Source organism: Suncus etruscus, chromosome 3 (genome assembly GCF_024139225.1).
Source record: "Suncus etruscus isolate mSunEtr1 chromosome 3, mSunEtr1.pri.cur, whole genome shotgun sequence".
Classification (NCBI taxonomy): Eukaryota; Metazoa; Chordata; class Mammalia; order Eulipotyphla; family Soricidae; genus Suncus; species Suncus etruscus.
In genome coordinates, this window is record NC_064850.1 from 94,649,679 (window position 1) to 95,226,394 (window position 576,716).

Below are 576,716 nucleotides of genomic sequence, written 5' to 3' on the forward strand. Positions count from 1 at the left end.
TCAGGGAGGTTCTTGCCTTGATCGCCAGCACTTCCAGGGTCCCCATAGCACTCTCAGAAAAGATCCCTGAGTAAGAAGTAAGCCACATGTGGACCAAACATAAACAAACAGGAAACCCAGCCTAGTGTTATGGAAAAATACAATGTATTCATTTCAAATTTACTAATTTCTTTATCTTCAATTTTTGGCATTTTACTACAAGAATCGAAACATGTCTACTCATAGTGAATTTCTTTCCTTATATCTATGTGAGTCTAATCATTCCTACTGAATGGACTTCGGTCAGATGTGTTATGGTCCTGGAGGACAGAGTTAAGGATCTGAGCACAATATCAAACCTCTGTTGTGCACAACATAACATAGCAGGCATCTGTCACAAAACCTCCATGTCAATGGAATCCCTTGTAGTTGTACAACAAGAAAACTAGAATTGGATTCTATCTAGATAAACCAGGATTCTGTCTAAAGTTCCCTACAGCAGAATCATTAGATAGCAGGGACATCACCTTGACTTCTATTCATCCTCAGTCCTGGAAATTATCCCCCTGAATGGAAAATATGTACAAGAAAAATACAGTTAAAAATTCCATAATTTGTTGGGCCACAGTGATAGCAGAAGAGGTAGGGCATTTGCCTTGCATTCGGCTGGCCTGGATTTGATCCAGACGTAATCCCTGAGCACCACCAGGTGTGGCCCAAAAACAAAAACAAAAATCTTTCCTTAGATTGATAAATGGAAGGTCACCCTTTATCTAATTTGTCTATTTCTATTTCTTTGCTTAGAGGAGTACATCTCTTTTAAGTTCATTAAAAAGTCATTTAATGAAAATGTAAGACGGGCCTCAGAAAATAAATTATTAATAAGAACTTTTTTCTCCTAAAAGGAAATTAAATGAGTTGTGCTGTTATTAGATTTTAAATGACTTTAATTTCTTAACAGCATTTTGAAAGAAACAACCAGTGTTATAATGAGTAATTTCTGATAATAGCAATGATAAAGATTTTATTTGAAATATCATTATTCAGTGAGAAGATTACTAAACAATTTACCAGAGTGTGGACTGAGGACTGTTAAATCAATCTATATACAAATAATACCAGGGGTTGCCATGGCAAAAGATGGATGTCCTTTAGGATAGTGTTTTTACTTATTGGGAATGTATCCCAGAAAAGATTATCAAATAAAAAGAAAACAACTTTGTTCTCATAGTTCATGGACTTTTTGAAAAATTGCAAAAAAATATCTGAAAAGTAAACACTCTAAAGTCCTGCTATTCCTGAGGAGTGGCTACATAGTGATACCCTCTGGAAAGTTGTGTTGTGTTAATTAATTAACGATGGGGCTGGATGGCGGTGGATTTCTCTCTGCCACCCCAGTCCACGTGGCTCTGCAACCTTCATGCAGCCGGCGAGTCCCAGGCCCAGGTGAAATCACTCACTCACAGTCAGGCGTCAGGAAGCAACTTTATTCAAGCCCTAGCCACCACGTGTGTGTGGCCTATTCATAACCTTTCAAGCACAGCAATATTTTGCTAGCCCTGCATCTTATTTCCTGTTAGCCATCTTCCCTTTGGGCTCCATGCTGGTCAAAGACCAGAACACAAAAACCCAGAAGCCAAAGCGCACAGCAGCGCAGAAAGGGCAAAGAGCCAAAAGGGCAAAAAGCCAAAAAGGCCCCAATTCCCTTGGTCCAAGCCTTATTTAACATTTTCCAGACCCCTCCCAGGAATGGGAGGGTCTAGCAGGTAAGGTTACACCTACTATCCGGTTCCCAAGACCCCTCCCAGAAATGGGTGGGTCTCAGGGTTTTAAATAGGTACACCCACATTTCCTCCTTTTCTTAATATTTTTATGCACCAACGTAATAGAGTGAAAATTAATATACCAGCCCTTTTCAAAAACATATTTTTGCAAAATATACTTTACACCTGTAACCTAAAATTCTATTAATGCTTTTTTACCAAGCACTATTTTGGAACTTTCATGTTCCTATACTTTTAAACTATATTGGGGGAACTTTATTGTTCCTATACCTTTCCTATACACAAGTACTTCAGCATACATGCATAACATACATTTTAAAAACAGGCTAAGTACATTAAAATACACAGTAAAACATTTTGCAATTGAAAATATTAACTTTGAAAGACAACAAAACACATTTAAATTATAAAGAAAATGACTAAGACAAAGATGCAGGTGGTTAGAAATTAGATGTTAAACTGTATTACCTCCCTTTTTTTATTTTTTAACCGCTAACTAACTAAAACTTATTTTATCACCAACTATGAGTAAACTATAAAATTACCTGCTAAGTTTTTACACCTAAAATCATAGTTTAAATGATTAATTTGTTTTACGCTGATCTCACCACGTTGATTTTACCATGTGGCTTTTGTAAACTTTTAAAGTTCAGATGCTGGTTTGTTCCACGCTGATATCACCACGTGGCTTCTGTAAACTTTTAAAGTTCAGATGTTGGTTTGTTCCACGCTGATCTTACCACGTGGCTTCCTTTCATAGTTTCAGGCCCGTAGACGGTTTTGTAGACCATGAGGTTGCAGGTTTCGCTGCCCGCTGCCGGTTTGCTGGAGGGTGGATTCCAGGTTTTTCGCTTTTCCGGGCCAAGCTGAGCCCAGCCCAGCCCAGCCCAGCCGAGCCGAGCCGAGCCGAGCCGAGCCGCTTGGAGCTTTTTGCTGCTTTTTCCCTCCGGGAAACTGAGTCCCTCCACCAGAAATGTGAATTTAGTGGACCTGATGTTCAGGCTAGATTTGGGAGTCTTGAAGTCCCCCCTGTGGTTCTACTTGTAGTCAAATTGGAGAAACTACTCTAGATGGTGTTGAATCCTTTTATCCAGTCTAGTACAAGTGAAATTCATTATCTTTGTGTGTCAACATAATGGAGAAATTTATTTAGAAAAAATTATATTTATATGTCTGAAGACCATATTTTGTTTAATTCCAGAGAATGCCTACTACTTACATGTATTTAAAATAGCAGGGGCCAGAGAGATAGATAGCACAGCGGTAGGGCATTTGCCTTGTATGTGGTCGATCTGAGAGGGACTCACATAGATTCCCAGCCTGCCAGGGACAATTTCTGAGTGCAGAGCCAGGAGCAGCCCTTGAGCACCACCAAGTGTGGCCCCAAAACCAATAAATAAATAAAATAAATAAATAAAGTTTAAAAAAACAAAATACCAATTTTTAGAAATCAGAGAAATACTATAACAGCTAGGTTTCTTACTTGCATGTAGCCAACCCAAGTTTAATCCCTGACACCCTATATTGTACTCCAGTCACCTCAGAAATGATCTCTGAGTGCAGAATTACGAATAATCCCTGAACATAGATGGGTGTGGCGTCCCAAAATTAACCTAAAATATTTTATTTAAAATTGAATTCAAGGCCAGTGCGGTGGTGCAAGGGGTAAGGTGTCTGTCTGCCTTGCCCGCTCTAGCCTAGGATGGACCACAGTTCGATCCCCCAGCGTCCCATATGGTCCCCCAAGCCAGGAATGATTTCTGAGTGCATAGATAGGAGTAACCCCTGAGTGTCACTGGGTGTTCCCCCCCCCAAAATTGAATTCAATATGCAATTAAAGCCCGAGAATAATAAATTGAATATTTATTAAATTGAATAAATAAATTGAATAAATTTAATAAATTAAATAAATAAATTGAATAAATTGAAATAAATTTGAAGAACTACTTATGAACTGAGTACCTACCTAGGAACTGAGAACTGGTTGACAGGAGAATTAACCATGTGATCAGATGATTGGGACTTTCTTTGCTTTTTTTTTAAGGGGTACTTGTTCATTTATTTGGGAGGAGCACACCATTAGAAAGTTCTTATTCTTCTTTTAAAATAAATTTTAATTGAATCATCCTGAGATACAATTACAAAGTTGTTCATGATTGAATTTTGGTCATAGAGTGCCTAACACTCATCTCTTCACCAGGGCACATTTCCCATCACCAATGTCCCCAGTTTGCTTCCCACTCTCCTCCCTGTCAGCCTCTGTGAGAGACCTTTTTCTTCTCTTTCTTGGCCTTTCTTTTTTCCCTTTTAAATACTGATTTGCAATACGGTTATTGAAGGAGTATCATATACATCACTTTCCCTCTTTTCAGCACCCAGTACATGTCAAATGGTCATTTCCAACTACTATTGTCATAGTGGCCCCCTAACTGCACTGCCCCACCCATTGTGGTAAACATCCTTGGGTATTATTTCCATACTATCCCAAAAATGAGTAAAAATGAGTCATGTCCATCACTCAAACTCATTTTGCTCAACATAATACTCTTTATATCCAACCTTGTATAGGCAGATTTCATAATATCATTTCTCTAATAGTTGCATAGTATTCCATTGTGTAGATGTACCATGGTTTCTTTATCTGTCTATCTATTCTTGGATAAATGGATTGTTTACAGATTGTGACTAGTCTGGGTATTGATGCAATGAACATAGGAGAGCAAATGCCTTTCTGCATTGTGATTTTTGGCCCCTAGGGTATAGTCTTAGGGTGATATTGCTGAATCATATGAAAGCTCAACTTCTAGGTTTTTGAGAAATGTCCATATTGTTTTTCCAAAAGGCTGGACCAGTCTACATTCTCACCAGCAAAAAATGAGTGTCCCTTTCTCTCTGAATTCTTTTGTGGTTTTTTTTGTTTTTTGTTTGTTTGTTTGTTTGTTTTTTTGGGGGGGTCACACTCTGTGACTCTCAGGGGTTACTCCTGGCTATGTGTTCAGAAATCACTCCTGGCTTAGGGGACCATATGGGACACTGTGAGATCAAACCACAGTCTGTCCTAGGCTAGCGCCGGCAAGGCAAATACCTTACCACTCTGCACCACTGTTCCAGCTCCTCTTCCTGCGTTTTTGCCATCACTAGTCACTCTTGTTTTTGATGTGTGCCAATCTCTGTGGTGTGAGGTGGCATTGTATTGTTGATTTTGTTTGCATATTTCTTGTGATTAATGATGTGAAACCGTTTTTCATGTGCCTTTTCACCATTTGTATATTTTCTTACTTTTTTTCTTTTTGGGGGGGAGCAGGGGTTGGGCTACATCTGGTAGTGCTCAGAGTTTACTCCTGGCTCTGTGCTCAGAAATTACTACTGGCGGACTCATGAGACCTTTTGGGATGTTGGAGATTGAACCCGAGTCAGCTGCATGCAAGGCAAACGCCCTAACCATGGTGCTATCACTCTGGGCCCTTGATTTCTTCTTTGAGGAAATTTCTGTTCATCTCTTCCCCACATTTATTTTTTGTTTTATTGGGGTTTTTTGTTTGTTTGTTTGTTTGGGGACCACACCTAGTGACACTCAGGTTACTCCTGGCTATGCGGTCAGAAATAGCTCCTGGCTTGGGGAACCATATGGATGAGAGAACCAAGGTCTGTCCTGTATCAGCCACATGCAAGGCAAACGCCCTACTGCTGTGCTATCACTCCGCCCTTCTTCTCCACATTTTTTTTTTTTTTGGTTTTTGGGCCACACCCGGTGACGCTCAGGGGTTACTCCTGGCTATGCGCTCAGAAGTCGCTCCTGGCTTGGGGGACCATATGGGAAACCGGGGGATTGAACCACTGTCCATCCAAGGCTAGCGCAGGCAAGGCAGGCACCTTACCTCTAGCGCCACCGCTCGGCCCCTTCTCCACATTTTTTGATAAGGTTAGATATTTACTCTTGTTAAGTTCTGTTAGTGCCTTATATGTCTTAGATATTAACTCCTTATTAGATGGCTATTGGGTGGATAGTTTCTCCCATTCTGAGGGAGGTTTTGTATCCTGTTCCTCATTTCCTTTGACATTCATAAGCTTCTTAATTTAATGTAGGCCCATTTGTTTATCTTTGTTTCAACTTATTTGGCCACTGGTGTTTCATCCTTAAACATACCTTTTACTTTAATGTTATGGAGAGACTTGCTATATTTTCTATATATACCTCTCGGTTTTACCTCTGATATTTCAAATTTACTTTAGTGCATGGTGTCAGGCAGACATCTGAGTTCAATTTCCTGCACATAGATGACAAGATTTTCTAGCACCACTGTTGAAGAGGCTTTGCTTGATCTACTACACATGTTTTGATCCTTTATCAAAAATTACCTTATTATATGGGACCAGAGAGATAGCATGGAGGTAGGGTGTTTGCCTTGCATGCAGGATGGTGGTTCTAATCCTCACATCCCATATGGTCCCCTGAGCCTGACAGGAGCGATTTCTGAGCATAGAGCCAGGAGTAACCCCTGAGTGCTTCTGGGTGTGACCCAAAAACCAATTACCTTATTATATACCTGGGGCTCTGCCTGAGGATATTCAATTCTATTACACTGATCTGAGTCTGTTTTTATATCAATGTCATTTCTATCTTATTACTACTGCTTTGTAGTACAATTTGAAATTAAAAAGGATGATGCCTTCCCATCTTCTTTTTACTAAGGATTGCTTTAGCTAATCATGGAGGTCATATGAAGTTTAGAAGTATTTGATCCATTTCTTTAAAAATTGTCAGAGGTGAGGCCAAGGCAGTTGTGCAAGCACGTACTAATCTAAGATGGACAGCAATACTTCTTTTTCTTTTTTTTTTTTTTTTTTTTTTTTGGTTTTTGAGTCACACCAGGGGTTACTCCTAACTCTATGCTCAGGAATTGCTCCTGGCAGGCTCAGGGGACCATATGGGATGCCAGGATTCGAACCACTGACCTTCTGCATGCAAGGCAAAAACACTTTACCTCCATACTATCTCTCCAGCTCCCCCAATACTTCTTTTTTTTTTTTAATATGATTTTTATTTTGATCATCGTGGCTTACATATTGTTGACAATATTATTTTAGGTACATATTTACATAAAAGCAAGGGGGATTCCCATCACCAGATTGTCTTTACCTATACCTCCATTTTTGTCCTCCCTCCCATTTCCTCTTCCCTCACCCTCAGGGCGGCTAGAATATGTGGTCCCCTCTGTATCTGACCCACTACCTAGTAGTCTTGCACCTGTTTGGTCTTGATGTCTCCCTTATTTCCCCCTCTAACTGGAGGTAGGACTAGTTAGTTCAAGATAAATGGTTTTGTTTGAAAAAGAGAAAAGAAATAAGCTGGGGTAAGAGACTAATATGCCGAAAATGTGCGGAATCCTTCTAGGGGCTCTCATCAACGCTTTGAGAGATCAAGGAGATAAAGAAGGTGAAACACTCCCCCCGTACCAAAAGCAGTGTCAAATATCCAGTGAGGATTCCGGCTATATCGATTAGCACCACAAAAAAAAAAAAAACAAGCAAACGAAAAAAAAAAAAAACAAAGAAAAACAGACAAACAAAAACAAAAACAAAAAAGAAACAAACAAAAACAAATCAAAACGAAAACCGCTATGGTCTTGAAATAAGAAACATGGCATAGCACATAAAGAAAGGAAAGAAAAGAAGAGAAAAAAAAAAAGTATAACTGGGGACAACAATTTCAATAATCACACCCAAACAGAGAAATCTACCAAAGATAGGTAGGTAAATAAAAATAATAATAATAATAAAAAATGAAGATAAAAAAATAATATATATATAAAAAAATAACCGAGGTTTTGTACTTTTTTTATTTTTGTTTTTTCCCTCCTGCCCTGGCACAGTAAATATTGGGGTCATTCAAAGAGGAATTCACTTGGCCTAAGAAATATGGGGTTTCTCCATCCTTGGAGTATATTGTCATGGGATCAACTATAGACTCTGCTCAGGCTCATTTATTTTCCCGGTGGTGCTTTTGTGGTGTGTGGAAGACTTCTGCCCTGTCCTGTGTGATACACTCAGACCTCTGTGTCTAGAGGTCTCTGTATCTGCACGGATCCTGAGGTGGGACTTATGATGAAGTCAGTCTTTGTGGTTCTTGAGGTTCCGTTCCTTCAGTGTCATTTTAATCCATCTTCTGTGGTTGGAGATCTTGGTCTTTGTGTTGAACCTGGGATGGCGCCTAGGATAGCGTCTTTCTTTGTGCTTCCCGAAGCCCCATTCCGTTACAATTGTCTCTGCCAGACCTTTGGAACTGGGGATCATAAGTATTGTGCAGGTCATAGTTCAAACCCTGAACTAGGGCTTTTTTATTGGTCCCAAGATATATACAGTCTGGTCATGGTTCTAGCAGCCAGTCCTCTATAACTCGCTATCTTGGCTTTTGGACCTACCAAAGGGTGACAAGTCTTCTGGTTTTGTCTTGTCATTGGCTGGTAAGGTAGGCTAATCTGTTCTAAGGTCAGGTTGTTCACATTTTCCTTGTTGTCAGGATATCATGTTAGAGCTGGTCCTTGTTGGTGGCCCCACAGTATTAAGGCTGTCCCGGCTGGGATTTGTTTCTTGTAGCTGTTGTGAGGAACTGTGCCGTTTCTATGTCTGGGGTCCAGGGTTCAAGGCTGGATGAATGGTATCTAATCACCTGAAGTCTAAGTTGATTCCACATGACATATTTTCAGGGTAGGAGATATCCCTGTATTGTAAACAACTATGAGTTCTTATCTCTAGTAGACAAGAGCTCTTTTTTTTTATGTAAGATTTCCCCTTTATTTAGTGTGCCTTTGCAGGGAGAAACGGTGCTACCTTATATTGTCGGTGTATTTGGGGGTGGACAGAGGGGATAACAGAAACAGGTCACATACCCAAAAATGATTAAAAAAAAAAGGAATAAAAATGTATCAGCTCACAAATGTATATGTAGGACAGACATTTAAAAAAATAACTTAATTAATTTTAAAAAAAAATAAAAAAAAAGAAAAGAAAAGAAATAAAATGAGTTAGCGAAGTTTTTAAAGGACCAAAGTGGTGCAAAAGACTATCTTACATTTGGGGGAAAGCAGGTAAAGTGGTGCTATATTACAGGTCTTATGCCTATGTTGGAAGTACAGTTTTTCCCATTGTCTTTTGGGTTTTTCTTGTGGTGCATGGGTTCCCAGGCATCTTTATATCACACCCCTGACCTTCTTCAGATTGGTAAAAATTTGTGGCAGGGAGGTCTTGGAAGAGTTCTTGCTTTGGGGATACTTTTGGACCTAGGTCCAGTTTCAAGAAACAGTCCACATTAGGGGGAGTTGGTATGGAGGGCCTCGCATCATGAGTCCGCAGGGGAGTTGGCTGTCTTTTCTTGCAGGAGACGAGGTGTGGGTTTGACTGGGTGTCCCCTCGCCTGGGTGCTGGGTACTGGTTCGTTGGGTAGGAGGTCGATCTTGATGCCTAATAGATTAAGGACTGAGGGTGAAGAGTTTCAATATGGTGGGAGATCTGGATGGGATTGGGGGGTGAAGGGATAGTTGGATTTCTGGAGGGGAGAAAGGGGAAGGTATATGGAGGGGTATGAAGGGAGAGAAAAGAGAAAATAGCTTAGAAAGAAAGGGAGAAGAGAAAGGGAAAAAAGCAAAGAGAAGAATAGAAAAGAGAAAAGTGAAAAGGGGGAAAAGAGAAAAAATAAAAAAAAAAGTAGAGCCTGTAGTTTAAGTCTGTACGTCTCAGTTACTGCTTCGGTGGTCTGACTGGTCACGTGCTTCAGTTCCTAAAAGAAGGTGTAACCTAGAGATAAAGTGTATGTCAAAGAGTTTTCTCAGGGCCATCTCGTATTGCAAGCAAGGTATGGTATCTCGCGTGGTATCCCGAGTTGCCGTCTTAGTTTGTCCGCCCTTTGTATCCAAGGGCGCCTGTGAACAGAAAAGCTGAGAGGTTATTTAAAATATAGTAAGATAAAGGCATTAAAACATAGTGTTATGGTATGTTTCCATTGCAGTCAGTGATTTCCCATGGTCTTCTATACTTCTGTTCCTGTATACGATCTCTAAGGGATTATTGTGGGCCTTTGTTGTAGAAGTCTGATTACATACCTGTTCTCTCTATGTTGCTGTTTCTTTTGTTGTTGTTTTCTTTGTGGTATAATGTGTAGTTAAGAGTTCATGTTGTTCCTTTTTCATGTATTTTGGACACTGCTCCCAAGTATATGTTGACTATAACAGTGTTTGGAGATTCTACCCTGTTAAACCCTTTTATTTGGTTGTTAGGTATTAGTTGTGTATAAAATATATGTTCTAGGTGCTTCAGAATAGTGCTACCATTCTGTGTTTATCTTTTGTCTTCTGACTTACTTCATTTAACATAACATGATCTAGGTCCATCCACGTTGCTGCAAAGTCTGTGATTGTATCATTTCTGACTGCCATGTAGTATTCCATTGTGTATATGTACCACATCTTAATGATCCATTCATCTGTTGTTGGACATCGAGGTTGGTTCCAAGATTTGGCTATTATACTGAGTGCTGCGATAAATAGTGGGGTGCATACATATTTTGGAATGAATGTCCTTTCAACTTGGGGGGTATATGCCTAGGAGCGCAATTGCTGGGTCAAATGGCAGCTCAATTCTGAGTTCTTTGAGCACTCTCCAGACTGTTCTCCATAGGGGTTGGACTAGGGGGCATTCCCACCAGCAGTGGATGAGAGTTCCTTTCATACCGCATCCCCGCCAACAAAGGTTGTTTCCATTATTTTTTTTTTTTTTTTTTTTTTTTTTTTTTTTTTTTTGGTTTTTGGTTTTTGGGCCACACCCAGTAATGCTCAGGGGTTACTCCTGGCTATGCGCTCAGAAGTTGCTCCTGGCTTGGGGGACCATATGGGACACCGGGGGATCGAACCGCGGTCCGTCCAAGGCTAGCGCAGGCAAGGCAGGCACCTTACCTTTAGCGCCACCGCCCGGCCCCTGTTTCCATTATTTTTGATGTGAGCCATCCTCACTGGTGTAAGGTGGTATCTCATTGTTGTCTTGATTTGGATCTCCCTGATAATGAGTGAAGGTGAGCATGTTTTCATGTGTTTGTTGGCCATCCTTCTGTCTTCCTCAGAGAAGTGTCTATTCATTTCATCTCCCCATTTTTTTATGGCTTTATTTGGTTTTGGGGGGCTCAGCTTTCTGAGTGCTTTGTATGTTCTAGATATCAGCCATTTATCTGATATATCGAGTGAAAAGATTTTTTCCCATTCTGTTAACTGTCTTTTTGCGTTAAGTAGGGTTTCTTTTGCCATGCAAAAGCTTTTTAGTTTGATATAGTCCCATCTGTTTATATTTGATGCTAACGTTATTGCCATTGGTGCTCCATTCTCAAAGACCTTTTTGATATATAGGTCTTCGAGTGTTCTGCCTATTTTATTCTCGATAAACTTTATAGATTCGGGTCTGATTTCAAGGTCTTTGATCCATTTTGAGTTAACTTTTGTATAAGGGGTGAGGTATGGGTCAATCTTCACTTTCGTACATGTGATTTTCCAGTTGTACCAACACCATTTGTTGAATAGACTTCCTTTGTTCCACTTCAGATCCTTGCCTCTTTTGTCAAATATTATTTGGCTGTATATTTTGGGGTTTATGTCTGGGAATTCTATTCTGACCCACTGGTCTGAGGTCCTGTTTCTGTTCCAGTACCATGCTGTTTTGATTACTATAGCTTTATAGTATAGTTTCAAGTTAGGTAAGGAGATGCCTCCCAGCTTTTTGTTTTTCAGTATGTGTTTGGCTATCCTGGGTCTTTTGTGGTTCCAGATAAATTTTGTGACTGATTGTTCTATTTCTTTAAAGAATGGTGTCTGGATTTGGATAGGGATTGCATTAAATCTATATAGTAGTTTGGGTAGGATAGTCATTTTGATTATGTTAATTCTACCTATCCATGAGCATGGGATGTTCTTCCATTTCTTTAGATCGTCTTCAATTTCTTTCTGAAGCGTTTTGAAGTTTTCCTGGTATAGATCTTTCACTTCCCTTGTAAGGTTGATTCCTAGGTACCTGATATTTTTTGATACTATTTTAAATGGTATTGTATTTTTAATCTCTCTCTCCTCGACTTCGTTGTTTGTATATAGAAACGCTACTGTCTTTTGTGTATTGACTTTGTATCCAGCCACTTTGCTGTATTGGTTAATTGTTTCTAGGAGTTTTACTGTGGACTCTTTGGGGTTTTCGATGTATATCATCATATCATCTGCAAATAGAGATAGTTTGTGTTCCTCATTCCCAATTTGGATTCCTTTGATTCCCTTCTCTTGTCGAATTGCTATTGCTAGGACTTCTAATGTTATATTGAATAAGAGTGGAGAGAGTGGACAGTCTTGCCTAGTTCCTGACCTTAGTGGGAATGCTTCTAGTTTCTCGCCATTAAGTATAATGTTGGCTGTAGGCTTTTCATAAATAGCTGTAACTATCTTGAGGAAGGTTCATTCTAACCCTATTTTGCTGAGTGTCTTTAACATGAAAGGGTGTTGGATTTTGTCAAACGCCTTCTCTGCATCGATTGATATGATCATGTGGTTTTTGCTTTTCTTGTTGTTGATGTGATGTATAATGTTAATTGATTTGCGTATGTTGAACCAACCTTGCATTCCTGGTATGAATCCCACTTGGTCATGATGTATGATCTTTTTGATGAAGAGCTGGATTCGGTTTGCTAAGATTTTGTTGAGTATCTTTGCATCTATGTTCATTAGTGAGATTGGTCTGTAGTTTTCTTTCTTAGTGATGTCTTTGCCATCTTTGGGGATGAGTGTGATATTTGCCTCATAGAAGGAGTTAGGAAGGATTCCTGATTTTTCTATGGTTTGGAAGAGCCTATGAAAAAGTGGTAGTAAATCTTCTCGGAATGTTTGGTAGAATTCACCTGTAAATCCGTCTGGGCCTGGGCTTTTGTTCTTAGGGAGTTTTTTAATTACATCTTCAATTTCCTCTGAGGTGATTGGTCTGTTTAGGCTTTCTAGTTCTTCCTTTGTCCAGTCTTGGAAGAGGGTTTTTCTCCAGGAATCTGTCGATTTCTCCTGGGTTCTCTATCCTAGCTGAGTAGAGTTGCTCATAATATGATCTCATGATATGTTGTATTTCTTGGGGTTCTGTTGTAATCTCTCCCCTTTCATTTGTGATCCTACTGATTTGGGTTTTTTCCCTCTTTTTTTTGGTGAGTTTTGCCAGTGGTTTGTCTATCTTGTTTATTTTTTCGAAAAACCAACTCCTGGTCTCATTGATTTTTTGTATTGTTTTCTTAGTTTCTATGCTGTTTATTTCTGCTCTGGTTTTTATTATTTCTTGCCTTCTGGTTGTGGTTGGGTTTCTCTGTTGCTGTTGTTCCAATTCTTTTGAGGTGATCTTTTAAACTGTTGGTTTTTGTTATTTTCCTGTTTCTTGACATAGGCCTGTATTGCTATGAGTTTCCCCCTAATTACTGCTTTTGCTGTGTCCCACAAATTTTGACATGTTGTCTCTTCATTATCATTTGTCTCAAGGAATCTTTTTATTTCTTCCTTGAGTTGCTCTTTGATCCAGCTGTTGTTGAGCAGCATGTTGTTTAATCTCCCAGGTATTAGTTTTTCTCCATTGCTTCTTCTTGACCCCAATTTTGAGCTCTGTTGCATAGTGATCTGAAAGGGTACTTCTAATGATCCTTACCTTCCTGGTCTTATATAGGTTGGCTTTGTTTCCTAAGACATGGTCTATTCTGGAGAAGGTTCCATGTGGACTTGAGAGAATGTTGTATTCTGTTTTCTGAGGGTGGAGGGCTCTATATAAGTCTATTAGTCCTAAATCTTCTAATTTTTCATTCAGAGCTCTTATTTCTTTGCTATTTTTCTGTTTGGTGGATCTGTCCAGTGATGATAGTGGAGTATTGAGGTCCCCCTACTATTATCACATTTCCCCTCATGTGTTTCTCCAGGTTTACGAGCAGTTGACCTCACATATTTTGCTGAGTCTACATTAGGTGCATAGATATTTGGACCAGGGTTAGTGTTTCTTGATCTAGTGTTCCCCTGATCAGTAAGTAGTGACCCTCTTTATCTCTGATCACTTTCTTGAGATTGAAAGTGATTTGGTCTGATATAAGAATGGCTGTCCCTGCTCTTTTTTGTTTTCCATTGGCTTGAATAATTACTTTCCATCCTTTTATTCTAAGCCTGTGCTTATCCTGCATCTGTAGATGTGTTTCTTGCAGACAGCAGAAGTCCGGTTTATTTTTCCTAATCCAGTTCTCTACTATGCGTCTTTTAATTGGGGAGTTTAGGCCATTAACATTTAGGGAGATTATTGAGAGAGAGGACTGTTGTGCAGTTGTGTTGTGTAGGGTGGTTTTTTGTTACAATCGAGGGTTTGGATTGTGTAATTCATCTCTGAGTAGGTCGTTTAGAATCGGTTTTGTTTGCACAAATAGCTCTAGTTCGGTCTTGTTTGAGAATGTTTTTAGTCTGTCCTCCCATATGAATGATAGTTTTGCTGGGTATTGGACTCTAGGTTGGAAAGTTTTCTTCTTCATTCAGTCGTTTAAATATGTTATTTCCACTGTCTTCTTGCTTGAATTATTCGACTGGGAGATCTGGTTTGATTCTTATGTCCCCCTACCTTTGTATTTGAGGTTTTTTTTCTCTCTTATTGCTTTAAGAAGTTCCTCTTTCTCTTTGTTTTTTGCCATTTGGATTTACGATATGTCTTGGTGTTGGTTTATTGGGGTCTATTTTATTAGGGACCCTCTTGATCTCCTGTATTTGCCCTGAAGTTTCATTCCAGAGGGTGGGGAAGTTCTCTGCTATTATCTCTCTGACTACTTGTTCTTCCCCTTCCCTATTTCCTCCCCTTCTGGTATACCCACGATTCTTAGATTGTTTCTTTGTCCTTGTTCATTAGGTACTGGACTTTTCCTTCCAGTGCTTTGCCTTTTATTTCTTGTTGGTTTCTTGGTCATTTTTTGTTTGCAGTTTTCCTTCGAGTTCTTCAATGTGTTTCTCCAACTCTGTGTTTCTGCTAGTAAGGCTTGTTACTTTGTCTGTTAATTCCTTCACTTCTTTTTGTATGGTCTCTCTCATGCTCTTTAACATTCTTCTTTAATTTGGCTTATTCGTTCATCCATAGCTATCTTATATTCTGTAGCTAAGGTTTCTCTCATTTTCTTTTATTAATTCTTGCATTTCCTTCCTCATTGCTGCTTTTAGTTCGCCTTCCCAGGGATCTGTGCGTTTTGGCGGACTTGGAAACTTGTTAGGGTTTGTCTCCGTATCTTCAGAACTTAGGGTTCTCTTTGATTTACCCATATTTTTTTTGTATTTATTGGTGTGCTTTGGAGTGCTGTTCCTTCCGATTTCAGCCTGTTTTGATCCCCTGTTGTGTGGGAATTGGTCTCCTCCCTGAGGGTGGATCTAGAGGTACTGTTGGGAGAGCTTGCTGAGGTTTGGCTCCTCCTTGCTCTTTCTGTGGCCTGATTCCTTGCTTTGCCCTATGTTGTCAGCTAGTGCTGAGAGGCAGCAAAAGCCCAGCGGGGGGCGGGGCGGAACCGGCGTGAGTGGGCGGGGCGCTGCTGGGGCAGGCGAACCGTTCGCGCGGGGCCGCGGTGGGTGGGCGGAGCCTCCCTAGCCTCTAGAGGGCCAGAGAAACACTGCGGGGGCGGGGGCGGAACCGTTTCGCGCGGGCCGCGTGGGTGGGGCGGAGCCTCCCTACCTTTTGGAAGCCAGGGGAAATGCTGCGGGAGCGGGCGGAGCCTCCCTAGCCTCTGGATGCCAGAGAAACGCTGCGGGGGCGGGGCGGGACCGTTCGCGCGGGACCCGCGTGGGGTGGGCGGAGCCTCCCTACCTTTTGGAAGCCAGGGGAAACGCTGCGGGGGCGGGGCAGATCCGTTTCGCGCGGGGCCGCGTGGTGGGGGCGGAGCCTCCCTAGCCTCTTGGAGGCCAGAGAAACGCTGCCGGGGCGGGGCGACCGTTCGCGCGCGTGGGCGGACCTCCCTAGCTCTGGAGGCCAGAGAAACGCTGCGGGGGTGGGGGGCGGAACCGTTCGCCGCGGGCCGCGTGGGTGGGCGGAGCCTCCCTACCTTTTGGAAGCCAGGGGAAACGCTGCGGGGGGCGGGGCAGACCGTATCGCTGGCGAGCCGCGTGGGTGGGCCCCAATACTTCTTTTATATTGGTTTTGTGTCTGTGAAGTTCAGGTGTTCTTTGTCTGTGATGCTGTGTATCCTTCCTTTGAACCTGAATAGGAGTTTGATTGGGCTAAGCATTCTTGGTAAAGTATGTATTTTTCTGATTTTTTTTTTTTACTATGTTCCACCACTACTTTGGGCATGAAGGGCTTCTTGTGATAAATATGCTATAAGTATTAAGGATGCTCCTTTGTATGTAATTTCCCTTTTTTTACCTTTCTGCTTTTTGTATTCTCTCTCTGTGGTTTCCATTATTAAAACTTGGATATATGCCTTATGGGGGGAGGTTATTTGGGCCTCTTATGGCTGAGACTCTTCAGGCATCCAGGATGTGGGTACATATATTTTTTAGCTGAGATCTTCCCAGAAATTATGTCTTTGCTTCATCAAAGGGATTTTCTTCCTTTCTCTTTGGGACTCCAATGATATTCTGTTGTTTTGTTTTGTTTTGTTTTTTGGAGGGGTTTGGGTCACACCTGGTGATGCTCAGGGGTTACTCCTGTATTCCTGGCTATGCGCTCAGAAATTGCTCCTGGCTTGAGGGAACCATATGGGACGCCAGGAGATCAAACCAAGGTCTGTCCTAGGCCAGTGCACACAAGGCAGATGCCTTACGCCCTGTGCCACCACTGCCACCAGCCCCTCCAATGATTCCTTATGTAGTTTCTTTTAAATTCATCTCAAAGTTTTTGGTTGTTTTTTGCGGGGGAGGGGTTGGGCCACGCCCTGTGATGCTCTGGGGTTACTCCTGGCTAGGCGCTCAGAAATCGCTTCTGGCTTGGGGGACCATATGGGATGCCAGGGAATCGATACCCATGGTCCGTCCTAGGCTAGCGCAGGCAAGGCAGATGCCTTACCACTTGTGCCACTACTCCAGCCTCAAAGTTCTATTGTTATCACTTTGCTTATTTTAAGTATATTTTCACCTACTACTTGTTTTATTTGGAGGCATTTTTTTTCATCTTCTGCTGTTGTCTAGAGGTTTTCTGTACTTCGTTTTCATTAAGCTCATTAATTATACTAATTCAGAGTACCAACAGAGCTGTTACTTTAATGTGAGGGTTTTCCAATGAATTCTTCATTTTATTTAACAAATTTTCAGTTTATATTTTTCTTCTTCTTCATTTTTTTTTTCTTTCTTTCTTTTTTTTTTTTTTTTTTTTTTGGTTTGTATTTTTCTTATTGATAGCAGCTCTCATTTTCTCCTGTGTTTTGCTGGTAGTCATTTCCGTTATTTTTTTTTTAATCTCATTGAATATCTTAAGCATTTTCACGCTGAACTCTATTTCAAAGAGGTTCTATAGAGCATTATATAGATTATCTAGGGTCTGTAGGACTGCAATCTTCACCCTCAGGTGTGAGGGGATTTTGTGCATGTTACCATAGTTCCTTTTGTAGTTTTAATGTGCTTTATTTTCCTAAGTCACTGTTAGCCTTACCCACTCTCAAGGCAATTTATGTTGGTGAAATATTATCTGAAGAGTGAAAGTGGCCCCAGCTCAGGATGGCAGTCCTTAGTTCTTTGTTCTATGCTGATCCCACAGAACCTCACCCACTGCCGCCACAACAGATGCTGCCTCTGCCCATATTTGGGACTTTCATCCCACCCCTTAGACTTCTGGAAAAAGGAGATGGGCTGAGACTGAGTTTGATTGTTAGTAAATTCACCCATCATGCCTAAGTAATGGAACCTCTACTGAACTCAAAAAAATGTGCCTGGCAAGCTTCTAGGTTGGTGAACATGTGAAGATTTGGGGATAATGGAGCACTTAAAGTGAGCATGGAAGCTTTATAGCCCTTTTGTTTCAGATCATGTCCTGTGCAGCTCTTCCATCTGTTTGTTTCTAAGTAATAACTTCTGTTTTGGTTGCACTGTATTTTTTTTGGAGATGCTAGGGTTCAAACCTGGGGCTCTCACATGAAAAGTATTTGCTCTAACTTTTTAGATGTCTCTTCAGTTTATGAGTTATAGCCTTTGTAAAACTAGGTGATCCATTGAATAAACAGGCTTCTTGAGTTTTGTCACTCATTTTAGCAGATTAATGTATTCTGAGGAATGGTTCTAAGATCTTCTGATTATAAACATTGTTGATATGTATTATAATCACCTGGGTTTGTGACTGACATCTAAAGTCTTAAGAAGAGAGAGCCTGTGGGAACTTGTACTTTATGACAGTTTAGTCAGAAGCACAGGGGATGGCCAGGACTAGGACTGGCACCTGATGTAGAACAGGTTTTTTTGGACATTATGCCCTTAATCGATAGAATTTGCTACTATCTCTGGGAATATAATGTCAGAAATGAGCTCATCAAGTTAGAATAGCTCCATACACATGTGGAAACAGGTGTCAGGACACAAAATTTAGCTATTTTATTTTTAAAATGATTAAGAAATGAACATTTAAAGATTTTAAAGTCATTAGGATTTGGAAATACAAAGTTAAATTTTATGAAGTTTGAGGTGGGCAGAGCAATAATACAGCAGGTAGTAAGCTAGTTTTGCATGTGACCAACAGAGTTCAATCTCTGGCCTATACGTTCCCCCAGTTTCTTTCAGCAGTAATCTCTGAGCTCAGGGCCAGGAGGAAACCCTGAGCATCACCAGGTATGACCCACAAAGCAAAAAAAAGTGTTTTGTGGGGTGATTGCCATAATAATTGGACACAGTGGCAAGTAGGTGAATAATATGTTTTATACAAAGATTGAAGAACATAAATGAAAGGGTGGTGCAAAGATAGGCTGTCAGATGGTCACTGACATGAGCAGAAAGGGAATGTAAGCATTAAAACAATGAAACATTTGTCTGAGTTAGCTGTAAAAAAAGGGGGGGGGCATAAATTGCAGTCCCCAAGTGCACACTACCTTCCCAGCCTTCCCAGTGGGTAGTAACCTACTAACCAGGGAGGTGTCCTTAATCCAGCAGGGATCCTGGAAACCTGCTTCCAGAACTGTTATCCCTTCAATTTTGAATTTTCTACCTTACTAACAATTATAGATTTTCAACAACATATCTAAATAAGGAGTTAAAAGTGGGACTAATAACAAGATTTGGAGAGGTGGCTGAAGCTCATTAATGGTGTCCTCAAATGCCTCACTATAAAGTTCAGTTCTATTCATTAAGAGGTAGGGAACGTTCATTGCAGAATTATTTAAGTAGGCCAGTAATATGATCACAGCTCAATTTAGAAGATGATGCTGACAGCAGCTAATTTTAGATGATGTAGGAAGAAGCTGGAAGCAAGGCTGACATGATCTTTGTAAATAAATGATACATTATTAACATGGCAAGGTCACATCTAACTAATTGCCACAATTATTAAGGTAAGTGAAATATTGCCAAAGATCTAGACCAGATCCAACCTTACAGACACAATAATCAGTGTTCTAATTATTAATGTTTTAGTAGTAATAATCATTGTGTTCTCTCCATGATATGAAATATTATTCTGATATGTGTGCAAGGGCACAGCAAGCACTATTCATCTTCCAACTTCAGTCTCAGCTTTCTCTGTAAATATAAGACTTACTCTAGACTATCTGTTAGGTAAATTTCCCTGCACAGGGTGCTAGAGTGATAGCACAGTGGTTGGGAATTTGCCTTGCATGCTGCCGACTCAACACAATCTTTAGAATCCTATATGATCCCCTGAGCCTGCTGGGAGTGATTTCTGAGCACAAAGCTAGGATTAACCCCCGAGCAATGCCAGGTGTGTTCAAAAAAATGGACAAAAATGTTGCACCACACATAATTTCCACTGTGCCACTCTCTACATATCCACAATTACATTACACATGAGCAAACACACACAGAGAGCATATACATACACCAGAAAGCTGGCATATTAGAAAGATTTTTGTTCCTGTCCAAGAGAGGTTAGAAGAACTCAATTGTTTCATCTTTGCCAGCCTCATATTCCTGAGAGGAAATATTATTTTCAGTCTAGTTTTTAGATTTCTTATCTTTAATTTGAAAATCAAGGCCAGGGATTAGAGCAATAGTACATCAGTCAGGCAACTTGCCTTGCATATGGCCAACCTGGGTTCAGTACCCAACATTTCATATGGTCCTCCATACACTGCCAGGAGTGATCTCTGAGTGCAGAGCTAGGCGTTAGCTTGAGCACTGCTGAGTATAGTCCCCAAAAAAATGAAAATCAAGGCAAAACTGCCATTCTTCTCACCCCAGAAAAGATTCTTTCACTTCCTCCTTGACTCTAGAATTAGACTATTTGCTTTTCCCGCTTAGCTTCCAACCAAAAAATGTTGACCCACCCTTTCATGCAACTATTTTGGGGTTTGGGGGGATTTGGTAGTATTAGGTATCAAACCCAGGGTCTCACATATAAAAGGAAATAGTCTTGCCACTGAACTATATCCCCAGCCCCTGAGGTAGTGATTTTATTTTAATCACTTATGAATACCAAAAGGTAGCAGGATTTACAACATTTAATAAATGTTGTTGAATATAAGAATTTCCTCCTCTATCACGATCGGCCAAGACTACTCATTTTTTCCCATCACTCCTTCTATTATTTGATGTGTGGCTTCCCAGGGTTTTAGTCAAATAAGCATACCTGACTCCTTTGTAGTTAAGTATGACTGCATGATTAAGTGTAAGGAGAAATATGTGCCCCATATCTAAGCTGCACCCTGTCCTGCAAGGGAGCTGCTACATTTTCTTTCTTTCTCTATCCTACTTCTTAGAACAGACATGTGATGAATGAGATCCCTCTTCAATCAGGAGAGGACAAAATTTTTTGAAGTTCTATAACTGTGATGTGTACCCCATTGCAATATCTGAACTTGACACCAGTTGAAAGTCAGTGGGTTCATTTGAACTAGACTCTAAGATGGCTACGCAGCAGCCTCAATATCTCTGTGTATCTGGGGTCAGTACACACAGAAGGCTCCATAGTTCTGGAAGAAGCTTAAGACTGGGCTGTGCTGCTAGCAGGATGTCAATGGAAGTTACAAATAGAGAAGAAATCTCACTGACTACCACTTCTCTTTATCCCACTGAAACTCCCCTTCGTGGTTTATCAGCGAACATTAGGGCATCAGAGGTTAGTGGACTTTGGAGTACCTTATCTGCACAGTTCCTGCCATAACATCAAAGAGAAAAACATTGAGAATGAGGTTAGAACCAAGAGTTCTCTATTTCTTGATTATGGATATATTGTCCAATATTTATATTGTCATGTATTTTGTCATGTATATTGTCCCTTTTAGAAGGGACCTAAAAGTTTGGTTTCTCTGCTGCTTGGGGGCCAATCTACTTAGAGACATGATGATGAGTCATAAAAGAGCTTTATTAACAACAAGTGGGTAGGTTAAAGATGGTATTTTGCATTCTCAGAACAGCCATCTTTCTGTACTCTCACAAGAATCAATTTTTATAGGAAAACAGCAGAGCAGCACATTTTTGGAAGGGTGAATGATAGACTGGTAGACACAAAAATAACAATAAATGTCCCCATAGGTGGTTGGTTCCTGAGATACACTTCATCTTATCTAAAATCCTAAACCAAAGGTTTCAGAATAATGATTCAACCTATGTTTAGGTTTATTTTAACCTATAGGGGAAAGGCTGAGATAAAAGCAACTGTCCCCATCCCAAAGTTTTCTGGGCTTGTCTCTTTGTTTAAATCAATTATTGAGTTCTTTGGGTTGGTTTCAGAACCAGCCCAAATTAGTAATGGTAATATAAACTAATTTCAGGTTTTGAAGTTAAAATGCAAATTTTAAAACACTGAATATATTCAGAGAAAATATTACATCCATTACTAGATTAAAATATCAGACATATGCTATTTCTTGTTCAACCCTTTGTTTTATAAATGTGAAAACTGTTCTTTAACAACTCTCTAATTTCATGACCTTTATGATGCTGAGATTTTTAAAACATGTAACATCCCATAATAAATCCACATTAATTTTTCCAACTGAGCTCATTTTATAACCAAAAATAAAACTAAATATTTGCATGACCTGGAAACAATAAAAGGCAGAGTCCCAGAGCCCTAAAGTCAGTTTTTTTTGCTTTGATTTATCAAATCACTCTCAAAAGAGACTTATTTCAAACCCTCCATTTCATGGAAAGAGAATGACTTGAACTGTATCATTTTATATGTTATAGCTTCAGTATTATTTGGATTTGGTATGAATTCAAAAGTGTCTTTTTTTTTTTTCAGAAGTGTCTTAACCTAGATCTACTTAGTCCTTAGTACTTTAATTCTATAGAATTGTAATGTGTCTAAATGCAGGAATTCAAGAATTTACAGTTATTTCTTGGAGTCTGAGAGAAAAGTTCATCAATTTTGCTCAGGACAAGTCTTCTATAAATGACTATTTTTGGAAATTGGAATTAAGTTACCCTGATAGATATAAAATTTAAAATCTTTATTAATTGTTATTAATAACTTGGAAAAATAAGCATAAGGAAGAAAACCTTTTAAATCTTGTCTTTTTTTTTTAAAGATAGCAATGATGATAAAATTGATTTACTTGTTTTTCTCCTAAGTGAAAATTGTCTACCAATAAGCTGAACATACTACTTTGGAAGACACTAATTCTTAAAACCTAAAAATATATATAGAGAGAAATTAAAGCATAAGTCTTTTACAAAGAATTGACACATATGTTCATGTGCCGGGTTTATAATTGACAAAATAGTAACAATTGAAACATACATCAATAATGAATAAACCAATTATGTATGTCCATACAATAAAATATTACTTATAAAACAAGTACCTTTTAGATCTCATATATTTAGTATACAATCACAACTCTGTGAGGTAGGAACAATCAGCCTTATTTTACAGATGTTGGGACTGAGTTTTAGAGAAATTGAGTGATACATACAAAGTTACAAACCCAACCTGTGGCAAAGCCATGTAAATCTTGTCTTTTAAATGATTTTAAATCCTACTCTGAAGGATTGACTGTAAAAGGACAATGTATATCCAGGCTATCCTTCAAAATAGTCACCATAGAGGAAAATACACTGATTTTAGTGTCATGTGCAAGTGTTTGGGTGATCATTACAAATATTTTTGAGCCACCTTAAGTATATTGTTTAACATTTTAGTCACTTCCCTCTTGATACTTGAGTTTTGATTACATAGAGAGCATTTACATGACTAAGTGTGCTAGCAGACTTAGTTCCAAGTGACTGTAGCCATTTTCCATCTTAAAAGCTATCTTAGAAGATGGACAAATATAGCCAACAAGGCAGAACTCAAAATAGGCATCTTTACTAACAATTAAGTGAACAATTTCAACACTAAAGTTACACAGTATTTTGTACCTTCCGTATAATCTTAAGTGTTGGTTTACAATGGACCTACACTAAAAGGAAAAAAAAAGCCTAATAGAATGTTCTGAATATGGTATTTTGTCAAGGCATTAGTCACAGTGGTTTATAGACCACACACTTTGTGTCTTTAAAGTTGGAAAAATTCCTTTTGCAATATTTCTCAGTATTTTGTTTTCATGACTTAATTACAATTTTTATTTAACTAGATGTTCTATTTTCTAATGATCTAATGGTTCTACAAACCACTCCAAAAGATACATAATGAATTTAAATTCCTGTCTTTATTCCATAACACTGTAATCAATTGATTACATGATATCAATGACTGAAGCAAAATAATGTCTCAATAAGTCAAGTGACCTCAAAAAATCTAATGAGCCATCGAATGGAAAATATTCCCTCAAATTAAATATTAGATAGTATTAGCATATGTCATATCCATTTATATTAGTATACTAGTCTTCTAGGATTGAGATAACATCATTATGATCTTGGGAATCTGTAAAATCTCCTTATAGACCTTATCTACAAACACAGTCACATTGGAGTTGGAGATCCAATAGATGAATGAGGTATGACACAAGCGTACAATCCCTAATACTTTCTTTATAAACACTAACAATTATTTTTCTGGAGTTTAGACATAGGTTGAGAATAGGAGGCTAGGGATATAGCTCAACAAAAGAATATTCGAATGGCATGTGTGAATTCTATTCCAGCACAGCAAAAAAAAAAAAAAAGTAAATAGTAAATAGTAAATAATAATGAGGCCAAACTTTCAAGCAAATGACTTTACTAAAAGTGGATTCCAAATTAGTAGATGAAGGTCAGAAGAGAAAATAGGTTTAAAAATCAAAGGCAGCTCACAAATACTGACCAGGAGGAATTATAGAATAATCAAGTTCAAATGAATTTGAACCAGTTTGAAAACTGACCAAGAGATGGTTAAAAGTTTGAGAAACTTAAAAGAGTGAGGCTGGCACATTCACCACCACTAGTCACCACTGTTTCCAACAGGCCTGACAAGTCCTTGCTATAACTGTCTCTATACTCATCTTCTGGCAGTTGTTGCCTAATAGCCAAATTGAGGCTAAATACCCTTCACCTGAATGACTCTGTTACTCAATTTCAGAAATCTGTTTTAGAAATAATATACAAATCTGTGGCCAGAGAGATAGCATGCAGAAGGACGGTGGTTCAAATCCCAGCATTCCATATGGTCCCCTGAGCCTACCAGGAGCAATTTCTGAGCATAGATCCAGGAGTAACCCCTGAGTGCTGCTTGGTGTGACCCCCCCCCACCCCCAAAAAAAAAGAAAAGAAAAGAAATAATATACAAATCTACTGAGTAACTCCTTTAGGATCTATCAGAATTAAAGACCTAACTTTATTACATTCTTTCTCATTTTCCAAAAAATACATTTTTCTCATTTTTTTTTTGAAGAGAAATGGGGTGGGGAAAGGGTTAGCTATTCCTCATCAAAATGCCCTTCCTGGGGTTAAAGGATCTACCACTGGGTAACTCTTGGAAGTTAATATTTCACCATGAAGATTCACATTTTCACAGTGATTTCTTCATGCCCTGCCAACCAACTATAGCTTAGGGGAGGAATAGGTCTCAGCCACTTAGATACCATCACAAGATGATGCTCTGGATGTAATGAAAGGGATAAGCTTTCAGTTACTTCACTAGTGATGTGTGTCAATGGCAGTCTGAAATAGCATTTAACTTCCTTTCATTATAGGAGACCTATAGTGGCTCTAACTAGAGCATGCTCTGGAATTTCAACCCGTGCTCCCCTTTGACTAATATCCAATTTATGTTTTCTCCAGATTTTTACCTTTTCTCTAAGCTTTCTGTCTTGTATGCATTCCATTTCTGCTTATACTAACCAGAAGTGCCCTTCATTAGTAACTTAGAAGTATGAGTAACATACCTTTCTGGCTCTTGTAATAGGAAGGAAATTATAAGCTAGAAGAATAAGAATCTGGCCTAACAGCTATCACAGAGTAAGAGAGCTTAACTCAATTTATGTGGAACTAATTAAAATACAAATACAAATAATCTTGAACTATTTTTCTTTGTCCCTGAGATTCTGTAAAGGCCTCACATACTCAGAAATGTTTTGTTTTGTTTTGTTAGGGGTTGAAAAAAAATTTTAACAATGGAGTTACTCCTTGACTCTGAAACTCCTAAGCTAAGAAAGGCATACCTTTTATTTACTTAGCAAATCCTGAAGCCAATTCTCTGTAGCTTAGTATAAAGACCAAGAAACTTTAAAACCATTACAAATCCCTTCTAGACTGAAAAATTAGGCCAAGTTTGAGAAGTAATTTATTTACAACCTGATGTGTTCCATCAAGTGCAAGCCCAGGGGTCTATTTCATATTGAGTGTGACAGACACAAATGGGCTTCAGTGGTTTCCAGAAAACAAAAACATTTGGGGAACAATTTTAGAGGAACATTCAGAACTTTCTGGCACCATAGGGCCTAATTTGCTGCTATATCAATTTTTGGCAGTCCTAATTTTAGAGTTTTATAAACCTGCTGGTAAAGCTATCCAACCTTCTCTTACTGAAGTGATAAGAGATAATGTTATTCTAAGAGTTGGATAATCAGAAGGGAGGTGTGGTGGGTAGAGAAAGAGTGTAGGCTCTTTTTCTCAGAGATAAGCACACACAAAACAGCATGACATATCTACATTTTTACTAAGAACTAATTAAAACTACTTAAGCCTTACGTCATTAGAGCATCTGAGCTAAACCTATGTAAGGGTATGAGGCTAGAATAATTGCCAATGTCTTACTTGAGCCTCTTTTTGTTTAGCAAAAATATATATATATTTTCTTGCCTAATTTGAGAATAATTCTGATGTAGAGCTTAGATCCAAAGGTGAATATTTAAAAACTGCATTTAAGGCAGTGATTTGACAGCAGTGAAGAAGTTGAACCTCATTTCTGGGATTGAAACAGAAAGGTGAAGTCAGAGTTTTGAGCCTGGAGTAACACCTGAGCATCACTGGGAGTGACAAACTACCCCCTCAAAAAAGGCAATGCCTCACAATCAAGGTTGATTTGGTGCTGAGAACTTACCCCCACTAGGGACTGGAGTACATTTCTGAGTAATATTGCTATTACAGAGGGAGGAGAATATTCAAGGGACACAAGTGAGAGAAGGGGCACTGGGTCAGAAATAGGAATTTCTTAAGAAGTGATATTTAACTGATGGACAAGCCCTAGCATTTGAAACATTGTGACAAAGGAGAAGAGGTCTCAGCTTGGAAAGTGAAAGCAGAAATTGTGGTACATTAGTCAGAACATCCAAATCCTTGCAAAAAAATCCTCACTACCAGTCAAGGAGAAAAAATATTACTCATTTATACGGAAAAGAGGCAAGGAAAAAAGTCAATCTATTATTTTTGGGCACAGTGCAAGGACTTCACTCCCAGACCTATCCAGTCTAAATGCTTTGAAGGACATTCCTTGACATGGGGCACTCAGCCTTATGAAGATGGTCTATCTTCCAACAAGGTGACTTCATAAAGAGAAAGAGTGACTGAAGAGAAAGGAGAGAGACTGTGTATTTAAAAGAAAAAAAGTACAGTACTTCCAACAGCATCTCCCCTTTCAGCTATGCATAGCAGCCTCCACACACTCAAACATCACACACAAACAATGGACCCAGACTCCACAGTTCTTAAAACTACACACTATCACACCCTTCCAGGTAAATATAATCACCTGTTTGTGAACAAGTCCACTCTTCTGAAGGAGGACAAGCAGATTCACTTGAGCCTGGGCCTCTCCATACCACATTCCTACTGTATCAAAGAGCTCAGCTTCTGAATCCTGAAGATCTTCACACTGCAACACCCTTATATACAGCAAGAACAACAGCAAACTTGATGGGAAAGACACATAAAAACCCACCAAGGGTAATGAGCAAAAGCAAAAACACACAGAACTCAACCTGCACCAGCCAGCTCAGTAAATCCTCAGATAATTACTTTATCTTTGTGAGTACCATATTTTCTGGTATATAAGACGACTGGGCATATAAGACAACCCCCTAATTTTGCAGTTAAAACATAGGTTCAGGCCTATATTCACTGTATCAGACAGAACGTTCCTGTGCTGCAACTGTATCTTCCACAGTGAGCCAATCACAACAAGCAAAGGTTCAAAGGTTATACTGTAATAAACTTCCTCTCTGACTCTGGCCAATATGAGCAAGGCTTTTTACAGTGTGGATTCGGGTACAGAACATTGTATAATTTCTATGCATACAATCCAGCTCTGGGGCCAGAGAGATAGCCATGGAGGTAAGGCATTTACCTTTCATGCAGAAGGTTATCAGTTCGAATCCGGCTTCCCATATGGTCCCCCGTGCCTGCCAGGAGCAATTTCTGAGCATGGAGCCAGGAGTTTCCCCTGAGCACTGCTGGGTGTGACCCAAAAACACACACACACACACACACACACACACACACCCACACACACACACACACACACACACACATGCCTGCTCTGATTGGCTGAGTTAGAGAGGCGGTCAGAGCAGCCTTGCAGTGATTGGTGCAGGATTGAGTTGGAAAATTTGTTTGGATGGTAATATCCAGATGATTTTAGTTTAGGTGGCATATCAAAACGTTTTTTGGGATATAAGACCCCTGATTTTCGGTTGACATTTTCATTTTAAAAGTTGTCTTATACACCGGAGAACATGGTATGCTTAACGAGAACAAAGAAACAATGGCACAGGTAGTCACAAAGCCAATAGTGCAGAAGAAAAATTGGTGCTGAAATGAGAAAACTACAAGCAGAAAGTAGAAGCATGACAAATGATATAAAAAGTTCAATAGATGGGATGGAGCGATATCACAGCAGTAGGGCGTTTGTTTGCCTTGCACATAGCCAACACAGGATGGACTAATGTCCAATACCTGGCAATTCATATGGTTCTCCGAGCCTGCTAGGAGTGATTCCTGAGCATAGAGCCAGGAGTAACCCTTGAGCACGACTGGGCGGTGGCCCCCAAAAAAAACAAATAATTTTTTATAGAGGAGCAAAAAGTACATTACAGGAAGTAGAGCATTTGCCTTGCATGTGTTCAACCCAGATTTGATCTCTGTTACCTAATATGACCCCCTAAGTCAGCCAGGAGTGATCCCTAAGCCAGAAAAAAAAAAGTCCTTTGTATTGCCTGGTGTGACTCAAAAGAAAAATAATGTAATAAAAGCTTGAACTCCAAGATGTGATGGAGAAAATCACTAGAAAACAGAAGTGGAAAAATAGTTGAATATAAATGAACATCAACCAGAAAACTATGGATGAGTTCAAGGAGAACAATAAAAGAATAAGTAGAGTCTCTGAAGAATAGAAAAGCAAATTTTATGAAAACAATATTTTTAAAAAATTAGGGGCCAGAGAGATAGCATGGAGGTAAGGCGTTTGCCTTTCATGCAGGAGGTCATCAGTTCGAATCCCGGCGTCCCATATGGTCCCCCGTGCCTGCCAGGAGCAATTTCTGAGCATGGAGCCAGGAATAACCCCTGAGCAGTGCCGGTGTGGTGACCCAAAAACAAAAACAAAAAAAAATTATAGGAATTTTTTAGACTTCAGAATTACAGGCTTTGAGACCCAAGAAGCTAGAGGGTTCCTAGAGAAAATAGACTCAGGTAGAAAAAAAGTCCAAGATATATTTTACTAAAAATTACAAGCTCCAAAAAAAAGAGAGACGTTGAAAGCAGCAAGAGTTATAAAGAAACTTGCATACAAAGGAGATTCCATAAGACTCACAGAAAATCAAATGAGACTTGCACAAGCCAGAAGATAATGGAAGAGAACATACTATAAGACAATGAATATGAACACCTCACCAAAAATCTTCTATCTGTTTAGATTATCATTCAGATTTGAGGCAACGATACAAAGCTTTAGGGACATGCAACATCTTAAGAATTCATAAACTTGAAACCAGATTTACAAGAAGCATTAAAGAATATTCTTTAAAGGACAGGACAAATTTCCCAGCACGTGGCAATGAGTATGGCACTCACTAAAGGTGCTATGTTTACTTCTAGCTTGCTAAGAGATTTTATACTTTTTCAAAAATTGATTACTATATCAATTATTTTGACTACACTGTCCTTATCAATCTTTTTATATCTATAGAGATTTTGTTTGCAATCTCTCGTCTGTATTGGCTGACACTTAAGCAGTGTTTTATAAGATTATTCAATACAAAACACAATATTCCCTATTTTAAGAATAAAGCACTTTGTACTTTTATAGGCCTAAAACAGATTTTCCCCTTTAAATTTTTCTTTGTTCTCTTCACTCTTACTAAATTTTACAGTAGTTGGCCTCTACAACTTCATGGCAAGGAAAATATAATTATTATAATGAGATCCAAATACAAAACAAAAGTTAATTTAGTATATCTTATATACCACAGTTATTTATATAAGTTAAAGTGGACATTATATTCACTTGCATTAAATTATTTTTATTTCTTTATTTAGACAGTTTAAAATCATAAAGCAATCAGTTACAAGCAATTGACTTTTATTTATTTTCTAATAATTATACTTGTCATTCATTTTAGTTTTCTTGGCATAAGCAACATGAAATAAATTTATATGTGCATGCTGAAGGAGAAGGCTGGATGGTGGAAGGTAAGCTTGAGACATCATTGGTGGAGGGAAGGTCACACTGGTTGTAGGATTGGGGTTGGAAAATTGCACACTTGAAACAATTGTTTATGAATAACTTTATAAGGCATGGTGTTACAATAAACATAAAATTCAGAAAAAATTAATCCCCCCAAAATATTTACAAGTAAGTACTATTACTAAACACAGTTATTCCTGGTAATATGTGTATGAATTTTGGGGGCTTTGGGTTTTTAATTATTATTATCTATAGCATAAAAATATATTATGTTGGTAGCAAACAACAGAAATAAACTTTAAGTTTATCATAAAAATAAATTTGTAAAAGTAATATTATAAATAGTTCATATAATCACTAGGACATATGAATAGCCACACCAAGACTCCCAACATTCCCATTGCAAAATTGGCTTCCAACTCCAAGGAGTCAACTACCCTGAGCAATAGCTACCACAGACTGCAACACTACAGAATTGGGATCTCACTGATTCCCCTCACTGCTCTGGCAGTGCAGCCAATTAGCTCTCTATCAGTGCACACAGTTTTGCTGCAGCTGTTCTTACCACTATACCATTTCTGTACATATCCTACTTTTAGTGGAACAGCGGCAAAACTTTTGTTTATTTGTTTGTTTTTGGGTCACACCCGGCAGCGCTCATGGGTTACTCTTGGCTCTATGCTCAGAAAATCGCCCCTGCAGGCACGTGGGACCATGTGGGATGCCGGGATTCAAAACCACCGTCCTTCTGCATGAAAGGTAAACGCCTTTACCTCCATGCTATCTCTTCAGCCCCATGGACAAAACTTAGATTGTGTGATATGACTTCATTACCAGGGAGGCTGAAAAAGCAGACCCTATGATTTTTCAGCTTTCTGTTGTGGTGGGCTGGACTCTTCTTCAAGAAGCATAAGAAAAATCTTTACCCCTTCATACACTAAGCACCCAAACAATGGGGAAAAAAGACTCGTTAACAGTTGCAATACTTCTAATACATATATAATAAATTTTGTTATAGATTAAATGTTTATACCTTCTCCAATTCAAAGCTTGAGGCCATAAAAGTGATGATCATGGAGTCCTTGGGGATATAAGGGGTACGTATGATTAAGTCTGAGTTTAGCACTATGAAAATGGGTTTAGTACCCTTATGAGAAAAATGATCAACCCAACCTCACCAGAAATGATCTGTGAGTGCAGAGTCAGGTAAGAGTCTTGGGCATTGTCAGGTATGGCCCAAAAACAAACACAAAAAAAAGTTCATGTTCGGTCCAGAGAGATAGTATAGCAGGTAGGGTATGTGCTTTGCATGCAGTCAACCTGAGTTCAATCCCTGGTACCCTATATGTTCCCTCAAGTCTGCTAAAAGTGATCTCTGAGCACAAAGCCAGGAGTAAGCTCCCTGAGCATCACCAAGTATGGCCCAAAAGCAGATAGATAGATAGATAGATAGATAGATAGATAGATAGATAGATAGATAGATAGATAGATAGATAGATAGACAGACAGACAGATGACAGACAGAGAAGTGGATAGACATTGTCACAGAGCGAAGACATGGACAGTATTTCTCTGCATTGGGAAAGGCCCTCTCAGCAGACACCCAATGCTGATCTTAAGAATTGTGATCTCCTGAATTATGAGAAATAGATGTCAGATTCTAGCCCCTATGCAAGGTCTTTTATTCTAGTTAACAAGCATAATTGGGGCCTGGAGAGATAGCGCAGCAGTGTTTGCCTTGCAAGCAGCCGATCCAGAACCAAAGGTGGTTGGTTTGAATCCCGGTGTCCCATATGGTCCCCTGTGCCAGACAGGAGCTATTTCTGAGCAGACAGCCAGGAGTAACCCCTGAGCACCGCCGGGTGTGGGCCCAAAAACAAAAAAAAAAAAAAAAAAAAAAACAAGCATAAATGAAGACAAGTCGGGGGCCGGTGAGGTGGCACTAGAGGTAAGGTGTCTGCCTTGCAAGCTCTAGTCAAGGAAGGACCCGCGGTTCAATCCCCCGGTGTCTCATATGTCCCCCAAGCCAGGGGCAATTTCTGAGCACTTAGCCAGGAGTAAACCCCTGAGCATCAAATGGGTGTGGCCAAAAAAAAATAAAGACAAGTCTGAATGAATTAGGAGATATTAGATAACAGGACTGTGCCTTTCACCTTTAACTCACTTTTTGCCTTGTCTTCTGGTATTGGAGTTTACTCCTGTACCCAACACTCTACAAAAATTTCTCAGTGTCTATGTTCTTTATCTCATCTGCCAACTCCCCATTTTCTAAACTATTGTTCCCTCTGACCTCTGATTTGTCTTTGGTGTGCTTTCCTGGCACTTCATTTTGGGAAAAAAAATGACATTTTTCTCTCTCCACTTCTGACCTCTCATGCTGTCTGATGATCCTGCCAGTACAAATATTCCTGTTACTACTGGATGATGACTATGCAACCATTAGTGATAAGATATTCTACCATATTTTAAAATCACAGTTCTATAAACTCACATTATAAACTCACTTTATAATAGAACCATATAGGTAATTTAATCACCATGGATGGGCTATGATATATGTGATTCATGCCAAACTTATATCCCAATGGAGTGTGTTAAACTAGCTGCACTATATCATTTAAGAGCGTATTTGCTGACTTGCAATAATAGAGTTCCCCAACCAACCATTCCCCTAGAGCATATCTGAATTTTCAATAACTAAGCTAAAATATTACTTTAAAATGCTTATCTCTTGAGTGCTCCTTTTACAATAATTTCCATAAATCTGACAAGAAGTATGAGGAAAGAGGAAAGAGCTGTGTCAGCAAGTCTACAATAAAGGCCTAGTTTTCCTGGGACAACTCCCTATTTGTTGTACCTATGGGCATAGCTTTGCTACACTATGTTTTTTTAACTGTAATGTACTCTAAAAATCCCAATGACATACCTCCCAACACTGGTTAAATGAGATATGAAAAACATTTAAAAAGTGTATTTGCAAAATAAAATGTTATTTCATTGGGCACTAAACTGGAAAACATATTAGGAGCCTAATAAAAATAGAAATAATAAAGCCTAATAGGAATAAAAATAGAAAATACCCTAATATGGAGCCAGAGAGACATCATGGAGGTAAGGTGTTTGCCTTGCATGCAGAAGGACGGTGGTTTGAATCCTGGCATCCCATATGGGTTCCCTGCCAGGAGTGATTTCTGAGCATAGAGCCAAGAGTAACCTGAGCGCTGCCGGGGGTGACCCAAAAACAAAAAAGAAAAAAAAAAAAGGAAAGAAAAAGAAAATACCCTAATAGGGAGTCGGAGAGATAGCATGGAGGTAGGACGTTTGCCTTGCATGCAGAAAGATGGTGGTTCAAATCCTGGCATCCCATATGATCCCCTGAGCCTGTCAGGAGCAATTTTTGAGCACAGAGCCAGTAGTAACTTCTGAGTGCTGCTGGGTGTGACCCAAAACCCCCCAAAAATAAATACCTAATAGAAAATAGAGCAAAGATTTATTAGCATGTTCTACATGCAATGCTGACATGACAAAGCAGGTTTTTAATCCGAGGAAATCCTAAAAATTGAGTGATGACTTAGATTTTTGAAAAGCAAAATATAAAAATGAAAGCAACCCATGACAGTGAGATATTTGGTTTTTAATTTCATGATGCATAAAACATCTCTAGGATCCTTTTATATAGAAGTTGTCTTTCATCTTGTCCAGGGTTCAAATTAATTATGCACTATGAGTTCAAATTTACATATTTGTCTCTATACAGGCTGGACTTTGCATGTTTCTTGTCTCTGGTGATGTGCCACAAAATATCTTGAGATTTAATAAAGCATCTTAGTGGAGAGATATAAAGGAAACAGGCATTTGCCTTTCACCTAGCTACCCAGGATCAAACTTCAGCATCCCATATTAACACCTAACTACTGTCAGGCAGTAATCTCTAAGTACAGGAATTAGGAATAAGCCCTGAGCACTGCAGAGCATGACCCCAAACAAACAAACAAAAAAATCTTGTGGTCGGAGCAATAGTGCAGTTGGTAGGGCATTTGCCTTGCACATGGCTGACCCAGGACGGACCTCGGTTCGATCCCTGCATTCCATATGGTCCCCCCATGCCAGGAGCAATTGCTGAGCGTATAGCCAGGAGGTAACCCCTGAGCATAAACCCGTGTGACCCAAAAACAAAAACACAAAAAACAAACAAACGGGCCGGGCTGGTGGCACTAAAGGTAAGGTGCCTGCCTTGCCTGCGCTAGCCTTCGGACGGACCCGCGGTTCGATCCCCGCGTCCCATATGGTCCCCCAAGCCAGGAGTGACTTCTGAGCGTATATGCCAGGAGTAACCCCTGAGCGTTACCAGGGTGTGGCCCAAAAACCAAAAAAGAAGAAAACTTGTCTCTTCTTTGGGGCCCGGTGAGATAGCACAGCGGCATTTGCCTTGCAAGCAGCCGATCCAGGACCAAAGGTGGTTGGTTCGAATCCCGGTGTCCCATATGGTCCCCGTGCCTGCCAGGAGCTATTTCTGAGCAGATAGCCAGGAGTAACCCCTGAGCATCGCCGGGTGTGGCCCAAAAACCAAAAAAACAAACAAACAAACAAACAAACAAAACAAAAACTTTGTGTGATCCAAAATATTCATTAGAGCTTTGCAGTCTGCAAAACCACTTTCTTATGCCCATCCTTTGATCTGGATCAGTAGTCAATCTCAGCAAGTGAGCAGAAGGGAAAACTCACAGAGACGCCAAGTCTCACACTTTCATAGGGTGTCAGAGGTTTCTCCTCAAGTCTGCTTCATTTCAAGTTAATCATGTTCTCTTCTCTGGGGGGCTTAGAAAAGGAATATTCTTCCCTTATTTTTAAAGAGGTATAGAATGCTTTACACATTCATAATCTCTTTTTTGTTTGTTTGTTTTGGAGCTGCACTCAGCAGTGCTCAGGTGTTACTCCTTTCTGTGTGCTCAGAGATCTCTCTAGTAAGCTCAAGTACCAGAGATGGAGCCCAGATCAGCTGCATGCGAGGAAAGTGCCCTATCCACTGCATTATCTCTCTATCCCCATTACCTCCTCTTTTTGGTGGGCAGAGAGCAAAACTACCTCTTCCGTATCTTTGATGGTACTGATGTCTCATCATTGAAAAGCAGACTTAGTGCCCCACAGAAGACCAAAGTCTCTCTATTCATGATAAATGATAAATTCTGAGTATGTGGCATACACATGCAACAGAGATTCAGACCTTAAATCATTGCATGATCCACCCCAATCCAGAGCTAGTTTAGTTCTGCTAGAGTTCCTATTGCTGTCCTTAAAGTGAGAAATTCACATTTTGCTTGGCTTAGCAAAACTGCACTAACCCAACTCTATTAATACTATTAATCAACTGTACTGGGCAAGCAAAAGGCTTTGAATTTTAAGCCCTAGAAAAGCAAACAAATATCACTTTGGGAAAATATGTCAAAAGTCATTTTCCTGCAAGCAATTTAAAATTTGATCTGCTTATACAAACTTGGCCTGATATTAGCAATCCAATTTTATGCAGATTTAACCAACAGCATCCGGCAGGAAAAGGCCTCACAAATCTTATAAAATATTAGCAACACTTTTTCGACACAGGGTCATTAGTACAAGGTCAAATACTCTTTTAACATCTTCATTGTCTTGACTAGATCCACCACTGGCTTGATGGCTAGATTGCTCTCACATCTCAGGGGACCCTTAAGTAAATTACCTTGCCAACTATTTCAAATCACATCATTCTCTCTGAATTCTATTTGGCCCAAAAGTTGGCATAGATCCAGTTTTCCTTTCATTGCTACTTGGAAATTTTCCCATTTTCCAGTGCAGCTCAAGCAAAAATGGACAACTCAAGAAAGTGTATGTTTGTTTCCTCCAATCTCAGTCTGTCACTGGGGTCATAACTCTCTTCCCAACCTTTGCTCTATCACAATAGTGCTTCCAGCAAAGGGAGAAATATCTAGTATTTATTCTAAAGCACACATACATATTAGTTACCTATCTATCCAGGGTATGGCAGATTCAAGTTCAACAGGTAAGGGTAAATATGAGAGGTAACCTGGCATGAAGAAATTCTTAATTCTATACCTAGGCCTTTGGCTGATGTCCACCTTCAGAACCAGAGCTGAGAACAGTCTGAGCAAAGCAATCATAATCTTTCCACATACAAAGTGTTCTTACCTCTACCCACCCTCCCTTGCCAAGAAGAGAAAAAGCCAGAAGCATATTAGATTTCTTTTTTGTAACCAGTTTTTCTTGAGGCCTACTCTAATTTCTTCATTGCAAAAGGACAAGGCTGTTTTCATGCAAGAGCAGAGAGGCTCAAATCACAGATTTGAAACCAAGTCAGAAGACTAGGATTGCAGCCCTTCCTTTTCAACGAGGCAAGAGGACCACAAGCACCTTTCGAGTCCACAGCTCCTCATCTTTCTACCGGTACTTTTTAACCTAAAGCAAGAGTGAAAGTATTCCAGAAGCTCTTCCACTTAACTGGAGAAGCTCAACATAAACGCAGCACTAAGATAAAATTGTTACACTGGTTCCCCTACAATAATTCTTACAGCCCCTGAAGTCAGCGGTCCTGCTGCTTGTTGTGAGCACTAGAGGATGGTAGGTGGGAAAGTGAGCACTACTACTACGCACTCTGCTGTGAAAAAAAGAGACCAGGTTTTCTGTTTCAGAACTACTGCCACTATTTTCCTGTGTCATTTGTCAAGTCAAGCCATCTTCCTTCTCTGGACTTTAGTTGAGAGATTAGAGATGAAGAGCACTAAGATTCCTTTTAACCAACTAACTTTCTTCCAAATCTTGTTCATAATATGAACAGCTGCCTCTTTCCTTGTGATGTCCATGCCTAGATGGGGTTGTAGAAATGGCAAGAAATTAGAGAAAGAAAGCAACTCCCCCTCCAGGAATACCTGTAAAGTATATAAAATTATTGTTTACAGCAAAGATAAAGCTACACATATAATAAAATTTTTTGGGACTACTAGGAATAACAGGTCCATTTTTTTTTTAGCTTGTTATGGTTTGGGTCTCTTGATTCTTTTTTTTTTTTTCTTTTTGGTTTTTAGGCACACCCGGCGGTGTTCAGGGGTACTCCTGGCTCTATGCTCAGAAATAGCTCCTGGCATGCATGGGGGACCATATGGGACACCAGGATTCGAACCAACCACCTTTGGTCCTGGATTGGCTGTTCGCAAGGCAAACACCGCTGTGCTATCTCTCCGGGCCCGGGTCTCTTGATTCTATTGTTGTTAACTTTGGCTAAAATATTTAGATCTGACCTTTTTATTTTTCACTCAATGCTCCTGAGACAGACTTGGCCCCACCCCGGGGTCCTATCTACTTCTTTTTTTTCCTTTTCTAAATTTGTAGGAAGACAGAAATATGAGGCAGAACAAAATGATTCAAGTTCTAAGGTTCTATGAAAAAGGAGGGATCCCCTATCTAGAAAATATAAATAAAATTAAAAGAAGGAGGGACAGATCTGGCAAGTTTGGTTTGGGGGATTTGTTTGTTTGTTTTGTTGGTTTTGTTTTTATCTTGTGTTTTTGGGGGGGGGTTTTGGCATAGGCACATTAAACATTGGGGAAATTAGCTAGGAAATTTTCTTGACCTAACAGGGGTCAGCAACCTTTAAGACATAAAGAGCCACTTGGACTCATTTTAGAAGGGAAAAAAAACCTGGGAGCCACAAAACCATTGGGACATTTAAAACAAATATAGTACTGCATACATTGTTTCTTATCTTGATGCTATATATAGGATAGTGAAGTTAGCTGCCAATCTGAAGAAAAAAGAACTTTTTCACTTAACATAAAATATATTTGTGCAAATTAATAGCCAATTAAAATATTTAAGTGATATCACTCCCCGCACCTCTATTGGCCCTGCTGTTGGGACAGCAGCAAAGCTTCAAAAGAGCTGCGTGAGGCTCTGGAGCCTTCGGATGCTGACCCCTGGAAGAGATACAGGATGTCTCCACCCATAAAACATACAATCATAAGACAGACTACAGGCTTCAGGCATGTTGGTTGTCCAACCCCAAGGTCTCTCTTTATGGTCTGAGGAAGAGTTCTGCTGAGTTTTGGTTGTCAAAGTCAGTCCTCTGTAATTAGAGATCTTGGTTTTTACACAGATCCTAGTATGAAGTCCAGGAGAGAGTCTTTTGTTATGGTCTCAGGAAAATACAGAAATACAGAAATTCTAGCTCAGAAATTTACCATATTGAAAGATTAGTAGATTCATAGATCACATAACTATTTACTTTTGGACCAGAGAGATAGTGCAGGGGTTAAGCTGCTTGCCTTACATATATATGGTTGATACCAGTTCTGTCCCCCAAACTCTGCAAGAGATTATGCATTAGCATAGAGTCAGGAGTCCCCCAAAAATTCTTTTAAAAGCCCAAAACTATTTCTAGGTATTTTCATATTTATAATTCTGGGGCTGGAAAAATAGTACAGCAGGAAGGGAGCCTGCATAAAACCAACTGGAGTTCAATCCTCAACATCCCATATGCTGCCCTTCTCCTCACCCATGACACTGAACACTTCCAGAAGTGATTGTTGTGTGTGTAGCCATAATTAACACCTGAAAACCTCTGGATATGGCCCCCAAATATATATATATATATGGTGGCTAAAAATAATAGCTAAATTACCGTATTTTCCGGTGTTAAGACGACTGGACATATAAGACAAACCCCTACTTTTCCTGTTAAAATATAGGATTTGGACTATATTCGCTGTATAAGACTACCTCTCTTTTAATGCACACCAAATAGAAATTAAAAAACATAAGATAAAAAGAGTAGAATCCTCAAAGGTTAACAGTATATTTTTTAAAGCTAGACTTTGGAGTGCCAACAATCATTTTACGTTTGTGATTTGTAGTGAGTAACTGATTTTTGTTTGTTTGTGGTTTTGGTTTTTGGATCACACCCAGCAGCACTCGGGAGTTACTCCTGGCTCTACACTCAGAAATCGCTGCTGGCAGGCTCAGGGGACCATATGGGATGCTGGGATTTGAACCACCATCCTTCAGCATTCACGGCAAACTCCCTGCCTCCATGCTATCTCTCTAGCCCCGAGTAACTGATGTTTTTTTTTCATTGTTGTTTTTTTCTTTTGTCTTGCAAACAGTTTATTTTCTTTTTTTTTTTTTATTGTGACCAAAGTGCATTACAAATCTTTCACTGCATCATTTATGGTACATAGTGACAATGAATTAGGGGCATTCCCACCACCAGTGCTGTCCTCCCTCCACCCCTATTCCCAGCATGCATCCCACATCTCTCTCCTCTACCCCCCGGTATGCCAGTGCAACTGGTCTCCACTTTACAGTTTTTTGTAGATTGAGCCATACCATTCCACCGTCATTGGAGATAAAAAGGATAAGAAAAAAGAGGAGAAAAAAATTTGGTGACAACTACAAAAAAAGAAAGGAGAAAAGAAAAAAAAGAAAAATGGAAGAAAAAAAGAAAAAAATAAATCTCTAAATAATAACCACAAAGTGTGAAAAAGAAAGAGAAAAGTGGAAGAACAAAGAGAAGGAAAATAAAGTCAAAAACTAACAAATCAAAACAAAACAAGAAAAAGTATGGGTGCTGGAGTGGTAGGGTTTGGTGTTCCCCCCACTGTTTTTGTTTTGTTTTGTTTTTTGTTTTTTGTTTTGTTTTGTTTGCATAGGCACAGTAAGCATTGGGGAAGAAAGGGAATTCCCGTGACCTAAGAGATTCAGGGTTTCTCCATCCTTGAAGCATACCATCATGGGATTAACTCCTGGCTCCATATATACTCATTACCCCATCCCAAAGGCTTTTTTTGTGATGCCAGGAAAGCTTCCTCTCGGTTGTGTGTGAGAAAATCAAGCCACTGTAGCTAGTGATCTTGGTATTTGTGCAGGTTATAGGTCAGGGTCTAGGATAGAGTCTCTAGGTTCTAGAGGTTTCTATCCATCGTTGTTGTCGTGTTCAGTCTTCTGTAACACTTGCTCCCTGTTTTTGTTCAGTTCCTAAGCCGAAGCCTAGGATATTATGGATCCAAAGGTTCTGCTCAGTCTCTGTTGTCCAAGTTGGGCCTCTGCAATAAGACATCTTGTTGTTGTTGTTTTTTATGTGTCCCGAGCAGTTCCGTTCCTTGCATTATCGGAGGCCTAAGGGAGAGAAGGGAGAGAAGTTTATTACAGAATTAGATTTTGTCATACCTTCATCACAAACTTCATCAAGCCTGCAGTGAAGAGAAAGATTGATGACGAGCACAGACAATTTCAGGAAAGTGGGAGATGCAGTATTTCTTTGTTGAGCACAGGGGCATCCCCCACATATCTTATTTGCTCAGAGAAAGTTGCAGTGCACAAGGAATACAACTTGAAACGCCATTATTCAACAAAAGATGCTGAGGAATGTGCAAAATATCAAGCAAATGAGAGAGCCAAGCGAGTTGCCAGTCTTAAAGCATGTCTAATGAGGCAACAAGATTTCTTCAAGAAAGCAACCAAAGAGAATATTGCATCAGTCAAAGCTAGTTACATGATTAGTGAGATGATTGCTGAGGCAGGAAACCATTCACAGAAGGAGAGTTTGTTAAAAAAAAAAAATGCATGTTACAGACTGCAAGTATTATCTGTCCGGAAAAGAAAGGTCAGTTTAGCAAAATCAGTCTTTCTGCAAACATTGTGGCAGAACGCATTTCTGACATGTCAAGTGACATTTAGCATCAACTGTGTGAGAAAGCCAAATGTTTTGATGTATACTCAATTGTTCTTGACGAGGGCACAGATATAATAGACACTGTGCAGCTCACAATTTATGTCCGTGGTATTGATTGCAATTTTGAATTGACAGAGGAGCTGCTCACAATAATTCCAATGCATGGCCAGACCACCGCTAATGAGATATTTCGGCATGTGTGTGATGCCATTGAGAATGCAGGTTTGCCATGGAAGAGGTTTGTTGGAATAATAACTGATGGAGTGCCATCGATGACAGGGAGGAAAACTGGACTGGTGGCACTTGTTCAAAAAAAACTTGAAGAGGAGAGTGTAGAGAAGGCCATTGCTCTTCACTGCATTATCCATCAGCAGGCCCTTTGCAGTAAATGCCTGCCGTGTGACAATGTGATGTCTGTTGTTGTGAAATGCATCAACCAAATCAGATTCAGGGGCTTAAGCACAGGACGTTCTGTGCTTTTTTAGAGGAAATGGAGTCAGAATGTGCTCTATGTCCTGAAAAGATATTTTGAGTTGAGAAAAGAAGTGAAAGCCTTCATGGAGAAGGATGGGAATGCTATTTCTGAGTTGAGTGATTACAAATGGCTCATGGACTTAGCATTTCTTGTTGACAGCACACATAAGCTGAATGTACTAAACAAGATGTTACAAGGCCGGGGGCAGCTTATCAGTGCTGTCTATGAAAACGTGAGAGCATTCTCCACAAAACTTGTGTTATGGAAATCCCAGCTCTTTCAGACAAACCTTTGCCATTTCACAGCATGCAAGGAACTTGTGGATGCAGGCATACCACTCAGTGGTGAGAAATATGTTGATGCTATTTTTAAGCTAGAGAAGGAATTTAATCACAGATTTGCAGACTTCAAAAAGCACAGCGCCACTTTCCAAATTTTTGTGGATCCCTATTCCTTTGATGTGCAAGATGCCCCTCCTTGCTTCAAATGGAGCTCATTGACCTGCAATGCTGATCTCAAAGCCAAGTTCAGGGAGATTAGTGGAAAAGCAGACATGCATGGGCAATTTTTGAGAGAATTGCCCCCCAGCTTCCCTGAGCTTTCCCGAATGTAAGCACACCATGTGCCTTTTTGGGAGCTCATATTTGTGTGAAAAGTTATTCTTCACATTGAACTTCAATAAGTCAAAGTACAGACTTAATGATGATCATCTTCAAGCCATCCTGAGGGTCTCAACTGCTTCCTCTCTAAAGCCAAATGTGGTTCAGATTTGTGCGAAGAAGTTCTGTCAAGTCTCTGGCAGCAAGGAATAGGCAAAAGATGCCATGTTCAGAAGAACTGTTCATGATCTTCACTCAATGTTCTATTCAAGTTCAGAAGAAATAATTAAAACTGTTAATAATGATGTTTGAGGACTATTTTTTGTGAAATCTCTTATGTGGCCCTGCCTCCCCCCGACTTTGCCTCCTGTGGCCCCCAGGTAAATTGAGTTTGAGACCCCTGGTCTAGAGCTTGCCTTGCAAGGAGTGACTCCCTAGTGTAGAGCCAAGATTAAACCCTGAGCACCTCTGGGTGTGACCAGAAAACAAAACAAAACAAAACAAAAATCATCATTTCAATGAACACTAAGAGAGTAATTAGATATTTGTATGGAAAAATGTACTTTGGCCTTCAAGTTATCTGCATATAAAAATGAATTCATGTTCAATCAGAATAGACCTAAAGATAAAAAGTAGAACTCTCAAACTTCTAAAACAAAATATAGGAAAATGGCTTATTAATCATGATGTGGTCTTGGTCTTCATCTTCCTCCTTAATCTTGGTCTCTGCTTCAAAATAAAAAATTTTCCCTGAACACAGAGCCCTTAATTCTCAACCCATGTGAGGCCTCCAAACAACAATAAATAATCAAATTACTGTGTTGCATACCTTAAATAAATACAATGTTATATATCTATTACATGGCAATTAAACATCCAAATTTACATGATGAGCACATTACTGTTAGTTAAAATGTGTTCTATATGGGGGCGGGTACCCTGAGACTGGTGGATGGAAGCTGAGTAGATAGGTGAAAAACTTAGTATGAGAACATTACATCATAAAATCCTATCATTAACAATATTGTAACTTATTATTTTTGAAAGAGAAAATGTTTTGAATGTATTCCATATTCATAAAAATTTAGAGGAGTTGGAAAGAAAAATTCAGCATAATTGAGCAGTTATCTGACAGCTGAAAAAAAATTCAATTCACTCAATTCTCACCTTTATACACACCTCCTGTGCAGATACTAGGTTTTGAGTGAGTGAGTAAAGGCACGGCTGTCAACATATAAAAATCTTTACTTTTGGTGCTGGAGAGATATCATGGAGGTAGGGTGATTGCCTTGCATGCAGAAGGATGGTGGTTCGAATTCCGGCATCCCATATGGTCCCGAGCCTGCCAGAATTTTTTATTTTTAATTTTAATTTTTTATTTTTAATTATGAGAACAAAGATGCAAAGAAAGAGGACAAGGTAAAGTTACAGTGGAAGGACAATCAGCCATAACATAATTCTCAGAAGAAGTCCCCTTGCTGATATCTTAACTTTGAACTTTCAGCCAAAGAACATTAAGATAAATAAAACAGAGTCCATGTACAATTACTTTGTCCCTCAAGTCCCCAGATTGTAACACATTATAATATTTCTTAACAGCACACAAGGCAATCTAAAGCCATAAAACTTATGTAACTCCTTAAACATTAGAGGCATAGTATTTTTTACATTTCCATGTACATGCATATTAGCTTAGGTTAACCTCAAATTTTAAGTGGTTCTTTTTTTTTTTAAGGATTAGAGTCAAAGGAGCACAGTAAAAAACGGTGTTAGAGTGGCAATTGTTGTTTGCATAGGCCCACCAAAATATGAGGGGCATGGAAAGGAATAACCTTGGCCTAAATACAACGAGACCCTACCCTGAAGTTTCCTGGCATAAGAACAACTCTAGGCTCCAGGCAAGCTAGATCGTCTAATCCAAGACATTGTCCATAGTGCCAACACACTTTTCACACAGTCTCTGTTATTAGTATCATGTTTCTGTATTAAAGATCCTGGAATCTGCATATCCTACATTGAAGTCAGGATGTGGAGTGTCCTCTTGTTTCACCTCACCATTAAAGGGCAAAGCCCTGTCCTGTAAGCAGGTCGTTGTTGTTGTTAAGTCTTCTCAGTGTTAAGGGAAGTCTCTTTTGAGCAGGTCGATGTCTGAGCAGTGGTAGGATCTTCCGTGGTAGAGGACTGCTTCCAGGTGATGTTATAGATAAACCTGGAAGTTTTGTGATGGCTTCCCTGGTTCAGGGGTGAATGGAAAATACCCTTTCTTCTGAGGCCTGTGCCAGGTCATTATGTCAATGTTCAGGGTGTAAGGTCCCTTTGCACTACAAGATTTGTGTATTCCAATCTCTATTAGATAGAATCTTATTTGTATGTATAATATTTTCCAATTTTAATGTGCCTATGCAAAAAAGGAGCAATGCCAAGTGGCGTTATTGGTGCATATGGGGGCCATTAGAACAATTCCAACAATCCCCATGACATGGTTCAATCATAAGGATTAAACTGGGGGACTCTTTCACCAAAATTCCTTGTTGAACAGCTCATAAAGAGAAGATAAAAAGTGGTTAGAATCGTCACTGTATAAGAGAATATTTAGTAAGACTTATAGTTGTCCGAGAAAAAACACAAAATATTCCAAAGAAATGAGTGTCCATTTTATGTCTTTTGAAACAGTTTGGGGTTATTATACACAATGCATGGCTTTAGTTTGTGATTAGGATTGTGCAATACTGAAGTTAAAAAGAGTAATGTGGGTTAGTGATGTTTGGGGGAGTAAAATGAGCTTTGTAGGGGTGTGGGAAAGGGCAGAATACAAAATGGACATTCTGGATACGCAAAACTTAACATAAAGATAAGAAATACTCTTAATACATGCAGTGCGCGTGGGGGCTACTGTGGTTTTTCCATATGCAGAGTGGTCAGAAATTGCCAGTGACAAACAGCGCAACCGAGCAAATCTCAGCACACCCCAAGTTAGGACCAACCATTTCTGGCCGCCTGGGCTGCCACCCCAGAAGGCCTGGAGGCCGGGGGCAAAAGAGGGGAAGGCTGGGGGCCTATCAAGGCTCCCAGCGCACCCAAGTTAGGGAGAAGGCCTTCCACATGGGGTCTCCCCCAACCCCATGCCGGCTAGAACTAGCCTCCAGCTTAAGAGAGGATCGAGAGAGAGCCGGAAGCCAGAAGCAATTTCTAAGTGTAGAGCCAGGAGTAATACCTGAGCACTACCGGTTGTGACCCAAAACTCAAAAAAATATTTTTTACTTTTGCAAACAATAAAGGAAAGCCTGCTTATTCTCAAAACCTAGAAGTTATATAATATACTGACCACATTACTAAAAAAAAGTGAAAATTATTTTGGTGATTCATTGTAATAGTCATTCAACTACTGAAAATTCCCACTACATATTTATTCAAGCTTATTTAATACATTAGTCAACTAAGTTCATGGCAAAAAGTCATGATTACATTATGTATGCTCAGTTGCATATGTACGTTATATGTATATAACATATATGTGTGTTAATATATGTGTGTATTGTGCACATATGCATTTAAAGTAGACTATAAAATCATTTTTGCTATATAGTATTGAGGGAAAATAAGTAATTTTTAAAACATTTGAATTATTTTCTTTATTATGTTTTTTTCACATTTCCTATAATGATCATACATTTCTTCCAGAAAATGACCATATATTCTTTTATAATATGAAAAAAATATTAGCCCAATGTTCAATACAGGTGTGTTCATCCCAGTAGTTTCTTGGTGGAAGGCAGCAGACTCTGCTCCTAAGAATTTGTAGCTTTTGCGCTTTGACAGCTGTGTAACACCTGGGGCAGCTGCATACCGCCTGAAAGAATTTCTCTAAGGCAATTGATGTCGAAAGTTATATGAAAGAAGGAGGCAGCCAGGAAAATCTTTTTAATTGGCATCCTAAAATAATCCCTGCAGGGATTACTGGCTAAGCCAAGCTTTTTCACTGAACATTAGGTCAAAGTCATTAAGTCAGAACCAGGTATGAACTGCAATGGAATGTTTATCCAGCCTGCTAATCATCTCCCTCTGCTATTGCTTGAGAATGTCTGTAGGTACATTCCTCCAACCTGATCTATAAAACAGGAATTATAATTGCAGGTCTCCATTTGGCTGTCACTGATCTAACCTATATTTCTACTTCAAATGACCAACAATAAGCATATACACAGTTATCCAATTTACCAGTTTTATTTCTTACTTGAATCCCTTCACCTGCCACATCATAGATCACCAGACTGTGCGAAGGGAAAATTACTATGTGTAAACATACTTTAAATGAAACTTCGATGTTTTAGAAAGTCACAATCTGTGATTAACTTAATTATTTTACAGAACACTTAATTGAGAGGACAACTCTGGGGATTATAGTTTACTGCAAGTGAATTATTTCTCTGTATCCCAATAGACTGAGGCATTCACCTGTCTGGTTCTGCTTCAATCCTTTTGATACTTTTGCAAACCCTTTTCTTTCAGAGAAAGTTATATGTTCTAAAAATATTTTTAAACACACTATGTTAATTGTAAATTCAAATGAAAATACACATACACGGGCCGGGCGGTGGCGCTCGAGGTAAGGTGCCTGCCTTACCTGCGCTAGCCTAGGAGACGGACCGCGGTTCGATCCCCCGGCGTCCCATATGGTCCCCCAAGCCAGGAGCGACTTCTGAGCGCATAGCCAGGAGTAACCCCTGAGCGTCACCGGGTGTGGCCCAAAAACCAAAAAAAAAAAAAAAAAAAAAAAGAAAATACACATACACATATGATTACTAATATATATTAACTTGATTGAGTCCTAGGAGGTCTAGCTAATAAGTCAAGTATAATTCTAGGTTCTAAATGTGTTTGTGAGGGGGTATCTGGATGAGTTTATTATTTGAGTGCCTGGACTGAGTAAAGAAGATGGACTTCCCTGATTCAGGTAGATCTCTTTTAATTGAGTAAACAAAGCAAAAAAATTTGAAAAAAAAGAAATTCTTTTAACAGCTTAGGGAATTTATAACCTTGAAACCAATTTTATAAAAAAATGTTAAAGTAGTTTCTTGAAAAGACAAGACCAAAAACGTATCGATGAGTGGGACCTGTAACATAAGTCTGTGGTACGTTGTTGACTATTTCAGTGATCTGAATGATCATATACTCTAGGTCTTAATAAAAGACATAAACAAAAGGAAGTGGGTAAATTGGAGTATTTTATCAAGATATTGTCATACTGAGCAATGTAAATGGTATCTAATATGATTGAGTACGAGGTGTAAAATTAGGGTGCCCACCCTTTGTTTCCAAGAACCACTGTGAGCAAAGAAGCTGAAGGGTTATTTTATACTTGATAAAATTAAGACATTAAAACATATTGTTAGTAATCACTGCAGCGGGAGTTCTGGCTTCCAATCATATTCTGCACCTGGTCCTGTGGGTAAATAAATTAAGACATTATTATAGGCCTTTGTAGGTAAAGGTTTATTGCATACCTGTTCACTCTCAATCACTGTTTTTTTTCATTGCTGGTTTCTTTATGGTATAATGGATAGCCAGGGCTTTGTGTTGCCACTCTTCCACTTGATTTGAACACTTCTCCTCGCTATATGCTGACACCTACAGTGCTTGGAGTTTTTACCCTTTGTTCTTCCTCATAAATTGAGGGGGGGGGGGGAAATAGATGGTACCAGGAACAAACAGTCATATGATCATTGAGTAGAAATAAAAAAAAAATAATCAGACTTAAACACCAAACCCAAAGTCAATGACAACAGAATCCATATCCAATCTACAACAAGCTATACACAGAAGGGAACAGTTACACTAGCAGTCCAGGTGGCAAAGGAAGGAGTATATAGTCAAAGCACAGACTCAACAACACTGAAAATATGAGATCTAAACTACAATCACAGAAATATGCCTGTCAAGGTAGTGGGGTGAAAGTGTAGCTTGGGAGGGAGTGTGGGAACACTAATGAGGGATTCTGATACTGGTTATGGGGATTGATGTAGAAATATTGTATGACTAAAACCCAGCTATTAATAACTGAGAGATATTAATAACTTTTAAATCAATGTTCTTTAATAATATTAAATTTATAATAGAAATAAAACTTTCACCTAAATTTTAATAAATGCTCTCATATTTGGAATATAAAGAACCATAGAAAGGGAACAAGAAATGGCCAGTCAACTAGGCTGGAGAGTTTGACCAAAGAACTGAGTTTACATGTGAAGGAGTGTGGTTGGGAGGAGCCTTTAGGACACTGGTGTAAGGAAGTGGGCTTTCAGGTGATGCATGTCCTGTAATGATGTATGATGAGATAAAAGACATTATTAACAGTGTTATAAAATTACCTGTATCCCATTAAAAATCATTTATAAAGATGTCTTCATTCAGCTACCTCCCTAGACTCAATCTGTTCTTGAAAGAGATGTAAACCAAGATGTGAAAAATTATGGGTACTGGTCACATAGCTGAAAGCTAACAATTTTAGAAGGAACAGGTGGGCAATGTTCCCACCCTGCCAAAGCCACACCTGCTGCACCCATAACCCACTTAGCCAAAGGCCCTGCTTCACTACAGCTCTACAACTCTCTGCAGAAACACCAATCTGACCCAAACTCCAGGTATTTGGACTGACATCTGCATGACTCTTTTTTTGCAGTAGTGCAGGAACCTTTTCCCTGCCTTCTCATACTTCCAGAAGGCTTGGCAGCTAAAATCATGCCCACAAAAGCCACAGTATTAAAAATAGTTCTTGGAATTCCTGAACCACACTGTCATCCCCATTAGAACACACTGATTTAGACAGCAATGTATATTTGAAGCCACATAGTGTTCAGAAACAAAAGAAGTAACAGAATGGTCAACCAGCAACAAGATCTTACTAAACCTTCTGACAATAACTTAATGACCTCATTGAGAAATACAATAATTTTCATAACTATTCTTGTTGCTGTATGCTTTTTTAATCATTTCACTCCCATATACTTGTGTTATGATCAATTATGTGTTATGATCAACTCTATGATACATGGTCTTTAAATAGTGAATTTATATTTAAAAAATAATAATTAAAATAACAAAATATGGGGCCGGCACGGTGGCGCTAGAGGTAAGGTGCCTGCCTTGCCAGTGCTAGCCTAGGACGGACCATGGTTCGATCCCCCAGTGTCCCATATGGTTCCCCAAGCCAGGAGCAACTTCTGAGCACATAGCCAGGAGTAACCCCTGAGCATCACCGGGTGTGCCCCTCCAAAAAACAATAATAATAATAATAATAATAATAATAATAAAATTCTTAAAAAAAACACTTTAAGCGCTTCTGTCTCACTATCTCTAAAATGAATTTTAGAGACCTTTTCCTCAGGACTTTTTTTCTGCTTTTAGATAAGAAACATTTATTTTTTTATTCTTTTTTAGGTTATACCCAACGCTCAAGGGTTACACCTGGCTCTGCTGCACTCAGGTTACTACTAGAGGTGCTTAGGAGACCAAATGCCAGAGATTAAACCTAGATTGGCCACTTGTAAGTCCCCAAAACATTTCATTTTCTTAGGTCTTCATCCTTCTAGTTTGGGGATTGGAACTATGCCACTGACTATCCTAAAATTCATGTATACCAGTGCTCATTACATTAAAATTCAGATTTGGAACCACAACTGCAGGTCTCCTAGGTCACTAATAGTGAATCTTCAAATGTGTCAGGCTTCGCTATTATCCAAGCAAGTTCTTCATGGTAAGTAAATACACCTGGCAATGACCATCTTTAATATTGTTCTGACTGGGTATTTTCTTTGTGAAGAGTTCTTTTCATGAAATGATACACTTTAATGAGCCAAAGTTGTTTAACATCAATAAAATTCAATTTATCGACTCTTTTCCTATGAGTGAAACCTTTAGTGTCTTGTTGAATGAATCAGAGAGATAGTATAGGTGTTGGGATTCAATTCCCAATGCCACATGAACGCCTGAATACCACATGATATCAGTCCCAAGTTCAGAAGTAGGAGTAATCCCAGATCATCACCAAGAGGTTTAAATGCCAAAAAAAAGTTTATAAAAAGACTTACCCACAGGGCCGGAAAGGTGGCGCTAGAGGTAAGGTGTCTACTTTGCAAGCGCTAGCATAGGACGGACTGCGGTTTGATCCCCGGGCATCCCATATGGTCCTCCCAAGCCAGGGGCGATTTCTGAGCTCATAGCCAGGAGTAACCCCTGAGCATCAAACAGGTGTGGCCCAAAACAAATACCAAAAACAAAAACAAAAAAAAACAAAAAAACTTACCCACAAGATCACTTATCAGATTACATATATAACCCAATATATTTTTGGGAGGGTCACGCCCAGCACCACTCAGGGGTTACTCCTGGCTCTGTATTCATAAATTGTTCCTGCCATGCTTGGGGAACCATATGGGATTTGAATCACCATCTGTCCTGAATCAGCTGCATGAAGACAAATGCCCTACCACCATGCTGTCTCTCCAGCCCCCACAATATATATTTTCAATATACAATATCAATTAAGGTGGATAATATATAATATTAATAAACCATTTGAGCCACCATGATGACAAAATACTTGGCATTTGAATCTGTCAATTATAAGTAGCAGTTTTATAATTGACTAACTTGACAACTGTTGATTCTCAAACTGCTGGCAAGCTACATGAATACACTAGAAAAAATTCATAAAACTTGTCTAAAATTATTGCACCCATTTGCAGTTAATTTTCTCAAGCAAATAAATTATATAAATAAGAAGCCTGTGAATGTTTTCAACATGATTCTATTAATATTCTCTCTTGGTTTCTCCTCATTTCCTTGAAATCTACACATTGGGGTTGTAAGGGCTCCACTTGCTATAATCCAACCACAGAAGAACTGATCTGAAGCAGGGTCACTGCAAGAATTAATAAACTAAGACAGTTATGAGATAAAAGGCATAGGGGGTCAGGGGCTTTCAGCTTCATGGGTTGAGAGCATGCCAAATTCACCTTCCTCTGCAATCATTATTAACCAGGCTCAATCCAAATGGAAAGAGAGGCAGACGTTGTTAATAAACAAAAGAACCTATCGTGCTAATCAAGCCTAATTGTGTCTTTATATCTCAAAAGGGGTGGGTGAAGGGAAGAGGAAGCTAAGGCAGAGTCTTTGTTTTGGGTAAAGAGGGGTGTGATCTCTGTGTGTAGCAAGAGGCCGATCTCATATTCTGCTCTTAGATCAACCATGTTTTCTACCTCCAGTCACTCCCTGGATGATTATATTCAGTTTCACTTTTCAATGCAATCTTTTAACTATTTAAAATGTGGTCTTCCCCAGAATAGAGGATTCTCAGTCAACTCTGAATTGAGCTGCCATATGATTCAGCAATCCCACTTTTGAGTATCCCCAGGACAGGAAAACATTCATTCAAAAGAACATATGCACACCATTACTCATTGCAGCACTCAATGCAATAGCTAAGATTTATAATCAACCTAGATATCCAATGACAGATAATTATATCATGAAGATGACTATATATATATATACATATATATACACACACAAGGAATAATACACAACTGTAAAGAATGATGGAATCATGCAATTTACCATGACATTGATGGAACTGGAAGATACCATGTTAAATGAAGCAAGTCATAAGAAGGATAAACATAGGATGATCTCACTTATATATGGCATTTAGGATAATTGGATGAAGAGATGCAATGGCATAAAAGGGGATATACCTAGAGATCCCCTAGCCTCACGTTGTAGGGAAATTAAAGTGCAGAGGAGGGAAAGGATAACAGAGGAGAAATAGCAGGGGTTAGGTGTCAAAGGAACACTCGGTGATGTTAAAGAATGATAGACCTAAATATCAAACCACAGAGTCAACAACATTGAAATCATGAGATTCAAACCTTGCCAACAGAACTTAGGAACAGTGGTAGAGGGAAGTTGATCCCACTAGTGTGTGGGATTAGAACTGGAACCAATGTATGTCTAATACTCTATTATGAATAGCTTTGTAAATCTTGGATGCTTTAAAGAAATAAAATTTTAATCAATACATTAAAATAAAACATGTTTTCCCAATCCAGACATTCCCTTAAACTTTAAGGAGACATAATCATTCCCATTTATGTCTCACAAATATCTGAAAATTGTAATATCCAAAACTGAGTTCCTGGCTTTTGCATATCTCTCTTCATGCTCAGTCATTGGCAACTTTGAAACTCCAGTTGTCTCTTTTCTTTCATATTTAATCAGTGTATAAACTATCACCTGTACCTACAAAATATACTCACTCTTACCACTGCTGCCATGGCACTGGTTAATGCTGTCACAGTGTCTAGCCTGGACTAATGCAATAGCCTCCTAACTGGCATATTTTCCCTTGCCACCAAGAGACCATCAAGAAAATTCCATCAAAATGTAAACAAAATGATTTCTCTGCTCTAAAATCTTTTATAGTGGTCAGGGGGAAAACAAAAGTCTTCCTTAGAGTTCCAAATCTGTATCCGTCTTTTATCATGAAGAAGCAAATGCCAAATGGAAGTGAAAGTACAAGGAGAGTCCAAAGTTATTTCAGCAGGATGACAAATGCCAAAACTTCAGGCCCTCATTTTCTCACAGAAACACTAAATAAACTACTAGAAGGTAGTTCAATAACTTCATAGGCATATCATAAATTAAATATCAACAGCAGTCAAGAAAATGTAAAAGCAAGAAAAAGACATTTTCAAAATGATAGAAAATGTCATGTTTCTTCCAATTTCTTCCCTGGTGAGCAGTTCTAGGAAAACAGTAACTTGGTCCCTAATACTTGTTCACAAAACAAATCCATAACTTTTTAACGTGTTAACTTCATCAAACTTGGCTGCTTGATTAATTGAATTGAATTCAGTATTGCCTAACTCAGAGCTTAGTAGTCAAAAATAGTTTGGTTCTCAAACTGAGACAAGCCACAGGAAGCATCAGGCATGGCTGAGGATAAATGTAAGGAACATGCAAATCCAGTTTTCTTTGGCAAATATCACTAATTGAGGAATATAGAATTGTTAATACCCTCAAGAAAGCACAGGGGTAAAACGTTTAGGGATATTTAGACATTTAAAAGAAGCCAAATGGAGCCAGAGATGCAGTACACATACTAATGTGCAAGACTTGCTTGTGACCAACCCCAATTCAATCCCCAAACACAGTTGGGAGTAGCTCCTGAACACCACTGAGTGTGGCTGCAAAACACAAAAATAAATCAAATAAGGAGGTAAGAAAGAGTATAGTATAGAAAGTAATTGCCTTGCACCTCAAACGGTACTGTTAGAGAATGACACAGAATAAAGATTGCAGCCAAGGTGGGTGGATGGGAAAACAATTCCTTCACGTGAACCAAGAGTCTAGGTAGTCCTGGAAACTCTTATACAAACTAGGTTACAACCAAAGCTAATACAGTTGGAGTTAAGAAAAGAAAGTGTGGGGCCGGAGAGATAGCATGGAGGTAGGGTGTTTGCCTTGCATGCAAAAGGTCGGTGGTTTGAATCCCGGCATCCCATGTGGTCCCCCGAGCTCTGCCAGGAGTGATTTCAGAGCGTAGAGCCAGGAGTAACCCCTGCCAGGTGTGACACAAACCCCCCACCCAAATAAAAAGAAAAAGAAAAGAAAGTGTTCTGTTCTAATCCATCTAGCTGTAGCTGCTATGATCAGGTGACTCGGTGCCTCTGTAAATCCTTGTTAGCTGTTTCTCACTGCCTAGTTTTCCCTCAGTTTCCCTCACACCACTTCAGAAGTATGTCCTGAGAATAGTCAGGAGTAGCCCCAAAACCTAAATAATAAAATAAGTGATTGGGTTTAGTCATTTCCTTACAAAGTAAGAAAAGATGTCTGACAAGAATATTAAAAAAAAAAACATAAAATCATTCAGACTGGGCAGAAAAGTGAGGTTCTACAGCAAAATGGAGCCCCCGTGCAAATTGGAGAGAGAAAATTATTTATTTCAGGAGAAACTATTTCCCCTCCCACAAAAAAATTACATGACATAAAAAGAATAAAAGAAAATATTACCCATTGGGGGTGCAGGGACTATCTCTAAAGATACATAACCATCATGTTTACCTGACAAAGACCTTAAATATCATCAGTGTGAAGTTAGAGCAATAGTATAGCAGGGTAGGACATTTGCCTTAGATGCTACAAACCCATGTTTGATCCCACTATCTCTTATAGTCCCCTGAGCATGAACACTGCAAGGAGTAGTTCCTGAGAGCTGAGCCAGGAATAACCCCTGAGCATTGTAGGATGTAACCTAAAGCAAAAAAACAAAAACAAAAACAAAAACAAAAACAAAAACAAAATTAGTCTGTTGAAATGTAAAAACAAATAAATTTGAAGGCGATATTGAAAAGCAATATATCACATATACGAAGTCCTCTAAAAGATTATGCAAATTTCTCAGCCAAAATCTTGCTTTTCAATCCTATATTCTCCCCAACTCTAATCTTACTTGTAAGTCTTTGCTCCTTTGCTTTCAAAACCTGTGATTTGTTCACTTTCAACATGGACTTCTCTTTCTCTCCCTTCATATATTTCTAAATATGTTTCAATAAAAAACCATCTTGCTTCATATACATACAGACACACAAATGTACGGGAGCCAGGGACTTAAGTGCATGTCTTGCATGTCCTAATTCAATCCCAGGAATTCTATATAGTACACAGAACCACCAGGAGTAAGCACTGAGTACTGACTATGGTGCTTACAAAACGAAACAAAAATAATGAAAAGGAATTGGAGATAGTACAGCACTCAGGGTGCTTACATGCAGCTGATCTGGGTTCAATCCCCAGAACCCAAACAGTCCCTGTAATGACTCCTAAGTGTAAAGCCAGTATGGTCAATAAAAAGCAATAATAGGGCCAGAGAGATAGCACAGCAGAGCAGTAGGGTATTTGCCTTGCACACAGTCAGTCCAGGACAGTCCTGGATTCGATTTTTGGCATCCTATATGGTTCCCTGAGCCTGCCAGGAGCAATTTCTGAGCACAGAGCCTGGAGTAACCCATGAGTGCCACTGTCTGTGGCCCCCCCAAAAAAAAAAACAAAAACAAAAAAAAAAAAAGAAAGAAAGCAAATCACTCTGAGGGTCATAATTTATTTTTAATTTGATTTTGATACTACACCTGTTTGTGCTCAAGGAACCTTGTGTAGTGCCAGAAATAATTTACACCAGAGTTGATAGGATGTAATACAAATGCTTTAATGTTTGTGCTATCTCTCTGGCCCTAAAGATCATAACTTCTTAAACCCCAATGTGGGGTTGTAAAACTGAACATGGGAGAATTACAAAATATTGTTTTAAAATAATTTATGGTTCTCTCAAGCTTGTTCTTATCAACACATTTCAGAGTTGGCTGATTGGCTCTTTTTTTCATTTGCTTTTGTTGTTTGTTTTGACACCTCACTCTGTAGTGCTCAGGGCTTACTCCTGACTGAATTCAGGAAATACTCATAGTTGTGCTCAGGGGACCACATAGGATGCTGAGATCAAACTTAGGTCAGCCGTGTGTCAATCAAGAAACTATTGCTCTAGCCCCTTTGGGAGTTTTGGGGAAGTTTGTTAACTTGCTCTATCTTTTTATGTGTTTATTTGTTTGTTTGTTTGTTTTGGGGGCCACACCCAGTGATTCTCAGGGATTATTACTGACTTTCCGCTCAGAATTTCTGGTCATGTTTAGGGAATATGGGATTCCAGGAATGGAATCTGGGCTAGTCACATGCAAAACAAGAGCCCTACATATAATATTATGTCTCTGGCCTGGCCTTGCTTTCTCTTTCAGGACAGTGTTATCTCTTGAACACACATTTCTTTCTTCTTCTCTCCCCTATGTCTTGTTTAGTTTTGTTGTTTTTGATTTTGGTTCACGCCTGGTGATTCTCAGGGGTGACTTCTAGCTCTATGCTCAGGAATTACTGGAAGTGTACAGAGGACTATAAGGATATCAAGGATCAAACCTGGGTCAGCCACATGCAAGGTAGACACCCTAATCACTATCCTGTCTGTCCAGCCCTACCCTCATGTCTAAGTAAATTTTATTCAATAAAATACTTACCTTGGGGGCCGGGCAGTGGCGCTCGAGGTAAGGTACCTGCCTTGCCTGCGCTAGCCTAGGACGGACCGTGGTTCGATCCCCCGGCGTCCCATATGGTCCCCCAAGCCAGGAGCAACTTCTGAGCGCATAGCCAGGAGTAACCCCTGAGCATCACCAGGTGTGGCCCAAAAACCAAAAAAAAAAAAGACTTACCTTGTTTCAATAAAGTAAATAAATTAATTTATGGCTTATTATCTGTGAAAGATTTATACTATTTATTTAATATACTAGGGTTAAGTAAAAAGTTCTCAGGCAAAAGTTTAAGAAGTCCTGCCAAAAATTTACAGGCATTGTTTTGTCCCACTCCCAAAGAGATATACAGCAACAACTAGGGTCCTAGGATCAAGGTTCCATAGCAATAACCTGATTCCTTTAAAAGAAAAACAGAGATGAGGGTTCCAAACAACTCCATTAATTAAGATTAGCATTGGTAAATACTATGGGAATCCTTGATATCACAGACTATTGAAGTCTACAAAGATGAGATTTCCTGAATTTCTCTGGCTCACCTTTCCTCTAATCAAAATATACCTTAGAAAGAATCTTCTTGGTGCTAAATTACTCTGGCTTGAAGATGAGTGTTGATGAAAATTGTTCTTGCATTTTTCTGTATGGCATTCCCTGAGTTCCACAGGATTTCTTTTTAGCATTTTTGTTTTTGTTTTTGTTTTTTGTTTTTTGGCCACACCCGGTGACAGTCAGGGGTTACTCCTGGCTATGTGCTCGCTCCTGGCTGGGGGGATATGGGATGCAAGGGTATCGAATTGCAGTCCATCCTAGGCTAGCATGGACAAGGCAGACGCCTTATGGCCTGCGCCACCACACCAGCCCCTTAGCATTATTTTTATTGGTTTATAGTTGTCTATGAATAATGTCATTTTGTGGATGATATATGCTGGGCCTTCCTACTGCCTTAACTTGCTGATGTCTTCATCTCTTCAGAATTTTATTTTAGAAAAATTTTAATATAATTAATTTTATAATTAATTATTTATTTTGTAAAGCTCTATTTCTCCTTAATTTTTGAAGAATAGATTTGCTGAGTATGAAATATGTAACTTGTCTTTACTTTCAGCATTTTCACTGTTGTGCCACTGCCTCCTCACTTCCAGATTTTTAGTTTGTTTTTGGTTGTACTCATTACTTTTATTTTAGAAAGATGCTCCCGAGAAGTGCTCAGGGAACCCTGAGGAGTTGGGACAACTGGACTAGTGGTTAAGTGATATGATATGATATATAATAGCATATGATATGATGTGATATGATGTGACATGCCATGAGAGACATGATATAGGACGTGATGTAATTGGGTCCTGCAGTGCCAGGGACCACAAAGGCCATACTAGCAGTGCTCAGAGGCATCCAATGCTGCACCAAGTGATGCTTGGAAAGCGAGACTAGGATGTGATGCATGCAAAGCATGTGCCCAAATCTCTGTACTATTTTCCAAATACTAAAAATATGGGTGGCTGTGTTTTTATTTTTTATTTTTTGGTTGTTTGTTGGCTATTTTTATGTTATACACAATGGTGCTCAGAGCTTACTCCTAGTTCCAGGATCACTCCTGAAAAGGATCAGAGAACCATATGGGTCCAGAGATTGAATGCAGGTCAATGGTATGCAAGGCAAGCACCCTACCTACTGTACTCTCAATACAACCCTAAGGGGGGAGTTTTTTTTTGTGTGTGTTTTTGTTTGTTTTTTGGTATTTGGTTTTTGGGCCACACCTAGTGACACTCAGGGGTTACTCTTGGTTATGCACTCAGAAATCGCTCCTGGCTTTCGGGACCATATGGGACGCCAGGGGCTCAAATCACGGTCTGTCCTAGGCTAGTGAGCACAAGACAGACAGAAGCCTTACCACTTGCGCCACTGCTCCAGCCCCACTAAGAGGGAAGTTTTTAAAGGTTAATGCTTTGCTATTCAGAAAGTAATTCTTTTTTGTTTGTTTGTTTTTGTTTTTGTTTTTGGGCCACACCCAGCGGTGCTCAGGGGTTACTCCTGGCTGTCTGCTCAGAAATAGCTCCTGGCAGGCACAGGAGACCATGTGGGACACGGGGATTCGAACCAATCACCTTTGGTCCTGGATCGGCTGCTTGCAAGGCAAACGCTACTGTGCTATCTCTCCGGGCCCTCAGAAAGTAATTCTCAGTTGATTATAATTGTATGAATCTTTTATAAGAAAACAGTATTTCTCTTTCTTGTGTCATAAAATATTTTTAAATGTTTTTTATTGTGACCAACGTGAATTACAAGTCTTTCACAGCTATATTTAAGGTACATAGTTATAGTGAATTAGTGCCATTCCCACCACCAGTATTGTCCTTCCTCCACACCTGTTCCTAGCATACAAACATCATAACATGTACACATAAGTTATAAATGAAGAGCTTGATAATTTTTGCTACAACAAATTTAAGTTTATATTCATCAAAGGCAGAATAATAGTGTGCTCAGAAATGTAAATCAAATGCCCTCTGCACTCCTATATTTATAGCAGCACTATTTACAATAGCCAGAAACAATCCAGATGCCCAACAACAGATGAATGTCTAAAGAAACTGTGGTAATATCACAATGGAATACTATGTGGCTGTAAGGAAAAATGAAGTAATAAAATTTTCTTATACATAGATGGACATGGAAACTATTCTGCTAAGTGAAATGAATTAGAGGGAGAGAAATAAGCACAAAATAGTCTCGCTCATATGTGGGATTTGAGAAAATTAAAAAAAACTGTATAATAATAACACCCAGAGACAATAGAGATGAAGGCTGGAAGGACCAGACGAAGCTTTGTGATTGGAACAGACTCGCAGTGGTCCTCAAACTATGGCCCGCGGGCCACATATTGTATTTGTATCTGTTTTGTTTCTTCGTTGCAAAATAAGATATATGCTGTGTGCATAAGAATTTGTTTTTACTATAGTCAGACCCTCCAATGGTCTGAGGGACAGTGAACTGGCCCCCTGTTTAAAAAGTTTGAGGACCCCTGGACCAGAGAGATAGCATAAAGATAGTTCGTTTGCCTTGCATGCAGAAGGATGGTGGTTCGAATCCCAGGATCCCATATGGTCCCCCGAGCCTGCCAGGAGCGATTTCTGAGCATAGAGTAAGAAGTAACTAACCCCTAAGCGCTGCCGGGTATGATCCAAAAACCAAAAAAGAAGAAGAAGCAGCTTTGTGATAAGAAACTTATCACAGGGCCTAGGACGAACTGCTGTTTGATCCTCCATATGGTCCCCCCAAGCCAGAAGCGTTTTCTGAGTGCATAACCAGGAGTAACTTCTGAATGTCAACGAGTGTGGCCCCAAAACAAAAACAAAAGAAAAAAAAGAAGAAGCTTATCACAAAGAGTGGTACGTGCAGTTAGAGAAATAACTTTGATAATGATAAAGAGAGAAATACAAAGCCTACCTTCAAGACAGGCAGCGAATGGAAGTAGATGAGAAATGGAGGACAATGGTGGTAGGACAGTTGCACTGGTGAAGGGGTTGTGCATTTTATGGCTGAAACAGAATTACGAACATGTTTGTAACCATGGTGCTTAAATAGAGAAATTATGTATTAGAAAATTTAAAAGATGTAAATTACAGTGAAATTATATGTATGTAATAAACACTACTAAATTCCTATTCAGATTCTGTATAAAACTGTAAATCTATGTAAAATTCTAGTAAAACCATAAAGGGAATAGACAGTATTAACAGGAATTCCATCAGAAAAATATATATTCAGTTGAAACATATGCAAAGGTCCCAGACTTAATTAATTATAAAATTAATAGCCTAATAAGTTACTTGTACACATCCTCCAGCAATCATTGATGAGAATATAAAATACTGTAGTTCATACGTATTGTTGATGGGAATTAAAGTGGTCAAACAGTCTAGAATTATTCTAATAATTCCAGTAACCATAAGCACATGCATATTGCAATATGACAAATCACAAACATTTTAATTTTGTTATAAATGTAAAGAGATGCATATATGTGAATCAAAGAGAGGTGAGAAAATAAATTCTGACTGACCAATACTGATTAAAATTATCCAATTTTAAGTAAATAGTTTAGAAGAACTAAAAAGCCAATTCTGACTGACCAATACTGATTAAAATTATCCAATTTTAAGGAAATAGTTTAGAAGAAATAAAAAGCCAACTTAAAAAGAAAAAATGAGGGGCAGGGCGGTGGCGCTAAAGGTAAGGTGCCTGCCTTGCCTGCGCTAGCCTTGGACGGACCACGGGTCAATCCCCCGGTGTCCCATATGGTCCCCCAAGCCAGGAGCAACTTCTGAACACATAGCCAGGAGTAACCCCTGAGCGTTACCGGGTGTGGCCCAAAAACAACAACAAAAAAAAATGAAAGTATGACTATCATCTGACTTTCCAACAGAAGAATATGGAGTAAGATATTAGGGTTATTGAAATCAACCATTGTGCCCCAAGTGCACTGATAACGAAGCACATACTTTCCTCCATGCACAGAGAACAGGGAAGAAGAAAGAAAATACCACCAAACAGGGTTGATTTATAGAACCTGGCACCACACATGGGACTTCAAAGTAGAAATACTTAAAAATATTTAATGAGCTTACAAAAATAATGGAACACAGAGACCAGAATGATAGTATGGTACCTGCCTTGCATGTAGTCAACCTGGATTCAACTCACAGCACCCCATAAAACCTCACCTATGGCATAGCCTGGAGTGATTCCTGAGTTCAGAGTCAGACTAACCCCTGAAGACCACCAAATGTGGCGAGAGAGAGAGAGAGAGAGAGAGAGAGAGAGAGAGAGAGAGAGAAAGAGAGAGAAACAATGGAACAGAAAGCCTGTAAAACTCAAGAGGATATAAAAGCAGAAATGAGGAAACTACAAACAAATATGACAGAAATGAAGAAAATTGGTAGGCAAAATGAAAAATCAATGAAAGGCCTCACCAATAAAGTAACAGCTACTGATGACAGAATTGGTGAGCTCAAAAATCTTTAGGCAAGAGTGTAAGGTAAAAAAAAAAAAGGCCTTAAAATACATGAACAAATTACAAGAAAACTTTGGGATGAATTCCAGAAAAATAACATAAGACTCACTGGGTTTCAAAGTTTAAGGAATGATACACAGTTTCATAGATAAACAACAGCCCAGAAACTTTATAGACTCAAAACCAACTTAAAAGAATCGAAGAGGGTACCTTTAGACAAGACAAACACACCAAACTATTTTTTTTTTGGTATTAGGTTTTTGGTTTTTGGTTCACACCTGGTGATGCTCAGGAGTTACTCCTGGCTATGCACTCAGAAATCGCTCCTGGCTTGGGGGACTATATGGGACGCAAGAGGATGGAACTACAGTTTGTCCTAGGTTAGCACAGCAAGGCAGACGCCCAAACTTCTACAAAAAGATAGCTTCAACTTCCATGATAAGAATCTCACACTGTCACTGAATTAAATGCAAAAATTAACAGATACAGAGTGGCAAAATGAATTAGAAATTTGAATCAAAAGTTTTTTCTACAAGAAATACATTTGAATAGTCTGAGAAAATATAGGTTCAAAGTCAAAGGTTGGAAGACAATTTCTCAAGCAAACACTCTCACAAAAAAGGCTTAGGTGGTTATACAGATACTATATAATATATACTTTAGGCTCAAAAAAGCTATAAGAGGGGCCGACAGATAGCATGGAGGTAGGGTAGGACGTTTGCCTTGCATGCAGAAGACGGTTGTTTGAATCCTGACATCCCATGTGGTCCCCTGAGCCTGCCAGGAGCAATTTCTGAGCATAGAGCCAGGAGTAATCCCTGAGTGCTGCCGGGTGTACCCAAAATCCAGAAGAAAACAAACAAAAAAAATCTATAAGAGGGGCTGGAGTGGTGACACAAGCAGTAGGGTATTTGCCTACACACACTAACCTAGGATGGAACTTGGTTCAATCCCCTGGCATCTCATATGGTTCCCCAAGCCAGGAGCAATTTCTGAGCACATAGTCAGGAGTAACCACTGAGCATCACCAGATGTGTCCCCCAAAAAACAAACAAACAAAAAAACTATGCAAGAAATATAGGGACACTTCTTATTAATCAAGGCATATGTACAAAGGAAAAAAAATAAAGCAACCAAATCAGAAAAGGTTACAGTGCCCATTCTAGTATCAAACAACATACAGTTCAAATTCAAAAAGATTATAAGACAAAGAGAGTCATTTGTTAATGACAAAAATGTAAATAAGGATGAACTCACATTTCTGAATATATAAGCATTTAATGGGAGACCAGAAAAATACTTAAAACAGTACTATGAGATTTGAAGGAAGCCATTGATGGTAACACAATAGTAGCTGGCAACTTCAACACCACTATGTCACCTCTTAATAGATAAGCAAAACAAAAACTTATCAAACTTACTAACTTTGAAGGAAAAAAATGGAATATAAAAGTTTTATATATAGATATATACAGATAGATGATAGATAGATGATAGATATAGATAGATAGATGATAGATGATAGATAGATAGATAGATAGATGATAGATAGATAGATAGATAGATAGATAGATAGATAGATAGATAGATAGATAGATAGATAGATAGATAGATAGATGATAGATAGATAGATGATAGATAGATGATAGATAATAGATAAACAGATATGGCTTTCATCCCCAAACATCTGAATACATTCTTCTCCAATGCACATGGGACATTCTCTAAGATAAGTCATGTGCTAGGCTTCAAAATACTCCTCAATATGATCAAGAGGATAGAAATTCTACTATCTTCTCATTCTATAATTCATTGAAAATAGAAGTTACTCACAAACAGAAACTGAGAAATAACTCAGTGGGCAGAAATTAAGCAGCTCACTAATAGACTATGAGTGGGTCAAAGAGGAAAAAGCTTCCTGGAAACAAACAATGAGGACACAAACTATAGAACTTCTGGGATATAGTGTTAAGAGAAAAGTTTATAACTCTGCAATGATTCGTCAGTAAGGATAAGAGCAAGGATGAAAATAAATTCATCAGTAGTGTGAAAATAAATAACCTGAATGCACAGCTTTAGAAATTGTAGAAGTTGGGCCCGGAGAGATAGCACAGCGGCGTTTGCCTTGCAAGCAACCGATCTAGGACCAAAGGTGGTTGGTTCGAATCCCGGTGTCCCACATGGTCCCCCATGCATGCCAGGAGCTATTTCTGAGCAGACAGCCAGGAGTAACCCCTGAGCACCACCGGGTGTGACCCAAAAACCAAAAAGAAAAAAAAAAAAGAAAAAAGAAAAGAAAGAAAGAAATTGTAGAAGTTGGGGCCGGTGAGGTGGCACTAGAGGTAAGGTGTCTGCCTTGCAAGCGCTAGCCAAGGAAGGACCGCAGTTTGATCCCCCGGCGTCCCATATGGTCTCCCCAAGCCAGGAGCAATTTCTGAGAGCTTAGCCAGGAGTAACCCCTGAGCATCAAAAGGGTGTGACCCAAAACAAAACAAAACAAAAAAAAATTGTAGAAGTTAGCAACAAAAAGAGCCCAAAGAAGATAGAAAGAAAGAAAGAATAAAATTTGAGCAATAAATTAATACACAGAATTCCCAGAAACAATTTAAAAAAACAAAGAGCTGATCTTTGAAAAAATAAACAACACTGATAAACCACTGGCCAGAGTCACAGTGAAAGAGAACATAGGCTAGTAAACCAAATTGGAAATGAAAGGGGAGACATCACAGAAAATCCAAGAATCATCAGAGATTATTTTGAGACTATTTATGTGTTGTGTAAACATTTTTATGGGATTATTATGTTACTGATCCTACCCTGATCGTGATTGTGCCCTACCGTAGGGTGTGACCTGGTATTCTGCTCCCACCCTAGGATGGTATCTGATCCCACCATTGGGTGGTACCTGATTCTGGGGCATAAAAGCAAGGGTCTGTGGAAGGTGAGGGGCTTTTTTTCTTGGGGCCTATTCTTAGGCCTTTTATCTTCGGCCTCTTCACGGAATAAAGAGCTGTTTTCTTCGGAAGTCTGACTGCCTGTTAGCTTTCTTCCCGCCACCGGCTGAACAGGGTAACAGACGCTTGGTCCGAGCTGGAGGAGAAAGGCCTCATCCTCCATCCCTCCATCAGGCAACCTCATCAGGGGCTGATTTGCAATATTTATGTAATGAAACAAGAGAAACTCAGAGGAAAGGAGAAATTCTTGGATTCCTATAACTTCTCAAGGCTAAATCAAAATGATTTGGAACCCCTAAACAAACATATCTCTACTGTAGGATTGCACCTTGTTTTACCCAAAACAAATATCATCCCTGGTTTCTTTGTATCTGTTTGTTTATAACTTGGTTTTACCCAAAAACAGAGATTGTTTTACATGTAAACTTGGACAGGATTGGCTCAGGATAGCCTGGGCTGTCTGTGCTTACTCTGTCCTTACTCCTTCACCTGGGGGTGGTCTCTGTATCAATAAAAACGAGAGTTCTGGCAGGCAGCTCACTCTTGACACAAAGTAGAAGATTGCCAAACTCCATGAGTTTCACCCTCAGCCTGGTTTGGATTATTTTGTGCAGCGACTCTGCTTCACCCTGCTCACCAGAGGGTGGAAATACGGCATGTGGGGTGATTTTATAACTACCACTATCAAAGAAATTGAAATTGTAGTCTTTTTTTTCCCCTCCCACCAAAATTGTAGTCTTCCCAAAAACAAATGCCCAATGCATTGACTAGATAATTCTATTCAAACCTTTAAAGAGGCTTACCAATCCTCATCAGGTCCTTTCAGGAAATTGAAGAAACAAAAATACTTTTGCTAAGAAGAAATTATTGCCCTTGTGCCAAAAGCAGACACATGAATACATTACAGGCCATTATCCCTGATAACACCAATGCAAAAATCCTCACCAAACATTCCTGTTGCTGTGCTGTTTTTTTTTTTCTTTTCTATTTTAATAATTTTGCTCCCACTTAACCTGGAAACAAATTGTATTATGACCAACTCTATCAACGATGTGATTCATGGTCTTTAAATAAACTAGTTTGTAAGTTTTAAAAATTGAGTAGGGGAATAACAAGCACCCAAAGGTAATAGAAATAAAGAGCAAGAGAGCTGTTCCTTAGTATGAAGTTTATCAGTGGGAATGGGGAGGGAAGTGATCACTTTGAATCAGGATTAAGTGTTGAAAGGAGGTAAAGTTATATGCATGATGCCCTATCAATAACAGTGTTACAAGCCACAGTGTTTAAAAGTGAAAAAAGCAACTGCCACAGAGGCAGAAGGGGATTAGCAGGGAAGCTAGGTACATTGATAGAGCAAAGTGTACACTAGTGAAGGAACTGGTGTTCGAACATGCTATGCCTAAAGAACAATCGTGAATGACTTTGTAATTTATGGTGACTCCATAAAATTTTTAAATTTATATAGGACCTGAGCAAAAGTATGGTGGATAGGATACTTGCCTTGCATGTAACCAACCTGGGCTCAATCCAGAGCATTCCATATGATCCCCCAGTCCTCCAGGAGTGATTCCTGAGGGCAGAGCAAGGAGTAAGCCCTGAGCACCGCACAGTGTGGCTCCCTCAAAAATATAAACAAAGAAATAATAAATAAGTAAATAAACAAAAATTCAGGTAAGAGTAATTCATAATGTAAAGTGTAATCTGAACAAAGACCCACTTTCTTCAATTAATGCAATACACAAGTAATTATGACTTTATGATGATTGAGGAAAATCCTTTAAAAAATAATATTTTTAAACTGATTAAATTAAGCTTTATATCTAGGGATATAAATGGTGTGAAAGAACCATAAAGAAGAGCAATAAATCTTTTGTGTGTGTGTGTGTGTGTGTGTGTGGTTTTTGGGTCACACCCAGCAGTGCTCAAGGGATACTCCTGGCTCCTTGCTCAGAAATTGCTCCTGGCAGGCACGGGGGACTATATGGGACACCGGAATTTGAACTGATGACCTTCTGCATGAAAGGCAAATGTCTTACCTCCATGCTATCTCTCCGGCCCCAATAAATCATTTTTATATTGTTTAAAAGCTGGTAAGTTCTGACTTTTTACTATAAGAAGAGAGAAGGTGATTGGTCAAATTTTACATCTTGACATGGTGGTTGTTAACAAGTGTTTGCTTTATATTAATTTTTATTGCATACATGCATTTTATGTGATTTAATCATCTGTGATTAAAATCTGATGATTTCATAATTATTTTATGTGATTTGATCACAACAGATGTTTTGAATTAATGATTTCTAAAAAGAAGTCAGGGCAAGGATTCATTTTGCAAAGATGGATTGAAGGAAGGCATAGAGGTTGTGAGATCATGGTAGTGGTAGCTTTCTCATTTTGGATCCAAGTTGATTTGAGGTGTTTGTTTTTTTTAATGGCCAAAATCTGGAACTAGAGAATAATACAGCAGGTAGGGCTTTTGCCTTACACACAGAAGATCTGGGCATAATTCCAGGTTTCCAGATGGTCCCCAAGCCCTGCTAGGAGTTATTCGTGAGTGCATAACCAGGAGTAATCCTTGAGCATCACCAGGTTGCCCACAAAAATAAATAAATAAATAATTCATTAAATAGACTGAAATCAGCATCCAAGTTTTTTTCACTGTTCTGTAGGTATGTTTCACTAAAAAAACATTTTTTTGTAAGGAAGAGAGCACAAGAGAGCCTCCCCTAATCACAGCTTAATTTACTCTTTATTTTTTACTTTAGGAAATGTTGTCTTTTGGTATCATCTGTGTCATGGGAGAAATACATAATTTCATACTCGATTTAGAAACAGTCCAGATGCTGTTACATTATTTAGCTGGCGCTGTGTGGAAGTGTTGCTTAAAGAGACTTTCTGTGCCAGAAATTGCTTTGCAATATATCATGTTAAACAGCAATGATTTGTGTTTTAAATTTTGCCTAATGCTTTTTGTAGTATTTAAATTCTTATTACAAACTATAAGAGCTATCTACAGGGAATCTTGGCCTTTCCTGTTTCTCATTTCCTTCATTTTTGGAGATAACATCACGGTGTATAAAGAGAGAACCCTGTTATTTCTGAACCCACAGATTCATCAAGGCTGGGAAATGTCAAATCAGCACCTGAATAAATAAAACACAAGCCCATTAGAGCAAGCGTATGTGACCTGTCAGCATCATTAGGCTCGGCTGTGCATAGGAAGCCAGCTGGTATAAGGCCTTCAATAATGATGGCATCTCTCAAGAGAGCCTAACAAATCCTGGCTTTGCTTTCTGAATAAGCATTCTGATGTTTTCTTTCCAGACCAGGCTCTCACTTCATTTTCACATTGCTGTAATTCAAACCTTGGCCTCCTATGAGTCTTCCCACCCTGCTGAGAATGGATGCACCCAACGAGATTCCACAGTAGAACTTAATTCTACAGACCTAACACACATAATAACAGTCACAAAATCTACTAGCTCTTCTATCTGTGATCCGATATTCTTTAACAGTAACCTCTGCAAAGAATCCTTTGTTTGGGAGGATTGTATTTAGCAATACAATCTCAGATGGTGAATATTAACAAAAGTGCAAAAGTAAAAAATGAACATAGACCTAAATGCATACCTCCAGATTCATAACCCAGCCTTTACACTGAGACCTTTTTTAGTCTCAGTTTACTCATTTGAAAATGGACACCATGATATGATATGTAACATTGGTTATAATATATTTTTTAAGTTTTTGGTTTGGGGGGATTAAACCAATTAGTGTTCAGGTATGTATTCCTAGCTCTGCATTCAAAGATCTATCCTGGTGAATCTTGGGGATGCTTATGAGCTGCCAGGGGGCAAACCCTGGTCAGTCAAATGCAAGGCAAGCATCTTACTTTCTGTACTCATATCTTTGGCCCTATTTTGTATATTTCTTGCACAAGACCTGAAATTGGCAATTTCTTCAAGAAAATCTGATTTTTCCAACCACTAAAAGTAAGAATTTAATAGTAGTAATAGAAATAATTTTAAAAAGTAGTGCCTACTGGGGCCAGAGTGATAAGTGATAGTATAGCCATTCAGGCACTTGCTTTACATACAGCTGACCTAAAATCAAACCCCAGCATCCCAAATGGTCCCCAAATGTAGCAGGAGAGACTCCTGAGTGCAGAGCCAAAAATAACTCCTGAACACCAAGTGTGGCCCAAAAACAGACCAAAAAAAATTCCTACCTTATAGGTAAATTTGTTTATGCTTACTCTCCCTATGCAATTATATGCATCTTATGTTTTTCTTTGGGGGGAACCTCCCAAGCATTGTTCAAAAGGTCTGGAGGTCCAGCTAGTGATTTTTAGCCAACCAGACAAGCAATTCAATGCAGAACCTGAGGATGCAGTGTTGCTTGGGTTCTGAGGAGACTTGATCATGATAGACTGACTAGAGCCTTCAGAGCTGTAGAAGTGATAAGGGGGATAGACTACATGCTAGGCATACAACCTACCTGTTCTATTCTCATCCATTCTTATATTTTATGCCCATTCTTTTTTATTTTGTTATTTTTTTATTTTATTTATTTTATTGACAAGTGACATACTAGTTTTAGCATAGCACATAATGAGTTGTTATTTGAATATATTGTGAATGATTATTACAAACCTGATTAACATCACCATACCAAATGTGTAATGGACTTTTGAGATTTTAAATATAACTTTTTTGTTTTGTTTTGTTTTGTTTTGGGTCATACCCGGCAGTGCTCAGGAGTCACTCCTGGCTCTATGCTCAGAAATCACTCCTGGCAGGCTTGGGGGACCACATGGGATGCCGGGATTTGAACCACTGTCCTTCTGCATGAAAGGCAAATGCCCTACCTCCATGCTATCTCTCCGGCCCTCAAATATAACTTTTAATTATAAAGTATAGTATTATTACTGTTAGTCCCCATTCTATATGTAGATCTCCAATGAGACTTATAATTTGAAATTGGTGCTTTTGGGGCATTTTCATTCATTAGACCTACCCCACTTCCATCCATCCCTGCTCTGGTAACAGGCAGTCATTTCTCTATGTACAGGAGTTTGAATTGTTGCTGTTTCATTGGTTTCTCCCCTTTCAATATTTCTTATAATTACAACACATAATAAATTCCATGTTTTAAGTCATGTTTCAGCATAATTATAATTCAAAAATTAATGTGATCATAAGAGAAAGAAATAAACTTCAGTATAGTCTAAAAAGATTTGAAAGGCATATGGAGGATATGTTCAATATTAAGTTATTGAAAGCCAAACTGTCTTATGTAATGAAGTATAATTAAACCAGCTGTTTATATATGTCAAATTAACTGTTGTAAAAAATATAACCATTATATCACTAATAAATGTGAATATCATTTTTTATTTAGTTTGACTTTCTATCTCAGTCCTTATCTCTATAAGTACTTCATTCCTTCATACCATTGATTATCAATATATACATAATACTAGTATACAAATTTGGTGATATTTCTTTATAATTAAAATATTAGAAGTAATGTCTACTATCATCTTGTTCCCAAAGAAAGTATTTATTATTTTCCAAGTTTATTCTTCCTCTTTTCTAGCCTGTATGTCATGTCAAAGATAATCTCCTTCTACAATTACTGGGAACAGCTTTAGCTGGGCTTTGAGCCAAGCTTATCCTCTGGATTTAGATACGTTGAAATATGTTTGGTAAATCCTTTCCCTATATTTCATATTTTTCTTTTCAATACATACACTACCATACATAAATTCTGAGTAGAGTTATAGAAAATCATGATTTTAATATTTGTCCATTAAATTCCTTGAAAGGAAAACTTTTTTTTTAACTTTGTAGAATTTTTATTAAGACAAAAAGATTTTCAAAATTATTCATAATAAAGTAGTTTAAAGCATAGAATAAGTGTTCTTTTTTATTAAATATAATTTTTATTTTAATCATAGTGGCTTACATATCATTGACAATAATATTTTAAGTACATATTAACATAAATCAGGGGAATTCCCATCATCGAATTGTCCTCCCTCCACCTCCGTTCCCGTCCTTCTAAAGGAAAACTTTTTTATTTTGTAAAATTCTTTAATGCTTGGACTTGGTTTAAAAGTGATTGTCAGACATTAATAATAGTTAAGATCTCTTTTTCTCTCTTTCTTTCTCTCTTTCTCTCTCTCTCTCTCTCTCTCCCTCTCATGCACACACAGAGAGAAAAGCTAAATCAACAATAGGAATGAGTAGTAATTTTGAAGTTCTTAGCAAGTAGTGTAAATAAAAAGGCAAAAGGAAGATTAAAAATATATTGGGGGCAAAGTGATAACACAGTTGGTATAGCATCTGCCTTGCATGCGACTGGCTGTGTTCGATCCCTGATATCCCATCTGGTCCCATGAGCACCACCAGGAAAGATCCCTAAATACAGAGTCAGGAGTAGCCCCTGAGCATCACTAAGTGTAGCCCACAAGGTATGGCCCATATATTTTTATATAAAAATTTATTTATTTTTATAAACCAAAAATAAATAAATAAAAATGTACTGGAGTGCCAGAGAGATAGAACAATAGAGAGCTTGTTCACAGCTGACCAAGGCTCAATCCCCAACCTCCCATAGGGTCTCCAAAGCCCCATGAGAATGACCTCTATGCACATAACCAGGAGTAAGTCCTGAGCACCTCTTAGTGTGACTGCAGCACCAAAACAAAAACCAAAAACGGAGATAGCAAGAAGGAAACCAAAGCTGGAAGTGACATCAAAGGGTTAGGGTAGCGTTTGAGACTCAAGCTTGGCTTTCAGGACAAGGTCTCTGTCCTCATTCAAGCAAATATTCCACCCAAATGGAGAACCAATAATGTAGCCACACCAGGAAGAGTATTCTGGAAAGAAACCACCAGAGAAAAAGACCCGAAAAAGATTCTGGATAAACAAAAAGTCATGTGAAAATGACAGAGTAAGAAATGAGCGTTAAGCCAGAGTCACATACTATGAACAATGAGAAGCTGATAAAGTGTCTCTTCTGGAGTCATCAGATAACCTTGCTTAGAAGCCATTAGACCTATCTGTACCCTCAGAGGTATCAGATCAGCTTCCTGATGAGATAGAAATCAATTAATTGGGGCCGGTGAGGTGGCGCTAGAGGTAAGGTGTCTGCCTTGCAAGCGCTAGCCAAGGAAGGACCGCGGTTCGATCCCCCAGTGTCCCATATGGTCCCCCCAAGCCAGGGGCAATTTCTGAGCGCTTAGCCAGGAGTAACCCCTGAGCATCAAACGGGTGTGGCCCGAAAAACCAAAAAAAAAAAAAAAAGTAAGCAATTTATCCTGATCTACTGTGTCAAAATCCACAGTCACCCGATTACTGTAAGTGACTATAAATGCTTGACACTTAGCTGGTCCAAACAGAGTCTGTTCTATGAGTAAAATACACACTGTTTTGGAGTATTAGGTTAGAGATCTCCATATAATCTTGTATCAAATATATTTGAAATAATCATTGGTCTATTGGATAATATCAATTATTACTTTTTGTTTCACTTCATCTTTTATTTTACTAATTTGTTTATTGGGAGAGGTATGTTGGGTAAAACCCACTACTCAGGGCTATTCGTGGCTCTGTGCCAGTTGACTCCTATCGAAGCTCAGATGCTGGGAATCAAACCAGAATCAACTATACAAAAAGCCACCTTATCTCCTGTCTCTCTAGCCCTTTCTGTGTTCTAAAATGTGCCTAAGAAAATTTTAATTATATATGTGATTTGTATATAATATTTCTTTGTGCAAAGGGGAGGTTGAATCATACCTGGTGATACTCAGGACTTCATTCTCACTCTTTGCTCAGGGATCACTCCTAGTGGGTCCCAGGGGACCATATAGGCTGCCAGGGATCAAGGCCCAGTTGGCTACATGCAAGGCAAGCACCTCCCTGCAGTACTATCTCTCCAATCTCCTGCATGATATTTCTATGGCCAGAGATGCTAGACACTCCCCCAGATTTATATGTTGAAAACTCAGCCCCAGTGTAACTGTACTTAGAGATGGGGCCTTATGAAGGTAACTAAGTTTAAATGAAATAATAAAAATGGTTAATTGATCTAATAAGACTAGGAAGAAAAGGAAAGAATAATGAGAGAACAGTATTACAGGGTAGAGCATTTGTCTTGCATATGGTCAACCTAGGTTTAGTCCTCTGCATCCCATTTGGTTCCCTGAACTTACTAGGAGTAATTACTAGAAGTAATTCCTGAATGCAGAGTCAAGAGTACCTGAGTATTTCCTGGTGTGGACCAAAAACAAAACAAAACAAAATTATTGGGGAATTGGGAGATAGTGAAGAATAAATACACTTGTCTTGCACATAACCAACCCAGATCCCCAGAACCAAATATGGGTCCCTGAGCACTACCAGGAGAGATTCCTGAGGACAGAGCTGAGTTTGAGTAGACACTAAAAAAGGAATTACAAAAAAAAGGGGGGGGGGCGGAGAGATAGCACAGCGGCGTTTGCCTTTCAAGCAGCCGATCCAGGACCAAAGGTGGCTGGTTCGAATCCCGGTGTCCCATATGGTCCCCCATGCCTGCCAGGAGCTATTTCTGAGCAGACAGCCAGGAGTAAACCCTGAGCACCACCAGACCCAAAAACCAAAAACCAAAAAAAAAAAAAAAAAAAAAAGGAATTAAAGACTGGGATATTTCATAAGAAAAACTGTGTGAGCACCACATCCAGGAAGAAAAGTGCTTCCCTGCAAGCATTTTTGTGTGTTGTACTGCCACTCCTGAAACAGGAATGTGTGCTTCAATTCAAGAATGCACATGAGCAAGCACTTGAACTAAAGCAGAACAAATCTTGGTGGGCACCATGGGTGAGTGTACTGACTCTGCAAAATGATGTGCAGCCCCTAGTCATTGCAATTATAGTACCAAAATTAATTTACTAAAAGGCAATGTGTTAGTTGGCCAGTGGCTAAAGTTTCTGTCTTGCAAGTGTAATACCCACATATGTCTAGCATCACCCTGGCAGTTTTATGGTTTTCAGCTGGCTCCTCTATTGTCAGAAAAGTCCTACTCTACAAGCAATTTCTGACCCCACAACCAAGTGTGTACAGGGACCACATCTGGTGAACAGAAAACTAAAAATGTATATATTAGAAAGAGGGGCCAGAACAACAGTGCATTGGGTAGGGCACTTGCTTTACTAACAGCTGATATGTTCCTCAGCACCACATATGGTCCTCAATACTCTTCAGAAGTGATACCTGCACACAAAGCCAAGAAGAAGCCCTGAGCACAGCCAAGTGTGGGAACCAAAATAATAATAATAATAATAATTATTATTATTATTATAATTAAAAGCAAGCAGTGTATCCACTTCAACCACTTTAATACCAAGATGGGCAAAATTGTTTGCACTTCTACTTTTGATAGTTGGCATAAGGGTGATTTAGTAATTTCACTCACCTTTCTGTAGTTGGAAGTTTCCACTGGTATTGGTTATTGTACTCTACCTCCATTTACATCATTAAAAGATGAGAAGAAAACTTAACCAAAAAGATCAACTTGATATCCTCCTCCACCATCATAATGAGGTTTTGTGTTGATTCACTATGAAGGTATGAGTATTCTCTGCATTGGAAGAGAGTAGAGCATGCATTAACATTTTATGCCTCAGAAGATCAATAGTGGAAGAGTGCTAATAGTTCTCCAACCATGTCTAAATCCATGGTATCCAACTTAAGCTATAATTGAATATATGTCAGCAGATAAAGCTAAATTTCTGTCTTGTTTGCAGCAAAATGTGATCATGAAATGTGACCAAACTTATATGTGACACTTCAAGAACATTTTCTCAAAAGAATTAGGCAGGCTCGGCTGAAGACTGCCCCCTTCCCTTGGGGCCAGAGCAGTGGTGCCTTGTGCCCTCTATCCTAGGATGGATCGTGGTTGGATCCCCTGGTGTCTTACATGGTCCCCTAAGCCAGGGGCGATTTCTGAGTGCATAGCCAGGAGTAACCCCTGAGCGTCACCAGATGTGGCTGAAAAAATAATAGACTTCCCCCTTCCCAATAATGTTTAGAAGACAATGAGAACTGAAGTCACTGTCAGACCTAGACATTATAGCTCTATACAAGAGTTTCTCTTTTTATAATGAAAGATAATCTTTTATGAGCTAAGTTTTTAGATGCAGTGAAGTTAAATCATTAGAAAATATAAAGAAAAAGAAAATATGAAAACAATAAAAATACAAGTTCTAAATATTTATTAGTATGAGTAAATATAATAATAGGAAAACTACAGCTGGGTATGTTAAATTTAACAAAAGTTGTGACTTCTTTAGTTTTAAAAAGGCAGAAAATTATTGACAGAAATTAAATACTTAATGAAGTAAGTTAATGAATCAATATATTTTGTTGTATTGGAAAATTTAATATCATTTTTTAACTATCTGGCCACAGTAGGGTGACCAATCTTCCAGAAGCAGAAATTTTTTTTTTTTTTTTTTTTTTTTTTTTTGGTTTTTGGGCCACACCCGGCAGTGCTCAGGGGTTACTCCTGGCTGTCTGCTCAGAAATAGCTCCTGGCAGGCACGGGGGACCATATGGGACACCGGGATTCGAACCAACCACCTTTTGGTCCTGGATCGGCTGCTTGCAAGGCAAACGCCACTGTGCTATCTCTCCGGGCCCAGCAGAAATTAATATTGTGTTCCTATCATGACACCATTCTTTTCTTTTTTTTACAATTTTCACAAATTTTCTTTTAATGAAATTTTCTATAATTCCATTACCATTTAGTTGTACCAAGCAATATTAAGTAAATTATTCATACCTTCCAAGGGGCAGACTTTGGGGAGGTTGGGAAATTGATGACCAAGCTGGAGGGAATGTTACTTTGGTGGTGGATTTGGTGTTGGAATATTGAATTCCAGATATAACTGTATTATGAGCAACTCTGTAAACCACAAGTGTCTAAAATGAAGAAATCTAACTTAAATGTGTCTGGCATTGAAGCCTAAGTTGTTTTAAGGTCTCAGTATATATGTGGGGGGGCAAAATTTTATGACAAAAATGGCATGTCTAAGAGCTAGAGAGATAGCACAGTGGTAGGGGTGTTGCCTTGCATGCACAGACCCAGGACAGATTCGGGCTCAATCTCTAGCATCCCATATGGTCCCCCGAGCCTGCCAGGAGTGATTTCTGAGTGCAGAGACAGGAGTACCCCTGAGCCCTGCTGGGTGTAACCCCAACTCCCCCCACAAGACATTTTTACAGTTAAATGATTCAGCTTTGGTAATAGCTCACATGTAATGGCCAGTTCAATGATCTTTGACCCCAAATGTCGTTTACATCTGAAACGTGACAACTATTTTTTTCACTTCTTTTTTTTTTTTTAATAAAATCTTTAAGCGCCATGATTCCAAGCATGATTGTAGTTGGGTTTCAGTCATAAACAGAACACCCCCCAGTGCACAATTTCCACCACCATTGCCCCCACTCCCTCCTTCCCAACCCCTGCCTATATTCGAGACAGGCATTCAATTTCTCTCACTCATCAAGATCGTCATGATAGTTGTTAGTGTAGTTATTTCCCTAACTGCACTCACCATTCTTTGTGGTGAGCTTCATATTGTGAGCTGGTCCTTCTGGCCCTCATCGCTATTGTCTCTAGGCATTATGACAATAATGTCCTTTATTTTTAAAAAAAAAAAGTCCATAGATGAGTGAGACTATTCTGAGTCTATCTCTCTCTCTCTCTCTCTGTCTTATTTCACTCAGCATAATAGATTTCATAGCATAATACATCCATGTATATGAGAATTTCATGACTTTATCTCTCCTGATGGTTGCATAATATTCCATTGTATATATGTACCACAGTTTCTTTAGCCGTTAATCTGTTGAAGGACATCTTGGTTGTTTCCAGAGTCTGGCTATTGTAAATAGTGCTGCAATGAATATAGGTGTGAGGAAGGGAGAAATTCTTGCACTAGCAGGTACAATAATAATTTCAATGAACTAGTGGTTAATACTGCCACCAGTTTTAGGCTTTTTCTTGCCTGTAACTTAATAGGCAAGGGGAGTGTAGTGATTTATCCTCATTACCAAAGGAAAATCAGACTGGTACTCCAGATAAGTAAAAGCTGAATGTCTGAAATTTAGGAACACTCTTGGAACATTTTTCAGTGTTGTCATACCTATAAATAAAGCCAATTAAAAATAAAAAACAAACCAGTGATCACCTGAAAATATACCTTCTTAAGAGAACAAATAGTGGGGCCGGAGAGATAGCATGGAGGTAAGGCATTTGCCTTTCATGCAGAAGGTCATTGGTTCAAATCCCGGCATCCCATATGGTCCCCAGTGCCTGCCAGGAGCGATTTCTGAGCATGGAGCCAGGAGTAACCCCTGAGCACTGCCAGGTGTGACCCAAAAACCAAAAAAAATAAAAGAGAGAGAGAACAAATAGTGTCCCTTTAATGCTACATATTTTATATACACCCCTGCCTATAATAAGTTTAATTTATAAGTTAGGCTCAGTTGGATATTAACAACAAAAACTGTTAATAAAATAGAAAGAATGAGCAATCTATACTAAAATTTATGTGAAGGTACCCTATCTCTTTCTCTCAAAATATCTTATTCTACATAATAATATTTTTATATCAGGGCTGATCACAGGTCATTGAAACTGCAGAAAACAAAACAATAAGATATTACTGTATTTTACTAATATTTTCTTTGAGTCATCAAAGAATAAATAACAGATATAACTATTTATTTCTCATTTATTATGATACTAAATACCCCTTTTTGGGAGGTTGGGCCACACCTGGCAATACTCAGGGCTAATCCTGCTTCTGAGCTCAGAGATTTCTCCTGGCAGGACTCAGAGGACATATGAAATCCTGGGCATCAAAGCTGGGTTAGCAGTGTGAAAGACTCTGGATAATTAATTACCTCTTAACAATACTAATACCTCTATGATATGGTACTACTTACCTCTTAATGTTTCCTACAAGCAAAGACAGTATCTTGCATAACCACAGAGCAGCTATCAAAGTCAGGAAATTAAAACTAAAAATTACTGCCTTCTAACTTTTCTAGCCCTTTCAAATTTCATTATTTTTCCCCAGTAATATCCTGTTCAGGATCAGGATCCAATTCAAGACCACACATTGCATTTGGTAGTTTTATCTCTTGGGTCTCTTTAAATTTAAAAATCTTTCATAGTCTTATTCGTTTTTTTCTGGTCTTAGTAACTGAAAAAACAGAGACAGGTTGCTTTGTAGAATGTACTTCTGTGGGGCCAGAGAGATAGCATGGAGGTAAAGTGTTTGCCTTGCATGCAGAAGGTCGTGGTTCAAATCAGGCATCTCATATGGTCCCAGCCTGCCAGGAGCTATTTCAGAACTTAGAGCCAGGAGTAACCCCTGACCCCCCCCCCCCAAAAAAAAAAGAATGTACCTCTGTTTTTATTTGCCTAATATTTTCTCATGATTACAATCAGTTATGTAATTGTTCAAGAATCAGGAATATTTCTTTTTTTGGGGGGGGGCACGATCAGTGACGCTCAGGGGTTGCTTCTGACTATGCGCTCAGAAATCACTGTGGGCTTGGGGGATCATATGGGACGCCGGGGGATCAAATCTCGATCCATCCTAGGTTAGTGCCGGCAAGGCAGACACCTCCGAAAAAAGGGTATTTAGTATCATAATAAATGAGAAATAAATTTTCCAACCATTTTCAGGGTTGCAGCCACCTGAAGTGCAAGACCATGCCCACTATCTCTCTAATCCTTACAATTTCTCTTTTTTCCCTTTTTGTTTTTTGTTTTTTGTTTTTTGTTTTTTTGGTTATTTTGGTTGGGGACCACAACAAAAATGGTGTTCAAGGATCATTCCTGGCAGAGCTTGGAGATCCATATGGGATGCCAGAGATCAATACACATTCAATGCATTTTGATTTCGATCAAAACACATGCAATGTTGTTTTGTTTCTCCAGCCCCACACACACTTGTACATAGGAACACACTACACACTGACTCAATTAATTTAGAGGGAAAATATTACAAATTTCTCCTTCTAAAATATTCATGTATTTTAATATACAGCTTATTTTCTTTAGAAATTATTCAGCGGGCCCGGAGAGATAGCACAGCGGCATTTGCCTTGCAAGCAGCCGATCCAGGACCAAAGGTGGTTGGTTCGAATCCCGGTATCCCATATGGTCCCCCGTGCCTGCCAGGTGCTATTTCTGACCAGACATCCAGGAGTAACCCTGAGCACCACCAGGTGTGACCCAAAAACCAAAATAGAAAAAAAAAGAAAATATTCAGCATTATCTTCTCATTATATTTTCATGAGTCCTAAGTGTTTGAGGAGGTGCTAATTAATTAATACTGGCATGATAAATAAATATGTCATCAGGATTCTGCCTAAACTCTAAGAGTAGAGACATGCTGGGCACAAGTAGACAGGGACTGAATCAAGCTTCTGGAGTCTGATAGCAAATACTCTATGAAAGACAAATGTGTGACCTTGTACCTACCTATGGAGAAAAATTATATGAAGTATCTAAGAGCTAAAACAAGACAGTAAAATTGGAAATAGTTCATTATCTATTGGGCTACTGAGATAAACTGATTCTTTTTCTGTCATCATTTTATTTATTTATCTACTTTTTATATCTCTCTCTTTTTTTTTACATTGTCACCGTGATTTGCAAACGTTGTTAGTAACAGCTTCAGGCATTCAACGTTCCAGCTCCAAACCCACCACCCTCCACCAATGATTGACCCCAGATTCCTTCTCTCTCACCACCCTGCCTCCTTAGCAAACTCTTTGGTTTTAATTTGCTTAATATATTTTGAGTTACATTGACTCTAAAGTACATAGTTACCTTTCTTCAGGTTATATATGCAAATAAAAATGCATACACCAGGAAATTTTTTAAATCAATGTACTTTGAATTATTCATTGTTTTTATTTTTTCAAAAATGTCTTTTAATGTTCAATAAGAAGCCATAAAATTAAAGATTTAAAGTACCAGGGAGATAGTTCAAAGAACTAGAGCAGGGGTCTATACAGTGGATAGGGCATCGGATTTGCATGTAGCTGACTAGGGTTGGTTCCTAAGCATCCCATAGGATCTTCTGTGCCCACCTGGAGTGATCCCTGAGCTCAGAGCCAGAAATAATCCCTGGCCCAAGTAAGAGACCCAGATTTGATCCTGGAACTGCTGGGAGTGTCCCTCAGATATGGGGTAGAGCAGATAGACTTCACTGGGTTCTAGTTCTGCAGAGCTTTTCTATCACTCAAGATCATACTCCCAGGCCCTTTCTAAAGGCACCTTCCCTCTACCTCAGGCTCTGCGCTCTCGTCCACCGATTTCTTATGCTAAGAAATATAAACAGGGGCACTCGAGCAATAGCACAGCAGGAAGGGCATTTGCCTTGCATGTGGCTTACCTGGGGTCGATCCCTAGCATCCCTTATGGTCCCCCAAGTCTTTCAGGAGTGATTTCTGAGCAAAGAGCCAGGAGTAATCCCCGAATGCCTCCAGGATTATTTACCTTACAAGTGAGTACAGTTCCCTACTTCCTTCAAGTACAAGCCTCAAGTAAATGAGAGAACTGGATCACATATCAAAAGCTTCAAGAACAGGCCTGGAGTTCAATCTCTCCTTTCCCTCTGCTGATCCCTGATCTTGAAACGAAAAGTTACAGAGCCACAGCTCCCCTGATCCACCAAGAAACATGAGTGAGAAAAGAATCTAGGCTGAACAAACTGAATCTGTGGAATTGCTTGTTCACAGTTCTACCTAACAAAAGCAGATTGAATAAAGTGCTTTAAACATCATAAGGGCTTGTGTAAAGTAAATTAGCTTAATTGTGGAACATTGAGAACAGTGTCTAGCATATAATTATCAGTATATAAATGTCACTGTTTATCAGAATAAAATTATAATCAGGCATACGCACTGGTGAATATATAGAGAAATGAGAAAATGAATATATCTTAATAAAATGATAAGTTTTTGCACTTATTTATGTATACTCTTTCACAAAACTTTTTTGCTTCAAAGGTTAATTCATGGTCCCTTGAGTCCTGCAAGGAGTAGCACTGAGTACTGCCTGAGCATTTTCTTCTCATAAAAAAGAAAAAAGAATCACATGAAGGCAAGAGAGGTTGATTGTAGATCAGGTAGTGCGATTGCCTTGCAAGCTGCTGACCGAGGTTCAATCCCTGGCATCATATATGGTCCCTTGAGCAGCACTAGGAGTGATCTCTGAGTACAGAGTCAGGTGCAAGCCCTGAGCACCCACAGGTGTAGGCCAGAAAAAAAATCACATGAATAATAACCCAAGAGAAACTAGGTAGCCTAAAAAGCAGAAGAACCATATACATCCATGAAATAAGAACAGGATGCAGCAGAAAAAAGTAGGGAGGGAAAATAACTTGGACCCTGAAAGTGTATTTTAGAAAAGTTGTACCACAGTTTAAACAAAAATGCTGGGACCAAAGCAATAGTACAGTGAATAGAGAGTTTGCCTTGCACATGCTTTAACTCAGGTTTGAACCCAGGCAATCCATATGGTTCCCCAAGTCTATCAGCAGTAATTCCTGAGTGAAGATCTAGGAGTAACCCTTGAGTATGAGGTGTGGCCTCAAAACTGAACAGAATTTAAAATGCTAAGGGGCTGGATGGATAGCACAGTGGGTAAGGTATTTGCCTTGCATGCAGCTGACCCAGGTTCAATCCCTGGAATCTTATATGGTCCCCAGAGCCTATCAGGAGTGATGGGGGGTGGTTTGAATCCCAACATCCCACATGGTCCCCCGAGCCTGCCAGGAGTGATTTCTAAGCGTTGAGCCAGGAGTAACCCCTGAGCGTTGCTGGGTGCAGCCCCAAAACAAACAAACAGACAAACAACCAAAATAGCCTCCAGGATAGTTCAAAGGCACCACCAGGTGAAAATCATGTAAGGAAGGAAGCAATCACAGCACAAGACCAAGGAGGTCAGAAGCCAGAGCGATAGCATAGTGAGTAGGGCGTTTGCCTTGCATGCAACTAAGACAGGTTTGATCCCTGGCATCCTACATGGTCTCTCTCGCATGCCCTGCCAAGAGTGATTTCTGAGTGCAGAGCCAGGAGTAACTGCTGAGCCCTGGGTGTGGCCCCCAAAATAAACAAACAAAAAGACTATGGGGATCAATCAGCAGGACAGGGGCCACAGGAAAAAAACAAGGTAGAAAAGGGCCACATTTGGAAGGACAAGAAACACTGCCCTGCATCAGCCACTTAATCTTTTTTTTTTTGGGGGGGGAATATTTGGGCCATACCCGATGACTCTCAGGGTTACTCCTACTCCTGGCTATGCGCTCAGAAATCGCTCCTGGCTTGGGGGACCATATGGGACACCAGGGGACCGAACCACGGTCCGTCCTAGGTCAGCCATGTGCAAGGCAAAACGCTGTGCCAGTGCTCTGGCCCCAGCCACTTTACTTTAGATATCTAAGGGCTCCAGCTTCTCAGTCTAGTCTTTGCTGCATTCAACTCTGAACACCGCACTGGCAGAAGGACTTAGTGTGGAAACATTGTGTGGGAATATTGTGTAACTAAAATTCAATCATGAATAACTTTGTATATCATAATGCCTCAATAAAAAGTAAACAAATAATAAAATAAAATTGTGAGCGCATTTTATGTTTCAGGATATGCTAGGCAAAAGTAATGTTTGAAGTGAATTTTTTTTAAGTAGCACCTATAAAAATACAATGTGAGTGATAATCATGGTTATGACTCAACCATGGGATTTGGTTCCACTCTGAGTGGCAGAAACTGCAACCAGGATAGAGGGGAGAGATAGTACACAGGGCAGGGCACATTCTTTGCATGACCTGACTTTGAGTCCCAGCATTGCATGGTCCCCCAAAAATCACCACCTCTAAAGCAACATTTGATATAAAAAAATTTACTCTCTGGAATCCTGATAAGATATAAAACAGAAATTCACTTTCTTCAGACTTATAAAGAAAAAGGAAACAGCTAAAATTAATAACAGGCTGAAACAAATTTTCTAGAAACACTATTATAGAAGCTAATTAAAATTAATATAGCCAATGTTTATCTAACACTTTTAAAAATTGACAGTTACTCTCAAAAAATCCTCACCTAAAATTTATGGTTTGTATTATTTGCCTTGTTTGACAAATGAAAATGTTTAATTAGTGCAAATAATTTGCCCATATTAAAAGACCGTGAATAAATGTCCTCAGACTCTTTCAGAATCTCACCATTTCTTCCCACTTGTCCATGGAACTAGACAAAGCCCAGATCCCCATGTTGGAATTAGGGAGGACTCAAAAATCTGACTCAGAAATCTCTGGGAGAGAAAAAGAAAGTGCAGAGATTAAGGCTCTGGTATTGTGTAGATTTAACCTCAGTTCCATCCCCAGCACCAACATGGTCCCCTGAGTACCACCATTTGTAACCTTTAAACACTGTCAGATGTGGCCCCGAAACAACAACAAAAATATCTGAATGAGAGGCCTGAGAGATAGTATAGTGGTAGGGTGTTTGTCTTGCAAGCAGCTGACCCAGATGGACGGTGATTCAAATCCTGGCATTCCATGTGGTTCTTCAAGCCTGCCAGGAGCGAATTTTGAGCACAGAGCCAGGAGTAACCCCAGAGCACGACCAGGTGTGACCCAAAAACCAAAAATAAAAAAATCTGGGTGAGGGGCTAGAACAATGGTACATTGGATTAGGGAATGTTCTTTGCATAAGGTCAACCTGGATTTGATCCCCAGCATCCCACAGGTCCCCTGAGCACGTACAGGAGTGATTCCTGAGTGGAGAGCCAGGAGTAACACCTGAGCATTGCTGGGTATGCCCCCCAAACACACATATTTGTGATGATATATTGGGACTTTGATGGTTGGGTAGTTGAAGACAAGACAGAGAACAATTTTTTTTTTTGACTATGAGAACAAAGATGCAAAGAAAGAGGACAAGGTAAAGTTACAGTGGAAGGACAATCACCCATAACATAATTCTCAGAAGATGAACAATTCTTTCTTAGCATTCAGATCATACTCACCAGAGATAGTAGAGAGGGTAGGGCTTTGCCTTGGACTAGGTCAAATTACATTAGTTCCCCCACATTCCATATTGTCCCCAAGTACCACCAGGGATAATTCCTGAGTACAGAACAAAAATAACACCTGAGCACTGCCAGGTTGGCACAGAACACAGCACTCTCCCAAAGGCATTCAGGCTCTCAAACATGGAAAACCAAAATTCTCCTACATGTGGGACTGAAGTGATATTTTAGCTTGCAGAGTGCTTGCTTTATATATAGTCAACCCTACTTCAATTCCAAAACCCATAGGGTACACTGAGCTCCTCCTCTGAGCACAGAGCCTATAGTAAACCCTAATTACTGCCCAGTGTTGGCCCCAAAACTACAGTAATAATAATTATTATGATAATATAATAAGAATATATTATCATTATTATAATTATTATATGATATATAATTTATTGTAAATATTATTAATTTATTGTTATTAATGATATTAATATTAATAATGATATTATCATCCCATGTGCTCTGCTTCTTAAGACAAAACCTGCTACTAACCAACTTTGTGGCTATTTTATTATGCTTCCTGGATTTCTAGTCACTGTGAAAGTTTTTGTGCTTTTGCTTTTCTTTTTTATTTGTTTTGCTTTCTTAACTAATAAGCATTATATCCATGTTCTAGATGAAGACTTGGCAAATGATTGAATAAGAAAAATATGCTTGGTCCTGGAGAGATCGTGGTTAGGGCACTTACTTTGCATGCAGCTAGCATGGGAAATCTTTTGCCTGGTGTTCCATCACTAGTATCCCATATGATCCCCAGAATCTGGTAGGCATGATCCCTGAGTGCAGAGCCAGGAATAAGCCCTGAACACCACCATGTGGGCCCCCCCCATATATATAAAAACACGCACACACACACACACAAACACACAATGTGATAATAGGGCAGACCTGAGCCATAGTACCAAAAAATGGTATTAAGCGATCATAAGAAAATATTTTGGGGGGTTGTTTTTTGTTTTTTGTTTTGGTGAACACTCAGTGGTGTTCAGAGTTTCTCCTGACTCTACATTCAGAGATCATTCTTTTTTTTTTTTTTTTGAAAAGTATATATTTTTCTTTTTTTTTTCTTTTTTTTTGGGGGGGGGCACACCTGGCAGTGTTCAGGGGTTACTCCTGGTTTTGTGCTCAGAAATTGCTCCTGGCAGGTTCGGGGCACTATATGGGATGCCGGGAATTGATCCCAGGTAAGTCCCGGGTCAGTCGAGTACAAGGCAAACACCCTACTGCTGAGCCATTGCTCTGGCCACCACAGATCATTCTTGACAGTGCTTTGGGGACAACGTGTATGCTAATGATCAAACCTGGGTCAGCAGAGCAGAAGATAAGAACCCCACCTGCTGTACATTTGCTCCTGCCCCAATAAGGAAATATTCTACCCTAGCACAATGGAAACAAAGAGCATAAGAACTGATATTCAGTAGCAAACAAGTCCCTGGACGTGGTTTAAGGATAGAACAGGGATTGAAACGCTTATAATGGAGAAGCATGAAGGAAGTGGTGCTGGAAGGTGGTAAAATGTCATGGATGAAACCCTATCAGATCAGTACTGCGTGCATGTGTGTGTATGTGTGTGTGTGTGTGTTCCTAGTATCTATATGTGAGAACTAATAAAGCTTATATTTTATTAAATTATATATGTAAAGATTAATGAGTCATTTTAGTCTTCTTGCAGAAATAATTGACGATGGAATCCTCCACATAGTTTCTATTAGAAAAAATCTGATCCATGTTCCTGTTTCTAAGCAATGAACTCTGAATGTAGTTTCAGTTTAAGGACAGTCTGCTACTATTAGACACACAACGTGTTATAAATGCATGTAAAGGCCTGAAACTTTATAAATATGTGTTTTCTAAAATGTAAAACACCACACAAAATAACTATAGACCCTACAAACATGTGTTTTCTAAAATGTAAAACACCACACAAAATAACTATAGACCCTATTAATTCTAATGTTTTCTTATCATCCATTCCTCTGAATGAATCTTTTGATTTATTGAAATAGTAAGTAAACTAAGACTGAGTGAAAAATATGTAGTAATACGTGTGAAGTGACATATGTTCTGAAGAATCTTCAAAAAGGGAGAGTCCATTGAAAAGCAAGAAAGCAGGGGTCAGAGCTTTAATACAGCAGGTAGGGCACTGGCCTTGTACATGGCTGACCCACGTCCAATCTCAGCACCCTATATGAGTCCTTGAGACATTCCTGGATCAATCCAGGAATGATCCCTGAGCACAGAGTCATGAGTAAGTTCTGATCATCACTGGGTGTAGCCTCAGAACAAAACAAGGAGTCAGAGCAAAAGTACAGTGGCTGGGGCACTTTCCTTGCATGTATTGAACCTTGGCATCCCATATGATCCTCCAAGAACTGCCAAGTTTAATTCCTGAATGCAGAGCTAAGAGTATCACTTAGTGTGCCCCCAAAAATTAATAAAATAAAAAATTAGTAATAAAATATTTAAAAACAGGGGTTAGAACAATAACACAGCAGGTGCCCTGCATGCAGCCAACCCAGATTTAATCCCTGGCATCCCATATGATTCCTCTGAGTCTGTAGGAGTAATTTCTGAGCACAGAGCCAAGAGTAATCCCTGAGCACCAACAGATATGGATAATACAACAAACAAAAAAAAATCTTTGAAAGAAAAAGTTTTTTTAACTTAAAAAGCAAGAATGCATAAAAGACAGAATATAGGCCATGAGGCTGCTCTAACAGCCCAAATTTTCCCTAACCCTTGTGAACCTTTTCTAGCTCTCTCTGAGACTCCAAACTTCTCTGACTCCTACTGTCCACATTTTAGGGAAGAAAAAATTGGCCAGTCCCTTGAGTCTCGAGCCCCACCCCTCTGAAAATGAAGCAAACAGAAGGTATTTTCTTTTCTCTTTTTTTGGGGGGGGGCATGAAAGTGGAAGATTTAATGTTAGGTGAAATAAGTTAGAATAGTTACTAGTTCACAACAGTGATGGTTCTTCCCAGGTACCCCTCCATCCAAGTCAAGAGGGTGCTACAATTAGATCTGACTTTTAATTTACATTATTTTTTATTTAATTTATACATATGTTGGTTTGGGGGCCACACCTGGTGATGCTCAGGGGTTACTTCTGACTTTGCACTTAGAAATTATTCCTGGAAGTGCTAGGGAGACCATATTGAATATTGGAATTGAATCCAGGTTGGCTGCATGCAAGGCAAATGCACTATACTATCTCTCCAGCCCCTGACTTTTTTTTTTAAATAAAATTTTTATTTAAGCACCATGATTACAAGCATAGTTGTATTTGGGTTTTAGTTATAAACACTGCACTGGTGAAAGGGGGTGTTCTGTTTATGACTGAAACAGGGTATTTTCAATGAGGTCAAGGTATTTGCTGCTCCATACCATTCCTGTGCCCCCAAAGCAATGGTGCTGCTCCTCAAGTGAATTCTGGATGCTGGAAGGTACAGGAGAGGACTGATGGAAAGTCCTAAGCACATAGTAAAATCTGGGTACCTGGAAAGAGTGAAAGCAAAGCAAAACACATGTCCCTACTATGAGAGGGCAAGTTTTTAATAGCCTGAACATTTGCATCAGACCCACTATTCAAAGCTGCAATTTATACTTGTAACAGCAGGTGGCACTAGTACCTTAACTATCTACTGCTATGGTGCCGGGATTTTTTTTTTTTAACATTCCTTTTCAGCTCGCTTTCTCAGAACAGCAACTTTAAATCCTTTGATTAAAGATTATATGTATATTTCTTCATTTTTTGTTTCTTTGTGGTTTTATATTATTTCAGTAGCACAGCATATCATTCAGAGTAAATTATGTTTACTAATAAAATGTGAGCTGCCACAAATTTTATGAAATTTAAGTTCTGTTTTGGGAGGCACACCCAGTGATGGGATACTCAGGGGTTATTTCTGGCTCAACACTCAGGGATCACTTCTGGGAAACTGAGGGAACTATATGGGATGCTGGGGATTGAACTGGGTTCAGCTGCATGCAAGACAAGCGCTTTACCTGTTGTACTATCCTCCAGTGTCTATGAAAAAATGAATATTTTGTACCTGCATTTTTTCTTTAAAACTAAGTTCTGGGCCTGTGCAATAACTCAGAGGTCAGGTCATTTGTCTTGCACCTGTCTGTCCCAGGTCCCATCTCCAGCAGTCCGTATGGTCCTTTTAGTACTACTGCCAGGTGTGATTCCTGAAAGAAGACCCAGAAGTTACCCTTAAGCACCACCACGTGTGACTGCAAAACAAAATAAAACAAAACTCTAAGAAGATCATGTCTTTTCTAAGATTTCACAGAATATGAATTTAATTAGTAGGATTGTTGGCAAAAATAAAAAAAGTACAGTGAGAAGAAAACTGCTAATGGTGTGACACTCTAAATATTTTTATAAAAATTATTTGTAGTAGGGGGCCGGAGAGATAGCATGGAAGCATGGCATTTGCCTTGCATGCAGAAAGACAGTGGTTCAAATCCTATCATCCCATATGGACCCCCGAGCCTGCCAGGAGCAATTTCTGAGCATAGAGCCAGGAGTGACCCCTGAGAGCTGCCAGGTGTGACCCAAAAAAACAAAACAAAAAAATTCTTTTTTTTTTTTTTTTTTTTTTTGGTTTTTGGGCCACACCCAGTGACGCTCAGGGGTTACTCCTGGCTATGCACTCAGAAGTTACTCCTGGCTTGGGGGACCATATGGGACGCCGGGGGAATCGAACCGCGGTCCGTCTGAGGCTAGCGCAGGCAAGGCAGGCACCTTACCTTTAGCGCCACCGCCCGGCCCCAACAAAAAAATTCTTGTAGTAAATTTGTTTTTCAATTAAATTTGTGTTGCTCTCACAAAATCTTTCTATTTTTTTTTAATTTAGGGGGTTGAGCTATACTCTAAAGGTGCTCAGGGTTTAATCTTGGCTCTACTCAGGATTCATTCCTAGAAAATTTGAGAGACCATATGGATATCAATCTCAGTGAACCACATGTCAAATAAATACTTTACCAACTGTATTATCTCTCTGGCCCATATATTTATGTTTTAATATTCTGTGTTGTTGCCATTTCATCCCCAATTGAAGTCATATGTTTGATCATATTTGTTTACAGTTGGCTCTTTGTATAATTGGGTCAGAAGTTCTTCCTTCATTCCTCCCTCCCTCCTTCCTTCATTCTTTTTTCCCTCCTTCCTTCCTTTTTTCTTTCCTTCCTGTTCTTAATTCTTTTTGCCTTCCTGTTCTCAGTTCTTCTTGCTCTGTGCTCAGGGATCACTCCTGGTAGTGCTAAAGGACTATATGTGGTGCTGATGACTGAAACCAGGTCACTGTGTGAGAAACTCTCTATCCCCTGTATAATCTCTCTTGTCCCCGGAGCCTCTTTAAACGTTAACACAACTCCCATGGGTATGATGTTCACTCAGAACCAATTTTAGGTAAACAGCAAAATGTGTTTGTGCAACCGCACACCCAGAGTCTCACTTGTCACCATAAATCTGTGGTCAGTTTACTGCTGGTGGAGAATCCCAAAATGAGTGGGGCTGTCAGTTCACACTTGGGTTGGGAAGTGAACTCTGAGGGTGCTTGAAACTACCTTTTTAAAAAGCAGCAGTAGAACCTGTCTTGCAGGAGAGATTCAGAAGGCTACCACGGAAGCTCCCTCCCGGCAAGAGACCAAAACAACAGCTTTTTAAAGTTGTCTCGAACAAGTGAAATAATGTTACACTAGAGGCCATAGAGATAGTACAGTAGTGGCTAAGCATTTGCTTGGCATCCTGCTGATTTGGTTTGAATTCTCCAGCGCCATACCTCGTTCCCCGGGCACCACCAGTGGTCTGTTTTGTGCACAGAGCTCTTGAGCACCTCAGTTTTTGTCCCCAAACAAAATAAAATGGAAGTTACAGTTAAATTATCTTCTTTGTTAAAAGATGGGTAGGTTTGGGATCAAAGATCAAAGCGATAGCATTGATAGTAGGGTATTTGCCTTGCATGTGGCTAACCCAGGTTCGATCCTAGCATTCCATATGGTCCCCCAACCCTGACAGGAGTAACCCCTGAGTGCCGCTTCAGTGTATGGCCCAGAAATAAGCAATAAAAAGATGGGTAGGTTTAAGGGGGAAACAAGTTACAGAAACTGAAATATTGTATAATAGAATTAAGTCATATGTGAGAGCCTTAATATAGTTTTCTCCTTTAACAGCCCTTACATGTATAATGAAATAAGAGGAGCAGGTTAAATATATTAGATCAAATCCTGATTTATTAAAAAATATTTGCTGTTGATTCTATAGCCAATAATAACATTACCAAGTAATGGATATTTGGTCTTCTCCATTTCATGTCCACTTGTTCTTGCATTGGATGGAGCCAATTCTATCAGTCTAATATGGTATCAAAGGAGTGTATTTCTTACCTCTTGAAAATAGAATTAGCAGAACGGTAGCCATGGAAGTCGGAATTCGCTAAGGAGTGTGTAACAACTCACCTGCCGAATCAACTAGCCCTGAAAATGGATGGCGCTGGAGCGTCGGGCCCATATCCAGCCAGTTGCTGGCAATCGATGACTCGTGAGAGGGGGACGAGAGCGACCCATCGGGGTGGAGGCTCACACACACACACACACACACACACATACACACACACACACACACACACACACACACAATAGAATTATACTGTAGTTCACATCTGGCTATGATACTGGCTGCTTGCTTATAGTAAATAAACTTTGAGTCAAAGCAATAGTATAGTGGTAGGGTGTTTGCCTTGCACTCAGCTGAGCCAGGTTTAGTCCTGGGCAACCTATATGGTATCTTGAGCTCAGCCCAGGAATGATTCCTGTGCTCCACTTCAAGTGACCCAAAAACCAAAAAAGAAAAAAACAATATATAATCTTCACCATGTTAATGATTCATAATCTTTTTAGTTTACTAAAAAAATTACTATATAACAAATGAATGTTAATTTCATCAAACGCCTTTTGCATCTCCAAATGATCATTTTGGTCTTCACTAATACTCTGATAAGATAAATGATGTTAACAAATTTCCCATTCTTGAACTAACCATATACATTTAGGATTGCATTACTTATGCTGAATCTTCTACTATTTTATTGTACATCTCTATAGCTATTTTAGATTGTAATGGTGCAAAATTAATTTGTATTTATTTTTCCTTCCATGTTTTAAGGATTTTTTTCTGCCAACATTACATTAATTCTTGCAAGGGGAATGGAGGTGCATGCCCAATGTGCTCAGTAGTTATTCCTGGCTTTGGCTCAGGTATTATATATACATGTTAGTACTAGAAACTGAGCCATCAGTTGCCACTTACAAAGCAAGCACCTTATCTCTTGTACTATCTCTCTGACCCCAGGGGTTATATTATTTCTTAAAATAAGGTAGGAAGCACTCCATCTCCTCCTCAGAACAATTAATATTATATTCAACTGATCTAATATTTGAATATACAGAGGTGTGACTTTCTACTAGGGCCCTGATACATTTTATACTTTGACCACTTTTTAATTGTCGACTATGTGTTTAGTCAACTCAGATTTTCTTTTTCTTGAAAAATTTTGTTCCTTTCCATTTCCAATTACTTTGTTGTGATTTTTAGTTTCTTTAGTAAGAACTATACCAAAGTCTAACATAAATTTGTTTCTCTATGATCTTATAAAGTTCTATATTCATTCTTATTACTAATCATTTATTCATATTTTGTTTTTTTTGGGGGGGGGTCACACCTGGCTACACTCAGGGGTTACTCCTGGCTCTCTGCTCAGAAGTTGCTCCTGGCAGGCTCAAGGGACCATATGGGATGGCAGGATTCAAACCACCGACCTTCTCCATGCAAGGCAAACGCTTTACCTCCATGCTATCTCTCCAGACCCATTCATTCATATTTCTAAATATTATTCCCCACTACAGAGCATCTGAATCTTTTACTGGAATTCTTGTGCTTAAAATGATCTACAAAATAATGAATAAAATAAATGGATTTTGAATTTTTCTATTGTTAACATTTCTTCTAAACAGGACTCTCCTGTCTTCAAATAATACACAAAAAATTCTAATATGAATAACTAGACAACAGAATTATAATAGAGAGGCCTTTTGGCAAATCACAGGATAATCAAAACATAGCTCCAGGGCCTGCACTTGCTTGGCACTTGAAATACCAACCAAGCCTGATGTTAACAAGGACAGACTTTAAGAGTCAGACCATTTCTAAATGCAGTTTGCCTCCAGAAAGAACATAGCCAGTTTCTTCCTCCTTTCCTAAGAGACTTTATGCATGTGTTATGAGTGTTCTGAGGAACAATCCCTGAGGCATACTTTTATGGGAGGGAAGGGCTTGTCTAAATAAGAACATTATACCACAATGGCATGACTAAGAGACTATGTGAGTAAGGAACCCCAGGGCACTGATCCAGCTGATGGCTGCAAAATATCAAAAGCTACCTTGTTATCTTGAAACAAGGGAGTTCAGCAATACAACCTGAATATGACACAAAACTATATAGGATAAAGTCAAATCTGCAGCAGAAAACTGTATGTTAAAACTGTGCCTGTTGGGGCCAGAACAATCTACAGCAGTAGAGTGCTTGCCTTGCACATGGCCAGCCCAAGCAACTGAATCCAACCCTGGGCACTGCATATGGTCCCCTGAATCAGACAGGAGTGATTGCAGAGCCAAGAATAAGTCCCAAGCACTGCAGGAAATGGCCCTAAAACAAAGTGCCTGTTACAGAGTCAGGTTGGGAATGGGAAGGAACCTGTAAAAATGGTTGGAACAAAGTTGGCAATAGGGGGTGGGATTGGTGTTAGAACATTGTATGCTTGATTTTTCTTGTTGTTGGTGATGGACTTTTGTCGTTATTGTTGTTTGTTTGTTGTTGTTGTTGTTTGGGGAGGCCACGTCCAGCAACACTTAGGGATTACTTCTGGCTCTGCCTCAGAAATCACTCCTGGCAGGCTCAGGGAACCATGCCAGGGATGGTATTGAGCCTGGGTACCTGGGTCGGCCACTTAAAAGGCAGGCACACTATCTGCTGTGTTATCACTCTGGTCCCAGCAGTAGAAAAGTTAAAGTACTTGCCCTTGCATGCATCTGTAATTTGATAATTGTTTGAACCCTGAACCACATATAATACCCTGAGAACTATCATGTGTGGTCTTTGAGCAAAGATCTCAAGGATGACCTCAGTACCACTGGGTATGACTGACTAGCTTTCAAAAAAATGAAGAATGTTGCCTACAATTGACAGAAAGGATTGTTTACTGTTATGCTAATAACTGTTTGCTGTTAAGCTAGTAATTCATAGGCTTTGCAATAAAGAGAATCTAAAAACTTCAGAATATCCATCCACATTAAAAAATCTTATCATCTTGAGAATGGGAATCCCCAAGTGATCCTTGTCAATAGAGCCAGGAGCAAGCTCTCAACACTGCAGATATGGACCCAATGAACAAACACATTCACACACACACACACACACACACACACACACACACACACACACAAATTCACCAAAATCATAGCCATTCAAGTTATCAATCCTTAAAAAAATTTTTTTTTTTTTTTGGTTTTTGGGCCACACCCGGTGGTGCTCAGGGGTTACTCCTGGCTGTCTGCTCAGAAATAGCACCTGGCAGGCACGGGGGACCATATGGGACACCGGGATTCGAACCAACCACCTTTGGTCCTGGATTGGCTGCTTGCAAGGCAAACGCCGCTGTGCTATCTCTCCAGGCCCCAATCCTTAAAACTTTTGAGCCACATTTATTTTATTAATAATAATTCTATGCTGGGGCCACAGAGATAGCATGGAGGTAAGGCCTTGCATGCCTTGAATCCCAGCATCCCATATGGTCCCCTAAGTCTGCCAAGAGTGATTTCTGAGCATAGAGCCAGGAGTGACCCAAAAACCCAACCCCCCCCAAAAAAAAAAGAAAAAAGAAAAGAAAATGATGCTAAATATAAGTCCAAAGGATGGATATTTGAAAACATTCTGATAATGAGGACCAGTTAAAAAAAGACAAGGAGTTGGAGTGATACACAGTGGTAGGATGTTTTCCTTACAAGCAGCCGATCCAGAACAGATCTGGGTTCAATCACCGGCATCCTATATGGTCTCCTAAGTCTGCCAGGAATGATTTCTGAGTGAAGAGCCCAGAGTATTCCCTGAGAGCTGCTGGAGGTGGCCACAAAAAAAAAAAAAAAAAAAAAAAAAAAGACAATTGTTTAATCACAATGAAGTGGTGGACATGAAAGCACTGGAGAGTATTACCCACCTATACCACAAAGGGAGGGAAGTTAGGATTTCAGAGCAATAATTACACTCCCATGTACAGTTCTTTGCATAGAAACAACTTACATGTCCTACCTTGGCTGAACAATAAAGAAGATATAATGGATGCACATATGCACTAAAATATTTTTTGAAGCTACAGGCATATTTATTTTTTTCTTTTTGGGGGGAGGGCATTTGGGTCACACCCAGCAGCGCTCTGGGGATACTCCTGGCTCTATGCTCAGAAATTGCTCCTGGCAGACTCCTGGGGGACCATAGGGGATGCCGGAATTCGAACCACCGTTCTTCTGGATGCAAGGTAAATGCCTAACCTCCATGCTATCTCTCCAGCCCCTAATTTTAATATAAACTCTTTATTTAAGCATCATGATTACAAATATGATTGTAGTTAGATTTCAGTCATAAACAAAGCACCCCCCCTTCACCAGTCTAACATTAATACTCCCCAAATCCCCCTCCTTCCTTCCCATCCCCTGCCTGTATTTGAGACAGGCATTCTACTACAGTTATTTTTTTTTTAAGTTTAGTAAGTTGGGATTCTTTTCCTTTCTTAAAGGATAAGTATTAAAAAAAAATACAGTGGCAACAGTGTGAGAGTGGCAATCGCCGTTATTTGCATCGCTCCAGCAAAATATGAGGAAAACGGAAAAAAAAATCCTTGGCCTAATTACAAGAAGGCCTCACCCCTAAAGTTTTCTGGCATAAGACCAATTCTGGGCTCCAGGCATACCAATCTGCCCAACTCCTGAGTCATTCTCTGTGGTCCCAGTGAAACTCCTTCGAACTTTAGCTGTTGTTGGTGTCAGGTTCCTGTATTTAAAGATTCTGAATTCTGTGCATTTCCTTCATCAAAGTCAGACTGATGTGGAGCATCCTTTAGTTTCACCTCACCGTTAGATGCGGAGAGACCTGCCCTGCAAGCAAGTTGTTGCTAAGTCGTCTGGTGTTGAGAGCATGCTTTGGAGTAAGTCAGTGCCAAAACAATGGTAGGGTCTTCCCTGGTAGAGGTTTGCATCTTGGAAATGTTATAGACAATTGTGGTTGTTTCCATAGATGGTATCCATGTTTCAGGGGTGTATAGGAAATGTCCATTCTTCTGAGGCCTAAAGCCAAATTATTATGCCAATGTTCAAGGTATAAGGCCTAACTGCATTACAAAATTTGTGTTCCCATCTCAATTAGATAAGAACTTGTTTGCATATGCAAAATTTTCCCATTATAATGTGCCTGTTCAAAAGAGGAACAATGCCACAAGGTATTGTTGGTGCATCTGGGGGCCGAGGGAACAAGTCCAACATTCTCCATAACTTGGTTCTAACATGAATTACAAACAGAGAGACACTTCTACCAGCATTGCTTATTGAACAGATCCCAAAGGGGAAAAAACAAACAAACAAAAACCAGTGGGCAAAATTGTCACTATATAAGAGGATATTCAAAAAAGAGTTATAGATGTTAAGGGAATATATCTAAGATATACAAAGAGATACACATGCCTCTTTTATGTTTTAGAAATATTTGGGGGGGGTGATTCAGGGTCACCACTTTGGTCTGTGATTTGGCCATCTGGAGTCTGCAAACGACTCCCAGCAGTCCCATATCAGGAAATGTCTTTGAGTGGGAGCTTCTCAGAAACTTATTATGATAGCAAGAACAGGTACCTAGTGAAGGGACATAGAAGATAGGAGTCCGTGGATAATAGATTAATAGGAACAGAGTACTGGTTTCTTCTCAGGCTGAGAGTCTATATTTTCATTTTGGGAGCTGGCTGGCAGCTAGCTTGAGTGAGGATAATAATCTGCTTCATAAGGAGCGAAGAGCTGAGGGTAAAAATGGTTACATGTGGGGTAACAGACAGTGGGGGTAAGAGTAAAGGACTAGAAATGAGCCTATGAGGTGATGAGCCAGTGGGGGAAGGAAAGAATACAGCATAGACATTCTGTGTATTGTAAACAAAGATGAAACCCTATGATATCCTATTTAACTATCTGTACTGTATAATGCAAAGTAAATTAAACTATATGATACCCTATTAATTTATATAAACTTTACATGCAGGGGCGATAGCCCCAGCACAGTTTGAGAATGGGGATTAGTGGGAATGGAAGTTCACCAGTCCCCTCCCCCAATCCACCTCTCTGGTGCAGAGTGGGGAATGCAGTGACCTGGGGTCCCCTTTAAACTCCTCCCCGGCACCCACCTTGTTGGTACCCTGGGCAGGCGGCCAGGGATAACCCTGGGATCCGAGAGGAAGGGGAGAGAAGGCTGCGGGGGCAGTCAGAGGCCACATCTTCCCTTAAGCTTGGTCAAAAAGCCTACTGCAATAGAATATTATTCTATCGCAAGAAAGTAGAAAATCTAACCCTTTTCTTTTTATTATTATTATTATTTGTTTTGTTTGTTTTTGTCATACCTGATGGTACTCAGAGATTACTACTGATTGAACTCAAGAATCATTCCTGGGGTCCGGAGAAATAGCATGAATGTAGGGAATTTGCCTTGCATGCAGAAGGACAGTAGTTCAAATCATGGCATTCCATATGGTCTCCTGAGCCTGCCAGGAGCAATTTCTGAGCATAGAGCCAGGAGTAACCCCTGAGCGCTGCCAGGTGTGACCCAAAAACCAAGAAAGAAAGGAAAGAAAGAGAGAGAGAAATAAAGAAAGAAAAAAAGAAAGAAAGAAAGAAAAAGAAAGAAAGAAAGAAAGAAAGAAAGAAAGAAAGAAAGAAAGAAAGAAAGAAAGAAAGAAAGAAAGAAAGAAAGAAAGAAAGAAAGAAAGAAAGAGAGAGAGAGAGAGAGAGAGAGAGAGAGAGAGAGAGAGAGAAAGAATCATTCCTGGTAGAGGGGCTTAGTGACTATGAGATGTTAGAGATCAAACCCAGATTGGTCACATGCAAAGCAATTGTCTGACCTGCTGTCCTATTGCTCAAGCTCCATAACTAAACATTTCAAAAAATAATACAAACCTTAGAACCATAAAATATATTCCTCTTAGAAGTGGAGGCATGTATCTTTGAGCAACATTCTCATCTCTGCCAGTCCTTGGTCATTGCCATCCTATTCTATTTCTGTGAATAGGACATTTTTTACATTCCACAAATAAGTGACAACTTCAAAAGGATTTGCCCTAGTCTGTCTGACTATCTTCACAGCAGAGTGCCCTCAAGATCCACACTGGTTTTTAGCAAAAGGTTAGATTTTCTTCTTTTCTAGGTGATAATATTTCAATGAATATGGTGCACATTCTGATAAGTTTCTTTGGGAATTGGCTTTCCTGTAACCAACAGGATGGAAAAGGTTTATGAGTTTACCTTGTCACTGAATGTAGGATTAAAACAGAGGCTTTCCAATAGGGTGTTTTCTTTTTTCTTTCTTTCTTTTTTTTATTGGATGGCTACCTTAACAATGCATCAAGGAACCACTTGGGAAAATACCTTTGAAGTGTGCTATATTCAGTTCACCATTTGGGGCCACACTCAATAATACAGCCCTATTAATAACAAATTTACAAAGTCAAAAAATAATCTTTCTACTAACAAGTCTTGTCCTTCCTGGAAATTAGCCAACATCTTCCTGTTCAGATCGTCTTGAATTCCATACTTCCAAGATGCCTTGGTAAATACATCCCATTAGTCACTCATACTAAGCCGCATTCACTAGTCCATAAGCATTCAAATGTGGTTGCATTCTAGATTAGTCTGTGACAGTCCTAAGAATTCAGTTCCTGTAAAGTTCTTTTTTTTTGTTTTGTTTTGTTTTTGTTTTTTTGGGGGGTCACATCCGGCAGCGCTCAGGGGCTACTACTCCTGGCTCTATGTTCAGAAATCGCTCCTGGCAGGCTTAGGGGACCATATGGGATGCTGGGATTCAAATCATCGTCCTTCAACATGCAAGGCAAATGCCCTACTTCCATGCTATCTCTCTGGCCCCCAGTTTCTGTAAAGTTCTTTATTTTTTAATCAATTATTATGGATTATGGAACTTTTCCATGACCTGAAAGTCAGAAGTTAAGATTGGATTAGTGTGTGTGATGCTTCATGTGTTTTTAAAAGTGTACTTTTTAGATAAAATGGTAATGTAGAATTTGACTCTTTATTATGATACCTATATACACAGTTTTAAAGTATTGTCTGTGAGCTGAAGAGATAGCACAGCAGTAGGGTTTTTGCTTTGCACGCAGTCGAACCAGGACAGATGGTGATTTGAATCCCGGCACTCCATATGGTCCCCTGAGCCAGCCAGGAGTGATTTCTAAGCACAGAGCCAGAAGTAACCCCTGAGCGCTGCCGGGCATGACCCAAAAACAAAAACAAAAACAAAAAAAAACAAAAAACAAACAAAGAAAACATTGTCTGTGCCTATTGTATTTGTTTCAGACAATAGAGATCAGGTTTTCTTATAGATTCTATAATTGAGAGTAGATTTCAGGTCTGAAATCTATGAAGCTGAGCCTCATACAGGTATTGTATGCAGAAGGCCATGAAATCTTTCCCCAGCACTGCATGCTCCACTGGCACGACCTGGAGCAACTTCTGAACACAAAGAAAAAGAAAAACAGAATTTAGAGAACTTAGAATAATTAACATTTCCCTAGAATAAATGCTGTTCTTAAAAGTGCCTATCCCCTAATTTCTACAGCAACATTAATTTGGTTTTGGGTCACAGCTGGTTCTCCTCAGGGCTTACTTCTGGCTCTGTGCTCAGGGATCACTTTAAGCAGGGCTCAAAGGATCATATAGGATGTCAGGGATTGAATCTAAATTGGTCTTGTACAAGGCAAACTCCCTACCTGTTGTGCTATCACTTGGACTTTATGGTAACTCATTTTGTGGAGTCTTCTTCCCATGATTTCTCATTTATTTTGCCCCAAACTAAAGAAACAGACAGACTTCCAGTGGGGAATTCTCCCACAGAACCCTGTAGATCTTGCACTTTCTATATCTTTCGAACATCTTCCAGTCTTCCCACCCACTTCATAGGATAGCCTCATACAAACATTTAGAAGAACCCAAGGCAATTTCTGCCTATCACCTGCTTTTGTTTAGCTGGTAAGTTAAAAATGTTTCCTAAAAAAAGAGAAAAAAACACACAAAAAAAATTGGGGAAATATAATAATGTTATGATCAAGGAGCTCATAATAAATCTTTAATCTTCTTGCAAATAAAGGGCAAATGTAGGTCTTTTTCTACATAGGTAAGGGATTACAGTAATTTTCTTGTTTTGGTAATGCTGTTTTATAGAAGGTTAAATAAAATTTTATATTTCTTTTTATGGTCATTTTTCATGTAAATACTAAGCTTATATATTATAACAGTGCAGCATATATAGCTTAATTATCTTTACTGAAAATTACATTATTATTTTTCAATATCTCTTCTGGATTTTTATAATCTGATTTTAAGTGGCTTTATAAAAATAATTTTCAATATGTGTATGAATTTCTCAAGATATACACACTTTTTTTTGTTTTGTTTTTTGGGTCATACCCGTCAGCACTCAGGGGTTACTCCTGGCTCTCCACTCAGAAATCGCTTCTGGCAGGCTCTGGGACCATATGGGATGCGGGGATTTAAACCACTAACCTTGTGCATGCAAGGCCCCAAGATATACACACTTTTTAAGACAGTGAATACTTTTAATTCCTTCTCAAGAAAATTTTATCTCTTCTATCAAAGTAATTACTTCTAACTACTCACATCACCAGATTCTCCCAAAGTGAACTTGAAGCACATTTTGCTACAGTTCCCTCGTCTTGAAAGTTTGTATTAATTGACTTGAGAGTTTAAAGTAAATCACTCTACTTTTACAAAAGATCTACTTTAGAACCTGTTTTCACTAAAGGAAACTAATCCATGGAGGAATTCAGCTTTTCAACAAAAGGTAAAATGCAAATAGCATTCAGTTTTGCTTTCCACAACCCTCAGTCCTTCCCAAGGTAGGATCCCAGCTTGGTCGACATCCAGAGACATCAACAAGCTCCCTCCCTAAACTACTTTCTACATACCAAGAGTTTATCACATTATTTCTGCCTTTTCTATAAGCGAGTTTTCTTTTTAAATTTTATGGTTACTTGGAACAATTTGATAGTTAATTCTTCGAAGCATTTGTAAATGTACAAAAAACTTTTCATAAAAATGAATGGTATTTGCTTCTTCTCTTGACACCACTTCAGCATATGAAAGGTTTCATAGGAATGTTCGACTTCCATTCAGCAGGGGAAACCTGTATTTGCAGAAACGAGGAATCTAGAAACAAAAAAACTTTTTGTTGTGTTCATGAAAATGGTGAAAGGGTTCACCAGCATCAGTCTAACATTGATGGGGAAGAAGATATAAATAACTTCCTGGTTCTATTCATAAGGGAAACTGGACTACAAAGCCTTCTGACAGAGCCCAGGAGAGAACCAAAGATGCTCCCACCCTAGTCTTATGGTGCTTATGAGTAAATGATGGGGGAAAGAGTTAAATAATGGTGTAAGTTTAGAAGGTAGAGACATAAAGTGATTCTAGGACTATAAAAATCATTTCCCTTGACCAGTTTAGCTCATAGAACCAAATTACAATGCACCACTTTGCTCTTTACATAAAACCACCCTGCCCTAAAGCATTTGCCCTTAGAAAATTGCAAAGCAGTACTTAGAGTCAATTAATTTTTTCTTTTTTTTTCTTTTCCTTTTTCTGGTAGTTCCAGCAGTCACCCATTCATATGTAGGATCAAAGAATGAGCCTCTTCTCTGCAAGAAAAAAAAATTCTTCTTAACAAAACCTCGTTACTTTTCTCAGAGAAGCAATCAAGTCAGCCAGATTTAGCAGAATAAAACTGGTAATCAATGGAGCCTTTGCCAATTGTATTCACATTTATCTATTCCATTAAGTATTTTACAGGACAGTCACAGCATTCATGTAAAACTAGACTCCAAAATTATTTATTTTCTGGGGTCATAGTGGGTAAGGTGTTTACCTTGCAAGTGGCCTACCAGGTTCAATCCCTGGCACCCCTGATGGTCTCCTCAACAGTGATCCTTGGACACAGAACCAGGAGTAATCCCTGAGCACCACTGGGTGTGGCTAGATAAACAAAAACCCAAAGTGTAATTTATTTATTTGTGTGGGTTTAGAAGTCTGAATATCTGCTTGTGAAATACTCTTAATGTTTCTTATGGAAAAATATAAGAGAAACAAGAAAAGGCTGTTGTTGGGAACTACCCACCTTTCCATCCAGTGGACTCTTTGAGCCTAATTTTTTTATGGAAGGGTTTGAATAGCTGTTTTTTTTTTTATTTAAGTGTATTTTCAAATTAGAATTTAACCATAGCCAAGAAAAAATTGTAGTCTTTAGATGGAAAAGAATAAACATGATGAATGCTAAAATTAAAATTTCCATTTCCTTTCAATACCCATAATGCAATTATTGTCAGACTTTAAATACACTGTGGTCAAATTCAAACCTTAAGTTTTGGAATAGGTCTACAATGCAAATATAGGTGAAGAAGCCAAAATAATTTTGGTAAAAACCCAGCCCAATAGATGAACACTAACACTCTGATGTGTATTGAACTTAATAACATACTAGTAATGTCTGTTTTGCATCTTGTGGACACTGTTTGAATCCCTGTCACCCACATGGTCCCTGAACACCAACCAGTGGTCATTCTTGAGTACAGAACCAGGAATTGCTCCTGAGCACTGCTGGGTATGTCGCTAAAATTACATTAATTTTTTTTATTTTGTTGTTGTTTTGGGGCTATATCCAGTTGCGTTCAGGGGTTTCTCCTGGGTCTGTACTCAAAAATCACTCCTGTTAGGCTTGGGGAATTATATAGGATGCTGGGCATTGAACCTGTGTTGACCACGGGAAGGGAAATGCCCTACCTGCTGTATTATAGCCCCAATTTAAAATAATTTTTGTTTGTTGGGCTGCACCTAGCAGTGCTCAGGCTTTACTTGGGAAATGAGGGACTATATGTAGTGCCAGGTTCTGTCAACAAATGTCAACATGGACACTTTTTGAGTTGGATCTAACCCAATCCTTTCAAGTTAAAATTATTTAGTTAAAAAATTGTTTAGTTAGTTAGTTTTGGGCCCACACTAGGCAGTGCTCAAGGCTTACTCCTGGCTTTGCTCCTAGATATTACTCCTGATGGTATTCAGGGGATCATATGTAAAACCGGGAGTTGAAACTGAGTTGGCGTTGTTCAAGGTAAGCACCTTACCTGCTGTACTATTGCACCTAATTTTAAATTAAATTAATCAAACAGGCCAGTGGTTGAAAAAAAATTTCTTAAATACCTTCAAAAGTACTTTTATGAAGGCCCTATACTATAATGCAAAAGATTTGAATTATCATGTGCCATATGTAGTTAGGGGTCAAGACTGGTGTGAAGAACCACATTCCAAAGGAATATGGAAGAAAACAGCAGTAAAGAACAACTTAAGTGCAACAGGTAAAAGCAAAGTAGACAATACAGATGACCAAGAAAATGAAAATCTAGGGACCAGAACAAGAAGTTAATTAAGATGCTCATCTTTATCTCTCTCTTTTTTATTTTTTTTTTTTGATCACATCTGGCAGTGCTCAGGACTTACTCCTAATTCTGCATTGGGGAATCGGAACTCCTGGCCCACCTGTGGAAACATACAGGGTGCCAGGGATCAAACTTGGGTCAGCCACATGCAAGGCAAGCACCTAAAGTTGTACTATCACTAGAACCCCAAGACCCTCATCATGTATGCCCTGGCTTGGATTCCAGTCTGGTACCATTTAATTCCCTTGGCACTGCCAGGAGTAACCTCTTAACACAGATCAGCCTTTGAATACAGCTGAGTTTGCACCCTGCACCCTAACCCCACAGCTGTGCCACCCACTTGTCTATTTAACACGAAGTGAGATGCTCAAATTTCAAAACTTAGGCTTGTATCTTATCTTGTATCTTACACTCAGGGGCAAGATCCTTGGGTTCTGAGATCAGAATGATGCTCTCTAAATCTTTAAACAAAAAGTACAAGCATTTTGTTTTGTTGTAAACGTTTCAAAAAGTTGTTGATACAAGTACTTGGGAAAATCAGAAACTTCAAAACAAATTCTGCTCTGCCCATATGGCCATCCTCCTGGTTCTTCTTCAATGTATAGCACATCATAAACCCAACTTCTGGGCTAGAGTGATGTTGGAAAGGGCTAGAACATAAACTTTGCATTTGGGGATCCTGGGTTGTTAGCTTCTTAGCCCTATATAGAGTCCCCAGGCATCTCCAGGAGTGACCCCAGCACTGATGAGTGTGATTTTCATACAAAACCCAAAAACCAACTCCCCCGTTTTTCCCCTCACACTCAGCAGTGTGGCCACAACCATTTTCTTGCTTAGGCTATTCCTGGTTCTGTGTTCAGGGATCATGCCTTGGGGAACCATATGGGATGCCGAGGATTAGCAACCAAGTGGCCCTATCTGCTGTCCTATCGCTTCAGCCCCAAAACTTCCTTTTATTTTTATCTCTCTCATTCCTGCCTCTTCCCGTGCCCCTCATTGTCTCTTCATACATTGGCAGGTGCATTCGATTGGATGATTCAAAGGTGCTAATGTTTCTTCTAGTGATATATTATTGGTAGAATAAAGTTCTGCTTCGATTGGCCACACTGGACCTCCTGGGCCAAATTTCTTCCCCAAATTTCTTTACTCCTTACCCAACACTCCTTACCCAGATTCCTTGTAATCTTCCAACCTGCCAAACAGGCTTTTAGACCTTTATAGTGACTGATCCCAAAGGCCAGAACATTTTCCCTGGAGTCCTCACTTCCTGCAGGTGTAGCTTTCTTTGCCCCCCAACCCCACCTCAGAAATGCCTTCCCTGACTGCTAAATATAAAACATATCCCCTCCATCTAGTTCTTCTCACTTTGGAATGTTCTTGTAGCTCCACCCTCATACTTATTTTATATTAATTGTGTGTTCTCTTACTTTCCTATTCTCTACTGCAAGCTCAATGTAGGGGAGGAACTTATACTTTATTCATTGTGTTGCCCCTAAATATTTGTGCAAAGAAGAAATGACTTAATTTGGGCAATAGGTTCATAATTTCACTGGCAGAGAAAAATAAATTATTTCTAGAAATGGTAGAATACTTTCTGGAAGTTAAGACTAAAGCAACTTTTTTGGTTTGGTTTGATTTTTTTTTTTTTTTTGGCTTTGTTTTGGGACCATACCTGGAGATAATCGGAGCATGCTCTGTGGCTCTGTGCTCTTAGTGGTTCAGGAACCATATGCGGTGATGGGGATTGAATTTGGGTCCACAATGTGCAAATTAATTTTTCTTTCTTTTTTTTTTTTAATAGGCTTTAGATCCAACAGTGCTTAGAAGGGCTTGGCAGAGGCCTGAGGGTTTGAGCTTGGCTGTACTTGTGAATACCAGGCTGGCTGTGCTTTATTGGGTGGGGCAAGCCATGGAAGGGATGATGTCTTTGCACAAACTAAGTATGTGCTTTACCATTTGAGCTATCTCCCTGGGCCAGTAACCTTTTCTTTTGGATTTTTTATTTGTTTTCTGGCTACACCAACAGTACTTAGGGCTTACTCCTGATTTTGCTCAGAGTCAGATGTCAAGGACCATATGTGATGCTGGGGATTGAACCTGGGTTAGCTACCTTCATGGCAAACACCCTACCTACTGTCCTTATTACTCTGGCTCTCTTTTTAATTTTTAGCTTTTGTTTTGTTTATAACTGATGGTGCTCAGGGGCTATCCCTGACTCTGTGGTCAGGGGATTATAGATGGTGCCTTAAGTCCCTAGGCTATCTCAGCCCTCTTTTATTTTGTTTGCTTTTTGGGCCACACTCAGCAGCTCTCAGGGTTTACTTCTGGCTCTGATCAGAAATCACTCCTGGCAGGCTCGGGGGAACATATGGGATGTTGGGGATTACACCTGGGTTGGCCTCTTGCAAGGCAAATGCCCTACCCACTGTGCCCTCCCCCCAGCCCTCTTTTTAAATTTTGCTTTGCAGTACCAGGAATTGAACTCAGGGTCTCATACATGCAGGTTTTCTCAGAGCCACATCCCAGGCCCCTATAATAGAAAATTTAACCACACCACACATTGTAAAAATATGCGTATTTGTTGATGGTAAAGCAAAACCCAGAGTCACTGATAGTTTTTGTTCTTTCGGTTTCAGACCCAACTTTGCAAACTTACCAGAATTAAAATGCATTGATTCTTCAATTAGGTTTCTCTTTAATCATGTTCTTGCTTTCTTTTCCTGTTGTTTCACTTTTGTTTCCTTTTTTTTTTTTCTTTTTAAAAAAGGAAGGTAGGGGTAGGACACACATGATGGTGCTCAAGTCTTACTCCAGGCACTTCGCTCAGAGATTACTCCTGGTTTTGCTGTGGGACCAACCATATTCGCCATATTTGGTGCCAGGGATCTAATCTCCATCAACCGCAGGCAGGCCTTAAGGATTATCCTTTCTCTTTGGCCCGTTTCCTTTCCTTTCCTTTCCTGTACCAAACAGACAAATCCAACCAACCAACCAACCAACCAACCAACCAACCAACCAACCAACCAACCAACCACCAACCAATGAACAAAGCACAACACAAACAAAAAGTCCCAAACAGAAACAAATCAAACAAATGAACTGCAAAGACCAATGAATTTCTTTCAAGAGTCACTGTCTCAGACAAACCGGTCAGAGCTTTGAGACATTATTTATATTTATGGGGGGGCGGGGCAAGGGAGCCCTAAGTCCCCCTCCTCCATTCCATTCCATTCTTCCTTCCTGGGTTTCTCCAGGACCGGTTTGAGGAAGGCTGGACAGGGCGGGTCCCAGGTATATTCGATCTTGCCCACACACCCCTGCCAAGGACAGGACTAAGAGTGCTGCCGTCCTGGGCGTGGGGCTGGGGGCTGTTAAGAATCGAATTCTTAGGGAGGACACGCCTCGCATTCCCCGACCGTGAGCGTGTAGACTTGCTTCACTAGTGGAAGACTCCCGGTATTTGGGGACTCCAAGTGAGGGCTCTGTAAGGATCGCTCCGCAGATAGGGCGCCATGAACCCATTTATTACTTCTCATGAGCTAGTTTCCCTGGAGCCAGTTCCTCTCTGACCAGAGCTTCGATGGCTAGGAACGGTGCCGCAGGAGTTGCCACCGGAGAGTTCGGCTGCCAGGCGTCCAGCTTCCTGCTCCCGCGGTGCCAGTTAAAGATCTAGTGGGAGAAGGCCGGAGTGACGGCTCATTCATTCAGCAAATATTTACCGAGCGCCCAATGAGCTCCAGCACCAGGGTTGCCCGGGGGGCGTGCAGCAACTGGGAAGTTCATTCCAGGCGCCCCCACTCCCCAGGGGTTCCAATGCTCCACGGGAGCGGACCCTGCAAGCTCCCCAGGCCCCGGGCCACAGGGTCTGGGTGTGTTCAGGGCTAGCAACACGCTTTGGGGGGACGGGGGACTTGCCCCAGGGGGTCCAGTCTCAAGGGTAATCAGGTGGAGGAGGAGGAGGCAGACGGTGGGAATGGAGGGGAATTGAGGGGTGGGGTGGGGAAGCAAAGCACGCACATCACACACACACAATAAAGTGAACAAGTACAACCACCACCAAGCGCACCCCAGCCAGCTGCTGCGAGAACGCCCGGGAGCCGGAGCCAGCCCCGCTGGGGAGAGCGCGAGTCCCGGGAGCTGCGGGGCGCGCGCGGTTCGGCGCTGGCGGCGGACTGGGCGGGCGGAGGGCGCGGCCGGCGGGAGGGGCCGGGGCGGCGCCGGGAGGGGCGCGCGGGGCGGCCGCCGGGCCCAGCAGGTGACCGCGGGCCGGAGCCAGAGCCCGAGCGGAGCCGGAGCCCGAGCGGATCCCGGGCGGGCGCCGCGGGGAGTCGTTGCGGGCGGGCAGCTGGGGCGAAGTTGGCCGGAACATGGCGGAGTAGCCCGGGCGCACAGGACCGCGGCGCGGGGCGCGGTGGCCGCCATGGCCCGCTGGATCCCGACCAAGAGGCAGAAGTACGGGGTTGGTGAGTGCGCCCCACGCCGCCCCGACCCCGCCGCCGCCAAGTTCGCGGGAGCCGCGCGCCAAGTTGGGGGCGGTCTGCGCGCGCTGCCGGGGACCCTACTAGGCTCCGCGGTGCTCGCGGGCGCCCCCGCTTCCGACCCTTTTGGGAAGGCGCTCCAGGATTTAGGGATCCTAGCTGGAAGTGCATTTGGGTTGCATGACCGGGGGGTGGTGGCGCAACGCTCGAACCTCAAATTCCAGCCCTTTCCAGAGCAGACACCTCAAAAGCCAGAGCGCTCTCCTGTTTTGGGGGGAGCACAGCCCTCTACCGCCAGCCCCCAAGTCCATCCCGCCCGTTCAGGAGTTTGTGCAGGGTGGTGGACGGCGGTGTTCTTCAGAAGCATCCCGAGGCGTTCTGACTTCTCACTAAGGACTCCTCGAGCTCCCAACTGAGAAATGTAGAATCCACGCCCCCTCCCCAACCCCAATTCCTCCTAGAGACGCGGACCCCTTAAGTAAGCGCTGGATGAGCAGCTCCCGGGGCGGCGTGCAGGCGAAGGCAGAGACAGGAAGTGTGGGCGCGGCGCGGGGGTGGTGGCCCTGGAGGCCGGCGGTGTGGACACGGCTCCTAACGGAGGGAGTTTGCAGAGAATTGAAATCTGCCCTCGGAATCCGGAGTTCGGTCCTGGGGCTGTAAACACTCTGGGACAGATTCCCCACCCGGGACCCATGACAGTGCCGTTGCAGAGGTCTCCCAACGATGTGCAAAGGGGTCCCGGGGATGTTGGTCTGGCTCCGGCGGTGAGCTTTTCCCACCGGAGCAAAGGACGGAAGGTGTCCCAGTAATTCGGCTTTGTGGGCGATTCCGAGTGTTTTTGTTTTAAACCAAGCATACTTGTGTGTGTTGAGAAATTGATCACTTCCTCTGGGGTTCATTCATTTGGCCTCTTTGTAATGTAATCTTTTCCTTGGGTCCTTTCCACGCCCCCATTTTTCCCTTACTGTACTGGCTGTCAGGGAGTGCTCCTGTTTTGAGCTTTTTCTGTGCTTTCTGATGATGAGTAAGTCAATTTGATAGTCTCTGGACAACTCTAGGTTCTTTTCAACGCTAGCCTCGAGTCACTGAACAAAACCACAAACCCCTATATTTAGGTTACTGTTCTCTTTACGCTTGTAAAAGTGTGTTTAAGAGAATTTGGAATAGAGGGAAGATGAGAGATGTATTGTATACTTCATGCACCGAGTTTTTGGTTTTCAAAACTTCTGGAATACACGGATATTTTTAGACTCTTGAGTCTGTCATAATGTTAATGCTCAGAACTAGGAGTTTGGAAGTTGTTTCTGCTGCCCCCAAGAAACCAGGTCTTGAGGCTCACACAGGAAGGCTCTTCCCTGCCAGGTGCCACTTACTTAGCCTGAGTTATGTAAATGAAAAACTAGTGATTACAATATTGGGGATGTAAGACCTTACCCTACATGCTGTTCCTGAGCCCTTGGAGGGGTCATCCCACAGCACAGAGCCAAGGGTTAGCCCTTGAATACTACTGAATGTGGTCCCCCTCAACTCCCATGGTGGAAAGTAGAAGGAAGTAATGAAAACATTTTTAAGTATCATTGACAACTAACTTTTAAATATGCCTTATTTAGTGATACTTAATATTTACTTGCTACATGTAGGTAAGTTACCAATTCAAGATTTGTTGAACTATATAAAAGCAGTTTGTAAATCTTTTTTGACTGTCATCATTAAGGCAGTAATGTCCCACAAGTGTGGTTTTTATGACTACAGTCTTAGGAACAAGCATAATAGGTTCTCTTCTATTTTCACCCAGTCCTGAAGTTGTGTTATTGCTGTTTACCATCGCACTAGAAAAACATCTGGAGTGTATTTCTAGGACAAGGGTGGGAGTAACACCCTTACCACTTACCTCACACAACACAGAATTTGATTAATCTGGATTTGACAAAAGAACCACTGTGGGGACACATTAACTGAAGAGAGAAATCCCTAGTGTTTATTTCTAAAACACTTTGAGGCTCTCCTCATTTCCCTGCTTAGAATAAGCCTTCCTTAGCCTCAGGGTAAAGTCTAAACTGTGTCCAACTTTCAAGGTTCCTATCTTAGGCTTGAACTGTTCAAATATCTTCCGGCCTTATCTCTCAGGCTTCTTTCATTCACCCTCCTATGCAGACACTGCCCTTCTTTGCTCTTGTGCAATGTGTCCTGGGGAGTCCCTCCTTTGGGACTTTGTCCCTTTGTGCTGGTCCCCAGTGCAGAGTGCTTCCCCATCTCTGCATCCCAGGATCCAACCCTTTTCTCTTGGCTCAGGCCCCTTTCCACTATCTGTAGTTTTGCCCCCACCCCTTCCCAAACATTGGTAGCTTTTAATTCCTGTACTGTGCTACCACGGTATTTTGTTACTTTCTTAGGCTAGGTGAGTCAGAAAACTAGTGGTTTGTATTACTGTCTCATAAAAGGCAAACAAGCACAAGTCCAAGATACAAAGTGAATCTTTTTTGCCATAGAGTAAACACGCAATTGAGATTTTCAGTGCATGTAGTTACATTTATACTAGATTGTAGTCTCTTAAGTATGTAGCACCATAACACTGCTGGACAGTATCAGAAACCAAGGAGATAGCACAAAAGACTGGAGTGCATCCCTGGCACTTTATACATTTTAGGATTATCGCTCTTCCCTAAACTCATAGAGTACATTGGTACATCAGCAACACTTTTCCAAACATAAAGCACCCCGCTTGGTTACCTGAGCATAGTCAAGACTGATGCCTACCCCCTTTCCAAGTATTGCTTGTCAGTAAATTAATTAAAAAATGTGCATGTCTTAAGTATATGTGTATATATGTACATACATATATATGTATATATATATTCATTAGTTATTGGGTTACATTCAGCTGTGCTCAGGGGTTACTCCTGGTGCTGTGCTCAGAAATCACTCTTGGCAGTCTCAGGGACCCATATGCTGGGGACTAAACCGGGGTCAGCCACATGCAAGGCAAACACCCTGTCTGCTGTACTATCGCTCCAGCCTCTAAAATAAATATATATATTTTTGGCCACACCTGGTGGCATTCAGAGGTTACTCCTGGCTCTATGCTCAGAAATCACTCCTGGCAGTTTTGGGGGACCATATGGGATGCCGAGGGTTGAATCCAGGTTTGCTGCGTGCAAAGCAAACACTGTACTCACTGTGCTCATCACTTCAGTCCCTAAGATGAGCATACTTTTTATGATAACTTAGTACAGCTTTTTCCCCCATTAGGTTTAAACCCCTCAGCTGTTGGCAATGTTTTGTTCTATTCAGCTATTCAGTTAATGACTGAGTGCAGTTGTAGCTTGTAAGTATCCTTCATCTTTGCAAGTTAAAAACTTCTGGAAACACTGAAGAGATGGTTTTTGTGAATAAAATCATCTGGCTGGATTTGGGTAGCACTGTTAGCACTTCTGAGCATCTGGGAATAGTTTTGTTTTGAGGTACAGAGGAACCATTTGAGAGCCTTTTGGGGCATTTGAGATTCGTTGTTACCCTATGTGAGGAGAGCACTTGGCCTCAGTTTGAATTGTGCCCAGCAGCTAAGCTGTCTGCTGCTGGCTGCCACAATGGGTTGGACCTGACATAGCCAAGATTTTTCTCTAGGGACTGAAATGCAGCCTGGGCTCTCTCAGTTCTTAAACAGCACTGTTCACCCAATCCCTAGCATTAAGTGGGCCTCAGTGACCTGAGTGTGTTATCTATGTTACTAAGAGAAAGCACCAATAAAAATGCTTCTTTAAACTTCTGGTCCTTTACTGCAGAGGCGTGACATGCTTATTTTATTATGCAGGGCAACTATTTTCCCCTGGAGCCACAGAAAACTTTCTTCTTTTGGTTGTTTTCTTGTCCTTTATTCCCCCCCCCCCCCTTTCTCTCCGTCTCTGTCTGCCACTTTCATGTTTGAGGTTTTTGGATTAGCATTTTTATGTAGATTTTTAATACTTTATTGACAAATACCTCTATAAAATTACTTGTCAGTTGGGGCCGGAGCCGTAGTACAGTAAAGTGTTTGCTTTACAGTCAGCCAGCCCAGGTTCGATTCCTGACTTCCCATCTGGCCCCCCTGAGCATTGCCAGGAGTGATGTTAGATCATAGAGCCAGGAGTAACAACACCTGAGGATCTCCAGGTGTGGTAGCAAACCAAACAAAATAGAACAGAGTTACTCCTAGATTATTAAGAACACATCTACTCCATACTAATTATATAAGAAACAGACACAGATTATGTTGAGGAAGATGAAGTCTTTGCATAAATGATTTGTTATTATTTTTTTGGGATTTTTGGTCTGTATGTTTATAATGATTTATTTTTACTTTTAAGCCTTCATCAATTTGGCGGTTGCTAGGCCTAGTTTGTTTAAAAGTATACTTTGTAGACTCTCAAATGCAGGTGAAAATTCAAATAATTCATTTGAATGTAAAATAATAGATTATGCTATATAGCATAGAATGTGCCTCCTTGCCAAACAAATAACCCTAAAGATTGGAACTTGGTGCTTAGGAAACAAAATAATTGCTTACCAGAGTTGTTCTTACTCTTTTGGTTGTATGTCTTGGCCATGACTAAGTCAGTGAACTGTTTTTCAGAGTAAATGGGGGGAAGGGTGTGTTCAAGGGCTATTCCTAACCCTGTACTCTGAGGCATGACCCTTGGCAGTGTTCTGGAAACCATATACAGTGTCAGGGATATGAACAAGGGCAGATGGCTACTGCCTTGCTATTTGTTATATCTTTGCAACCCAAGATGATTTTGTTGTTGTTTGTTTTGGGGCCATACCTGGCCTTTCTCAGGATTGCTCCTGGCTCTGAGTTCAGTGATCATTCATGGGGACTGGAGAAATAGTACAATGGGTATGGTGCTAGCTTTGCATGCAATTGATCATGGTACCAGGCATCCTATAAGGTCCCCATGCACCAGTAGTAATACCTGAGTGCAGAGTCAGGAATGCTCAGTAACTACTGAGCATTGCTAGATGTGGTCCTAAAACAAAAGGATAAAAAGAAGGGATCACTTGGAGACCATCTGGAATGGGGAGGGGAGAGAGTAGGATTGTTCACATGTAGGGCAAGTGCCTTTCTTGCTGTATTTTCTCTGACCCAAGAATATTTAATTGCTTAAAATACAAAGGATCACAAATGAAAGCTGTATTGAAATAGTTGTCAAAACATTTTTTAAAACTGTTGATATAGTTTGTATCTTTCTTTATTAATACATTTTTTGTTTTGTTTTTGGGTCACCTGCCAGCGCTCAGGGTTACTCCTGGCTCTATGGTCAGAAATTGCCCCCAGCAGGCTTGGGAGACCATATGGGGTGCCTGAATTCGAACTACCATCCTTTTTACATGCAAGGCAAACACCCTACCTTCATGCTATCTCTCTGGCCCTCTTTATTTAAACATTTTATAACAAGATCTAGTTAGAAGTGTGCTAACTACCATTCTTTTAAATTAGCAGTATGCATACATAGGTTTTTTTCAGCATTTCTGCATTTACCATAATATGATATGAAAATACCTGATTTCTTCTGAAGTATCAAAAGCACTACTAATATTCCTTTAGTTTATTGACTACTTCTTCCTTCTTCCTTCCTTCCTTCCTTCCTTCCTTCCTTCCTTCCTTCCTTCCTTCCTTCCTTCCTTCCTTCCTTCCTTCATTTATTTATTTATTTATTTTTGGAGTTTGGGCCACACCTGGCGGTGCTCAGGGGTTACTCCTGGCTCTCTGCTCAGAAATATTTATTTATTTATTTATTTATTTATTTATTTATTTATTTATTTATTTATTTATTTATTTTTGGAGTTTGGGCCACACCTGGCGGTGCTCAGGGGTTACTCCTGGCTCTCTGCTCAGAAATAGTTCCTGGCAGGCACAGGGGACCATATGGGACGCCGGGATTCGAACCAACCACCTTAGGTCCTGGATTGGCTGCTTGCAGGGATAAAACTACTGTGTTATCTCTCAGGCCCCCAAACAAATTTTGTTTTTGTTTTTGGGCCACACCTGGCAATGCTCAGGGGTTACTCCTGGCTATCTGCTCAGAAATAGCTCCTGGCAGGCACGGGGGGGGGGGGGGGGGCGCGGGGAGGACGGGACGGGACCATATAGGTTGCCGGGTTTCAAACCAACCACCTTAGGTCCCGGATTGGCTGCTTACAGGCAAACACCACTGTGCTATCTCTCTGGCCCCATGCATTTCTTTTTTTTTTTTTTTCCATGCATTTCTTAATTGAAGTAAATATTAGTGTCACTTAGAAAATATAGATGTGGGGCCGGAGAGATAGCATGGAGGTAAGGTATTTGTAAGCCAGGAGTTACCCCTGAGCGCTGCCGGGTGTGACCCAAAAACCAAAAATGTGTGTGTGTGTGTGTGTGTGTGTGTGTGTGTGTGTGTGTGTGTGTGTAATTATTTCTCTTTGAATCTATAGATCCTATGAATTTGGACACAGATTAAAAATCCTTGACTGAAGACCACACAGTTAAATAGAGAATTCAGCAAGTACCCTATCCACTGTACTATTTCTCCAACCTTCTACAACTAATCTTCTTTAAAAAAATATTTAAAAAAAAATATTCTAATTTGTTGTTCTCAGCAACTTTTCTGAGAAAATCTGAGAAAGTTGGGTGCCACTTCTTTTCTTGGTATTTCATTAAATCATTGAAGCGGTGCTATGATTCTTCCACATTGTGGACTTTTCCAGATAACAGCAGTGAGATGCACAGAGATAAATTCTCATCTGCTACAGTGACTTCAGTACTAAGCTGAGATGCTTCTCCATGAGTTTCCTGAATTTCAGTCATTTTTAGGCGACTTGGGTGATACCCTCTGGGGGCTGTGGAAACTATCCAGGAATGGTAGTAGCTTCCGAAGCAAAAATAGAGCAGCAGTGTAAAATACTTTATTTTCTCTAGTAAAGAGATAGAGACTGCTGCCCAGTTGGAACTTTTCTCGTCTTACCAGTTACGTGCAATAAATGCTGACCTGGAGATCCTAGGGGCAGTTCCAGAGCAGATTCCTGTGAGCCAGGAGTCATGTTGTTGCCTGAACTTAATTGGACTTAATTTGTGTTTTTCTGATTAAAATATGTCATTATTTCACTAACGTTGAATTCACTGTCAGTGGTTCTTTAATGAAACCTGAACTAAGTTTGTCTAGCACATAACATTTTTTTTCAGCGGAGAGGGAAGATTGAACTACTCTTGGGGTAGCAGGGTTTAGTAAGTGCTGAGTCATTGGATCAGAGTCATTATGAGCATGAGTTGGAAGGAAAGATGTAGTCTAACTTGCATTTAAATCGTTTACTTCCTATTATTTCCCTTCATCCCCTTCCCCCCCAAAAGACAGTTTTTACAGTAAGAACATATATACCCTTCGGGGAGTAATTAAAAAGGGGAAGATGGTTCAGGGAAGTAGCTCACTAAGTGGAATGCATGTTCTGATCCTGGGTACCACGTGAACATGTTTCTCTGAGCACTGTCTGTGACCCCACTGTGCACTTAGCCAGGAGTTGACCTGAGCAGTGCTGGGTGTGGCTAAAACAAACAAACAAAAAGGGGCCGGAGCAATGACACAGTGGTAGGGCATTTGCCTTGCACGTGGCTGACTCAGGATGGACCACGGTTTCATCCCAGGTGTCCCATATGGTCCCCCTAGCCAGGATTGATTTCTAAGTGCATAGCCAGGAGTAACCCCTGAGCGTCACAGGGTGTGGCCCAAAATAAAAATAAAGATGAAAAATACTAGATATTAGGAGTAATGTAGGAAGAAGAATAAAGATAATGAGCCAGGGATTTTCAAGCAGAGGTAGTAGCAAATTTTGGTTTTAATTTTAAGAGACACACTAGTAGGGCGGAGAGGTAAGGAATAAAATTTTATTTCAATAAATTTTTCCACAAAGCAGAATATTTCCAACTTCTTGTTTAATCCCAGTGATATTTAGTGAAATAACATCATAATTATAGTCTGCATATAAAGTATTTCAGTACTGTCTAAAGAAATAAAATGGAATATGGATCAACTCTCCCCTTTCCCCGCAGTGGCACCCTTTTGGCTTTCTGCTCAGGGATCCCTCCTGATAGCACCAGGGATTGAACCCAGATCAAGTGAATTTGCCCACTGCACTCTCTTCAACTTTCCTATATAACTCATTTCAGCTCTTTGAAATAAGTTGTAATATATTTGTAATAAAACATGTAAGAAGATTATAATAGAATTTGTCCTATGTGTGTGGCTTAAAATTAAATATGGATACATAGCTTGATCTTTATGAAATATTTTTAAAGAGAGCAAAATAATTTTCTCGCTAGTCACATAAGGTGAAAAATTACTGGGTACATCTACTCTTTGTGGACATTAAAGAATAAAATAAATCTCTGGGTGTCTTTTGACCTGGTTTGTAAGTAGCCTTCAGTCTTTTAGGAATTACAGATTTAAAAATATTTTTGGTTCCCCCCCCTTTTTTTAAGCCATACATGGTATTGCTCTGGGCCTATCCTTAACTGAGAGATCACTCCTGGCAGTGCTTGGGAAACTTTATGTTGAACCAGGATTGGCCTTAACCCTAACCACTAGGATTTTATTAATCAATTAATTTATTTATTTATTCATGCATTTATTTATTTATTGGCCATACCCAGTGATGCTCAGGGATCACTCCTAACTCTGCACTCAGGAATTACTCTTTGCAGTGTTCAGAGGTCCATAGGGATGCTCAGGACTGAAACCAGATTAGCTATGTGCAAGGCAAATGTCCATCCTGCTAACCTGCTGTACTATATCACTTGGGCCCCCTATGTTTTTTGTTTTTTTTTTTTGGAATTTGAGTCACAACCTGGTGGTACTCAGGGGTTACTCCTGCCTCTGCACTCCTGGCACTGCTTGGGGAACCATGTGGAATGTAGGGGAGTGAAACCAGATCAGCATCATGCAAGGCAAGTGCTTACCCTCTGTACTATTGCTTTGGCCCCCTAGGGTTTTATTTTTAAGCTTACAAAAGCACAGTTAAGATAAGTATAATAAATTTTGTTTTATTTTATTTTTGGGTCACATCCACTGGCGCTCAGAGGTGACTGACTTCTGGCTCTGCACTCAGAAATCGCTCCTAACTGGCTTGGGGGACCATATGGGATGCTGGGATTTGAGCCACTGTCCTACCTGGGATGGCTGCATGCAAGGCAAATGCCCTACCACTGTGCTATCTCTCCGCCCCCGAGAATATTTTGAGAAAGACTTATGTTAGCAAGAGAAGCCAAAAAGATGGTCATCATGTTAAAGGGAGCCCAAATCTTCTGGAAACTTGGGCCTGAAATGTGGGCTCCTCACTCAAAGGGTTGTCTGCATTGCTGCTGGCATCAGACCCCAGCAAAAGACAAAAGTAGCCTTTGTCTTTCCCAGAGCTCTGTGCCATTGCGAAGCCACTGGTGTTCAGATGGCTTTGTAGGCATGGATTTCCCTTTCCAGATTGTGCCATTTTCTCTTAGACTTCCACACTAGGTTAAACTCAGAGTTTGTTCATGTGAGATGAAGCCGTTGGACCTTGCCACGCATGAGCTGAGAAAACCATGCTTGATCATTCATTGTCTTTTAGAATTTGAGGAAAGGAAATTGTAAAAGAGTAATTCACATTTGAGAATAGCTCTTGCTGAGTAGGAATGTCTGTTGACTGGTTGCCCTTTATCTGGGCTTTCTCTGAGCCTGCAGCTTATTCCCCACCCACCCTTTTCTGCTAAGACCAGTTAGCAAACAAATAAAAAAACTGTTAGAAAATTCTCACTTAAAAATTCTAAAACTCTAATGCCCTTTGTGCATTGAATCAGACTTTTTTATTTGTTTATTTTTGTTTTGTTTTTTTTTTCAGGAATACAATTGGAAATGCTCAATGTTTACTCCTGGCTCTGCACTCAAATTACTTTTGGCAGTGCTTTGGGGACCATATGGGATACTGGGGATCAAATCTGGGTTAACTTTGAGCAAGGCAATTGCCCTACCCATTGTACTACCGCTCTGGCCCCCATCTTACATTATTTTAAGAGGTAGATTCTATATACATTACCTCTTGACTAAGACCTTCATTTGTGGGGAGGGGAGAGGAGGAGAAAAATGCCCCAAAGGTACTGTATGACTTAGCCAGTATCACACAGCTAGGAGCAGTTTTGTGTTGTAGCTTGCCTGACTTGGATCTACTTGATTCCAGGAGAGCAAGTTTCTTTATCACATCTACTTCAGAGTCTGAAGAGTAAGTTTCCCCACTTAGTCTCAAGAAGAAAATGTCTGTGTCTTTGTTTTTTGTTTTGTGTTCCAGGTGGAAGTTTTTTTTTTTGTGGGGGGGGGCACACCTGGGGTTACTAAGTGGTTACACCTGGCTATGCGCTCAGAAACTGCTCCTGGCTTGGGGGACCATATGGGACACTGGGGGATTGAACCTCAGTTCGTCCTAGATCAGATGCATGCCTTACCGCTCTGTCACCGCTCTGGCCAGGTGGAAGTTTTAATATGAAGAAGATTCAACTATTAAATTATCTCACTTCTATAATTGAAGTATAATAGATGTGACCTTACAATAGATTCAGTTGTACTACACAATGTTATATAAACAGATTAATCTTGCTATCTGAAAGTAAAGCATTCCCATGAAACCTTCCTAGTCCTAATGATAGTCCTAATGATAAAAATGAAGAAGCAATTGCCTTTTTAAAATTTAATACATTTTTTAAAATTTATTTTGAGCCACACCTGGCAGAATTCAAGGCTTTCCTGCATTCAGGGAGACTGTTGACTATTGTGGTGCCTGGGATACAAGGTAGGTACCCTTCCCGCTGTATCATCATTTTGGGCCCTATGGACATTTTAAAAAAAAAAACAAAACTTTATTTTTATTTATTGATTGATTCATTGATTGGTTGTTGGGCCACAATGAGTGATTCTCAGGGGTTACTCCTGGCTCTGCACTCAGAAATTGCCCCTGGCAGGCTGGGGGATCATATGGGATGCCAGAATTGAACAAGGTCCCTCCCATGTCAGCTGCATGTAAGGCAAACACCCTCCTGCTACGCTGTCTCTCCGGCCTCCCTATGGAAATATTTTAATTATTTCCATACCCCCAAAATGAACATGAAATCTTATTAAATAAAATCTCTTATTTATTTGTTTATATTTTGGGGTCATACCAGCTGTTTTGAGGGGTCACTCCTAACAGACTCAGAGGAATATGCCAGAGATGAAACCCAGGTCACATATGTGCATTGCAATCTGTGCTGTCTCTCAGGTCCCTTTAAACTTTTAAATATAAATTTTTTAAACTTTTAAAATTAATAAAAAAAATTATTTTGGTTTTAGGGCCACACCCAGGAATGCCTACTTGTGGCTCTGCACTCAGGGATCATTCCTAGTGGGCTCATGGGCCATATGGGATGCGGGGGATTGAATCCAGATTAGCTGTGTGCAAGGCAAATGCCATATCTGCTATACTATTCGCTCATGCCTCTCTGAACTCATTTAAAAAATGTTTTTGCTGTGGCCAGAGTGATAGTGCAGTGGAGGGCATTTGCCTTGTATATGGCTGACCCAAGATGGACCTGGGTTCTATCCCTGGCTTCCCATATGGTCCTCCAAGCCTTCTAGGAGCGATTTCTGAGTGCATAGCCAGGAATAACCCCTGAGCGTCACAGGGTATGGCCCAAAACCCCACCAAAAAGTTATATTCCAGGGGCCAGAGAGATTGCACAGTGGGGAGGGCATTTGCTTTGCACATGGATGACCCGGGTTTGATCTCTGGCATCCTATATGGTCCCTTGAGCCTGCCAGGAGTAATGTCAGAGCTAGAAGTAACCTCTGAGTATCATTAGGTGTAGCCCCAAAATAAAACAAAAAAATTATATTCCACATCTAAGTGAGATGGCTACAGTATTTTTTTGTCCAACATAGTGTAATGTTAAAGGTTCATTACAGGGGCTGGGAAGGTGGCGCTAGAGGTAAGGTGTCTGCCTTGTAAGCGCTAGCCAAGGAAGGACCGCGGTTCGATCCCCCGGCATCCCATATGGTACCCCCAAGCCAGGGGCGATTTCTGAGCGCATAGCCAGGAGTAACCCCTGAGTGTCAAATGGGTGTGACCCAAAAAAAACCCCCAAAACAAAGGTTCATTACAAATAGCTGGATTTTAATCTTTTGATAACTGAATAATATGTAATAGTATATACAAGCATCACTTTTTCTTTAGCCCTTCATCTGTTGATTGATATTTTGGTGAGTTCTGTATTGTCCATTGTCAATAATGGTGTAGTGGTGTGATTTATCTTTTTGAAGTAGTGTTTTTTTTTTCCTTCAGATAAATACCTAAATGTGGAATTGCTGGGTCATAATAGAATTCTAGCTTTAATTTTTGAGGGCAGGTTTTTACTGCTTTGCATAAAAAGTGAAACAGTTTGCATTACCACCACCAAAGTTTAAATATTCCTTTGCTTTGCATCCTCACCAGTGCTTGTTATTTCTGGTCTTTTAGGGGAATAACCCTTCTAGCAGTATGAGTTAATATCTCATGTGGTTTTGATTTGCATTCTTTGATCATGCTATTGAGTACCTGTCATGTGCTCATTGGCCCTCTGTCTTCTGTGGATAAATTTTGGTCCCCCTGTCTTATTTTTTCATGTTTGCTTTTTATGAGTTCTTTATAGGTTTTGAATATTAACTCCTTATCTGGTATTTGCAAATATTTTCTGTCATTTGGTTGTTTGCCTTCCCATTTTGTTGTTTTCCTTTACTGCTCAGCTTCCCCTTTTCACATGTTTGGGAAGGAAGTGTGTTTTTTGGAGGTTCTGACCAGCAAAGTGGAAGTCATGGTGTGGTTCACCCCAGTCACATGGTTTCAGGCCTGTGACAGGAGCCACTGATCTTTGATGCTTAACATTTTGGTATTGACATGATTTCAGTTACAGAATGAGTGATGTGACATTCTTAGGACCTTATCATATACTTGAGAATGAATGTGGTACATTTACAAAATGTACTTATTTGGGGGAGACATGCTCAGGGGTCACTCTAGTTTCTCTTCTCAGGAGTCACCCCTGGGGGGCTCAGAGGAATATTTGGGATGCCAGGGATAGTCTTGCAAGGCAAGTGACCTACCACTACATTGTACTATCTCCAGTTCTTGTTTACAAATGTTGAAGACTGTTTGCTTGGTTGTTTGTTTTGTTTTTTTGGGTCACACCTGGCAGTGCTCAGGGGTTACTCCTGGCTCAATGTACAGAAATCACTCCTGGCAGGCTCCGGGGACCATGTGGGATGCTGGGATTCTAACCACCAACCTTCTGCATGAAAGGCAAAGGCCTTACCTCCATGCTATCCCTCCGGCCCCCAAAATGTTGAAGACTGAAGGTTACTTACAGCCTGGGGTGGTTTTTGTTATTTTTTTTTGGGGGGGGGATACACCCTTTGTTTCTCAGGACTTATTCCTGGTTCTGCATTCAGGGATTACTCCTGGTTTGCTTGAGTGACCATCTGAGATGCTGGGAATTGAACCGTTTAGCCTCTTGCAGTGCAAATGCCCTAACCATGTAAAATCAATCAGGCCTCTGTTGTTGTTACTTCTGTTTCTGAGCCACATTTTGTAGAGATCAGTGCTTACTCCTGGTTTTGTGCTCGGGGATCACACCTGCTAGGACTTGGGGAACTATATGGGTGCTGGGATACTATCTGGGCTAGCTATTGTGCAATGCAAGCCTTGTGAAAACTTTACCTGATGTTCTTTCTCTTTGGTCCCTAGAATGGTACTTTTTTAGACCTGTGTTTTGAAAACAAACAAACAACTGCAAACAAAAACAAAAACCATGATGCCTTATTCTGAAGACTTGATCTAGAACAAGTTTGAAGAAGGCTCCTGACTTACGATGATTCAGTTTCTTCAGCTTTGTTCTCCTGGTGGGAGAGTGTGGCTGGCCCTGGGGAGATGTGGCAGCCTGTCTTAGTGCAGAAGCCCTTCCGAAGCATGCAGTGTCCGTCTAGCTAGGCTCTGGGGTCCTTGAAGTTTGATCAAATAGAAGGTTTGTTCCCTTGTTATTTCCTATGCTAAGCTTGTTTCTCCAATCATGACATAATGGAAATTGGATGATCACTCAGGACCATGGGTCCATTCCCCAGTATCACGCCATCCCATGAACACTGCTAGGAACAACCTTAACACTAGGTGTGGCTCCCAAACTAATAAATGTTACCATAATTACTTTATTATTTTATCTTGTTTTGTTTGGGGCCATACATTGTCCTCTTCAGGGATTACTTCTGGCTCTGTGCTCAGGGAGAGAACCTGGGTTGAATGCATGCAAGTCAAATATCCCACACACTGATACTGTCACTTGGGCCCATTTATCTTTTTTTTGTTTTGTTTTGTTTTTGTGTTTGTTTTTTTGTTTTTTGGGTCACAGCCGGCAGTGCTCAGGGGTTACTCCTGGCTCTACACTCAGAAATCGCTCCTGGTGGGCTCAGGGGACCATATGGGATGTCTGGATTTGAACCTTTGTCCTTCTGCATGCGAGGCAAACACGCTACCTCCATGTATCTCTCTGGCCCCAATCTTATTTTTACTTAATTTTTTTAATGATTGAAATTCTATGGTGTATAATTCTGTTCATGATGGTTTCCCATGCTGATTCATTTTAGAAAGAATAAATCTTGTTGGTTTCAGAGGCACAGTTTCTGTTAATTTACCTAGTTATATGTACTTTTCCTCAATCAACAGATATTAGAACCATAGTTAAATATTTATTGTTTGGGGGGACTGGAGAGCTAGTACATGGGTAAATGTTTGTTTTGTATGCTGTTAACTCAAGTTCATTCCTTGGCACCACATATTGGCCCCTAAACCTGCCAGGAGCGATCTCTGAGGATAGAGGATAGAATAAGACCAAAGCACTACTGTTTATAGCTCAAAATTTAAAAAAAAATTACTTACACAACATTTTCCAGGTGCACTCATTCAGTGCACCAAGCCCTGAGCTGCTTCTCTGGGCATTTTGCTTGCACTGTTTTATCCCCACTCTCCTGCTGCCAGTTCCCTCTCTTTCATTATTGTTTTTGTGATGATTGGGAGTTGTGAAGTTGATTGTACATGTAGCTGTGATGCTAGTATAGAAGTGGCTGGAGGTCACATGCTATGGTGCTGGGAATCCCAAATAGAGCTAGAGCCACTGAGGTCGTTCAGGCAGGTGGTATGGAAGAACTAGGCAGTTTCATTGGCCTTATGCTGGAATGGGAGGTGCCTTACCACTGAGCTGTTTCTAGGTCCCCATTTACTGTTTTTAAAAGGGATCCTGAAGAGCTGGGCTGGGATGTAATATTTGGAAAGGGGGATGCTTACATCACCCTTGGCCCTGGATAATAGGAGAAGTATATGGAAGAAAAGTGCAGAGAAGGAAAGAAAATCGAGGGGGGAGGGAAACAGATGAGAAACATTGGGGAGTGGGGTTCTAGTGGTTCTGAGTATAAAGGAGCGCAGTATCTAAATATCCAAATTTCAGTCCACAACACTGAAAACAAGAGATTCAAATTTCAAAAACCAAACCTCAAAGGTGCATGTCCAGGTGGCAGACTGGGGATGGGAAGGGCTGGGTAAGGAAACCTGGGATCCCTGATGGAAGAAAAAAGACATTAGTGGTGGGGTTGTTTTTGGAACATACTAGGTCTAAAATCCAAAATACGAATAATTTTATAAATTATGGGGCTTTATAATATTTAAAAATTAAAATAAAATAGAAACAAACTTAAAAGGGATTCTCAAACTAAAAGACAATTGAAATGTTGGTAAAATTAGATTTCTCATGAGCTGGATATTGGGATTGATTGTGGTTTGACAAATTGCATTAACTTAATGCAACTTTTTTCAGATATTGGCTCAAGTGTACAATACACATGCCCTCAAGCTTAGCAGTTCCATTTTTTTATTTTGGCTTTGGGGCCATACCTGGTAGTATTCAGGCATTTCTCCTGGCTCTGCACTCAAAAATTGCTCCTGGAAGGCTTTGGGGACTATATGGGATACCAGGAATCAAACCCAGGTCCATTGTGTGCAAGTCAAATGCCCTACCTCTTTGCTATCTCTCTGGCCACTATTTTTTGGGGGGCCACATCTGGCAGTGCTCAGGGGTTACTCCTGGCTCTATGGTCAGAAATTACTCTAGCAAACTCTGGGACCATATGGGATGCCAGGGATTGAACCTGGGTTGACTGTGTACAAGGCAAATACTCTACCAGCTATGCTATTGCTCTGGCCCCCTGCAATTAATTACATTTTTATGAACTTGTATTACTAACATGTGTGGAATGACAGAGGCAAAATCACTCAACATTACAATAAAAACATAAAAAAAGTTTAATTGTCAAATAGTTGAGAATGGGTTTAGAGATTTTTTGGGAGGGGATGATGGAGAGCACATGTATATAGTGGAATCCATTGCAACCATCAAGAAGAATCAATTTTAGTGATTTGTAGAATGTCTAACAAAGATGACATCAGTAATCAAAGGATAATCTGCAAAAAGTGGGGCAGGATCTGTGGTTTTCCATATTGAAAAATATATTTGATCCTCTTTAATGTCAGATGAAAGTTCAGTATTTTTTGTTTGTTTTGTTTTTGGCTCACACCTGGTGGTCATGGATTATTCCTGGCTCTGAACTCAGGAATTACTCTTGTAATGTTCGGGGGACCATATGGGATGTCAGGGATTGAAACTGGATTGGCTGCATGCAATGCAAGCTCCCTACCAAGAATTATTTTTTTGTTTTGGGCCACTTGCAATGGGGCTCAGGGGTTACTCTTGGCTCTTTACTCAAAAATCGCTCCTGGCAGGTGCGGGGGATCATCAGGGATGCTGAGTATCGAACCCAGGTCCATCCTTGGTCATCCACATGCAAGGCAAATGCCTTACCACTGTGCTATCACTTTGGCCCCCCTACCAAGATTTCAAAAGGACTAAAAAAGGAAAAGCAAACCCAACACAATTAACTTTAAAAATATACGTTATGCTAAGGTCTATTAAAATTAAGAACCAAAAGATACCATTGAGAGAGAATATTTCCTGTAAACAGACATACTACTATATTGCAAATATATAAAGAATTATAAAACATTAAGAGAAAACAACAAGTTAGTAGAAAATGGGCAAAGAATTTGGATACATCAGGAAGAACAGTCTACAAATGTGCTGGCCAGTTGTCACCAGGGTGATGGAAACCCAGTTGTGGACAATTAACACCAATAGGCAGGTTAAGAGAAAACAACAAGTTAGTAGAAAATGGGCAAAGAATTTGGATACATCAGGAAGAACAGTCTTCAAATGTGCTGGCCAGTTGTCACCAGGATGATGGAAACCCAGTTGTGGACAATTAACACCAATAGACAGGTTAAACTGACAAAAGTAAAATAACAAGGCAAATGCTAACTGCTGCCTCTGTGTGTGGTGATGCTGGCTCCCAAGCAGACGGCAGTGTCCATTGATGCACTGTGCGCTGTTGGTGAGCAGACCGAAGGGTGACCTTCGTCCAGCAGCTTCCATTCTTAGGAAATGAAACTACAGATCCTCAAAAATACTTGTACAAAACGTTCATAAGTGCACTTTGAAAATCACCCTAAATTGGAAACCACACATTGCCCATCAACAGTGGAAGGACTATATCTGTGTTGGTGACCTCATGTAATGAAATGCTGCCTGGCAGTGAGAATGATTTATATGCACACACAGAAATGAGACTAGCCTTCACAAACTTACATCAAAGTGAACTAAGGCAGACTTCACATGTTTTTTCCTTCCCTTTGTTGTTGAGATGACTGTAGTCAGACACTTGGTGTGTAGTGCTCTACAGGGGTCTCTAGCTTTTTAGAAGTGGGACTTTTAAACAATTGACTGTGTTGTGCCAGAGGTCACATACTTCTTGTTGTGCTAGGATTGTGACAGGCGCAATTGCTGGCATGTGGGCCAGTGCCAGGGATTGAACTCTGTGCCTTGGACTTGCCAGGCAGGTGCGCTTGAGCTGTCTTTGCCCTAAAGCAAATCTGTTTTTAGCAGCCGGGTCCCTAATTAATTACCTTAAATGTCTGCAGACAAAGAGATGAGGATGGCAAGTAGGACAATGTTCCATTTGGTCAGAGACAGATTTGTTATTCAGTTTTCAGTTTGTGAAAATTAAGTGAAGTGTACACCTACAGTACGTGTACTTTTGTGCATTTTAAACATAGAAAATTGTGGAAAGAGTCAGCTGTACATATATTAATACAGATTGTTTTCACAATATAATTGAGTAAAAGGACAAAGTGCCAATGTGTCTGCACTATTGATTTCTATCAGATTGATAATTGTGCCATTTCCATTATGTGTCAGGCTCTATTCTAAGCATTTAATACAATAGACAAAGCAAAATGTGTGTGGACTTGTAAATGTTAGACTTTCTGAAAGGGTATGTAAGAAGCGACCCATTGTTTCTTTGAGGGGAATGTGGGAATAGGGTGCCAGAATTAGAAAAAAGAATGTTTATTTAATGTTTCACCTATTAAAGTTGGTGCAGTGCAAATGGATACCAGCTTACAGAAATACGTTGAATCTGACAATGCTGTTATCAGTGTAATTTGTGACCTAAAGAAAGCAAGTATTGTCATTGCTGTATTAGAGATACAGCAACTGAAACAGGCTACTTGGTGGTTTGCCCCAAATCATGCAGGATATCTGGGCTAGATTTGACAAGTAGGTTTTCCAGGCTCATTCAAATGAAGCTTAGCCTTGCATAATCTAGCAAAACCCACTTTATGTCTTCCTGGATTTATGATGAGCCATCTGTAATTTAACATTTTTCTTTTAACTATTCAGCTAATTACTCTATATAATTGAAAAAACAAACCCACAATTTCACTTGTTAAGGACAAAATAGTATTTCATGTTGATACTTTTCTCATCTCTTCCTAATCTTAAAAATTTAAACTTAAAGGGTCATGTCTCACTAATTTTAATTTGCTGATTTGGAGGGGGGGGTGGTTGAAATGGCTATTTTATGATGGCTAGGCCATTAGTTGCAAACCATTTCTTTGTTCAAAGGCAATAAAGTATGTTATTGTTTTATTTTGATAAGTTATTAGAAAGTTACTCTGCATGCATAATATTTGATTTAAATTTTGTAACATAATATATCTCAGAGGGCTGAAGAAATTGTACAGCAGGTAGGCCTTGTATGTTTCTGGTCCAGGTTTGATCTCTGGTACCAATACAGTCTCCCAAGCTCCTGTCAGTAGAGCTGGAACCCAGAGATAAAGTAACAGCTCACAATTAGGAATAGACCAAAAAACAACTCCTTCCAAAAAATGCCACTCCAAATATATATAAAAATGTATATCATAAATGAAAAGTGCATTTTATTAAAAAAACAACATTTACACATGATTATTTCTGTAGCCTAACAGCACAGTTAATCTTTTTTTTTTTTTTGGTTTTTGGGCCACACCTTGTGACGCTCAGGGGTTACTCCTGGCTATGTGCTCAGAAGTTGCTCCTGGCTTCTTGGGGGACCATATGGGACGCCGGGGGATCGAACCGAGGTCCGTCCTAGGCTAGCGCAGGCAAGGCAGGCACCTTACCTCCAGCGCCACCGCCCGGCCCCTGCAGTTAATCTGATCTGCATTTTTCTTTCTTTTTGGACCAGGTGCTCAGGGATTACTCCTGGCCCTGTTCTCTGGGCTCTGGGGAACCACATAGAATGCTGGGGATCAAACCTGAGTGGACCACATGCAAGGCAAGCACCCTACCTGCTGCAGTAGTGATCCAGCCCCCAATCTGCCTTTTTAAAAAAGGATAGGTTTTTACTAAAGAAAAATGTTTTAATGAGGGCACCATGATTTAGAAAGTTATTCATAGTTGTTTTAGGCATATAACATTTCAGTACCAATTCCACTACCAGTGTCAACTTCCTTCCACCAGTGTTCCCAGGTTCCTTTCTACTTCCTCACATGCGCAACCTGCCTCCTTGACAGGCACTTTTTTAAATCTGGTTGTAGTTCATTGTTTGTTTGTTTTTTTAATGAAAAATAAGATATGTTTTAAGTTACTGAATACTGCAAGAGGATATTGATTGATTCTAAGCCTCGTGGTAAACTGATACCAAAATCCTGGTAAGTATTCCTGCAGCCTATAGTCAGTGCTCTGGCTCATCCGTGCTTGAAATGGCACAGCCATTGTATGTAGAGCAAAGTTTTTCAGTACAGCTTCTTGTGGCGGGACTTTTGAAGTCCAAGTTTATTAACTTTTATTACTCTTTGTCTCTGTGAAGTCATACAGGGCTCCAAGCCAAGTGAAAAGTTAGGAATAAGATTACCATACTTCCTGGTCAAGAGGGCAGCATATAATCTTTATCTGCATGTTCTCTGGGTGGGAGCCTTCTCCATAACCCCAGCCTGACAATCAGATGCCCTTCTTTGATGACTTAGTAGTAAATAGAGATGAAGTGTGTGTGTGGGGGAGGGAATAGGAGAGAGAGAGTGGGAGAGGGAGAGGGAGGGGCAGGGAAAGGGAATAGGAGAGGGAGGGCAGAAAGGAGGAGGGAAAAGGAGTGGGAGAGGAGAGAGAGAAGGAGGGTGAGGGTGAGAGGGAGAAAGTGGGGGAGATGGACAAAGAGGGAGAGGGAAAAGGAGGGGAGAAGGAGAAAGAGGGAGAAGGAGGGGGGAGATGGAGAGGGAGGAGAAGGAAGGGAAGTGGAGAGGGAGAGGGACGGGAAAGGGAGAGGGAGAGGAGGGAAGAGGGAGAAGGAGAGGGAGAGGGAGGGGAGAAGGAGGGTGTGTGTGTGTGTGTGTGTGTGTGTGTGTGTGTGTGTGTGTGTGTGTGTGTGTGTTTGCTCTGAGCTGGTTCTCAAAGGATTCTGTCGTGAGACTGGGTCAGAGTCCTAATGGTATAAATGGTCTCAGAGTCCTAATGGTATTCAATTATGACCGACCAACTTTATAACTATCTCATGGTGATCAGGTAAAGTAAGTAAGTAAGTAAGTGTGTGTGTGTGTGTGTGTGTGTGTGTGTGTGTGTGTGTGTGTGTTTGCTCTGAGCTGGTTCTCAAAGGATTCTGTCGTGAGACTGGGTCAGAGTCCTAATGGTACAAATGGTCTCAGAGTTCTAATGGTATTCAATTATGACCGACCAACTTTATAACTATCTCATGGTGATCAGGTAAAGTAAGTAAGTAAGTGTGTGTGTGTGTGTGTGTGTGTGTGTGTGTGTGTGTGTGTGTGTGTTCTGAGCTGGTTCTCAAAGGATTCTGTCGTGAGACTGGGTCAGAGTCCTAATGGTACAAATGGTCTGTGCTGTGAGCATCTTCCAGGAAAGTATCTGAACTCTCAGAAGTCTCAGGCTTTTTGTTTTGTTCCCATGCTTTTGAGGAAGTGCTCACTCATGGACTCAAAACTGCCTGGGATCCCCAGAGGTATGAGTAAATAGTAAATCACACATAACAAGTTAATTAACATGGGTCCTTTGAGTCAGGCCAACTGGAATTTGAATCCTCCCTTGCTGAGACTGACTTGATTCACTATTTTGAGGAAGCACATTTTTTACTGAGAATTTGGTCCAGTGGTTCATGGAGACTTATGTAATGCTTATTAGGATAAGAAATATGTAGGAAAAAATGGTGAAATAGTAGGCCAGTATCCATGAAAGCTATTTAAATATCTTTTTATTGAGCTGACAAAACACCCCCAAGTCTCCCTCCAGCCTCCAGAACCCATGAAACATCAAGTTTTACCCCAAGCACCAGGTCAGCCATTTCTGGTTCTACCACAGATTCTCATCAAATCTGAAACCAGAATCCACCAAAGACCAAATCCTTTATAAGTCTGTCTTACAGAAGACTAATGCCTTCTTGGGTTGAAAATTCCTGAATCATGTTTTCAAAGACCCTCAGATGCTTTGGAAATACCCAGTTTATTTCTGGCCCCATGATGGTTGCTACTCAAGCTGTTTTCATATCGCCTGGTAGCTTCAGGGAGGTCTGTTTATGTGCTCACATTCTGACATGATTTGATTCTGTAAAATTCTTTTCATGTTTGAACTCTGATCTAAGCCAAGAGCCTTGGAAATTTTGAATCTGTCTTTTAAATTTTCTTCCCTGTGTTGTGTGTTGGCTGGCTCAGTTCAGAATTTGGTTAGATTTACTCTACAAAATGGTAAAACAAACTCTGTTAAACAAACCTTATACCCATCTTTTTTCCCTATGGTAATCTTTTGTCTAAGTTTGTGACCTGAGGATAAATTGTAGGCCAAGAAAAGGAGAGCCCTTTATTATGAATGTAATCAGACTAAAGTATCAGATCAAAGCATATTACAAGGAACATATGGATATGGCTTTTTGGTATGATTTTTTTTCTTTTTTTGCTCTTGGTGGGATGCCTGATGTGCTCAGGGGCTATTCTTGGTTGGTGCTCAGGGATTACTCTTGGCAGAGCTGTGAATCCCGTGATGCTGGGTTGAAATTTGTTCCTCCTGCACACAAAGCACACACTGGGCTTCTGGAGCTCTCCAGCCTTGGTGTGATTTCTTTTGAGTCTCAGGCAACTATATTTTGTGTTGAGGAGCTTAATTAATAGTTTACAGAGTATCTTACCTCTGTGGTCCTACTTTAAAACTGCTCATATCAAGAAATGACAGATGGAGGAAACATAAATACTATCTAAAAAGAAACATATGTTCTGCCATAATAAGCCATTATCTTACATGTATCAGCAGCCTAGGGTGACAGGATTTTTGTAGAGGGCTTATTTTCTTACTGAACTACTCACTATAGTTTGGACTGTAGTTCCCAGGTTTGTTTGTTTGTTGTTTTGGTTTTTGGGCCACACCCAGCGGTGCTCAGAGGTTATTCCTGGCTCTGCACTCAGAAATAGCTCCTGGCAGGCTCAGGGGACCATATGGGATGCTGGGCATTGAACCCAATAATGTCTTAGGTCTGCCATATGCAAGGCAAATGCCTTACTGCTGTGCTATCATTTCGGTTTCTTCCCATTTTTTCTTTTTTAATTTTAACCACCTAGCCACAAAGAGACTTCATATAGGACTAAGTGCTTAAAAAGCAAACAGAAAAAAAGCCAAACACAACACACACACACACCCCAAACCTAACAAACTGGTTTTTAACTATTTGGGATTTCTCGGAATTAAACTACTTCATAAAAGTCACTTATTTTGACTGGATTTCTTTTTTTTTGGGGGGGGGGGGACACACCCGGCATTGCTCAGGGGTTACTCCTGGCTGTCTGCTCAGAAATAGCTCCTGGCAGGCACGGGGGACCATATGGGACACTGGGATTCGAACCAACCACCTTGGGTCCTGGATCAGCTGCTTACAAGGCAAACGCCGCTGTGCTATCTCTCTGGGCCCTTGACTGGATTTTTTTTTTTTTTGGTCACACCTGACAGTGTTTAGGGATTAATTCTTGAGGCACTTGATGGACAATATGTGATTCCAGGGATTGAACCCTGGTCCGTTATGTGCAAGGCAGGTACTCTTCTTACTATATTGTTGCTCTGGCCCCTAAAGTCACTTAATATTTTATGTTCCTGAATGCTTAAAAGCTCATTGAAAAATGTATATAGCACAAAAGTATTGATAATCAGGTTTAGGGAACTGGGCTTGTACTTGGTGTTACAGATACAATAAATTTATTTAATTTAGCTTATTTTTTATATCTGTAGAAAAACTATTTTTTGTTTGTTTTTGGACCACACCTGGTGGTGCTCAGGGGTTACTCCTGGCTATGCACTTAGAAATCACTCCTGGCTTGGGGGACTATGGGACACCAGGGATCGAACTGAGGTCCATCCTGGGTCAGCCACGTGCAAGGCAAACGCCCTACTACTGTGCTATCACTCTGGCCCCTGAAACCTATTTTTTAAAATGGGACCATTAGTGGTGGAAAAGTTGCACTGGTGAAGGGGCGTGCATTTTATGGCTGAAACCCAATTACGAACATGTTAGTAACCATGGCGTTTAAATACAAAGTTAATTTAAAAAAAAGAAAAAAATCTTTAAAAATATCTGCTTTCTTTCTACTTCAAATTCCTAAGAGTGTGAAGAATTTTTAGGGTTTATTTTGTTTTATTTTATTTTATTTTATTTGGTTTTTGGGTCACACTCAGCAGCAGTCAGGGGTTACTCCTGGCTCTATGCTCAGAAATCGCTTCTAGCAGGCTCGGGGGACCATATGGGATGCCAGGATTCAAGCCACTGTCCTTCTGCATGCAAGGCAAACGCCTTACCTCCATGCTATCTCTCCGGCCCCTATTTTATTAAGAATTAAATTTTATTTGCTTATTTAGTTGAGGCCTGTTGGTCACAACCATTGGTGCCCAAGGTCTACTTTGGTTTTTTGCTCAGGAATGAGCTGTACTGGAACTTGGGTGACCATACGTGGTTCTGGGGATCAAATCAAGGTTTGGTATTAAATCAGGGTTCCTTAAGGAATTAGGGACTATGTAAGGTCCAGCCTTACCTGCTCTGACCCAGTTTTGTTTTCTAAAAACTACAAATTAAGTACCAAGAAATTTACATCCATCAACTAAAAACTTCCACAATCAGAAGTTGACTTATTGTTGAATTTTCTATTTGAAGACTTCCTCATGAAAGCTTAGCCTAGAAAATTCTTTGAGGCAAAGAAACCTATATCTTCATGGCCTTTCTCCTTCACATGCCAATTGTAATCTAATCCTTTCCGTCTAACTTCTGGGTGGCTTTCTTCTACCCTGTAGCCTGGTTAAGTGATCCACAAATGAGAACTAATTTTCTCCACTACAAGCTGAACTTGTGATCTTGTTCATTTGATCTCCACCTCACTCCAAGTCATCTTTTCCAGAGTGTTAAAGAGAGATTTATTTTAGCAGAGGTACGTGAGTGTGCGACCAGAAATTCTGTGTGATTTGAAATATAGAACTTTTTTTTGCCAGATTAAAACTTTCAATCTTCATAGGTAGATTTTTCCTTTCCTTTCCTTACTTGGGCTTGGATACAGTAAAACAAAAATATCAAGTCCTCCCTCTCATGATATGATAATTGTCTTCCAGATATCATCCTATTTCAGCTTTGGTGATCAGGGCTCTGCTAACACACCATCATTCAGCAGCATGCACAGAGATACGCTGCAGCACAAGGAAGGACTTTGTTCACTAAGTCATAAAAAGCAACTCCTTTACCACTTAAATTGTATTTTGAGATTGCAGCAACTCAGCCACTTAAAGACTCCAGGCTCTAATTCCAGTTCTCTTGCTTTTTCTTAGCATATTTACTTCTTTCCCAAACTAGTAACATCAAACACTACTTATTACAGATAAAAAGTGAAGGAATAATAAGAGATGGACTTGTAATCAATACATATAAAATACTGTTTGAAGAATGGTGTCATAAACTTGCTTTGAAATAAATTGTGTGTGTGTGTGTGCGCGTGCGCACGCATGCTTGTGTGCGTGTGCACACGTACTTCATTGGGCACTGCTTAGAGATCACTCCAGACAGGATTTGGGAGATTTTTGTGGTGTGATAAGAATCAAACCCTGGTCGGCTTGCATGCAAGGCAAGTACTATTTTTTAGTACTTTTAGTACTTTAGTACTATCTTTTAGGCCCCTAATTGAATTTGTAAAAAATGTACTTTCTGCAAAGCATGGTAACGTGAGGTAGAAAGAAACAACTGCATCTGCCTGATGAACAAATAGGTCAGCAATTGGATGAATCTGGAGAACTCGTAGACACAGATAGTCCCACTCATGGGAAGTCTATTAAAGCTGGGGTTTGCTGGTCTGTGACTCAATGCAGAAATTTCTCACCAGCCTGAAAAGTTAACTGCTCCTTAACAATCAGCAGTTTTCAACCACAGATTACAGTAGTTCCCAACTAAAGTTCCTAAGGGTAAAGAGGTTTTGAAAATCAGTGCATCAAAGGACTCCCAGGTATGAAGCCATAACTGTATCAGAATCAACATGAAAGGGCTGAAAAAGAATGTATTTTGGGCCACAGGAATTTAACAAAATGACCTTATTGTAACAGGGTATTTGGGAAACTTGAGAGAAGAAGTTGAAGCTTGTGGAGAAGGGAATTAAAGTTGGTGAAGTCTGGGACACTGGCTCAGCCCAAGCACTTGCGACCTTCTGGCGAATGAGTTAGTGAGGACCTTGTCAGTTATGACCTGGGTGCAGGGGTTGGGAAAGGGGACTTGAAGGAAATGGTGCAGGCCATCAAATGTCAGCTTGGTAGTAAGCATTGTTTGCCTTGTTGTTTTTTCCTTTGACCAGTAATACTGCAGTAGTGTCCTGGGGTGGGGTAGCAGGATAGCAGATTTGTAGCATTTGTCAGTATCTGTGATGCAAACACTCATTTGTAGCCAGTTTCAAACTGCCAGGGATAGCAAGTAGCTCACAGAACTGAAAAAATGTGCATTCTTACATGCCAGTTCAAGCTTGTTGCAGCACACTACTGAGGATCTGGGCTATTGCCTAAGTGACAGATAGTTCCTGCATTTGGATGCAACCTTTCAGAAGACCCAGGGAAGACAGAGGTAACTGTGTTTGACCTCGCAGCTGACCCCTGTGCTTATGACAGACTGCTGTGTGGGTGTGCTCACCACTCTAGGGAGGCCATTTCATTGCCTGGATGAGGTACAAAGTAAATTGAGTCAAGCTGGTTCTCTGGAAACTAGAATGAAGGAATCATAAGGCTTTTGTTTGTGTATATGGGGGATGGTTTGGGCCACAGTCACTGGTGTTCAGGGATTACTTGTGACTCTGTGCTCAAGGGGCATCCCCGGAAGTGTTTGGGAGACCCAATGTGGTGATTAAACTGGCATCAACCACATGCAAGGCAAGCAACTTGTCCCTGTACTAATACTGGAATATACATATTGTTTGTTTGTTTTTGGGCCACATCTGGTGGCATTCGGGGCTTACTTCTGGCTCTGTGCTCAGAAATCATTGCTGGCAGGTTCGGGGGAACATATGGGAACACGGGTCCCTCAGTTTGGCTGCATACAAGGCAAACTTCCTATTACTGTGCTATTGCTCCCGCCCTGGAAGATATTTTTTTGTCACAAACCAATCAGAGGATGCTTTTGGAGAGAATTGTCAGTGGCAAAGTCTTGGATGAAAAACAGGGAAGGGGCCGGAGAGATAGCATGAAGGTAGGGCGTTTGCCTTTCATGCAGAGGACGGTGGTTCGAATCCAGGCATCCCATATGGTCCCCTGTGCCTGCCAGTGGCAATTTCTGAGCGTAGAGCCAGGAATAACCCCTGAGCTTTGCCTGGTGTGACCCCCAAAGAAACAAACAAAAAAAAGAAAAAGAAAAACTTAAGGAAACGGAGTAAACTGATAGCAGATAATAGTAAGTTTAATAGCAGAACAGGAACAGTTGTGGAAAGGGCCCAAGCCTAAGAGAGTGAGCTATTCCTCAAGCCTTTGAGATGGGGTGTATGTAGGGTGCATCCCAAGCTTGAGAGATGATTTTCTTCTCAACAGCTTTCCAGTCTACATCCTAAACACCTTAGTTCCTAAGGTAACTCAAGTGGCTCTTTGTTTCCAGCAATGTTGCAACAGAACCAAAAATGGATATAACCTTTCAGAGTAACTTTCCAGAGCTTTTTGTGACTATGGGAAATCTCTTAGAGTAAAGGACAGATCATGTGCTTCTGGTTAAGATTAAAATCTGCCTCTGTCCGTTATTTCTTTGCGTGCTTTTTGTCCCTGCACCCTCCCTAATAGCTAGTGTGTTTTGTTGTTTTCCCATATTTTTGCATTCCAGAAGGACTGGTTTGGAATCCACAGAAAATAGCCAATAGAAAGGACATGTGGTGTGGTGCTATTTTGTTGGCACTTGCCACCCTAGAGCATGATGAGAAAATCAGGGCCATAGCACCAGGGAAGGAAAAGGAGTTCTTTATTCGCTAAGGCATCTGGTGAGTGAGAGTCTGCAAAAATGTCCTGCACTGCCTTCCTCTGAAATGCCATTTGAAAGAGGCTTAGAGCAAGTTTGAGCCTTCACCCTTGTCTCATGGTAAGACTACCATGAGCAAATTGTGAATCATGAAATTGTTGGGAACTGGGAAAGTATGTTTTGCTCTTTGGGCCCCAGGCTTGGTCACGCACACAGTGAAGTAAAGTGAGTGTCTGATGGCAGCTGCATTACCAGGGGACACTTATTCCTTTCAAGTCCACTTTGGGGTGGGTAATTAGCTAAGTAGATCACTGGAGAATTTATCACTAATCATCTCTGTCATGAACCTGGTAGAAGGTGCTTTTCATTAGGTTCTATTTGTTCAACCATTAGGAAGACTTTCTGGCCAAGAGAACTTTCACTTTTTGTTGGAGAAAGGTTTAAGACTAAGGAGACCTGGGAATTTTTCCCAGTTTGAACTGTGTGTGTCTCTATAAAAAAAATTGCACATGCACTTTTAGGGTACTTATAATTGCCCTAACACTGAAAGAATTGCTTTTAAAAACTGAAACAATGTCAGTATTAGATGATGCCTGAGCTTTTTTTCTCTTGGAATGATTTTATTTTTCTGAGATTTGGATCCTGGAAGGGATATGGAAAATCAACAAGTCTCTCTTTTCTGCCCCAATGAGAGTTAAGCTTTAAGCACTTTAAACAGAAGATATAAACACAAGGATCCTTGTTTATTTCGCTTCAAGAATCCAAAGTATACATTTTATTTATTTACTTTATTGGGGGGGGGGCAAGCCCGACAGTGCTCAAGACTTACTTCAGGCTCTGTACTTAAGGCTATTCCTAGTGGAGCTTGAGAAACCATATGTAGTGCTGGGAATTGAACCTAGGTCAACTGCATGCAAGGTAAGTTCCCTGCCTGCCATACTATGGCTCTTGTCCCTTGAAGTAGGCATTTTAGGGGGCAGAGAAATTTTACAGTGGGTAAGGTGCTGGCTTTGCATGTCATGGCTTGAGCCTGAGTCATTTAGGTGTGAACCCTAAGCTCAGAGCAAGAAGGAGCATTGCCAGGTGGGACCCAAACTCCTTCTTCCCAAAACAGAGTTTAACCAGGAAGAAACAGTACATGTAGGCTGATTAAGGCCAGCTGGTGACAAGGCTAAAAGTGTTGGTAAAGGACTCAGAGAAGTATAGGGGTGTATTTCAGTCATGGTATTTAGAAATCTTTTTCCCCCAGTAGTGACATTTCGGAAAATATCACGACAAGGGGCTGAAGAGGTAGTATAGCAGGAAGGGCACTTGTCATACATGCTGACCAGGTTTGATCCTGGCTTCCCATATGGTTTCTGAGTGACCCCTGAGCACAGACCCAGGAGAAGACCCTGAGCAATGTCAAGTGTAGCTCAAAAACAAAAAAGTTATCTGAACCACAGGGCCCATTTTGTTGTTGCTTTTTTGTTTTTGGGCTAAACCCAATGGGGTTAAGGGGTTTCTTGTATCTCTGTGCTCAGAAATTACTCCTGGCAGGCTTGGGGGACCATATGGGTTGATGGGGGTCGAGCCCAGGTCAACCACGTGCACAACCTAAGCATTTTTAAATGTATTTATCTCATACAGATTTTCCAAAGGAGATCTGAATTCAGGGGAATAATTTCCAGGTCCTCAGGAATCTGTTGTGAGTGGAAAGAGTGGAACAATGCATGAAATGTTTTCTGAAAAGTTTCATGTTTACAGGGGAATATGATCTGGTGCATAAGTGAAGCACAGAACACGCCGAAGAAGGTTTCTTCAGGAGGGCATATGTTTTTGATGAGCTACTGGCCCATTTCTTCATCAATCCAAATGTCAGAGTCTATCACAGGGATGGAAGGAGAGTGACTAGGGCCTGGAGCTTTCCAAACAGAGTCTGGCACATAGTAATTGCTTATTAAATGGGACTAATCACCTCAGTTAGCACTTAAAAGAATCCATGAATTACAAACAGCCAGTTTACATAGTTTATCATCTAGTAAAAAAAAAAAAAAGCTTCCTATGTAAAGAGTTTTTCAAATGGAAAAAGCCAGCTATTAAAAAAAATAAACAGCAATAAGGAAAAGTAGAGTATTAGCTTGATAGTTCAGTTAATGAGGGTGATCAAAATAGTCAAGTCTAAACCCATCAGTATAATCTTATATGGGAAACATTTTGTTGCAGACATTGATTATTGTTTAATATCTTTTTTATTTGACCCTTTTTATTATACTTATTTCTTTTCCTTCCTTCCTTCCTTCCTTCCTTCCTTCCTTCCTTCCTTCCTTCCTTCCTTCTTCCCTCCCTCCTTTTTCCCTCCCTCCCTCCCTCCTTCCCTCCCTCCCTCCCTCCCTCCCTCCCTCCCTCCCTCCCTTCCTTCCTTCCTTCCTTCCTTCCTTCCTTCCTTCCTTCCTTCCTTCCTTCCTTCCTTCCTTCCTTCTGCTTATTCAGGGCTTATTCCTGACTGTATTCATTCATGGTGGGGTATGGGGCAACCATCTGTGGTGCCAGGGTTTGAACCCACATCAGCCTCATAGAAAGCAAGCCTGACCCACTTTAGTATCTCACCAGTCCCATATTAATTTCTTTCTTGATGTTTCATACCAGTCTCAGCAATGGGCCAAGCATTGTGTTAAATGCTACAGGCCAGCATCTTATGCCCAATGCCTATAGGAATTTATAAGGAGTAGGGGAAGTAAGTGCTTGAAGTAGGTACCACCTAGAAAGGGGATTGGATATATATTTGCTTGCAACATCTGAGTCCCATTTTAGTTGGAGAGTGTTTTGAGAGGAAAATTTCAGATATATCATGTGACTGTAACCAATTCATTCAGGGTATTTAGAAAGTGTCTGAATCATTTTGCTTATGTTGATGGTTGCTAGCGAGAGGATTGAAATCCCCCAGCAAGGCCAGTGTGGTTTCCAGCACTGTCAAGATGGGGTTGATTTGTCCCGTGTCCACTAAAGGCATCCCATGTAAATGCTCAGGGAATAGATGAAGACTTTAAGGCTTAGCTATGTTTAATTGACCTCGAAATTTTACTGCCAGATCTCTGAATAAGGTTCATTTGCTGTGTAGAGAATAGTCCCCTGGTGGTTTAAAGGCTAATTTTTTTGATTCCAAGAAAAAGACATGCTTGATTCTCAAGTATGAGCTTTGTAGATGGTTCACAGTGCTTGTGGGTGGGCAAGTTTGTTTGAAAAGGTCCCCTGATGAGGCCTGGCTTATGGTGTGGCTGGTGTGTGGCTTGGAATGAAGGATGGAAAGCTAAACCTTAGTCTCAGCGGGAGTCTAATCAAGAGAGCAGTTTCCTGTGGATCCCTCCAGACCCAGAAGCAGGGGAGGTCCTTCTATATCTGGCCTGAAGTGGGGCGGTATGGAAAGCCCTGTTGGGTGAGTTGCCTTACAACTTCGCTGGTGTAGTTCCTCTGCTCCTCCAAGTTATCTGCTCTAAGCTCTCTTCTCCAGGATAGGGACAGTTGTTTCTTTTTTTTTTTTTTTCTTTTCCCAAGAAGTCGGGAGCCCCTTGGAAAATGCATGAATGTAGCAAAACAAAGCTGAAAATTTCTAGGTTTCTTCCTCTTTTGACTGGGAAAACTAGCATTTCCTTTTAGTGATGTTTCCTGCATGCTGTTTCTGAAGTCTTTGAAGAAGATGTGAGAAACTGAAACCTGTGAGGCAGATCTCATTTTGATTCTTGTTTGGGCTTTTCTCTTGCTACATCAGGGTTTAATTAAAATTTGTCTTTCTTGGATCCTTTAGGGAAACATAAACTATCTTGGTGAATACCTCCCAAGCCCTTGGAGAACTGATAATGCAAATGAAATGCATGTCCAAAAAGACAGTTTCTTACCCTGACATCAGAAACACACTTCTTAAAATTTTGAATGCACCTTTAACAAGGGCCCTGGCAGAGACTTTTTTTTTTAAATAATATCTTTATTTAAGCAACATGATTACAAACATGATTATAGTTGGGTTTCAGTCATAAAAAGAACACTTCCTTCACCAGTGCAACATTCCCACCACCAATGCCCTCCATTTCCCTCCTCCCCCACCCCCTGCCAGTGTTCAAAACAGGCGTTCTATTTCTCTCACTCATTGACAATGTTATGATAGTTGTTAGTGTAGTTATTTCTCTAACTACATTCACCACTCTTTATGGTGAGCTTCATATCGTAAGCCAGTTCTTCTGGCCCTCATCTCTTTTGTCTCTGGGCATTATTGCAATAATGTCTTTTATTTTTCTTAAAACTCATAGATGAGTGAGACTATTCTGTGTCTATCTCTCTCCCTCTGACTTGTTTCACTCAGCATAATAGTTTCCATTTCCATCATGTATAGGAAAATTTTATGACTTTATTTCTTCTGACAGTTGCATAATATTCCACTGTGTATATGTACCACAGTTTCTTTAGCCATTCATCAGTTGTCAGGCATCTGGGTTGTTTCCAGATTCTGACTATTAAATAACACTGCAATGAATATAGGTGTGAGGAAGGCATTTTTTTTTATTGTGTTTTTGTGTTCCTAGGGTATATCCCTAGGAGTAGTATATCTAGATCATATGGGAGCTACATTTCCAGTTTTTTGAGGAATCTCCATATTGCTGGACTAAACGGCATTCCCACAAGCAGCAAATGAGAGTTCCCTTCTCTCACATCCCTGCCAGCACCAATTGTACTTGTTTTTTGTGGTGTGTGCCTGGCAGAAACATCTTAAGGGCAGGGGAGAAATAAGGGTGTGTTGAGAGAAACTTTGCTTGGATGAGCAAATCTGTCCCCAGATTCTTCCCCCAACCCCTCAGTTTATAGATAAGGCATTATTTTTGTGGGTTTTTCTTTGTTTATTTTGTTTTGTTTTGAGGCCACATCTGGCCATGTGTAAGCCAGGCTTATTCCTGGCTCTGTGCTCAAGGATAATTCCTGATGGGGCTCCAGGACAAACGGGATGCCAGAGATTGAACCCAGGATGGCTATGTACAAGGCAAAGGTCCTCCCCACTGAGGTCCAGCTCTAAGAAAGGCTGGTTTAAAACTTGGGTCTTTTGTTCTTGCTTGCAGAGAGTTTGGATATCAGTGACCTATAGAACTGGTCACCACTTCTCCTGCATATGCATTAGTGGTGTGGGGTTAACTAATGCAGGCATGTGTGCAGGGCAGACCAGTTAGAGTGCCTCTGATGGAGGGCAGATACCCTTCTGACACCTTACTGTAGGTATGTCTGATCCTGCAGGTCCCTATTTCCATCTTTTGTTTATCTTTTCAGCTTCTATGTTTATTCCACTTGCTCTCAAACCTGATTTTGTGGATTTTGCTTTAGTAATGTTTGCAGAAAGCCCTCACGATGATCTTGTCACTTGTCATCTCCCATCTTCCTCCCCATGGACTCAAGAACAAACTTGAGCTCAAATGTTTCTTGGTTCTTTACTACTTGTCTCATATGCTGGGATGGAATCAGCTGTTGGTGAACAGATACTGGTTGGTTCATTTTCTACAAACTCTCTACCCTGTAAATATGAGGCAGGCAGAGATGAACATGGGCTCTTTTTGACACACAGGAATGGCCAGGTTGGCCATATTGCTTCTGATACAGTGAAGACCAGAATGGGAACCTTTGTGCCAGAATCATATTTCAGCTTTGCTTTTTTTTTTTTTTTTTGCCATGACTTGTGATGCTCAGGGGTTACTCCTGGTTATGTGCTCAGAAATCACTCCTGGCTTGGGAGACCATATGGGACACCGGGGATCAAACCAAGGTCTGTCCTGGGTCAGCTGCATGCAAGGCAAACACCCTACTGCTGTGTTATTGCGTTGGCCCCTCCAGCTTTGTTTTTGTCCCTTGCAGGCCACCTTCACATACCCTCTTACCAATGCAGTCTAGGGATGAAAATGAAAGACTCCGTGTGCTTTTGGCAGGCCCCCTCCCCCATGCATGACCTGTGAAGTCTTGGAAGCAAGTGGCTCATTTGAAATGAGGAATGGGAAACTGCAAGTCACTGAGCTGGGGAATTCCTGGCTCTGATTCTGAGAGGGAGTCATCCTTCTACCCTGGGATATGGCTGTCCAGACCAGAGAATGTTCTAACAATGGTTCAGTGGGATGCTTTGTGTTTGTGTGAAAAGTGTCAGGGAATTGGGTGACCAGTTTGATTTCAGCTTTAAAACACGGATAAGCTAGAGTGACATGGCAGTCAATGTATTCTGTGGGAACAGAGCACCTTTGAGCCGAGCAGATTCTGTGTAGGGTAGAGTGCAGAGGGGTTCCTAGGGAACTTGCTTTTTTGAATGTCCTAGATTCACAGGAGAGGTGTAAGAAATTCTAGTTCTGTGTCTTGGCCTGCATATTTCAGTGCAGGATCAGGTCTTTGTGGCTGAATATGATGGGTGGTCATGGTGGTGATGAGGGGGGAGACAGTGGCCTTGCAGGAGGAAACAAAGGAGAGTTCTTCTTAGGCAGGGCAAGACAGCTATTTGCTGCCCACTCAGTCTCTTCTTGTCCTTTCTATTTCTAGCAACAGCACTTCTGGCATACCCGTTTTTATTTAAAAAAAAAAAAAAAAAGGAAAGAAAACAACCATCTACTAAAGTATTGCACTATTTTGAAGGAACTGACAATAAAGTCAGTGCCAACGATTAACCTTGGTGTCACTCCCTTGGTTTTGGTAGGGTCAAAGTTGATTATAATTTTATATCAAGTAATTTAAAGTAGTTACTTAAAGCCTCAGGGCTTTTCTTTAATCTTTCTCAAACCCTGAAAACACACATATATTTATATATGTATATTTAATGTATAGGTAGATAAATGATGTATATATGTACACCAATTTGAAAAATGTCAAATTAGATAATCATTTAAAAGTGTTTTGATAAGCATTTCTGTTGCTTGTCTCTGGATACTTTTATGATGGTTGGTCTAAGAAACACAGCACTCAAGCCTAGCTGCTAAAGTTACTATCAGTTTATAAGATTATAAACTGGATTATTCACTGGGGTAGTCCTGATTCATGGAACTCTCTTTTGAGAATTTTAGGTTCAGAAAAAATCAGCACAAATGTGCCAAATAGAAGTAATACTAGTGCCTTTAGTTCCAGGGACCCAGAAATCAAACTGGGTGCTTTGGTGGCATGTCCTGGTGGCAGAGAGTGATTTGAAATTGGCCTGGAAGAAGAAATATTCATATCGGTCTATGTCCAGATATTAATCAGAGAGCCATGAGATGACCAGAATATGATGTATGGCAGTACTTACACTCATCATATGATCCAGTGAATTCTTTTCAGTTCTCCTGTGTTTCAGTAGGCAGACAGATTTGAATATTAGCAGTTGCTGCTAATATTGGTAATCTTAGTCTTACTCGCCTCTGTAGCTACTGAAATTATACCTGTGATACTTGCTCTACCTTCTTCTATGACTAAGTTTATTTTATTCTTTTCTATGCAACATTTTTCATGTGGGAGAATTTACCTTTATGGTTGTGTATCTTGACTGCTTGTTCTAATATAAGAATGAGGACCCAGGAATGCAACTTAGAGATAAAATGCATTATTTGCATGTATGAGACCCTGGTTTCCATTAAACCTGGCACCATTAAAATAAGAGAGGGGAGTGGGTGGGAAAGATTAGAATTGGCTCTTTCTCTCTAATTTTATATATTATATATACACACATATGCACATACATTTTATTTTAGACCATCAGATGCCTTTATGTCTAGAATATTTTGCTGGTTTGTTTTGGGGCCTCACCTTACTGAACTCAGAATTTAGCTCTGTGCTCAGGGATTACTGAGTTCAGGGATCATTCCTAGTGGTGCTCTGGGATCATATCGGATGCAGTCCATTAAACCCCAGTTAGCCACATGCAAGGCAAGTGCCCTTCCCACTGTGCTTGCTATGCTCTGCCTCTATGTCGAGAATTTTTTTGTTTTTGTTTTTGGGCCATACCCAGCAGTGATGCTCAGGGGTTACTCCTGGCTCTGTGCTCAGAAATCGCTCCTGGCAGGCTCGGGACCATATGTGATGCCAGGGATCAAACCCGGGTCCATCCATGGTCATCTGTGTGCAAGGCAAACTCACTACTGGTGTGCTATCACTCTGGCTCCTAGAATTTTCTTTCTTTTTTTCTTTCTAATTTTTTAAAGCCAGGTCAGCAGTGGGGCCTAGACAGAGCTTTTGCTCACAGGCCCACCTGCCATTTTCTACTCACAATTCATCCCCTTCAAGAGAACTGATCACATTGAGTAATTTTGTTCTTTTCTTTAATTAAAATATTTATTTAAGCACCATGATTACAAACATATTTGTAGATGGGTTTCAGTCATTCAAGAAGTATACCCCCCCTTCACTAGTTCAATCTTCCCACCACCAATGCCCCCTAGCTCCCTCTTCTCCCACTTCCTGCCTATCTTCCACAAGCATTCTAGTTCTCTTGCTCATCACCATTATGATGATAGTTGATGGTGTAGTTATTTCTCTAACTGAGCTCACCAATCTTTGTGGTGAGCTACATTTTATGGGCTGGTCCTTTCAAACCTCTCATCTCTATTGTCTCTGGGTACTATTACCATACTATCTTTTATTTTCCTTAAATCCCACAAATGAGTGAGACTATTCTGTGTCATGGATGGACATGGAAACTATTATGCTGAATGAAATATATCTAGAATTTTTCTGAGAAGTTCATTCTTCCAGCAGAATTTCTATTTCAAACCTTGTCAGAACAAGCCCAGATACTAGGGCTCTTGGATATTGTCAAAGGATAAAGTATCTCGGAACTCACTAACAGTTAAATGGGGAATTTTCTTTGTGTTATTTCACCCCAACACAGCTCTCTTGCTAAGGTCCTGGAGTTTGGAACATCCCTCACCAGTTTTTATAGAGGATGCACTTCCTGTCTCCTGTGGGGGTGGAGCGGGATTGTTATTTACAAGTGTGGAGGCCCTGACATGCCATTCATTTATCTTGCTTCTCAAATTTCCTCTTAACTGCTTCTTTGTCTCTTTGCAATTGGGGCCAATCTCTGTAGCTTTATCTCTACAAGTTATTTTTCAAATTCTTTAGCATTATTAAACATACACCCTGTTCACTGTTTTCCAGTTATCACTAAATTATGTATAAAGCCGTGTCTGTATCTTGGGGCTGGAGCAATAATGTAGCTCTTAGGGAGTTTGCACTGCCTGCTGCTGACCTGCTCACTTTCTCTTTTGATCTCCAGCACCCTAGATGGTCCAACCCTTTTGGTTTAGGATTGATTCTTGAGTGCAGAGCCAATAGTACAGCCAATTGTGGTCCAAAAACAAACAAACAAAAACCAGAAACAAAAAAGCTCTTGTCTGTTTCTGTTTCCAGAAGAATATTTACATTAGATTAATGACTTACATTAAATATTGACATCAGTTAATGTGCATTTTTAGGGACTTTAAGCACTTTAGTTTCTCATCATTGAATCCTCTCAACAGTTCTCTGTAGAAGGCACAGTTGTGTGCCAGTTGGCGGAATAGAGGCTGGAGACCTAGAAAAGGTAAATGACTTGGCCAGAGTGACAGACTAAGGAACCAGTGCTGGAGCTGGGCTTCTCCCGGAGCTGGGCTTCCCCTGGAGCTTGCCTATCAAAAGGTTTTTCCTCTCCTGTGTCTCCTTGATGCCAGGCCCTTCAGGGCATTTTGGGGGTAAAGAAATGTGTTCCATATCGTCTTTCCCTTCTGCCCTCCTCTTGAAGTTAGCTGGGAGTAGTGGTTTTTGCAGTTCCTGGGAACTTGATGTTTCTCTCAACTGAAAATTGGGGTCAGTGTAGTCACCTGCAGCTTGTTTGTTTTGTCTGAGCTGCAGTGTATTAAGCCTCTGCTAAGGGCTAGTGCTTTATTTTGGTTTCTAATAATGGATGAAGATTTTACTTTCTTCCACTAATTCTATTATTATTTTAGGGGAGCTCTCAAAGGTGGACCATACCCTGGAGGGCCTCTGCTTTTCACTTACAACTAGTTCTCAAACCTCATCTTTAAAATAAATGGAAATATCGTTCATGCGGTCCTCTCTTGTTCAGGAGACAATGGCCTGGGTCTGCCGCTGACTCAGTCGGGCCTTTATTTCTCAGTTATAAATAAAAGAGTGGTATTGCTGTTCCTTTAGAAGTTTCACAGCAGTTCCAAGAGAATAAGTAAGCTGATCTGTAACGCCCTCTCCTCCCCCCAGCAATTCCCATCAGATAGGACGAAGCCCAGGAATCATAATTCTTGCCACATTACCTCATTGAGTCTGACCTCTTTAGAAATGGTTCCTTTTTGTCTAATCTCTCTTTGTTCCACCTGTCCCCACCTTTCAGCAGAAGTTTCCATGAAACCGTAGGATGGTCTTTCTGACTTTTAGTAAGATTACTATTACCCTTCAGCCAAAGAAAACTTTTCTAAAGGCAGTGGGCCATTAGTATTTCCTTTACTGCAGCCAGCTTCCCCTGCAGGAAGGATGGCATTTTGGAGGACTTGTGCCAAAAGGTGTTTCCATACCTTAAACCTCTGCCAAGTGCCTGGTCAGCAAACTTCCTCCAGCTGCTCAAGAGTCCTTCTCACCCACCTGGGGTGCTGCTGGGGGAGGGAGGAGAGCTTGCTGTGGTCACTCGTTCAGAGGGACTTTGCTTTGAAAACCCTGGGTCTGAGTAGCTAATTTTTCGAGCATTCTACACACACAGATGGGTTGAGTCCTCTATGTGGACTCTGTACTTGACAATGTATATGTGTTAGTATGTTTGTTTTATGATTGAAAAAATGAGTAAGTGAAGTTTTAATATACCTCAAACAGAACCATAAAAAAAGTAGGGGGGAGTGGTTGCTTTTATTATCCAGAGAAGGATGCCTTGGTCTTCTCAGGCTGTTATAACAAAGATACTTTTTCCCCTTCCTGTTGTTGTTTTGTTTTTTGGGGGCCACAATTGCTTTGCTCTCAGCTATCATTCCTGACAGCGATCTGGGAACCATATGTGATGTTGAGGGTTGAAACCAGTCAGCCACAATCAAGTCAAACACTCCCTCTGCTGTTCTATCTGGTGGCCCCCAAAATACTTATTTTTATTGAATCTTGCAGGGTCAGGCTCCTGGAGGGAGCTCCTTCAGGTTTGCCTTCTTACTGGCTCCTGCTGTGGGTATTTGCTGTGGTGTTGTCACTGCCTTCTAAGGACACTCACCTTCGCATGGCTTCACTTCAACCCTACCTCCAGTTCTATCACATTGAGTAAAAGTATATTTGTGAGGTACACAAACATTCATTCCATGACAACTAAGATTAAAGAATTGTTTTAGGGACCAGAGCAATAGCATTTTGGTTAGGGTGTTTGCCTTGCATGCAGCTGAACCTGGTTCAATACCCTGCATCCCATATGTTCCCTCAAACCCACCAGAAGTGCTTTCTGAGCACAGAGTCAGGAAGTAACCCCTGAAAACTATGGATGTGGCCAAAGAAAAAAAATGTTTTTTAAAGCATTTCTACAGGGGCCAGAGCGGTGACTCAGGCTGTAAGGCATCTGCCTTGCACGTGCGGTTTGATCCCTCGGCGTCCCATATGGTCCCCCAAGCCAGGAGCGATTTCTGAGTGCATACCCAAGAGTAACCCCTGAGCGTCACCAGGTGTGGCTGAAAAACCAACCAACCAACCAACCAACCAAACAAACAAACAAAAAAAGCATTTCTACAGAACCAGAAAGATAGTACAGAGATACGATGTAAGGGGACGGCCTGAAAGCAACAATAACAACATGGGTTTGATCATGGTACCCCTTATCATCTCCCAAGCACAAATAGGAGTAATCCCTGAGCACTGCCAGGTGTGGCTCAAAACCAAAAATAAAGAAAACTGCACAAAAAAGCAAACAGCAAAACATTTTTACATTTCAAGTTGGATTTAGGACTTTTTTTTTGTAGATTATTATTTGATTTATCGAAATTCTTTTAGGAACTAAATTTCTCTTAGAACCTGTACCCCAAGAAGGAACCATAGACACCTTGTCACCACTACAACTCACCCTGTAAGTTTCTTGTGCTTCCTGTGGGTTCTCCTGGCTCTTCTACTACTCCCCACCACACACACACACCTGAGAGAAGAAGTCACCGCTTTCTTAATTGTGGCAAGCAGAACAAAATGAAGACTGCATCCAATGACTGTTTGTTGAATTGACACAAGAATGAGTGAGTAGAGCCAGAGCAATAGCACAGCGGGTAGTTCATTTGCCTTGCACGCAGCTAACTTATGCTCCATCCCATGTATCCCATATGGTCCTCCAAGCACCGCCAGGAATAACCCCTGAGTGCCTCTGGGTGTGCCCCTCCCAAACAAACAAACAAAAAGAATGAGTACCCTACCTTGATGCTCAGGAGTAGCTTCAATCAAACAAATAATAATAATAATAATAACAATAAAGAAGAAGAAAATGGAGAATTTAGGTTGAAGAAAAATGGGAAGAGACTTTCAGGGATTAACTGGAATTTTCTCTGCAGTGGAAAAACACAGGACTCTTTCGCCCCTTAAGCCCTTGAGATACAAAAACAAGAGCCAAGAAATAGTACAATGAATGGGCTTAACAACAAACCTATATAAACCCTATGTAAAAATAGTCAAATGTAATAGATATTTTTCCAGAGAAAAAATATAAGTGACTACAAAGCACATGAAAAGGTGCTTGATGGAGCTAGAGTGATAGTATAGCATAGGGAGGGGTCACTTGGCTTAGGACTAAACTGGGTTTGATCCCTGGCACCCCTTATGATCCCCGAAACTCACCTGGAGTTATCTCTGAATGAGTATAAAATGGGAGTAATCCTTGAGTACTGCTGGATGTGGTCCAACTCCCCTAAAACAGCCCAAAACAGCCCCCCCCACACACACATATGTACTAGGGGAGGAGGGAGGAAGGAATTTGAACTGTATTCCCTCTGTGGAAAGCAGTATGGTATACTTCCTTAAAGACTGTTGCCATTTTCTCCTAAGTCCATTTCTGGGTACACACCCAAACCAAAGTCTCAAAGAGATATTTGTACACTTGTGTTCATAGTAGTGTTTTTCCCGATAGTTAAGGGGTGGAAGCAAAGGCTGCCTCCATTCATGAATGAACGGCTCATTGGAGTGTGGATCTAGACAATGCATTCAGATTTGCTAAATGGAAACTCAGACATGTAGTACAGCATAGATGAACCTAAGGATATTGTGGTAATTGGAATAGGCCGGCCACAAAAGGAAAACTACCGCATGATCCCCTTATATGAGTAATCAGATTCATAGAAACAGGAAGTAGAATACTAGTTAGTAGAGCTGGGGGGAGGGGAAAAGGGCTAGTTTAGGGATTCAGAGTCACAGTTTGCAAGGTGAAAGACTTGTATTGATTGGTTGCTCAATAGTGTGAAAATAGTTATGGTATGTGTTATGTGTTGTATCAGAGTTAAAACCTTTTTTGTTTGTTTTGTATTGAAGTTACATCCGGGTAGAAACTTCTTTTTTTTTTTCTTTTTACTCCAAGGGGTAGAAACTTTTAAGGAAGGTGGATTTTGTGGTCAACAAGTATCTCTATGCCCTGAGGAGCCATGTGTGGTGGAGGCTCCTGTTTGCTTCCTTTTTACACAGGGAAATTGGAAGCCTCACGTTCCATACATTACTCAGCAGCCTGCTTTTTGTGGTTCTTTTTTGGATCCATTTAGCAACATACTTAGGGCAACTTTCCAGGTCAGTGACTGTACTTCTGACTCATATGCCTTTGAGCAGTGGCTCATTATCCATAGCATATGTGTTCTGTGATTTATTTTATGTCCCCTTTTTCTGAATTCTTAGGTTATTTCTACATTAGTAGTCACTACAAACAGTTCGTCAGTAAACCCTTTTATTTATATTGCTTTACATACTGAGATTCTTACTTCTGCCACATTCCAAAAATCCTGGATTTTTGGAATTAATAATTTTTTGAAATGTCTGCCTCAGCTCACATCCTCTCCTCTCAGAGGAGCTTGCCTGCCCTCTGCACTCTACAGGGATCTCCCTCTTTTCAAGTATTCTTATTAGAGCCACTTTGCTTTTGTGGAAGATCTATGAAACTGCCTGTTTTCAGTAACAGAAAGAAATTCAGTGGATTTTCACAACAAAAGTTGAGAAGTAAAAATAGTATTCAGTCTTTGTTTTACAAGAGCCACTCTTTTTAGGAGGTGGGGCATATCTGGCAGTGCTCAGTTACTCCTGGCTCTGCAGTTACGGATCACTTCTAGTAAGCTTAGGGGACCAAATAGGATGCCGGGATCCAACCCAGGTCTGCCACCTGCAAATCTAGTACTGTACTGCTTAAACTATCTCTCCAATCCAACATTCATTCTATTTTTACTTTTGTTTTTATTTTATGAGTCTTCCCAAGCAGTGCTCAGGAATCCTGGTGAAGCTTGGGTGACATCTGGCAGTGCAGGGGTTTGGATTTTGGGCCTAGCCCTAAGTAAATGTGCTACAGCTCCTTGTAGTCTTTCTAGAGACAAACACTAAGGAGCATGAGTGACTCTCAGGCTACTGTTAAGAGTGGAAATCTTAGGACAGTTTCACTCAGATTGGGTGTGTTTTTTACACAAAAAATCCTACTTTTACTACAGCTCAATGTCATTAGGTCTGGTATGATTCGGCAGGCAATTTTTGGCTTTGGAAATGCCTAAAATCAGTTCCAAGTAAATTGTGACTTCTTTGCACCATTTCCAGATATGAAAGGTTTTATAGGAATGCATATTTTCTTACTGTTGAATGTTAATAGTACTTAGTATATTTTGAAGTCTTTTTATCAATGATATCTTTCACCAATTATTTCTCCATACTTGTGGCTTCTCTTCTCTTTCTCTTTATCACTCTTTTGCAGAGTAGCAGTTTTAAATTTTAATGACATAGTCTATCAGTTATTTCTTTCATTGATTGCACTTTAATGTTGTATCTTTCTAAAGGGATGGTCAAATTTGAAGTCGTTGAAGTTTCCTTCTGTGTTAACTTTATAGGAGTTTCATAATTTTTTTTTGGAGTTTCATAGTCTTAAATTATGCACTTAGATCTAAGCTTTATTTTGAATTAAGTTTTGAAAAGAATATGAGAAAATGTGAAACTACCAGAAGAAACTCAAGCTGGGAAATAGACATATATTTGTGACAGGATTATGTGAAATAGCATTATGCTGCCAATAGTAGCTAGATCTTATGGTGTTTTAGAAATATTTTATCTCTACACCATTCATATAACATTCTTTTATAAATAGTATATAATTTTTGTTATTTCTTTTTCATTCTCTTCTTACCTATACATGCTCTGATGTTATCTGGAGCAGGGGGTGGCTGGGGGCCAGGAGTGAATTGTGTGTGGCCACTGATATATCTTCTTTGTAAAATTGCCTTGATCTACATGATTACTTCTTTTCTGTTCTTGTGTTTTACAAATTTTATTGAAGATTTACAATACTGGTTTTGTTTTATTTTGTTACAAGGACTTACTCCTGACGGTGCTCATGGAGGGCATTGGGGAACCACATGCAGTAGTGGGATTGAACCCAAGTCAGTCGTGTGTAAGGCATGAGCCGTACTTGCTATACTGTCTTTGTTTTCTTTCTTTTTTTTAATATGGAACGCTTCACGAATTTGTGTGTCATCCTTACGCAGGAGCCATGTTGATCTCGGTATCGTTCCAATTTTAGTATATGTGCTGCCGAAGTGAACACCTGTCTTTGTTTTCTAATACTGTTAATTATACTTTTCTTACGTACACCTATCAATGAGGCATTCATAAACAGAACTCTTCCCTCCACTAGTATCCTATGGGCCCCTCCCACCACCTTTTAAAATCTTCAGTTCCAATGACTTTGGCTATTTTTTGTTGTTTTGGATTTTAGGCCACACCCACAAGTGTTTTGGGTTTACTTTCGCTCTGCACTCGAGTCACTCCTGGCAGGGCACTGGAGTCAAGACGTTGTGTTGGGGATCAAACCAGGCCAGGTCATGGGGCCGGAGAGATAGCATGGAAGTAAGGCATTTGCCTTGCATGCAGAAGGATGGTGGTTCAAATCCCAGCATTCCATATGGTCCCTCGAGCCTGCCAGGAGCGATTTCTGAACGTAGAGCCAGGAGTAACCCGAGTGCTGCCAGGTGTGACCCAAAAACTGAAAACAACAACAACAACAACAACAAAAAACAGGCCAGGTCAGCTGTGTGGAAGGCAGCACTCAACTTACTGCACTATCATTCTGGGTGTTCCTATCCCTACAAAGGAACTATTTTTTAAAAAATCTTTCTCTTTTTGTAGGTATATAAATTTTAAAACAATAATGTGAATAATTCTCTGCTAATACATTTTAAGATTAATGAAATGGATGAATGAATTAATTAAGTAATGAAATAGATGTATCTTAAAAACACACAATTTAGTAAGATGAGGAGAAGAGAATTAAGAAATTTCAAGGAAAAATCTTAGGCTTATAAAATTATAATCTTAAGCTTATAAAAGTATAAAACAGTATTTTTTTAAAGGATAAATCTTTTTCTTTTTGTACCTCATGGAACAGAAGCACTTTCCATTTATTTATACTTTGTATTGTATAAATACAATATAATCTTTTGGTCACTTCTTACTGACTAATGTATAATATCAAATAAAACAACAACAATCAGAAGAGTCTGTAAGCCAGTAAGGGAGCACAGCAGGAAGTGTGTACCCTTTGCCCACGATGAGCTATGTTTTGGGATTATTCATTATATTACTGTATACTGGATTAGAATATTCACTGTGTAGACCTTGCTCAAGATATGTTGATAATTATCTCTCAGGTCCCAGCTAACATAGCTATATTTTACAAACGAGCAGAGCTCTCCTCAGGGATCTGTCCTCAAGGTCTTTTATTATGCACAATGAGACCTGAAACCAAAATGTAGTCCACCAGCTCTGCTATCGGTAAGGTTGTGAGGGGTCATCAGGTGACACTTGAACATCTATTCACTATAGTTTCTGCCTCTTGTGTTGTTAGTGTGGGATTGCACACTTACGGGTATTGGACAGTTTGGTTCTCTTTGCTCCACTCCCCAGGTTAAATTCTGTGTCAGAAGTGTCTTTCTAGGGGACTGAGCAGAATAGCACAATGGTAGAGTGTTTGCTTTGGACGTGGCCAACTTTCGACAGACCCGGGTTCAATCCCTGGCATTCCCCTGAGCCTACCAGGAATGACTTCTGTGCCCAGAGCCAGGAGTAACTCCTGAGCACTGTTGGGTGTAGCCTGAAAGTAAACAAACAAACAACAAACAAAAGAAAACACTTTGTGATTGCCAAATCTAGCTCTACAATTTCTTATCAAGGACATCTCTCTGTCTGCAATCCTTCTCGTGCTGTCCTTTTAACCCTCACCTTAGGTTTAGCTAAGGTCAGTTTTTATATAGACCTACTTATGTTTTGCTGAAGATTTGCTGTGTTTGATGAAGATGAGATAAACGCAAGTTTATCATTTTGGTGGCTTGTCCTCCTCCTCCTCCTCCTCCTCCTCCTCCTCCTCCTCCTCCTCCTCCTCCACCTCCTCCTCCTCCTCCTCCTCCTCCTGCCTCTTTTTCCATCTCATTTAGATATTTTTGGTGTGAGGGGGCAGTATTTGGGCCACATTCAGCAGTACTCAGGGTTTATTCCTTGTTCTGTGCTCAAGGGCCACTCCTTGAGTGGTGCTTGAGGGATCATATACAGTGCCAGGGACCTAACTAGAGTTGACTACATATAAGATAATATTTTAACCCTTGTATTATATTATCTCCCAGCAATTCTTGACCAACTAGGACATCAGTGCTAGCATCCAAGGATGCAATGCAAGTGCCTATGTGGTACAAGGAATTGAACCAGGTTAATATTTGGTAATTTTGTTTGATATTAAATATAGGTAAATTATGAATGCTCTTTATTCATTGAAGATCATCCTAATTTGCTCACAGATTTTATTATGACTTTAGAATAGATTTTATCGAGTATGTTTTGTACATTTACTAAGGAACCTACTAAGAGGATCATCTTTATATGGTGGATTGTGTTGATTTTGAATTGTCCTATCTTTCTGTTAATGATTTTTAATTTCTGCTCATTGTTGTCAGAGAACATGCTTGGTGTGATTTGAATCTGTTTCAGTTAACTAGGAGCAGTTCTTGTGTTTGACTTTATCATTTCTGGTTTTTTTTTTTTTCTTAACTAATTTGTTTTTCTCCTAACTTTGGGTAATACATTCCTTTTTCTTTGCATGCCTCAGCATCCTGAACTATGTATTAAATTTTATGTTTTGAGTCTAAGTCCTGTTCTAGGACACATTTACTTGAGAGCTTAGTTTTCCCCCCAGGTTTGCATTTAATTTTTGTTAGGCAGCACAGCTGCTATGCATCATTACAAGGTTTCCTAGCATAGGTGTGAGTGTGCAAATGTCTCTTTTATGCTGATCTATTTCCTGTCCATGGGAATTTTCTGTGTGTGCACGTGCTGCTTACCTGAAGACTCCGAGGGTAACTAAGATTCATACCCCTTTCTTCATTGATCCCGTGTCCACGTATTCTAGCCACCTGGGCCTCCCTGAATTTCCACTTGTCTTTCCTCTTGGATACTTCCTGTAAGTCCCCTCCCCCCACTGTATTTTCCCTTCTATTCCCCCAGGCAGTAAGCAGAAGTTGTTTTCAATTTCCCTTATCTGTTTCTCTTCTCTCAGGCATCACTGCCCTGCATCTATTGCTGTTCAGAAAACTGAATTCTTCATTTTTGCTCAGTTTTTATGCATTTTAGGCAAATTTGTTCATCTAAAAGTTCTTGATATGCTTTGTAGTCCATTCTAACCACTAGTAAATGTGATAGATGTGTTTTATTAGAAAAAAAATCCCAAACTCATATTGCTGTTTCAAAATCTTATTTGCGGGGGAGTCCACGCCCCGCAACGCTCAGGGGCTACTCCTGACTCTATGCTCAGAAATTGAGCGCCTGGCAGGCTTGGGGGACCATATAGGATGCCGGAATTCGAATCACCATCCTTCTTCATGCAAGGCAAATGTCCTACTTCCATGCTATCTCTCCAGCCCTGCTGTTTCAAATTCTTATTTATTCCAGGGTTATTTAATTTTTAAGTTTGTCTTTTTCTTTATGTTGAAAAATCTTGGTTCCAAAGACATTAATCATGTCTTTATTATAATTGATCACAATTATTAAGATTAGTAATCACACATATTGAAATATAATATATATAATTTATATAACATAATTTTATTATGTTTATTATATAAACTATGATTTTATAAATAATTTATATAATTTTATATAAATCATATGATATATAATTATACATATACATATTTAATTATCATTAATTATTGATGTCTTACTGATGTCATTACTGATCTTTTTTCCCCCTCTTTATATTATTTTGCTGTTGTTGTTTTTTTATGTTTTGTATTTTTTGGGCTACACCTGGTGGTGCTCAGGAGTTATTCTTGGCTTGGGGGACTATGTGAGATACTGGGGATCAAACTCACGTTTGTCCTAGATCAGCCTTGTGCAAGGCAAACACCCTACCACTGTGCTACCACTCTGGCCCCGATCTTCTTTATATTCTAATGCCAACCTTAAGAGGTTAGTTCACAAAAAGTCATTTTATTGCTGGGGAAAATGAAGATGGCAAGTATTAACTTGACACACACATATGCTCATGCTTTCGCTTTCATTTCTTTCATTTCCTCATTTTTGAGACAAGGAAATATGATTTCGCCATTTACTCAGCTTTTTTCTAAAACTGTTTGCCTTTCTCCATGTTCTTTCTCTTTGGTTGTCCATTCTCTATCTCACAACTTGCATATGAGACTCACATGTGTGATGGTGTCTTAGAAGCTTCATGCAGCTCGATTCTAGCCCTTCCTGAGTGGTACATTGGGTAAAAATCCCTCTGCCCTTTTAGGCAGTAGGTTGAAAGCCCCTGAGAAGTAAGCCCATGTTCACTGTGCTACTATAGAATTTGCAGTTTCAGGTGGAAATTGTTTACTCTGTATGTGTTGGGGGCGGGCTCACTGCAGTGTGAAGGGTTATAATCGGCACTAGAATTTGAACCATTGTCAACTCTTAGGAAATCCTTAGGCTGTAGCTGCATGCTAGACAAGCACCTTAACCTTTGTACTATGTTTCCAGAAATTTTTGTTTTGTTTTGTTTTGTTTTTTCTTTTTGTTTGCTTGTTTTTTGTTTTGGGGCCATACCTGGTGATGCTCAGGGGTTACTCCTGGCTCTATGCTCAGAAATCACTCCTGGCAGGCTCAGGAGACCATATGGGATGCTGGAATTCGAACCGCTGACCTTCTGCATGCAAGGCAAACACCTTACCTCCATGTTATCTCTCCGACCCGTCTTTGTATCTCTTAATTCCCTTGCCCATTTTCTCTTCTCTTGTTTTTCAGGAGAATTAATTGATTTTGCAGTCAAGTCAGACTTTATTCCTTTCTTTTATGACTGGATTTTGTCTAAACTAAAGCCATGAATGTTTGGAGAAAATCATTAATGGTAATGTTGACTGTAATTTGAATTGCTGGTTCTAGTACTACCATATTACTTGATTTTCTCTTCAAAACCTTGGCTTCCTAGTTGCAATTTCTACACACAACTTAATACAGTAAGCTAGACCAAATTTAACTCTGGCCATTTTTGTCTGTTTAGTTTTCATTTATTAAGTATTTATACCAAGAAAGGCTTGATGACAGTACCTTATTTTATTGGGGGAAGGCATCCTGGACTTGTTAGTGTTAGTCTAGTAGCTTCATTATTCAAATCATTTCTTAGTTTCCCTTGGAGTTTTTATTTGTTTTTCATTAATGGAGAAGAATAAATCAATAAGCAATCTTAGAACATGAGCCTTCCTTTTCCTAGATAGCACAATGATAGGGCATTTACCTTGCATGCAGACAACCCGGATGGACCAAGTTCAAGTCTCCAGCATCCCATATGGTCCCCCGAGCCTGCCAGGAGTGATTTCTGAGCACAGAGCCAGTAGTAATCGCTGAGAGCTGTTGGGTGTGGCCCAAAATCCCCTCCCCACCAAAAAGAACATGAACCTTGTTGTGGCCTCCCAGGCAGTGCTTAGGTGTCAGAGACTGGTGCTGTGATGCTGCTTGGAACCAGCTGTGCTGGAAGTCACAGAGACCATCTTGGTGGTCTGGGGAAGAGGCTTTATGTGAAGCTAGGGATTGAACTTGAGTCTTTGCATTTGCAAGGCATGCACCCCCAAACCCTCAGTTACCTCTCCATCCTCAGCCTTGGAATATACACCTTTAATATTAATCCAGAATGAAACAAACAGAGTGACTGCTTGAGGCATCATTAGTACTCTGAGTAACATACTGGTTACTTCTTTGGATCACTACACAAATGCTTTGAAGGAGCAGCAAGAAATTGGTTAAGAAAGCTACGGTATTCCTTGACTCTCCTGCCATCCACCCTTTAGGGAAGCTCCATAGCTGCCTGTCTGCTGGAAGTGGTCTTGGCTGTCCCAAAAGACCCCTGTGCTTCCTGGGCATCAGTCTCTATTTTGATAGACTGGCTTCTCTCTCACCACTGCAACCCTACCAGGTTTCCAGTGTTCTGGAGTGACTTCCAGCATCTTGTTGGTGAAAGCTGTCTGTGTGTCTTTGGGGATGTGGTTGTGAGCATGCTTGAAGTGGGAAACTGGACAGAGCAAGAAAGGGGAAGGGAGTCGGGATGGTGACTGCCATTTTACCTGGTTTCTATCAATGTGACTCACAGTCCCAGGGTCCAAGCATACGTTCTTCTTTTTGGTTTCCCAGACCCCTGTGAAGAAGATACTGTGGTCTCTATTTTTAGATGGGGAAGCTACAGGCAAATGCTTGTTTTAGAGAATAAAGTTTTTGTTCTGTAATTTCCAGTGGTCTTGTTTTATCTATCTCCTATGAAGACTACATACATTTGATTTAGATGTTTTATAATAAGTACTTTGTACCAGTGAAAAAAATCAGTAACAAGCAGTTTAATTTATATTTGTAAAATATTTCTTCAATTAAGTATAAGTATATACACACACACACATTCTATCCGTCCACAAATATATAGAATTCTTATAATGGAATTTTCCAGAGAATGACTAATTCTTCTTCATTGATTCACTTCACTATTGTCATCAAAGGCCTAGAAAACAAAATTAAGGACCTTGCAAAAGGTGCTAGAGAGAGAGAGGACAAAGGACTGGAGCAAGATCTTGCATGTGCAAGGTCTGAGTTTCATTCCTGGTACGAACTGCTTTTTGAGTAACTTCGGTAGCACAGGTGATCCCCAGCACTACTGAGCTTGAGCACTGAACATAAGGTCCTCTTGCCAATTAAGTATCCCTGGGAGAGTTACCCTAAACTGCCCTGAGCATTGCTTAGAAGCCTCTCTTTCTCTTCTGTACAAAAAGTCCTGCAAAAGGGGTCAGAAAGGTAGTCTAGGTGCTTGCTTTGCATGCAGCTGATCCCACTTTGATCCCCAGCAGTGCATATGGTCCTCTAAACAAAGAATTAATAGTAGCCTCTGAGTACCACCCAGTGTCCCCACTCCCTGAAAAAAATCCTGCAAGGTGCTGCTCTTGTAAAGTACTATTGCTAAGAAGTTTAGGCTTCTATCCTTATGTCATTGCCGCTAGATAGTTCTGAGTCAACATGATGGTCATCATGGTCAAAAGAACTCATTTGTAACCTAATTTTAATTTTCAGCATGCAGTTTTATATGTTTACATCTTGGGTCATGCCTACCATCAAATCTAATCCTCTATTCGTACAATAGAGTGGAATTGACCAGTCAGAGGAAAAAAGTTCACTTGGTCTTCTGGGATATCATCAAACTGAATTCAGGGTTCAATTCAGAGATGTGATATTTTTAATTATTGTAATATTGTCGGCTGAACTCAGATGAAGGTCATAGAAAAAAGTGAAATTGGGAGCCAGGGAAATTGCTTAGAGGAGTAGATATTATATGAACAAGACCCCATGTTGGCTCTCCAATAGCACATGTACCCTGTCCTCCAAAACATCTCGGAGACCTTGTGGCCCCAGCATCACCAGTCTCAGGCAGGGAGTCATCAGGGCTAAGTATCCTAGAGAATGACCCCTGATCCCTCAGTCACAGCTGTTGGGCCCTTTCCACAAAAGAAGTTTGGTCATTATTTGCAAAAGTCATAGAGAACTTGTTTTCTTTGTAAGACTTTTTGTTGTTGTTGTTGTTGTTGTTTTGGCCACACCCATTTGATGCTCAGGGGTTACTCCTGAGAAATTGCACCTGGGTTGGGGGGACCATATGGGACGCCGGGGGATTGAACCGCGGTCCTTCTTTGGCTAGCGCTTGCAAGGCAGACACATTACCTCTAGCGCCACCTCTCCGCCCCCTCTTTGTAAGACTTTTAAAGCTTCCTATGGACCACTAAAAGAAAGATCTTGCTTTTGTGTTTGTTTGTTTGTTTTGGGGCCACACCCTGCAGCATCCCTGCAGTGCTGTTATTCCTTGTTCTGTTCTCAGGAATTAATTCTGGCTGCCTCAAGGACCCTTTCATATGGGATGCTAGTGACCAAACTATGTGGTCAGCTCCATGCAAGGCTAGCACCCTATTACTATACTATTACTTTGGCCCCTTGGGAAGCTGTACTTTAAGAGTATATGAAATAATATAATCCACTCTAAAGATTATTAGTAATTCACAAACTTTTTTTTCTTTTACAAACTTTTCATCATCAAACATGGCCCACCATTTACTGCCTATAAATTTGTTGTTTGTTTCTTGTGTGTGATACAATGATCACAACTTCTTTTCTTTTCCCTTTTGCCTCTTTCATGTGAGACTGCCTCAAAAGAAAACGCCAAATCAAAACCATTTGGTAAATGCAAACTATATTTGTAGGCACTGTCTTATTTTTCTGGTTCTGCCAAATTGTACTTTTCCTGATGTAAACAATAAGCTGCCTAGGGAAGAATTGCAGCAATTCATCTTTCCCAACCTTGCACATAGCAGCCAGCAAGACTGTATACAGCAACTCCCTGGTCTTGTTTAATTTTGTCAGACAAAACAAGAGATTGCTGTAGTGCCTGCTCGTCAAAATGGCCCATCATGCTTCTCTTGTCTCGACCATCATCACCTCATGAATCAGAGGATTGGGGAGTTAAGGGACCTAAGACAACTAGTTCAATGCTGAATCTTTATCTCTGGGAGACGGAGACACAGACTCGGTCTCTTCCACACTCTTTCAGTGTTCATGAGAGAGCTGAGCCTTCAATTCTGTTTTATTTTCCCTTTGGCTTTCTTTGTTTCCTCTTTATCTTTATAAATTATCCAGGATCAATATTTGTTTGCATGTTGTCCATAAAGTACAGACTAGCAGACAGTATGATCATATCAACTGTTATTGATTCATATGACAGAACTTTCTTTTTTGTAAGACTCTGATCGGATGAGACAATTATAAGAAAGACTAAACAATAGATTAAGAATCTCTCAGGGTTTTCTCTCTTGTTCAGGTCAGTCTAAGCATATGTAGCTTTTCTATCTTAGATCAGCATGGTCAGCCCAGGTGAGGCCTTGATAATTGCTTTGATAATTTGCTGCAAGGGCAAATTTATTGAAAACAAGGTCCTTTAGCCTTTCTGAGTCTGTTTCCTTACTAAATAATATGGTACAGAGTACCAATTTATCATGCTCATGATATGTATGTATGGAATAAAATAGGATGGAAAGTATATGCAGGAGGGCTTAGCACTCTAGAGTATATAGTTTGCACGAATAAATAACAAATAGAAGTGACTGAAAACTTCGTTGCTTTTTATGTACAGTAAAAACTGATCCTTATTAGGTGCAGGAGGGTGATATTTTTTTTTTTTTTTTTTTTTTTTGGTTTTTGGGCCACACCCGGTAACGCTCAGGGGTTACTCCTGGATATGTGCTCAGAAGTTGCTCCTGGCTTGGGGGACCATATGGGACACCGGGGGATCGAACCGCGGTCCGTCCAAGGCTAGCGCAGGCAAGGCAGGCACCTTACCTTTAGCGCCACCGCCCGGCCCCAGGGTGATATTTTTGTGTGCCTTTTTTTGTTTGTTTGTTTTTTTGGTCACACTCGGCAGCATTCAGGGGTTACTCTTGCCTCTACATTCAGAAATTGCTCCTGGCAGGCTCGGGAGCCATATGAGATGCCAGGATTTAAACCACTGTCCTTCTGCATGCAAGGCAAATGCCCTACCTTCATGCTATCTCTCCAGCCCTGTGCTTTTTTTTTTTTTTTGAATCTTGGGAAAGCATCCTTTTTTTTTTTTTTTTTTTTTTTTTTTTTCTGAGAAATAGAGAAATGCCGTGGAGTTTAGGGAAGAAGTGGACCATGGTAGAATTGATTGGTGGAGGTAAAATTTTGGGTCTGTAGTGATAGTACAGTGGATAAGGTGTTTGCCTCGCACACAGCCAACCCAGGTTTGATCTCCAGTATCCCATATAGTCCCCCGAGACTGCCAGGAATGATTTCTGAGCACAGGGTCAGAGGGAATTTCTGGTTATCCTTTGGTATGATCCAAACCCCTTCGCCCCTAAAAAAACCCCACAATTGATTGGTAGATTTTATAAGTCATTGTTGTGCTTTGAGCACTTCATTGAGTCTAATCCAGGATGTGAAAGACATCTTACACTAATCTTACACTAATCTAAGATGGGAAAGGCACAATGCACAATAGTAATATGTGACCAGGTTACATTTGTGAGGAGTTTGTCATCCTGATTAGTGGCAGATGATAATGCAAGATGCCATGTGATTATGGTATCCTTCCTGTTGAAAGGAAAAATGGTTGTGAGACCTCAAAGTAGAGATCATGTGGGGTGGCAGGGTAGTACTCATTTGTAAAACTGAATAGTTTACATGTTCTTGAATTGTCATAAAAGAAAAGATAAGGGCCCGGAGAGATAGCACAGCGGTGTTTGCCTTGCAAGCAGCCGATCCAGGACCAAAGGTGGTTGGTTCGAATCCCGGTGTCCCATATGGTCCCCTGTGCCTGCCAGGAGCTATTTCTGAGCAGACAGCCAGGAGTAACCCCTGAGCACTGCCGGGTGTGACCCAAAAAGCCAAAAAAAAAAAAAAAAAAAAAGAAAAGAAAAGAAAAGATAAGCTATTGTTTCAGGCAAAGCTTAGAGAAGAATATAAGAGTCTTCACTGGAGAAGAGAGTGGGATTTAGTAGATAATGGAAGGCAGGGAGAAAGGCTAAAATGAGGTTGCTTTTGGTGTATTCTTATTGTCAGGATTTAGGATTTATTAAGGAAACTTGTTAGTCTACGTGTGTGTGTGTGTGTGTGTGTGTGTGTGTGTGTGTGTGTGTGTGTGTGTGTACTGCAATTCTTGGTAGGTATTTGTACCTGGGGCTAACAGTGCTCAGTACTTTAAAAAAAAAAAACGAGGAAGAGACAGGTTGGTCATTAAGCAACACATTGTGACACAGAGACTTTAGTACTTCCTGTTTCCATCTGAGAACTCTGAACCAAGGGAAGGACCAAGGAATGCAAAGAGAGTCAAGGATGTGAGGTCTACCTTTTCTGCAGAACACCAGCCATGTATTTAGTGGGCAAACCATGTGGGTCAGCTACCAGATGAAGTGGGTGTAACAGGTGATTAGCTGCCTTGGTAATGTGGCTCAAGGACATATCTAGTATTTGCGTATTATTAATACTGAATTCTGTGCCTTTTCTCCAAACTCACTTCACTGGTCAATTTAGTCTAATTCCAAAGTAATTTATCCAGACTGTGTGTCAGGACTGCAGAAAAATCTTTGGGTGATTTCTTAATAAAGAAGAGATCTTTTTAAATAAAGGTTGTCACTAACAGATTGCAGTGATGGAGAAAAGCCTACACAACCAGGCTGTAGACCTACAGTTCATTGCAGGCTCAGGGGAGAGCCTAGTTTGTGATGCAGGGACATCTTGATTCCCTTTTAAAAATTAATTAGCTGGGTTTGAGGGGAGGCACACCTAGCTATGTTCAGTGCTAAAGGATTACTTCTTGTGGGCTCAGTGGACCATGTGAAGTGCTAGAGATTAAAGTCTGGTCAGCTGTATACAAGGCAAGTGTTGTATATGCTATATTCTCTCTGGCCTCAGCTCAGTAGATTCCCTTTTTAATGATGCTATGGGATCCAGCAGATGTATTAAGGGACTCTTTTTGTGTGCTCATAGGAGTTGTAGAAATGGGAATACTGTGGGTCCCTTGATCATCTGACTATAATGGTAATAGCTATAATTAAATACTCTCAAAGATTAGTTCTTTTTCTTGGAAAGATGCAGATCACTCATAATGAGAGTGGGGGCAAGAACTAAATATATTTTAAAAACATAACAAAACAATGAAAACCAGTTTTATTGAATTCTAGTTTACAAACCCATAAATCTATCCATTTTAATGGTACAGTTCAATGATTTTTGCTTTTTTATCTTTTGGGCTACACCTGGCAGTGCTCATTGTTTACTCCTGGCTCTGCACCAGGAATTATTCCTGGCATGCTTGGGGAACCATATAGGAAGCTGGAGATCGAACCTGGGTTGAACAAATGCAAGACAAGCACCCTACCTACTGTACTGTCTATCTGGCCCCATGACTTTCTGGTGTACGATTTTCCTGCAGTTTTTAGTAAATGCATGGAATTGGGGAATCATCACCACAGTCCAGTTTTAGGATGTGTCCATTTCCCCAAAGTGCTCGAGGATGCTTAATCACAATTTTCCATTCACAGCATCAGCAAACCTGTTCTGAGTATTGCCAATAAATGAAAGGCTAAAATAGGTTTTCTTCAGATGGCTTTCATTTAGAATAATGGAATAATTCCATGTTATAGATGTGTCTTTTTGCCAAGTCATATGACATGGATATCTCATATTTTATTTTTCTGTCTGCATTATTTGACTGTTGTAAGCAATGTTGCTTTTTTGTTTTCCTCTGGTGCTATTGTAGTAAAAATGATCAACAGAAATCTATTCTGTCAGAGCTTTGGAGACCAGGGGTCTGCAATCAAGTGGTGTGCTCTCCCTGGAGACGACTGGGGAGAAATCCATTCCTTGCCTCTTTCAGCTTCTGCTGATTTGAAGTTACATACCTCAGTCTTGGCTTCATCTTCACACTGCCTTCTCTTCACTGGTTCCCAGAACTCACTGTCACTCTTAACAGGGTACATATGAAAGCATGTAGGACTTTTCCCTGGAAATCCAGGAGCAGTTTCTCCTCTCAAGATCATCAGTTTAGTCAAATATTTATATAGCCACATAAGGCCCTGATAGGTCTCAGGGTTTCATTTGTGTGGCTCTCCCCTGGGATGGCATTTTTTTTTTTTTTTTTGCTTATCACAGCTATCCACATCAAGTCATGTGCAGACATTCTCATTCACAGGTTGTATTGTAAAATTATGTTTAACTTTTTTAAGAAGCTACCAGACTGTTTCTGGAAGGACTGTATCATTCTGTGTTCCTACCAGCAGGGGTTTTATTGTTTCACCTTATTGCCAACTGTCTGTCTCTTTTTATCTCATAACAAACATTCTAGTAGGTATGAAGTTGGTACCTTATTATAGTTTTAACTTGCATGTCCCTGAGGGTTAATGATATTGAACTATTTTTAAATGTGCATTAGCTGTCATGGATGCATGGCAAAATATTTTTGCAAAGCTGTTACCCTCCTTAAAACTAAACTTTTTTTTTCAGGAGGTGGGGGTAGTCTACTGTTTTTTTATAATCTGGCCTCGTCATCGCCAGTGTAAGGACCATGGTGATTGAGAGCAATTTCCTTGATCAGGAAATTACTGAGGCAGCCCATTTTTCCAGAGTGCCTAGAACTTGGGCAAAGGAGGCACCTATGCTGTGTTTGTCTGTTGTTAGACAGTAGGAGGGGACAAAGCTGTCTTTTGGCTACAGTTACTGTGTCAGGGACTAAGATGTCTGCCAATAACATAAAGTTTATCAGCAGGGGAGTATTATAAACCAGCTATTGTCTCAGCAGCAATCGACTGACCAAGATGGCAATTATTCTTAATTTAATAGATTTTTAGGGGTTGGAGAGAGCACAGCACTACCTCTGGTCCCCCAGACCAGAGGTATTACTATTGTTTTTTACTATTCCGCCAGGAATAGTAAGCCCTGAGCACTGCTGAATGCCTCCCCTACAAACAAAACAAAAAAGATTGAAATATCTGGTCTATAGCACACAACTGTGTGTTTTGTGACTCTTTTTACCAATTTTGTTTAGTTTGATTTGTTTCTGGGCTACAGCTGGTGGTGCTCGGGTGTTACTCTCTGCTCTGTGCTCAGGAATCACTCTTGGGAATGCTTAGGGTTGCTAGGAATTGAATCCAGATTTGCTCTGTGTAAGGCAGTTCTCCTCCGATGTGTGCTCGGAGGTCATTCCAGTCCATGACCATTCTTTAACTCAATGTCAAGCAGACAAACAGCTAGTATTTGTTAGGTGGAGGAATGACTATAAGACACCACATATGGGGTCTGGGAGGATGTTTAGTGCTGAGCTGTGGGTGTTTTATTTGAAACCATTCAATAGAGAGATATTGGTGAGAAAAATAGGTCACTAACCCCTGGATGTGCTGCCCAGTGACTTGCATTTCAACTGCCTCTGATGCCTTTGCCTTTCCTCCTTCTCTTTTCCAGCCATCTACAACTTCAATGCCTCTCAGGACATGGAGCTCTCCTTGCAGCTTGGAGACACAGTTCACATCCTGGAGATGTATGAGGGTAAGTTTGAATATGGCCTCTGCCAGACACGGGAAGCAGTGGCAGTTACTTATTAATAAGGCACTTAGAGCAAACATCAACATGCTTTACTTCCTGAAGTGGTGCTAGTATAAATTCAGGAAGTACTTAGGTTATACAAGTTAGTACAGACTAAAGATGATTGCAAAATTGCTAGATGAACAGTGAGTGCAAACATGCCCCGACACCAGAATGAAGTGACTATGCAGCTCTTGGCTGCAGTGCCTGGGCACTGGGTGCAGGATCACAGATCAGCTGTGGGGAGGACTCATGGATCCCTGAGCTGCGGGAGCTCCAAGAAAGCCCTGCTGATTTAGCAGGTCTTTCTGCTCAACCCAAAATATTTTCAGAAATGGGGAGAATGAGGCAGTGATGTTGGTGTTGCTGAGCGTCTTTCAGAGAATTAGGTCAAGCCTGCTGCAGTCCGGAAAGTCGATTCGTGTTATTTCCTCTGGTGACATCAGGCTGGGGTGATGCCAGTTGACCTGTTAGTGGGGTGGGGACAGCATCAAGGAGTCCCCAACTAGTCTAAAAAACAAAAGCCTGTCTTCACCCCCCTGCTTCCACCAGGCTTTTAGCTCCAGCCCTCCAAGTCTTAAAAGATTTCCCTCTCCTCATCCCCCAGTCCCATTCAGCTCCATTAGCTACATCCTGAAGTGAGCAGCTCAGCTGAGCTTCAGGATCCTGAATGAACAGGGCCCATGTTTTCTCTCTGAAGGTTAGTGCAAGGTCAAGTTTGTGAAGGTGGGACATGTGACTCTTCCATCCCTGATACTACAAAAAGTAAAATTAAAAAAAAAATTAAGTCAAAAGAAGGGAGGGGACACACACACACACACACACACACACACACACACACACACACACAAACACACACACAAAATAGAAAATCAAGAAGGGAGGAGGGTCAGAGTCATAGCATAGTGGTTGGGTGCTTGCCTTATAAAAGGAAGACCTGGGACAGACCCAGGTTCGATTCCTGGCATCCCATTTGATTCCCCTGAGCCTGCCAGAAGTGGTATCTGAGCGCTGCTGAGTGTGGACCAAAAAGGAAAGAACAAGGGAGGAGCCAGAGCGATGGTACAATGGGTGGAGCACTTGCCTTGCATACAGCTGACCTGGGTACAACTCCCAGCATCCCATATGGTCCTGTGAATTCTGTCGGGAGTGATCATTGAGCACTGCTGGATGTGCCCCTCCCAACTATTTATTTTTGGAGTGAATTCCCTGGATTTGTAGAGTTCCACTGTCCTCCCTCAATGACAGTGCTCATGACACTGGAATGGCAAAGGTAGACTTTGGGAATCCAGGACAAAACAGGAAATTGCAAGATGCAGGAGGGGAGTCGCAAGAAAGGAAGTGGGAATGGTCACTTCCTATTGAAACTGAGTTAACTGCTCCCAGCACAGAGGGCTGGTTTCTGGCTGGTCTTTCTCTGCTCTTCTCCCTTCCCCTCTCTCAGATAGGGCCCAAGGAAGGTAGGGGAGACACAGCACCACCTCATCTCCCTTCTGCATTCATCCTCACTTTCTCCATCCCTCTTGCCATGGAGTCCTGGCATCCCTCTATCATCCTCAGTCATCCCAACACAAGGGGCAGTACTTCTCTTACAGGAGCCTTGGGTATGCCAGGGCCTTAGAACCCCCATGCATGTCTGTGCTATGCCTACTTAACAGGGACAAGGTGCCTCGCTCTATTTTGCACACATTTCTTCATTTTTATCCAGCTGGTGAAGAGGCAGTGGATTGGATTTTGTTCTATTCTTTTTAGTGATTCTGTTTAGGATTGCTTCATGTGATCAAAGAAACTTTTCTAATCATAAGCTATAGAAATGATACCTGAAACTAGAGTCTAAGGGGTTTGGTTATTGTAAATTTTCTTTGAACTTCATATGGGAGAGTTAACAAGAAATGCACAAAAACAATTGTGTATTTCAGGATCATTGGGTGCAGAATTCTATAGTAATAATTAGATTCTAATTTATCCTTTTCCATGTTTACGGTTTTGTCTCACTACCCCCACACCTGCCTTTTTGTATTTTTAGACAATAAGACACGCAGTGTCAGGATAGGGGTGGTGGCAGTTGGGCCACACCTGGTGGTGCTAATTGGTTACTCCTGGCTCTGTTCAGGGAAATATGTGTTGCCAGGACTGAACTGGGTGGAATCGCTAAGTACGGAGCAGGCATCGTAGCCCCTGTACCATCTCCCCAGCACCTGATAGATAATATTGACATGAATAAAGGTCAGATCTTTTACCTGATGGCACTCTGTGTCTTGTTAAGGTGATAGAAGGTTTCTTTATTCTTTTCAGACTTGCTTTTCAATCCCCAGTCTTAGAATTATTGTAGTAGATACTTTCAGCTTGAAATTCATGTTTCTTGAGCCTTCTTTCCTCCTTCCTTCTCTTCCTCCTTCCCTCCCTCCCTTTATTCCTCCCTCCCTCCCTTTATTCCTTCCTTCCTTCTTTCCTTCCTCCCTTTCTCCCTCCCTTTCTCCCTCCCTTCCTCTCTCCCTCCCTCCCTTTTCCTCCCTTCCTTCCTCTTCTCTTCTTCCTTCCTCCCTCTTTCCCTCCCTCCCTCACTCCTTCCATTCCAGGAAGGAGTGCTCAGGTATTACTCCTGTCTCTGCACACAGAGTATACTCCTGCCAGTGCTTGGAGTAGCCATATGGGGTGTTGGAGATTGAACCTAAGTCAGTTGCTTGCAAAGAAAGTGCCCTGCCCACTGTGTTCTTGTTGCAATACTTCTTTTAAAAAAAAATTGTGATTTTTGCCTGTAATAATGCTTTCTGCCTTACCTAGCATGTCAGGAAATGACAGCCAATTCAGTGGCAGTCCTAGCTGTGTTTGAGGCCTACATGCCCACAGCAAGCAATATTGGAAGTCTGCCATGGCTGCTGGAAGTTGAAGCAGTAATGAGTTCATATGATTTAAGCACCCCTGTGTGCTGTGCCATCTCCCCATCTTTGAGTTTGGTTTGGTTTTTGTAGGAGCAATGGTGAGCTGTTACAGAGTCACTCAGCAACTCTGGCGGGAAGCAGGTGGTGGCAGGGCTGGGGATAGGGGTTCTGAGAAGCCTGAGGCAGGCAGGAGAGGTGGGACAAAGGAGTCAAGGTAGCAAGATAATGTCACCCCAGGCCCAGAGACAGCTGAGGCCATTTCCATTTGGACTCCACCAGCCTCCACTTGCTGTGATCTTTAGGGAGTGAATGGCACAGAAAAGACTTAAAGAGTTAAAGTACAATTCAAGGTATTTTAACTCCTTACCCTAAAAACAAAAACAAAAGACATAGGAAATTAGCTTCTCAGCTGCAGAAGAACCTTTCCTTAAGCCATCAGTTGTCCCACAAGGAAAACAGCATCAAATGCAGATCATACATTTGGGCCTTTTTGCAAACTGTAATCTACTGATTCATGTGTAGAGAGTGTGTGTGTGTGTGTGTGTGTGTGTGTGTGTGTGTGTGTGTGTGTGTGTGTATGTGTGTGTACTACCGGCTTTCCTAATTGTTCTATGAAGTACAAGGGAAGAGTGGAGTTGATCTGAAATAAAGCAGATGATGTCTTTGAAGTAGATATTTAGAGCCTTTCTTCATTTTGTTGTGGATTTAGCAGCATCCTGGGAATGGTTAAATAGAACACTTGTTCTCAGAGGTTTCACATTAGTGACTTTAAGTCTTTGTTATTTGGTGTGCTTTAACAAGGGGTCTCCCAGTTGACCAGTGAATATATTTCCATATCTATATATCTAGCTAAGTTGGTCACTGAAGATTGTCGAATACATCTTTTAAATAGTCAATCATTTACTTAATTTGTAGTACTAGGACCTCACACAGTCAAGGCCGGAGGTATATACCTTTGTGTCATTTCCCTGTTAACAGCCACACCAATGCTTGTTTCAGATCTCTTCCAGAGCTTGAGCCTCTGTGCTCCTGAGCTTTGGTGCATTGATTCACACAGTGGTGTGCTTGCCTGAAGACTTAGCTGTTGCTAATCAGACGAAATTTGATGTCTGGGATTTGATGCTCTCTGCTCTGTGAATCCTGACAGCAAGCAGCTGGCTTTCCTGTTAGTTGCTTTCAGAGAATACTCAGTATCCTACCCCTGGAAGGCTTTTTGTCTCCATGAAGGACCTGGGTGCTTGTTTCTGTGAATATGAACATTTGTCAGTCTTAGTACTTGAGCTTACTGAGTTAATTCAACCCCTATCAGTTATACAGAGATGATTATATTAGATTAATTTTCAAATACTGTTTATTTTATGGAATTAATTTTTTAAGTCGTGCCTGCTTTGCTAGGGTGATAGGTTCTTATAGCTGCTAAGGACTGAGGAGTCTTGGCTGCATTCTCAAATTCCTTTATTATTTCACGCAGCTCAAGATGAAGTGAGGGCAGGACTGCTCTGCAAACATTAAACACAATGGAAATGCTGATTAATAACTTGTGTTCTGCCCCTCTTCCCTGATCTCTGCTTTTCATTGGGATGTGTGTGTGTGTGAAGCTAAAAACACTCTACAGTTCTGCCAGACAGAGTGGAAGGGAAATGTTGGCATGGTTTTATGAACACATGGGTTGTGTCTTTCAACTTCCTGTTAGATATGACTCCTGAGACCAATATCTGAGCACTTCCCCCTTCCCAGCCTTAAGGGCATAGACATGCCAGACTTCTGGTACGTTCTGGTGTGGATGAGTTCACCTTTCTGGAACCCAGACATAAAACATGTTTTCTGCCCACAACCCACAATTGAGTATCTTGTAGGACTCTTCCTGTCCTGTTTCCTGCTCTGTGGTTGAATGAATCATTTCAAAAGTGGTAGCTCCTTGAAGGCAAAACTGCTGTACATCATTCATCCCCCTTACTAGAAAGGCCTAAGAGAACTTCTGAATGCAGCAGTGGCCCAGCGGAAGTCTGTTAAATGAGTGAGAATAGAATAGAGCCAGAATGATGAGGGATTATGGAAGCAAACTTGGGAAGCTTAGTGGAGGGAATTTGATACTGATGGTGGGATTGTTAGAACTTTATGTGTCTAAATATAAACTACCAATAACTTTGTAAATTGTGACTCTTTAATAAATAGAATAGTAGAGCAAAGCAGGCATGCTGGGGCAGTCAAGCTCATGAGGAGAGACAGAGGAGTGGAGATTACTCCCAGCAGGATCTGGGTATTACAGGAGGGCAAAGTTTCCTTCCTGGAGGAAAAGAGTATTTTCCAGCCCCCTGTAAGCTGCAAACCATGGAAGAAAGGTTACTGAGGAGGTCTTTAAAGGTTCCATAATGATTTATTTTATACACCATTCATTTTATTGATTCAATATGCCATTCAATGGATACTTCACTGTCTGAATTTTGGACATTGTTATTATCATCTAAAAACACTGTTTCTTCTTAAGTGGTCTCTATAAGATTCAGGCAACTAATAACCAAATAGATTTCTAGATATGTCTGTTGTCAATAATTGATACAAGCAGTATCATACATCGTGTGGTCCTTTGTGAGTTGCTTTGTCTAAGCATGTTTTCCAGGATCACCTACATTGTAGCATGTGGAAATAATTCATGTCACTTTTATCAGGTAAAACACTATTTACCAGGTAAAACACTATTACCAGGTAATAGTGTTTCCATGTTCTATACTTATCAGTTGGTTATTTATACTTTTGAGTAATATGAATAATTCTGCTATGAACATTGTATACAAGATTTTGTGCAGACAAATGTTTTTATTACTGAGGGTGTATTCCTAGGAATGGAATTGCTGAGGCATGTGGTCATTGTTTAATCTTTTGAGAAACTGTCTGACTGATTTAGCTCCAAAACAGGAGACAAGAGTCTCAACAAAGAGTTTTGATCACTCATTTTTTCCTTGACTTTGCCTTAGAACTTCATTGTAAGATTGAAGGGGAATAAACTGATTTAAAAAACTATATTCTATGTTATAACTATTGGGCTATACCCAATGGTGCCCTTGCTTCTGACTCAAGATTCAGGGATCACTCCTAGTGTGGCTCAGGGAATCATATGTGGCACCATGAATCTAATCTAGGTCCACCTCATGCAAGGCAGCTGCCCTACTTGCCATCCTATCTGCTTTAGATGAGATTGTTTTGTCTCTGTCTAAGAAAACCAACACAGGACAAGACATCTAAATTCGCTGTGTATATATGTCCTTTGATATAAAGTGGGTTCATTCTTCAAATTTAAGGTGATTAAATGAAAGTGCATTTCAAAATGTTTCAGCAGGGGCTAGATTTGTAGTATAGCTGGTAGGGTTTTTCCATGATTAATCTCTGGGCACTGATGGATATGCTCCTTTCCCCAAAAAAGTTTCAACAACCCTATTACTATGAAATCATCGGTTCCTATATTAACCAGATTCTAGTCACAAGCTCAAAGGCTGTTGCTCCACCAATGGACAATGCCTTCCCTCCATGCTATCTCTTAGGCCCCAATTGATTTATTTTTTTATCCTAGAAATTGCTCTTAAGCTTGAGGGAGTCTGGTCTTAAAAATAGTTTCTGGAAGTTTGTTTAACACAGCTAACTCCATTGGAAATAATGAAATGAGAACATGTATCAAAAATACCCCAACTTCATTGAGGAAGGCAAACTTTTATTTTAGTGTACCTAAAGGATAACTTGAATGATTGGCAGAAGAGAACACGAATATTGAAAAGTTGAAAGAAAAGGAAAGCACCTAATACAAGACATTCTAAATAAAACAAACAGGTTTCTTCTGGATAGTATGAGGCCAGTTTGAAAATAAATTTTTTTTTACTTTAATTAAGGAAAATGCAGGGACCAGAGAGATAGCATGGAGGTAAGGCATTTGTCTTGCATGCAGAAGGTCGGTGGTTTGAATCCCGGCATCACATATGGCCTGCCAGGAGCAATATCTGAGCATAGAGCCAGGAGTAACCCCTGAGCGCTGCTGGGTGTGACCCAAAAAACCAAAAAAAAAAAAAAAAAAAAAAAAGAAAGAAAATATAATAATAATAATTAAGGAAAATTCATTGCATAGTTGACAAGGTTGACTATAATACACTTCTTTCCAGATAAATGAAAGCAAAGTTATTGAAAAACAAAATAGAAAGAAAAAAGAGAAATGAAGTGAAGAAAAAAGAAAAAAAGAAAAAGTACAATTGCAAGAACATTTGTGAAAATTATTGTATCTCCAATGAAGTCATTAATACAGTGGCATAATGGATAGCATTAGCTATCCATTTAGCTATCTTTTGTTAGCTATCCATTCTTTTAAATTGGTGTGTTCCTATAGGGATGACAGTATCAAACAAATGGAGTTGTCTAGAGCTTCAAATCGCTATTACTGATACTGTGACTTTTAGGGGCATGCATTCAGCTGCTAGGTCTCCTGGAAAAAGGAAGAAACTGGGGGATGGTGCTCATATTTGCTCCAAAAAGCCCTGGTGGTATCAACCTCAAAATTGCATTCCTGAAATTTGGTCAGATTGGTGCACTGGAAGAGAATCATAGAGGGTCAGTGATGAGGCAGGGCCATCTGGATCACATTAATTGTAGGTGATAGAGGCAGCAGGAGTGGCTTCATTAGTGTGGAGGCTTGGCCCACACTTTTTTCCCCGAGATGGTCAGTTTTCTGCTCTCTAGGCCAGTGTACCCATGATCTTTCATGGCTTAGTTTACATCTTGTTTGAGAAAAGAGTGAGTCTATGGAGTTAGCCTGGTTTGAACATCTAAAAATGAAATTTCATCAAGAAATCCACTTCCTTATAGAAGAAGGAATAAGAATGGGTTCGGAAGCAGGAGAGAGCCAGCAGGGAGGGTATATTTCCGCATGCAGCTGACCCAGGTTTTATCTCTGGCACTTCTTAGTTGTCTCCCAGCACCCAGAAGTGACCCCTGAGTATAGTCACGCATACTTTCTGAGCACTGTGAGGTATGCCCCCAGTCTCTAGTAATGATGATGACTTGATCCATATTTATTTTGAACCTCATCTTTATTGAGTAGGTTTTTTTGAGTAGTGGTAGATGTAAAGGTCAGAACAATGATTTGTAGGTAAAGGTACGTGGCACTATGTTTTGGCTTCATGGCTGACAAAACTGAATTTTTCTAAGTTTTATTTGTTTGTTTAACTTAAAGGGCACTGGGACTATATCCAGTGGTGCTCAGGGCCAATTTCCAGATCTGTTCTAAAAGGTTACTTCCATTGGTAAATATATGGTGCTTGGGATTAAAGTGGGGTTCAGCACATGTAACGCAGATGCCTTAACCTCTTTATTCTAGTCACTGATAAAACTTTCTAAAAGAATCATGAAAATATGAAAACGTATTTGAAGATTTTTTTCTTGTAGAGGTAAATTGATCTTCTTTTGGAAATGCGGTAATAGGAACCCTGTAATCAACTGTATGATACAGCGTCTTCATAACCAACTGTTTCTGAACAGTTGATTTAAGAAAATGAGGGCTAGAGCCATAGTGGAGCATTACCTTGCATGTGGTCGACTGTGTTCAATCCCTGATGCCCCATATGGTGTCTTGAGCCTGCCACAAATAGTTTGTTAACTTCTTCCCCCATAATTCCAAATGAGAGTTGTATTCTGGAAGTTATAACAATCTTTTATTGTTGCTCTTTTTTATTCATTTTATTTTTTGGTTGGTTGGCCATGCTCAGTGGTTATAAATGAAAGACAAAGAAAGTCATAATCAAGTTTTAAAACTTAATTTAATAGCACAAATAAAAGTAAACTTAGACTGCCCTGAGATTAAGGTATTCTGGGTATTTCTAACTTTTGTTATTCCATTAGTCAAAATCATTTAAAGTTTGTGGAAACTCTAAGTCTATAATTTCATTGTATTGTTATAAAAACAATTGCCTTTACTTACAAACACAAATGGCATTGAGCCCAACAGCTTGGATTTGTTGACAAGGACTACATGCAAACATTCTGGCATGAACCTTGAAAGCTGATTTGGTTCTATTTTATTGCATATGCAGGTGACTTCTCACATTTGTTTGACCTTTATCTTAATTACAGTTTATCACTGACCAGTGCCTGGACAAATATTCCTCTAAGCCAGGGGTCTCAAACTCAATTTACCTGGGGGGCCTTAGGAGGCAAAGTAGGGGTGATCCTTGAGTGCAAAGTCAGTAGTAATCCTTGAACATTGTGTGTGTGTGTGTGTGTGTGTGTGTGTGACCCAAACAACTAAAACAAAACAAAACAAAAAAGATTCCTCTAGGGCAGGGCCACAAACTGTTGTACGGAGGGCCACAAACAGCCTGCAGGCCGTTTGAGACTCCTGCTAGCTGTGTTTTTCAAGATGCATGCAGTAGGAGTGTGTTTGCCACAAAAACTTATTTAAGGGGCCGGGCAGTGGCACTAGAGATAAGGTGTCTACCTTGCCAGCGCTAGCCTAGGACGGACCGAGGTTTGATCCCCCTGCGTCCCATATGGTCCCCCAAGCCAGGAGCGACTTCTGAACGCATAGCCAGGAGTAACCCCTGAGCGTCACTGGGTGTGGCCAAAAAATAAACAAAAAACAAAAAAAACAAAAAAACTTATTTAAAAAACATGGCCAGTGAAAAGTCTCCTCTTAGATTTATTATCGAGAAGAGAATATTGCCTTATTTGTTTCTCTTCTGAGATGCATTGGATGTTCTCCTAAAATTTCTTCTGGGAGGAGGGTTATATACTTTTCTAAGTGGTGCCTTTACTGTCATGAACTTGGCATTTGGGCAGCTGTTATATATCTAAAGAACATTTTTCTGACTTCAAGCAAAGACGGAAGAGTGTTCTTATAAGTTTTTATGACTTACTGTTTTTGTCTTCAAGGGCTCTTGGTTGGGATTAAGGTAAAGATGGGGTTCAGCTCCTTTCATTCAGCTACTGCTCTCTGAAGATTATCTTTACACCTATGTAAGATGGGCCATTCATATTTCTGATGTTTCTTTTTTGTTTGTTTTTGAGTCTAGTGTTTCTTTTATCAAAAGTTCCTTATGTGTCTTCTCCATTGTGATCCAACAAGCTATTGTGGGTAAACCAATAGATTTTTAAACCAACTGGTTTTGGTAAGACCCAGCTAAGAATTGGTATAAGGAGAAAATCCTAGAGAAAGGCAGCACACAGTGAGCTGTTACTCTCGTTGGCTTGTATCTTGAGCGAGGTTAAAGTAAGCCTCTGCTTTGTTATTAATAAAATGAGTGACTTAGGGATACCTAAAAGCATATAAGAAGACTTATTTTAGAGATTTTAGTGCCCCATTTTATTCACCCATGGATACAAATGATTCAGTAAAAATAGAAAATATTATAAGAGAAATTTTGTAGAATAGAGACTAAAATAGGGAATAGACAGTCTATCCCTTAATATTTAACTAAGGTCAGAAGCATGTTTTGGTTTTGTTTGGATTTTTGGGCCACCCTCAGTGGTGCTCAGGTCTTACTCTTGACTCTGTGCTCTAAGGTCATACCTGTTAATACTTGGGAAACAATATGGTGCTGGGGATCAAACTGGCATCTGCACATGCAAGGCTACCTTAACCCCTGTACTATCTTGCTGGCCCCTCAGATTAATGTTTTAGTGTGCCTTTAATAACCTATTTTGTTTCTGACAAGAGTCTTCAGAGGTGTTACAATCAAAATAAAAGTGTCATATCTCAAAGATCTCATGGTATGGGATAAAGGTCTCCCTGGAGTTCAGAGGACAGAGGTGGGAATTAGAGGTGTTGAAGTCCAGCTGTCAACTTTTCTGTTGGCTAAGTTCAGTCCCTGCTTAGGCACTGGGTTATCAATGCCAGAATCTCAATAGCTTGAATATTTGACTCAATTATTACCACCTACATGTGCCTCTATCAGGGTGAGCTTTTCTCAACTTGCCCTTACCCTTTCACACAAACTTGCCAGGCCTTTTCTATTCTGCTATGCAAGCATTCTCCCCATTTAAACCATTTCACCCATTTCGCCCAGAACCTCTTTTTCACAGCTGACTTTTCTAAGTCAGTCTAGCATTACAGAATTGTCTGTTCTTCCTGAGCTTTGCCCAGAAATACTGACCCTTCTCCCTAGACAACTCTCTGGGAGGAGTCGCTCAGGTAGGGACTTGCATTACTACAATTAAAAAGCCAATGGATTCTGTGTTGCTGGAGCTCTCTCTACATTTGAATCAGTCCCCTCTTCATTTGTGCTGTTTTTCACTTGTGCTTTTTGTGACAAGGACATGTATATTGAGCCCATGGCTCTTGGCAGACATTCTCCAAAGGGTCCATGCAGCTGTTATTTGTGCTTTTGCCAGTACTGAATGCTATCACTTGCACTAGGCATCACTTCCATCTTGTCACTGACAATCTAGTTTTATCTCTGACAGACTCCTTGTGCCCTTTTGCCTGGGGACTCAAATGCAGCCCAGCAATTGATGTTCCAACATTGTAGTCTCATTCCCATGAGGAGTGTGAGGCAGAGCCTCAGTGACCCCAGCTGAAGGGCTATGAGGAGCAACACCGAAGTTCCTAATTCAGTAACATTCCCAAGGCATGAACTCTCTCCCTGCTCCTCTCAGCATCCCTTTGAGAAGTGTAGCTGAAAAGAAAAGAGCAGCCTGCACAGAAATGCTGGGAATCCTCTAAGTTAGACATGCATGCTATTTCTCCCCTTCAGTTACTGTCCTGGCCCTGTCAGGTTTTAGATAGAAAATCCTTTGGAATAGGGTTGGTGCTTCTGTAGTTAACTATTGAACAATGCTGGGGTTTGAATCACTAATTTCTTAGTTAAAACTCCATTCTACCAGAAATTCAGAATTAATTTTTAGGGCTGGAGAGATGGTACAATGGGTAAGGTAGGTGCTTTCTCTGTACGTGCTCAACCTGGATTTGATCCCTGGCTCTCTGAGGACCCTCGGGAGTGACCCTTGAGTGTAGAACCAGGACTAACCTTGAGCACTGCTGAGTAAGACCCCAGAACAAAACCAAAAATAACTATCTCCCCCACCCTGCCAGGCTACTTATATCCTACTCTTGAGCAGGATCCTTATTAATAAACATACATGTGTATTTTGTGTGCATGTACATGTGTGTATTTATAAACATGTCAAGACAAGACATTTTTGTTTTGGGTTCACACATGGTATAACTCAGGGGCTACTCTTAGCATAGAACTCAATTTTGCTCCTGGTAGTGCTCAGGGATCAGTGTGGTGCTGGGTATCAAACCCAGGCCTTGCATACAAAGCACATCACTATATCTTGAACCTTTCTCTGCCCCCCCAACTTTAAAATATCATAGATTTAAAAAAATTGTTTACATATTTATGGAGAGAGATGCCACATAGAATTGAATGTGCATGGAAAGTCACATCAGCCTTCTTGCAGCCTGAAAAGTCCAGATGATTTTACAGGTGAATTCTATCAAACACTCAGAGAAGACTTACTACCATTGATCCACAGGCTCTTCCAATCCATTGAAAAGACCCTCCCAACTCCTTTTATGAGGCTAATATCACACTCATTCCCAAAGATGGCAAAGACACCACCAAGACAGAAAACTACAGACCAATCTCACTAATGAACATAGATGCAAAAATTCTCAACAAAATTTTAGCAAACTGAATCCAGCACTACATCAGAAAGATTATACACCATGACCAGTGGGTTTCATCCCAGGGATGCAAGGCTGGTTCAACATACGTAAATCAATCAACATCATACACCACATCAACAACAAGAAAAACAAAAACCACATGATCATATCAATTGATGCAGAGAAGGCGTTTGACAAAATTTAGCTCCCATTCATGTTGAAAACACTTAGCAAAATAGGGTTAGAAGGAACCTTCCTCAAGATAGTTACAACTATCTATGAAAAGCCCACAGCCAACATTATCCTCAATGGCGAAAAATTGAAAGCATCTCCCCTAAGGAACTAGGAAAGGCTGTCCACTCTCACCATTCTTATTCAATATAATCCTAGCAATAGCAATCCGACAAGAGAAGGGAATCAAAGGAATCCAAATTGGGAAAGAGAAACTCAAACTATCCCTTTTTGCAGATGATATGATGATATACATTGAAAACCCTAAAGAGTCCACGGTAAAACTCCTAGAAACAATTAACCAATACAGCAAAGTGTCTGGCTACAAAGTGAATACACACAAGACAGTAGCATTTCTCTGTACAAATAATGAAGTAGAGGAGAGAGAGATTAAGAATTCAACTCCATTTAAAATAGTAACAAAAAACATTAAGTACCTAGGAATCAACCTTACAAGGGAAGTGAAGTGAAAGACTTATACCAGGGAAACTTCAAAACACTTCAGAAAGAAATTGAAGAGGACCTAAGGAAATGGAAGAACATCCCATACTCATAGGTAGGTAGAATCAACATAGTCAAAATGACTATCCTACCCAAACTCCTATATATATTTAATGCAATCCCCATCCAAATTCAGACATCATTCTTTAAAGACTTAGAACAATCAATCATAAAATTCATCTGGAACAACAAAAGACCCAGGATAGCCAAACACATACTAAAATACAAGAACCTGGGTGGCATCTTGCTACCTAACTTGAAGCTATACTATAGAGCCATAGTGATCAAACAGCATGGTACTGGTACAAGGACAGAGCCTCAGACCAGTGGGTTAGAACAGAATTTCCAGACATAAGCCCCCAGATATACAGTGCACTAATATTTGACAAAAGAGCCAAGAACTTGAAATGGGACAAAGATAGTCTCTTCAACAAATGGTGTTGGTACTACTGGAGAACCACCTGTAAGAAATTAAAAATTGACCCATACCTCACCCCATATACAAAAGTCAACTCAAAATGGATTAAAGACCTTGAAATCAGACCCTATTCTATAAAGTTTATTGAAAAAAAATAGGCAGAACACTCGAAGACCTATATATCAAAAAAGTCTTTGATGATAGATTGCCAATGGCAAGAACTTTAACATCAAACATAAATAAATGAGACTACACCAAACTAAAAATCTTCTGCATGGCAAAAGAAACCATACTTAACACAAGAAGACAGTTAACTGAATGTGAAAAAAAAATCTTTGCACTCAACATGTCAGATAAAGGGCTGATATCCAGAATATACAAAGCACTTAGAAAGATGAGCTCCACAAAACCAAATAAAACCATAGAAAAATGGGTAGATGAAATGAATAGACACTTCTCCGAAGAAGATCGAAAGATGGCCAACAAACACATGAAAACATGTTCACCTTCACTCATCATTAGGGAAATTCAAATCAAGACAACAATGAGGTACCACCTTACACCAGTGAGGATGGCTCACATCAAAAATAATGGGAACAATCTATGTTGGCGAGGATGCGGTATGAAAGGCACTCTCATCCACTGCTGGTGGGAATGCCCCCTAGTCCAACCCCTATGGAGAACAGTCTGGAGAGTGCTCAAGGAACTCAGAATCGAGCTGCCATTTGACCCAGCAATTGCTCTCCTAGGTATCTACCCCCAAGTCGGAAGGACATTCATCCCAAAATATGTGTGCACCCCACTATTTATCACAGCACTCAGCATAATAGCCAAGTCTTGGAACCAACCTCAATGCCCAACAACAGATGAGTGGATCATTAAGATATGGTATCTATACACAATGGAACACTACATGGCAGTAAGAAATGATTCAATCACAGACTTTGCAGCAACGTGGATGGACCTAGAACATATTATGTTAAACGAAGTAACCCAGAAGATAAAATATAAATACAGAATGGTAGCACTATTCTGAAGCACCTAGAAACTACACCATATATACAAATAATATTCAAAGATCAAATAACAGGATTAAACAGGGTAGAAACTCCAAACACTGTAACATTACACATATTCTGGGGAGTAGTGCCCAAAACACATGAAAGAGGAACAACATATACTCTCGATTACACATTATACCATAAAGAAATCAGCAACAGCGGAAACAGCAGCGTAGAGAGAACAGGTATGTAATCATCCTGTTACTACAAAGGCCCATAATAATCTCTTAGGGATCTTATACAAGATTACAGGTAAAGAATACCATGGGAATCACTGAATCCAACAGAAGTACTTCAAAATAATATGCTTTCTTGGATACAAAGGGTGGACAACCTAAGGTGGCACCTCAGAGCTAAGCTACACGAGATACCATACCCAGGTTGCGGTATAAAATTGCCTCGATAAAACACTTTAACATACCCTTTTTCTCTAGGTTATAACTTCTTTTAGGACCTGAAGCATGTGACCAGCCAGACCGCCGAAGCAGCAACTGTGACCTACAGACTTATATACTACAGGGCCTACTCATCGAACTTACTCAAGCAAAATAGCATGCCACACTCTTCTCTCCTCTCTTCTCACCACTTCTTCTTCTTTTTTCTTTCTCTTTTTCTAGTTAATCTTATTTTCTCTTTTCTTCTTTTCTGCCCCTTCCATATACTTTCCCCTTTCCCCCTTCTAGGAATCCGGCTATTCGTTCACCCCTCAATCCCATCCAGATTTTCCATCTTATTAAAACTCTTCACCCTCAGTTCTTAATCTATTAGGCATCAAGACTGACCTATCCCAACGAACCAGTACCCAGCACCCAAGCAAAGGGACACCCACTCAAACCCACACCTCGTCCCCGGCCAGAAAAGACAACCAACACCCCTGCTGACTCATGCTGTGTGGTCCTCCCTACCAACCCTTCCTAATGTTGACTATTGCTGGATACTGGACTTAGCCCTAAAAGGACTCCCAATGCAAGAACTCTACCCAAGACTCCCCTGCTGCAAATCTTTTACCAATCTCAAGAAGGGCAGGGTATGCGATGAAAAGGCGCCTGGGAACCCACACCCCACAAGAAAATCTCAAAAGACAATGGGGAAGCCCATACTTCCATCATAAGTATAGGACCGGGATAACACTACCTCTTTATTTTTTCTTTCAGTTCTCTATTTTTTATTTCAGTTTTCTAAACCATTTTTCTTTATCCATATGTGAGCAAATATATTTTTATTTCTATTCTTATCTTTTTTGGGTGTTTGACTTGTTTCTCTGCTCTTCTTTTTCCTCCCCCAAATACACCAGCAATATAATGAAGCACCATTTCTTCCTGAAAAGGCACACTAAAAAAGGGGAAATCTCACACATATAAACAAGCTCTTATCTACTAGGGATAAGAACTCATACTTACTTACAATACAGGGGAATCTCCCACCTTGAAAATATGTCATGTGGACCCATCTTAGACTCCAGGAGATTAGACACCGACCGTCCAGCCTTGAACCCGGAATCCCAGACATAGAAATGACACAGTTCTGCACAACAGCTACAGGAATCAAATCCCATCTGGGGCATCCTGAATACTGCTCAAACACCAACATGTGCCAGCTCTATGTGATATCCTGACAACGAGGAAATTAGGAACAAATGGACATAAGAACAGGGTATCCTACCTCACCAACTAACGACAAGACAAAATCAGAAGACTTGTCACACTTTGAGCTGTGCAAAAGCCAAGAACTTGATTTACAGATGACTGGGCAGTATGTAATCTGGTATCAGCAAGAAAGCCCTAGTCTAGAGTTTGTGCTATGACCTGCACAACAACCATGATCTCTAATTCCAGAGACCTGACTGAGATAATTGCAACAGAATGGGTCCTCTGGAAACATAACAAAAGGCGATATCCCAGGCTCCACCCGAGATTCAACTCAAGGGCCAAGATTACCAACCACAGAAGACAGATTAAAATGACATTGAGGAAACAGAACTTCTAAAATCACGAAGAAAGACTTCATCGTAAGTTCTACTTTTTGACCTGTGCAGAGACTGAGATCTCTAGATATAGAGGTCTAATTTTATCATCCAGATCGAAGCAGAAGTCTTCCATACAACACAAAAACACCAAGGGGAGAGTAAATGAACTTGAAAGGAGTCTATAGACAATCCCATGACAATATATTCCAAGGGTGGAGAAACCCTGTATCTCTTAGGCCAAGGGGATTCCCTTTTCGAATGACCCCAATTTTTACTGTGCCTATGCAGGAGGGGAATAAAGGAGGGGGCGGAGAGATAGCATGGAGGTAAGGCATTTGCCTTTCATGCAGAAGGTAATCGGTTCGAATTCCGGTGTCCCATTTGGACCCATGTGCCTGCCAGGAGCAATTTCTGAGCATTGAGCCAGGAGCAATTTCTGAACACTGCCGGGTGTTCAGAACCGCACACAAACCCCCCCCCCCAAAAAAAAAACAACCAATAAGCACAAAATAATCTTTTTTTTTCTTATCTAGTTTTTTTTTTTGGATTTCTTTGTTTTGGTGTAGATATTTAAGTAGTTATCCACTTTTTTTTATTTATATATTTACTTTTTCTTTCTTCTTTTCTTCCTTTTTGTGCTCTGTCATATTTCTTATCTCAGGGCCATTGCAATTATGTGATGCATATCTTTATTGTGCAGTGCTCACTGGATATCTTATTTGATACTTCATTTTGAACTGTTGTGGTTCTTTTTTACCCTTCATCTCTCAAACTGAGGATGAGAGCCTCTAGAAGGACTCTGCCCACTGTTGGCATAGTTGATTTTTACCCCATTTTATTACTTTTCCTCAAACAAAACCACATAACTCAAACTATCTAGTCCCGCCTCCCAATTAGAGGGAGAAGTAATGGAGATACCATGACCAAACAGTTATAAGATCACTAAGTAATAAATTAGACACAGAGGGGGCCACTCAATCTAGAAGCCCCTGGGGTGAGGGTGGAGGATAGGGGAGGCAGGATGGGAACGGAGGTGGAGGGAGGACAATTCGGTGATGGGAATTCCCCTGATTCAGTGTTAACATGTACCTGGAATATTACTGTGAACGATATGTAAGCCACTATGATTCAAATAAAAATTATATTAAAAAAATAAAGTTAATGTCTTGGTTCCTCACTCACAGACTTGTGCCCTCTTTTACTTCTTTTGCAAACAAGTTCTGATAGTACCTGTATATGAAAAACCTACAGCAAATTCATTTCTTCTCAGATCACTTTATACTGTGTCATATAATTCAGATGTCTTGTTCTACTTTTATTTTTGTATACTTCGTTTATGAGCCATACTCAGTGCTTTTCAGGGCTTACTCCTGGCTCTGTACTCAGGGATCACTCTTGGTGGGGACTAAATGGAATGTGGGGGATTGAATCCCAGTACTATCACTCTTGGTCCTTACTTGGTGCGTGTGTGTGTATGGTGTAAATTTATAGGAAAACATGCCAAGTATTAGTGAGCATTTTTTCCCTTTTGCTCTTGATTCACTGTGACTTTGGAAACAAAATGACTGAGTGAGTGAATGATAGAGCAAGAGGGACCGGAGAAGTGGCGGTAGCCAAGGAAGGACCACGGTTCGATTCCCCGGTGTCCCATATGGTTCCCCCCAAACCAGGGGCGATTTCTGAACGCTTATCCAGGAGTAACCCCTGAGCATCAAATGGGTGTGGCCCCCCCAAAAAATGAAAGAGCAAGTGATTGGGTGTGAGTGGATGAGTGTGTGTGTGTGTGTGTGTGTGTGTGTGTGTGTGTATGTGTGTGTGTGTCCCCTTCAAGGCAAGGTGATAGATGAGTTAGTAAATGAAAATGTGAGAGCCAGTGAGCGTGTTTATGTGCATGTGGTAAAAGTAGGGTGAGGGGATGAAGGTGCATTGTCTGTTGTTATTGTTGTTGTTGTTTTATCTGCATCCCCAGCTCAGATAGTAAGGCCCTGGTTAATTTGATCAGGCCTTTCCAATTCATGCTTTTGTTTCTCCTTTTTTTGAAATGAAGGAGTTAGCTTTCCATAAACTCTGAGTTCTTTGGGAGTTCAGACAGCATCTGTTGTCTATTTAAAAGACATGGAGTTAAGATAATGAACCTGGAAGACTGATGTAATTCCCAAGGAGGTACAGAGAATAAAATTGTCTTCCTGTACTTAATTTCTTCCATTTCTGCCTTGGAACTTACTTGTTAAAACCACAGCATGTGCACCTTTTTGGACAGAAAACATCCTGGATGCCAAAAGCTCTGAAAGGCAGTAGGTGTAACTGCTACCAGACAAGCATTCAGTAGCCGAGCCACCTCTTGGTCCTGTGATGGGTATGTCACAGTGGTTTCTGTGCACCAACTTCAAGAGAGAAAGCAGGCACCTCTCTGAGGGATAGTCCCTAGGGAGTGGAGGGCCAAATACAACATTGAAAATCAACAGGTTTACTCTACCCACAGAGGATAGGACCTTTGACCTTGGCCTCATTAAGTGCTTTACCCTGAGTTCTAGCTGTTCAGTGGCTCAGAAAGGAGAAACAACAAAATTGATAGCACCTAATGCTTCTCTGGGATATGTTCCCACCTGCGCCCTCCCTATAAACAGAAGTTCCCTTACCGAGTGGCTCTTGCTTAATTCCTGGGAGGTCAGAAATAATTTGTAGGGGCTGGATTGGTGGCCTAGGACGGACAGCGGTTTGATCCCCCAGCATCCCATATGGTCTGCCAAGCCAGTGCCGATTTCTGAGCGCATAGCCAGGAGTAACCCCTGAGCGTCACAGGGTGTGCCCCCCCCCAAAAAAAAGAAGAAATGATTTGTGATTGTACAGTGTGAATATAATTTCACTGGTAAATGTTTACAATGGTAAGTTTATGTTAGGTATATTTTACCAAAATACAAAATTGTGTACTGATAGAGGGAGAGGAAATTCATTTTGCACTGAATGCAAAAAGGGGACAGGTTTTTACAAAATATTCTGTAATTTACACAGATGCCATTGGTTAAAAAAAAATCTTCAAAAGGCTCAGACTTAATTGTTTTAGGAGTCTTTAATATATCCATAACCTTTCCATTTTATGCCCATCTCCAAGCATTACTATTAGAGCTCCTTTTTTATTTAATGAGTTGTTTATGAGTCTCTTTCCTTCCTCCTTGAAGACAGTGTCTGGCACACAGGTATTTAACAAGTGGTGTTTTTTTTTGTTTTGTTTTGTTTTTTTGTCTAATAAGTCAATGATCGTGTTAGCACTGGGTTTCCTCAGCTTCTCTCAACCTTCTCAGAGAGACTCTTCAGCCAGACTCTAACAAAGCTTCTTCCACTTAACACTAACCTCCTCCCTGGCATTCCTCAGAATACTGAGCGCTTTGCTTTACATGTGTTTTTATATGTATGTATTTCATATAGAATACTCCGATATTATGTGTCTTATACTCCTGACATTTGTCTCTTGAATGAATGAGTGAGTTTCTAATTTGTGCACCTCCCTGGGTTGTCCCCAGGGTGAAGACTCAAGTCTGAGAGCATTTAGGGGCCATGAAAGTGTGGGTCAGCTGAGATCCATTTTCTTTTCCTTTATTTGTTTTTTTTTTTTTTTTTGGGTGGTGGTGGGGGGGCTGAACCCAATGGTGCTCAGGGCTTATTCATGGCTGTCTACTTAGGGGTTACTCCTGGCAAGGCTTAGGAAACATTATAAGGTGTAAGGATTGAACCAAGGTGTTCTGTGTGCATGTATCCTGTTAGGTTGGTCTCCAATCTGTGACTGAATCTTTGAAAAGACTTTTGGAACTTTGGAAAATTATTTCTTTCAGTAATAGTTGCTGAATATAAAGTAGTTAAGATGACTTTCTAAATAATTATTAAAGTAATTATTAAATAATAATTGAGCAATGTCATTAGTTTTACATTATTGTGTTACCTTGAGATACTTTGTAATAGTCACTGATATTAAAATCTTTTGCATGGTTTTAAAAAGTAGTAGCGAAGGGTGGAAGAGATAGTACAGCAGGTAGGAGTTTGCCTTGCACTCAACAAACCTGAATTTGATCCTCAGCATCCCATATGGTTTCCCCAAACCAGGAGTAATTCCTGAGGGCAGAGCTAGAAGTAACCCCTAAGCACTGGGTGTCTCCCCAACCCCTACCCCATATGCAATAAAGTGTATTCATGTTAGATATATATAATTTAGTGAGTTTCTGTAAATGAATAAACAAATGTACCTAATTATCTTTATCAAGCTACAGAATCTTTCCCTCATCCTGAAGAATTTGTGTCTGCCTAGTCCACATAATTTTTAATTACACCTGAGTTAGATTACCTTGGATGGATGGGACTGATCTTCCACTTTTCTGTAAATGAAAGAATGCATGTCTCTATTTGGAATCTTCTTGGCATTATTCTTATCCTAGGTTCATCCACAATGTTCCACTTTAACAGTTTATTCCTTTTATCAAATAGCATTTCATTTTATAAATATATTATAGTTTGGTTGTCAGTATTCCTATTACTTACATTTTGATGGGTTCCAGTTTTGTTTATTGAAGATGAAGTTTATAGGGGCTGAAGAGATAGCACAGTGGTAGAGCGGTTTGCCTTGCATGTTGTTGACCCAGGACGAACCTGGGTTGGATCCCCAGCATCCCATATGATCCCCTGAGCCTGCTAGGAGCGATTTCTGAGCACAGAACCAGAAGTAACCCCTGATTGCCGCCAAGTATAGCCCCCCCCCCCCAAAAAAAAAAACCAATAAAAAACAAGCAAAAGATGAAGCTTACAGGACTGAAGTGATAGTACTGGCATGGGAGGCCATAAGGGGTACAGCGCAAGAGCCCCAGGATACCCCGATGTGCCAAGTCTGAGCCTGTGTGGAAAGTGACCATGGGTGAGCACCCATGAATGACTAGAGGACTGTCCACTGAAATCAAGGGGTCTGGGGGCACATAGGAGATCAAGACGGCACCAGGGCATCAAAGTAGTGTGTGCTCAACACTACTGAGCTTCTTTTACTTGCTCTAAGTGGTGATGAAGAACTCAGGTCTTCAGTGTGGAGCAGTTAGTAAATGCCAGGAGGACCAGAGGCAGGTTTCAGAAGAGGCCAGTGAGTTGAAATAGTGCAGGCGGCCAGGCATCTGCCCTGCATGTGGGCGGCTCACGTTCAGACCTCCAGTACCACACAGAGTACTCTGAGGGAGGAATGACAGGGCTCACTCCTGAGGAAAGTTAGGAACAACCCCTGAGCAGTGCTAGATGTGATCTAAATCATCCCCCAAAATAAAAAAAATGACGTCAGATATGGTTGAGTCCTCGGTTCTAGCTGGTAACAATGTGCCATTCTAGATCCCGCAGGAAGAAGAGCTGCCATTTAGGCAGCACAGTGAGCACATAGTGTCACTGCCTGCTTGACTGGCTTTGGGAGGATCAAAGGAAGCCTTCTGTGTGGGGGAGAGCTCACTGGTCCACTCAGATGCAGACTGGCCAGGGAGTTCTCTCTGCTGGTAAACACTCTTAGGAGCTACCTCTCTGTACTGAGCTGTTAGCTAGGGGCGGGTGGAGCTCGACTCGGGATTTGCTCTCCTGCTGTTACTAAGGAGCATGTGAGCAATATGAATTAAACTAGCACTGAGAGAACAGCTGTGAGGGGTTACCAAAATGTCACCTACCAGCAACCCTGACTCCTTTTTTCTGCTCCATAGTTTCTGGCTTCCTGTTCCATAGCCACAGGTGAAGTCTGTGAGGTTGGGCTGCTAGATTGCAGACAGATGCCCAGCATGCTGTAGAAATTTCACTGTAATTGTGACTTGCTGCTCTGAGATCTGGTTTCTTTTGGGGGGCATCTCTGTCCTCAGTCCTCTGGGAACTTTGCTTTCTGTCAGGATCTTGGGTCGTTTCCTGTGAAGCATGCCAGATGGTCAGCCACATTGTTACTCTCCAGTCTTCCCGGCTGTACCTCTGGAAGATTTAATCTTTTGTTCTGTTTTTGTTTTGGCAATATCCAATGGTACTCGGTGCTTGGGGTCATTCTCTTCCTGAACACTGGGTAGTCTCAATCAAATCTGGCCTCGGGCACACAAACCATGAACTTTTTTCCCATTGAGCTATTTCTTCTGCCCTGGAAGCATTGTGTGTGTGTGTGTGTGTGTGTGTGTGTGTGTGTGTGTGTGTGTGTGTGTCTGTGTGTGTGTGTGTGTGTGTCTGTGTGTGTGTGTGTGTCTGTGTCTGTGTGTGTATCTGTGTGTGTGTGTCTGTCTGTGTCTGTGTCTGTACGTGTGTGTGTGTGTGTGTCTGTATGTGTGTCTGTGTCTGTGTGTTGGCAGCAGCCCAGGAGGCATTTGGGATTCTGGGAATAGAATGTTACCTGGCTTCTCTCTGGGGAGAATTCAACTGTGCAACCACCCAAAGAAGATGCCGAAGAAATCTCTCCATGATACTCACTGCAATGAGACTGATATAAGAGAACCTCAACAAAGGTGAAGTGTGAACTAATGTTTGGGGAAAAAAATCCAAACCATAAAGCTGACAAATCTAGTAGCTAAATTTAACAATAAATTCAAAAGGCCCAATAAAAGAATAGAAGCAGAAAAATAAGCCAGTGATCCAGAAGAGAAACCATCCAAAAAGAATAGAAAGAAGAAATATTTGAAACAGTGAAGAAAGGAAAGAACTTGTAGAGGAAGACATCATCTAAAGGAATAAAATGGGCATCATACGGGTTTCCAGAACCAGGTGAGGGAAAAGGCAGAATTCTTATTGAAGTAATAGCCAAGTACTTCCCCAAACTTAGAAAGGAGTTAAGAAACCTAGATTCAGAAAGTTCAGCATTCCAAATAATAGAAACCAAATTAGAGGCACACTTGAAGAACCATTATTAAGAGGCTAAAAATCAGAGTTGTATAGGCACCAAAAAAGAAAAAAAAAAAAGGCAAAGTATCACATGAAATGGAAAGCCCATTATAGATGACCAGCCTGTCTCCAGGTGAACTGTGACATGACGTAGTCAAAATGCTGAATGGAAAATTCATCCTCTGAGACATTTGATCAAACCAGAGTTTGCCTAGATTGACTTTCTGCAGAATGGGTCATGCTGTCCTAATTCTTATTTTGCTGAATAATTTTGCATTGTGTCCCAGTTATATTTATATATTTTCTTCTGAGTGTCTGTTTCTATTTTATTCCTCTGAAAGATGTTCTTTTCTTGTGTATTTTCAGATTTTAATTCATTTCATTCACACTGGAAGTCTGTCTTTGGGTAAAGCGCATATTTCTTCTTAGTTCTTTTTTCTCTCTTGTACATGGTACAAGTACATGGTAGTCATATAGAGGTCAGTAAAACACTGAAGTATAAGTTATCTACAGAATTGATAATAAGCTTTCTATTAACTTTATTTCCTAGCTTTTTGATAACAAACATTTTGCTTATCTTTTTATTTCTTTTTCCCTCTCTTTTTATTTCTTAATTTTAATTTAATTTATTTTTGGAACGACACCTGGCAATCCTTAGGGGGTACTCTTGGCTCCAAACTCAGGAATTATTCCTGGCAATGCTCAGGGGATCATGTGGGATGCTAAGGATTGAACCCAGGTCAGCTGTGTGCAAGGCAAGCACAACCCACTGTATGATTGCTTCAGGCTCCCCTTTATATTTTTAATTATCTCAAAATCTGGCCTGTCTTTCTTTTTGCTCCACTGACTTCAAATATTTTGAAATTTTTATTTTTGTCTATAGTTTGTTCAGTATATAGTTGTTCTATAAGATTGCTAATGTACCATGAACATATAATTGAATTAATATGCAATTAAAATTCAAATCCGTATAGTAATAATAATAGTATTAGAATATGACACCTCTCTACTCTGTATTTCACAACTTGGTCTCCTCTTTGATTCTCATCACTCAATAGCCACACTGATCTTCCAGAAGCATTCCCAACTAGTTCCCTTTTAACTTTTTTCTGGTTTTTATTCCTGATTCTTATTTCTGATCTTCAGTCTTCACTTACATAGTTGTTTGTTTCCATTAAATTATGTACTCTTATGTGCCCAGGTTAGTGTCTCTGTAACAATATAATGAAAATGAAGAAAGAAATAAAACTTGAATAAACATTCATGAAAAGTATGCATTTTTAATTGTCTTGAGTGATTAGTGGCAAGTCACACGTATGTTTAATTTCTAAGAAATTACCCATAATATAAGAAGAACTCTGTATTCTTTCCAACACTCATTGTCAGCCATTTTAATTTCAGCTATTCTAGTAAATGTATCAAAATACCTTGAATTTCCTTTTTTTTTTTTTTTTGGTTTTTGGTTTTTGGGTCACACCTGGCAGTGCTCAGGGGTTACTCCTGGCTGTCTGCTCAGAAATAGCTCCTGGCAGGCACAGGGGACCATATGGGACACCGGGATTCGAACCAACCACCTTTGATCCAGGATCAGCTGCTTGCAAGACAAACGCCCCTGTGCTATCTATCCAGGCCCTGAATTTCCTTTTCAATAGCTTTTACAATTGAGTAGAATTCCCCTAATTGACATTCTACAGGCCTTTTCTTTTCTTTCTTTTTTTTTTTATGTCCACCCCCTTTTCCCTCCCTCTTTCTCTCTTCTTTTCTCCATTTCCCTCCATTTCTTTTCCTAACCCACCAGAGTTCAGGGCTTATTCTAGGGTCTGAACGCTGGAAACTGGATCTAACTTACTCTTGGGTCTGAACTCCTGGTGGGTCTCAGGACCACATGGGGTGCTGGGGATTAGCCATATTTAAAGCAAACACCCTACCCTGTTGAATTGTCTCTCCAGCCCCAGTTTCACAGGTTCTAGAAATGCTATTGCTTAGATGTAGTTCTATAAGCTTTTGCCCCTTTGTCAGTCCTCCTCTTCTCCCAGCCCTTGTCAACATAATTTCTGTTTACTGTCACATTAACTTCACCTTGTCTAGATCAGGCTTACTAGGATTTATCAGCTGTGTTTTATTTTATTTTCAGCAGTGTCAGAAGAAATTTTTGTAGTTTTGGAAGTTAGAAATGTTCATAGTTAAGGAAGTCACAGATGTTCATAGTGTGGGAAGTCAGATCGCTTCTAATGATGAAGAGCAGTTGTTGCATCCTAAACTCCTTGGTTCTGATTCAGCTTTCAATTCCATGAAGGTCATTGGGAAGGGGAGTCTCTAGGAGAGTCAGTGTAGATAATCATGCCTCCCTCAACCACCTTTTGGTTTCTTTGTTTGGGCCATACCTAGGAGTGCTTTGGGGCTACTCCCAGCTCTGTGTGTGTGGGAAGGAGGTTTTGTGAATTGTACCACGTCTAGGTAAATAGTCTAAAAATTACAACTTCTATGTTCTTCCTGTGCATATAACTGCTTTACACATAATGTACTTCTTTTAGACATTTTTTTATTGGGGACCACAATTGGTGGTGGCCAGGGCTTATTCCTGGCTCTGTTCTTAGCGATTATTCCTGGTGGGGATTGGGGATCGTTTGGTGCTGGTGATTGAACATGGTGGGCTGCATACTCATTGTACTGGCAATATTAACAAGTTTTCCCTATACAAGATGATCACATTGGTGTCAAGTGGGTATGAAGTAGGAGGGAAATTAATATAGGGACTTACCTACAGGAGATATTCAAAAACTTAATATAAAATATTTGTTTATGAGATTAAATTATGTATTTTCTTTTTCTTAGTTATTTTTTAAAATATTCTTTTAATTTTTATTTATTTTTAGTTAAGCACCATGGTTACAAAGTTTTTCATACTACAGTTATTTTTTCACAGATAAAGCTGTCCAAGATTGATTACAATCATACAGTGTACAACAACCTTCACCAGTGCACATTTCTTACCACCAATATCAACAGTTTCCCTCTCATCCTCCCAGAGGCCTTCTTTCCTTCCAGGAGATCTAGAACCAAGTATGGAAGATGTTGGGGCATGGGGAGGAGTAATGTGGAACTAGAAAACAAAGAGGTATAGCGGAATCTTCCTGAATTTTTTCAAACTACAAATTTTCTATTTCAACTTTGAAAAAATAATTCCAAATATCCTCCCTCTTCCTTGGTTGGTATATCACCAGGAGACAAGGAAGGGATGGACAAGCAAGCATCAGAGAAAATACTCGAATGTATATTTTGAAAAATACACTTTCGAGAAGTCTGAGAGATAGCACAGCAGTACGGTGTTTGCCTTGCATGTGGCCAACCAGGGATGGACTGGGATACAATTCCCTGTATTCTATATGGTCCCTCGAGCCTCTCAGGAGCAATTTCTGAGCGCAGAGCCAGGAGTAACCCCTGAGTACCACTGGATGTGGCTCAAACCCCTCCCACAAAAAGAAAATATTTTCTTTACAATAAATAGGGTCTGAAAGCATAATGAGGATGCCTATATATTGGGATTTTAAGGAAGAAGTTAAAGCTTTTACTTTTAAAGCCTTATCAATCTTTATTGTGAGGGATGCTTATAGTGTTTACAAGGGGGAAACAGGATTGAAACTGGAAAAATTAGTGGTGAGAAATAAACACTAGTGAAGGGGTGAGTGTTGAACATTGTATGGCTGAAACTCAACTACTATCAACTTTTTAACTCTTTCACAGGAACTTAAAAATAGAAAAGAACTATCTGAAATGTTGTTTTATTTTTCAATACAAATATTTGTGTGTATGTATATGTGTGTATGAACATCTATATTTGTCATGCTTTAATGTGGTAAGATGTTAAGATTGCCTTCTCATTATTTTTTTCATTTTTCCAAAGGATTAGAGGCAGGGTATGATTCTAGCATAGTACCTGCTAATCGACGTGGGTTTTTTTCCCAGTTTTCTAGCAGAATATAAACTATATATTGCTAATATCTTGATAGTATCTCAGATAATACAAAAGATTCTATTTTCTCTTATTCCCTGGCAGGTTGGTTCAGAGGATACACCCTCCAAAATAAATCTAAAAAGGTATGACATATTATTCAGTTTATTTTTGATATTTCTGCTAGTTTTTGTGGTGTTGTCTGATCTCATCTGTGCAGTACATCTGTATCTTATCTTTAAGCCTCTTTGGCCTTTCCTTTTTAAAGGCTGTTCTTTAGATTTGAAGGGAAATCATATGACTTCAGTGTTCAGATGACATGGCACAAGCTCTATGTTCTGCCAACCAGTTCAAGAGATGGACTCCGCAGCTTCTTCTCATAGGCCCTCAAACCCAGCAAAGTAGCAGCCTACCAGTAGTGCTGTAGTGCTATAGTGAGCTGGCTTTTTGTTTTTATTTTTGTTTTTGGGCTATACCTGGCAGTGCTCAGAGGTTACTCCTGCTCTCCACTAGGAATCACTCATGGTAGTGCTTGGGGGGGACGATATGGAATGCCGGAGACTGAAGACAGGCCCTTGCTTAGAAAATGCTCTACCAGCTATACTATCTCTCCAGCCCCTCGTGAGCTGTTTTATGGGTGAAGACATATTTCATCTTTTATCCTTTGGTTTCTGTTTGGATATTCATTCTCTTAAAATGCTACTTAAGTTTTATTTTTACCTGTAGAACAATTTCTTAGTAAGGGCTTCATTTAGCTCATCAATATAAGCCAAAGTTGTAGATTCAAAATTAATCTCATAACTTCTTGTAGTACAATGTGATCAATAACTGCATTATAACTAATATTTTGCACTAATATTAGTGCATTATAACTAATATAATAACTAATATTTTCAGTCAAACATCCTGTTTTTTGGGGGGATCACACCTAGCAGTGCTCAGGGGTTATTCCTGGTTCTACACTCAGGGGTCGTTCCTGAGGGGCTCTTGGGACCAAAATGCCCTGCCCATTGTGATATTGCATTATAAACCAATATTTTGTTTGTTTGTTTTGAGACCATTGTAATTACAGTTGTATTTCAGGTGTTTAGGGATAGTGAATTAGGGCCCTTCCCACCACCAATGTTGACCTCTTTCTACCATAGTTCTCCATATGCATCCTATACCTCCACCTCTAACTCCCAGTGTAACAGGTCCATTTTGTGTTTAGCTTGTTATGGTTTGTATAACCCAATTTTTTTAATGTTTGTAGTTTGCAGAGTTTTTCTAATACAGTTTTTTCAGATAGTCAATGTCTGACACCTGTCCCACTACCAGTGTGACTTAGCTGGCACAAAATAATTGATTTTATATTTCTTTTTTTTTTATTTTTCTTTTTTGTTTTTGGGTCACACCTGGCAGTGCTCAGGGGTTACTCCTGGCTCTATGCTCAGAAATAGCCCCTGACAGGCACAGGGGACCATATCGGATGCCGGGATTCGAACCACCATCCTTCTGCATGAAAGGCAAACACCTTACCTCCATGCTATCTCTCCGACCCTGATTTTATATTTCTTGTTACAACATATATCTCACAATGGTATTACTAAAGTCAGTGAGAATTTACTGAGCTCTTAGGTATTAGATGAGTATAACCAAAATTTTCAAATTCAAAAAAAAATTCAGTAGTAGAAAAGAATGGAATACTGTAGCAAATATTGCTTCATAGAATATATATAAATCTTTATTAAAGCACCATGATTACAAGCATGTTTGTAGTTGGGTTTTAGTCAGAAACAGAATACCCCCCCCTTCACCAGTATTTGCGACAGGCATTCAACTTCTCTCATTCTTTAACATTGTCATGCTAGTTGTTAGAATTTTATTTTAGATATATATTTTTCTTTTTTTTCTATGTGTTTAAATTTTTATTTTATGAATAATGAGTAGTAAGTTGCTGTGAAAATCTTATCTCAGCATGGGAAGAGCTTGAAAACTATTGACCCTAGCAGATTCTTTATACCAGTGTCAAAGCCAGTAGTCATCAAGCTAACTAAGATCTATTAATTATGTTAATACCCCCTTCAGCTTATTTTAGGTTAGATCAGCACTTTTGTTGGGCAATATAGCAGTCAGCACTTTCCTTTGGAAGAACAGCAAACTAGTGAATTAGGCAAGGGATGATAAAAGCTTTTTAGAATTTATCAAAAGTGAATATCTTTCAGGAGTGCTCTGGGTTCTGGAAAAAACACCTTTCTGCTTAATATACAGATTATTAAGAATAGGAATGTCTGGGCCAGAGAGTGGACTGATGCAGACCTATATGCAATTTCAGCAGCATATGGACCCCTGAGAATCAAGCTAGGGGTACCATCCGAACACCACAGGGTGTAAACTAAATAATAAAAAAAATCAGGACTGTCCCCATCAAACTTTCAATATTGTTGACTCTTCAGTACTTGTACATGTATGTGTGTGTACAACACAACATATACTTTGTTGGAGATTTAAAGGAGTGTTTGTTTTTTGGTTTTCTTTTTGGACTACACATGGCTGTGTTCAGGGCTTATTCCTGACAGGTGAGGAGAACCATATGGGGTGCTGGGGATTGAATCAGGGTCAGCTGCATGCAAGGTAAATATCCTATACTCCTGTACAATAGCTCTGACCTAAGAGTGTTTTTTCTTTGGATACAAATAAATACTTAAAATTGTGTCCTTTCATTCCTCCCCAAACATGATGCTGAGTTTTTTTTACCCATAGTTTTATTTTAGTGTAGATGATCTCATTTCTAGTTTTATTATTTTTATTTAGTCTGTCGTAGGGCGTGAGAGACAGTACAGCAGGGAGAATGCTTATATCAATTGAACTACATCGCTAGTTCTAGAATTTTACTGATTTTAAAATTCTGCATTTCTTTTTTTCTTTTTTCTTTTTTTTTTGTTTTTGTTTTTGTTTTTGTGTTTGTGTTTTTGGGTCAGACCCCCAGAAGCGCTCAGGGGTTACTTCTGGCTCTATGCTCAGAAATCATCCCTAGCAGACTCGGGGGACCATATGGGATGCCGGGATTCAAACCACCGACCTTCTGCATGCAAAACAAATGCCTTACTTCCATGCTATCTCTCCGGCCCCTGTATTTCTTTTTTTTTCTTTTTTTTTCTTTTTTTATTTAAACACCTTGATTACATATATGATTTTGTTTGAGTTTCAGTCATGTAAAGAACACCACCCATCACCAGTGCAACATTCCCATCACCAATGTCCCAAGTCTCCCTCCTCCCTTTTTTAAAACATTTATTTATTTTTGTTTTGGGGCCACTCCCGGAGACACACCTCCCTGCTTTCTTTCTTTTTCAACTACAAGTCTTCCACAGTTATATTTAAGGTACTTAAATTTGGGCCATCACCACCACCAGTGTTGTTGTCCTCTCTCCAATCCTGTTTCCAGCATGCATTCCATACCTCCCCCTTCACCCCCTGGACTGCCCGTGTAACAGGTCCCCTTTGTATTTGGCTTTTGGAGTTGGGTATCTTGATTCTGTTGTCATTGACTTTGGGTTTGGTATTTAGGTCTGATCAGTTTTTATTTCCACTCAATGTTCATGCTGCTGTTTGCTCCTGGTACCATCCACTTTTTTCCCCCCTCAATTTATGAGGCAGAACAAGATGATTCAAGTTCTGTATGAAAAAAAAAAAAAAAGCTGAAAGAAGCCTATGTAGAAGCTATAATATAACTTTAAGAGAAGAAAGAAAAAGAAAAAAATTAAGCTAAAGCAATGACAAATAAACACAACAAAAACCAACAACAAGAAAAAAAATAGTATAAAAAAGGACTGTACATTTACTTTTGATTTTTTTATGTTGTGCTTTTTATGCCTTTTGTTATTGCCCTTTATGTGGAGACTGGACTGAACGTGTGCTTGATTGTGACATTTGCACATTGAACTTTAATGCTTGCAGGGGCCCATATGTTTTAGTTGAGATGCTTGACCACACTGGGTTTTACTCCAGAGATACTATGCCAGGATTCCCAAAGCCATCTGAACCATGCACGCTGCACGTGAGTGATAGCTGGTGTTGAGTTTTCCTCCTTGCTTTTGCAAGGCCTGGGATTTTTGCCACTGAACCATCCCAGGCCCCTAATTATTGACTTCAAGATTTTGAGTTGAATTATCTTTCTTTTGATGAGACCCAGAAAAAATAGAAGGAATCATAATCAGTTGTCAGGAATTATGCTCAACTTTGGAAACCCTTTCATTAAGATAGCCAGCCTATTTGAAATGATCATGAATGTTATTTTCTTATGTTTGGCAGGCTTTTGTGGAAGACTACTTGAAAGAAAGGCCTATTATTTTAATGGAAATTTTTGGTTTCATTTAAAAGTAGACCTAGGCATTTGGAGGGCTAATAAAATGAGCAAGTGGCTTACGAATTGCTGAAGCCAAGAGCTTCAGAGAAACTGATTATTGATCTTGGCCAAATTGTGGAAGTATGCTTAGCAGCAATATCTTGAAAATAATTTTTTTACTAAATTGAGTGGGCTGCACTGAGAAAGAAAAAGCAAATTTGACGTAGTAGTAGTAGTAGTAGTAGTAGTAGTAGTAGTAGTAGTAGTAGTAGTAGTAGTAGCAGTAAAAGTAAAAGAAGTAGTAGAAGTAATATTTGGTTTTGAGGCCACAACACAGTGATATTCAGGGGTTACTCCTGGTTTTGTGCTCAGGAATTACTCCTGGAATGGTTCAGGGGACCATATAGGATGCTGGGGATCAAATCTAAGCTGGCAGTGTGCAAGACACATGCCCTGCCCTTTGTTACTGCTCTTGCCCAAATTTGACACATTTTATTATTACTATTATTGGTTTTGGGGCCATACCCCACAGCGATTAGGGGTTACTCCTAGCTTTGCACTGAAAAATTGCTCCTGGCAGGCTGGAGGACTCTATGGAATACTGGGAATTGAAGCCAGGTTGGCCACATACAAGGCAAATACCTACCCACGGTGCTATTGCCCCAGCCCCATGACATATTTTAAATGAAAAATATATAACCCAGTTTTATACTTGTTTCCTCTGTATAAAATAGGAAACATTGTACAAGCATCACTCTTAATGGCTACCATTAAATGTGTGGTATCATAGAGTCATTTGATTCCAACAGATTACACAGTGGTAATGCAGCAAAATTACTTTTATTTTAATATGAAAATCAACATTTTGGTCCACCAGTATCAATTCTTTGCTTCATTATCTTGGCTTCATTACAAAACAAGTCACTATTGGTGATCCTGAATAATTGTCTCAGATTTTTCCTGGTTGGTAAGAAGCCAGTCAAGTCGTTAGGGTTGTGAATGTATGCAAATTTTAATCAGCCCGATACCTGCTTGATGTGGAAAATCATCTGCAAGATAATTTTGGGACTAGCTTTGTGGCATCTTATTTTAACCTCCAAATACATATTTCTTTTCTCTCTCTCTCTCTCTCTCTCTCTCTCTCTCTCTCTCTCTCTCTCTCTCTCTCTCTCTCTCTCTCTCTCTCTCTCCTCTCTCTCCTCTCTCTCCTCTCTCTCCTCTCTCTCCTCTCTCTCCTCTCTCTCCTCTCTCTCCTCTCTCTCTCCTCTCTCTCTCTCGTCACACCTGGTGGCACTCAGGGATTAGTTACTCCTGTCTCTGCATTCTGAAGTCACTCCTGGCAGGATTCTGGGGACATATGGGATGCAAGGAATCGAACTACCATCCTGTGCTGGTATTGCTGGTGTACTCTCACTCTAGCTCCCAAATATATTTCTTTATAACAGTGCCAGATTGTACATGGATAAGGCATTTATCCTTATACTTGCATGCAGCCAATCTGGGTTGATCCTAGTACTTCTCAGGAGTGGTCTTTGAGCACAGATCAAGGATTAAAGCCTGAGCATCGCTCAGTATGGTCCAAAAACAGACCAAAACCAAAAAAAATGCCTTTTTATTTATTTTTTTTGGGGGGGCCACACCCAGTGACGCTCAGGGGTTACTCCTGGCTATGTGCTCAGAAGTCGCTCCTGGCTTGGGGGACCATATGGGACACTGGGGGATCAAACCTCGGTCTGTCCAAGGCTAGCGCAGGCAAGGCAGGCACCTTACCTCTAGCGCCACCGCCTTTTTATTTTTGACTCAAGCAGTGATAGAACTTTTGTCTTCAACAATGCTGGAAACAATTTAGTCTATTTTCTTGCCATTTCTTTGTTTGTTTAGTCTATTGTTTTTAAGCCACACCTGTGCTTAGTGTTTACTCTGGTTTTGACCTTAGGGATCACTCCTAGCAAGGGGACCAGTCTGATTCAACCATGTTTTCTACCAGCAATGCTGTATCTCCAAGTCCTGTTTCTTGTTTTATTGTCAAGGAATTAAAAGGAAGAAAGAGGGGCTTGGTGAGACACATATAGTAGACACAGTAGCACAAGACCAGCCTTTGTCTCAAAGGATTAAGAATCACTGGCTTCTACCTTTCTTCCTCCCTCCCTCCTTCCCTCCCTCCTACCATCCCTCCCTCCCTCCTTCCATCCCTCCCTCCTTCCATCCCTCCCTCCCTCCCTCCCTCCCTCCCTCTCTTCTTCCTTCTCTCCCTCCTTACATTACCCTTCACTTCTTTCTTCTTTCTCTCCTTCCATCCCACCTTCCTTTGTTCCCTCTCTCCCCTCTCTTTCACACCTTCCCCTCTGCTTCCACATTCAGGAATCACTTCTAGGGGAGCTCAGGGGACCATATATGTTGCCAGAGCTGTTACTGTACTATCTCTGACCTCCCTACACACGTCTTTGACCCAGTACCCTCCAGACAGTGGGATATTTATCATCCACATATTGTCAAAAATGTTTAACACGAAGGGGCCACATGATCACATTAACCTTTGCAGGTACAGGTGCAAGCCAGTGGAGCTCAGTAAATAGGTTATCTGTGACTTCTGGTCTTGTGTGCAAAGTTTATATAAAACAAAAATGTATTACCAAAAAAAATGTATTACCTATTCTAAAGCCAGTGATTTGTTTTTATTGGGGCCACATCCATTGGTGCTCAGGGGTAACTCCTAATTCTACACTCAAAAATTCCTCCTGGCAGGCTTGGAAATGGGATACTGGTGATCAAACCAGGTCTGCCACATGCAAAACTAATACCCTACCCGCTGTGCTATTGCTCTAGTGCACTTCTTTGCTTATTAATGAGTGTATTACACAGTTAGAATCTCACATTTGGAAATTCAGGAAACTATATCCAAGATTTCTTCCTGTTGGCTAAATCTGATCTATTCTCTTTCTACTAAGTGGTTTCTTCTTTTTCTTTTAGCTTTTCTGGACCATAATTTCCCATTTACAATGCCACAATAACTGATGTAGAGTTGCCTCTTAGGGATATAGAGTGGAGAACAGTTTGAAACTGGGAAGTGCTAAAAATAACCAGATAACTAGTAGTAATTGATTTGGGGCACATTTGGTTTAAGTGGAAGGGCTGAGAGGAATTGCTTAGCAAATCACTATAATTTTATGGGGCACTAAGTACACAGCCCTCCATCTACTAATTATGTGAAACCCATTTAGGGAAGTGTCTTGTGGCAAATATCTGGAGAGGATTTAGGAGCTCACTACTAAACTCCTAATAATAATTGCAGCTCTTAAGAGAGCCAGACATGCTTCCTGTTTACTTGCAGAACATTTCACCTATCCCACTGCGATCCCTTATCTGTATATTTTTCTCAATTTCAGCCATGCTTTCATGAGGGTAGTATGGCAATATAATTGTTGTCCTGCAAGCTAGATGGCAAAATTTTTATTTTCTAAGTTTACTTTTTCATCCACAATCATCCCCCCATCAGAAAAAAAAATTGTTGTTTAGTTTATAAAGAGATTTTATGACCATGTAACCTAAACTTTTCTTTGTAGGGCATTTTCCCTGAATCCTATATCCACTTGAAAGAGGCGACTGTGGAAGACACAGGGTGAGTTCTAATTTAGGAAGACTCTTAAAAGATGTTGAGTATTATTGAAGAAGACCTTCTGTCTTTTAGCATTTTTTTTACATCATTAAATCATTTCACATGATAAAGGAAGAAAAATTCTTTGGGGCTGTAATTTCTTCTTTTGTCTTCTCTTTCTATCCTGGCACCCTTCCCAGAAATGGTAATAGTAATAATGGTAGAGAATGGTAATGGTAATGGTAGAGAAATAGATTGAATGGTAGAGAAATGCATTGAATGCATTGCAAGTGTTAACCTTCCTGGTCTTACATCACTTGCTCACGTGTGTGTGTGTGTGTGTGTGTGTGTGTGTGTGTGTGTGTGTGTGTGTGTAGCACTTGACATTGTTTTGTTAGTGTGTGTGTGTGGAGTGTGTAGAGCACTTGATATTGTTTTACTAATTAGAACCCAAGACACTTTACTTTGGGAATTTTAGGATAGAGATAGCAAGTTGACCCTGTAGTCTTAATATTGGACAGATTCAAGTATCTACAAGGCATGTTAGGTTTTTCACATCACAAATGGAGGAGGATGGAACTGCCTTACTTTGCTCACAAGCTCAATGTAAAGTTATGAAATGTCTGATTATGATATGCAGATAATTTTATAAACTTTATATTATTATCTGCCTTGCCATTTGTTCTGGGAAGTACAGTTTCTCTGACAGCTAAGATGGGTGACACTAGCCTGCAGCAGGAGGGGCAAGTGCTGAGTTGAGGAGCCTGAAGCCTGGTAAGCAGTAATAGTGAATAGTGAAGTAGGAAGGGGATCCCAGAATGTTCTTGTGATTAGTGCGGACCACAGAGTCCCAAAGTTCTCAAACTAGAGACAGACTCAGAGCAGCCCAGAACATTCTCAGTTAACAGTCCTCCAGCCAGAGAGATGGCTAGATTCACATAATGCTTTGGGAGAAAATTAGAAGTAAAAACCAGATGTCCTGTTCCACTTTTGTTTCCAAAAGTGTCTTCAGAGCCCCTGACCACAGCCAGGTTGATAGAAATCCAGGGCGAAGAGCAAAAACTCCACCAAGTATACTGCTGGGTAAACTGTAGGTTGCACTTCAACTAGTAAGTTCAAGATAAAAAATTAGAATTTCTTTTTTCTTTTTTTTTGGTTTTTGAGTCACACCCAGCAGTGCTCAGGAGTTACTCCTGGCTCTATGCTCAGAAATCGCTCTTGGCAGGCTCAGAGGACCATATGGGATGCCAGGATTTGAACCACCATCCTTCTGCATGCAAAGCAAACGCCTTACCTCCATGCTATCTCTCCGGCCCCCCAAAATTAGAATTTCTAATAAGGTTCCACTCTTTTATTGTGCATATTTTAGAGTTCTTACTTTAAGATATTTGAAATTCAAATGTAACCAGCCGCCATATAAACTTACTTGATAAATCTATGGATTCTATCATTAATCCCCACTTCATTGCTGGTTCACAATCTCCTTTTATCCTTTCATTAATGAGAATCATATCAGAGAGAATTTATGTGAATGAGTGTTGGACCTACCTCATATGAATCTCCCTGTGAGTTAGTGAGGACTTTTATGGTATTTTTTTGTTTGTTTGTTTTGTTTCCGGGCCATGCCTGGTGGTGCTCAGGGGTTATTTCTGGTTTTGCCCTTAGAAATTACTATTAGCAAGCTTGGGGGACCATATGGGATTTCAGGGATTGAAACCAGGTCTGCTATGTGCAAGGCAAATACCCTACCCACTGTGCTATCACTCTGGCCCCCATATGTCATATTCTGGAAGTGGCGGATTAGAAGGAAACAGCCATTCTACAAAGGGTTCCACTTCAGTTCTCACCAGCACATTTTGAGTGAGAATCTCAACTCTTGTGTCATTTGCACAATATTGATAGAAATAGCAGAATAGAAGATTTTGGCTTCTATTCCAGGACTCTTTAAAGTGAACCAGTCTATTATAAAGATTGTTAGATTGCACGACAGCCTGCTCTGTGGCAGGAGCTGGGTTCATTTTATTCATGATGATAAGGTAAGCTTAAATAGAATGAAATCTTCTACATTAAACCTCACTACAAGTTTTGCTTTGTTTCAAACCCAGCTAACCCCTATCACATCCCTGAACTTTGGGGGAATATTCCCTCCAGGAAAAGCAGTGCTGACACACCAGGAGTAAAGCAAGCATGTCTCTGGTTCTCTTTAGGCAGCATGAGACCGTGATTCCTGGTGAGCTGCCCCTGGTCCAGGAGCTCACATCTACGCTTCGAGAATGGGCTGTCATCTGGCGCAACCTCTATGTGGTAAGTGGGAACTAGCTCCTTTATTTCCCTAGGCCTTCAGCCTGCCCGACTGAAAGGCATTGGGCCACTTTTTAACACTGTGTGTTAAATGATGCTCAGTGACACTTTGACCACATAAAGGTAAAACATCTTTTCCTCAGGGTAGAGGATAATGATGTGTATTGGGAGAGAAGTGGATGTTATCATGATATCAGTCTTTTCTCAACTGGGAAACCTTCTGATTATAAATAGCCATGATAACTATAAGCACTCGGGCACTACCTAATGCCTATGAATCTTCCATATTTTGGAATAATTTGTTGTTTGATGATTACTCACCTCTCCATGTCCCCCAGTGAATGGAAATGTAAAGGTTTTTCCATGCTCAGCCACTTAGGAGTGCCAATAGGGTGGCAATTTTTGTCTGTTTGTTTGGGGGTCATAACTGACTGTCCTCACTGAGTTGCTCAAGAATTACTCCTGGCGTTTTTTCCTGGGGATCATATAAGATTCTTGGGATCAAATGTCTATAAGGCAGGCACCTACCTCATGTATTGTCTCTTCTGCCCCAAGGTCTTTACCATGGCAGTACCACATAGTTTTGGAAACCTATTTGGTGTTAAGCCCTGATCTAAATACTCCTTTTCTGGGCTGACTTAGAGTGGTACTCTAAGTATCACTAAGGTACTCTAAGTACTCTAAGATCATGGTTTGACTTCAGAATGCTAAGATAAGCTAGTTCAATGGGCTATTATACAGAATCTACTTTCTTTTCTCCAAATAAACCATATTACTAGTTGTGTGTGGGTTTGTGATTGAATAAGGTACAGTAGGGTTTAATATTAGCCTGAAAACAGAGTTGCTGGAGAGAGATTACAGGGTCTGAGGTACATTCCTTATGTCAGTTTAACCCAGTTGAACCCTGCCACTGCATATAGTCTTTTTTTTTTTTTTTTTTTTTTTTTTGGTTTTTGGGCCACACCCGGTGACGCTCAGGGGTTACTCCTGGCTATGCGCTCAGAAGTCGCTCCTGGCTTGGGGGACCATATGGGACGCCGGGGGATCGAACCGCGGTCCGTCTCCTAGGCTAGCGCAGGTAAGGCAGGCACCTTACCTCGAGCGCCACCGCCCGGCCCCATGCATATAGTCTTTTAAGCACAGGCAGGAGTTACCGCTGAGCACAGATCCAGGAGTATCCCCTAAGCATCATTCCCCCCCGCCCACCTCCATTCAAAGTAGAGAAGCCCAAACTGTGAGAGGGTCACTGTTCTGCAAAAAACAAAAGTGAGAAAATTCAGTTTTAGCAAGCTAGTATTTTCTAGATTTTAGGAAGCTCTTTTCTGGACACTGAAATGTAAAAACTACTTTCAGTGGCCCTTATTTCTTGGATGCTCCAGGGATAAGCATGTTTAGTCTCTATAAACATCTTCCTGAGAGACCAGGACTTCCTGTGATGATATAGTCTCTTATTTGATATGTGAGTGAGTTCAGTGGGTAATGAGTCCATTACTCTCAGTGGTCTGGGAGCCAATCTTTTCCTTTAGGTGACTTGCTTATTGTGGCTTTTGCTCAATCAAATGTTGAGCCTTCAATTTTGACAAGCTAATTTTCTAAAATAATGGATGAACTACTAATTTTAGATCCTAAACCCTAAGTACTAATAAACATAAGTACTGTGAACAGGAATCTGAAGTGCTTTCTGGCATAGTTTCCAAGTTTAATGTAAGAGACTTAATTCTATCCAGGGCTATTGTTCCTGTGATGGATCATAGCAGTTGATAATCACCAGCCTCTTTGCTGATAATGCACGTGATTTCTCTGTCTGACCATTTTTCAAGGGCTGGTTTACATTTTTTTCTTCTTCATAATGTGTCTTCTGAACATGCCAGTCTATAATGTTTCCTTCTCCACTATAGGAATTCTTGTTGCCAGACCCATCATTTTGCCCTTGAGACATGCAGCTTTCTAATGCAAGTGATCTTTTGATCTTTTTATGTTTGAGGAGGGAACTAGCCTGTAGGGTCTTAATCACAAGTTCTTGTGGGTAGAAGTACTCTCTGGCTTCATTGATCCTTCTCTGAACTTTTATTGGAAATGTTCTCAGGTTCTGGTTACTTGCTTGATAAGTGTTAGATATAACCAGTTTGATGGATGAGAAATTGCATATAAATGTCAATTATGAAGAAAAGTTCTTTCTGTAAATTGATGAGTGGTGAAATAAATATATTGGACAGTAAGAACTAAACATTGATTTTTGTAAATCAAGCCAAGATTGTATGAATAAGGAAGAACTTTCTTGCCAAATCATTACTCTGTGCTCTTAGTTCAGTATTAGAAACATGCCTCTGCCTATCCACAAGTAATGGTGAAAAGCCCACTCCCAAATAGAAGTGAGGAATATGTAGACAGGGAGGAAGAAATGTATTTGGACTTAAAGTCCAGTAGTAATTAAGTGATTATTAACTTTCTGTTGAGGATTTCCTCTGTGGAAGCCATTTAATAGCTTCTAAATGGGGAAAAAACAACAACAACAAATTAGTCTCACTTAGGGGGCTATACTTTTTCTTGTCAATATTTGAAAATATCTTTTATAGCTGCTCTTGATTATCTAAAAGATTTATGGTGGGAATCTTATATCAGGTAATCAGCCAATAGAACTGATGCTGCTTTTGTCATATGCATATTACTCTTTATGAAATTTAGGTTAAATGTGTATTTTTTTAAGTTTATTCTGACTTCATATTTTTCCCTTTTTTCTTTCCTAAATCCCTGACAATTCTGACTTCTTCTTTATCAAAAACTTGTATAAAATTAGGAAGGATAACATAAAAGCATTGTTTTCCACTGAGTAAAAAAGTACAATGATAGGGCCAGAACAGTGGGTAGGGGGGTGTTTGCTGACCCAAATTCATTCCCCAGAATTCCATATGTTTCCTTCCCAAAGCCTACCATGAGTGATTTCTGAGCACAGAGCAAGTCTAACCCCTAATCTCTGGTAGGTATGGCCCAAAATCAAACCAAAAATAATACCCAACTATAATCATGCTGCTTAAATAAAGATTTTATATATTAAAGAAAAATTAAACAAGAATACAATGAACTCACATTTATAAGTTTTTTGGTTTTCTTTTTGGTTTTTGGTTTTTGGGCCACACCCAGTAATACTCAGGTGTTACTCCTGGCTATGTGCTCAGAAATCGCTTCTGGCTTGGGGGACCATATGGAACACTGGGGGATCAAACCGTAGTCCGTCCTAGGCTAGTGTGGGCAAGGCAGACGCCTTACCTCTAATGCTACCGTGCCGGCCCCACATTTATAGTTTTATTTCCCTGCAGTACACACACAATGAATTATTATATATTTTAAAATTGTGTGTGAATTCTTAAAATCCATGTAACTGTAGATAAACATACCTATTTTTCTTCCATACTCATATATATGTGCATATATATGTATATATATATATATATATAGTTTTTTCCTTTTTTTTGTTTAATATGTAATTTTTGTTTTTTGGACAATATCCAGTAGAGTTCAGCAGTGTTCAGAGGGACCATATGGGATTTAGGAAATTGAACCAGGTCAGCTTTGTGCAAGATAAGTGCCCTGTCTGCTGTACTATTGCTCCAGCCCAATACTCATACTTTTAATTTGTGTTTTTACTTTCTGATTTTATGGGTAAATTCTTTGGATTGGTATGAAGATAAATATATGCACGTACTTTTACAAATATTTTTATTACTGTATCTCTCACTTGAATTTCTTCACACAGATCGACAAGCTAAATACAATCATGGATCTGTTGAGATAGTTCAAAAATAACCAAAAACATGAGCACATGTTTTGGATGCAGAGGTCTAGGCTTGATTTCTGACACACTGTTGTCTCCTGGTCATTTCTAAAAAAAATGCCCCTGGTCACAAAGCTGGCAATACCCATCAAAGATTGCCAGGCCTGGCCCAACCTTTCACTTTCCCCTCCACCACACACACAAGTAAAAAGACTACCGTGGTGTCATAGAGCCTCTACATTTTCCTAGAACACATATCCTAAACTCATTATTTTTAGTTCACATTCACAAGGAATTTATATAATCCATCCAGAGTCTTGTGTCAGGGGAAAATGCAATTCATTAAACAGGTATAGTCCAGCCTTGTGCCATAGATAATCACTCTGGAAAAGACTGTTGTTCGTAAACTATGGCTATTTTCTGGAGTCAGACTCTAACCATGATGTAGTGAACATACATCTATTTTAAAGGGAACAAATGTGCATGTGGCCAAGAGAGAGGAATACATTCATTTAAAGTTTCTCTATTACATTATTATAATATAATATCCTGGTGGTCTGTGTGTGGGTGAAACAGGCTGTAGATGTACGTGGGTGGAAATCAGGAGGCTTTGTTTTCCTCCTAGCCCTGCCCTAATTTTCTCTGTGTGGTTTTGAGCAAGTAGATTGAAGACTACACACATCTTCTCTTAGGCTGATGTGTGAAAGTGGTGTCAAACCTGCTCTGTTTACTTCCTAGTGTTGTGATCATATATAAAGATTTGGTGGCCCTGTATAAAATCTCCCCATGCACCATATTTTGAAGCAGAGTTGCTGCACAAAATAATCCAAACCAGGCTGAGGGTGAAACAGGTGTAGACTGGTAATCTTCTACCTCATTATCAAGAGTAAGCTGCCTCATAGCTGAGTACAGAGACCACCCTCAGGTGGGGGCAGATAAGGACAAGCTATCCTAAGCCACTCCTTTCCAGGTTTACATGTAAAGCAATCTCTGTTTTGGGGTTAGACCAAGTTGTAAATAAACAGATACAAAGGAACTAGGGATGATATTTGTTTTGGGTAAAACAAGGTGTAATCTAACAGCCCTGGAATCCTTGTATGGGCAGACCATCAGGACTCTGCAGAAGTGAACATGTAACTCTTGATGCCAGCTGGACTGGAAACAGTAGCCACTTTTGCTGGCCTCCCTGTTGACTGTCTGGGCTTGGCATCCCTCTTCCCGCCTCTGAGTCTCCCTTCTGTACCTCCTAATCCAAGGCCACTTTGTCTTGTATTATCATTGAAAGCAGAGTAGCCTTGAACACTTGCTAACCAGGCTGTTTCTCACCCTAGAATATTGAATCTTCTTTGTTTAGGTTCAAGTTCAGGAAGCATCGGTCATTCTAGAAAGAAACAAGGAAGCATACCAACACAGAGAAAAGGGTGAGACAGTTCTTGGAGCCGAAGTGCTAATATAGCAGGGAAGGTTGTTTCCCTTGAGTGTAGCTGACTTGAATTTCATTCCCGATAACCCATATAGTCCCCTGAGCCTTCTAGGAGTGATTCTTGAGCACAGAGCCAGGAGTAAGCCTTGAGCACTGCTGGATTTGTCTCCTCCCCCAACAACACAACAAAGATAGTTCTTGGTGAACTTTGCTTACATGGCTCTCCTCGATTGGAGCCTGTTTGCTGGTCATGTTTTCAGGAGGTGATCAGGAAAAGAGAAAATTTGGTGAATGAGAAGGTGATCATGTGCTGAAGGAGCAAGACTGGACAGCAACCAACACTGATTTGTTGACTTGTCTTTCTTGGTAGATACTTTTGTTCAGCAGCCTAGAACAAATTTATCAGCAGCCTAGCACAAATCTATCTTGTATCACACTTTCTTAATGAAAATTCAGCTCTTAAAAATGGACAGGTTTGGGTCAGGAGATAGCAGGAAGCCTGAATTCTTATCTCTTATGCAAAAGGCCCTGGGTTTTGATGCTGGTCACTAATGACCACTAGGCTTCTAGCCCTGGTGGCCCATAGGATCAGACTGGAAGAATCACACCACCAGGGCTTGGATCACTAGGAGTGAACCCACAGCTTCTGGGAACTTGCTGGGAAGGTCCACTCCCCCTGCTCCCCGAATGGACAAGATAGTTTATTTGCAGGCACAATGAGGCAATGATTTTTGAAAGAGGGGTTGTCTGAAAGTTGTGAGGTATCTAGGTATCTCATTGCCAGAAACATGCTCTTGAACATCTCCCTAAGGGTTGGCACAGTGCTCTTCTCTGCCTTTCAGCTGGGGAAATGCTCGGTGCCTTTTAGTCAGCCAGGCTGTTTGATACATGGAAGTGTGGGAGACAGTCTGAGCCTTTCTCCTGATGGAAAAGAGATTCCGACATATCCTGGTGAGACAGGGTGGTTAATACATGTGGTTAGATCGAGTAAACGTGTGAAAATGAGGTCTGATCTCTCATTTGCCAGTAAAATTAAACCAGGTGCTGCTCTGCAGTTCTGTAAATACCCGCAAAAGAATAAAATGCCTATAGAGTTGAGGGGGGCGGGGAAAGCAAGCTGGGCGGGATGAATTGCCCTTTCTTCTCATTCTTGCATATCCAGGCAGATTAAAGCCACTCCAGCCTAATCTTTTTGAACTGGTGGTTATTACTGGCGGCTGGAGTCAATGCTCTGAAGTGTAATTAAGTGGGTCTCATGGTTTGAAATCCGTGTCTGATTGCTTATTGCCCAGGACAGAAAATTCCCTTTGGAAACTTCATCTCAGTGTGAGAAATTCTCTGCCTGCTGCAAGCCCTGGGCTGCAGTGGCTCCCAGGAGAAGCAGGGGAACCTCCTCAGCTCTGGCTGGGACAGGCAGGGACTAACTGCTTTGGGCAGTTTTGAGGTTTATTTATTTATTTTTTTCACTTTGTTTCCTGGCTTTCAGGATGTTTTCACAATTTTATTTTTTATTGAACTTTAAGTCAAGCCTTGCAGACCACAAAGATAGTACGGGGTTGAGGCATTTGATTTGATACATTTAAACCTGATCCACTTCCTGATATCACATATGGCTCCCCATCAGTGCCAGGAGTGACCCTTGAGCATATCACCAGGAGTAGCCCCCAACCTTACCAGCTACAAAATAAACAACAACTAGCCAAGCCTTCTTCACTTATCAGGCAGTGCCCTTCCTGATATAGAGATTGTGACAGGATAGAAAAATTGGTAGGAGCGTTTCCCATAGAGTTGGCAGAATCAATGCAATAGACACTAAAGCAGAACAAACACCATTCTGGACCCAGGAATTACAGTTAATCTGCAAGGTGAATTGTGAGCGTTGTAAAGACAGAATATGCTGAGTGTGTGAGTACATTAGGAATGAGGAGAGCAGCCTCAAACCCAGTTAGTCAGGAAGTTGCTTAGGGAGTAATTGAGTTTGCTCTCTCTCTCACAGACTGGTGGAAGCTCATCCTGGAGAATGGATCTCAGTTCTGGTCCCATTATTATCCTGAAGGGCATTGCCCTGAAGGTATCATTTCCCCAGTAGCAATCTAGTGATCCTATTAGAGGTAGAGACCAAATCCATACTGTTTATTGTTTTTTCCCCAAAATTTTATTTTCATTTTATTAAGTTTTTTAAATTTAGAAAGCTTTTTTTTTTTTTTTTTGGTTTTTGGGCCACACCCAGTAACGCTCAGGGGTTACTCCTGGCTATGTGCTCAGAAGTTGCTCCTGGCTTGGGGGACCATATGGGACACCGGGGGATCGAACCGCGGTCCGTCCAAGGTTAGCGCAGGCAAGGCAGGCACCTTACCTTTAGCGCCACCGCCCGGCCCATTTAGAAAGCTTTTGATGATTAAGTTTTAGCCATAAATGTTCTAGCACCAATCCCACCCTCAGGGTTCACTTCCCATTATCAGCCCCCTACCACTCTCCAGCAGCCCTTCTTGACAAGATCACTTTAAAGTCTGGTTGTTGAAGTTTGAATCTCAACAATCTTGACTCTGTCGGACATTGTTATAGCTGGAAAACAAATCCACACAGAAAATAAGTCAAGGAGCAGAAGGAAAGTGATTCTTGATGAATTAGCATGTGTACAGGACAGTTGTGTGGATGGTTGGAAGGTGGAGCAGAGGACTTGGATTTTTGTCTGATCTGTGACTTGGTCCCAGTGTCCTAATGTCACCCATAAGGCCTAAACTTAAAGAAAATAGCCAGTGGTTATTTATTTCTTTCATTACTAAAGGCCACTTTTTTTTATGTGACTGGTTTCTTTGGAGGATGGGGTGCGGTGGGGATTGGGACACACTGGGGCAGTGCTCAAGAGTTTACTCCTAGTCCTGTGCTCAGGAATTATTTCTGGTGGTGTTTGGGGGACCATTGGTCATGTATAAGTATTGAGTGGAATGCTATTTCTTATCAAGGGGAAAAAAGCACTTCCAGGGCTGCTCTTCTAAGTCAGGTCACCCTTTCCCCTTCGTTTGCCCTGTCAGGTTGTCAGTATGTTCACTAATTTCCACTCCTGGCTAGCCATAATTTTATTGAGTGTTTGGTCACCCTGCAGGGTTACATTACAAGACACCGGGGAGGTGACAGCTGATGCTTCATTCCATATATGTTGTTGGACTCTGTCTCCCCCACCCAACCTCTGAGCTGGAAGCTCCTGCTTCCAACCCCATATACTATGTACCTTAACCCCTTCCTTCTGGTCTGCCACTGCCTCCCCCTCTTGGAGGTTGTCTGAGCTAGCACCTACAAGTGCCATTGTATGGTCCTCACCTTCCATAGTCAACACAAATCTCCCTCTCCCTGTGTGCGTCATTGCATCATGGATAAAATGTTAAAATATATTCCTCTTGTAAGGCGTTTGCCTGGCATGCAGAAGGATGGTGGTTCAAATCCTGGCATCCCATATGGTCCCCTGAGCCTGCTAGGAGCCATTTCTGAGCATAGAGCCAGGAGTAACTCCTGAGTACTGCCGGGTGTGACCCAAAACAAACAAACTATATATATATATATATATATATATATATATATATATATATTGCTCTCTACCCCCCAAAAGTGCACTAACCATCATGGCCCCTTTTGTGACTTTGTATTTATCCTCAGGATTTAATTTTTTTTTAAAAGAGAGCAAGATTCAGAATTAAGATGTAAAGTAAGGTTTTAGAGTTATTGCTTTCTTTTTTTGAGGATAAAGAGCAACCTTATCAGTGCTCAGGACTGACTCCTGGCTGATTACTAAGGGTGCATTCCTGACAATGCTCAGGGGCTAGTGTTGGAGACAGAAACCGGGTCAGCTGCATATAAGGCATGCTTCCTACCTACTATACTAGCTCCCCGACCCTCATAATCTTTTAATACAGATTCTAAGCAAATGTAGGATTTTTATTACTATTGGTTAGCAAATGATAGTGTAGCTGATCCTCATACAGAAACAGGAGGGTGTTTTCAACTTGAGCCATCAAAATTTGAGTTCAAGTCACTCCTGTATCTCAGGAATGTACTGAATTTTGTGGAATCAGAGATATTACTAAATAAGATATCTGCTCTCTTAAATTATGTAACAGTGTCTGATAGTGAAGGGGAAAATAGCTGGGCTTGGGATGAGGCACTTGGCGGGAGGTACCACTTGAACAACAAACTTGATCTCTGGCAATTGAGAAAGTTGTGCAGTGGGAGGCCAAAGACCAGGAAGGTGGGAATTTTCAGAGATCCTGGTCCTGGGATGGTTCTGGAGTGCTTGCTTTCCTCCTTAGCTGTCTTCATTTCCTTCCTCAGGAAGCCCTAGTCTCAGGGGCTAGCTATTGCTAAATATCTTACTAAGAGCGATCTTTGGAATGCAGCAACAAAATTAATTTTCTTGAAGTAAATGGAGAAATTGCTTTCTTTGGTGTGTTCCAGCATGTCTCTTCAGAATTAATTTGGCACAGTGAATAAGAGAATGGCTGTTTCACTCTTCTTTTGGGGGAAGAGGATAAGTGAATAAGATGGATATATACAGGCAATAATTAAATTGCCTTCAAATAGTGTCTAATATAATTAAGACTAGAAACTTGTAAACATGTGACCTAAACAAAGCACTCTCTCTTGCTCTCTCTCTCTCCACTCTCTCCACTCTCTCTCTACTCGCTCTCTTGCTCTCTCTCTGTCTCATCTCCCCCACCATAGTGGCTTCCTAAGACTTAGAGCTCTTTCTTTACCATATTACAAGCTTATCTCTTTCTTAATATTCAAAGCACAAGAAAAAACAACAACAACAACAACAAACCTTAACTAAGCTTTAGACAGGAATGTGCCCAGAAAAAGATTCACTTTCTGCCTTTCAGCTTTTAAAGGCAAAATCACATTGACTGAATATCTCATTCCTTATTCTAGTTTAAATTATAGTGAGTTAGAACATTTTATAAAAAATGAAATGTTGGGGGACCGGAGAAATAGCATGGAGGTAGGGCGTTTGCCTTGCATGCATAAGGATGGTGGTTCAAATCCCAGCATCCCATATGGTCCCCCGAGCCTTCCAGGAGTGATTTCTGAGAGTAGAGCCAGGAGTAACCCCTGAGTGCTGCCAGGTGTGACCCCCCCAAAAAAAAATATTGGGGCCGGAGCAGTGGCGCAGGACGTATGACTGCCTTGCCGGCACTAGCCTAGGATGGACCTTGGTTCAATCCCCGGCATCCAATATGGTTCTCCTAAGCCTGGAGTGATTTCTGAATGCATAGCCAGGAGTAACCCCTAAGCATCACTGGGTGTACCCCCCAAAAAAAAGAAATGTTAAAAAAAGGGGGGCATTTTTCTTAATAAATATAGAATTTGATAAAAATACCTTGTTTGGGGTTTTTTTGGTCTTTTGGGAGCAGACCTGGTGGTACTCAGGGCTCTGCATTTAGAAATTACTCCTAGTGGGCTTGGGGGACCATATGGGGTACTAGGGATCGAACCTGAGTTGGTCACATGCAAGCCAAACACCCTACCCAATGTACTATTGCTCTGGCCCCCAAAATGTCTTATTTTTATGCCTTTTTAAGTTGGCTTATGATCAAGAGGCAGTTCAGAAAAAACCAAAAGCTATGAACATGGCTCATTTTCAGATGTAAAGTAGATTTCAGTCTGTTTTCCAGACCAATAGTGTTAATAGAGTATATTGTAGTTTATAGTATTAACAGGGCCAGATCGGTGGCACAGCTATAGGGTGTTTACCTTGCACGCAGCTGACCTAGGATGGACTGTGATTCAATCTTCCAGTCTCCCATTTGGTCCCTCAAGCCAGGAGCTATTTCTGAGCACAGAGCCAGGAGTAACCCCTGAGCATCACCGGGTTTGACCCTAAAACAAACAAACAAACAAACAAAATATTATTAGTTAAGCATATTTAATAACAAATAAATTCCCTATTGTATCTGCAAGGAACTTTGAACTTCCATTAGGGCTTCTCTCTCTCTCTCTCTCTCTCTCTCTCTCTCTCTCTCTCTCTCTCTCTCTCTTTTGGTGGGGGGGAGGCACTTCTATGTAGTGCTCAGGGGACCGGAGAGCTACTTCCTGGAATGCACAGTCAAGATGCAGTTGATATTTAATGGTACTTAGGCACTAGTGCCAGGAGCCAAAAGCACCTCACTGATTTTACTGGTGGTTTCTCTAGGGTTCTATGTGGTCATGTCTGAAGAGGGGGCTGTGATGCTGTAGGAATGTATTTTGTATTATTGTATTTGAATTTATTGTATTTGTATTATTGGACTTTTTATTTGTTGTGTTTTGGGGTCATTCTGGTAATACTGGTTACTTCCGGCTGTGCACTCAGGAATAACTAATGGCAATGCTTGGAGGATCATATGGGATGCCAGGGATAAAACCCAGGTAAGCCACATGCAAGGCTGATATGCTGTACTCTCTCTCTGGCCCAGGAATTTAACATCTTGGGATGGATTAAAACAAGTCAAGATGGTCCTGAGTTCTGGATTACTTGATCAGAATCAATTCTAGAAGATATTAGAGGGATAGCACACTCAGAGTAGTGTTTTTAGGAAGACTTTTATTTTCTGGTCCATATCTTGCAGTGCTCATGAGCAACCCCTAGCTTTGCTCAGAGGACATTATATAGTACTTGGGATACAAACCAGACTTGCTTCACTTTCTGTATAGTCTCTCTAGTCCCAGAAAGAGACTTTTTATTGAGATTAAGAAACTCAGAATTGACATCTTATGGAGGGGGACTGTGCCAATTTAGGATGAGAATGGACTGAGTTTGGAGAATGTGGACAAAGTGATTCTACGTAGAATAAATAACATGTTGAGAAGATCTGATGTGTGGACCTTATAAATATGGTTATAGTTTTGCATGTAAAGAGTACAGATTTTGGGGGCTGGAACCATATCACAGCGGGAGGGTGTTGGCCTTGCATGCAGTCAATCTAGGACGGACCTGGTTCGATCCCCAGCATCCCTTCTAGTCCCCCTAGCCAGGAGCAGTTTCTGAGTGCATAACCAGGAGAAACCCCTGAGCATCACCGGGTGTGGCCAAAAAAAAAAAAAGAGAGAGTATAGATTTTTGTGGTCAAATTGTGTTGTGTATGCTATACACATCTATATAAAATGATCTATAATTATGATTAGTCAAGATCAGAAGAGATCACAGTGTGATCCGTATCTGAACACCAGTGGAAATCACTGGAAGGTTTTCAATGTATGAAAAGTGTAATTGGAATTTTAGGGTACATGGTTGACTTAGCATATTTATTTTAACACCAGCTAGTCATTCTTCAGAGAATCCAGTCAAAAGGTGCTCTCCTCATGCATTACACTTTTTCCTCTCTCACTTTATCATCTTAGAACAACAAGGTGATACTGTTCCGCCAGCTACAGCAGATGACATACAGCCTGATCGAGTGGCGGTCCCAGATCCTATCTGGAACACTCCCCAAGGATGAGCTGGCGGAGCTCAAGAAGAAGGTCACAGCCAAAATTGATCACGGAAACAGGTAAATCAGGGATGTGTTTCCCCTGGGAACTTGAAAAGGGCTGCTCCATGTTCATGCTAAGTAATTAGCTTGTCATGGGGCTTTGATTGTGGTGGTTGCCAAAGAATGATGTTTATTATACTATCTTGGAAAATACTTAATTTGTTGGAAAAGAAGAATGGCAATGCCTTCCATGGCCAGACCTTAGTGGTGGGTCTCAGATCCCAAGCAGAAAATTAAGGTAAAGGGAGGGTAGATATTGGATGAAAATAACTCAACTACCAAGCCAGAAGGCCCCAAACAGCTTACAACATGTTTGGAGACAGCCATTCTTTCTGTTCTTTCAGACCATTTTCTCTCCATTCTTCTAATTCGAACTATTATTTACAGTATGTGAAAACAAATTTCTCAGAAGAGTAAAATATGTTTTCAGTCTAAGAACTCAACTTCTGATGAACTTGGACATTTTTATAGGTTGCAAAAGTGAGGAATTCAGTCATTGTGTCAGTATTTGTTTTTTTGGGTTCGTGCCACCACACCAGATCTTTCAAAAAGACCAGAGGGCTGCTTTAGAACTTTTTATGTTGCTCATTTGCTCTTAAGTTTCATTTCTAAATTTTTTCAACTTGTACATGTTCAATTTCCCCCACTCCCTTTTATCTGTCTTCAGTATCAGGGCTTTTGAATATATTCAGACAAGGTCAAAGGCAGCTCATCATCCTACTACCTTAAATAGACTTTCAACTGCGTTCAGAAGTAGCCAGAATAAACAACCTTGATAGGTCAGATTCATCCTTGTTTATGAGTTGTCCTATCTTATACTTCACATGTATTAGTTGATTTTTAACACTCAAAGTATCTGTTATTCTCATTTTTATATATAGTTAAACATACTAGGTGAGTGTAAATGATATGCATTTTAGTCATATAAGTAATATATGGGAAATTACAAATATGAGCCCAAATCTTCAGCTTCGTGTCATATGCTTCTTTCTTAAGGTTTAAAATAAACAATTAAAAAAAAAAACAAAGCAAAACAATTTCCTGCCACATATTCATCCACAGAACTGTAATCACAGGGTTGCATTGTCAATCATTTAGTGCTGGGGCTTCTTAAACAGTTAGTCAAGGTAGGAGGCAATTCCCCTGCCCAGATGCTCCCTCTATATTTTTAGGTCTTTTCACAGTATGGCATTGGCTCAGAGAACCTTGATCTCTCTGGCACAGTGTTTAGCATCCCACAAACAGAACAGGCCTGCTTTTCTCTTCCAGCTTTTTGGAAGCCACTCAAGAAATAATGAGGCTCTGTCAATGCTTCAATGATCCTGCCTCTGAGTAGCCAGCAGGCTATTACTGGGTGGGCTGTGGGTCTGACTACCAGGGCAAGGGACCTGCCAGATTAAGTCAGTTGATAGAGATACTATTCAAAATAAGGAGGGAAGGAAAGAAGACATTCTTTTTTCTTCCAAAAAAAAAAAAATTGGCACATTTGATCTTATCACTGAGCTTTCTTGCAGTTTGGTCTTCCATCCCCAGATTGCTGGTGTCTGGAATGTTCACAGGGCACTTAGATGGAAATATCCTGTTTTCACCACAGTCCCCAACTTCTTGGAACCAAGCAAAACTTTTCTACATCTTTGCAAATGTTGGCATACAAAATTTGGTAGGGATCGTGCCATGTGTAGCTCATGTGACTTTGGAAAACACTCATAACTCTTCCTTACTAAGCCAGGTTTTTAATTTGCTAGTTGATTCAACCAAAGGTAACACTTATTAAGATCAGACTGAATGTTGGATATTATATTGTGCTTTATAAGTATTGTTTCATGAAATTTTCACTTCAGTTGTAAACCATAGAGAGCAGTAGTTAAAACTTAGGAAACAAGCTTTGAGAAGATAATATGAATTACTCAGTAACCTTGCTAGCAAGTTTTAAAGCCAAGATTCCAATCCTGGTCTGCCTGACACTGGAACTCATGGCATAATGAAAACTGACTTCATTGTTTTTCCTCATTGGTTTGAATTTAGTACTTTTCACCCAACCTGTGCCTTTCAGAGAATTAGGACAGAGCCCAAATATATGTGCTTTCTATCTTTCATAATACCTATGTCAAACAGAGAAAACTTTAAAAGGCAATGTTTAGGGCCAGCGCAATATAATATGTGAGTTGGGTGTTTGACTTGCTTGCAGTTGACCCAGGTTCCATTCTCAGAACCCCATAATGCCCCCTCAGAACTGCCAGGAGTGATCTCTTAGTTCAGAGCTAGAACTCAACCCGTAGCACCACCAAGGTGGCTCAGAAACAAAGACACAGTGATGGTTAAAGAAATTTGGTTAGAATCAGTACTCGATTTGTCTTTGCTACTGAGTTCTGCGACTGCATTACTTTTTTATGTCATTATACAAGTTTGGTTAGTATTATTGTAAGCATCTTAGCCTTATTGTTTTAATGAAAAGGGGCAGAAATTGAATGGAGAAAAGTCATTGACCTGTTCTTAACCCACCTTGTCCTCCACTTCCCTTGTTCTACCTATGAATTTCAGCGTCTCCTATGAACTATTGAGTTAAGTTTATTCTGTGAGGAGAACTAACTGACCATGCTTTCTTTTCTTTCTAGAATGCTTGGGTTGGATCTGGTAGTGCGAGATGACAATGGGAACATCTTGGACCCTGACGAAACTAGCACTATTGCCCTCTTCAGAGCACATGAAATGGCTTCTAAACGGATTGAAGAAAAGATTCAAGAAGAAAGGGTACTTTTCCTCAGATGCACAGATTTTAACCACCAAGATTTTGTTTTTTGCTTTGATTTTAAATGGCAAGAAGGGAATCATTGAGCACAGGGGTAAAAATGGGGGGGGGTTGTTTGTTTTTGTTTGAGATCACACCTAGTAGTGCTCAGGTGTTGCTCCTGGCTTTGTGCTCAGAAATCACTCCTAGCAGGCTCGGGGGACCATATGGGATGGCAGGAATTGAACAGAAGTCTGCCCTGGGTTGGCTGCATGCATGGCAAATACCCTACCACTGTGCTATCACTATGGCCCTGAAGCCATGGTTTGATACTAACATTGCATGATCTCCTAAGCATTTGCTAATGATCCTTGGTCACAGAGCTGGCCCAGTATGGTATGAGTAGCACCTAGTATGGCCCAGCCTAACTGCCCCACAAAAAGGGAAAATGTTTATTTCCTTATCTGTAAAACAGAACATAACAAAAAGAATGAGGGGACTGAAGCGATAGAGCATAGGGTAGTGTGTTTGCCTTGCACACAGCTGACTGGTGTTCAATCCTCAGCATCCTGTATGGTCCTGTGAGCCTGCCAGGAGTAGTTTTCTGAGCGCAGAGCCAGGGTAACTCCTGAGCACTGCTAGGTAAGGCCCCAAAACGGAAGGAAAAAAATGAAAAGTATGAGAGAGCTATAGTATCCTAATGTAGAAAGTTCACAAAGAGATATAAATTGTAAAAGACCAAGATGCATAACGTGTGAAAAAAACTATAACTTGTGTTTCACAAAGGAAAACTTGCATCTGTTCTTACATCTGTGTAGACCAGCTCTATAATAGAAAAGATTGCTAATTCACAGTTGCATCTGGGAAGACCAGGTGTGAGGAAGGAGTCTTTACTATAATCTCTTCCAAAGCTGGTGCATATATAACAATTCTCAAAATTAATAACATTACAAATAAGGTGCCTCAAGGATTTTGAAGGTAATGATTGGATATTTAAGTAAAATAAATCTAAAGGAAATATCGCCCAGATGATAAATACCTAGGTGCAACCATATCGATACACTGGTTCATATTCTTCTCCCTCCTTCTGTTTTACTGAGTAACTTAAAATATTTATTTTCTTTAACTTTTTTAAAATTTAGTTTTATGGTTACTGTAGTTATTTATTTTAATTTAGCACTGTTATTAGTTGGTTGTGTTTCTGAATCCAATGACTAATTGAAAGAGAAGCATTGCTGAAAGATGCAATTCCAGTGGAATCTCTTATTTGCAAAGTGTTATTTCCCCAAAGGGCAACAATGAACCAAGATTTTCATGCTTTTTAAGTTTTAGTTATGGTCATTTTGAGAGGTGACCACTTTCATAATTTCTCTAATTTACTGGAAACCGTGAGATATTAGTTTTATTTATTATTTTATTTTGTAAGGAGGGCCTTGAGCCAAACCTAGTGATGCTTAAAAGGCTGTTGTTTGTGGTTCTGTGCTCACGAGTGACCCCAGGCAGTACTTAGAGGATCAAATGCAGTGCTAGAGATCAAACATGGATCAGCTATTTCTTTTTGTTTGTTTGTTTGTTTGTTTGTTTGTTTGTTTTGGGGGCCACACCCAGCATTGCTCAGGGGTTACTCCTGGGTGTCTGCTCAGAAATAGCTTCTGGCAGGCACAGGGGACCATATGGGACACTGGGATTTGAACCAACCACCTTTGGTCTTGGATTGGCTGCTTGCAAGGCAAACGCCACTGTGCTATCTCTCCGGGCCCCATGGATCAGCTATTTCAATCTCCTGCAAGACAAGTGTACTTCTGCACCATCTTGTCAGTCTCTGAGCCATCATTTTTAGACAGTATCTGTTGAAGTACTTACTTAGGTTGAAGGTTTTGAATAGTATTCTCTCTTTATTTTTCTTCCTTTTTTGGAGGGCTGAGGCCACATCCAGCTGCACTCAGTTTGCTTCTGGCTCTGTGCTCAGAAATTACTCCTGGAAGAATTGGGGGATCATCAGGGATGCTGGGGATCGAACCCAGGTTGGTCACATCAAGGCAAATGCCCTACCTGCTGTGCTATTGCATCGGTCCCTGAACAATATTGTCTTGAGCAGTCTAAATGACTGATTATATCATTCATATCACCCTTTCTCATTAAATACATCTCTTGGGTGATTATTTTATTTCTCTCCCATATATGGCCTAGTTACATGCCAGTATTTTCTTTCTCTGAACCAATATACTTTTTTCTTTTTTTTCCTCTGTGTTCAGTCAATTCTGCAGAATGTAGACCTTCGGAGCCAGTCCATCTTCAGTGCTGTCCACACCTATGGTCTCTACGTGAACTTTAAGAACTTTGTCTGCAACATTGGAGAAGATGCAGAGTTGTTTATGGCCCTCTATGACCCCGACCAGTCTACTTTCATCAGGTCATCTACTTCTATTTATTTTTAATTTGGTATGGGGGAAGTTGGCCATACCCAATATTGCTCAGGACTTATTCCTGACTGTGAACTCAGAGATCACTCCTGGCAGGGCTCAGGAAACCATTTGAGATGCTGGGGATCAAACCTCAGTCAGCTGCATGCAAGGCAAGAACCTTACTTACTATAGTATCAGTCCAACCCAGGTAACCTACGTTAACCTTGCAAAAATTTCCAATTTTCATCTTCCTCCTACCTTAGGAACTCATAGCTAGGCTGAGAAGAAAGATGAGAGAGAATTTATAGTCAACAGAAAATAAAATATTTAGGACTAATAAGATTTTAATAGTACCTGCAGATATAGTCCTTTGATAGTACATGTTCTCCATGGGTCTTGACAGTCATAAAATTAATTGAACTTGGTGGTTGAATTCAAAGAAGCAATAGAACAGAAGGATGAGGGAGTTATGAATGGTCAGAGCACACAGAAATGTAGAGCAGTGAAAGATGCATTGTCCAAATGCTTAGAATGTACAAAACTGAGTGGATCCTAATGTAAATGATGGATTGGAGTTATATGATGTCTGATACAGACACTTTATTGTAAGAAAGGTGCCATTCCTGCATAGGATGTTGATAGTGAGGGAAAACTTCATTTGTATGTTGGGGAGGAAGTATGCAAAGAAGTAGAGATGCAGAGAAACTCTACATTCTCTTCAACTTTGCTGTCAATAACTATTCTGAAAAGAATTAAGTGGATAAAAATGCATATATAGAAATTTTACAGAGAGAGAGGAATGGTGAATTCTGTTCCTCCTATAATGGACTGTTAGGCAGCTAAATAAGTCACTTTTTAAATTGTTTTGTTTTGGGGCCATACCCAGCTGTGCTCCGTGCCTACCCCTGCTTCTGCAATCAGGGATCACTCCTGGTTGGGCTCTGGGAACCATATTAGATGCCGGGAATTGAACCCAGATCAGCTGCATGCAAGACAAACATTCTACCTTCAGTCCTCCCTATTATTGCTCTGGCCTGCTCAATCATTTATTTATTATTTTGGGGGGGGGGCACACCCGGCGGTGCTCAGGGGTTACTCCTGGCTGTCTGCTCAGAAATAGCTCCTGGCAGGCACGGGGGACCAAATGGGACACCGGGATTCGAACCAACCACCTTTGGTCCTGGATCGGCTGCTTGCAAGGTAAACGCCGCTGTGCTATCTCTCCGGGCCCAATCATTTATTTTTGAGAAGATGGTTGAAAGTATTTCCTGACAAAGGCTTGTTTATAAATTGTTTATATATAATTTAAATAATATATAGATCTAGAATGTTTATTTTTTAAATTGTAACCCTGATTCATTTAAGCTGGAACTTTTGTGCCAAGAATTTGATAGGACTAGAAAAATAGTACACATAGTTAAAACAGAGGTTTTAACAGAGGTTTCAGCAATGGCTCAATCCACAGCACCATATGGTCCTCTGACATTACTGGGAACAACCCTGGATGCCTCTGAGCCTCTCGAGATGGGACACTTTCAGCCTCTCCCTCCAGCACCAGTCAGGTGGCCTGGATCATCCTTAGCACCACAGCCTACCAGCACGGCATCCTTCTGTCCTCAAATTTAACTAGCCAAGAATCACCTAAAAGATCACTTAGGCCCCCAGCACCACTTGAGATACTGTCCCACCCCAAAATAAAAGAATTGGATACAGACAATCAGGACAGAATCTGCTCAAACTGCTATTTTGACCTGGGCATGTACGTGGGCATTGTCCATCTGGGGACTATATTGAGTGCATACATGGGACCAGGCTGTGGCAGACATACCTCCCCAGTGTACCTGGGAATTGCCATCTGGGGTCCATATTAAGTGCATGCATGGGGCCAGGCTGTGGCAGACACAACTAGCTATGTGTATGCTACATATATTCCTGTCTGATGAAGTTAAATGCATTTTATAGGCTTTTCCTTGAGTCTATTACATGTGTATTGAGAGCAACAACATCCTTAAATATCTACTTACCAGGAATATCTTTATCATTCCTTTCCTAGTGAGAACTATTTAATTCGATGGGGCAGTAATGGAATGCCGAAGGAGATCGAGAAGCTCAATTACCTTCAAGCAGTCTTTACTGTAAGTGCCACCTTAAGGCCCATCCTTTTCTTTGTTCATAATATCAGCATATGGACATGGCAGAGACATGAACTTTTTAAAAAAGATGGAAACAAAAAAATCATCCTGTAAGTTAGAATAACCCATCCATCATTTATTTCATAAATTTTGATGGGCCCTTAATCAGTAGCAGGTAATAATTTAGGGACTTAAGGGCTGGAATATTAGCACAGCAGGTAGGGCACTTACCAGTTATGGCATCAAAACCAATAAGAAGAATAACAATAAATTATTATAATTGTATATTATATTTATAATGTATACAAATAGTATATTTAAATGTATATAATATATCATGATATATAAAGAATATATAACCATAATATATAATAATTATTATTTTATTTAGGCACTTAAGATATAGTATAATGGGCACTTTAGAAATAAGAAAAACCAAACCAAAACCTCTAATCTTAAGATGCTGTATGCTAATGGGAAAGGCAGGAATAGTAATCTTATTGATGTGAGTTGTATGGAATGTTAAAAGTCCTGTGAGCTTGGGGAGGATTGGGAGTGTCTGGACTGGAGGAGGCTGCTCTTTGAAGGAGGTGTACTAGTACAGGCCCTGTGAGCTGTTACCAGGTTACACAGGCCCAACTCTTGAGTGAGTGAGCTTTGTAGATAAGAGGGCGAAGCATTCCGGACGAGGTTACTGCCAGGTCACCATTGGGAACAGGCTCGACATTTCTGCTCATTATATTCCTATCTCCTATTTGAGATGAGAGACATGGAGAGCAGGGTTGAATAGAGTCCAGCTAAGTGTACAAGGACTCCCTGTCTCTTGGGCTAGGGACTTTCTTGGGATTCTCTCACTTTCTGTCAAAATACCAGTTGGAGAGCATACTTTTTTATTTATTTATTTATTTATTTATTTATTTATTTATTTATTTATTTTAACCCTCCCCAGAGAGCATACTTTTTTATATGGCTTATGCTCTATCTCTGTATTCTGCAGATGAGGTAAGAGTCCCATGAATGAGCTCACGTATCTCATTTTCTCCCATACCAAAAAGAATTTGCTTACATCTTTCAAAATTACAAAGTTGATTTTTTTTTTTTTGGTTTTGGTTTTGGTTTTTGGGCCACACCCGGATGTTCTCAGGGGTTACTCCGGCTTAGGAGACCATATTGGGATGCTGGGAATTGAATCCAGGTTCATCCTGGGCTGGCTACCTGCAAGGTAAATGCCCACCACTGTGCTACCTCTGTGACCCACAAAGTTAGTTCTTGATTCAACAAAAAGACTTTAGGTAGCTGTTCCATGAAAACACTTTGTTTTAGTCTTTGGGCTCTCTCCAGAGATGCTCAGGTGCTGTTCCTGAGTTGGTACTTGGGAGCTCTTCCATAATTGGAACCAGGTGCACCTCAGCCTGAGCTATCTTGTCTGGCCCCAACAAGTAACCTTTATTTTTAAAGTAAAATTATTTTATTAAAGAAATTTCTTGGGAGAACTGTGAACTTAGAGAGAGATAATTCTTACAGACCTAGAATGGAAATTCAGTCTTGAGATACCATTAGCATATATCCCTATCTTGGAGAGTTGAATTATCTAAATTACAGAGATGAATTAGGAATTTTAATTGAGAAAGTTATTTTTGATTCAGTAAGGAGGCCTTGGACAGCTGTTACATGAAAATAATTAGATATAATTAAATTATGCCTGGTGTTAAAGCCAATATGATATTTGAGCTCATTCATGAGTTTTCTCACTTAATTCTGAGAGTGCAAACTATATTACAGAGCATAGGCCTCCTTCCCAAATCCCAGAGTTATATATCATCTATACATATCTCCAGTCATCAGCATATATCCAGGAAGTCTCAACAGAGACTGCTCATAAAACCTGCATAATTACAGTAAGCAATACATGTAAATTCCAGGCTGCCGTTGCCTCATAGGATTATTTGGAAGATGAAATGAAATATTGCCAGCGTGTGTGAATGCTCATTCAGTGTCTCTGTCATGCAAGTTTTAATTTCATTTGGCAGCAAATTGTATCCTGGACTTACCTATGTCATGGCAGGATATAAAGCAGCAGTGACAGGCAGTGCCCCAATCTGTACACAGTCTGCTAAAATGGATAGACTAAGACTTAAGGGTGAATATGACCTAATTTTTAAATCTGGATTTTTGGGTAATACAAAAATTCTTTGTTCCTTTGTATTATGATGGTATAGCAGGTAGGGTACTTGCCTTGAGTATATCTAACCTGGGTTTGATCCCTGTATCCAATATGGGCCAAGCCTTCAGAGAAGTGTTCCCTGAGCACAGAACAGGACTAAGTTCTGAATGTTTCTGGTGTTCCCTCACCCTGAAAAAAGATTTCTTTGGGGGATACAAAGCCACTTTTCTCTGTTACCAATTGAGTTCTTTGTTTTGGAGCCACAGCTAGTGATAGTCCAGGGTTACTCCTAGTAGGGAAAACCTACTAGGTTACTACTACTACTACTACTACTATACTACTAGGGAATTTCTCCTAGTAGTGGTAGGCATATGAGATGCTGGGATGAAACTCATGTCAGCTTTGTGCAAAACAAATGCCCTACCCATTGTGCTATCATTCTGGCCCCAACCATGCTAGTTTGGATATGGGTGTGGAGAAGAGGAATGGTGCTGACATTTTGGCATAAGGAAATACTGTTCGAATAGTGTTATTTGCAGGGTACAAAAGAACAGGATTTCAGATGACGATGTTACTGCATCAGCCCCTTTGTGTGCTCCTCTCTGCCTCCTCTCTAGGATCTCAGCAGCACTGACCTCATCCGGCCCCGAATCAGCCTTGTGTGCCAGATTATCCGGGTGGGCCACATGGAGCTAAAGGATGGGAAAAAGCACACCTGTGGACTCCGAAGACCTTTTGGGGTGGCAGGTGAGAAGGACTTAGATACATATAGTTAACTATTTGATCACTATGGAAGGCAGTGTGGCTGGTTCTTAAAAATTGAATGTAGAAGAATGATCTTGCAATCCTATAGCTATTGAGTATTCAAAAGAATTAAAAGCCGAGTCTTCAGATACTCCCCAAAGCCTAATTACAATAACCAAAGGTGGAGGCACCTATCTGTCTACTTGGGGTTGAATGGCTACATAAACTAAGCAATATCAATACAATGTATATTATTCAGCCTTAAATAATAAGCAGATTTTGATAAATGAGTGAGCCAAGCATAAAAAAGTAAATAGTGGGGCCGGGAAGGTGGCGCTAGAGGTAAGGTGTCTACCTTGCAAGCGCTAGCATAGGACGGACCACGGTTTGATCCCCTGGCGTCCCATATGGTCCCCCCAAGCCAGGGGCGATTTCTGAGTGCATAGCCAGGAGTAACCCCTGAGCGTCAAACGGGTGTGGCCCAAAAACCAAGAAAAAAAAAGTAAATAGTATATAATTCCACTTACAAAAATAGTTTTGAATAAAGTCATAAAGACAAAAAATAGAATGATAGCTTCCAGAATGTCAATATATGTATGTATGTATGTATGTATGTATGTATGTATGTATGTATGTATGTATAAGAATTACCATTCAACTAGTACTGTATTGGTGTAGAAGATGGTCAAGAGCTAGGTAGCACAGCAATGTGAATGTCTTTTAAAATATCCTTTATGTTACTGAACTGTACAGTACATTTTTTAATTAGAGCATTATGATTTAAAAAATTATTTGTAGTTGTATTCTAGCACCAATTCCACTACCAGTGTCAACCTCCCTCTACCAGTATTTCCAGGATCCTTCCTATATCTACACCTCCAGCCTGCTTTTTGACAGGCAATATTTAGGTCCTTCCTTAACACCACCAATGTACTTGAATCCCCTTGACATCTGCCCCCCATTATTCTGCACCTATATTTCTCCTTCCTTTCCTTCTCACTGTACTCTGGGGCCAACAATGTTCTAGGCATCTTCCATAATGCAACTTTGATTGCATTCCCTCATGCAGTTATTCTAAATACCACATATAAGTGATATCATCCTGTTCCATCCTTCTTCTTCTTCTGGCTGTATTTAACATGGTATCCTCCAGTTCCATCACATTTGCAGCAAACTACATGGTTGCATCATTCATTATAGCTATTTAACATTCTGTTTTGTCCATATTACACATCTTCATGATCACTTATCTGTTGATGGGTAGGTTACCTATACATCTTAGCTATTGTACTGAGTGCTGCAATGAATAGTGGTGTCCATACTTTTGAATGTTGTTTTTTGTCCTGGAAGTAGATACCCAAAAGTATTTTTTGGCTCTTATGGCAGCTCAATTCTTAATTTACTGAAAACCCTCCATACTGTTTTCTGTAGGGGTTGAATCAGACAGCATTTCCACCAGCAGTGATTAGAGTTCCTTTCCCATCATAGCCCTGCTGCCAGTGTTTTTGATTTGTACCATTCTCATTTGGTTGTCTTGATTTGGATTTTCCTAATGATAAGTGGTGATGAGCATTTTTTCATGTGCTTGTTGGTCATCTGTTGGTCTTCCTCAGAGAAGTGTCTGTTCATTTCCTCTCTCCATTTTTTGTTTGTTTGTTTGTTTATTTGTTTCTTTGGGTCACACCTGGCTGCGCTCAGGGATTACTCCTGGCTCAGAAATCGCTCCTAGCAGGCTCGGGGGACCATATGGGATGCCAGGATTTGAACCACCATCCTTCTGCATACAAGACAAATAAACGCCCTACCTCTATGCTATTTCTCCAGCCCTTTCCTCTCTCCATTTTTTGATGGGACTTTTAAATTAGGGATGGTTAATCTTTGTATATACTTTATATGTCCTGGATATCAACTCTTTATCTGATGTGTTGAGTGCAAATACTTTTTCCCATTCAGCTGTCTTTTACCTTTAGCCTGTGTTTCTTTTACCATACAGAAACTTTGATGAAGTCTTATTAGTTTAGTTTTGATTCTGTAATCTTTGCCATTATTTCGTATTGTGGTACATTTAAAATGATTAATATGAAAAATGTTATTTTTTATTACCTTTATGGAAAAAATAAGTTATTTAGTGAGGAAGCGGAAGAGAGGCAAGGAAGGAGGCCGAGCTGAGAATTGCACTATCAGAATCAAATGTAGCAGATGCCTGGAAGGCCACTCAGCTTTTCTGGGTTCCCTGTCAGTCTCTCATCCTTATCTCTTCAGTACCTAGCACACACATATTAGGACGTCGAAAAGCCTCAGTTGTGGTTATAGCTGAATAGTAAATTTTTTTTATTTTCTTTTTTTTCTTTTTTTTTTGTCCCCCAATTCACAATACATACCCGGCAAGGGGCCTGTGTTGAGGTGTATATGGGGTGCCTTTACTGTACCTCCTCTTTCTATACAGCCAGTGTAAAGAACACAGCCTGTGGTAAGAATTGGGAGGCCTTATTTTATCTTTTATTTTTTTTTTTTCTTCAGGGCAAACTAAAGTTTTTTTTTTTTTTTTAAGTAAGAATTCATTTAAAGGACAAAATTGATTAACATAATAAGGTAAACTAATATAACATAATATAGTGACATAACATAACATATAATATAATTAATATAATAATAATACATGTAAGTCAAAGAAAGTTTCTGATTAAAAACACAATTTTTTTTTTTTCCATAATGGCTTACATATCTTTCACTGTAGTATTTTGGGTACATATTCACATTAAATCAGGGGAATACCCATCACCTAATATGTCCTCTTCTCAATCAAAAATCAAATATACTGAAAATAGGCAGAGTCCTGTCTAGAGGCTTCCAAACTCAGTTTGAGAGAGGATGTGAAAAAAGTAATTAAAATTAAAATTAAATTAATTAATTAATTAATTAATTAATAATTAAAATAAAAATTAAAATTAAAAGTAATTTAAAAAAAGGACATTTATTTTATTTTTTAACATAATTTTTATTTTAATTGTAGTGGCTTACATATCGTTCACAGTAATATTCCAGGTACATATTTACATTGAATCAGGGGAATTCCCACCACCGAATTGTCCTCCGACAACTGCTCCCATCCTGCCTCTTATATCCTCCACTCTTCCCCCCAGGGGCTGCTAAAATGCGTGGTCCCCTCTGTGTCTAGTTAATTACTTAGTGGGCTTATAACTGTTTGGTCTTGGTGCCTCCATTATTGCCCCCTCTAGTTGGGAGGCGGAGCTAGAAAGATCAAGTTATGTGGATTTGTTTGAGGAAGAGAAAGGTAATATAATGACTATACACTGACTATGAGCAGAGTCATTCTAGAGGCTCTCGTCCTTGGTTTGAGAGACGATGGGGAAAAGAAGAAGGTGAAACACCACAGCAGTTCAAAAAGAGGAATCAAATAAGATATCCAGTGAGCACTGCAGCCATAAAAATATGCACCACATAGTTGCCATGGTCTTGAGATAGGAAATATGACAAGGCGCAAAGAGGAAGAAGAGAAAAGAAGAAAGAAAAAGTAAATATATAATTAAAATTTTTATGGAATAAAATTCTCCCCGGAAAGTAAGAAATTTACTCCTTGAAGCGCACATTATGTTTTTAACTACTTTCAAAGTGGATCTTTGGCATAGTCTTGTCCATATTTTTTTTTTTTTTTTTTGGTTTTTGGTTTTTGGGTCACACCCAGCAGCGCTCAGGCTCTACTCCTGGCTCTACACTCAGAAATCACTCCTGACAGGCTCAGGGGACCATATGGGATGCTGGGATTCAAACCACTGATCTTCTGCAAGAAAGGCAAACGCCTTACCTCCATGCTATCTCTCTGGCCCTGTTTCCACAGTTTTTTACAAAGCTCTTTGGTAGGTTAAAGGATGTTAATATTTAACTCTGTAGTTCTGTTAAATGGTGAAATATATTCTGTTTTGACATTGACATTTTGACAGCTATTAATAAAATGTCATAATGTGTTCCTGGAACAAGGATTCTGAAACTCCATGTTCGCAGGGTTAACCTTGTGCTTCTGTGCATAATAAAGTACCTTTGCCTGGAGACTGTGGATCACACATCTCCAATTAACTTCACACTTTTTATTTGCTGCTCACAGTGACCCAGGGGGACATTTTTTCCAAATAGAGAAGTGAAGTGAAAGCAAAAGAACCAGTTAGTCATGTGTGCAATTTATTCACTCTTCAAAAAATAGTTGATATATTCATTCAAAATGAGACAAAGAAAAATAGTTGATATATTCATTCAAAATGAGACAAAGAACTTTCAGCACCAAGTTAGTTTGAGGTATGTGTTTATGTCCTGAGCATCAGGAAGAGTAGGAATGCAGAGGGAGCACTAATTGAGAAGGATTAGTTAATGACATTCAACAAGGGAAATGTCTGGTAGGGATAGTCAAGTATACATTTTACAGTATTTTTCTAAATTCTTTCTCATTGCATCTGTTACAGTCAGAGTGAGTCTTTCTAAATCTTCCTATTACTCTCCTCTGCCCCCCCCCCCCACGCACCCATAGGAGTTTTGAAGAATTCAGTTGTATTTTCTCACTTTCTCCCTCACCAATTCTGTTGTTTCTGACTAGTTCAGGGTTCCCTCTGAGGGTTTCTGGCCAATTCCCTGTGTCTCCTCTGACCATGATTTAGGGTCTATGGTTCTTACTACGTTTCTGATTTTCCTGTGGCTTAGGTGATAGGAGTTAGGATCCTGTTATTAGCACTATGTGGCTGGGCCAGTCAAGCCACTTGCCAGTGTTGTGGTTCCTCTGCAGGAGTCCCGTATGTGTTCTTAAGAGGAATGAGGCAGGGAAATATCTGGCCCTGGAAAACCCAAGAGATGATTCTGATGTTCTGCTGGGCCAGGGGTCCTGAAGTGAGAAGATGGAGTTGAACTGAGGGGAAGGCTCAGCCACTCACCTGGAGAAAGAGCATTCCCTTATGTGACATTTTGCAAAATTCAACATAATTTTTTTCAAAGTTCTATTAAGGTCTGATAGCAAGTTTATGTGATGCTCTCCTTTCTACAGTTTAATTTCACTAAAATTCTGTCTTCCACTGACTTTGAGAAGGCACCCCTTTCCTCCCCTAATTTGTCATAAGTGCATTGTCTAATATCTCATTGTTTCTTTTAATCTCTAAACATGTTACCTAGGGGAGTAGATTATTAACCTGTGTCTATGGCTAGATTGAAATTTATTAACCAGAAAATTTCTTCTTGTCATGGCCCTTCCCTAATTTTAACAATATGGAATAATAATAATTCTACACTAATAAATATATTATTGCTAATGTATCCAGTGATTATTAGTCATTCTTGGATTCACACCTCAGCCTTTCCCCATACAATGTATTACCTGGCCAGTTGCTTTGTCATGCTCTCTTTTTTCATCTCTTGATGTATAGCTAAAATAATATATAAATGTATTTTTACAAATAACACATATAATAGACTTACACATTGCTTTATTGTTCTTCATGTGCATAAAGAAGCAGATTTCTACATTTGTCTCCTTTTTTCTGCTGGTGCTCTGGCTTTCCTTTATATCTATTGAAAAAAAAAACCAGGTAATGCTATGTCATACAAAGCTATGATGGAACACTTTAAATCTTGAGTTTCTCTTCCAGATCTTTAACTCTGTTGTTTTTTTTTTTCTCTGACTGCAAGGTTTCTGAAAAATAAAGTCTGGTTTTAAATTTAACAAAAGGTTAACAAATTGGTCTTAGAGAACTTTGGAAGTAGTCTGGGACTGCTGAGAAATTCAAAGCCTCTGAGCGAGCACTTGATTGAGTGAATAGCGTCTCTGCTTAGCTGGGTTCACTGGTCCTCACCATTGGCAAAGAACTGAAGGGAGGGAGCCTATTTAGTATCTTGTTTGCCCTAATGTTCTGTTCATTGATACTAAAATGTTCCATAAGAATTTACTGAGGCCTAACGCAATTGGTTTCATTAATTAAGTTTATCTTTTTTTTTTTCCTAGTGATGGATATCACTGATATCATTCATGGGAAGGTGGATGATGAAGAAAAGCAGCATTTTATTCCCTTTCAGCAGTAAGTACTTTGGCATTTATCCCAGGTGACTTGAGACCTGGATTAGCCATTGCATGGTGTATTAACACAGACCCAGGTGCTAGAAACTATGTCTCTGTTAAGGAAGGGAAACCTCTTAGCTGATGATCATCAGATAGGAGTTGACAGAAGATTATTCAATAGTCTCTTCACTGGACTCTAAGAGGGTAAACTGAACTTTCTCACTTTGATAAAAAGTGATTAAAGGTATCTGAGAGCAAATCTACATCTCTATAGGAAAGTGGATGTCAGAAACGCCCTGTGTGTTTACTCTGGAGCAAGTGTCCTATACACCAGGGGTCACTCGGATAGCCCTAAGTGTCTCAAACTGAAGTGTGCATGCCAGTTCTGGGCATCTGTTAGAAAACCAAACATACTTCCATCAATCTGGAATCTACGCCCAGTAGCTGCTGGTTTGGGAGCCACACTTTGAGTACCAAAGGGTAAGGAGGCTTGAGAGTGAAGGGCTAAGCAGCCCAGATTCCTGAAAGTTGGCATGTAGCCTCCTTGGGCTCTGTGAAAGGGTTCCCCACAGAGCTCCACTGCCCCACACTGTCCTTTACAACCTGCAGCCAGACTGGATCCCTAGGGACTTATTGGTGAACAAATTTCATTTCTGTCTCTTTGAAGAAGAAGTCAGTGTGTCATCCTCACTGCTGACACAGGTTTTGCACAGGGAAGGAGGCAGCCCAGGAAAAGACCTATAAGAGAAGGGGATTTTCTAAGCTGACTTGTGTCAGCCACAACAGATCATGACAAATTGAGAATTCCAGAAACCAGTCCAGAGACTGTGTGTGTGTGTGTGTGTGTGTGTGTGTGTGTGTGTGTATGTGTGTGTGTGTATCTCAAAGTATAATTAAATTATTTAAAATAATATTCCAAAATACTACTAATAAATCAATGTAGAAAGATAACTAGGCAAAGATATTTGTGTAAGATGATCATCTACCATTTAATAAACAAGTCCTAGTCTGTTCTTATATCTTTTATCACTGTTATTTTGATTGAAGATAAGAGCTAAAAGTTAAAATACTATAGGAAAGGGGCCAGAACGATAGCACAGCGGTAGGAAGTTTGCCTTGCACAAATAGGGACGAATCCTGGTTTGGTTCCCAGTATCCCATATGGTCCCCCAAGCTTGCCAGGAGCCATTTCTGAGCACAGAACCAGGAGTAACCAACCCTTGAGCGCCACTGGGTATGGCCCAATACACTCCCAAAAAAACTTATAGGAAAGTAGAAATTTTATGTAATAGTTATGTAGGAGGCTTTTCTGAGTCAACATCAACAAATCAACTAAAAAAAAAATGGGGCCTGAGTGATAGCACACACTGACCAGAGAAGGATCCGTGTTTGACCCCTAGCATTTTATATGGTCTCCTGAGCCTGCCAGGAGCGATTTCTGAGCGATTTCTGAGCGCAGAGCCGGGAGTAACTTCTGAGCACCACTAGGTGTGGCCAAAAAAAAAAAAAAAATACCAAAATTGTCATTTCTTTCAAAATAAATAAATAATTGATAGGCTTAATTATACAACTACTATGTATACATGTATACATATATCTGTAATATGTATATGCATACATTACAAGTATGTGTTAACTCCATGCTTATTGTGCATGTAAATTGAATAAAATATGTTTATGAAAAAAGGATGAGTATTTACATTAAACTATTAATAGGAAACTTGACACTATGGCTCAAGGAGTGGAGCATCTGCCTTGAATTTGAGTTTGAGACCTTGAATTTGGACCCTGGCACTACCTGGTCTCCAAGCACCAGGTGGCTTGGGCCCTTGTCCCCCAAGTAACAGAAACAATAATAATGAAAACAATAGAACTTATTTGCATAGAAAAGAAATACACATGAAGAAATTACTTATAAATATATTGTGAATTAACGAGATACCATTTAAACTATGAATTTAACTTAGTTTTTGTCTTAACCTAGTTTTTAAAATGTCTAAGATATTCAGGAGAGATAAATCTTAGTTAATAAAATCAGATATTACAGTCTCAATTGTTATAGTGCACTGAAAGATTTCAGTTCTAGATATTTAAAAGCATACACTTTTATTCAGCTGTGATTATTTCTGTTAACGTGAGTAGGTTGTTATTGTCACTCTTAGTTTTCCTATTTTTCTACAAGATATTATACTTAAACTGTAAAAAAATTTTAAACATTTATTTATTTATTTTTAGGTGTTTGGGTCACACCTGGCAGGGCTCAGAGGTCACTCCTAGCTCTGTGCTCAGAAATCGCTCCTGTCAGTCTTGGGGAACCATGTGGGATACTGGGAACCAAACTTGGGTCCCTCCTGGTTGGCCACATGCAAGGCAAACACCCTACTACTGTGCTATTACTTCAGCCCCTAAAATGTGAAATTTTTAATATTTTGGTTTTTAATAAAACATCTTGTTATCAGTTTTTAAATATGGGCATTCATTATCTATAGCTTATGCTAATAAAATTTTATTCATTAATTTAGAGGCTATTTAACTCATTCTTCCATTTACATATTGGGCCTCCAATAATATGCTAATCTAAATAATGCTTAATATTGAAACTAATTTATGGAACTGGGGTGATATCATAGTGGGTAGGGCATTTGCATTGCCTGTGGCTGACTTAGGTTTGATCCCTGGCACCCCATATGGTCCCCTAAGCCTGCCAATAATATTTTCTGAGCACAGAGCCAGAAGTAACTCCTGAATGCTGCTGGGTGTGGCCCCCCAAAAATGTTGATACGAATTTTGAGAAATTTTCAAATTTGCATTTTGCTCTCAGTATAATTATATGCACTCATATGTTTTACATATGTATATATTTAAGTAAGAATATTGATGAGGGTGTTAGATTTAATGTTACTATATTGAAAAATTAAAGAAGCCAATGTTAATCCAATATAATCAGTGAAATATTAAATTCATAAAATTTATTCACATCAATAGATATAAATATACTTAGGTATGTGTTTCTAAGTGGTCATGTATGACATTCTTTTATATATTCTTTAATATTACATATTGCAATTAGATATGTATATCATATACTTAATCAGATGTGTATGTGAAAGAAGCATTCATGATTATGAAAGTTATATAAAATATATCTACATATATAAAAATAGAGATAATGCTCATAGTCATAAATGTTCTGTTCCATAAATGATTTAATGGTAAATATAGATAAAAGAACACATACAGATATGGAAGATATCTCAAGTATGTATTTATATGTTTGTTTTACCTTTGATATCCTTTGAGAACAAACTCCTTTTTTAACATCTGCTCCAGCTCTCACTCATTGGCCACATTCAAAGTCCTGTGTAGTGGGCAAAATCACAGAGGAAAGACTGGAGTCTATGGCACTGCATCAAGCTGTGCTATTCAGTGATCTTTGCTCACATTCAGTCATATATGATCCTTAAAGTGAAGCCAGTTGCCTGGTACAGTCCTGGTACAATGTTGATTGCCATCAGATGGGAATCTAAGGGTGTCCTCCAAACACTGCTGCGTACTTACTGCTCTTATACAGAGTGTCAGAAGGAGGCCATCATTAGCCTATGGTCCAAGCACATCCTCTGAATCAGGAGTAAACTGAGGCCAGGAGGGAACTGTCAGAGTTCAGTATCAAGTGAAAGAGGAATTGTATAAAGGTGTCCTGCCCCTTGCCTCGGTCCTTTGATCATGTATCTGAAACCTGAGCTACCTACTAGAGATGACATCAAGAGTTGCTTTTGGGGGCCAGAGCAATAGCACAGCGATAGGGCATTTGCCTTGCACATGAGGGACTTGGCTTCAATTCCCAGCATCCCATATGGTCTCCGAGAGCCTGCCAGGAGCTATTTCTGAATGCAAAGCTGTGTTTTCTAAATTCTTTGGAACAGTTTCTTTTTTTATCACATGAGCATTTCAGGAGTAAGCATTTCACCCCTGAGCATCATTGGGTGTGCCCCCTTCACAAAAAAAGAACAACTAAAATTGTTTCTGGTTTCTGGTTAAACTTTTGACCACTAGTATTGTTTCTTCTTTTGAGCCCAAGTCAGATGAAATCTTTAAGATAAAGATCCAGCTAGAGGACATGGCAAGTTGATGGGCACTTGCCTTTCACACTGGTGACTTGGGTTCAATCTCCAGCACCACATATGCTCCCTAAACTAGTAGCAAACTGCCATTGTGTCCAAAAAGGGGGAGAAGGAAGAGGGGGGAGAGGAGGGAGAGAGAGGAGAAAGAAACAGGAGAGAGAGAGGGAGGGGAAAAGAAAAGAGAGAGGGGAGAGGGAGAGTAAGATGTGTAATGCTTATATTTCAGTTTTCCCCTTAGGGCCCACCACTATCTGAGGCCTTGCTAAGGACACTTTCTCTTTTTTCCTTATCTCTCCTGTTTTGTCTTTCACAGAATTGCAATGGAAACCTATATTCGGCAGAGACAGCTAATCATGTCACCACTGATAACATCCCATGTGATTGGGGAAAATGAGCCACTCACATCTGTCTTGAATAAAGTCATAGCGGCAAAGGAAGTGAATCACAAAGGACAAGGTATGTGGCTGAGGAGACAAGGGTGAAAATGGCAGTCAGTAATAGATGTGGGACTCCTGCCCTTTCAGGATCTTTCTGTATGATGCTGACCGTTTCGGCTTCTTCCCATCTCAGCTTCCTGCTGGAGGCATTGAGGAGTGGCAGCTTCGAGCATGCACCTAGCACTGAATACCATCACAGCTGTATTTTCTAAATTCTTTTTTTTTTTTTTACCACCCTCCTCCTGTATTTTCTAAATTCTTTAGAACAGTTTCTTATCTATTGCATGAGCATTTCCTTATTTTTGTCTGTCCTACAAACCCAATGCTGATACATAGAGAAAAACAGATTCAGGGATCATTATATTCTACTCTTTGAATATGTTTATCTAAAATTAAGAGGAAGAAAACCAAAGTAATACAGATTAGTATTATTGATACAAAATAATAGTTTAATTATCTAAACTTTTCACAAATTCTGTGTAATGGACAAAATTATAGGAGGGAAAACTGGAGTCTGTGCATCAGGCTATGTGGTTACTGATAGCACTTATGAGCCAGGGATTTTTGGATCTTTTTCACACTCATATGTATGAGATCCTTACATGTGATCCTTAAACTGAAGTGCGAACAATATTAATCTTTGGGGGGGGGTTTGGGTCACACCCAGTGGCACTCAGAAGTCACTCCTAGCAGGTATGTGGGACCATATGGGAATTCGAACCGGTGTCCATCCTGTGTTAGCCATTCACAAGGCAAAGGCCTAACTGATATCCTGTCGCTCCGGCCCTCATCAGTATTAATCTTAAACATTTTATTCTATTGGCAAATTTCTGCTTATTGAAATTGCATTTTGAGATACTGAGTTTTTTTTCCTTCATCACCAAAGGAAGGGAGGGAATAAGGAAATCTTATTTTCAACACATTTAGTTTTCCATGCATGCAGTTATTACGAGTGGGGAAAAGAGTGAGAACTCATTAAAAAAAAACAGAAAACAAAGAACTAAATATGTTTCTGTTCTTTATTAAAGAATGATTTCAGTTAAAGAAGAAAACCTTTATACTAAATAGGTTAATGTATCATTTATTTTTTGTTAAAATTTAACAGAATTTTCCTTTCATAAATTCGATATTTTTTGTTTCTTTTTTGGCCACACCCGGTAATGCTCAGGGGTTACTCCTAGCTATGTGCTCAGAAATCGCTCCTGGCTTGGGGGACCATATGAGATGCTGGGGGGATAGAACCACAGTCTGTCCTAGGTTAGCACATGCAAGGCAGACAGACCCCTTACTGCTTGTGAAACTGTTCCAGCCCCTAAATTGGATAATTTTAAAGCGTTTTTATCTTCACATAAGTTTTTGTGGCTGCATAGTATTTTATTGTTTGGATATAAGAAAATGAAATCTTTTAGGTAATAAATACTTAAGTACTTTTTAATTTTTATTATTATTAAACATAAACATTTCTGCTTTGATTCATGTTTGTTTTTGTGTGTGTGAAGATTTTTCCATATTTAGTACTACCACCAAAATAAAATTTTCAAAAGAATGATATCTGGGTCAAATAATAGGAGCAGTATTAATCTTAGAAATCTATTGCCAAATTATATTCCATATATTTTTACCAGTGGTCACCTATAATGGCCCCAAACTTCATATTTTCACCCAGGGAAAGCAAATCTGGAGCAAGGATCACAGCAGGAAAAAAATCAAAACAAAGCTGACAGTGAAATGTGTGTGACAGAGTAACAGTCTGTCTCCTCAAGGCTAGAGAGGGAGCTGCTTGCCAGACTTTTCATTGAGTACAGAGACCACCCTTGGGCAGAGGAGTAAGGACAGAAGTCCTATTCTAAGCCAGTCCTGCCTAGGTTTGCTTGATAGTTGCTAAGTTAAGAAAATCTCTGTTTTGGATAAAACCAAGTTGTAAACAAAAAGATATCAAGAAACCAGAGATGATCTTTGTTTTGAGTAGAATCAAGTTGTAAGTTGTAAACAACACACACTGATTGCATCTATGCCTGCATCTGCTTTGCAAACTAGTATTTTAAAATATTTTGGACCTAGCCTTTATGTGTTTATGATATTTTTTATTGGTTTATTTTGGTTTGGGGGCCATACCTGGCAGTGCTCAGGGGTTACTCTTAGCTTTGTGCTCAGGTATCACTTCTGGGGGTAGGGAGGTTGTAATGGGGATTGAATAGGGGTCTACGACAAGCAAGGCATGATGATCCTTGATCCCCATACTGTATTTCTAACCCTCCAGTTTTTGAGTTCTTTATATAATAAGGTAATAATGTACATATTTTTATCATTTTGTTTTGTCAAATATATATGTGTATGTATATATGTTTGTAACTTCTGTGCTTTCTTGTGAATTGTTGATTTATGCCTCTTTAATTTGTGAAGAACTTTTATTTCTAGTGGGTATAACTTGATAAGTTCAAGAGGCTGGGGCAGTAGTACAGTAGGTAAAGTGTTAGCCTTGCACACAGCCAACGTGAGTTTGGTCCCCAACATCTTATATGGTCCCCTGAGCCTATCAGAACCAGAAATAACCCCTTAGCACCACCAGATGTGACCCCAAAACCTGAATAAATAAATAAATAAATAAGTTGATAATTCCTATGAGAATATTACCATTCTGCCATATTGTAATTTTAATTGAAGTGTCATTAAAGTCATAAGAGGAGTAGGGAGAATTTAATCTTTTTAATGAAACCTGTGGATCAATGCAGGCATATCAGTTTTTCAGTGTGCTATGTGTATCTAGAATGTTGGTACTCAGAGGACTCATGGTTCCATTTTTTATTTCTTTTTTTTTCTTTTTTCCCCTTCCCCCCATCTTTTATTTCTTTTAAGGGCTTTGGGTGTCCTTGAAGCTCTTGCCAGGTGACCTCACACAGGTTCAGAAGAACTTTTCACATTTGGTGGATAGATCAACAGCGATAGCTCGAAAAATGGGCTTCCCTGAAATAATACTTCCAGGTAAGTACTTTCCTGTAGTCACCTGTTCTGCTTCCTCTAGGGAATCTTTCTGTGCCACAGCTACTCCTAACAGGACAGTTGAGACAACGTGGACCCACAGTCTTGTCATTTGCCTGGTGTCTAGTGGGCTATGGTACTGCATGGCAGGGAGTCATCTGCAGTGGCACCAAGGCAGCAGGAGATGTTGGCATTGTCACTATAGCTCCCAGGAGCACAAACATAAGCAAGCTCTTTTAAATGAGAACAAAGCTTTTGTTCATTCTCTGTCCTGTACACACCCTTCAGAAATGCTTCCCAGGAGGGCCAGAGTGGTATTCCAGTGGGTAGAACATTTGCCTTGCATGTGTCCAACCTGCATTAGATCTCTGACATCTCGTATGGCCCCTCAAGACTGCCAGGAGTAAACCCTGAGCACCACCAGGTATGGTCAAAAAATATAAATAAAATAAGAAATGTTTTTCTAGGTCATCCACTTCCTAGATCTAATGATATTATAAATTCTTCAGAGGTGCAGAGAAACAAAGGGCTTCATCTGCATGTACCTTTGGTCATGATGACATAACTAGTTTATAGGCTCCAGGCCAGGAGCCTATAAACTTCCTCAGCTAGGAGCTTTTGTGCTCAGCTCCATACAATTGACACTGTCATTTGCTTTAGTTTCAGCTGTGCTCTTGTTCCCATACCGGTGGTGACAAGAATGAAAACATTTTGCACATTTAGGCAATACTGGTGATCAGTCAGATAAGAGAAATACAGATCCAGACCAAAACCCTTTACTATGTAATGCTTTACCATCAGTCATTAAATAAGCTTCAGGCATATCTTCTTCTCTCACCCACTTTTCTCTTCTAGCTACAGCGTTCTTATTCTCTGCTTTCATCTTTGCACCAAATTATAAAAACTTTTCTTCTTTCCAACATACCTCTCCACCTCCAGCTGCTCTTCCAAAGAATCGCCAAAGCAACCGGGTCATTAAATCCAATGGATATTTTTAGCCTAGTAATTACTTCTGACCCTTGACAAATTGAATCATTGATCACCAACTAACTTGAAAAGTTTTCCTATTATCAGTGATCTAACACTAATCACTTTTACTTTTTTGTTTGCTTTTGTATTTTTTGTTTTGGGGCCACATCCAGGAATGCTCAGGACTTAATCTTGGCTGTGTTATGGAATCACTGGTTGTACTCAAGGACCTTGTGATTCTGGGAGTCAAACTGACTCAAACACCAGCCTGTTGAACCATCTCTCTGACCCTTACTTTTTCTTTAAATTTTGGAACTCTTAACTGTTTGATCCTAAGATTCTATATTGCTTTACTAGGACTGCTATAGCAAAATACCATGGACTTAAACAACAGACATTGATTTTCTCACAGGTCTGTAGACTGGAAGTTCAAGATCAAAGCATTGGCAGGACTGGTGTCTTCTGAGGCTTCTCTGCTTAGCTAGTAGGTGGCCCTTCTCTGTGCATTTTATCATGGTGTCTCGTGAAACCACCAGTAATATTGCCAAGTGGGACCCATTGTGTAGCCTCATTTACCTTCATTACTATATAAAAAACCTCTTCCTAACATAGTCACATTAAGAAAAGTCAACAGAGTCCCCTTCCCTTCCCTCCCTCCCCTCTCCTCCCTCCCTTTCATTTTTCTTTTGTTTCGTTTTGGTTTTGTTCCATGACTGGCAATGCTCAGGGTTTAGTCCTGACTCTGCATACAGGAATTACTCCTTGCCATGATTGGGAAATATGGTAATCATTAGGTTACTCCTGACTCTGCATTCAGAAATTACTCCTGGCACTGCTCAAGGTACCATATGGTTTGCCAGGGATTGAACCTAGGTAAGCTGCCTACAAGGCAAGCTCCCTACCTACTGTTCTATCTCTGCAGCCTCAACAAAGAAATAAAGGGAGTCAGTTTAATCCACAACAAATTTTCTTTCCTTTTCATATTTTTTAACTTTAGTGATCTCATCCACTCACTGGGCTTTTTTGCATTTCTGCCTTTAAATCCATAAATCCCTAGCCCCCAAACCCATATGAACTTCCTCCTCATACATTCAGCAACATTCTCTATCATTGGTTGTGTCATTGGGTTCTCTTTCCATCAGTATTCAGTCTTTAAAATTGGCTTATTCAGATACTGGAGTGCGTACTGCTGGGTGTGTCCCATAAAAACAACAAAACAAAACCCACCAAGATTTAATTTTTTTAATTGATTCTTTTTGTGTGTGGGGGGGTGCACATCAGGCGGTGCTCAGGGGTTACTCCTGGCTTTGTGCTCAGAAATTGCTCCTGACAGGCTGGGGGACCATATGGGATGCCAGGAATTGAACCCAGGTCTGTCCTGGGTCGGCTGCATGCAAGGCAAACACCACACTGCTGTGCTATCTCTCTGGCCCCCCTAATTGATTATTTCTTACTCAGATTCCTCCCTTGGAATTTCTCCCTTGTTGTCTTATACATCTAAGCTTAGCTTATGCAAGACAAGTGCCTTCCCTTGTCTGTACTGTCTTTCTACCTCCAAACATATTTGACATTTACAATAGGGCCTACATATTTAGAAGTTTAATTTAATAAATTCCTCCCCTTCCCCCAAACACATCCTTCTCCAGTCATTTGGGTCACATGCAACCCAAATTAGAAAAAAAAATTTTTTATTAACTTTGGGATTGAGGGATTCACTGCAGACTGCTCAGTGGTGCTGGACCACTTCAGCAGGATTGAGTAGACTGTAGGATACTCCTGCATATTGTGTTAGTATGGTCACTGAGGCCATCTGCTAATACTTTGGAGCTCATGTGGTGTTTAATATTGAACTTGAGGCCTGTGCATATATAGCCATGTGTTCCAGCACTTTGATGTATCTCCCAAGCCCTAGTTTGTTGTTAAGCAGCTCTGTTTTGGCATAGCATTTTTTAAAAATTCATTTTGGAGTTATATAAATAGTACAATATGTAAGGCACTTGCCTTGTATGTGTTTGACCCAGACTTGGTACCCTGCAACTCTTGTGATCCCCCAAGCCCCACCAGTAGTGACCTCTGAACACATACCAGAAATAAGCTCTGAGCACTGTCTTTTGTAGTAAAAAAATTAATTTTGCATTAGGTACCATGATTTATAATATAGCAAATAGTAGGGTTTTGTGCATAAAATGTTTTAGCACCAGAGCTGGAGAGAATGCAGTGGATGCTGCATGCAGCTCTCCTGGGTTCAATCCCCCAGAATGGCATGGTCCCCAGTGCACTGCTTGGAGTAAAGAACCAGTAGTAAGCTCTCAGCACAGATGGGTGTGGCCCAAAAACTGAGGGGAAAAAAAAAACGTCAGCCCTACACCTTCACCAGTGTGTCTACTTCCCTTCATCATTGTGCAGTATGTCTCACTTATTGTCTCTCCTGTTCCCCTATAATGATAAGCTTCATACTGAATACTTGTTCTCATTTTGTTGCCTTTGGGATTTATTTCTTGACTATGCTTCTTTATATCCCATATGTGGAGAAAATCATTTTGTGTCTCTTTTCTTTAAATGACCTCCCTTAGTATGATAGTCTTTTAGAGTCATCCACATAGCAGCAATTTCCTTTTTTTTTTTTTTTTTTTTTTGGTTTTTGGTTTTTGGGCCACAGCCGGCGGTGCTCAGGGGTTACTCCTGGCTGTCTGCTCAGAAATAGCTCCTGGCAGGCACGGGGGACCATATGGGACACCGGGATTCGAACCAACCACCTTTGGTCCTGGATCAGCTGCTTGCAAGGCAAACACCGCTGTGCTATCTCTCCAGGCCCCAATTTCCTTATTTTTGTCTTATCTTACAGATAAGTAGTATCCCATTTTGCACAATACTATAGCTTTTTTATTCTGTTTTTGGACATTTGCATTGTTTCCAGTTTTGGCCATTGAGAATAGTGTTGCAGTGGACACTAATGGAGCAACAATATTCTTTCTGAATAGAGTTACAGGGCCAGGCTCTAATCTTATTTTTTTTTTTTTTTTTTGGTTTTTGTTTGGGGGCCAGACCTGTGTTGTTCAGGGCTTACTATTACCTCTGCATTCTGTAATTACTCTTGGTAATGCTTGGAGGACAATGTGGGATGTCAGAATTGAACCCGGATAGGCCACATGCCAGATGAGTAACCTACTTGCCTCTGGCCCTCCTAAATTTTTTAATTGTATTTTTTGTTTGTTTTGTTTTTGGGCCACACCTGGTTATACTCAGGGGTTACTCTTGACTATGTGCTCAGAAATCGCTCCTGGCTAGGGGGACTATATGGGTCACCAGAGGATGGAACTGCAGTCCATTCCTAGGTTAGCCAAGTGTAAGGCAAACACCCTACTGCTGCACCGCTGCTCTGGCCCTTAAACCATATATTTTTATTTTCTGATTCACAAGTAATATAGTAAACAAATAAATTTGATATTGGAAAAAAATTAAGTAGATTAAATGAATGCAAAGAATTTTATAGACTTTCAAAAACAGTATCTATCTTAGGTTACTCTATGATTAAAAGTTGATTCATATAAAATTCACTGGATAGTAGTCTAGCATCAAACATTCAGTTAATAACAGCCTTCACTATTTTCAGACGTGAAAACATATCACACTTTATAAAGCACTATTGGGAAAAGAATCTGCTACTATAATTATTAAAATATGGGTCCCACGAGATAGTACAGTGGGTAAGATGGCTTCCCTTGCATGTAACTGACACGGGTTCCATCCTTGGCACCACCAGGGATCCCAAGCCCTGTCATGAATGACCCCCTAAGCACAATCTGGTGTGATCCAAAAAGAAAACAAAGAAAATTTATTAAAATATCACATGCTTATTATTAAAAATAGAGATTAATAGAAAAATAGATAACTATTGAAAAGTCAATTTTTATAATGTACGTCAAGAACACCTTATGAATTGGAAAGGTGAGGTAAACTTCAGAGAATTACTCATATAAATGTAAATACACACATATATAGTAAATATAGAGAGTATGGATAATTTATTTGAAAACACTTGCTATTTTATGTATCTCCCTTTTTCTTTTTGTGCCATATTCTATGGTACTCAGGGATTATTCCCAAGTGGTACTAGAGACTAAATTTGGGCCTCATGCATGCAAAGTATGTGCTTCAGCCCTTTAAGCTCTCTTTTTTAGCTTCTTGCTTATTCTTTCATATATTTATTCTATCCTAAAATTAAAAAAATTACAAACCAGCATTGCTCACAGTTTGGGTTGTCTGTTTTGCAGGAGATGTTCGTAATGATATTTATGTTACCCTAATCCATGGGGAGTTTGACAAAGGGAAAAAGAAGACTCCAAAGAATGTGGAGGTGACCATGTCTGTGCATGATGAGGAGGGCAAGCTCCAGGAAGTACGTGGTGTCAGCCACAATCCCTGCTGTCTTCACTTCTTTCTCTTAATGACAAAGGACTCCTGCCCCCGGTCATTACTTACACAAACATTCTGGTGCATTTGCTTTCTCTTAAGGGAAAAAACATGAAGTCTGTTATGGTTTTTTGTGAAGTGTATTTACCAGTTTTTTAAATAAGCCCACTTAGTGTCTTGTTTCTTTTTTTGTTTCATTTTGGGGCTATACCCAGCAGTGCTTGGGCCTTACTCCTGGCTCTGGGAACTATCTGGAATGCCAGGGATTGAACTCAGGTTGGCTATGTGCAAGGCAAGCACTCTACTTCCTGTGCTATTGCTCTGGACTCTAGTTTCTTACTTTTGTTGCTAAAGAAGAAACTTAGGCCCTTGATGACTGACTGCATGTGTAAGCAGAGGTACCTTATTATTTTCAATTTGTTTTGCTTCTCAGACCTGGTAAATTCCTTTGTTTCAAAAGAAGGTAGCTGCATGCCTGGATACATTGCATAGCACATTTCTTTTAGCTAAGGAATAACAGAGGATACCTGTCCATTTTAGCTGTGAAATCAGTAGAGACCTGTGTCAGCAAAGTTGTCACAGCTGCTCTTTGGGTTTGCTATCTGAAAACTCAACTCAGAAAGGATATTTATTTGCTCAGGGAATCTCAGGAGTAAATGGAGGGGCTAGGATTGGATCCACATATTCTGTTTCTAGTCCAGAGTTACTCTGATTGTCCCAACAATCATCATAGACAAGTCAGTCCTTTTGTGTCACCAGCTTTGATCCCTGAATTTGGTGCTAGGGATCTAGGGATCAAAATCAGTGCCTCAGACATACAGGCCTTTGATCTATCTCTGAGATACTTTTCCAAGAAGTCAGTATTGATTCTGACATTGGAAAGGTGGAAGGTGGGCACAGTAGGGACTGGTCTCAGCTGAACATGGTTCATCTTCTTTGAGCCTTCCATACATGCTGTGGAATCTAAAAATCCAATACTTGGGGCCGGAGCTGTAGCTCAGGGGTGGCATTTGCCTTGCATGTGGCCAATCCGGAACGGTCCCCTGAATCAGGAGTGATTTCTGAGCACATAGCCAGGAGTAATCCCTGGCTATGAGCATCACCGGGTGTGACCCAAAATACAAAATAAATAAATAAATAAAAATCAAATAAAAATTTTAAAAAATTGATTTATTTAATTCATTGAGGGCCTTAGGTGATTGAGGATCTGTATACAGAATCCCACCACTTCCCCGAGAATATTGCAGTCTTTGGCTTACCTAGCATTATATCTACACCTGAACCAGGGCTCACAGCCACCCTCATGAGGTCACTTTTTCCAGAGCAAAAAGAAAGAGTCTTGGGGGTAGAAGAGAAGATCAAAGTTATCCAATGAGTGTCAACATTGTATTGGATTCCTTGGTGACTCTTACCTGTGTATATGCAGACCCTCAAGTTAGGTATGCAACTTGATGAACTCAAGAGTTCCTCTGTACATACCATGCTCTTGCCCAACAATGTAATCAGCAGTTTAAAGAATACATTGGCTGTGGACTGTAGGAGACCCACCTATATTTAAAATATCTTTGAGATATTGTCCCTTTCTAATTTTTTCTTTTTCATCCAAAGAAAGCAATTCATCCTGGTGCTGGATATGAAGGCATCTCTGAGTACAAGTCAGTAGTCTATTATCAAGTCAAGCAGCCCTGTTGGTACGAGACTGTTAAGGTGAGAGCATTTCATTTACAACCCTGTCAGATACTTAATCTACTCAAATGTTTCTTTTTTTTTTATCCATTTCTGATATTTTAGATAGGGTTGCCTATATGTGTAATAGAAATATAATTATATATAAGAACATTTTATCTTTATTAATTTCAGAAATCTTTTTTTTCGGATGGAGCTTTGGCCAAACTCAGCCATGCTCATGACTTGCTCTTGTTCTGTGCTTCTGGAAGTGCTCAAAGGAACATAGGTGGTGCCAGGGACTGAACTTGCTTTCAGCTGCAGGCAAGACAATACCATATCAACTGTACCCTTTTTTTGGCCCAAAATTCAGTTCTTTTTTGGCTGTGGCTACTCCATGCTTGAGGTATTACTTCTGCTGGTTGGAGGGGTGATGACTCTGCAGTGCTAGGGATTGAATCTGGGTCTCCTGTTTATAATGCTTGTATCCCAGCCCATTGAACTCTCTCTCTTTTTTCTCTCTCTCTCTTTCTCTTCTTCTTCTCTCTCCTCTCTCCCTTTCTATTCCTTCTCTCTATCTCTTTCTTCAACCCATAAATCAGAATTACTATTATTATTATTAATAACTATTGTTATTTTTCTCTTCATCTGGGTGAGTTTGAGGGGCCATAATTGATACCAGGGATAAAACTTGGGTTGGGTGCATGCAATGCAAGAGCCCTACCCACTGTACTCTTTTTCGAGCCCTCAGGCACAGAATTCTTAAAATCGCATTTTTATTCTTAAATGTGTAGAAATTGAAATAGAGAATTTGGAATTGTAATGACATCCTAGGCTGCCAAAATTTTCTGAAAACAAATGGAAATTTTCACACTCTGCAAGTAGTTGCCTAACATTTTTTTTTCCTTCTGGCCTCTAATCAAGTTTCCTGAGTGTCTTTTTAGTTGAACTATGTGTGTGTATTGCACATTTCAAAGAGATTTGGATTAGTCATGTCATATGCACCTCACACTCACCTTTGCGGCTCACTCATCAGTGTCACCCCACTTTCTTTTTCTTCCTGTCACTAAGACTCAAAGATTCAGTGATATTCCCAAATCCTAGAATTGCTCAGCTCCTGAAGCTAGATGGGGAGTCTGTTTTTCTGAATCTTAGGCCCCATCAGCTCTGTCTGTTTGTCCAGGTCTTGTGAGTACTATAGAAAAGTTTAAAAAAATATATACTGATTACCATTATCATGGTAGCTATTGGTGTAGTTATTTCTCTAACTGTATGAGATGGAGGCATTGGTGGTGGGAAGGTTGCATTGGTGAAGTGGGGGGCTACTGTTTTATGACTGAAACCCAACTATAAATATGTTTGTAATCATGGTGCTTATATAACTATATTAATAAAAATAATTAAAAATATATACTGATGTGTGTGGGGAGGTGGGCATCAATGGAGTGAGGAGGACACTGGTAGAGACTAGTTTTAAAATATTCTGTCCTTGAAACTCAGTCATGAATAACTAATTTCCTGGAGACTAAATTTATAAAAAGAACATTTTTACTAATATCTCAATTCAGAAATAATCATTTCTGCCACATATTTATATAATGCATATCTTTGAATTTATGCTGTATATGCAAATATTTAATGTTTTAAAACTTTCTTTTGAGGCATTATAAAGTTCTTCAGAAGTGTGTTTAGATACTTGCCTATGACAGTAAGTCTTCAGTGACATTGCAGATGGGTTCTTTGAAATTGTTACCATAAGCAAAATGGTAGATAATAAAAACAGGTTATCAACAGTTTGGTTCAGTGTTGGTCAGGATTTTTAAAATCACTGTGTTTATTTGTTTTATAATTTTATTTAGTCACTGTGAATTACAGTTATTCATGATTGTGTTTCAAGACTAAAATGTTCTAATACTAATTCATTCACCAGTCCACTTAAATCCAACGATATCTTTTCTGTCCTACCCATGAGCCTGCTTCTGTGACAGGCACATTTTGTGTGTGTGTGTGTGTGTGTGCACATTTTGTGTGTGTGCACATTGTGTGTGTGTGTGTGTGTGTGTGTGTGTGTGTGTGTGTGTGTGTGTGTGTGTAGGGGGAAATACACCCTGTTCCCCACCATACCTGCTCCTTTCATGGCAGGCTTCCTCCTGAAGATTTGTTTTCATGTACTTTATATATATTTCCTTTGGGAATTTATTATTCCCCTATTATGTTTCCATATTTTCCACTTATGAGAGAGATCATTCTAGCTATCTTCTTCCACTGGCTACACTCAGCATGATATTCTCCAGATTCCACATAGCAGCAAATTACGTGATTCTATCTTTTCTTATAATATTTTATTGTGAATATGTACTTTGTCTTCTTTATCCATTCATCTGTTCTTAGATGGAAACCACTTGGGTGGTTTCCAGATTTTGGCTATTGTGAATAGTGCTGCTATGAACATAGGAGTGCAGATGCCATTTCTTCTTATGTTATTATTTTCAGCCCTTGGGTATATTCCAAGAAATATAGTTGCTGGGTCAACTGGAAACTCACCTCCTAGTATTACTGTTTTCCTAAAAGGATGGACCAGTTGACATTCTTACCATTAAGGAATGAGGGTGGAGTCAATGATGTTGATGTTGGAGAACATGCTATGCTTCATCTAATTATTCACCACAAAGTTTCTGCTCTTTGTTATTCAACACTTCCATTTACTGTGCCTTCTGTATTATGTATAAGCATAATGTGTAAAGTTAAGATATTATATAAAATCTTTCTTACCCCACTATTTTATCTTTTCTTTCTATTACCTTCTGTTATAGACTCTAATTATTGCTATATCGGTGTATACCTGTGGATCCCAAAGTTCTGATTCTTCCCTCTGAAATAGTTCCTGTTTCATGCTTGAGAAAATACTAGAGGATTTGATTAGAAACAAAGATCTCATGACAATCTTTGCAAATAGCTAACTCTCTCTTGAGTGAAATTATGTCAGACATCACACTACTAGAACTAGTTCTGTGATAAGATATCTAAAAATGAGTATTTCTATAAAATGAGTGGATTATAAGTACCTTTATATGTAATGTGCATTATTAATTATGGTTTTGCAGGTGTCCATTGCTATAGAAGAAGTCACTCGTTGCCATATAAGATTTACCTTCCGACATAGGTCATCTCAGGAATGTGAGTATTAGGGGGTCTGTGACATGCATTTGGAGACCAATGTACTTGGAAATTAGGTGCTTAATATTTTTATTTGCTAGATGCATAGGTACTCGGATATTAGAGAAATGGATTTTTTCTGGGTTTGCAAGAATTGTGTTTGTCTTCCTGTATCAGAATTGTCCCAGAACATTTATTTTGCATACTGCAGTTCTATAAGGGCTAGTAGAATCTCTGACATAAGAAGTGTCAACAGTCAATCAAATAGGGTACAGAAATGTGTCTATCCATTCCTCTTTTAGATACATTTTTATGTTTGATGCTTATTACTGAATTTTGCAGCGAGAATCCTTTTTAATGATTTGTTGCCTCTCAAAATTAGTAGCTTTTTTATTAATGATTAGACTGAGTCTTAGAATACACTTCACAAGGTGCTGCTCTAAAATGTGAAAAGAGGGGCCTGAGAGATAGCATGGAGGTAAGGCATTTGCCTTTCATGCAGAAGGACCCGGCATCCCTTCTGGTCCCCTGTGCCTGCCAGGGGTGATTTCTGAGCATAGAGCCAGGAGTAACCCCTGAACGCTGCCGAGTGTGACCCAAAATATGTGAAAAGAGGAAAAAAAATATTTTTCTTTTTGGTTTTGGGTCACACCCAGCAGTGTTCATGGGTTACTCCTGGCTCTGAGCTCAGAAATCACTCCTGTTAGGAAATATGGGATGCTGGGGAAACTCAGGTTGACCTTGTGCAAGGCAAATGCCCTACCCACTGTGCTATTGTTCTGGCCCCAAGAAATTTAAATGGGTCCAAAATTGATCTCAAAACTTAAACTTATTTTTTGCTTCTTGGTTGTTTTTGTTTATTTGCTTTATTTTGGGGTCACACCTAGTGTTGCTCAGGAGTAATTCCTAGCTAAGGGGTTTCTTCAGTGCTCAGAGGATCATATAGGGGACTGGGGTTCCAATCAAGGTTGTCTATGTATATGGCAAATACCATTACCCCTGTACTATCTCTCTGGCCCCTACTGAATTTGAATTCTCTTTTTATATGCATAAAAATGTAGTTCTTGTGCTCACTTCGGCAGCACATATACAAAAATTGGAACGATATGGAGAAGATTAGCATGGCCCCTGCGCAAGGATGACATGCAAATTTGTGAAGCTTCCATATTAAAAAAAATGTAGTTCTTCTGGAGGCTGGAGTGATAGTATAGCAATAGGGTATTTTGCCTTGCATGTGGCTAACCTGGATTCAATCTTCAGCATCCCATGTGATCCCTGAGTCTGCCAGGAGCAATTTCTTTTGTTTATTATTTTTGTTTTGTTTCAGGCCACACCTGGTGGCACTCAGGGGTTACTCCTGGCTCTGTGCTCAGAAATTGCTCCTGGCAGGCTCAAGGGATCATATGAGAAGCCAGGGATCAAACCCAGGTCAGTTCCAGGTCAGGTGTGTGCAAGAAAAGCTCCCTACTGCTGTGCTATCACTCCCCAGAGCAATTTCTGAGCACAGAGACAAGAGTAAACCCTGAGAGCTGCTGGGTTCCTGGGTGTTGCCCCCCCCCCCCCCAAATAAAAAAGTAGTTCTGGGTCTGAGGCTTTAAAAATGGTTCAGATCCTGGCAACTGAGCATGATTTGGTGTGGCCTTGACACAGTCCTTTTTGCCAAATTGAATGTATTGAATATTATATAGCCCAAGTGCAGGCTAGTTCCAGGGCTCATAGCCCAGGGCTCACAGCCTTAAGTCAGGCACTGTCACAGATTTAAAGTCTTTCTGTAGTCTAGTTAAGAAAATAACCATGAAAAGAAGCAAATAAGTTCAAAACTATAAAATGCTGTAGAGCCAAGTAAACAACATAGCATCGTACCTAATATGTGAGGGTTATGCACATTATTCCCTATATCCTTGCTGCAACTCGAAGGTAAAGTCACCCTAATAAAGAGAACCAAGGAGAAAGGTATTTGAAAACCACCAAGTCAACTTGAAAGGGATGAATCATGATATCAGAGGTTAGATTATATAAAATTGTCATTGTTGGAGGCCAATATAATCAAATACCAGCAATTTCATACCATTTTACAGAACATTAAGACAGTATTAATCAAACTTTAGTTTGTTTCAGGAAATGAATGAAACCCTACTTAGACGTTGTCTTGTGTTTATCACAATAACCTGATAAAATGTACTTCTGTATCCAAATTTATATAGAAGTAGGAAAGTTAAACATCTTGTCTAGATTAACACCTCGGCAGTTTATGGTCACCAGCTCATGAAGAATTTCTAAGCCATGTTACGGAGAAAACATTAAAGATATTTTTGTGGGTCTTGGTGATGATGATGGCCATCAGTAAGGGAATAGATCAAAAATTATAATTGAATAATATAATGTACTACTCAGAATGTATCATGAAAACAGTTAATGAATTAGGCCAGCCACAGGTAGTCTAAGCAGAAGACACAGCTCAGATCAACATCTAAAAATCAGGAAGGAGGTTTTGTGCTTCCACAGAAGGTTGGACAATCCTCAAACCCACTGGACATGCTGGTTTATAGCTTCTGGCCCCGGTGCCCGTATCTTGAAAGGAAAGGAAGAATAGAAACACTAGATGATGGCATTTATAAATCTTGTAGTATTAGAAATACTGGCCTTAATCTGACCTACAAGTATAGAAATGTAGTATCTCACAAATGGCTTTTAGAGCAGAATCGTAGAGCTAACTTAAAAAAAAAAAACAAAACTGGCTACAATCTGGAAAGTGGTGGGTAGAAGTGACAGAAATACTCTTGAAGAAGGTCACATAGAAATGCAGGAAGAGGGCCCGGAGAGATAGCACAGCGGCGTTTGCCTTGCAAGCAGCCGATCCAGGACCAAAGGTGGTTGGTTCGAATCCCGGTGTCCCATATGGTCCCCTGTGCCTGCCAGGAGCTATTTCTGAGCAGACAGCCAGGAGTAACCCCAGAGCAACGCTGGTGTGGCCCCCCCAAAAAAAAAACAAAAACAAAACAAAACAGAAATGCTGGAAGAAGGGATAAAGTCCTGAACTCACCAGGAACAAATGGAAAGGTACTTATTCCAGAAGTTCCAGAGTTAATGTGTGTGGGGTGGGGGTAGGGGGTAGTGTTAGCACTCACATACTGGTAGAAATTCTATTCTCATGAGTCTACAAATGTATGAAGAGGAGATTTGTGGGGGTCTGAGAAGACTCCAGTTTGGGAACTAGTTCCTTGGAGGATCCTGTAACATCCAGAATAACTGACTTTTCAGTGATTGCTGCTCTGTGTTGATGATAGCATGATTAAACATCAAAGCCCAGAGTGAAGTGGGAATCATCTGTGAACCTTTACCTCCTATCTCTTTCTGTACAACTCCAACAATTTTTTTCTGTCTTTTCAGCCAGAGATAAATCCGAGCGAGCCTTTGGGGTGGCCTTTGTGAAACTGATGAACCCAGATGGCACCACTCTGCAGGATGGGAGGCATGACCTGGTGGTTTATAAGGTGATGCTAAGAAAACAAAACTCAGGACATTGTTGAGGAAATGCTTACTTCCCCTGAAGTTGGTGACTAAGACTCCCCTTAGCTTTATTTATCTAAACATCAGGATCTTATCCATGGCCATATGTGTTTATCCTTTCAAGTTTAGGAACAAAGGCAGCTATGGTCACATTAGTTGTCAGACTTCTTTACCCTTTCTGGAAAAGGTGAAAGTACTAATATTTAGACATCTGAAGAATATCTCTTTCTCTTCTGCAAGTGGTATTCTTTCAGTCTCTACCCAAGGAGTTGCCCCTCTTGCCTTTTGCTTTATAAGATACTCTGTTGGGTTTGGTTAGAGTGTGATAGAATGTGGCTTCACATCACTCTGATTTGGCATGGCTTCTACTATGGGGCCCTTTGTTTCTCTAATACTGTTGTCTCTATTTTACTTTTCAAGTGCTCTGAAACTTTCAGTTTCACTAAGATTTTAGAGTTTATCTTGCCAGGCATGGGGTTTGGGGAGACCCCATGCTGGAGGCTTTCTCCCTAGCCTGGGGAGTGCTAGGAGGCTTGGCAGGCCCCACAGCGATCCCCCTTTTTCTCCTCTGGACTCCAGCCCTCCCTGGGTGCCGGCTCAGATGGCCAGAAGTGGGTTCATGTGGACTCTTAGGGGTCCTCAGGCTTTCCCCCTCCTTCCATACTCCAGGGGGGAGGTGCATAGGGAGGAGGGCAGGCAGATATCTGGCTCCCGGTTTCCTCTTTGTTTCTGGAGGCCAGCTCTTGTCAGGTATTGGGTTGGGGGAATCCCCATGCCGGAGGCCGTCTCCCTAGCCTGGGGAGTGCTGGGAGGCTTGGCAGGTCCCCAGCTGTTCCCCTCTTTCTCTCCTGACTCTAGGCCTTCCCTGGGTGCCAGCTCAGATGGCCAGAAGTGGGTTCAGGTGGACTTTTAGGGGTCCTCAGGCTTCGCTCCTCCCTTTGTACTCCAGGGGGTAGGTGCATACAGAGGAGGGTGGGCAGATATCAGGCTTCTGGTTTCCCCTTTGATTCTGGAGGCCAGCTCTTGCCAGGTATGGGGTTTGGGGAAGCCCCATGTCGGAGACCTTCTCCCTAGCCTAAGGAGTGCTGAGAGACTTGACAGGCCCCCAGCCATCCCTGTCTTTTTCCCCTGACTCCAGGCCTTCCCTGGGTGCCAGCTCAGATGGCCAGAAATGGGTTCAGGTGGACTCTTAGGGGTCATCAGGCTTCCCCCCTCCCTCCGTACTCCAGAGAGGAGGTGCATGGAGAGGAGGGCCGGCAGATATCTGGCTTCCGGTTTCCCCCTTGATTCTGGAGGCCAGCTCTTGCCAGGTACGGGGTTTGGGGAGACCTCCATGCCGGAGGCCTTCTTCCTAGCCTGGGGAGTGCTGGGAGGCTTGGCAGGCCCTCAGTCGTCCCCCTCTTTTTCCCCTGACTCCAGGCTTTCCCTGGGTGCCAGCTCAGATGGCCAGAAGTTAGTTCAGGTGGACTCTTAGAGGTCCTCAGGCTTCCCTCCTCCCTCCGTACTCCAGGGGGGAGGTGCATGGGGAGGAGGGCGGCAGATATCAGGCTTCCAGTTTCCCCTTTGATTGTGGAGGCCAGTTCATGCCAGGTATGGGGTTTGGGGAGTCCCCATGCCAGAGGCCTTCTCTCTAGCCAGGGGGTGGGCTGGGATGCTTGCCAGGCCCCCAGTCATCCCCCCTCTTTATCCCCTGGACTCCAGGTCTTCCCTGGGCGCCAGTCCAGGTGGACTCTATAGGGGTCATCAGGCTTTCCCCCTACTTCTCCCTACACTAATTGGAATGTGCTTTGGGAGGAGGGCGGGCCGTTTTAGCACTGGTTTATGTTGGGACAGTCACTGGAAAGTTTTTTCTCCTTGATCTCTTATTGATAGTATTGTAAGCATATAGTTTATATATGCATAATATCCATCTTGTATTGTGACCTTGATACTGCCCTACAAAGCTCATTTCTAATCTTCTACTGCCTCAGTCCCAATCCTTATATTCCCCATCTTCCCATGTAGGTTCAGCTCATGACATGAAGCTCACTACATAGAGTGATGAGTGCAGTTAGAGAAATAACTACACTGAAAACAATGTGAATGAATGAGGGAAATAGAAAGCCTGTCTCGAGTACAGGTGTGGTGGAGTGGGGAGGAGGGAGATCTGGGAAATTAGTGGTAGAAATTTTGCACTGGTGAAGGGGGGGTGTTCTTTACATGACTGTAATCATACAACTACAATCATATTTGTAATCACGGTGTTTAAATAAAAATAATTTAAAAAAAGATTTTAGAGTTTAAAATGAATCTTAGGAGGCTTTGTTTTTCTAAATAATCCAGGAATTTTTTGAAGTGTGTTTACATGATACATTTTTTCTTCTTTTTAATTAAATTTATTTAAAGAAAATAGTTGACATAACTGATCATAGTGCATTTGTTTCAAGATGATATAAAGCAAAGTTATTTAAAAAAATAGAAAAGAAAAAGAAAAGCTAAAAAATGGAAAAAAGGGGGCCGGCGAGGTGGCGCTAGAGGTAAGGTGTCTGCCTTGCAAGCGCTAGCCAAGGAAAGGACCATGGTTCGATCCCCCGGCGTCCCATATGGTCCCCCCAAGCCAGGGGCAATTTCTGAGCACGTAGCCAGGAGTAACCCCTGAGCATCTAACAGGTGTGGCCCGAAAAACCAAAAAAAAAAAAATGGAAAAAAGGGGCTGGAGTGGTGACACAAGCAGTAGGGCATTTGCCTTGCATGCACTGACCTAGGATGGATCACAGTTCGATCTCCTGGCGTCCCATATGGTCCCCCGAGCCAGGAGCGATTTCTGAGCACATAGCCAGGAGTAACCCCTAGGCATCACTGGGTGTAGGCTCAAAAACAAACAAACAAACAAAAAAAGATAGAGAAAGAAAAGAAGAAAAAGTTCAGTAGCAAGTATAGTGAAAATCGTTGTGATACTTTTTTTTCTTACCTGCTCTATAGTTTGTTGTAGTTTTGAAAGATATGACAATCTGACTCTTTCCAGAGACTCGAATAACCCATTAATCCAATTAATTGTAATTGTGACCATTGATAGGTTTACTAGCATGAAATTCTACTGTCTTACTTTGTGTGTAGGAGATTGCCATCATTCCTAATATGCTTCATTTTCAGGGTGACAACAAGAAAATGGAAGATGCTAAGTTCTACCTGACTCTTCCTGGGACCAAATTAGAGATGGAAGAAAAAGAGCTCCAAGCATCCAGAACTATTGCCAACTTTATTCCAAGCAAGGAGAGCACAAAAGATAGCTTTCAGATTGCCACCCTCATTTGCTCTACAAAGCTCACGCAGAATGGTAAGTATATTGATAGGAATAACACTAGATAGACTTTTCTATATAACTGTCTCAAGTTCTTTAGTTTGACTTGGCATCTGGACCCTACATAGTCAAGGCTACTGAGATATTGAAATGGGATGCTGCTTTTCAAATACTGCTCTAATGGGGGCCAGAGCATATAGTACTTACCTTGCATGTGACAAATTGGGTCAATATCTGGAATCCCATATGGTCCCCTGAGTTCCATCAGGAGTGATTCCTGAGTCCAGAGCCAGGAGTAACTCCTGAGTATTGCCAGGTTTAGCCTCCAAACAAAAATGAACAAAAATGTTGTTCTGAGTGCTATTGATGAGATAACCAGAACTCATTCTAAGATTTTTATGTCTATCTTTCAAGCAGTATGGAAGTCTTTGGGAGGAGAGAATATATATAGATATATATGTAGAACAAATATATATACTATATCATGTGCACATGTACCACTATTGGCTCAGCTCTGTAGTCAATAATTACTTTTGTTGGGGTTTGGACAACCATATGCAATTGCAAGGGATCAAACTGGGGTCTACTACATGCAAGTCAAGTGCCTTAAATTCTGTACTCTCAAACCCCATGGATTTTTTTAACATTCTAATATTTACAAATGTGTTTATTATCATAGACTATAAAATCCAAAAACCTTACTTTTTCGTTCAAAGAAGCAAAGAACTCTAATAATATCTCATATGTAATTTATGTCTGTAATAGTAAATAGTATGTGTACCTATAATACACATGAGTAATACATTGTTTTATGTGGTATTCACATGGTGGTACAACCATTTTCTAAGTATTCTAAATCTCTGCTGCCCCACCATGGCAGCCTCTGACCACATAAGAGTGCAAAAAATTTGCATCAAGTTAAGAGTTTAGTCTCTTAGTTGGACTAGTCTCATCTCAAGTGCAGTGTAGGCTGGGCCAGAGGGCTAGTACAGGAAGGAAGGAAGGCTCTTGCCTTGCATGAAGCTGACCAAGTTTGATCTCTGGCATTATAAATGTCCACCAAGCACTGAAAGCGGTCACCTCTAAGCACAGAGTCAAGGATGGCCCTCAGCATCATTGGGTGTGGCCCCCAAACCCAAAACTAGAAAAACACAATAAAGTGAACAGTTGTTTGGTGTGACCAATGGCTATCCTGGTGGATAGCTCAGAGACAGCATTTCCATGATGACAGAGATCCCCTCAGATAGACACCTGTCCCCTCTACTCTCTGCTTCCCTGTCATGTCATCCCTACTTTTTAATATCTTAAAAGCATTCATCTTGATCCATGATGAATACCCAATTGGAAGGATATTCAACTTAACATATCCCCATAAAGTTGAAATAATACTTACCTCATAGATGATTTTAAGAAGCAAAACCATGTAAACAGGAATCCTCTGTTCCATGGCCCATTGCTTGGGGGGACAGGAGAGAGGACAGAGACTGGAAAGTGGAAGAGAACACAGAGACACTATAAGCATCAGACAAATTAGGGCCTTACGCAGAACAAATAACAATTGTGCGCTGTTCATGTATTTGCTGTCTTCCAGTTTGATAGACATTATAAAGAACCAATTTAATTTATTCTGATAAACAGGAGGCTTCATAACATTAATGAACCATCAAATGTATGAGGGCATTTACTGATAAAGAGTGTAACTGTTCACTTTTCACATAGCAACCATGACCAAAGACATTTCTCCTAAGCCTTAGGAATTCACACAATTCACACACTCACAAGGTTAAAAGCCACTGGCCTTTGGTACAAACTGTTCTTGTAAACATTACTTTATCAATTTTTTAAAAAACCAGAACAGAACAAATTTTATGAGATCATTTGTTGAGGGTCTATATAAAGGGTGAAACTAGATTTGTTTCAGAAAAGGAGAGTCAGTTAGGTTCCTGCAGACACATGCCTTGTGATTTATAATCAGAATATTATTTTATTATCCAAAACCCTAGCACAGAAAGCTTCTAGTATAGCCAAAATTACCTTCATTTTATTAATAGAAAAACTTAAGTCAGGTCCTCATATATTTTGCTGAACCATGTGGTGAATTTGGGTGCAGAGATAGACATTTGTAACTCTAATGCCCTTTCTCTTTCTTCATTTTACTTTTTAAAATTATATCGTCCTTAATCTTTTTCAAGATTAATTACTACCTAAAATCTAGCAAATTTTGGTAGGAGTAAGCAATTCTTAAACCTTTGTAAATTAGGATATCTTGAGGTGATATTTAGAAAATTTCTAGTATAGTCAAAAATAGAATCTACTATCCTGATGCTTGGATATCAAAAAAATAAGAGATTTTATTTTGAGCAGAATGGTTTATGATAGAAAAAGCTGGAATTCCAAATACTTGACAATAATATGATAGATGAAATTAGCTTTATATAACAGCCTCTGTGAGTTTCCCAAACATATTAGTCTAGGCCTTTTTCTGTAAGTATATCCCACTACTATTCTTTTTCTGTTTTTTGTTTTTTGGTTTTTTTTTTGTTTTTTTTTGGGCCACACCCGGCGGTGCTCAGGGGTGACTCCTGGCTGTCTGCTCAGAAATAGCTCCTGGCAGGCACGGGGGACCATATGGGACACCGGGATTTGAACCAACCACCTTTGGTCCTGGATAGGCTGCTTTGCAAGGCATATGCCGCTGTGCTATCTCTCCGGGCCCCCCACTACTATTCTAATGCTAGTCTTTCAACACAAGCCACAATATACTTCTGATATATATTCTAATATAAGCTTGTGAATATCTCTAGGGAGTAATCTTGAGTTGATGAATGGATTCTTCAAGGGCACTTAAAGCTACTAGTTGGTTGTTCTTCTTTGATGAAATCTTTTAAATATATCACTCAGTTATCAATGAGTAGAGTGAAATAAAGAATAAAGCATCGACTAGCCTATGATAAATAGCAGACAGAAAATGGAAAAAGACATTGTTTAGGCATGCTTAAGTCTAACATGGTACCTGTTAAGTATTTAATGGATGAATAAATTAAAATTTGTTGGGCTGAAGTGATAGTACAGCAGGTAGGGTGTTTGTTTGCCATACCTCCATGCTATCTCTCCGGCCCCTGTTAAAAATACTTAGGTATCATTGGAATATTGTATTAAAACATTGTTATAAATATACTGAACAGAATACTACTCAGTTATTAAAAACTGAAATTTTTCTTTTTTTATGTAATGGATGGACTTTGAAGAAACATGCTAAATGAAATAAAAATAATTAGGTTTTAAATAAATACATAATATTTCTGGGTATTTCACATAAATAAAAGACTGTATAAATAGAGAGATTTTAACTTTAATTTTAGTAAGGTGCTAAGGACTTCAGAACACTTTGAACTTTGGGAAGTAGCCCATTTACTTGTCGGCCGCTAAGGAATAAATAAAACTGTGACCAATGGGGCTAGTAGGAAAGCCATAGGTAGGATGTTGTTTCTTTGTCTGAGTAGTATTAGGTCTTGATTTTTAGTGGCAAGTCTTTAGGTAATAGGCCTAGTGGACTTCTTAGGGGCTAAAGTATAAGTCAATAAAACACCTTTGAAATAAATAGATTCTTCTAATGAACAGTAGACATCTTCAGCTACTCATATACATTTACATAAGTTCATTGATTAAGAAATATGTGTAGGGCCCAGAGAGATAGCACAGCGGTGTTTGCCTTGCAAGCAGCCAGTCCAGGACCAAAGGTGGTTGGTTCGAATCCTGGTGTCCCATATGGTCCCCCGTGCCTGCCAGGAGCTATTTCTGAGCAGACAGCCAGGAGTAACCCCTGAGCATCACCGGGTGTGGCCCAAAAACCAAAAAAAAAAAAAAAAAGTATGTGTTCCCACGAAAGCACTGAGGGGAGAGTAAATGATCATGCAAGGAGCCTTTAGTTAATCCTATGACAGTATATTTCAGGGGTGGAGAAACTCTGTATCTCCTAGGCCAAGGGAATTCCCTCTATAATATCCCTGATAGTTACTGTGCCTATTCAGGGAGAAAAAGAAATAAAAAGGCACAAAATAATCATTTTTCCACATATAAATTTATTGATTGATTGATTTTTATAGACATCTTTATTTTGGTGTAGATATTGAAGTTGATGTCTCCAATTTTATTTTATTTTATCTTCCTTTTTGTACTCCGGCATGGTTTGATTTCAGAACCAAGACTATTGTGTGGTGCTTGTCTTTATTGCTGTAGTGCTCACTGGATATTTAATTGATATCTCTCTGTATTGATGTGGTGTTTCAATAACCTTTTTCATGTCCTCGCTCAAACTGAGGTTGAAAGCCTCTAAGGATTCCGCCATTTTCAGCTTATTTGATTTATTTTATTTTGTTTTTTATTTTTTCTTATTTTTTACTCCATGCTATTGCTTTTCTTTAAACAAAACCACATAACTTGAATTATCGAGCTCCACCTCTCAAATAGAGGGGGAAACAAGGGAGGGTACCAGGACCAAACAGATATATGATCACTAATAGTAAGCTAGACAAAGAATGGACCACCTACTCTAGCAGCCCGGGGGGTGATGGTGGGGGATACGGTTGCAGGAAGGAACGGGGATGCGGGGAGGACAAATTTGGTGATGGGTATTCCCCTGATTCAGTGTTAATATGTACCTAAAATACTACTGTGAAAGATATGTAACCCATTATGATCAAAATAAAAATTAAAAAAAAAGAAGTATGTGTTCATGCGGGGTCCTGCAAGCCCCCCGGAGGGGCCCGGCCAGCAGGAATCAGTCGAGAGGCTCACGGACGACCGCACCTTTATTTAGCAGGGCTAGAAGAACAACCACACCTGTAAAAAAATCTAAGAGAGGTTAATAATAATGACCTTTGGCGATCAGACCGTTCAAAGGTGTCTTTATTAGGGTTCTGCATCTCTTATATAGAGGAGGAGAAGGGGGCAGGTAAAAGATGGTGTCAATCATACATTTTGGCGCGAAAGCCATGAGACAAAGGCAGTAAATCATCTTCCAGAAGGGAGGGAGAAGCAGTGACAATTTTACAATCATTCCTAAGTCAGCAGTTTTCAAGGAATTGCCCTATGACCCTAAAGTAGGGTTTGTAGACCACTTTCCGGAACTCTCAGCAGGTTTATGGTGGGGCAAGCTTTGTTGCATTTAGCTTTTAACTCAGGAATGTAGTTTAAGGGGAGACTTGGCTCCATGGTATCAGGCAGTGTCTTCCTCCCCTAGGCTGAGAAGTTACTTATTACTTGAAGGTTGCCTTTTTCCTGTTGGTATATGGGCTTATAGCAAACAGCACTTAGCACTGAAAAAATGGCAGGGAGTTTTGCAAAAGTAACCACTGAGTCAGTCACGGTAGCCAACATGTTCATTGCTACTCAGCCTTTGGCTAAGATGAAGTCAAGAAGTATGTGTTGGAGTTGGGCTCAAGTAGGTAGAGTACCTGCCTTGCAATGTGACTGACCCAGGTTTTTTCCTTGGCACCACATATGTGCCCCAAGCCTTGCTGGGAGTGAAACCTGAGCACAGAGCCAAGTGTAAGTCCTGAGCACCATTTGGTTTGGTTCTCCAAACCCTCAAAACAAAGCAAAGAAGTAAATATTTAAAGGATAGAGAGATAGTAGAGTGGGTAAAGAGCTCACCTTTTATGAACTGGCCAATAGTAGTTCAACCCCAGTACCACAGTTCATCTGTCTTGCATTGTCAGGAATAAGCCCTGAGCTCTGTGGGTTTGACCAAAACTACCATCAAAAAAAAATAAAATAAAATAAAAAAATAACAATGCTGTCTGTATTGGAAACGAGGAGAAAGGTCAATGGGACTAAGCACATTGAATTCAATTTATGTAAGGCAGGATACTAGAACAACCGTGACGGTTTTGCAAAATCTAATAAATGTATAATTAAATTCCTTTTATCTCATGCATTAGTAGTGTGTAACCTAAGACAAGCAATTTAATTTCACAAAGCCTCCGTTTCACTGTCTGAATGTTGGAAAAGTAGGGACTGGAGGGCTAGGAGTTACTGGAAAGGAGCTTGACTTGTACCTAGTAGATCTGGCTTCTATCCTTGGAACATCATACGATTCTCTAAGCACTGCCAGGAGTAAGCCCTAAGAACCTCTGGGTGTGCCTACACCCAAGTCTGCAGTAGGGGTTCAGTGTTTGGTGAATTAAATTTTAAAAATAAATTCTTTTTCCATTTGAGTCTATCATGACACATTTGGTGATGAGTTAAGCATCATAGCAACTTAAAGGTATAGAGGTTACTTCAGTGATTTAAATCTTTATGAAAGTGATGTCATTATGTGAGGAATGTGAGTTCCTTTAAGTTACTGTTTTTTATCATTTCTTAGAACATTAATTTTAATTTTTTAGAACGGTGGAAGATGACTACATTTCTCTGATTTATATAGAAGACAATAAATTAAAAAAGAACATTTAAGCTATTAAGCATCATTAAGAACAGCAGTTTTTTCTAGAGAGTATTGAACTGTATTTGTAATTGTGTAGATTGTTTTTTCTAAAGTTCTAATCTTTATGGTTCTTCCTAGTTGACCTGTTAGGTTTATTAAATTGGCGCTCAAACTCCCAGAATATTAAACACAATTTAAAGAAGTTAATGGAGGTGGATGGAGGAGAGATTGTTAAGGTATGTTCATATTTTCTTTTTTTTTTTATTTTTTTATTTAAACACCTTGATTACATACATGATTGTTTTTGGGTTTCAGTCATGTAAAGAACACCACCCATCACCAGTGCAACATTCCCATCACCAATGTCCAAGTCTCCCTCCTACCCACCCAACCCCCGCCTGTACTCTAAACAGGCTCTCCATTTCCCTCATACATTCTCATTATAAGGAAAGTTCAAAATGTAGTTATTTCTCTAACTTAACTCATCACTCTTTGTGGTGAGCTTCCTATGGTGAGCTGGAACATCCAGCTCTTTTCACTTTTGTGTCTGGAAATTATTATTGCAAGAATGTCTTTCATTTCTCTTAAAACCCATAGATGAGTGAGACCATTCTGCGTTTTTCTCTCTCTCTCTGACTTATTTCACTCAGCATAATAGATTCCGTATACATCCATGTATAGGAAAATTTCATGACTTCATCTCTCCTGACAGCTGCATAATATTCCATTGTGTATATGTACCACAGTTTCTTTAGCCATTCATCTGTTGAAGGGCATCTTGGTTGTTTCCAGAGTCTTGCTATGGTAAATAGTGCTGCAATGAATATAGGTGTAAGGAAGGGGTTTTTGTACTGTATTTTTGTGTTCCTAGGGTATATTCCTAGGAGTGGTATAGCTGGATCATATGGGAGCTCGATTTCCAGTTTTTGAAGGAATCTCCATATCGCTTTCCATAAAGGTTGAACTAGACGGCATTCCCACCAGCAGTGGATAAGAGTTCCTTTCTCTCCACATCCCCGCCAACACTGTTTGTTCTCATTCTTTGTGATGTGTGCCATTCTCTGTGGTGTGAGGTGGTATCTCATCGTTGTTTTGATTTGCATCTCCCTGATGATTAGTGATGTGGAGCACTTTTTCATGTGTCTTTTGGCCATTTGTATTTCTTCTTTGTCAAAGTGTCTGTTCATTTCTTCTCCCCATTTTTTGATGGGATTAGATGTTTTTTTCTTGTAAAGTTCTGTCAGTGCCTTGTATATTTTGGAGATTAGCCCCTTATCTGATGGGTATTGGGTGAATAGTTTCTCCCACTCAGTGGGTGGCTCTTGTATCCTGGGCACTATTTCCTTTGAGGTGCAGAAACTTCTCAGCTTAATATATTCCCATCTGTTAATCTCTGCTTTCACTTGCTTGGAGAGTGCAGTTTCCTCCTTGAAGATGCCTGTAATGTCCTGGAGTGTCTTGCCTATGTGCTGTTCTATATATCTTATGGTTTTGGGGCTGATATCGAGGTCTTTAATCCATTTGGATTTTACCTTCGTGTATGATGATAGCTGGGGGTCTACATTCAATTTTTTGCAAGCGGCTATCCAATTGTGCCAACACCACTTGTTGAAGAGGCTTTCCCTGCTCCATTTAGGGTTTCCTGCTCCTTTATCGAAAATTAGGTGGTTGTATCTCTGGGGAACATTTTCTGAGTATTCAAGTCTATTCCACTGGTCTGAGGGCCTGTCCTTATTCCAATACCATGCTGTTTTGATAACTATTGCTTTGTAGTACAGTTTAAAGTTGGGGAAAGTAATTCCTCCCATATTCTTTTTCCCAATGATTGCTTTAGCTATTCGAGGGTGTTTATTGTTCCAAATGAATTTCAAAAGTGCCTGATCCACTTCTTTGAAGAATGTCATGGGTATCTTTAGAGGGATAGCATTAAATCTGTATAATGCCTTGGGGAGTATTGCCATTTTGATGATGTTAATCCTGCCAATCCACGAGCAGGGTATGCGTTTCCATTTCCGCGTGTCCTCTTATTTCTTGGAGCAGAGTTTTATAGTTTTCTTTGTATAGGTCCTTCACATTTTTAGTCAAGTTGATTCCAAGATATTTGAGTTTGTGTGGCACTATTGTGAATGGGATTGTTTTCTTAATGTCCATTTCTTCCTTATTGCTATTGGTGTATAGAAAGGCCATTGATTTTTGTGTGTTAATTTTGTAGCCTGCCACCTTGCTATATGAGTCTATTGTTTCTAGAAGCTTTTTGGTGGAGTCTTTAGGGTTTTCTAAGTAGAGTATCATGTCATCTGCAAACAGTGAGAGCTTGACTTCTTCCTTTCCTATCTGAATTCCCTTGATATCTTTTTCTTGCCTAATCGCTATAGCAAGTACTTCCAGTGCTATGTTGAATAGGAGTGGTGAGAGAGGACAGCCTTGTCTTGTACCAGAATGTAGAGGGAAGGCTTTTAGTTTTTCTCCGTTGAGGATGATATTTGCCATTGGCTTGTGGTAGATGGCTTCAACTAGATTGAGAAAGGTTCCTTCCATTCCCATCTTGCTGAGAGTTTTGATCAAGAATGGGTGTTGGACCTTATCAAATGCTTTCTCTGCATCTATTGATATGATCATGTGGTTTTTATTTTTCTTGTTATTGATGTTGTGTATGATGTTGATGGATTTACGGATGTTAAACCAGCCTTGCATTCCTGGGATGAAACCTACTTGATCGTAGTGGATGATCTTCTTAATGAGGCATTGAATCCTATTTGCCAGGATTTTGTTGAAGATCTTTGCATCGGCATTCATCAGCGATATTGGTCTGTAATTTTCTTTTTTTGTAGCATCTCTGTCTGGTTTAGGTATCAAGGTGATGTTGGCTTCATAAAAGCTATTTGGAAGTGTTTCCGTTTGTTCAATTTCATGAAAGAGTCTTGCCAGGATTGGTAGTAGTTCCTCTTGGAAAGTTTGAAAGAATTCATTAGTGAATCCATCTGGGCCTGGGCTTTTGTTTTTCGGCAGACCTTTGATTACCGTTTTGATTTCATCAATGGTGATGGGGGTGTTTAGATATGCTACATCCTCTTCCTTCAACCGTGGAAGATTATAAGAGTCCAAGAATTTATCCATTTCTTCCAGGTTCTCATTTTTAGTGGCGTAGAGTTTCTCAAAGTAGTTTCTGATTACCCTTTGAATCTCTGTCATATCAGTAGTGATCTCTCCTTTTTCATTCCTAATACGAGTTATCAAGTTTCTCTCTCTCTCTTTCTTTGTTAGGTTTGCCAGTGGTCTATCAATCTTGTTTATTTTTTCAAAGAACCAACTTCTGCTTTCGTTGATCTTTCGGATTGTTTTTTGGGTTTCCACTTCATTGATTTCTGCTCTCAGCTTTGTTATTTCCTTCTGTCTTCCTATTTTTGGGGTTTTGTTGAGCACTTTCTAGTTCTATTAGCTGTGTCATTAAGCTACTCAGGTAAGCTCCTTCTTCCTTCCTGATGTGTGCTTGCAAAGCTATAAATTTTCCTCTCAGTACTGCTTTTGCTGTGTCCCATAAGTTCTGATAGTTTGTGTCTTTATTGTCATTTGTTTCCAGGAACCTTTTGATTTCCTCCTTGATTTCATCTCGGACCCACTGGTTATTGAGTATGAGGCTGTTTAACTTCCAGGTGTTAAAGTGTTTCTTCTGAGTCCCTTTGGAATTCACAAATAATTTCAGAGCCTTGTGGTCAGCAAAGGTAGTCTGCAAAATTTCTATCCTCTTGATATTATGGAGATATGTTTTATGTGCCAGCATGTAGTCTATCCTGGAGAATGTCCCATGTACATTGGAGAAGAATGTGTATCCAGGTTTCTGGGGGTGGAGTGTCCTATATATATCCACTAGGCCTCTTTCTTCCATTTCTCTCCTCAGGTCTAGTATATTCTTGTTGGGTTTCAGTCTGGTTGACCTATCCAGTGTTGACAAAGCCGTGTTAAGGTCCCCCACAATTATTGTGTTGTTATTGATGTTATTTTTCAGATTTGTCAACAGTTGTATTAAATATTTTGCTGGCCCCTCATTTGGTGCATATATGTTTAGGAGAGTGAATTCTTCCTGCTCTATATACCCCTTGATTAATATAAAATGTCCATCTTTGTCCCTTACAACCTTCCTGAGTATAAAGTTTGCATTATCTGATATTAGTATGGCCACTCCAGCTTTTTTATGGGTGTTGTTTGCTTGGATGATTTTTCTCCAGCCTTTTATTTTGAGTCTATGTTTGTTCTGACTATTCAGGTGTGTTTCTTGTAGGCAGCAGAAGGTTGGATTGAGTTTTTTGATCCATTTAGCCACTCTGTGTCTCTTGACTGGTGCATTTAGTCCATTGACGTTGAGAGAAAGAATTGTCCTGGGATTTAATGCCATCTTTATATTGAAATTTGGTGTCTTTTGGTTAGTCTTGTCTTAAATTAGGTCTTTCAGTTTTTCTCTTAAGACTGGTTTTGTGTCTGTAAAGTTTCTGAGCTGCTTTTTGTCAGTGAAACCATGTATTCTTCCGTCAAACCGGAAAGTGAGTTTTGCTGGGTATAGTATTCTGGGTGAAGCATTCATTTCATTCAGTCTTGTCACAATATCCCACCACTGCTTTCTGGCATTGAGTGTTTCTGGTGACAGGTCTGCTGTAAATCTCAAGGATGCTTGCTTGAATGTAATTTCCCCTTTTGATCTTGCTGTTTTCAGAATTCTGTCTCTATCTGTGGGATTTGTCATTGTGACTAGGATGTGTCTTGGGGTGGTTTTTCTGGGGTCTCTTTTGGTTGGTACTCTTCGAGCATGCAGGATTTGATCACCTATATTCTTTAGCTCTGGAAGTTTCTCTTTAATGATGTTCTTGACCATTGATTCTTCCTGGGAATTTTCTTCCTGGGTCTCTGGGACGCCAATGATTCTTAAGTTGTTTCTGTTGATCTTATCATAGACTTCTATTTTCATCTGTTCCCATTCTTTGACTAATTTTTCCGTTGTCTGCTCATTTGCTTTAAGTTTTTTGTCCAATCTCTCCTGCTGTATGGAATTGTTATGTATCTCATCTTCCACAGCACCAAGTCTATTCTCAGCTTCTGATACCCTGTCCCAGAGCTTATCCATTTTGTCATTCACTTCGTTTACTGACTTTTTCAGTCCTGTTAGTTGACATGTTATTTCAGTTTGGAGTTTTGTCATTTCTGCCTTCATATTTTCTTGGTTCTTATTAGTGTTCTGTTCAACTCGATCCATGGTTTCTTGGAGTCTGTTGAGCACCTTCCATATTGCTAGTCTAAAGTCCTTATCTGAGAGGTTGATTAGTTGTTCAGTCATTATCTGGTCCTCAGAATTGTCATCTTCATTCTCTATGTCTGATGCTGGCCTGCGTTGTTTCCCCATTGTCACACTTGTATTGTGGGTTTTTCTACGTGTTGTGGTGGTATTCACTGTCTATATGATGTAGGCAGCACACTCCTCTGGCTCCTCCCTTTCTGGATGGGCTGACTTGCCTCTAAGGGAGGGGAGACCTCCGTGGATGAAGCCTCACACTGGGTCAAATCTTAGGCCCGAGCATGCAACAGAGAAGACAGTCCAGAGAGAAATGCTTGCTTCTCTGATATAGCACAGTTCTTATTGTGATTTTTTCTTATTGTTGCAATGGTGTTCTTTTCTTAGAAGGAGCGCATGGCCACGTAGCGAAGCGGAGCGGCCGTGCTCTGATGGAGCCTCTTTTGCCCCACTCCCAAGAGTTTCACACAAGAGGACAGTAGACAGATATTTACAGTTCACACTCACAGTTGGGCCCCTCTGCGCAGGCTTAGATTCGTGTCTTTTCCCCGCCTGATGTCCCAAGCAGGGAATCCAGCTTCTGCAGCAGTCTGCCGGCCGGTTTTTATGTTCTGAAGTCCCGCCCTGGAAATGGCCTCCGGGAGAGGGAGAGCAGATTTCTGGAGCTCTTTTGCCCCACTCCCAAGAGTTTCACACAAGAGGACAGTAGACAGATATTTACAGTTCACACTCACAGTTGGGCCCCTCTGCGCAGGCTTAGATTCGTGTCTTTTCCCCGCCTGATGTCCCAAGCAGGGAATCCAGCTCATGTTCATATTTTCTAATTAGAAATATATCCACAATGTCAGTCATTTGAATTTTAAATTAAACTAGTTATTGCACATACAGACTTTATAACTTTACTGAGAAGCAAGTGTGCCAATTTTTTTTTAAATGCTACTTTTAAACAAGTTCTAGTGGGGCTGAAGTGGTGGCACAAAGCAGTAAGGCATCTGCCTTGCTTGCACTAGCCTAGGACAGACCACGGTTCGATTCCCCAGCATCCCATATAGTTCCTTAAGCTAGGAGCAATTTCTGAGCGCATATCCAGGAGTAACTCCTGAGTATCACCGGGTATGGCCCAAAAACAAAAACAAACGAACGAAAGAAATAAACAAGTTCTAGTAAAGCTTAGCTTACCGGAATTTCTATATGCCAAATTGAATAAAACTAATAAGCTTTGTTTTTCTTACCTTCAGTTTTTGCAAGATACACTAGATGCACTTTTTAACATAATGATGGAAAAGTCTGACAGTGAAACATATGATTTCCTTGTGTTTGATGCACTGGTAAGCAAACTGAATATTATTTATTCTTTCAACTTTGTCATTTTTGAAATCTTGCCTTTTGCAGTAATTGTGATAAATATCTTCCTGCATAAATATTGGAATTATATATTTGATCTTTTTGTTGTTATCAAGGTATCATAATTTAGTGTAGTGTTGAAATTGAGTTGCCAGACTTTCCACTAGTGTTTCAGGAACTTTCCATGTTCATTCCCCTGAAGCCCCTCTTTGCCACCCATTCTCAATTCTATTTATCATGTTTCAGGGTTTGTTTGACTGGGGGTTGTCTAACTCTTTCTGTTGTATCTTTATGCTTCATATATGCATAAGATCTGATCATTTCTTGAGACTAAACTCCTAGAAGCTTATTTAAAATATATGACTGATATTCAAGGTCTGACTTTTTTTATTTCCTATTAGTTTTCAAATTTGATATATGCTCTTATTAGTGTAAGCAATATGTTTCTTTACATTAGAAATTGGGGATTATCTTAACTCCTAAACTCCCTGCTCATAAACTAAGAGGCACCATTACCAAAGAAAATTATGGCTTGCTATATTTGTGTACCTATATATCATGTAAAATTATAGCTCAGAAATCAGACATGAATTTAATCTCAATATGTATAGTAGACAATGAATCAGACAGTTGAATTTACTACAGAAAGAGTACAATTAATCCCAAGAACCAAAATCCAAGTAGAGAACAGTGATGTTAGAGTCCAGAGTCCAGAGTGGAAATGAGTAGAAGAAGCTGAGATTGAGACAATAAATTGTCATTGTTTTTTTTAAATTGTATGGTTCAAGAGTTGTACGGAATTTTACCTGAACACTGCAGCCTAGCAAGATTACTTGCAGTGTTTATTCATTCTCCTGCTTGGAGAAATTGGCAAAATTCAAGGGATGGTCAGTGGACTAAAGCTAAGGATGTGAGGCAGAGAGGCAATGCCCTTATCTGAGATCATAGTAGTCTCATTTATGGGGAAGGTTCTGGGTTCCATGGGGGCACAGTCTGTAGACAGAAGTCTATGGGACAGAGTGATGAGCAGTGGACAAATGTGCAAATCCCAGGTGCCCCTTCTTTTGTACTCTTCTGAGTGGTACAGTGCTTATTTATAATATAGCAACTCCACCCTCCACAGCCATAGGAGTAACACAAAGAGAAGGAAATTGGGAAGCACTTTTGCGGATGATATTCTGATACTAGGGCCACTCCCACCTCAGAAGAAAGATATCACAGGGTGTAACTGGCTAATCCCTTGAAATAGATCATCTCCTTGAGACCATCCCCTTTGAGATAGGCTTCCTTCCACCTGTCCTGAGCACTGTCCTCCCCAGTTTCAGTTACTCAGATACCTCCCTCCCTCCCTCTGGGACAGTAAACTTTGAGACTAGAGTCTTCTGTCATTTCTCAGCCATCAGTCAAATACCTGATACATAGTAATTACTCTTTCATGTTAAATATTGTAACTGAATATTTAGTCCCCTAAGACTGAAATAATTCTGAAATAATAAACTGGGAATGCTACAAAGAAAAAAAAAAAGAAAGCATGCATCAAGAGTTAAAACCTTGTTGAGAGAATCCTTGGGGGATGGGTTGGTTGTACATTGCTGCTGTACTTATATTTTTCCTTTTTTGGCAGGTTTTTATTATTTCTTTGATAGGAGACATAAAGTTCCAAAATTTTAATCCTGTCCTTGAAACCTACATTTACAAGCACTTCAGTGCCACACTGGCCTATGTGTAAGTAGCATTTCTGGAAACTATGAGTGGTTGGTTGTATAATCAGGTTCTGAAGTATGTGTGTGAGAGAGAGGCAATGGAAGTGAAGGTGCCTAATATACAAATGTGTTCTAATGTCAACCCAAAAAGAATTCTTTCCACTAAAAGGTGTTTGCTTTAGACTTTGCCTTATAAGAAGGTACAAAAAATTAGAGATTTTTCCTTAAGAATTCAGAGCAGCAAAGTAAGCATTGAGACAAATTAGAAGCAGAATCAAGGATAGATGCCCATCATCAGGGACATAGATGAGCTGATTGTTGCAGGATCATTGTTTATAAAAGGCAAAACTAGTTTGCATAGAATGTAGGTCAGATCCTCAATCTTACATAAACAGTATGCTTTGTAGAATGTGTTTCCTAGAAGAAAAGAAAAGAATGAAATTTTCTTTGGTATAGATGGTGTGATCACTACCTTCTCAGAAGGCAGTCTTCTCTCTCCCTGCAGTTTATAATCCCTTGGTAGCAATTCTGTCCTCTGCACTTCCCCTTGGAGTGTTTAGCTCTGTATGCTCCTTTATTCTATTAAAGAAAATTTGTCACCTTACCTTTCTATACCAGCTATTTTGAAGAATGACATGATAAATACTGAAAATAATATAGTTGAGAAGAGCAAAGAGGTTTTTGACTGTGACTTATGTAGGATCATCAAATTGCTCTTGACTAATCATCAGCCCATCCAGTTCTTAAATTGATCTGTCCATCATGTTCTTTACTGAGACCTGCAAGAAAGTTCTCTGTTATGGGGGCCAAATTAATAACATAGTGGGTAGAGCATTTGCCCTGCATATGTCTGACCTTGGTTCGATCCTCCATATGGCATTCCATATAGTGCCCTGAGTCTGCCAGGAGTAATTTCTGAGGGAAGAGCTGAGAGTAACCCCTGAACATATTGGGTGTGTGTTCACAAAACAAACAAAAAAACAAACAAGCAAAAATAAAGTTGTTTGTTTTATGTGCATAGAAACCCAGAGCTGTACCAAAAATTAGTGACATGAAAGAGATGTCATGGTTGTTTAATCAATCTTGCACAGGGGATACAATGTACTCTGGACTGGAGAGCTGCAGGTACACCTGAGATGGATCCTTCCATTAGTCATCCTCACTTTTCCAACAGTCAATAGCTTCACTTGAGGAAATGAAGAGGAGTATCTAACAATGGACCATTTTTTCAGATGTAATGCAACAGGAGATAGAGACTACGATTCGTCTGTCTATATGTTTTTGGTAGCTATTTTTTTTGCAGTACTTCAAAAACCAAATTCAAAAGAAAAAATGTTTCAAAATAATAGTACCTCAGAATCAGAAGTATGAGCTTACACAAGTTTAAGACAATGCCTAGTATAGAGAGTAAAATAGGGGTCCTCAAACTTTTTAAACAGGGCCAGTTCACTGTCTCTCAGACTGTTGGAGGGCCAGACTATAGTTTTTTGTTTCTTGGTTTGTTTGTTTTTTGTTTTGTTTTGTTTTGGTTTTTGAGCCACATCTGGTGATGCTCAGGAGTTTTTTCTGGCTCTGCACTCAGAAATTGCTCCTGGCTTGGAGGACCATATGGGATGTTGGGGATTGAACAGCGGTTTGTCCTGGGTCAGCCATGTGCAAGGCAAATGCTCTACTGCTCCAACCCCAGAGACTATAAAGTTTTTGTTTTTCTTTTTAAACTATGAACAAATTCCTATTACATATCTTATTTTCGAGTAAAAAACCAAAATGGGAGAAAATACAATATTTAAAATGAAAACAAGTAAAGCTAAATCAACAAACTTACCAGTATTTCAATGGGCACTATGGGCTTGCTTTTGGTGGGCCATAGTTTGAGGACCCCTACCCAATACCAAGAGGAGGAGTAGAGGGACAGAGAAAAGGAGGAGTGTCGGAGAGTGCGGTACACATCCCACACATGAACTGTCAGGATGAGTCAGCTGTGAAGCAGTACAGGCAGAGGCACCAACATGGTGGGCTGGATGAATGTCCTCAGTAGGCCACTGTTTGAGGAGTATAATCTCAGCAGTTTCTTCTGTTTAAATGCTTAGGTGTTCTAGTTATATTCAGCATTTTTTTTGAGACTCAGTCAAGTTTCATTCTAGCTTCATAGTTACAAATCAAAATCATGAAGACAGATTGTAAGGAATTGGACTTATATAAGGGTTGGCAGGCAATCATTTCCTTAACTGAATGTTTGAAAGGTTTAGGTAACATACCAGAGATTATAAAGTATCTTTTCAATATGACCCCTTCAGTACTTTAATTTCCTCATATTTTTTAATCTTATTAAAGGAAACCATACCCTATTTCTAAACAAAAGGGAAGCTTCAAGCCTAGACTTCAGTGAGAAATTGAATTACAAGGAATTAATTTTCTGATTTAGGGAATTTTCTAGAAAAGATAATAGTTGTGACATCTGTTTCTCATGTATGCAAAGTTCCCATTTCATGATTTCTAACATTTTTATTAAAGTTTACAAATTTTCTCATATTTGGATTTTAGACATACTATGTTCCACACCAGATCCACCACTCATGTCTTCTTCCATCCACTGGAAAACCTTATTTCCTCCTAGTCATGCTCCACCCCATCCCCAGCTTGCCAGTTTGACAGGCAGATTTTTAAATTTGGTTGTTGAAGCTTGAGTTTTTTGTTTTTAGTGTTGTTGACTGTTTTAGATATTTAGCTCTACTCTGTGTATGCTCTGTACACTGTTGTAATTGGATCTTCTTGACCCTGGTCCTTCTTGTTTCCTGTCTATCTCATCTTTCCTCTTTCGATCCTTCTCTGCCCCTCTCTATATTCTGGGTTTAAGGTGCTATGTTAAGTGAAGTAAGCCAGAATAATGACAAACACAGGATGATCTTACTTATACGTGGTGTATAGGACTAGATGTGGAAATGCAATGCTTGAAAGGAGGGATGCCTAGTTCCCTTTTTTTATTTTGCTTGATCCCAAACCACTCGCCCCTAATGACTTTTTTCTCTTCTTACCCTATTTAGGAAACTCTCCAAGGTACTGAATTTTTATGTGGCTAATGCAGATGATTCTAGCAAGACTGATATGCTCTTTGCTGCCTTGAAAGCCTTAAAGTACTTGTTTAGATTCATCATCCAATCTCGAGTACTTTACTTGAGGTAATGGTGACTAATAAAATATGTATGCTATCTTTCTTTCTTCTAATAGTTTTCCATAGTCCTCATACTTACATTCAGCTCTGTGTGTAGGTTGGGACTTGCCATATTTCAGAATGTGAGGAGCTGAAGTGGATAATTTTGTGGGAATCATGACAGTGACAGTCTAGGGAGACAGATTTTACTGGAAAAGATTATATTCAATACAGCAACTGGTTCCTGATGCCATGAAATATATGAACTTCCAATTCTGAGCTGTTTCTAGTAATGGAAAGAGAGCGTTTTATGGGGGAAGGTTTTTCCCTGAGTTGTGAGTTTTATTGCTCATCTCATTAAATATTTAACTTCCAGGAACAACTAATCAATGGATATAAAATGATTCCCAGTTTGCATTCTTAGATACAGCAGCTCCATCAAAAATAAGAAATCATGGAAAACCAAGTAACTTTTTGCTCACAACCTAGTACCACCCTTGTCCAACAATAATTTAATTTCCATGGAAAGACATAACCCAGTTCATGAATTAGAAGAATTGATATTGTTAAAAATGACCATTCTACCCAAAGTACTACAAAGATTCAATGCAATAGCCATTAAAAATTTAGTGACTTATTTTTTCAAAGATATGGAACAAACTCTACCAAAATTTTATAAAAACATGGCCTCATCATTCCTATGGTCCCATGAATGCCAGGAGTGATTTCTGAGTGTAGATCCAGGAATAATCCCTGAGTACTGCCAAGTGTGGTAAAAAATTTTTTAAAAAGAAGAAAAACGGGGCCAGTGAGGTGGTGCTAGAGGTAAGGTGTCTGCCTTGCAAGTGCTAGCCAAGAAAGGACCACAGTTCGATCCCCCAGTGTCCCATATGGTCTCCCTAAGCCAGGGGTAATTTCTGAGCGCTTAGCCAGGAGTAACCCCTGAGCATCAAACGGGTGTGGCCCAAAAATACAAACAAAAAAAGAAGAAGAAAAACAACCCTAGAACTATAAAACTCTCAAATTGTCAAAGCAGTTTTAAGAAAATGAAATAAGATAGAAGGCATTGTATTTCCCAACTTTTAACTGTACTACAAAGCTATATAATAAATCTGCATGATACTGGAATTAAAGTAGACCTGCAGATCATTGAAACAGAATTGAGTCTTCAGACTTATGGCCAGTTAATCTATGACACAGGAGCTAAGTGTATGAAGTAGAATACATAAAAGTTTTTCAATGTTGGGGATGTTGGAGAAATTGGACAGCAAAATGTAAGAAATAAAATTAGAACATACTCTTCACAAAAGTAAACTCAGAGTGAATTAAAAGTCTCAAGATTAGATCAGAATATATAAAATTAAAGAAAATATTGATATAAACTCTAGAAAAAACTGTCCACCAATGAACCTCCAATTATATGATCACAGTAGCAAACACACACACACACACACACACACACACACACAAAATAAAACAAATGGCACTATCTCAAATTGAAAAGCTTTTACACAGTGAAGAAAATCCAAGCTATAATAAAAAGACACCCTTCTGAATGGCACAAAATATAACAGATACTGGGTTGATACCCAGGATGTAAAAAGCACTCACAAAATTCAACAGAAAAAAAAAAGATCCTATCCATAAGTTGGACAAGAAAATGAACAGAGATGAACCCAAAGAAGGCATAGAATTGGCCAAAAGACCTGTAAAAATGCTCACAATCAATTATGATTAGGAAAATACAAATCAAAATCATGTCATATTATCTCATGCCTGTGAGAAATGACACATATTCAAAAGTCTGGGAGCTGCTAGAGTTGCTGGGGATTGTGGTAGGAAAGGAACCTTCATCTCTGTGGTAGGAATGTAGTCTGGTTTAGTCTTTATGGAAAGGTATATGGAAATATAGAAAAAATAGAAATAGAACTATCATATTTCCCAGCAATACCACTTCTTGGCATCCATCCTAAAACACTAAAATACATTAATTCACAAGAAAACCTGTGTTCATTGCTACACTTAGTACAAGAGACAAGATATGTAAGCAACACAAATGCCAAACTACAGATGAATGAGTCAATATGTTCTGTTATATAATACAGTGGAATACGATACAGCTCTAAGAAAGAACAAAATCATATAATTTATAGCAACATGAAACTAGAGGATATCATGAGAAGTGAAGTTAGAAAACAAATAGATGAACGAATTATTTCTATCATATCTGGGACTTAAAAATACACAGCAAGGTAGCAGCAAAGTTCCAAAGGCAACCTAATAGAAGAACTGATCCAGGCTTTGAGGGGCGGCTTAGGAAGAAGGGTCTTTGAGGTCCTTGGGAGAGGAAAGGGTACACTGGCAATTGGTATTGTGTTTTGAAATTATGTGCATGAGAAATAATTGTTACAGCATTGTAAACCAAGAATCTCAATTTAAAACATTTTAATGAAAATGATTTCTGAAGTATTAAAATATAAATCAGACACAAGAAAAGGAAAGTCCATAGATGTTGGTACTTTGATATTTTACATTTTTCATATTTTCAAAAACTATAAGAAATGGGCTGGAGAGATAGTACAAGAGTTAAGACGCTTGCTCTGCATTGATCCAGCACTACATGCTGATCCCTAAACACTGCCAGGAATGACCTCTGAGCACAGAGCCAGGAGTAGCCTCTGAGAACGGCCAGGTGTGTCCCATCCCAGTTGGTCCCCCCAACTCTGCCCTGATAAAATCCTAGTTTGCATTTTAAATGATCATGTTATTTCTTGGAGAAAATAGATTGTCTGGATTTAGGAGAAAATCCTGTGACTACTTGATGGTAATTCAATTTTGTGGTATGATGATTCTCTAGTAAATGGGGAGAATCAGATAAGGCATGAAAGGAAGGGATGGAGCAATAGCACAGTAGGTAAGAGCACTTGCCTTGCACATGTATGACATTAGTTGGGTCCTTGGCACACTATATGGTTTCCCAGTATGGTAAGAGTAACCCCTGAGTACTTCTGGGTATGGCCTAAAAACAAAACAAAAACCAAACCAACAAACAAAAAACATTTGAGAGAATTTGCTTGGTGATTGGTTAGGGGAACAAGAACTAGGGACTATGATAGACTTGGAATACTGGAAGATTAGCAAAAAAGTCAAATGAGTTCTGTGTGCTTCGATTTTAAGATGATTTGTAGACCAATTTGTAAGATGAAACCTCCAATTCTACAAAATGAGTGTGTTGACAGTTGCCAGCAATCCAGTAATGAATAATGAGTAATTTTCTCAAAGGAGATCATGCTCAATAAGAAACAGATGAATATAGAAGAACAATTTAAATAGATATGTACATAGGATATGTACATATTTAGGTGTGTGTATAAAATTTTGAGTTAAACTCTTTCTTTATATTGGTGAAATTACTTCCTAAAGTTTATGCACTTGTACTGTAAATTGGGATTTGGTGTTTGTAAGAAATAAGCCAAAGGCTTCCTGGTTTTTACATATGAGAAACAACCAGCATATCCATTGAAGAAATGTGGACAGAAGTGGCTGATTTGCTGACAGGATCAGAATCAGAACATTTCTGAGTTGTGGAGCTTCCTTATCTATTGTTAGAACCTTCTTCGGGACTAGAGAGATAGTATACATGTAAGATGCTTACTTTACACATGACCAGTCCAGGTCAATTCCTAGTACTCCATAGGATTCCCTGAAATCTTCCAGGAGTGATACTTTGAATGCAGTGTCAGGATTAAGCCTGAGATTGACCAGTTGTGGCCTCAAAACAGATCAAACTAGCAACAATAAAGAATCTTCAGCCAGATAATCAGGGTTTGAGTAGATGAAACCAATTGCTTAGATTGACATGGGGAAAAAATGACCAAGGAGGGTGCTGGAGGATAAAATGTGATTTAGGTGTATCAGGAATGTTGGGGTGGGGAAGCCCCGCATAATTGTTTTTCTACAACTGAGTGTAGGAAGATTGACAGCCAGAACTCATTCTCCTCAAGCTTTCTGCTGTCTGCCTTTCTGTGCAGAAATGCTCATTGACTACTGGATTATAGGACCACTGGGATGCAGGCTTTTACCAAGGCCAGACAGAACCTTTAGACAGTTTCAGGGGAATCATTACTGACCACTGATCCAGTGGATTGAATGAAAACAGATTACCCTCCCTCCCCCTGCCTTTTGACCTGGTTTTCTCTTTCTGGAAATTTTTTATTTTTATTTTTATATTTTTTGCTTTTGGGGCCATACCCTGAGATACTTAGGGATTACTCCTGGCTATGCACTCAGAAATCACTCCTGGCTTGGGAGACCATATGGGAGCCGGGGATCAAATCAAGGTCTGTCCTAGGCTAGCATGAGCAAGGCAGATGCCTTATCCCTTGAGCCACTGCTCTGGCCCCTCTGGATCCATCTAAATATGCCCTGTGAATTCCCTTTGCACAACTGAATTAGTAATCAGTGAGCATTTTTTGTTTAGGCAGAAAATCTATTTGAAGTTTTCTTTTGACACAAAGTTTGATTATATTTTTTTCTTTTTTTTCTGTCAAGATTTTATGGTCAAAGTGAAGATGGAGATGAATTTAACAATTCAATCCGCCAATTATTTCATGCTTTCAATACTCTAATGGACAGGCCTCTGGAGGAAGCTGTCAAGATCAAGGTGAGTGTGACATCATCATGGGTTGGTTATTTTTTTCTTTTTAATATAGTTTTATTTAAACACCATGATGGTACAAGGTTGTTCATAAGACAGTTTCTCTTTTAAATATAAATTTGATCATGATTGAGTTACAGTTATACAATGTATAAAAAAACTTCACCAGTGCACATTTTCCAACACCAGTGTAAACAGTTTCTATTTTTTGTAGTTCTTTGTTTTCTTTATTAATATCTTTATTTAAACACCTTGATTACAAATATGATTGTAGTCAGTCATGTAAAGAACACCTCCTTTCACCAATGCAACATTCTTACCACCAATGTCCAAATCTCCCTCCTCCCCACCCCACCCCTGCCTGTATTCTACACAGGCTTCCTACTTCCCTCATTCATTCATTTTGTTATGATAGTTCTCAATGTAATTACTTCTCTAACTGCATTCATCACTCTGTGGTGAGCTTCATGTCATGAGCTGGATCTTCCAGCCCTCGTCTCTTTTGTCTCTGAGAATTATTGCCAAAATATCTTTTGTTTTTCTTAAAACCCATAGATTAGAGAGACTATTCTGAGTATATCTCTCTAGTTCTGACTTATTTCATTCAGCATAATAGAGTTCATGTACATCCATGTAAAGGAAAATGTCATGACTTAATCTCTCCTGATGGCTGCATAATATTCCATTGTGTATGTGTACCACAGGTTCTTTAGCCATTCATCTGTTGAAGGGCATCTTGGTTGTTTCCAGAGTCTGGCTAAATAGTGCTACAATGAATATAGGTGTGAGGAAGGGATTTTTGTATTGTATTTTTGTGTTCCTAGGGTATATTCCTAGGAGTGGTATAGCTGGATCATATGGGAGCTCAATTTCCAGGTTTTAGAGGAATCTTTATATAGCTTTCCAAAAAAGTTGATCTAGACGACATTCCCACCAGCAGTGAATAAGAGTTCCTTTCTTTCCACATCCCTACCAGCACTGTTTGTTTTCATACGGTGTGATGTATGCCAATCTCTGTGGCATGAGATGGTACCTCATGGTTGTTTTTATTTGCATATACCTGATAATTGGTGATGTGAAGCATTTTTTCATGTGCCTTTTGGCCATTTGTATTTCTTCTTTGATGAAGTGTCTGTTCATTTCTTCTCCCCATTTTTGTTGGGATTAGATGTTTTTTTTCTTGTCAAGTTCTTTCAGTGCCTTGTATATTTTGGATATTACCCCATAGCTGATGGGTATTGGGGGAATAGTTTCTCCCAATCAGTGGGTGGCTCTTGGTATCCTGGGCACTATTTCCTTTGAGGTGCAGAAGCTTCTCAGCTTAATATATTCCCATCTGTTTGTCTCTCTGCTTCCACTTGTTTAGAGAGTGCAGTTTCTCCTTGAAGATACCTTTAGTCTCAATGTCATGGAGTGTTTTACCTATGTGTTGTTCTATATACCTTATGGTTTCAGTTATGTTATCAAAGTATTTAATCCATTTGGATTTTACCTTTGTACATGAAGTTAGATGGGGGTCTGAGTTTGCTTTTTTGCAAGTGGCTAACAAGTTGTGCCAACACCACTTGTTGAAGAGGTTTTCATTGCTCCATTTAGGATTTCTTGCTCCTTTATCAAAAATAGGTGATTGTATGTCTGGGGAACATTCTGAGTACTTAAGCCTATTCCACTAATCTGAGGGTCTGTCTTTATCCTAATACCATACTGTTTTGATAACTATTGCTTTGTAATACAGTTTAAAGTTGGGGAAAGTAATGCCTCCCATATTCCTTTTCCCAAGGATTGCTTTAGCTATTCTAGGGTGTTTATTGTTCCAAATGAATTTCAGAAGTGTTTGATCCACTTCTTTGAAGAATGTCATGGGTATCTTTAGAGGGATCGCATTAAATCTGTACGATGCTTTGGGGAATATTGCCATTTTTTTATGATAATCCTGCCAATCCATGAGCAGGGTATGTGTTTTCATTTCTGTGTGTCCTCTCTTATTTCTTGGAGCAGGGTTTTATAGTTTTCTTTGTGTAGGCCCTTCACGTCTTTAGTCAAGTTGACTCTAAGATATTTGAGTTTATATGTCACTAATGTGAATGGGGTTGTTTTATTAATGTCCATTTCTTCCCTATCATTATTGGTGTATAAAAAGGCCGTTGAATTTTCTGTGTTAATTTTGTAACCTTTCACATCGCTATATGAATCTATTGTTTTGAGAAGATTTTTGGTAGTCTTTAGGGTTTTCTAACTAAAGTATCATGTCATCTGCAAACAGTGAGAGCTTGACTTGTCCTTTCCTATCTGGATTCCCTTGATATCTTTTTCTTGCCTAATCGCTATAATAAGTACTTCCAGTACTATGTTGAGTAGGAGTGGTGAGAGAGGACAGCCTTGTCTTGTACCAGAATTTAGTAGAAAGTCTTTTAGTTTTTCTTCATTAAGGATAATATTTGCCATTGGCTTGTGGTACATGGCCTTAGCTAGATTGAGAAAGGTTCCTTTCTTTCTCATCTTGCTGAGAGTTTTTAATCAAGAATGGGTGTTGGACCTTATCAAAGGCTTTCTCTGTGTATATTGATATAGTTGTGTGATTTTTATTTTTCTTGTTGATGTGTATTATGTTGATAGATTTATGGATGTTAAACCATCCTTGCATTCCTGGGATGAAACCTACTTGATCGTAGTGGATGATCTTCTTGATGATGGATTGGATCCTATTTGCCAGGATTTTGTTGAGGATCTTTACATCTGTTTTCATCAGTGATATTGGTCTGTAATTTTCTTTTTTAGCAGAATCTCTGTCTGGTTTTGGTATCAAGGTGATATTGGCTTTCTAAAAGCTATTTGTAAGTGTTCCTGTTTTTTCTATTTCATGAAAGAGGCCAGGATTGGTAGTAGCTCCTCAAGAAAGGTTTGAAAGAATTCATTAGTGAATCCATTTCAGCCTGGGCTTATGTTTTTGGGCAGACATTTGATTACCGTTTTAATTTCCTCAATAGTGATGGGGGTATTTAGATATGCTACATCCTTTATATTTAACTGTGGAAGGTTATAAGAGTCCAAGAATTTATCCATTTCTTCCAGGTTTTCATGTTTCGTGGCATAGAGTTTCTCAAAGTAGTCTCTGATTACCCTTTGAATCTCTGCAATATTTGTAGTGATCTCCCCCTTTTTATTTCTGATACGGGTTATCAAGTTTCTCTTTCTGAGTTTTGCCAATGGTCTATCAATCTTGTTTATTTTTTCAAAGAACCAACTTCTGCTTTTGTTGATTGCTTTCAATTTTTTTGTTGTTTTCTACTTTATTGATTTCTGCTCTAAGCTTTGATAGTAGACAGTTTCTTCAGTCTACCCATTTTTGGTTTCTTTTGTTGATCATTTTCTAATTTTATAAGCTGTGTCATTAAGCTATTCAGGTATGCCCCTTCTTCCTTCTTCATGTGTGCTCGCAAAGCTATAAATTTTCCTCTCAGTACCGCTTTTGCTGTGTCCCATACATTCTGATAGTTTGTGTCTTCTTTGTCATTTGTTCCTAGGACAGTTTTGATTTCCTCTTTGATTTCACCTCAGACTCACTGGTTGTTAAGTACTAGGCTGTTTAATTTCTTGTTGTTAAAAGTTTTTCTTCTGTGTCCCTTTATAGTTCACATCTAATTTCAGAGCCTTGTGGTCAGGAAATGTAGCCTGCAAAATTTCTGTCCTCTTGATGTTATGGAGGTATATTTTATGTGCCAACATGTGGTCTATCCTGGAGAATGACCCATGTACATTGGAGAAGAATGTATATCCAGGTTTCTGGGGATGGAGTGTTTTATATATAAATATATATTTACTAGGCCTCTTTCTTCCATTTCTCTTTTCAGGGCTAGTATATTTTTGTTGGGTTTCAATCTAGTTGACCTATCAAGTGTTGACAGGGCTGTGTTGTGGTCTCCCACTATTATTGTGTTATTATAGATATCCTCTTTCAAATTTGTCAAAAATTGTATTAGATATTTTGCTGGTCTCTCATTGGGTGCATATATATATATATATTTAGTAGTGTGATTTCTTCCTGTTGCACATATCCCTTTATTAATACGAAGTGTCAATCTTTGTCCCTTACAACTTTTCTGAGTCTAATGTTTGTGTTGTCTGATATTAATATGGCCACCCCAGCTTTGTTTTGTTTTGTTTGGGGGTCACACCTGGCAACGCTCAGGGTTTACTCCTGGGTCTACACTCAGAAATTGCTCCTGGAAGGCTTGGAGGACCATATGGGATGCCGGGATTCAAGCCACCATCCTTCTGCATGCAACGCAAATGCCTTGCCTACATGCTATCTCTTCGGCCCCACACCCCAGCTTTTTTAAGGGTGTTGTTTGCTTTGATGATTTTCTTCCAGCCTTTGAATTTTGAATCTATGTTTGTTCTGACTATTCAGGTGTGTTTCTTTAGGCAGCAGAAGGTTGGATTCATCTTTTTGATCCATTTAGCCACTCTGTGTCTCTTAACTGGTGCATTAATTCCATTGACATTGAGGGAGATGATTGTCATGGGATTTATGTCATCTTTGTGTGTAAATTTGGTGTGTCTATTGGTCTGGTTTTGCATCTTTAAAGCTTCTGAGCTGTTGCTTATCCATGAAACTATGTATCCTTCCTTCAAATCTGAACATGAGTCCGGCTGGGTGTAGTATTCTAGGTAAAGCATCCATTTCATTCAGTCTTGTCACAATATCCCACCACTGTCTTCTGGCCTGGAGAGTTTCTTCTGACATGTCTGCTATAAATCTTAAGAATTCTCCTTTGAATGTAATTTCTCTTTTAGATCTTGCTGCTTTCAGTATGCTATCTGTATCTGTGGGATTTGTCATCGTGTCTCTTTTAGCTGGTACTCTTCAGGCATGCAGGATTTGATTGCATGCTGTCTTTAGCTCTGGGAGTTTCTCTGTGATGATGTCTTTGACTGTTGATTGTTCCTGGGGATCTCCTTCCTGGGCCTCTGGGAATCTAATGATTCTTATGTTGTTTCTGTTGAGTGTATCAAAGACTTCTATTTTCATCTGTTCACATTCCTTGAGCACTTTTTTCCATTGTCTGATCGTTAAGGCTCTTTTCCAATCTCTTCTGCTGTATAGGTTGTTCTGCATTTCATCTTCCAGTTCACTGGTTCTGTCTTTGGCTGCTGTTACCCTGTTGGAGAGGCTTTCCAGGAGGTTTTCAGTTCAGCTACCATGTTTTTCAGATCTGTTATTTTGTTTGGAGTTTTCTTATTTCTGTCTTTGTGTTCTGTTCAGCTAGAGTTATGTTTTCTTTGATTTCCATGAAGATTCTCCGTATTTCTATTTTAAACTTCTTATCTGAGAGATTAATCAGATGGTTGGCATTTTTTGGATAATCACAGCTATCATCTTCATTCTCTGTGCATGGTATTTGCCTGAAAGGTTTCCCCATTGTCATGCCTGTAGTGTGATTTTTTTCTACGTGTTATGGTGGGGTTCATTAGTTAGAAAGAATGCGTGGGCACGAAGTGAAGCAGAGCAGCTGTGCTCTTCTGGAGCCTCTAGAAGACAGTTTTTTTCTGGGCTCTTCCTGGCTTTCTCAAGAGAGACACGCAAAGCCGACAGGTCCCATCCAGGTTGGTTATTTTTCAACTGCTGTTGGTGAGGTTGTAACTGAATTCAGGTGTCTGTGATGAGAGTGAGATGGAGTAAATCCCTTGGAAGTTTGTAAATTTTAAGATGATTCCTAGAAGATGGGGAAACTGTGTGTTGACTCCTTTGTACATTTATGCTTCTGTGCTACTTTGTTTATGTGTTGTTTATAATGTTCGGGTATTCTCAGATCCTAGTTTGCCAAAGATAAGCTTATCCATATCCTTGAATGACTTTTATGGCCCTATGAATTCAACCAATATTCTTGGTCTTATTTTTAGTTCCCTGTTTTTTCCTGAATGCCCAGGGTCCCTATCATCCTCACCTTATCATTGTGTTGTTATTGTGGTGATTGTTATTCTTTGCATTTTTTGTGCTGTAGAAGCTCAAAACTCTTACACCTCTACACCCATATTATCAATTTCTCAGGCATAAAATGTTCAATTTCTTTCTCTCTTTTTTTTGGTTTTTGGGCCACACCCGGTAACGCTCAGGGGTTACTCCTGGCTATGTGCTCAGAAGTTGCTCCTGGCTTGGGGGACCATATGGGACGCCAGGGGATCGAACTGTGGTCCGTCCAAGGCTAGCGCAGGCAAGGCAGGCACCTTACCTCTTGCGCCACCGCCCGGCCCCGAAAATGTTCAATTTCTGAAGACTCCAATTTCAAAGTTACTCTCCTTTACTCTATAAGAACACTGTGAGGAAGCTATCATGATTTTAACCATTTAGGGTAAGGTCGATAGTACAGCACGTAGGGCATTAGTCTTATGCACATCTGATCCACGTTCAATACCTGGCGCCCCGGGTGGTCCCCCAAGCCCACCAGCAGTGATACTTGAGTGCAGAGCAGAGCCAGGAGTAATCTCTGAGCATCACTGGGTGTGACTTCTGCTCCCCCCTAAAATAACGTTTTTCACCACCTTAGAAACAAATACCTTTTGTTGGTAAGAACACAAGAATTGTGTCTCCCAACTGTTCAGAAGAAAAGATCTTAGGAGCTGCCTGGTGCAACATTTGCTTCCTCTGCTCTGCCAGAGCCACTGTGTCCAGTTCACTATTGAAGACCCAATTGGGCACAGCCCCTTTCTCTGGATCATATAGCAAATTCTACACAGTTGTTCCTACTTGACAACTGAACTGATCTTCAGTGTCTTTCTTCCAGGGGGCAGCTTTGAAGTACCTTCCAACCATAATTAATGATGTCAGGCTTGTGTTTGATCCAGTTGAGCTCAGGTAAGTAGTAAAAATATTTGGTTTTGACTTTAACAGAGAAGCAGCTGCTCTACATTCTAGGTGTATGAGAAAAAAAGATTTCTGTACATCTAACACTGAAGGCTGATAGTACTGGTTCTGGGGAAGATAGAAAAGAAGATCTAACATCTACTCCTCTTTTCCCCCACAGAGGTTTGCACTTTCTGCAGGGAAAGACACCCAGACATGAAATGAACTGCAGAGGAAAAAGCAATAATGATATGCTTCTAGTCTTATACTTATGGAACCCTAGAATGCTAAAGCAGAGGGTGATTGACATTGGGGTGGTATCCAGATCAGGACTTTGCAAAAACTGAGCGTTTAACTGGTCTGCAAGTAGTGTTGAACCGGAGCATGCTTTGACAGCTTAAACAGAATCAGCTGCAAGGCATATAGTGAGCTTGGAATACAGACTCTGCTTCTCAGAGACAGGCTCTGGGCTTTGTTGGGAGAGGATTCTAAACTAGCTTATCCATGCCCCAGTCTTACAGTAGTGAGGAGTGTTGTCATTCTAACTTCCACACAGCAGAAGGAAACCACTAATCATGACACATTCTCTTTCAGTTATCTCTTCTGCAAGTTCATTCAAAGTATTCCTGACAACCAGTTAGTGCGCCAGAAACTCAACTGCATGACCAAGATAGTAGAGAGCAATCTTTTTCGACAGCCAGGTAACCCCACCGAGGCTGTTGAAGCTAAGGGTCCAGTGCTGCTGCTTCTTCAGCCAGCAGTGGGCTTTTCTTTTTCTTTATCAATTTTTTATTGTAACATTGTGATTTACCAAGTTCTTTATAAGACAGCCATTTCAGGCAATAAATGTTCAAACACCAGTCCCACCAACAATGTGACCTTCCCTTCACCTGTGTCCCTAATTTCTCACCCACCACCCAAACCTGCCCCTTATAGGCAGAAAAGATTTACTTGATATTGTTTGTTACAACACAAAGGTAAATGGAATTATCAAATCTTAATAGCCAATTTGAAGTGATTGTTCTATCTCTCCTTGGTATTACTAAAGTTCAGCACCTAAGGTTTTATTGGGCTGTGGTTGGTGCTAGTTGAGCCTTCTCTGTTACTATTTAGGCTCACCGAACTTGGTAGATTTCTGTGGAACTTTCCTGTAAGATTTCCTGTGATACTACTGGGCTGACACTACTGTGAAATTTTGAGGTGTTGCATAACCTCAGAATATAGGTTCAGTATCTATAGATCTGAAACAAATTCAGTGGCTTGGCAGTTTGATAATATTTGTGGAGCTGGCGCGTATCTGCCACAGGAACTGGGCTTCTGTGGTTTGTGCAGAAAAGGAAATACCCTCCGTCCCTATCCCTCAGTCTGAGAATGCCACAGAGGGATCAGCCCACACCACAATACTTGGTATAGAGTCAATGGCCATTACTTTCTTTTGGAGTTTGGTCGAGGAACCAGTCTGCCAGGAAAATGGTAGATGTGGACAGAGGCTGCTGGCTTTTCTCGTGTCAGTGTGGGTGTGGGGTACTTGGCCTGCTCCCATTTTGAAAATATCTCCGTTTTCAGCCTAACTGAATAGTCTGGTCCCATTTGAGAAGGTTTAGCTGCTTATATCATATCATGTCAGCAGTGAGCTTTTTTTTTTTTTTTTTTTTTTGGTTTTTGGGTTTTGGGTCACACCAGGCAACGCTCAGGGATTACTCCTGGCTCTATGCTCAGAAATCACTCCTGGCAGGCTCGGGAGACCATATGGGATGCCGGGATTCAAACCACCCTCCTTCTGCATGCAAGAAAAATGACTTACCTCCATGCTACCTCTCCGGCCCCAGCAGTGAGCTTTTAAAAAGAAAATACTCTCAGTGTCCTTGTTAGTTGTTTATTAGTATTTTGGGTGTAGAAACTGCCCGCCCAGGACTGAGAGAGAAGAGAAGAAACTATACGTTTTATTCCTCTAGTGTCTGAGGCCTACCACTGCCGCCCCCAGGGGTTTCAGAAAGAGGGAGAGGGAGTGAGAGTGTTAGATGGAAATTCATTGGCCCAGGGTGATCGTGGCACACACACAAAAAAAAAAAAGGAAAAAAGGAGTAGATGCAAAGCAGGCAGCATTTTTTAAGGCTTTATGTCTGGCCCGCTGTGAGCCAGCAGGCACTGTTCTGGTCACTATTCCACCCCCACCCCTGCAACAGCCCAAGTTTTTATACTCAGCATGACAGGGGGGCATGTCCAGGTTCAACAGTCATTTCAGTGGGGATATCCAAGGGGCGTGTCCACATCCAACTGCCATAGTTTGGCACCTTCTAAAAAATAAGTTTTAGGTAGGTGCTGAAGTTAATTTGGTTTTTCCAGTACTAGCTTCTAAAAAGGCAAAATTAAGTGTGCTTTAATCTTTAGAACCATCAATATGTACTTTATAATTAGAGTGCTTTGCCCTCAAAATAAGAACTTTTTAAACAAATTCTGTGACCTATGCTGAATATACAACCTCAGAATCTAGGGGTAGGAAGCAGGATTTGCACTTATATTCAGAATTGCTGATTATAGGCATCTCTCCTCCACTCTGTGCTTAGTCATAGCTCCTTAATAGTTGAAAAATGGTCACACTATAAGCATTCACAAAGAATTTGGCAAGCTTTATAAATCAAAGGGTTTTGGGGCATGAATTACCAGCAAGCTTGTGGGAGGGGAGGCTATATAAATGGTAGAAATCTCTTATCTCTGACAAGCCCATTTCATTTTGTAACCAGAGTCAAGCATGTAGCCTTTACGTCTAAACTGCTGTGCTCTTGTCCCAGAGTTGAAGTGGAGCATACCGCAATAAACCTAAGACATGTTAGGGTGCAGCAACTGGGGGAACCTTTTTCAGAGCACCAGCAGGTCAGGGGCGGGAGTGTCCAAAAGGATAACCTGTGTCTGTGCTGCTTGGAAGAACTTAGAACCAGCAGGACTTCTCAGCACTGGAGAAAGCTTAGTAGGTTTGAGGGGGAGATGCCTCCCAGTCTTGTATCTGGCCAGGAGATGAGTAACCTACCCTATGAGTCAGCTTCCAATTGAGGAGAAGGAAGCACTTCAACCAGATTGGTGCTGGGCCAGAGAGTACAATGGCTAGGGCCTTTGCCTTGCATACAGCTGACCCAGGTTCAATCCCCAGCAACCCATATTGGCCCCCAAGCCTGCCAGGGGCAATTTCTCAGTGCAGAGCCAGGAGGAACCCCTGACCACCAAATCGTATGGTCCAAAACCAAGAAAAATTATGAGTTGATGCTTAAAATAGTCGTCAGAGAGATAGAGCTGAGGTAGAAAGAAACTAGTGAGTGTTCTGGTGTAGAAAACACAAAAATACTAAGCACTATCATATGTTGTGGTAATATTGAGGGTATTGAAGGGATATAGGGGCTGGTAGAGAGCAAAGTGTTTGAGAATGAGCCCAAGTGGGTCAGGGTGGTTCTAATTAGAGGAAATATTAGCACAGTTGGTAGTCATTTTTAATTCGTGTTGAACTAACCAGACTCACTAAAATGGTTCATAATCATGAAGATCTCAGAAAAAGGTAGTAGAAAAATAAACTCTTATAAACTCCATTGACCTACAAACGTGATCAGAATGTGAAACAGAGGTAGTAAAATTTTGAATTTACAGAAATTATATGATAAACGTTCTCCTCAAGGTGGAAACTTAATTTTAAAAATAATATCACTTGTGTACTTGATTAGTTTCATAGAACTCAGCTTTCAAATATGAACTTGCCTTTTTTTCCTTAAATGAGGCAGCAAGATATAGAGCTTAGGGAACATGCTTAGCAAGGAGCTGACCCAGGTTTGATTCTTAGCACCCCATGATCCCCTGGGCATTGCTTGGCACAGTCCTATAGGCCCCCAGCACTGTTGGTTAGGTTCAAGTATCCTTTGCATAGCATGACTTGAACATCATTATATCCTTTGTCTTCTTGCATTGAACTACTGGTTCAGTTCCTGAGCATTGCTTGGGGATTCTACCACTACTCTCATTAAAATACATTAAATTTTTTTAATATAGCATTACTTAAAATCTTTACACATTTGTGTGAAATAATTTATGCATATGACTGATATAGATAATTTTCTTAGTGTTAGAATTAAGTTGCAGGGATCTGAAGTGCCACATTTCTTTTTTTTGTTTGTTTGTTTTGTTTTGTTTTGGGGTCACACCCGGCAGCGCTCAGGGGTTACTCTTGGCTCTATGCTCAGAAATCACCATTGGCAGGCTCGGGGGCCATATGGGATGCCAGGATTCGAACCACTGTCCTTCTGCATGCAAGGCAAATTCCCTACCTCATTGCTATCTCTCCAGCCCCTAAAAGTGCCACAGTTCTAACCATGTGCTATCCCACCTCTATAAGGTCAGTTCAGAGTGGGAAGCACTGGGAACATGAAGAAGGAGCCACCAGGAGAGACAGGGCTGAGGCTGGGTGCTCTCCCTGTGCCTGGCAAACTGTCTTCATGTTCTTCCTCAGAGTCCAGAAATGTGCTGCTGCCGCTGCTCATTGACCAGCTCAGTGGGCAGCTGGATGACCACTCCAGCAAGCCTGACCACGAGGCCAGCTCGCAGCTTCTGAGCAACATCCTGGAAGTGCTGGACCGGAAGGATGTGGTGAGTAGCATTACTGATACAAACCCACCCAGCCCACTCTTGGCCCTTCAGATTGGCTCCCGAAGTCTGCTCTAATTCTCAGCCCCAGGGGTCCTCAACCTTGGGGCTTGGGAAGCACTGGGTCCCACGGAGCTGACTAAAGAGGCTTTTCTTGCATGATAGCTTAGAATGGGAAAATTAGTTGGCTCACTACTACTGGCTGACTTTCCTGACTGGCCATCATGGAGATCCCTGTGATCTAACAGCTCTGTTAGATGTCTCTCTTGCTGTTGAAATCTTTGTTCTCTTATGCTCCGGGCACCCGGCCATTTTATTCTAAATAGGCCTGAGTTTCTAACAAATTCTTATTTTGTTATTCTCTCTGACACTGATCCTTTCTTCTGGAGCCTGAAAGAGATATATTTCTTTCCTGCCCCTTCCTATTATTTTGCCATCCACCTACTCCACCAATATCAAAAGCCAGTAATTAAGCTTGCTTGGATTTGCCATATTCCAGAGTTAATAGAATGCACAGACTAGGGCCTTCACTCATGAAACTAAGAATTTGCTGCACTTTTTTATTTGTATTTTTGGTTTTGGCCCTCATCTAACAGTGCTCAGGGCTTACTTTAGTTTTGTTCTCAGGTATCAGTCCTGTTGGTGCTTGGAGAACATATGTCTTGCCAGGATTAAACAAGGGTTGACGACATGCAAGACAAGAGGCACCTTTCCTGATGTACAAGACAGAGTTTTGCATAGATAAATGTTCCCATAGAGCAGGGAATTCACCAGTGGTTTTGCCTTAGCCCTTTCTCTTAACCAATCCCTTTGATTCCCTTTTGCTAGAGTGTATGAGGCTATGAGGTCCCTCTTCCTATTGGCTAAATCCTTAGCTTACCTTTCTAGATCTACATGCCTTATCCCATGTGCATGCCTGCATTTCTTCTGAGCTTGAATGCAGAGGATCCACTGGGCTTTCTCTACCTTCACACACCTTAGTCTTTACCCACATCGAGCCTTTAGCCCACATTACTAGTGCAGTTAATATGCTATGTAGCTGTTGTAAGTAACCTTTTTTCTTAAATGAGCTCTGAGAAACTACATAATAAAATTGAAGAAATTTTCTCAAGGAGTTTTATGATTGGGAATTTGATTTCTAAGAACTATGAACTTTGCAGCAAGAAAATTAATGTGACCAATAACATCAGGCAATGCTAATGAGTTACTCCTAGCTCTGTGCTCAAAAATCGCTTCAGGCAGGCTTGTGAGACCATATGGAATGCCAGAGATTGAGCCTGGTTCTGTCCCAGGTGGGCCACATGCAAGACAAACACCCTACTGCTATCACTTTGGCCCACATCATATTTTTTAAAGGAACAGAATATAGCAATTAAAACACACAAATGAAGGCCTAAGCCCTATAAAGTTGGCAGTGATGGCCCTGTGGTTTTGTCAAGTGCCAGTGTTCTAGAATGATGTGTATGATCCAAACTTAATTTGAAACACAGGAATCAGAGTAGTTGGTTTCTAATTCCAAGAACCTCTTTAATCTCAAGCAAATCTCACGTCTCAACCCAGGAACTTATTTTCTAGTTTGGCTGTCTATATGACTATTTTTTTTCCATTTTCTGATCCTATTTTTCTTAAATGTTTCTGCCTCCTGTGTGACTGTACTGAAAGAGACTTTAGAAGTGACTTTGATGTACTTATATCATGTAATGGATTAAACTAAGAATAGTGTTACTTTCTCTCTCTCATACATATTCCATTCCTTCAAACAAATAGAAAAGACTGAGGCAAAGATACCTCAGCCAGCTGAACACGTAATTTGCATGCAGGAGTCCCAGCTTCTATCTCTGAAACCTTGTGGTTTCCTCAAGCAAGACTAGGAGTGATACCAAAATAATGTGCAGGGCATAGCTCCTGAGCGTAGCCAGTTGTGGCTTCCAAACTAAAGAAGACTGATGAAAAAAGAAAAGAAGAGAGGGCTTGCCTTGCATGTGGCTGACTTAGGTTTGATCTCTGGCACCACATATCAGGGTCTCCAAGCCTGCCAGGAGTAATACTCAAGGGCAGAGTCAGGAGTAACCACCGAATAACATTGAATGTGGCCCCCAAACAAATAAAATAATAAATAAGGAAAGAAAAAAGGGGAGAGAAGGGATACTAGTCTGCTTGATATTTTAATTATTTATGTGGGGGTAGCACACCTAGCATTGGTCAGGGTTAACTCCTAACAGTGTTCAGAGGATTATGTGGTGCCACGAATGGAATGGAGATTGTCATGGAAAGGACCTTTATCTCTGCATTTTTACCCTTTGAGACAAGAATGTGTTTTGTAGGAGAAAATCCTGAATGAAATAAAAAGGAAGACTACTGGGGCAGGCTTCCTTCAGGACAGTGACACTGAAGCAGTGGGTGTGCTCACTGCACTTGTGTTTTCTCCTCAGGGACCCACAGAGCCAAACATAAAGAGGGTCATGGAACGGCTCCTGAGAAGAATCAACCGAACTGTGATTGGGAACCGGGAGTCTCCCCATATTGTGAGTATTTGCCCTGGCTGCCGCTTTCCCTGCTGCTGGCTCTGTGGGAGACTTGAAATCCCTGATTTGAAACCAGATTCGCAAAGGCACCTGCAGCTCTTGGCAGTCTCTCTTTGTGTACAGCACAGCCTAGCACCCTTGGGAAACAAATATGGACTAGAACTTCATAACCCTTCTCATGAACTAACCTTTAACTCAGACCTGAAGTTGATTTCATTCTAATACAGGATGACCCAACAGGGTGGTAGGGACAGCTGAGTAGGAGAGTTCTTAAGGCTGCAATACAAAGTACAAAGTATGCTGAGCCACTCATGAGAAGTGCTGCTCATGGTGAACTCAGTTAAATAAAAGCCTGTATAGTGATTTAGAGCAGAGACCTTTTGAGACATACTAAGAGCATGCAAAGTAGATAAGATAGCACAGTACCCACTTTCCAAATGCTCTGTAAACATATGTGTAGTATTTTATGTAAGGAAATTATGAGCTTTTGTGAGCAGAAAAGGAGGGCTTTGGTGATTTGTATTCAGCATTTCTTCTTATCTCAAGTCATTTACTTATCTGATTCTCAATAGATGCCTGTATCTGCCCTTACTAGAATGATATATTAGTAAGGGGAGAGGAGAGGCATGGATCAGTAGCACAGCAGGTGGTCCCCTGAGCACCTCCAGGAATGACTCCTGGAAGCAGAGCCAGGAGTAGCCCCTGAGTGCTGACTGGTATAGCCAAAAAACCAAAATAATAATAATAATAATAATAATAATAATAGTAGTGACAGGGACTAGAGTGATAGTACACCCAATAGGGCATATTCTAAAAAGGATTGAGCACTTTAGCATAAAGGTGTGTACTTTAGGGGCCAAGGCTGCAGCTCAAAGGACTGAATGCATTCTATGTATGTAGGAGGCCTTAGTTTGATAATCTGGTGTTGCACGGTCCTTTGAGCTTCCCCAGTGTGACCCCCAAGCACAGAGCCAAGAGCAGTAACTCCAGAAAACTCAAACTAACAACAATAGATGCAGAGTTTAGCGAGGCTCACGATGGGTCTCTGGCTCAAGAAATGCCTCTGAAAAACGAACCCATATTCTTACTGTGATAAGTATTCTATGAAATCAAGACTCTTACCTTTACTGCTAAGTTGAGTAGTTAGCATGCATATAAAAATTGTTTTCCTATAGAGTGAGAAAACTTAATATTTATTCATTCTTATTTCTTTGCCTTAATATCTTTTCTTATTATTTATGCAAAAAATAAGTAACCATAAAATAAATCAGTGCAATAATGTCAAACTAAAATGTGAATAGCAAAAGAAATCATATGTAAAAACAAAACAAAAACAAAAAAGAGGCACGGTGACACAGTGATTAGGATCGATGCCTAGAATGCACCTGCCTAGCACCACATAGTTCCCCAGCACCACTAGGAGGCCCCTAGCATTACGGAGTTTGAGCAGTAGAACATCCTCAGAATTTTTTATGTCAGGAATCACAGGTGGGGACCTCCTCATAACCAGGGTCTCTTGGGCACTGCTTAATGGCTCCCTCTATTTCCCTCACTCCCCCTCCACAAGATAGACATTATAAGGGAGAAAATGTTTGCATATGCTTATAAATGAATAGTATCTAGTCAACCAGACAGATAGTGCAGTGAGTAAGGCTCTTTCTGTGTAAATAGCTAACCTTGTCCTATTCCAAACACTGTTGTCTTCTGAGCACTACAAGGAGTGATCCCTGAGCATAGAACCAGGAATACGCCTTAAATAAATTTGGAGATGCCTTGCACACAGTTGACTTTTTTTTTTTCTTTTGACCTGTTTTCTGATTACTCCCACATCTCTAAAAAGGATTAAATACTGGTATGGAATCAGTAGGTATAAACTAGAAATTAAGAGATGCTATAGAACTTAAGACTTTTGGCATGCACACAGTTCAGCACTGCCCAACTTGGCCTTCCTGCTGAAAAAAAAGTTATTTGCAAGTCTTTACATCACAACTAGACTTAGCTGAATTCCTTAACTTACAAGGTTCCTCAAACCATAGCTGTTAATAGATAAGTAAAGCTCTCCACTTACTACATACCTTCATTCAAATCTGGAAAGAGATTATTATAAACAGAAATAGCAAGAACCAGAGACAAGTGCAGGAAGCATGGGTACCATTCCCGGCACTGAGCACTTCCAGGAGCAACTCCCGAACACAGGGCTGGGAGAAGCCGCTGAGCAATGTCTGGTTTGGTTACAAACCCTCACCTCTTCCCTCTTTTATTTTTTATAAAAAGGAAATATCAAAGTGCACACTCTTTGGATATTTTTCCAGTTTGGTGGCGTCCTTGCTGGGGTAAATGGATAGAGAAGACCAAATGTTCTCAAATCTTATTTTTGTTGGCTGGTAGCAGAAGGAATCTTGAGTGTGTGATTCTCGTGTTTTCCTTCTTCCAGGGGAGTTTTGTGGCTTGCATGATTGCTGTTCTGCAGCAAATGGATGATGCTCACTACAGCCACTACATCAGTACTTTCAAAACAGTACAGGACATCACTGTAAGTCATCTCTGTGGGACACTGACAACTTTTCTTTTGTACAGGAAAATAATGCTTAAAAACATGAGCAAAACTGGTCCATCACACATCCAAGGTTTTCTGCCCCACCTTGCCTCATGTGCATATGCTGAAGAGGGAAGCTGTGGAGTCGTCTTTTCTCTCTGTGCTATGACATGAAAAAGTCCTCAACTGTTTTTCGCTCAGTGTCCTAGATGTAGGCAGATCCCTTATTTAAGAAATACTTGGGATCTCTGCTCTCAAGGGAGGGTCGTGTCTCCTTTTTTCCATGGTATTAGTTAAATTGTTGCTAACATTTTCTTTATATCTTGAAAGGATATATATTTACTCATTAGCCAAAAGATAGCCCATTCCTTTCTGTTTTATATAAGAAAATTGTTCTCATAGTTACTGTTAAACATACCATCAAAGGTTGTGTGATACTAACTTATACTTCTGGCCACTTCCAAAGTACACTTCGCTTAAGAGATTTGTTAGTTGCTATCAAAATATTCCTGAAGGTGGATCCTAGTTTTCAAGCCTGTTTTACATGGCAACACTCTTTGCTTTGGATGACTTTCCTTTTCCATGCATCTTCTAACCGTCTTAATTTCTGCCTATATTGTAGTTGTAATTAGTAACTAGAATATTTACAAATTATGTAAATTATGCCCAGCTTCTTCCCTGCCAGTCTCCCTTCTTTTCTGAGTCACATGATAGAAAAATATAAGGAAGTAGAGAAAAGTACAGTATAATGGTGGTGGTAGTAACTCTGGTGCCAATGCTGGAGCATCTGGTGGGGTTGAGATAAGTAATGAACTCTCAGAATGTTGTCCTAGACCTTGTGGCTTAAACTGGAGAGCTCTGTGGAGCCCCAAGTAGATCAGACTGGTAGGCTGGGTTGAATACTGGTAGAATTCAGATCTCTAAACTCTATAAAAATCTGGATCTCTAAAGATCCCATTCTCTAAACTTGGGTTTATAATTTCAAGTTCTTTACCCAACACTCCTACTTTTTTTATGTTTGTAAGCAAATCAATTACTTTTTCATAGCCTCAGTTTTGTTTATAAAAATGTGGATTTTTAATTTAAAAAATCAGATATACTATTAACTCTTTCGGGGGCTACACCCAGTGGTGCTCAGGGGTTACTCCTGGCTCTGCTCTCAGAAATTATTCCTATTATGCTCAGGAAACTATATGGGGTGTTAGAGATTGAACCCCATTGGCCACATGTGCAAAGCACATACCCTATCTGCTGTGCTGTCGCTCTGGCCCCTCCTTTAATTTTTTTGGCTTGTCTTCCTTACCAGCTTCTGTATGCAAAAATAAAATTGTATGATAGTGATAAGAACACTTAATAGTTCCTAAAAATCATACTGAGAGGACAATTGTCATTGTGGTGTAGGAACTTCCTGATCATGATGGGTCCACTTCTCCTTTGTCTAGGGAAAAAGTTGACAAATGGTGTTAGTTTCCCCCAACAATTGCTTTGTTCTCTGCAGGACTTCCTCATGGAAACTTTCATCATGTTTAAGGATCTGATTGGAAAAAATGTCTATGCCAAAGACTGGATGGTGATGAATATGACGCAGAGCAGGTGAGACTGCTCAGGGTCAGGGCCCACAATGATCAGTCCCAAGTCCTGGAGTCTACTGACAAGCTAAGCTGTCTGATTCAGTGCAGAGCCACAGGCTCTCTGCTGCCTCGCATCCATCATCTGTAAAGTCAAGGGTCTTCCCCAGGATCTTTATCTCCAGCTTTCTCCTCTATATTCTCATCTCTTTATCACTCTTACAGCCATCATCAGGTACTGCCTTGTCTCCTTTCAATAGTTCTTTTTAGTCTTCTTCACATCAACATCTAAATCTCTACAGCCCAGACCATCCTGCTTCTCTCCACATTTCTTCCACTATCTCCCTTTATAGAAAACCCTGAGCCCCAACCCAGCCTACCTCTTCTCATGAGGGTCCTGAAACTCTTCTTTGTTTTCATTGAAGCTCCTGCTTCTATGTGCAGTGCCTTCCCCATAAGCTGTTTCTCAGCATCGGCCCCTGCTCTGATTCTTTCCAGTGTCTCTCAAATGCTGTCTCCAAGCTGTCTCTTTCTGGTCTGAATATTATCTTACCCTCCTTTGATTCCACTTTCTTCTGAAGCTTCTCTCAGAATTTTTCATGGCCTTTGTTGGGTCTTGGTTTCATGTGCCGGTTGAGAACAACACTCTCATCACAGTCTAATCACTGATTTGAGCAGCCAACCCCCTAACATATATTTTGGAATGGAAGTCAAAATAAATGAATATACTGATTGTACTAAGAGAGCTTGATAATTTTTAAGAGCTGATGAGTTAAGTAGTTTATTATTATAAGCATTATCATTAATGATACTGGAACCTGTTAAGAACAATTCATCCCAAATGTATGCAGCTTAGAGTGTAAATTGGATGAAGTATTTTAGACTTTACGATGACCACCCTCCCCTCCCCCAAATCCTAAAGAAGTCTTTATATTTAAAGATATAAAAACAAAAAATCTTTCAAGAAGTCTGTGCAAGGGTGTAGCTAACGCATGTCAGACTGAGGCCAATGTCAGCTCAGGTTTGTCATTTTGGCCCAACCCTCTGGCTAAATTTAGATACAGCCTTGAGCAAACCTCACAGTCCTTTCTAGAAACTGCCCTGTGGTATTCTTCTCAGTGGACGGTGAAAGAGCAGTGTAGGTCACATTGAGAAGTCCAAGCTGATTTAGGATTTTGGGGATTTATTTTTGATTGCTTTGTTTTTAAGAAAATAGTTTTATTTAGGAGATGTGGGTGGGAAGAGAGTGAGTTCTGTAAAAGGAAACTGGCACACCCCGAGTGGGATGGGAATGACTCCAGAATGGAGTGTGGTTGGTTTTGTTACATAGATGGAAAATGTTTCAGGAGCAGAAAGCTTCCTTTTTAGCCTGTGTCTTCTTCCTCAGGGTTTTTCTGCGTGCTATAAACCAGTTTTCTGATGTCCTCACAAGAGTCTTCATGGATCAGACAAACTTTGAACTTGAGGTGATTCTCTTACTGGTTTTTGAATTCAAACACAAAGTCAAAGTGCTGTTTCACTTTGGAAAACATCATTGTCAGGGACTAGGGAATAAATTTAAGGGGCTGGAGTACATGCTCTGCATGCAGGAGTCCTGGGTTTGATCTCACAGGGTCTCCCAATACTACCAGGAACAACACTGGAGCATCACTATGCATTTTTTAAAATGCCATCATTTGCAAATGAAAAACTGTGTTTGTCTTTTCTCTCTTTTTTTAATGCACACTTGCACACTATTCTTTAAACACAATAGGTTCTTTTTTTTATCTGTAAATATAATGCATGCTTTTAAAAGTGCAATTAAAAAAAGTGCAATAGAGGCTGGCGTGGTAGCGCTAGGATGGATAGCGCTAGGATGGATGGCGGTTCAATCCCCCGGTGTCCCATATGGTCCCCCAAGCCAGGAGTGACTTCTGAACGAATAGCCAGGAGTAACCCCTGAGCGTTACAGGGTGTGGCCCAAAAACAAACAAAAAAAAGTGCAATAAAAGTAATGTAACAAAATATATTAAGTAAAAGGATAATTAAAGAGGTTAGAGAGTTACTCCTGGTAGGCGCAGGGGACTAAAAATGATTCCAGGGATGGAACCCAGATTGACCACATGTAAGGCAAATGCCCTACCTACTGTGCTCTTGTTCTGGCCCAGCAAGTGACTCTTTGTTTGATTGTTTGTTTGTTTGTTTGTTTGTTTTTGGGCCATACTTGATGGTACTCGGGGTTACTCCTGGTTCTTGGCTTAGAAATCTTGCTCCTGCCAGGGTCGGGGGGACCATATGGGATGCCCAAGATTGAACCCAGATCAGCCACATACAAGGCAAATGGCCTACCTACTGTGCTATCCAGCTCATGCAAGTGACTTTCTACATGTGGTTCTGCTTTGCTTTATAATGACCCTTATTAATGGTATTTTTAAATGCTTTTCATTTATACATTTTTAATAGCTCTGGAACAACTATTTCCACTTGGCAGTAGCATTTCTCACCCATGAGTCTCTTCAGCTCGAAACCTTCTCACAAGCCAAGCGAAACAAAATCATGAAAAAGTAAGTGTCCTATTAATTAGTTTAAGATGGGGATGGGAGTCTTTTCTTTATGCAGAGTAGCTCTTTTGGTATCACAGAAATGACAGCTTCTCAGGGACTTGTATTATTAAGTGAGATAGCTTTCACAGACATCCTATTTCCTGCTCTCCATCTCTTTACTCAAGATCCCAGTCATTTTCTTATCAGTCATCACATTCTTTTTATAGACTCTCTACCTGGAGAGTCCTCAGTCTAGCAAGTGCTCCTGTCTCAGTGCACCTGGCCATCTGCTGGAAGCTTTTCTGAATTGCAGACCTGGCGTCTGCTCGCTTACACCTTCCTGCAGTGCCTGGTTTGGCACAAAAGTTCCATCTCTCAGTCATTCATGTAGACAAGCCAACACTAACACTTCACCCAAGAACACCCTGCAGGCTCCAGGTGTGGGATTCAAAATGGCTTTCTTTGCAAAAGGGAGATTAAGGAAAACTGTCATAGCTCTCACTGCAGGTCAGTTTTCTCAGACTGCAGGCTCAACAGTCGCATAGCTAAAAGGAGAAATTTGTCATAAAGGGTTATAAAATTTTAGTACTATTCCCCTTGCTAGACTATTTGGAATTCCAGGTAAATCACATAGCATCTCTGTACTACTGATTCCTCCCTCAAACATTGAGATGAGTGACTTTAATGACTCCGCTTACAACGATCAAAGTAAAATGGACTTTTATAGATTTCCCCAAGATGAATACCTTGGATCTCATTCTTTAGAGTATTTTAGAGCAATAGTATAATGGGTAGGGTATTTGCCTTGCACACAACTGACTGGGATTTGATCCCAGCACCTCATATGGTCACCCGAGCCGACCAGAAGTGATTTCTGAGTGCAAAGCCAGGAGTGAGCACCATCAAAACAAAAGCAAACAAACAGAAAAAAAAAAAAACAGTAAGAGAAATTTTAAAATACAGGAATTTACTGGGATTTTCAAGTAAGGCATCTGAAAAAAGCATTTGACATTAGAATTGCTCAGTAGGAAATATATTCCCTTAGGCATAGGTGAACATTAATTTTCCCCGAAAACTATGTAATGTTCAATGTAGCCCATTCCTATTTTTTCTTTCCCCCTGCTCTGATTTATGATATGTGGTATGGGACAGACCAGGTCTGAATTCTCAAGGAAATTTCTAGGTGGCTTTGATTCATTTGGAATCCAATAATCTCCATAGATCCCTTTGTTTCTGGGTTATTTTTTTATGATCAACTATTGATTATCAAGAAAAGCCTTTTTAGAAACTTTTCTAATCATGAAAATCAGTAGCACAGATAAGCTGTTTGTTTTTGTCTACTGTATAACTGTGCCTTAACATATAATAGCAGGGCTCAGAGATAGCACAGTACTTTTGAATTGCACAGGCTGACCCAGTTAGAAGTCCATTACCACAACTGATCCTCACAGCACTGCCAGTGTGATCTTTGAATACAGAGCCAAGAGTAAGCCCTGAGCACAGCTGAGTGAGACCTCAAAATCAAAATAAAATGAATAAACTTTTAGCTTTAACCCCAAAGACTAGTATTTCCACTTTGGGCACATAAATCATTTGTTTTTCTTTACTTTACTGTTTATTATATTCTGAACTTATTTGCTTCACAGCAACCAAAGCATTTCTCTTTTCTCCTTTGAGGACTTTGTTCATCTCATCTTCTAGGCCATTTTTTCAGTGTGGTGATTGGCCTCCTAGAGAACTTTTGTCTGTGTACAGGATTCTCTTTGGGAGCTGTATATGGGCTTTTAATGTACTGACATCAGCTTAAAGTGACCTAGCCTTTAGTGTGAGGCCTTGCTCTTTACATCCTTGTCCTTGAATTCATATCTTGATTGTTTCTCTCTCTGTATTTTTTATTGTTTTTCCCACTCTGGAGGATTTGTTTTCTTTCTTGAATATGAATTTCCTTTATTATTTTCTTTTTGTATTTTCCTAAGCAAGTTTCAGTCAGTATGACTTGTCTTGCTTCGTTAAAGAAAAATAAAATAAATAATAAGTAAATGTGCCCTAACAAAGACCAAAGAGATAATACAAGGATTTGGGCACTTGACTGACACTTCCTTTACATAGGGTCAGTTCTGGTTCAATCTTTGATCCTCCTGGTTTCCCTGAGTGCTACCAGGAGTAATCTCTGATTACAGAGCTGAATGTGACTCTCAACCACCACTGGTTGTGATCCTATAACCTCTAAAAACATAAATGAAATGAAGTAAATGTGACTTACAGAAACCTCAACTTTCTTGGTTCCTTTCAGTTTTGTGATATGTATTCACTTCCACTACAAACCATTCTCTTATTTTATGATATTCTTCCTAGATATGGGGATATGAGAAAGGAAATCGGCTTTAGAATCCGGGACATCTGGTATAACCTGGGTGAGTATATAATCTTGAGCAGGTCCACTCCTAGGTCAAACACTTCCCACAGTGAGTTCTTTCAATCGCAGTGACCCTGAGATTTTTTTTCTCTGTATCTGGAGGTGAACATTGCCTTGTGGGTTTCACACTCATCTGGAACCTGAACAGTGAGCTATCTTTATGATGGTATCTGCATATGATTAGAATCCCATCATTAGACACTTTGGAACTGAACTTATATACCCTCATTAGCTTTTTTTCTTCTGATGGGCCTTGTGGAGGAAGAGTGTAGCATTTTTGCTTCCAGTGACCTTGATTTTTAACACCCATGCTTACTTTCATTTCAGGTCCCCACAAATTCAAATTCATCCCATCCATGGTGGGACCCATTCTGGAGGTCACACTGACCCCTGAAGTTGAGCTCCGGAAAGCCACCATCCCCATTTTCTTTGATATGATGCAGTGTGAGTTCAATTTCAGTGGAAATGGCGATTTCCACATGGTAAGAATAGTAACTCTCTAATTTTACAAATGTACATCTGGTCAAGCCTTATTTTCGTAAATACAGAGAAGTATTAGCCTAAATGATACCATTCAGAGTTTATTTGAAACCTTTAGTTTTTATTTTCTAATTAGAGACAAAATGAAATGTTCTGCTGTAAGGTTCAGCAGTGTTGCTTTTTTATATGTATAAAACAGCACCCCATCTCTGGATGGTTAACATTCGACATGGTACATTTGAATCCAGCTCTGTGCTGAGTGGGTAATGTGGCAGCAGAGGGGAAACCTTTTGAATGCAACTATGTGAATAATGCAACAGGACTCTCATTTGATGATCTCAGTTTGTCTGATACATTTCCCCTCAGTGCTTCAGTGTTCTTATCTATGTGGTATATTAGAATTGAAGGGGAAATATTGCAGTGATGTAGCTCTGCAAAAGTGTAATTCCATATGCTAAAATGTAGACAAGAAAAAAAAATGTAGACAAGAGGTTGGGTATTATAGCACAATGATGGAGCCAGAGTGATAGTACAGTGGTAGAGTGTTTGCCTTGCACCCAGCTGACCCAGGATGGATTTAGGTTTGATTCCTAGCATCCCATATAGTCACCTGAGCCTGACAGGAGAGATTTCTGAGTGCAAGGAGGAACCTTTGAGTAATAACCCTTGAGTGCTGCTGGATTGATGGATGGATGGGCTGATAAATGGATGGATAGATAGGATAGGATATATAGACAGATAGCACATAGATAGGATATATATGTATATATAAAATATGTACATATATATATAGAGAGAGAGCTCAGTGATATGGTGTGGCCCCAAAGTCAAAATAGAGTGATAGATAGCACAGTGATATGGTGTGGCCTCAAAACTAAGATAGATAGATGGATGGATGGATGGATGGATGGATAGAATAGTGGTAAAGCACATGCTTTGGCCCTTGATTTAATTTTCTAAAATAGAAAATCAGAATGCATTATTGAAAACATTAAATGTGGCTTAGATAATTTTATTTTGGCAGTTGTGTCACAAAGGAAGAAGTAACATAAGACTGGTCTCTAAAATTTGGGTAGGGATTTATGTACGATCAATGGATACTATGGAGTGTGGTTTTCCTCCTGTGTTTTGGAAACACTTTACAGTTCTATAATGATGGAGGCTAAATCTAGAGAGGCAAAATCTAGCACATCATTTGTGTCCTAAGGATATAATATTCACCAGAGAAAAATCTTACTCTACTTTCAGTTTGAGAATGAGTTGATCACAAAGCTGGACCAACAGGTAGAAGGGGGACGAGGAGATGAACAATACAAAGACCTGCTGGAAAAACTGTGAGTATTTGAGAAACAAATTTGCAAGTTGATTGTTTCATTGAGTGGTAGAGAAAAAACTGACTTGCAGCATTGCTGACCAATCAAATAATCTAGATTCACGAAGGTCACTGCCACAAATAGGATTCAGGTGAATGAGATTTCAACAATACACTGCTGACGTTTGTTATCTGATGTGAGTCAAATGTGCAAGTTTTCCTGGCCAGCCGTAGAGAGCAGGCAGATGGAGAGGGGGCATGTGCAGAATGGCGGCCTTATGCCCGGTATTGAAACTGCTGGCCTTGAGCAAAAGTGCTCACATCTTTAATACTATCAAATTAAGAAATTCTGCATACATATTAACATATCAACAAATAAAAGCTAATTAGTTTTTTATCCTACAGTTTTCTTTTTTTTTCTTTTTTCCTCTTTTATTTATTTTTAATCATATCACCATGGGATACAGAGTTAAAAAGTTGTTGATAGTTGAAGTTTAGTCATTTAATGTTCCAACACCCATTCCTTCATCAGTATTCATTTCCTGTCACCATTATCCCCAGTTACTCTCCAGTTCCCCAACTTCCACCCCACCCTCAGCCTGTCTCTGTGGCAAACACTTTTCTTCTCTCACTCTATTTTCCTTTTAATTACTGTGGTTTGTAATATTGTTACTGAAGGGCTATCATGCATATCACTTTACTTCCTTTCATTTCCCAGTTCTTGTCCAAAGTTATCATTTCCAACAATTATTGTCATAGTACTTCTTTAACTGATCAGTTCTCTGTCCTAACTGCACTCCCACCCATCGTTTCTACTGTCTTTGGGAATTATTCTCCTATTATGGGATTATGTTCTTGTTTGTTTTATATCCCACAGATAAGTGGATCTCTATGACTCATTTAACTTAGCATGATACTCTCCTTATCCATCTATGTACAAGCAAATTTCTTGGCTTCATTTTTGCTACCAATTGTATGGTATTCTATTGTATATACATGTGCCATTGTTTCTTTATCTACTTATCTGTTCTTTGGCACTTGGGTTGTTTCCAGATTCTGGCTTTTGTGAGCAGTGCTGCTGAACATAGGAGTGAAGAGGCCTTTCTGCATTGCTACAGCTAATTTTCTACCTAAAAATATTTTGTGTGTTTCTTTATTTTTGCATAAAGGTATTATTTTGTTATCTTCATTCTACCTAACTGCTAACTCAGAAAAATAGAACCTCAAAAATCTTTGCTTCACAAAAGTAATTTGAGAGACTGGACTAACTCTTTGGAGCCATTTTCCCATTGACACTTAACCTGAGAAACTGCATGTGTGGATCTGTACTGGGTTCTTCCCAGTGGGTATCAGTCCATGACTTTCCATGGGCCACAGAGCATCCTGGAGTGAGGCCTCAAGGAGAGTAAAATTGGGGAGTTGTCTCTTTCCACTCAAGTAATGTGCTTAGCTTACTTAGATGACACATTGATCTCTGCAGCAGTTCCCTTCTAAAGGTATTGACATAATTAAACAGAATCGTTTAAAGAAAGACATTGTGGGGGACCAAGAAGTAGGCTGCTTCTTCACAGCTTGCTCCACATCCTAATTCTCTCTTGGTATAATATTATTCCCTCCAGCACTGCCCTTTTGGTCCCTGGCATCAAAGGGCCCAAGTACTACACATCATTGAACCCTCTCATTGAATTGCCACCTGGTTGACTGAATATTGGTTTGGAGGAATATACCTAAGGCCCCCTGAAAGGCTAGATGATGAATGAATGAATGGATTTTGTGATCTGAAATTCTAGATGGTGTTGGTACTCTATAAAAAACTTGAGTTTGAGTGACTGAGTTTCAATGTAAATTCCTAGGTGAGGATAGGATGTTTCCCAGGCTGGTGAACTAGAAGCTTGAACAGGTTCTAGAAAGAGTGTAGCATGCGGCATTTATCTCCTTTCACCCATCCAGGCTCCTCGAACATTGCCGGAAACATAAATATCTCTCCGGATCTGGGGAATTTTTTGTACGCCTGGTCAGCAGCCTCTTAGAGAATCTCTTAGATTACAGGACCATCATAATGCACGACGAAAGCAAGGAAAACCGCATGAGCTGTACAGTGAATGTGCTGGTAAGAGCTGAGCCCCAGGCTGATGAAAAGGGATCTGCAGCCACCCCTACCCGCACAGCTCTGCAGGGGTTGCAGATGCATTGTAGGACCACCTGTATGTTGTATGTGTCCTAAAGACTCAACTCAGACTCACAGGTTTTAGCTGCCAAAGATCTTGGGATAAATGTGGAGATGAACTTGGAATAAGCAACAAGAGCATTTGACTCCACTATCTCTAAAGGCCATTCTTCAGCCATTTTTATGATTTCTTTTTTTTTTACTTCTGATTTCTTTGTGTATTAGAATTATTGGGCACAGGCAAACTTGCCTCCAAATACATGTCTATAGCAGGTTTGTAGCACCTCTTGATGTTAGAATTCCAAGGTCTTGCCTTCCCTTTGACAGATGAAATTGCAACCGTAGATCTTAGATGCTCAGACCACCATGCACCCCCTTCTTTTCTTATGGGACCACACCCTCTGACACTCAGGGAACCAGGGTTTGAGATGAACCTTGTTTATGAGCCCTTCCCTTAGCCTGCATAAATCTTTATATAAACCATAACTTCTGTCATACCCTGTGAAATCATTATTAGGAAGTTTACTTATGAGTCAGCTATCCATTCCCCTAGATTTCACTCACATTTCTCATACCCCCAAACCCAATTTTTAAAAGTATCTTTTTATAAATATTCTTTTTCTTTGGGGGAGGGATATTTGTTAAAGGGACACAAATCACCTTTTTTATGAAAAGTGGCATCAGTAAAAAGCAACATTTTGGTTTGAACATTTTATAGGAAACATAAAAATTCTATAATTTACATTGGTATTTGTGACTACTTTTGTAGAATTTTTATAAAGAGAAGAAGAGAGAGGACATCTATATAAGGTAAGCTGATGGAAATTTCTGACAGAATATTTCCTTTTTTTAGGACTGTTAGCCTGGACTCCATGAAACTTTGTTTATTGACAAACTTGGACATGATCTAGTGTAATGTTGTGGGAATATATTCAATAGTTTCCACGGAATTCCCTGAGGGCATCTTGATGAATTATATGCATGTGAACACCATTGCTTTATGAAGAGTTCTCAGTAGAATGGATGGAGTGGAAAAGATAGGAAGTAGCACAAAGGGTTAAAGGAGTAGGAAGTAATAGACTCCTTTGTGGAAGAAAAAAGGATCCATCATCCAGAGGAGGGAGAAAACCGGAAGGCAGGCTGAAGCCTCCTTGTAAACATGCTGACTGCTCCATTACTTCCAAAGAGCAAAATGTCTCCTTTTTCTCATTCCTACCAGATATTTGTACAAGCTTCGAGATTTGCACCGAGACTGTGAGAATTATACAGAAGCTGCCTATACACTTCTCTTACATGCTGAGCTTCTGCAGGTTAGTGGATAGATCGGGAATTTATTTAAATAAAATACAGCCTATCAGTTGTTTGATAAATCCTGTACAATTTCAAGATTTTAATGGAAAGAGCTTTTATTCAGGGATATAATATTCTTTCATCTGAATATATATAAATATATATATGGCCTATATATATATATATATATATATATATATATATATATATATATATATATATATATATATATATATTGGCCATACCCATTGAGCTCAGGGTTACTCCTGGCTATGAGCTCAGAGATTGCTCCTTCCTGGCTTGTGGGGACCATATGGGATGCCAGGGGATTGAACTGCGGTCCATCCTAGGCTAGTGCTTGCAAGGCAGACTCCTAACCTCTAGCACCACCACTCAGGCTCCCTGAATATATATAAAAATATTTTGGGGATCATACCCATAAGTGCTCAGGGGTTACTCCTGGCTCTATGTTCAGAAATCGCTCCTGGCAAGCTCAGGGGATCATATGGGATGCCAGGATTTGAACCACTGACCTGCATGCAAGGCAAATGCCTTACCTCCATGCTATCTCTCTGGTCCCTGAATATATTTTTAATGTTTGGGGTAGACACATACAATTTTCATATTAAGGTTGGGAAATGGTCAGTTACTGATGCTCTAAAAGAAGAAACAAACATATTGATTAATTGATGTTTGAAGGCAGAGAACTGAGTCAAAAATGAAAAAGAGTGCCATAAGAGTCCATTCCTGTTTAGGTGCTCAGTGTAAAAGTTAACACTATGCCATAGATTTACACCCAAGACTGTTAGAAATCTCAAATATTGAGCACCCTTCTGCCTCTCTACTCTGCTGTCCTGCATTTTCGGCCTGATTTCACCCTTGGTGTGGCTCATCAGCCAGCCTGCTTTCCTGTGAGCTTTCCGGGGAGTCTGCCTTCCCGTGAGCCTTCCGTGGAGGTGAGTCGACATGCCCAGAAAGGGAGGAGCCACTGAACTTCGCTGGATCTCAGATGCCAGCACCCTTCTGCCTCTCTACTCTGCTGTCCTGCATTTTCGGCCTGATTTCACCCTTGGTGCGGCTCATCAGCCAGCCTGCCTTCCTGTGAACTTTCTGGGGAGTCTGCCTTCCCGTGAGCCTTCCGTGGAGGTGAGTCGACATGCCCAGAAAGGGAGAAGCCAGAGGAGCACGGTTGCTTCGCTCCCCTTCGCGACGGTGCACAGCATTTAGCCAATGAATACAATCACAACACGTAGAAAAACACGCAGTACTAGTGTGACAATGGGGAAACAACATGGGCCAGTGCCAGACATAGAGAATGAAGATGGCAACTCTGATGACTTGAACATGACCAACCACCTAGTCAGTCTCTCAGATAAGGAGTTTAGAGTTGCAATATGGAACATGTTCAAAGAACTCAAACAAAGTATAGAAGAGAAAACTAAAAAGAATCAGGAGAATATGAAGATAGAAATGAGAAAACTCCAAACGGAAATTTCAGATCAAATAACAGGTCTGAGAAACTCAGTAGATGAATTGAAGAAAAACATGTTTGAGATTTCCCACAGGTTAACAGCAGCTGAGGATAGAATCAGTACACTGGAAGATGAGATACATAACAATTACATACAGCAGAAGAAATTGGAAAAAAGCCTCAAAGCAAATGATCAAACAATGGAAAAATTACTCAAAGAATGGGAACAGATGAAAATAGAAGTCTATGATAAGCTCAACAGAAACAACTTAAGAATCTTCGGAGTCCCAGAGACTCAGGAAGAAAATCTTCAGGAAGAATCAGCAGTCAAGAACATCATTAAAGAGAAACTACCAGAGATAATGAATACATGTGATCAAATCCTGCATGCCCGAAGAGTGCCAACTAAAAGAGACCCCAGAAAAAACACCCCAAGACACATCCTAGTCACAATGACGAATCCCATAGATAGAGACAGAATTCTGAAAGCAGCAAGATCGAAAAGAGAAATTACATTTAAGGGAATATCCTTGAGATTTACTGCAGACCTGTCACCAGAAACACTCAAGGCCAGAAGGCAGTGGTGGGACATAGTGACAAAACTCAATGAAATAAATGCTTCGCCTAGAATACTGCACCCAGCAAAACTCACTTTTAGGTTTGAAGGAACAATACATAGTTTCACAGACAAACAACAGCTCAAAAACTTCACAGACTCAAAACCATTCTTAAAAGAAAAACTGAACGGCATACTTTAAGACAAGGCTTACCAACAGACACACCAAACTTTAATATAAAGATGGCACTAACTCCCAGGACAATTCTTTCTCTCAATGTCAATGGACTAAATGCACCAGTTAAGAGACACAGAGTGGCTAAATGGATCAAAAAACTCAATCCAACCTTCTGCTGCCTACAAGAAACGCACCTGAATAGTCAGAACAAACATAGACTCAAAATAAAAGGCTGGAGGAAAATCATCCAAGCAAACAACACCCAAAAAAAAGCAGGAGTGGCCATATTAATATCAGATGATGCAAACTTTATACTTAGGAAAGTAGTAAGGGACAAAGATGGACATTTTGTATTAATCTAGGGATATGTACAGCAGGAAGAAATCACCCTCCTAAACATATATGCACCGAATGAGGGGCCAGCAAAATATTTAATACAACTGTTGACAAATCTGAAAAATAATATCAATAACAACACAATAATTGTGGGAGACCTCAACACGGCATTGTCAACACTAGACAGGTCAACCAGACTGAAACCCAACAAGAATATACTAGACCTGAGGAGAGAAATGGAAGTAAGAGGCCTAGTAGATATATACAGGACACTCCACCCCCAGAAGCCTGGATACACATTTTTCTCTAATGTACATGGGACATTCTCTAGGATAGACTACATGTTAGCACACAAAACATATCTCCATAATATCAAGAGGATAGAAATTTTGCAGGCTGCCTTTGCTGACCACAAAGCCCTGAAATTATATATAAACTACAAAGGGACACAGAAGAAAAATTTTAACACCTGGAAGTTAAATAGCCTCATACTGAATAATCAGTGGGTCCGAGATGAAATCAAAGAGGAAATCAAAACCTTCCTGAAAACCAATGACAATGGAGACACAATTTATCAGAACCTATGGGACACAGCAAAAGCAGTACTGAGAGGAAAATTTATAGCTTTGCAAGCACACATCAGGAAAGAAGAAGGGGCATACCTGAATAGCTTAATGACGCAGCTCATAGAATTAGAAAGTGCTCAACAAAAGGATCCAAAAATAGGGAGGCAGAAGGAAATAACAAAGCTGAGAGCAGAAATCAATGAAGTGGAAACCAGAAAAACCATCCAAAAGATCAACGAAAGCAGAAGTTGGTTCTTTGAAAAAATAAACAAGATTGATAGACCACTGGCAAAACTAACAAAGAAAGAAAGAGAGAGAAACTTGATAACTCGTATTAGGAATGAAAAAGGAGAGATCACTACTGATATGGTAGAGATTCAAAGGGTAATCAGAAACTACTTTGAGAAACTCTATGCCACTAAAAATGAAAACCTGGAAGAAATGGATAAATTTTTGGAAACTTATAATCTTCCACGATTGAATGAAGAGGATGTAGCATATCTAAACACACCCATTACTATTGAGGAAATTAAGAAAGTAATCAAATGTCTGCCCAAAAACAAAAGCCCAGGCCCAGATGGATTTACTAATGAATTCTTTCAAACCTTTCAAGAGGAACTACTACCAATCCTGGCAAGACTCTTTCATGAAATTGAAAAAACAGGAAAACTTCCAAATAGCTTTTATGAAGCCAACATTACCTTGATACCTAAACCAGACAGAGATGCTACGAAAAAAGAAAATTACAGACCAATATCGCTGATGAATGCAGATGCAAAGATCTTCAACAAAATCCTGGCAAATGGGATTCAATGCCTCATTAAGAAGATCATCCACTACGATCAAGTAGGTTTCATTCCAGGAATGCAAGGCTGGTTTAACATCCGTAAATCTATCAACATAATACACAACATCAACAGCAAGAAAAATAAAAATCACATGATCATATCAATCGACGCAGAGAAAGCATTTGACAAGGTCCAACACCCATTCTTGATCAAAACTCTCAGCAAGATGGGAATGAAGGGAACCTTTCTCAATATAGTTAAGGCCATCTACCACAAGCCAGAGGCAAATATTGTCCTCAATGGAGAAAAACTGAAAGCCTTTCCTCTAAATTCTGGCACAAGACAAGGCTGTCCTCTCTCACCACTCCTATTCAACATAGCACTGGAAGTACTCGCTATAGCGATTAGGCAAGAAAAGGATATCAAGGGAATCCAGATAGGAAAGGAAGAAGTCAAGCTCTCACTGTTTGCAGATGACATGATACTCTACTTAGAAAACCCCAAAGACTCTATCAAAAAGCTTCTAGAAACAATAGACTCATATAGCAAGGTGGCAGGCTACAAAATTAACACACAAAAATCAATGGCCTTCCTATACACCAATACTAATAAGGAAGAAATGGACATTAAGAAAACAACTCCATTCACTATAGTGTCACACAAACTCAAATATCTTGGAATCAACTTGACTAAAAATGTGAAGGACCTATACAAGGAAAACTATAAAACTCTGCTCCAAGAAATAAGAGAGGACACGCGGAAATGGAAGCATATACCCTGCTCATGGATTGGCAGGATTAACATCATTAAAATGGCAATACTCCCCAAAGCACTGTACAGATTTAATGCGATCCCCCTAAAGATACCCATGGCATTCTTCAAAGAAGTGGACCAGGCACTTTTGAAATTTATTTGGAACAATAAACACCCTCGAATAGCTAAAGCAATCATTGGGAAAAAGAATATGGGAGGAATTACTTTCCCCAACTTTAAACTTTACTACAAAGCAATAGTTATCAAAACAGCATGGTATTGGAATAAAGACAGGCCCTCAGATCAGTGGAATAAGCTTGAATACTCAGAGAATGTTCCCCAGACATACAATCATCTAATTTTTGATAAAGGAGCAAAAAATCCTAAATGGAACAAAGAAAGCCTCTTCAACAAGTGGTGTTGGCAAAACTGGGTAGCCACTTGCAAAAAATTGAACTTAGACCCCCAGCTAACATCATGTACGAAGGTAAAATCCAAATGGATTAAAGACCTCGATATCAGCCCCAAAACCATAAGATATATAGAACAATACGTAGGTAAAACACTCCAGGACATTGAGGCTAAAGGCATCTTCAAGGAAGAAACTGCACTCTCCAAGCAAGTGAAAGCAGAAATTAACAGATGGGAATATATTAAGCTGAGAAGCTTCTGCACCTCAAAGGAAATAGTGCCCAAGATACAAGAGCCACCCACTGAGTGGGAGAAACTATTCACCCAATACCCATCAGATAAGGGGCTAATCTCCAAAATATACAAGGCACTGACAGAACTTTACAAGAAAAAAACATCTAATCCCATCAAAAAATGGGGAGAAGAAATGAACAGACACTTTGACAAAGAAGAAATACAGATGGCCAAAAGACACATGAAAAAGTGCTCCACATCACTAATCATCAGGGAGATGCAAATCAAAACAACGATGAGATACCACCTCACACCACAGAGAATGGCACACATCACAAAGAATGAGAATAAACAGTGTTGGCGGGGATGTGGGGAGAAAGGAACTCTTATCCACTGCTGGTGGGAATGCCGTCTAGTTCAACCTTTATGGAAAGCGATATGGAGATTCCTCCAAAAACTGGAAATCGAGCTCCCATACGATCCAGCTATACCACTCCTAGGAATATACCCTAGGAACACAAAAATACAATACAAAAACCCCTTCCTTACACCTATATTCATTGCAGCACTATTTACCATAGCAAGACTCTGGAAACAACCAAGATGCCCTTCAACAGACGAATGGCTAAAGAAACTGTGGTACATATACACAATGGAATATTATGCAGCTGTCAGGAGAGATGAAGTCATGAAATTTTCCTATACATGGATGTACACGGAATCTATTATGCTGAGTGAAATAAGTCAGAGAGAGAGAGAAAAACGCAGAATGGTCTCACACATTTATGGGTTTTAAGAAAAATGAAAGACATTCTTGCAATAATAACTTTCAGACACAAAAGAGAAAAGAGCTGGAAGTTCCAGCTCACCTCAGGAAGCTCATCACAAAGAGTGATGAGTTTAGTTGGATAAATAACTACATTTTGAACTGTCCTAATAATGAGAATGTATGAGGGAAATTGAGAACCTGTTTAGAGTACAGGCGGGGGTCGGGTGGGGAGGAGGGAGACTTGGGACATTGGTGATGGGAATGTTGCACTGGTGATGGGTGGTGTTAAAAAAACAAAAAGAAAAAAAAAAAGAAATTATAGTGAGGGTCCAGAGAGCTAATAGAGCCAGTAGACTGGCCTTGCATGTAGCTGACCCAGGTTTAATCCTGGCACTCCTGATTGTCTCTCAAGCCTACCAGGAATGACCTCTGAGTAGAAAAACCAGTAGTAAACCCTGAACACCACCGGGTGTGACCAAAAAAAACCAAAAAGAAACAAACACAAAACAAGAAATTGTGGTGATGACACCAATGGCATACTCTTGAGCTAGAAGAAAAGATAAAATCTGGGGGCCAGAGTGATAGAAAAACAGATGGTGTTTGCCTTGTATTATGACCACCTGAAATCAATCCCCGTCATCCTATATGGTCCCCCAAGCCTGCCAGAGAACTGAGCCAGGAGTAATCTCTGAGTATGGCCAGATGTGGCCTCCAAAAAAAACAAAAACAAACAAACAAACAAAAAGCGGTGGCACAGTGGTAGGGCGTTTGCCTTTCCCACGGCTGATCCAGAATGAACCATGGCTCAATTCCCCAGCGTCCTATAGAGTACTTTGAGCCAGGAGCGATTTCTGAACACATAGCCAGGAGTAAGCCCTGAGCATCACCGGGTGTGGCCCAAAACCACCCCCAAAAAATAATAATGAAAATAATAATAAAAAATAGGGGCCAGAGCAATAGCACAGTGGTAGGGCATTTGCCTTTCACATGGCCAACCCAGGACGGACCCTGGCATAAAAAAAAAAAAAAAAAAAGAAATCTCAAATATTTTTAGCTTTATTACTCTTTAGACTTTAGGTTCTTGTATTAACTGTTTTGTCAGTCTCCACCTTTGTGTGACTAATTCAAATTCAGCACAAACTTCATAGGTTAGAACCAGAAGCTCTTCTTGAACAAAGGGCACCATACTCCATGCTCAGGCCTTCAAAATGGTTTCTGAGTATTTTTGTCCCAATATGTGGCATTTTCACTATTTGTGGTATTTTTTTTTCAGCTCATTCTCTTTGTGAATGAGCAGAAGGTCATGGTAGTGAAGAATATAATCATTGCTCACCACAAGTGATCCTTTTCCTTATTCCCTCATTCTTGTCATTTTTCTTTGATTTTTTTATGGCCATAGCACTGTGTAACACAGCAGCAGCTGTGTAGGTGGGTGACCTGCCATCACGTTTGTTCATCCAATCACTTGTTTTGGAACTAGTATGACTGTATATGTGTGATTTTTTTTTGTTTGTTTGTTTCTGGGGCCACACCCGTTTGATGCTCAGGGGTTATTCCTGGCTAAGTGCTCAAGAAATTGCCCCTGGCTTGGGGGGACCATATGGGACACCGGGGGAATCAAACCGTGGTCCTTCCTTGACTAGCCCTTGCAAGGCAGACACCTTACCTCTAGCACCACCTCACTGGCCCCAGATGTGTGATTTTTTTAAATTACTACTCAAAAGTAATATCGATGAATCAAAGATATGTCATAATGTACCCATCACCTTTTATTGGTTGAATATTTGTTATATGAATCCCCTTTCATTAGGTTGAATTATGTTCTGAATCTTTTTTGCTTACTTGTTTGTAGTGGTCTGACAAGCCCTGTGCATCTCATCTGCTTCAGAGGGACAGTTACTATGTCTATACCCAGCAAGAGCTTAAAGAAAAACTGTACCAAGAAATCATATCCTATTTTGACAAAGGCAAAGTGAGTATGTATAGTTGATTTTGTGTTGGGGGAAATGACTTCAGTGATGCACATCCTTACTGTGCTCATCACCTACAATCACACAGACCCCACAGAATAAGAATGCTCTCACTTGAGAGGTCAAAATCAGGTTCTGGGGTTCCCCAGGCTACCCACACTTCTCATCAGTTGGTTATAATTTTGCTTGACTTCATCAGGATTCATATGAATTAATAATTCTCAAAACTTTCTTAAACACTGTTTTACCATTATAATTTTATTATGAAGAAGGCAAAGTGGAAGGAACAAGGTGAAGAAGTACATGGAGCCAGACTGAGGAAGGTTCTCAGAGAGCAGAACTTCTGTGTATTAACCCCCTAAATTCAGGGCTCTTATTCTCTAAACATAACACCAACATGTTCATTCATCAGGAAGTTTTCCTAGGCCTCAGAGTGCAGAATTTGAGGGTGATGGGTCTCAGCACACAGGCTTGTGGATTAAGTAGTCAGCCATATGAATAGACACAACTTTTAGGGCCTCTTTCCTTTCCTTCTCCCTGTGGAACTGGTTGATCCTACTCAAGCCTCAAATTTTAGTTCACACTGATGGAGGTTCTGGAATGGGAGCTCCAATGTGAGACCCATCTCAAGGCTACTGTGAGTTACTTCATTAGTATAAAATCAGTGGAATCTGGAAGATTCACCATGAAAAACAAAGACTCTATTTACTGGTGAAAATTGAAGGATTTAGAAGTTCCTACCCTAAAATTAGAGAAATCTTTATTAGAAATAAGTGACACATTGTTCCTTTATATTGCATTGAATGCTACATTTTTCTTCAAAGATGAAGTGTCTTTAGGTAACCAGGAAAATAAAGATCTTGAGGCCAATGGAGATAAACTTGACTAGTCATGTCCATCTTTCCATAACCATAATTTACTTTTTATATGTTTCTTGCAAGTTCTGGTACCATTCTTTTCTATGAGTTCTCAAGAGACTTGGGCTGATACTTGTTGCACACTCCAGATCCCGTTTACCCCATTATGACAAGATGGGCTGTAATAAGCAACCTAAAATGCTCACAGGGCCAAGAAGGTAAAATAAACATATTAACTGAGCCATAATTTATAGAGTCTGTGGTCCCCTGTAGGAAGCAAGTTAAGGGAGAAAGAAAAAAATAATGCTTTGTACTAGACAAATAGAATATACTTCTGATTCTGCTAGTTTCAGAGGTCCAGGTAGTCCAAAGATTTGGATCACTACTTCCATATCTGGAAACAGCTAGCTTTCATGTTTTGATCACAATAAATAAACATGTGAATGATCATTGTATGAGATTGATTTATTTAGTGCTAGTAAATGTTTCAAGTGACTTCTTAACTTATTTTTTTAATTTAATTCTTCATATAGATGAGTATTATGATGAGTATTTAGATGAGTATTATGCCTATTTTAAGAAGAAAATCTCGAAGACCAGATTGAAAATATATTTGCTTAAATTTTTTTCTCCCCCTGTCCCCTACCCCAAGCTATTTGCTTAAATTTTATAATTCTTATATTATCCTTTTTAAAAATCATTGCATCACTGTGTTTATAACTTTTGATAATTACATTTTCTTTTTTTTTTCTTTTTTTGGTTTTTGGGCCATACCCAGTGACACTCAGGAGTTACTCTTGGCTATCTGCTCAGAAATTACTCCTAGCTTAGGGACCATATGGGATGCCAGGGGATCGAACCGTGGTCCATCCTAGGCTAGCACACACAAGGTAGATGCCTTACTCCTTGTGCCACCTCTCCAGCCCCGATAATTACATTTTTTGTTTTTTTGTTTTTGGGTCATACCCGGCAGCGCTAAGGGGTTACTCCTGGCTCTAATCTCAGAAATCACTCCTGGCAGGCTCAGGGGACCAAATGGGATGCCAAGATTTGAATCACTGTACTTCGGCCTACAAGGCAAACATCTTACCTCCATGCTCTCTCTCTGGCCCAATAATTACATTCTTAAGACAAAATTTTAATATTTGTTTTAACAGTAAATATTATCAATTAATGTAAATTTTATATTTTATGGGAAAATTACTGTATTTCTGAAGAGCTAGTGACATATATGGCATTATTTATAATTTTTGAAAAATTCTTTAAGGTCTAACTTGAATAGAAGATAGCAAAATTTTTATATCTGCTCTACATTTAATTGATTATGATCCATATATCCTGTAGCTGCTTGGAAGTTCCACTGTGTACTTTTAAGAGAAAGAATATAGGGGCCAGAGCAACAACACAGCCAGTAGGGCCTTCAAACCCTGGCATCCCATATGGTCCCCCAAGACTGCCAGGAGACATTTATGAATGGTGCAGAGCCAGAAGCTAGGCCAGATATGGCCCAAAACCAAACAACAACAACAAAAAAAAAAAAAGATTAAAAACTAAGAGGAAGAATATGAAGAAAGGCAAGTAATACTAGGTTAATAAAGAAGATAGTTTTGTCTTTTAGGGTCCTAGAATTGGAAGGCACACTTGTGAATCACTATGCTAGCAATTGTTTAGCTGTGCCTGTGGTACACTTGATTTAGCCTTTGGTGAAATGAGAAGGAACTAGATCCGTTTGTTTCCAGCTGGCTTGCCGCACTGGCCCCCGCTGCTCTGGGAAGCTTTCCATATGGCGCAATGTAGAGGCTTTTAGTGATGCAGGCCCTGCAATTTCAGAGGGGGCAAATTTGGCAAGTGATCGCCTCAAATGATTTAATTTAAAAATGTTTTACAACTGTCTGTGGACTATATATTCATTCCTTCAGCAGCAAAAACAATGGGCAGACTCCCTGGATAAGAATGAGGTAGAAAATTATCTAGGGCTGCATGTCTAAAGGCATGCAGCGATGAAACATTTTAGAAAATGCCAAAATGATAGGCAGAATAAGCCTGGGCAGCAAATAAGAGTGTTAGACTAGAACTTATAAGGCACATCAGTTCCCTGAGTTCTGTTTGACTCAGAAGGCAGGCTAGTTAGAAATGGAAAATCTTGAATATAAGCAGGGATTGGGGGAGAGGGGGAGATGAGGCCATTGGTGGTGGGAAGGTTGCACTGGTGAAGGGGGGGGTGTTCTTTTTTATAACTGAAATCCAACTACAAATATGTTTGTACTCATGTGCTTAAATAAACATATTATTAAAATAAAAATGAAATGGGGGCCTGAGCAGTAGCACAGAGGTAGGGCATTTGCCTTGTAAATGACCCAGGAAGGACACAGGTTCGATCCCCGGCATCCCATAAGGTCCCCTATCCAGGAGTGATTTCTGAGTGCAAAGCCAGGAGTAATAAACCAAAAATCAAAAAAAAAAGGAAAGAAGAGGAGGGGAGAGGGGATGTAGGAAGGAAGGAAGGAAGGAAGGAAGGAAGGAAGGAAGGAAGGAAGGAAGGAAGGAGGGAGGGAGGGAGGGAGGGAGGGAGGGAGGGAGGGAGGGAGGAAGGAAGGAAGGAAGGAAGGAAGGAAGGAAGGAAGGAAGGAAGGAAGGAAGGAAGGAAGGAAGGAAGGAAGGAAGGAAAAACCAGGGCCCTAGAATAAAAAACCAAAAATCAAAAAAAAAAAAAGAAAAGAAAGAAAGAGAGAGAGAAGGAAGGGAGGGAAGGAGGGAGGGAAAACCAGGGCACTAGATTGAAAAAGTATTTCAAATTTTATGCAGTAGTTCAGGTAGCCTTACAGTGACATACCTCAAATAATATAACTGCAGGTACACATACCCCCACACATACATGCACACACAAGTGCACAGGAGTGAGAATAAGAATCCATATCTACTTTATTTCCTGTCTGTAAGACAACTTTCAGTGGTCTTCAGCACTTTGCCCCTTTATCATATATAAAGTTATATAAAGTTATTTCTATTCTTACAATTGCTGATGATGCCCCTGGCCCTGCAAAAAATCTATAGTTGATTTATGGTATTAGGGAAAAGTCAAGTTTTCCCGAGGCTGGTCAGGGTCGTCCATTGAAACTCAGCCACAGACTTCTCACTGGCTGCCAGTGACTGTCATATGGATTTTGCTGCTGGGCCAGTGTCTCCTTCATGCTTTTAATCCTACTTGTCTATCTTTTTCTGTAGATGTGGGAGAAGGCAATCAAGCTGAGCAAAGAGTTGGCTGAGACATATGAGAGTAAAGTATTTGATTATGAGGGCCTCGGCAATCTTCTGGTGAGTGTGGGTCAGAATGCTTTAAACAGCTGGCAGGATTGCTGACATCATGGTTTAAGAAAGTGTTTCTGTAAGCTTACAAAATTAGAGCAAATGTTGTTCCTTATCATGGAAAGGGAAACCTGGTTGGAAAAAAGCATTTTTACTGTTCCAAAGGCTGATACCATTGTTTCTCTAGTGTATCTTGACTGAGTGCTCAGGGTCGCATCTGAGCAGTCTGCTCCTTCTTGGTACCACCCTTGGTTTCTCTTGAGACCTTCCATGTCCCTTTCCTATTTCCTCTTTATATCTTTGAACATTGTCCATTCTGCAGGCATCTTCTTTAGCTCACTTGTACACGTCTCCAGAGCACTGATGAATGAATGCACCATCAGTCTTTGACCTTAGTTTGATTTTTTTCCCCTAACATTTTTTGTGTACTTTTGCTAAGTTGTAAAATTCTTCTGCCAATCTTGATTCTTATGTCTTCCTTTTCCTTCTGAATCTCACAATGTTAGTGCCCTCTCAACCTGTGTGTTTTAACTGCCCTTAGGCATTGGTCAACTCTTTAAAAAATCAAAATACGCTTCCAAATGTCAGATGGTGGTTAGACACTGTATTACTCAATGATTCAGCAAGGGTGTTCTCCGAAGCAGTGCTTAGTGGGCCAGGCTCACAGTGACCCTGACATTGCTGGAAGTGGGAATATGGTGCCAGGATTAAACTCAGTACTTAATGAATTCAAGACATGAGCCTTAACCCTTTGAGCCATCTTCTTCACACACACACACACACACACACACACACACACACACAATCACTCTAGTCTAGAAGATGAAGTCGAAATCATTGTCACACAGTATTTATTTGAAGGAATAATTTTCACAATCACTTTGAAGTGAATTTTCTAATAAAAAGGTAATTGATTTCATATTTAAATTGAGGTGAGATGTTAGCAATGCAACTTGTTCACTTCCTTTGTTAGCATTATTGTGTTAAAAAGCTTTACTGACAGAGTGCTTATAAGACCCACTCCCCTTTGCCTGCACAAGGGTCTATCTATGAACCTGCTTCAAAGCCCTGGGTTCTGAGTATCCAATTTGTTTTTTTGTTTTTGTTTTTGTTTTTGTTTTTAATGCTGACTGCAGGCCCAATTGGGAAACCTTTCTCAGGTGCAGAATCAAAGATAGGGGCATACAACATTGAACATCAGAACACTGCTACCCCCTTCTGGGCACTTAAAACCTGAACCAAGGGGCCAAAGAGATAGATAGTACAGCAGGTGAGGCACTTAACTTCCACACAGCCAACTTGGGTTCAATTCCCAGCATCCATTATGGTCCCCTGAACCCCTTCAGGACAGGTTCCTGAATGCAGAGCGAGGAGTAACTCCTGAACATTGCCAGGTGTGGCTCCAAAACAAACAAAAACTAAACCAAAGAACGAAGGGCTTCAGCTGGAAACATATGGCTGAAGCAAAAGTTTCTTGGTCTTTTCTCATGGCCATGTCTCCAATTATGCACAGCCACTTCCTGCAAGTCTCAGAAAGAGCTTCCTAACCTTGTATGGGTCCTGAGCACTTTTCAAGAAATTGGTAAAAATCTAAGCATGGCCTCCCTCTCCAGAGGAAGAAGAACCATAGCTTTCAGACCCTTTAAGGCCCAGTCTAGAAGATTGTAAACCTTTGACAAGGATAACTCTTTAGACACAAAGATTTTTCAAAGGCCCTTTGTTTCTCTGTGATATACAGGAAAATAAAAACAAAGCAAATAGTCTGCTCTTGTTTCTATTTTTTTTCCACCAGGGCTGTCACCTCCTTATGAAACGCCTTTGTTTTCTTTTCCAGAAAAAAAGAGCCTTGTTTTATGAGAACATCATCAAGGCCATGCGGCCTCAGCCTGAATACTTCGCTGTGGGATACTATGGGCAAGGCTTCCCTTCTTTCCTGCGGGTAAGAAAGCTGAGGGTGGTCCACAGAGCCATTAAACCTGGAGTCCAAAGGAGGGAAGGAACTGGGCTCTTTTCCAGATGGGCCTGGTGGGTTAGCAGCTGCAGAACCCTTGTTCTCACCGTGGGAGGTCGGGTAGGGAGGCAGCTTCCTGAATGATGCCCCTTCACCCTGGCGGCTACCTCTGCTGTTCTGGCAGCTCTTTGGTAATTTGAATGATTTTTCCCAGGTGGAAAGAAAAGGGGAAAAACAGAACCATCCCTCCACTGCTCTGTGGCCCCAGGTCAAGCCTGGGAAAGCATGGATTGATATATTTAGGTGTTTGTTTTATTTCCAGCCAAGCCTGGTTTGAAAAACAAACATCCCAAGGACAAGACTGCAAGAGTTCACAAAAATAAAAACAAACCTCTTGTACTAGTAAGAAAGACCATGTCTTTTTTTTCTCCCCAGAATTGGCTGATGATATATATATATATGGCTTTACAGTCTCATAAAACAAAAATTCTAGGATTTTCTTCCACCAAACAACAACAAAATAGCTTTATTTAACACTGAACTATAGGGGCCAGAGTGATAGCACAGCAGTAGGGCATTTGCCTTGCACGTGGCTGACCCGAGATGGAACCCAGTTCAATTCCTGTATCCTCTATGGTTCCCCGGGATTTGAATCACCATCCTTCTGCATGCAAGGCAAATGCCCTACCTCCATGCTATCTCTCCAGCCCCTGAAAAAAGCCTTTTAAATGATAAAACCTAGAAGACTCCCTAATAACTAGATCCCCAAACCCAGACCATTGCTTTCATCAGTAAACCAGGTCTCTTCATGTGTTTCTGGCTTCCTATTTCAGAGCTGTTCACTTCAAACTGCCCATGACTCCTGTCTCCTTTGTCCTTCTCAACAGCAGGGTCCATCCAATACCAATTTTTGTATTTACCACCCCCTCAGTTCTTGGGACTCCTACAGTTGAGCTCATACTCTGCTGTCATTTTTGATGAGCTGCTTTATTCATGACATTGCCCCTTCCTTCTGGAGCCTCTGGTGAATTTCCAGGTCTTTGAACATATGCCAGTTTTTCATGGATTTTCATAATCCAACCCATCCTGCTAATCCCAGTGTGTGTCTCTGACCTGAAGTCCATGCTTTCTTCTCCTAGTAATAATCCTCCCTCATTGAGCTGATTTTCCTCTTCCTTCTCTTAGCTTTACTGACTATATCTATCCAGTCCAAATCAAGTTCAGTTTTCCCTTGAAACCCTCTCTTTCAAGCAGAGTGAGATTTTGCTGACCTTCAGCCTCTCTGGTCCCTTTCACAACTATAATCCCTATCACATAATCATTTTTACATGTGATCTGTTGCCCACCACAGCTTTCCCCAAATGAAAAAATTCCATAATGCATGTATGACTCAGTCTCATAAGTATTTTTCAGCTGGAAAAAATGTTATCTATCCCAGAAGATCTTGCACTTCTTACTGCCTCGTGTTTTTTTATGTTGCATCTTTTTTTCTCTCCAATAGAATGTGTTTTCTTCACCTTCTATGTCACCATTATGTCCAGTTATATGTTACATAGACATAGATATGTATTTATAAGTTACCTTGATGTTTGCTCAATACATATTTTTAATATGAAAGAGCAAGTGATTTTTAGAACATGAATCAGCGCAATATGTATCCAGAGTTTAGCTTTAAATGCATCACAAGGGCAAGAGGGATAGATGTGTGATGGCCTCGTATGCAGTTGATCCCAATTCAGTCCCTGGCACCACTGTTGGAAGTAATCTCTAGAGCACAGAGCCAGGAATAAGCCCTGAAGTCTCAGGTATAGCCTAAAAACCAGAAATAAAAAGTGAATAGAGGGGCAGGAGATATGTAATAGTGGGTAGAGCATTTGCCTTGCATATAACTGCCAGGAATGATCAGTTGTGGCCCCAAAAATGTGAATAGAGAATGCATAATATTGCATATATTATGCATAATAATGCATCATAATAATGTGAGTAATAGGTCAGTAGATCACTTTAGAGCCCTGCCACGTTTGAACTTACACAGGCAATAGTGCACTATTCTCATGCTTGGACTCAAGATATTACTTCATTCAAGGTTCAGTTTTATTAAAAAAAAAACACTTAGAGATGTAGTAAATAGGATTTACTATAGTTATTTTGGGTGAGACTTAGTGTTAGCATTCTTCATGTCTGCTGTAAATTATTCTGATCTTTATTTCCTGTCCCATCACCACATCATTATATCAGAAAATGCATTGTATTGATTCTCTTTGTGCCTGTCTAAAGCCGGGTCATTCAAACAGCTGTCCTTAAAGCATTCCTAGATTATGAGATAAGCTTACGCCTGAAATAAATTAATGTCTTTAGTCCCTTCACTATAAATCTTACAATGAAAAATAGTGGCTATGGGCCAGAGCAATAGCACAGAGGGTAGGGCATTTTTCTTGCATGCAGCTGACCTGAATTCAATCCCCAGCATCCAATATGGTCCCCTGAGCCAAACAGGAGTAATTCCTGAGCACAGAGTCAGGAGTAACCCCTGAAAGCTGCCAGATGTGGGTTCCCCCACCCACCCAAATAATAGCATTTAAATTAGACAGTCAGCCCTGGTGCTGTTATAAACTCTGTTGGGGCATAAACATCATATTTCCTGGAAATCAACGTAAGAGAGTTTTGCAGAGCAGCTGTAGTTATTGGGTCACATTCTGAATGCATTGCATGAAATATTTGTAATTCCCCAAACAAACCATGAACTCATGTTGTAAAGGTAGTGTGGGAATTCATCAAGAACCCTGTGGTAGACTAGGGAGTAGAGTATTTTTCTCACAACCAGAATCTCCAATTGACCCTTCATGCTTTAATTTTATGTTTCCCTTGCTTCCTCTCACCTGCAGAACAAAGTCTTCATTTACCGAGGGAAAGAGTATGAGAGGCGAGAGGACTTCAGCCTGAGATTGTTGACCCAGTTCCCCAACGCAGAGAAGATGACAAGCACCACATCTCCCGGAGAGGAAATCAGGGCCTCCCCTAAGCAGTGTATCCTTGCCAAAGAAGCATGGGCCCTGGGCTTGGCTTGGAAGCCTGGAAACACCCCAGTCCAGCCAGCTAGGAAGACTGAGAGTTCAATCTCATATTTACATACACAAATGTTTTGGGTCTTTAGACCAGGTATCTAGCTATTCTGAATAGTATGCTACTTTTTGTTGTTGTTGTTGTAGTTGTTTGGTTTTGGGGTCACACCCGCCAGCGCTTAGGGGTTATTCCTGGCTCCATTCTCAGAAATCTCTCCTGGCAGGTTCGGGGGACAATATGGAATACCGGGATTCAAACCACCTTCCTTCTGCATGCAAGGCAAATGCCCTACCTCCATGCTATCTCTTCGGTCCCAGTATGGTACTTTTTGTAAAGGCTTTCAAACACTAGTATTTTGAGTTGGTGGTTCAGAAGTATTAATGGAGAAATATGATCAAGTTTCTGAATATGGAGAGTGTCATGTGGTACTTGAAACATATTTTCTGAATTCTAGATTAAATATATCTCTCTTTTTTATGAGACAAATAATTTATTAATTATCAGTATGGTTTTCCTTGTTTTTTTTTTTCCCCTTGAGACATTCCCAGCAATACATAACTCAGTCATGTAGGCCTGAAAGTTCAACATGGCCCAGCAGTGTGAGCTGCACTCTGGGTCATCAACTACCCCAGTTGTGGGGTTATTCAGGCTTTTACACTATCCTCTAGCCCTACATGCTTTCTCTGAAGGAAAGAATCAAAACTAAGGGTTCTTTGGGGCCGGAGCAATAGTACAGTAGTAGGGTGTTTGCCTTACATGTGGCCGGCCCAGGATAGACTCGGGTTCAATCTCTGGCATCCCATATGGTATCCCCTGAGTATCCCCTGAGTGCTTCTGGGTGTGGCCCAAAAACAAAACAAAACAAACAAAAAAAAACAAAACACACACACACAAAATACCCTAAGGGTTCTTTAACAGTTATATTTTAATAATTACATGTTTTTTTGGTTTTGTTTATTTCTCATTTTGATCTTTGGATTACACTTGGCAGTGTTGGGCTTACTCCTGACTCTGCGCTCAGGTATAACTCCTTAGTGCTCCCAGGACCATCTGGGGTGCTTGGGATTGAACCCAGGTAGGCTACATATAAGGCAATGTTCTGTCTCTCTGTCGTGTTTTGTTAAAATGAAGACTTTATAAAATTGAACAGTCCTGAAAGAAGAGTAGATTAAGACAGACAGTAGATAAAATGACTTCGAAAGTTCAAGTCCACAACTCTGTTATTTGAGGTGTCACTTGGACTAGTTACTACCCTGTGCCTCAGTTTTTTCTTCTATAAATTTAGGAAATACTTGTGCTTCCTTCTTGATTCTTAGAGCTAGTGTGTAAAGGTCTCTATAATACTTAGGGTTTTTTTGCTGTTGTTTTGGGGCCACACCTGGCAATGGTCAGGACTTACTGCTGACTCTGTGCTCAGGGATCATGCCTGAATTTGTTCAGGGGACTATATGGGATATTGAAGATCAAACCCAGGATGGTCATATGCAAGACAAACATCCTACCTGCTGTGTTATCACTCTTTAGAATATTTGAAACAGTTCCTGGTACATGATACAATTTAGGACCCCAAGCCCTACCAGGAGTGATCCCTGAGCATAGCAGAGTTTGGTTCAAAAACCAAAAAATGTAAATAAATAATAAAAAATAAATAATGATAACCAAACACACAAACAAAATTTCTATTATGTGGGTATGTGTGTAAATCTATTTCAGAAGGATACTTGTCTGAATAAATAAATTTAAGATAGTTTCTAAATCATTTATTTCCTGGATTTTTAGTATCTATTTTCCTATGTCCAAAAATGTCTTAGGGTTAATGACTTAATAGGGCATCTTGGAAAAGCATGTTTGATGCCAATTTTCAGTGGAATCTCCACATTTGGTAGAAAGCAATGGTTGTGTCAGTTTCTCTTTTGGGAAGCTAGAAGGATAGTTGTCCTTTATGCCTGTGACAGCTCCAACCTTTGTCTTTCCTTAACAATCCTCTCAGACCTGCAGTGTTTCACAGTCAAGCCAGTGATGAGCCTGCCACCCCACTATAAGGACAAACCAGTTCCAGAGCAGATCTTAAAGTAAATGGTGTTTTCTGGTTTGTTTGTTGTTCATTTGTTTGAAAACATTTAATTTTCTCATCTAGAAGCAGGGCAAAAATGGCTAAACTCCATTATGCTTTGTAAGACTTGTCTGTTGTCTGAGCTTGTTGGGGCAGCAGATACCAGAAAACCACAGATTGGTGACTTAAACAACAGACATGTTTCTCACAGTTCTTCAGACGAGAACTGCAAGATCAAGGCACCAACTGACTCTGTGCCCTGCTGCACAGATGGTGCCTTACATGTCCACGAGCTGCAGTAAGGGCATTAGTCTCAGGCAAAGCCTGCCTGCTAATATCATGGTGGGGATTAGGTTTATAGTCAGTGACATACAAACAAAAGTACATGGGCCTTTTAAAATTGTGGGACAAATTCACAAATAATAACATTTAGATGTGAAATCAAAAGGCCTTTGTTGTGGAGACTTATGGTTTTTGAGTCAGCTTAAGTGTCTGAGACTCAGTACAAGGCATAACTGGTTGTGTTGAAGGCTGATTAGAAAGCACTTGTGTGAGAGAAAACCTACCACCTGTCTCCTATGCAGCTACTACAGAGCCAATGAAGTGCAGCAGTTCACCCATTCCCGGCCATTCCGGAAAGGAGAAAAGGATCCAGATAATGAATTTGCTGTGAGTCTTCCCTTTTGCTGTGTAAACCAAGGTGAAACTCACACCTAAGTGATATCTCTCCACCTAACCTAGTGGACACAGTGGAATCTTTGGAGAGAAAAATGTGTAGGTGATGAATAATGTGAGCAGCAGGCTAGAATCTTAGTGGAAAACTAAACTGGCCAGGTGGGAGCCATGTTCTGCTCCTGATCCCATTATCAGTAGCATCTTGAGCAATTCACAACTCTCTGCCTCTAGGGACCCATCTAGAAGGGATTGAGGCTAGTGAATGATGCCTCCTTGCAACTCTGGACATCCAGAATTGTATTTTAATATGATCCATTCACTAAAGAGGCATCTGGGAATGGCATCTCATTGGACCACAAGGAAGTATTGCTGCTTCACTTGAGAACTGACTGATGGGCATTTTTTCTCTTCACCTGCTAGACCATGTGGATTGAAAGGACCACGTATACCACAGCATATACCTTTCCTGGGATTCTCAAGTGGTTTGAAGCCAGACAGATTTCCACAGTGAGTCATTTGAAATTGGAACTTAGAAAAAAAAAGTCTTCAAATACAGTAATAGCCTTTGTTGACCCCCTTCCAGTTCTCAGAGCTTGGCCAGTCTCTGGCCAATTTCATCTTCAGAAAGAAAATAAAAGACTTGCTTGTATGATGAAATTCCTCTGTAGAATTGATGCGACAATAGCTATCTGAAAGGTTACTTCCAGTGAATGACTCTTTTGTGACCAAATGAAGGTTGTCTCCTCAAAGAGCCTGCCAACATCAGAAACATTTTGGGAATGTCTCCTTTGAGTTTCCTGTCAGTCACCCTCTTAAGTCTGAGATTTGTCTTGCTTTATTCCCAGTTAAACATCACCAGTCACCCTGATGCTTCAATCCTCATATACCCTAAAAGCTACCCATTTTGACTAATATTTTCTCAATCTGTTTTATTTCTAGTCTCTCTGGTCCCTTTGGCTTGAGTAGATTTCATTAAAAAGGCCTTTTTCTTGACCTTTTCAGCTCCATTTTTCTTCCTGCCTCAAGAAAGGGGGCTTGGGACTATAAACCTCATCATCCCCACTCGCATCATCACCTCCATCCCCAGAGGATAAAGCCCAGAATTCTCAGTTCACACACCCAGGATCTTTGTTACTCTCAGCAGTTCCATCCCATCTCCTATGGAAATTACTTGAACTTAATTATTCATTTCATGTTTCAGTTCTCCTTTTTTGGGGGCCATATTTTCTTTACCTATACTGCTTCACCATTTAGCAACCAAGTCCTGCTTAAGTGCTTTTTCTCTGGCCTTGTGGTGACCCAGCCTTATTGATAATGACCCACCTTCAATGTTTACTCACCTTAAAATCTGCTCTACTATCTCTCTGCTACTTGCCTACTTGAGGGAGTAAAAAGGCTTTTCCCATACTTGGCTATCTGAAATGAGTCAGAGGGAGGAAAACAGAAAGAAAAGTCACACTCGTTAGAAACAGTAGGGGGAATCAGCCCAAGGACAGTAGAAACAAAGGCCAGAAGGACTTGTCCTTAGGAGACACCTTGCCAAAATGTGGGGATGGCAATGAGATCAGAGAAGGGACCACTATGATAATAGCGGGAAGGGATCACTGGATAAGAATTGGGTGCTAAAAGGAGGTAAACTGATATGTATGATTACCCCTTCAGTAATGGTATTTATATTCAAGCCGTAAATGCCTAAAAGAAGAGCATCTGCTGTAGAAACTGGCAGGTGGGGGGTGTGAGGGTGTCAGGAGGAAAACAGGACATTGGTGGAAGAAAATGTGCACTGGTGAACATTCTATGACTGCAACTGAATCTCATCAACCTTGTCATTCTGTATCTCACTCTGATTTGTTAAATTAAAAAAATGTTTTTCATTCACAAGTGCTGTCTCTGTCTCAGGAGGAAATCAGCCCTCTGGAGAATGCCATTGAGACCATGGAGCTCACCAACGAGAGGATCAGCAACTGTGTGCAGCAGCATGCCTGGGACCGGTCCCTCTCCGTGCATCCACTGTCCATGCTGCTCAGTGGCATTGTTGACCCTGCCGTCATGGGGGGCTACTCTAATTATGAAAAGGTAAGGCTGAGGCCTGGATCTGTCAGCAACCCTACTTCCTGTGTAGCCTCTGTAGTTCTGTCTAGTGGGTAGATTTGTTTCTAAACTACTTCTCTGAGAGATTTTTTTCCCTTTTCCCCTAATAATTGGAAAAATGAAATGTATACAAAATATGGGACTGAAGAAAGCTTGAATGCAGCTAATCTGGGTTCAGTTTCCGGAGCCCCCATATAGTCTCTCAAGCCCTGCCAGGAGTGATCCCTGAGTAAGATCTAGTAGTGAATCCTAAAAGAAGTGGGGGCCAGAGCAATAGCAAAGCAGGTAGGTTGCACGCAACCGACCTGGATTCGAACCTGGCATCCCTTGTGGCCCCTGGAGCCTACCAGGAGCAATTTCTGAGTGCAGAGCCAGGAGTAATCCTTGAGCACCATTGGGTGGGTGCCCAAAATAGAAATATGTAAAGGGAGTCAGAGTGATAGCACAGTAGTAGAGTGTTTGCCTTGCACACAGCCTACCCATATGGACCCAAGTTTGATCCCCCGCATCCCATATGGTCTCCAGAGCCTGCCAAGAGCTATTTTTTTGCTTGTTTGTTTGGGGTTTTTTGGCCACACCCTGTGATGGTCAGGGGTTATTCCTGGCTATTTGCTCAGAAATCGCTCCTGGCTTGGGACCATATGAGATGCTTGGAGATCAAACCTTGGTCCTTCCTAGGCTAGCACGCACAAGGCAGACACCTTATGGCCTGCACCACTGCTCCAGCCCCAAGGAGCTATTTTTTTAATAATTTAGTTAAGTATCAGGATTACAAATATGTTTGTAGTTGGGTTTCAGTTATAGAAAAGAACAACCCCCTTCACCAGTGTAACCTTCCCACCACCAATGCCCCCATTTCTCTCTTCCCCCACCCCCTCTCTACCCATATTCAAGACAGGCATTCTATTTCTCTCACTCATTACCTTTGTCATGATAGTTGTTAGTGTAGTTTTTTCTCTGACTACACTCACCATTCTTTGTGATAAGCTTCATATCATCCTTCCAGCCCCATCTCTATTTTCTCTGGTATTATTACAATAATGTCTTTTATTTTTCTTAAATCTCACAGGTGAGTGAAACTATTCTGTCTCTCTCCTTCTGATTTATTTCACTTAGCATAATAGTTTCCATGTCCATCCATGTATAGGAAAATTTCATATCTTCATTTTTCCTGACAGCTGCATAGTATGTTATTGTATATATGTATCACAACTTATTTAGCCACTCATCAGTTGTCGGACATCTGAGTTGTTTCCAGATTCTGGCTATTATAAATAACCTGTAATGAATATAGGTGTGTAGAAGGCATTTTTGTATTATGTTTTTATGTTCTAGGAGTGGTACAGCTGAATCATATGGATCACAGTGTCCAGTTTTTTGAGGCATCTCCATATTGTTTTCCATAAAGACTGGACTAGATGGCATTCCCACCAGCAGGGAATGAGAGTTCCTTACTCCCCACATTCCCACTAGCCAGGAGTGATTTCTGAGTGCAGAGCCAGAAGTAACCCCTGGGCATTGCTGGGTGTGGCCCCCAAACAAACAAAAAGAAAGAAAGAAGTGAAGGAGTCAAACATAGTGATAGTATGGTAGGTGTGGCACTTGTCTTGCACACAGGTGACTTGCATTTGATCCCCAGCATTTCAAACGGTTCCCTGAGCACTTCCAGGAGTGACCACAGAGAATAGACCTGGTAGTAGGCCTGGAGTACCACTAGGTATAGCCTAAAAACAAAGAAACAAGAAAAAGAAAGAATGAGTAGTTACCTAAAATGTGAGTGAAAAGATAGGTAAGAAGGGTACAGAGACATAAAAAGCACAGAGGTTTTTATTTCCCTTTGTACACAGTGTCCTGGGCAGGGCAGGGCCTTTAGAGTTTGATTGCATCTGTTCCCCTGCACTGACTTCCATTGGCCTTTTTGTCTTAGGCAAGATATAAAACTTGTAGCCCCAGACTTTGTACGTGAAAGGATGTGAGGATAAATCTAACTGGCAAGAGCTACTTGAGACTGAAGGAAGATGGCTTGTTCATGAGAAGAATGTTTGCCATGCCGCTAAGGCCTGATCACTATCAGTTTTCTTCCTCCTACTTGGAGCAGAATGTTTCTTTTCTATAATGCTTCTGAGCTCATGACAGCTGCATCTTCCCTTTTCTCTTCCATGTGTAAGCCATATTTTAATCACACTGTCCTGAACTGCAGAGACACTCAACAGCTGAGATGGGGAGGGATATGGGGGATAAGGGCTGAAGCAGAGGTGACAGGGTTGTGAATGGTTGTGAGCACTTTGGTGGTATTAGGGGGGTATATAACTTTGTATGTCTATTGTATAGACTTGAACAGTGTGTGTGTGTGCAAGGCAAATGCCCTACCCACTGTATTATTGCTCTAGCCCCACTAAAATTACTGTTATGACTATGTTACCTAAGGTACATCAATTTTTTAACTAAGCTTTTGAAATCTTATCAAAAAGAAAATAGATGAATTCCATTTTCCCATAATAAGTTTCAGTAACAATTTCTAATATTAATGTACTTCCAGTACTATGTTGAATAGGAGTAGTGAGAGGGGCAGCCTTTTCTTTTGTCAGATCTTAAGGGACAGGTTTTTCTCCATTGAGAATAATATACTCCATTGAGTATAATATTTGCCATGGGCTTGTAGTAAATGGCCTTGATGACATTTAGAAAAGTTCCTTCCATTCCCATCTTGTTTAGAGTTTTTATTAGAAATGGTTGATGGGGGGGCGGCGAGGTGGCGCTAGAGGTAAGGTGTCTGCCTTGCAAGCGCTAGCCAAGGAAGGACCGCGATTCGATCCCCTGGCATCTCATATGGTCCCCCCAAGCCAGGGGAAATTTCTGAGCGCTTAGCCAGGAGTAACCCCTGAGCATCAAACAGGTGTGGCCCAAAAAACCAAAAAAAAAAAAAAAAAAAAGAAAAAAGAAAAAAAAAGAAATGGTTGATGGATCTTATCAAGTGCTTTCTCTGCATCTATTGATATGATCATGTGATTTTTAATTTTCCTTTTGTTGATGTGGCATATTACATTCATTGACTGTGTATGTTGAACCACTCTTGCATCTCCAAAATGAATCCTACTTGGTCCTGGTGTATGACTTTCTATATGAGGTGTTGGATCCTATTTGCTAGGATTTTGTTGAGGTTCTTTGCATCTGTGTTTATCAAGTATATTGAACTGTAATTATCTTTTTCTGTGGCATCTCTATCTGCTTTTTGTATTAGGATGATGTTAGCTTCATAAAAACTATTTGGGAGTGTGTCTGTTCTTCAATTTCCTGGAAGAGTCTGAAAAGTATAGGCAATAAGTCTTCTTGGAAAGTTTGAAAGAATTTGTTAGTTAATCCATCAGGCTCAACTTAAGAGTTTTTTATGTTAAGTTCTTGTATTTTGTTTGTTTTCTTTGGGGGTCACATTTGATGGTACTCAAATATTACTTATGGTTCTGTACTAGGGCATCATTCCTAACAGCACAGGGGTCAATTCCAGGTTGCTACTTGCAAGGCTGTCAGCTTACCCACTGTACTATCTCTGACTCTCTGAACTTTGATTTATTTTTATTTCAAGTATTAATTTATACAGGTTGCCAGTAAACTATATACATGACAGCATAGCAAAATAATATATCTTTTCATATAAGGCTCTCTAATTAAAATTCTGGGGAACAAAGAATATATGGCAGATATAAAATGTTAGGCACTTCCATATAAAATAACAATTTATAATTTTAATTAATATGCCTGATTTTGTGCATTTCCAAGTATAAGGAAAAGATAATCATATTGATCACTGTGACCTATTGCAATGATGTGATACAGGTACCTTAGTGACAAAAACACAGAGGTGTTTGCTGTAATTCATCAGACTTTTCTGTTTTGAGCCAGAACTCTTAGGTAAATTAATTCAAGGTGAGTTATGTTCCTTAACTTACCCTCTGCTTTTAGAAATTTGAATGCATTTTATTATGTATCAACAGTTTTTCTTTAATTGTAAAATACTAAAATACCTATATTTGAGGGCTAAAGAGATAATATAGTTTGGTATTTACTGTATACTTATTATACTATATATTTACATGCATGTAGCTGATATAGGTTTCACTCCCAGAATTACATATGGTCCCCTGAACACCTCAGAAGTAGAATTAGGAGTTAGAAGTAGAGTTAGAGTTAGAGTTAGAGTAATGTTAGAGTTAGAAGTAAAGTTAGTAGTATACCCTGAGCACTTTCCAGTGTGGCTCAAAAAACCAAGTAAATAAATAAATAGCCTGTATCTGGAAAGCAAAGATGACTAGAGGTGCAAATACTACCTTTGTGTTCATATCAACCTCTCAGCACTAATCTTCTGGAGTGAACTGCTTTGCAAATGTGCTAGAAGTTTGTTTGTGATGGTTGGGTTTTATGCGCTTACATCCTGTCATTAGTTTGTTAGACCTGTAATCAGAGTCCCAATAACAGGATGGCTTAGGCAGCAGAAACGCATTGTCTCTATTATTCCAGCCAGAGTCCAGTATCCTACAGGAGGTACCACTCAGCTGGGATGGGGAGTCTGTTTCCTGCTTTCCTCCTTGCTTTCCTGACGCTAGGGCAAAGTGGTGTGTAGATTGACATCTTGTTCCTCTTCAGTTTTTACTCTATGTCTATCTTCAAATTTATCCCTTCATAAAGACATCAGTTATGGTGAATTAGTGGCTCTGGGTAGGAGCCTCTTCTCTTTTTTTTGTTTCTATTAATGTCTTTATTTATAAAATTTGATTACAAACATAATTGTACTTGGGTGTCAGTCATACAAAGAAAACCTCCCTTCACCAGTGCGATATTCCCATCACCAATGCCCCAAATCTCCCACCTTCCTACCCCCCATTGCCTGTATTTGAAACAGGCTTTCTACTTCCCTCATTCATTCACATTGTTATGTTAGTTTTCAGTGTAGTTATTTCTCTAACTGCACTCACCACTCTTTGTAGTGAGCTTCATACCGTGAGCTGGACCTTCCAGCCCTTATCTATATTGTCTCTGAGAATTATTACAAAAATATCTTTTATTTACTTATTTTTTTTTTGTTTTTGTGGACCACACCCGGCGGTGCTCAGGGGTTACTCCTGGCTGTCTGCTCAGAAATAGCCCCTGGTAGGTACGGGGGACCATATGGGATGCCGGGGTCTGAACCAACCACCTTAGGTCCTGAGTCGACTGCTTGCAAGACAAACACCGCTCTGCTATCTCTCCAGCCCCTTCTTATTTTTCTTAAAACCCATAGATGAGTGATACTATTCTGTGTCTATCTCTCTCCCTTTGACTTATTTCACTCAGCATAATAGATTCAATGTACATTCATGTATAGGAAAATTTCATGACTTCATCTCTCCTGATGGCTGCATAATATTCCATTCTGTAAATATACCACAGGGTATTTTTTTGGGGGGGGGAGCGGGTTTGGGTCACACCCAGTAGCACTCAAGGGTTACTCCTAGCTCTATGCTCAGAAATCACTCCTGGCAGGCTCAGGGGACCATATAGGATGCCGGGATTCGAGCCACCAACCTTCTGCATGCAAGGCAAATGCCTTGCCTCCATGCTATCTCTCCAGCCCCTATACCACAGTTTCTTTAGCCACTCATCTGTTGAAGGGCATCATGGTTGTTTCCAAAGTCTGGCTATTGTAAATAGCACTGCAATGAGTATTGGGGTGAGGAACGGATTTTTTAATTGTATTTTTGTGTTCCTAGATTATATCCCTAGGAGTGGGATAGCTGGATCATATGGAAGGTCAATTTCCAGTTTTTTTTAGGAATCTTCATATTGTTTTCCAGAAAGGCTGGACTAGATGGCATTCCCATCAGCAGTGAATGAGAGTTCCTTTCTCTCCATATCCCCTCCAGCAACTATTGTTTTTGTTTTTTGTGATATATGCCAGTCTCTATGGTGTGAGATGATACCTCATTGTTGTTTTGATTTGCATCTCCCTGATGATTAGTGATGTGGAGAATTTTTTATGTGCCTTTTGCCTATTTCTATTTCTTCTTTGAAGAAATATTCTATCATTCCCTACCTCCTTCCCTACACCCAGCAACGCTCAGGATGCTCCTGGCTTTGTGCTGAGAAGTTACTTCTGGTAGGCTTGGGGGACCATATGGGTTGCTGAGGATCGAGCACAGGTTGGCTGCATGTAAGGCAAATGCCATACCTGTTGTGCTATTGCTCTAGCTCCAGCCAATAATTTCTGAGTGCAGAGCAGGGAATAATACCTGAGCACTGCATGATGTGGTCCAAAAAGCAAACAAACAAAAAGATAACAGCAAAAAAAAAATAAAAACTACTAAACCAAACCAAAACAAAAACACTGTAGATTGAGACTAAAGGCATCTTTAAGGAAGAGACAGCACTTCCCAAACAAGTGGAAGCAGAGATAAACAGATGGGACTATATTAAGCTGAGAAGCTTCTGCATCTCAAAGGAAATAGTACCCAGAATACAAAGGCCACCCACTGAGTGGGAGAAATTATTCACCCAATACTCATCAGATAAAGGGCTAATATCCAGAATGTACAAGGTACTGACAGAACTATACAAGAAAAAAACAACTAACCCCATCAAAAAATGGGGAGAAGAAATGAACAGACACTTTGAAAAAGAAGAAAGGCAAATGGCCAAAAGGCACATGAAAAGATGCTCAACATCACTAATCATCAGGGAGATGCAAATCAAAACTACTATGAGGTACCACCTCACGCCACTGAGATTGGCACACATCACAAAAAAGGAAAACAAGCAGTTCTGGTGGGGATGTGGAGAGAAAGGAACTCTTTTTCACTGCTGGTGGGAATGCCATCTAGTACAACCTTTATGGAAAGTGATATGGAGATTCCTTCACAAACTGGAAATTGAGCTACCATACGATCCAGCTATACCACTCCTAGGAATATACCTGAGGAACACAAAAATACAATACAAAAATCCCTTCCTTACTCCTATATTCATTGCAGTGCTATTTACAATAGCCAGACTCTGGAAACAACCAAGATGCCCTTCAACAGATGAGTGGCTAAAGAAACTGTGGTACATATACACAATGGAATACTATGCAGCCGTCAGGAGAGATGAAGTCATGAAATTTTTCTATACATGAATGTACATGGAATCTATTATGCTAAGTGAAGTAAGTCAGAGGGAGAGAGAAAGACGCAGAATCGTTTCACTCATCTATGGGCTTTAAGAAAAATGAAAGACATTTTTAACAGTATCTCAGAGACAAGAGATATGAGGGCTGGTAGGTACAGCTCATGACATGAAGCTCATCATATAGAGTGATGAGTGCAGTTGGAGAGATGACTACACTGAAAACTATCGTAACAATGTGAATGAATGAGGGAAGTAGAAAGCCTGTCTGAAGTAAAAGTGTGGGGTGGGTGGGGAGGAGGGAGATCTGGGAAATTGGTGGTGGGAATGTTGCACTGGTGAAGGGGGGTGTTCTTTACATGACTGTAATCATACAACTATAATCATGTTAGTAATCACGGTGTTTAAATAAAGATAATTATAAAAAAAAGGAAAAATCAAAAATACATGAAAAAAATCACAGTAAATCAAAATGTAAAACTTGTGACAATATAGTTAGGCTAAATACTGCCTTAGGAAACCCTAATGAAGTATCCCTGGATGCACTGTATGTAGAGAAAAGCAATTACTTCTGTATTTGAGACAGGCACTTAGTTTCAAAATTTCATAAGGTAAATAGCCACAGTATAAAACACGCTCAGTCATATGTCTACAATTTTACCAGATGGTTTTCTGTTTTTTGTTTTCTTGTTTTTAATATTTTTACTTTATTACCATAATGACAAACACGTTTGTAGTTGCGTTTAAGATTGTTGGGCACTAATGAAAGAATTGTTAGAATTTGCACTGGTAAAGGGCTGTGTACATTTTTATGACTGAAACCGAACTATGAACATGTTTGTAAGCATGGTGCTCAAATAAAAGGTATTTTTTAAAAATAGAATAGACCCAATTTCTTAGAGCAAGAGAATTTTATGCTGTATATTAGAAAGTCAGGTGGTCATCAACTTTTTGTTGGCAAAAAATACCAATGTTTGTCATAGTACTTCTCTGGGAAAAGTAATTTATGCATTAGTAGACTTTATCAACTAAAAGAAAGCATAAAAACGTCACAGACTGCTGCAGTTTCATTTGTGTCTATATGATATGTACAGTGCTGTGTACTTTTCTGAAATATAATGATATTAAAATGGCACGTTTCTTTATAAAAAAAAAAGAGGAATCTTTTAAAATAAATTTAAATAAAGTTGAATCACAATGAGAAAAAAAAAGAATAGAACCAGCTAATCCATTTCTATTTATTTATATCTTCAAAGTTAGTATTGAGCTTTCTATGACTATATGTTTTGTAAAATAAGTTACATGTTTTCAGCTAGATTTTTTACCAAGTCTTGAATTTTAAATTGAAGTTATCATTTTAGAAATATTGGCAAGGAAAATATTTGTCTTACTATTAATCTCCTAAAATACTCTAATCTCCTAAAAATACATTTCATTGCTATGTTAAGTTCAGTTCTGTAGACCAACTTTTAGCTTCTTTTGCTTTTGGTCTTTCGTTATATTCCACATCTGAGAGAAATAATTCTGTCTCTCCATTCTGACTGACTACAAACAGCATGATCTCCTCCAGTTCTATTCATATAATTCTCATTATTTTATCTTTTCTCACAAGCAGCAGTATTCACTGTGTGCATACATATGCACATATATATACACATATATAACATGACATTTATGAGTTTCTTTATATAGTTATCCTATCTTGGACTCCTGGATTATTTCCAGAGTTTGGCTATTTGAAATATTTTATTCTTTACATATAAACACATTTTCCACAGAGATAAAAAATATTTTGAAGCCTATTAAATACTAGGGATGATATTTGGCATAGTTCTAGCAGTAACACATATTGTTGCCATCTTTGGGAAAGTAATTTGACCACATACATCAAAACCACTATAATATGGGCTCCTTTAAATTACTAGTATTGGGACCAGAGCAGTGCACAAGCAGTAGGGCATTTTCCTTGCATGTGCTAACCTACGACAGATTGCAGTTAGATTCCCCCAATATCCCATATGGTCCCTCAAGCCAGAAGCGATTTCTGAGTGCGTAGCCCGGAGTAAAACCTGAGTGTCACCAGGTGTGGCCCAAAAATCAAAAAAAGAAAATTACTAGTATTCAAGTTTTGTCCTTTTTCAATCATTTTACACGTATTAGGAAGGTATTTTAAGTTTTCAACTGACATTATTTCTCTACATAAAACCAGTGACTATTTTGTCTCATTAGTTTCGTCAGCATTTGGTATTTTTTAAATGCTATTTTCAAATACAGTCTAATTTTTGAGCTAAATATCAGATTATTGCGGTGCAGTTTTCAGACATACTGCTTTCTCATCTGAATATATCACACCATGCCCACCACCAATATTCACAAATCAGGAAGTTCTCTCCACCCTGCTCCTTACTGTTGTCAGAGTTTAAGAAACTGTATGGTTTGTTCCTTTGTTTTGTTCTTTATAGTTGACAAACAAAATCGTATTATATATGCCTTTCTCCTTCTGTTTCCCTCACTACAGACTCCTTTTCACCAATTTCATCAGTACCATCCATACAGATGCAAATGGAAATCTTTTGTCTTTGTTATGGATGAGTAGTCCATTGTGTTTAAATACTGCATCTTTATCTAATCATTCATTTTTCAGGTGATTGAGGATTATATGTATATATAATTCTATAAAAATATCACAATAAACATAAGAGTTGCATATCAAAAAAATAACACTGTAGAGCATAAAACTACCAGCCCATCTCTCATTTTTACCCTTTGCATTATGCAATAGACTCTTAATATCTAATCTAATGAATAATTCTTAGACAGTAACATTTAATTTGAGGGGGGGAATTACTTTAATGGATGATAGTTTTATGAAGGACACATCTTACTAGGATTTGCATGATTCCAGAAGGGCCACAGAATAGCAGGTATCGTTTTGAATTGGCCATTATGGTCTAACACTTATCCCAGAAAAGAAACTGTTTGTCCTTTCTGGTTTGTCAGGATAGAACACTTTCTTGGCTTTCTTCTGCTGTCATTTAAGATCAGTTACAGAGAGAGGAATGTGTTCTAATCTATATGTATATACTCTGTCTTTAGGCTTTTTTCACAGAGAAGTACTTACAGGAGCATCCTGAAGACCAGGAGAAGATTGAGCTTCTGAAGCAACTCATAGCATTGCAGGTATGCCTCACAGTGTAGGGTGATGGGGGCCAGAGATTGCCAGTATGCTCCCCTGGGGGCTGTAGCAGGACTCATCCAACACAATCAGAGGGCATGATGCCAGGATGTTGTCCAAAGTTCAGTTTTCGATGCCTACTTCCAGGCTAACTTTTTCCTTTGTAACCTTGATTTGTATTCTGTATAAAATCTCAGACTCGGGGCCGGAGTGTTGGCACAAGCAGTAGGGCATCTGCCTTGCATGTGCTAACCTAGGACAGACTGCAGTTCAATCCTCTGGCATCCTATATAGTCCCTCAAGCCAGGAGCTATTTCTGAGCAACGAGTAGTAGCCAGGAGTAACCCCTGAGTATCATGAAATGTGGCCCTCCCCTCAACAACAACAACAAAAAGGCATAAAATCTCAGACTCTCAGTTTACTTATTTGCTTGACAAAGCAATCTAGGAATATTATCACATGAAACTGCATCTTGCAGTTTGGACCTTCCTAGACGAAGATTCCAAATGATTGCCTGGCCTGGCCTGTGGGATGTTGGTATATATACACTTCAGTTTGTTTCTCACTGGTGCAGTAAGTAGTGGAGACAATACAGCACCCCACTTTAATCTAAGGCTGGAACTATCAATAGTTCATGCAAACAAGTGCTTCCAGTCATGTGGTCATGGTACAAGCCACCCTTTCCTTATATTCCTGTATCCTTGATGTTTGCATTCTCTGCCTCTTTGATCTAGCATCCAACTCCCAAGCTCTTCACTGAGAAGTAGAATTTCTGCTTAACAGTTCACCTGTCCATCCCTTTCCCCAGCTTCCAAATCAGAATTTTAATTTTTCTTAAAACTTACTTCCTTTCTTTCATGCCCCCCACCCACACCCCGCAGATGCCTCTGTTGACAGAAGGGATTCGCATTCATGGGGAGAAGCTGACTGAGCAGCTGAAGCCATTGCATGACCGGTTGTCGTCTTGCTTTAGGGAGCTGAAGGACAAAGTAGAAAAGCTCTATGGGGTGATAACACTGGTAGGCTTTTTCTCATTCTTTTACCTTTGATAATATTGATACATTTTTCAAATCTGAATGAGAGAAGGAGATCATAACAGCACAGATATGGCTATTGACAATTCAGGGGCAGAGCCCAGATTATAGTTTCCAATTGACAATCTGCAGCCATCAATGTGATAGGTAGGATTCTCAAATATGAACAGCTAGCTTATTGAAGACTTCTGAAAACAAATTGTTGGGCCACAACCCCAGAATTTTTCATTCACAAGATCTGAGATGAGACCCAAGGATTTGCATTTCTAACCTGCTCTATGGAGTCCACTATCTGAGAACCACTTTACTAGTAGAAGGTGTGGTTGATCCCATCCTATGTTAGTCTAATTCTTATGTTTGTTTTTGTTTTGATGCAGTTTACTCCTTTTAGCATGACTTTGAAGGGAAATAATTTTTCTTGCATATTTTATAATGGTGGTAGTTCTTTTTGTATTTTCTTTTCTGACAATTCTAATCATATGTGACCTTCTGAGCACCATCAGAGGTCACTTCTTTGTTCCACCATGTGCAGCCTCAAAACAAATAGAATCTAAGTTGAGAAGCAGGAGGTTGTTATTTTATTAGTAAATAATGCAAACAGATGACGATTAATTTTTAGCCAGAATGTAGAAAACAATGTCAAGTTTGTCTAATTTCCAATTATATCTAAAAATACAAGTACTTGCAACATTTAACAATAGAGACAGCATAGGAACCAACCAGGAAGGATGAACTGCTGACCTATATAATGTACATTTGCTGAAAATTGTGGGACTTGCAGTAATTCCTTTGAGTTGAGTTCCAGACAGCTAATCTTCATGGGACATTTGTTTCTCAGCCCCCCAACTTAACTGAGAGGAAGCAAAGCCGCACAGGGTCTCTGATGCTCCCCTACATCATGTCATCTACTCTGCGGAGATTGTCTGTCACATCAGTGACTTCCTCTGTGGTTTCCACCTCTTCCAACTCATCAGATACTGCTCCCTCCAGACCAGGCTCTGATGGGTAAGTGATTGATCTTTAATCCCCAGTGGGGAGTGTGGGGTAATGCCTTGATAATTACTTTTAGTTTCTGAAGTGACACTTAGTCAATGAAGATGCATCAACCCATAAGGGAAATAATTCAGGTTACCTGGATTATTAGCTTTTCCCTTTTTTTCATTGCTTTCCCTCATGAGGAATATTATTATTTACTAAATGATATCAGCAATTACACCTCTTCCTGCAGTTTTCTTCTTGTATACTTATCAGAGACAAAATATGTTAAAGGTGAGTCTAGTCAGAACTCTGCCAGAGGGCCAAAATGATACATAGTGGGTAGGCTGCTTGCATTGCATGCAGCTAACCTAGGTTCTATCCCCAGCATCCTATATGGTCCTCTGAGTACTCCCAGGAGTAATTCCTGAGCTCAGAGCCAAGAGTCAGTCCTGAATACTGCTGGGTGTGACCCATCCCCCAAAAAAAGAAGGGGCAGGAGAAATAACTCAGTAAGCAAGAGTGCATGCCTTTCATGCAAGAGATCTGTGTTTGACCCTCAGTTACTATATAGTCCCCAGAGCACCACTGGAAATGACCTAAAAAATAATAAATTACTTAAGAAGCTTATGAGTAAATTAAAGCAACTTATGAATCAAATACAATGATTGAAATTTGTTTTGATCCTGTTATACAAAAACCACCTATAAAACAAATCATGGGAAAAATTAGAAATTTGAATATTGACAGAATGCTTAACAAAATTAATGGGGCTATGGCTAATGAAGATGGGTACTTATAAAGATATGAACTGGAATCTGAAATACTCAAGGAATTGCTTTCAAATCATCCAGTGGATAGCAAGGAATATGACTAGGTATGTGAAAAGCAACATGCCATGCTGAGATTGTTGTTAAGACTGAGTCATGTAAGCATAGGCATCCATTGTACTTTCTATTTTACATTTTAAATTTTCTGTGTGTATCAAAACTCTGCACCAATTATCTCCTCTGAGTGCTCTGTTTTAATATTCATGAATTTAATCACTAGTGACTATGGTAAGAAAATTTAATGTATACATGTTTCTTACAAATTAAAGGCATTGGCCTTGCATCTAAAATATGTAGCTGTAGTTTGCTAATGGCTCTATCTGATGAAGCAGAGCTTTTTTGTTTGTTTTGTTTTGGGGTCACACCTTGCAGCACTCAAGAGTTAGTCCTACTCTATACTCAGAAATTGCTTCTTGCAGGCTTCCGTAGCATATGGGATGCCAGGGATTGAACCTGGGTTGTCCATGTATAAGGTAAATGCTCTACCCGCCGTGCTATCACTCTGGCCCCAGCAGAGCCTTTTTTATTTTTAAATTGGAAGAAAGCACTGATAGCTATTTTTATTAGTGTCCTACTTCATATCAAATATCTTTATATTTATGAACTTTATGAATTTTATGAAAATTCTCTGGGAATTTTCTACTCATCTTCCCACTGCTGTCCTAGCCTTTTTGGAAAACAATATGAGTATTTCTCAAAAGACTAGAAATTAAACTTACATATTATCCAGCAATAGCACTTGTAGCAATATACCCTACTTGCCCAAAATCATAATATAGAAAAGCCCTCTGCATTCCTATGTTCGTTGCAACACTATTTACAACAGCCAAAATCTGGAACAACCCAAGTGCTGGAGAACAGAAGAATAGAAAAAGAAATTAGGGTATGTCCCCACAATGGAATACTATGAGCTGTGAGAAAAAATGAAGTCATGAAATTGGCTCATACATAGATAGATATGGAAAGTATTGTGCTGAGTGAAATGAGTCAGAGAGAGAGATTCATAGAATTATTTAATTCATTTGTGAGATATTAAAAAAAGATAGTATGGTAATAGTATCCAAAGACAGTAGAAATGAAGGCCAGGAAAACTAGTCCAGGGTAGGAAGCTTGACACAAATAGAGGTGGAGTGCAGTTAGAGAAGGGACTACTCTGAGAATGATAATTGAAAAGGATCAGTTTGAACAAGAACTGAAAGCTGAAAGGAGAAAAAAATGATATGCATAGTACCTATTCTTTAACAATATTGCAAACCATAGTGTCTAAAAGGAAAATAAAAGGGGGAAAGAGAGAGAAAAAGAGAGAGGCAAGCAGAGGGAGGGAAACTGGGGACATTCGTCATAGAAATGTGCACTTGTGAAGAACGTTGTACATTGTATGATGAAACTCAATCATGAACAACTTTGCAACTGAAAATAAAACTCAGCTGTATTATGAATAACCTTATAATCAGTAAAATAATTTTAAAAAAGCATTTAAATAAGAGCAGTTGCATCATCTAAGCATTATTATGAAAATTTTTTACATCCCTCTGAAGTAGGTGCAGTTATTATCATCCTATCATACAAATAAAGAAATTAAGGTATGAAAGGATTTTCTGCTCAAATTCATCTAGTAACCATAGCTGGGATCTGAATACAGCTAATATTACTCCACAGCATGTACTATTTATCATTGTCTACATTAGGCTGACTTTTACTTTTTTCTGTGTGGATTCTTTGCCTGTAATTTAATGTTAAGTAAGTAACATTCAGATTTTATTTTTATTTATTTTTCTGGGGGATCACACCCGGCAGTGCTCAGGGGTTACTCCTGGCTCTATGCTCAGAAATCGCTCCTGGCAGGTTCAGGGGACCATATGGGATGCCAGAATTCAAACCATCGTCCTTCTGCATGCAAGGCAAATGCCTTACCTCCATGCTATCTCTCTGGCCCTGAACATTCAGATTTTAAACCTGCAAGAAAAATGTCATGAGTTAAGATTAGTTTGAGCTATGCTTTCAGTTAAATGTTAACTGTTGGGTGATCACTGTTTATTTTATTTTATTTTATTTGTTCATCTTGGTCAATAGGTCAATTTTAGAGCCACTTTTGGAACGCAGAGCCTCATCAGGTGCCAGAGTTGAAGATATAACACTTAGAGAGGACAGTGATAACCGGATCACCAAGTTGAAGAGAAAAGACTGGAACTTGAGCAAGTCCCAGGTCATTGCAGAGAAAGCACCAGATCCTGATCTGATGGTAAAGAAAAAAAATGCCCTGGAAATTTACCAATAAGTGTCTCCCCAGCAGCCAGGCACATAGCCATTCTTTTCCCATTGTGAGTCACCAACTAAAAGTGTGGCTATGGATCTAGGCCACACAAGCCTGTGGTTGCATCTGATCCTAAAGTGTGCTAAGAAAAGCACACAAAGGGAATCTGACTCTCTAAATTAATATTGCCACAAGATCTCATCCCACAACATAAACATGTGGGTTGATGCTTGCAGTTGTGGTTCTCTCCAGCATGTTCCATGAGTCAGTCCAAACATTACCATTTGTCTTCTTTCAACTTCAAAAAATAACAAGTACTTTTTCTTCAATAAGCCACATCAAGTTAAATATGGTAAAATCCACTTTCCCTGAAAATCAGAATGGCTCAGTTCCAAGCTAGCCAGAAAATAATCTAGTGTCTCCCCTCGTGGCTGAATGGGGAGCTCTTGGAACGTAGACCTTAGACAGCTTTCTGTTCATGCTTGTTCAGAGCGCAGAAGAGCTCTGTGTGTCTCATGTTCTTTCTCTCTGGTCTAGAGCCCCTCCAAAAAAGCACAAAGACCGAAGAGTCTTCAGCTGATGGACAATCGACTGACACCATTTCAAGGTTCTTCCCCTTCTCAGGCAATGCCCTTGAGCCCACCTCCACTCACTCCCAAAGCTACCAGGACCCTAAGTAAGTTTTCCTGTATCCCTTATATTCCTTAGAGTGGAGCATATTTGTGAAACTGGGCGATTTCTAATCTTGATCTAATTGTGATCCAAAGGGCCTTACTCTCTTTTTATTTGTGAAAGTATGAATGTGCTAGCTCTAGTCTAGAACCAGACAGGATCACTTATGAGCTATTAAGTAAATATCAATGTATTTAAATAGGGCAGAGTCCAACATAATGACAAGTAATGGACCTATTTTTGTATTCTACTTACCAGCTAGCATGGGAAACTAGTGATATGCATTGCTTAAAAACAAGTTACAAAGTAAATGTGATTGAGAGGCATAATAGAAGGACAAATTATCAGTGACAAGTGGTAGACACAAGTCCACAGAGAATTAAACAACCTGTTAAGGTTTTCTGGAGGAAGTGGCTATTGCACCTTGTAGGTGGTAAAACCAATATAATTCAGTGAAACTTAGCCAGTATTCAGTGACCGCCTGTCTGTGACAGGATGTTTTTATAAAAACTTTTGAGATGAGTGTATCAGACAATAAAGTTATGCCTTAATTTTAGAAAATATCATCTCTATTTTAATAATAGTCTTCAACAAAAAATATGGAATTATTCCTCAGGACTTTGTGTGATACTTCCTGGTTAGTGAAGGGTTTGGCACACATAAAAAGAGGACATTTTTCTTCTCTGGAAACTGTATAGTCTCACCAAAGCAGTTTGGTTCACCAGTTTAATGTCAGTATTGTAAAGACAAATCAAATTTTGAGATTCTGTTCTCTCTGCCTTCATGTGCTCTGTATCATCTCCAGGCTCTCCATCTCTGCAGACAGATGGGGTGATGGCTGCAACTCTCCCCCCTCCCCCACCTCCCAAGAGCAGCCAGAGGAACTCCACAGAGGTAGGGCATGATGTTAAATTGGATGCTACACTTATCATAGGCAGGCTTTCCCACAGATTTCTCACTGAATAAACTCTGAGTCCCTAAAAGCACATAAGATTGGGGAGTTTTCAAAGGGAAGGAAAGTAACAGAAATGAGCTTTTCCTCTCATTAAAAGTAGATCTTTTCTCCTGGGTAAGGAGTCCTGATTCTCATTTGAAGAACTGACACTTCTTCATGAGCAATGATTATTCTAGAATGGCTCAAATGACGTCCCTCTGTTGATACAGCAAATACTGAGTAGCTGCTATTTGTACACCAAGCATGAAATTAAGATATGGTCGAGGTATATCTGATTAACTTAAGGAGAACAGGGGGGCGACAAAGCAGTCTTACTTCTTTACAAAGGTTGCATAGATGAAGTTTAGTCAGATAGAAGCTATAAGAAAATGTTAGAAATATAGAGGAAAGTCATATTGGGAAGAACTCATTTTTACTTTCAAATTGAAACTCATTTTTACTTTCCTATGTCAACCCCCTCAGATTGCCCCCCCACTGCCTGTCCGAAGAGAAACCAAGGCACCACCCCCGCCCCCTCCAAAAGTTCGAAAATCTGGAGTCCTTTCTTCTGAGCCTGGATCCCAATAAACATACTGCTCCTTCAAGCACGCTGGACAGCTAATGCCTGAGAAATGACCTCCATGGGCAATTGCTCCAGAACCTCTTTCATTATATATGGCATCCTGCTGACTGCTCTTCCTGCTCATCAAGTGGGGTTTACCAGCCAAAAATGCTTATGTTTTTTGAAAGTTTCTTTCTCATCAATGTGCAAGGACAGGCCACATCTTTGGTACATGAAGTTCCAGAATCAGCCTTATCCTGTGCGTTTCTCTAAGCAGAGCCTGCAGATGCCCAGAGATGTTCTTCTGAAATGGTGATGCAGCCAAATCATTGACCTGCTCCTGGGTGGTCCTTGGTGTTTGCTTCTAAAAAATTGCTTTTGACTCAACTTTTCTCACGATCCATGAAACTTATTGAAAGAAACGTATGTCATATTCACTCTGAAACCTGAAATTATCTTTCCAAGATCTTTTATCTCCCTTGAAGATAAGAATGCTGGGCCCAGAGAAATAGCACAGCGGCATTTGCCTTGCAAGCAGCCGATCCAGGACTTAAGGTGGTTGGTTTGAATCCCGGTGTCCCATATGGTCCCCCGTGCCTGCCAGGAACTATTTCTGAGCAGACAGCCAAGAGTAACCCCTGAGCATCGCCAGGTGTGCCCCCCCCCCCCAAAAAAAAAGAAGAAAAGAATGCCTTTGGAAGGGAGACTGCTTGATTTGGGGTACAAAAGGCTTGTACTTATGATAGAAAAAACACTGTACTCAATGTGAATTCTGTGCCTGTATGTCCTCTCTACCCCACCAATTGTGTCAAGTCAAAAACTGCCCACCTCCCCAGGAGTCACTGGAGCAATGTATTCTACACACAGTCACATCTTCCTAGACATACTCCTTTGAAGCTTTCTTGTTTCTTTGCTATGTTTGAGTGCAGATCACTGGATATATGGACCTCTGAAGCCTATGTTCAAGAACTCAGCTTCCAGGCTCAGTGGTCCCTCTATTTTTACCCTGGAGAATACAGTGCAATATCTCAGTTTGGTTATTTATTCCTCTTAATTATGGAATTAATTTGATGATTTGTATATGATAAATCTGATGATATGTGTATGATAAATAATGCCATTCTAAAGAAAAATGGAGTCTTTTAAATGATCGAATAATATCTAAATTGTACATAAGCAACAATACAAAGGATAAGGATGTTCTGAGCTGAAAAGATCTCAACAACTCATATATACAGCCCTTCTTTTTGTAAATATGAATAGTGAGTTTGAACATGGATGCTTCCTAATAATGCAACTTGCTACTTTAAGCTCTATCGAGATGACTTCTATCTGGAATATAATATAATACATTCACACTTTACAGCCTGCCATTAGTTGGAACAAGAAAGGAGATTTCACAAATATTTCTATACACTTAGCTCAGACTTTTTTATTGTGAATCCTCCTAGATAACGGGAGGATTAACAGGGATTTCTCCCACACATGCTCCAATCCCCTTTCTTCCAAGTAGAGAGCCGGGAGCAAGATTTCAGCTCCAGAAATGATGATCTACTTGCCTGCCTCATTGTGCTTCTTTCAGTGCCCCCTGTATTCTATTGGTCCTAATATCAGGAAGGAAATCCTTCTGAAATAATTCCATTGTTAAATGAATGAGTAAGCATGTTTTTTGTTTGTTTGTTTTTTGGGGGGTTTGGGCCACACCCGGCAGTGCTCAGGGGTCACTCCTGGCTGTCTGCTCAGAAAGAGCTCCTGGCAGGCACGGGGGTGGCGATATGGGACACTGGGATTCGAACCAACCACCTTTGGTCCTGGATCGGCTGCTTGTAAGACAAACGCCGCTGTGCTATCTCTCTGGGCCCGAGTAAGCATGTTTTAAAAGTGCTGAAGCAAAGGGTTTTCTTTACCCCTTTTGGAAAAATATAAATGGAAGCATCTTGAAAAGGACCTGTGCTTTGGAATTAATCTCAGCTGGTTACAGATCTTTCTTACTGAACCTGCTGTTAAATTTCAAGATCTGATTATTTTAAATTCTCTGAGGTTTCCTCACTTTCCAAAATGGGATTATACCTATCACACAGTTTGTCATGAGGTTTCATATCAGATCAAACAAAGCAATAGGTTCTCATAAAATGGCCCTTCCTATTCTCTTATAGGCCTAGAGCAGGGGTCTCAAACTTTCAGCCCACAGGCCGCAAATGGCCCTCCATACAACATTTTGTGGCCCTTCCCTAGAGGAATCTTTTTTTGTTTTGTTTTGTTTTAGTTGTTTGGGTCACACACCCCAATGTTCAAGGCTTACTACTGACTTTGCACTCAAGGATCACTCTGACTTTGCCTCCTGTGGCCCGCAGGTAAATTGATTTGAGACCCCTGGCCTCTCCACCTTTTTACTCCCCCCCCCCCAGTGCTAATTTAGAATTGAGTACAGTCATTTCCTCACACAGGGCCCCTCTCCTTGAGGACCTTTCATATAATTCTCTATTACTAGAGACAAAGTGGTACTAAAAGAACTGAAGCGGTGTGCAGATAGTGCAGTGGGTACAGTTGGTAGATGCTTACTTGAAAACTGCTGACCCAGGATTGGTCCTTTGCATCCTGTATGCCTGTGAATACCACCAGAAGTGATTCTGGAGCACAGAGTCAAGAGTAGCCCGTAAACATTGCCACATGTGGCCCAAGAACCAAACCAAAATAAACATAAAAGGAACTGAGAGGAAGTGGGGAAAAAAAGTCAGGTGGAGAAAGTAAGGTGAAAATGGTTACCCAGACAGCAGTCAAACCTCAAAACAATTTTTACTTGGCTGGAGGGTATTTGAATCTCCACCCAGCTTTTCCAGTTGTCTTTAAAAGATCTTGTATCACCTGGCCAAAGGGAATGGGGGTGGGCATCATAGGAACCAAATCTTCAGATAGCAGAAAAGCAGGCTAGTCTTTGATTAAAGGTTAGGAAAATTTGATTTATGCCCAGATATCTTCCATTCTTTAAAGTGACTTTTTTTTCCATATTACTTCCCCTTCACATTCATGAAAATACTAGGATCAAGCCCTGGACACAAAGGATTCTGGGTAATAGAATAAAAAATAAATTGTGGGAGTTATTGGAAGATTTGTCTTCTTGGGATTATGTAGGATAGCTATATTTGGTAGAAAAAGATCATAACATTTGTTCTGAAGTCAAAGAGGAAAACAGCAAATAAATCCCTTCTAGTATTTCACTTTGGAGTGATGAGAAGAGAAGAAAAAACTTATGTATGTTCCATGAAAAGAACGTTGGTGTACTGAAACATGTCAAAAGTAGCATCACAAAAGGGCAATTTCATAAAATTCAACTTTGTGAATATCACAAATAAGATTTATTTCATTTCTTTTATTCTCTTTCTCTGTCTTGGTGATTTATCTTTAAAAAATTTTCCCCCAAAGAAAATTGTTTAATTCCACATTTATAAAGCTAAAGCTCCAATTGGATAATAATTCAGCCAAAGCTGATTTTTTCAAATAAATGTTGCCCAGATACTTCTTTTAGTCACATTTTATGAGTTGTTCGTCCGGATTTTGTCAAAAAGCTACATTGTCATGATTTTGTAAACCAGCCAGTTTCCAACACGGACACTTAGGAAGATGTACATTGAGGAAGACACATCTTGTTCAAATTTATTTATTTTTTAAATTAAAAATGGAAATTATTTTTAAGCGTATTGTGTCCAGTTTATTACCTGTATGTTACTGACACGAAATGATTTCTGAACTTTTCCTTCTTGACACCTTCATCATGACAGATTGTGTCTGGAATCCCTGTAGCCTCATTTCATTGCAAACCTATGTGTTTGCATTTGTGAGCCAAGGAACCATCATTACCTGAAAGCAATGAAAGCAGAAACTGTGCGGTCCTAGCACATCTTCAGTTCTCCGGCATGTGAGCTGCCAGTTTTCCGTACTGACGATCATTCAGAACTCATGCCTTCTATATATTCTGTTATTCAGGGCAAATAGAGGTGATGGTAATAAGGTGGTTAGAGGAGTGATAACAAAGAACTATAAGAACCGATTCCCACGCTCGGTTGTACAACAGCATCACCTGGGAAGAAGCTACAGCCCTAACCAGTGAAACTCATTTCTGAGGGTGAAGAGTGGAACCCAGACTCACTAGTATTTCTTTTTCAGTCTCTTTATGTTTATTCAATGTTAGGTCCGGATTAAGACCGATTTCTTGAGGAAATAACTGCTTTAGAATGTTGTGTTCAATTTGTTTGCTAAAAGTTTTTGCCTGCTGCAGGTGGGTCAGACTGGAGAGGTTGCCACATTTCAATTGGAATAGCTGCACAACTTAATCCTGGGCTTATTATATGTTTGGGTTGTTTGTTTTTAAGAAAAAAGTTCTGGGGCTTTAAATATTTTCAATCTATAATTTCCTAACACAAAAATGTTCCTTTGTGTGTAGAATGCTTTTGAAAAATGAAAATCTTCAGGACCATAGCCAGAGATCAAGACTTATGTTGAGCACGTCTAGGTGCTCTTTTTGGTGCATTTTTGGTGGCCCAAAACTTAGAAGGGAAAAAAGAGAATGAAAAAAGTGCAAATGTTTTGATCCACGAGATGAAATCAGCAATACTGGAACATCTTTAGATGTAGGACTCCCGTTGAAAACACTATGTTAGGGCCCGGAGAGATGGCACAGCGGCGTTTGCCTTGCAATCAGCTGATCCAGGACCAAAGGTGGTTGGTTCGAATCCCGGTGTCCCATATGGTCCCCCGTGCCTGCCAGGAGCTATTTCTGAGCAGACAGCCAGGAGTAACCCCTGAGCACCGCTGGGTGTGGCCCAAAAACCAAAAACAAAAAAACAAAACACTATGTTAAAGCACCTTTTACAACAAAAATGTATCAGTGTTCTCAAGTAATCAGGCATCGTTTTTCTTTTTCTTTTTTTTTTCTTCCAGTATTTGAGCCACAATTGGCAGTACTTAGGCAAAGATAACTCCTCGTTCTGTGCTCAGGGGTCACACATGAGCTAACATGATCTGGGAACCAAAATGGGGGCCAAAGATTGAATCTAGGTCAGCCACATGCAAGCCTTACCTGTGGTACTGTCTCTCCAGGCCCACTGGCAATTATTCTTACCTGTTATCTCTAGGGAACTATACTTGTATAACCTTTATTATATCATGAGGCCTTTTGCTGTTGTTTTTGTTTGTTGTGGGGCCACACTTGGCTATGCTCAGGGTTTACTTTTGACTATAAAGATTACTTCTCTTCTGCACTCAAGGTCACTCATGGTATTGTTCAGGAAACCATCTGTGGTACTGGAAATGGGAACTTTGAGGCTATTTGCTTGCAAGGCAAGCACATCAATCTCTATACTATCTCCAGCCTAAGCCATTCTTTTAGTTTCTTGATCTTGTAAAGATTTGGGGGTTCATTAAATGTGTCATTTATATGTTTCGCATTCTTTATTTTGAAGGGCTAGAGAATTAATCTTTTTTAGAAGGCTGATTAATGGATTGAAGTGTTTCCCAGATTCAGGCAAATATTTAGAATTTAATTTAAAGGTCATTTTCACTCCTAATCATTTGAAAATACCCATCATGTGCCTGTTTATAGTCACAAACATACCACCCAAGTCTCTGACTGTGACATTGAGTAGCTAGTTGGAATCCCTTCAGATCTTATTTATGGACTAGAGCCCTCGTACAGCAGATAGAGCATGTGCCTTGCATGCAGCCAATTCGGATTTGATCCCTAGCATCGCATAAGATCCCCTGAGCACTTTTAGGAGTAATTCCTGAGTCTAGTAATTAACCTCTGCACATTGCTGAATGTGGATCCTCGCCCAAAACGAAAACCAAAAACACTGGTCTCCAAATACCTATTCCTGGAGATCCAATTGGCTCAAATTTGTTGGCTGAAACTAGTGACCTACTTCATTTTTTGGAACCACTTATGGTGCCCTGAGCACAGCTGAGTGTGGCCTAACCATGTACTACACCCCCCCAAAAAAAACTGGTATGATGAATAGGTGTTGCCTTTAAAAATGTATTATCACGGGGCCGGGTAGGTGGCGCTGGAGGTAAGGTGTCTGCCTTGCAAGCGCTAGCCAAGGAAGGACCGCGGTTCGATCCCCCGGCGTCCCATATGGTCCCCCCAAGCCAGGGGCGATTTCTGAGCACATAGCCAGGAGTAACCCCTGAGCATCAAACGGGTGTGGCCCAAAAACCAAAAAAAAAAAAAAAAAAAAATGTATTATCACGTGGAGGTGGTACATGATACTATTTTTTAAGTTTTATGGCATATGGAAGTCACATGTTATCTTGTATATACTGACTAATGAAATAATGGGGTTACCTTCCACTTCAGAGATAGTGAATCACATTGTTGGATAATTTCATGAAAATGGTGTAAAGATTTGTGATTCCCACTTACTTAGAGATTTCTCAAAAAAAATCTAACGTTCTATTGTAGCAAATATTGTTTTTTATTTATTTTATTTTTATTTTTTTTGGGGGGGTCACATCCATATGGGATGCCGAGAATTGACATTGGGCACGAAAATGTGGGCTCCTTTGCCCCTGCAGTGAAACCACAAACGTGGGTTAATTTCTCAGAGGGAATATGGGTTTATAACATACAAAGAACACAAAGAATACAAAGAAAATGGGAAAACTAGTGAGAATCAGCTAGCTTCCGTTTATTGAAAAGAGGGCAGATCATTATATATCATTCATGGGGGGGGGGGCAAACAAAGAGCAGTAAAAAAAGTGTAGAGCAAAATACTTTGTTTCAACTACTTCTCAAGGCTTGTGGTTACACAGATAACAGCATAAGTTTTTTCCCTAAGATTCCTCACTTCCTCTAGCTACATAATAAGCAATGATCCCCTAACATAATTCCCCCTAGCATCTGGCTACATAGATAACAAATATCGCTTCTCCCAACCTACTGATATGTCTAGAATATGTTCTGTCTAAATTATGTTTTTCTCCCAAAGCTACTGGGTCAGTGTTCCCTTTGGCTTGGATGTGTCTAGAATATGCCTTGTCTAAAATATGCTTTTCTCTCAAGGTTACTGGCCTCAGTGTTCCCTTTAGCTTGGATGTGCCTAGAATATGCCCTGTCTAAAATATGTTTTTCTCTCAAGGCCTCAGTGTTCCCCTTGGCTTGTCACAGTGCCTCACGTAGCCTTTTAGATTGACCTTAGTAAAGGCAGGCTGCATCCTTGTTCAGGCCTCATGAGAGACTGCTAGAGACTTACTAGGCCTCAGCTCCCCCACAGAACCACTGTCCTTCTGCATGCAAGGCAAATGCCCTACCTCCATGCTATCTCTCTAGCCCAAAAATACTAGTTTTTAAAGAGGGAAAATGGTGTGTGTGTGTGTGTGTGTGTGTGTGTGTGTGTGTGTGTGTGTGTGTGTGTGAGTTTTGCTTCATGGGGCATTTCTGACCCTCGTTCAAATGGAAGTTACTCCCTCCTGTAATTTTTCTGACTCATATTCAGTTACTTTGCACTATTGGTAACTGGGTTTTGAAAGTTTCCATCTTTCATGGGCTGGAGAGATAGTATGGAGGTAGGGTGTCTGCCTTTCATGCAGAAGGACAGTGGTTCGAATCCCAACATTCCATATGGTCTCCTGAGCCTGCCAGGAGCGATTTCTGAGCGTAGAGCCAGGAGTAACCCCTGAGTACTGCTGGGTGAGACCCAAAAACAAATAACAAAACACACACACACGCACACACACGCACACACACAGAAAGTTTCCATCTTTTAAAGAGAAGGAAACTATGCTCACGCTCTTTGCTTGGAGGAAGAAAGGAGAGTACAGTTTCCATTTGATTTTTTAAATAATATCTTTATTTAAACACTTTGATTACAAATATGATTGTAGTTGGGTTTCAGTTATTTAAAGAACAAACCCCTTCACCAGTGCAACATACCCATCACCAAATCTCCCTCCTCCCTACCCCACCCCCACCTGTACTCTAGATAGGCTTCCTACTTCCCTCATTCATTCACATTATTATGATAGTTCTCAATGTATCCATTTGATTTTTGAAAACAAGGAAGGAGCTGGAGCAATAGAACAGTGAGTAGGGCATTTGCTTTGTACACAGCCAACCTGAGTTTGCTCCCCAGCACCCCATAAGGCTCTCTGAGACCTGCCAGGTATGATCCCTGAGTGCAGAGCCAGGAAAGTACTGAGCCCCGCCAGGTGTGGCCACAAATAGAGAGGGCTGGATAGCACAGTGGTAGGGCATTTGCCTTGCATACAGCCCATTCAGAACAGACGGTGGTTCAATTCCCAGCATTCCATATGGTCCCCCAATCCTGCCAGGAGCTGTTTCTGAGCACTGAGCCAAAAGTAATCCCTGAGTGCCTCTGGGTGTGACCCCCCCCCAAAAAAAGATGGATGGATAGATAGAAAGATAGATGATAGATAGATAGATAGATAGATAGATAGATAGATAGATAGATAGATAGAGCAAAAGAAATACCTGGATCTTGTCTGAATATAGGATAATTTGTTGCTATGATATCAGGTATCTTGAATTTCGAATTTTCTTTCTCTTTCCTCAATATCCCCAAGTGATATTCAGGTTTTACTTCTGTTTCTGTTTTCAGGAATTACTCCCAGCAATGCTCACGAGGACCATGGGGAGCCAAAGAGCCAATCAGAGTTGGCTATGTGCAAGCAAAGCACTTTATATTCTGTTTCTCTGACCAAATATTTGAATTTTTCAAAAGGTTTCAGAGCTAGTTTGAAGTTATAAAGTTAATTGTGGAGTTTATCATAATTTGGGGCCTCCCCTCCCCTTACCTCTCTACCTAGCCCTTCCCTCCTCTCCCATTTCTTCTCCTCTTCTCTATTCCCCTCATTTACTTTTCCTTCTTTTTTCTTCTCCTTTCCTTCTCCTCCTCTCTCTTGCACCTCAAGAACTACCTACTCTGGGCACTGTACTATCTGGCCCTCTCTTTTTGTGGCTAAACCTGGCGGGGCTCAGTACTTTCCTGGCTCTGCACTCAGGGATCATACCTGGCAGGACTCAGAGGGCCATATAGGGGTGCTGGGGAGCAACCCAGGTTGGCTGTGTACAAAGCAAATGCTCTACTCACTGTTCTATTGCTCCAGCTCCCTTCCTTGTTTTCAAAAATCAAATGAATACATTGAGAATTATCATAACAATGGCTCAAAGACCATTCCTCAGGATAGGGGATTGAATTGGGGTCACAGTGCAAGACAAGTGGCCTCCATTACTCTGGCCCAATTTATTGCTATCCAGTGTGAGTCAAGAAAGTTGCAATCCCATGCAAAACCTGGGGCCTGGCAGGTCTGTGATTATTCTGGAACCATGGTGGAGACCTCTTGATTCATTTAGTTGACAACAATGCTGTCTTTGTTATCTCTTCCTCATCTGCCTCCTGCACATTACACGAAGATCTCCCTTTTGTGGCTTATAATCCAACCCCCCCACTCCAGATACATAAGAATTTGAATCAGAGACTCAGATTTTATTCACTTTATTCACAACATAGCACTTCATGGTTAAATGCATGCAAGTTGGCAAAAGAGTTTCTGTAAAATCCAGTTTACAGATAACAAATGGGTCACCAACTTCCATGTCAGAGTCATACTTGAGACTCAAGCAGATTTAAGTTTTCTTCTGCCCAGTTTCCTCTTCAATCAGACTTTCCTGAAAATAGATGAGTAATATATATCAATGTAAAATATATCAATATTGATTTTTACTAGCTGAATTTCATTCGCTTTTGACATTTTGATGTCTAAATTATCAATATAAAAAGAATAAGTGGATTGACTGTGGAATACTAGGAGATTCTGAAGAATAAAAAATATATATACATATATATTTTAATTATTTATAGTAGGGGCCGGAGAGATAGCACAGCGGTAGGGTGTTTGTCTTACATGCAGCTGATCTAGCATCCTGACATCCCACAATCAATTAATTTCGGCATTTCTCAGGATTTGGGAAAACCTTGTCAAGCCAAGAACAAGAGGAGAATTTGTCAAGCCAAAGAGGTGTGATTTAGCCTAGAGAAAAAATAATCTAGGCAATGTGAAGGATATACCCTAAGAACTGGCATAGAATAGTGGGTAGAATATGATCGTCTTCAAGTCTAAAGAGAAAACATTGTAAATGTGGACCTAGACAGGTAGTACAGCAGGTAGGCCACTTACCTTCTACTGAGATCCTGGGGATTGAATTTTAATTCAATACCCAGCAACCCATATGGTCCCCCAAATCTCTCCAAGCATACAGAACCAAGAGTATGACTGACCTATATTTCTTTTCTTAATTCAGTTTATTAATGGAAATGAAATAATTGAAAAACCACCCAACTGTTAGTTAAGCAATGTTCAAGACTTTAATGAAATAGTAATGGCCTATTACAGGCAGAACTAAGCCAGAGTCAGGAAGGTATATGCCTTGTAGAAGCTGAGAGATAATTGTCCTAGCAGAGGAACCAAAGACCTTTTCATCCCTCATCTTTATGTTATTAAACTCACTGTCACTCACCAGAGCTCCTTTCAGGTCCCTGAGGGGAGAGCGTGGTTGGTGCACAGTGCATTCAAATTGCTGACGTTCTGCAAGTTTTTCAATGTCCTTGGCTACCTGGAGAAAAATAATGTGATTTTTAGAAGTGGAGATTTTAAAGAAACTAAGGGCCATAGAGTTATTGTCAGGGATTGAGGCACTTGCCTTGCACACAGCCTACACGTGTTCTATCCCCAGCTCCCTGTATGGTTCCCTGAACATTGGTATGTGTGGCCCCCAACCCAAACAAAATTGCAAAAGCATCAGCAACTGATCTTGTTAATCTACAAACATTTTGGGGGGTAATAACTAGCTAATATGTATGGACTCTAGTTAATAATTCTTATGTGATCTCAATAATTTCCATTGTACAGTTTTAAGAAAATAAGTACTGGGGCTGGAGCAATGGCACAGCAGTAGGTCATTTGCCTTGCACACGGCTGACCTAGGATGAACCACAGTTCGATTCCCTTGCATCCCATAAGTTTCCCCAAGCCAGTAGCGATTTCTGAGTGCATAGCCAGGAGTAATCCCTGACTGTCACAGGTGTGGCCCAAAAAGAAAAAAAAAAGGAAGTTCTCTACTTTAGTAATACTAGTATTATAGATGAAATTATATTAAATAAAAATCTGACAATATTCTTCAGTATATTGCCTTCTTGGACTTGCTAGCTCCTCTAGCAGCTCTCTATTTTTTTTTTTGTTTAAATGCCCGGGGAAGAAGAAAAAATTATAAGTCATGCATTCTTGATAAGGTTACTCATTTATAATTTGTAACAAATACTATTAGTAGAATATTAAGAAATGACATTTTTAGGGACCAGGAGAGATAGCACAACAGGGAGGGTGTTTACTTTGCATGCAGCTGGTCTGGGTTTGATCCCCAGCAACCCATGAGCACAGATCCAGGAGTAACCCCTGAGCACCACCAGATGTGGACTAAAACCCAAAAAGAAATTCTAATAATGTGTGGTGTGGGGGTTGAGAACATAAAATGAAGTTTTAGAATTTTCCTTCCAAATCCCATAGACTCATTTCAACTTTGCCCCCTATTTAAAAATTTTTTTTGACTATCCTGTATACTTAAAATACACTGTACAGTACACTCTGCTGCACTGGTTGCTGTATTCTCTTATAAATGCTTATTCTTTTTGTCCTTAAGTTAAAGCATAAATGAGACTTGACTGTGTCTTGTCTTCCCAAATATCGTAAGACAGAGAGTCTCATGTGACACTACCAGGAGACATACTGACAGTAACTTCATTGGATCAAGGAAGTCACATATTAATTTGAAGCTTTCAAAACTCACCTCTTGGAAAGAATCAATCAAGTCTTCAGCATTTCTTTTTCCTCCAGGGCGCAATCCATATGACCAATGTTGGCTGGAGCAGCCCATCACACAGAAACTCAGCAGCATAAATCCAGCAAGGAGTTTGAGAATCGGTCCCATCCTAGGAGCAATCCAAATAGACCCAGACTGTGTGGGGTCTAACTTGAAAATTGAAAGTCTAACTTAAGTCTTCTCAGTGTTGCTGAGGAGTCATGACCATTTCAATAGACCCTAAATAATAGCTTCCTACTTACTAACCTTGAGCTTCTCAGCCTCTGGGGTGGTAATCAGTATTTTAAGGTGATATATTCAGCAATTTTTAGTGCTAAGATAATTGCTTTGTTTTTATAATCAACCAGGCTATGCAAATCATGATTCTCCCATGCCAAATTTATCTTTTTACCTTTCCTTTACCTCATATGTTAGTTTTCAACTCTTTGAAGCAAGGAGAATTGAGCCATTTACTAAGTGGATTTACTGTCTCACCAGTTACCTTTTTTTTTTTAAAAAAAAATATTTTTGGGGGCCGGAGAGATAGCATGGAGGTAAGGTGTTTGCCTTTCATGCAGAAGGTCATCGGTTCGAATCCCGGCGTCCCATATGGTCCCCCGTGCCTGCCGGGAGCAATTTCTGAGCATGGAGCCAGGAGTGGCCCCTGAGCACTGCCGGGTGTGACCCAAAAACCACAAAAAAAATATATATATATATATATATTTTTTTTTTTTGGTAATTGGAGCACCCAATGGTGCTCAGGGGTTACTCCTGGCTTTACGCTCAGGAATCACTCCTGGCAGACTCTGGGGACCATATGGGATGCCTGGATTGAATTTTGGTTGGCCACAAATTAAGTTTCATTTGATAGGGAACAGATTGAAGGTGATACAAATACTAGTTGAAAAGCACTTGCAACTCCTCCTGCCCTTCACTCCTGCATCTCTGTAGTCAGAAGTGAGAGACAATAAATGTATAAGCATCTTTAGAGACCATTGCTCCTGAACTTAGTGTCACAGTTAGCAGTGGTTAGTCTCTAGTCAGAGCTATCAAAATAATTTACCTGTTTGGGGGCAAAGAGCCAAAAGAATCCCCAGTTTTCTTTTGTGTGTGTTGAGCACTGTGGCTTTTCTCTTTTCTTAACTTCCTTTTTATAGGAAACTTTCCCACGACACTGAAATCTTTCCTGCTGGTAAATTCTATTGCACATGGTGCTATTATTTTTAAGTGGCAATTTAAAAAGAAATCTTCATGTAATGCCCCTTAATGGTGTATATAATTGGAACACCCACTGGTCTATCTATAAAATTTACTTATTTTTTGGTCCATTTAAACAGCAGCGAAGACTTTTCTAGCTAAGGTCATAATTCAGAGAGATTAAAATCTAGCTAAGTTAGATTCCCTTGAGAAAGCTGACAGTCCTATCAAGAACTCAAGGAAAATAACTGTCATAGATTAAGGGAAGTTAAGTGGACAAAAAAAAGCTTTTGGGGAGGGAAAAAATAAAGCTTTCAAAAAAAAAAAAACATGTAATAATTATAGTAAGTTGAGTCAGAATGCCTGGGAGCTAATCTCTGCTCTTAAGAGTCCTTATTATTAAGAAAAGATTTAGACCAGACCATAAGGAAGCTGCTGGTTTTAAAAATAGGATTTTACAATGTAATTGTTACCTCTATATCAAATCCATATAAGATCCTAAAGTAGATCTTGAGAACTTTAAATTTTCCTAGTCTTTTGCTAACTAGGTGCCCTCCGAGACTTTTGAAAGTCTTCTTCCTTTTTTTTTTCTTTATTTGGGTGAGTGGTTGAGGGAGGCCACACCACAGTGTTCAGGGAGTAACTCCTGACACTCACTCAGAAATTACTCCTATCCTTTCTTTGTGGACCATAAGGGATGCTGGGGATTGAACCCAAGTTGACCATGTGCAAGGCAAATGTCCTGCCTGCTATATTATTGCTCCATCCTAAAAGTCTTCTTGCTATATTATCAAATAGGCCTCGATTGGCAAGTGTAAGGTATCAAGGTTGGGTTCCTGGGTTTCTTATCCCTGAGAAAATTACCAAGTTGATCCCTGAGCCATTTCTAATAATGCAGACAACCCCAGATGGACTCCCGTTCCATTTCTGGGATCTCATATGGTACCCCAAGCCTGCCAGGGATGATTTCTGAGTGCAGAGCCACAGTAACCCCTGAGCAATGCTGGGTGTGACCCAAAAAAACAACAAGAAATAGAAAAAGAATGGTATAAACATCCATGGGATACTATTCAACCTTGAGAAAGAAGAGGATCCTATTGTTTGTGATAACTATATAGAGACCTTGAAGACATTATACTAAGTAAAATAAATTAAAATTACCACATGGAATTTTTTACTTATATGTGGAATATTTTTTAAAACATCAAACTCACAGAAAATAGGAAAATGGCTTCTAGGGATATAAGAGTGGAGTAATTGGAAGAGATTTATAAGAGGATAGACTTTAAGCTATAAGATTAATAAGGTCTAATAATCAAGTGTATCAAATGGTGACTACAGTGATAACACTGAATTATAGAATTGAAACTTGCTGAATAGAACTCAAGTTACTCACAAAATTATAAATATGTATACATATTTTAGCTATATTTGTTAAACTAGAATATGCATGTATTAACTAGATTGACAGAAATCACATCATCTCCTTGACATCTTACAGTTTTGCCAGTTGTACCTCAGTAAAGCTGAAATAAGTGTATAGGAATATTAGAATACATTCATCCTTTTATTGCTGTTTTGGGGCCACACCTGCCTATGCTTAGGATTGGCTTACTTCTGGCTCTTTTGCCCAGATGATCTCTCCTGTGTGCTAGGAAGAGAACCAGGGTCAGCTTAATGAAGGCAAGTGCCTTACCCACTATATTGACTCTCCAGCCCAAAATACACTAAGCAACACAATTTAGATCAGACTTTGTAACAACTGAACCAATTGCTGTAAATTCTTACAAGATTAAATTCACAAACCACTGTGATAAAAGCAAAGAGAATGCAACAATGAGAAACCATTCCTTGACATGTCCAGAAGAGCAGCCTCACTCACTGTTAGCCCTACAAAGTGGACTTATAATTATTCAGATTTATTTTGGACAGGTGCTTCATGCCAGTGGTGAGAACTTAGTCATGTTGTTTACATATTACAGTAATAAGCATTTGAAAATTGTTCATTACTTTTTAGGACATTTGAAAATATTATCTTCACCTGATTTATGTGGAGACTGTAAGTCATAATATTTTTTACTTTATTTAAATACTGTAGTTTATATAGTTCTCATAGTAATTTGTTTCTGTCATTCCATGTTTCAACATTAATTCTACCACCAGTGTAAAATTCCTTCTGCCATTTTCTCTGGCTTCTCCTTGGCAGGCACAAAATAATTCATTTTATATTGTTTGTTTACAACTAAGTGGTAATTAAATGATAAAAAAAAACTCATACAGGTTGAGGCCAGAGCGACAGCACAACAGGTAGGGTGTTTGCCTTACATGCAGCAGACCTGTTTTGATCCTTGGCATCTCATATGGTCCCCCTACTCTGCCAAGAATAGTTTCTGAGTGCAGAGCCATAAGTAAGCCCTGAACACCTCTGGATGTGGCCCCAAAACAAAACAAAACAAAACAATGACAACAACAACAACAACACCCAAAACTATAGAAATAGAAAATTTGCGAAAATTAGTATGTCTCGGGGCCAGAGAGGTGGCATGGAAATAGGGCGTTTGCCTTTCATGCAGAAAGATGGTGGTTCGAATCCTGGCATCCCATATGGTCCCCTGAGACTGCCAGGAGCAATTTCTGAGCATAGAGCCAGAAGTAAACCTGAGCGCTGCTGGGTGTGACCCCACCACCACCAAAAAAAAAATTAGTATGTCTCACAATTGGGTTATGAAGTCATTGTCTGATTTCATAGGTTTACTAAGCTGTTATGTTGTTATGTTATGTTATGTTTTATGTTATGTTATGTTTGTTATGTTATGTTATGTTTGTTATGTTATGCTATGCTATGTTATGTTTGTTATGCTATGCTATGTTATGTTATGTTAGGTTAGGTTATGTTATGTTATGTTAGGTTATGTTATGTTAGGTTAGGTTATGTTATGAAGTCATTGTCTGACTTTGTAGGTTTACTAAGCTATTAGTTGCTAGTTGGTCATTCTGTTATTGTTTTTGTTAACTCTAGGTGGATTCTATGCTACTTTGACATTTAATTTGGTGTGTTCCTACTGAGATGTCAGTATTGACAAATTTGGATTTGCTGCATAGTCCAGAAATTTCAAGTTCTGAAGGTGTGGGGGTGTAGGAGATCTGGAGATCTCTGCCCAAATACCAGCATACTTGGAGTTTGGGTTCACTAGGGATCTCTGCAGAGATTAGTGGTAGAGTGGTGAAGTTGGGTCATTGACATAGCAGCAATTTTGGATTATGGGTACTACTACTGAGACTTGACCTATCTGTGTTCTGGAGATTGCCTGGTTTTCAGATGTGAGACTCCTGTACCCATGATTTTTCGCAGCTTGGTTTACATTTCTTTCAAGAATAAAATGAGTGTATGGAATCAGTGGCTGTGGAGTGTGGTGTTTCTCTTGAACCTGGGATATGACCAGAGCTCTGAGATGTAAACCATTTATAGCAGCCCAGACTTGCATGCATGAAGGCCTGAGTTCTATCCCTGATGCCACTCAACATACCGGGGCAGCATTGCCACCAGCAGCACAAAAATGAATGAGTGAAAAATAAATCAATATTTTACAATTAGTTGACATTAGTCAATAAATATATATTTGAATGAATAAATGAATACAAATTTGGTAAGGACCTTTCAACTAGATTAAGGTCCAAGATGTCTCAGTTTCTGCATCAAAGATAAATCTTTTTTTTTTTTTTTAATGAAGTAGCAGTAACTGGAAATGTTTATTTTTACTAAAAATATTTGTTCTGGGCTAGAGAGATAGGACAGCAGTAGGGTGTTTGCCTTGCATGCAGCTGACCCAGGATGGACCTGGGTTTGATTCCTGTCAGGAGCCTGCCAGGAGCTATTTCTGAGTACAGAGCCAGGAGTAACCCCTGAGCACTGGCCCCAAAAACAAAAACATTTTGTTTCTACCAGTTCTTTAGATTTTACTGTAATATTTTTATGATCATACTGCAAAGATAAATCTTGTCTGATAAATCTTCACAAAAATGTGTCAGCTGTTACATTTGCCAAGTAGTAAAATGGCTAAAAGTTACCAGAAATGTGTTCATTTGAGAGCCATAATTACAACTTTCTCTCCCATGGGATGCTAAATCAATCTGTCATGCCCAGAGTCCTTGGGCATAATAACATTGCTTATTCACATTTCACTTACTTTAGTGATTTTATTCAGACTTTGAGTAAGTGCCATTCTGACATAAAGTGGAATCTCATCTCATTATATTACAAAGGTAGGCAGAAACTTTTTAAGCAAGATCTCTATATTTGAACAGTGTTTCCTTAAATGGCCTAATTTTCTTTTCTGAAAGAGATGTGCTAATAATAGTGTGGCTTAGGCAGATGTGGTCTTTGTTTAGGGTTACCCACATAGTAGTTAAGACTTCTGGCCCTTGGACTGCAATGGTTAAGGTGCTTGCTTCGCACAGGTCAACCCCTTTATCCCAGCATATGCCCTGGATGGAGTTAAGAATAACCATTGAAATTGCCAGGTGTGACCCAAGGACTACAATCTTCCCTTCCAAAAATGACTTCTGATATTTATTGTCATTTATCTCAAATCCCCAGTAAGTCTACCCCCAGTATCAGTTCATTCCTAGGTTATTATTTTTTTCTGTCTGTTTATTTTTGGGCCACACCTGGTGGTGCTCAAGGCTTACTCCTAACTCTGTACTCTAAGGTCACTCCTGGCAAATTCAGACCATATGGTCACCCCAGATCAGCCACTTGCAAGTAACTCTATTACTTTTGGAAAATGTTTTGAAATGTTTATTATGCTTATTTTGTGGGGAGAGATTTTGGGCCATAACTGATGGTTGCTTAGAGGACCTTTATGTGCCACTGGGGATTAAACCTGGGTGGGCCATATGCAAGGCTAATGCCTTAACCCTGGACTTTGTCTCTCGCCCTATTTTGAAGTTTTTAAATGAACAGAGCCACATGTTCTTTGAACTCATTCCATACATTTTCAGACCTGTACGTAAGTCTGCATTAGTACTGACTTAGGTCCTAAATTACTAAGTACATAGGTCAAAATGTTGGTTTTTTGTTTTGTTTTGTTTTCTATAACACTAAATAAGATATAAAATGCAGTTAAAGATTTTTTTTAATGTTTAATGACAAACTTTGAACCTTTTCATAGTCTTAAGAATAGATCAATGTAGGGGGCTGAAGAGATATACTGGGCAGTCAACCTGAGTTCAGTCTTGGGAACCCAGATGGTGCCCAAGCCCCACCAGGAGTAATTTCTCAGTACAGTCCAAAGTAAGCTCTGAGTATAGCCAGGTGTGTGGCCTGAAAAGCACAATAAATTAAGTTTAGATAACAATTTTATAGTTATATATATTTCTTTTTAATTTGGAAATTCCCTGCATTTTAAAGTACATTATAGGTTTAACAGCTTAATCCTCAGCATAAAAACAAAACAAAAACAAAACCTCAGAATTGTTAAAATGCAGCCAAAAGAGTTTATTAAACTTCTGAACTTTTTTGCCCTAATGTAAAATCTCAGCAGGAAGAACCTGGTGGTGGATTCCTGCTGATGGATATGAAAGGGCCTGCGAGTTAATCCTGGGGCAAGGTGCTTTACCAGGAAGATAACTGCTTTTCTTTATAGAGCAGTTAACTTTTGAATTTTAAAGATAATACTGACTTGGAAATCTGCTAAAATATTAATACTTTTCATATATTAAAGATGACTTAAGGTTGATATGGGGGAAAAGTGTAAAGTATAAATAGCCAATTTATAAAGCAACTGGAGAAAATATTAAGCTTAATTGATGATGCTAATCTTCACATGAGAATGGATTTTCAGTGCTTCTGACATATTTCTATGAAATTAATGAAATTTATGAAAGACTAGCCTGTGTTACACCATAGCATTAATCTCTAGACAACCAGACTGGTACTGATGATCATCATACTATAAATACCCTTTATAATTTAGGATTTTGGGTTTGGGGCCATACCTGGTGATGCTCAACTTACTCCTAGATTTGCACTCAGGAGTTATTCCTGGTGGTCTCAGGGACCATTTGGGATGTTGGATATCAAACTGAGTCAGTGGCTTGCAAGGTAAATGCCCTACCAACTCTACTCAGGCCCCAAAATTGTTTTAAATATAATCTTTTTTTTTTTTTTTTGGTTTTTGGGTCATACCCAGCAGCGCTCAGAGGTTACTCCTGGCTCTCTGCTCAGAAATCACTCCTGGCAGGCTCAGGGGACCATATGGGATGCCAGGATTCGAACCACCGTCCTTTAGCGTCTAAGGCAAAACGTCCTACCACATCACTATCTCTCCGGCCCCTAAAATAAATTCTTATTGTGCTTTTGCAATGCACAATGTTAATGTTTATGCTTTGGTGTGCAAAGTTACTGCACTGCGCCACCAAACTGTCCAAGTCCCTCCATGACAGTTTCTATTACTTGGAGCCCTCCTCTACCCACTCGTCCCACTTGATAACTTGTTCTACATTCAAGTCCAAGGGTTTGTCATCATTTAACATTGTTTATTCCTTTTTTCTGCATATTTCACAGATGAGATCATTTCTCCTTCTCCCTTTGATTTGTTTTGCTTAACCTTAAATTAAGCAAAATTCTCTCCAGTTCCATCTAAATTGTAGTAAATGAAAAGCTTTCACCTTTCCCTATAATTTAGGAGGGCTTCAAATATAAATGAATATAAATTATTTTATCTATCTATCTATCTATCTATCTATCTATCTATCTATCTATCTATCTATCTATCTATCTATCTATACACACACATACACACATGTACACACACTTTTTTGGGGGGGGGCATACCTGGCAGCACTTAGTTTACTCCTGGCTCTGAACTCAGAGCAGGACTGGGTATATATGTATTATATATACATAAGTATATATGTATTATATATACATAAGTATATGTATATATATATATATATATATATATATATATATATATATATATATAAAACCCCAGACATCATATGGAATGCTGCGGTTGAACTTGGGTTGACTACATGCAAGGCAAATGCTCTATCCACTGTGCTACCTCTCTGGCTAAGCACATGTACACAAAATTTCTTTTATAAGACACCCAACAGTGCCCAGGACCTAGTAGCTATACCTAGTGTCATGGACCTGAAGATTCTAGGTCTGATCAGGAAAGGTGGTGCTTCTTGGGCCTGGTGGTTTTAGGTGCCACCAGGTCACAAGTGATGGTGCTTGAGGGGACACTAGGCAGTGCAGAGGATCAAATTTAGGATTACTGCACATTAAAAACCATGCACTATAGACCTCCATGCTCTCTTCCCAGCTCTCAAATGGTTACCTTTATTTCATTACCAGGGTAAAGACAATTTTTACTATTTTCAAACTCACCCCCACATCCAAAACTTCTTAAAATTCTCCCAATTGTCAAACAAGAATGGGAAGACACAGAGAATACAGGTTTGCTTTGCAAGATGGCCATTTTTTAAAAAATGTTTTTATTAATATCTTTATTTAAGCACCATGACCACAAACATGTTTGTAGTTGGGCTTCAGTTATAAAATGCAAACTCCGACTTCACCAGTGCACCATTCGCATCACCAATGCCCCCAATCTCCCTCCTCCTTTCCCTCTGCCTGTATTCAAAACAGGCATTCTATTTCTCTCACTCACTACCATTATCATAATAGTTGTTGCAATAGTTCTCTAACTGAACTCACCACTCTTCATGGGCTGGTCCTTCCAGCCCTCAGAAGATGGTTTTGGGTACAAATCTTCAGTGTCTCAGACACTGAAAGCATGATCCTGTCATGATCTGTTGTTTGAAGCCTCTGAGCCATGCTGTCTATTGTATCCATGCCATAGCCCATTTCCCATTGTACAAAGCTGAGTGTGTAAAAGATGTGTAGCCTGGGGCCGGGAAGGTGGCGCTACAGGTTAGGTGTCTGCCTTGCAAGCGGATGGACCGCGGTTCGATCCCCCGGTGTCCCATATGGTCCCCCCAAGCCAGGGGTGATTTCTGAGCGCATAGCCAGGAGTAACCCCTGAGCGTCAAACAGGTGTGGCCCAAAAACCAAAAAAAAAAAAAAAGATGTGTAGCCTAGGAATAGAACTAAAAAGAAATGTCAACGTCATGGCCTGGAAGTACAGCCTCTGGCAAGTAGATGTGTGAGCACCACAACCAGAACTTGCTTGCAGCAATTAAGTCCTTAGGCGATAGATAACACAGGGTTTAATGGACTTGCCCCACTTCTAGTCAACCTTGATTTGAATCCTTGGCACTATAAATGGTTCCCCAAACACCGCTGGGTCACTGCTGAGCAGTCTGAAATAACTTCTAAACCCCATCAGATGCAACCAAATTCCACCCTTCAAACATAAATGCACCCTTGGCAAGCACACATGCCAACACTGCAGCCTGATGTGTAACACCCAGTAAGTTAAAAGTGAGAAACGTGCACAAGCAGTGTGCGTGTCAGTCATCAACTACAATAAAAGGGCACAGGAGGGGAATGTCATTAAAAAAACATACACACACACACACACACACACACACACACACACAAAAATAAATTGGCATTGGAGTGTTTAAAAAAAAACAACCAAAAAAAAAAACAAAAAAACATACACACAAAAATCAGGACCGGAGTGATAGTACAGCAGGTAGGGCATTTGCCTCACACGAGGCTGACCCAGGTTCAATCCCTGGTATCTCATATGGTCCTCTAAACCTGCCAGGAATGATTTCTGAGTACAGAGCCAGGAGTAACCCCTGAGCACAAGCAGGTACACCCCGAAACCAAAACTAAAAAGAAACGAACAAAAATGTAAAAATCCTCACTAAATTGGGGCCAAAGTGACAGCACAGTGGTAGGGTGTTTGCCTCGCATGCTGCTGACCTGGGAACTGGGTTCGATCCCCGGCATTCCATATGGTCCCCTCAACCTGCCAGGAAAGATTTCTGAGCGCAGAGCTAGGAGTAACCCCTAAGCAATTCCAGGGTATGGAACCCCCCAAAAAATTCCTCACTAACTCATGGTTAGAGATTCATAACAAGATAGGCCTAGCAATCATTCACATAAATCCTCTCTGGGGTGGCCCAAAAACCCAATAAAGACACAAATATACAAATAAATAAAAAACAAAACAAAACAAAAATACCCAGTGTGTATGTGTGTGATGGCAATATATTTAAGCAGCCTAGTATTGAGCAGTCTAATATTAACCAGTAATTAAATCAGCTAAAGATTAACACAGACATTTTAAGTTACTAGAAGGCACTCTTTTCTTTCATTCAGACTTAGTGAATTTTTTTTGTATAATTAACTTGTTGAATTTTTAAGAATGGGGTGATAAAATAATCACGCTTAAAGAAATAAATTCACGTTTGTAACCAAGGTGTTTAAATAAAAAATATTAAAAAAAAAAGACCCTAGTCTAGGCCTTGGCCTAGATCTGTACAACAACTAAGATCTCTAATTCCAGAGGTCTGAGACAACTGCAACCAAGCAGATCTTCTGGAAACATAATGAAAGACTCTATCCTAGGTTCGTCCTAGGATCATTGCAAAAACCAAGACCACCAACTACAGAAGAGTGATTAAAACAAGTGATGGAACACAACTCCCAGAAGTGTAAAGAAAGACTTCATCCTAGGCTCCATCCTTTGACCTATGCAAATACCAAGACCTCTAGCTAGAGGCATGATTTTATCATCCACGATGTAGTGGAAAGTTTCCAGACACCACCTTTTTCCCTTTCTTCTCTTAAATTGATAACTATAGCCTCTAGAAGGACTCCTCCCATTTTTTGCTTGTTTGATTTTTGCCCCATTTTATTATTTTTTTCTTTCCTTCAAACAGAACCATATAAATTGAACCATCTTGTTCTGCCTCACAAATTGAGGGGGAAATAATGGAGGGAACCAAGACCAAACAGTCCTTTGAACACTAAGTAGAAATAAAAAATAATGATCAGACTTACACCAAATCCAATGACAACAGAATCAATACCCAATCTACAACGTGTTAGACACAGAGAGGACCATATATACTAGAAGCTTGGGGGGTAAAGGAAGGGGATATGGGATGCATGCTGGGAACAGGGGTGGAGGGAGGACAATATTGGTGGTGGGAATGCCCCTGATTCAATGTCATTATGTACATAAAATATTACTGTGAAAGATTTGTAATCCACTTTAGTCAAAATAAAAATTTTAAAAAAATTAAAAAAAATTTTTTTCTAACACTAATCTAACCACCAGTGTGATCCTCCTTACCTAGTACCCCATTAGAGCTGGGGTACTGAGCTGATAGTACTAAGCTTTAGTGCATATATGGCTGCATGGTCTAGGGGCTATAGAGCTGGAATGTTTTGGTAGTTTGGGAATGTTTGGTCATTCAATGAAGTTCAGTTGAGCTGTTAAGGGTGTTGGCTGTAGATGAAGGCTGCAGTACCTTCAGGAAGAAAGAAGATTCAGTGGCACAATGACATTTTTATGTTAGGAAGTTGTGGGTGAGGGCTACTGGATTGATTTGTAAACCAAACTTAATAGATAGGGAAATAAAGAACTTAAAAATGTTTTAAAGAAATTCTAAAGAAATGCTCATGGAAACATAGTACTCAAAAAGACATATTTTAAGTCTATATCATGGCACTGGAAAAGAAATTTTAAGATTCTACAGTAAATTAATAATAAATAAAAATCAGCATATGCATTCTCTAACCCCTGATATTTTTGGATTATTCCTTTTCTATCTACTGATACAGTGTATTATGTTGTCTGTGTTGCATATATATATATATATATATATATATATATATATTTTTTTTTTTTTTTTGGTTTTTGGGCCACACCCGACAGTGCTCAGGGGTTACTCCTGGCTGTCTGGCTCAGAAATAGCTCCTGGCAGGCACGGAGGACCATATGGGACACCGGGATTCGAACCAACCACCTTTGGTCCTCGATCGGCTGCTTGCAAGGCAAACACCACTGTGCTATCTCTCCGGGCCCCAATCTTGCATATATTAAACAATCCTTACATTCCACCCCCCCAAAAAAATAAATTCACATTAATACCATGACTTGTGATATGCTTTATTTTCTTTCCACCTAGAACTTTCAGGGCTGGTCATCAATACTTAAAGCAAGACAAGAAACGCCTTCATTACATTTCGTGTTGGTCATCAATACAGTATACATTATACCCAAAACCTGCAGTTTTCTAAGCATACCATATAATTCTTCAAATCTCTTCTGCAGTTTTAGGTTACGTCTACAGAGGTACTCTTAAGTAGATGAATAGTACATTCTATAATTACTGAAAATATAGTACAGAGTGAAATGATTTAAATATAATTTAGGCACATATTGATTATGAAAATAGATCTCTCAATACAATACTTTCTGTCTTGATAAAAATAATAAAGCAAAGAAAATAATTCATTTCTGAAGTTGCTTTCCTTTATCTGTAAAGGTCTGGTCTCCCACTATGCATATGTAGCCTTTACTGTAAGGAAAGCTTTGCATATGTATACATGGAAGAAAAAGCCACATAAATACTGAAGACATGTCATCCTCCCAAAGGAGACAAAATGATTTTAATGATTCATTGCCTCAAACCGATATACATCGGTAGAATTCAGAACCAATTTGGACATAGCTTCTATCCCTGCTCTTGGGTAGACATAAGGACACCAGTCATTAGTAAGAAAGTATAAACCCCATCTCTGCTACCACAGAGATGATAACTCAAGAAAATCAGGCTGATGTATTTTTTATAAAACCGAATCAAATTTAAAAATATATTAAAAGAACCACAGGTGATAACTGGTTGGTATTATGTCTCAGGCCAGTCAAATATCTTTATTCTGTATTTATTAGGTCTTTCTGATGACTACACCCCAACTCAACTGCAAAAATCTTTCATTCTTACTGCAGGATGTCAGTTGAAATTATGCTGATTTCTAAAAGACTACCCTACCACATTCACTCATATTTTATTATTACTTTGAAGTAGATTAGAATTTACTATCTGTTACTGAGCTGGGCTTGCTAAAATGACTTGGCATTTGAATTAAATGATATTAATAATACACCTGGGTTTTTGGTCTTGAAGCATCTCCCTATACTTTTTTTTTATTATTATTATAGAAGGAAACAAGGCTAGCAGCGTAAATCAATAATATTGGTGCTGAGTGGAACTTACTTTGAAGGAAATCCTAAGGAATGCTTAGAAGATGCAACTGAAGGAAGTCTTTCTCCACATGGAGAGTTCCACTTTCTGCTAACAATGGTGTATTTCCATTCACTGTTTTAATCAGTAAAAGCAGAGGGAATCTTTAATTTAGCTTCTATTTTATTCTAAAATATAACCAGAGGGCATCTTTAATTTAGCTTCTACTTTATTCTAAAATATAACCATTATAAAAAGAACCTGAAAAGAAAAATCTGATATCACCATATTTAAATGGTGTCATAGGTTAGGGGAAGTGTCACTAAAGCTATTTATCAACCTGAACAACTTTCAAAATCTCCTAAAATATAACAACTTAAATACACTGCATTTAGCGATTCAATAAATAGAATTGCATATATTGTGCTTTTCATAAATTAAACTCCTCAAATGCATTTCAAACCAGGATTACATTTCCCCATCATCTGTATTTGAATGCAAATTATAATATATAGAATTCCTGGTCACAAAGCCAGGAAAATTCCCCAGCCATACTCAAAAGGCAGCAATATAAATGAGTTTCTCTACATCTATTACATGAGTGCTTCTCTGTTCAGATGATCAGGGGAGATGGTCACTTTCCCCCTTATGCACCATTCAGAACAACATAGTCCTCTACATGTTTTTTTAATTCCCTATCAGTGTTATTTCTTCTAGGCAGGAGAGTGGGATAAGCAATTAAAGTGATAGAACATTTTCAGCCTGGTGTCTCTTTCAGCCTCTTCTAACAAACACTCTCATCTAACGCTTTGGGACATGTGCAGCGGTGTTAGCATCTCCTCAAAGATGGCGCCTTTCACGTTGGAACCTCTCAGGTTGGCTTCCTGCAGATCACATCCAGACAGGTCACAATTCTGAAAGGCAAAAATAATACTCAGGTAACTAAATAAGAAGTATCACCTCTCTCTTCACCTCTGAGGACAACAGAATGTCAGTACAGGTGGGTAGAAGGGAAGCTGTTTTTATTTAACTGCAAAGACTACATGGTAACTAAAGGCAAGCAGAAAGTCATATTAAATAATACCAAATACAAATTAACTAACTGTGCTACTACTGAGTGTAGGCATTCACACGTAGCTGGATCTTTTTTTTTCTTCTTCTTCTTCTTTTGCTTCTTTTAAAAGAGGCTGCTATCCTGCTGTTGAGAACTATAAAGAAAAACTATTTTCTGGTGTTTGTGTGTGGGATACTCAAAGGTACTAGGCACCCTTCCCACCCTTCTGCTGGTATGCAGCCAGCAGACCTGAGACTGGTGCTGCAGGGCTCCTCTCAAAGTAATGCCGGGATCATATGGAACCAGGGATTGAGCTGGGGTCTCCTCACCCCTGTGCAATCTCCCAAACACTTAAGGGAGAAGCATTTTAGTTTATTTATTTTTGTTTTGGGGGCCACATTGACAGTGTTCAGTAGTTACTTCTTGCTCTGAGCTCAGAAATCATTTCTGGTGAGCTTGAGGCGAGCTATTGGATGCTGGTGATTGAACCCAGAACCAGCTGCTTGCAAAACAAATGCTTTATCTGTTGTACTATCATTCTGTCCCCAGTAGAAACATTTTTTTTTATTGACTGAAGTTCATTTACATAGAATTATTTACAATACATAGTGACAATGAATGAAGGGCATTCCCACCACCAAATATTATCCTCCCTCCACTTGTTCCCAGCATGCCTCCCACATCTCACTACTTTACCCCCCAGAATCCTACTGCAAATGGTCGCTGCCTTACAGCTTGTTATAGGTTGGGTATCTATTCTGTTTGGTGTTCCACTCTGGTCATTTTTTTATTTACACTACATGTTTATATAACTGGTCCTGGTATCATTTTTCCCCCCTCAATTTATGAGGCGGAGTGATTCAAATTACGCTATTCTGTTGGAGGTTAAAAGGTTAAGGAAAAGAGGAGAAAGAATTTGGAATCAACTACTAAAAAAAAAAATCACCTAATAATATTCACAAAAGTGGAAAAGAAAGAAAAAAGTAGAAGAAAAAGGAAAAGGAAGATAATATCAAAAAACAAACAAAAAATAAAACAAAACACCACCAGAAAAAGTGCTGCAGTGGCAGGGTTTGTGTTACCCCACTTTTTTTTTTTTTTTTGTGGGTATAGGCACAGCAAGTATTGGGGAAGGAAGGAAATTTCTGTGGCTTAAGAGATTCAGGGTTTCTCCATTCTTGAAGCATATTGTCATGGGAACAACCACTGGCTCCATACCTTCTCATTGCCATATCCCAGGGTTGTTTTTCGTTTGTTTGTTTTTTTGTTGCTTTTTGTTTTTGTGGTGTCAGGAACCTTTCTTCTCTGTTGTGGATGAGAAAATAAGGCCACTATAGCAAGCAATCTTGGTATTTGCGCAGGTCCTAGGACAGGGCCTAGGATAGAGTCTTTAAGGTTCTAGAGGTACTGTTCCACCATTGTTGGTGTGTTCAGTTTTCTGTATCATGTGCTCCATGTTTTTGCTCGTTCCCTAAGCTGAAGTCTAGGAAATTATGGTTCCAATGGTTCTGCTCAGTCTCTGTTGTCAGAATTGGGCCTCTGTACTAAGAAGTCTTGATTTTTGTAAAAGACCTGGGCTATAGTCTAGGGTAGGGTTTTCCTTAATTGTCTCCAGGTAGGTTCTGTTCAGTCACAGTTGTCAAAATCAGTTTTCTTTAGTTAGTGCTCTTATTTTCCATAGTTCAAAGGACGATACTTCTTCTGATTTCCACTTAGTGTTAGGTGATTTGATAGGACCTCCTGGTCTTAGGTCAAGTTTTCATTTCCTCGCTGTCCTCGTTGTCCTATTAACACTGGCACAAGAATATCTCCCAACCCAGCTTAGTTCCTGGTGTTGTTGCATGAGTTTCAGTTCTACGTCTGGGATCTGGGATTTGAGGATGAACTAACACTGTCCAATCTCGTGGAGACTGAGTTGTATCCACGTGACATACGTCCAGGATGGGAGGCACCCTTGTATAAAAAGTATGAGTTCTTATCCTAGAGGATAAGATCTTGTGTCTGAGTACATGATTTCCCCTTATTTACTGTGCCTATACAAAACTATGTGGTGTCCTTTTGTATTGCTGGTGCTATTCCAGATAAGGATGACAGACCACACGTACAGTATCTGTGGTGTGGTCTAAGCTTTTATCCCAGGCAAGACGTTTTCTATGTTTTTGACCAAGCAGCATCAAAATTGGTGAGGGTAGAGATAATATGTATATATAAAAAAATAGATTATAAAGATAAAATTGAAATATATAAAGAAAAGGAAATTGAGAATAAAAGGGAGAAAAGGTATTTGAAAGAAGAAAGTGATTGGGGAGGCTATCTGTATGTTTAGGAATACATATCTTAAGATAAATTTTTAAAAAGGTATTAAGTTAACGTAGGCAATATAGGCCTCCCAATTAGGTCTTCTGACATATTATTGTGGGGAGCGAAAGCCAAGGTACTTTTTCATATCACAGACTTTGGTCTAGAATATATGATTTGCGGCATTTCAGAGTCCTATAGTGTCCTTGAGCTAGGGGTTTTGCTGCAGCTGAATCCGGTATCATGCAACGATCCACAATTTGAAGAGGGTGAGAGGGGTCACAAGCTTGAGACAGGAGGCTTATTGGTTGTGGTTTCTTGCTGAGACACCAGATGAGGGATTAAGAGGGTGTCTTTCATTGAGGAGCTGGATGGTGGTCTGTTGGGAAGGAGGTTGGTCTTGGTGCCTAACGAGTTAAAAACTGAGGGTAAACAGGGTTAAATAAGGGGGAGATAATAAATCCAGGTTGGGATATGGGGGGGGGGTAGAGAGGTTTCGGGTGTGGAAAGGCAATATAGAAGAAGGGCTCTATACATTGTATAGATAAAATGTTTAAGGCTAAAGCTCTGTAGTCAGATAGGACAACTGTATAGAAAGTAATGTTTACTTAGACACTGACTTCAGAAATCTATTTCAGTGTTATCCTCCATACATAGTATATTCCATTTCCTTACCTACAAAAAGTCAAGAGTAAGAATATTTTTGGACTATTTTAAAAAGGGTATATGTCGCGCGATTGAGATAAATCTGCTTTGGCTAGCTGTCCGGGGGTTCTTTGGCTAGCTGTCCAGTCCAGTGCTCACCACATGCCAGTGCAAGGGACCAAACTCCTGGCGTGCAGCTTCTCCAGGCCCAGCTCAGCCTCGGTTGCTTGCGAATAAATGGATGGGGTGGAGTTTTGCTCCACCCCATCCCATCCCCCAAGGCCCAGGTTACCAGATCAGGCCATGAAGACCCTCTGGCGTGGAGGAGTCTGGGCCCCCAGACTGACTGGCAGTCCGGGGGTTCTTTGGCTAGCTAGCTGTCCAGCCCAGTGCTCACCACATGCCAGTGCAAGGGACCAAATTCCTGGCGTGCAGCTTTTCCAGGCCTAGCTCTGCCTCTTTTGCTTGCGAATGAATGCCCCAGTAGAAACATTTAAAGAATCAAAACAAACTGAATTCTGGCACACACTTCTCTGTGATCCACTTTATGCCAGATTTTCTTATAAAGTTGTACTATTCAGAATCACAGCAACACATATGGCTATTGATTTTGATTTTTGGGTCACACCTGGTGGTGTTCAGGGGTTACTTGTGGTTCTGTGCCCAGGAATTAATTACCCCTGGTGGGGCTCAGAGGACCATATCAGATTCTGGGGGTCAAACCCGAGTTAGGGAAGTGCAAGGCAAGCACCTTCTTGCTGTGCTATCTCTTCACCACACATAGCTATTTATATTTATATTAATTAGAATTAAATTTAAAAATCTATTTCTGAATTGCCCTGTCCATATTTCGTGTGTGATGGCCACGTGTAGCTGGGACTCTGAACAATTCCAAAGACGCCCGTCATGGTCAAGCTGACTCAACTCAGCAGCAGCCATCAGGTCTTTGGCCTTGAACTAGCATATCAAGACCACACAGAGAACATACAGACCACAATTCCTGTGAACAAATGACTAGGCTTTTAGACAATCTCAAGTTGAGATTCAAAGTATATGTTAAAATTGAGATTCAAAAAAGAATATGATGCCAATTTAAACAGTCTTTCCCTGATTTTAATTTCAAACCTACCATTCTGAATTTCTCACATAATTCAGAAAAGAATCTGGTTCCATTTAATTGTTTAGAATTAAAACTTAAGAAAACACAATGGCCAGGGTGATATTGGAACACAAGCTTTTAGTTCAATCCCAAAATCTTGTAATCCCCTGTACACACCCATGTGGCTCAAACACAAAACCCAGGTTTAAAAAAAGAGACTGGGACTGTTACGAAGCAGTGAAGCCAATTCCTTATAATATCATGCCAAAGTGTTGAACTTTGTGCATGAAAAACAAGGAAAGAAAAATGAATCAACAGAGGCAAAATGTTAGAACTAATGAAATGTCAAATCTGAAGATGACACCTATGACTTAGGTTAATGAATTCTGTGCTGGAATTCACCTTTGTGAAAGCATCCTCCAGTTGTGTTGGCACTGTATCCTGCTGTTTTCTACCAGCTAACTACTTGTATGTTTTTGTTTTTTTTTTCCAATCAGAGCTTGAGGGTTTGCCCAAGGGACCATATATGGTATGGGGAATCTGTTTTGTATAAAGCAAACACCTGATTTCCTGGACTATCTCTCCAGCTCTTCTTTGCTTTGCAAGAAATTTTGTATAAGATAGTTGGTGATTGTGAACTAACTGGAGATCAATGACTTACCTCTAAATCAGTTCCTGCCAGAGTTGCTCCTCTAAGGTTACAGTTCTTTAACTTGGCATTTTTCAAGGTAGCAACTCTCAGGTTGATTCCTGTCATCTGACTTCCTTCCATATCCACACCCTTCAGATTAGCACCTAGAGTAAAAAAATTTGCAGAGCAGCTAAACTTAAAAATACTTACAGTCTTCTACCTACTAAACCAGCAAGATGACTTCAAAGAGATTAACAATGACTATCTACTTTTGCTTTAGAAAACTGTCATAAGAAGTATAAGCTTCGACCTCAGAGTTGTGTGCAGAGTATACAAAGGACAGATAATGAAAGAGATGCGGGAAGCAAGAAGAGGAGAAAAGGAAGTAGTGAGGAACAGGGATAAGGGGCTTTAGTACACCAGGGATGAGGGAGAATGTTAAAGTCTATACACCCAAAGCACAGACTCAACAACACTGAAATCATCAGACCACAACTATAACCACCAAGTTTTGAAAGGTGCCTATTAAGAAGGCAGATGGGGGTGCAATAGGGTAGGAAAGAAGAGGGGCATGGGAACTCTGGGGGAGGGAAGCTGGCACTGGTGGTGCAATTAGTATTGGAATATTTTATGTCTAAAGTTTACAGTATAAATCAGAGTCAACAAACAGTGAATAATAAAGAATTCACTGTTGGGACTGGAGCAGTAGCGCAAGTGGTAAGGCGTCTGTCTGCCTTGCCTTTGCTAGCCTAGGACAGACCACGGTTCAATCCCCTGGCATCCCATATGGTCCACCAAGCCAGGTGCAATTTCTGAGGGCATAGCCAAGAGTAACCTCTGAACATCACCGGGTATGGCCCAAGCCTCCCCCACTCCAAATAATTCACTGTTAACAATTTGCTTGTTTATTCTATAAATTAAGAATATTTTAGGTGCCGGAGAGATAGCATGGAGGTAGGACATTTGTCTTGCATGCAGAAGGACGGTATTTCAAATCCCGGCACCCAACCCATATGGTCCCCCGAGCCTGCCAAGAGCAATTTCTGAGCTTAGAGCCAGGAGTGACCCCTGAGTGCTGCCAGGTGTGACCCAAAAACAAAAACAAACAAACAAACAAAAAGAATGTTTTAGGAGCTGGAGAGCTAAAACAGGAAGTAAGGCACTTACTTATTGGTCCCTGAATACCACCAGGGGGCATTTCTGAACACAGAGCCAGAAACAGCCCCTAACAATGATGATTGTGGCCCAGTCCTCATTGTACCTTCCAAAAATGAGTGTTTTAGTCTGTACATATATTTATGAAACAAGGGTGAAAGTTGGACCCAGCCTAGTAGTGCTCAGGAAACTATTCTTAGCTCTGTGCTCAGGATCATATGTGTAGGCAGCATCAATAAGGGATGGAAGCATTGCAAGTCAAGTACCTTAACTCCTGTACTATCTCTCTGGCTTCCTAGTCTTCTTCAGAGAAAATAATTCAGTATTATAGTAATTAGAACTTTTTAATAGATTTTTATAGGATTTTGATAGGAGTTTATGTCTCAGTGGATTCAGTAAATCGAAAAAGACAACTGCCTGGTTTTATAAAATTAAATTAATAGTTTTAATCAGCAAAAGAATGTAATATTGTTTGAAATGCTATATGTATTAAATATAAAAGGCTGCTGAATATTACCAATATTGGCTAGTACACAATAAGACACATTCCACTGCAAATTCTCCAAGCACGGTGACAGAAGAACTCAAGCCGCATGTAAACATGATAAAAATTACTATGTTTGTTTACCTGTAACAATTACTCTGCTAGATATTTTACTTTATGAACCATTTCAATTCAGAAAGATAATTATAGACAGACACTCACCTTCTAAATTGGCTTTAATACCAGAAGGATCTTCAAAATTACAGAGTTTCAAGGATGCCCCTTCTGCATTTGAACAAACCATCTTTACTCCCTGGAGATTTGCATACTGGCAAAGAAAAAAATTCAAGTTTTAAGGTGTTTTTTGAAAAAGAAACACTGGTTCAAACAGCAAAGGAAAAAAAGAAAAGGGGTAAATCCTCAATTTGATAGACTCTGGGTAACTTCCTGCTTAAAAGACTTTTGCATTTGAACCTAATAGGAACTAATAACTTTTTTTTTTTTTTTGGTTTTTGGGTCACACCCAGCAGCGCTCAGGGGTTACTCCTGGCTCTATGCTCAGAAATCACTCCTGGCAGGCTCAAGGGACCATATGGGATGCCAGGATTCCAACCACCAACCTTCTGCAAACGCCTTACCTCCATGCTATCTCTCCAGCCTCAGGAACTAATAAGTTTCAAATAAGTAATTATTTTTAAAGCAAATTAATAACAGTATACTGTATACAATAAAAGGGTTTTTTTGATTTTTGGTTTTTGGGTTACACCCAGCAGTGCACAGGGGTTACTCCTGGCTCTACATTCAGAAATCGCTTCCAGCAACCTTGGGGGAACATATGGGATGCTGGGATTCGAACAACTGTCCTTCTGCATGCAAAATAAATGCCTTACCTCCATGTTATCTCTCTGGCCCCTACAATAAAAATTTTAAAGCTTTATTTATTTACTTGTTTATTGATTGATTGGTTTCTGGGCCACACCTAGTGGCAATCAGGGGTTACTCCTGGCTCTGCACTCAGAAATTGCCCGACAGGCTGGGGGACCATATGGGATGCTAGGAATCATACAAGGTCCCTCCTCGGTTGGTCGCGTGCAAGGCAAACGCCCTACCGCTGTGCTCTCTCTGCCCCCCGCCCAAAGTTTTAAAGCTATGGAAGTTATTGGAGCTGGAGAGATACTGTAAGGTTAAGTGCATGCCATGTAGGTAGCCAACCTGAACTTGATCTCTGGCACCACATATGGTCCCCAAACTTGCCAGGTGTGGTCCCAAAACAAAAATATTAGAAAAGTAAACAAAAATTTGGAAGTCATTCTATGAGATCCCTTTTTCTACTTTTGTAATATCCTGGATAATGACATCATGACTGCAATATATATGAAAAGATATAAAAGTATTAAGGGTAAGAATTTCTTTTTCGGGGTCGGAGAGATAGCATGGAGGTAAGGTGTTTGCCTTTCATGCAGGAGGTCATCGGTTCGAATCCCGGCGTCCCATATGGTCCCCCGTGCCTGCCAGGAGCAATTTCTGAGCATGGAGTCAAGAGTAACCCCTGAGCACTGCCGGGTGTGACCCAAAAACCACAAAAAAAAAAAAAAAAAAAAGAATTTCTTTTTCTTATTACTGTAGAAATCAGTGAAATCTTTGCTTTTAATAATGCTACACCCACTTTTATTTTAAATGTCAGAAAATTAAAGTCAATAATTAAAGTCATTTATTTAGCTAATAAGCACTAAGCTGTTTGCTGGCACATTCTGTAACAGCCATTTGTAAACACTATCAATCTTTTTTTGTTTTTTGTTCCTTGGACCACACCCATAGGTACTGGGATTGAATTTTGGGGTTGGCCACATATAAGATAAATACCCTAACTTAACATTGTTAATCCTGAGGAAACAAACCATAGTGTAAATGTAGAGCAAATAATTCTTCAACACATAGTAAATTAATAATAACTTAAAAACAAAAACAAAAAACCTCCCACTTGGGCCAGGCAGACAGCTCAAAGGACTAAAGCACATGCTTAAGTGTGGGACACTGGTGTTCAATCCCTGGCACTGACTACTATGAGTAACCTAGGAGTTACTGCTAAGAGTAACTATGTTGGGTAAGACCCAAAAACAATCAAGAAAAGACAAATAAAGCAGAGTAAAATTTTACATTAGAAATGAAATTATGGGGGCTGGCGAGGTGGCGCTAGAGGTAAGGTGTCTGCCTTGCAAGTGCTACCCAAGGAATGGACCACGGTTCAATCCCCCGGCATCCCATATGGTCCCCCCAAGCCAGGGGCGATTTCTGAGCACATAGCCAAAAGTAACCCCTGAGCATCAAACGGGTGTGGCCCAAAAAAACCAAAAGAAAAAAAAATGAAATTATGTTAATTCATCACAAATGATTCAATGCCATAAAATTTGAACTAATACTAGGTAAATCAGTAAGTTATCTATAAAACTGATATTAACACTGGTTTGTGATCACCAAAATAGATAATGAATGCTAAAGTGTTTTAGGAACTATGGGGCTAAAGTAACAGTACAGCTAGTAAGGTGCTTACTCTATATACAGCCAACCCAAATTGTATTCCTTACATCCAATATGGTTCCCTGAGTACTGCCTGAAGTAATCCCTGAACAGAGAGCTAGGAGTAAGCCCTGAGCATAGCCAGGTGTGACCCATAAATGAAAACAAAAACAAATATAATAAAAACGGTAAGACTCAGGATGCAGAAATAGCAAGGAGTGAGGTGCTTCCTTTACATATGACTGAGCCTGGTTTGTTCCCTCACAGTGCATGGTCCCAGAGCACCACTGGGTGTGATCTTTTTTTTTTTTGGGGGGGGGAGGGGGTTTTGGGCCACACCTGTTTGATGCTCAGGGGTTACTCCAGGCTAAGCGCTCAGAAATTGCCCCTGGGGTGGGGGACCATATGGGATGCCGGGGGATCGAACCGAGGTCCTTCCTTGGCTAGTGCTTGCAAGGCGCTCTAGAGCCACCTCACCAGCCCCACCGGGTGTGATCTAATCCTTATCTCTAGATAAATTAAACACATAAGCAGCAACTATGAGACTATAAAGATTATTAGTATAGTTGCTAATAGATCTAAGAAAAATTTAAAACCTGAAAGTTATGTTACTACCATACCTATCATGAAAATTCTTTTATATGTACAATGTCATTCACCATGTAATCAATTCTAGTGCAAAGGAAATAAACTAGAAAGCATTTCAAATTACAAATAACTGACATATACACACATTTACTTCTTTTTTTGTTGTTAGGGTCACACCCAGCGGCGCTCAGGCTCTGGCTCTGTGCTCAGAAATCATGGGAGACCATTATCTGGGATGCCGGAATTTGAACCACCATCCATCCTGTGTTGGCCACGTGCAAGGCAAACGCCCTAGCTACATGTGCTATCTCTCCAGTCCCATAGGGGGAATCTTTAGACTTTAGCTCTGCATATATTCTCTAACCCCAAATCAACACAGGTAATTGTTCCATAAATATACAAGATACAAGACCGACAAAAGAATGATTCTTCTATACATATATACAGGAAACACAAATCTGTATGCACACACACGTGTAGAGATAGGAAGAGAGTAGTGGGCACAATAATGTGGTGCACACCCAGTTTATTTCAAAGGTTTTTATAAATACCCTAGAATAATAACATTTTTCACCCAAGAATGAGGTTAAACAGTAAAAAAGGTCCCTTTCAGCTTTAAAATTCATTAAAACATGTATCTCTCTTGTTTGCTGTTTCTTTGCTGCCTATTTCCTGTCTGGAGAAGCTTGTGTTCTCTCTTGAACACACATTTCTACCTCTCGGTTCCCTCACATCTTTATAAATAAATTTCAACTTTAAGATAGTTTGATTAAGCTATCTTGCATCACACACACACACACAAAAAGAAGTCCTGATACACTATTTGAGTATTTAAGTACTCAATCTATCACTAAACTTCTTAGATCTCAGTATAATGAAGGACATAAAAGTTGTAAAACTAAAATTAAAAAAGAAAAGTTGTAAAACTAACCCATTTTATTTCCAGAGCTTTATTTGATCAGTATACTAAATTATCTGTTTACAAGTAAATGTTCCAGTTAAGGGATAGACTGAATTTCTGTTCTTTGAAACTGTTCAACAGACTAAAAATCTAATTTTCTCTGTAACCAAAATTGGTTCTTACGTCAAGCACTGATCCAGAGAGATCAGCTCGTTCAAGATTTGCACAGCAGAGATTAGCATGTGCAAGATTGCAGCGACTTAAATTGGCCATTTTGAAGTTAATGTATCGGAGGTCCAAACGAGAAAGATCAGCACCACTGAAGTTTAAACCCTAAAATTAAAAAAAAAAAGGTTACAGTATTTAAACCATTCACTTCTACTGAATGTAATTAACATAGCTAACCATGAGGATTTTTAGAAGCAATTCAAAGTCCAGTCATTTGGAGTTTATTACAAAACATAATCAAATGGATTACAAGAACATAAAATAAGTGTTTTTAATGGATTTCTAGTAAAATAAATTCTACTTATACATAACATTAGAATGTGTCCTGCTTATATCTCATGCACAGAAGTTTCTTGAGAGGCATGTCTTTTACCTACTACTTGATTAATAAGTATTATCTTATTTCAGTCCAATTGTAGTGAAATTACCTGATTCATTCAATAGTTCAGTTTTATTTTTAAAGAATTATAGTTTCAAAAATCTATAATATATTAAAGTATCTGCCACTGACTCATCAAACATCACAATTCTACAACTGACTTTTAATTTTAATTGCTGCAATTCCCATGCAATACTTAAAATTTGTTATCTATGCACAATTAGACAATAAAATGGCTATCATGTTTCTTTCTTTGCCAACCATTCTGAAATTAAATTGATGCTATGACCTATAATTAAGTAATGAAAAAGGAAAATAAGGCAGAAAGAGAAAAAAATTCTAGAAGAATATAAAAATTAATATGCTGAGACAAATAATTCATGTAAAAAGTTGCTTTAATTACCTGGCAACGCAATTCTGACTTGGTTGGAGTAGCTAGCAGAAATCGTACAAATTCCTTTCGAGATATTGGTGAATGATCCTCAGGTGGTTGAGAATTCTTGAAAACAGTATTAGGAAATTAATGGAACATTTTCGGAGTATATTTCAATAAATATAACATTGACTAATGGAAAAAGAGCCTTACCTTTATTGCTACTTCTAGATGTTCAATCAATGAGTCAATACCAAAAAATCTGGCTTCTTCTAATACACCTATCATAATAAAAATGATTGGCTTTTACATAAAGCTATTATATTTATAGTACTATTTATGCTAAATTCTCATAATAAAACTAAAACTCAGAAATTATCAATATAGGAGAAAAATAATGTTCAAAAAATATATATGCATTTAATATATCAAGATATTTGTAAAACAAGTCAGAGCAATGGCAGAGAAGCACTAGTGAGGAAAACCAATAACTGAACTACCTAAGTCTGAAATAGCATGGTATATGTAGGTCAGATATTTCCTAGGCAGGGAGGATACAAAATGCAATCAATAATACAAGGAAAAATAAAAGGGGCCAAAGTGATAATTCAGCACATAAGGCACATGACTTACATGTAGCCAACACCCAGGTTTAATCCTTGACACAACTTTGTGGTCCACCCCAGTCCATAAAGAGTAAGCCCTGAGCACAGAGCCAGGAGTAAGTCCTGGGCCCACAGGTCAAACATCTAAAGCTGAGGCCTAAAATACAGTCAGGAAATGAGAGGAAAAAAATGCCATTTGAGTGAAAAGTTGCAGTGATACAAGTAACTGGAAAGGATTTATAAACAGTGCACCACTAGCTATTTTTATAATTATTATAGATGGAGAATTAAAAAAAAAAACAACAATTTAAGAGTATTTAAAACAACTACTACTTGAAGGTAAAAAAATGATAGGAATGTTGATATGAATAGTTTAGGTGTTAGACAAAAGAGTCAAGTAATTTTTTTTTGCATGGGTTTTAAAGAAAATATAAAGTGTAATAAGGCAACAATAAAAGTTTATTGAGTGTTTTGTATTTTGCTTATACAAACTGTAAAAAAGCATCTTGTATATTCTGATATGTTTGACTTGGAGTACTTCCAAAATGTGAATATTTCACATATGTTTTTTTGATTCTTGGATTTTAAAAATCACAGCCTGGAACCATAAGTTCAAGCTGAAAGAGAGCAAATATCCGTGGAAGCTGTAGAAGCAGGGGCATACAAGCCTGTCACTCTCCCACCACTTGATGAATGTGGGACTCTGATTATGGGACTACTGCTTTAAATGAAAGATGGTGTCTACACCACTTCCATGAACTTCACAGATTCTTCTGACATTATAAGTGTGATGAGGGGATTAAAAGAATTTATCTAAGTAAGTCTAGTAAACTGTAGAAGTGAGATTCTAGTCCAAGTTTTTGAAGCCAAAAGATAAGTTCTTCTTTCAGCCACTCAGATCTCAATATAATGGGGAGGTCCATAACTTTGAAGTCAAGCAAAAATTCAACTAAAATAAAAAAAAAATCAAAATCCTTTAAAATCTTTACTCATTAGAACCAAAATGTACTTAGAATTCAATAAGCATTCACTTCTACACATCCTTTATAAGTATTCAATTTTAAAAAATAAAGTATATATTCACTTTATAAAAATATACGATGGTGCTCGCTTCGGCAGCACATATACTAAAATTGGAATGATACAAAGATTAGCATGGCCCCTGTGCAAGAATGACATGCAAATTCGTGAAGCGTTCCATATTTAAAAAAAATACTATGCTACTATGAAAATGCAAACAGAAACCAAAACCATAACCTTATTAAGTATATGAGGAATTAATTACACTCGGAACTCACCCAATAAATTAATGCCATCATTTACTATGAGCTGCCCATGACGTAAGTAGTTCAAAATGGGTTCAAAGTATTCAGGGCTTCGGTCAATTAGGAAAGCTCCTCTATGATCTTGCTTATTTCCCCAGACACCTGTGTTATCCATTAAAATATGAAGAAAGCCCCCCAAGAACCAAAAAACAAAGTTAGAAATTTTTAGGAGAAAAATCATACAAGCTGGTAAGTTTTTACTGTTTGTAAAAAACACTGATCTCATTACGAGGGTAAGAGCGCTATGGTCAATACAGGTAAAAGTAGTTGACAGACATGACAACAGTGTTTGGCACTCACCTTTATCCTTAAACATGTGGGCCAGCATACTGTCGGGTTCTTTATTCACTAAAGTGCTCCTAAGAATTCAGGGAAAAAAATTGATTTCTCCATTTGTCTTTATAAACAAACATATTTAAGTCAAGAGTATACTTGATCCCAGCTGCTCTCTCAAAAAGATGCATGCTATGACCTGGTAGGAGTAATGCTGGGAAACAAAAACGTGCAGTAAGTTGCCTTTTATCAAACGCCTTTCTAACTTGGTATTTCCTTTGAATAAACAATATTAATTTACCCTTAAAAAGCAAGCTCTTATAACACAACATTCTTGAACCATTTGCACTTTTCCTGTCCCTCAAACATATGTAGTAGTCACCTGCAAATTTTAATCATTATCATTTGTGTTCTATGCTTCTATTACCTAGTATCTAAAAAGCATCTTCTAAGAACTGAACTCATGCTTTTCATGCTTTCTCTGAAGTGACTTGTTAACTATTTTCTATTCTGGCTTAAAAAATACCCTGAAAAAATGTTTTCACATCACATGGTATATTTCAGCAGCATTTCAGCAAACTGATGCGAAAGTAAAAATGGTAATGAAGTCCTTCAGTGCACATGTACATGTACCTACCGTGTAGTTGTGAAGTATCGCCCTCCAACATTCAATGTCAGCCAGTCAGTGTGAGAGCCTGCTGATCCTTCAGGCAGTTTAGAATCTGTCTGTGGATCTAGAAGTGACATACAGACAATGATAAAAGCATTAAGATTAGAGATTTGGAGATGACCACAAAAGAATAAACTAAAAGCAAAACAAAAACAAAATGCCAGGCTTGCTCTTCAAACCTGTACTCTGCTTTGAACAGGCATCTCATCTGCTTCTCTATATTTCTTTGCTTACTTTTATTCTGGAGAACCTTGTGCTCTCTTCAAAACAAATATTTCTCCTTTTTCTCACCTTTCACATCTTTCTAAGCAATTTTTTTTTTAAACAAAGAGCTACCTTAGTGGCCCAAGTGACAGCACAGCAGTAGGGCATTTGCCTTGCATGCTGCCACCCCAGGATGAACCTGGATTCAATCCCCAGCATCCTAAATGGTCCCTGAGCCTGCCAGGAACTATTTCTGAATGCAGAGCCAGGAGTTGGTGAAGTTCAACCTAGGTTGCTGGGTGTGGTCCAAAAGCAAAAAACAAATAAACAAAAAAGCTACCCTCCTTTTTAATTTTTTTTGGTTTCTGGGTCTCACCTGGCAGCACTCAGGGGTTACTCATTACTCTACACTCAGAAATTGCTCCTGGCTTGGGATGCCGGGATTCGAATCACTGTCCTCCTGCAGGTAAGCAAATGCCTTACCTCCATGCTATCTCTCCGTCCCCTTTCTTTTCTTCTTCTTCTTTTTTTTTTAGTATTATTTTATTGAATTAATTGTGATCTACAGTCCTTCATAGTTGAATTTCAGATATACAATGAGTCGGGGCCCTTCTCACCACCAGTGTCACCCTCCCTCCACCAACGGACATAGAGTGCATCTTATTCCATCACACTTTGGCTCCTGGCCTGCCAGTGTAACAAGTCCCTTTGAGTTTAGATTGTTTAAGTTTAGTTCCTTTCATTCTATTATCGTTTACTTTGGCTTGGATATTTAGTTCCTTATTTATTTCCCTGCCAATGCTTCCGAGGCCACTTGGCCCCTGGCCCCTGGCCCCTAGCCCCAGCCTTTCTTTATTGCTTTCTCTTAGTGTTTTTTTTTTTTTTTTTTTCCTTTTTGGGCCACCCCTAGCCCTCTTTCCTCTTAGTTTTATAGAAAAAAGCAGGAATATATGGTAAAATAAAGTAATCCATTTCCCAAGGTTCAATGAAAAAGGTGAGAGCCTAATTTAAAAGATGAGATAAAAAAATATAATAATAAAAATAAATGGTGTGTGCATGGCAGGGTTTTTTTTTGCATAGACACAGCAAAATGTGTGTGTGGGGGAAGCTACTAGGACAGCAAGAACCATAACCATAGCTAACATCTAAAAAAAAATGAAGCAATAAGGTATTCCTGTCAATAACAATGCAAAAGGAGTAGGAATGTATCATCAGTATGTTTAAAGGAAGAAGCTGAATCAGATTAAATGATGGACCTCAGATTTGAAAAAGTTTCCTAAGTATGCTCTTCAATTCTCAACAAGACTGGGCCACATAGATAGTACAGCCAGTAGGGCACTTGCCCTGCAGGGTGTAATCTTTGGTATCAAATTTAAAAATAAAGAAATCAAAGCTTATTAATCTCTGAGAAAAACAAAATGAACTGGGGAGAGCACAACTAAAATTATATATATCAAATATATATGTGTGTGTGTGTGTATATATATATATATACACACTTATATATTTATTTTGGCAGACAAAATTGGTTTTAAAGTCACTTACCAATAAAGGGCTCTCCTTCACACACAAACAAAACATCATCATCCCTGTGGAGATCAAAAGTTTATAAATCATCATAAAATACAGAAATTACATTAAACATACTGAATAGAGCCCACAATATAGTCATATGTAAAATACAGGTTTGCTATCAATTTATACTGCAAACAAGTGAAGTTTCTAGAGCTTTGTTTAACCTCCAGAACTGTCTATAAATTTAAAGAAAGATCAAGTACTTTTAGGATGGAAAAACAACAAATCATGAACTTTAATTAGTCTCACAGCCAATTCTTTTTATAAACTTTTATTTTTTAGTACTACAGATTCCTACTAAATTAAATTACCAGATGATCTGTGCTTTGAAAAGAACATACCTTTTCCTATTAAATATATAAGAGGCATAACTTTTAGGTAACCATGCTATAAATGTTGACCCACTATGTGATCATACTGCCAGTGAAGGTAAATGATTACAAACAATCCATAATCTCTACTATCTGTGTATACCTTCTCCCAACTATAGTAATCTTATTTTTTTGTTTTGTTTGTTTGGGCCACACCCGGTGATGCTCAGGGGTTCCTCCTGGCTATGCGCTCAGAAATTGCTCCTGGTTTGGGGGACTATATGGAACGCCAAGGAATTTAAACGCAGTCCGCCCTAGGTTAGGGCGAGCAAGGCAAATGCCCTACCGCTTGTGCCACTACTCTGGCCCCACATCTTACTTTTAATATACATTAAACATTAGAAATTGTAACGATAGGGGCCGGAGAGATAGCACAGCGGCGTTTGCCTTGCAAGCAGCCGATCCAGGACCAAAGGTGGTTGGTTCGAATCCCGGTGTCCCATATGGTCCCCCGTGCCTGCCAGGAGCTATTTCTGAGCAGACAGCCAGGAGTAACCCCTGAGCACTGCTGGGTGTGACCCAAAAACCAAAAAAAAAAAAAAAAAAAGAAAAAAAAAAGAAATTGTAACGATAGATACAAACTATTAAATATGGTATTTTCTGATTTATGTATATTTATATTTTTTTGGCTTGGAAGCCAAACCTGACGGTGTTCAGGGATCACTCATGGCAAGTTCAGGGACCATATGTGGTGCCATGAATCGAACCTAAGATAGCCACACGCAAGGTAAATGCCCTATCAACTGTACTATCAGATATGCCTGATATTTTCTAGTTTAGAAGGCTTCAATAATGAATTATCTTTTAATTTTTTTTACTTTCCTATCATAGGAAAACATTGGCTTTTTCTTAGTCTGTACTTAGGAAAAAATTAGACTGATGTAAAATTATATTAATTCATCATTCAACAATGCACTTCAACTATTCAAGAAATTTAAAGATACTGGGAGATAAATATTAAAACATTAAGATATTACCCTTTTAGATTTTAAAAAGAAGTTTTGGATCTTTTCTGCTTTTATGCCAGCTAACTTTTATAAATTAAGACAAAAATGTTTTCATTAACAAAAATAAATTTCTAAACTGCATGGTCTAATAAATATCATAATTTCTCAAATGCTTAGTTCCCCTATTTATAAAATAATAGAACTTAAGTGATTTATTTTCATTTTCAAGGTTATATTATATTAAAAGATCATTCAGATCTGGATTTAAATAAAATTAATTTAGAGCATCATTAACTTGACACCATCAATTTAAAAAACTCTTAATTTTCCAACTAAGTGAGAGGTATCTTGGGCAATGCATTTACTGATAAAGTATATAACCGTCAAAATGTAAATGATAGAACCAGTCCTTCATTTATTTGTCTTTCTTTGTAATCTTTGTTAAATTTCTTCCTGCTTCAAAATTCTGTGATTCCATGAAGATGGAATAGACACTTTGTTTTAAAGAAATAAATCATCTGGGGCCAGAGCTAAAGCACAGCGGTAGGGCGCCTTGCATGCGGCTGATCCAGGACGGACCTTGGTTCAATCCCCAGAGTCCCATATGGTTCCCCAAGCCTGGAGCAATTTCTGAGCGCATAGCCAGGAGTAACCCCTGATCATCACCAGGTGTGGTCCCAACCCCCCACTCAAAAAAAGGGAAAGAAATCACTCTGAGATACTTTATGTCCGAAGGTGACGGTTACCTGATCAAAGCAATATCATCAATCAGGCCACCTTTTCCATTGTACACGCTGGTGGCTTTTATACCGAGTTTACTGCTGGCCACAGAAAGCAAATCAGATAAAGTTCCATATACAGCAACCACCTGTAAATAAACCAGATTAATATGAATTTATGTACTGCATTCATCGCAATTTCAGACCATCACACTATCAAAAACTGAAAAAGATTTATCATATAAGATCATATAATAATTTGTAAAATAATTTCCTTGTCTTTGAGGCAAAGCTAGTATTATTCAATTACTAAGTCCTCAATTACTGAGATTCAAACTGAGAAAATAAGAAATCATCTCTGGCAAAAGGAATCTAGATTCTTAAGGGGTTATTAACATAGTGCACTAGTTCTGAAACTAACTTGCACTTGATTTTTGATTCTGACATTTTCTACTTATCAACTTTAGATAATTTAACTAATTTCAGCTTGAACTGGTTTAACTAGAAATGATGCAAATAGTTGCACCTACACTAGAAACTTGTTATGAGGATGAAATGAATTAATGTCTGATGTAATGCTTAGCCAAGTACCCAAGAACTATTAGGCCTTTGTTTCCACATGATTCCTTTGCTATGGGAATTGTTTTTAAAATTGGAACAACTTACTGCTGTTTAATAGTTACCATAAAAACTAACATATAAAATATAACACAGTCCCACCTCACTTAATCCTTCACATCTACGTGTTATTTACTTTATAAATCTCCAGATTTTTAGCTAACATTCTGAATACAATAACTGGGTCCATGAGTTGATCTGTCCTGTTTTCAATCAGATAGATTGAAATTAGAGATATATGCTTAGGTATGGGATTAAGAACTACATGCAGTGAATTTGTTGCTTTGCTCATGACTGTAGGATAAGTTCCTGGAGGGTGAGTTGTATAGTACTACTGCTCTCAATAAGCATCTCTGAAAAAGTGGGTGAGATGCTAAACATTAAGTATCAAGAAAGAAATTGACTTCCCACAGGATATTGGTACCATCTGAAGTAAGACTTGATGCAGGTCCTTTGTTCACCAGTGACTATAGTATGGTGGACACTGAATACACATAAATAGCAGCAAGGTGTAGGAAGATTTGTTTGCTAGCTTTCATAAACAGTGTACTTCAATTCCAACTAGTTTCTCATGGATCAAAAGGATAATTGCTCAAGAAGTCAGTGCATTTGGGGAATGTGAGTTCAATTCTAAAGGAATTTTAATAGGCTTTAAAAAATAATACGTAAGTAACCCAAGGGCTTATAACAGATGGGTGAATAAACAAAATGCAGTATATATACACAATAGAATATTATTCAGCCAATAAAAAATGAAATTGGATATGTACTACAACCTGAAAGAAATTTAAAAACATTAAAATAAGCCAGTTGCATAAAAGGGTAAGTACTGTATGATACCATGTATATGAGGGACAAATTCAGAGAGAAAGTAGAATAAGAATTATCAGGGTGAGGGAGAATAAAGAATTACTGCTACATGAGATTTTGTTTGGGATGAAGAAAATGTTTTGGAACTAATTAGCAGTGCTGGTTACATACAGAGTGAATATAGTCACCATCACTGAAATATAAATGAAAGCAGGCTCACGTGTTAAATTTTATATTACACATATTTTAGTCATACAATGACTAGAAAGGGTAATGAAAAGCACCTGGCACAATCATTTTAAATTTCTATACAAACTAAAAGTAATTATCATTGCAGACAGAATTTTCTGGAAGTGAAAAAGAACTATAGTACCAAGGTCATTATATATAGCAAACCTGGTAGACCAAAGATAGAAGGGCAGAAGAAAGACAAGAGCCAAAAGGCAAGGAATGAGATAAACTAAAGTTAAAGCAAAAGTGCATTACAGTTGTTGGAAGGGGGGTCCAAAGAGCAAAAAAATTCCACTTTCCCAGCAGCAGCAGCACTGTTGTGGCTGCTAGAATTGGGAATATCTAATTTTCTTTCTCCTATTACTTCTCTGCTTTCTTATACTAGTCTTATACTTGCCTGACATTATCCCCTCATTTTTCTTATATCAACTTCCTCCCACAGCACATTTTTACCTCTCTTTTTTCAGCAGCCTGTATCATAAGCACATTTAACATCTTAATGACATTCTCATGGTGGGGGGGGCACACCAAGTGGTGCTAGGGATTATTCCTGACTGCACTCAGAAACCACTCCAGGCAGGCTTGGGAGATTATGTGTTGGTGGGGATTGAAACCAAGTCAGCCTTGTGCAGCAAGGGAAATATTCTTCCTGTTGTGCTATCACCTGGGCCCTCATTTTTATTTGTTTTGGGGGCTAGTTGCAAATCTAGTGGTGCTCAGGTTTACTAAGAGAATCACTCTTGGCAGGTTTGAGGGGCTATCTGGGATGCAGAGGATCAAACCCTGGTCAGCTGTTTGCAAGACAAGTGCCTTCCCACTGTATTATGACTCTGGCCTCAACTCCTGTTTTTAAATATTAGTGTATTATACATTGCAATGTATTTTCATAAACAGTTCACATTTTTGTTTACTATTTCTCTGTGATTGTAATTTTCCCCTTCAGAGTCAGCATCTCCTATTGAAAGAAAAGTTTACTTGACATGTTTTAAAGCTGAACTACTTAATTTAAAGCCATTTGTTTACAAGGTTTTTACATTCAAACTTATAAAACTAAAGTTAAAAATCAGTTCATCAGTTATGTCAAGTACCTGCCTTATGTCAAGTACTCATAGCCACATTAGCTCGTGGTCACTATTAAAAAACAAAAATATGAAGGGCCGGACAGATTGCACAGCAGTGTTTGCCTTGCAAGCAGCCAATCCAGGACCCAACATGGTTGGTTTGAATCCCGGCATCCCATATGGTCCCCCGTGCCTGCCAGGAGCTATTTCTGAGCAGATAGCCAGGAGTAACCCCTGAGCATTGCCGGGTGTGGCCGAAAAACCAAAAAAATAAAAAAAAAAATGAAATATTTCCATTATCCCAGAAAGTACCATTAAATAGTGCTATTTCAAAGAGCAGAATAAAATGAAGCATCTCTTTCAATTTTGACAGACTTGACCACAACATAGCCACTCACAGTAAGGTGGTAAGTCCAATATAAAACCCATTTGTTGCTTTATGCAGAGGGTTTGTATAGAAGCCAGATTTCCTATTTTCTCCACTGAACTAAATTTGTCCCGAAGTTTAGCTTCTATTCTCAGGGCAATCAAAACATAAAATGGTCTTTCTTAGTAAATCACTCAACTACCAAGGATAACATATTCCAGAGAAACTTAACCTTTATTTTTATCTCACTTAAAACAGCACTGGCATGAAAACACAATTTATTATTCACCAAATATTTTTCTATTTAGTTATAATGTTTAATAAAAAATTTAATTTCCAAAAAAACTTACTGTGGGAATGTATAAACAATCCCTCTGGTAATGCTAATGAATAATGTTAAAGAATTATATCTCGAGTACTATCCTAATCTCAGACATCCAGAAAATAACCATGCCAATATTAAGAGAAAGATCCACTTGATTAAATGCTATTTCAGCTGGTATAGGTCTTTAACAAATATTTCTCAAATGATGGATTAAATTTTCATTACCCTCAAGAGTGTTGAACCAGGACACACCTTTCGAGTGCATATTTAAGTCTTTCCACTGACCCTCTTGTCTTGAACAACGAAGTGCATACAAATGCAATTCTAAAGTGATACTCAGAATACCATTCAAAGTGGCTATTAGGGAAATGAAATATGGGAGATTATTTTCTTGTGAAATTTTATTTTCCAGATATTACTATGCACTTATATTATACTTGGGCAATCAGGAAAAGTTGTAATTTGAGATTGCCACTACTCTAGATCAGGGTTTTTGTTATTTTTTAATAGAAGAACTGGAATTAAAAAAGTTTACCTTTTTTCAATTTTAAAAATTTTATTTTATGAAATAAGATTTTATATGATTTACAAAGTTAACAGTTGATTAATATATTGATAACAATATATTAATAATATTAATAGTTAATAATAATGATTTACAAAGTTAATAGTTGGGTAGTTTTGGGTATATAATGTTTCCCAGACCACTGTCAACTCCCTGCATCATTGCTCTCAACTTCAACATCCAGACCTCTGATCCTCCTCCTGTTACTTTCACAGGCACATTACAAAGTTCAGTGATTTCAACTTAGATCTCATGTTTTCAATATTGTGGAGTCTGTGTTTTGGATATATAGCTATCTCACTCTCCCACATCACCAGTATAATCTAAATCCGACCCTTAACCTCATGACTTCCCTTTCTCATCTTCTTCCTTCCCACCTTGAATTCTTTTTTGTTTCTCTGTCCTCCCTAAGTTCTGGGGTCAAGTGTGTATAGATCAGGGACTTTTAAACTATTTTTACTTTTAACCCCTTTTAGTATGAAAAATTTTTAAATGATCTTGGATATATAAAATAAGGTAACAAGTCAAATACTTAAAGTAAATAACATTTTTGAAAGCGTTGGCAACCCTCAGATTCAGTCAAATATCCCTATATGGGGTTTTTACAAAGTTATTTTATTAGTAAACAATCTTGTAATCAATGGTATCATTTATATGACACTAAAGAGTCACCAATTTGAAAAAACAATTAAAACCACACACAGAATCTTATAGTTCTAAAAATCTGAAAAGTCCCTTATGGTAGACCAATATACTTTTTTTTTTTAAATTGGAGGGTATTCTTGACATTTTTCAAGTAGAATACCTGTGTTTGACTGCTTCAAGCATACTAACACATGCGAAATTATATTGTGATACTAAAACCCAAACAAATCAAAGTATCATTAAAACATGTAGAAATGTCGGGCCCGGAGAGATAGCACAGAGGTGTTTGCCTTGCAAGCAGCCGATCCAGGACCAAAGGTGGTTGGTTCAAATCCCGGTGTCCCATATGGTCCCCCGTGCCTGCCAGGAGCTATTTCTGAGCAGACAGCCAGGAGTAACCCCTGAGCGCAGCCGGGTATGACCCAAAAACCAAAAAAAAAAAACAAAACAAAACAAAAAAAAACATGTAGAAATGTCATATACAGTTTTAAAGATTTAAGATTTTAGGTTGGTGAGAAAGTTTTAAGTCAAAGGACATGCACCTTTATTTAAGATAACTTTATTAAGGAAAGCATCAATGGAAATCTTATATATTACAGATATCCTAATATTTATGTACTAAGCATATACTGTCCTGATAGAAAAACATTTACAAAATAATCACGAGTTATTTGTTTCACGTTATACTTTCCAGTGTGCACATGGAAGTTTTCATGTCATTGTGATTATCTACTCTACCTGGGCACTATACTTGAAATGTAAGTTTCTTTGAAGAAAGTCAAGAAACTTGTCTTTGAAACTGTATGAGCCACAAATGTATAAGCACTATTTAACTTAGTTTTCTCTAAATTTCAGATCCTATAACAAATGCAATAGGTACACCTATTGGGAAAATAAACTGTCTGACAGGACTTAGCAGTTTAATAAAGTTTTAATTTGTCTTTAAACACCACTTTCAAACTGTTACCTATTTACCCATATTTAAGTATTCAATATGCACATCTGAAATATTTGTATCCCCACAATATTTGTTTTGTTTAGATTTTTGGCCACACCCGGTGGTTACTCCTGGATCTGTGCTCAGAAATCATTCCTGGCAGATTCATGGGACCATATGTGATGCCCCTGAGGCCTGCTGTGTGCAAGGCAAATAACCTATCTGCCATACTATTGCTCCAGTCCCCACAATACCTATTTCATGATATTAAAAAAAAAGCACCTGCTGTATTAATGTAGGTGATGTAATCAAGTGAAATCACACCACTAAACATGAAACTTACTTATTTATCTATACTGTTTTCCTGGTTGGAAATGGTGTGGTGAGCCACAGTTGGCAACAGTATTGGGGTTTTCTTTAGAACTCAAGAGGATCATATAAGGAGCTGGGAGTTGAATCTAGCTAGCAATTACCTAGCTTGCTTTCTTTTTTGAGGGTTGCTGTTTTAGGCCACACCCAGTGGCACTCAATTGTTAATTCTGGCTCTGTGCTCAGAAATTACTTTTACCTTTTGTTTATTTCCGGTGGAAAATTTGGAATATTCCTGCCTTTGTGTTTAGTGTTATCTTTAGTGGTACTCAGAAGGCCATGTCCAGCTCTAAGGATCAAACATGCAAGGCAAAAACCTCATCTCTGTATTATCTTTCCAGTCCCAAACTGAGTATTTGTATATAATAGGTTGCTACAGAGTAGTGAAAAGAACCTATAAATATACAAATTATAATGCATGGAATAACAAAATATTTATTGAATGAGCAAAGCAAAAACATCCTATGTAAGTATAATACTAATTTGAACTGTCACAAAGGTACTTTTAAAAAATTTACTTGCATATGTGTGTGTGTGTTTAGCAAAAGTAACAAAATGTGGCAAGAACACACTATGAAAATGGTTACATTAATAGAGAGGTAGTGGAAAGAGAAATGGATGAACACATTAACTTGCATGCATCAATGCTCATTGATAATTTACTATCTTATTTTCCTTTTAATTGTTGTGCTTATTAAATCTTTATATTATTTTCTATGTCTGAAATGTTTTTTTTTTTTTTTTTTTTTTTTTTGGTTTTTGGGTCACACCCAGCAGTGCTCAGGGGTTTTTCCTGGATCCGTGCTCAGAAATTGCTCCTGGCAGGCTCGGGGGACCATATGGGGTGCCGGGATTCGAACCGATGACCTTCTTCATGAAAGGTAAGCACCTTACCTCAATGCTATCTCTCCGGCCCCGAAATGTTTTAGACTTTTTCTTTCTTTCTCTTGTGACGCTCAGGGGTTACTCCTGGAAATCAGAAATCACTCCTGGCTTGGGGAGCCGTATGGGATAATGAGGGAATCGATTCGAGATCCGTCCTAGGCTAGCACGGGCAAGGCAGATGACGTATCGCTTGTGCCACCACTACGGCCCCATTGACTTTTTCTTGAAGAGCAAGACTGCACAAAGTTCTTACTAATGTGTTCTTACTAATGTGTGAAAACTAAGGTTTTCACTTTTTTCAACTTTAGTAATACAATGGATCCAAATCCAGAGTTAATTTCAGAAATCTAATTCAAAGTCACAGAAAACAATTATTCCCTGGACCAAGATGGTAAATGGTATAGAATTAAGATCTATTTAATATTCTACTATGCAGTACAAGACATGACAGCGTATACAAATATGGTAGTTAATAAATGGCAGCTGAATGAATAAATTGTTATATAATTTTCACATATTGAATATTTTGAAGTTATAAAAGCAATTTAGTATTCATGTGGTTGGTTTTGGTTATCAAATCTCAGTCCTTCTGATTCTGTGCTCATGGGTCACTCCTTGAGACCATAAGGAGTGCCAGGCATCAAACTAGGTCAGCCGCTTACAAGAAAGCAGTCTAGACACTTTACTATTTCTATGGCTCATATACCAACCTTTTAGAACATTCAAATGTTTGACTATGCACCCCAAATGGTAGAACATATTAATTTAACTTATTTGTAAACTATACTACACACTGTCAAAAATAACTATTTCCATGACATAACAACTTGCATTCCTTTAAGATTTCAGCTGCCAGTAATAATTCCCTCAACAGCATTAAATTTAGTGAAATTCTGCCAAATGTAAGACTGACTTCATTCCTTGTGGTTTGTTTTAGTTGTCCCTCCACACCCGACAGTGCTCAGGACTTACTTCTGGTTCTCTGTTCAGGGATCACTTCTGGTGGGGTTTTAGTGCAAGGGTTTAAATACAGGTCTGATGAGTTAGAGACAAGTGCCTACCACTGTACTATCCATCTCTCTCCAGCCTCCAATCCTTAAAATAAAGAAAAAAAAATATATATATATAGATTTGGAAACTGGTTTTAATGTACTGGAAAATATTCTTAAATTAGCAAACTGGATGAGTTCATCCTATTATTAGCTAATATTTCAAACATTTAGAAGTTTATTATTAATAGAAGTATTTAATGTGATTTCCAATAGTCTTTAAAATCTGGCATTTCTTTAAAATGATGGCTTAGAATGAAGTTGAGCAGCATTAAGTGTGCCTACCATATACATGAAGCTCTGGATCTGATCCTGACATAGAAAAGGAAAGAAAAGGAGAAAATGGGGACAAGGGCAAATGTTATTTCAAACATTGATGGGAGTGGAATTATAATAATTATAAAGTTCCAGAACTAAACTTCTGAAATTTTAAACAGTGAAAAAAAACCCCAATAAATATATTTTACACACAAATAGTAATCACATATACAAAAAGAAACTATTCTTTTTTTTTTTTTCAGATCCAATGAGATTAACTCTTTCTCTCTTTCATTATGTTGTCTTCTTTCCCTCTTATTTTTAATATTTTATATGGTAGCACCCTGCAATGTTTAGGGCTTACTCTTGGCTCTATGCTCAGAGATCATGCCTGGTGGCTGGGGAGGGGGTGCAGGTGGGAACACCACATAACAGTACACGGCATTGAACTAGCTTTGGCTTTGTGCAAGGCAAATAAATGCCCCACCTACTGTACCATAGCTCTGACCTTAAACTCTTTTTATTTGTTTGTTTGTTTGTTTGTTTTTGGGCAACACACAGTGATGCTCAGGGGTTATTCCTGGCTCTGTGCTCAGAAATCGCTCCTGGCAGGCTAGGTAGATACTGAATCTGGGTCCATTCAGGGTTGACCGTGTGCAAGGCAAATGCTGTGCTGTCACTCTGGCCCCATCCAAACTTCTTTTTTAACACTATAGTTTATATTGTGAAAGATGTCATGAAGTCAATTCTTTGCTTTTCTTGTAAATGTAAAATTATTAATTTGCAGCTCTTTAAAAGGAGTCTTTCAGAGCCACCTAGTATTTTGGTGACGGTCAATTTAGTTAAAATTGAGTAACATATGTTGTTCATTGCTGGGTTTTTTTCCTTTTGTGCTTTTTTTTTTTTTCAGGACCGTGGTTATTGCATGGCTGCTGTCTATATTGCTCTGGTGATTTTCAAGTTTTTTGTTTGATTTTTTTTTTATCTTTTATCTTATTTATCTATATTTTTTGGTATAGTTATGTTTTTCTTCCTTCTCCCTCCCTGCTCTTAAACAGATAGATATAGACTCTAGAAGGACTCCTCTCATATTTTTGCTTGTTTGATTTTTGCCCCATTTTATTTTATTATTATTTTCTTTCTCTTTCCTTCAAATAGAACCACACAACTTGAACCAGCTTGTTTCGCCCCACTAATGGAGGGGGAAATAATGGAGGGTAACAAGACCAAAGACATATGAACATTAATTAGAAATATAAAAAGGTTCAAACTTAAGCACCAAATCCAAAGCCAACGACAAAAGAATCAATACCCAATATACAACATACTAGACACAGAGCAGACCACTATAGTAGCAGCCTGGGGGATGAAAGAGAGGGATATGGGATGTATGCTGGGAACAGGGGCAGGAGGAGAATATTGGTGGTGGGAACGTCCCTGATTCAATATCACTATGCACCTAAAATATTACTGTGAAAGATTTGTAATCCACTTTGATAAAAATAAAAAAATAAATTAAATAAAAAAAAAGAACTGACTATATTCATTAAATAAACAATTAAAAATGAGTAACACAGGCTGGAGAGAGAGGAATACAAAGCTGGAGAGTTGAGATATTCACTTTTCCAGAGGATAATGCCTTAAATCCTAGCACCCCATGGTTCTCCAGTAAGTACCATAGGGAGCAAGTCCAGAGCAGCTCCCCTTATCCAAATTTGAATAAAAATCTTAGCATATCACTTAAAAGTTTCAGTATATCACAATATACCAAAGTAGAACAATCAGTGAGGAACTCGTTTAACTTTTTTCCATTTTAGGCTCACCCTTAGCATGACCCTCAGATCAGGTAACAGATCAAGTAATTGAATATACCTTTGATTGGGAGGGAGGGGGGCTTGAATAACAACCAGTGGTGCTCAGCAGACCAAATGAGGTACCAGGAAGAGAATCTTGGTCAGATATGTGCAAGGCAAACACCTTACTCAATATGCTATCTCTCTGAGCCCTATTTTATTGATTTATTTTGAGGCCACACCCAGTAGTACTCAAGGATTACTCTGCACTTATGGATTATTCCTGGTTATGCTCAATCTTGGGACCATCCTGGGGTGCCGGGAATTGAACCCGGATCAGCAAGATCTGCTCCAGCCCCACTTTATAGACATAAAAATGCAAGATGCTATGTGGTATTTGTTCTTGTGTCAAGTAAGAATAATTATAACTTTTCTAATCAGCTGCAAAATGAAAAACAACTCTACCTCAGAATGTCCTCCAGTTGAGGGCTGTTGAACCAAGTTCAATCCCTGGCACCTCAAATTGTTCTCAGAGGAGCCAGGAGCAACCACTGAATATTGCCAGGCATGACCCAAACTCCGGCATGATTTGATTTCAGAGCCCAGACTATTGTGTGGTGCTTCTCTTTATTGCTGTAGGGCTCACTGGATATTTAATTTGACATTAATTTTTGTATTGTTATGGTATTTCAATTACCTTCTTCATGTCCTCTCTCAAACTGAGGTTGATAGCCACTAGAAGGACTCCGCCCATTTTCAGTATATTTTAATTTTTTAATTTTTTTTTCTTATTCTTTACCCCATTCAATTGCTTTTCTTTCCCTCAAACAAAACCACTTAACTATTTATCTAGCTTAGCCTCTCAAATAGAGGGAGAATCAAGGGAGGGCACCAGGACCAAACAGATGTATGATCACTGATAGTAAGCTAGACAAAGAGGCGACCACCTACTCTAGCAGCCCGGGGAGGGGGGGGTGATGGTGGGGGATATGGGTTGCAGAAAGGAAACGGGGTAGGGGGGAGGACAAATTTGGTAGTGGGTATTCCCCTGATTCAATGTTAATATGTACCTAAAATACTAATGTGAAAGATATGTAAGCCACTATGATCAAAATAAAAATTTAAAAAAAAATTAAAAAAAGAAACAAAAGAAAGGACTGTCCTTCAGTTGAATAGTAAGAATCTTTTAAATACTGAATTATAATTACTATATTTTGTTCCAGTTTGGGCTATAATTTTAATATGCTTAATTTTAATGGACTATAATTATACCATGCTCCATTTTAGCTATAATATCTTTAGCTATTTTGAGATAATTTCTCCTTCAAATCTTTTAAGATTCTTAAGAATTTTTAAAAAATTCTTGATTTTTTTTTTAAACATATTAGATATAGTCTGACAAAGGATGGGACTATGGTGCTTACTGGCAACCTGGAGGCCCTGTGTTTCTTGAAGCCTCCCACAATAGTGGCCCCAAGCAGTGGACAGAGCATACAGCATCAGGCCTGCACTTCTGAGTGCACTTATGTAGAAGAAAAAAGAAAAGACCCTAGTAAAATTAATGGAACCAATCTCCAGTAACAAAATTCAGGGGTTCTCGACGAGAATTAGAGCATAATTAAATACTTATGGCTGTTCTAAATACCTTCATGGAGTATACTGGGGGGGGGCACACCAGGGGTCCGTGATTGAGAATATATTCCAAAATGAGAACTCAAGAACTTGAATGTAAGGCAGTTCTAATCTATCGATCTGGTTATTTTTTAAAAAATTTATTTTGGTTTGGGAGCCACACGCAGCAGCACTCAAGGGTTACTCCTCTGCACTCAGTTGCTCTAGGCAGGCTTAGGGGACCATCTCGGATGCAGAGGATCAAACGGAGGTCAGTTGTATGCAAGGCAAATGCCCGAATTGCTGTGCTAGCACCCTGGCCACGATTTAGCATTCTTATTAAATTTCTAAGATATGAACACAAACTTATAGACAGATTACACGGTGGCTGGAACATGTTTACTCCAAACTTCAGAAAGTTGGAGAAAAGTCATTTTTTCCTTCCAGGGCACAATTACACTAGCTAGTAAAAATTTTTTTACATCTCCCAAATATGCAGAAAACCATGTAGTCTGCAAATAACTCGAGATCCGTCTACCTTTCCCTCAGACTTCACTATTTCTAGAACAACACTCCGCCGCAGTCTGATCAGGAATGGTGCAGTCACATTTTCCAAAGCAGAGGAACAACTTTCAGGAGTGGGGCAAGAGGCTGAGAAAAGAAAACAGGATTCCTTTGGGCTGGCTGCAGCGTTAGGAAATAAAATATTGAAAGCCACACCCTCCGCAAAGGCCTAAGTAACCCCACAAACAGCAGCAGCAGCAGCTCAATGTCAAATCCATCCAAATTCATTCATCGCCACTCTTTGATTTTTTTCTTTTTTTGTAGTTAGGCGACACATCCTAAAGCTAGGATAGAAACTTGGGGGCCCCTTTTTAAAAGGCGGCGGCGGGGGCGTTTCCCAGAAGGTTGAAAAAAAAATGTTGGGTTTGCAATTCGAGAAAACAGAATTAGGAAGATTTGCTCTATTATCTGAAAAAGCTCAAGAGTGGAACTTTTTTCCTTTCTTGAAAAAAAAAATCTGCTCTCACTTTGCATGTCTTAGTTGTCACCACCAACTTTCCCGAGGGGGACCCCGTTTCCTCAGCACCTCGGCACCAAGGAGGGGGTGCCCCAGCGCGCCCTCCCGGGGATGGCCCGGGGAGGAGGAGGTGCGAAGAGGAACTGTCATCTCAGCGCCCAGGTGCCCGCGGCCCTCCCCGCACCCGTCGCCCTCCGGCTCCCGAGTCCCGCACGTGAGCCGGGCCGCCAAGACTGGCTCCCCACCCGATCCCCGAGGGCTTCCAGGGCCGGCACCCCGGGGCGGGGAGGAGGCCCAGGGGCCCCGACGTTCACCTCAGGGGGACGCCCCGGCAGCCGGCGCACGCCCCTCTGAGGCCCCCCAACTTCTCCAAGCCCTCCAGCCTCGCCTCTCGTCCCGCCCCGCCTTCTGGCTTTTACCTTTCCATTCTTCGGGCTGCCGTTTAGGAACAGGGTCACCCGCCTCATCGCGCCGTCCCCGCCGGGTCCAGAGGGAGCCGCCACCCTCCCACCTGCTTCTCCTCCCACCTTGGGCTTCTTCTGCTGCTGCTGCTTCTCCTCCTCCTCCTCCTCCCGCCCGTCCCCTCCCGCCTCCCACTCGGCCTCGCCTCCCTTCGCCACCTTCCTGCTTTGACCGACACACACGACCGTGCGCGCCCTCACTCCCCTTCCCGGCCCCACCGCGCGCGGCCCGAGCCCGGCCGCCAGGTCTAGCCCGTCTCGCCCACCCCGCCGCCCGCCCGCCCCTGCGGCGGCTCTCCAGCCTGTGAGGGCCCTGCCCCCTCCCCGTGGCGCCCAAACTGACTCCAAGCTCCACCAATCAACTTTCAGGACCGGTTAGCTTTCGGCCAATCAACGCTTCGTATAAGGTGGGGTTTTACTAGCTCCGCCCACACAGTGGGCGGGAAGAGCAACTGCGGTCTTTAAGAGACGGGAAGATCTCTCAGCCAATCAGAGCAACAAGCTGCGGTCGAACCCCGCGCACTAGGCGTTTCTGAGCAGGCGCAGACTGAACTCCGGCTCAGGTAGGGCTTCTTTGCATACGAGGCGGGGCTTGAGGGCGGTAAGGAACCCAAAGGCTTCAGGGCTAGAGGCCCCCACCGCAGTCACCCCGCCTCACTAGCTCCGCCCACAGAGGAAGTGGCCGCCTACGGGACGTGCTGATTGGGTGAAAGCCGCCTAGCGTTCTCTCAGGATTGGTCTGTGAATTTATTTCGAAGTTCTCAGCATCCAATCGGAAGGCCGGTGACTAGAGTTTGGGGTCAATCACAAGGATTCTTCCGCGGGCGTCTCACGAAAAGTAGTCCCGGTAGGCACCAGGTGAGGAGCGGCTCTAGCGGGTCCAGTGTGTTCCCTGCCACTACCATTGATTTGAGCCGAGTCCTCGGTACCATATTGGTTTCTGAAACGGCGAGCTAGAGAGCTGGAAGAGTTTGCACGTGCGACTCTCGACGGCGGAGGGACCGAGGGACAAAAAAAAATCCGGTCGCCGAGGAGGCGGGGCTTTGATTTGAATCGAGCGGCGCGCTGCGAGCGGCGTAGTCGTGTCAGAACCGGCCTTCGTCCCCGGCTGGGCCGACCTGGGACCCCCGGGTGGGGATTAGTTCCCCCCCCCACACACACACATACACACACACACACACACACACCCTAGAAGACCAACGTCTAGCAGCCACTGCGCTTGGCTGCGGTCTACCGTTCAGCATCATCCACAACAAAAGGCAAAAAAAAAAAAAATCCTGCACCAAAACGAGGAATTTGGAGGTAGGGTGATGGCCCCAGTTTGGATTTCGGATTTTGGTCAGGGTTGTGCGCCGTGCTCCTCAGCAGTGTGTTAGCTTGTCTCGTCCACGGCGTTTACTGGTCCTTCCTCGTGCATTTTGAAATTTCGCTCTTCCTGAATGACAAAGGTTCAAAGCTGTATCTGCAGCGAGGGGGGAACTCGTACTACGGACCAGGCCCTGGCTTGAAGGAATCTAACCTAGTCTCGCCGCGCTCAGCATTTTTCTTCCCTTGTCTTTCTCTGGTTTTAGCTGCAAAACTGCTTTCAAGTAGATGCATCCAAGAATTGCCTTTCGGGCCTTTGAAGCTAGCTTGCTTCTATAAGGATTCAGCGCTGCATGAGTATCTTGAGGCAATCAATCCCATTCATGAATAGGTCATGCTTATTTACTTTTCTTTTTCTTCTCATTTTTATTCAGATGGAGACCACTTCTAAAGAAGGGGATCTTGAAGACCAGGAAACTGCTCTTAATACTGGTATGTAGTCATTCTTTTGCCTCCCCGTGAAGTTTAAGGTTTGGGTATTTGTCTTGCTGTTTCATTTCCGCAACACTGTTGTGTTTCAGAAAATGCCTCCTTGAATCTGGGAAAGGGGGAGTTTTTAACTCCTCGGAAGGATCCGGCTGCAGAGATTCCTAATCTTTGCACACCAGATACTTTCAAATCACCTATGAATTTTTCTTCAGTCACTGTGGAGCAATTGGGAATCACACCTGAAAGCTTCCTAAAGAGCCCTGCAGGTAAGAGAGGTTTCTATTGAAGTGCTTTTAAAGTATAAAAATAGCATTAAAGAGCTGGATTCATAGTACTGAGTACTTGCATACTGCCCCTTGAGCAGTGCCCAAGAGTGATCCCTGAGTACAGCTTAGTGTGAACCCGACACACTCCTCCTCCCCACTTCCCCCCTCTGAGCTTAGAAATCACTCCTGCTAGGCTTGGGGGACCATATGAGGTGCAGGATTGAACCTGGATCCATCCCGGGTCCACAGCATGCAAGACTCTGATATCACTCGACCTCCCAAAAGATAACTTTTTTAAATATATATTTTATTTAAACACCTTGATTACATACATGATTGTGTTTGGGTTTCAGTCATGTAAAGAACGCCACCCATCACCAGTGCACCATTCCCATCACCAATGCCCCAAATCTCCCTCCTCCCCACTCAACACCCACCTGTACTCTAGACAGGCTTTCTATTTCCCTCATACATTCTCATTATTAGGGTTCGAATTTATTATTTAATCTTAATGCTCTGGGTAACTATCATGTTTGATAAAGGAAATTCCATGTGCAGCACATATGGAGAAAAATGAGAAATATTAATTAGAATGTGTTTTATTCCACTACTGTTTGATAAATGCCCTTTGTTTGCCAGCTATTGCTTTTGGGTGTGCAATAAATTTGTAGACAAGTTCCCTGTCCAAGTGATTGTGCATGTATTTCTTTGCCCATAATTTAACATTTAGACTCTACCACATGTATATAAGGTTCTTTTTACTCTGGGATATGTCATGATTTCATGGATTCTGCAAATAACGTATTCTGGACAGGATTGGGAGATTGTTGGTCTTCAAGTTAAAGAAGGTTTTCATTTTACAGGAAAGCCATCTTCCTTTAAAAAATCAAGACGACGCTCCACAGTTGGTGTTCGGGGTTCTCCGGAAACAAACCATCTTATTTGCTTTATTGCTCAGCAGCGAAATTTGAAGAGTGCAGAGAAATCTCCTTTGGCACAGAATTCCTTTTTTCAGGTATTGCATTTTTCTACCTATTGTCATAATTTAGGAAGGATTTTAGTTCTGTCAGAGCTTTGTGTGACATTTCTTTTTTTTTTTTTTTTTTTGGTTTTTGGGCCACACCCGTTTGACGCTCAGGGGTTACTCCTGGCTATGTGCTCAGAAATCGCCCCTGGCTTGGGGGGACCATATGGGACGCCGGGGGATCGAACCGCGGTCCGTTCCTTGGTAGCGCTTACAAGGCAGACACCTTATCTCTAGCGCCACCTTCCCGGCCCCTTTGTGTGACATTTCTATCTACTGGTTTGTGGTGTCTTTGGATATTGAATTTCATCATTTATTTCTTCTTACTTCTCTTCTGTGAATATTGCAGTGGTGATTGGGGGTCACTTATACACTCCTTGTAGTATTCTCAAGGTCAGGGGGCACACATGCCTCCACTGTGCTGCTAGAGGAACTCATTCTCCTTTAGTTGTGATTAGGCATGTGCAGGTGGGAATGGTGTCACAGTGCTGCAGTGCTCACGTATTGTTTTAGTTATGGAGTTAACTGGAGTCAGACTCTCTTTTTATTTTTTGGTTGTTTTGGTTGTTCCACACCCAGTGGTGCTCAGGGTTACTCCTGACGCTGCACTCAGAAATCACTCCTGGCAGTCTCTGGGGACTCTGGGATGCCAGGAATCAAACCCACATTGGCTGCGTGCAAGACAAATGGCCTACCCATTGTGCTATTATGTTCCAGCACCATTTATTTTTTGTTTGCACACATCTAGCTGGAAGTTGTTTGTGACTGTGGGCATCACAGACATCAGAAGCCTCCAGAATTCTCCTCACTTGGGGCCTCAGGATTGCAGGGCTGGTGTTTTAACCATTATGCCTTCTCCTGACCTTCAATAATCGTTGTCTTGACCATAAAATGTATAATTAGCAGAAGGTGATGCTGAGCAAGGATTGTGTTCCGAGATCCTGATGTGGATTTTTTTTTAAAGTAAACATATATTTATTTATTTATTTTTGATTTTTTAATATAATTTTTATTTTGATCATGGTGGCTTATATATTGTTGACAAAAATATTTTAGGTACATAATTACATAAAATCAGGGGGATTCCCATCACCGATTTGTCCTCCCTACACCTCCGTTCCCATCCTATCTCCCATATTCTCCTCCCTCACTCCCGGGGCTGCTAGAATATATGTTCTCCTCTGTACCTAGCTTACTACTTAGAAGTCTTACACCTGTTTGGTCTTGGTACTTCCCTTATTTCCCCCTCTAACTGGGAGGCAGGACTAGATAGTTCAAGTTATGTGGTTTTGTTTGAAGAAGAGAAAAGTAATAAACTGGGGGAAAAAATCAAATATGCCGAAAATGGGCAAAATCTATAGAGGCTCTCATCATCGGTTTGAGAGACGAAGGGGAAAAAGAAGGTGAAACACCCCAACAGTACAAAAAGAAGTGTCAAATAAAATATCCAGTGAGCACTCCAATAATAAAGATAAGCACCACAGGGCCTGGAGAGATAGCACAGCGCTGTTTGCCTTGCAAGCAGCCGATCCAGGACCAAAGGTGGTTGGTTCAAATCCCGGTGTCCCATATGGTCCCCTGTGCCTGCCAGGAGCTATTTCTGAGCAGACAGCCAGGAATAACACCTGAGCACCGCCGGGTGTGTCCCAAAAACCAAAAAAAAAGATAAGCACCACAAAAAAGCCATGGTCTTGAGATAAAAAAAACATGGCAGAGCACATAAAGAAAGAAAAGAAGAAAAATAAATAAATATAAATGGAGACAACAACTTCAATAACCACACCAAAACAAAGAAATCGACAAAAAAGTAGATAGGTAAATAAAAAATAGATAAAAAATGTTTTGTGCTTTTTGCCTTTTTTTTTTTCCCCCTCCTGCGCAGGCACAGTAAATATTGGGGTCATTCGAAAAGAAATTCTCTTGGCCTAAGAGATACGGAGTTTCTCCACCCTTGGAGTATATTGTCATGGGATTAACTATAGACTCCGTTCAGGGTCATTTACTCTCCCTTTGGTGCTTTCGTGGTGTTTGGAAGACTTCTGCTCAGTCCTGGGTGATAAAATCAGACCTCTGTATCTAGAGATCTCAGTATCTGCACAGGTCCAGGAGTCTGATGTGGATTTTTATAGACACTTTTTGTTTAGGTTTGCATTTTTCTTTCTACATACTCATTTTTTTCTATTTTACAGTGTTTCTAATAATTTATTTTCTTGTCTCTTAAATATCTAAGTTTTTTTTTTATGACTCAATATGAAGATGTAAGAGTTCCCAGGACAAATTTGGAATAACCTTGTAGTTGTAGTTAGGTTTGTTGTTTTTTTAGTTATTGGCAGGGATGGAGGATAGGGGCCCAGTAATCTGGCAGTATTTAGGATTGGTTCTTGGCTTGATCCAGTGCTCAGGTTGTTATTCTCAGCATTGCTTGTGATACCATACAATGCTGAGGATGGATACCATTGTTCCTGCGTGCAAAGTATATTCTTTACCTCACTGAACTAGTCCCCTTGCCCCTTTCAATTTTTATTAGAATGATAAATGCTTCTGAGGAATTAAATAATGGTTCAGTCCTATAATGAAAAATTAGGTCTCTTTTTACCCTTCTTAAAAGACGACTATGTTTGACTCTTGGTATTATTGTTCCTATTTTGATTTTGATTATGAGCTAGAGAGATAGCACAGAGTAATGGTAAAGGTGCATGCTTTGCATATAACTGTCCCCAGTATGCTCTCTAGTACACGTTATAATACCCCCAAAGATCTCCAGATATGATATTGGAGTCCTTTTGAGCTCTTCTGGTGTGTCCTAGGTAATCCACAAGCACTACAGTGCCTGAGCAGCCTCTCATCCTTGGGCTGTAACATTGAATTGCTGACCTGGTTGGTTCAGAATCTCTGGGAATGTCCCCCAAGAATACAGGTTGGGATGCTACTTCCAAAATGTAATTATATCGCAACTTTTTAAACATTGCTCATGCATAAAGCTGTGAAATGTAGTATAGTGAGTGATTCTAATTTTGACGCGATGTCATGGAATTTTTTTTTGGGGGGGACACAGTGATGCTCAGTGATGCTCAGGGTTATTCCTGGCTATGTGCTCAGAATTTGTTTCTGGCTTGGGGGACCATATGGGTCGCAAGGGATCTAACACAGATCCCTCTGTTGCAGCCACATGCAAGGCAAGTGACCTACCACTGCGCTATCACTCCAGACCCTTCATGGAATTCTTAAGAGTCCATAGATCAAAGCTCTTAATAACAGCACTGATGTATTGCCTGTTTTGCTCTGGGTTGATGTTATATGTAGTATAAAAGCAATGGTGTGTAAAACTGCTGTCATCTTATCACAAATTCAGGTGATAGCACCAACTTCTCATGGTATGAATGCTAAGTTTCCATAGGAAATAATGCCAGTTTTATTCATTATCATTAAGAACCAGTGAAAATGACAACTTTTATTAATTTCAACTCTTAGGACTTTATATATCAGAATAGTGGAAGTGGAAAATATGCATTAAGTGATTACAAGCTACTTAGGGAATGTGGATGTTTCCAGAAAAATTCGTGTGTGACTGTGTAAATGACGCTGGTGAAGTCAGATCCCAAGATGTAGAAGTCACCAGTGAGGTCGATCCTGGGCCAGTAGGGAACTCAAAGCATGCACTAGCCACTTCCAGAGAACAACTCAGGTGCAGTTTGGGTGGGAAATGGATATTGTAAGGTGTGAACTGTGTCAGCCAGTCAGGTAGGATATGAGGGGATTAAAATGGGTGTGTGCTTCTGTGTTTATTTGGGGGAAGACAATAAGGGGTTTAGGGAAAGCAGGGTGTTGCTCTTTTAAAACAGGGCATGTGCTTAGGTGATTAGATACATCTGTGTTCTAAGTTGAATAGCCACTTGACACAGGAGGGTGTAACCCCCACAAAAACTAAAAAGATATTCCATGAAGATTCATTCTACAAATACCTTTTTTGCTATTTGTTAATGGGCCATACCCTGCAGCACTCTTGTTACCTCTAACTCTGCATTCAGAAATTACTCCTGGCAGGCTCAAGGAACCAGGTGGGATACCAGGGATTGAACCTGGGTCAGCCATGTGCAAGGCTAACACCCTTTCTGCTGTTCTATCACTCTAACCCTATAAATACTTTTTATTTTTCTTACTGAAGAGCTTTGAAATTTTAATGTTATGGGTCTATCACCTCTTTTTAAAATGGACTCCTAGGTACTTGATGTTTTGGACACTGTTTTAAGTGGTTTACTCTTTAATCACTTTTTCCTCTGATTCATTCTTTGTATAAAGGCATGCACCCAAGTTTTATGTGTTGACTTTATAGCTAGCCACTGTACTGTATTGGTTTATGGTTTCTAGGAGCTTTCTGTGGGTTCTTTAGGGTTGTCAATGTATCTTCGTGTCATCTGTATATTGAGATAGTTTAAATTTCTTTTTTCCAGTTTAGATCCCTTTGCTTTCCTTTTCTTGCCTGATGGCCATTGCTAGGACTTCTAATACTATGTTGAATAAGAGGGAAGTGTAATATCACTGTCCCTGTTCAGAGCCCTGTTCTACTCTTTATCTCCTTCCATTTCTCTGCACTTGCTGTCTTTCTGGACTTCTCTTAACCACCACTTTGTCACTGTTTTACATTTCAAATCAAATGTTAAATCGGATAGAGTGCTGTGCTCACTTATGCTAAAGTAGCTCTCAGTTTTTTAAATAGAACCTTCTGAATGCCAACAACTATTTTAATATACTATGAGACATTTTCTCTAGAATGTCATTCTTCTGCCTGTGTCCTAAATTTCTGGTATGTAGAAAGTACTGCTGACTGATCAACACAGTTCAAGAGACTAATGCATCAAAAAGGCAGTGCAGGGCCCAGAGCGGTCTTGCTGAGCAGTAAGAGTCTGCCTTGCCAGCACTAGCCTAGGACAGACTGCGGTTCTATCACCTGGAGTCCCATATGATTCCTCAAGCTAGGAGCAATTTCTGAGTGCATAGCCAGGAGTGACCCCTGCGCCTCACCAGGTGTGACCCAAACAAAACAAAACAAAAGACAGTGCATTCTGAATATCAAACTTCTTATGAGCATTGTTCTTTCTTTATCAGGAGAAAATTTATTTATTTGGGGGGGGGTTGGGCTACCTGGCAGTGCTCAGGGGTTACTTGTGGCTCTGTGCTCAGGAATCACTCCCGGTGGGCTCAGTGGACCATATTGGATGTGGGGATTGAACCGGGGTCGACCACATGCAAGGCAAGTGCCCTGTCCATTGTGCTATTGCTCCAGACCTCAAAATTTAATTTTGACTATTGAGTCATTAGCACCCTTTCAAAGTACTTCAAATTTTAGATCATTTAAACTGTTCATTGTTCAAATATGAGTACAATGAAGCACACTCAAGATAAATTGTAAAATAACTCTGAGATTTTTTTTTCTTTATATTTTATTTACAAGTAAACAAATAAGCTTCTGTTAATGTCATGAGTTAATGTCATAAAGGCTTTTACATCAATGAGTTCAAAAGTTCTCTTGTTGGGCCCGGAGAGATTGCAAGCAGCTGATCCAGGACCAAAGGTGATTGGTTTGAATCCCGGTGTCCCATATGGTCCCCCCCGTGCCTGCCAGGAGCTATTTCTGAGCAGACGGCCAGGAGTAACCCCTGAGCACTGCCGGGTGTGACCCAAAAACCAAAAAAAAAAAGTTCTCTTGTTATGTAATAGAGCTTGTTTTATGAGTGTTTTGAACTGGAAATGTAATCACGTGTATGACTTGGTTCACCATCAAACATGAGTTCAAGATTTTAATTTAGTTCCTTCATGACATCTAAAAGGGAGGTAATTTTTACTTTTAATTTCAACCTGTGTGCTGTTGTGATTTTTTTATTTGGTACTATGAGCTCCAAATCAGTGAAAATATGTTAATATGAATGGTAAAGGAAAACAATAAAGATAATCTGTATATAGAACTTAATCAGTAGTTTATTTTATTGGTGATTCTTTAAATTTTTTTATCATTTGCATTTATCTGGCACATTTATCCCTGCTAGTATAAATTTTATTTGATGATTTTGGTTACAACCACGTTAAGAGCATACAGAGCTATGCTTTTTCAAACTCTGCATTTTATTCTTTTCTTTTTTTTTCTTTTGGTTTTTGGGTCACACCTGGCAGTGCTCAGGGGTTACTCCTGGCTCTACGCTCAGAAATCGCTCCTGGCAGGCTCGGTGGACCATACATATGGGATGCCGGGATGCGAACCACCAACCTTCTGCATGAAAGACAAACGTCTTACCTCCATGCAATCTCTCCAGCCCCCTAAACTCTGCATTTTAAATGTGGTTGGCTTTCAATGATTAAAGAGGTAAGGTCTCATGAAACCAGAAAAATTAGCCAGGGAGAGCCAAAAAAAAAAAAAAAAAAAAAAAAAGAAGGTAAATGTGAGGATATCCTGGGAAAAATAAGTATGAGTATAGCAGATAAATAATGAGATTAAACTGTGTACAGTTTAACCAAACATGACAAAGACTGTCTTGTGCAGGTAATTTTAATAGGTATTTTTAGCAAGTCATGAGTAAAATTTCTAAATAGGTTCTTCCTGTTTCTTTTTTTCCGCTTCATTTTCGCAGTTGAGTGCTTTTTGGTGTTCTTATAATCCTTTAGACTAACTCTTCAGACACTTTTATACTGTTTTTTTAAAAAAAATTTGAACCATGGGGTATGAGCTCTTAAATTAGGAAGAAACTCTTAATCTGTTCCCCACCCAGTCAGTGCTCAGGCTACATCCTATGGTTCTCAGCTTATTCCTGGTTCTTCTTTTAGGAATTAATTCTAGCAGTGCATGGGATATCATACGGGGTGGTAGGAGTCAAACTGGGGTTTGGCAGTGTGCAAGGCAAGTGCCTTACTTGTTATATTATCACTCCAGCTCCAATAATCCTTTATGTTTTCTTAATAAAAGTTTATAATTAAATTTACTTCAGATAAAAAATTTAGTTCCATAATTTAGGATAAAGCAAACAACTTTTGGGTCCAGAGTGGTTGCACAAGTCATAGGACATCTGCCCATCCTGTGCGGTTCGATTCCCTGCGTCCCATATGCGTCCCCGAGCCAGGAGCGATTTCTGAGCAACCAGTGAGCATCACCAGGTGTGGCCAAACACCAAAAAAAAAAGCAAACAACTTTTTCGTAATCTGTTTCCAGTCATTGTGATTTCCAGTAACATCACAGTTCTGAGTTAAACTTACCAGATATTAAGTTAATACTAAGTTAAATTTATTTTAAAAAATTCATATTAAAAGTTTCTTACATGCTTGTTTGAAGCTTCTATAGCCTTTTCTTGGTGGGAATTCCAGGTTTTCTGAATCCTTCCCTTAAGGTATTCCATTTTGTAGTCTTCATGAATGATTATTACACAATTTAATGCAAACTTTTTTTCCTGGCTCTTGACTACCATAAGCAATACTAATCCAAAGAATCCTTTTTACAAGTTGGTTAGCCCCCAAAGAAATGTACTTATGCTTTTCTAGTTGCCTTTTATTTATTTCATTATTTACTTATTTAGAGAGGGTTACATCTGGCAGTGTTAGGAATCCCTACTAGTGCTAGTAGTCCTTACCACTCCTACCTACCTCTGCTCAGGAGAGACCGTTCCCTGTACTCAAGAATTCAAATAAGGATCACAGCCTCCAAAGCTGCATCATGGCAAGTGCCTTACCTCCTGTACTATTTCCAGTACTCTGGTGCCTTTTAAATGTAATAGTTTTTTTCTGACTCATTCAGACTTTTTATGTGGTCTGTCAACTGAAGTCATTATTGACATTCCATCCAACTAGTTGCACTGGTTTTGTGAAAAGCTAAGAGAGGAGTAGAGAAGAAACTAAGATTAATACACTGACTGTTCATACATGAAATGTGTGATCCATGAAGAGCCTCTGCAGCACTGATACATTCTCCTTGATCTCCAAGAAATCTCTTATATATTCATTTTAGATTCAATGGTAATATAATTAGATTGAGAAACCAGTGTTTCAGTTGATTAATAATAGCCTCCAATTATGTCTGTTTCAACAGAGCAGTCCTGGTTTATATCGAAATGGTACTTCTTTAAGAGAACGCATTTCTGCCTTCCAATCAGTATTCTACTCCATAAAGGAAGATGAGAAAAGGACAGACCACCCTGAATTTTTAGAGAAGGGTAAGTTCATTACAATAAACTTGTGAGTAGAAAGAATTCACTTTAGGCTTCTATATTTATTCATACAGGCCTTGAAATTTGAAAAAGATTTTGTTCTACACATATAAAAGCAAGATATTGTGAACATAACCTTAATTTTTTTAATTACTTTATTTAAACACTGTGGTTATAAGGTTGTTCATAATATAGTTGTGTGTTTTTACCCCCATGAATACAGAGTTGTTTGTAATTGAGTTTTAGTGATGCACTGTTCAACACCCTTCACCATTGCACATTGCCTGTCTAGTTGCTTCTCTCTCTCTCTCTCTCTCTCTCTGTCTGTCTCTCTCTCTCTGTCTCTCTCTCTCTCATTATTTCTCCCCGTTTTAGACACTGTGGTCTACAATATTGCTATTGAGGAATATCATGTCTGTCACTTCCTTTCAATACCCAATTCTTGTCCAGAGTAATCATTTCTTTTTATTTTTTTGATATAAATATTTAAGCACCATACTTACAAACATATTCGTATTTGGATTTCAGTCATAAACAGGATACCCCCCTTCACCATTGCAACATTTCCATCACCAATGTCCCCCTTCTCCCCCGTCCCTGCCTGTATCATGGCAGGCGTTCTACTTCTCTTATTCTTTAACATTGTCATGCTAGTTGTTAGTGTAGTTATTTCCCTAACAGCATTCACCACTCTTTGTGGTGAGCTTCAAATTGTGAGCCAGTCCTTCTGGCCCTCCCAGCCCTTAACTCTCTTGTGTTTGGCCTTTATTACAGTAATGTGTTTAATTTTTCTTAATACCCATAGATGAGGGAGACTATTCTGTGTCTATCTCTCTCTCTCTCTCTGACTTATTTCACTCAGCATAACAGATTCCATGTACATCCATGTATAGGAAATCTTCATGACTTCATCTTTCCTGCTGCTGTATAATATTTCATTGTGTATATGTACCACAATTTTTTTTTTAGCCATTTATCTGTTGAAGGGCATCTTGGTTGTTTCCAGAGTCTGGCTATTATAAATAGCACTGCAATAAATGTAGATGTGAGGAAGGGTTATTTTTGTGTTCCTAGGGCAGTGATGGCTAACCTTTTTGAGCCCGAGTACCCAAACTGCCGCACAAAACCAAAGAATTTTCTCAAAAGTGCCAGCACGTCAATTAAACCTTAATAACAAGATTTTAGTATATAAAAACTATGCGGCATGTGCTGCATATCTTAATTGCGGACCTTCATAGGTTTGCCATCGCAGTCTCAGGTTATATCCCTAGGAGTGGAATAGTTGGATCAAAGGGGAGCTCAATTTCAGTTTTTTGAGGAATCTCCTTATTGTTTTCCATAAAGGCTAGACTAGATGTCATTCCCACCAGCAGTGAATGAGAGTTCCTCTCTCCACATCCCCGCCAGCACTGATTGTTCTTGTTCGTTGTGATGTGTGCCAATCTCTGTGGTGTGAGATGTGTGAGAGGTACCTCATTATTGTTTTGATTTGCATCTTCTTTTTTTTTTTTTGGTTTTTGGGCCACACCCGTTTGATGCTCAGGGGTTACTCCTGGCTATGTGCTCAGAAATCACCCCTGGCTTGGGGGGACCATATGGGACGCCGGGGGATCGAACCGTGGTCCTTCCTTGGCTAGCGCTTGCAAGGCAGACACCTTACCTCCAGCGCCACCTACCCGGCCCCTGATTTGCATCTTCTTGATGATTAGTGATGTGTAGCATTTTTTCGTGTGTCTTTTGGCCATTTGTATTTTTTCTTTGAGGAAATGTATGTTCATTTCTTCTCCCCATGTTTTGATGGGGTTATATTTTTTTTCTTATTATGTTCTGTCAGCATCTTGAATATTTTTGATATTAGTCCCTTGTCTGATGGGTATTGGATGAATAGTTTCTCCCATTCTGTGGGTGGATTTTGTATCTTAGACACAATTTCCTTTGAGGTGCAGAAACTTCTCAGCTTAATATAGTTTCATCTGTTTATCTCTGCTACCACTTGTTTTGACAGTGCCTTTTCCTCCTTGAAGATACCTTTAGTCTTAATGTCATATAGTGTTTTACCTACGTGTTCTATATACCTTCTGTTCTATATACCATATGGTTTCAGGCCTGATATCAAGGTCTTTAATCCATTTGTATTTGGTCTTTGTGCATGGTGTTAGTTAGGGTCTGAGTTCACTTTTTTGCAAGTGGCTAATCAGTTATGCCAACACCACTTGTTGAAGAGGCTTTTCTTGCTCCATTTTGAATTTCTTGCCCTTTTATCAAAGATTAGTTGATTGTATGTCTGGGGAACATTCTCTAAATACTTAAGTTTATTCCACTGATCTGAGGATCCGACTTTATTCTAAAACCATATTATTTTGATAACTATTGCTTTGTGATACAGTTTAAAGTTGGGGAAAGTAATGCCTCCCATATTATTTTCCCCAAGTATTGCTTTAGCTATTCATGGGTTTTTATTGTTCCAAATGAATTTCAAAAGTGTTTGATCCACTTCTTTGAAAAATGTCATGGGTATCTTTAGAGGGATCGCATTAAATCTATACAATGCTTTGGGGAGTATTGCCATTTTAATGATATTAATCCTGCCAATTTATGAGCAGGGTATGTGTCTTCATTTTCTTGTGTCCTTATTTCTTGAAGCAGGCTTTTGTAGTTTTCTTGTATAGATCCTTCACCTCTTTAGTTAAGTTGACCCCAAGATATTTGAGTTTGTGGAACACTAATATGAATATGATTTTTTTATTAATGCCCATTTCTTCTCTATCATTATTAGTGTATAAGAAGGCCATTGACTTTTGTGTGTTAATTTTGTAGCCTGCCACTTTGCTATATGAATCTATTGTTTCTATAAGCTTTTTGGTAGTCTTCTAAATATATTATCATTTCATCTGCAAACAGTGAGAGCTTGACTTCTTCCTATCTGGATGCCCTTGATATCTTTTTCTTGCTTTATCGCTATGGCAAATACTTCCAGCACTACGTTGATTGAAGAGGAGTGGTGAGAGAGGTCAGCCTTGTCTTGTACCAGATTTTAGGGGAAAGGCTTTTAGTTTATCTCCATTTGTAATAATATTTGCTATTGGCTTGTGGTAGATGGCCTTGACTATATTGAGAAAAGTTCCTTTCATTCCCATCTTGCTCAGAGTTTTTAATCGAGTGGGTGTTGGACCTTATCGAATGCTTTCTCTGCATCTATTGATATGATCATATGATTTTTGTTTTTTCTTTTTGTTGATATGGTATATTATGTTGATTGATTTATGGATGTTAAACCATCATTACATTCCTGGGATAAAACCTACATGGTCTTGGTGGATGACCTTTTTGATGATGCATTGAATTCTATTTGCCAGAATTTTGTTGAGGATCTTTGCATGTATGTTCATCAGGGATATTGGTCTGTAATTTTTTTTTTTTTTTGGCAGCATCTCTGTCTGGTTTTGGTATTAAGATGATGTTGGCTTCATAGAAACTATTTGGAAGTGTTTCTATTTCTTCAATTTTATGAAAGAGCCTGGCAAGGATTGATAGAAGTTTTTCTTGAAAGGTTTGAAAGAGTTCATTAGTTGAACCCGTCTAGGCCTGGGCTTTTGTTTTTGGGAAGACTTTTTGATCACAATTTTAATTTCCTCAATAGTGATGGGGCTGTTTGGATATGCTACCTCTCATCCTTATTTAGCCATGGAAGGTTATAGGAGTCCAAGAATTTGTCCATTTCTTCCAGGTTCTCATGTTTTGTGACATAGAGTTTCTCAAAGTAGTCTCTGATTACTTTTTGAATCTCTGCAATGTCTGTAGTGATCTCCACCTTTTCATTTCTAACCTGGTTTATCAAGTTTCTCTCAACTTCTTTGTGAGTTTTGCCAGTGATTTATCAATCTTGTTTAGTTTTTCAAAGAACCAATTTTTGCTTTTATTGATCTTTTAGATTGTTTTCTGGATTTCCATTTTGACTCGGATGTGTCTTGGGGTATTTTTCCTTGGGTCTCTTTTAGTTGATACTCTTCAGGTGTGCAGGATTTGTTCACATGTATTCTTTAGCTCTGGTTGTTTTTCTGTAGTGATGTTCTCGACTGTTGATTCTTCGTGAAGATTTTTTTCCTGGGTCTCTGGGATACCTGTGATTCTTAAATTGTTTCTGTTGAGCTTATCAAAGACTTGTATTTTCATCTGTTCACATTCTTTGAGTAATTTTTTTATTGTCTGATTATTTGCTTTAAGGCTTTTTCTCAGTCTCTTCTTCTGCTCACTGATTCTATCCTCAGCCACCGTTACCCTGTTGGAAAGGCTTTCCACTGAGATTTTGAATTCGTCTACTGAATTATTCGTCTACTGACCTGTTATTTCAGTTTGGAGTTTTCTGATTTCTATCTTCATATCCTCTTGATTCTTGTTTGTATTTCCTTCAACTCGATCCATGCTTTCTTTGAGTTCTGTGAACATCCTCCATATTTCTTCTCTAAACTCTATATCTGAGAGACTAACTAGGTGGTTGGCCATTTTTTGGGTCATCAGAGTTGTCATCTTCATTCTCTGTGTTTGCTGTTGGCCTGCGTTGTTTCCATATTGTCACGCTTGTATGTGTTTTGGTGATATTCTTCGACTAGACTCCTCTGGCTTCAACTTTTGCGGGTGGAACCGCTTATCTCCTAAGAAGAGGAGCCCTCAGGGAAGAATGCCACACAGGATCAAGTCTTAGGCTGAAGCAAGCAGAGAAAAATCCAAAGATGTCTGCTGTACTTTACAGACACAGCAGAAATCAGAGTGATCATTTCTAACTGTCATTGTTATAATGGTCCCTTTTGTGTCCTAACTGCACTCCCTCACTGTAGCAAGCTTCCCATTATGGATTGGTTTATTTGGACCTTGTGTCTATTGTCTCTGGCTATTATTACCATGTTATTTTTTAATATTTAATATTTTAATTAATTTTTAATTAATTTAATTAACATTTTAATATTTAATTTTTAATATTTAATATTTTTAATATTTCACAAATGAGTGTGGTCATTTATGTCTATTCCTCTTCCTCTGACTCATTTTATTCAGCATAATACTCTCCATATCTACCCATGGATAAGAAAATTTCATGACTTCATTTTTTCTAATAACTGTATAGTATTCTATTGTATAAATGTACAGTTTCTTTATTCACTCATCTGTTCTCAGGGTCTTTGGTTATTTCCAGATTCTGGCTATTGTATACTAGTGCTGTGATAAACATAGGAATTCAGTGGACTTCTCTACATAATGTTTTTTGGCTCCTAATGAATATTCCTAGGAATGGTATTCCTGGGTCATATGGAAGCTCAATTTCTGGGTTTTTGAAGACTAGCCATATTCTTTTCTTTTCTTTTTTTTTTTTTTTTTTTTTTTTTTGGTTTTTGGTTTTTGGTATTGGTAACCCCTGGCATCGCTCAGGGGTTACTCCTGGCTCTATGCTCAGAAATCGCTCCTGGCAGGCTCAGGAGACCATATGGGACACTGGGATTTGAACCTATGACCTTCTGCATGAAAGGCAAACGCCTTACACTCCATGCTATCTCTCTGGCCCCCATATTCTAACACAATTTACTTTGATTGTTGCTGTGATAAGGAAGTGGATTAAGGAGGAGGCATGTGGTGCCAGGGGTTCAACCCACGGCTTAAAGTTTTTAAGGCCTGTTTTGTAACCCTTAACCACATTCCTGACCCAAACAAAGCTGTTTTTCATGAAGGCTTAGACATTTCACACAAAAGTCTAGATTTGGGATTTCCTTTCACACAAATATGATAATAGGCATTCTTAAACCTACATTTCCATATGGTTCAAGTATTTTAAGAATTGAGATGTCAGCATTGATGAATTCATTTAGGGTTTGTGGTAAATTGGTGTATTGCAACCTTAAAAAGGGGAAAGGGAGAATTAATATTACATTATATTCAGCATCAAATCCTAATAATGTAAGCATATCTAATCACTTTATTATATTTATTTCTATTTGGGGAACTACATCTGGTGATGTTCAGAGGTTACTTTTTCTCTGTACCCAGAAATTACACAATCAAAATAGAGCTAGTATTAGATCATAACTACAACCTTAAAATATTTAGAAGGAAAGGTTCCATTGTAAACTTAAATAGAACAAGCTACTATTTAAGAAATGTGAGTGTATTTTAGCATAGCTTTGTATATTTTTAGTTGTGAAAAACATTGATTTGATTGTTTATATTATGTATTTTTAGTAATGTTTTCTTGCTATTCTATTAGAGTTCCTTTTGGGCAGGGGCTGGGGGGGCACAGCTAGCTATGCTCAGGGATCACTTCTAGTGGTGCTTGTGATGTGGTCCTTACTAGGGATCAAACCAGGTCATCTCTGTACTATCTGTCAGGCCCTAGTTTTTCTTTTACTATACAGATATAGTTTATTTTTCTATTTAATTAAGTAATCTATAAAGGCCCAAGCATAACTATTTCTAAAATTATTTCTAAAATTATATGGAATATTTGAAAATGAAGTTGTGGGAAAGAATACTTATATCTATGTTGCTTGTTTGTCTTTACTTTGTTTTAAAGCCAAATCGAACAGTGTTGGTATATGTCAGAATGCTGAGATTTCTGAAACGTCCTCCAAACGTCGAAGATTATCCTCACAGAACCACTCTGGTGACAAATGTACTGATGTTCTTGATCTCCAGAAATTCAGTATGACTGCTTCTTCCAATACAGATAGAGCATGTGCTGTTGAAAATTGCCCCACGGATGCTTTTGAGGTATTTCATTTATGGAAATAGGATGAGGTATTGGTTTTCTGGCTAGACAGTTTTAAGACAGTCAAGACTTTCTTAATTATAGTATCTTCTGCTGTCCTATTGTAGCTGCTTTTTAAATGACATGTGTGTTTATATATTTTTCCAGCTTGTTAACTTGATTTTTGGCTGGAAGAGACTGCTGATCAGTATGTTCAATATTTTGATGTTGAAGATTTTCTGAACGATTGAAGCCTCTATTTTTCTTTTTTGAGGGGATTGAGAGGGGCATAACTGGTTGTCTCAGGGCTTACTTCTATTGGTGCATGGTAGACTGTAAGCCCTATGTACTAAGGAGCAAACTGGAGGTTGCCTGAGTAGGAGGCAAGCATCTTAATCCCTAAACTATTCCTCTCATCCTATAAACTATCTGATTTTTATTTTATTTTTTAATTTTAGTTAAATACTGTGGTTTACAGAATTGTTCATAACACAGCTGTTTAGGGCGATTAATGTTTCAACACCACTTCCACCACCAGAACGACCTTCTTCCTTCTGCCCACCCCCTAAACCTGCCCACTTAGCAGGCACAAAATAATTTTTTATATTGCTTGTTACAACAAAATAACTAATGAAATTATTGAAAAATACTTCAGTAGGGGCCGGAGAGATAGCATGGAGGTAAGGCGTTTGTCTTTCATGCAGAAGGTCATTGGTTCAAATCCTGACATCCCATATGGTCCCCCGAGCTTGCCAGGAGCTATTTCTTATATATATATATATATATATTTTTTTTTTTTTTTTGGTTTTTGGTTTTTGGGGTCACACTCGGCAGCGCTCAGGGGTTACTCCTGGCTCTGTGCTCAGAAATTACTCCTGGCAGGCTCGGTCCACCGTCCTTCTGTGTCTAAGGTAAATGCTTTCTGCGTCTAAGGTAAATGCTTTACCCACTGTGCTGTCTCTTCGGCCCCCATGCCAGGAGCGATTTCTGAGCGTGGAGCTAGGAGTAACCCCTGAGTGCTGCCACTGCTGGTGTGACTCAAAAACCAGAAAAAAAAAAAAAGAAAAATACTTCAGTAAAACATTTTGTGGAAATCTATTTCACAATGGGTCCATTAAAGTCATTGTCTGAGAAATCCTCTGGTTTTCTTTTCTTTCCTTTGTTTTTTCATTTTGGGCCATACCCAGCTGTGCTCAAGTTTTACTCCTGGCCCTGCTCAGGGATCATTTCTGGAAAGGGTTGGGGCCATATGGGATTGAAACTAGGGTTGTCTTGCCAAGGAGACAAATGCCATTCCCATTGGACTACTACCTCTCTGGTCCCTGGTTTTCTACAAGAATCTGATAATATATAATGAAAATGTCAAAAGCTCTGCCCCTGAGCTTTTTTGTCTTTAGGGGGAGCTAGATATATATTTCCTGGTATACTAGGTGAATATTATTTATGAGCTGTACTCCTGAAGTCTGAGGATTTTGTTTTTCTGCCTGTTTCCTTAGCTATTTTTTATACTAAGGCAAAGAACAGGGTGGTTTTTTTGTTCTTTTAGATACAGGGCCACAGTATTTAGGGCTTAATTCTGTCTTTTTTTGTTTGTTTGTTTTTGGGCCACACCCAGTGATGCTCAGGGGTTAATCCTGGCTATGTGCTTTGAAATTGCTCCTAGCTTGGGTGACCTTGTGGGACACCCGGAGATTGAACCAAGGTTCATCCTGGGCAGCTGCATGCAAGGCAAATGCCCTACCTCTGCGCTATTGCTCTGGCCCCTTATTTCTGTCTTTGAGCTCAGGGATGGCATCTGGAGGGACTTAAAATACCATGCTGGGTACCAGGGTTCAAACTCAGCTTGGCTGCTTGTAAGACAGACTTCCTATCTATATTATATTTCTGGCTCCTTTTGGGTTCTGTTTGGTCATCTGTTTCTGTCAGATATTTCTTGGGATTTTTGTACCTAGTAACTGTCAAAGATGATTGCTAACATGAATTAAATAATGAAGATTTTTTGCTTCATTATTCTGGTGTAAACAGCAGTTTCACCTTTTGGGGGGGATGTTAGGGCCACACCCAGCAGATCTCAGGGGTTGTGCGCTCAGAAATTGCTCCTAGCAGGGCGGGGACCATATGGGATGCCAGGGATTGAACCTGGGTCCATCTCGGGTCGACAGCATGCAAGAAACACCTTATTGTGGTTTCCAATTTTTTTCTCTTTATCTTTTTAAGTTTGTTTTATCCTTTAATTTGGGCTGTACCTGGCAGTAATTAGGGCTTACTCTTAGCTCTACTCACAGAGATCACTCATAGCAGGGATCTAAGGACCATATGTATTGCTGGAAATTGATCCCTGGTCAGCTACATCCAAAGCAAATCCCTGGCTACAGTACTTTTGCTCTAGCCCCTCTAATTTCTTTTTTCTTTTTTTGTGCTTATTACCAAGATTAAACAAGCAATTTTTTTTTTGCCGAATTTTCTCTTATCCATAGTTAAATGTTCATATAATAAAACCTATGCATATTAATCAATTTATACTTAAATATATACATTAAAATAGTTATATATCCATGGTTTTTAAAACATTTTTATTCCTTATCCTTATTCAGTGTCATGCTTGAACTGAGTTCTAAGGTTCTAGTGCAGTCATTCCATACTACATTATTTATAATTAATAAAATTGTTAATTGAATCATTGTGAGAGACAATTAGAAAGTTGTTCATGATTGAGTTTCAGTCATACAATGTTTCCAACACCTATCCTTTTACCAGTGCACATTTTCAGCCACCAGTATCCCCAGTTTCCTCCCCTCTCTGTCTCTGTCTCTGTCTCTCTCTCCCCCTCTCTTCCTCTCTCTCTCTCTCTCTCTCTCTCTCTCTCTCTCTCTCTCTCTCTCTCTCTCTCTCTCTCCCTCTCCCCCTCTCTTCCTCTCTCTCCCCCTCTCCCTCCTCTCTTCCTCTCTCTCTCTTCCTCTCTCTCTCTCTCTCTCTCTCTCTCTCTCTCTCTTCCTCTCTTTCCCTCTCTCCCTCTCCTTCTCCCTCCCTCCCACTCTTTTTTTTTTTCCCCTCCTTCCCCTCCTTATTTCCCCACTTCCCCTTTTCCCTTTTAGGCACTGTAGTATGCAATATTGTTACTTGAAAGGGCATTGTGCTTCTCACTTTACCTCCTTTTAGCACCTAGTTCTTTCCAAAGTGATCATTTTTAACTATCATTCTCATAGTGGTCTCTTTTCTGCCCTGACAGTACTTTCCATCCTAAAGCCATCTTTAAAAAAAAATCCATACTAATAGTTTCTTATCGAATTTAGATTATTTACATATCCAACATGATTTAAAATGGTTACACATTTATGAGGTTGTTTTCTGTCCTAGCCATTAAAGGGTTTCCTATCCTGTATCGATTGAATGGTCCTTAGACTTGTTTGGCCTACCATCCCTTTTGAGAAAAAAAATTATGAGTGTTTCTTTGGAAATCTACCTTTTTGTTCATTTAAAGAAGATAGATTTTCACAAAGGCCCTGATAAGTAAATAAACAGAAGGCACGGGCTCTCTTTCTCTTTCCCCCCACTTGCATGAGAGACCACTAGTGCCTCCCTGGATTGATCCTATGCCCCCTTGGGATAAACTTGGTATTTTGTTTTATTTTGTTTTAGAGGCAACATCCAGAAGTGCCCTGGATACTCATGGCTCTACACTCAGGAGTTACTTTTAGTGATGCTCAGGGGACTTTACAAGACCTGGGGATACTGGGTATTGAGCTTAAATCAATTGCATGTAACTTGCCTTTCCCACTGTACTATATCGCTCTAGCCCTATATCACTCACTTCAGAAAATTCTGGATTAAATAATAATTATAACGTTTTTGTTAGTTTGAAACTTTACTCTTTCAGAGAAAGCAATTAACATAGTTTTCTAGACTTCAATCAAGAAGACAAAAAATGTGTGCTATTCCCATGTCTGAGGGAATAAAAAATTGGTAGAATGTTAAGAATGCAGTTAGAATGAATTTGATCTTTGTATCCTCAGTATTATGTTCTAAGAGTCTCTTAGATGTGTGAGACCATAGATAATATCAAAATCTGCTCATGCCATTCAGTGAAGTACTTATCCATAGTAAAGTTTGGTTTATAAATAAAGCACAGTAGGAGTCTAATGTCAATTTTAAAGTAAATACTCATAACAATGTACTGTAATAAACGTAGGTGGATGTGCTTTCTCAACATAATTATTTCCAGTCCTCTCTCAACATAATTTTTTACATCTAATGTTTTGGGACCTCTTGACTATAGGTAAATCACAACAGGTAAATCTGGGCGGGGATCACATTACTCTGATTTACTTTATACTTTTGTAACAAATAGATAATAATATGATTGGTTTAAAGTTACTACTTAATACTTCATTTTTCTATAAAGAGATGAATTATTTTATAGTGATACATTTTAATATTTTTAATATTTTTTTTCTAAGAAATCTTCTGGAACTAGCTTACCACAGTCTGGATGTTTGCTTGAAGCACCTGTTCCACTTTCAGGTCTCACTGGAACTTCCAATGGTTAGTATTACTTTTTCCTTAGTACGTGTAACAATTCACCTACAGAAATATTTGTTCAGGAAACATTTGTAGTTGGTGTACCTGTCTGTTAAAATTTTGGAAATCTAAAGCAGTTTTCTCTGTTTTAGGGATCCATGTTTTTAGTAGAAATGGTTCAAAATTCTTGTTATATGAAAGATAGCAATTTTTCTTTTGAGCTGCTACTAGTAAGAAATAGAAAATATTTTCAGGCTGGTGGAACCTATTAAAAAGTATATGATCTCTAAAAATATTAAAAATTGCATTTTTAGACAAAATTCACAGGGTAGTTTTTGCTTTTATGTATGTGGGGAAATAAAGCATTCAAAAGTTATTTGCTTGGGGTCGGAGAGATAGCATGGAGGTAGAGTGTTTGCCTTGCTTGCAGAAGGATGGTGGTTCGAATTCAGGCATCTCATATGGTCCCCTGGTTTGCCAGGAGCGATTTCTGAGCATAGTGCAAGGAGTTACCCCTGAACATTGTCGGATATGACCCAAAAATCAAAAAAAAATTATATATAGAATATAATTAGGCCTTAAAAAATTCATTTTTAGAATCTCTGCCTTATAATTAGTGCATTTAATATATTACTATCAAGACTTATATAGTTGGATTTCAAGTCTATTATTTTATGCTGTTTTCTGTTTGTTTCTCTTACATTTTTTTTTTCCTTTTCAGGTCTTACCTTTCTTTTAGAAGTTCATTTCCCATTATATATTTTTAAATGGTTCCTCTAGGGATTGCAATAAGCATTCTTTATTTTTTTAGTCTATTGAATATTACTATAAAATATATAGAAACTTTACAGACTGAATAGATTTATCTCCAATCTGCTCTGCTCTCCCATGTTTTGATTTTTTTCACACCCGTCAATGCTCAGGGGTTACTCCGACTCCTCTCCATGTATATTTTATGACTATGTTTTTCATGGTATACCATAGCTGTCATCTATATCTCATATTTATTTTATTTTTAAAATTAGCGGGGGACTGCTCAGGAGCTTAGTCCTGGCTCTGCACATCAGGATCATTCCTGATGGTGCTCAGGGTATTATATGTGATGCCAGGGACCAAATCTGGATCATGTGCCATATGTTAAGCTTACTGAACTATCTGTCTGTTTCATGTACTTACTTTAAAATTCATAAAAATATTCTTACATTGGGGAAAATACTATTTTATAGTTACCCAGAAAAAGACATTTTTGTACCTCTTCATTTCTTATTAAGGATCTAAGTATCAGGTTGAAGAGATGGTATAGGGAGAGTGGGATAAGGCACTTGCTTGTGAGTGGCTGACCCTGGTTCAATCCCTGGCACTGTATGATCCTCCAGCAACACTGGAAGTAACCCTCCAGCAATGCCTCCCTCAACTCAATAAAGAAATATTACACAACATTTATTGTAGCCAATAGTCTGAGAAGTGATTAAATAAATAAATACAATGATCCAAGTTTTCCAGTGGTATCCTTTCCTTCAGCTTGATAAAGAGCTTCCTTACAGCATTTCTTGTGGCATTTGTCTCCTGATTTGTTCATCTTAGTCATGTGATGAGTGTGTAGTTGATTGTAGGTTAATAAAGCACAGAACTGGGTTATGAATTTGTTCCTTAGATGAAATATGATGCTTTTGTTTCATTTATTTTCAATCTTCTTTGCTCTATTCTCATGGTACTTAGGTTTTAGGAATGGCATATTTGACAGGAATTACAAAATAAGTGAAGTGTGGTCATTAGAACCTGTCATCACAATGAATATACCTTACTGTCAGTATCTTCAGTGGGAACATCATAATAAGAGCCAGCATAGCCTATTTTATTATTACTTCACTGCATCCAAATAAATGAGTCGGGGAAGGCAACTTTACTAGAGGTGACTGCCTTCATTAAGTCTAATGCTGATTCCAAGAATTTAAGTTGGTTATTTAGTAGCACCCTGGAGGTATAGTTTTAAAAAATACACCTTTTTATTTTTCATATAGGAAAAGATAACAAATTTCTTTAATTTTAAATTTTTATTGATTTTTAAGTAGATTTACTTATGTCACTTTAATTAAACTAAATGTTAGTTGTTTGTTTCTTTTTTAATTTAAGTGCCACATTTACAATACTTTACTGGTTAGGGTTTTATGAGTATAATGCTCTATTACCATACCTTTCACCACAGAGCCCACTTCTTTTCCTCATCATGGTTCCATATCTTTCTCCTTGATCCTACATTTCCACATCATCCCTGGCTTTGTTCTATAGACCAGTTTCCAGGTTTTATTCACGTAGGGCTTTTATTTCTATACTAAACCTCTTTATATTCCACATTTGAAGTTATTCTATATCTGCTCCTCTTTTGGCTAACTTTACCAAGCATGATACTCTTCATCTCCAATTTTATTTATATGGCACCAGAGTGCATGATTTCTTTTTCATAAAGACAAGTAGAATTCTCTTGTATATGTACAGTTTCTTTTTCCAATTATCTGTTCTTGGACACTAGTTTCTGGAGTTTAGTTAGTGATATAGGGATGCAGTGAATATAGGAGTGCAGGTGTCTTTTCTAAAAAGGTTTGGACCTTCAAGATATAAACCAAGATGTAGAATTTCTCAGTCATGTGGAAGCTCATTTCTTAGATTTTTGAGAAATTTCCATATTTTCCAAAGGGTGACTTAGGTTCATAATCCCATCACCAATGTGTGGAAGGTTTCTTTACCTCCACATTCTTCTTAGCACTGGTTGTTTTTGATTTTTATGATGTGTGTCAGTCTCACTGGTGTGTAATGATATTTTCTTCTTTTTTGTTGTTGTTTTTTTTTTTTTTGTTTTTTGTTTTTTGGGCCACACCTGTTTGATACTCAGGGGTTACTCCTGGCTAAGCGCTCAGAAATTGTCCCTGGCTTGGGGTGGGGGTGGGGGCATATGGGACACCGGGGTATCAAACCGCAGTCCTTCCTTGGCTAGTGCTTGCAAGGCAGACACCTTACCTCTAGCGCCACCTCACCGGCCCCTATTTTTCTTTTAATTTGCATTTCCCTGATGATAAATTATGCAGAGCGTTTTTTCATGTAAATTTTGGTCATCTGGTTATCTTCTTTGGGGAAGTTTCTGATCATCTCTCTCATATTTTGGTGGGTTTGACTGTCATTTTCTTTTTGAAATTTTTGTGTATTTGGTTTTGGACCACACCTAGGGGTGCGCAGGTGTTACTCCTCGTGGTGCTCAGAGGACCAACCTGGGAACAATACCAGGTTGACAGTGTACAAGGCAAATGCCCTTCCTGTTGTTCTATCACTCCAGTCTCAGGATTGGGTTTCTTAAAAGCTTATTTTGCAAATACAAAATAGTTTTGGTCTAAAATAAATGGATTCAGATGTCAGTTTTCACTAATAATTCCATGTTTATTTTGAAGGCATAAAGGTTGCCAGCTATGTGCAGTGCAAGGAAGCAAGTGATCCTGATTCAACTGAGAAACTTACGGATATTATGGATGTTAGCACAAACCCAGCTCCCAAAGTCAGGTCTCTAATGCCTCCTCTGTGTGGGAGGGACACTCCATCCTCTAATACCATTATACTTCGTTCTGTGCTAAAGAAACCCACTGTTAAACAGTTTGCAGAAGGCCTTCAGGTAAATATAGCTTTACATTTCCTATACTCATTTTGGCTCAAACATACCTCTTGAAATAAACATCAGGCTGACATCAGAAGAAATGTTTCTCCTTCCACCTTTTTATTGTAGTTCAGCTAACATGATTATAATGTATTAATGCTTATTGTTTTGCTATACAAATTCTGTTTTTCACTACCACCAAAGTTCCCACAATTATCCACCACAGTTCCTGTGCTATAGTTGAATGCTCGGTGCTATCCCTGCAGTGCTTGTGATAACACAGGATAGGTAACCTGACAGTGTTCAAAGCTTCTAGGGCTACACCTAGTAATTCTTGGGAACCATATAAAGCCATGAATTGAATTGGAGTTGCCCACATACAAGGCATATATACTTTAATCTCTATCATCTCTCCAGCCATGCTTTTTTTTTTTTTTTTAATTTACAGCACTATACATTTTACTCTCAAAGTTGTGAACCATAGTGCATAAATTATAAAAAACCATTTTTTTGAATTTCATGGCTTATTTTTGTTTTTATTGTTTTTGGGCCACACTTGGCTGCACTCGGGTTGCTCCGGGCTCTGCACTCAGAAATCACTCCTGGCATGCTCAGGGGACCATATGGGGTGCTGGGGATCAAGCCCAAGTTTCTTCCTGGGTCTTCCACGTGCAAGGCAAACGCCCGGCCGCTGTGCTATGGCTCCAGCCCCGAATTTCATTGGTTCTTAATCTACAAGCTTTACTTACTCCCTCTCAGAATCTGTGTTCTTAGATCTAAATATTTAATCTCAAAGTGTATTTTTCTAAACTCAGCTCATTTGAAAGAAGTACATTCAGGGGGATTTGCTGGTATACTTTAAGTAATTTCTTTTTTCTAGTATGCATTGTGTACTTTAAATATAGTAGCATCCCAAGAAAGTAATGATTTATTTGCTATAGACTGTTGACCTATATCCTAGATGAATCTGATGTTCAAAGCCTGTTGTGAGGACCTTGAGAAGTAGAGAGGATGGCTACTCACATGCCTAGTTTTAAATCTTGACTAATGTTGAAATGGACAAGTGATCTCACCTTTCAGTACCTGGCTTCCTTGTTTGTGCAAAGACTTTGTTAGTCATCATTTTACAGGATAATTTGAATATTGAGAGAATAATATGAAAGTGGAAGCATGCCCCCTGCCCCAAGTCCATATCACATAATTGTGATAACAAATTTGTTTTTTTGTTTGTTTGTTTGTTTGTTTTTGGACCATACCCAGTAATATATATGGCGTATTTTTGTCTCTGCACTTAGAGTTCACTGTCATACTGTTTCTTCAGCCCTGCAGATCTGGGTTTGTTTGTTCAGTTTTGGTTTTGATTTTTGGGCCATGCCTTAGGGTGCTCAGGGATTACTCCTTTCTCTGTGCTCACGGGTCATTCCTGGTGATGCTTGAGCGAATGTATGGGATGTCAGGGATCAAACCCAGGTTGGCCTTGTGCAAGGCCCTACCCACTTTGTTATCTTTCTAGCCCCCTGTGAATTTATTTTTAAAGTGGAAAAACAAACTAGACCGCCATTGTCTACATGAGTATATAGTCAAGTGTTAACTTTAATCATTCTAACCACTTTTTTAGTTAAGGAGGTAATTTGGGTCTCTCTGTTTGCTGTGTCTTCTCAGACGTAGGTCAGTTATCCTTTTGATTTATTTTTTTCTGTTTGGGCCGTACCCAGTGACACTCTGGGGTTACTTCTGGATATGTGCTCAGAAATTGCTCCTGGCCTGAGGGACCATATGGGACGCGGGGGGTAGAGGGAATAGAACCATGGTCTGTCCTAGGTTAGCATGTGCAAGGCAAATGCCCTACCATTTGCAGCACCACTCCAGCCCCTCCTTTTAATTTTTATTATAAGTATTCAGGGAAAGCATCAGATCTTGCCCCTAAAATCAAATGAATACTTAATACAATTAATTGTATTTCGTTGCCCAAAATATGCAGATGTATCCCATTTGGGTTCTTTGCTAACTTTCCTAGTGCTTTAAATATCAATCTAAAAGCTAATATATTTTCTAAGTTCATTTGCTTTACAAATAATTACTTTATTCATTTTTTGCATTTAAAATTAAAATATTTTTATTAAAGAACCATGTTTTACAAAGTTATTGATAATTAAAATCTTAATTTTATTTACCTTATTTAAATAGCTTATGTCACATAGTTGATATAGTTGATCATAATACATTTGTTTCCACATAAGTGGGATGAGCTAAATTATTTAAAAAAGAGAAAAAAGAATGAGAAAAAATTCTGATGCTTCATTTGTTTCTGAACTTTGGTGGCTTCATATACACTTTGGCATCTAAATTGGTGTTTTAGTATAGGGATGACAGATTAACCAAAAATGGAATTGTATAGGAATTTCAAGCACTATTGCTGATACTATGGCTTTTGTGGGGTATGTTTTCTGGGTTCTAGGTTTTCTGGAAGTACAAGAAGGTTGAGGGGAGGGTGCCCACACTCCAAAAAGTTCTGGTGATACCAGCTCTCATACTGCTAAACCTAAAGTTTTGTTCAGATTGTTGTCTTGATGAAGCAGGGCTAATAGCGAAGGGGTGATTGTGGGTAATGGATAAGGCAGGTATGACTTTAGTATGTGGAGACTTGGTCCGCCCTCCCTTCTGGAGATTGCCAGATTTCAGATGCATGACTGGCATACTTGTAATTTTTTACAGCTAGGTTTATATATATATATATATAGGTATATATATGTGTGTTTGTGTGTGTGTGTGTGTGTGTGTGTGTGTGTGTGTGTATATATATATTTGGAGAACAAATTGAATCTATGGAATTGGCCAATGCAGACATTGTGACTGTTTTCTGTTTAGTTCATTTTTATGGTAAGAAAAATAACCTAGATAGTTAAGGAGTTTGGTTTGGTGGGGTATTGTTTTGTTTTGTTTTGTTTTTATGCCACACTAGCAGTGTTCAGGGGACCAGGTGGGATGCCTGGTATTGAACGTGTGTCAGCTGTTTGAAAAGCATATAGTGCCTTACATACTATACTATCTCTCTAGCCTCTGAGGAATTGTAGTATTTGTTTATTATTTTCTTGAAATGTTTTAATAAGGCACCATGATTTTTACAATTTTTGTTTGTTTTTTGTTTTTGTTTTTGTTTTTTTAGTTACACCTGGCAGCACTCAGGGTTTATTCCTGGCTCTGTGCTCAGAAATCACTTCTGGCAGGCTAGGGGATGCTGGGATTGAACTCCTGAACTCCTGTGCTATTGCTTAGGCCTCTGATTTTCACAATTCTGTAGTTAACTTTTGTGTTCCAGCTCCAATCCTACTACCAAGTGTCAACTTCCTTCTACCATTGTCTCCCACTCCTTAGCCTGCCTCTTTTTTAACTTCGGTTATTGTATTTTGAGTTTCTTGTTTTTAGTGTTGACTCTGATTTAGTTATATAGATATACCATCCCTATATGGCACTGAGGTCCCCTGGCCCTTATTAATTTTTGTCTGCCTCTTATTTCCATTCCCCTTGATTTTTTTCCCCTTCCTATCCTTATGATTACTCTTGTGTCGAGTAATCTTGGTATCTCCCTTTTATACATTTCATTTTCTTATCCAGTTATTCCATCTACCAGAGATCAGTGAGGTCATATGAGGTTTATGAAAGGGTGGTACTTTTGACTGCACTAGAGAAAATTGACCTTCTATAGAATAATAACTGGCCAGAGTCTAGAGGATGAGTAATTATGGTGTAAATGTGACTCATTTAATCCTGCAGGCTCACATTTTTACAGTCCTGGCCCTATGCTTTTATGTACCCTATCCTCTACTACAGAGTTAAACCTTTACAACTCATCTACACCATAATCTTCTTTTAGAAAAGTACAAAAAACCAGACAATACCTTCTTTCTTTCCTTAAGATTATAGTAATTTAAACGGGAGTTTTGTATACTTTAGAAAGGTATGGGTCCCAAATGTTATACTTGATCTCTTTCAATCACAATATTGCAAAGACAGTAAGCCACAATGTAAAAGAGAGGGGAGAGAGACAGAGACAATGGCTGCTTACTGTAGAGGGAAGGTAGCAGAGGACTGGAGGTAAACTGGGGGAAATGTGCTCTGAAACTAAATCATGAACAACTTTTTAATAGTGTAACTCATGGAGATTCAATTAAAATTGATCAATTAATAAACTAAAACAAAGGAGGTACATGACACATGTTTAAAGAGAAAACAACTATAATTTTTTAAATATAGTTCTTACATTCTAGGCTATTTATATTAAGAAAGAATATTGGCCGGAGAGATAACATGATAAGGCGTTTGCCTTGCATGTCGAAGGATGGTGGTTCGAATCCCAGCATCCCATATGGTCCCCCAAGCCTGCTAGGAGCGGATTTCTGAGCGTAGAGCCAGGAGTAATCCCTGAGAGCTGCCTGGTGTGACACAAAAAAAAACCAAGAAAGAATAGATAACCTATGATAAAATATAAAATTTATAATAACATAAATTTATAATGAATATTTAATTATATTATAATTTTATATTGTAATATATAAATATGAAGTTTATACTAAAATAGGTAACCTAAATAGATAGCATATAAATGTATATATAAGTAGATAAACCTAAAAATTAGATAACCTTTATAAAAACATTATTGCCATTCTTGGGGCCGGAGAGAAAACTTGACTTGCATGTGCCTGACTGGGAATTGATCCCCTGTACTATTTGTGGTTCCCCAAGTCCTATCAGGAGTGACCTCTGAAGACAGAATGAGAAGTTAGTTCTGAACACTGCTAAATTTAGCCCCCAAATCAAAAACTAAAATAAACCAAATTTGCTGTTTTTAATGATTAATAATAGTTTTGCAAGTGAAATTATTTTCTAATGTTTATTTTGTATAGGAACACTCTGACAACCTCTGTGAAAATGAAGCTCATCCAAATTTAATTTCAAATCTTACAAAAGATTACAAAGAACAAAAAGCAGGTATAATTTTATTGTTTTTTTAAAAAATCTGATCTAGTGTGTGGTATTTTCAGTGCTCTTTTTATGCCTAATACTCCTGGAATTGCCTGGAGATTAAATACAGTTAAAAGGAAAGCATGAAAACTCTGGAGAGTTTCAGAATTAGACTATCCATTTTATTCTTCCATTGTTGCTTAATGGAGTAACTTTTAAAGGACATTGGTAATCATTGTCGTAAAACTCCTTTGGGCAGGATGGGTAGCACACTTGGCCTTGCTCGGGTTATTTCTGGCTGTGCATACAGGAATTACTCCTGGTGGGCTAACAGGACTGTATAGAATGCTGGAGATCAAACCTGAGTTGGCTGTGTGCAACACAAAGAACACCCTCCCCTCTTCTCTAACTCCGGCTCCAGTTTTCAGTTTTGTAAAACTTAAGATACTAATGTGAAAGTTACTGCAAAACATTTTAATTAGAAGTAGTGTTCATGTTTCTCATTTTTAACTTTTTCCATACTTTCCTAGGTAATATTCAAATTTGTTCAAAGTGTATGTTTTTTGGATAAGAAATAGAACTTATTTTTAAATTATGTTCCCATTGTTTATTTATGCAAGATCATTGTAAAGAACTGGCCTTTCTAAGCACAAGAAAGAGGAAGAAAGTCACTTTTGGAGAGGATTTAACTCCTGAAGTGTTTGACGAATCTTTACCAGCAAATTCTCCATTGTGCAAAGGAGGAACCCCTGTGTGTAAAAAGAATTTGGGTAATATCAGTCCTCTCCTTGAACCGTGTCCAGTTCCTGAGCACTTGCCACAGCCGAACTTTGATGAGAAGGGGGAGAATCTCGTAAGTGGAAAATGTGGACCAATCTTGTCATTTTCATCAGACCATTACTATTTTGCATACTTTGAAATTATGGAGTGAGTTAAATGATGGACATGGGCAATGTATAAACTAAAACATTTTTTATTTGTTTTTGGCCACATCTTGTGATGGTCAGGACTTACTTCTGACTCTGCTCTCAAAAATCACTTCTGACTAGGCTCTGGGGACCATAAGTGAAATGAGGGATGAAACCCAGGCAGGTTACATGCAAGGCAGATGTCCTACCCACTATACGGTTGCTCCAGCCACAATTTAAACATTTTTAACTGCCGTTTATTACCAGTTTTAGCTTATTAAAAGTAATAGTTCATTATTTTGTACATAGCATAGAATCAAATGCTATTGTAACTAGCATACTTGATGGAATCTAAATGCTTTTATTGTTTGTAAGATTTGTCACCACTTCATCTTTCACTTAGACAAAGTTCAACCTAGATAAATTCCGCAAATTGTAAAATGAACACAGATTTTTAAAGTTGTTAAAATGTGAAGGAAAATCGTAGAATTGAAATACCATAAGTATAAACTTGTTGCTATATTTTTGCCAGTATTTTTTTCTTCTTGTGGGAAAAAAACATCAACCAGTTGTGCTCAGAACTTTTGGTTAGCACATTCAGATCACTCCTGGTGGGGCTCAGAGGATTGAGCCCAGGTCAACCTCAAGAATAACAAACCTATCCATGTAATAAGTGAGAAGTTTCTGGCATATCGTTACAACACTTGGTACAATTGTCACATCACAGAAACATCTTTTCTAAATGCAATGGTGGATTAATGGATAAACAAGTGTTAAATTTACACGATAAAATTCTACTCAGATATGAGAAAAGATGAAATCTTATTGATTTTTCCTAAGTCTGTCAATGTAGTGAGTTATGACTACTTCATGCAAAAAATCAACCAAAGTAAATTTTATATGGTTATAATAATATTTATATTATATCCATAAAGATAGTGGTCTGTAGTTTTCTTATAATGTCTTATCATATTATCAACTAATACATATATTAATGAGTTGGGAGTTACTCCCATCTTTCCAATTTGGAAGAATACATAATCAGTATTATATTGTCCATAAGTGTTTTCTAGAATTTATTAGTAAAAGCTTGTACTTCAGCTCTTTGAGCCATCTCCCTGGCCCTGGACTTTTTTTCCCTTAATTTTTTCTTTTATTGGTTTCCTATTTTTATGCTGATTACAACTTGAACAACAATTAGTCCTTGTCATTTCATTTGGTTACATTACTTAACTACAGAATTTAAGGCTGTATAATTTCTACCTTTTTTTTCTCCATTTATTCAGGAAAACATAGAACCTCTTCAGGTAGCACTTGCAGTTCTGAGTCCTCTTAAATCTTCAGTTGCAGAGACTCTTTCAGGTAGCAACTTTCCCTTATCTTTTAATCATATGCAAATACATAGAATTGAAATTTTTTGGCTTTTTAGGTTATAACATGTTTGGTTAGGTTAAAAAAACATGTAATTACAAAGGCATTTTTACCTGTTCCAAGTCCCACACTTTATATTATCTCTACCTTAAATTTCCTTAATTGTTTCCTATATTATTTTATTTTATTTTATTTTATTTGGTTATTGGGATTACTCCTGACTTTAGAGAGCCAGGGGTCACAGAAACCCAAGTTGGACATGCAAGTCAAGTGCCTTACCTGTTCTACTCTCTCCAGTTCACATAGCTCTGTTTTTTAAATCACTGAAAGTAGTGGATTTGCCTTCTCAATTCTTAATCTCTGTAAGGTACTTGGGCAAAATTTTAAGTAAGATCCTTTTAAAAAAATTTGCACAAACAAAATGGTATGCAAGGGTTAATCTTTAATATGCAAAATAGTTTATTGAGAGCAGAATTTTTGGGGGCACATGTCCTTTCCAAAACATCTTTTCTGAACATGACAAAATAACTCAGTTTTCATAAAAAACAAGATCTTGACTGGCAGTTGTTATGGGAAAAGCAGATGAGAACCATTATTCATTTTCTTCCTGGTTAAAATCTTTTAATGGTTTTAATTGGCTTTGAAACATAAATCACACTCATTATGGAATTTTAGTCATGTATTATTAAGCTAGAGCAAAAAGTTGAGTATAATTTATTTTGTTCCAAATTTTGGGCTTTGAAAAATGTGCTGCCATTTGTTTATATCATTCAAAGTAACCAAATTAAAGTTAGTGTTTTTGTTTTGGGAGGGAAGATTCCACATTCCAAGGAACTCAGAACTTACTCCTAGCTCTGTGTTCAGGCATCATACCAGATGGGGCTTGGGGATCTTTGGTATGCAAGGGTTCAAACCCAGGTTGGCCATGTATTGACCATGTGTATTGCAAGCACCCTGTGTGCTGTACTATCTTTCTAACTTGTAAAATTCCGTATTTTTACATTTATTCATTTCATTTATTGCAGTTCTATTTTAAGAAATATAGGTCAAAATAAATGGATATGATTAAGTTTGTTAGTATTTATTGTACTGAATTTTTTTATTATACATTATATATGCAATCTTTATGGAAAGGGTGGGAGATTTTGGATATTTACTAAAATTATTTTTAAAGTTTATTTGTTTATTTATTAATTAATTGGTTTTTGGGCCACACCCAGTGATGCTTAGGGGCTACACCTGACTGTGCTTAGAAATCGCTCCTGGCAAGCTTGGGGGACCATATGGGATGTCCTAAGAACTGGCTCTGTCCCTGGTTGGCTGCATGGAAGGCAAATGGCTTACCATAGTGCTATCTCTCCAGCCCCTACTAAATTCATTTTTAAATCTCGAAACTTTTTTCTTTTTTTAATGGAGGACATTTGGGCTTCACCTGATGGTGCTCAGAGAGTATTCCTGGCTCTGATTAGAGATCATTCCTAACAGTGCTCAGCACCATATGTGGTGCCTTGGATCAAACCCTGATCAGCCTTGTGTAAGGCAAGGACTTTATCCATTAGACCAGGGGTCTCAAACTCAATTTACCTGGGGGCCTTAGGAGGCAAAGTCGGGGTGATTCTTGAATGCAAAGTCAGTAGTAAGCCTTGAACATTGGGGGGGTGTGACCCAAACAAGTAAAACAAAACAAAACAAAACAAAACAAAACAAAAAAAGACTCCGCTAGGGCAGGGCTACAATATGTTGTATGGAGGGCCGCGAGTTTGAGACCCTTGCATTAGACAATCTCTCTGGCCCCTCGAAATCTTAATTCTTATGTTATATGTGATCATTAAAACACATAGGTAAGTATCCAAAAGATTATTGTATTTTTATAATTACTAATATTGTTGTGTCTTTCTGATCAGGCACTGACAACTTCAGTTCTACAAATAACCATGAGAAAAAGTCTCCTCGTAAAGTTGATAGAGTAACAAGGACTTCTACAAGAAGAAGTGTATGTATTTAGTTACATTTGGCACAATCTTTTTGTTTAAAAATCTTTTTCTTTTTGGTTTTTGAGTCATGCCCGGTTGCATGACCCCAAAAAATTACTCCTGGCTCTTGCTCAGAAATTGTTCATGGCAGGCCTGGGGGATGATATGGAATGCTGGGATCAAAGCCAGTTGACTGTGTTTAAGGCAAACGCACTACCCGTTGTGCTTTTGCTTTGGCCCCTTGTTTATAAATTTTGCAAGAGATTTCTTTTGTGTACATAATCAGTGATTATAAATAATTCTTGCTTTAATTAACATCAGTAAATACTGATATTTTCTCCTTCTTAGCACATAATCTGATTGGATTTTGGCTTCTTTTACAAGAAAATTCAACAAAACAAAATACTTTCAAGGGTTTTGGTAAAAAAAAAAATCTATGTGAAAGTTAGTTTGGGAAAATATTGTTTTTGAACTTTATTGAGGTGTAGAGTAGATCAGAGTGACATATGCTTGGGCAGGGCAGGAAATAGTATAAATCTGGGGCCAGAGTGATTGTATAACAGGCTTGTATGCAGTTGACCCAGGCTTGACGTCCATATATTCCCCCAGGCCCAGCATGAATGATCCAGAGTATATAGAACCAGGAGTAAGTTCTGGGTATCACTAGCTATGATCTGAAAGAAGGGGGAAAAAAATAGTATAAACCTAGCTTTTTTTTTTGGATTTTGGGTCATACCCAGTTGTGCTCAGGAGTTACTCCTGGCAAGCTTGGGGGAACCATATGGGATGCCAGGAATTGAATCTGGGTCTATCCCAGGTTATCCACCTGCAAAGCAAATGAATGCCCTATCTCTGTGCTATTACTCCAGCCCTTACACCTAGAAATTAAAGCTCTTATAATTTTTTTGTGGTTTTCAGCTTTGTTTTTTGGGGGGTTGGGGGTTTTTGGCGGTTGCACCTGGCAGTGCTCAGTGGCTATTCCAGGCTTATTTCTAAAGCATTCTTGGCAATACTTAGAGAAGGAGGGAAGTGCCAGGGATGAACTCTTGGTGCTTCTCTCTGCTCTGTCCTTTGAGCTTTCATGAAAGCCCCAGCCCTGTTTCTTCTTTTTAACACTGGGCTTCAGGTGGTTCAATATGAGCCTAACACCATTCATTGTTTGTGCTCTTTTTTTATTCTATCTTATTATTTTTCTATCTTTTGCTCTTTTTATTACCTTATAAAAGTTTTGACTTCTACTAAATTAATGCAAAAATATTTTAATCTTTTTTTTTTTTTTGTCTTGTTTTAGGGGGAGGTGTCACACCCAGCAGCGCTCAGGGGTTACTCCTGGCTCTATGCTCACAAATCACTCCTTGGCAGGCTTGGGGGACCATATGGGATGCCGGGATTCAAACCACTGTTCTTTTGCATGCAAGACATACTCACCCTACCTCCATGCTATCTCTCCCGCCCCCATTTTAATCTTTATTAAGGCCCTATGCTTTACAAAGTTGATCATAGTTGAGTTTCAGGCATACAGTGAGTGTTCCAACACTAGTTTCATGACCATTGTCAATGTTTCTCCACGATTATTCTCAATTTTTCTCTCACCATTCAGCCTGCTTTTATGACAGGAAAATTTTTGTTTGGTTGTAGGATTTTTGTTTGTTTGTCTTGTTTTTGTGACATGCCCCCAAATTCTCAGGGCTTACTCCTGACTTTGTGTTCAAGACTTTGCACTCAGGAATCTTAGCAGGCTTGGGGGATTTTGGGGATTGAACCCTGGCTGGTAGCATACAAGACAAGTGCCTTAACCACTGCATTATCTCTCTGTAGTTTGGATTTCAGTGTTGTTAGTGCTGTAGCTAAAGATGTAGATAAACCACATTTCCTTTTTGCCAATGTGTTTGAGGCACCTGCCTGCCTCTCTTACCACCTCTTTGTCTCTTCTTGGTCCCTCACTCTTTCCTTTCCTGTCCTCATGTCTTTAATCTAGGGATTATTTCTTCTAGTTATCTCTTGATATCTTGGACTCTCTTTTCCTCTTCTCTTTATACCACGGATAGTGAGATTATCAGATACTTGTCTTTCATCATCTAACTTCACTTAATATATCTTCCAGTTCCATCCAAACTGCAATTAATTGTATGACATCGGTCAACTTGCACCTGCATAATAGTGATTTCATATCCTAGTGCTGTAATAAAAGTGTTAATGTGAAAATAAAAAAGAAAACTGGTGTGTGTATGTCCTTTAGAATGAACATTTATGTGTACTGGGAGTAGATGCTCAGATGTCAAATTGCTGGGCAGTCTATTCTTACATTTCTGAGAAATCTTTATTATTGTTTTCCATTTGGATTGAACCAAACAATTTTCCCACCAGCAGTGAGATTCAATATAGATACGTTTTCCAGGGTTTTGTAGATATGTTCTGTTTTCGCATGTGGATTATATGTTAATGTCATCTTGTTTTTAACTTCCCTGATAATAGATGATGACCACTTTTTCATGTGTGTATTGGTCACCTGTCTTTTTCTGATGAGTTTTTTCCCCCAGTTTTTCATAGTTTTGGGGAGAGGATTTGTTAATTCACCTTCATGAATGCATTGTATATTAACCTGTTATCTAATGTGCTGAGTGCAAATATTTTCTCATTCCATAGAGGGTACCTTATAGTTTTTTTACATCTGCACTTTTGCCATGAAGAAATTTTTTTTTATTTTTTGGTTTTGGTTTTTGGGCCACACGCAGCAGCGCTCAGGGATTACTCCTGGCTCCATACTCAGAAATCGCTCCTGGCAGGCTTAGGAGACCATATGGATGTCAGGAATCGAACCCAGGTCCATCCAGGTCAGACACGTGTAATGCAGATGCCCTACACTGCTATTGCTCTGGCCCCATGCCATGAAGAAATTTTTTTAAGTAATATAATCCCATTTGTTTGGTTTTTGGTAGCTTTGCTATTGGAATCATATAATTGATTTTTTTCACAGCTTATTACTTTATTAGATATTAGAATTTCAGTCAATATTAACATAACTTATAAAATGTTTATTGATAACAGTTTACTCCTGATATTTAATATTACAAACTTTGGGATCTTTGAAGTATGCAGGGTCCTTGTATGTAACTGGCATAAAACCCATGATTTTAGCTCTTTTAATAGCTTTTGTGATTTCTTTTTGTTTCTTCCCACAATGACCTGTTATGTGCCTTCCATAAATGCATCCAGCAAATGGAGAAATAAACTGTGACAAACGCTGTACATTCTTGTAATCAACACGTTTCCCACACAAGATACATTTGTTCAGAGGCTCCTTGTAAGGATTTTCCATTGAAATGGGCAGGTCTGTTGTTTCAGTTACCTGCTGGTACTGTGAACAACTTCTTAACACCTGGTGAGTGCTGGGAGCAGCAAGACCCACGGCAGCCTTTATGAAATGCTTCCATGAAATGCTTCTACCGTGTCTGCAGAGACCGCTGCAAACAGCAATCAGAGCTGCCATGGTCCCCAGCAGAACCTCCTTCTCCTTCCCCTTCCTGCTGACCAAAACCCTCATATAATTGATTTTTGAGGTTCATTTTTTAGGACGCTATCCTGATATTTTTCTTAATTTTACGATTTATAATCTGATTTCAAGTACTTTGGTCCACTTTGACTAGACTTTGTGTAAGGTGTGAAATGTGAATTCAACTTCATTATTTTTTACAATATCTTAAAAAGACTGTTTTTCTTCACTTTGTGTACACAACTCCCTTGTTAGAAATTAGTTGACCATAGATCTGGGGATTTATCTTTGTGTACTTGAGTCTAATCTATTAGTTAGAGAGTCTGTTCTTATTCCAGTACCATGCTGTTTTGTCACTAGCTCAATTGCATTGCTTCAAGTTAGATAATGAGATACCTCCAGTTTCTTATTTCTTAGTATGATTTTGGCCATTCAGGATAATTTATGATTCCATACAAACTTTTTTTTTTTTTATTTAAACACCTTGATTACATACATGATTGTTTTTGGGTTTCAGTCATGTAAAGAACACCACCCATCACCAGTGCAACATTCCCATCACCAATGTCCAAGTCTCCCTCCTACCCACCCAACCCCCGCCTGTACTCTAAACAGGCTCTCCATTTCCCTCATACATTCTCATTATAAGGAAAGTTCAAAATGTAGTTATTTGTCTAACTAAACTCATCACTCTTTGTGGTGAGCTTCCTATGGTGAGCTGGAACATCCAGCTCTTTTCACTTTTGTGTCTGGAAATTATTATTGCAAGGATGTCTTTCATTTCTCTTAAAACCCATAGATGAGTGAGACCATTCTGCGTTTTTCTCTCTCTCTGACTTATTTCACTCAGCATAATAGATTCCGTATACATCCATGTATAGGAAAATTTCATGACTTCATCTCTCCTGACAGCTGCATAATATTCCATTGTGTATATGTACCACAGTTTCTTTAGCCATTCGTCTGTTGAAGGGCATCTTGGTTGTTTCCAGAGTCTTGCTATGGTAAATAGTGCTGCAATGAATATAGGTGTAAGGAAGGGGTTTTTGTACTGTATTTTTGTGTTCCTAGGGTATATTCCTAGGAGTGGTATAGCTGGATCATATGGGAGCTCGATTTCCAGTTTTTGAAGGAATCTCCATATCGCTTTCCATAAAGGTTGAACTAGATGGCATTCCCACCAGCAGTGGATAAGAGTTCCTTTCTCTCCACATCCCCGCCAACACTGTTTGTTTTCATTCTTTGAGATGTGTGCCATTCTCTGTGGTGTGAGGTGGTATCTCATCGTTGTTTTGATTTGCATCTCCCTGATGATTAGTGATGTGGAGCACTTTTTCATGTGTCTTTTGGCCATTTGTATTTCTTCTTTGTCAAAGTGTCTGTTCATTTCTTCTCCCCATTTTTTGATGGGATTAGATGTTTTTTTCTTGTAAAGTTCTGTCAGTGCCTTGTATATTTTGGAGATTACCCCCTTATCTGATGGGTATTGGGTGAATAGTTTCTCCCACTCAGTGGGTGGCTCTTGTATCCTGGGCACTATTTCCTTTGAGGTGCAGAAACTTCTCAGCTTAATATATTCCCATCTGTTAATCTCTGCTTTCACTTGCTTGGAGAGTGCAGTTTCCTCCTTGAAGATGCCTGTAATGTCCTGGAGTGTCTTGCCTATGTGCTGTTCTATATATCTTATGGTTTGGGGGCTGATATCGAGGTCTTTAATCCATTTGGATTTTACCTTCGTGCATGATGATAGCTGGGGGTCTACGTTCAATTTTTTGCAAGCGGCTATCCAATTGTGCCAACACCACTTGTTGAAGAGGCTTTCCCTGCTCCATTTAGGGTTTCCTGCTCCTTTATCGAAAATTAGGTGGTTGTATGTCTGGGGAACATTTTCTGAGTATTCAAGTCTATTCCACTGGTCTGAGGGCCTGTCCTTATTCCAATACCATGCTGTTTTGATAACTATTGCTTTGTAGTACAGTTTAAAGTTGGGGAAAGTAATTCCTCCCATATTCTTTTTCCCAATGATTGCTTTAGCTATTCGAGGGTGTTTATTGTTCCAAATGAATTTCAAAAGTGCCTGATCCACTTCTTTGAAGAATGTCATGGGTATCTTTAGAGGGATAGCATTAAATCTGTATAATGCCTTGGGGAGTATTGCCATTTTGATGATGTTAATCCTGCCAATCCACGAGCAGGGTATGCGTTTCCATTTCCGCGTGTCCTCTCTTTTTCTTGGAGCAGAGTTTTATAGTTTTCTTTGTATAGGTCCTTCACATTTTTAGTCAAGTTGATTCCAAGATATTTGAGTTTGTGTGGCACTATTGTGAATGGGATTGTTTTCTTAATGTCCATTTCTTCCTTATTGCTATTGGTGTATAGAAAGGCCATTGATTTTTGTGTGTTAATTTTGTAGCCTGCCACCTTGCTATATGAGTCTATTGTTTCTAGAAGCTTTTTGGTGGAGTCTTTAGGGTTTTCTAAGTAGAGTATCATGTCATCTGCAAACAGTGAGAGCTTGACTTCTTCCTTTCCTATCTGAATTCCCTTGATATCTTTTTCTTGCCTAATCGCTATAGCAAGTACTTCCAGTGCTATGTTGAATAGGAGTGGTGAGAGAGGACAGCCTTGTCTTGTACCAGAATTTAGAGGGAAGGCTTTTAGTTTTTCTCCGTTGAGGATAATATTTGCCATTGGCTTGTGGTAGATGGCTTCAACTAGATTGAGAAAGGTTCCTTCCATTCCCATCTTGCTGAGAGTTTTGATCAAGAATGGGTGTTGGACCTTATCAAATGCTTTCTCTGCATCTATTGATATGATCATGTGGTTTTTATTTTTCTTGTTATTGATGTTGTGTATGATGTTGATGGATTTACGGATGTTAAACCAGCCTTGCATTCTTGGGATGAAACCTACTTGATCGTAGTGGATGATCTTCTTAATGAGGCATTGAATCCTATTTGCCAGGATTTTGTTGAAGATCTTTGCATCGGCATTCATCAGCGATATTGGTCTGTAATTTTCTTTTTTTGTAGCATCTCTGTCTGGTTTAGGTATCAAGGTGATGTTGGCTTCATAAAAGCTATTTGGAAGTGTTTCCGTTTGTTCAATTTCATGAAAGAGTCTTGCCAGGATTGGTAGTAGTTCCTCGTGGAAAGTTTGAAAGAATTCATTAGTGAATCCATCTGGGCCTGGGCTTTTGTTTTTCGGCAGACCTTTGATTACCGTTTTGATTTCATCAATGGTGATGGGGGTGTTTAGATATGCTACATCCTCTTCCTTCAACCGTGGAAGATTATAAGAGTCCAAGAATTTATCCATTTCTTCCAGGTTCTCATTTTTAGTGGCGTAGAGTTTCTCAAAGTAGTTTCTGATTACCCTTTGAATCTCTGTCATATCAGTAGTGATCTCTCCTTTTTCATTCCTAATACGAGTTATCAAGTTTCTCTCTCTCTCTTTCTTTGTTAGGTTTGCCAGTGGTCTATCAATCTTGTTTATTTTTTCAAAGAACCAACTTCTGCTTTCGTTGATCTTTCGGATTGTTTTTTGGGTTTCCACTTCATTGATTTCTGCTCTCAGCTTTGTTATTTCCTTCTGTCTTCCTATTTTTGGGTCCTTTTGTTGAGCACTTTCTAGTTCTATTAGCTGTGTCATTAAGCTACTCAGGTAAGCTCCTTCTTCCTTCCTGATGTGTGCTTGCAAAGCTATAAATTTTCCTCTCAGTACTGCTTTTGCTGTGTCCCATAAGTTCTGATAGTTTGTGTCTTTATTGTCATTTGTTTCCAGGAACCTTTTGATTTCCTCCTTGATTTCATCTCGGACCCACTGGTTATTGAGTATGAGGCTGTTTAACTTCCAGGTGTTAATGTTTTTCTTCTGAGTCCCTTTGGAATTCACAAATAATTTCAGAGCCTTGTGGTCAGCAAAGGTAGTCTGCAAAATTTCTATCCTCTTGATATTATGGAGATATGTTTTATGTGCCAGCATGTAGTCTATCCTGGAGAATGTCCCATGTACATTGGAGAAGAATGTGTATCCAGGTTTCTGGGGGTGGAGTGTCCTATATATATCCACTAGGCCTCTTTCTTCCATTTCTCTCCTCAGGTCTAGTATATTCTTGTTGGGTTTCAGTCTGGTTGACCTATCCAGTGTTGACAAAGCCGTGTTAAGGTCCCCCACAATTATTGTGTTGTTATTGATGTTATTTTTCAGATTTGTCAACAGTTGTATTAAATATTTTGCTGGCCCCTCATTTGGTGCATATATGTTTAGGAGAGTGAATTCTTCCTGCTCTATATACCCCTTGATTAATATAAAATGTCCATCTTTGTCCCTTACAACCTTCCTGAGTATAAAGTTTGCATTATCTGATATTAGTATGGCCACTCCAGCTTTTTTATGGGTGTTGTTTGCTTGGATGATTTTTCTCCAGCCTTTTATTTTGAGTCTATGTTTGTTCTGACTATTCAGGTGTGTTTCTTGTAGGCAGCAGAAGGTTGGATTGAGTTTTTTGATCCATTTAGCCACTCTGTGTCTCTTGACTGGTGCATTTAGTCCATTGACGTTGAGAGAAAGAATTGTCCTGGGATTTAATGCCATCTTTATATCGAAATTTGGTGTCTTTTGGTTAGTCTTGTCTTAAATTAGGTCTTTCAGTTTTTCTCTTAAGACTGGTTTTGTGTCTGTAAAGTTTCTGAGCTGCTTTTTGTCAGTGAAACCATGTATTCTTCCGTCAAACCGGAAAGTGAGTTTTGCTGGGTATAGTATTCTGGGTGAAGCATTCATTTCATTCAGTCTTGTCACAATATCCCACCACTGCTTTCTGGCATTGAGTGTTTCTGGTGACAGGTCTGCTGTAAATCTCAAGGATGCTTGCTTGAATGTAATTTCCCCTTTTGATCTTGCTGTTTTCAGAATTCTGTCTCTATCTGTGGGATTTGTCATTGTGACTAGGATGTGTCTTGGGGTGGTTTTTCTGGGGTCTCTTTTGGTTGGTACTCTTCGAGCATGCAGGATTTGATCACCTATATTCTTTAGCTCTGGAAGTTTCTCTTTAATGATGTTCTTGACCATTGATTCTTCCTGGGAATTTTCTTCCTGGGTCTCTGGGACGCCAATGATTCTTAAGTTGTTTCTGTTGATCTTATCATAGACTTCTATTTTCATCTGTTCCCATTCTTTGACTAATTTTTCCGTTGTCTGCTCATTTGCTTTAAGTTTTTTGTCCAATCTCTCCTGCTGTATGGAATTGTTATGTATCTCATCTTCCACAGCACCAAGTCTATTCTCAGCTTCTGATACCCTGTCCCAGAGCTTATCCATTTTGTCATTCACTTCGTTTACTGACTTTTTCAGTCCTGTTAGTTGACATGTTATTTCAGTTTGGAGTTTTGTCATTTCTGCCTTCATATTTTCTTGGTTCTTATTAGTGTTCTGTTCAACTCGATCCATGGTTTCTTGGAGTCTGTTGAGCACCTTCCATATTGCTAGTCTAAAGTCCTTATCTGAGAGGTTGATTAGTTGTTCAGTCATTATCTGGTCCTCAGAATTGTCATCTTCATTCTCTATGTCTGATGCTGGCCTGCGTTGTTTCCCCAATTTCACACTTGTATTGTGGGTTTTTCTACGTGTTGTGGTGGTATTCATTGTCTATATGATGTAGGCAGCACACTCCTCTGGCTCCTCCCTTTCTGGATGGGCTGACTTGCCTCTAAGGGAGGGGAGTCCTCCGTGGATGAAGCCTCACACTGGGTCAAATCTTAGGCCCGAGCATGCAACAGAGAAGACAGTCCAGAGAGAAATGCTTGCTTCTCTGATATAGCACAGTTCTTATTGTGATTTTTTCTTATTGTTGCAATGGTGTTCTTTTCTTAGAAGGAGCGCATGGCCACGTAGCGAAGCGGAGCGGCCGTGCTCTGATGGAGCCTCTTTTGCCCCACTCCCAAGAGTTTCACACAAGAGGACAGTAGACAGATATTTACAGTTCACACTCACAGTTGGGCCCCTCTGCGCAGGCTTAGATTCGTGTCTTTTCCCCGCCTGATGTCCCAAGCAGGGAATCCAGCTTCTGCAGCAGTCTGCCCCATACAAACTTTTTATTGAATGTTCGGAAGTCATTTGAATTTCAATTAATTATTGGCTTACAGGAATGTAACAGAGTCTTATGTGTCGACTTTGTAGCTGGCTACTGTATTGATTGATTCTAGCATCCTTTTAGTGGACTCTTTAGGTTCTTTTGTGTATATTATTATGCATGCTGTAAATAGTAATAGTTTGACTTTTTCTTTTCCAATTCAGATCCCATTGATGTCTTTATCTTGCCTTCTAATACTATAGAGAGAGAGAATTTTTGTACTATACCTGACGGTGCTTAGGGGTTACTTCTGGCTCGGTATTCAAGAATCACTCATGGCAATGCTCGGGGGACAAAATGGAATGCTGGGAATCTAACCTGTGTTAGCCATGTGCCAGGCAAGAGTAAAAATACCAGGGATAGAATCCTTGCCCATGGTTTTATCTCTCTGGCCCTCTTAATAGCATATTACTAGAAGTATAAAAACATGGACATCTTTGTCATGACATACCTGAACCATCTCAGAAGAAATGCTTTAATTTTTTACCATTAAGAATGAGATATTGATGGTGAGTTTATTATAGATGACCATTACTGTCTTGAGGATAGGCCTATCCCTGTTTTGCTGAGGGTTTTTTATCTCCTTTTTATTTATGTGATATATTACATCCATCTTCATTTTTTTTTTTTTTTACTATCTTTGCATGCCCTGCTCGGATCCAACTTGATTTTGGTGTTAAATTTTTCTAATATCTGTTGGTCTTGTTTCCTTAGGATTATTTCCATTTATTTTATTGAATCACCATGAATTATAAAGTTAACAAGTTATTCACAATTGAGTTTTAGGCATACAGTGTTCCAACACCAGTGTCTACTTCCCTCCACCAGTGTTCTCAGTTACCATCCCTTATAGCTTACCTCTGTGGCAAGCACTTACTTCCTTTCAGCTTTCCTCTAGAGAGTGACCACTTCCCTCCACCACTGTCATATTGTATCCTTCCCTGACTTTAGGTATTTATTCTTTATTATGTTTCTTTATATCCTAATATGAGAGATATATTATGTTTAAACTGCATGATATTTTCCAGATCCAGCCACATACTTTATGACTATATTTTCAAACAGAAACAAATATTTCTCTAGTTGAGAATTATATTTGAGATATATATTTCTCTATTTAAGAAGTTTCACTCTATATAATGAGCAAAAAGAATAGCCAGGATTTTGACTTTAGCAACATCCTTATGAGGTATGTGTTGTAAGAAAATGTAAAATAAATGATTTTGTGATAGCTTAATGGCTGGGGGTGGGGGGGAGAGTGGTGCATAACAGAACATTGGTGATGGGAAGATCATACTGATAATAGGATTGGTGTTGGAATATCTAGTACGTGAAACTATTATGAACAATTTTGTAAATTATGGTGTTTAAATAAGGTCTCAAGTGGAAGAAAAAAGACTGAACCAGTTTACTTTACTACCAGCAGTAAGTGAAGGTCAATTTTTTGCAGCATTCACACCAATATTGTTTGGTTTTGTTTTTTGTGATGAGTGCCAGTCTCTTTATTGTAAGATGGTCTCCCTCTCCCTCTCCCTCTCCCTCCTCAGAATTTGCTCCTGGCTTGGGGCACCATATGGAACTCGGGGGAATCAAACCATAGTTCATCCTAGACTAGCGCAGGCAAGGCAGATGTCTTACCACTTGCACCACTGCTCCTGCCCCTGTCGTTTTGTTTTGTTTTTAGTTCGTATGTTTCATGAGATGCTAAAAATGATAACTTTATACTAAAAGTTTTAGAAGCATTTTCTATTGTTTCTAAAAGGCCTATAAAGCCAAAAAATAGAAAGGCATATCCAGTTATTACACGTGGCCAAGCCAAAAAATACCTGTGGTTTGTATTCCGCCTCCCTCCAGTGGCAATAGGCCAGAAAAGACTAATTTCTTCACCTGATGATAATGGCTTAAAAGGCGAAACACATTCAAAAAATGATATTAAAATGGCCCAGTCAGAAGCTGAATCAGAAGGCAGATCTGTAAGATTATTAACCAGACCCTCCTCCACTGCAGATCTTTAGAGAGTGTGGAATGGACCCACTTCCCCTGGGTGCAATTGCTTGAGACTTCACTCACTCTGCCCCCCCCAGTTCCTGGCTGCTCGCTTCCACTAGGATGGACCCTGGAATTGCCTTGACACATACTTGTCCCAGGGTAGGCTCTCATGCCTGACTATGGCATGAGAAATCAACAATGACTTGTTTTGAAGACTATTCTTTTTTTTGTTTGTTTGTTTAGGCCATACTCGGTGACACTCAAGGGTTATTCCTGGCCATGCACTCAGAAGTCACTCCTGGCTTGGTGAACCATATGGAACTCTAGGGATCGAACCCAGGTCCATCCTGGGTCAGCCACGTGCAAGGCAAGCATCCTACCGCTGCATTACTGCTCCAGCCCCTTGAAGGCTGTATTCTCTGCCTCACCATGTAAACATGAGATGAAATCAGGAGATACCTTAGGTCATCCTAACTTTGACATAATATGTCAAAGATCTTCAATTATTGGTACTTGACAGTGAGAACTGTGATGGAGGAGAAACTTTCCTGGCTTTGAAGAAAGACTTTGGGGTTAGACAAATTAGTATGCTTTGAGCCTGTAGTTGTTCTATGGCAGGATGCTTTTTGGGTAGGGACACCCTGTTTTTGGCCAAAAGTTTTTTCTATTTTTTTCAACTTTTGCTGTATGTATGCTAAATATTGCCAATCCCTTTATCTTTCAGTTAGAGGTATCTGCCCTTTTCATAGAATGTTGTTTGTTTTGTTTTACCTCAGATTTCTGCATTTCTTTTGTAAAGTCAATTAGGGGGAGAGATGTTGGATTAAACAGGACACCCTCCCTATTCTCCTTCCAAGATACCTCCCTATTATCCACTCCAGGGTGTAGTCTACTTCTTAATAAAAATCGTGGGTCTCAGGGTAAATACTCTCTTGAGTTTCTGACTTTCTTTCATTGAGCTATCTGCTTTTTTGGAGCAGAAGGCTTGCATGTTGGAATTTCTGAACCTGTTTCACCTCCACACTGTGTATGGATTATTTCCTGTATCAGCATTTACTTTCAGACCCGCGTCTTTCCATGTCCTGGTCTTAAAACATGAGGCTTCCGTTTCCATTACACAGCAGTAGAAACTGATCTGAGGTGGTTGTTTTTAGTTTTGCATTTAGCTAACCAGTTTTTCCATCAACTGTTACTGAAGAGGCTTTTCTTGCTCCTCTTTATAATTTTTGCTTCATTATTGAAGACTAGCTGTCTGTATTTGAAGATAAGAATCTGGATTTTCAATTCTATTACATTAATTTGAGAGTGTTCACATTCCAGTACCACATGTTTATAATTACTACTTCCTTGCAGTACAGTTTGAAGTTGGGTAAAGCAATGCCTCTCCTCTTCTCTAGGACTGCTTTAGCTATTTAGTGAGTTTATTGTTTATTGTTACATATAAATTTCAGGAGTGCTGGATATATATTTCTTTAAAAACTGTCTTAGGTATCTTTATAGGAACTGCATTGAATCTGTATAATGATTTGTGGCATTTTGCCAAATCACTAAAATTTTGTAGAGGATTTTTGCATATGTTCATCATGAAAATTGATGGGAAAAAATTTTTTGTACTATATCTGCTTTGGGTGTTAGTGTAATATTGGCTTTATAATAGCTGTTAAGAAGGAGTCCTATTAACTATTTGGGAAGAATGTTAAGAGGAGAGTTCATAAATTTTTGATAGTTTAATAGAACTTTCAAGTGAGCTGTCTATACAGGCATTTTGTTCTTGGGCAGATTTTTAGTTTCCAAATGAACATTTTTAAAAAGAACTTTTAGGGGCCAGATAGATAGCATGGACGTAGGGCGTTTGTCTTGCATTCATAAGGACTATGGTTCTAATCCTGGCATCCCATATGGTCTTCTGAGCCTGCCACGAGCGATTTCTGAGCATAGAGCCAGGCAGGAGTAACCCCTGAGCACTGCGGGGTGTGACCCCCCCCCAAAAAAAACAGAACTTTTAGCTTATATTGTTGAATGATTAATCCAGAATTGAAATTTAGAAAATCTAGAAGCATTGATAATCCATCCTCTCATTTTAAAAGGATTAACATTTTGATTGATATGCTCAATAAATGTTTCAATTATTTAGTTTCCCTGTTTTTCTTCCTTAATTTAGTAGATAGAATGCATATACTTAAGAATATATTTAGTAAAATTTAATTGATTTCTGCTTTCTCAGTTTGAGTTTAAATTTGTGAAAGTACTGCTAATGTCAATTTGAATTGAAACTAACTTTTTTGTTTGTTTTTGAGCCATAACCAGCAGCACTCAGGGCTTACTCCTGGCTTTGCGCTCAGAAATCACCCCTTGTAAAGTCGGCAGACCATATGGGAGGCCAAGGATCGGACTTGGGTTGATCCCAGGTCCATCCTGGGTCGACTGCTTGCAAGCAAATGCCCTATAACTGTGATATAACTCTGGCCCCAAAGAGGAAATTTAGTTTAAAATGGTAGAAATAGCATGGCAAGAAAAGGAAATGTAAACATTTATTAAAATATAATAAATTGTATTTCATGATATTTCTATTTTAAATTCTTTATAGCAGTTGGTCCATTTTGCAGAAGAAAATGTTTGCAAATAGAAATTGAGGTTCCATTTACCTAACAATGTTGTTCTTGGAAATATACCCTAGACATCTAAAAACAATGCAGAAAAAGTATATTCACTCCTGTATTCATTATAGCATTACTCACAATAGCCAGAATTTGGAAATAGCCAAATAACTTGGCCCAGGAAGACGTGTGGATAAAAGTATGAGAGTGATATCTGAAGTCCATATAAGGGAGCAGAGTGCATTTAGAACAGAAAAGGGACCACTGACAATAATTATTGGAAATGATCACTATGAATAAGAATTGGGTGCTGAAAGTTGTTAAAGTGATATGCATGATAACTTTTCAGTAACAATATTGCAAACCATAATGCTTAAAAGGGAAAACTAAAGGATTTAGAATGAGAGGAAAAGTATCTGCTGTAGTTAACAGCTAGGGGCAGTGGAGGAACTGTAGGGAAGCTGAGGAAATTGGTGGAAGGAAATGTATACTTGTTGAAAGGTTGGATTTTGGAAAATTATATGACTGAAAGTGAACCATTAACAACTCTTTAACTTTGTATCTTAAACAGTGATTCAATTTTTAAAAGAATGATAATTATATAGAACCATTTTTGCATCTTTTACTTTACCTAATAGTTCCAACCAATCATTAAATAATGTCATTTTGTTCTACATCATTTTCTTTTACCACATTGATTCAAAAAGATTTCCTTTGGATGAATAAAATAACATATTTTTAAGGACTTGGTTATGTTTCACATTGTTTTAGTTAATGTTACAACTTCCAAGAATCTATCAGTGTCATTTTGTAAGGACTTAATGTTTATCATTGGTACTCAATGTTTATTATTTTTAATATGATCTAATTTCTCACTTCAAATTCTTACAGAGATGAGTATAGCCTATGATGTTGTTTGATTTAGCCTTAGCTAGTGGTTATAACACTTTCATTTTTTAATGAACAATTCAATAACTAACAGCTTAATACTCTAAAGCCTAAGCCAACTAGATTACTCACTTAAAATGTGTAATATACACATTTTAATGTTCTTTCTCTGACCCCAGCATCCTTTCTATCTAGTGTTCTTATGCCTCCTCACAGCCTCTGGGATTCATTATCTCTGGCCCCTCTAATTGGGACCGAGTTTTCATATGTCTTAGTTTTTTATTTTTCCTTGTTTGGTCTAAACTTCATATGTTGTTTTTATGACTCATCAGTCACTTCAGTTTTTCTTTTAATTCTTTTCAACTGTAGTTGAAATTCTAGTTTCTTATTTTGTGGGGAGGTGGTTTTTTGGGGTCATACCCAGTGGTGCTTGGGTTACTCCTGGCTCTGCATTCAGAAATCTGCCCTGGCAGGATTGGAGGACCATAAAGGATGCCAGGAATCAAACCCGGGTCCATCCTGGATAGGCCTCATGCAAGACAAACACCCTGCCACTTTTCTATCACTCTGACCCCCTCTCACCAATATGAAACTCTAGTTTCAATGCTGTCTGGTGTGCCATTTAACATTGCAACTAGAAATACTCATCAGTTAATTATAATCAAGTACAATTAATTGCTGGTGTTTCCTGGTGTGTCCACACTCCCTGCATGCTTTTTTAATATTACATAGCTAAAATTCATTTCTTCCATTGAGGTCTTGTCATCTTTGCAGCATGTGACAAGACTAAGTTATTTGTTTTCTTTCAATTATTATTCGTGTATATTTTTTCCTTGTCCATTCGTTAATGTTTACATTTTTAACCTTACTTAATTGTGTTTTTTCTTGATGATTTCATATGCATTATGACTGATGATTCCTAATTCTTCCTTTATGGGTTTTTATGAATCATTATTTTTATGAATAAAAATTTTATGATTCTATGTTACATATAAATTCATTAGATATACAAATATATTTACCTGTTCACCAAACATCTCTTTCTAAACTAAATTATACGACCTCAGAGGCCAACATTTTAAGTCAAGGATACTGTTCAAATGGTAGAGTGTTTGACTTGCTAGTGCAAGATTCCAAGTTCAGTAACTAGCACTTCATGCTCTACCCCAAGGCATGAGCTTTACCCACTGTAGTATCTCATTTTAAAACTCATTTTTAAAAAGTGAAACTCATTTCATTCCAACATACACTGAACCAAAAATACCACATTGCATGTGACTGATGGCTCTCATCACCTGACTCAAAGAACTGAACTCTCAGAACACCAAGTATTGTATTGTACTCAGTTGCCTCAGGTCTCCTGAGCACTGGGGTCTGGCCTCTATAAAAGTAAAGTATCTCATGCTCAGGGATTACTCTTGCTTCTGCAATCAGGAATCACTGCTAGCAGGGCTTAGGGTGGCTGCGGTTGTACAGTGCTGGAAATCAAGCTTTTCTTGTGTCAACTGTTTCTAAGACAGAGCCTTCCCTGCTGAATTGTTGCTCCAGCCCTGAAACCAGTATTTAAAACTAAAACACAGTTTCTTTCATTCCAACATAAATTCACCAAGAAAATTCAATGAAGTTTCCTCATACTCAATGAAAAAATAGCTGTTGCCTATCATAGTTTAGATATGGCAAAGGCTCTCTTGAGTTAGCACAGCAAGGAAAAATTGGAAATTTTCCTGTTCTATCCATTTTTAGTAGGACCATTTCTCCTTTGAAAAACTCCATTGCTCAACAATAGTTACACACATTAGAAAATATGCCTATATCTTATACTATTACATGAAAATTTGCTCTCTTCATATATGTATATAAGTATATATATTTTACAAAGAATATGAATCTGTTTTTTTACATAAATTTAATACTCCCCCAAACTGAAGGAATGTGACTTTATATTTGTTTCACCCCTGTCAAAACCACACTAAATAAATATAACTGGAATAATAAAAGGAATAGGCCTAATATACTGATGATTTAAGGAAGGGATATTAAGCAATAGAGGATAATCACCTTCTGTGAATTTCTGGAAGTCAGAGCAGATGGGAGCATGTTGACAGATAAAAGAGGTGGAAAGATTTACAGCCCAGAATGTGCTAGTGGGGAGCTGGGGTGCCGGAGCCAGCCTGCTCATGCAAATCCCAAGAGACCCTGGGCCTAGTTTGGCAGGTACAATGGATGGTGAAAGTGAGAAACAGTAGTGAAAAACAGAAAGATTCATTGAAGTTCTATATGTGAAACAGTTTATACCAGTTGGCACCCTACCCCCTCTTCCACCCAAAGCTTATAACAGATGTTATATAGGCTTAAGTCCTCTTTCTGGCTTCTGGCAAGTATCCTGTCTTTATGGTCAATTCTTGCCTTAAGTCAAAAATTAGGTGATGGCTCTTTTCTATATACACTGTCATGTGTCAGCACAGTATTCCTAGGAATGTTTCCATGCAGAGGAAAGAGCTAGAAAGCAGAGAAAACCCACACTAGTTTGTCTATCTTTTCTTCATTAAGAATCAGGCAATAGAGTAGAACCAAGAATGAGACGACCACCCTATAAAGACAAATTTTCAGAAGGAAATGTTAAAAAAAAACCACACACACCAGTATTCTGATTTAAGAAAGTACTATTGGCATGAGACAAAGAAGGAAATACTAAAACTGGGCATGTATCTCAAGTGGTAGAACAAATCATTTGCCTTGTGTGTTTGGGTCCCTGAGTTTGATCCCAAGCACCTCTTGGTCTACTGAGTAGGGTCATGGTTCCGAAACAATGAAAACGACAGCAAAGGCAGAAAAGAAGTGGGTGCTATTGAGGGGGTTTTGGAGAGGAAAGCAAAACCCTGTAATGTAATGGGCAGACTATGGAATAAAGTTGTTTTCCAGAAAGAGGAACAAAGAGAGACAACCTTGAAACAAAATTTGCAGGACTGATTTCAGAGACTATAGCAATCTCAGAAAGAACAGAAAATGGTAAAAATGAAGACATTTTCTAAATAAAAGAGTTCTACGAATTAAAGAACTGCTCAAGTTAAAGGATTCACTGAAGGGCTGGCCTGGTGAAAAACAGGCTAATACTTGGACATGTCAATATGAAGTTGAATAGTGAGGATAATGAAAAAGGTAGGCTTTTTCTGCCCAGAAACAAGAACTAGTTAAATCAAGTTTAACAATTTTCTGAAAAATAATTCCATAGGACACTTAATGTTTTAAAAGAACTTAACTTGAAATTAACATTCTATATAGCCAAATTCAGTTGAGTGAAAAAATTTAAGACATTCGAAGACTCAAGTATTCTGAAAGATTTTCTTTGGATATTGTCATAGGAAATACTCTAGTAAAATTAGGAAATAGATTTAGATTACAATAGATCTAGTAACACAGTATAGAAGAATGAGGGAAATTGTTTGATTATAGCTGTTCTGGTGGCCTGAAAGAACATTGTTTATCTAAATTAAAAGAAAGCAGGGAGGGAAGTACACCAGGGAAAAGGTCTCAAGAAAAAAGAAAAAGACCTGAGACTGAGAAAATGGAAATTGTGCCATAGAAGTAAAAGACAGGTAATTATATGTTTTCAACAAAAGTCTATATAGAAAAGTTTTGAAAGAAAAGCAAACACCTCTGGTCTGATTCCCAGTACTAAATGAATCTAAAGAAGATATATTTCTTTCATTGGGATTCTTTTGAAAGGATTCAGAAGAAGGAAAGGAATGTGAGTTTTTTTATGTGGGCAACAAAACAAAACATTTTAACATTATTCTCAGCTAAGAACAAAACATAAACAAGGTAATCTAAGTGTAGTGACTACAGAATGGGGAAAAGTTGGTAGAAAACATAAAGGTAAAGATGTTAGTACTAGTTTAGTGATCGATTGGGCACTTGAACCAGACAGAATGATTTTTAGATATGGGTTGACTGCTTCCCAGCATTAGAATGTTGGGAAAGATTCTTAACTCCTCTGTTGGTTTCATTTGCTTATTAAAAAGAAAATGAAGGAAGTTAGTTTTGAATCATACCCAGTAGTGCTCAGGGACTTAGGACACTATTTATGGTGAGTAGTGTTTGGGGAACCGACCATATGTAGTGCTGAAAACTTACCCTGAACCTCCAGCAAATATGCTCAGCCCATTGAATTACCTCTCCAGCCTTTATATTGTTTTTTTTTTTTAATGCAGGGTAGTAATAGTACTTATGTTTATAAATGTGTAAATTAAATAAGGTAATGTATGCAAAAACACTGAGAATGATACCACCATAAGCATTAGGGCAGCAACTCTAATTATTCTCTTAAAATTGAGGTATTAAATAGATTTTTTTTTTAATTTTTGTTTTTTGGGTCACACCCAGCAGCGCTCAGGGGTTATTTCTGGCTCTATGCTCAGAAATTGCCCCTGGCAGGCACAGGGGACCATATCGGATGCCGGGATTCGAACCACCATCCTTCTGCATGAAAGGCAAATGCCTTACCTCCATACCATTTCTCCGGCCCATCAATAGATAATTTTTAAGTGATGAAAAGAAATATAAATTCTGATTTAATAGAATAAGTGAGCAGGGAGTCAATATAGATGATAATGTGTTATGTATATAAAATTTTCTAAGATTATGATCTTTAGCATTCTTTGCACACATACACAAAATGGTAATTAATGAGGCTGTTGTATAGCAGGTAGTGTGCTTTCCTTGTATACAGCTAACCTGGATTCGATCCCTGTCATCCTCTTATGGTTTCTTGAGCCCCCTAGGAGTGATCTCTGAGTGTAGAGCCAAGATTAAGCACTGAGCACAGCTGAGTATGGCACATAAACAAACAAAAAGGTAACAAAAATATGTGAAGTGATGTGTTAATTTGATTGTAATAGTTATTAGAATATTTGAGGTGATTTGTGTATGTTAATTTTATTACAATAGTCATTTGGTTATAACCAATACACATTAAATCATGTTTTATAACTTTCAATTGTACCTTAATCCATCTGGAAATTTTTCTAACTAAACAAAGTTTCTAGCTTGGAAGTAGCTTCAGAATTCATCACTGTGGATTACTTCATAACTTAGAAATGGGGAATGTTTCCAATAAATAATTCTAAGCTCAGGAATGATGAAGTCAAAGATTCATGAATTACACTTGTTTTGAAATACACAATTGCAAAAAAATGCAGATTTTTTCATAAAATTTAAAAAAATATTTATTAAATATAAAAGACAAAGACTTTTATTTTTAGTTTATATTAGAATCAAGGAATTAGTATTATAAATCTTAAGGTACTTCTAAACTGTTACACCAAAAAAAGTGAGCAACAGGCGCAAAATAGGGTGCTTAACTTGCACACAGCCGAACCCAGGTTCAATACCTGGCATTTTCATCTGGTCCCAGACCCCCACTAAGAGTAAGACCTGAGCTTTGGGTGTGGCTTAAAAAGAAAAAGAGCAACAATAGAAAAATCACCTGAGATATTTTTAATGAGTATGAAATGAAGGGCTGGAGAGATAGTACAGAGGTTAAGGCATTTGCCTTCATGCAGTTTATCTATGTTCAATTCCCAAAAGTAGAGCCAGGATTTGCTTCAGTGAAGTTGGGTGTGGCCCTAAAACAAAAGGTGGAGGGAGCCTATACTGAAAAATGGCTGTTAAACATACAAAATGTTTTCAGAATTATTTATCATAAGAAAGTGCAATTTCAGAATGCATTCATATGTACTTTTTTCTTCAATTTTACTTACTGTGATTTATAATATTGTAATGTTTAGGGTCTCCTGTATACAACATTCCAACACCACACTATCCTGGACCAGAGTGTTCCTTAGCCTCCACCATTGTCTTTTTCCACCTTCTCTTGCCTCTGTCTCCTTTTTACCATTTCTGTAACTCAGTTCACAGATTTTTATTGCTCTTCTGGCCACTCGTTATTCTCTGTGCTTTTTTTCTTTTATCCTGCATATGAGAGAGAGCATGCTTATCTGTCCCTCTTCTATTTTACTTTTTAGTGCAGAACAACACAGGTTGATCGCAGGCTCTGTTGGTGATGCTAGAGGCTAACCTGATACGCTTGGATTTTTTTTCTGGTACTGCAAATAGCAATGAAGGACATTTTGGCAAAACCAAACTAAAACTTCAACAGTTTTGCTCAGTGTCTCATTTCTAATAGCAAGCCAACATGGTCTTGTAATTGGTAACGTGAACTACTAATTACTTACAATGTTACATATTTTAGTATAACTATGCTACATGCACATAGTAATGCCACAATGTGATGATGTGTCATGATCTAATTGGTCAGCTCTTTTACCAAGATATGTTTTAATAGTAATACTTTCTATAGCACAAAATGAAAACAAGTGCCTTTGTTATAGAACTTGACTATTCAAGTGTTTTCTTATAGAAAAACAAATCCTAACTACTGCTATAGAGTGAGAACAGATTGTAATGTATATACCGTATTTTCCGGCGTATAAGACGACTTTTGAAACAAAAAAAAAAGGGATCGTCTTATACACCGAGTATATCCCGAAAAATGTTTCAATATGCTGCTAAACGAAAATTGTCTCAATATTGCCACAAAACGAATTTTCCAACTCAATCCTGCACCAATCACTGCCAGGCTGCTTGGACTGCCTCTCTAACTCAGCCACTCCAAGCAGGCTTTTTATGCATGCAAATTAAGACAATGTTCTGGACCCGAATCTACACTGTCAAAAGCCTGCTCAGATTGGCCAGAGTCAGAGAAGAAGTCTATTACAGTATAACTTTTGAACCTTTGCTTGTTTGAATGGCTCACTGTGGTACATACAGTTGCAGCACAGGAACATTCTGTCTGATACAGCAAATATAGGCCTAAACCTATGTTTTAACTGCAAGATTAAGGGGTCGTATTGTACGGTACGTTTTACTTAAAAAAAAAAATACAAGTTTTAAAATGACATATACAGGGAGTGTTTGGTACTGAGTTGTGTTTCCCTAAAAGTTGTGTATTGAAATCTTAACTCTCCAATATTTCAGAATATGACTATTTCTAGATAGAGATAGAAACTTCCAGTTAAAACAGGCCATATAGATGGCCCTTAACCCAGTCTAGCTTGTAAAGTGAATTTGGACATGAATGAAGACACTAGAAATCCACATGGGAAAAGATTATGGGTAATGGATAACTGAAAGTTACCCCTCTTCCCACCAAGGAGAGAAGCCTCAATGTAGACTTAACCATTTTAAGATAGTGGTCTTGGATTTGCAACATCCAGAATTGGGTGAAAAATATTCTTCAAGTGCAGGATGTTGGTGTTTGTAATGACAGTTAACACAGCAAGCTAATACTACCTATAACCTAAGAAAGCAAGGACCATAAAAGATAACTTGAAGACTAGAATGATAGTACAGCAAGTATGATGCTTGCATATGCAGAGCTAACCTGGGTTCTATCCCTGGCATCCCGTTTAGTCCCTCAAGCTTGTCTGGACTGATTCAAGGACTGAGTCTTGAACATCCTGGTGTAACCTAAAAACAAACAAAAAGGCCCGGAGTAAGTCTTGAGCACTGCTGTATGTAGCCCCCCCACCCCCAACAAAAGGGCAAATAAAAATGGTAATATGTACATGCACACATACAAGATCTTAATTCCTACAGAGAGTAAATATCAAACAAAAAGTCTTCGCATTGTCTTTAATTTGAATTCCCTTATCAGTAGAGAGCTTTAAGTTCTGGGCACTCATTTTGGTTCTTAGGAAATGTCCCACTAGAAGTTTTTCAAGTTTATTCATTTTGGAAACAAACAAAAGACCTTTGTAAATTAAGCTATCAAGCCAATTTATAACTAGTGTTTTTGTTTTTCTTAAATTTGAGTTTGTTTCTTGTTATATAAGACAGTCATAAAATAGTAAAAAAAAAAAAAAACAAAAAACAGACATAGCCAAAAGCAGTTCAACTCTCCTTCCAATTCCCTCTTCTGCTCCTATCCATATGACTCACTCATTTTCACTACTCTTCTTTAATAACACATCCACTGGTGCCCAAGTTCTAAGTGAGATGATATAGGTCTAGAAATGGAACTTGGTGCCTCATACATAAGTTCTAACATTTGAATTATCTCCCCAGCCTCTGGTTCTCCCATTTTTATAACTAGTGATTTCTGAGTGCAGAGCCAAGAGTTAACGCTAGAGCACTACTAGCTATGGTTCAAAAGTAAACAACAACAAAAATAAAGAAAAGGAAGGAAAGAAGGAGGGAAGGAAGGAAGGAGGGAGGGAGAGAGGGAGGAAGCAAAGGAGGAAGGAAGGAACAGTGATAAAATTTGGGATGGAAAACTAAGAATCTGGGTTTTATACTCCAGGATCCTGAGGGCTGCTTACTCCTGGCTCTGTTCTGGAATTGCTTCTGGTCATTCTTGGGAATGGGGTCAAATATGATGTCAGAATTTGAACTGGGGTCAATGACATGAAAGGCACACACCTTAACCTCTGTACTTAACTCTCCGACCCCAGAGATGAGATTTCAATCAATAGAAAGGCAGAGGCCAAATATTTCTCTTTTGCAATTCATCTATGAAACCCTTTAAGTATTGTCTCTTAGCTTCTCATCTGTTGACCAAGTTGTCATTTCTCCAGACACTCCCAAGGAATGTCATAGTGGTTGTTCTATGTAAAGTATAAACCATGGAAAAATATTTTACTCAGCGATAATTTCCTAATGTATATAAAGATTAGCTTACAAGGACATCTCAGAATTTAATCTTAAATGCATATTGTAAATTATCAAGTAGAATATTTATATAGTTCTCATTATTTTTCCATGGAATGTTTTGTTTTTACAAGATATCTATAGCTGAAAGAACTTAAGTTTCATGCCATTTTTAGAAAAAAATTACATTATTTTTTCAATTTCAATGTTTCAATGCCAATTTCTTCACCCATATCCACTTCTCTCCACCAAGTCCCCCTCCCCAATTTCATTCCTACCTATTAGATTATTTGTATTTAAAAAATTATTGTAACGCTGTGGTTTACAAAATTGTCCATAATACAGTTGTTTCAGGCATTGAATGTTCAAACAATGCCATTTTTTTGTATTTTTGAAAATCATCTGTTTCTCATTATTGGTGTCACCCAACTATTTTATTAGCAAATGACCTTTCTTAAACGGAAATCAAATCATTCTCTTAAATAGCTGTCATTCTCTTAAATAACTGCAGTAAGCCCTGCTTGCTTTGCTACTTCTGAGTGAGTTCATTGGGCACTGGTCATGCTGCTCTCTTCTGGGCCATCTTGCCTCATTTAGTGTTCTTAAGTGTGACCTTCACTTTTCTTTGTTTTTATTGTTTGTTTGGTTTGTTTTGGCGCTGCTCCTGATGATACTTAGCAGTTACTGCTGTTGTCTGCACTCAAAAATCACTCCTGTCCTGGTGGGCCGGGGGTGTCATATAGGATGTTGGGAATCTAACCAGGTCAGCCTACAAAGCAAGCACCCTACCTGCTGTACTATTGCTCCAACCTCAACCCTCTCTTTTCTTGGAAAAATTTCTTATTTCCTTCATTGGTCAAATAATACTCACTTATTTCAGATCTGATTTGGACATTGCATTTTTTGTGTTTCCCACATACCATTGTGTTCACCTTTATGAAAACAGGCCAGGTAGTCATCATCTCAGTACTGGGAGAGTAAGTTAGTTTGTTGTGTTATATGCATATTATAATTTCAGTTTATACAGATTTTAAGTTTGGTCCCTTAGTAAGTTCCCACACATTGTTTGCTCAGCAACTTGTTACCTTTATACAGCAATGTCTTAAGAAGGTTTGAATTGAATGCATTTTCTGAACGCTTAGTTACAAAAAAAATTTTATGTTGCCCTGGTGTCTGGCTTTCTTCAGTATCAGATTGAATGTATTTTACTCTTTTTTTGCTCATAATGATGGTTCTTTTATTTCAGTATAGTATTTGAGTTTTCTTTAAGCATTTTTCCATATGAAACTTTTCCTTTTTAACATGGAACATTAGTTCCAGTTGCTGATACAGCAGTCAGAATTGAACTTAATGCTGCATTACCAATATTAAAGCAGTTCTAATTTTTTTTAAACCTGCATGTTATATATTAATTTCACCCAAACATTTGTCCTTCATCTTCCACTTGTACTTGTTAGACTCCATTATATTTTGATCCATTCTTTTCAGCCATTCATTTGAATCAGCTTAGTGAGCTACTATGTTAGCTTCAAATTTTATGTACATACCACTGTTTATCTAAATCTGTGACTAACAAACACTGCATAGTTTCCAATAGATAATTCATTCTAGCTTAATCTTGCCATTCTAAGTACATCCTAATTACAAACACCACTTTAATTAATTAATTTATTTATTTATTTATTTTTTTTTTGGTTTGGGAGCCAGATTTGGCAACATTCAGAGCTTACTCCTGGCTATCTACTCGGAGATCACTCCTGGGGGTGCTCAGATCATGTGGTACCAGGTACTGAACCAGGCTCAGCTACATGCTACAGAGCCACTGTACTGCTTCTCAAGCCCAGATAGATCGTTTTCTCAAAAATAAATTGAAGTAACATGATTTGTAACATTATATGTTTCAGGTGTACAGTAGGATTCAATAGCCTTTTGTATTCCATACAAGAACAAATATCAGAAGTCTGTCCAATTCCACAGAATTTAGGTTTTACTTTTTTTGGCAAGTGTTTTATGGAATTACAAGTTACCCAGATATTTGTAAGTTGAATCCTACTTCATATTTTATTTGACTTTGTTAACCACCAAGCTTCTTTGGATCACATTTCTTTTTTTTTTTTTTTTTTTTTTTTTTGGTTTGTTTTGGGGTCATACCCAGCTGCACTTTGGGATTCTCTGCTCAGAAATCGCTCCTGGCAGGCACAGGGGACCATTGGTCCTGGATTGGCGCTTGCAAGGCAATTGCCCTTCTGCTGTGCTATCTCTCTGGCCCATTGCTCACATTTCTTTTTTTTTTTTTTTCTTTTTTCTTTTTTTTTTTTGGTTTTTGGTTTTTGGGTCACACTGGCTGTTCTCAGGGGTTACTCCTGGCTCTATGCTCAGAAATTGCTCCTGGCAGGCTCGGAGGACCATATGGGATGCTGGGATTCAAACCACCGTCCTTCTGCATGCAAGGCAAACACCTTATCTCCATGCTATCTCTCTGGCCCCATTGCTCACATTTCTAATGTTGAAATGAAATAACTGGTTCTACATTTTTCTGTAAATATAAAAGGTCAAAGCTATAATTACATGTTGTTGCATCTTTTCAATTACAGTGTCTTAATATTTTTTCTTAGGCTTTAAAAGGTTGCAGAAAAAAGAGAAGGCCAAAGAAAGCTGTTGATAAGTCCTTATATGGGCAACGAGACTTTGCATCTAAGAAACCTCTCCTAAGTCCTATTCTTGAGCTGCCTGAATTCTCGGAGGTGAAGCCTTCAATTCCAAGATTTCAAATGATGGAATCAGGTATCCTGTTTTTTTCCTTTTATTTAACTATATCTTGTCTACGCATCTGCCCATCTACTCTCTCATCCCCTTCCCATTATTATGTAAAAATTGCATAGTTTTTTTTTTTTTTAAAGCTTTCTTTATTACCATAATAGAATTGGGGGTTTGCTTTGTATTTTTTGTTACTAGGGATTGAACCCAGGGCCTCAGATACAAGACACTTTACCTCTGAGCTCACTTACCTGTCTACCAGAAGTTTTGAGTTAAGATGTGACTCTTTGGTCATCTGAAACCTTTTCAGAATCTGATGTGGAAGTTTGATATTCTCCACAGAGCACCTTTCACAGAAGATTTTGTTTATAATTTTAGGGGATACATTATTCTCTCTCTGGCACCATTCTACTTTCTTTGTAGTAAAGAAAAATATGTAACACAAATACTTGTTATTTGTTTCAAAACAGGTGACATTACAAAGGGTCTTTTAGAATTGTTTATAAAATTGAACTTGAATTTTTATTTAAATTTAAATTTCAAAGGTCAGATTAAGCCAGTTGATATCCAAAGTGATAAAAACTAGATTGGAGTTGCATCTGCTTTGTAATGCTTGGGATTTAAATTGAGCAAATTTACCCTGAGAATAGTAGTGAGTATGTTCCTATGTGGCAAATTAATTTTGTGTAGAATAGTTTTTACATAGCTGCCATCATTCCTGCATTCCATTTTCAGCGTACTATATTGGATTTAGGATATACTTAAGAATAAATGATACATGCCACTACAGACTGTTTTATTAAAAGCACAAAGTTAGAATTATATTTTCAGTTCTCAGGATACACCCATAGCTGAGCACTCTACCACAGAAAGAAGAGTGTTCCATTTCTCTAACATTCGGTCTCTTAGAGGACTAGAAGATTTGGCTGTGCTGACTGCTTTTACAGGGAAATCCTTTATTGCACTCCACTCCACTCTACCTTGCTACCTGGGGATTATGATTAGTTCTGCTCCCTGCCCTGCAAGCTCTAGTCCCCCTGAAAGTGGAAACTAAGTCTTACTTTTATTACCTGATTCCTAAGCGGAATTTTTCTGAAGATGTATAAGCAATGACTTCAAATATATTTTATGACCTATGCTATCTGCTCCAAGGGATTTAAAGTTATTTTTTTGCTTCCCTCCTCTTGTCTTTCCTCATCACCCCTTTTACTCCTCTTCATATTTTCTTCCCCCATCTTTCCATGTTCATAATTCTTTCTTCCTTATCTTCCTTTTGAAACATTTTTCTCTAATATTTTTATTTAATGATAAATTTATAAATATACATTTTTAGATTGTATTATGAACCTAAATGACAGTTGGGTAGCACTGAGTAACCTGTTATTTTTTGCTTCACAGACATGAAGTATATTTATGTTTTCACAGACTTTTCATATTGAAACATGGTATTTTTAGAGTTTGAAAATGCCTTGTATACTTTCTAAGTTTTGGGTTTGCTCAAAATATATATATATTTTAGTTTTTGGCTCATACCCGGCAGAGCTATGGGTTACTCCTGGCTCTACACTCAGAAAAAGCTCCTGGCAGGCTCGGGGAACCATATGGGATGTCAGGATTTGAACCACCATGCTTCTGCCTATAAGGCGCATGCCCTACTTCCATGCTATCTCTCCGGCCCCAGAATATTTTTAAAATTGATGGCAAAAAGATCACAAATTCTGAGAGGAAGGTTAGAATTAGCGGGAATTTTGGTGGGAGGGGTGCATAAATTACTCCCAGAAATACTTGGAGAACCATTTGAGGTAACGGGGATCTAACCCTGGTCACCTGCAAGGCAAGTACCATACCTACTGTCTATCTTTCTGGCCCTGTCAATACTTTTTATGTCCATGTGACTGCTTATCAGTGGGGCTGGAGTGACTAGTATGTGTCTTGGGTGCTTTTCTTTTAGGCTCTTATGGCTGATACTCTTGGGCATGCAGGATTTGGTTGTATGCAGTCTTTAGCTCTGGGAGTTTCTCTGTAATGATGTTCTTGACTGTTGATTCTTCCTGAGATTTTCTTCCTGGGTTTCCAGTGATTCTTACGTTGTTTCTGTTTAATTTATCAAGCATTTCTATTTTCATCTGTCCATAATCTTTGAGTATTTTCTCCATTGTCTGATCATTTGCTTGGAGGTTCTTTTCTAATCTCTTCTGCTGTATGGAGTTATTATACATCTCATCTTCCAGCTCACTAATTCTGTCTTCAGCTGCTGTTATTGGAGAGACTTTCCATAGAATTTTTCATTTTCTCTCCGTGTTTTTCAGTCCCATTATTTCAGTTTGGAGTTTTCTGATTTCTGTATTTGTGGTCTGTTCAGATCGATCTGTGCTTTCTTTGAGTTCTATGAACAGCCTCCTTATTTCTATTCTAAACTCCTTATCTGAGAGGTTAATTAGGTGGTTTGTATTATTTTTGGTCATCAAAGCTGCCATCTTCATTCTCTATGCTTACTCTTGTCCTGCGTTGTTTCTCCATTGCCATGCTTGAAGTGTGATTCTTATTATATGTTGCGACGGGTTCATGTTCCTTGCTGCACTTTTTTTTTTTTTTTGCTGTGTTCTTCTTTGATTGTCACTGGGGATCAGGAATCAGTCCCAGGTGTCACTTTTAAAAGAGTCCCCTTTAGCCCAAAGACAGACAGGAATTAGCCCCAGTCCTTGTGGACGAAGGCAAGCCTAACTGAAGTTAGGCACTAGAGACCTGATTTTGCTGTGTTCTTGGATTGTCACCGGGAATCCAGATATTAGAATTTTGAAGCAATACAGGGGCAGGAAAGATAGTACAGCTGGTTAGGGCACTCACGTGCCTTACATGTGGCTCAACCGACTTCCATCTCCAGCATCCTTTATGGTGCCCTGTGCACTACCAGGAGTAATTTCCAAATGCAAAGCAGGAGTAAACCCTGGACATTAGTGAAAACAAAAACAAAATAAACAAGAATACCATATAGTTTATATTAATTTAACACAGAATGAGACTTAACAGGCCCTAGAATTACAAGTGTTCTCTCTTTCTTCAGGGGTTTTCAGGGATTTCTGAAGCACAATATTGTCCATTTTTACATTTTCAGAATTTTTTTTTCCTTTTTTTTTTCCCAGCTACCACCTGGTGGGACTCAGGGATTACTCCTGGTTCTGCGCTCAGAAATTGCTCCTGGCAGTCTGGGGTGACTCTGGGATGCCAGGGATTGAGCCCAAGTTGGCCGTGTGCAAGGCAAATGCCCTACTCAGAGATTAATTTATTTTTTTTTTTAGAGATTAATTTTTGAGTAAATGGGAAAGGTAAGTGCCTCGTGCTACCTGACCTTTTAGTGTATGGAAAGTACATTAGACTAGAATAAACAATTTAACACAGAGTTCTCATGTGTTAGGTCTGAGGTTATGTGCTTTATTAGCTCATGCATTAGTACTTTTTTAAGCCTGTACAGTGAGGTAGAACTCTTAAGAAAAAGAGAGAAATGAGGTGAGAACACAGTAGAATAATTTTTACACATATCATGGTGTTTGAAAGCTTACAACACAGAAAATAGTAGGACACCTTTTTGGTTTGTTTTCTTTTTCTTTTTTCTTTTTTAATATTAATAGCATTTGTACTTGTTTACAATCCCATAGATGATTTTAACTCAAATGGTGAACATGAAGAAATGAAGCTTCCTAAAAGAAAGAATCTTTTGCCTGAGAACCCAGAAGACTTGCAAATACGTCAAGGCTTTAATTATGTTGTACCTGAATCTTGCAGCTCCTACATAACAAGTTCTGCAGCACTTGATAATACTACTTTTGATCCAGATTTAAATATAAATACTATAGAAGTTAAAAATGAAAACATTCCAAAAGCAGAAATTACCTTGGAAAGTGAAGAGGAGCTGAAAACTGGGGCTGTGATTAACAATCCTATTACTTGTGCTTCTTCGGTGGAGCAACATGTTGATTTAGGTCATCTAAAACCTGACCTTATCTGCCAATCTCAAGAATTTTATGTGGCCAGTCAAAATGTGGAAAATATTTTTCAAGACTTTAAAACTTCAGAAGGTAAATACATAAAAGATGAGAAACAAAATGACATTTTAGTAACTAGTGGTGGAAAGTTGCAGATAAAGCATATAATGCCAGGTACACAGGAAGATTTGGATTGTTCACATGTCCTAACTGACAAGATAGAAGAAAATCAAAGTCAAAAGGAGGATTTGGGCAGGAGTTCTGCAGAGAGTAGCCACGGCAGGAATTTGAGAGGCCGGAAACAAAGAAGGTACTCCCTGTGTTTTTCCAGAGGCCAGAATTTCCCCTGTGAAGAAGATGGAGATCAACAACCTTGTGTAGTTGTACACACTAGTTCAGAAAAGCCTGAGCTATGCAAAGAGTTATCTGACTCCATAGAACAAACCAAGAGTAAAACAAAAGTCAGACGGAGCACAAGGCTACAAAAGGATTTGGAAAACGAAGGGCTTGTGTGGGTTTCTCTTCCATTCTCTCCACCCCACACATCCCAGAAAACTAGAAGGAGAACAATAAGCACGTTTGAGAGCAGTGGGTTTGAAAATCTGCTCTCCAGAAAAGAAACGGTGTCCTCAGGAGAAACACCAAAGGTGCTGCCCGATCTACCAGGTAAAGGAAACAGTGAGGGCTTTGTTGCCACTTATAATTTACCTAGCAAGAGGAGGAGAAAGAGTTTTTGTGTATCTTCGTTTGAAAATACCAAAAATACTACTCCATCAAAATCCTATAAAAGAAGAATGCTTCTTAATGAGAAGGGAGAAAAGTTTTCAAATGACCTATCAGAGATCTAAACTGACATTTCCTGCAAACACTTGCCAGAAACAAAGTAACCACGGGGAAAAGAACCATCCATTCATTCTAATTTCCATCCTTTGTTCAACTTCAATGTTTGAAAAGTTTCAAATAAAACCATCTGAATTGAATCTTGTTTCAAATAGACATAATTGAATTTCTTAATCACTCAAAATAAAAACATCCTATTAGATATGCCCCCCCCCCAGTGATGAAATAATTGTTGACTGTTTTACATTTTGGAGCTACACCTACCTAGTAATGCTCAAGAGTTACTTCTGCCCAACCCTCAAGGATCACTTCTGCAGTCAAATGCTCTACCGAGGATCACTTCTGGTGGTACCAGGAAGGTCAGCCCCATGCCAGGCTATCCCTTCCCGGGTATACTATCTCTCAGCCCAACTCTTAAATTTTTATTTTCACAGAGCTGGAAAGTACAGTGAGCCAGGTGTTTTGAATTCTAGCACCAGATTATGGGCTTATAGCTAGGGGTCACTTCTTGTACTGAGCTAGGAATAACCCTTAGCAGCTGGATGTGGGCCCCCAACTCCCAATCCTTCTTGTACCAATATTTTTTTTACAATTTTACATTAGTATATATGTTGTTTTGTATGTTTTATAAATATCTTGTGTTATATGTCTATTGTAATAAGCATCTCAGAGAATTGAATGTTGTATGAGAAAAGTATTCTTTAAAATACAAAATGATAAAATCACACAACTTTACAAAAAATGGAAGGTAATATTAATCTGGAAATTAAAAGAAAGTAGGATGCAAGGGACTTTATTTAAAAGTAGTGTAAGAGAGCGGATTAAAATTAATCTGGAGGGAAGGAAATTATAAAACTTATTTTTCCCTTTGGGTGAAAGTTGAAGCTTTAATAAAATTACTGTCTCAAAATTTTCTTGAGTCAAACCATCTTTTTATGTGAAAATTTGAAAAAAAAATTTAAATGATAGAAATGGTATAGATTTATCTTTATAAAATGAATATAAACTTCATGCGAAATTTAACAGTTTTCTTCAAACAAAATTCTTTTGTGATTTTTATGAGGTGAGAGGAAATTATTTCTGGGGAAATTTTGTTGTTTTTGATGGTGTCTGGAATAGAACTCAGGGCTTCACATATAAGGCAAGACATCTAAGACACATTACCTGTCCCCCAAGAGAATTCATTTCTGATAAAACAAAACAAAACATAGAAACTAAATTGGACCTAACTCCTAAATTATTCAAATTTGTCACAGGTGGTTTGGAATTTTAATATTCGTGGTTCTCCATTAAAATTTGAAAATACAAAAACTCACTTGATATATACCATGGGAATTCGTTTACTAATATGAAGGAAGCATGGTTAGGTTAAAGAAAAGAAAAAAACTTAAAAACACAGGTATCCCCTGTAGTTGTAACTTTTTTTAAAAAGTATTATTTTTTTCAGATTGTCTAATTCATCTTCAGCAGAATATCATAGACCTATTTTGTTGATAGAATTTGAAAATGTAGAATGTTTTAAAGTTGGTATTTGTGAGTGAACATAAATCATTGTATTATTAAACAATTGTCTTGGAAGCCCTTTAAATCATTAAACTTTCTCTCTCCGTGATAGCAGAAACATGTTAACAAATAGAGCTCTCTATAAATAACACAACAGGGAAGAAAGCTCCTGCTGGGAGGCCCATTTCCCCTCCTCAGATAGAGACTATTCGTTACCTCCGTGGCACCAATAGGTCTGGAGCTCCTGCTGCTAAAGACTAATGTATTTTACATTAACACACACTGGTCCCTAATTTCTATTAAAAGGTGTATTGTTGAAAATTTCTCTTATCCTTTCATGCAACTTACTATGAATTACTCTAGAAATGGTTTACAGTTAGCTGTATTGGTAAACTGACCACTGAAAGCAAACCAGTTAAGACAATGAAGTGACTTTTGAATCTATTTGAGTAATTTAAAACCAAAACAACAAAAAACTTTCACAACCATCAGATTTTAGGTTTGCTGTTAATGTTTCTTTGTTTAATGTAAGATCAAATTTTTATTATTTTCTTCACTGTATGATTTTGATTATATTTTAATTTTAATTTCACCTGGGTTGTTTTATTTCTCAGAGGAAGAAGAATAATGTTACACTTTGAAATCATTTTTGAAAACAGTTTGGTTACTAATTTGGGGTTTGGTTTTTCATGAAAGACTTTTCATTTTCTAGCAGTTACAAAAGAAGAACTACAAGCTCTGTTGGTTTCGAATGTCTCAATACATGTTTTGCTGCTGGTTGTAAATATTAACTAGTTTTTCTAAAAAAAAGAATGGGTCTGAGAACTCAATAGCTAAGTTTTATCCAAGATTCATTTGCAGCATAAGATCTGTAAAAAAAAAAAATAGCAACCTTCTATATTTCATCATGTTTGTTTTTGACCACTTTTCTTAATGTTTTGTCTTTCAAGTTGTTTTCCCCCCTTTTTGCTTGGCTGTAAAAAATTTTGCCTTATATTTGCTTCTTTTCCTGCTGCTGTAGAGGCTTGTTTAATCCAGAAGATGGCAGCATGGCATCTGTGTGCATCACCTTAAACCAGGGCAATGCCTCACTTGCCCACGCTTTTCTTTGAGCTGTTATTTTTATGTATTATAAAAGCAGCACGTGTCTATTGAAAAGAGATGGCCTAAAATAAAAAGCTGCCTACCCTTTTGACATTCTTTTTTTTTTTTTTTTTGGTTTTTGGGCCACACCCGGTGACGCTCAGGGGTTACTCCTGGCTATGCGCTCAGAGGTCACTCCTGGCTTGGGGGACCATATGGGACGCCGGGGGATCGAACCGCGGTCCGTCCTAGGCTAGCGCAGGCAAGGCAGGCACCTTACCTCCAGCGCCACCGCCCGGCCCCCCCCCCCCTTTTGACATTCTATTCCTCATCCTGCGGTATGTCTTACGGTGTTATCACCCTTGAGAACCTGACCTCTAGCTTCTAGGCCTTTTCCTTTGTAACCTGGAATACAGGTTGTCTGACTTTCTAATCAGGCCACTCTGTGCCATTCTGCAGCTTGTATATTTTAGTATACCATCTCCCCTTACAATTTTTTTTGGGGGGGGTCACACCCTGCATCGCTCAATAGTTACCCCTGGCTCTACACTCAGAAATCACTCCTGGCAAGCTCTGGGGACCATATGGGATGCCGGGATTCAAACCACTGCCCTTCTGCATGCAAGGGGAATGCCCTACCTCCATGCTATCTCTCCGACCACTCCCCTTACAATTCGATTATTAGTGGTTGCTAGTTGTCTCTTTTTGTTTCTGTTAATGAAAATTATGTCCTACTGGGCTTGCATAAAAATGTCTGTGTAAGATAACTTCTTAAAATGAAAATTAAATGATTATTGGGTTCGCTTCTTTAGAGCTTTCCTGACCGAGTCACTTTACAGATTTTACTATCCTCCCTTCCTGTCAGCCATCTTTTCCTGCCACTTATGCTACTTTGCTTTCATTTCCTTCTGCTGCCCTTCAATTGAGGGTGAGGTTTACACTAGCATGACCCAGAAGAACAGATAAATGGTGGAAAACTGATTTATTTTTCTTTGTAAATCAGGTTTATTGAAGTCTAATGATAGTAGTAAGTAAAGCCATTTTTGAGTAAAATAATGAGTTTTACTTTTGAGTACAAATATAGTAAATTTTTAAAAAAGAATTTAAAAATAAGCTGGAATTAGTTGGGCTGGTAACATCTGTTTTGGGGTTCAGATATTCACTTTGATTATCTAATAAACTCTTCATCTCTTCAATACTTCATGGATATCTTGTATTTCAGCCAACAGTTCCACTGCCCCAACCCTAACCCCTCAAAATCAGTTTCTTTGTACTTTTTCCTTTAGATTGTCATCTATAGGGGATCCCATGGTATGTTTGCTTTTCTGTATGCCTTTTTTAATGTAGCAGGATGCCTTTGATAATCCATGTTCTATGTTATAAATATTTATTGCTAAGTAAATTCTATTTATCCATGTACCAGTTTGTTTATTCATTCACTAGCTATAAATATATTTGAATATTATCAATAAAGCTGCTATAAACATTCACATATGGATTTTTAATAAACATTTTTCCATTGATCTTAGCTAATAGTTTGGATAAAGACCTAAGTATGGGATTCCTACTATGTATAGTTGACTATGTTCAACATTTTAAGACACTGCCAACATTTCTGTAGCAGGTTCACCATTTTACATTCACACTCATAATGTTGAGTTATACATCTTCACGAGCAAATTTGACCCTTACATTTGACCCTTCCAGTGTGTGTCTTCTTGGTTCAGCTTTTATTTTCCAAATGACAAAAGATAGTATCTTATTTGCCATCCTTTATATTTGTAAAATCTTTAAAAATTTCTCCCGTTTTCTTTTGTTTCATTGAGTTGAAGAATTTTATATATTTTGGGGTACAGATGGTTTGTCTTGCAAATTTTTTTCTGTTTTTTTTTTTTTGGGGGGGGGGGAGGGTCATACCCAGCAGCGCTCAGGGGTTACTCCTGGCTCTGTGCTCTGAAATCACTCATGGCAGGCTCAGGGGACCATATGGTATGCCCAGATTTGAACTACTGACCTTCTACAATCATGCAAGACAAACAAACTTCTTACCTCCGTGCTATCTCTCTTGTACCCTTTTTCTGTTTTTTTTTTTTTAAGAATATCTTAAAATATTTTGATTTAGAATTCTGACTTTTTTAATAAAAAAAATTTCAGTATATCTTTATCAAACTCAAAATTTTGTTCTTTGTATTTCTTCTAGGAGATTTTAGTTGTTGCTTAGATCTTAGATCCATTTAACTTAATTTAGAATCTGTATCAAGTGAGGGTTATTTTTGTTTGTTTGCTATTTTAGTGTTTGTGTTTCAGGGCCACACCCAGTTTTGTTCAGGCTTTACTCCTGTCACTCTGCTCAAGGATCACCTCTGGTGGGCTTAGGGGACTGTGGGGTTCCAGAAACCAAACTGGATTGGTTCATGCAAGTCAAGTGCCCTCCCAGTGCATTCTACTTCCACTCCAGTTCCAAAGTGAGGGTTTATTATATAGAAACAAGTGCCCTTCGTTGAAACTCTTTAGTATATTTCTCACTGAATTACAAATGATACATTTGTTGAAATAAATTAACCTTTCTTTGTGTGGAAGGGTGAGGGTAGATGGGGAGCATTCATACTTTGGTTATTCCTGGTGCTCATGAGTGACCCCTGATGGTGCCTAGGAAACCATATGCAGGTGCCAGGGATCAAACCCACATTAGCTGCATTCCAGACAAACATCTGTGCTGAAATCAGCTAGCATTATATGTACGTCTATTTTTGAACTTCATTGTGTTTCAGTGTTTTTTTTAAATTAATGTCATCTTGATTATGTCTAATGTTTGAGGGGAAAACTGGGAGAAGCCTATAGAAGCAAAAGTTTCATTAACTCAGTCTATCTGGAGCCTATGTTCATACCCACACCTGCATTGCCGTTTAGGGCAAAATAATAAGTTATGAAAACATGGTAAGTGACCCAACTTCCTTGAGGTTTTTACACATCCAACTTAATCTTATAGATTGGTTTACTGTTCATGATTTAAGTTAACTTTGAATCACTTTTCATTGAAAATTATTTTGGACTTTCTATAATATCTATGAATAAGAAAATGAAATAATCGAAATTAAAATAAGGTTCAAAGGTAAATTCACTTATTTGTATAAACTGAGATTTTCAGTATAATTTAGTATAAATAGTGGCTTCGACCTTTACTCAGCATTTGAGAATTAAAGACTTCCCCTTAGGGGCTGGAGAGATAGCACAGCGGTAGGGAGTTTGCCTTGCATGCAGCCAACACAGGATAGATGGTGGTTCGAATCCCAGCATCCCATATGGTCCCCCGTGCCTGCCAGAAGTGACTTCTGAGCACCGAGTCAGGAGTAGCCCCTGAATGCTGCCAAGAGTGACCAAAAAAAGAAAACAATCTACCCAAACCAGCACATTAAATGCAAAATACATATACCGGTATTTTCTGGCGTATAAGAGGACTTTTGAAACAAAAAAAAGTCAACCAAAAATCGGGGGTCGTCTTATATACGCTGACTATATCCCGAAAAATGTTTCAATATGCCACTAAACGAAAATTGTCTCAATATTGCCACAAAACGAATTTTCCAACTCGATCCTGCACCAATTACTGCCAGGCTGCTCGGACGCCTCCCTAACTCAGCCAATCCAAGCAGGCTCTTTATGCATGCAAATTAGACAATGTTCTGGACCCGAATCTACACTGTCAAAAGCCTGCTCAGATTGGCCAGAGTCAGAGAGGAAGTCTATTACAGTATAACCTTTGGACCTTTGCTTGTTGTGATTGGCTCACTGTGGAAGATACAGTTGCAGCACAGGAACATTCTGTCTGATACAGCAAATATAGGCCTAAACCTATTTTTTAACTGTAAAATTAGGAAGTCGTCTTATACGCCGAAAATACGGTAATAAAAAGCAGTCATGATATTCATATACAGCCTATATCAAGTGCTTCCTTGAGAATGAGATGCCCTGGTTGTAAGGGTTGTGAGATACTTCTAAAACAGCTGCTGCAAAAGCAATGCTGATTTTACCTTTTATCATAAAAGCAAAAATTCTCTAGATTTCTTCATTTATAAGACTAGGTATTAATATAATGTAGATCTTAACTAAAAAGTAAAGTAGTATCACAGACGAATTGTGGAGATACATAACATGGGAAAACTACTCTGCGCTGTTTCTCAGGCACACAGATTATAGATTCCTTAATTTATTTGCCAGATAGTATTCAACAACTATTGTTAATCAAGCCTCAATTTCTAAATGTGTTTTTTGCCTTCAGGATACTCAGGTTTCTCTAAAGAAACCGAATTGCCTTAATGGTATGATTATAAAGAAATGTCCCAAATATCTACCACCAATTTTAGATTAGGTAAATCTGGGGGAAAAAAATAATGCTTGAATCAAGTTTATTACTAGGAGTTTTAGAGGAATAATGATCCAAAAGGCACATTTTATTCGAAATCTGCTTTCATTTTATTCACTGAGACTAGACATAGTAAGATGGTTTCACTTCATACACATTGTGTTTTAAATAACCTATTAACAGCTGGACAAAACATGGATTTGATACTTTAGTAGATTGAATTGAACAGGAATATGTTGAACGCTTAAATTATTTTTTTTTTTGTACTGATAGTATGTCAAGGATTAAAGTGTGGAATCTTAGGTCAAGTAAGCAGAAGAACTGAGATGAAATTTATTTACAGTAAATGCACTTACAATAAAATGGGTGGCATTTTTAAAGTCTTATTTATTTCAAGATTGCTCCATAGCTTTGGATTAGCTCGAGAATAGACTAATTACTGATATAATTTTATGATAACTTCAAGTTTGCCTAATGATGTGTTCAATTTTGGATATTCTTAGAAGCTTTATTTGATCTTTTTTATGACATCATGCTATCTGCAAAACCATAATAGTTTTAAAAATTAAAATTAGTAATTAGTAAAATAGGAATTGCCATTCTGTTGATTGTTTCCACATCTTCAACCAAAATTACACTTAGCCAGGCTGTAATTTTAATTTTAAATTAGAAAAAAATTGAAAATGTTTAATATATTAATGAGCATTTTTGGGGAAACTGCTTATTTTGAAGCTTGATTATAACTTATATAAAAAGAAAAAGTACATTATAGAAAGTATAAAATTTATATTTTTAAAAGAGTAGTCCAGAGTTTGCACGTTTTCTAATGATTGGGTTTAGGGCTATTTTTTATTTCATTTTCTCATGACATTGCATACTATCAACTGATTTTTTTTTAAATTCTTTAAAAGTGGCCCACAGGAGTGCAAACAACTGATTTAGATATTAATCAAGAAAATATAAATAATAAAATTGTGGCAGTCCATATTCTTGAATGTATTATGTATGAATTGTTAAGCCCCGAAACGTGAATATAATTCTTATTACATTACATAATTCTCATGAACTTATTCATCTACTTAAATTTTACGTTAAAAAAAATTTTTTATGGGCCGGGTAGGTGGCGCTGGAGGTAAGGTGTCTGCCTTGCAAGCGCTAGCCAAGGAACGGACCGCGGTTCGATCCCCCGGCGTCCCATATGGTCCCCCCCAAGCCAGGGGCGATTTCTGAGCACATAGCCAGGAGTAACCCCTGAGCGTCAAACGGGTGTGGCCCAAAAACCAAAAAAAAAAAAAAAAAATTTTTTATGTGAGAGGTGTTTTTTTAAGTGTAATGATTTGTTGTGGCACTTTTTTCCTTGTTTGGTTTAAAACCTACATTTCCACTGTTTTGATATCCACATTGCTTGTGGATAAACATGAAGGAGTTTTAAAACGTCCATTTTTTCTCAGGCCATTAAGTAACAGGTTAGTAGCATCAAATGTTTGTGAAAATTAAAGTTTTCCCAATATATGATCCAAACAGTGAAATACTTTTTTTCAGTTTAAATTTCATTACAAAAATCACAAAATAGGAATTTTTCAGTTCAAGATCGTTGTTTTTTTTTTCAGATGCTACGAGAGCTTAAGTGTAAAGTGTGTGAAATTTTGTCTAACATTTGAACCAAAACAATGCGTTCCTTTTCTAATTGTACATAACCCAGCAATGATCCAATGTAACCAGCTTTTTCTTGTCTTAAGTATACATTGGAAATGAAGATTTCAGAAATAGTCCCCAACTCAAACCTGAAAAACCTGGTGTTAGTTTTGGGTGATTTCCAGTGACCCTGTGACTCCCTTCTTCCTGCCCCCTGTGTAGAGTTGGAACTGGGCAGCCATTTTTGTTTTTGGAAGGGAAAGGAGACAGATATAATGAATGACTTTTATTGTGCAATATTTCAAACTCTCTTGAATGCATTTGAATGGGATGGAAACTGTTCTGCCCTATGTCACAGCCAAAACAAACAAAACATATTCCCTAAACCTGGATGTGTGTTTCTCTCAAGCTGGCAGTAGTTAGAGCTCAGCTCTCACACAAAAATTTGGTTTGACAATTTTTAGCCCTTGTTCAACTGACTATTAGGATAGGTCACAGCCAAAGCAAATACTGTGGGGAAAAATTAATACAAGTATTTACAGCTTGCAGGTGGCATTTTTTTAAATGTCAGATATTTGTCTCAAGGAATTGCATTTATGATCATACTTTAAATTAACTGCACTTTTTTTACTAATACTTTTTCAATGAACTTCTCCAATAATAGTAGCTTCAAATGTAAATAAATTCTTCAGAGGTCCCTAAAGAGTGATAAATGTTTGAATTTAAGTATTTAAACATTTAGAAAGACCACTACAAATTTAAAAGATCTAGGAATGTCAGTCCCAGAAAATATATAATAAAATGCCTTGAAATATATAATAAAATGCCTTAATGGCTCCTTCGTTGTCCCCCAAAGAATTTTTTTGAGTTTTCATAACTCCATTATGATGACACCAACAACAAAGTAAGTTTGCTGCATCTACTCAGGTTGCTAAGTGTTTCCACTCTGTGTTGTATGGGGGAAGAAAGTCTGCTTCCAAATCTAGATTATTCATTCTGTAATGTGGCATTGTGCTTCGTGACCCTGGCAAACATGGTTTTTATTAGTCACAATAAGAACTTTAAATTTATGGCATCTATGACCAATAGACTCTCGGTTTGTGTCTTCACCAAGAAATAATTGGGAACAGAACATTTTAAGTCATGCAGTCCTCTCAAAATGGTAGCATAGACTTTAATCCACCTTTTAGGTCTTCCCTTTGACATAGAAAATTCTAACTTTAATCAAATGTTTTGTTGGACAATTTCAGACATCTGTGTGAGCAGAATACACATGGATAAAGTTGCTGGCTTTTGACTTTTCATATAGTAAACATTGCAGAAGAAGCAGTGCCTGCACCTTGCATTTTAGGGAGAAAAGTTCCATGTAGACACAGATTTGCTGCTTCACAAGCTCTGAGAAGTCCAATTACATTCTCATGGTCTAGCCTGAATGGCATGGTCTGGATATAAGTCATTTCAAAGAGTAGTTGCCTAGTTTCTTACTGTCTTTGTAATTGTTGGGAAATCTGAGTTGTGAGAATTGCAATGCTTATGACTTTCAGGCAGTTAGGAGGCAAATGTGATGTAAGGTTTAGGAAGTGGTGAGGGTAGGCAGTAGGGGTGGAGAAACTTCTTGGTGGAAAAGTAATCTCTTTAATTTTAAATGTTGCTTTAAATCCCATGTAAATGTGCCAGAGGCATGAGACTAAGGTAAAGCAGAACTAGTTGGATACCAGTTTATGTAATTTTCATTTTGCTTTTGTGGGACCCTAGGTTCTGAACAAGGAGGGACACCATTTTGTAAAGGGCCACATGTTATAGACCTCTTAGGCTTCTCTTTCTCAAGCCTAAGTTTCCATTAACTGCCCTGAGAATCCTGGTCACACCACGTAGCCTATCTGGAGGGAGTGGTAAAAAAAAAAAGTACCCTAGACAACAGCCAAATGTCTTAAAAATCATCAGAAGCTAGAATCTCCTCATCCCCTACCTATATAAACTGGCTTGTGACTTTGGCAGAGGTCATCTTCTCTGGGAGATGGCCCTGGCTAGCCAGTTTGGGCCTGTGGCTGACAGAATAAAATCTTGCTTTTTTTAATTTCCATTGTAAAATCTCATCCTTTGACTCCAGACCCTGTTTTAATCTTGAGAGAAGTAAAGCCTTCTCCCAATCCCAAGTAAACTAATTTGTTGATTTGAAATTATGTACCTTGGGGTTGGGGTGTAGCTCAGTGATAGAGCACATGCTTCATGTCTATGCAACTCTGGGTTCAATTCCTCATACCTCAGAAATAATACTTCTTTTCCAATAAAATTGGAGACTCAACTCCCACTGAGTTTTCTTTTCTCCTTAGAAACAAACACCCACACATTCCTACTCAAATTACTTAATCTTGCCTTATATCCTCAGTTTTCTGACTTTGTAACCTGCTGTGGGAAACACACAGATAAAGTGCAAAGCATTACCCATTAGGGACAATGATATCCCAGGATATTCCAAGGAGGCCACAGGTAAAAATTATGTAAATAGAAAGACATGGCATGAATCTATGGGACTATCTAGTAGGACAGGCAGACTATAAGAAGGATACAAGGTAGGAAGAGCGAGTATAGTTGGGACAAGATTGAGAAACTGTCCCAGAGTACTATCATGTAGTCTAGCCTAGAAGAGCAAAGCAAGATGCAATATTGTTCCTATTTGAAACATAAGTTGAATAAGAGGGAAGTGACTTTTGTCTGTTAACAGGAAGCAGTAATAAAGCCAGGCAGAAACTGGGAACCTTCTAAAACTCAGCCTGCAGTTTATTTCACTCATTTCAACTACATTCTGCAACCTCCAGTTCTGAGGTACTTCAGGAGTTCGGGCTGTTGGGTACTGCTGTTGGATACTTGGATGTTCTTGCAAAAGCTGAGTTGGGGAGCCCTTGAACTCAATAGCTACAATGGGATTTTGAAGTCTTGCAGAATTTCATTTCTAATCAAAAGTTGCATCAGTTTTTTTAAAACTGGTGAATGATGAGTGTTGATTTACCTTTTCTTTTCTAACATAAAAATGTGGGAGGGGGGATGTGGGAGAAAGTATTGGGAGGAGGGAAGAAGCCAAAGAAACACCATTTAAACTAGCAATCAAAGACAGAATCTGCATTTCCATGCCAACCCTTTGAAGGAGCAGCTCCACTGGTCCTGGAGGAAGTGCCAGCATTGTGTCGCTGTCTTGTAAATGTCTAAATGGATTTATAGCTTGTAATTCTCCTAGCGAAAAAACAATTCTTGGCATATCCCAAACATTTCTGAAGCTTGTGTCCTTTTGACATTTCATTGCCTTCCTAGCTCTGCCATCTCCACAAGCAGAGAGACTTAGGATCAGGCCAAAGCTGTAACAATATTAAGATGTTTTCCTCAACCTTGTCCCCAGAAAGATACTCTGTTTCCAGAAGATTGTTTTCCCCTGAGCATTACATCATGAATTGATTCAGTTCTTGGAGGAAGAAACTGGACAAAATATAATAGATTACCTCCCGGGGAAGCATACTTAGGTTGTTAAGTATTCCCACCAGAAAACTAAGAAACTGCTTATATATTATTACTCTGTCCACATTTAACCTTTCACCTCTTTGCAGCTGAGCAGGGCACTTTTTTTCTATAAAGGTTTTGTTTTATTGGGGGTCAGAGTGAATAGGTCTCCTTTATTTTTTTAATGGAACACAGTATTCTTTGTTTTTGCCATTCTCAAGTTTAGGGGGTGGGGGGTGTTACACGACCCTGGAAAAGTTTAGATGCAGAAGTCACAAATGGGTGTCCTTTCTATATCGGTATAACACTTGCCTTCCTGTAGGCCAAAGGACTAAGTTGGGTGGGATGGGGTGGGGAAGGAGCTGCTCAATCCATTTTCCTTGAAGGTCTGGTGGAAAGGCCCCCAGAGGGAGGCATCATGGCCAAGAGCAAAGAAGGTTAGACTGGTTGGTGGAGCATTTGGGGGAGCCATCACAGCACTCCTGCAAAATGTGTCTTGCAAATAATGTTCCAACTGGAGAAAAAGATCAAGTTTCCTCTTTCCTGGGAACTAGTTCTCTGAGAAAGATGTTAATGATTGATGAAATAACACTCCTACAATAAATAGTGCAGTAAGAAATTGGGAGCGATTTTCTTTTCCAAGTTTACAAGTTGGAATGGAGGAGACAGGCTCGTGTTGGCTACATGTATTGCTGAGTGGGACAGCCATAACTTGGAATTAAAGTCAAATGGATGGAAGAGAGGATGGACCGAGGGCCTGATAATAAAATACCAAGCCTTTCATCACCAAATGCCCATCTGGTGACTGAAAGCCTTCCACTGAAAGCCTTCCACAGCCTAGTGAAGACACTACATCAGTTTTTCAAGCTGATCACTCCCTTTCCATATCCAAAAGAAAAATCACTCAGTAGGTGTTGTTTTAATGATTAATTATATAGCCCCAGTGGTGTGGATGGTGAGGCCTTTCTCGGCTCAGCTGAGCACCTGCAGCCCCTTGGGCTGGTGGATCTGTAGGTAGCAGGGTAATGGTGAAGAAATGATCCACAGCAGTCAGATGAAGTTTCAGGAGATATCCAGCTTTATTACAAGGCCTTAACTGCCATGTGTGGCTTGTAAGCTAAGCAGCCTCTTTTCCTGCTGCTCTGCATCCATCCTGTGTCCCATCTCTCACCCCTCCTCCCAGGCAACCCCTTAAGTACAACCACAGACCCCACCCCGCTGTGGGTAGGTGTCACCATTCAGGTGAGATTAGCATAAAGTATTGAGGTAGGGTTAACAAGTAGGGCCCCTGGAAATCTACTTTAAGTGATTAGTGAGGTGTCCCTGCCCCACCACAGCACCTGAGGCTCCTATTGCCCCTTTGCACTGTTTCCTTGGGGTGGCATCGCCCATTTTGAGACACTACCCTGGAGCTCCAAGTAAATTGAAGGTCTCTAAAACAGATTACCAACATCCATTTTGTTAGGAGCTGTTTGCTTTTCTGAAGTAGATGCATCCTAACCAAGGCACCAACCAGTTATTTGTTATCACACAACTGTTGCATCAGAAGACCGGTAGTACTAGGGACTGAGGCATAAACCAAATAAATCCCTGAATCCCCCTAACCACCAAGCATGTAGTGAGAGTTGGATACAGTGCCTAACGCTTCTCCTTGAGGAAATGGCAGCAGAGAAGTAAAGACACAACTAGCTGTAATTGGTTAAGGAAACACATGACCTCTCAACTATTTGGCATAAAGAGCTATTTAAACATTGTTTTAATTTTTTTTGTGTGTGTGGCTTTTGGGTCACATCCGGCAGTGCTCAGGGGTTATTCCTGGCTCCAGGCTCAGAAATTGCTTCTGGCAGGCACGGGGGACCATATGGGACGTGGAGATTCGAACCGATGACCTCCTGCATGAAAGGCAAATGCCCTACCTCCATGCTATCTCTCCGGCCCCAAATTTTTTTAAATGCCTTTAGCTTCAATGTCATGGAGTTTTCTGCCTACATTCTCCTTGGCGTGTCTCATGGTTTCAGGTCTGATATCAAGATCTTTAAATCATTTTTTACTTTGGTGCACAGTGTTAAAGAAAGTTCTGAGTTCACTTTTTTTTTTTTTTGCATGTAAATGACCTGTTTTCCAAGCACCACTTGTTGAAGAGGCTTTCCTTCCTCTACTTCGTATTTTTTGCCCCTTTATCAAAGATTAAGTGATCATATACCTGTTACCTGAGGGTCAATCTCAGAATATTCAAGTCTATTTCATTGATCTGTAGGTCTGTTGTTTTTGCAATACCATGTTGTTTTAATAACTACTGCCTTATAGTGCAGTTTGAAGTTGGGAAAAGTAATGCCTCCATCTTCTTTTTGCCAAGGATTGTTTTAGCTGTTCATGGAGGTTTATTATTCCATGTGAATTTCAGGTGTGTTTGGTCTATTTCTTTAAAAAAAATGTCATACGTCTCCTTATTAAATTTGTACAGTTCTTTGGAAAATATTGCAAATGCTCCTGTCCATGAGCAGGGTATGTGTTTCCATTTCCTCTTTTATTATGTGTTCTCTCTTATTTCATGAAGTAACGTTTTGTAGTTTTCTTTATAGTATAGGTCTTTCACCTCTTTAGTTATGTTGACTCCAAGGTACTTAATTTTCCAAAGTGCAATTGTGAACGGAATTTTGTTTTAATATCTCTTCTCTTTCATTATTTGTATACAGAAAAGCCATGGATTTTTACAAACTAATTTTGTAGCCTAACACTTTACTATACAAATCTACTGTTTCTAGAAGCATGTATGTAGAGTCTTAGGATTTTCTAAATATAGTATCATATCATCTGCAAACAGTGGCTGCTTGATTTCTTCCTTTCCTATCTGGATGCCCTGGATATCTTTTTCCTGCCTAAATGCTATGGCAAGTACTTCCAGTATTATATTGAATTGAATAGAATTATAACATTGAAGCTAAAGGCATTTTCAAGGAAGGGTGAAATACCACTAGCAAAGCAAGTAGGAGAAAAGATAAACAAATGGGACTACATTAAACTAAGAAGCTTTTGCACCTCAAAGATAACAGTTACTAGGATATAAAACCTACCCACAGAATTGGAGAAATTATTAATCAATACCCATATGATAAAGGGTTATTATCCAAGATATACAAGGCACTGGTAGAGAGAGCTTAGCAAGGAAAAAGAAAATATCTAACCCATCCAAAAATAGTGAGAAGAAATGAACAGATATTTCCTCGGAGAAGAAATTTATATGGCCATAAGATACATGTAAAGATGCTCCATATCATTAATCATCAGGGTGATGTAAATCAAAACAACAATGAGCTTTCATCTTGTACCACAGAGACTGATGCACATCACAAAGAACAAGAACCACTAGTGCTGACATGGATGTGGGGAAAAAGGGACTCTCTTTCACTGCTTTTGGAAATGCTGACTGGTCCAGCCTTTTTGGAAAACAATATGGATATTTCTCAAAAACTAGAAATTGAACTTTGTAGGACCCAAATAATTCAACTCCTAGGAATATATCCTAGGAGCCCAAAATACAGTGTAGAAAAGCCCTCTGCATCTGATATGTTTATCATAACACTATCCACAATACCAGAATCTGGAAGAAAAAAACCCAAGTACCTAAGAATAGATGAGTGGGTTAAGAAACTGTGGTACATCTACACAATGGAATACTGTAGAATTAAATAAATAATGACGGATCTGGATGGAAGTGGAGGATGGTGGTGGATGGTGAAGGATGGAGGCCTTTGTCCTTAGACCCCGGCCACGTGGCTTCATCCCCCATTTACCAGCGGGTCTGGGGTTCAAGAAAGCGACGGGTATTGAACTCACTCACAGGCAGGCATCAGGAAGCATCACCTTTATTCATACCCTATTCACCACATGTGTGTGGCCTATCTTATAACCTTTCAAGCATTGCTATTCTTAGCCCTGCATCTTAACTCCTTTCAGCCATCTTTCCTTTGACCTCCATGCTGGTCAAAGACCAAAAGGGCAAAGACCCTAAAGCCAAAGAGCCCAGCAGGGCAGACACCCCTAATCCCCTGGCTCAAAGGCTTATCTACCTTTTCCAAGACCCCTCCCAGGAATGGGCGGGGTCCTGCAGGTAAGGTCACACATAATATCTGGTTCCCAAGACCCCTCCCAGAAATGGGTGGGTCTCAGGTAGCTACACCTAAATCCAGGGTGGAGTTACAGAATACTATGCAGCTGTTAGAAAAAATGAAGTCATACATTTTGCTTATACATGGGTGGATATGGAGAGTATTATATTGAGCAAAATGAGTCAGAGGGGGAGAAATAGACATAGAATGATTTCACTCATATGTGGGATATAAGAAAAAATAGTATGGTAATATCAAAGACAATAGAGATAAGGGCCAGTACATGGTATGAAGCTTTCAAAAAATAGCAGGAAAGTGCAGTTAGGGTAGAGAAGAGACCACCATGACAATGATTGGTGGTAATGATTACTCTGGACAAGAACTGAGTGCTGAAAGAATGAAAAATGATGGGCATGATACCCCTCAATACCAATAATGCAAACCACAGTATCTAAAAGGTAGGTGGAGAAGAAAGCGAGAGAAGAGAGAGAGAGAGAGAGAGAGAGAGAGAGAGAGAGAGAGAGAGAGAGAGAGAGAGAGAGAGAGAGAGAATTGCCCATAGGTAGGCAGTGTTCCAGAAGAGTGGGAAAGATATTGGGGACATTGGTGGTGGGAAATGTGCACTGGTAAAGAATATTATATATTGCATGACTAAAAATCATGAATAACTTTATATTTGTGGAAAAAAACAACTGTATTATTAACAACCTTGTGTTCATGGTTATTAAATAAAGTAATTATAAAATAAGGTTTTAAAAGACTTAGAATAAAGTCTGTGGCCTTATTTATAAACTGGAATTATTAGTAAGACCCATATGGTACAGGTTACTATAAAAACCAAGAAATATAGATGCGACAAAATGCCATTGTTTTAGCCAACCCAATATTCTTTTTTGTTGTTGTTTTTTTCTGTGCTTGTGATCAGGTCTTACTCATGACTCTGTGCTTAGGGATCCTTCCTGGTAGGGGTTTGGGGGACACTATAAGGTGCTGGGGATCAAACCTGGTACCAAGTTCAAGCCAACTGCCTTAACTTGCAGTACTATCTCTCTGCACTCTGGTCCCAACCGCAGCATCCCACAGTCTGGTTTTGTTACAGAAGCCCATCCCCCTGGACACAGTAATTGAGAGAAGAAAAGTAAAATGATCATTGTATCAAGCATTTTCAAGGGGCCCACATTTGAGCTATCTCATTGTTAGGCCCATATGGCAGACAAAGAAACTAATCTTTGAAGGAGCTGATGTAAGCTGCTCCAGACGCAACAGAGGCAAGGCTGGCATTCAGAGTCTCTCTTCCTCTCAGGTCCAGAATCAAATAGAAATACTGTAACTTGACATATATGGGAACTGTGAAAGAGTCATGACAGAAAGTTCAGTCTATTCTCTATGCTCGGTTGTCTCATCTTACCAAAATGCTCTTTTTGGAGACTCCCTTAGGATTTGGGACACAAACATCATTTTGTTCCCCTTGAATTCATCTTCCCTCATCTACCTTACTCTCATGTTCTTGGTCCAGGGCTTCATTCTCTGTGTCTCCAAAAGGAAATCAATCAGTCAGTCCCTTTATAAATTTTAAATTCTGCACAACCTACCGTATGCCTCATTTCTAATTTAGAGTGTTCTGTATCAAATTGTGGAGGTTGGGGGCCGGAGGATAGGGTAGGGCATTTGCCTTGCACATGGTTGGCCTGGGTTCAGTCCCTGACATCCCATCTGGTCCCCTGAACCATCCAGGAGTTATTCCTGAGCACAGAGCCAGAAGTAACCTCTGAGCACCACTGGATGTGCCCCCCTCCCCAAATTGTGGGGTATCTTATACCCATATCAGTGTGATTGTTGTCTTATAATCCTGTACAAAATGTAATAATTTTAGTTAAAAGTTAATTTATTTCACAACTAGTCTTGCTCTAGTGTTTGATTGAGATTGAAATAAAGCAAAGGATATTCTCACCACCCAATCATGTGTCTCTGCCCTTAGTTTTGCAGCAAGGGGTCAGGTGTGCATTTTAGTCCAGGTCTGAGGAAATTTGCAAGAGCTCCTTGCCTGAGTCCAGTTAATAAAGCGTCTCCCATCAGAGGGGCTTAGCCACCCTAAATCTAGTTCTGGGAGTGAAGTTAGTTTGAGACCCTTCCATCCCCAAGGTTAAGTTAAAGTCTCAATCCATGTAAAATCTGAACTGTGTCAGATTTTCCTAAGTGGCTACTTTCATATCTATTGGGAGATCCGGAAGGTAAAAGTGGCACTGATTTTGTGAAAAGTTCGGAGTAGCAAGTACTGATATAAAAGTACATTATATAATAATTAAATGCCAGTGGAAAATCAAACATATATTTAGTTTACATGCTGTCTTTACACTGAGAAGTTGATTAAAGTTAAGAGATACCGTCAGACACTTGACTCAAGCTCGGACTGTGGCACTAAGAAGTTTCACTGTAAGAATTGGAGCTTCTCTTTAAAGGAATTGTTCTCCAAATTTGGGGATACTTCCCCATGCTTTTCCAGTAACTAAGTTTCCCCAACAGCTTCTGAAAAGGGAGTGATTTGTATGAAAATGATTTTTAATTAGCTGAGAGATTGTGCGTTGGCTAAGGCATTTGTTTTGCATATAATTGTCCCAGGTTTGATCCCCAGCACCTCACATGGTCTCTCAAGTCAGCAGGGAATGATCCTTAAGTACAGAGCCAAGAGTAAGCCTTGAGCATGGGCAGGTGAGGAATGGAAATAAGAAGGGAGAAAGAGGCATGAAGATAAAATAAATGACCTATTACATTGTTAATAGACTTTTTGCTAATGAACTTTGGCATTCTGGGATGTCTGATTAAACTTCAGGATGTGTTATTATGTTTTTAGAAATTGGAAGACTTGTGTGAGCTACTTGATAATTATACAATTACAGTATGAGAGAGCTAAAAATTAAAAAATTCCAGGCTGTTTTTCCCAACCTTTTCACTTTGCAGAAGAAGAAACGACATGGCCAGAGAGTTGGAATAACTTGCCAAATCTACCAGTTACTGGTGGCAAGGCCAGGAGCAATTCCCTGAGCACGACACACATCTTTGTCCTCTTGGTAGTGTTGGTGGCATGTGTTATTTATGTACTGGCTCGGAAAATTCTTGTAACGGAAGCCAACAAGGTTTCTGCATATTGTGTGTCTTTCAGAGTGACTAGCTCAGTACCACAGAAAAATTTTAATGGATGGTTGTTGAGGGTGTACTGAAGCTTTGCTGGGCAGCTTTTGGTGTGGTGACAGTTATTATTGTTGTATAAGCATGACATTCTTCACGCTTGGGACAGTCAATGAATGGGAGTGGGTTAGCATTTTACCAAGTAGTGTTTCTGGCTTCCAACTTTAAGCATCTCCTGGCCGTAACACACTAATTAGAAGGCTTTACAAAAGTTTTTTTAATTATGCTTACTGTGACTCAAAATATCATTAATGATATTGCTTCATATAGACTACGTTCCAGCCTCACATCCTTCACTGGACTGACTGATTCCCTCCATCATTGTCTCAGGGTTCCCCCTCTTTCATCTCCCCCGATATCTCCCTGCCACAATTAGCTTTGTTCTCTAGATCAGTTCTTGATCTTTTTTTGCCTTTAGTCATTTGCTATATCCTTACTGTGCTTCTTATATTCCACATATAATAGAAATCATTCTTTTTTGCTTATCATGATACCCTTAGTCTCCCTCTCAGTAATAGAAAATTGCATAATTTAAGAAAAATTTATCCCAAGGCACTTAACTCTACTTCCCAATCCTTCTATAAACTTAATTCTTTTGATACCAGTAGCCAATGAGAATTCTGTGAGCTTAATACAAAGCCATTTTTAGACTGGAGAGTATGGGGGTTAAGGCAAGGCCATTAATATGCACCCTCCCAACACCAGTTTGAATCTCTCAGCAGCTTATATGATTCCTTGAATACTCCTGAGCACACAGCCCCTGAGCATTACTGATGTTACTCAAAAATCCCCCATTTATGCACTGGTTAAGGGGGGGTGTTCTTTTTTTTAGAACTGAAACCCAATTACAAACATGTTTGTAATCATGGTGCTAAAATAAAGATATTATTTTAAAAAGTATAATAAAATAATAAGGTCCATGAGAGAAAGAGAGCAAACTGAAGTCTAACTTCAAAACACACTTGAAATTAGACCTGAATTGAATTTCAGTGACCCAATTACTGTGTTGTTTGCTTAATAACGTTTCTGAACTTCAATTGTCACATAAAGTGAGGGTCATAATAGCATTTTTCTTTTAAAATCATAATGAAGATAGCATTATACGTGATAATGTATGTAAAGTTTTTTATATAGTGTTTGGTATGTGGTAGGTATTCAAGAAATAAACATTGACTTTTACTTTTGGCCTAATTTTAGACTTACAGAAATAATACAATAACTTTCATTATTACTTAAAATTAGCATTTTACTAAACTTAATTTCTCTGAAGATGATAAATATAGATTTAAAGGAAGTGTACCTACTTTAGAGGGAGAGCTTTTCTTTCTTAACTAAAATGGAAAACATAATGCCCCTTCATTTTAAAATTTTCAGTGCATATTTGATAAAGTATACAAGATAACTTATGGCAAAGATTATATCAATTATAGAATAAAAATAGCTGAAACAGCTCCATGGTGTTTCTTTTTTTGTTGTTGTTTTTGTTTTTGGGTCACACTCGGCAGCGCTCAGGGGTTACTCCTGGCTGTCTGCTCAGAAGTAGCTCCTGGCAGTCACGGGGGACCATATGGGACACTGGGATTCGAACCAACCACCTTTTGTCCTGGATCGGCTGCTGCAAGGCAAACGCCACTGTGCTATCTCTCCGGGCCCTCCATGGTGTTTCTATAACTCAGCTTTAATCATGATTCATTCAGGTATAGTACTTGATGCTTTAAAAAATCTTCCATTGACATCTCTCAACAGCATCATGGAGCAGGTAATATTAACAATATTTGAAGATTACAGAAAGACTCAAAGAGTTTATTTGCCCAGAGGATCTTAGTAAGTGAGAACTGGGATTTGAAATCAGATGTCAGATCTCTGAGCTGTGTTCTTTCTCCAATAGTACTTTGAAAAAAATAGTGTTTGCTGTTACCTAGTAGACTGGCCACTGTTTTGTTATAAAAACGAGAAAAGAGAATATAAGTCTTGATTCTACAGAGTCCCCTCAGTGACTGTATGCTGAACTATGCTAAAGGCAATCCCTATTTCTAAGCTTTAGCAGATTTGTTCCTAAAGTTCTTTTTAGTTCTGGTGAGCACTTGAGAACTTGATTTCAAATAATCATAAAGCTCTTAAATGACTAACATTTAACATTAACATTTTGGTTAACGTTTTTGGTTTGTTAGAACTTCACTGGTCTGTTGGTATCCCTCTGGCTCAGGTTAGAGACTTGAGGATCACTCAAGACCTAGGATTTGCTTTTTGTTTTGTTATGTTTTGGTGTTTAATGTTTCGGCCACACCTGGTGATGCTCAGTGGTCGCTCCTGGCTATACACTCAGAATTTGTTCCTGGCTTGGGGTACCATATAGGGCACCAGGGGATCAAACCATGGACCGTCCTAGGTTAACACGTGCAAGGCAAATGCCCTACCACTTGCACTGCCGCTCTGGCCCTGGATTTGGTGTCTCATTTCCCAGCTGAATGTCACTGATTATTCTGGCTCACTCCTCCTGTGTCTAAATAGTAGAGAACAGCAACATCATAATTCATGAAGTTGAACCATTCCTTAGAAGTTTGTTTGTTGTTTATTTTGTAGCACTGAAAGATTTATATTTAATCCAGTGATGCTGGCTATGACCATGGACCTTTCTAACACTAATATGAATATGAACTTCTAAGGATTTCTTTATTTTAATTAGCACTACTGACTCATTCAAATTAAAAAATTCAATGGGAAAATAATCTTAATTCATAGACCGTGTACTGTAGCAACTTGGAAATTATGGCTAGTCATTACTGGCCAAGTTGAGAGAGAGAGATTCTGAGAATATTGGGAGGTTCCTGTTTATAGAACTTAGAAATTGTGAAACAATTCTTTCTAGACATTGAGAACAAGAATTTCAGAGTCATAGGGTCTAGAATCAGATTCTAATCTCACCAATCAGCTGTGAATCTCTGAGCAAATCCATCTCAAATTCAATGTCTGAATGAGACAATGTCTACTTTTCACTATTATTATTATTATTATTATTATTATTATTATTTGGTTTTTGGGTCACACCTGGCAGCACTCAGGGGTTTCTCCTGGCTCTATGCTCAGAAATCACTCCTGGCAGGCTCAGGGGACCATATGGGATGCCGGGATTTGAACCACCGTCATTCTGCATGCAAGGCAACTGTCCTACCTCCATGTTATCTCTCTGGCCCCTACTTTTTACATTTTTTAAAAGTTAATGTAAATGCAAATGTTAATTTAAGCAAATGTACGTTAAACACATCACAGGGACCCCAGCCTCCATTCTTAATTATAACAACAATAAGCTTGAATAGGGAAAAAAAATAATGCATTTTCCATTTTTCCCTATTTGTCCTCTGTGCTGCTCTCTCGGAACCTGCTCTTTTCCTTATTTTTACCACACACCCCTCATCTCTCCACTACCCTACCTCCATCTAGCCCAGCCCTATTCTGGATGCTCTGGAAGGAAGACATTAATTAATAAAGAACATCCGGTTCTTGGCATTCTGTGTAGAAGAAATCAATGATTTTGAGGACCCTGAAGAGAATTGCTGATTTTGTAAAGGCTTAATAAAAAGTCAACAATCAAACAAAAGCCCTTTTCCCCTCTGAATTATTTTGTGCTGTTGTTCCTGAACATCTGGGCAGAGGGGAGGCCAGCCTTTGCGAGGCCCCACTCCCAGCCCTGCTTCATGGGCTTCAGCTATGCCTGTTTCTGCCTCATTTGGAACATAAGCCATCATTCCAGGACTTTCTTTCTGGAGCTGCCACTAACTATGTGGATGAGTTATTTCCCAACTTTGAACTTCAGTTTTTCAAATAGAACAAGTCTGGCAAGACTTGCTATAATTGATGAAAATACCACTCAGATTTAAAGCTTAATCGTATACTCTTATGTCGTTTCCTGCATATCCATCTCCTCTTGACAGCAAGGTCTTCAAGCTGGAGGACAGTGTCATACTCACAGAAAAGAGTAAAGATTTAGAAGTAAGGGCCAAGGGTTCAAGCCCATCTCTGCCACCTACACTTTCTTTCACTAGCAAATGAGCTGATTGCACCTAAAATGCGGGGTTTCTAAAAAAGGGACTAAGAGAGTCTTCATAAATTTTTCAAGTGTATTTATTATTGTTGCAGGTTGCCCATGGTGCAGCCTGATGTTAGCTTTCGTTGACTTCTGTCTTGAATAGGAGCTTCTGGCAGCTGTGACAATGAATTTTCCCATAGTCCTTTGATGGCTTTAACTCTTTTGGCCCTGCGACAGCTTAGCACTCTCATTCAGTCACTGCTATGCTCGTGGCCAGAGGCACAAGCTGTGGTCACTCCATTGCCCTCCCCCCCCAAACATGGGAATTTTAGGCAGAAATTTTATCTTGGACAGATGCTTCTATAGGACTACCAATTTTTATAGAGGCCGAGGGCAAAGGAAGGAGACTCTAGGGCTATGCTGTGTCCTGCCCTGACTACTGGTGGTTTTTCCCTCTCGTGCTTTGTGGGAGTCCCTACATACTGGGTTCAGCCATTGAACTTGTTCCCTACCCTCTCCAGCTGAGGGTTTTCTGCCTCTGACACCCTAAAGAGAAAAGAGGGTACATTTAGACTACTCTGTCTAAACAGGTAGGGTGCAGAGGGGCTGCGGCATGGGGCAGAGATTCTGAAGGGGATGCTGATGCCCTGCAGCTCCAAAGCCAGCATGTGGCCACAAGCCCTGGCCTAGTTGTCCTGAATCTTCATTGGCATCTCTGGGGGTTCTTTTCCTCAGAAGGCAACTCACTGAAAGCCCAAGTTCTTTCTCAGGTTAATCTGTGCATGCTCAGTATTTCCTCAAAGAATCCTTTGACTTTGGGGGCAAGATCATCTATTAGTTTAGTTTATTTATTTGTCTTTAAGAGATGGTCAGTATCAGAATTCACTTAGAAGACCCCTCCCATTCCTCAGATGACTTTCTTCCTCTCCTGTTCCTTCTTTCAAATCACTTTTGTTTGTTTTTGTTTGTGGGCCACACTTGGACGTGTTTAACTTTACTTCCAGCTTTGGGCTCAGGAATCAATTCAGATAGGCTCAGGAATTGTCAGGAATTGAATCTGTGTCATTTACATGTAAGGCAAATGCTCTACCCATTGTATTACCTCTCCAGCCCCCTTTCTTCCCAGTCTTGAATTCAGGTATAGTCTCTCACACACACAGACACACACAGACACACACAGACATACACACACATGTTCACATTGGAAAGAATGGAATATAGAATTCTCTAATCTGTACTTGACCATCTGTATCAAATATCTCTTCAGCCATATACATCCACTGCACATCACAGCTCTGCTGAGGGAATGGAAGGATATTGGGCAGTAGCTTAAGCTTTATAAGGAAATAATGATTAGTGGGGAAAAGGTAATTAAAAAACTAAGACTTTTATTACTGATTTAATCTAAAAATTATGGAAGAATATTATTGATATATAATAAAAACAATTTTATTTCCTATACAAAATGTTAAATGCTAAAATATGCTTTCAGATGCAGAAAAGGTTTGAATAATGCTATGTAAATAGTTTTGATGTTAATATTCTCTAGGTGCCTTAAGATTTATGTGGTAAGAATAAATATCAAAATTAAACCTAAAATGAAATACTAATGCTCTCAGTGGGATTAATTTTGTTAGACTATCTTTGCATAGTACATATTTCTTTTTAAATTTGCATAGATAAGTTTTAAAAATTATTTTCTAATTACAGAAATCACAGAAGTTAGTAAAAGTTTAAATGCAAAACTAGTTTCAATAGGTTCTCTAGAGAAACAACTAAGACTGAAAATATATCATTATTCATTGTAATAAAAACTAATTTTTTTATCTTTTATATAGTATGTATCTGTTCTCACAATTATGGAGGCTATAAATTTCCAAGATATGCTTTTGTAAAGTTGGGGACCTATGAGAGGAGTTGGTGTAAGACCAAGAACTCAAGTTGGCATCTGAAAGAAGATAAATACCTCTGCTCAAAGAAAGACATAATTTCTTCTTACTCAATCTTACTCTTTTGTTTAGAGTTTCAACTGATTGGATGAGGTCCACCCACATCATAGAGGGTGATATGCTGCATTGAGTCTACCTATTCTAACCATCATCAATCTCCTCTCTCAACACCCACAAAGCCACATCTAGAAGAATGACCGAACATTTGGACACTCTACAGTTCAGTCAAATTGACAAAAAATTAACCATAACACTAACACTATAGAATATTTAGGACATTTAAGAAAGAAGTAAACTTTTCCCAACTTTTTTACACTATCATATGATTATTAGAGTTTTATTAGTTAATGATTACTAGAGATGATATAATGATCATTTGACACCTTTAGGACCACACTCATCACCAGTGCACTCACCTCCCTCCTCAGAGCTCCCCACTTTCAATCTACCAACTCAGTTTTGTGGATCGGTTCTTGTGTTGTCATTGGCCCTTTGTTGTTATCATGCTGTGTATCTTGCAGTGTGCCAAATATGAGAGAGGTCATTCTGCATTTATACCTTTCCTTCTGACTGACTTCACTCAGCATGATATTCTCTAGTTCCATTCATGTGGCAAATTGAATGATTTTATTCTTAGAGCTTCCATAACATTCTATTGTGTATTTAAACCACAAACAACTTTTTGGTCCATTCATTCTCATTTGGGCATTTGGGTTATTTCTATGACTTGGCTATAGTGCTAACTGCTGCAGTGAACATAGGTGTGTATATATCCTTTGGAATTAATGTTTTGTGTGTTGGGTGTAAATGCCAAAAATGTTATTATTGGATCATATGGGAATTCTATTCTTATTTTTTGAGATGTTCCCATATTGTTTTGATCTTTTCTTGCTCCCATGTACCACAGATAAATTCTTAAATTAATTTAACTAGATACTTCTTGTTATTGGTTATTTTGTGGGGGCTGTGAGGGGGGCCACACCGGTGACTCAGGGTTTACTCCTGGCTATGCGCTCAGAAATCAGGGGACCATATGGGACTTCAGGGATTGAACAGAGGTCTGTCCTGGGTCAGCCACGTGCAAGACAAATGCCCTACCACTGTGCTATCGATCTGGCCCCATTGCTATTATTTTTTTATTTGCCTTGGAAACTACCAAAATTTTTCCTAGAAAGTTTTTAAGGAAGCTTATTTACTTGAGAAAGTGTTTATAATTTCTATAATGTAATTCTGCCATAAGAGTCACTATTATTAGAAAACGTGCCTCTAAATATAGAAGATAGTCTAATTACACAATAAGAACATGACTCAACCCCCCCCCCATCTCACCTAATGCTTTTCTTCCATTTCATTCACATGGATACTAAGGTAAAGGGGGTGGTCTAGCATAGGTATTAGCAATTGCTGAAAGACCCTAAAGTTCCATCTCACCTTTCTGAACTCAGGCATATCTCTGGGAAACATTCCCAGATGTACAGCTTGTGGGCCTGTCCCTAATCCTGCACTGAAGGTGTTAACAGTTCATCTCCTTCTCCCTGTGTACCGCGGCTGATATGAGTGAGCTATAGAACCCCCTAATAAATTAGGGGTGACAGTCTCTCTGGGGAGAGAGAGGTGGCTTGTTCAGCATTTAAGCCTTTTTACTAGTGTCCTTTATCACTGATTGATTTATTAGATATTTGTGCAGTGGGCAGGGAGATTTGAAATACAACATAAGGGTTTCCTGAGATGTCAGTACTCTCATGTTAGTGGTCTGAACAAGGATGTAATTCATATCTGCAGGTGCTTACTATAGTATCAAATACTTCAATAACATCATGCCTGTGGAATCCACTGCTCCCTAGTGTCCTATTTGTATTCTGATATGCCCACATCTTTTCCTATGTGTGTTTTCTTTTCTTAAGGAGCTCTCATTTCCTTCAATAGGATATGTTTTATTTCATCCCCTTTCCTGCATTTACTCATATTAATGTCACCACATTCACTGGTAATAGCCTGGTCTGGAAATAACCCGCAAAGCCATGTAAATACTTGCTTGAAACGCAATGCCTGGGATGCATTATTGTGAAAGAATGGAATGGAAAAGGAGTGGATTACCATTTCTTTTGGAATTCTAGCTAAGTGGATCCCAGTGAATGAATACTTGAAGGGAACACAGCAAAAGAACGTGGTCGCTTCTCACTAGAGCTGGCAGAGTTGAAAGCTCAGAAAGAAAATATAAGATTTTTGGATATTTCATTTCTAGCTAGGAAGTTCTTGGTTGATTGATGGAATCACAGCACAATCAAAACGTCCCTCTGGGTTTTGCATTTCTTTTATTCTTCTCTTAGTACAATAATGGAATGTTTTCAATTGACCAAAGCAGAGAACTTCTGAACATTTAGACTCCAAGTTCTGTGATGCTGAACTAATGGTGATAAAATGTGGTCATTTTTCTGTCTCTTTCTCTCTCTGATTTTTCACTCACGTATCGAAGAGATTACATCGTGTCAGCAAGGCAGTCTCATTTAGTAAAAGGGAGATTTTCTTGGGTTTTCAGGAGAGTTAATTTTCTTTTATTTACTCTCTATTCCCTAAACCTAGTATCTGTGAAATGGAGCTAGAAATTTGCCTACTTTCTGACTCATGGGAATGTTGGAGAAAACATAGGTTTGGAATGTTGCAGGATATAGTGGTCTGTAAGCAAGATTAAAGAAACTGAGTGAGGATTTTGTCTCAAATGACTTATTTAAAACACAAAATGAATTTTTCTCCAGAAATTATTTTTATGACATGTGAGTTAGATATTAGTATATTCCTCTGGCACTAATATGTTGATAGGTGATTTAATTCAAATAGCATAATTACAATAATTAATTATCTATTTTATTTATCATTTTAAATAGAAGGTCGAGAGAGCTGTGATTAACTCTTAGACCCTGGAAATAATTGAAAATGCAGAGAGATAGGTATTAGTAGCCAACTGAATACATGGTTGTTCTAAACCAGCAGATATGCTCCTTAGGGTTGTTCTGTGTTCTCTATAACAGATGTATAGTCATAGAATAATGTGTGCGAAGAGAGTGCTATTGGGGGTCCCCATTTCCCATCTTGTTGCTGGTTTGGAAATATTTCCTTTTTGTTTTTGTTTGTTTGTATTGTTTTTGTTTTGTTTTGGGGCTACACCCAGTGATACTCAGGAGTTTTTACTGGCTCTCGCTCAGAAATCGCTTTTGGCAGGCTTAGGGGACCATATGTGAAGCTAGGAATCGAACCTAGGTCTGCCCTGGGTCAGCCACATGCAAGGCAAATGCACTACTGCTGTACTATCTCTCTGGCCTCATGAAAATATTTCTTTTGTATGAGACCTTGTCAGATTTCTTTGGGGGGAAAAGACACATACAGATGCTGTGAATTTGAGCTGTGCTAAAGAAATTATTCTGGGATTTAGAAACCTTGAGTGGGTGGGATATACATGTAGAAGTGGGGACCTCAAGAATTTTAGGACAAAGCCATTTCTTAGTTGTGGAGAGACTCTCAGTAGAAACTTTTATTTATTTTTTATTTTTGCAAATTTATAGTTTTTTTTCCATTTTTTAATGGATGGTTTTCAAATAAATGAGTCTTTAATAAAAATAAGCTGTTCTGAAGAATAATGTACCAAGTTGTTTTTTGTGGATTAAGTTGCATCTTTATCCATAGCATAAATCAAAGAAGCAATCACCATTAATTTATATGAAAAAAATTCTGAGCATTATCAGCTTTCCTCCTTCCAGTAACATATCAACTAATACCACATGACACATTGAATCTAAAAAATACTAGGATACAGTAAAAGCAAATTGTGTGTTCAATATTTATATAAAGTGCTTCTAGGGAAGGAGCTTAGTTGGAGCACCTTGGTTCACACTCTGTCAAGTATGACTACTGCCAAACCAACACCATAAACGTTTTATGTATGTTTTTTTGTTATAAAATAGACCATTATCTTTAGATTTATTTTAGTTGGTAAACACAGGGACTAATGCAGGTTTTTCATAAAAACTAAGTAGCAAAAAAAAAAAAAAAGAAAGAAATTTCAAGAAGTGAGAGCTATTTGTATTATCTTCTCATTCCAGATGAGAAAATGAGACTCAGAGTTAAGTCATCTCAACTGCACACTGGATAGCTGGAGAGGTAGGATTCAGCTGTGGCAGGCTGACTTCATAGTCTGGGCTTCCTGTCATCTGAGGCTTGACTGCCCCTCAAATGGGACTGTCATCTCATGCCCAGCAGCTAATGGAGGAACAATGATTTCTGACTACTGAGTACCATATAGTGCTGGAACTCTCTTCAATTCTTGTCCTGTTGCTGTGACGTTTGTTACTCAATTCCCAACATCTTTAATTCCTAAGGCACTGCCCTAATTGCCAAGGAGTATTATTGGTTGAGATCATTTGTGCATCTAACTGGAGGAGGACTAAGGGCGGGACCAAAAGAGAAAAAGGAAGAAGCAGCCAGAGCCCCCACATTTATAATCACAGATATATTATGTAAGTGCAGAAAAGAGAGAATTATAGTCCAGCACTGCCTAGCACAAATTCAGAAAGAAGATTAAATGATTGGTTTCAATGAATGAGTAAGTACTGGGCTGGGCTGACTTTTTCACACAGGACCTGACTCCATCAGCAATCTGTGCCTTACTCATGGCTTCTTGCCTAAGTAGACTCAGAGCTTGGGCAGGAACAGCTGTTTTGAGTACAAATATGCTTGGAGAAGCTGATGGCTCCCAACTGCTGTTGTTGCATGCCAGGCTACTCTCTGCCCAGACACTGCCTGTCCATGGCCTAGCACAGTGAATGCTAGTGTTGGGCTAGCTCTACACTGGGCAGAAGTCTCCAAGTTGTTCTTGTCCTGGTCTCCCCATTGGCTTTCCTGAGACTCTCAGAGCAGTGATGTAACCTCAGGCTCTTCTTCACTCTTTTAACAAATGATAATTTTTCTTCCCTCTTTCCACTTACTTTCTTTTATCCTTCAAGGCATTTCTCCAGTATAGCTCTGTTACTTCAAATACTGTCTTGGTGTCTGATCCTTGCACTCTGATGTCCTATTATACCATGTTGTCTAACTGAAATTCTCCTCAGGCTTAATTCTCCTTTCCTTCCATTCCTAGCTTCTCAGTCTTTCTGGTAAAACCTACGTATCGTTCAAAATATAGCATTTCTGCACCTGCAAACTGGCCTTATAGGGTCATTCCACAGTGACACAAGCAAACATTTGTGAGTATGAAATAAGTCATTGTGTCTATTTAACACAAGAGGAAGCAGACTGAGGGACATCTTATAATTATACTACATGAGCTTCAATAGACCATTCGTTCCCAGTTCACTGATTTTCCCCCAACATCCTTTCCATTTTGAAGTTTAAAACTTAACCATATGCCTACACATTATTAAGAACTATATCATGCCAGGTGTTATCAGGGCAAGCACTGTGCTTGTGAAAACTCTTTCTGATTCACTGATGATTCAGATCTTTCTCCTCAAAAGAGTGACAATCACTGTGGTATGTGAAGACATAGTAAAATGTGTGTTTATGTATGTGATAATAGTGATTGCCAATAGTGATTGCTAGGGTTCCCTGGAGGGAAGAAACAGACAGACTTTTAAGAATCTAGGGAATTTTCCTGGGAAAAGGGAGAAATAAGAACATTTCAGACAACAGGATGAACTTGAAAAAGGCTTATATAATTACAGGTGTTTTCTGCTGTCTGTGAGATGTACATTGGGATGAGTCTGAGAATTGTCTTCAGCATAAAGATTTCACACATCTCTTGTTGGATTTTTCTCTAAATAGTCTATATTTTTGCTACCATAAATATTATTTTAAAATATCATTTTCTGATTGTGGCTTTTGTATATTAATTTTCATTCCAAACCATGTACAACTTGAAGTGCTTTTAAATTTGCTGTAATATCTTTTTAGTTTTTATTCTTGAAATATCTCTTATTAGGCCATTCTATCTCTTCTCAAGCACCCTGAAGTCATAATGGCTTTTAATTTCAATTTTAATTATTTTGGGGTTTTGGTCACATCAAACAGTATTCAGGGGCTGTTTCTGTCCTGTGATCATCACTGACCCTTCTCAGTGCTTGGGAGTCATATCCAGGTTATGTATGGAACTGGGCTCATCTGCATGCAAAGTAAAATGAATGCCTTATTCCTTTACTATCTCTCTAGTGCCATTAACTTTTGTTTCTACTGAGGCTGACATTGGTGTCATTCTGTTCAGTTAAGAAGTTTTTGTAATATTAGGCACTGTTACTTAAAACATTATAAAGTTGGGGTTTCATACATGAAACTTTACAACACCACTCACATCAGCTTCCCCCCACCACTGTCTCAATGCTCCCCTCTGCTCCTCCACCACAGCAATATGCTTCTCACTAAAGTTCAGTTCTCAGTTTCTGTCCCTTTGAGCATCTGTTGTTTTCTTACTGTATTTCTTTATATCTCACACATGAGAGAGATCACATTGTGTCTGTTCCTCTTCCATTGACTCATTTCACTCAATATGGAATACTTTCCAGATTCATCTGTGTATAAGCAAACTGTTTGACTTCATCTTTTCTTTTCTTTTCTTTTTTTTTTTTTGTTTTTGGGCCACACCCAGTAACGCTCAGGGGTTACTCCTGGCTATGTGCTCAGAAGTTGCTCCTGGCTTGGGGGACCATATGGGACACCGGGGGATCGAACCGCGGTCCGTCCAAGGCTAGCGCAGGCAAGGCAGGCACCTTACCTTTAGTGCCACCGCCCGGCCCCCGACTTCATCTTTTCTTATGCTTGAATACTATTCCATTTTGTGTATTGCCATACTTTATGTGGATACCTGTTTGGGGGTACTTGGGTTGTTTACAAATTTTGGCTATTGTGATTAGTGCTGCAAGAACATAGGAATACAAATATTTTTTAAATAAAGTTTTTGGGCCCTTAGTTTAAATGCCAAAAAGTGAAATTGCTTCATGGGGATATCAGTTCTAGTTTGTTGTTTTGTTTTGTTTTGTTTTGTTTTTTTAGAAGTGTTTATATTGTTTGCCCAAAAGGCTGGATCAGACAAAATTCCCACCAGCTGTGTATAAGGGTTACTTTTTCCACATCTCCATCAACACTGGTTGATTTTTTTTTCTTTATGTGTAACTGTTTTGAAGTAGTATCCCATTTTTATTTCGATTTGTATTTTTCTGATGATGAGTGATGCAGAACATTTCTTCATTCTTTTGTTCTTTCTTGCTTCTTTCTGTTTCTTCCCTTCCTTCCTTCCTTCCTTTCCTTCCTTCCTTCCTTCCTTCCTTCCTTCCTTCCTTCCTTCCTTCCTTCCTTCCTTCCTTCCTTCCTTCCTTCCTTCCTTCCTTCCTTCCTTCCTTCCTTCCTTCCTTCCTTCCTTCCTTCCTTCCTTCCTTCCTTCCTTTCTTCTTTTTTTCTTCCTTTTACTTTCTTTCCTTTTATTTTGTTTTTGGGTCATACCCAGCGACGCTCATAGTTACTCCTGGCTCTCTGCTCAGAAATTGCTCCTGGAAGGCACAGGGGACAATATGGGATGCCGGGATTCTAACCACCATTGGTCTTGGGTTGGCCTCTTGCAAGGCAAATGCCATACTGGAGTGCTATCTCTCCAGCCCTTTTTTCCTCTTTTTTTTCTCCTTTTCTCTCTTTTTCTTCTTCCTTCTTTTCCTTTCCTTTGTTATCTTCCTTCTTTTCTTTTCCTTTGTTATACTCTTGTTTTTCTTGTCCTTTTGTTCTTATTGTTCTTTCTTCCTTAAGGAAGGTGATTTTTATTCAACACAACTTTAAAAATTGTGAGAGGAGAGAACACAGGCTTCTATAAAGTGGAAAAAGCCACAACAAAGAGATATAGAGAAAAGCAAGAAAAATACATGTTCAAAGGATAACATGGGGTTGAAGAGCAAGCCACAGAGCATTTTTTTCATATACCCCTTGGCCTTCTTTATCTCTCATTTGAGAAACTTTCTGTTCATCTCTTTTCTCAATTTTTGAAGCTTTTTTGCTGGTAAAATTCTTCTGGTGCTTTACATAACTTTGATATTAATCCTTTGTCAGATGAATGGTGGGCAAATATTTTTCCTAGTCTTAGGACTGTCTTTTTTTTCTGGTCATTGTTTCTTTTATAAAGAGGCCTCTTAGTTTAATGTTATTTCATTTGTTTATGGTTTTTTTTCTCTTTGCTTATTCAGTGTCATTGAATCCTTAAAGATAGTTCTAGATTCAGTGTCATGAAGAATTCTACCTTTATTTTTATATTATATAATTTATAGATTGGGCCTGATAGCAAGGCCTTTAAATTCATTATTTTTTTATTATTTTTTTATTTTTTGCTTTTTGTGCCACACCCTATGATGCTCAGGGGTTACTCCTGGCTATGTGCTCAGAAATTGCTCCTGGCTTAGAGGACCATATGGGATGCAAAGGGATCAAACCAACATTTGTCCCAGATGAACTGCTTGCAAGGGAAACACCCTACTGCTGTGCTATTGCTTCGGCCCCTTTAAATCCATTTTTTTTTTTTTTTGGTTTTTGGGTCACACCCGGCAGTGCTCAGGGGTTACTCCTGGCTGTTTGCTCAGAAATAGCTCCTGGCAGGCATGGGGGACCATATGGGACACCGGGATTCGAACCAACCACCTTTGGTCCTGGATCGGCTGCTTGCAAGGCAAACGCCGCTGTGCTATCTCTCCGGGTCCTAAATCCATTTTTTTAAAAAAAAAATTTAAATTTTCCAAAATGGCATTTATTCAGCAACATTAAAGTGCATGTATTTTAATATTCCACAGTGTCATTATATTGGCATTGTAAACAGAAATATTATAATTGGTCCTTTATTGAAAACAGTAGCTAATGAAAGACTTATGGTGTGTCATTATTATAATTTGATATTTTTTACAGGACAAAGTTCTAAAAATTTCAGTTCATCTCCAAGCTTGAAAGTTTGCCTGGAGGAAGAGAATTCACTGGTTCTCCACCTTCTTCTGCTACAAAGAAAGATTCCTTTATAGCAACATCTCTCGTTCCCGCTTACTGAGCAAAAGTATAGGCAGAAAAGAATCTGTAAGTACTGACAGGTGATTTTCTCTTTATCTTTCATTTCTTTCTTGAGTGCCACCTTTGTTAAAGTTTCCTTGGTGCCTAGTTTTTAAAATTATTAAAAATTTTACAGACTATTGGTTCATCAAAAATATTTTTTTTGATTTTTATTGTGATTGAAATGCATTACACAGAATTGTTTACGGTACATAGTGACATGAATGAAGGGCATTCCCACCGCCAATGTTGTCCTCCCTTCACTCCTGCCCCCAGCAAGTCTCCCATATTTCCCTCCTTTATTTCCCCAGAATACTAGTGTAACTGGTCTCCACTTTACAGCTTGTTGTAGATTGGGTATCTATTTTGTTGTCATTGACTTTGGGTTTGGTGTTCCAGTCTGGTCATTTTTTATTTTCACTACATGTTTATATGACTGGTCCTGGTGTCATCATTCCCCCCGCCCTCAATTTTTGAGGCTGAATGATTCAAGTTATGCGATTCTGTTGGAGATAAAAAGGTTAAGGAAAAAAGAAGAAAAATTTGGTATCAACTACAAAAAAAAGAAAAGAAAAGAAAAGAAAAAGGGGAGGCCAGAGAGATAGCACAGCAGCGTTTGCCTTGCAAGCAGCTGATCCAGAACCAAAGGTGGTTGGTTTGAATCCTGGCATCCCATATGGTCCCCCATGCCTACCAGGAGCTATTTCTGAGCAGACAGCCAGGAGTAACCCCTGAGCACCGCTGGGCATGGCCCAAAAACTAACTAACTAAATAAATCACCAAATAATATCCACAAGAGTGAAAAAGAAAGAAAAAAAAATGGAAGGAAAAAAAGAGAAGGAAAATTATATCAAAAACAAACAAAACAAAACAAAACAAGAAAAAGGAATGCTGGAGTGGCGGGATTTGGTGTTCCCCCAACTTTTTTTTTTTTTTTTGCATAGGCAAGTAACTATTGGGGAAGGATGGAAATTCCCATGGCCTAAGAGATTCAGGGTTTCTCCACTCTTAAAGCATATTGTCATGGGAACAACCACTGGCTCCATATACTCATTGCCATATCCCAGGGTTTTTTTTTGTGGTGTCAGGAAACTTTCCTCTTGGTTGTGGATGAGAAAATCAGGCCACTGTAGCTAACAATCTTGGTATTTGCACAAGTCCTAGGACAAGGTCTAGGATAGAGTCTTTACGGTTCTAGAGGTTCTGTTCCATCATTGTAAGTGTGTTCAGTTTTCTGTATCATGTGCTCCATGTTTTTCCTCTTCCTTAAGACGAAGTCTAGGAAATTATGGTTCCAAAGGTTCTGCTCAGTCTCTGTTGTCAAAATTGGGCCTCTATACAAAGAAATCTTAATTTTTGTAAGAGTCCTGGGCTACAGCCTAGGGTAGGGTTTTCCTTATTGGTCTCAGGGTAAGTTCTGCCCAGTCACGGTTGTCAAAGTCAGTTTTCTGTAGTTAGTGCTCTTATTTTTCATAGTTCAAAGGATGATACATCTTCTGATTTCCACTTAGTGTTAGGTGATGTGGTAGGACCTCCTGGTCTTAGGTCAAGTTGTCATTTCCTCACTGTCCTTGTTGTCATATTAACACTGGCACAAGTAAATCTCCCAACGAAGCTTAGTTCCTGGTGTTGTTGTAGGGAGTTGTTTCAGTTCTATGTCTGGGATCTGGGGTTTGAGAATGAACTGACACTGTCCAATCTCGTGGAGACTGAGTTGTAGCCACATGACATATGTCCAGGATGGGAGGCACCCTTGTATAAAAAGTGTGAGTTCTTATCCTTAGAAGATAAGATCTTGTTTCTGTGTCTATGATTTCCCCTTATTTACTGTGCCTATACAAAAACGTATGGTGTCCTATTGTATTACTGGTGCTATTCTGGGTAAGGATGACAGTTTACACACACAGTATCTGTAGTGTGGTCTGAGCTTTTATCCCAGGCAAGACGTTTTCTTGTTTTTTGTACCAAGCAGCACCAAAACTGATGAGGATAGAGAAAATATGTATATATATATATAAAAAAAATAGAACAAATAGATAAAACTGAGATTAAAAAAGTAAATTTTAAAAAAGGAGAGCCCAGAGAGATAGCACAGTGGCGTTTGCCTTGCAAGCAGCTGATCCAGGACCAAAGGTGATTGGTTCGAATCCCGGTGTCCCACATGGTTTCCCATGCCTGCCAGGAGCTATTTCTGAGCAGACAGCCAGGAGTAACCCCTGAGCACCGCCGGGTGTGACCCAAAAACAAAAAACAAAACAAAAAATAAAAAAAGGAAAAAATGGTATTTGAAGAAAATAAGTGATGGGGGAGACTATCTGTATGTTTAGGAATACACATCTTAAGATGCATTATTATAAAGGTATTAAGCTTACATAGGCAATATAGGCCTCCCAATTAGGGCTTTTGAGATATTCTTGTGGAGAGTGAAAGCCAAGGTACCTTTTCATATCACAGACCTTGGTCTTGAGTTTGAGATATGATTTGCGGCATTTTGGAGTCTTGTAGTGTCCTTGAGCTGGGGGTTTTGCTGTAGCTGATTCCGGTATCATACAACAGTCCACAATTTGATGGGGGTGAGAGGGGCCACAAAGATTGAGTCAGCAGGAGTGTTGGTTGTGGTTTCTTGCTGAGACACGAGATGGGGGATTGAGAGGGTGTCTTTCATTGAGAAGCTAGATGGTGGTCTGTTGGGGCAGGAGTTCGGTCTTGGTGCCTAACAAGCTAAGCACTGAGGGTAAAGTGGGTTAAATAATGGGAAGATAACAAATCTGCATTGGGAGATGAGGGAGTAGAAGGGTCTCTGGGTGGGGGAGGGGCAATATATAAGAGGGGCTATATACATTGTATAGATGAATTGTTTATGGATTGGGCTTGGCAGTCAGAGAGGACCACTGTAGAGAAAATAATGTTCATATATACACTGACTTCAGAGATCTATTTGAGTGCTATCCTCCGTATATAGGGTATTCCATTTCCTTTCCTATAAATAGTCAAGAATTAGAATATTTTTGGATGATGTTAAAAAGGGTATTTGTCATGCGGGCGTATTTGCGCCCGTGCGCTATTGAAAAGACATCCCTGCAGGGGGTCTGGTATGGATAAGGGAATTTTCCTTTGGCTAGCTGTACTGGCATGTGGGGTCTCTGAGCCCAGCTCTGGCCTCTGCAGTTTGTGGATGCATAGAGGTAAAGTTTTCCTCCACCCCCATCCCCCCAGGGCCCAGGTTACCAGGTCTGGCCCTGAAGGCCATTCTGGCATGGGGAGGATCTAGTCCCCCAGACTAAGTGGTCAGTCTGGGGGGGGGTGTCTTTGGCTAGCTGTCCAGCCCGGTGCTCCCAACATACCAGTACAAGAGGAACAGAACGCCTGGCATGTGGGATCTCCGAGCTCAACTCTCGCCTCAGCAGTTTGTGGATGCATCGGGGAGGAGTTTTCCTCCACCCCCATCCCCCTGGCCCCAGTTTACCAGGTCTGGCCCTGAAGACCATTCTGCAGTTGCTTTTTTTTGGGGGGGGGGGGTTGGATCGCACCCAGCAGTGCTCAGGGGTTACTCCTGGCAACACACTCAAAAATCGCTCCTGGCAGGCTCCAGGGACCATATGGGATGCCAGGATTCGAACAAATGACCTTCTGCATAAAAGGCAAACACCTTACCTCCATGCTATCTCTCCGGCCCCCAAATCCATTTTTTAATTTAATTTTTGTGGGAGAGGGTTAGAAAGAGAACTGAGGGTTTTACTTTTTTCCATATGACCTTTTGTTTTCCCAGCACCATTTGTTGAAAAGGCTTTTCTTGCTCTACTTCATATATTTTGTTCCTTTGTTAAAGATTAACTGTTCATATCAGAGGATCTGTCTCTCAATTCTTGATTCTATTCCAGTGGTCTGAGAATCTATTCTCTTTGTAGTATCACACTGTTTTGATGATACAATTTTATTATATAATTTTAAAAAGAGGGAAGAAAGAATGCTCTCATCTTTCGACTTCTAGAACTCAGGCTATTCTGAAGTTTAATTTCTCTATATAAAATTAAAGTGTTTAATCTATGACTTTAAAAAGTCACATATATTTAATATATATTTATTTTTTATTAAATCATAATGAGATAAAGAGTTAAAAAGTTGTTAAGAAATTGTGGCAGGCAGAGAGATCAACAGTGGTGTCCTCTTTGTACTTAGAAGAGGCATTTTCATATCTAGAGTTTATTTATTTATTTTGTTTTGTTTTGGTTTTGGGCCACACCCGTTTGAAGCTCAGAGGTTACTCCTGGCTAAGCGCTCAGAAATTGCCCCTGGCTTGGGGGACCATATGGGACGCCGGGGGATCGAACCGCGGTCCTTCCTTGGCTAGCGCTTGCAAGGCATACACCTTACCTCTAGCGTCACCTCGCCAGCCCCATAGAGTTTTTTTTTAAATAATAAATAAAATCACAATGGTGAAAAAATGTGGTGTAAAACAAACAAACAAAAAAAACAAAAGCAAACAAATAAAAAAAGCTTGTTAATAGTTGAATCTTAGCCTTATAATGATCCATCAATCATCCCATTTATCCCATGAACCAGTGTTCATCTCCTGCCACCAATTTTCCCAGTTACCATCCTGTTCTCCCTCCCTCCTACTTTATGCTATACATTCTTTTTTTTTTTTTTTTTTTTTTTTGGTTTTTGGGCCACACCCGGCGTTGCTCAGGAGTTACTCCTGGCTGTCTGCTCAGAAATAGCTCCTGGCAGGCACGGGGGACCATATGGGACACCGGGATTTGAACCAACCACCTTTGGTCCTGGATTGGCTGCTTGCAAGGCAAACGCCGCTGTGCTATCTCTCCAGGCCCCGGTATACATCCTTCCTTCCTTCCTTCCTTCCTTCCTTCCTTCCTTCCTTCCTTCCTTCCTTCCTTCCTTCCTTCCTTCCTTCCTTCCTTCCTTCCTTCCTTCCTTCCTTCCTTTCTTCCTTTCTCTCTTCTTCCCTCCTTCCTTCCTTCCTTCCTTTCTCTTTCTCTTTCTCTCTTTCTCTCTTCCTTCCTTCCTTCCTTCCTTCCTTTCTTTCTTTCTTTCTTCCTTCCTTCCTTCCTTCCTTCCTTCCTTCCTTCCTTCCTTCCTTCCTTCCTTCCTTCTTTCTTTCTTTCTTTCTCTTTCTTTCTTTCTTTCTTTCTTTCTTTCTTTCTCTTCTTCTTTCTTTCTTTTTCTTCTTTCTTTCTTTTCTTTCTTTCTTTCTTTCTTTCTTTCTCTCTCTGTCTTTCTTTCTTTCTGTCTTTCTCTCTTTCTTTCTTCTCTTTCTTTCTTTCTCTCTGTTTTTCTTTCTCTTTCTTTCTTCTTTTTTCTTTTTCTTTTTCTTTCTTTCTTTCGTTCTTTCGTTTTCTTTCTTTCGTTCTTTCGTTCTTTCTTTATTTCTTTCTTTCTTTCTTTATTTCTCTCTCTATCTCTCTATTTCTCTCTCTCTCTTTCTTTCTTTATTTCTTTATTTTTTTATTTCTTTCTTTCTTTCTTTCTTTTTCTTTCTTTCTTTCTTTCTTTCTTTCTTTCTTTCTTTCTTTCTTTCTTTCTCTTTCTTTCTTTCTTTCTTTCTTCTTTCTTTCTTTCTTTCTTCTTTCTTTCTTTCTTTCTTTCTTTCTTTCTCTTTCTTTCTTCTTTGTCTTCTTAGTTTCTTCATCTTCTTTGTCTTCTTCCTCCTCCTCTTTCTCCCCCCTCTTTCTTTTCCTTTTTGGGGGGAGTTGGGTCACATCTGGCAGAGCTCAGGGGGTTAATTCTGACTCCACACTCAGAAATCACTCCTGGCAGTCTTGGCAGACCATCTGGGATGCCTGGATTCGAACCACCGTCCTTCTGCATGCAAGGCAAAAACCTTACCTCCATGCTATCTCTCTGGCCCTCCTCTCTCTTCTTCTTTCTCTTCTTCTTTCTCTTTTTCTCTTCCTCCTCCACCTCATCTCTTCTTCTTGTCTTCTTCCTCTTTCTCTTCTTCATTGTCTTCATCATAGCCTTCTTTCTCCTTCCTCTTATACTCCTCATACTCCTCTTTACCTCTCTCTCTCTCTCACTTACTTTCTTTCCTTTTTGGCATAATGGTTTGTAATACTGTTACTGAAGGGGTATTTATCATGCATATCACTTTACTCCCTTTAAGTTCCCAGTTCTTGTCTAGGTTATAATTTCCAACTATTACTGTTATACTGACGAAATATTACTGACTACACTCCCCTCCTTATCATTATTTTTGTCATGTGTATTTTATAAGGATTGCATTGAATCTATACTGTTTTTGAGCAAGACAGTAATTTTGATAATATTGAACTTTCCAATCCATAAACAGGGAAAGAGTTTCTATTTTGTCATGTCTTCTTTTACATCTTTTTAGCAATGTTTTAATGTTTTTGGGGGGGTCACCTCTTTTATTAAGCTAATTCCTAAGTATTAATTTTCTGATTCACAGTTGTTATCTTAAATCCCCCTTCTCCTATTTCATTATTTGCATATGAAAAGATCTATATTTTAGGTCTGCTCGTTTTAATTGAGTTTTAGTGGCTAGTTGCCTATCTCTACCACGGTGGGTATTTTTTTTATTAGAAGTTATTTATCATGGTTACAATAGTGTTAGTATTTATGGATTGATGTCCATGGTTACTGCATCCCAGTACCATCAAAGTCTTCAAGACTATACGCAACTATGCCACCTTTTGTCTGTCTCGTCCTTCCTTTTACCCATCCTCTACTGATTGGTGAAATTACTATTGTAATCTAAGGCCATGGGTTTGACATTGTTTGATACTGTCCTTTCCCTTGATTTGTTTCTCTACAATTCATATTTACAGTATGTATACAGTAATACAGTATATGTATATATACAGTGATATCATATATGCAGTATGTGTCTTTTTAATTTTGGTATACTTCTCTAAACATGATGTCCTCTGATACCAATAGTACTGCAGTGAAGTGCATGACTTAAGGTTTTTTTTTTCTTACAGCTGCATAGTATTCTAGTGTGTAAGTGTGTGTATTGCAACTTTTTATATGTTAACTTATTATTGGATATTTGGATTGTTTCCATATTATGGAAATTGTATAAACATTGTAATGAACAAAATATCATAGTGTTTTTAGCTTATTGTGCCTTTTACTTATCACTAAGCATACTAATGCACTGTTAGGTGAAGGGAAAATTCAACTAAGGAAAATTATTCTGTGGTGATGGTAGACTTTGTATTTACAGCAACCATGGACTTCAGTCTCCTAAATTATATTTCTGTTCAGGGGGTTCTTAAAACAGTGCAATCAGCTGACTACAAACTGTTAGAGCCAGAAGAAATTTTGATTAAGAACAATTATCTCAGTTTTCAATGTAGTATTGAATAAGTTGCAAGAGAAAATTGTAAAGAAAAAAGGCATTCAGTTTGCAAGCCTAGCTTTGTTTTCTTTGTTCAACTAAAATCTCAAGTTAGAGAAGGTAATGTAGTGGGAATAATTAGTCACAATGGGAGGTATAAATCCAAAGAGAAAAATAATTCATCAACTTTAAAGCAACTCATTTAAAACTGTGAGTGTGGTTTATTTGACCTGCATTTGGGAGCAAATATTAATGAAGAAGTAAAGGCAGCTTATGGCTTTTTCAGTTCTTTCATTTCCCACTAGATGTCTTTGATAGAAACTAATTATCAATGCTCTTGATTTAATTTGGGGAAAAATTGGATGAAGGTTTTTCTTAGGTCCCATGTCAGTATTCATAACCCAGGAGAACTAAAATTAACCCCTGATCCTTCCTCAGCAACTGCTCTAGCCAGTGAAGTCCAAGGAGTCCACTTTAGGAAACAAGAAAAATTATTGTTATTATGGTGATTATTATTTTTTAAATAAAAATTTCTTGTGGGAATGCACAAATATTGGAGAAAATTTTCCCCAGTGCTATAGTTGCTTTTATTAAGCCACTAAGTAGATACCACAAAACTTTCATTAATTGAAACCCAAGTAAATTGAATTCATTTTTTTCCCAAGTAGTCTACTTTAATGGAAAGAAAGAGTCAAAGGCAAGAAGACAAGATGCTATCTGGAACATATTCTAAAATTACTTTTAATACCGTATTTAAGATACATTTTATATATATCAACCATGAATACTTTCTATATTTAGTCTATAGTGCATTATTAATTATTGATCTATATACCTTCAGTTCTCTCTTTCAGTTTAAAATTGGAAGAAGTCCATGGTTGCTGCAAATTGCAGAAGGATGGTGGTTTGAATCCCGGCATCCCATATGGTCCCCTGAGCCTGCCAGGTGCGATTTCTGAGCATAGAGCATGGAGTAACCCCTGAGCGCTGCCGGGTGTGACCCAAAAACAAAAGCAAAAACAAACAAACATAAAAAGAATGTGGGCTCTGGGGCTGGAGCGATAGCACAAAGTGTAGGGTATTTGCCTTGCAAGTTGCCTTGCAAGTTGACCCGGGTTCAATCTCTAGCATCCCATGTAATCCCCCAAGCACCTCCCGGAGTGATCCCTGTGCACAGAGCCAGGAATAACCCCTGAGCATCATCAGCTGTGGCCCAAAACTCAAGAACTAAACAAACAAAAAACTAGAATGTGGGTTCTGGGTTTGAATGATTTATGCCTTCAGTTCTCTCTTTTAGTTTAACCATTGAGATTAAAAAGTATGGGTTTCTGAGTTTGAATCCTTATACCATCATTTAAATTTTCTCACATTATCTGTAGGATAAAAAAATTATTCATACCTTGTCATAGGGTCGTTTAATTCAGGGTTATTTAACCTTTATCCACCTAAGAACTGGCACCCCTGTGCACACTGCCATTAACTGGCAGTTGTAACCACTGTGGTAGACCATTGTCTATCAATTTTTCTATGCCTGTGGACCAGCAGTCTTCCATGGAGTAGTGATTTAAAGGCAAAACTGAATCATGAGCTAGAGCAGTGGTTGGTATGGAAGAAGTATTTAATAAGGAGTTGCTATGTTATTATTGTTAGTTTTATTAATGGTACCTCTAGATGATACATTTTCTCCTCTAAACTCATAATTCTAACTCACATTTATATATAACTACATGTATATTTATATATATTAAAATATATTTATAAATTTAGTTATATATAGCACTCAGAAACTTAAGAATACATGTATTTATAACTATAGTTCTTCTAATATTTAAAAGTCTGTTAGACCTTTCTTTCTATTGGTTTTCACCCTTCAGGAACTCAGAGTGTTATTTTAAAGCAGTGTATATTGAGTTCTGCATCTCCTTGAATTTCACTTCTGTATTCATTGCAATAATGCCCACTAGAGTTCATGATATCACTTTTATTTCTGTCTTCTTCCAGTGAGGCCAGAATCTATTCAGAAAATTTGGCCTTTGTTGCAAGTGGAATCCATACAGGCCCTGAACTGATTTAAGGCCAGTGACTGTTATATCTTTATCCACCAGGAGACTGCTGTGACTTACCTTTTTAGAAAATTCATCACTACTCCTGTAAATCTACCCTGCTTTCTTTCTCTGTTACTCTTCGTCACTCTCAAAGATTCTCCAATTTTGTTTCATAGTTCTAAGTCCTCCTTCTCCCCAACTCACCTTCAGTTTCAGTGGTTTGGGGGCATTTGTTATTCTCCTACTATGCTTCTTTATATTCTTCATATGAAAGAGATCAGTGTTTTTCCCTATCCTTTTCACTAACTTTACTTTTCACAATACTTTCCAGATTTATCTAGGGAGCAGCAAATTGAATTATTTCATCTTTTGTTTGTTTGTTTGTTTTTTGTTTTGGGGTCACACCTGGCAATGCTCAGGGGTTACTCCTGGCTCTGCATTCAGAATTATTTTAAGGCAAGTTAACATTTTGAGGCAGATTATAAGAAGTAGAATTGATAGAATTGATAGAATAGAATTGATAGAAACTCAATTCCTATTTTTTGAGAAGTCTCCATTTTGTTTCCATTAATAATATTCTTGATGGTTTGCTTTATGTCCTCTAACAAGCATAGTATTTCAACAATAAGGAAGACATTTTTACATTTTTGTAAAAAGTGAGAAGGAAATAGAGCTAAATTGTTAAGCATAAAGGAGCAAGACTTGACTTGATGAGTTGAGAAATGCTCATTCAGATTACAGGAACTACTAACATGAGGGATATTCATCATCAGTAAATCCGTGATCTGGAGAGAAAGTAAGAGAACATTATGTGGAGCTAGAAAATATTGTTATTATGTAGAAAGGGGGGAAAAAACCAGAGTAATACAGAAAAATCTTTGAAGAGATCAGACCTATGACTCATCAATATAAATAGATCCAGGGATAACTGAGATTATCTAGGAAAAACTTGTCTTTTGTTTAATAGAATAGACCTCGTGATATATATAGGAGAGCCACAGGGTTTTGGAGAATATTATGCCAGCAGAAATACTGCTAGTTTGAGTGGAGAGAACAAAAAAAAAAAAGAAGACTATAGGAATCTCAAAATTCTATAGGCAGGCAGAAAAATCCTAATAAAAATCTCTGGGCTACAAACGCTTGCTAACTTTCTTCTAAAAACAAGGATGACCCAGAAGGTAAACCTTTGACATCAGTGGGTGGAGCCTCAGGCCACAGAATTTTTTTTGCAGTCATTAAAAACTAAGAGCTTTCCCCCATAGATTTAAAAATTATTTAGGACCAGTAATACTTTATTCTTTCCATTTTTTTCTTTTAGGATGAGAATATCTTTAAATAGCATCTGATTCAGACTGTCTCCCCATTCAATTTTGCAGTAGATAACTTGCTTCCTATTTTCATCAATTTATACATGGAAAGGAATTTTGCCTCAGAATTGATCATATCCAGTGTCTCATCCATAGCTCATTGAAGATGATTTATATAATCCTTGAGGTTTTTTTTAGCCATTGATAAATGAGATTTTCATTTTGAATTTATGCTATCATTGTTTATAGATGTAACTATGTGGGGATAGGGTGAGTGTATTTTGCATGTGTCTGGATGCTTGTATTTAGGAGTCAGTGGTAGGCTGAAAAATGGACACTAAAAATATTGAGATCAAGAAACCCTTGTAACCTCTAACATTAAGTAAATAGACATTTTCAAGTATGATTACGATTCTTGAGATAGGAAGACCACAAGAGCTACTATGGAAGAGTAATTTATAATATATTGATTAATGTATGATGCCAGAAAGGTGTCATAAGCAAAGAACTTTGGGAAACTCCAGAAAATAGAAGAAGGCAGAGGACACACCCTCTCCTACATATTCCAGATGGTACAGGCCCTGCTAACACTTTGACTTTGACTCTATGAAATCGATTAGAACTTCGACTTCTAGCATTGTAAGAGAATGAATTTGTACTGTTTTAAATCACACAATTTATGGTAATTTATTACAGTAGCTATAGGAAACTCACTCAATGTCCAACATGCTTCTTCTTTAGAACTTTTACATTGGCTATTCCTTTCTCCCCAATACTCTTATCCATCTGTCCAACTCCTTTAGAAAGTTCAAATATTTGTTCACATGTGCTCAGTGAAGCCTTCTCCATCAAACATAGTAAGTTGCCCTCGAGTAAATCAAGTAGTAGCTTCCTTTTTCATTAAAGTTAGATCTCTCCACCAATATTCTTATTTTCACCCACTCTCATGTAATCAGGAAAATTGAACATGGGTTATCCCTACATTATCATTCTTTAGCTTTCTCTTTTTCTTGGCTTTCCTCTATCAAAATCTAAACATGTTCATGTTTTTCCCAATCTAAAAACAACAATATTCTCTTGATTCTTGTCCCTCTTAAAATACTTCTTTAAGTTGTTTCTCCTTTTCTGCCAAACATCTTGCTTGAATTGTCATGTTTTTCTCTCACTCACCATATTACCCGTTCAATTCTCAATCCATTATTATCTGGCTTTCATCCACAATTCTTTTTTTTTTTTGTGTGTGTGTTTTTGGTTTTTGGTTTTTGGGTCACACCTGGCTGTGCTCAGAAATTGTTCCTGGCAGGCTCTGGGGACCATATGGGATGCTGGGATTCGAACCACTGTCCTTCTGCATGCAAGGCAAATGCCCTATGTCCATACTATCTCTCCAGCCCCTCATCCATAATTCTTTAATATATCTGCACAGATTGAAATAGAGAATGCTAAATTCTCTATTAAATTCAGCAGAAACACTGTAGTTCTTATCTTAGATGAACTTTTGGCAGCAATAAACAATGATTGCTACACCCTTCCTCTTGAAATATATCTTAGTTTTCTTTAATAAGAACTACTTTTGGGGGCTCAGCAATTTCTGAGCATAGAGCCAGGATTAATCCCTGAGCGCTACCAGGTGTGACCCAAAAACCAAAAAAAAGAACTACTTTTTTGATTCTATGTTGCTTCTCTATACCTTCTCTTCCTTTTTATTTTTTATTTAATTTAATTTATTTTGGTTTTGGGGCCACACCGAAATCTGACCCAAATCTGACCCAAACCTGGGTCAGCTGCATGAAATGTAAATACCCTACCTGCTGTGCTATTGCTTTGACCCGTCTTTTTCCTTTTTTTTTTTTTTAATTTTTATTTTGACCAAAGTGGATTACAAATCTTTCACAGTAATATTTTAGGTACATAGCGACACTGAATCAGGGGCATTCCCACCACCAATGTTGTACTTTTTCCACCCCTGTTCCCAGCATACATCCCATATCCCCCTCCTTTACCCCCTGGGCTGCTAGTATAAGTGGTCCTCTCTGTGTCTAGCATATTATAGATTGGGTGTTGATTTAGTTGTCATTGGCTTTATATTTGGTATTTAAGTCTGATAATTTTTTATTACTACTTAATGATCATACAACTGTTTGGTCTTGGTACCCTCCATTATTTCCCCCTCAATTTGTGAGGCAGAACAAGATGGTTCAAGTTATGTGGTTCTATTTGAAGGAAAGAAAAAAATTAATAAAATGGGGCAAAAATCAACAAGCAAAAAAAAAAATGGGAGGAGTCCTTCTAGAGGCTATAAATATCAATTTAAGAGAAGAAAGGGTATAAGGAAGAAAAACATAACAGCAATACTAAAAAAAAATCAAACAAAAAACTCGAAAAGCACCACAGCAATAAAGACAACAACCACACCATAACCATGATCCATGATCCTGAAATAAAAAGAAAACAAAGCACAAAAATAAAACCCACAGGAAAAATCAAACAACAACAATAACAAAACCAAAAAAAGTTAATTTGTGTTCTTTTTTTTTCTTGCCTAGGTACAGTAAATATTGGGGAGAGTAGAAAGGAAATTGCCTTGGCCTAAGAAATTCCTTGAGGAAAACCGGCAAGGCTTTGCAAAAGCCAGCTCCCTGTGTGTGACACCAGGCGGGGAAAATCCACGAAAGTACACCGGCCCAGTGGGGCCCAACTGTGAAAAACTGTGAGTGTGACCTGTCTATGTCTGTCTACTGTCCTCTTGCGTGAAACTCTTGCGAGTGGGGCAAAAAGAGGCTCCAGAAACCTCGCTCGCCCAGATGCCATTTTCAGGGAGGGACTACAGAGCATGAAAACCGGCAAGGCTTTGCAAAAGCTGGCTCCCTGTGTGTGACACCAGGCGGGGAAAATCCGCGAAAGTACACCGGCCCAGTGGGGCCCAACTGTGAAAAACTGTGAGTGTGACCTGTCTATGTCTGTTTACTGTCCTCTTGCGTGAAACTCTTGCGAGTGGGGCAAAAAGAGGCTCCAGCAGAGCACTTTAGCTCCGCTTCCCTACGCGGCCGTGCACTCTTTCTAAGGAAGGAACACCATTGCAACAAGAAGGAAAAATCACACTAAGAACGGCGCTATATCACAGAAGCAAACATTTCTCTCCGGACTGTCTTCTCTGTTGCATGCTCGGGCCTAAGGTTTGACCCAGTGTGAGGCTTCATCCACGGAGGACTCCCCTCCCTTAGAGGCAAGTCAGCCCATCCAGAAAGGGAGGAGCCAGAGGAGTGTGCTGCCTGCATCATATAGACAATGAATACCACCACAACACGTAGAAAAACCCACAATACAAGTGTGAAAATGGGGAAACAACGCAGGCCAGCATCAGACATAGAGAATGAAGATGACAATTCTGAGGACCAGATAATGACCAACCAACTAATCAACCTCTCAGATAAGGACTTTAGACTAGCAATATGGAAGATGCTCAACGGACTCCAAGAAACCATGGATCGAGTTGAACAGAACACTAATAAGAACCAAGAAAATATGAAGACAGAAATCACAAAACTCCAAACTGAAATAACATGTCAACTAACAGGCCTGAAAAAGTCAGTAAACGAAGTGAATGACAAAATGGATAAGCTCTGGGACAGGGTATCAGAAGCTGAGAATAGACTAGGTGCTGTGGAAGATGAGATACTAACTATTCCATACAGCCGGAGAGATTGGACAAAAAACTTAAAGCAAATGAGCAGACAATGGAAAAATTAGTCAAAGAATGGGAACAGATGAAAATAGAAGTCTATGATAAGATCAACAGAAACAACTTAAGAATCATTGGAGTCCCAGAGACCCAGGAAGAAAATTTCCAGGAAGAATCAACGGTCAAGAACATCATTAAAGAGAAACTTCCAGAGCTAAAGAATATATGTGATCAAATCCTGCATGCCCGAAGAGTACCAACCAAAAGAGACCCCAGAAAAACCACCCCAAGACACATCCTAGTCACAATGACAAATCCCACAGATAGAGACAGAATTCTGAAAACAGCAAGATCAAAAGGGGAAATCACGTTCAAGCAAGCTTCCCTGATATTTACAGCAGACCTGTCACCAGAAACACTCAATGCCAGAAAGCAGTGGTGGGATATTGTGACAAGACTGAATGAAATAAATGCTTCACCCAGAATACTATACCCAGCAAAACTCACTTTCCGGTTTGATGGAAGAATACATGGTTTCACAGACAAAAAACAGCTCAGAAACTTCACAGACACAAAACCAGTCTTAAGAGAAAAACTGAAAGACCTAATCTAAGACAAGACTACCCAAAAGACACATCAAATTTTGAAATAAAGATGGCATTAAATCCCAGGACAATTCTTTCTCTCAACGTCAATGGACTAAATGCACCAGTTAAGAGACACAGAGTGGCTAAATGGATCAAAAAACTCAATCCAACCTTCTGCTGCCTACAAGAAATGCACCTGAATAGTCAGAACAAACATAGACTCAAAATTAAAGGCTGGAGAAAAATTATCCAAGCAAACAACACCCATAAAAAAGCTGGAGTGGCCATACTAATATCAGATAATGCAAACTTTATACTCAGGAAGGTTGTAAGGGACAAAGATGGACATTTTATATTAATCAAGGGGTACGTAGAGCAGGAAGAATTCACTCTCCTAAACATATATGCACCGAATAAGGGGCCATCAAAATATTTAATACAACTGTTGACAAATCTGAAAAATAATATCAACAACACAATAATTGTGGGGGACCTTAACACGGCTTTGTCAACACTGGATAGGTCAATCAGACTGAAACCCAACAAGAATATACTAGACCTGAAGAGAGAAATGGAAGAAAGAGGCCTAGTGGATATATATAGGACACTCCATCCCCAGAAACCTGGATACACATTCTTCTCCAATGTACATGGGACATTCTCCAGGATAGACTACATGCTGGCACATAAAACATACCTCCATAAGATCAAGAGGATAGAAATTTTGCAGACTACCTTCGCTGACCACAAGGCTCTGAAATTCTTTGTGAACTCCAAAGGGACTCAGAAGAAACACTTTAACACCTGGAAGTTGTTACTCAACTGTTATACTCAATAACCAGTGGGTCCGAGATGAAATCAAGGAGGAAATCAAAAGGTTCCTGGAAACAAATGACAATAAAGACACAAACTATCAGAACTTATGGGACACAGCAAAAGCAGTACTGAGAGGAAAATTTATAGCTTTGCAAGCACACATCAGGAAGGAAGAAGGAGCTTACCTGAGTAGCTTAATGACACAGCTAATAGAACTAGAAAGTACTCAACAAAAGGACCCAAAAATAGGAAGACAGAAGGAAATAACAAAGCTGAGAGCAGAAATCAACGAAGTGGAAACTCAAAAAACAATCCGAAAGATCAACGAAAGCAGAAGTTGGTTCTTTGAAAAAATAAACAAGATTGATAGACCACTGGCAAACCTAACAAAGAGAGAGAGAGAAACTTGATAACTCGTATCAGGAATGAAAAAGGAGAGATCACTACTGATATGACAGAGATTCAAAGGGTAATCAGAAACTACTTTGAAAAACTCTACGCCACTAAAAATGAGAACCTGGAAGAAATGGATAAATTCTTGGACTCTTATAATCTTCCATGGTTGAAGGAAGAGGATGTAGCATATCTAAACACCCCCATCACCATTGATGAAATTAAAACAGTAATCAAATGTCTGCCGAAAAACAAAAGCCCAGGTCCAGATGGATTCACTAATGAATTCTATCAAACTTTCCAAGAGGAACTACTGCCAATCTTGGGAAGACTCTTTCATGAAATTGAACAAGCAGAAACACTTCCAAATAGCTTTTATGAAGCCAACATCACCTTGATATCTAAACCAGACAGAGATGCTACAAAAAAAGAAAATTACAGACCAATATCGCTGATGAATGCAGATGCAAAGATCCTCAACAAAATCCTGGCAAATAGGATTCAATGCCTCGTTAAGAAGATCATCCACTATGATCAAGTAGGTTTCATCCCAGGAATGCAAGGCTGGTTTAACATCCGTAAATCTATCAACATAATACACAACATCAATAACAAGAAAAATGAAAACCACATGATCATATCAATAGATGCAGAGAAAGCATTTGATAAGGTCCAACACCCATTCTTGATTAAAACTCTCAGCAAGATGGGAATGGAGGGAACCTTTCTCAATATAGTGAAGGCCATCTACCACAAGCCAGTGGCAAATATTATCCTCAATGGAGAAAAACTGAAAGCCTTCCCTCTAAATTCTGGCACAAGACAAGGCTGTTCTCTCTCACCACTCCTATTCAACATAGCACTGGAAGTACTTGCTATAGCGATTAGGCAAGAAAAGGATATCAAGGGAATCCAGATAGGAAAGGAAGAAGTCAAGCTCTCACTGTTTGCAGATGACATGATACTCTACTTAGAAAACCCTAAAGACTCTATCAAAAAGCTTCTAGCAACAATAGACTCATATAGCAAGGTGGCAGGCTACAAAATTAACACACAAAAATCAATGGCCTTTCTATACACCAATAGTAATAAGGATGAAATGGACATTAAGAAAACAACCCCATTCACAATAGTGCCACACAAACTCAAATATCTTGGAGTCAACTTGACTAAATATGTGAAGGACCTATACAAGGAAAACTATAAAACTCTGCTCCAAGAAATAAGAGAGGACACATGGAAATGGAAACACATACCCTGCTCATGGATTGGCAGGATTAACATCATCAAAATGGCAATACTCCCCAAGGCATTATACAGATTTAATGCCATCCCTCTAAAGATACCCATGACATTCTTCAAAGAAGTGGATCAGACACTTTTGAAATTCATTTGGAACAATAAACACCCTCGAATAGCTAAAGCAATCATTGGGAAAAAGAATATGGGAGGAATTACTTTCCCCAACTTTAAGCTGTACTACAAAGCAATAGTTATCAAAAAAGCATGGTATTGGAATAAGGACAGGTCCTCAGATCAGTGGAATAGGCTTGAATACTCAGAAAATGTTCCCCAGACATACAATCACCTAATTTTTGATAAAGGAGCAGGAAATCCTAAATGGAGTAGGGAAAGCCTCTTCAACAAGTGGTGTTGGCACAATTGGATAGCCACTTGCAAAAAATTGAACTTAGACCCCCAGCTAACATCATGTACGAAGGTAAAATCCAAATGGATTAAAGACCTCGATATCAGCCCCAAAACCATAAGATATATAGAACAGCACATAGGCAAAACACTCCAGGACATTACAGGCATCTTCAAGGAGGAAACTGCACTCCCCAAGCAAGTGAAAGCAGACATTAACAGATGGGAATATATTAAGCTGAGAAGCTTCTGCACCTCAAAGGAAATAGTGCCCAGGATACAAGAGCCACCCACTGAGTGGGCAAACTATTCACCCATTACCCATCAGATAAGGGGCTAATCTCCAAAATATACAAGGCACTGACAGAACTTTACAAGAAAAAAACATCTAACCCCATCAAAAAATGGGGAGAAGAAATGAACAGACACTTTGACAAAGAAGAAATACACATGGCCAAAAGACACATGAAAAAGTGCTCCACATCACTAATCATCAGGGAGATGCAAATCAAAACAACGATGAGATACCACCTCACACCACAGAGAATGGCACACATCACAAAGAATGAGAATAAACAGTGTTGGCGGGGATGTGGAGAGAAAGGAACTCTTATCCACTGCTGGTGGGAATGCCGTCTAGTTCAACCTTTATGGAAAGCGATATGGAGATTCCTCCAAAAACTGGAAATCGAGCTCCCATATGATCCAGCTATACCACTCCTAGGAATATACCCTAGGAACACAAAAATACAATACAAAAACCCCTTCCTTACACCTATATTCATTGCAGCACTATTTACCATAGCAAGACTCTGGAAACAACCAAGATGCCCTTCAACAGACGAATGGCTAAAGAAACTGTGGTAAATATACACAATGGAATATTATGCAGCTGTCAGGAGAGATGAAGTCATGAAATTTTCCTATACATGGATGTACACGGAATCTATTATGCTGAGTGAAATAAGTCAGAGAGAGAGAGAAAAACGCAGAATGGTCTCACTCATCTATGGGTTTTAAGAAAAATGAAAGACACCCTTGTAATAATAATTTTCAGACACAAAAGAGAAAAGAGCTGGAAGTTCCAGCTCACCTCAGGAAGCTCACCACAAATAGTGATGAGTTTAGTTAGGGAAATAACTACATTTTGAACTGTCCTAATAACGAGAATGTATGAGGAAAATGGAGAGCCTGTCTAGAGTACAGGCGGGGGTCGGGTGGGGAGGAGGGAGACTTGGGACATTGGTGATGGGAATGTTGCACTGGTGATGGGTGGTGTTCTTTACATGACTGAAACCCAAACACAATTATGTATGTAATTAAGGTGTTTAAATAAATTAAAAAAAATACTGAGAAAAAAATAAAAATAAATTCCTTGAAGTATACTATCATGGGAATAACTACAGGCTCTGTACATGCTCTTTTACTCCCCCTAGATACTTTTGTGGTGTCTGGGAACTTTCTGCTCTATTGTGGGTGATAAAATCGTGCCTCTGTAGCTAGAGATCTTGATATTTGCACAGGTCAAAGAATGGAGCCTAGGATAAAGTCTTTATTTATGGTTCTCGGAGTTGTGATCCATTACTGTTGTTTTAATCAGTCTTCTGTAATTGGTGATCTTGGTTTTTGCCCCGATCCTAGGATGAAGCATAGGATAGAATCTTTCATTATATTTCCAGAAGATCTACTCTGTTGCACTTGTCTCAGTCAGACCTCTGGAGTTAGAGATCTTGGTTGTTATACAGATCATAGACCAAGGCCTAGACTAGGGTCTTTTTTTATTATCCCAGGATAAGTTCTGCCCAGTCATGGTTGTCACAGTCAGTCTTCTGTAGATATCGAACTTGGCTTTTGTACAAATCAAAGGATGACATGTCTTCTGAATACATCTTATCATTAGGAGGTAAGGTAAGACAACCTGCTCTTAGACCAAGTTGTTGCCATTTCCTCATTGTCAGGATGACATATCAAAACCGGCGCATGTTGGTGTCAGTCAGAGCAGTATTAAGAATGTCCCAGAGGGAGATTTGTTCCTGGACCTGTTGCGGAGAACTGTGTCAGTTCTATGTCTGGGTTCTAGGGTTCGGGGTTGGATGGTCACTGTCTAATCACCTGGAATCTAAATTGGGTCCCCATGACATATGTTCAAGATGGGAGGTGCCTCTGTATTGTAAAGTGTATGAGTTCTTATCCCTAGTAGATAAAAGTTTGTTTCTATACATAAAATTTCCTCATTTTTAGTATGCCTTTGCAAGAAGAAATATATATATATATATATATATATATATATATATATATATATTGTGTCAGGCTCCATCATCTCTGTGCCCTGGTTTTGACCTGAGCTATTATCGCAGGCAAGACTTTTTCTTGTAGGTTTTTGTATCAAGCAGAACCAAAACAGGTGGAGTTAAGGAAAAAGAAAACAGAAACAAGACAAAAAAAACCCTTTTAACTTGTTTTTTTTTTCCTTTTTAATAAGCTTTATTATTTAGAACATTTTTCATGTTCACATCAAAATTGAGTGGAATGTCCAAGAAAGTTTACCATATTTCCTGTCCTCATATATACTCCCTCCCTCCCTCCCTTCCTTCCTTCCTTCCTTCCTTCCTTCCTTCCTTCCTTCCTTCCTTCCTTCCTTCCTTCCTTCCTTCCTTCCTTCCTTCCTTCCTTCCTTCCTTCCTTCCTTCCTCCCTTCCTCCCTCCCTCCCTCCTTCCCTCCCTTTCTTCCTTCTTTCCTCCCTCCTTCCCTCCCTTCTTTCCTTCCTCCCTCCTTCCCTCCCTCCCTCCCTCCCTCCCTCCCTCCCCCTTCCTCCCTCCTCCATCCCTTCCTTCCTTCCCTCCTTCCTTCGTTCCTTCCTCCCTTCCTCCCTCCCTCCTTCATTCCCACCCTCCCTCCTTCCCTCCCTCCTTTCTTCCTTCCCTCTTTCTTTCTTTCTTTCTTTCTTTCTTTCTTTCTTTCTTTCTTTCTTTCTTTCTTTCTTTCTTTCTTTCTTTCTTTCTTTCTTTCTTTCTTTCTTTCTTTCTTTCTTTCTCTCTTTCTTTTCCTTCCTTCTTCTTTCTTTCTTTCTTTCTCTTCTTCTTTTTCTTTCTTTCTTTCTTCTTTCTTTTCTTTCTTCTTCTTTCTTCTTTTTCTTTCTTTCTTTTCTTTCTTTCTTTCTTTCTTCTTTCTTTCTTTTTCTTTCTTTCTTTCTTTTTTCTTTCTTTCTTTCTTTCTTTCTTTCTTTCTTTCTTTCTTTCTTTCTTTTCTTTCTTTCTTTCTTTCTTTCTTCTTTCTTCTTTTCTTTCTTTCTTTCTTTCTTTCTTCTTCTTTCTTCTTTTCTTTCTTTCTTTCTTTCTTTCTCTTTTCTTTCTTTCTTTTCTTTTTTTCTTTTCTTCTTTCATTCTTTCTTTCTTTCTTTCATTCTTTCTTTCTTTCCTTTCCTTCCTTCCTTCTTCCTTCCTTCCTTCCTTCCTTCCTTCCTTCCTTCCTTCCTTCCTTCCTTCCTTCCTTCCTTCCTTCCTTCCTTCCTCCTTCCTCCTCCTCCTTCCTTCCTTCCTTCCTTCCTTCCTTCCTTCCTTCCTTCCTTCCTTCCTTCCTTCCTTCCTTCCTTCCTTCCTTCCTTCCTTCCTTCCTTCCTTCTTTGTTTCATTTTATTTTGGGCCACAAGCAGTGATACTTAGGGATTATTCATGGCTCTATGCTCAGAGTTCATTTCTGGCAGGGCTCAGGGTCACTACATGTGGTTCCAGAGATGGAACTTAGGTTAACCACTTGCAAGGCAAGTGCTTTCCCATCTGTATTATCTCTCTGGCTCGAGATTCACTCTTGATGTTGCATGTTCAAATGGACAAGTGTAAAATGTTATGAATCTACCATTGTACTACCATATTCAATTATTTTACTATGTGAAAATCCTCTGTGCTCACTAAACCCCTCTTTACCCACACCTCCTGGCAACCATCTGTCTTTTTGTTTTGTTTTTGTTTTGGTGCCGCACCCCATGACACTGAGGGGTTACTTCTGGCTATGCACTCAGAAATCGCTTTTGGCTTGGGGGACCATATGGGATGCTGGGGGATCGAACCATGGTCCGTCCTAGGCTAGCACTTGCAAGGCAGATGCCTTACCTCTAGCGCTACCGCTCCGGCCCTGCAACCATCTGTCTTTTTAATGTCCCACATTTTTGCCTTTTAAGAAATTCTTATAGTCGTAGTAAATGGTATGCAGTTATTTTATATTAGTCTCTTCTATGTATTGATTATGCACTTACCCACTTAGAATTCCCCATGTCTTTCATAGCTTATGTTCATTCTGAAGCACTGAATATCATCCTACTATATGTATGTTGTATTGTTTATATTTTCATTTGCTTCCTAAAGGGCATCTTGGTTGCTTTCAAGACTTAGAAAGTACAATTAAAACTGATAAAAAAACTCCTTATACAAGTCTTTGTAAGAATGTACATTTTAAACTGCTTTAAGAAAATACAAAAAGCATAACTTCTGGGTAATATGATAAGAGTATTTTGTAATAAACTATCAAATTGTCTTGCAAAGTGACTGTAGTATTTTACAGTCTCACCAACAATGAAAGAGACTTTCTATTAATGCACAGCATTTTGTTGTTCTAGTTACTTTAATAGAATTCTCTATTTTTCCCTCCTTACATTTTTTTCCTTGTACATATCCCCAAATTTTGTCTGAGACTAGCTTTTCTTTGTGCAGCATATAACCTTTGACCTTAAGAATTTAAGTATAGCTTTAAGAATATTTACTAGCCAATTATTCTCAAATCATTCTTCTCAAGTGTTCTTCTCAAATAATTCTTTTCAAATGCTTCATAAACGTGGGCCAGATAGTCTTCTAAGTATTGTGCCTAGAGCAGTATAAAAGATGGTGTGATGCATCTTCAAATTCTGAGACCTGAAGACAAAAGTTAAGAAAACACCAAAAAGTTAAGGTCTTTTAAGGTAATGAATGAATTATAAACATTAATTCATGGTAATGACAGAGATGTTGATAGATGTCGTTCTGGAGTGTTCCTTTGAATACAGAGAGAAGACCTCTGAGGAGATTACCTGTTAATTGAGCAGGGATGATACTGGTAGTACAGCAGACTGTAAAGGAGTACTGAAATCTCAATAATCAAGCAAGTGCTAATATAATGCAATAGCTGAAAAAACCTGATAGCAAAAGCATGAAGAAAATATGAACATTAAAAGAAAAAAATCAGAAGTGAAGTATTAAAATCATTACTTGACTTACCAAAAAGAGTAATGAATGCTTCTAGAGCACTAACCACGATGACAGCTACCATCTTATAATAGTGAGGGAGAGGCAGAGTGCCTTTCTGAGAGACAGGCAGGGGTTTGGGGTTGGAGAAGAAAATGAGGGAACATTGGTGATGGGAAGATCACACTAGTGAAGGGTGGTGTACATTCTATGATTGAAACCCAAGTATGAAATTATTGCAAGCACAACAATTAAATAAAATATTTAAAAATAAATAAATAACAAAAAACTAAACCTACCACTAATTCTAACACTAAACCCTAACAATATAGTAAACAGTAACCTAACCATAAACCTAACCCTAAACCCAACACTAAGCCTAACGCTAACTTTAAAATTAAACCTAAGCCTACACTTAATCCTAACACAAACCCTAACCCTAATCCTAACCTTAACCATAACTCTATCCATAAACATAAACCCTAAACCCCAACACTTACTCTAAAACCTAAACCTAACCCTAACCCCTACCATAACCCTAAACCTAGCCCTAACCCTAACCCTAACTCTAGCCTAAGCCCTACTCTAGACCTAGCTCTAACCCTAGCCCTAACCACAAAAAAGCATTGCTTGACCACATAATGGTAATTATGCCAATTCTTTACATTAAATATAAGCCAAGAATTAAATTATGAATATATTAACAAGTTTATTTCTTTAAAAATAGGAAAACAAAATTTTAACTTGAATAAAAATTTAAAAATTAAGCTTAAACAATTTTGTGAGTTTTACATCTCTTCAGTACTTTGTTCAACTTCAGTCAATTATTAATGGCATTTTAGACATAACTATTATCTATATCTACTATATTATTTAGAAATAACTATTATCAAAAAGGCTATGTTATCAAAAAGTCAACAAGCAAAAAGTATTGGTAAGAATATAAAATAAAGAAACTATTTATGCACTGTTGGAAGGAACATAAATTGATGCAGCCAATTATGAAAAATAGTATAGAGCTTCAACAACAACAACAACAAAAAAATCTAAAAATGAGACTGGAGAAATAGTATGCATTTGGGTTGCAAACATCCAACACTGGGTTCAGTCTCCAGAATCCCATTGTCATGCCAGGATTAGAGCCAGGAGTAAGTCCTAAACACCTCTGGGTGTGTCCCCTACCTCCTCCCCAAAAAAGGAACTACTTAGTTAAGGAAGTTAAATGTAGCGATAATATAAAGTGTGGAATTTGGAATAAGTAAAAAAATTTTGTAATCAAATAAACAATCAAACAAACAAACAACAAAAAACCAAAATCCTGAACTCACAGATATAGAGGAACAGATGCAAGAGGTAGTGAACAGAAGAAAGGAGTTAAAATGTTCAAACTTCCAATTACAAAAGAAGTTCAGAGGATATATGTACAGCATGGCAACTAGTTGCCAATACTGGATCATTACTTGAAAATTGCTGAGAGACTAAATCTTAAAAGTTTTAATCACAAGAAAAGAATCTGTGAGAATGAAATTGACTTATGGTGATCATTTTATAACATGCACATATTGAACCATTATGTTGTAAACTTGAAACTACTGTAATATTAATTACATGTAAATTATACCTCACAACAAAATTACATCACTCAGGGTCAGAGAGGTAGTATAGTGGGTAGAGTGCTAGCCTTGCATATAACTGATCTAGGTTTAATCCCTGGTATTACATTATGCTTTCCATAAGTGATCCCTAATTAAAAAGCCAAGAGTAATCCCTCAGCACTGCCAGATGTGCCCCCCCAAATGTTTGTATATACATATGTGTGTTTACACTGTAATCATTCCCCTACTTAAAATTTTCCTATGACTTTCAACTTTAAAAATGTTCAGAGTACACTCAGATCTACAAGCATTCATATGGACAATTCTTGACATCTCTTTCTACATTTCCACACTAGCTTCTTTCAGTTCCTTGACCCTGCTAAGCTTCTTTTTCAAGACAGTCAGAGGATGCTTCCTCTGTCTAAGTCATTCATCTGCACTGCCACAATATGTTTAGATACTGGTCATGATCACTGTCATATGGAATCATAAAGCAATCTGAGACAAGAGAGAAAATGCGTTTCCCTTTATAAACATTTTCATGCGTTTATATTTTAATGGTTAATTTCTTTTTCAGAATACTGAAGACAAGTTTCAGGAAACAGTGGGGATACTTTATAAGAGGTATGTTATTAGCTGGTCTTGTCATTGTATGACTATCATCAAGTGCAATTATATTAAAATATTAAGACACATTAAGGCTATGAGGCTATCTCATTGTGGTTTTACTTTTTAATATAAATAAAATTTATTTATTTTAAAAAGTTTTATTAATCAGGGTTCTGTGTTTTACAATACTACTAGTATTGTAGTAAAACTATTGTAGTATTATAGTATTGTACAATAATATTAGTATAGTTTTTTCATGCACTTAATTGCAATACCATATCCATCACCAATGCACCCACTTTCTTCTCTCAATACCCCTCTGTTCCAGCCCCACAACACTCCAAAAGGAAAAATACACAAACTCATTTGTGTTGCCTTTGGCCCTTCTTTGCAACCTTGCTGTGTATCTTTAATTGAACATCTCATTGTTATTTTGGTGTGTATTACTTTGTTGGTTAGTGATGAGCAGATTTTCAGTGTGCTGCTCTTTTTTTATGGTATTACCATCCGTTGTTAAGTCTAGAAATCTGAATCTTGACAATTTCTTGCAGTTACATAAATCCAGTCAATAATAACCTTTGGGATCCAGCTTCTAGTTCAGGCCACCCAGTTTTTCCTTTTCACAGATCCAGTGCCAGTACTCTAATTCAGGTCATTGCTAAGCTTCCAAATTTCTGTGCAAATTGATATTTCCTGACTTCATATTTCTTGTCTCTCATCCCTTCATCCTGGAACCCAAATAGCTTCTCTATAAAATAAATGAAATGATAATCCTTCTCACTATATAAAGACTACACTGTTCTTTTGGTGATGGGGAGGCTCAGTAACTTTGTACACCAAAAACATAAATATTAATATTATTATAATTTTAGTAGCAAAACTTTTTTGGGTGTTTGTTCTTCTTCCTCTGATTTATTTTTCTTAGCATGATACCTCCAATTCCATCCACCTTGCAGTGAACTGTATCTTTTTCTTTTATAATCTTGCAGTGAATCGCAGTGAATCTTGCAGTGAATTGCAATTCACCTTGCAGTGAATTGTATCTTTTTCTTTTATAATCACATAAGATTCCATTCCGCATATATAGCACAACTTCTTTATCCACTGATTTGTTGTTGGACATTTGGGCTATTTCCATATTCTGACTTTTGTCATACATATTACAGTGAACTTAGGTATATATGCACACATATTTGTGTGTATATATATATTCTCAAATTAATGCTTTTTTGTTTAGATTTTGATGCCCAAAAGAGGAACTTCTATGTCTTACAAAAGCTCTATTTTTACACTTTTGAGAAATCTCCACACTGTATTCCATAGAGACTGAATCAGGTATCATTTCCACCAAAAGTGAATGAAGGTTCCTTTTTCACAGCATCTCCACCAATACAAGTTTTTTCTGGCCTTTTGATATCAGCCATTTTACTGGTGTAATAACCTCATTGTTATCTTGGTTCACATTTACCTGATAACAAGTGTTGATGAACACTTTTTGTTTTGTCTCTGGCTAACTTTATGTGTTTTTCACAGAGGGGTCTGTTTAAATGGGAGAAGACTCCCATTTAAAAAATGGGATTACTGGTATTGTTGAGTTTTGTCAGCACTATGTGTATATAGGATAGCCATTCTTTTCTTTTTCATGATAGTTTTTATTGAAGCTTATTAAGAAAAATATGAGGGAAGAGAGAGAAATACATGTTTATGAAAGAACACAGACTTCTCCAGAGTGGAAATAAGCCAAGAAACAGACAAACAAGCAAGACACATGTTTAATGGAGAATGCAGACTTGAAGAGCAAGTGGCTTTTTGACCCTTTATCTGATATATTGTGTGTAATTATTTTCTCCCATTTAGTAGAGTGTCTTTATTTTAGTCTAAGTTTCTTATGTTATGAAAAATACTAAATTTTATTTAGCCCCATTAAATTTTTTTGTTATTTTTGACAATGGGATCAATCATTGAAGATGCCTCTGAAGGCCACATCCTGGAAATCTGCCTATACCTCGTATGCATTCTTATTTTGTCTAGAGATCTTTAATCCATTTTGAATTAGTTTTTGTGAATTAGTTTTGTTTCATTTTTCTATTTGGCTATCTAGTTTCCCCAACACCATTTGTTGAAGAGCTTTAGATGAACAAAGATTAACAAATTCTTTGTCAAATATTAACTGTCCATAAATCTGAGGATTTATCTCTGGAATCTTAATTCTGTTTCATTTGTCTGAGAGTCTATAGGGAATTGGCAGTGTTGAACAATGACAAACCTTGGCATTGAATTAAGAATTTATTAATAAACAGTGTCTGTGGAGAAAATATTGGACCAGAGGTGGCACAGGGACAGTGGTGAAGGGTCGTGAGACTTTGGTGATGGTGGGATACATCAGTGTTATACATTGTTTGTCAAATACAGTGTAAATTTTATAAAAATTAATGTAACATTTGTATATCAATATGTAGCTTTGTACATCTATGTTATAAAATTTAACACTATTATCACCATGTTACCTAAGCTATAATAAAATTTAAAACTAACAAAATAGGGACCAGAACAATAGTACCATAGGTAGGGTGTTTGTTTTGCATATAGCCAACCTGGGTTCGAGACCAGGCAATCAGTATGGTCTCCTGAGCCCCACCAGAAGTAATGCACAGTTAGGAGTAATCCCTGAGCACTTTAGATATGGTCTATAAATACACAAATATTCTGAAAAAGACTAAAATGCTTAACAATGTTAACAAACATTTTACATATTTTATTTTTCTATGCATATTATATTTCAATACCCTGATTTTGCATTATTTGACTCACCTTCAGCTCATATGTAATTTGTTTGCTTCCCCTACTTTTTTTTTTTTTTTTTGGGCCACACCCGGCAGTGCTCAGGGGTTACTCCTGGCTGTCTGCTCAGAAATAGCTCCTGGCAGGCACGGGGGACCATATGGGACACCGGGATTCGAACCAACCACCTTTGGTCCTGGATCGGCTGCTTGCAAGGCAAACGCCGCTGTGCTATCTCTCTGGGCCCTCCCCTACTTTTTTCATATTCAACTTTTATTATAGGCTTCACCTTAAATATTGTTCTCTGGAAAATCTTTCCCAAGCTTAAATCCAACTTTGTGGCTTTTAATCATCCTGTGTTGCTTGATCTTAGTGTGCATCACATCATCTTATTTTTTTCATGTTTCTTCATTAAATTTCTTCATACGTAGTTCTCATTTAAATACTGATAGAAGGGGCCGGAGAGACAGTATGGAGATTGGGTATTTGCCTTGCATGCAGAAGGATGGTAGTTTGAATCCCATCATCCCATATGGTCCTCCGAGCCTGCCAGGAGCAATTTCTGAGCGTAAAGACAGTAGTAACCCCTGAGTGCCACCGGGTGTGACCCTCCCCAGAAAACAAAATAAAATAAAAAAACAAAAACCAAAAACAAAAATCAAATACTGATAGAAAAAAGAAAGATGAGTTACTGGATGACCTACTAAATATTTTTGTTTTGTTTTATTTTGAGGTCACACCAAGCGATGTTAAGGGGTTATTCCTGAATCTGTACTCAGGAATTACTCCTGGAGATGCTTAGAGGGCCATATTGAGTAGTGAGGATCAAACCTGACTTGGCTGCATACAAAACAAGTACCTAGCCACTATATTATCACTCTGGCTCCTGTATAAATTGTTTTATTCTATAATATCTCTCTGATTTTCAACATTGGATAATAGATGCTCATTTCTGGTCTAATTAAAAGTTATAAATTTTCCAGTGGACATGTTCCATTGCTTGATGATTATGGATTCTGAAATCTCCTTTAAATATATAGTACATATGGGGTTAGGGAACACACTAATTAAGTCTTGTGGTGACATATAAATAGCTTAAAAAGCCATTTTTTCTGGTGCTTATTAGCATACCTTCTATTCATTCTATAGCATTTTATTATCTTCCCCAGAATATTTTGTTGGTTAGGACTACAGGCTACTGAAGGGTGCTTGCCTTGTACTTAGCCAACCTAGTTTTGATTCCTAGCACTCATATGGTCCTCCAAGGACTTCCAGGAGTGATCCTGAGCAAAGAGTATGTCTTGAGCATTGCTATGTGTCTCCTCTCCTTTCCAGAAAGTCAAAAGAAACAAGAGTATTTGGTTGGGTCAGATGATTATCATTCATTTGAGAGCATTCCTTTGACTAGTGCTCCCCTAAAATCCTCCTCACCCTGGTCGACCCACCTTATTCCTAGAGTATATTGTGCCCATTAATTGTCAAATTCATTGACATCTATGTGAAGTTACTGAACTGAGAATTTACATATAAGGGTCTAGTAACATATGTAAAGTTTGGAGTTCTTTCCCTCCTCTCAAAAGGAAGCCATGTAAGTTGCAGGACCTTTGTATTCTGGTGCTCCCTGGTAGGCTTATTTACCTGACCTCAGTAACAAAATGAGATATATTTCATATGTGAATCTTCCAGGTGACTTAACATATTTTATTTTACATATAAAGCTTAGGAAAGATGTCAAAAATATCTTGTAAGAATCTTTTAAAAATATTTGCTACTTTTATTTCTTCATTAGCTAAAGCCACGAATATTAAAGTTTTTAGATGGTGCCTTGATATCTTTATTATATGAATCAGTTATTGTTTTAGGCCCTCAGGGTCTACTGAGTTGGAGAGAGCTCCTGCACTAAATGGCCTCCATTTTTGTCAAGTATTAGTTTTTATTTGATTTTACTCATTACCTAATATCTTTTCTGGATTCTGTGCTTCCTTTTCCATTTTATCCCTACTGTATTGTCTGCTTCAGATGAACTGCCTTAAATGTGGTGTTGACTGAGAATCCAGAAGACCAAAGCTAATTTTGCTAGCTGCAGAAGGTCAGTGATTTCTGAGCAAGGAAACGCCTTTGTCTGTTTATTATAACTGGAAAGTTATGAGTTTTCAGTTCAGATGAACTTCTTATTTCCTTACCTACTCTTGCTTTATGACTGGTATTATTGTGTACTCATTAAAAGATATTAGATCATCTTGTTCTTTCTCTGTTCCTCTTCTTAACCCAGGATAAGAAGGAACCAATCGGGTCATTGTGTTATTTTCAGTGATTGAATAAGTGAGGTCTTTTTCAAGGAGTTTGGTCATAGTGTCCTGGGAATGGTTCCCATCTCTGAAGTAGAAGACAAGGGGGAAACTGACCTATTATTTAGAGACTGGTAACAATACAATATTGCAGTCATACTTCATACAGAAGATCCAAGAAAGCAGGTGGTGAGGGTGAGTGTGGGCCAAGGATTGATACAAAGGGAGAATAAAATTATGGACATTCCAGCAGTATTTGTCAAAGATTCATCTTGATCTTTCCAATTTTTCTCTTTCTGGCCTTGCAAACCTAAAAAGAAAAGTCATCTATATTTTCCAGAATATATTCTTAGAATAGTAATTAAGAAGAAATTGGAAAAAGTAGAGTGTCTTTAATCATAGTTATAACATCATAGATGTAAAAGATCTTAAAGAGTTAACTACATGCTCCAAACCTAACATTAAAAATTATAGTTTATCTTTTTGCAAGAAATATGAAGTATTTTAAAGTAGCCCATGCCAGTTTTAGGCAGTGTCACAATGAGATATTGTTGTAAGAAATATGATATTCTGTAGTTTTCACCTATTTGCTTTGTCTGATAGAATAATTCCCATACTTCTTTGCGTGCAAAACAAATGTTTGTGGATAAATACTTATGGCATTTACATATTGTAATTATGAAAATGTGCTAAGTTTTCAAGGTTTGGTTTATTTAGTTGGTTACAAGTCTCTTATCTGTGCTAGTCATTCTTCTCCAAGGAGGGTTCCATTTTTCAAAACTTCTCCATCTGAAACTCACCTGAATTAACAGCACAAAGGAAATTAGACACTCACTACCATTTGGCAAACATATCTCTAATATAGCTTAGAATTATATTATCTTTTAGATTAATGATTATGTTATATTTTAGATTAATAATGAACTAAATAAAGCTACTTGTCTCTCTATGTGTGTATAAGCATATTGGCTTTATTTAGTTTTGAAATGAGGTGATTTTTTTATTAATTAATTAAAGACCATGTATTACATCATTACTCAAAATACATTTTTACAAGGCCAATTCAATCAACAATATAAAATTTCCTCTTCCCATTGTCCCTGAATTCCCACCCATTCCCAAATCTATACCCTTGGCTTTTAGGCTTCACCCAGTGATGCTCAGGAGTTATTCTTGGCTCTTCACTCAGAAATCACTCCTGGAAAGCTAGAGGGGACCACATGGAATGCTGGGAATAGAACCTGGTTCTATCCTGAAAAAATGTCTTTTATTTTTCTTAAAACCCATAGACAAGTGAGACTATTCTGCATCTACCTCTCTCCCTCTGACTTATTTCACTCAGCATAATAGATTCCATTTATATCCACGTATAGGAAATTTCATGACTTTATTTATCCTGATGGTTGTATAATATTCCACTGTGTTTATGTACCACAGTTTCTTTAGCCGTTCATCTGTTGAAGGGCATCTTGGTTGTTTCCAGAGTATATGGTAAATAGTGCTGCAATGAATATAGGTGTGAGGAAGGGATTTTTGTATTGTGCCTTTGTGTTCTAGGGTATATCCCTAGGAGTGGTATAGCTGGATCATATGGGAGCTCAATTTCCATTTTACAGGGTTGTTTTTTCATTGAATAAAACTTGTTTAGAAATATGTGAGAGGAGAGAAAGAGGAAAATGTGTTAAAGAGAGAATACAAAGTTCTCCAGAGTGGAAATAAGTAAGCAAAGTAATAGAGATAAGCAAAAAGATACATGTTCAAGGAAGAACACGGGCTTGAAGAGAAGCTGGAATTATTTCTTGAATATATCAAACTTGAATTGCCTAGCATATGTTACAGGGGTCTTGGTACCACAGTATAAGGAGAAAAACAGAATTGGCTCAAGTTTTTAGATGATACACAACAAACCAGGACAGAAGTCCCCTTCAGCTTCTTCACATGTCAAATATGCAAGTTAGCTTTAAAAAATAAAAATTTCCTCCTCAGGAAGGGAAGCAGAGCAATGAAGGCTATAACTGTAAGTTGAAACTTGGAAACTTTTCCTGGGGATAAGAGTGCCAAGAAAAGGATCTGGAGTCTCCTGGGGGTCAGTCCTAATAAGCGCCAAGGGATGAGATAAGAGAGATTGTACTCTCGCATGTTTTACTAACCACAACAGAAGACAGATCAAGAGACTGAAAGGCAAATTGTTTCTGGTGGTCTAATCATGAAAAATGGTGGAATGAGGTTTTTAATAACTTAAGGCAAGGTTTTCCTGGCTTCAACTTCTTTGATGTTTTCAAGTTGCTAAAGGGGATGTTCATCAATGTGCACTTAGGGCATATTTTCTCATTGGAAATCTATTCAAGTTGGCCCATTGTCTCAGGCTGAGATGTGGGGACCAAAATCTGTTATCTGTCTTTCCTTCTTCCTTGTCATTTGCTGATCTAATAAGCTTACCATCATTGTCCTCATCTAAGTCACCACAAATGTTTAGCAGAGCAGTCCAAGGACAAATAGTTCTATGGTCACGATATAAAAACCTCCCCTCAGGTTGACAGCCATCTGCTAATCACAACACTTGGTGGATAGAATTCCAAGTGCTGACTAATCTATCTAATAGTACCAGCATTGAGTTCAGATTACTAAATCCTTTACCTAAGGACTTGGTCTATAGAACTTGTCAAATACCTTGCTGAATTGTAATTTATTACATCTTGTATTTCTCTATGCCAAGAACATAATGAGGTTTATACTGGCATGATTAACCCATACATCACTGCATAATCATCACCACTACATGAACATCTATTCATCTATATGCTGTGTGTCAAAATATTGAATCTAAGACAGTGTAATTAATAAATAATTTGTAACTTATACTGGCATACCCCTCCCAAAAAGCTTCACATAATGGTGGCACTAGATTTATGTTACCTCTCCCCCAACTTCCTGCCTAATCTCACCTGGATGGTGAGACCCACCCACAGCTGGGAGGGGTCTGTATTAGTAATTAAGGAATTGCCTAGGGGAAGGAGGAGAGAGAGATGAGACATAGGAAGGGTGCTTGCAGGGTTGCTGATGGAGGCTGCTTAGCTTCAAGGTCATTGAGAAATATGAACAGGATGATTAGCGCTTTGTAGTAAAGCTGGATATCTCCTAAAACTTCAACTGACTGCCTACGGATCACTTCTTTGTTGTCACCCTGAAGGGGCTGCAGACTCCAGGCCAAGCTGAGAAAGGCCTCACACCACCATTCATCCACAATTCTAAACCTTTATAATTAATAATTAATACAACATATTGGTGCCTGAACAGGGACAAAGAACTTGAATCGTGGACCCAAGAAGACCTCAGCAATGATGGTGAGTGTCCTGGCCTTGTGGTTAATCTTGGCTCTCTTTAGATGTAGTGAGAATGGAGAACCCAAAAGGTTAGACCACATGGTGCCTGATCTAAACATGCCGGGACCTTTTCAGGCAGCAGAGTGGGCAGTAAAGCAGAGAAAAAAGTAAAGGCCCAGACACCAGCCTTTTCTTCTATAGAAAGTGCTTTTTTTGAAGACCTCGGCCTCCCAATTTGCAGAAACATATAGGGGTCACTGATTGGAAAAAGACCAGAAAAAAGGGGCTTTATTGATGGCAGACTGACATCAGGAAGACGACCAACAGCCCCTAACATGAATTCTGTCTCTGGAACTATAAGACATTTCAGACTCAAATGACCTCAACTGCTCCAAATTTCCCAGACAGGCAAATGGGATCTATGCAGCAGCTCCAGCCCAGGACATGGGGTTCCGAGAAGCTAAAGAGCCACATGGCCAACCCAGGCTCTCTGGAGAGATGGCCACAGTTTACTGGCATCTGGACACCAAGGTGATGAAGAAAAAGAAGAAAAAGAGAAGGAAAACAGAAGTCCAGTAAAGCCTAACAAATAAGCTGATTTTTAAAAACTTCCTGCATCTGAAATGTTTCAGGTTAATCTTTTGACCCTATTTGCATTGGTCATTGTCTTGCTGCTTTAAATGTGTTTTATAGAGGTTTATATTTTGCTAATTAATATTTCCCAATTATTATGATGTTTTATTGAGAACCTTTATTTGGCAGTCTGTTTTCTAACTGTATTTTCTGCAGAAATATTCTTATAATTTTGTTTAGAGAAGTTTATGGAAAGTTCCAGACTTATAATAGTGCTTGGTGAAATAATGTTAAGAATGTCAAACTACAAGTGTATCTGGCAGAAAAGTTCTGTTTTTGCTCAGAGAAGTCTAGGTAGAAATGTTGTGATATGTATAAGTTATGGAAAAGGCTGATATTTTAATCATACACTTTAAACTTTGTTGCTTTGGGTTTTATTAGAATTCCACCTTTGGTGGAGGTCACAAAAGATAACCTTTTCTCATTTCTTTTATTTAAATAAAAAAGGGGGAACTGTTACCTCTCTGCCAGCGTCCTGCTTCATCGCACCTGGATGGTGAGACCCACCCACAGTTGGGAAGGGTCTGTGGTTGGTAATTAGGGGTTGCCTGGGGTAGGGAGAAAGAGAGATCGGACACTGGAAGGGTGCTTGCAGGGCAGCTGATGGAGGCTGCTTAATAAAGCTTAGCTTAGAAGCCATGTGAGAAAGATGAACATGGTGATTAGGGCCTTGTAATAAAGCTGATATCTCCTCAAACTTCACCAACTGCCTGTGGATCATTTATTTGTTGTCACCCTGAAGGGGCTGCAGGCACTGGGCCAAGCTGAGAAGGCCTCACTACCATCCATATGCAACACTAGGGCTATATAATTAATAGTTAATACAACAACTTATTTTGGAAAACATTTGCATAAATATGCTATGCCTCCAGGGTCCAAAAATGCTATTTCAAAGAAGATGTTTGCTCTCCTATGTTTATTACAAAACTGTTCACAATAGTCAAAATCTGGAAATGACCAAGCATGAAAAACTTCTGGAGGAAGTTTTCTTCTGGAAGAAGAAATTGGCATACATAAACTTCTGAATACTTCTTAGCTAGAAGAAAAAAAAATGAATCATGCAATTTGTCACTATATCAATGGAACTAGAGGGTATACAATGTTGAGTGAAGCTAGTAAAAAGGAGACAGACAGATGCAAAGTGATCTCTCTCAGCTGTGGAATATAAAGAAATATAGTAAAAGAATAGCAAATTGTCAAAGACAACATAATGGGGCCAAAGTGATAGTCTAGCAGGTAGGAAGCTTGCCTTGCATATGGCTGATCCAGGTTCATGAGCTCATAGTAAACCCTGAACACTGTGGTCTAACTCCTCCCCCACTAAAGAGACAATTATTTAATCTGAGAACTGGTCTACAGAACGAGTTTACTAAAGTAGATGCGCAGAAGGTTAGGAGGAGGATCCCTGAGACAATGATGGAGGAAGGAGAACATTCTGGTGGGGGATGTGTGTTGGAATGTTGTAAGTGTGACATTCTATCATTAACAGAATTGTAAATCATAGCTTCAAAAGCAAAAAATTTTTAAACCCTGCAATGATCATGTGGTGATATTTGGGGTAGTCTTAGTGAACCCATGTTGACTCTTGATGATCACTGTTTTCCTTTCAAATATACCCACAAACCGTTTCTTTTAAAATCCATTTTGAAATTATTATAGACTGTCATCAAACACATTTTAGTTTTTTTTTTTAGCTTTATATAGACTTTTATTGACTAAAAAGCATAAAGGAAACCCTGTGAGTACAGTTAGTATAGCAAAGTCTGCAAAAATCATATATTACTGGCACATTCCAGATTCTCATTCTTCCATTCCAGATTCACACGACATAGGTTATAATATAAAGGAGGATATAAATAAAGGGGATTTGTTCAATTTGGACATTCTCTGTGTTAAAGAAAAATAAAACATGTTAGGAGGTATTTAAACAAAAACAGTTTTTTAAAAATTGTGTTCATTTTAAAGAACCTACAGCATTGGCAAAAATAATTTTGTCTTAATTAGAATAGGTATTTCAACTGCTGACAAATGTTTAGAGAGCATCTAGATATAATCTGATTAGCATCTGCTGTAATTCAGTAGATGCTATCTCTTGAGTTTTCTGCTGGTGAAGTAAAGGCAGAAACTTACACTCATTCAAACTATCTTAGTGTTGACATCAGCTCTTGGGTCAAGGTATCTCGACTTCCCATTATCCAATTTTTTTTTTTCAAACATTGGTCAGAGAGCACCATCCTAAATTCTCAAGTCTCACTTTAATTGAAGTGGAAAACCAATGTGAGTATACTGGCTGTTTAGAGAATCTTTACATGCTTCTTTTCTACTTTCCTCTATTTACATTAAGCAAGTATGGAACGCATCTCATACATGTAGAGAAGAAAAAGTATCAATATTTGAGAAGTCTCTCCTTATACCAGCTGTATTGGTTTAGGTAGTCCTCCAATCACCTTCGATTTTCATCCTCAAATAAACTTGTGTGGTTTATCATTGTTAATTGCCTTTCTATTCTGCTTTATATTTTTCACCTTTAAAGCAAAGTTGCACAGGAAAATTATTCCATAAGTTGTGTTTATTTTTTATTTGGTTTTGGTTTCAAAGGAAATAAAGTTGTTGTCTAAAGTATGAAAAAATAGATATATGTAATTGCTTATTGATGGCCAACTAGATGACTGCTTTGGATAGATTTGATGCGATACATACAAGACTCATAACTTTTTATGAAATTTGACTCAGAATCCTTTTAACCTATTTAAGTTCAGTCTAGTTAAATAAAAGTAGGTTAGAGATTTTGGCAGTGACTACTAATCATGTCTTATGACACAAGAGTCTCATGAGGAAGCCTACAAGAATCACACTTATCAGCCTCATTTCAAACCATGGGGGACAGGGGTGGATATATGGACCCATGAAGAATGGGGGCAGAGAGTGCTATTACTAACAGGGTGAGTTTGGCTTTTGAGGATGACATTTCTCTTAAAATTGGATAATGTGTCAGTAGGGACAGAAAGTTCAGGAAAGAGAGAACAATCAGCTGGTGTAAAGATGGGAAAGAGCCTGGTACAATCAAGGAAATGAAACCATACCGATATAGGTGGAATGAATGGAGAATGAGGGTAAGAGGGGAAAAAAGTAAGACTTGAGGTGATAGAGACAGGAGGCAGTGCCAAGTTGCACGGACATTTTAGATCTTAAATAAGACATATAATATTGGGTTCAGAGAGATAGCAGAGCAGGAAGGGTGTTTTCCCAACATCCCACTTGGTCGTCTGAGTCCTGCAAGGAGTGATCACTGAGTGAAGAGATAGAAATAAGCCCTAAACACTTTCTGGGTGTGGTCCAAAATACAAAAGAGAGAAAAAAAAATTACACCTTGTGGTCTTCTTATCCTATGCTATAAAGCCCTTATTAAGTGTGTTCATGGGGGGGGAGGTTGATGGTATGGCAATTTAAAACAATTGTTTGTAGACAGCATTGCAGAAGTCATCGTGGATACAGAAAAACAAGTCAGTAAATATGGAATCATATGTAGACTGCCCTTACCCATTTTCATCTTCTATGTCATAACTGAGATTGTATAACTTTAATTGGTGATGTGACTGTATCGTCTTAACTCCTTGCAGTGAGGTCTGAACAATGTATAGTATATAACAATGAATAAGTAAAATTTTGGGATAAACCTTCTGAAAGTTCTTTGACAGGAACTGGCTCTGTTGGGGAATGACTCTACCCAGTACCTCCATCCCCGGGACCTTGGGGAGTGCCTTGGTTTGGACTGCTGTTCACTGGTGGCCTGATGGTGCCGAGTCAGCCTCAATGCGCAGAGTTGGTATGGCTCAGGCTGTTGTGGGTACAAGGGTCCCAGTTAGTTTCTTAATAGGACCTGTGGCAGTGCCCGCTTGAGCTCCTTCAGTTCTCGCCACAGCTCTGGCTGCCCAACATGGTCAGTGGGGGTGACCTCTTGGCCCAGTGGGTTCGAGCTTTCCAGGAATCCTCCCAAGATGTGCTCGTAGCTGCACATCCTCTCATACTTCTACCAGATGTGCAGAGCTCAGGCCTATAGGTCAGGGGGTCACTCAGCCCACAGGCTTCAACTTCTTTGGAACGTCAATTGTAGATGATACTAGTCCTGCCGACATCACAAATTTCTCTGATTCCACAGAAGTCACCAGTTCCGCTGTGTCTGCCAAGGCCATCCATGTCCGTGTCTGCTGAGGCCAACCATGCTGCTGTTTCTGCCGAGTCTACCCAGGCTGCTAGTTCCACTTTGGCCACCCAAGCTGCGGTGTCTGCAGAGGCCACCCAAGCCTCTGCATCTGCTGAGGCCACTCTGCCACTTGACTTGCCGAAACCACTGATGGTGTTGGCCTTGCTGAACTCAATGTTCATGGAAATGCCGAGACTAGCCACACTGCTGGACCTGCTGCTGATGCTGTTCTGGGTATTTCCAAAGCAGTTGCTGTCACTGGTATCACCAACGCTGCCTCTGATGATGCCATCACTGATGCCCTTGGAGGTCTTGGAGGTCTTGGTGGATCCAGGGGCATCAGTGATGGCATCATCAGAGGCAGCGTTGGATCCTCTGAGGCCACTTAAGTCGCTGGGTTCACTGGATCCACTGAGGCCACTCAAGCCACTGGGTCCTCCAATGCCACTCAATCCACTGGGCACACCAAAGCCACCCAAGCTTCTGGGTCCACCAATGTCACCCGTGCAGCTGGGTCTGCTGGGTCCACTGTGTCTGCCAAGAGACCATCTAAGTCACTGGATACATCAAGGCCACCCAAACTGCTGGGTCCACTAAGGTCACCCAGGACACTGGGTCTGCTGGGACTACCAAAGCCACCCAAGCCACTGGGTCCTCCAAGGCCACTAAAGCTGCTGTATACACCAAGGGCAGCCAAGCCACTGGGTCTGCTGGATTCACTGAGGCCACTCAAGCCACTCAGTCATCTGAGTTTGCTGAGGCCACCCAAGCCACTGGCTCTGCCAAGACCACCATGACTGTTTGATCCATCAAGACCACTGATGCTGCTGGTCCTGCCAAGAATACCATGGTAGTAGACACGCTGAGACTACTAAAGCTGGTGTCCCTGTTGAGACTGATGCTGCTGGCCTTGCTGAGAAGACATGCTGGACACACTGAAGTCACCCAGACTGCTGGCCTTGCTGCTGCTGCATCTGATGTCACCAAAGAGGCTTCTGTCACTACTATCACTGCTGTCATTGCCTAACTCTGCCTCTGCTGATGCTACCACCTTCGCTGCAGCCACCTCTCATAATGCCATTGCCATCACTGATGCTGCCTTTGCTGCCAACGCCATCACTACCAGTATACCTGATGCTACCACTGTCTTCAAAGTCCCCTTTGCTGCCATCTTTGTTGTCCTAGTGGTCAATGCTGATGCTGGTGGCAACATCTGTGGAGGACAGGGCAGAGTGGCAGGCTTTGGATATGTGTGGGATGGGGCTGAAGGAATCCAGAGTAATGAAAGTTGAGAGGGGCAGAGCAAGAGGGCCTGAGCAGTGTGGTGCCTTCCATGGGCTGACCTCACTGGGCTGTGAGGGTACCAGGGTTTACGGACCTAGAAGGACTTTGGAGTTCTCCAAGGAGAAAGACACACAAGTACTCCTGGGGGGGTGCATAGCAGTTCAGAAGGTAAGGAGAAGCAAACCACTGCATGGACTGTGGCTGTCTGGGCATGGAGTGGACATGGAGTGGGGATGGGCTGGGATGCAGAATGGCCACACATGTCTGGTTCCTGTGAAGAGGGAAGGGTGAGGTCATGGATCCAGAACATGTGTCTCTGTGTCTCTGTGTGTGTGTGATTGTATGTTTCTGCACAGTCTGGGTCTGACTATGTTTGTATCTACCTACATATTCCTATGTTTCTCTAATCATATGGGTCTGTATGTGACTTGTATATGCAGGTGTGACTGTGTATCTTCACACGAAGTCTATGTGCCTGTGTATCTGTCTCCTGTGTGGTTGTGTGTGTATATATCTCTTTCTCCCTGATACCCACTTAGCACACAGGAGCTGACCTCACTGGCATTGCTGGTACCTAGTCTCGGTTCCTGGTAAAACAGGGAAGGGAGGTGGAGTGTTGACCTGGTACCAGGAGCAGAGGTGCCTAGGAAGAACAGGGTCTGGCCACAGAGCAGAGAGCTCACCAGCAAGAAGGTGTGACGTGGTCACCCAAGAACCCCTTGGACTGTGGGACTCGGAATGGGCTTCGTGCTCAGGAGGAAGACTGTGGGATTCTGAGTCCTGGGAAATGCCCAGGTGACAGCTGGCCCAGAGTGACCATCGTCCCAGGGCCAGTGCTGGGCACTGCTGTCCATTGAAAGCCTCCCTCTGACTTCTACGAATGGTCTGGTGGGAGGACAGAGAAGACTAGGGTGCTCTGCTCTTCATTCTGGGGAACGAGTCCTACTGGCACAATCTTCCATTCCCTGAGCAGAAAACATCGCAGTAGGACAGCAGAAGAATGAGCAGCATTACGTTTGTGGTCAACAGCTTTGTGGTTGACCACACACTCCTTTTCTGAAACTGTTGTTTCTGTTTCTGAAACAGAAGCTCATATGATTCCTCTCGCCTTGGAGCAAGGAGACCAGAAGGTACCTGCTCTATGAGGTCAGCCGGTGACATCATGAATGCCAATGAGGGGTGAGGCATGCTGGTGAGGCTTATGAGGTCACATATGCTCTCCCATGAGGGTTGCCTTGATTATCTGGTCCTTCTTCATTTCCTCTGGAACAGCTCCCCACCATGGACCCCATTCAGGAGTTCCCCACTTTCAGGCTATTCATTGTCATGTAAAACTGTTGCTTTACATGAAGCTCTGTATCACTCCTTTAAATCAGAACAATAACCTCAATGGGTAGAATATTCTTGGTGACTAGTTCACTCCATTGAATTCCTTGGTGCTTTTTCTGTTTCCCTCCATCCCCGCTGGCTTAAAGTCTCATTTGATTGATCTGTGAATCTTCCGAGATTCCTTTTGTATGTGATTTCTTCTGAGTTTCAATATTCTGCCTTGGGTTTTGGAATTCGGAGTAAAATGTGTCTTGGAGATTTTTAATTGGGTCTATTTTCGCTGGGACCCTTGAATTCTTGGGTCCAGGTGCCTGTATTCCTCAACTCTGGAAAATTATTAGCAGTGTGCTGTTTTAATATAAAATAAAAACTCTAAACGCCAGTCGGCAGCAGAGTCCCTTTCATATTTCCTTTTACAGTTTCAGGTCCAGGTTCGGACAACATCTCTAATCGAAGTGCCTTGTTCCAAAATGAGGATCTGGGAGACCCAAGACTGGAAGTAAACGTTAATGCATGAAATAATCCACAGAGTAAAAAAGTACAAGAACAGGTTTAGGAAATCCAGCACTCATACAAAGAATTCCACCACACAAGCTTTCTGCTCCTAAGGAGCACCTTAGTGGAAGAAGAGCGAAGAATGAGCCTTCTGTTTATTTTTTTCTAGTTTTTTTTCCCCCTCAATAATTGTGAAAAGATTTAACCCTCTTCAGCCTACAGAGATTTCTTATCATCAACCACCATTATTTAAAAACTAACTAACAATTCAGTTGAAGAACAATTCACTTCCACCAAGATTTTCAGAACAGACCTTTCCAAGATGTATCTTTTTCTTTTTTGGTTTTTGGTTTTTGGGTCACACCCGGCAGTGCTCAGGGTTACTCCTGGCTCTACGCTCAGAAATCGCTCCTGGCAGACCTTATGGGATACCGGGATTCGAACCTCCGTCCTTTTGCATGCAAGGCAAACTCCTTATCTCCATGCTATCTCTCCGGCCCCTCCAAGATGTATCTTTAAAAAAAAAAAAAATTTCTTTTTGGTTTGCTTTTTGGCTACACCTGGTGGTGCTCAGGGATTACTCCTCACTCTGTGCTCAGGTATCACTCCTGACATTTTGAATGACTGTATGGGGTGCTGGAGGATCAAAGCCAGGATGGCCTTATTTATGCAAGGCCAGTGCTCTGTCTACTGGGGATATTGCTCCAAAGATATTGTCCTTGGAGTTACTTTGAACTGAAGTCAATTGAGACCCCACATTCCCATGAGAAAGATTTTACAGTTCTCTTAACTACCTAAAAAATAAAAATTGGGGTAATACTCCAAAATAAAGTTTTTAAAAGAAATTATTTCTTTTTTTGGTCAGAGAAACTCTATATGGCAGGACAAGAATCTAATTACAGAGCATCTGGTCTTTGTCATATGAGTCACCCTTTTCTTGTCATGTAAACTTACCTCTTCTTTCCTTGAAGTCCCAGACCTACTCCGCTTGCTCATTATGTCAAGATATCTATAAATCTACATATCTTCATGCTGTCCCATTTGCCTTAGAGACTATATTCACGTAGATACTTCAGAATCTACATCCATGTGTATTTTCCATACATAGGCTATTAAACTGCTATTTTCTCCTCCTAGTCTAACATTGATTTTGTTGCTTGATTATCTCAAGAAGACCCTGAAAGACTAGAGGAATGTATCATGGCTCCTATATAGCTTTCATTATTGCTACAAGACCCTGGTGCCTTGACAACCTATATCAAGTTCAGTGGAGAAAAATTTAAATCCTTTTGCATGAAATCAGATACAAAGCAAAATACTTGCTAACACCATGTTTTTTCAAACTATAAAAATAAGATGGAAAGTACTATATTTTTAACTTTGAACTGTACTCAAGAAATCACATATTCAAAAGTATATTGTGCTAGAAAACTAATATACTATCAAAACAATAGAACAGAATTGAGAGTCCTAAGTCAAGCCCAGAAATGCAGATTGTTGATTTAGTAAGATAAAGGAGGTAACTATATAAATTCTTTTCTTTTCTTTTTTTCTTTCATTCTCGTGGTTATTGTTTGGTTATTGTATCCTTTGTTGTTGCTGTGGTTCTATTTTGTAGTTGCTGGTTTGGGTCTTTTGTTTGATTTTTGTTTATTTTGTTTTTGTTGTTGGTTGTTGCTGTTGGTTTTGGTTTTGGTGCGGTTTTTTTTTAATGTTTTTCTTCTTTTTTTCCCTTTCTTCTTTCAAAATTTATATATATAACCTTGAGACAAACTCCTCCCGGTTTTGTTTTGTTTTCTATTTTTTTACTTTATTTTTTAAATATTTTATTTAATCACCTTGATTACATACATGATTGTGTTTGGGTTTCAGTCATGTAAAGAACACTACCCATCACCAGTGCCACATTCCCATCACCAATGTCCCAAATCTCCCTCCTTCCACCCAACCCCCTCCTGTACTCTAGACAGGCTTTCTATAACCCTCATACGTTCTCATTAATAGGATAGTTCAAAATGTAGTTATTTCTCTAACTAAACTCATCCCTGTTTGTGGTGAGCTTTATGAGGTGAGCTGTAACTTCCAGCCCTTCTCTCGTTTGTGTCTGAAAATTATTATTGCAAAAATGTCTTTCATTTTTCTTAAAACCCATGGATGAGTGAGAGCATTCTGCATTTCTCTCTCTCTGACTTATTTCAATCAGCATAATAGATTCCATGTACATCCATGTATAGGAAAATTTCATGATTTCATCTCTCCTGATGGCTGCATAATATTCCATTGAGTATATGTACCACAGTTTCTTTAGCCTTCATCTGTTGAAGGGCATCTTAGTGCTGCAATGAATATAGGTGTAAGGAAGAGATTTTTGTATTGTATATTTGTGTTCCTAGGGTATATTCCTAGGAGTGGTATAGCTGGATTGTATGGGAGCTCGATTTTCAGTTTTTGGAGGAATCTCCATATCGCTTTTCATAAAGGTTGAACTAGACGGCATTCCCACCAGCAGTGGATAAGAGTTCCTTTCTCTCCACATCCTCGCCAACACTGTTTGTTCTCATTCTTTGTGATGTGTGCCAATCTCTGTGGTGTGCGGTGGTACCTCATAGTTGTTTTGATTTGCATCTCCCTGATGATTAGTGATGTGGAGCATTTTTTTATGTGTCTTTTGGCCATTTGTATTTCTTCTTTGTCAAAGTGTCTGTCCATTTCTTCTCCCCATTTTTTTCACCTTTCATCCAATTTATTTGAATATTTTCTATTTTTGCACTTGTGGGTCTAACTAACATTTTTTTTTAATTTTTCACAGCATTATTTATGGTACATAGTGACAACGAATGGGAGGGCACTCCCACCCCAGTGCTGTCCTCCCTCCACCCCTGTTTCCAGCATGCATCTCATATCTCCCTTCCTTTCCCCCCAGAATACTAGTGCAACTGGTCTCCACTTTATAGCTTGTTGTAGATTGTCTATTCTGTTGTTATTTGCAATAAAAAGGATAAGAAGAAAAAAGAAAAAAAGAAAGAAAAAAGAAAAAAAGGAAGAGAAATAAAATTGGCCGCAACTACCAAAAAAAAAAAGAGAGAGAGAGAGAAAAAGAAGGAAAAAATGTACCTGGCTAATGAGAAAAGAAAAAAAATCACCAAATAATAACCACAGGAGTGAAAAGGGAAGAGAAAAGTGGAGGAAAGAATGAAAATGAAGTAAAAAACTAACAAATCAAAACAAAACAAGAAAAAGAAGGGGTGCTGCAGTGGTAGGGTTTGGCATTCCCTCCACTTTGTGTGTGTGTGTGTGTGTGTGTGTGTGTGTGTGTGTGTGTGTAGGCACAGTAAGCATTGGGGGAGAATGGGAATTCCCGTGGCCTAGGAGATTCAGGACTTCTCCATCCTTGAAGCATACCATCATGCAATCAACCCCTGGCTCCACAGGTGTTCATTACCTCTTCCCAAGGGCTTTGTATGTGGTGCCAGGAAACTTTCCTCTCAGTTGTAGGTGAGACAATGAGGCCACTGTATCCAGCATTCTTGGCATTTGTACAGGTCCTAGGACAGGGTCTAGCTTAGAGTCTTTATGGTTCTAAAGGTTCTGTTCCACCATTGTTGTGTACAGTCTTCTGTATCAGATGCTCCCTCTTTTCATTCAGTCCCCAAGCCGAAGTGTGGGATATTATGGATCTAATGGTTCTGCTCAGTCTCTGTTGTCCAAGTTGGGCCTCTGCAATAAGAAATCCCTTTTTTTTTTATTTAATAAGAGTTCTGGTCTTCAGTCTAGGGCAGGATTTTTCTTATTGGTCACAAGGATAGTTCTGTCCAGTCGCAGCTGTCAAAGTCAGTTTTCTGTACATGGTACTCTTATTTTTCGCTGTTCAAAAGACAGTACATCTTCTGGTTTCCATCTAGTGTTAGGTGAGGTGATAAGACAACTTGATCTTGGGTCAAGTTGTCATTTCCTCGTTGTCATATCATAATGGTACAAGTTAGTGCCAGAGCTGTGCTATAATTCTCCCAGTGGAGTTGGTTCCTGGAGTTGTTGCCCAGAGCTGTATCAGTTCTACATCTGGGATCTGGGGTTTGAAGTTGAACTGCCACTGTCCACTGTCCAATCTCCTGGAGACTGGGTTGTATCCACATGTCCAGGATGCGTCTTCTCCCCATTTTTTGATGGGATTAGATGTTTTGTTCTTGTAAAGTTCTGTCAGTGCCTTGTATATTTTAGAGATTAGCCCCTTATCTGATGGGTATTGGGTGAATAGTTTCTCCTACTCAGTGGGTGGCTCTTGTATCCTGGGCGCTATTTCCTTTGAGGGGCAGAAGCTTCAGCTTAATATATTCCCATCTGTTAATCTCTGCTTTCACTTGCTTGGAGAGTGCAGTTTCCTCCTTGAATATGCCTATAGTCTTAATGTCCTGGAGTGTTTTGCCTATGTGTCGTTCTATATATCTTATGGTTTCAGGTCTGATATTGAGGTCGTTAATCCATTTGGATTTTACCTTCGTATATGATGTTAACTGGGGGTCTAAGTTTCTGATTACTCTTTGAATTTCTGCCATATCAGTAGTGATCTCTCCTTTTTCATTCCTAATATGAGTTATCAAGTTTCTCTCTCTCTCTCTCTCTCTCTCTCTCTCTCTCTCTCTCTCTCTCTCTCTCTCTCTCTCTGTTAGTTTTGCCAGTGGTCTGCTTTCGTTGATCTTTCGGATTGTTTTTTGGGTTTTCACTTCGTTGATTTCTGCTCTCAGCTTTGTTATTTCCTTCTGTCTCCCTATCTTTGGTTCCTTTTATTGAGCACATTCTAATTCTTTGAGCTGTGTCATTAAGCTATTCAGGTAGGCCCCTTCTTCCTTCCTGATGTGTGCTTGCAAAGCTATAAATTTTCCTCTCAGTACTGCTTTTGCTGTGTCCCATAAGTTCTGATAGTTTGTATCTTTATTATCATTTGTTTCCAGGAAAGTTTTGATTTCCTCTTTGATTTTATCTCGGACCCACTGGTTATTCAGTATGAGGCTGTTTAACTTCCAGGTGTCAATTTTTTCCTTCTGTGTCCCTTTGGAATTCATATATAATTTCAGAGCCTTGTGGTCAGTGAAGGTAGCCTGCAAAATTTCTATCTTCTTGATATTATGGAGGTATGTTTTATGTGCCAGCATGTAGTCTATCCTGGAGAATGTCCCATGTATATTGCAGAAAAATGTGTATCCAGGTTTCTGTGGATGGAGTGTCCTATATATATCTACTAGGCCTCTTCCATGTCTCGTCTCAGGTATAGTATATTGTTGGGTTTCAGTCTGGTTGACCTATCCAGTGTTGACAAAGCCTTGTTGAGGTCCCCCACAATTATTGTGTTGTTATTGATAATATTTTTCAGATTTGTCAACAATTGTATTAAGTATGTTGCTGGCCCCCCATTTTGTGCATATATGTTTAGGAGAGTGATTTCTTTCTGCTGTACATATCTCTTGATTAATACAAAATGTCCATCTTTGTCCCTTACAACTTTCCTGAGTATAAAGTTTGCATCATCTGATATTAGTATGGCCACTCCAGCATTTTTATTTATTTATTTATTTATTTTGGTTTTTCGGGCCACACCCGTTTGATTATCAGGGATTACTCCTGGCTACATGCTCAGAAATTGCCCCTGGCTTGGGGGGATCATATGGGATGCCGGGGGATCGAACCGCGTTCCTTCCTTGGCTAGTGCTTGCAAGGCAGGCACCTTACCTCTAGCGCCACCTCACTGGACCTGCACTCCAACATATTTTTTTTTTGTGTGGTTTTTGGGTCACACCCGGCAGTGCTCAGGGGTTATTCCTGGCTCCATGCTCAGAAATTGCTCCTGGCAGGCACGGGGGACCATATGGGACGCCGGGATTCGAACCGATGACCTTCTGCATGAAAGGCAAACGCCTTACCTCCATGCTATCTCTCCGGCCCCTGCACTCCAACATTTTTATGGGTGTTGTTTGCTTGGATAATTTTCCTCCAGCCTTTTATTTTGAGTCGATGTTTGTTCTGACTATTCAGGTGCATTTCTTGTAGGCAGCAGAAGGTTGGATTAAGTTTTTTGATCCATTTAGCCATTCTGTGTCTCTTAATTGGTGCATTGAGAGAAAGAATTGTCCTGGGATTTAATGCCATATTTATTTCGAAATTTGGTGTGTCTTTTGGTCAGTCTTGTCTTAAAGTAGGTCTTTCAGTTTTTCTCTTAAGACTGGTTTTGAGTCTGTAAAGTTTCTGAGCTGTTGTTTGTCTGTGAAACCATGTATTTTTCTGTCAAACTTGAAAGTGTATTTTGCTGGGTACAGTATTCTAGGCGAAGCATTTATTTCATTGAGTTTTGTCACTATGTCCCACCACTGCTTTCTGGCCTTGAGTGTTTCTGTTGACAGGTCTGCTGTAAATCTCAAGGATGTTCCCTTGAATGTAATTTCCCCTTTTGATCTTGCTCCTTTCAGAATTCTGTCTCTATCTGTGGGATTTGTTGTTGTGACTAGGATGTGTCTTGGGATATTTTTTCTGGGGTCTCTTTTAGTTGGTACTCTTTGGACATGCAGGATTTGATCGCATATATTCTTTAGCTCTGGAAGTTTTTCTTTAATGATGTTCTTGACCGTTGATTCTTCCTGGAAATTTTCTTCCTGGATCTCTGGGACTCCAATGATTCTTAAGTTGTTTCTGTTGAGCTTATCATAGACTACTATTTTCATCTGTTCCCATTCTTTGACTAATTTTTCCATTGTCTATTCATTTGCTTTAAGTTTTTTCCCCATTCTCTCCTGCTGTATGGAGTTGTTATTTATCTCATCTTCCACAGCACCAATTCTATTCTCAGCTTCTGTTAGCCTGTTGGAGAGCATATCCATTTTGTCATTCAATTCATTTACTGAGTTTTTCAGGCCTTTTATTGACCTGTTATTTCAGTTTGGAGTTTTGTGATTTCTGTCTTCATATTTTCTTTGTTCTATTAGTGTTCTGTTCAACTCGATCCATGGTTTCTTTGAGTTCTTTGAGCATCTTCCATATTTCTTGTCTGAACTCCTTATCTGAGAGATTGTTTAGTTGGTTGGTTGTTTTCTGGTCATCAGAATTGTCATCTTCATTCTCTATGTCTGATGCTGGCCTGCATTGTTTCTTCATTGTTACACTGTATTGTGGGTTTTTCTATGTGTTGTGGTGGTATTTGTTGGCTAAATGATGTGTGCGGCCATGCTCCTCTGGCTCCGCCCTTTCTGGGTGGGTCGACTTGCCTCCAAGGAAGGGGAGCCCTCCATGGATGAAGCCTCACATAGGATCAAATCTTAGGCGTGAGCACACAGCAGAGAAGACAGTCCGGGGAGAAATGCTGGGCTTCAGTGATCCAGCTCAGTTCTTAGAGTGATTTTTTCTTCTTGTTGCAGTGGCATTCTTTCCTTAGAAAGAGCGCCCGGCTGCGTAGCAAAGTGGAGCAAAGTGCTCTTCTGGAGCCTCTGGGAGAGGGTATTTTCTGGGCCCTTTTTGGCCCACTTCCAAGAGGTTTAGGAGACAGGACAGGAGACAAACACACAGAGGCAGCACTCAGAGTTTCTCACAGTCGGGCCCCACTGGGCTGGCATAGATTTTCCCATCCTGACGTCACAAACGGGACTTTCCTTCTGTGAAGTACTGCTTATAGCTGGTTTTCACTTTAGAAATCAGTCCCTTGGCGTTCTGGCCCCTTGAATGAGCCTCTGGGAGAGCGAGTTTCTTTGGGCCCTTTTTGGCCCACTCCCAAGAGGTTTAGGAGACAGGACAGGAGACAAACACACACAGGCAGCACTCACAGTTTCTCTGAATCTCTGAGATTCTTACTTCTATAGAAGTTTCTATGTGCTTGGTTTAGGCATTTTATATATATATATATATATATATATATATATATATATATATATATATAAAGTATTTAAGCACCATGATTACAAGTATGATTGTAGTTGGGTTTCAGTCATAAACAGAACACCCCCCTTCACTAGTGCAACATTCCCACTACCAATGTCCCATCCTTCCCAAGCCTGTATTTGAGATAGACATTCTACTTCTCTTTCTCTCATTAAGATTATCATGATAGTTTTTAGTGTAGATATTATTCCAAATGCACCACTACTCTTTGTGGTGAGCTTCATATTTTGAGGCAGTCCTTCTGGTCCTTATCTCTATTGTCTCTGGGCATTATTTCAATAATGTCCTTAATATTTCTTAAAGCTCACAGATGAATGAGACTATTCTGTGTCTATCTCTCTCTGACTTATTTCACTCAGCATAATAGATTCCATGTATATCCAGGTATAGGTAAGTTTCATGACTTCATCTCTCCTGATGGCTGCAAGAAATGACAAAGATAAAGGCAAGTAGCTTCTTCTCCTTTGTCTCTGCCAAATAGCAAATTAAGGACCATTGTAAGCAAATGCTTTCCCGATCTCCTTGACAGCTATTGTATTTATCAGGCTTAATACAATGAAACATATGTAGACCTAAAAATATTTTCTTGATAAGCATTTTTCTATTTCTATATTTTGGTGACAGTAAAAATATGATAGATTTCAGGATGTATATATCTTTTTTTTTTAAATTTTGCATTCTCTTTATTTCCTCTTGAAGAGCAACTTTAAAATTGCCTGAGTGGCTGTGATAGAAAAGTTGGCAAAAGAGACATTTATCTTATTTTTGCTGGATATTTCTTTTAGAAAGTCCTGAAAGTTTTGGGCTGGAGTGATAGCACAGAGGTAGGGCATTTGCCTTGCATGTAGATGACCAGGTATGGACCCGGGTTCAATTACTGTCATCCCATATTGTCCCCTGACCCTACCAGGAGTTATTTCTGAGCACAGAGCCAGGAGTAACACCTAAGCACGCCAGGTGTTCCCCATAAATAAATAAATAAATAAATAAATAAATAAATAAATAAATAAATAAATAAAAGAAAGTCCAAAAAGTTTAAGAATTACTAAATGTAATAAGAAAAAAAAAAGAATGACTAAATGTGTTGCTGTGTTGCTTTAAGCGAAATTCTTGGAAAATATTTTCAAAGTTATTTTGTATTTTTGAACTGAAGGATGGGTTGAACATCACAAACTGCAATACTCTTTCATACTTCAGTAGGAAATAAAACATGTCCCACAAACCCCAAAATATTTGCATTTTACAGCAAAGTTTCATTTTAAAAAATAAGAAAGGACAACTAGTATGCTCAAAGGTCCAGAGCACATGCTCTGCATGTGGGAGGGACAGGCTCAACTCTCAGCATCACATTTTCAGTTCTGAGCCCCCACCATGTCTGAATGTGGCCCCCAAACAAATGAATAAGTAAGAGTATTAATACAGTAAACACCACCCAAATATAGTAACAATGAGGTAGCCATCGCCTGGCTACAGATGGGTGAACTAAAAGTGAACTCAAAGTTTCAGGTACAATAACTTTATTCTAATCAATTTTTATAAGCTATCTATTGAAGAAAAACACTGTGCATAGAATGTAACTGATGTCAAAATAGTGTGTGTAAACTGGAGAGCAGTCCACATCTACCAGATAAACAACAGCCATTTGTTCAGGTCCCTGGCAGTCTTAGCAAGAATATTATCCAGTTGCAAACAGACAGGATCCTCATCTCTCCCAACTCTGAGAACCAACACTTCCTCCACAGAACTTTTTATTGCATGGCAGACTTTTTTTTTTTTTTTTGTAATCATTTTGGGCAACAGGAAGCTCATCTTGAAATAATTCAAAGGATAATCCTTTTGGTCAGTCCTGGTTAAAGATTAATGAAGTCTGGTTGTTATTCCTGGATTTAGTTGCTTGAAGACGACGCTTTCTTGGTTAACTCTCTCTTGGTTAACTGCCACCCTAACCAGATGCTTTCTTTACTCCTACTAAATCAGAATGTATATATCTTTTTTTTTAAAAAATATAAAACACTTTATTTAAAGATCATGGATCTTTAGAGATACATGAAAGTTGATATATGATAGTTGATCATAATGCATTTGTTTCCAGGTGAGAGGGAAATTATTAAAAAGGAAGGAAGCAGAAAGAAAGAAAGAAGAAAAAAGAAAGAAGAAAGAAAAAGAAAGGAAGGGAGGAAGGAAGAAAGGAAGAAAAGAGTATAGTAACAAAGTTGGTGAAATTTATTATATCTCTTAATGAGGTCATTGTCAGAACGTTTAGTAAGCTATTGCTGCTAGTTGATTCTTCTGATAATTTTTTTTTTGTTTCTGAACATTAGGTGGCTTCAGATACACATTCACTTCTAAATTGGTGTTGTCCTACTGGGATGACAGTATTTAAAAAATTAATTAGAGCTGTTGCATGGCCACAAATGTGGCTGCGATGTCCAAAAATTTTTGACACTATTACTGAGACTGTAGTTTTTGTGGGGCATGCTTTTGGCTGCAAGGGCTTCTAGTAGTATGAGAAAGAAGACGGAGGATGCCCACACTCACTTCAAAAAATCTTGGTAATATCAGCCCAAATACCAGTATACCGAGACTTTTGGTTCGATTGGTGTTTATGCAGAGAGCTGTAGAGCTGTAGGTAAAGCAGGGCAAGTGCTTTTAGGGAAGTGGCTATGATGGGTGTTTGATGCAGCAGGCATGGCTTTAACAGAGTAGGGACTTGACCCACACTCTCCTCCCAAGATTGCCAGCTTTCAGTTGTGTAGCCAATGTGCCCATAATTTTTTATTGGTATATATCCAATTGGCTTGATATAGATCCCTTTCAAGAACAGAGGAACTGGCTGAATGCAGCTGTATATATGTTTTGAAATTAATAGTTTTATTTCCTATGTATAATTTACATAGTACTGGAATTGCTGGATCACAAAGTTACCATATTTTGCATTTTTAAAATAGAGTTACCATTCTATTTTCAATAGTGGCTATGTTAATTTACATATAAATTTGCAATACACAGGAGTCCAATTTTCTCCACATCTTCAACACTTTTTAATTCTTATATTTTCAATAATAGCTGATCTAATATATTTGAAGTGATATCTAATTATTATGATTTGTATTTCCATGTTGAGCATCTTTTTGTATATTTGCTTACCATCCATATATTTTCTTTGTGGAGAGATAGCATGGAGGTAGGGCATTTGCCTTGCATCCAGAAGGATGGTGGTTTGAATCCTGGGATCCCATGTGGTCCCCTGAGCCTGCCAGGAGCGATTTCTGAGTGCAGAGCCAGTAGTAAACCCTGAGTGCTGCCGGGTATGACCCAAAAACCAAAACAAAAAACAAAAACAAAACAAAACAAAACAAAAAACCCAAGCCAAAACATATATTTTCTTTGAAAAAACTATTTATTCAGATTCTTTACCAACTTTTGCCTGTTTTGCGACCATCAGCAGTGCTAGGTATTGAACCAGAATTAGCTAATTACAAGGCAGATACCTTAATCTCTCTGTGCTAACCCTCTGCTCCTCTCTTCCTATTTTTAATATTTTTCCTGTTACTAGTTTTATGAGTTTTTTTAAATAGATTTTTTGACATTTACTCCTTATCAGATATATAATTTCCAAATATTTTCTCCCTTTCAGTAGTTATCATTTGAGTTGATAGGCTCCTCTGAGTGAAATGGGTGGAGAGGTCAAGAGGTACAAACTTAAAGTTATAAAATAAAATAAATAAATGAAGGTCACATTTTATATAACATGGTGACTATCATCAATAATAATAAAGAGCATACTTTAAAGTTGCAGAGGGTAAAGCTCAAGCATTGCCTTTGCATGGTGATTGATGGTAACTTGATTTACAGTGGTCATCTTTTCACAATACATACAAATTTTATATCATGATGCTCAACGCTGGAGACCAATATAATTTAATATATCATTTATACTTCAGAAAATGTTTACTTGAATTAGGAATTAAATGATAAGAAGTATCTTTAGTCTTTGTAAATCTCTCTTGTAAGCCAATGAAAAGTACTGTGATACTAAGAAGAAAAAAGAAACAGAGGAGAAAAGAAAGTATAGAAGGGAGGGAGAAAAGAATATTTTACTCATCTATGATTTCTTTCCTTTCCTCTTTATTTCTTTACTTCTATGTCATAGATACAAAGGTGGGCTGGAAGGCAAGTTATAGCAAAGGAAGAACATGAGATAAGGGAAAAGGGCATGCTGGGGAGGTGCACAGAATTTTAAATCTAGAAAGGACTGCAGAATTCATTTAGACTAATTCCTCATGTCACTGATGAAATATGAGCATTTCATTTGGCATTTAATATAAGTTTGCTAAAAAAAAATGAAAAAAATTGAGGTCGAAAGACATAGGTTAAGCGACTTGTCTAGAGTTACAAAGCTGTGAGTGTCAGAGCCAGGGCTAGAAGCCAGCCCACCTATCCAGTGATTTTCACTCTCCCCTTTCCCAACGGTGGCCCAGGGAGCAGGGACAGGGAGGGGAAAGTGGAATGGGGGACAAGCTAAGAAGGAGGGAAAGCACATTTGTATGTCAGCTTTTAGTTTCCCTTGTAAACTCTCTTCTCTCTATTTGAAGAAAGTTTCACAGTCGCTTCACCTACTCAGTGTGAACTTCACAAGTTTCCCCATCCCAACAGATTTCCAGCTGGCAGACCTTGCCTACCCTGCACTGTGCTACAACTAGCTACATGACCCCAGGGAAGGTATTGCTGGAAGAATGATCCAGACCAGGTTGCATGAGCTTAGTAACTACTTGGCCCTCATAAGGTTGGCCCAGATTCAGCTGATTTAGGAAACAGCTTAAGGTTTCTAAAATTTCACCCACCTAGACTATTGAAACACACAAAAAGAGGATTTGACAAGGATCTTGAACAGAACTCTCACGTGACTTTATCTCATGCCCTCTCCCTTTGATCCTAGACAATCAAGAATGGAAGCAGATTTTTGAAAACGATTCACGTTTCCTTTACTTCTCAGCTCTTGGAAACGCTCCCTGCCAACGCACTCTGGCATCAGAGTGTAGAGCTGGAGGTCATACAGATCTAATTTCAAATGGAAGCTGTCACAGGGCATATTACTGTGCCCAGGGACTTATGCTCTGATACAATTTAGACAGGAAAGGCAGGAACCACAGTGCATGTGGGAGAAACTTCCATGAGCCAACACATACTGATTGCATGTATGGCTGAGGGTGAGCATACCTGAGTTTGAATGCTGCTATTCTTACTTTCTGGCAAGGTGACCTTAGGGCTGGTTAAGTGATTTCTTTACATGTTACTTTTTTTTTTTTTTTTTTTTTTGCTTTTTGGGCCACACCTGATGGCACTCAGATGTTATTCCTGGCTCTGTGCTTAGAAACCACTCTTGGCAGGTTCGGGACTATATGGGATGCCAGGAATTAAACCTGGGTCACCCAGGTGCAAGGAAAACACCCTACTTCTGTGCTATCACTACAGTCCCAACATGCGACTCTTCTTTTCTGGTCAATAGGATTTATAATGTTGTCCTATATGTGAGATCAATTTAGAAAATGTTTTCTCAATGTTTAGTTAAAAACTAGACACATCATAAACTCTTATTGTTAATTTTAAATGCCTTTGTGATTAAGTTTTGTGTGTGGGGTTTCAGAGGAGGACCTCTCAGATGATACTCAGGTGGCCCAGCTGTGAAACACAGCTAACGAGGCCAGCTGTTCTATGTAAGAGTCTAACGATGCAGTGCTATTTGGGCTCTTGTGGTGCTAAGGTTACTTGGACCACTTCATTGGTACTCAGGGGCCTCCAACACTGCACTGGGTGATGCTCAGAAAACCATATTGTTCCAGGGATAGAATGAGGGTCAGTTTTATACAAGACCAGTGCCTCAAACCTCTGCACTCTCTTCAGCCAATCTTGGAATTTCCTTATGTAACTTCATTATCCTTGAAGGGCACCAAAGAAATTGATTGAAATTCATTGGCCCCAAACAGCTGCAAGTGGCAGCATTCACACCACACTTGGGGAAAATGTCCTAATTCTAAGGCAGCTCTAGCCAGGCTCAGAGAGGTGAGCATCAGGTTTTATGGGGCTGACGAAGATGTTTGAAATATTGTTGGAGACTGTCAAAGAATCCTTAGGCCCACTCCGAAAAAGGGCCGTTCTTAATTTTCATCTTTCCTGTAAGTCAGAAAGATATATACTCTCCAAATAATGGCAGTTTCCTTGTCCTGAAGTTATGGCAGCTTGGTGATACAATAAACAGCACCCTGTCATAAGGACCACATAAAACATGGCCTGACGTTTCTTTAAAAGTAAAAAGAAACATGACTGCAGCAAATGACCTTTCCTCTGAGGGCACAGCTGTTTTGTGTGGTTCAAGGGACCGGTGGTTTCGTACTTAGGGGCTACGATATATGACAGGCTTTTCACAAAGTGTTTCCATGAGAAATTACAGTACGTTTTGAAGGGAGAACTCACTCTGCAGCCTTCACACCGGGCAGGAGTATTCACTGCCCACCCCCTTGATGTTTTCCAAATGATATTCTGTTGAATATTTGTCATTAGAAATGTCATTAGTTCATGAAGTGTAAGTGATATGAAGAGTACCCAGACAGCTTCTATTTCTTGGGGGAGGTTAGTTTGGGGCCATTTGTCCGGCTGGTGGGTCAGTCCCTTTGAGACATATGAGGACTCACCAGAATTGAGTTCTTCTCTGTGCAAGGCTTGGAAGACAAGGGGATGGTTTCAAATAGCCTCTTTGTTCAATTTGTTAAATTCGTTGACATTTGTTAAATCACCTGGCTGGTGATTAAATTTTCTTAAGAAAGATGTTCATTCCTCTTGTAAAAATTATTTGTGCCAAGCATGGACATTGTAAAGAAATAGAGCTGTTGGACTGGAGCGGTGGCGCAAGCAGTAAGGCGTCTGCTTTGCATGTGCTACCCTAGACGGACCATGGTTTGACCCCCCTGTGTCCCATATGGTTCCCTCAAGCCGGGAGCGATTTCTGAGTGCATAGCAGGAGTAACCCCTGAGCGTCACCAGGTGTGACCCCAAAACAAAACAAAACAAACAAACAAAAAGAAATAGAGCTGTTGTCTAAAATGTCTAACTGTGCATGTGTATAGAGCTGTTGTCTAAAATGTCTAACTGTGCATGTGTTGTGTGTGGGAGACTGTTTTCTTCCTTTGTTTCTTAAGTTCCTCTAATATGCTTTACTGACTTTATAATGAAATTAAAAAAGAAGGTTCACATCTCCATTTAAATTTTTGATTGAGTTTCCCAGATCATCAGTGGTCACGGGAAGCATTTCCGTTAGAGCCCCTGTCCTAATCTTTATCCTCTAAATTAGAATAGTAAGTCTTTTGAGAAGGGAGTTCGGCAGCTTCTTTGCAGTGTGGGGTGAGTATGCACCAATTTCTAGCCATCATCCTGCCAACAAAAGAGTATGTTCTTGCTGTCATGTCATTGTCTCTGCTGCTGAACTGGCAACAGCAGGGAGATGAATGCGCGTCCCAATATGGTGGGAGATTTTTTCTGATTTATCTCTGCTCTCTCACCTTGTCCCCTGTGTGACCAAGGCTGGGTCATATGCAAAATGACTGGTGTGCTTTAGAAGTACAAACTAGGGCATTGAACAGTTGACATATTGGTAATTAGACCACACTGGTATTGAACCCATGACCTCAGCCTCATTAGAGCTACATTCAGGCCAACTGACTTGACCAGAAACAGATTCAAAACAGTGAGTGATAGGAGTCTTTGGTACAGGGTCAAAGACCTATTTACACTACCCAGTATCCTAAGTGGGTTCTTAGTCTTCCATGTTAAAGGAGTAGCCACAGAGCAGAATGACCATTTGAACAGATTATTCCTCTCTGCTGTTCTGATCAGGATTTACCTTCCCTAACTGATCTCAACATAACTGAAGGGTTAATCAATGGAGAGCCAAGAATTTTAATAGGACATTTTTCCTTTCAGTTTTAATGACTAATAGCATCAAAAGCACTATGATTAAAGCCTGGAAACGATTTCTTTTGAAATGACGCTTTTTATTTTAAAACTATCTATGATTAATATTACTGTATCCACTCTTTATTAAAGAGATGTGAAAAAACAGGTCACCAGTTGGTGTAGAAAAGAAGTGTTTTTCAGTGATAGGGCAGGACAATGGAATAGAAATCACAAAACTTGTAATAGAAATTTTGTTTGCGGTAACCCTGGCATTTTTAACTTTATGGGAAGAAAACAGATGATCTAATATTGGCTAGTCATTTAATAAGGTAGTTTTTTTTATATTTGGAATGCAAAGTAATGCTTTAAATGTAGCAAATAAAACTTCATAGTTCACAAGCTGGGGAAAAAGGGCTCAGAGGGCCAGAATGCATTTCTTTCCTGTCTTATTCAGAGGCACATTCAATCTCTGGCACTATGAGGCCTCCTCTATTCAGTGGCTCCTGGGTTCTAAGACACTACAGGGAGCACCCCCCAACAAAAGCAAATTAAACTAAAGCTTTTATTGTTCTAAAGGATAATGAAGTAATTGAGAAAAAATCTTGGAAGGCCTTTCTTAGTGTGCATGAAAATACAATAAACAGGAAGAGATGGAATTATTTGAGCTCATAAAAATTTATTATGTAAGCTTATACATATACTAAATAATATTAAAAGGCAATCTGGGAAACAATATTTCTTGTGCCTATGCAAGACTTAAATATTTATATAAGGTGCTTATGGAGTTTAATAATAAGCATTTAAAACCAGTACGAAAAAGAGGAACAACTTAAAAAAGTGACCAAAAAAATCACTTGATGTAGGAAGAAATGTAAATGTCTAGTAAATTCATGAAAATATGACTATGAAATGTATTTTACCACTCTAGTAAATGTCAGGGATTGCACATTTTAAACAATAGTTAACTCTTATGCCAACAATCAGCAAATATAAAAATAAAAATTCTGGCAGTGTTGAAGGGAAATTAGTACTCTCTTTATAACACTGTGGCCTTATAAATTGACATCATTTTTTTTACAGGATATTTGGCAATAGAGAAGGAAAGCCTTAAAATTTTACATGTGCTATGACCCAGAAATTATACTTGTAGGAAAGGAATAATCATGGATCTGTACAAAGATTTTGCTATTATAATGCTGATTAAAGCGTTTTTATAACTAAAATTGGAAGCAGTTTGTCTCTTACAACAGGGAATTGGTTAAATATATCATGGGATATATCTGATGGACCTTCATGTAACCTTAATATATTGTAGAAACAATATTATTTTATGTCATGGAAAAATATTTATGTTACCTTGTTCAGAAGAAGGTAGCTTTGAAAGTATAATATGTTATATTATAAAGTTATGTTATATGTGCATAAAATAGATGGTAGAATAATACATATATATCAATCTGCTAAAATTCTTTGCTCTAGATACATGAATTATAGATTATTTTAAGGTTTCTTAGAATACTGTTAGAAAGAACAAGAATTACTTGGAAAACAAAGGTGAGGCAACATATCTTGTTTCAATTGATTTCTTTCCATTAAGCATGAAGATTAAATGGGATAATGTGTAAGAAAGTTCTATTAAATAAAGTTATAAATAAATGATAAAGTTATAAAAATTATTATAATTATAAAGTTATGAATAAATTAAATAAAGTTATAATAAAGTATAAATAAAGTTCTATTAAATGGGATAATGTGTAAGAAAGGTTCAGGGGGGGAATTTGATGCCTAAAATTTGGATCAAGTGTAAAATCAATTACTATGTAGTCTACAAATCTAAGGAAATTCCTCTTGAAAACACACATCTCTAAATGGTGGGCTGTGTGTGTCCCAATACACATCTTTGATTTGTTTTGTTTTGGTACCATATCTGGCAATGCTCAGGGATAACTCCTGATTCTGCACTCAGGAATCACTCCTGAGCATCTTCAAGGGACCTCATGGGATGCCATTGATCAAACCCAGGTCAGCTGCAAGCAAGGTGAGTCCCATACCCCCTAAACTATCTCTCCACTTTCCAAATCTTTCTGGCTTATTTTTTTAATACCTATATACCAAAATACTAAAATACTGAAGTCAATGACAAAAGAATCAAGAGACCTAAACTTTAATAATCTCAACTTAAATGGGCCTGTTATACTGGCAGGCCAGGATACAAAGGGTATTGGTATAGGATGTACTCTGGGTTCACTGGTGGAGGGAGGTTGACACTGGTGGTGGTAATGACCCTAACTCACTGTATATCTGAAATTCCCACCACCAGTGTCAACCTCCCTCCACCAGTGATGGAATCTGGGCCGGGCATGTTCAAGATAAGTACCCTAACTGCTGTACTATGACACTGGTCCCACCAAGGGAAATTATTTTAAAATTAAGTGTGTTTGACTAGGAAAGACTCTACCCCAAAATTCTATTATTATTTGGGGTAAAACATTCCACTCCTTTGGGATCACAGACCTTGTCACTGAGTATGTATGTTCATGACTTTAGTTCTGCATGTGCTCACTGGGCACGTGGTTGTGGTAGTGGCTTTTGCAAGTGGGTCTTAGGAGTAAGTAGAAGATTTTTCTTTATATGTATGGTATTGGTACATTGCTAATTTCTGGAAGATACAAAGGCAGAATTTTAGAGTACTCTCAAGCAGTACTCTAGTCAATAATCCATGACTGTTTAGGCCTGGTGATACTCGAGCTACAAAATTGTATTCTGTGGTGCCTACGGGGTTGGTGCATTGTTTAGGATTGAATTTGGGGTCAAGTTCTATAACATTTTTAACTTGCCACTTGGCATTCTTAAAGGAGCAGTGAAAGAGAGAATAGAAAAAAGAAAGAGTATAGTGGTGGGACTCCAGATCTGACTATGGGGGCTATTACTCTGGATTGAAAAAACTTCCTTTAGAGGCCAGAGAACCCAATTTTGGGAATCTTGATAGGGAACTGAATATTCTATTTTAGCAAACAAAAATATAGATATTTTTTCAGAAATATTTTCTCAGAAAAGTATAGATTTCTGCTCTTATTTTAACTTCCCTTTAAATTGAGAGCTTAAGTGCCCTGGGAAAATGTGTGTTGCATAGACAAGCATTTGTTTCTGTGATTAATTCAGCTGGCAAGAACTTGGTACTAATGAGCCCAAGGCCAAGACTATTTGCTCTATTCCCTTAGGAGCTGTTAGTGTCTCGTGGCTCCAACACTGAGGTGACTCCCTTCACCCTTGCACATGGTAGGGATTGGGTGAGAGAGTATGGTGTCTTGACTCCAATGTTAATGCCTTTCCAGCACCCATGCTTTCCCCTCTAACACAAAGCCACTGTTCTGTTGGAGTCTTGCAACATGACAACCTAATCAATGACATTATCCCCAGGGCCATATTACATTTAAAAAGCAGAGGTTGCTTGTAATAGAAACAGTACAGGTTACTCTATTAACTAGTCCTTTCCTTTCAAAGAATACAGCCTGTTCTACCAACTAGTTTTCACAGATAAAATACCATTTAAAATGAATCGGGCCTGGATTAACTTGTTACTTGAGAATTTGACAGGAATTTTACATAGAACAATTCTCTTTTTTCCCTCTAGAACTATTTTACATTTTGTTATTAGATATACAAGTATATGTTAAACTGGGACTCCCTGGGATCTCATTGTGCCCCATTACTTTAGCTTAAAGCCTTTTTCTCTGTGCTCCATTTTATTTTATTATTATTGGTCCAGAACTGGAGATGCTCAAGGGTTAATCCTAGCTTGTGATCAAGAGTAACCCCTAGTAGTGCTCAAGGCACCATATGTGGTGCCAGGTATAGAATTAGGACCAGCTGCATGCAAGACAAACACCATATATTTGTATTATCTCTTCAACTTTCCATTAATAGAATTTGTCTAATCTCTTAACTCTTCTTAACCTGAGTATTTATGAAGATGGTTGAGTTACAAATAACTGACACTCAGCTCAATCTAGCTTTATTGATGGCCTCACATACTGAAGAATTTGCAGTTGGAATTAGAGTCTTAGAAATAGGAACTGAAATACAACACTTTCAATGGTCTTTTTTGGGGGGAGAGGGGCCACACTCTGCAGTGTTCAAGGAAAATACTCTTGGCTCTACTCTCAGGAAGTACTCCTGGTGAGCTTAGGGGACTCTGTTGGGCTCCAGGGGTTGAGCCCTGGTCAGCCATGTGCAAGGCAAACACCCTATCTGCTGTACTATCACTCAGACTCCAGGAAGGCCTTTCCTCTTTTTCCTTTCCTGCTTTGTAGCTAGACTTTGTTGCATAGGAAAGTTCTTTCCCTGTAGTAGCCTGCATCACTCAATGTATGTTCTTCTGCCTTATCAAACAATAGGAAAACTACCTTCTCCAGAATCTTTATAGTAATCCAAGAGAAGAGCTAGCCTCAGTCTTTATTTTTTTAAAAATATTTTTATTAAAACATGTGGTTACAAGGTTGTTCATACCAGAGCTTTATTTTCTACAGATAAAGTTCTTCATGATTGAGTTACAATCATACAATGTACAACAACCTTCAGCAGTGAACATTTCTTACCAGTAGTTTCCCTCTCACCTTCTCTAATGTCCTCTTTCCTCCCACCCACACTTCCATGCCTGCTTCTGGGGCAGGGTTTCACTTCATTCTCTCTGTCACTCTAGCTTCTTTTTTGTCTCTATTCTTTAGAGTAAATATTGTCAGCCAATTTTAAATTACTGAGATTTGCCAAGTCTAAGGCATGTGTCCACTCCAGCACAGGAGTGAGAAAATTAGGATTGAAAAAACTAGAGACAATGGGAAAGCTGACTGCAGATGATGAATCATGGTTTCTATAATTTTACAATTCTCCTCAATCCTTCCTAAGACTTAAGTGACCGTACTTCATCTATTACACAGTTACCAGGGCATGATGAAATTCCCTGGAAAAATATAAATGCAAATAAAAGAAATATAGTCTGAAAACCTTGAATTTAGGGGCCAGAGTGGGTGTGGGTAGGGTGCTTGCCTTGTACAACAGCAGATCCAGATATGATCCCCAGCACTTCATATGGGTTTTTGAGCTTACTAAGTTTGATCCTTGAGCATAGAGCCAGGAGTAAGTATGAGTACTGAGTCAGGTATGAAGCAACCCCCCCAATCTGTAATTTGATATTTATAAATAGGGAATATCATTCAGATCCTTCTTTACTTGACAAAAACTGATATATTGAAGTGAATTTCCAAAGAAAAATTCCCTAATTGGTGGGGATCAAGAGAGAAACACTCCTCTTGTTAGCCCAATATAGTTTTTTCTTTATGTATTAAACTACCTTTGACAGATTTATTATCAATTCGTTAGTGATTTTAATGGTGGACATTTCAAGCAATGGATGCCACATTTTCAAGAATGTCAGCTCAGATATTTTAAAATACCATTGCTAAGGCAACCCTATATACTTGCTTATAGTTGAGTAGCTCTTCACTTTTTGGAGGCTGTGGAATATGTGGAACAAGTCAGGTATGGACTTTGAACTCAAAGAAGAAATCTATGGACTCCTAACCACGTGGGCATATTGGGGTCACACCATAGCATCTAATTAGAAGGAAACGAAGAGAGAAATAAAAATTGTAACCCAATCTGCTATTTTATTTTTACCTAAAATGTAGAGATTACAAGAAAACATTGCAACCAAGATGCCCTTCAACAGATGAATGGCTAAAGAAACTGTGGTACATATACACAATGAAATATTATGCAGCCATCAGGAGAGATGAAGTCATGAAATTTTCTATATATGAATGAACATGAAAACTATTATGCTGAGTGAAATATGTCAGAGGGAGAGAGAAACAAAGAATAGTCTCACTTATCTATGGGTTTTAAGAAAAATAAAAGACATTATTGCAATAATGCCCAGAGATGAGGGCTGGAAGAACCGGCTCACGAAATGAAGCTCACCTCAAAGAAGGGTGAGTGCAGTTAAAGAAATAATACACTAACAACAACCATGACAATGTTAATGAGTGAGTGAAGTAGAGTGCCTATCATGAATACAGGCAGGGGGTGTGGGAAGAGGGAGATGGGGGCATTGGTGATGGGAATGTTGTACTGGAGAAGGGGGGGGGTTGTTCTTTTTGTGACTGAAACCTAACTAGTCATGTTTGTAATCACGGTGTTTAAGTAAAAATATTATTTTAAAAATAAAATATTATTTAAAAAATAATATTTTAAATAAATAAAAGAAAAAAGAAAAGAAAACATTGCTTCTGCCTTATGGATGAGAAAATACTTACAAAATAAATACCATCATTTTTTGAGTCCATTTTTTGTAGTGGGCTTCCTAAAGCATTGAAAATTGAATTTCAAGGTCAGAGAGGTAGCAAGCTTCTCCCAAGAGACATAGGACATAAGAGCCTTTTTTTTTTTTTTTTTTTTTTTTTAACAGAGCATTGGAAGAAGAGGTGGTAGCTATAAGCAGTTGAAACTTGGGAAATTCCTAAAGGTCAAGTGTGGGCTGATGTTGCCAGTGATTTATTTAATGATTGATAGTGTGTTGGGCAATGAGTAGAACAGGGATCTCTCCCAAGTGGTGAGACTGATTTTTAACCCCATTCTTTCAAGGTGGGTATAATGGTTGTCTATTGCTAGTGAACAAATTATTCCCAAATTCAATAAATTAAAATAACAAAAATTACCTCACAATACTGGTGCAACTTAGCAGGTTAAGTCCCACAAATATGGGTATAAATACTAATTATGACTATGGTCATCATGATCTGCCTTCAAGCTCATGCACATGACAGTTGATAAGGCTCAGGGTTCCACTGGCTCCTGGGTAGAGGCAGAAGTTCTTCCAGAGCTCTGAGAGGGTAGCTTTATACCATGGAGGCTAGTCTCCCTCAGAGAATGTAGATGAATGAGAGGCCAGAGAGAAAACACAAGAGAAGAGCTATGGGTGATTTGCCATTTAATCTCAGAAGCATTATCTCATCATTTCTGCTGGATTCTGTGTCCATTAAGAGTGAGATTCTAGATCTCCCTCCTCCCTACCCCCCTACACCTGTACTCGAGACAGGCTTTCTACTTCCCTCATTCATTCACATTTTATGATAGTTTTCAGTGTAGTCATCTCTGCAACTGCACTCATCACTCTATGTGATGAGCTGCATGTCCTGAGCTGCACCTACCAGCCCTCATCTCTCTTGTCTCTGAGATACTGTTAAAAATGTCCTTCATTTTTCTTAAAGCCCATAGATGAGTAAAACCATTCTGCATCTTTCTCTCTCCCTCTGACTTACTTCACTCAGCATAATAGATTCCACGTACATCCATGTATTGGAAAATTTCATGACTTCATCTCTCCTGATGGCTGCATAGTATTCCATTGTGTATATGTACCACAGTTTCTTCAGCCACTCATCTGTTGAAGGGCATCTTGGTTGTTTCCAGAGTCTGGCTATTGTAAATAGCGCTGCAATGAATATAGGAGTAAGGAAGGGATTTTTGTATTGTATTTTTGTGTTTCTTGGGTATATTCCTAGGAGTGGTATAGCTGGATCCTTTATCTGGGAAATTGGTGGTGGGAATGTTGCACCGGTGAAGGGGGGTGCTCTTTACATGACTGTAATCATACAACTATAATCATGTTTGTAATCACGGTGTTTAAATAAAGATAAAAAATAAAAAAAAAGAATAATACAATTACTTTATGTTTAAATTTGCATATTTTAGTGAATATTTTAGCACCTGATACTAAACCTGCAATACTGAATAATTTAATATTGTATTATTTTGACTAATGTCAATAAGGAAAATCTTTGTATGAACAAAATAGCTACCTTGAATAATAAAAATAGGAAGCTTATGTCACTATAAAAATAATGATAAATTGCAAACTATCACAATAACAAATTCAATGTGTTTCACTTAGATGAATTGCTAAAAAAAAAAAAAAAGAAAAGGTATAGAGACGAAGAGACGATACCCTTCAGATAAACAGTTATTTGTTCTAAATCAACAGAATGTAAAGCACATTGCTGAAAGCCATTTATTTGTTTTTCCCTGGCATCAACATTGGCTCATTTTACTGAATAAAGTTGCCTTATCTATGGAAAAAAAAAAAAAGAGTGAGATTCTAGCTAAATCTATAACCCAAGGGAAGGAAGCACATGTATGTGAGTATAGATGGTTATTAGTTGTCATTTAATGGCTGTTTACCACCCAGGGGAAGATTGTCTATGGGCCTTCAAAGCTAACTCTCACCTTTGGGGTGGAGGTATGAGAGGTGTTTCTATATCTATCAGTCAAGATGGGAGTATTAAGAGTATAGTCAAAGCTTGCAGGAACCCAGGATCTAAGACTTAGGTGGGTCAGGACAGAAGAGCACTAAATCATGTAAACAATGGATTCTTCTATCTGAATGAAACACAGGGGTCTTATATATAGGTATGCTAAAAATTCTCAAGAGAAACCCTCAATCAAGGTATTGCAGTTGAAGAAATGAAGCTGCAGAGATATGTTTACTTCTCAAGATTATAGCCGTATCATGAGCGATAACCATAAAATGCTACATTGACTTACACACTTAGCACAGTGCATTGTACACTTAACAAAGGTACATTGCACCACATGTAAATTGCACTTCAATAATGAATTAAAAGGGGAAAAAAAACTCCAACAAACCCCCAGGCAAGAAACAAGTTCCACAGATAACATGAGAAATTTCTAACCTAATTGGTTTTTTGTTGTTGTTGTTGTTGTTTGTTTTGGTTTTGGTTTTTTGGACCACACCAGGTAATGCTCAGGGGTTACTCCTGGCTATATGCTCAAAAATCGCTCCTGGCTTGGGAGACCATCTGGGACGCCAGGGATTGAACTGCGGTTCATCCTAGGCTAGATCTGGCAAGATGGATGCCTTACCACTCCGCCCCACTGCTCCAGCCCCTAATTGTTTTACTGCTGGTGTAGTGGTATCATGTAAGATCCTCAGCCTAATTGTTTTAGACTTCCTATTAATCTGCCAGGGCTACTGGAACCAAACACTCTGGGTTAACTGACTAAAGCAGTAGATACTGCTTTTTGCAGTTTGTTTTAGCAGTCTGATGTCACTAAACCCCAGTGTTGGAAGGTTAGTATCTTCTGAGACTTCTCTCCTTGACAGACAGAGGCCAGCTCTCTCTCTGTCTTCACAACACCCGTTTGCACACTTTTCCTTAGTGTCTCTACAATTCCAAATCTTCAAGTAAAGGCAATATCTTATATGAGGGAGGACCCACACTAAGAGGCATATGGAACTTAATCATCTCTTTGAAAATGTCACTTCAAACATGCTTTATCCTGAGGTACTGGTATTAGAATTGAAGCTACGAATTTGAGTGTTGAGAGGGCAGAATTCAATCTGCAACAGACTTTTTCTTTTTTTTGTTTAAAAAACAATAGAAATATATTGTATTTGCTAATGGATTCTACTAATAAATATTATCCTGGCTTTCTTAGTATAGTATTTATTTTCTTTGGGTAGAACAAAATGATAAAAATTTTCATTTACACAGATAAGTATTTGCAAATGGCAACAATTTTAAATGAGCTCATATTGCAATCTCTAGACACGTTTCAAATAAATTGAGGCAAAGCCCAAAAGAGAAATACTTGGACTAAAAAAATTAAGTTGAATTACTCTCGATATTTAACATATGCTAATATTATTTATCACAAAAAGATAAGTTTAATGAAAGGCATCCAAAATGTGTAATAAATGCTAACATGATTTGTATTGTGATGCTATCTTGAGTCTTGTCATCTCTTTACTGCTTACTATACAACTGATAGTGTGCTGGCAAGCAAATCCTCTCAGCAGAGATTCATGAGCCTGGCCTGATGTGGCCTGGACAGTCAAGCCTATACTGATAGGACACATGTGTGCATGTTTACCTGGAGACATGCTGAGACTGGGATATTCAAAGGTCCAGACACACAAATTAGATGGTCTAATGTCCTAAAATTTCACATTTGACCTAGAAGGTATTTTATAGGGTCTTATTTTTAAAAAACAGTAGAAGCAATTTTTAGAAGTCTGAATTTTTGTAAGATCTTGGTGTTCAGGAGTGCACCTGAAACTACTGGAGGCTTCTCATGCTTTCCATTGTTTGGACAACTGAAATGGGGGTGGCAATTTACTTGCCCTGCTTCTAAGGAGCTGCAAGGGAGTAGAACCAGAAGATGGAAGACTTACTCTGTGTGTGTGTGTGTGTGTGTGTGTGTGTGTGTGTGAATCCAGCCAGGTTTTGAAAGAAAACTACTGGACAATTCGAACAAGAAGCTTCAACTGGTGTTACCTGATGCATTTAAAGAGAGGAGCCAGAGTGATAGTACAGTGAGGAGGGCATTTGTCTTGCATGCAGCCAATCTGGGTTTGATCCCCAGCATAACTGTGGTCCCCTAGTTAGGCTTGGAGTGATCCCTGAGCTTAGAGCCAGGAGTAACCTCTGAGGACTGTCAAATGTGGCCCCCAAATGAACAAATGGGGGGGGGGGGAAGAGAGACAGAGAGAGAGAGACAGAGAGACAGAGAGAGACAGAGACAGAGAGACAGAGAGACAGAGAGAGATAGAGACACAGAGAGTCAGTGAGTAGAAGTGAGAATTCCTCCGGATCAATCAAGTTCAGCCTTCTCCAGGAAGAGTCCAATGTTCCTTAAACTGCCCTTTTGTCTGCTCTTCCTCTTTCATTAGAGAAGGCTTTGTAGAGACCAAATGAACCCATAAAGGAGCTTGTCTGCCATTTGGCACTCCAGTGAAGCCAGAGCCTCTTTTCCTTCCAGGTTCTCACTGATTCTCTCTCCAGCCCTCTGGGCCCATCTTTTAAACCAATTAAGAGAACTGCAGAGGTGGCTCAAGAATGACACAAAGCAATTTTTTTTTTTAATATTCAGTTTTTTAGTCAACAGGAGAGGCCTGGCCAGCCAAGACTCCCTAATCTCAAAGACAAACAAAGGCAGCTAATGAGGGAGTTCAGAGAACAGCGGAGGGAGGGAAGGGACATTCTGGAAGCTTTACTAATTCTTTGAAGGAGATAAGATTTCAAGCAGGCTGATTTTTAGACACTTCAGGGGAACTCTGGTCATCATGCAGCACTGAACCACTGGATGGCAACAGAGAGCCGCCCAGGACTTGTCTCTGCGCCTGGCCTGGCAGGGCTTCACTTCTCTGTTTTGGGGTTTAAAAACCCCACTGATGTGAGACTGGAACACTATTAAGAACTTGATTTAAAAGACATCTCATCTTGCTTATTTAGACCCTACATTTTCCTCACCCCTTTGCCTGGATGCCGTGTGTCTTCATATCCAATTGTAGTGACATTCTTTGTTTTCATTATTAGGCAAATAGATTGGCATATGGAATGTCACTCATGCTTTAGCCCCAGGGGCAAACTGTCAAGCAAATTTTTTCCCTTTCTTTGTATCCAAGAGGATTTGCAGCTCTTTGGAAATCTTTCTTGGGCCAGTTTTCTTTAACTTGAGAGCTAAGTAGCTAGTATTGCCGGGTCTAAAACAGTTTGCCATCAGTTTGCAGTTGCCAATTAAATAAGATCTCCTTCAGACCCTATGTGAAGGATTTCCTGTCTGTGAAAGTTGTTTGTTGCCTCTTGTCTTGATTGGGCCACTAAGGGGCAGGAAAATGTGAGAGTTTGAAGGAGATAAAAAAGAAGAGTAAGGAAGCTCCAGTGGAACTTGTTCATAGAGAAAACAATTGGCTTGTAGAGTGAACACTAAGATTTCTAGGGGTTGAAACTGCTAGTACTTAATTGACAATGTTGAAAAACCAAAAACCACTGAGTAGTTGGAACAGGTGTGGGAACAGAGAAAAAAAGGCTGCTTAAAGTTAAATGGTAACTGTGAAAATGCATGGCATCTCTTTGATTTTGAGCATGGAACCAAGAGCAAGGTCCTTGCTATTAAAGAGGAGATCAGAGAGAGAATGAGTATGAGAAAGACTGAAGAGTCTCTTGATGTAGGACACCTGCCTAAGCTCTTAGACAGCTTGACATCTGCCCATACCCTTAGATAGTCTCCTTTAGATTTCTCAAGAACCTCTGTCTAGTCAGCAGCTGCTGCCCTGCCTCTCCTCTATGTAGTGTGTAAGGCTTACCACATTCAACTGGTGAGTCAAGATGGCCTTGAAGTCAAGAAGGCCCTCGGTTGATTGGGAGGTCCAAATGGTGGCACACTTTGAACTTTCCTGGACCTGGAGTTCAGAGTGGGAGCCCAGAGACACCTCAGAGTCATATCTGTTTAATTGAGAATTCAAGTTCGAACTGCATAAATTCCATTGGTCTGTTAAAACCATCCCATACATGCCAGCCCCTCCTGTCCCTTTAGCCTGGTGCTCCAAAAAAAAAAAAAAAAGGTATTGGTCAGCAGAAGAGGCAGTGAGGCCAAGGAGGCTGCTGAGTAAGCAAGAAGATGGAGAGAGACAAGGATGAAGGTAGAGAAGGCAGGGTGTAGGCATTCAGGAGGCCAGGTGGGGGACTCAAATATGGATATCTGTTTGATGACACCAAATATGATCTTATACTAAGTCAAACAGTGCATCTTTGCATTGATGTAGCCCTATGTGTATCATAAAAAGAGGCACTTTTGAGATGTTGAGAAGACAAGTAAGTTCTGCTTTTGGATCAAATCAGAAACCATTTGTTTAGAAATGAGTTCACACCATTAAATATATTTGTAGTCTAGAGCTGGGAGGCTTGGCAGGCCTCCAGCCGTTCTCCTATTTCCCTCTGGACTCTAGGCCTGGCCTGAGTGCCACCTCAAGTGGCCTGCTGTGGGTTCTAGGTGTACTCCATTAGGGATCTCCAGGCTTCCCTGCCCCTCTACACTAGGGAGGAGGAGCAAAGGGAGGGGCCGGGAAGATAGCTGGCTTCCGGTGCCTTGATCCTGAAGGCCAACTCTTCCCAGGTATGGGGTTAGGGGACACCCCATGCTGGATGGCATTCTCCCTAGCTTGGGGGGTGCTGGGAGGCTTGGCAGGCCTCCAGCCCTTCCCCTATTTCCCCCCCTACTCCAGGCCTTCCCTGGTTGCCGGCCCAGATGGATTCTATCGTGGTCCTCAGGCTTTCCCCTTTCTCTCCTGACACTAAGACGGGGACACATGGGGTGAATGGCGGGCCGATGCAGCACTGGTGTTTGTTGGGACATTATGTCGTGACATTCACTGGTATTTTTTTTTTCTTCTCATTGGTCTCCATTTAAAAAACCACGTGGGGCTGGTGCCCCCGTGCATACTATATATATTTAAAATAAAAATGGGAGGACTGACTCTCAGTTTGGGAAGAGACCAGTTCCGGTGGGGGTACCATATATTTTCAAAATAAAAATGAGAGGATGGACTCTCAGGATGGACTCTTTTTTCCTACTTGTTTACTCTCAGTGGTCTCTTGGCTTCTTCCTCCTTTCATTGTGTAACTGTGGTTGCTACCAAACTAGGTTTCTGATTAGTTCCCATCAACGGTGACAACTGAGTCCACTGTCTTAAGTTAGATTGTTTATTTCCCCACTTTTTATTTTCTCTCCTCTCTGTGAACTGTTCAATAAGGTATTTTGGTGAAAGAGTCCTCTCTATCTTTCCTTCCCTTTGTTATTTGTTAAATAAGGAAGTATGTGGAAGTGTCCCTCCATTTAACGTTTATATAAGAACCAAGTCAATTGAATTGTTGGACTTGTTCTTACATCTCCATAGGCACCAATCTTGCTGTGAACTGTTCAATAAGGAATTTTGGTGATAGAGTCCCTCAGTTTATTTCTGATGTTTGAACCAGGTCACGGGGATTGTTGGACTTGTTCTTGCGGCCCCCTTATGCGCTGATAATGCCAGGTGGCATTATTCCTTGTTTGCATGGGCACATTAAAATGGAAAATACTATACATACAAATAAGTTCTTATCTAATAGAGATAGGAACACACAAATCTTGTGGTGCAATGGAACCTTACAAACCCTGAACATTGACATGATGACCTGGCACAGGCCTCAGAGGTTTGGGTATTTTCCAGTCACCCCTGAACCAGGGAAGCCATCTTTAAAACATCCAACGTTGTTTATGACATTACCTGGAAGCAATCCTCTACCAGGGAAGACCCTACTGCTGCTCTGACATTGATTTACTCAAAAGAGTCTTCCCTTAACACTGAGAAGATTTAAACAACAACAATGACCTGCATCTGGACAGGGCTTTCTGAATTGCCCATTAATTGCGAATTGAAATTAGACGCCGCTCCACACCATCCTGACTTCAATGTAGGATATGCAGATTCTAGGATCTTCAATACAGAAACGTGAGATCAATAACAGAGACTGTGAAAAATATAACTGTATGGGCACTACAGACAATGACCTGGATTGGACAAACTAGTTTGCCTGGAGCCTTGAAATGGTCTTATGTCAGGAAACTTCAGGGGTAGGGTCTCCTTGTACTTAGGCCAAAGTTTTTCCTTTCCATGACCCCCATACTTTGGTGGGCCCATGCAAACAATAATTGCCACACTAACATTGTTTTTACAGTGTTCCTTTGACTCCAAACCTTTAAGAAACCACTAGTAAAAATATCTGGAACTGCAAAAAAAGAAAAAAAAAGGTTTACATTAGTGTTAACATATATGCTTTTACGTGCACTAGCATTCTGGGGGATAAAGGAGGAAGATAAGGGATATATGCTTGGGAACAGGGATGAAGGGAGGACAACACTGCTGGTGGAAAGGCCCTCATTTATTGTCACCGTGTACCTTAAATATCACTGTGTAAGATTTGCCATTGTGTACCTTAAATATCACTGTGTAAGATTTGCCGTTATATATTCTAATAAATGTCTGTCATTTAAAAAATGTATTTGTAGTCTAGATTTCTTGAATGATTTTGCTATTGGTCTTTCTTCATTCTATGACTGCCAGCATGACAGGGTTTACTATCAACTCTGTTTCTTTGACTACTTAATAGTCCTGACTCAATCATTAAATTATTTTGGTTTGCTTCAATCCTCAGGGAAATATATATATATTATATATTTGTGAAGACTACAAGACTTGGATGACATGATCATTAATGCCTTTTTGCTTCTCAACAACTGTGAGGTTGAGAGGTAATTACAGCTCTAATTTG

The 576,716-nt window shown here is 39.4% G+C and overlaps 4 protein-coding genes and 4 non-coding genes across 8 annotated transcripts; 3 read left to right on the forward strand and 5 right to left on the reverse strand.

The window, feature by feature from the left end:
- The first annotated feature begins 106,230 nt into the window (after positions 1 to 106,230).
- DOCK5 (dedicator of cytokinesis 5) lies at positions 106,231 to 346,160 on the forward strand. The gene is made up of 52 exons (XM_049770834.1): positions 106,231 to 106,453; positions 106,772 to 107,038; positions 163,921 to 164,004; positions 166,825 to 166,934; positions 199,443 to 199,498; positions 201,682 to 201,778; positions 214,342 to 214,490; positions 217,088 to 217,223; positions 219,456 to 219,613; positions 221,659 to 221,740; positions 224,519 to 224,648; positions 230,644 to 230,716; positions 235,132 to 235,274; positions 238,112 to 238,237; positions 243,478 to 243,602; positions 245,225 to 245,323; positions 248,386 to 248,458; positions 251,828 to 251,931; positions 255,080 to 255,263; positions 261,793 to 261,890; positions 268,174 to 268,263; positions 269,904 to 270,004; positions 277,685 to 277,796; positions 284,576 to 284,646; positions 285,229 to 285,335; positions 289,124 to 289,260; positions 291,690 to 291,782; positions 294,217 to 294,315; positions 295,817 to 295,911; positions 297,274 to 297,352; positions 298,329 to 298,429; positions 300,764 to 300,822; positions 301,152 to 301,306; positions 302,553 to 302,638; positions 304,567 to 304,726; positions 305,553 to 305,593; positions 306,003 to 306,093; positions 313,988 to 314,107; positions 318,188 to 318,277; positions 320,103 to 320,207; positions 323,105 to 323,246; positions 325,273 to 325,354; positions 325,920 to 326,004; positions 326,431 to 326,517; positions 327,910 to 328,086; positions 338,332 to 338,415; positions 339,292 to 339,429; positions 340,283 to 340,449; positions 343,323 to 343,491; positions 344,041 to 344,179; positions 344,981 to 345,069; positions 345,593 to 346,160. The coding sequence occupies exons 1-52, from the start codon at positions 106,231 to 106,233 to the stop codon at positions 345,695 to 345,697; spliced, it is 5,973 nt and encodes a 1,990-aa protein (XP_049626791.1). The 3' UTR covers positions 345,698 to 346,160.
- LOC126004826 (U6 spliceosomal RNA) lies at positions 149,850 to 149,953 on the reverse strand. Its single transcript, XR_007494072.1, has one exon. It is a non-coding gene; the product is annotated as a U6 spliceosomal RNA (small nuclear RNA).
- Positions 227,000 to 227,132, reverse strand: LOC126005163 (small nucleolar RNA SNORA51). The gene has a single exon (XR_007494335.1). It is a non-coding gene; the product is annotated as a small nucleolar RNA SNORA51 (small nucleolar RNA).
- LOC126004714 (U6 spliceosomal RNA) lies at positions 249,504 to 249,610 on the forward strand. Its single transcript, XR_007493977.1, has one exon. It is a non-coding gene; the product is annotated as a U6 spliceosomal RNA (small nuclear RNA).
- Positions 346,161 to 355,311: 9,151 nt separating the features above from the next.
- Positions 355,312 to 357,675, reverse strand: GNRH1 (gonadotropin releasing hormone 1). Its single transcript, XM_049770835.1, has 3 exons — positions 357,529 to 357,675; positions 356,203 to 356,298; positions 355,312 to 355,353 (listed from the first exon to the last, which is right to left on the reverse strand). Exons 1-3 carry the CDS (start codon positions 357,667 to 357,669, stop codon positions 355,312 to 355,314), a joined length of 279 nt encoding a protein of 92 aa, XP_049626792.1. The 5' UTR covers positions 357,670 to 357,675.
- A 12,143-nt stretch (positions 357,676 to 369,818) lies between these two features.
- On the reverse strand, positions 369,819 to 403,209 carry KCTD9 (potassium channel tetramerization domain containing 9). The gene is made up of 12 exons (XM_049769472.1): positions 402,923 to 403,209; positions 389,986 to 390,107; positions 387,892 to 387,935; positions 386,110 to 386,206; positions 385,500 to 385,558; positions 385,173 to 385,301; positions 383,483 to 383,550; positions 383,300 to 383,395; positions 382,473 to 382,622; positions 378,506 to 378,611; positions 376,675 to 376,808; positions 369,819 to 371,831 (listed from the first exon to the last, which is right to left on the reverse strand). The coding sequence occupies exons 1-12, from the start codon at positions 402,968 to 402,970 to the stop codon at positions 371,715 to 371,717; spliced, it is 1,170 nt and encodes a 389-aa protein (XP_049625429.1). The 5' UTR covers positions 402,971 to 403,209; the 3' UTR covers positions 369,819 to 371,714.
- Positions 384,978 to 385,081, forward strand: LOC126004765 (U6 spliceosomal RNA). The gene has a single exon (XR_007494022.1). It is a non-coding gene; the product is annotated as a U6 spliceosomal RNA (small nuclear RNA).
- A 38,123-nt stretch (positions 403,210 to 441,332) lies between the features above and the next one.
- Positions 441,333 to 441,829, reverse strand: LOC126003326 (28S ribosomal protein S18c, mitochondrial-like). Its single transcript, XM_049769494.1, has one exon. It carries the CDS (start codon positions 441,827 to 441,829, stop codon positions 441,389 to 441,391), a length of 441 nt encoding a protein of 146 aa, XP_049625451.1. The 3' UTR covers positions 441,333 to 441,388.
- Positions 441,830 to 576,716: the final 134,887 nt, after the last annotated feature.

What these genes read in the sequence shown, in the direction of transcription:
- DOCK5 (XM_049770834.1), top strand. Translation starts at nt 106,231, where the DNA reads ATGGCCCGCTGGATCCCGACCAAGAGGCAGAAGTACGGGGTTGGTGAG. An exon ending in GCTACTCTAATTATGAAAAG is followed by an intron (nt 328,087 to 338,331) that starts GTAAGGCTGAGG and finishes CTCTGTCTTTAG; the next exon opens with GCTTTTTTCACAGAGAAGTA. An exon ending in AGCAACTCATAGCATTGCAG is followed by an intron (nt 338,416 to 339,291) that starts GTATGCCTCACA and finishes CACACCCCGCAG; the next exon opens with ATGCCTCTGTTGACAGAAGG.
- GNRH1 (XM_049770835.1), bottom strand. Translation starts at nt 357,669, where the DNA reads ATGGGACCGATTCTCAAACTCCTTGCTGGATTTATGCTGCTGAGTTTC. An exon ending in TGATTGATTCTTTCCAAGAG is followed by an intron (nt 356,299 to 357,528) that starts GTGAGTTTTGAA and finishes ATTTTTCTCCAG; the next exon opens with GTAGCCAAGGACATTGAAAA. An exon ending in GGGACCTGAAAGGAGCTCTG is followed by an intron (nt 355,354 to 356,202) that starts GTGAGTGACAGT and finishes ATCTATTTTCAG; the next exon opens with GAAAGTCTGATTGAAGAGGA.
- KCTD9 (XM_049769472.1), bottom strand. Translation starts at nt 402,970, where the DNA reads ATGAGGCGGGTGACCCTGTTCCTAAACGGCAGCCCGAAGAATGGAAAG. An exon ending in GCAGCCCGAAGAATGGAAAG is followed by an intron (nt 390,108 to 402,922) that starts GTAAAAGCCAGA and finishes GTTTATTTACAG; the next exon opens with GTGGTTGCTGTATATGGAAC. An exon ending in CGATACTTCACAACTACACG is followed by an intron (nt 385,559 to 386,109) that starts GTAGGTACATGT and finishes CTGAATTCTTAG; the next exon opens with GAGCACTTTAGTGAATAAAG.
- LOC126003326 (XM_049769494.1), bottom strand. Translation starts at nt 441,829, where the DNA reads ATGGCAGCTCTGATTGCTGTTTGCAGCGGTCTCTGCAGACACGGTAGA.